At 44.3% G+C, this 576,716-nt stretch overlaps 5 protein-coding genes, 1 long non-coding RNA gene and 1 pseudogene across 17 annotated transcripts in view; 2 read left to right on the top strand and 5 right to left on the bottom strand.

Moving 5' to 3' along the window:
* Positions 1-17,850: 17,850 nt before the first annotated feature.
* LOC309811042 lies at positions 17,851-24,951 on the bottom strand. The gene is made up of 3 exons (XR_014295096.1): positions 24,654-24,951; positions 23,233-23,330; positions 17,851-18,691 (listed from the first exon to the last, which is right to left on the bottom strand). It is a non-coding gene; the product is annotated as an uncharacterized lncRNA (long non-coding RNA).
* A 1,061-nt stretch (positions 24,952-26,012) lies between these two features.
* Positions 26,013-120,981, top strand: SLC22A3 (solute carrier family 22 member 3). Its single transcript, XM_082633512.1, has 11 exons — positions 26,013-26,521; positions 59,481-59,584; positions 61,926-62,080; positions 63,741-63,909; positions 64,752-64,869; positions 102,874-102,971; positions 103,087-103,301; positions 110,415-110,523; positions 111,271-111,383; positions 114,870-114,969; positions 118,985-120,981. The coding sequence occupies exons 1-11, from the start codon at positions 26,087-26,089 to the stop codon at positions 119,043-119,045; spliced, it is 1,677 nt and encodes a 558-aa protein (XP_082489638.1). The 5' UTR covers positions 26,013-26,086; the 3' UTR covers positions 119,046-120,981.
* On the bottom strand, positions 36,374-37,633 carry LOC309811041 (cytochrome c oxidase subunit NDUFA4-like; annotated as a pseudogene). The gene has a single exon. The product of its transcript is annotated as a cytochrome c oxidase subunit NDUFA4-like (transcript).
* Positions 120,982-121,163: 182 nt separating the features above from the next.
* PLG (plasminogen) lies at positions 121,164-163,867 on the bottom strand. The gene is made up of 19 exons (XM_082633509.1): positions 163,752-163,867; positions 159,424-159,559; positions 157,826-157,932; positions 153,894-154,008; positions 152,025-152,164; positions 150,508-150,628; positions 148,800-148,918; positions 147,080-147,242; positions 146,251-146,396; positions 144,106-144,265; positions 137,566-137,747; positions 135,802-135,950; positions 134,803-134,896; positions 130,733-130,853; positions 128,505-128,585; positions 127,878-128,018; positions 125,878-125,984; positions 122,212-122,357; positions 121,164-121,562 (listed from the first exon to the last, which is right to left on the bottom strand). Exons 1-19 carry the CDS (start codon positions 163,798-163,800, stop codon positions 121,401-121,403), a joined length of 2,439 nt encoding a protein of 812 aa, XP_082489635.1. The 5' UTR covers positions 163,801-163,867; the 3' UTR covers positions 121,164-121,400.
* Positions 163,868-167,781: 3,914 nt separating this feature from the next.
* Positions 167,782-333,714, top strand: MAP3K4 (mitogen-activated protein kinase kinase kinase 4). 7 transcript variants are annotated; one of them, XM_082633505.1, is made up of 28 exons: positions 167,782-168,118; positions 168,600-168,664; positions 259,048-259,238; positions 271,296-272,659; positions 289,428-289,670; positions 292,229-292,375; positions 297,991-298,148; positions 301,759-301,875; positions 303,341-303,440; positions 303,546-303,629; positions 305,303-305,569; positions 306,981-307,130; positions 309,440-309,601; positions 310,088-310,221; positions 310,759-310,837; positions 311,651-311,729; positions 314,958-315,054; positions 315,869-316,018; positions 319,253-319,353; positions 320,037-320,117; positions 323,149-323,340; positions 324,793-324,863; positions 325,642-325,758; positions 326,634-326,793; positions 328,686-328,808; positions 329,446-329,552; positions 331,207-331,386; positions 333,585-333,714. In XM_082633505.1, the coding sequence occupies exons 2-28, from the start codon at positions 168,603-168,605 to the stop codon at positions 333,603-333,605; spliced, it is 4,737 nt and encodes a 1,578-aa protein (XP_082489631.1). In that variant the 5' UTR covers positions 167,782-168,118; positions 168,600-168,602; the 3' UTR covers positions 333,606-333,714. The 7 variants fall into 7 exon arrangements, with proteins under 7 accessions (XP_082489631.1, XP_082489634.1, XP_082489629.1 ...); XM_082633503.1 differs by lacking the exons at positions 167,782-168,118; positions 168,600-168,664 and adding exons at positions 224,042-224,172; positions 224,759-225,717; XM_082633504.1 differs by lacking the exons at positions 167,782-168,118; positions 168,600-168,664 and adding an exon at positions 224,042-225,717 and having other exon boundaries at positions 311,651-311,717.
* Positions 333,715-334,217: 503 nt separating this feature from the next.
* On the bottom strand, positions 334,218-459,139 carry AGPAT4 (1-acylglycerol-3-phosphate O-acyltransferase 4). 3 transcript variants are annotated; one of them, XR_014295095.1, is made up of 10 exons: positions 458,496-458,637; positions 423,098-423,361; positions 373,996-374,165; positions 359,095-359,256; positions 358,468-358,621; positions 355,431-355,533; positions 354,381-354,456; positions 351,450-351,648; positions 349,379-349,556; positions 334,218-334,289 (listed from the first exon to the last, which is right to left on the bottom strand). XR_014295095.1 is itself a non-coding variant. In XM_082633522.1 (9 exons), the coding sequence occupies exons 2-9, from the start codon at positions 423,273-423,275 to the stop codon at positions 349,462-349,464; spliced, it is 1,137 nt and encodes a 378-aa protein (XP_082489648.1). In that variant the 5' UTR covers positions 423,276-423,361; positions 459,047-459,139; the 3' UTR covers positions 349,293-349,461. The 3 variants fall into 3 exon arrangements, 2 of the variants coding, with proteins under 2 accessions (XP_082489648.1, XP_082489647.1); XM_082633522.1 differs by lacking the exons at positions 334,218-334,289; positions 458,496-458,637 and adding an exon at positions 459,047-459,139 and having other exon boundaries at positions 349,293-349,556; XM_082633521.1 differs by lacking the exon at positions 334,218-334,289 and having other exon boundaries at positions 349,293-349,556.
* Positions 459,140-501,087: 41,948 nt separating this feature from the next.
* PRKN (parkin RBR E3 ubiquitin protein ligase) overlaps positions 501,088-576,716 on the bottom strand; it is a 1,310,471-nt gene continuing 1,234,842 nt past the window's right edge. For 2 of the 3 annotated variants that reach the window (XM_082633515.1, XM_082633514.1), the window contains exons 10-12: positions 535,204-535,287; positions 509,612-509,729; positions 501,088-503,691 (exon numbers count right to left, since the gene is read on the bottom strand). In XM_082633515.1, coding sequence (XP_082489641.1) covers positions 503,579-503,691; positions 509,612-509,729; positions 535,204-535,287 — 315 coding nt within the window. In that variant the 3' untranslated portion in view covers positions 501,088-503,578. The remainder of the gene's footprint in view (positions 503,692-509,611; positions 509,730-535,203; positions 535,288-576,716) is intronic. The other variant, XM_082633516.1, reaches the window with a different exon arrangement.

Raw genomic sequence — 576,716 nt, 5'->3', positions numbered from 1 at the left:
GGTGGCTGATAGGATTAGGGTGTGTGCAGGGCCTTTGCTCCTCTAATCTGGTCTCAGGTAATCTTTTTTATAGATTTTTTTTTGAAATTTATTTTATTTATTTACTTTTGGCTGTGTTGGGTCTTTCTCTAGTTGTGGTGAGTGGGGACTGCTCTTCGGTGTGGTACGTGGGCTTCACATTGCGGGGGCTTCTCTTGTTGCAGAGCATGGGTTCTAGGCACTGGGGCTTTAGTAGTCGTGGCGCGTGGGCTCAGCAGTCGTGGCTCACAAGCTCTAGAGCATGGGCTCAGTAGTTGTGGCACACGGGCTTAGCACAGGCTTGCTCCATGGCATGTGGGATCTTCCTGGAACAGGGCTCGAACCCGTGTCCTCTGCATTGGCAGGTGGATTCTTAACCACTGCGCCACCAGGGAAGTCCCTCATGGAATCTTCTTTTTTTTTTTTTTTTTTTTTTTGCGGTACGCGGGCCTCTCACTGTTGTGGCCTCTCCCGTTGTGGAGCACAGGCTCCAGACGCGCAGGCTCAGCGGCCATGGCTCACGGGCGTAGCCGCTCTGCATTATGTGGGGTCTTCCCGGACTGGGGCACGAACCCATGTCTCCTGCATTGGCAGGCGGACTCTCAACCACTGCGCCACCAGGGAAGCCCCGAAATTGGGGAATTTTTAAGCTAAGGGTACAAGCATATTCATGAAGGGGCTTGAGCAGAGCAGAATTCAGCATAGAACTGGGGCCAAGGTCAACGGGGTCCTAGCTTCAGTTGATTGAAGTCACGAGGGTCAACGTTGTCATTCTATCCTCCTCCTGGGTGCAGAGCTCAAAAACTGGATCAGATTGTTATGTATATCCCTTGAGAAGGAACTAGGACGCTTTTATCACTGAACGATTGTTTCTTGACTGCTTTCCCTTTGTTTCTGCACTTCCTTAACTTCCCTTAAGATCACTGATTAGTGAGACCTGTTCAAGGGCAGGCACTGTGGCCAAGCTTAGATCCCAAAATGGCTTAGGCCAAAAATGGCTTCTCTTATGTCAAGAAAGCCACGCCTGGTTCTCTTTTTTTTTTTTTTTTTTTTTTTACATCTTTATTGGAGTATAATTGCTTTACAGTGGTGTGTTAGTTTCTGCTTTATAACAACGCCTGGTTCTCTTTCTCTGGGGACCCCCTACCCTACAGTCTGTCTCCTCATTTAACAGGTGAGTCAACTGAAGCCATGGATATCCACATATGACTGATTCAGCTTGGTGCCTAACAGGCAGCTGGGTATGTATGCCCACAATGAAACTCTGAAGCCATGTGCTGACCACCAAGGTTGAGGGATGGCATTAAAGTGGTCAGGCTGAATAATTGTGGGAACATCATTAATAACTGTGGGGAAGGGACACATACCTGATTGGAACTTTTCTATATAAATATTTGTTGTAGAAATATAAGCAGATAAGGTAGGGGATCCCCAGAGGAAAAGAATCAGATAAAGCTTTCTGACGTAAGAGAAGCCATTGTACATCTAGGCCATTTTGTGGTCTAAGGCAAGCTACAGTCCTTGCCCTTGAACAGGTCTCAGTAATAATGATCTTAAGCGAACAAAGGAACAAATGACTGTTATCAGGCAAGAGAAGTAACAACAGCAAAGATAATAAATCAGTTGTAACTCCCAGTTCTGTATTAATGGTAAAGATTAACCTGCAGCACTATCTTGAGCTGTTCTGCAGAATTCAACACACACACCCCAACCTCCACCTCGTCAAGCACTCACCTACCAGATCAACTGGAATCTAACGGATGATGGTGTTGACCTTCGTGACTTCAATCAACTAGAGCTTGGACTCTGTCGACCTAGGTCCCAATTCGATGCTGAATTCTCCTCCTCAAGCCCCTCATGAATATGCATGTGCCCTTCACTTAAAAGTTCCCCCATCTTGCTGTCTTTCCACTACTTTGGGGAAGATCCCCTGTGTTCTCCTTACTTGCTGCAAGTAATAAATCCTTCCTTCTCCTGATATGTGGCTTGCTTGTGTCTTTTGGCTGAACACCCATCAAGAGGCATACCCAATTTTCGAGTTTTAGGGTAACAGGAACATGTTAAATAGGGGATAATTTAATTTTTTTTCACCAAACAAACAACTTTTATTGAAGTTTAGTTGATTTACAATGTTGCGTTAGTTTCAGGTATACAGCAAAATGATTCATTTATATACATACATACATATATATATTCTTTGTCAGATTATTTTCCATTATAGGTTATTACAAGATATTGAGTATAGTTCCCTCTGCTATACAGTAGTCCCTGTTGTTTAGCTAGTATTTTAATTTAAATTTTAATTTTTTTATTGGGGTATAGTTGTTTTACAATGCTGTGTTAGTTTCTACTGTACAGCGAAGTAGAGTTCCCTGTGCTCTACAGCAGGTTCTTATTAGTTATCTATTCTATACATGTTAGTGTATATATGTCAATCCCAGTCTCCCAGTTCATCCCCCCCGACCCCCACCCCCATCCCTGGAATTTAAAGTTGTTGACAAAGCACACTGATATCTGTGGAAGAACTCTAAAACTCCCTGAAATAACAACATGCTCTGCTCACTGTCTAACGGGGTTGGCCGAGGATTAAGGTGAGAGGTGCGGGGAAGCCTGGACTCTCCTCGGCGGGGCTTCCTGCTCTGTGTGTTCCTGCGGAGGGGAGAGGGGCAAAGGCAGGGGTGTCAGGCAGGGCAGCTCCACCAGGCCCCCAGGCTGGGTCTGTTCAGCTTCTACTAAGACAGGACACAGGAGCATCTTTCCAGGGCTCCGCGGACAGGCGATGCTTCCTCACATCACATGCTGCTAAAGGAAGCCCTGACTTTTTAATTTAATTTAATTTAATTTATTTATTTATTTTTGCAGTATGCGGGCCTCTCACTGTTGTGGCCTCTCCCGTTGCGGAGCACAGGCTCCGGACGCGCAGGCTCAGCGGCCACGGCTCACGGGCCCAGCCGCTCTGTGGCATGTGGGATCTTCCTGGACCGGGGCACGAACCCGTGTTCCCTGAATCGGCAGGCGGACTCTCAACCACTGCGCCACCAGGGAAGCCCAGCCCTGCCTTTAAAACAGGAAAGCTTAAAAAGAGAAGTCATGCCTCATGCCTGGAAAGTACCTCCGCTATACCAAACACCATCACATCTGCCTTCTTATTTGACCTCCACAGTGAGCCAATACAGATTACATATGACAAAATAAAAGATCAGTGAATTGCAGATTGACTAATAAAAATGATAAATTCTGAAAAACAAAGAGAAACAGAATGAAAAGATATTGACTGGTAAGACAAGATCAAACAATCTAAAAATGTGTAACTGGAGTCCCAGAAGAAATAAAAAGAGGAAAATGTGGCAAAAAATATTACTCAAAAAAATAATGATATAAGACTTCCCAATTTTGATGAAAAACATAACTGTATAGATCCAAATAGTTCAGAAAACATATGTAGGACAAATACAAAGAAACCCACACCTTGGCATGTCATAATCTAACTGCTGAAAATCAAAGATAAAGAGAAAATCTTGGGAACAGGAAAACAAAAACAAAAACAAAAAAGCCACAATGACTATAGAGAAGCAACAAGAAGAATAATAACTGCCTTCATATCAGAAAATAAATAAATAAATAGGTGAGAATGCAGTGGAGTAACATCTTTAATGTACAGAAAGAGAATACCTGCCAACCATCTGATGGTTTCCCACTGTCCTCAAGGCAAAAGCTACAAAGCCCTAGGTGGTCCCTGCACCTCACTGCCTCTTCAGTCTCGTGCTGAACCGAGAAATCTCCCTTCGTGCTCCAGAGTCCAGCCTCACCAGCTCCTTTCAGCTCCTTCAAGCCTGTGTGCCTCCCAGTGGGAGAGACTTTGTTCAGCTTCCCCTCTCCAGGGAACACCCTCGTCTCCTTGCCCACTGCTCATCTCTGTCTCTGAGCTCTCAGCTCACAGGGCATTTCCTTCCAAGTGCTTTCCTGCCCGTCTGCTTGGGCAGGGTTTCATCATTATACCTGTGAAAAGACGAGTTTACCTTCCTCTCTCTCTTCTTCCTGAAGCCTGGCACCTTGTAGATTTAAAATAAAAGAAGGGCCTTTTTTGCAACTCCAAGCCAGAAAGGAGATGGGCAATCTTTTCACCTGGTGAAAGTCCAGGAGATGTGCTGGCGGCAGGCTGACCTCCACAGCGCTGGGAATCTGACTGGTGTGTAGATGTCCCTCCTAGAGGTGGAACCACTCTGGGGGAGGGCTTTCTCCTGTGTCTCAGCCTCGGGGGTCTGCACCTCACACCCGCTTCTGGCAGCAGAACGTGATGGAGAAGTAACAAGTGCCCACCCATGCTGGAGGCCACACAAAAAGAGGGGAGGCTTTGGGGACCAGGAAAGAATGAAGTGACTTAAAGATCCAAGGGCTTTGACATATATACACTAATATGTATAAAATGGATAACTAATAAGAACCTGCTGTATAAAAAAATTAATTAAATAAAATTCAAAAATTCCAAAAAAAAAAAAGATCCGAGGGGCTGAGGGAAGAAGGTGTAAGAGGGAGGGTGCCCCCAAATCCAGAATTAAGGCATCGCTCTCTCCATGAGTGGTCTGTGCACTCAGGGCAAGTGCAGCGGATGGTGCATGGTGTAGAGAATCCAATCCTGAATTTCTATCATTGTCTCTGGGCCAAAGTATGGAATGACTGAACACTCTTGGCAACCCACACGCGTGCCAGACTGGGCTTGTCCCGCCCCACTCCCGTGCTTTGGCCTCAGGCAGAAGCACACACCTTGACCTTCCTCCAGAGGATGACAGGGGTCAAAGAGAACATCCAGCCGGGAGAATGCTTTTGTTACTTGCCATCTTCCCTCTCCAATTAGAGGTTACATACATCCTCACACGGTGCCCTGCATGCTTGGCCACAGCTAACTGGACCAGGCGTGGATGCCTGACTCATGATTCACAGATTCTCTTTTCTGCAAATTTGAAATTAGAGCTATCAAGCTTTCTTTGATTTCTTGCTTTAGTAGGCTTTAGAGTTTAGGCAGACACATTTGCTGTGTGGATAAAGAAGGAACAAACCAGGTCTATAGAAAGTGAGAGAAGAATGGTCAGACACACAAGAAACTCTGCATCTTCCAGGAAGGGAGACAGAATGAATAGATACTTTGGTTGCTGATGGCTTTACAGTGTCCAGCTCCAGGCTCTACAGTGTTCAGTTCTAGTTTTGCATTTGGTCCCAGCATTTCACCTGCCTTTGATTTCCATGAGCTACTCCTCTTTCTTCTGATAAAGTCTCCTTTCAACTCCAGCTAAGTTAAGTGAACTTCTGTTTTTATAAACGAAATAATCTATTACTTAGAACCAATAATCTCTGAGTTGGTTTCCATTACTTATCACTAATAATAATCTGAGATTTGTAGCCGACAATTTTATGATGTGTACTTAATTTTAATTGCTTGTAACCCATCAAAAACAACAAATTAAACAAACCAACAGACCCAGCTGGTGTGATTAAGACAGAGCTGGTCCGCCTGCCGATGCAGGGGACACGGTTCGTGCCCCGGTCCAGGAAGATCCCACATGCCGTGGAGTGGCTGGGCCCGTCAGCCATGGCCGCTGAGCCTGCGCGTCCGGAGCCTGTGCTCCGCAACGGGAGAGGCCACAACAGTGAGAGGCCCGCGTACCAGAAGACAGAGCTGGAAGGTCACTGTGCCAGGAATCTAAGAAGTCTTCAGGTTCAGCTTTGGTCAGCAGAATCCTAAAGATGCCCCAGGCTTCCCATCCCCTGGCTGTTCAATCAGACACTAATCTAGATAAGAACTTTGCCAGGTGCAGTTAAGGTTAGGCATCACTTGACTTGTAGATAAGATTATTCTGTATTACCAGGTGGGCCCAGTGTAATCACATGAGTCCTTTAGAAGAAGAAGAGGAAGGCAGAAGGGGAAGGAAAGAGACATTCCAAGCAGAGGAAGGTCTCAGTGCTCCATTTCTGGCTTTGAAGATGGAGGGGGCCACAAGCCCAGGCATGTGGGTAGCCTCCAGCAGGTGAGAACGACTCTCAGGGGACAGCCAGCAAGGAAAGGACCTTAGGGCTACAACCTCATTGGACTGAATTTGGCTAACAACCCAAATGAGCCTAGAAGTGGATTCTTCAGATAAGAGGCCAAGCCAGCCAACTCCAGTGAGACCCTAAGCAGAGAACCCAGCTGAGCCGCACTATGCCCAGATTTCTGGCCCATGGAGCCTGTGACCTCATAGATGGGTCTTGTTTTAAGCTACTCTGTTTGTGGTACATATTACTACAGAAATAGAAAACTAATACGACTGTCATCTGGGGTACATCAGCACCACCTCGGGAATCCAACACACTCCAAGGCCAGAGGCCATCCTCTCTACCATGTGGTTCAGGTCTCTTGCTTGTAAATCAAACAAAGAGAAAAAGAAAAGGAAAAACAGAACTTTAGGTCAAGCCTTGCAGTCTATCCTTGGGACCTCTTCATGTAGGTGTGGGCTGTATGTGCACATTAATGAGGTTTTTTTTAAAATCACAATAAATGATAAAGTAACTGATATCCTTAACGGAAGGTCAAGGTCATCCTAGTTCACGGGGCTAGGAATCTCCAATCATGGAATTTATAGTTAACCCTCCTCCCATGCAGGTTGGCAATACTATAAAAACAACCTTTCTCAGGATATTTTGGGAGTTATATTCCCAGTGAGAAATGAGAAATGCAGACCCATATGGAACTGGAAAGGCTAGCAAGAGCAAATAATTTGCTGATCTTCATGGGGCTGGAAAGGGAGAGAGAGGATACAGTCTCAGGCTTAACATTTTTAAAAAGAGGGAGAAAGGCTCAGGGGAGTCATTTGGGTATTGGACCCAGGCTCCCAGCTGTGGCCAGGAATCAGGGTGCGGACGTTCCAGATCCCCACTCCTGGAGCTGGATGGGTCAGCAGAACCCGGGCTGGATTTATGTTGGTGGAGTTTATGGGGCTGCTAGAGGGGGAGTGTGAGAAAGTGATATTTTAGTGGCTCCAAAAGGAGGAGACCAATGCCAGGGTTAGGGATGGTGCTTCTCCTGCTATGAACGTGAGATTTGGAGCCCTGGGAAGGAAGGGGCAGACCAAAGGCAGAAGGACCTCTGCTTGGAAAGCCTCTGAGTCTCTGAGCAGAAGCTTCACGGCCCAGAAAACCCACAGCGATGTGGAGGCCGGCCTCACCCTCCCTCCAGCCCAGAGCCCCAGGGCCAGCTGCGCAGAGTGGGCAGAAAGAGGGTGAGCGGAGACACCTACTCACGGGGCTGCCGGCAGAAGGGTGATGGGGAAATGCCCTGTGAGCCAGAGCAGGACCAGTCCGCAGGCTCGTTTCTGAGGGCGGGGGAAGCCTCTGGGGTTGGGGGCAGGCAGCACCAGGGGTCTGACTTAACAGATAAGGTGCATGGCCTCAAAGCCCTCACCATTTAGGCAGAAATGCCAAGTGATGTCATTTGCTCCCAAAGGCTGGTGAGGCCCAGAATATTCAGTCTGCACCCTCATGCCAAAAACACGAGTGTGGGCTTGTTTAAGAGTCTGTGCCAAGATGGAAGCCAGCTATTTCCATTGAGCAACAAAAGCAAAACCCCGAACGTCCCTCAAAGGAAAGCTGTGTCAAGGCGGAGCGGAGGGGCTTCTTTTAAACAGCCCTCCCTCCGGGCCCTGAACATCCCCGGGCACCTCCCCCAGGTCATAGGAAGCAGAGTTCCATGAGGGCTAATCCCCATGCCCACAGCCTCCCTCCAAGCCCCAACCTCAAAAAATTCTAAACACAAAAAATCAAGAACAACAACTCAGTTGAGCCCTGGTTTGGGCAATCTCTTGGGCGACCTTCCCTGGCCTACTTTTGGAGCACAAAGTTGGGGTGGCGGGCAGGACTCGTCCTTCATTTTTACATCAACAAGTATTTTTCCAGGTACAGGGTAGTGGGCTGAATGGTGGCCCCCTGCAAAAGACATGTCCTAAGCCCTGGACATTGTGAATGTGACCTTATTTGCTAAAAAAAGGTCTTTGCAGATGTAATTAAGGAAAGCGTCTCAAGGTGAGGTCATCCTGGATGGTCATTCCTAAATCCGATGACAAGTATCCTTATAAGGGACACACAGAGGCGAACCACAGGGTGCAGAGGACACGGCCATGAGAAGACAGAGACAGAGATTGGAGTGAAGATGGAAGAGGTAAGGAACGGATTCCCCCCTATAGCCTCAGGAGACAGCCCAGCCCTGCACACATCTTGGTTTTGGACTTCTGGTCTCCAGAACCACCAGAGAATAAATTTCTGCTGCTTTGAGCCCCTCAATTTGTGGTCATTTGTCACAGTAGCTATAGGAAATGGATACACGCAGTTACAGGAATTCAGTCTACGTTTTAGCCTACACTCTCCACTCCTTCCTTTTCTGTCACTCTCAGTTGTGGTCAGGAGGCGGCAAAAAGCTTTCTGATGTTTATATTTGTGACTGCTTCAAAGCAGACCAATGCAACAATTGAACATTGAAATAACAGTAACTGAAGGTATGGAGTATGATGTGAGAATTCTCACTATTTTGAATGCTAGCAGCCAACGCTAGGAAGACTTGATTGACAATGGACTTGTGAGGGGGACACTGAGGGTCTGCAGGATTTATCATGTGACTTAGGAATCATCTGTTTCATCGTCTGCATCGGAGGTCTTATCACCTGTGACGGGGAAGGTAAAAAGGGTGGAAAATGAGGTATGAGGGATGCCAGTATTCTGTTATGGTTGAGTCAGGAGACACTTTCTAAGGTTGCTAGAATAAGAAATAAAGATTAAGGGCCTCCCTGGTGGCGCAGTGGTTGAGAGTCCGCCTGCCGATGCAGGGGACGCGGGCTCGTGCCCCAGTCCGGGAAGATCCCACATGCCATGGAGCGGCTGGGCCCGTGAGCCAAGGTCGCTGAGTCTGCACGTCTGGAGCCTGTGCTCCACAACGGGAGAGACCACAGCAGTGAGAGGCCCGCGTACCACAAAAAAAAAAAAAAAAAGAAAAGAAATAAATATTAATAACTTCATTTTTAAAAAGAAGAACTAAAAATTGTTCTGTAGTCATAAAATATGTAGAAGATCATGGGAAAGGAATGCTTACATTTTGTAGAAGAGTCACTAGACCCTATCAGGAGTTGCTAAACAAGAAACGGAGGGAGTTTCCTGGTGCCTAGTGGTTAGGACTCTGCGCTTTCATTGCCACGGCCCGGGTTCAATCCCTGGTCGGGCACCTGAGATCCTGCAAGGTGCGCAGCACAGCCAAAAAAAAAAAAAAAAAGGCAGTTGAGGGCTTCCCTGGTGGTGCAGTGGTTGGGAGTCCGCCTGCCGATGCAGGGGAAGCGGGTTCGTGCCCCAGTCCGGGAGGATCCCACATGCTGCGGAGCGGCTGGGCCCGTGAGCCATGGCCGCTGAGCCTGCGTGTCCGGAGCCTGTGCTCTGCAACGGGAGAGGTCACAACAGTGAGAGGCACGCGTACCGCAAAAAAAAAAAAAAAAAAAAAAAGGGCATGAAGATTAAATGAGATGCGTGTGTTAAAGTGTCTGGGACATTCTAGTTTCTATTCCACTGAAAGAGGTAAGAGATGAGGAAGTTAAAAAGAAATTCTGCCTTCCACAATGAGGCAAGAAAAAGGGGCAGGGAAGTGGGAGGACTGAGAATAGAGGCAATGGCGAGTTTGGGACCATGAGGTGAGAAGGCTCTGGTTGCTCCTTGAATGACAGAAACAAGCATCCCTTAGCTTGGAGGCATATATAGACTTGGGATCTATTTGTTATTAACTTTGAGGCATATATTGTATATTCTTGGGGTACATTTGCTGTTAACTTTGAGGCATATATCGTATATTCTTGGGGTACATTTGCTATTATATATTGTGTATACTGAGGGTACATTTTGCTATTAACTTTGAGGCCTGCATACACTTGGGGTACATTTGCTTCTGCAGCCACAGCTACTCTCAAAGTTGCCCAAGGAGAGTCTGTAGAATGAGAAGAAGAGAGTGATTTGGGCAGAACCTTGTTGAATGCCCACTTTGAGGGACTGGTCAGAAGGCAAGACCCCACCAAGAGGTCCGAAGAGTGGGCTGGCGCCTCACAGAAGCCAAGGGAAGAAAGTGCTTCAATAAGGAGGGAAAGTCCAAGAAGAACTGCCTTACCAGTTGGATTTAGCCCAAAGGAGGTCTGTAGTGATCTTGTCCAGATAGTCTTAGAGGAGTGGTGGGTACCAGCTCCCCTGCAGAGGTTGAGGAGGGAGAGGGAGGGGGGCGGACACGGGCTCTGAGCAGTGTGGGTAGTGCCCGGAGGAGAAGTGCGGTTGCAGGAAGGTGTCTTTCTTTCTTCTTCCTCCTTGCCTTTCTTTCCTTTTATTCTATTCCCTTCATTCCTTCCTATCTCCCTCCCTTCTTTTCCTTCGATGAGTAGAAAGACATAAGCATGCTTCAATTCTAATGAAAAAGGAAATGGAAGCTACAGGCAAACAACTTCCAAAACTCTTATCTACTGCCCAGACGGCTTTCTCATAGAACCAATAAATTGCCCATCAAACACCTCCATCTGGATGTCCCTTGGGTGCCTGAAGTTCAATATTGTCTAAAACTGCTTTTTCTGTCTTTCCTCCCAGTGTTTGCTTCTTTTATCCTCTTGACAGGCACCACCATCCACCCTCCCAGTCGCCCCAGTCAGGAACCTGTGGGTCACCATGGATTCTACCTTCGCCTTGTCACACACCCAGTACGGTCCTGCTGTATCCTCAACCTCCCTCACGTCCGTCAGGCTCTTCCATCTCCACTGTCCCTTCTCAGTGGAGCTGCCCACCTTCTCTCCCCTGGACCACTGAGAGCCTCCTGAATGGCTACCTTGCCTCTAGTCTCATATCTTTGAAGTTTCCTCATTAAGCAACCTCATCTTCAAAGGAATACTTTTCATTCTGTAGGAAAAGTCTTGCAGTCTTCCAAGTGTGATATGTGGCTTCTTTGTCTTTACCTTTGCACGTTCATCCACCTCAGTCTGGAATGCCACTTATTCCTTTGTCTCAGACCCAACTCAAGGGCTTGTCTGACTCTCAGACAGATCTGATGTCTCCAGTGGTCCAGCCTGACACCTCTGATGTGTTTTCATAGTCTCTCCCTAGACAGTAAGCTCTTTAAAGGCAGGGATAGTATTTTATTAATCTCTGTACTTCCAGTTCCCGGCACCATTGCAGGCACTGATTGAATGAATGAATGACAATGAAAAAGACAGGGCTAAATGCAACTTCATGGAACCGATTCCTCATTACACTTTTTGGGCTCAGTCCTCTAACGCGTCATAAGCCGCCAAATCATATTATCCGTGTTCAGGCCACCCCACTCCTCTCGTTTACCCACAGGATATTGTCACAAACCTCACACAGCAATTTGCCGTGTTACCTGTTTCCCAGAGTACGGCACCAGGAAATGTCAGCCCTTCAAGATGTTCTGGGAGAGAAGGATTCCAGGGTCACAGTAAGTTTTGGACACAGTACAAACCACATTCTCCTTTTGGGGATACACCATGTAGCTTAAGGGCTTTGAGAAGTTTAACAGAAAAAACGTTGAATTTGGTTGTCAAGGCTTCCCAAACTTATCTGAACCTTTTCTTTCTTCAAGTCACACTTTGAAGCTTTAATATTTCTGAAAGTTGGCCTGTGGCAGTCTTTCGATTTACTCACAGTGGGGTTCTTCTAGTAACACATGACGCTGGAATCCTACTTGATTCCTACGCAGTGACTTTTGGTGCCATCTTTTGCCGACAAAATGGCATACAGCAGTTTTAACGATACCTGTTTTCCAAATAAGCAATGTATCTTGAGTTTATGACATGTTTTAGAGAGTAATGATTTTGCCTCAGTTAAGAAATTCTATGCCTATCTGAAAGCTTCCATGTATCTTATGAGGTTTACTTTTTTTGTTTTGTTTTTGGTTTTGCTTTTTTGTAGAAAACTTTTTGTTCCACCTAACTGGGGATTAAAAATAAGATGTACCAAAGATACTCTTTTGATTTCTTAATTGAAACGTAGGTGAGTTAGAGTGAGGTCTTGCTTCCTTTTAGGCTTCACTCTAGGGTCCTTAAGGGAAAGCAACACTATCTTCCAACATGATCTGGATGGTGAGGTTCAAACCTGAAGATTTCATTGTTTTAAATTTGAGATTTCAGAGACAGAAACTTAGGGTGTATCTCTACATACATCCTAGACTAAAATCCAAACTTCTTGTTTAAAAGTGAATAGCTGGGCTTCCCTGGTGGCGCAGTGGTTGAGAATCTGCCTGCTAATGCAGGGGACACGGGTTCGAGCCCTGGTCTGGGAGGATCCCACATGCCGCAGAGCAACTGGGCCCGTGAGCCACAACTACTGAACCTGCGCATCTGGAACCTGTGCTCCACAACAAGAGAGGCCGCGATAGTGAGAGGCCCGTGCACTGCGTTGGAGAGTGGCCCCCGCTTGCCACAACTACAGAAAGCCCTCGCACAGAAACGAAGATGCAACACAGCAAAAATAAATTAATTAATTAATAAACTCCTACCCTCGACATCTTCTAAAAAAAAAAAGTGAATAGATACTTCATAAAAAAAAAATCCATCTGTCTAGTTGTCTTCTATAACTCAGCTTGTACAGAGTGAAATGATATTTCTTTCTATAACAGCACTTTGGATGGTTTAAGGGACAGTAGTGTGAGCAGGGAACACTGTCCAGCAGTTCATTCATGCGACATCTACAACAATTTCTGCTAGTCACGTTCATTAGAGTTACTTTTCCTAAAAGGATAATGTATACTAATCTCAAATCCTATTGCAGAGCTGGTATTTAAAAGCTCAATTTCACATTTTTTCCAAGCCAAATTTCCTAAATATTTGGATTAATTAATACTCTGAAGAAGGGACTTGCCAGTTGAAAAATCGTACTTAGAATTACGATTCTGGGGTATTTGCATCATTTCATGTCTGGATGAGGATTATGCTAATAGTTTCAGACATCACATCTGCAAAACATTGTTTGATGTTCTCTCATGGAGACTTCTCAGTCATAAGATTGCCGAGTGGAAAGACTTTTTAAAAAATCAGTTTGTCTCTCACTGTATCTGGTGCATAAAACAGAATAAAAGTCTGCCAACACCACGAGCTGAGGATCTTTTATATTGTGTCTATATAATACCCGCAAGGGCAAGAAGGCATAAGTCACCCATTGCCCTGCCAAGTTTCCTTTGTAAACTTGTTGTGTTGGCATCACCAGCTCATGACAAGCACATCAGAGCACATCAGAAAACGTCAGTGGAGCAATAATTAGCAACTGCATCAGGCGCCTGGGCCCATTTTGATAATGTGAGATCATAGCTTTCCTGCTCTTGGATGAACAGGAAAGAGTGGTTTCTGGAAGCCACAGAGCACCTAAACCAGTTTTCCCACTTGTATTTGGGTTAAGTATTAGACCAAAGCATTAAGAAACAAGAGGTTCAGAATATATGAAGATTTGAAACCGAGAACCAGATGAGTCACTGACTTTCCCTAAAATGACTCCGAGAGTTGATAGATATTGTAGACTGTCTAGAAAAATGCCCAGTGTTACGCTGGGAAGTACATACAAGAGAAATACTCACTGGAGTCCTGGTCGTCGATGACAAGGTTAAGAAGACAGAAATAACCTGTATGACACAACTGGAAAAGAGTACTTCCTGCTAAGTGCTGTGTTACCAATCACAGAGTGATCTGACATGGGCGTACGTACTCAGGAGAGAAGAGAAACAAGTAGAGTTTAGGAAAGAGGTATAGGGGAGGCATGATTGAGTGCCACTTGGAAATAGAAAGAATTTTGCAAATAGTCAACGTTGATTGAACTCTTCTTTTTGTCCAATACTGTGGTAGGCAATCAGCTTACAGTATTTCATTTATTTTCCCCTACAATCCTGTGAGTGTAATACTCTTATTTATCCCCATTTTACTAGTGAGGACACTGAGACTCAACGGGGTAAGTGATGTGTCTAAGACACACAGCAAGTAAGTGGCAGAGGGGGAATTCCAGGGCAGTTTGCAGACCTCTTAGCCACCTTGCTACCATAGCTAGCTCTGTTGTCATCAAAGACATGGGTATAGATAGGAATATGGATATAAATGCACACGTATGTATTAGATGTGGTGGAAGCAGAAGATGGTCACAGGGGACCGCATTTCAGAGATGAGAGAAAGATTAAGTATAAAAGGAGGAACTGGCATGGATGTGAGGGGGTTGAGGAAGATACATGGCTATCTGGGAAGAAGGGCAAACCTCGGGAGGGTCAGGGAGGACCTCGGTGGGCAGGTTGGGGTCAGCATGTAACAGGGAGGCTGGCTGGTCTGGAGCTGAGATTCAGGTGTGGACTGAATGACCAATACTGACCACCATACTTTGTCTCTGTGCTTTGTGTGCGGAGAAAAAATATTTAAGGACAAATGCCCAGGCACGTCTTCTGATGTGACTGTAGCCCCAGAGACCCATGGGAAAGAGCTTGAACCCTGACTACTTTGGGGGTCAGACACATGCAGACCCAAAGGTGTGGAGCAACGGAAACCTGAGGGCTGAGGAGGAAGGGAAGCCACATCCAGCCCCTTTGACCCCCACTCAACAGACACAGGTTCCCAGTGGGGGAGGCATTAGCAAGCCTCCCACGTGTACACATCACCCTTCTCATGATACGGTTTCAAACAAGACAATGCTCCAGTTCATGCCCCTCACTTCATCCGGTTCCTGCCCAGAGAAACCATGATCTGTAATAGCTCTGGACCACTGAGAAGACTTTCAAGTAAGATTTTGGACCAAATCCTCTTTTCTCTGTGTGCTCTGACTTGAGAACTTAACCTTTGAATGAGATATGATTCCACAGTGCACATGAAAGTCCCACCATCATCATCTTAGATGTTCCTGGAAGGTACAAGAAGGAGAAGTGCAGGACACTGTCCAAATGGATGTGGGGCACCCATAAAGGACAGTCCTGGGCATTCCCAGAGAAGCTTGGGTGTGAGACGCCTTCAAGGGTTACAAGGCTTCCTGCAAAGCAGAGCTGGGGCAGAGCTGCAGAGATGAACACAGGGATCTTGAAGTGGCTGCATTTGTGAGCTTAAACTGGTGATGCCCAGGAGAGCCAGTGATCACATACCAACTGTTCCAGCATGTCTTTAGGCGTGTTATGGAGTGTGCACACAGAACCCTATGGGCCATGTGTATTTATTAGGCAAAGAAAGCACGTATTTTGCAGGAAGATCACTAACACCAATGACAAAAGCAGTAAAAGAGCAGAAGAAACACAAATCCTTTTGTTTCGGTCATAGCCTTCTTATCACACTTTAGTGAAAAATGATTGATCACCGTTTAGCAAAAACTTCTTTTTTGCCCATCTAAAGATAAACGTTTATTTCGAGGCAGAAGAAATCCATAGCTTATGGCTTCAGTTCACTTGTCCTCTGTGCTAAACCCAAGGTCACACTCAAGACGGCACGCACACAGACGATCTCCAGCTTACAAGAGGACACTTACAAATTGGTTCTCTGGAGCACAGGAGCACGTCCCCATCGACTCTCAGGCCAGCCCGTAAAACTCTCTGAACCCCCTGAGTTCCGAAGCTGGTTCCAAAAGCCGCCTCAGAGCAACTGTGAGACTGAGGGTGGAGCAGGGCCAGGGGGGTGGGGTTGGACTTGGAGGGCGGGAACTGTCATGCCCTTGAAAGGAAGAGCTCAAAGTCACGGTCGTTTTGGGCACAAGTTTTCCAGGACTAGTTGTTGTAGCAATATAGCATTACTTTTATTTCTTAAATAACTTTTTTGCGAAACAGTTTAAGACTCACAAGAAGTTGCAAAAATAGTACAGATTCTGTGTATCCTTCATCCAGTTGCCTTAATAATCATCTCTTACCTAATCATGGTATATTGTCAAAACCAGAAAACCGACATTGGCAACCGACTCTTAACTCAGAGAGGTTACTCAGGTTGGACCAGTCATCTTTTTTTCTGCCTAAACAAATATAATGCTTTGGAATTATTAGATCATTTTATTTTTCCAATGTTACAATGCTAAAAAAGTCTCAATTTTTGCAACAAAATCTTCCATTCTTTACTATAAAACATTTAACTGATGGTGTTATTTGAGTGAAGACTGAGTAGGTTTTATATTTATACAAATCACTTTAATTTTGATATTAAAAGGCAAAGATTTTATCTTACATTTCTAGGCTATACAATATTTGTAGCCAAGAGAATAACTTGTGAAATGACAACTTTAAAAATTAATCTGAGTCACTGTTTGCTAACAGCGTTTGGGCCTGGCTCCTGGACCTACTGGTACTATGAACTGAGTGACCTCATTTTAGATGAGTTACTTGATCTCTCTGGTTCTTAATTACTTGATTGCAAAATAAAGAAATTGGACTACATGACTTCTGAAATTTTTTCAGCTAAAAAAACTCCTATGGGACCCCCATGTCAAAAGTATCATATAGAGATTGTTATAGAAAGCATAAGGTAGTTTTATGAAAAACAGACAAAACAAAAACAAAAACCAAACCCTAGAGCTAAAGCAAAAAGGGAAAGGGAAAAATACCTTGTATTCACCTAAAAGTTATGGGAAGAGTACAAAAGAACATTTGAGGGCAGCATCTGTAGAGGATGAGGCCCACCTGCCTGCAGGTGGCCCTGACGAGCAGACACGGTCTGAATTCCCCATAAACCACTTAAACTTGTGTGACATTGGGACCATCCCAAGCCTCAGTTTCCCCATCTTAAAAGGATGATGGACCCTGTTAGTGGGGCTCTGAGGAGGAAGAGGGATATGACAGGTAAAGCGCATGACAGTCTTGTCCCATGAATGTTAACAGAGCCCCTGAGTGTCACATGTGAGTGGGAATAGAGTGGATGTTGCGATAGATGGTATGAATGGAGTGCAGGTCCGCCTGCCTCTGACAGTGTGGTTAGCTTAAGCGGGGAGCCTCCACTTCTGGAGAACAAGTTATGGGGCTTAGATGTGGTTGTCACCCTGGGCACTTGTGAACTGGGAAGGCGGACAGGGTTTCCCCTGTGATGCAGAAGAGAGACCCCCGGTCTCAGTGGGGGGATCTGAACTGGCAGAAATGAGGAACGCTAATTAGAGAGCATTCTACTCTGTTTTTAGGAAAAATAGATATGTCCCACATACTTTTTATCTCACCGTAAATTTGGGATTAGAATTTAGACTCTGGATTTCAGTCTAAGACATCTTACTATGAAAATGAAAGAAAGATTTATTATTCTCTCCCCATCTTGCTGCTCATACTATTTTCTTATCTACAAATGCCTTCTCTTCCGCCTGGCCTTTTCTCCTGCTATTTATAGCCATGTCTCAAACATAGCCTTCCAATTGCGATACTCAAGATAAATGGGAAAATCATCTAGACCACAATCAATTCAATAAAAAGATAGAAAAAATAAATTAATTCAATAAAAAGACAGAAATATTTGTATGTACCCTTGTCCAGCAGCCATAAAACATTGCTGTGTACATCAAAATTTCTTAGTGGGTAGTCTTGTTCTCCTTATACTATTTCTTTGGGCCATATTTTTTAAAGTTTTCATTTTGAATTTTTCAAAGAGCTTTCACCTTTTCATGTTTAACACATAGCTTTAAAATCTTACAACATCGAATATTCTGTCTGCCAGCATTCTACAACCTGCATTAGAAAACCAGTGTTAACATATACATATATATACAAACTGCACTAAAATTGACCTGGATTACTGTAACTTATACATTTTATTTTTGTATTTAAAGGAAAAGAGAACTTGAACTCATTGCATTTTACAGCCAGGAAATGGTCTAAATTGTCTTAATTTCTTTGTACTTTTAGAAATAACTTATTGGCTCAACCAGAACTAGAAACTACTCTTTGACTCCAGTATAGACTGGGAAAGTAGACATTTTTAATTTGAAAAATACAAACAAAAATTAATTCCGGGGGCTTCCCTGGTGGCGCAGTGGTTGAGAGTCCGCCTGACGATGCAGGGGACACGGGTTCGTGCCCCGGTCCGGGAGGATCCCACATGCCGTGGAGCGGCTGGGCCCGTGAGCCATGACCGCTGAGCCTGCGCGTCCGGAGCCTGTGCTCCGCAACGGGAGAGGCCACAACAGTGAGATGCCCGCGTACCGCAAAAAAGAAAAAAAAAATTAATTCTGAAAGGAAAGTAATCTACAAGTAGAACGCCTTTACGCCATGAAATCAGCTAAGGACTCAAAGCCCCCTGGCGTTACTCTGCTAACCCAGGGCTCACCTCTCCAGACCACCTTTCATGCATAGACAGACTCTGGAAATGATTCATTGCCTACAGTGTTACAGCATCTGTTTGTGCCTGGGGTACAATAAAGAATTCTTACGGGGACATATGTTATTTTACAAAAAATAGGGTTGCATAGAATGCACTATTAGACCTGGTCTGTGAATCTTCGTCCGCCGTCTGCAATCAGGTAAGTGCAGAAATTGGGAGTAAGCACTTGGAAACTTTTATACTGATCTGGCATCGCCATGACATCCAAGTGTGTGACCGGTGTACAGGTCTCCTTCAATAGGATGTGGACCGATGTTGCTGAATTCACCTTGGGGTTGTACGTGTCGTGAGCTGCAGACTATTCGTGCCCAGTAAGACCCTATATTGACCTGCAATAGATCAAAACAGACAAACAAATAAACATGTCTCCTTTACCACTAATAGGTTGAGAGGCATTAATATCAAACGTAGTCTTTGGAAACTGTTTCTTTTACACAACATGTTGTATCACTCCTTTCAGTAACTATGTCGATAAACCTTATTTTTAGTGAATGTGTTATCCTTCAGTTTTTAAGTTGGATTAGTTGAGAGGTCACTCAAGTTTTAATCGGTGCCTGCAAATCTCCTAAGACTGCCTTTTCCCATTTGAAGATGGCATTACTGTGATTTCTTTTTTTTTTTTTTTTTTTTCTTTTTGCGGTATGCGGGCCTCTCACTGTTGTGGCCTCTCCCGTTGCGGAGCACAGGCTCCGGATGCGCAGGCCCAGCGGCCATGGCTCACGGGCCCAGCCGCTCCGCGGCATATGGGATCCTCCCAGACCGGGGCACGAACCCATATCCCCTGCATCGGCAGGCGGACTCTCAACCACTGCGCCACCAGGGAGGCCCCATTACTGTGATTTCTGCACAATGGTAGTAAGAGTCAGAAACAGTGGATCGCTTTTGAATGCTTTGTCCAGGGGGACCGCTATCACACTATAGAAGGTACCTCACTAAAAGACAATTTCATCCAGAATGAGGTCCAGCAGCAGAAACTTCTGGGCAATATTTTAGCAATTAATAGCATAGTGGCCTCTTCACCGAGACTTTCACAAATCCCCAAAGTAATAGATGTTTTACGGGTTTTGGAGACCCACAGGGAATACTGTGTCTATTTGGGACTTCCCAGGCTACACTGACAGTAGCAGGATGGCCACTGTGTTGTCCTCCTACTCCTGTGCCCTTTCTTCTACCTGACATTCCTAATCAGTCGTGGCTTACTTTTCACCCCACCTCAAAGTTACCCTCAACACACTCTAGATGGCTCCTGACAGATGACAGGAGTGGGGCGTAAGAAGAAACCCGTTTACCATTCCTGCCCTAAACCATTCGCGATGAAAAGGTTTTCCAGAGAGGTAATGGGCTTCACCTTGCACTTGTTATATGGCACAAGCATCGAAAGGAAAGTGGCAAAGGACTTGTTACTGTATATGTTCAGAGAGTAAAATACAAACTCTCAAATCTCCTAGGCTTGACTAGGTTTTTCTACTTTGTCAAAATTCAACTCTGGAATATTTTAGTGCTGTTTAGCATTTTCCTTCATGGCTACCATCTTCTCCAAAGATGTCTTTAAGTCTAAGATCCTAGATGCTTCAAGTATAGAGAGCATCTATTTCCAAAGGATAAGAGTATCTGTAATATTTGTCCCCCAAACCAGAAACTTTCCTCTAGGGAAGTCCAAATTGTAATCAACCAGTGAGAGAATGGATCAGAGAAACAAATGAAAATTGGTCAGTCTAAATCAATGTTAGGGTTCAGCGTTCTGCCATATAATAATGGAAGTGCTCTGTGGTGCTTTTACTACGTTCACATACTAAGGTAAAAAATAGCTACTCCGTGCCTAATAAGGTAAGAAGGAGAGCGTTTCAAATACTCTTACCCATTTGTTAAAAAACAAAAAAGAAAATATGGTTCCTAGTTTTCTCCCCTTAGACCTGAGCACAGGCCACGATTCACTTGCCAAATTTTCTCTCGGCGGATTGTTTTCAAAAGTTTTATTTCTAGATTTATTACAGTATTCCCAAGGAAACTAATCTTTTTTTGTGCTTTACAAACAGCACAAATGTCATTGTGACGTATTTTGGTAACTCAATATGTGGTGAATAAACCCTAATACCTGGTATATCCATTCCTAAATGTGATAAAAAAAAATACCAACTATAAAAATTTAGATGAATAAACCCAAACAATTACCTTTTCAAAAAGAGTTAAAGTCAGTATGCTTTACAAAAGCTAAAAGTTGTGGGCCAGTAGATTTTTATTGTTCTTATTCAACAATCATTTATTGGTCACTATGTCTGGACCAGCTCTGTCCAACAGAAATTCCTGTGGTGATGGAAATGTTCTGAATGGACATAGTCCAATATGGTAGCCACCAGCCACATGTGGTTATTGAGCACTTGAAACGTGGCTCAGGAGAAACACAACCTTTCATTTCACTTAATTTTAATTAATTTAAATTTAAATAGCCACATGTGGCTAATGGTACCTTACTGGATAGTGCAGATATAGAACAGATATCAGTGTTTTAAGATAGAAAGATGAACATGATTTGGCTTTTCTCCCCAAAATCTACAGAGTAATGGGAAAAATAAAATGCACACATAATTTTACATAAAAATCCCTGATCAAATTTATATGGAACTTAATAATAAGATAAAAGCTATATGGAAGAAAAAAGCCCCCAAATTGCCAAGATAACTCTGAACAGGAGGAGGGTGAGGGGAGGGAAGAGGTGAGACTTGTCCTACCAGATACTAAGAATCATCATAGAACTATCATGATTAATAGTAAAATATTGTCACGGAGATAGACAAATAAGCAGTAGAACAGAACGAACAGCCCAGAAGCCTATTTGTGCAGGATTTTTTTTTTCTTTTTGGCAAGATGCAAAAAGCAGAAGCTATAAAGAAAAATGATACATTTTACTATCAGAATTTAAACTTTTGGTAGTCACCAAGACAACATAAATACAGTTAAAAGACGAGCCACAGACTAAGGAGATAGAACATATACAGCTGACAAAGGAGCAGAATAAACACATATACAAATAACTTCCCAAAACTTCAGTAAGAAAAAACAAGTAACAAAGAGAACACAGGCAGAGGATATGAGAGGGTGATTCGTAAGAGATGAATCTGAAAGATGAATACACGTCAAATGTGCTCAGTTACAGGAAATGAGCTAGATCCATATTTATCAAGGCTAATAGGTCTCAAAAATATAATGTGGGGACTTCCCTGGTGGCGCAGTGGTTAAGAATCCACCTGCCAATGCAGGGGACATGGGTTTGAGCCCTGGTGTGGGAAGATCCCACATGTCGCAGAGCAACTAAGCCCGTGTGCCACAACTACTGAGCCTGCTCACTAGAGCCCACGAGCCACAACTACTGAGCCCACATGCTACAGCTACTGAAGCCCGCATGCCTAGAGCCCGTGCTCTGCAACAAGAGAAGCCACTGCAATGAGAAGCCCACGCACTGCAACAAAGACCCAACGTAGCCAAAAATAAATAAATTCATTAAATATATATATATATATATATATATATATATAAAATGTGGCGTAAAAAAGAGAAATTACAGAAAAATAGAGTATCATACCAGTTGAGCAAACTTCAAAGCACCCCAAGTACTGTAGAGGTTTCCCTCGCTCTCTGAAAGTAGAGCTTTCCTATGAAAACTTTCCTAAGCCAAAATGGCAAAAAGCGAAGAAGCAGTTACCTTAGGACACACCTTGCTAACAGATGCAGAAAAATAAATAGAAATGAAGCACAGATGCTCACCGATAGTTCAAAGCTACGCCGGCTTGAAGCTGAGATGCTGCATGTAGTTTCTGGGGAAGGAGCTTGGCAGGGCCACTCCTGCTGCTGGGGTGAGCACTGCTTCTATAATGACTTGCTGCAAAACAAGAGGTGAACGCTGTTTTCGATTTCCATCTTTTATCATAAAAGTGAAAATCTTCTTTGATTTCTTACGGTTAGGAAAAACAGGTGCTAATGTAGGTCTTTCATGGAAGTAAAGTCGCATAAGGCAAACTTTTTTTTTTTTTTTGCAGTACACGGGCCTCTCACTGTTGTGGCCTCTCCCGTTGCAGAGCACAGGCTCTGGACGCGCAGGCTCAGCGGCCATGGCTCACGGGCCCAGCCGCTCCACAGCGTCTGGGATCCTCCCGGACCGGGGCACGAACCCGTGTCCCCTGCATCGGCAGGCGGACTCTCAACCACTGCGCCACCAGGGAAGCCCTAAGGCAAACTTTTGAAGAGCAAGGGACACCTGTATAGTGTTTGTGTGTAGTACCTAGGTATAAAAAGGATTAAAACATGGAGGAGATGAGTAACGACTTCATGATAACTGTACCTGGGCAAGAGACGGCCTGAACCTTCCTCAGCGGGGGCCACACTTCCGCCTTCCTCTCCCCTAGAGCCAAGGGCTTGCATCCGCCTGAAGCCCCTTCCCTTCCCATCCTTCTGTCTCCCACCAACACACTGGGATCTGAGATCCCAGGTTTCCCTGCTCAGTGGTCCTGAGCCCTCTTCCTGAGCCTGTGTGGCCTTTTCCCCAGGCCCACCTTCTGAAGAAAGGGCCTGGTAGCTGCCCTGGGGAGGAAGGGAGGGGACAGGGGACAGGACCTGAAGGCATATGAAGGAGACTTCAGCTGTGTCTAGGAGTGTTAGCGCTTTATAACAATATACCTAAAACACGATAACATGACATTTGCTAATTCTGGGGAAGGGTGGTATTTTTGTACTACTCTCTTTATTAATAGCCAGCTTACATATAGCACTTATCATGTATCAAGTACTGTTTTCAGTGATTTGCATAAAAAATGAAAAGGTGTCATTGCTACTCAGTTTTACGGAAAAGGCTAAATAACTTGCCCACGTCACTCACCATAAAGAGTAGAAGGGGATTTGAACACAGCAGGTCTGGCTCCAAATTCCATGATCTTAGCAACTGCTCTAGGTCTACTTGTCCAAATGCTGAGATTACTTCATTTAAAAAAAAAAAAAAGGAATTAAAGTTAAAATAGCCTGACAACTGCAATGCAAAGAAAAATGTAGTAAAATTCCTTAAGAAGGTTCTTCGATGTGTTAGGAGCACAGACAAGGACGGCAGACATGACTTGGGGAAGAAGGCAGTTTCGGCGGGCGCGGAGGGTTCGGTGGAGGGGATGCGGACATTCGGCCCAGGCCTTGCTGGGCAGTGGCTGGGAGGGCAGGAGAGTGAAATGCCAGGAAGAAAAAACTTCTTTGTGTGGACAGGCACAGATTTAGGAAAGTTAAAGAAGGATTTGAGGATTAGCAAGTCATGGAGTTTGGCTGTCACATGGGGGGACAACTTGGTGAGAGACATAGGTTGGGATCTTGAAAGGGAGCGTGAGAAATGAGTATTTAACTTGGAAACCAAGGCAAGCGCTTGAAGGGAGCACCTCCGAGCTGCTCCATGGGAAGACAACAAGCAGTGCAGCCCGGCTGGAAGGACAGCGGCCGCAGGTGAGGAGCCCCTAGGGCCACTGCGAACAAAGTTGGTGGACGAGGAGAGGAGGCCTGCCTGTGGGGGGCAGGGGAGCAGGGAGGCGTCAGGAAGCATCCAGTTGTTCCACCAATATTTATGGAGCGCCTACTATGAACCAGGCGCTGTTCTAGGCGGTGGCAATACAGAAATGAACAAAGCAAAACTTCCTGTCCTCAGGAAACCTGCCTTCTAGTGGAGGAGGGGCCACAAGTAAGACAAATAAGTAAATTTAGTAAACAAAGGGATAACAATATGCATATGTTAGAGGGTGATAAGCACTTTGGAGACAGATAAAACAGGGAAGGGAGCTGGGGGCTTGCCTGTGTGTGTGTGTAGGTGTGTACTGGGGCAGGGGCAGTGGGGAGATGGCCAGGAGGGATGCGCTGAGGGCACCTTTGAGTAAAGGCCTGAGGAGTGCCGGGTGTTGAGATGATATTGAGAGTCTGAGTCTTGGGGTGGGGCCATGGTTACCCAAAAGAGAGGGCAGAGGAGGAGCTGGGTGGGAGGAGGACAGATTGAAGCTGGGGTCCCAGGGGGCACTCAATAACATGGACTACATCCTGGAGCGTGAGGCATGTACACACCGAAGTCGCTGCTGACCAGGTGACAGATGAGCTTCAGTTGCTGGGAACAAGGATGTTAGAACAGTAAGAACTCTCATTCAGTGAGCCCCTGATGTGTGCCCACCTGCCACCAGGTGCTTTATCCTTCCTAGTACCCGGGATCCTTAGGACATCCCTGCACGGAAGACAGTATTAACTCAGCAACAAACAAGAACGCCAGTAATAAGAGCTAACCTGTGAAAGGGCATATTGTGCGTCGTCAGGCACTCTTCTGGCACCTTACGTGTAATAATTCATTCAATCCTCACAGCGACCCCAGGAAGGTATCAGTCTCATTTGACAGATGAGAAGACTGGGCTGGCCCGGTAAGGTGCCCAAGGTCACAGCTGGTGAACCGAGGCAGCCTGGCTCCGGTCCTTGCTCTGGAAGGAGGAAAAGTCAGTCTGCGCTCTACCGGCCTCTCCACCCTCCGAGAAAAGCGAGCTACGGGTAGAACGCTTTGGGGACGGCTGGGGTGGGGTTCTGGGGAGAAGAGAAATTCTCAGAAGATACGTCTTGAGGCGGGAGGCTGGGCCAGGGCAGGGAGGGCGCTGTTAGCAGGGCACGGTGAACCGCATAGCCGAAGGCTGCAGCCGCGAAGGGGCTTTGAACCCGGCCCCGGGAGGGCATCCGAGTGTGGACAGGGACACAGCAGCCCGGACGCGGAGCAGAGGCCAGGACGCCAGCTCGCACACAGCTCTGCGGATCTCTGGGAGCGAATAAGGGAGCTAAAAACAACGATTGAAACCAACCAACAAAAACCCTTCCTGGGCGATTTCAGGGCCAAGAGCGAAAGCCTTGGCTAAAGAAACCTGTAAGGGGCTGAGGTCCGTTCTCAGTTTGAACTCCAGGACTCTGAACAAGACGCCTCACACCCCTGTGGGTTGCCCAGCTGCTCTTTTGAAAAAGTTGGACGCTCTCTGAGATGTCGCCAAAATCTAACCCCTGAGCGTGGTCCTAGCTCTGCAGTCGGTCCACTGCTCTGGGACCCGGCTGCCCGGCCCCAGGGGTGCGCCGGGAGGCTCTGCTCACCCAAGGGACGAGAACTGGCGGGGGGTGGGGGGACGGGGGCTCCCCCGGCACGAGCGCGGGACCCGGAGCGCGCGCGTCGTCGATCCCCTAGGCAGCACCCGGGACCACCTAGAGACCAAGTCCCAGAAGAGCTGGGACTCCCAGGGAGTCGCTGGGTGGCCCTGGAACTTTCTTCTCTGGAGCCAGATCCGGGACCGCCCGCAGAACAGGCTGCTGGCAAAGACCGAATGGAGCTCCGCGCCAGGCCAGAGGCTGCGCGCGTCACTCGCAGTCCCGGGCCGGGTCCGCGGCGCGCGGTGGCGCTCCGCCAGGCCGCGTCGCCCGCGCCCCGCCGCGCGCCCACCCCGACCCCACGGCGGCGCCCCCGGGGAGCGCGGCCCGGGCGGGTGCGCCCGGAAGCGGGTGCGGCGGGCGGGGGCCCCAGGGCCTAAGGAGCGGCGGCCGCTGGCGCGGCGCCCAGGGGCGTGAGGCGGGTGCGCGGGGGAGGCGGCGGGGCGGAGGAGGCGGCCGGCCGGCCCGCGGGTCACTCGGAGGCCCGGGCGGCGGGCGGCAGGACGCGCTCAGGGAGTCGGGCGAGCGGGCGGGCGGCGCGCACCATGCCCTCCTTCGACGAGGCGCTGCAGCGGGCCGGCGAGTTCGGGCGCTTCCAGCGGCGCGTGTTCCTGCTGCTGTGCCTGACGGGCGTCACCTTCGCCTTCCTCTTCGTCGGCGTGGTCTTCATGGGCAGCCGGCCCGACCACTACTGGTGCCGCGGGCCGAGCGCCGCCGCGCTGGCCGAGCGCTGCGGCTGGAGCCCTGAGGAGGAGTGGAACCGCACGGCGCCGCCCCGCCTCGGCCCCGCGCCCTCCGAGCGCCGCGGCGACGGCCGCTGCCAGCGCTACCTCCTGGAGGCGGCCAACGCCAGCGCCGCCGCCCCGGGCGCGCTCAGCTGCGCCGACCCGCTTGCCGCCTTCCCCAACCGCTCGGCGCCGCTCGTGCCGTGCCGAGGAGGCTGGCGGTACGCCCAGGCCCACTCGACCATCGTCAGCGAGGTAAGGGCCCGGGTGCGCGCCGGGCGCGCCCGCCCCGCCGCCGAAAGCCGGCCGGGAGCGGACGGCGCGCGGAGCCCCCGCGGACGCCGGGAGTCGGTGAAGCCGGCCGCCGGCAAGGTCCGCGGAGGCCGGGAGCTGTCGGTTACCTCTGGGGACCGACCGGGTGCATCCCGCGCTTGGAAGCGTGGTGCTGCGTCGTAACTGCCCGGGGAAGTGCCTTTGCTTTATCTCTCTCTGCTAGTGAGGCAACGGAGTGGTGCTTCGGTTTAGGTGTGAACGAAAACCGCCCTGGAAGCCAAGTGCTAAGATGCTTCGCACACATCTCCTCAGGGATCGAAGCATCCTGTACGATGCTCGTTGTCTGTGAGATGTGTGTGCGCAGTAGTTGGAAATGACGGGTGGACGCGGGTAGAGAACGGCAGTGTCTGGGGCGAGCGACTCTGAGCACGTCCGCGCCGGCTCGTGGTCCCCAGGGGAAGAAGGAAAGGAGAAACCAGCGTTTGAAGGCAGCGCCAACTGTCTCTAATTGCCCAAATGATTATCTGAAATGCAAAAGGACAAAGGTCGAGGCTTTCCCGGGAGCATGATTTTGGCAAAACTGCTTTGGGGCAAAGAGCAACACTTGAGAGAAGTTGGGAAAGCTGAGGTTTTGAATTAAAAAAAAAAACTTTTTTTTTCCCTGCTAATAAATGACAGGAACGCGGCAGAAGAGGCTGTAAGGCATACATAGTTGGACACCCCACTTATTGGGAGGTAGCTGCTGGGGTCGGGTGGGGACAGTCCCCACGGTTTTTTGGCTACGTTTGAGCTGTCAGTGCCTTGGGGGTTAGGTGCCCTCACCCTTGGCGGCAGAACTGTTTCTGCGCTGCGCTGGGCTGGCAGTTTGCATCTTCATCTTGGTGAGTTCTGACTTTAGGGACTGCCTCCGCTGAGCTTGCAGGGAAGGGATGAGCAGTTTTATTGAACTTTGCTGCAAGCATGGTTTTAATTTAATTCAATTTAATTTCTAACAAGTGATTGAATGTCCTCAGGCAAATTGGGAAAGAAAAATGTTTGTCTTTAATTTATTGTCATAAAGAATTTTTAAGCACCTACTTGAGTAATGGGGGAAACACTGGCTTCAGAGTTCGCAGGGCCTCTTCTGCCTGTTAATGGTGTTCTTTGGTCTGGTGGTGACCTAGTCTCTCTGAAGCTGGGATTGTAGGTCTTTGAGGTTATGCATGTTCTGTGTGTTAGCACACTGTGTGTGGTCCTCTGCTAAGTGCTTTAGAGATCAAACCCCATGGCAGCCCAGAAAGGCCATGTGTATGTGTGTTTGGGGTACTTTAATTTCTGCCTAATTCGTGGGTCATGATCGGGACTGCTTTATAAAATGTGGTGGTCTTATTGTTAGGGGTTTCACTCTTGAAATGGATAGGGTGTGGGCTTGGGTGGGAGAGGGTGTTATCACTGGTAACTTGCTTTGAGTTTTATCCATTAGGTGGCTGCTTAGTGCTACTTTCCAGGCAAACCAGAAGACGCTGCTCGGAGAGTAGACGCCTGATTTTTGAAGACATATAGATCTCAAATGAAGAATCAAATGAACACACACTCCAGTGGGGTTTCCATGAGCAAGCATGATCCATAGACATCAGAGAAGGGAGACATAAAAATCTCTAAGTTAGTGTCCAGACAGGTATTTTAAAAGCATTCTGGGGTTCCAGGGTTGTTTCAAGCGTTCCAGGGTTATTTCAAAGGAGGGACAGTTGGTCTTATGAAGGTCTAACTGGCACTGAGGAAGGAGGAGTTCAGGAGACCTGGTCGTGGCACGGTCTCCATCTAGCTGTGTGGCTTGGGTGGATAGCTTAACCCTTCTGGGCTTAGCTTTCTCATCTGTAGTATCAGGGGTTGGATTAAACCCTTTACAGTCCTACCAATGCCATCAGTGTCATCACTGGATGGCTGTTCTCAGTGTGCTCAGAACAACGATAAAAATCTTCAAGGAAGAGTAAAATGCTATTCAGAATGCTCCCTTAAGGCCTCTGACAAGTTTTGGAAGTATTTTGGAGAGATATTTTTTTGTTGTTGTTCTAAATTGTTTGCTTCTTCTGGTTTGTTGTTTTAATGTTTTGATTCTTGAGAGGAAACCCTCCATCTGTTCAGGAAGTTCAGCATCCAGAACAACTCCTTCCCTCTCAGAGTTCTGCATAGCTAATATATGACTGTCTTTGGTTTTGCATATGATCCAGTTAGTGTTTGTTCTTTCATATGCTGTCAGCGTGACCCATCTCTGGCTCACACCGTATACCCAGTGTGTTTTCAGACTTGAAATTTAACATATGAATCATGGAAAGCGGGTGTCTTGGGAGAGTTCAGAACGCAGAAGGGGAGACCAGATTCCAGAATGGTAACATACAGCTGTTACATTTAATCCTTGCGCCATTGCAGGGGAGACAGCATTGTCCCGGCTTTTAGAAGAGGAACCCGAGGCAGGAGATGCGAAGGCACCCACTAGCGTCCCAGACCTTTTATGTAGCCAGGGTGGGTTCAGATCGGGGGGTCTTGATTGTGAATCCGTCTCCTTTCCTCCAGGCAGTGCTCTAAGTCCTTGAAACAGGTCTACACAGCATGATACCAGATCACTCACACTTTAGAACCTGCAAGAAATCTAGTTGAACCTTCCTGTTTACTTAGTTATTAACCTGGTCCTCTGGCCAGCGTGTCATTTCATTTCATTTCATGGTCCGGAACATGATCCGCTGCAGGTGAGGAGGCTGTGCTTCCCTATCGTGGGAACGGCAGTCTGTACTCTCTCGGTGTGAGTGTTGCAGAATGGGCACTTAAACCTCATCCACCCTTTTCTCATCTTACAAAGAGAAACATCGCCAAGGAGTTAAGGCAGAAGTCCGTGCGAAGTGCTGGGCCGTTTCAGCCCAGCTCCCCCTCTGGTTTCTCCTGCTCAAGGTGATGCAGTGGATTTGTCACCTACTTTTAATGACCTCAGCACAGACTTTTCTAACGTCTGAATCTCAGCCCTGTCTGGTTGTCAGACATTGGGCAGAAGAAAGCATGATGTGATGCGGAGAAGTCCAAGCCCTTACCACCCAAATATTTCAATTCATTGCCCAGGGAGTGCGACTCTGAAATTAATGTTAAGACTTTGAAATGCTTGCTTGTGTACCATGGATGGGGGAATAGGGTTCTCACTAGGAACCAGGCCTCCCACACACAAAAAATGAAAGTCCGTTTGAGGGGAGTGGCTGACCCATTGAAGAAAACGGAGGCTGCTTTGATCTCTGGGGCTGTCCCAGTGCTTCTCATGTCTCTGCTTTGCTTCCTGCATATCCAACCCACAACAAGAGGCCAACCCCAGACATTAGTGTCATCAGCATCCGGTCTCTACTTGCTAAGCATGGAAACACACTGCCATGAATACTGGAGAAAGGAGTTTAGCCAGGCCCTAGTTTTGTTCTGGGCTGAGTCTCTGATTTGCTCTGAGCACTTGAGAAAGATCTTACTTTTATATTGTTTCTATTTTTAATATTATTTGTGCTTTCCCTGGTTTTGGCTGAATCAACCTCACCAAAAGAACATCTGTTTTTGTTTTTGTTTTTGTTTTTTAAAGAAGATGTTGGGGGTAGGAGTTTATTAATTAATTTATTTATTTTTGCTGTGTTGGGTCTTCGTTTCTGTGCAAGGGCTTTCTCTAGTTGTGGCAAGCGGGGGCCACTCTTCATTGTGGTGTGCGGACCTCTCACTGTCGCGGCCTCTCTAGTTGCGGAGCACAGGCTCCAGACGCGCAGGCTCAGTAGTTGTGGCTCACGGGCCTAGTTGCTCTGTGGCATGCGGGACCCTCCCAGACCAGGGCTCGAACCCGTGTCCCCTGCATTAGCAGGCAGATTCTCAACCACTGCGCCACCAGGGAAGCCCCAGAGAACATCTGTTTTATTATTACTTCAAAGGACCAACTACGGTATTGTTCATTTTCTATTGCATTAGTTTGTCCTCTTTTTTTTTTAGTTTGCATTATTTTTTTAATTTATTTTATTGAAGTATAGTTGATTTACAATGTTGTGTTAATTTCTGCTGTACAGCAAAGTGATTCAGTTATACATATATACATTCTTTTTCATATTCTTTTCCATTATGGTTTATCACAGGATATTGAATATAGTTCCCTTTGCTATACAGTAGGACCTTGTTGTTTATCTTCCTGTTTATTATTTGTTCTGGTTTTTTGGATTTACTATGGGTGTGCTTTTTTTCCGATTTAAGTTAGCTGCTTAGCTCAATTCTTTCCTGCCTTTCTTCTTTTCTAGTATAAATGTTTAAAGCTATAGGTTTCCTTCTGTGTACTTTTTTTTGACTACACCCAGCAAGTTTTGAAATGCAGGTTTTAATTATTATTCCATTCTTGTTTTTTTTTTTTTTTTTTTTTTTTGCGGTACGCGGGCCTCTCACTGTTGTGGCCGCTCCCGTTGCGGAGCACAGGCTCCGGACGCGCAGGCTCAGCGGCCATGGCTCACGGGCCTAGGCACTCCGTGGCATGTGGGATCTTCCTGGACCGGGGCACGAACCCGTGTCCCCTACACCGGCAGGCAGACTCTCAACCACTGCACCACCAGGGAAGCCCCATTCTCAGTATTTTTATTCTCCATTATTTCCTCTTTGACCCATGATTCATTTAGATATTTGTTTAAAATTTTTAAACATACATTGATTTTTTATCTTTTAATTGTTGACTTCTAATTTAACCTTGGAGTGGTAAGAGAACGTGGTCTGAATTATACTGATTCTTTTTTTTTAATAATTATTTGGCTTTATTTTCTAAGTATTCTATTGACCTTTTTATTTTTACCATTTATTTATTTTTTTTTTTGCTGTACGCGGGCCTCTCACTGTTGTGGCCTCTCCCGTTGCGGAGCACAGGCTCCGGACGCACAGGCTCAGTGGCCATGGCTCACGGGCCCAGCCGCTCCGCGGCATATGGGATCCTCCCAGACCGGGGCACGAACCCGTATCCCCTGCATCGGCAGGCGGACTCTCAACCACTGCGCCACCAGGGAGGCCCTACCATTTATTTTTTAAGTCTCTCTCTTTTTTTTTTATTTCAGTTTTGGCTGTGTTGGGTCTTCGTTGCTGCTCGCAGGCTTTCTCTAGTTGAGGAGAACAGGGACTACTCTTCATTGTGGTGTGTGGGCCTCTTATTGCAGTGGCTTCTCGTTGCGGAGCACGGGCTGTAGGCGTGCGGGCTTCAGTAGTTGTGGCACACAGCCTTCAGTAGTTGCAGCACGTGGGCTCAGTAGTTGTGGCACGCGGGCTCTAGAGTGCAGGCTCAGTAGTTGTTGTGCATAGGCTTAGTTGCTCCGCAGCATGTGGGATCTTCCCAGACCAGGGATCGAACCCGTGTCGCCTGCATTGGCAGGTGGATTCTTATCCACTGTACCACCAGGGAAGTCCCTGATACTGATTCTTTGAATTTTATTGGAACTTTCTTTTTGGCCTTCTAGGAGGTCAATTTTTATAAACATTCCATACATGCTTGAGAAGAGTGTGTAGTCTTTAGCTATTGGGTGTAGGGTTTTATAGATAGATGTCCAATATTTGAAGCTTGTTAGCTTGTGTTGTTACAATATTCTATATTTTAATTAACTTTCCATCTGCTTGGTCTAGCAAGCATAGAGAGTATTGAAATTTACCATTATGTTGGGGGGGTTGTCATTTTCTCTCTATATTTCCAGCAGATTTTAAAAGTTGTACACATGAGATTGGATGCATGTACATACAAATTTAGAATTTAAAAAAAATCTACATAGTGAATTGAACCTTTTATTATAGTGTTGGTACTCTGTCTAAAATCCATGATGTCTATTGTCCCGAGGTCTACTTTATATAATATTATTTAGCTACTCCAACTTAGTTTTGGTTAATATTTGCCTGCTATATCTTTTGTTATCCTTTACTTTCTAACTTCCTATGTTCTAATAATTTAGATGGGTTTCTGATAAAATACATATAACTTGATTTTGCATTTAACTACTATGCTTAGCCTATTCACCATTTCTTGTGGTAATTGGTATATTGGGGCTTATTATACCATTTTTTTCTTTGTCTTGTTCTTTTTATGCTTTTTCCCTTCCTTTAAAAAAATGATTTTAAATTTGTTTCTCTTATTCTATTTACTCCTTCCTTTATTTGTTTGGAATTTAGATTTTTTTCCCCAGCTTTTCTACCTTTTTTTTTTTTTTTTTGGAAGTATAGTCGATTTACAATGTTGTGCTAGTTTCAGGTGTACAGCAAAGTGATTCATTATATATATATATATTTTCAGATTCTTTTCCATTATAGATTATTACAAGATATTGAATATAGTTCCTGTGTTATATAGTAGGTCCTTGTTGTGGAATTTAGATTCTTTATTTCAATTCTTTTAGTGGTTACCCCTGAAATTTTGCTAAGTTTACTTAACAAAACCTAAATTTTACTCCAACCTCCTCCTAAACAATTTAAGATCTTAAACACTTTCATTCAGTCACTTCTCCTGTATTAGAGGCATTAGTAGCCAATATTCTAGGTCTGTTCCTTTATTGTTAATTTATGGGTTTTGTGTAAATCATGTATGCTTGGGTTTATACTTACACTTTATCTACTCATTATTCCATACCCTATCTCTTTCCCCCCCTTCCTTTTCATATAGATCTTTAACATTTTTTCTTTAGTGTGTATCTCTAGGTGGTAAATGTTCTCAGTTTTTGTTTATATGGAAATGTCTTTATTTCACCATTATTCTTTAAGATTTTTTTTTGATGTGGACCATTTTTAAAGTCTTTATTGAATTTGTTACAATAGTACTTCTGTTCTATGTTTTGGTTTTTTGGCCGCGAGGCATGTAGGATCCTAGCTCCCTGACCAGGGATTGAACCTGCATGCCCTTCATTGGAAGGTGAAGTCTTAACCACTGGACTGCCAGGGAAGTCCCCGCTATTATTCTTGAAAGATAGTTTTGCTAGGTAAATAGTTTATGTTGCCAATTATTTTTCCTTAACCCTTTGAAGATGTTAGTTCTGCCTTGTAGCTCTCATTTTACTTTTGAAAAATCTGTTGTCAGTTTAACTGTCTTTTTCTCTTGGGTTGTATCTAGATGGGTATTTCTTCTTTTTTTTTTTCGTGGGTATTTCTTTTATTTATCCAGCTTGGTATGCATTGCCTCTGAAGGGTGTCTGACATGTAGTAGGCACTCAATAAATAGCTGTTGAATGAACCAGTTGTGTTTCCTTTCCACTGTGAATTTTGGTTCTTTGGTAGGTTCTGGAAAATTCTCAGCCATTATCTTTTCATTTTCTGCTCTCTATTCTTTCCTTCTGAGATTCTACTTGGACGTAAGTTGGACCTTCTTTTTCTGTCCTTCATGAGTCTTAACCTCTCTCTCATATTTCTCATTTCAATATCTATATGATAGTTAAGATGTTTTTTCGGACCTGTCTTCCAGATCACAATGTTTCTATTCAGCAATATCAAATCTGCTGTTTAATCCATTCATTGAAGTTTTTATTTCAGCAGTTATCTTTTTCATTTATCAAAGTTATATTTGTTATCTTTCAGATATCCCTGGTCATTTATTGGTAGTCTCTTATTTTTTGCTCATTCTTGTGTTTCCATTTTTCAGTTTCTTTAAGGGTTTTACGTATGTTTACTCTATATTTTATATCTGGTAATTACACTGCCTGAAGCCCTTGGTGTTTTGAATCTCTTATTTGTCATTTGTTATGTGTTTGGCACTTGTTTGTTTCGTGTTGGTTGTGAGTTCCCAGCTGGTTGAGTGTCTCTGTGGGAAACCTGGCTGCCTGCAGAGAGGATTTGCACTTGCTTCTCTCTGAGCTTGGACACCCATGATCTGGAATCATTTTCTTCCTTCCAGACTTCCTGGTGCATCTACAACTGCTGAATCTGTCATTGTTGTTTGTTTTTACTAGAGGTGTATGATTGCCCCTTACTTTCTGAAACACCAACAATCCAACAAAAATTGTGTTTTATGCTGAATCTCATTTTTTCAACATGAGTCCCTCAAAATAACTAGTCCTTTCTGCTGATGACAAAAGTGTATTAATAGTTTAACAGATTTTTTTAAATGGAGTGAAAGCAAGACCTAAATGAGTGAGCAGTCACCCTACTAGGTGTCTACTACTTGGTGTTGGCAGCAGGATGACCAAGCAGATCCATGCAGTGATGTGTGTATGAACCCCAGAGCCAAAAGGAATGAGACTATGAAAAAGCATCTCCTGCTTCTTTCTGGCAACTGATTTATTAGATTATCAACTACAGATCAATTAAAATTTCTTTAGCATCTGTTATATGCTAGGTACTGGGCTAGGCTGGTAATACAAAGATAGATAAAATTGTCTGATGAGTTCTGGCAGAGAGACTTGCCCCGAGACAGTAATGTACTGAGAGTGGTAACAGGTGTGGTGAAGGGATGCCTTCTTATGATTGACTGGGGGTCAGTCAAAGCAGAATGTGCACTGACCTAGACCTCAGCCCCAGAGGAGAAGGAGGAGTCCAAGAGGAATATATGAGGAAAAGGATGTTATTTTCCCACATTCTCTCATCTTCAACATCATTTATTTGTAGCCATTTATTGACTGCCCTCTGGGGCAGTGGTTGATGTGTATTCCTTTGACCCACCCACACAGACATGGAATCAAAAGATCAGGGTGGGGTTCAGGAATCTTTGTTGTTCACAAGCATGTAAAGCCCCTGCAGATGGTCCCTAGACTACACATGAGGAGTGTGACAAGATCATCACAAGTGGAACAGCCTATGTGTGGGTGAAGCAAGTGCCACCTCCCCCAAACACACCCTGCAGACCTTGGGATGGAAGCATTGTCCCTTTACCCAAGACAAGAGTCCCACATTTTTTTTTAAGATGAAAAGACGACCCTCAGAATGGGAGAAAATATTTGCAAATGAATCAACAGACAAAGGATTAATCTCCCAAATATATAAACAGTTCATGCAGCTCAATATTTAAAAAACAACCCAATCCAAAAATGGGCAGAGGATCTAAACAGACATTTCTCCAAAGAAGACATACAGATGGCCAAGAGGCACATGAAAAGCTGCTCAACATCATTAATCATTAGAGAAATGCAAATCAAAACTACAATGAGGTATCATCTCACACCGGTTAGAATGGGCATCATCAGAAAATCTACAAACAATAAATGCTGGAGAGGGTGTGGAGAAAAGGGAACCCTCTTGCCCTGTTGGTGGGAATGTAAATTGATACAGTCACTATGGAGAACGGTATGGAGGTTCCTTAAAAAACTAAAAATAGAACTACCATACGACCCAGCAATCCCACTACTGGGCATATACCCAGAGAAAACCATAATTCAGAAAGACACATGCACCTGTACTTTTCCTCTGGGACACACAGCTAGGTTGTATTTCCCAATGTCCCTTGCAGCTGGTGGGGGGCAGTCCTGTGATGTGTTCTGGTCAGTGATGTTGAGAGAAGCAACACACCTGGAGCCAGAATAACCTTTCTCCTCGCAATCCCCCTGCTTGCTTCCTTCCCTCATCTGCCAGCAGAGAGGCCTGAAGACCCCAAAGACAGCAAAGCCCTTAGCTGGAAGGAGATCAGTGCTTGAAGCCTGCAGGGAGGGGACCCCTATCTTCCCCCCCCCTCCACCTCCTCTGCATGGGAATGTGAAATTAATGAAAAATAAACTTTCTTGTGTTAAACCACTGAGATTTGGGGGGGTTTGTTACAGCTCTTACTGTGAGCCTACCCTGACAAATACACATTTTGGTGTGTTTCCTGGAGGCTGCAGGCACCTGATGAAATGGTAGGGAAGCTGGTTCCTTCGAGATAGTCCTCCCCTTGGTCTGCACACAAGGTCACCATGACCTTGCCTGAGGCCCCTACAGGCCCCTCTCCTCTGCAGGCACCCCTGCTGCAGCCCCTCCAGGGCATGCCTGGCTGTCCTCCCTGGGCTGTGAGCGTGCTGTTTCCACTTCTCCAAATACCTTTCCTCTTTCTCCTTGAGGATGTTCCACTTTTTTCCCTAAAGGTGCAGCTAAGAGTTACCTATTCCAGAAATACCTTCCCTGTCCCGACTCTGGGGGTCTGCTTTTCTTCCTCTGCCCAGCCGCCCTCTCTGTGTGCTGAGCGTATTGCCTTCCTCATCAGACTGCAGCTTTCTTTTTTCTTTTTTTTCAAGTTTTACTCATCAGTGTAAACCCCAACACAAATACACCAACATGATTTCGTGCATTTAGAGGGGAAATGTTTCTTGGTTAAGTGGAAAATTGTTCAGATGGCTTCTGGAAGACCTTCATTCTAAGCAGCTTTATAGTGAAACATTATATTTAGAAGTCTGGACCTTCTTTCTTCAATTTGCTGTAATCTACATTCACTGAGTAGAACTTGTACTGATCATTGGGACCCAGTGGGTTCCAGGGTTCTGGGTTATTCTTTCTGTCCCACTGACATCTGGATTGAACAGTGCCTGGCGCAGGTGTACAGTGCTGCGCCAGTACCTCCTACTCCAGTAAATACAAAGAGGGGAATCAAACTAGAATGCTTCTTGGCCTGACCCATGATCTGGCAGAGCATGGTTGTGACAGAGGCCTTGAGTCCAAACAGAGAGAAGAACAAACCTGTAAGGCCCGAGGCTAAATAGCCTCTGTGCCGAGGAGGAGTGGACGTCCAGAGTCACCCAGGACCTGGACTGCAGCTTTCTTGGGGTCAGAGACTGTTTAGTATATATTTGTGATGAAATCACATGGCATTTAATAAATCCCATGATTAAATTAATGAGTGAACGGGAAAGGGATTAAGTGAAATATTTGACCCCTTTTATAACTTTGGCTCAGGCAACCCTGAAATTGACCTTCGTAGACTCTAATAAGCTCTTTTCCCCTCAACAGTGCTGCTTTATTTTTGCATTAATCCTGTATATTAATTTAGAGAAAATGGCCATTTTAACAATTTTGAGCTTTTTTTTTTAAACTCTTTTTTTTTTTTTTAAGATGTTGGGGATAGGAGTTTATTAATTAATTAATTTATTTTTGCTGTGTTGGGTCTTCGTTTCTGTGCGAGGGCTTTCTCTAATTGTGGCAAGCGGGGACCACTCTTCATTGTGGTGCGTGGGCCTCTCACTATCGCGGCCTCTCTCGTTGCGGAGCACAGGCTCCAGACGCGCAGGCTCAGTAGCTGTGGTTCACGGGCCCAGCTGCTCTGTGGCATATGGGATCTTCCCGGACCAGGGCTCGAACCCGTGCCCCCTGCATTAGCAGGCAGACTCTCAACCACTGCGCCACCAGGGAAGCCCCCAGTTTTGAGCTTTTGAACATGGTGTATTTGATGTAATTTGAACGTGATGTGTTGCTGCATTTTCTTAGGCGTAATTCAGTCTCTCTCAGTGTTTTGTAGTTTTCAGTATGAAGGTGTTACAGAAATTTCACAGGTTTTATTCTTAGGTGTTTGTTTTATTGATAACCTTGTACAGTGCTGCTTCTTCGTAACTTAGCCAGCAAGGGCTTGTCTTCCTCGCCTTCACACCAACAGGCTCTGACAGATCACCAGTGGGGGGGGCCACGGCCCTGCAGAAAGCAGCTCCAGGCCTCTGGAGCAGGGGGACAGCCGCCACCGCCCGACCCCTGTCTACATGGGGACTCCGTCGTCCGCAGATCCTAACTGGGGGATGCGACCTGGACCGTTAAGGGAAGAGGCAGGCCGGCCGGCTCTGTGGGGCCATTACTTTTATGTGCTGACGTCCATTGTGCAGAAAAGGCCTTTCTCAGCTGTCCTGGCACTTTGGGGCACGTCTGTGTCATCAGCCGAGCTGGGCTCCGGGAGCAGCAGGGCACAGGTGCAGGGCACAGGTCAGCGAGGGGCACATGGGCGCCTGGCGGGCAGCAGTTCAAGGATGCAGTGCTGAGCCCTCCAAGGCCATTGGGGGCGGGGTGGGGAGACATTGCCTACATTTCAAAACAAAATAAAACCTCTCCAATTTTTCCTCATTTTTTTTTCTTAAACTATAACCAAGAAAGGAAGTTTATTTCTATTCTGTGAGGAAATAGCAAAGTTCCTTAAGGTTCTTGGTGTAGCTTTCTAGAATGACAATGACACAAGCATGGCCAATGATAGTTAATGCCTTTTTATGGGGATGAGAGATCGGTAACGTGGCTTTTAAAGGATTGCTGTGCTCTAACTTTTCTGTGCTTGTAATAAAACAAAGTAACTTTGGGGCTGGTGCTTGTGTAACACTAGAGGAAAACCATGAGGGATGCAGTGTAGGGGCTCATACGAAGGTGAATAAATAAATGTGATTTAAAACAAAATCCTGCATTTAACTTGTATGGCTAGTATGGGCCCCGCCAAGCACGTCCCTCAAAGTGTATGACTGATTTAGAATTTAACTTTAAAAACTGTGTTCAGGGAAATTAAAAATGAAAGTCAGAAAATGAGTGTGGTGATTATTGTTGAATATTTTCTGAAAGCTTGGATCCTAGTCTCCGATTAATCAGTGAAGCAGACGTTGTAGTGGAAAGGGTGCTGATCCAAGACGTGGGAACCCTGGCACAGGTCACTGTGAGTGACTGGGGGTGACAGGTAACATCCCTGGACCACTGTTTCCTTATCTGAGTGGAGTAGTCAATTGTCAATGGATTTCCAAGCTTCCTCTACCTCTATCATTCTGCAGCCAAGTTCATTTTCAGGTATTTAATTCCTGACCCTGAATTTTGGGTTGCCATATCCATACAAGAGTGGGAACGTGGCTTGGGATGAAGCTAACTTAAAAGCTGGAGGTGTTCAGTTCCGGAAATCAGGATGGATTCTTCCCCAGGACACCTTACTTCTTGGCGGGCGTGCTGTGAACCGTGTGGACAGAGGAGAGGGTGATGGCATGGGTGTGGCCACATTCTAGAGCAGGTGCCTGTCCCGCCCTCTGTAACATCTGCTGTAGACCCTAGAGCTTCATGGGGAATCTGAGGAGGGGACACGCCCTGGGCCACCTACACAGTGGAAACCACCCGAGGGAGGCAGGATGGGGACAAGCTTGGACTTCAGAAACGAAGGTGATTATCCTGCTGTCAAACCCAGTCTTCTGAGACAGGGGCCTCCCTGTTGGATAGTTATAGGCCAGAGCAGGAGAGATGAGCAAGTGACAGGTGAGGCTCTGGATTTGCATTTTATTGGCCATCACTGGGACACTCATGAGGAAATACAAACCGGAGCTTCACAAGCCTGTCCACACTCACCCGCTTTGGCCTCAGTTATCTGATTATTAACACTTTAACATTTAACTTAACATTTAACTTAAGTGTTAAAGACATTTAAGTATTTGAAAGTAATTCTGACAAGACTGTGTCTGTTTAGGGAGTATATAACCTTTCTTTCATGGGTTTTGTTGTTAACTTGTGTTGTATTGATTGGTCATAAAATCTACAAATAAGTGTGGGAGACTGTGTTTTCTTGTTTCTTAGAAAATAGTTCAGGGATGAAATTTGGAGGCTTCAAATAAGGTGAGAAGTGAGACATGTGCCTCCTGACCGGTGATTCCGCAAACCAGCTGTCTTGCTCTCCTTCCCCCAATGACGGGAGACATTTTATTCTTGGGTGGATGTCAGCTATCTTAGCAGTTGTTGGAATATAATTGTTTCATTTTTCTTGGCTTCATAATGCAGACATGAGAGTTTCACATGTCAGGCAAATTTGTATATCATTGTCTGGAATGCAATTTTATTTTTTACGGAGTGAAAAGTTAATTGTATTACTGCTTGTATAACACGGGGGCAGTTTCGGTAAAATGGTGATTTTCTATGAAATGCCTTCAGCACAGCGGTGTCCAGCGTGAGAGACCCAAGTGAAGCCATCCTAGCTGGATGGAGCTAGGGCCGCCGCAGGCCCTGCTGCCCAGAGGAAAGAACATTGTCTTGATTCTTAGGACAGGGGGACCCGTGAGACAGTTTGGTCTTGGTGACTTCTGAGGGCTCTGAAAACCTTGGCTGTTGGTGCTGTGAAGTCTCTGGTGCCCACCTCCTCGGGGGGCTGGGGGTACCGCGCCCCTCCTGAGAGATGACAGAGCATCCATTGTCTGGACGGTGCTCATGTGAAGCGGGTGGACCCACTCCCAGGTGTGTGATGAAGGCTTCCCCCTGGAGAACAGCAAACACCCTCTCATCATCCTCTCCGCTCGACAGCGTCACGTCTCAGATGCCTTTCCCGGAGGTGGCTTATGCCCCTCGGACGCACAGGGTGGCTCTGATTTCATGGGCTTCTGCCAGCTGGAAGCGTCGCGTGGCCGCCGACAGCACAAGATGAAAGACGACATGTGTGTCTCTTGCCCCCAGGGAGGGATGCTGTAAGCTGATGCCTCTCAGACATAAACAGAGGGGCCTAGGCACCAGAACCTCTTACTCTGAAGATTGATGGTAGCACAGTTTTGGGAATCCAAGGACCGTGGAGAAGACAGTGTGGGCTTTTACTATGGATAATTCTTTAAGAGCAATGTTTTGGAGACATTTATTGAGAAATGACTGCCCTTTCATTGTCCTCAAATGAGGGTTTCAAAGCAAACCCTCATAGGGAAGTCACGTGGGCAATTGAGAGTATTAAATATCCAGGGCAGAGGAGAAAATTAAATGGAAAGTAATTAAAATAAATTTGGCATCGATTTTAAAAAAATCAAATAAAGAGATAAATTTCAGAGTTTCTGTAGTGTAAAGGAAATTGTTCCAAGAACCTTTCCCACAGAGAATCTTGCTCTTTCTGTGTCTCAGCTACTTGGTAATAACGGTAATAACACATTTACCTAAGGCCTCCATTTGTCCGCCAGCCAGCATCCCTGTCAGATAGCTGTGCTCCCCTATCCAGTATGCATGTCTATAGGGCACTTCCAGAAGAATTTTGATTTTTTTTGTGTGTGTGTGTGTGGTACGCAGGCCTCTCACTGTTGTGGCCTCTCCCGTTGCGGAGCACAGGCTCCGGACGCGCAGGCTCAGGGGCCACGGCTCATGGGCCCAGCTTCTCCGCGGCATGTGGGATCTTCCCGGACCGGGGCACGAACCCGTGTCCCCTGCATCGGCAGGCGGACTCTCAACCACTGCGCCACCAGGGAAGCCCTCTTTATCCTCTTGTGACAGCTGACCTGAGACTTCCCTAGAGCTGTCTGCCTGTGGGAATCAGAGGCAGCACTGCTGAAGGTCAGTAGACATGATGATTTCACCTGGGGATGCTGTGTCCTTGGATGCAGACCACTGCCTGGGTCGTGGATGGAGGCCTTTCCTGAGCATGTCACATGGAAGATGTCTCTCCGTTTCCATCTCAAAAGTCTCATATAAAATGTCATCATTCAATCATCAAGTCCAGTAGTGCATTCCCAACTTTGCCTTCTAGTTAATCCATAGTTTTTATTATGCTTTTATGTGTTCTCAGATAGAGAATTTCAGGCGTCACTTTTGTCTTCAGTGATCATATAATCTTCCTAGTTAGGAAGACGAGGTGGCAGATATTGTCCAGAATCTTCTGGGGCACTAGGTTCTGGACGTCATGACTAGATAAATCTGCAAGTCATCCTGAAACGAGATGCTTTGATCCGTCATCACTTTCTTTTTTACTTTGCCCTTTTCCCACTGTCCTTTGGTTCTCCAGGGAGGAACTGTCTTCGTCTGAGTTCCCCACACAGCAGAGCCTGAGACAGGGCGTATGTGCTAGTTTACATCTCAGGGCAGCCAGGGTGCAGAAGCGGGGGCAGGGAGGTGAGGTTGGGGAGAAGGGAGTGGACCCCTCACCGCTGCATCCTCCAAGCCCCTGTGCAGCTGACCCCTGAGAAGCTGAGTAGAGGGTGGAGGACGGAGCTGGGGAGGGAAAAGGGAGGAAAAACGTACCCTGGGTTCTGCCTCCGAGGGGTCAGATGTTCCCTCCCAGGCATTAACTCCCTCACGCTTTCAGCTGGAGCCCAGAGGTGGAGCCCAGAGGCGCAGGAGGCCAGCAGCTGGGAGGGGCCTGCATCAGGTGATCAGAGCTCCCGTGGGCCAGCTCAGGAGGCAGGTGGCGCCTAGAAGACCGGAGGGGGCAGGGAGAGTGCGACATGAGACCAACAGGTCGTTAGCTCCTGCACAGACTCTGTCCCCAAACCTTAGCCGGGCCACGCCCAGTGGCTTTCTGCCTCCCTGTTTCCAGACATCTGCATGCCCCCACTTTGGGTTCATCCTTATGTCAGACTCCCTATGCCCACCCCCTCCCTATGCCCTTGCAAGGGGGCTGCCTTGCATCCCCGCTTTGTCTGCGGAGTTTCCCCCTTATGGTACCGTGCTCTGCATGCCAGCCGCCACTTTCCTCTTCTGCTTGGAGCTCTCTTAGGGTGACCAGCTGTCCCAGGTTGCCTGGCATTGAGGGGATTCCCTGTGACTGAGGACTTTCAATGCTAAACCTGGGAGAAACCCCGGCAGACCAGGACAGTGGGTCATCCCGAGCACTCCACAGGTAGAAAGAATGATTCACAAGATGTATAATAATAAAGAGCTGTGAACAATGCAGATGTGTAATATGGTTAAATAAACAGAATGTACCCATTTGATACAAAATGACAGGGATGACAAAACTGAATTGACAAATAATAATGTAGAAATGTTTATGATGCAATTATAAGTTAAGAGGCTGAGATAACAATGTGGGCATATTGCATGATTTCAGTCATATACTTAAAAACCTCTGCATGGCAAATTGATGATTGAAAGTAGGGACTGCTACACAGAGGTCTTGAAGGAGAGAGCTTGCAGTTATGGCTGCTTACACTTTTCTCTTAACTAATCGAGATATTCTTTTGCCAAAGATGGTGCTGAATTAACTTACAGTCGTGCTACATTAAAAACTGACGAGGAGAATGCATGCAGAGTGTTCAAAGGAACTATAGTTATTTTGTTCAGCTTGATGGGATTGCTGAGAAACAAGTCAAACCTGGAAATTAAAGCATGCAAATGAGAGTGGGTTTTCAGCAAAGGAAGAGGCACCAGATTCCTTCTCAGCAAGGCCCACTAGAGAGAAAGGCTGTGAAAGCTTCTAGTTAGTGAAAGAACTTTATTGATGATCTCTTACCCAAAGTTGCTTTACTAGTTGTTTACTAGTTGCTTTTCTCCTCAGAAAAGAGGAGGCCTGTTCAGAGAAGATGGCTTGGGGGAGAATAAAAGCCTCTGGCATCAAACTCACTCAGCCTGGAAACTGTCATAAGATGACAAAAGGACTTTCCTTTGCTCAGTGCAGGATCAGAAAGCGAAGCGGGTGAAGTGGATTCGTGAAGCCTATAATTGCCTCCCTTGACCCAAATCATCAAAAAGGCGGTTGCGGGCTTCCCTGGTGGCGCAGTGGTTGAGAGTCTGCCTGCCGATGCAGGGGACGCGGGTTTGTGCCCCGGTCCGGGAAGATCCCACATGCCGCGGAGCGGCTGGGCCCGTGAGCCATGGCCGCTGAGCCTGCGTGGCCAGAGCCTGTGCTCCACGGCGGGAGAGGCCACAACAGTGAGAGGCCCGTGTACCACACACACACACAAAAAAGGCAATTGCTCCATTCAGAGGAACTTAAGATTTCATCTGACCTCCCTTTTAATAGCTAGCGTCTGTTTAAATGTCTTAGTGACCACGTTATATTTTACCTTATCCAGTTCATATTGTTTTATATTAGTGATTTTTTTTTTTTTTACTAAGTGACAAGATACATTTACTTGATTCATGAACCATTAATTTATGTGTCTGTCTGAGATTATGTACTCTTGGGGGCCATTTTGATTACCGAATTTATTTTCGATCATAAAAACATAGTCGTTAGGTATGTTCCAGGCGCTTTGAATATATTATCATCAGCATCAAAAGAGCCTATGAGGGAAGTGTTATTTTCCCATTTTCCAAAGGACGGAATCTCTGAGGCTGGGAACACCTGTGTGATGTGCCCAAGACAGGACAGTGTGAGAGTTGGCTTTGTCCTGACACCAAGCTCACCCCAAACCAGTGTCCTGTCCCTGCCATCTGCCTCCAGAGCAGTGGCTCTCAAAGTGTAGAGTCACCAGAAGGCCTTGTGAAAACAGCTTGCTGGACCCCACCCCAGTGCTTCTGAATCAACAGGTCTGGGGTCGGGCCTGAGAATGTGCATTTCCAGGTCCCGCCGTTGCTGCTGATGCTGGGGGTGCCGGGATCCCACTGCGAGGAGCCCCTGGCCCAGAAGGAGGTTCGCTTTCGCTACTGACTTTTCCATTGTGATGATGACTGGCTCGCCTCGCACAGGGCCGTCTTCAAGTCAAGTTCCCGTGAAGTCTGGTTCTTCGCAGAAACTCAGTTCCTTGCTCCTTGGCGGCGTTTCTTTCACAGCCGTGTTTCCCCTTCCGGTCCAGCTTGCGCAGCTCTAAATGGGTCTTAGAAAAACGTCATCTTGGTCACAGCACTTTCTATTCAGAGAGCAAGCAAGACTCTTGTCTATGAACCAGTTCAGGTGCCTCGATCCGGCGTCGATCTCACGTCCCTGCCTGACGTTCGGATGGAATCGAACCTTCCTCTTCCGCACGGAGGCTCCGCTGCCCCGGTCCTCCGCCCACCAGTCCCCCGAAAGCCACGGCCATCTCCGGGGATGCCCAGCCCTGCCTTCGAGAGGCGGTGGCTACGGAGTGGCCGGTGTGTGCCGGGTGGGTCGTAGGCACTGGGCCGCCAGGTGAGCGAGAGGCGCGCAGGCCCCGCCCCAAGCCTCCGCAGGCCCCTGCGCCCCCCACCCCCGCTATGGGCCCTTCCTCCTCTCCAGCCCCGTCCCGCTTAGATTCCGGGTCCCGTTCTGCAGCCGGGGCTGCGGAGCGCCGTGCGGGACCCTCGCCCCGCGGCTCGGGGCTCCGTCCTCCCGGCCGCGGGACCTCAGCACCGCCTGGCCTTCCCGCCGGGTCCTCAGCCTCTCTCACTCTCGTTCTCCCCGAACTGCCCCTTGCCCCTCACTTTACATTTCCCGACAGACAACCGAAGACCCGGGACGAGAGGCTTCTTCCGTGCCCTGCCGCCCAAACAAGAAAGGCACCCGTACCCGCTCCCACCCTTTCCTCCTGACGACGCATCATGCTGGAAGTCACAGCATCCCTTCCCACAGACGGTGTGTCTCTCCCCCTGTGCTGGGGCCTGCCCACTTCTCAGGCCAGTGCTACCTCCCCGCTCCCCACCCTGTCCCCTCCACGAGCATCTTTGCCCGCCTTGCAACGCGCTCCAGTGTGTCTGATCTACACAGCCCCTCCCCGATGTCTGTTATCTGCCCACAGCCGAGGACCCGTATTTCCCCCTCAGAAGCACGTTTTTTCGAAGGGTTATCTTGTCTCACGGCCTCCCCGTTCTCACCTTTCCCTCTCCCCTCGGCTGGTGCGGTCCCCTCCCACCCCGCCACGGTCTCCGGAGACCCCAGGCTGCTGCCCACTGGCCCTCGCTCCTGCTCTGGTGTGGAACCCCAGGGTGCCACCTGTGCTCCGCGGGGGGAGGGGAGCATGATTCATACTCCCTAGTGACCCTGCTTCCAGAGTCACCAGTTCACATTTCACTGTTCTGCTCATTTCGTGCGTCCCAATGCGTCTCCCGTTTCACTTGTGCTGCCCTGTCCAATGACTGCTGAAGCCAAGCACATTTAAACAGATGGGCGCTGCTGGGCGTTCCCCCTGCTCACTTCCAGGAACCCTGGATCCCAAATCTGGAGACGCTCTGCAGAAAATACTCTATTTAGTAAAATGTTGAAGTAACTTAGCTGAACTTTCACGAATTTCATTAGCTCCACCGTTGCCATGTGTGGCAACGGTGTGGCTCAGCGCCTGTGTGGAAAGCGGACGCTCTTAGGAGATTTTCATCGTGATGACTTCATTTTGCCTTGGTTCTTTACTTTTGCAGTGACATTCCATCTGTAAACAACACAATCTTCAAAGCATGACAGAGTGTATTGATAAACTGCCCCTGAATGCCTGTGTTTACTTGTTAAACCTTCCCAGTCAGGTCACAATCCATTAATGTTTCCAAAAACTCATGTAAATAATGCTGCTGTAGCATGCAAACAGTTTCCAGAGTATTATGAAAAATTTTAACTCATTTGTAAGTACACACATACGACTACTGCGATAAAGCAAATATTGCAATAAAGCGAGTCACACAACTTCTTTGGTTCCCCAGTGCATATAAAAGTTATGTTTAGGCTTCCCTGGTGGCGCAGTGGTTGAGAGTCCACCTGCCGATGCAGGGGACACGGGTTCATGCCCCGGTCCGGGAAGATCCCACATGCCGCGGAGCGACTGGGCCCGTGAGCCATGGCCGCTGAGCCTGTGCGTCCGGAGCCTGTGCTCCGCAACGCGAGAGGCCACAACAGTGAGAGGCCCACATACTGCCAAAAAAAAAAAAAAAAAAGTTATGTTTACACTAGTTTATTAAGTGTGTGATAGCATTATGTCTAAAAAAACCTAAAATGTACATACCTTACTTAAAAAATTATGCTGTTGGAAAAATGGCGCCGATAGGTTTGCTTGATGCAGGGTGGCCACAAACCTTCAATCTGTAAAAATACACAATATCTGCAAAGTGCAATAAGACGAGGTGTGCCTGTAATGGAAAACAGTATCAGAATTTACTACCGTGTAGACCCATTATCAGAGCGATTCCTGTGATGTGCTGGTGATGTGCATCGACTACTTTATGATATTCTCATCTCCATCGTTGACTCCTTACATGAACAAAGTAAAATACAATAGCTTTCCATGTAAGTCTCTTGGAGTGCTTTCTATCTTTTTTCCTTTTTTTGGCCATGCCCGCATGGCTTGCAGGATCTTAGTTCCCTGACCAGGGATTGAACCCGGGCCACGGCAGTGAAAGCCCAGAATCCTAACCACTAGGCCACCAGGGAACTCCCTCTATCTCTTCTTTTTAACACTAGCACTTAGAGATTTACTGGAAATTGAAACAATGGTGTTTTATGTTAGACACACAAATGTATTCCATGTAAATGTTTCAATTAAAAAATATAAAAATTTTCAAAGGAAAACGTAACAAATATCCACACACTCATCACCCAAGATGAACAAATGTTAGCATTTTGTCATAGTTACTAACCATTGCAGATCAAGTTGAAATTCCACTTCCTATTGCTGTAGAAGAAATTACACCAAAACTTAGTGACTTAAAACCACCACTTTTTTTTTTTTATTGAAGTATAGTTGATTTACAGTGTTGTCCCGATCTCTGCTGTACAGCAAAGTGACTCGGTTTTACACCGATTCCATGGGGCAGGGGTTCAGAGCTCGCCCAGCAGGGAATGCTCGTCTCCGCTCCATGATGTGTGGCCTTGGGCAGGAAGGCTCAGATGCTTTCTAGTCCATTCTTCACAGTCGTCCTATATCTGGGCAACCATGTGAGTGTCCCCTTGTGACCCTATCTTTCTAAAAACTAAGCACAGAAAGCAGTGGAGATGCAACGTCAGAACCAGGTGTTGTCAGTGCTCTTACATTATTATTTATGAAGCTAGGTTAGAGGGAGCTGGCATTAATTAATCAAAGCATGCACATTTCACTTAGTTATACTATAATACGTTCTAATCGTTAGTAGAAAGTACTCACATCTTACTTCATGTCACATTTTACAGTGTTTAAAATACATTCGCCTTTATTCCCTCAGTTGAAGCTTCATGAAAATAAAACCTGATAAGAATCTTAAGTTCATATTTTGTATGAATCAAATAGAATACTTAATAATAAAATGCTTTAGAAACCGTATAGAGCTAGCAACATGCCCATTGCTATTAAGACTCATGGTCCAATTTTTCTGTGATCTAGTTTCGTACTGCAATCCTGCCCCATGCGTATCTCGTCGGTGACCCTGTTCCCTTGGCTTCCACCTCGTCTCTGTGTGTCAAAATACAACCAGATCTTCACGGCCCGGCTCCAACACTGCCTCCTCCAAAAGCCTTTCCTGGCATGTACTTCCCAGCTGGACTGCAGCTCTCTCTGCTTTGTGCTTGCGTAGCATTCTGTGTTTCTCTTGTGAGATTTCAACACATTCCACCTTGTATTCTGTTTCACATACTGCATCACCGGTGCTCAGCTGGGAGCTTCGAGCAAACCGGAGCCTAGTCCTGCTCCCTTCTCACTGCACGACAACATGCCTGGCGCCGGGAGCCTCCTGGACAAGTCTTTTCACTGTGCTTAGCTGCCTGTGCTGCTCTCAGGCTGGGCAGAGTACAAGATCCGGATGTGGGCTTCCCTGGTGGCGCAGTGGTTGAGAGTCCGCCTGCCGATGCAGGGGACACGGGTTCGTGCCCCGGTCCGGGAAGATCCCACGTGCTGCAGAGCGGCTGGGCCCGTGAGCCGTGGCCGCTGAGCCTGCGCGTCCGGAGCCTGTGCTCCGCAGCGGGAGAGGCCACAGCAGTGAGAGGTTCGCGTACCTCAAAAAAAAAAAGATCCGGACGTGCCTTCAGTGTGGCCATATCTGGCAGGACAGACCTCTGGCTTACCTAAAGTCACCCAAAGCCCCCCAGTTTAGCGAGAGGACTCCGGCTTCTGACAGGGGCGTTTCCCGGGACTCACACCATCCCAGGACCGTGGGGCTCGTTGGTGAGGGCTGCACTATCCAGTTTGGAGCAGATGTGGATCGAGAAGAGACACAAGAAAGAGAAAAAGACTTGACAGCGGCAAGGCCGTTCAGGCCTTTTCTAGGATGGGTGCCAATCTCCGGTTTAAGAATTAAGTAATTAAAATAAATGAACGTCTGTCTCATCTCCAGCTTCACTTGTAAGCACTGCAGTGACAGTGGCTGGAGCATCTCTGCCTCCCAGGGACACCGGGAGAGACAGACCAAGTGGGTGCACGTTATTTTCTGAGTGGCTCGCTTTGGAAGTCTGGCACCTAATGCTTCCCCAAGTGGGTTGGTGGACAGCACTGTGAGAAAGACCACGTGGTCACCTTACACCTTGGTGGCAGCGTCTCTCTCCAGAAACTTATCAGACCAGACCTGGACCTTTGATGTGGCATGACGCGGGGTCTCACAAACAGCCAGATCCACGTGAGTGCAGCCAGTCAGCACCACCGCCCTTCGGAAATGCCCTGTCATTTCGACATAAGAAGTGCAGTCTTAGCAATGATCTGTTTTCCTGCTGTTTAGCCTACTCTGAGCCAATAAAAAGACAAAACAGTCAAGGTGACACTCTACTGTAGAACCTTCCTTCCTTTGCAAAACAAACATAATTTTAGGACCAAGATGCATACCTCTTGTACTCAAGCAGTTGGTTCTAAGAGCAATATAAAACTAGAGTAATGCTTGAAGAGAAAGCAAAAGTATGGTGTGATACCAACATTTTTTTAACGTTATACCAGTAGCAGAAAATTTTACTGCAAGCATGAGGCAATATTCAGTTGGCAAGAATATGATGGAAGTAGCTCACTTACTGAAAAGAGAGAGCTTAATGAAGTCTAAGTAATTATTAAACATTTGTTTAAAGAAAAATGCCAAGGGTTTAAAAAAAATCTCAGAACAAGAGAGTTTTGGATATTTGCTGCAGAATACATCTATCCAAGTAAAAGTAGTTAAAGAGTGATCTCTTGCACCTGCTTAAATGAAGAACGTATATTCCAGCAACTTTTTTTTTTACATCTTTATTGGAGTATAATTGCTTTATAATGGTGTGTTAGTTTCTGCTTTATAACAAAGTGAATCAGTTATAAATATACATATGTTCCCATATCTCTTCCCTCTTGCGTCTCCCTCCCTCCCACCCTCCCTATCCCACCCCTCTAGGTCCAGCAACTTTTTAAAACTGCATTTCTTTGTATGAGGCTGCAAGGGTGGCAGGTCGGGGCATATGGGGTGTCAGAGGGGGTGGACTCAGGAGTTAGACGTTTCAGGTCAGCCTCCTCCCCACCTGCTGACGAGCATGTAACCTCCAGCTGGTTTCCTCATCTTCCTAATCTCAGTTTCCTCATCTGTAAGATGAGGGTAATAATCATGTCTACCTCACAGGGTTGCTGGGAGGATTAAATGAGATGGTGTACACGACGAACTGAAAGCTTGACTGTAGGGTACTCAGTAAATGTTAGGGGTCAGTAAAAATAAGTTTCAGCCACTAGATTCCAGATGTGAAGCCTGCCAGAGTACCTACGATGAGACATCATCTCTGTATTTATTCACCTGAACACCTGGATGTGTAGACTCAAATGGCCAGGTTGCTGAGCGGTTGTATTGCTGTGTCTTGCTTATTTGGTTAATGTGTGTTCAAGGCACTACCCTCCCTGACATCTGCTTTAAGGAGCCTTAAAACAGGGTCTTCATGAAGTCCATCTACATTTTTTTTGTTTGTTTCAGTAGCTCCAAGTAATCATAGGAAAAACAATTTGTTTTTAAAATGTAGTAAGAAGCACAGATTTTCAGTGTGGGACCTTGAACAACTAATGGTAATGTGGTCTTGGGTCCATGAGGAACTAGAATGGCAATCCTGGATGACACGTTAATTGTGCCCTGGAACCAACAGAGTCGACCTGCATCTCAGTCCTGGGAAAGGAGCTGAGATGTCTTTCAAGCCTTCCTTCTAACACCCCCAACACCTGGACAAGGGCAGTTCCGGGCATCTTAAGGACTTTGGGAAATACACTGTGTGTGTGTGTGTGTGTGTGTGTGTGTGCGCTAGAAATAGTGTTCAGAGTAATATAGATTACAAAGTTTGTTCTGCGCTTTGGGTCAAATATTATAATTATAAACTCAGCAGTCACAACAGGGAAACACTTGCAGAGCAGTGTTCTCCAGGTGGAGTTTAGTCAATAACCCCATTGTCCCAGACTTCCTTGAAGTGCTCTAACCAAAAATCCTGGCCCAGACTCTCCTGAGATTGTTTTCTCAAGGCTCTTTTCCTGATTCTAATCAATTGGAAATGTTATGAAAATAATTCTATTGTCAAATCCCACTTATTCCTGCTCCCAAATACAAACCACCGAGAGAACAAAAAATAAACAGAGTGAACACAAGACACAAACGGAGGAAGAGGCCATCTGCAGAGGCTGCTGAGAAAGCTTAGTTTTGGCACAAAGACTTTAATTTTATTGAAGTATAATTGATTTACAAAGTGGTGTTAATTTCTACTGTACACAAAGTGATTCAGTTATACATATCTATATATTCTTCTCCATTATGGTTTATCACAGGATACTGAATATAGTTCCCTGTGCTCTACAGTAGGACCTTGTTGTTTATCTATCCTGTATATACTAGTTTGCATCTGCTGACCCCAAACTCCCAATCCTTCCCTCCCCTCCCCCCCACCTTGGCAACCACAAGTCTGTTCTCTATATCTGTGAGCGTGTCTCTGTCTCGTAGATATGTTCGTTTGTGTCGTATTTTAGATTCCACATCTGAGAGATATCATGTGGCATTTGTCTTTCTCTGTCTCATTTACACTTAGTGTGATCATCTCTAGGTCCATCCATGTTGCTGCACATGGTGTTATTTCATTCTTTTTTTATGGCTGAGTAATATCCCATTGTATATATACACCACATCTTCTTTACCCATTTGATGGACATTTAGGTTGTCTCCATGTCTTGGCTATTGTGAATAGTGCTGCTATGAACATTGGGGTGCATGTATCTTTTCAAATTATAGTTTTGTCTTGATATACGCCCAGGAGTGGGATTGCAGGATCATATGGCAACTCTATTTTTAGTTTTTTGAGAAACCTCCATACTGTTCTCCATAGTGGCTGCACCAATTTACATTCCCACCAACAGTGTAGGAGGGTTCCCTTTTCGGCACTCCCTCTCCAGCATTTGTTATTTGTAGACTTTTTAATGATGGCCATTCTGACCTGTGTGAGGTGGTACCTCATTGTAGTGTTGATTTGCATTTCCCTAATAATTAGTGATACTGAGCATCTTTTCATATGCCTATTGGCCATCTGTATGTATTCTTTGGATAAATGTCTATTTAGATCTTCTGCCCATTTTTCAATTGAGTTGTTTGCTTTTTTGTTATTGAATTGTAGGAACTGATTGCACATTTTGGAAATTAATCCCTTGTCAGTCACATCATTTGCAAATATTTTCTCCCAGTCCATAGGATGTCTTTTCATTTTGTCTTTGGTTTCCTTTGCTGTGCAAAAGCTTTTAAGTTTGATTAGGTCTCATTTGTTTCTTTTTGCTTTTATTTCTATTGCCTTGGGAGACTGACCTAAGAAAAACATTGGTGTGATTTATGTCAGAGAATGTTTTGCCTAGGTTCTCCTCTAGGAGCTCTATGGTGTCTTGTCTTATATTTAAGTCTTTAAGCCATTTTGAGTTTATTTTTGTGTATGGTGTGAAGGGTGTGTTCTAGCTTCATTGATTTACATGCGGCTCTCCAACTTTCCCAACACCACAGCTGAAGAGAGTGTTTTTCTCCATTGAATATTCTCTGGCACGGAGAATTTTTTTTTTTTTTTTTTTTTTTTTTTTTTTTTTGCGGTATGCAGGCCTCTCACTGTTGTGGCCTCTCCCGTTGCGGAGCACAGGCTCCGGATGCACGGGCTCAGCGGCCGTGGCTCACGGGCCCAGTCGCTCCGCGGCATGTGGGATCTTCCCGGACCGGGACACGAACCCTTGTCCCTTGCATCTGCAGGCGGACTCTCAATCACTGCGCCACCAGGGAAGCCCCCTTGGCACAGAGATTTTTGTTTGTTTGAGTCAGTTTGCCATTTTTAAACTTCGTGGTCATTTGTTGACTTATGCTGACAATAACTTCTTCTTTTCTTATTGGTCTATATAATGTTCTGTGTCTCTTCTAAAATTTCTCATTGTGTCAGTATTTTGTTTCTTTCCTAATCTAATAGTAATTGTTTTACTGATATGAGTCACCTGGTGTTTCTAACATTCATTCCATGTTCACAGGACAGAAAATATCAGAACAGGAAAGCACAGACCCTCAAGACTGTCTGTTCAGTATCCTGAGTTTTGACGTGTGAACAAAACTAAGGCTCAGAAAATTCTAGACTGATGTGTCAAAGTCAAAAAAGTGTAATAGGATTAGAACATGGCTTTTTAATATTCATGTCACAATCAATGATTTTTTTAGAAGATTAAAAAAGACGTGTGTTAAAGTGGAAAAATACCAAAGATTTAAATTCTGTAGGCCAGTTTTTATACTCCAGAGAAGTCAATTTTTATGTGGCACTGTTGCTGGTGTTTCTTCAGCTTGGCTGCCTGTGTCATAAGAGTGTGTTCTATTAGAAAGTATGGGCTTTGGCAGACTTTAAAAGGTGTACATGGCACCCTGTGTTCTGACTAGATTATGAAAATCTTTGGCAACTGTAGTTTCCAAAAGGAGAAAAGGTATTTGAAACACAGAAAGTGAAATCTAGAAAGATGTAATAGGCCTCCTCTATCCTAGAATTCCTCCTCAAGGAATGCCTGATGGACAGTAATATGTATCAGGAGATCCTTAACATCTCAAGATGGCAGACTTTTAAAATTTCTACATCAGGCCCTCATATGGGAGGTGGGAGAAGGGGAGTCTTTCTCTCCAAAGGACAGAGAAGATCACGTGTTGACTTTTCTCAAAGGGGATGGTTAAGCTCATTGTGAGATTTATTATTATTATATTATTATCATTATTATTTTTTTTTTAATTTTTTTTTTTGCGGTACGCAGGCCTCTCACTGTTGTGGCCTCTCCCGTTGCGGAGCACAGGCTCCGGACGCGCAAGCTCAGCGGCCATGGCTCATGGGCCCAGCCGCTCCGTGGCATGTGGGATCCTCCCAAACCGGGGCACGATCCCGCGTCCCCTGCATTGGCAGGCGGACTCTTAACCACTGCGCCACCAGGGAAGCCCCAGTGGCGCCTCTTGTTGCCGGTGAAGTCACCTGTTCTAGGTGATCATTGCAGACTCTTGGGCTTCCTGTCTCGTCTCTGGGTCTTGCTATCACCTCCTTGGAATCTCGTTCTGTCCCAGGACCAGGGCTTCTGCTCTGGACCTCTCCATTGCAACCTTCCAGACTCTTCCTCTAGCTTTTAGAACTTCTTCCTCCCTGTTATGAGCTCTCTCGATGCCTCTGGTTTCCTGAATAAGAAACTCTGTCCCTGCAGGACCTGCGCCCCCTTCCCCACTGGGGGGCGCAGACACAAGTGGTTCTTCGGCTTCAAACCTGAGCCTGGCACCTCCACTGCTGCAGGCAGATCTGAACCTCATTGGCCCGCACGCTTCTGTCCTTGAGCCTAGGCTGCCCATTGCCCTGCTCAGTACCCTTCTTTCCCCCTTTTTTTTCCTTCTAAATGCAACTCATTGTTGAAGGATCTGTTTAGGTCCCACCTTCTTCACGAATCTGACTGCTCTGGGTCCCAACAGTCCTTTCTTTCCCTGAGGCCCTCGTGCATTTATAGTCAATCCCGTTCCATTTAGACCTCAATTCCTCTGCATTTGCTGCCCATGGATTGGTCCTGGCTCTCTAAGCCGTGTAATAAGCTCCTCACAGAGGCAGAAGCAAAGCCTGCTTATCACTGGTATTGCTCCCAGCCTCATCTGCATGAAGCCAGGCACACCGCTGGAAGCTGTAAATACCTGATGATTAGTTTTCATACCTGCAGCTCATCATGATGGTTCATACAGATCAGAAAAGCATTAACTTTTTGGTATTAAGATACCCAAATAATGCTATCGGATCATATTAAAGAAAGTTTCATTAAAAATAGACTTAATAATGACATCCTTCCCCCTCATGGAGACCCAAGCCAAATGATTTTCTTTATGATTACACTATTTTTAACCATTATTAGGCTCTGTGATGGCGGCTTGTTGATTAGAAATGGAATCCATCCCTGGGGGTCAACGTGTGATTGTCTAGCCAGTGCTAAATGTAGCCAGAGGCACCCTACACCCAGTGGTCAAACCAAAGGCACACTGGAGTCAAATACTGTGATGTCCTCTAAACTTAGAATCTCTCACGTGAGAATTTGTTCAAGAAGGCTAAACAAGACATCTATGGCAAAGCCAGCTGCTGGTCATCAGGGGTCATTCCCTGTGGTTTCAGGAGCGGGCAAGCCCCCTCCTGAGGTCCTAAGTCTCTTGCATCCCTGCATTATTTTTACCTTATTTCCTACCTTTGGCCTTTGTACATTGAAGATATTCTGTTACTCTGGTTCTAAGGATAATTTAGAAATCAAAGCTTGAGCATAGATCTGATAATGACCTGCTCCAGCATTTTATCATTACAACTCAAGTTAACATAATGTCTGTTTGGATTTTAATGACTAGGAAAACCTAAAAAAATCACTTGGTTGGAAGCTCTTCGAAAGTATCTAATTAGGCTAGAGTTGTGCTTTCTGCAAAATGAAGCAATGTGTGATCCCTTCCAGCATTCCATGAACAGTTGTTTGAATCTTTTATCAGATTGGCTTTCTGCTCATGCCAAGGGGAGTAATTCTCTTTGTGTAAAAATGACTTGAAATTTAAATAAAAGTGACTTTAAAAGAAAATTAACAGCATGGGTACACCTGGATTTATGAGCATTTAAAAATAACTTTAAATATGTACACTTAGGGGAAAAAAAGGAGATGCTTCACTTGTTGGTAGATTGCCTTAGGACAGACGTAAATGCTTGTGTCTTTGATTCAAACTTAGTTAAATCTGACAAGAGAAGGGTTTTAGGTCTCCCTGGTAACTACAAACAGCTTTTAGTACTTTATTTCAGGAAAAAGGCTTCAGCCTATGACGTTCATTGGCTTTGGTACATGCCAACCTCTCTCTAGACACAAAAACATATCTCAGACCCAGAGCTGTTTTGGCAGCAGGCAGCGAGCTCAGAGCCGATTAGGAAGCACCAGCCCCGGGAGGCAGGGGTCTGACTCCTGACTGTACGTGCAAGAGTCAAAACCAAGCCCTTCCATCCTTGTGACTGCAGTGTCTGTTCCCTACTGGGAACCTAAATGTGTGTGTGTGTGTGCATTTCTTTTACAGGTATGTAATTTGTTTATATTAATTTATTTTGTGCTTTTGAAAGATGGCAGGCTCCCAGTCCTAAAAAGAGAAACTAGGCTAGGTATTTCAAGCGGGAAGGGATTGAATAAAAGGATTTGGGTTTGAGCTGTTTTGGAAAGGCTAGAAAAGCAAGGAAGGACAGCTCCTGCAGCGCCCCTGCCCTGCTCCACAGCATTACAGAGCCTGTGGGTCCTGTCCATTTGCCCCTGTGTAGCCGGGGAGTGGTTAAAAGCACTGACTGTTGTCATTGCTACAGTTGGAGCCAATGCCGCTGCCGCAGCCAGAAGCAGAATCCCCACTACCTGCCTTCTGATCTTGCACCAGCGCCCCCTACTGGCAGAACTTAAACAGAACCCCTGCTTGCAAGGATCCTGAGAATTGTAGTTTCCACTCCTCCAGCATCTGAGATGCAAAACAAAGTATAGAGGACTGACAATATGTGGTCTGGATGGTATCATAGTGCTTTAGAAACTAAGTTATCATAGCACTTTAACCACTTAAACATTTATTTTAAATTAACTTTATTGTGATACAAAATACAAAAAAATCCTTTTTGACAATTTCTTTTATGGGAGAGTGAAAAAGATCACTGTTTTTTAAAATAAATTTATTTCTTATTTATTTATTTATTTTTGGCTGCATTGGGGTCTTTGTTGCTGTGCGCGGGCTTTCTCTAGTTGCGGAGAGCGGGGGCTACTCCTCGTTGCGGTGCGCGGGCTTCTCATTGCGGTGGCTTCTCTTGTAGCGGAGCATGGCCCCTAGGCGTGTGGGCTTCAGTAGTTGTGGCTCGCGGGCTCTAGAGCACTGGCTCAGTAGTTGTGGCGCATGGGCTTAGTTGCTCCATGGCATGTGGGATCTTCCCGGACAAGGGATCGAACCTGTGTTGTCTGCATTGGCAGGCGGATTCTTAATCGTTGTGCCACCAGGGAAATCCAAGATTACTGGTTTTATATTGGAGAATATCTTTGTGTTTAAGAGTACTTAGGGGTATTTTAATTCACACAATTCAAAAGCAGCTAAATATGTTCATAAAAGGATAGCTCTTGCTGGGCCTTGCTGTGTCATCTATGAAAAGCATTCCTTTATCTTTAGTTAACCAAGTTATCTGAAGCTCAGCTGGAGGAAGCAAATTCTTCTCTTTGAGAGGTTATATTTGACACTGGCTGACATTTTTCTGTGTCAAAATGCTTTCTCTGGCAGTTAAATCACCTGTTTGACCTCTGAGATTTTATATACTTTAATTGCATCCTTTATATGTTTAATTCTAATGGGAAATTATTTCAGATAAATAATCATCTGCAAGTTTACTTAAAATGAAATTGCTGTGCTTTGGAAAACCAGTACCTACATTGACAATAAATCTCTTTTAAGTTACTACTACTATGCATATATGTGTATATTCTTACTTCTTTAATCTCCATAAATCTTTTCAGTAAGTCTGTGAAGTGAGCCAGCTACTACTGACCCCAGTTTTTTTTTCCAGCTATGTTAGTCGACAGATCATTAGCTGTAGAACCAAGACAAGTCAGGTTCTATAAATAAATATTATTACAGTTTGCTTATGAATATGTATCTATAAGACCGCTCACAATTCCTATTCCAACAACATTAATTTTCTCATCATGCTACAGTCTAGAGCAGTGGTCTTCACACTGGGGCAAGCATACCATTTGGAGGTGTGCAGAGAAACTCACAAGGTAGAGGGCCTGGCTACTTTGAAGGGAATCAGTTTTCAGAGCCTCAATGCACATATGTCCAAAATGGATCTGTCTGAGGATATGTGCATGATGAGGATACAGGTCTTTTCCTAATATCGTTCTCCCCCTTTGCGGAAGGACTCCTACCTCTCTTCCATCTTACTATGATGTATTGACCTGGGGTTTTAAAACCTGTGGGGAACCAAATTGTGGGACAGTTTGGAATATTGGTAAGAAAGTAACTAAGAAAGAAAGTAAATGACCCGAATGATTTGATTAAACAACTTTTTGTAAGTCTGGTGGTTTCCATCTCTTTCCTGACAGCAAGACTGTAGGAGTCTTAAATGGCATGTTGGTTAATAGAAAAGTTAAAAATAATTTTGATGATAGATTGTTCTGTAAATCTTGGCATTGAGAAGGAAGCAAAAGAATTGAGTAACAATACTGTAACAAAACTCTCTCCGTTCCCATTAATTTATTTATACAGACAAGTTTTCTTGGCACATAAATTTATAAAAATGAAAAACAGGAATAGAATAGATGTTGAGCCCTAACTCATTCTAGTAATAAATAATCTTCAACCACAGATTACATGAACTAAGTGCAAAACCCCGGGCTTTTTTAACATTCTTCTAGAAAAGGGGCAGTGCATTTCCAACAAAATTTTACTTCTGAGTAATAATTCTTTTTCAAGATTCATCATATGTTATGTTTTTGTCAATTGTGTTCTAAAAGTAACTGTTATAACCCAATCAGCAAGGATTCTAATAGTTAGAAACATTGTCACAGAAAAAAATGTTAATTAAACATCAATTTATGTACATAATTTATTACGTGCAGAAGTATTTATTTACCTGTGCATTAACATAATACACATTAACACAAAACACAATATTTTCTACATAAAATATTAGGATATATGTATGTGGGAATGAAAATAAGAATTCAAAGAGAAAAGAGATTAGTGTCAAATTTTAGGCTATTGAAGAACTTGTTTTCACTGGATGATTGTAGGCGTCACGTGGCTATAGTACTTTATCAGATACAGTTGAAAGAATGACTTTAAAATGTCAGCATTTGTAGTGTACTGAAAATTACATCCATGGCAGATAGTGAAACTGATAAAGAAGACGTTTATATATCACTGTAAAAATACCTATGTGATACACTTAAAATTTTTATTTAAGGAGCATATGAGCAAAAATGTTTAAAGATCATTGGTCTGGACAGATGCTCAGGTGTCTTGAGGGTAAGCATTGCCACATGTCTCTGTCTCCCATGTGTTTTCTTTGTTTTCCCAGTTTGACCTCGTGTGTGTCAATGCTTGGATGCTGGACCTCACACAAGCCATCCTAAACCTGGGCTTCCTGGCCGGGGCATTCACCTTGGGCTATGCAGCGGACAGGTAAGCATGGGTATGGCAGCCAGTTTACATCTAGACAATGATGTGTACCTATGGAGAGGAAGGTGTTTCATGTTAACTATTAGAAAAGTATTCTTGCTAATTTTGGGAAAAAATCTGAATTCCTCCCCTTATGACATTCATACCTGTTTGGCTGCACTAATTCCTTCCTTCGTAAACTTCCTCTCCTCACCCCTTGAACTGTACAGATGGTTGGGGCTGCTCCCCTTGGGTCTGAATGCCTCTGAGAGGAAACACAGAGCAGCAAGGCCGTGACTTCATGGCGGGGCCCATGGCGGGCTGGTTGGATGCTGTGGAGGTGATTCCATGGGCTTCAGTAACTCGCTGATCACGGTTTGATTAATTTCGTCATAAGGTCGCCCCCTTACAAATTTGTTTCATTTAATTAAAACCAATTTTTGTATCTATTCTACAAATGAAAAACTCTGCAAAGAAAAAAGTTTTCCAAAAACCATGAAAAGAATTTGATCTATTCTTGAACATCCATAAATACCCCAGTTAATGGCAGACACAAAGTGAGTGTATATATTCAAGACAGTCGTGCTCTCTCTTCAGATATCCCCGTTTCAGACATTGTTGATGTAGGTTATTGTGCTCCTGTTTAACTGTTCCTCTATCCCAGTTCTAAGGATGAACATACTTGCAGTGATTTAACAATTCTCTCCATCCTCCATGTCTGGCTTACTGTTGCTCCCAGCACTCCAGCCCAGCGTCAGTGGGTCGTCGTGCTCGCAGTGGGCGGGGCTGGGAGCGCCTCTTGCAGAGCTGAGAACAGCAGTTAATTGGAGAATTCAAGACAAAATGCCCCCAATCCTGTAGGCAGTTGGTGGTCTGCATTTGACCAGACCAGGGCTTCAAAATGGGTGGACCCTTTGGCTCCTGTCCCTTCCCCGTCTTCTTTTTCCTGTGTTGTCCCCCAGCCCTCCTCGGCATGTGACCTTCTCCTTAATCCTCTGTGTCTGGTGCTCTTTCCCTCTCTTTCGTCTGTGTCTTCCCTACTGTTTCTCCTTACAGCCTTTTCAATTCCTTTTTCCTTCCTTAATTTTCCCCACACAACCCTCTCTTTCCTAACTGGCTGCCATTTGGAATTGAGTTATAGATTTTCAATATGTATTTCTTTCATTTTGTTGTTACGCTTCCTAATTTAAGCATTAGGTTTTGCTTCTTCGGCATGTTTCTCTTTCACAGCCAATCAACGTATCTTCCAACTAAAGTAACTTGACTAAAGGAGGGGGCTTTTCCTACCTGTGTTCCAGGAGGGGCTGAGCATCTGTCCTCAGATGTGACCCGGTCCTTTGGGGAAGAAGACAGAGCCGTGAATAATGCTGCCTCACCTCGGGGCTGACCGTCTTTCAGCTCCTTCAATCTCTTATATTCTTGAAGGAACAGACAGAAGCAATTTAGTAGGTCATGTATCTGTGAGAGGAGAGTGAGAAAGGCAGAGAGTGAATTTAAAAACCTAGGGAAACTGAGACTACTTGTGTCTCCACTCTGAAGCAAGATGCTGTGTGAATTTGATGGAAATTTCTACGGGAAAATGTCTTTGAATCAAATCTCTCAAAGGTCATGGATGACAGGGCTTCACCAGCCAATAATCTGGCACAGCTATACTGAACCCCTTAGCATCAGACTCTCAGAATATTGCCTGCGGTGACCTGTGTCTTTTGCCTAAGTGCTTTAATAATGGCTACGTAAATGGTGAAAGTAAAACACAAAACTTAAGAACAAATCACATTTATTGTGAACTTGATAGTTTGTAAAGAGCTTTCACATTCGCGTCTCAGTTTGGTCTCTACAACCTCACCGTAGAAAAGATAAAAGAAAACAAATCACAAGCAAACAAACAAAACCTGCGTCTTGAATTGCTTAAGAAATTCACCCAAAGTCGCATGACTGGTGGATGGTTGAGCCAGAAGGCCAGACCTCCTGGCTGTCAGGACCATTTTAGCTTCTTTCTGTCCCTTTCTCCTCTGACCCCACCCACAGAAATGCTAGGAAGTGTCCAAGCTGTGCCACCGGAGTGACTATGGGAAAAGAGCGTTGCGATGGAGAGGGTCATCTCTTTGGAAACTGCATTCCCAAAGGATGCATTCCATGCCTTAAATTTTGTAATGTCATTTCAGAGGCATATGTTTTTATTTGCCCTGGCTTTGCTATAAAACAAAGCGTAGCATTTTCAGCGATCCTTGATGTGGTAATAACGAACCTATAAAGGACACAAGTTCTGCACTTAAACTTCCTTTAACAGCACGTCCAGTGGGAGTCTTCTCCTTGTGTTGAAGAAAACGTTCAAGGTAACCTCATCCTTTCTCTTCTCAAACAGGTGCGGCCGAATGGTCATTTACTTAATATCCTGTCTCGGTGTTGGCGTTGCTGGTGTTGTGGTGGCTTTTGCACCCAATTTCCCTGTGTTTGTGGTCTTCCGCTTCCTACAAGGCGTGTTTGGAAAGGGGACATGGATGACTTGCTACGTGATTGGTAAGACCTGGCTATGCCTCCTCGTCTGTTTGAGAACCAGGGTTAGGTGGGTGAGAAGTGCCGCTGGTCAGCCTTCCTCCTGCGAGTGTGGTGAGGCTTCATTGCTGCAGCGTTATTTCTGCAAATAGGAGGATGCAGGGGCAAGATGCTGACTCTTTAGAAATCAAAGTTCCATCATGTTTTGGGAACCAAATATGACTCTCGCCAAATACTGGGGTGAACCACTTTCTAGCACGGCCATACTGTTATCACATGGTTTCTTGCTTTGTTTTCTTAGAGATTAATCTTTAGAAAAGCTTCAGTCGTTCCTCGAAACTTTTTTTTTTTTTTTTTGGCTGTACCATGTGGATTGTGGGATCTTAGTTGCCTGACCAGGGACTGAATCCAGGCCCTCAGCAGTGAAAACACAGAGTCCTAACCGCTGGACCACCAGTGAATTCCCCCTCGAAACATTTTTAAAGCATTTTCCATGTATATCTGTGATACAGTTTGAGGTAACATTGCTGTGCTCTCAAATATTATTTCCTTAATTCGATTCCTTCCGCACAAGTGGAGAACTTTTTTGCCGTGCAGGAGATATGACCTGAAAATGAGAAGTTCATTGGTAACCCTTTGCTACCTTCCATACCTAGAAAGTTGGACGTCTGAGTGTGAAGGAAAGAAAAACTTCTCTTTGCTCCTATTACTGGGAAAGGTCCTGGCTGCTACCTTTCCAGTAGTGTCTGGAATAGGCACCCACTCAAAGTCGTGGTGGATCTGTGACCAGGGAAATGTGAAACCTCCTCTTTGATTATCACCCCAGATCTGTGGGCTTTCACTCACTTCTGTTACTGCTGGACAACCCCTCTTTGGGGTGCCCACTTTGGGGGCCCTTTGAAGATCTTTTTGTGGGCGAGGAAGGAGAGAGAGAGCTGTGGGGACTGATGGTTGATGGCTGGAGTAGAAGGGATAACTTTGGACCATGAAGCGTTTTTAAGGAGACCCCAGTCTGTGTGAGTTTTCCTAGTTGTGATCTTAGGGCAGCAATAAGGTAACATACGCCAGGATGATCAGAATGGAATTAGGGACAGATAGAAACAGATCAGCAGGAGGGGAGGGGAGGAAAGGATGCCAGCAGTAAAATTCCTCATGTGATTTTAAAAGAAATATCACACAAATGAAAGGTCCAGCACTGTGGAGAGAATTATCATTTGATAGAAACTATCTTGTGATAGTGAAAAATTTATCTGTAGAATCTAATGTTCATGATGAATCACCTAAAGAGACGGTAATATGCAAATCTTTAAAGACTGTGATAAAATCTAGCCACTTGATTATATTTATGTTTTGATAATTACAACTACTTTTCAAAATAGTCATCATCTAAGCTTTCCTAAAACCAATACATATATTCTTTGTATACCCGGAAGGGTGCTGGGCTGGGTGTGTAGGGGGATGGCACATGCTTGTTGATAATGCAGAGAAGAGGGGGAGAGGAAGGGACCTGAGCTGTCTGGGAAGCACATCCCCATCAGGTCAGTGCCTTCAGGATCTTTGAGAGTCCTGTATAGTATTCTAGCGATGCTGATGGATGGATGTCACAGGTGTAACGTCTCTGTTTGTTTGTTTGTTTTGGAGCTGATCTTGAGCTTCCCTAACCTCTCTGTTTTTTTTCCTTCAGTGACAGAAATAGTAGGTTCAAAACAAAGGAGGATTGTGGGAATAGTGATTCAAATGTTCTTCACCCTTGGAATCATAATTCTCCCTGGAATTGCCTACTTTATCCCCAACTGGCAAGGGATCCAGCTAGCCATCACACTGCCTAACTTCCTCTTCCTCCTTTATTACTGGTAATGTGGTTTTGGTCATTATCAAATTTATTCTTATTCCACAGAAATGTAGAATCTGTGCTTCCAAACCAACATGAAAATGAAGGCGAGATTTTCTAACATCTCCAGAATGGCTATGGGCTTTGCGAATTTCTAGAGCTTTTTTATTGGTTTTTGACTAATAGTTACTATTAAATTAATAAAATTGAAAAACACCTTTAAAATAGAGTATTAATTATGTTTTATTATTTTTTAATATTTTTATGAAAACTACAAGGCAACAAACCATATCTGCCAGTATTTCAACATGCAGTTTAAATCCAATGAACAAGATTTGCTTCTCTGTATGTTTTATTAAGCAAATTAATGACTCAGGAATTCTCAGGGGAATAAGAAAATGTTAAGAGAATCAGAAAATTAAGTTGTCAGAAAGCTACAGGTGTATGCATTTTATTCTTATTAGAATGAAAATACTTTAATCATCCTCTAATTTAATTTTAATATATGAGCAAACCAGTTTACGTAAATTGGGTTCTTAACCTTTTCCTAAATGTTCATTAAATCCCAGTTTTTTTCATCTTTGTAATTGAGGACTGTATATTCTAAGACAGCCTTCTTGCAAGAGCAATGTAATATTGATTATTTTTATCATGAGCAATGATTCAATTATCAAGTGAGCATTTTTTCCCGTCCGTTATAAACTTGCAAAGATAATCTGTGTTTCAAAGAGCCAGTTCTAAGCTCTCAGAATCTCTGAAACATGTATCTGATCGCAAGATCCATTTCGATAGAGCAATTCAAGTCATAAACTTTTAAGTTTTGAGATTCGCAGGCATAACTCAAAAAAGACTTCTTCTCACCAGGGTGGTTCCTGAATCTCCCCGCTGGCTGACTACTCGGAAGAAAGGAGATAAAGCATTAAAAATCCTGCGGAGCATTGCGAAATGCAACGGGAAATATCTCTCGCCAAATTACTCGGAGGTAATCTTACATATTACTAGTAACAAGTATTGTTAAAGTGGGTGAATTAATTTGCCACTTATGCACATATTATCAAATATATGACTAACTTTTACTTTGACTTTAAAAAAACTTTGGGAAGAATCATAAGGTGTATTAAAGAAGAAATAATTGCGAAGTTGTAATAGCATTGTAATTGAGGTGAATTGGTCATTTAGTCCATATTTTAATAGTTGCACCAAGTTACTTGAATTACTATACTTATATAGTATATATAGTATATATTAATATACTATATATACTATACTATATTATATACTATACTATATTATATACTTACTATACTATTACCTATACTACTATAGGCCCCATAGTAATTCATCATTCATTCATCTTAATTGGACAAACTATAAATCTTTTCTTGACATTCAATTTAAGTCTAAAGATTTGTCTTTAAATTTAGTCTTGGAAGTATTATCTCTGCCAACCAGAGCTTGGGCAGTAATGTAATATTTCAACCTTTAGACTTACACACGCTGAATAGTCTGCCCTCCCTCCCTTCCTCCCTTCCTCCCTTCTTTCCTTCCTCCAGCAAAGGCTTTTTGGGTGCCTCTGTGTCACTGCATTAAGAGAAAAGGGGGTGGTGTATTAAAAGCTCATTCTTGTCTTTTTAAACATTTGATATGCAGCCGAAGACATATACGTGTATTTGAAGCAATGCCTGAATAATTAGAGAATAACATATAAAAAGATATGATTTTTGCTTTAGCTGCAAAGACTAAGTGAATGCAGAATAACAGAGAATTATTATAAAAATAATATTTAATAATAATTTTTTAAAATTTATTTATTTTGGGCTGAGTTCGGTCTTCGTTGCTGCGCACGGGCTTCTCTAGTTGCGGCGAGCAGGGCTACTCTTTGTTGCAGTGCCCGGGCTTCTCATTGTGGTGGCTTCTCTTGTTGTGGAGCACGGGCTCTAGGCACGCAGGCTTCAGTAGTTGTGGCATGTGGGCTCAGTAGTTGTGGCTCGCGGGCTCTAGAGCGCAGGCTCAGTAGTTGTGGCACATGGGCTTAGTTGCTCCGTGACATGTGGGATCTTCCCAGACCAGGGATCAAACCTGTGTCCCCTGCATTGGCAGGCCAATTCTTAACCACCACCGCAACACCAGGGAAGTCCATAAGAGGAATTTTTAAATGTTTAATATTAATACTGCTAACATTGTTTTCTTTTGTAGCATTCAGTTTGTTTTGCTAGAAACGTTCTGATAAAAATGGGTTTGTGGGTTGTATTGTCAACTCCCCAGCTTCCTAGCTCCCCAGAACCTGGTCGGTTATATTCGGATTTCTACCTTCTTCTTTCACTCTTACATTCAGCGACAAGCAGTAGGCTCTGTGTTTACAAAGGTTTCAACTGACCAATTGTCACCGTTGGAAGTACATTAATGATTTACCTTGAAGTTTACAGGTCATAAAATATATGGTAAAGATAAAACGTGATCTGTTCTAACCATGGAGACTAGTTGATCCTTGTCATTCTTTGACTGAGAACATTCGAGCTGTGCTTCTAGGGAAAATAATATCCCACTGCCCTCTCAGCTTGCTCTGGTCACACGAGCCATTGGTCTGCACAGCTGGATCAAATGAATGATACTTTGTACTCAGTTTTAATGGCCAAATGAGTATTTTTGCTATTCATCATCAGTATCCTGAAGACATTGCATGTAGTCCCAGAGCTAAGTATGTGTAAGATCTAAATCAAGGTTTTAAGAGTATAGAAAACATAGTGTGTGCTGATTGCTTATGAAAGAAGATGCTACGTTAACCAGGCACATTGTGTGTTATCATGAGTGTTGCTGAGAGGCCAGAGGATGATTCCCAAAATAGCTGCTATTCCACATCCTATGAGTGTCCAGTCCAACACCCACTGACCCGCTTCGAATTCATGAGCAAGATAGAGATCATTTCAGCAGGGAAGTACTTAAATGCTCTGCATCGATGTGATTGTAAAAGATAGGGAACTATGGATCCGATGGCTTCCAAGACACTTGAACTCTAGTTTTGAGCAGTTAGATGATCTCCATTTGAAAGTCAGGTTTGATCAGACTTCCGTTTCTCCAGGACTTCAGTTACTCTAGGATCCTGGCTACCACTGTAGCCGTAGGATCCTAGTGATAGGTGTTGTGATAGGTTGATAAGCCTCTTCGGTCTTTTTTAATCTATAGGTTTTCTTTTTCTAGCAACTTTTTCTAGCAACTTTGGTGGAGAATGCTACGGAGTTTTCTCTCTGTTGAGTCTTCTGAAGTCTAAATTTCACTGATTACATCTCTTCAGATCCTTTAACATGACCCTCTGTCTTGTATTCCCTGTGATGGAATACAACTAAATCTAACTAAATTAGTAGTTAGATCTAGAGTTAAGCAAGTTCAGGTTTGTCATTTTGGGCAAGACTACTTCATAAGTGGCTTTGTACATTTCCATTAAGAGACACCTAGTATCTCTGTGCCTCTCTATTCTTTTGTGATGTTAACTGCCACTGATAATCATTGCCTGTATTTATTCATTCATCAGAGATTGCAAATTGACAATATTCACATTTTGTCATTATTTCTTCATCTGTTACTGGAATACTTATATAAAGACTAACTTATCCCATCAACTGAGATGACTCTCAGATACAGTTCCTATAGGAAAGGCAGGATATAGGCATAATTCTTTCCTTTCAAATTAGCAAATTGGTTGCCTGCATTCTCGAAGTGATCAATGCATTGTGGGCTATGGGTTTTTTAAGCCTCATTATGACCTCCTGGATTTATACATACTGTGTATGTTTCAGTCTTCTGCAGTTATTGTTATCATCCTACTGATGCTCAAATTGCCCCTGTCTTTGGACAGACGAGGCTCATCTTTTCTGGTTCCTGAGTCCCTCTGCCACAGCTCTAGTAGTTTCTGAATGCTTCCTTGCTCATTAGCATGACAAGATTTTCCAGGCTTGTCTTGTAAGTTCCAGTCTCATGCTTGTAATCACCTGCTTCTCAATGGGGGCTTCAGTTTTTGAAATAAATGTCTTCAAACTGACCCTGTCCATCTCCAGCCTTTAAAAATTGTACCACCTAAGTAGAAAGGCAAAGTATTGTCTTTAAAAAGAGAAAGAATTTTAAAACGTAAAGACGTTTAAAACACCTTGCTAATAGCTGAATTCAGTCAAATTATAGGCCAAACCATAGTTTTCTATTTCAGAGGTATTAATGTTTCCACGAAACATGATTATGTGCAAAATCCCTCTTTGAATACTCAGAAATACTGGTAGGTAGTGCAGGCATTTGACTTGAACTCCAGCACCAGCACCAAGGCAGAATCCTATTATAGTTTTGGGGGTAATGCTATCAATTACTCCTATTTTGGCAACTCAAGGAACTATTGCCCATGTCAACAGTAGGACCACCAGGAAACCTTATGGTTACGCAGTCACCTCACACCTTCAGAAACCCTCCGTTGCCTTAGCTGGTATCCCTGCTCTCTGGATATGATAACATCAAGGCACCCATGCCCAAGGCTGGTTGCCCAATGCTCTCCTTACACTTTTCACGGAACCTCTCTTTGGTAAATCCTGACTTTTGGAAGAAGTCATTACCATGTAAATGACCTCATCCCCCAAGACCTCTCCAATTCCCACCTCTTCCTAGGGGTGCACATCCTAGGTTGCAGTGAAGCTAGAATGAATTAGAAAGAACCTGCTTGGTAGCAAAGCAGCCCTAGGAGATCTGGCAGCTGTACCCTCCTCTCGTCACAATAGCCTCAGCCACCTCCCAACACCAGCCTGTTCCATCACTGACACCAGAGGTCCTGGTCTATTTTAGGTCCGAGAAGCAGAAGCGGTGGGGGCGGGTACCGTTCAGAGCAGAAGCTGTAAAGGCATCACGAGCTTCTGACAGCTCTTTTGCCCTTTCCTTTGGGTGCAAGAACAGCACATCCCAAACTGGAGCTGTTCCTTCAGCGTGGGTCCACAATGAGAAGAGCTTCAACTAGGAACAGAGCTATAGCAGCTGACCTACAGCTGAGACATGGAATGTGGCCAAGAAATCATTGTTGCCCCTGTAAACTACAGTCTGCTAAAGGTGTCTTCGTAAGCTACAGAGATTTGAGGGTGTTTGTTTTTGCAGCCAAAGCTAACTCATGTAGCTGATAGTAATAGTACTGGTTCAGTTGCCAAAGTAGGGTTTGGTGATCCAGCATGTTTTTTGCTATCTAGATGACACCGGATTGTGGTAGATTAGATTATTGTTTGAAAGAGTCCCATCTTCCCCCTCGTTTCCAATGAATGAAGATACTTCCTGGCTCCGCTGATGCAGGGCAGAGCAACGTAACCTGCTTTGGTCTCATGATGGCTGAAGTGTACGGCCTGCCCTTCCACTTCGGGCTTGGCCGTTCGGGTTGCTTTGGCCAATGGTAGGTGACCAGATGTGATGCAGTAGAGTCATGAAATGTGCTTGGGCTTGATCTCTGGGCTTCAGCCAGCACTGTGAGAAGAATATTTCCAGGTTCTCCTACTGACCACATAGAAGGCTAAGAGACATTTGGAGGAAAGCTGCTCTAGCAAAGTCTCCCCAAACCTAGGTCAGCAGTCTCCCAGCCAGCCCACCGATGTGTGAGCTCGATGAATGCTTATTCTTTTACGCCACTATGCTTGTTACAGAGCATTATTTATCAAAAGTCAACTGATATCCTGATTAAATAGCCCTTGTCACTTACTGACCTGGATTATACAACTACACAGGTAGTGAGTCTGGCAGCAGTTTCGGTTTCATTTTTTTAAAAAAGGATTGTAAAGGCCCTTATCCTACAGATCTCTCTCCCCCTCTTGTCTTCGTGTGGGATATGCCCATGGAAAATAGTAGGCTACAACTCTAGTTAACGAAGAGGCTCTAATACTACCGAACTGAATATGTCCATATTTGTTGGCGATATTGTTATGCTCTGTTGACTCAAAAACCTGTAAGGCTTGATGGTAATTTCCTTACTTTTATGATATGCTTATATAGTTCATTGTTCATAGCTAATCACAGTTTATTGAAATGTCAGTAGTAGATGTTATGCTGATAATCATTCATGCATAAACACACTCATGGGCAGTTCCCATGGTAACATGTTTGGGTGACATCAAGAGCTGATACTTGAGCTTTCTGACTGCAAAGGGAACATCATCAATATCAATGATCCCACTCTGATATATTTCCAAAATTGAATATATTAAAACCTCATTAAAAAGTGTCAGGCTAATTTTTAGGTTACCTTAGTTACCAGAGAGACTTCCAACGCTTAATAGCTGCCATATTTCCTATATTTTAATGAACCGTCACAGAAGCATCAATATTGCTCCAGAGAGGGACTTTCCAGCTTTGGGAATGTCTGTGTCTGACATTTCCTTTCCAAAGGGGATTTTTATAAACGTAAGTTTTGTTCTCCCAAAAGAGAAACCACACCATGATTCTGGCTGTCATGAAGCCCACGTGAGTTGTGTGGTATTTTCGTCCAGTTTTGCTCTCTTTGTTAGTTTTTGTGTTTAATTATTATCTCAGACTCGAAACTTAAAAACTCTCCCATAGAATTCATTTCAAACGATCCAGAGGAAGTAATTCAGGCCCAAGCAGTGACCGTGTCAAGAGTGGGAAAGGTGTGAGTCTAGAAAATAGTCAAAGACGGTGGGAAAAAAAGTCTCTGGAAACTTAAACTTGTACATTACTTTCCCTTAACAGAAGTAAATCTTCATTCTTTGACTTCACACAGAATAAATGATTCCAGTTCTACCAGCAAAGCCGTCATCCTTAACATGACATGTTAAAATGATGACTGTAACATGCGTGCCACCACATTAGCTTTAATTTAGAATATTCCTGAATGCATAAAAAAATGTCAGGACACTTCATATACTAAACATAAAATGGACCTTTGGAGCTGAGAAATAATTTAATAGTACTCTAGTTAAATCCATTTTTGGAAATAGCCTGAGTTCTATAAATGGGCTATGTTTCAATTCTAATTAGTTCCCATGTCTTTAACTTTTTGAATATAAGACAATATTGCATGAATAGGGAAAAATGTTTATGCTACCACTTAAAAAGCCATAAAAACAGCAGTGAAGGACTGTTGAATCCAGAGCGAGTCCCTTTCCCGAGCTGGGTGATGAAATAGTAAGTTTCTTCCACTAAAGGAAATTTGGCCTAAAATCTTCCAGGTCAGTGGGCTCTCATTTCACCTGTACAAATCTTGAGGGAGAATGATCCAGAGCACCATATGGCTTTAATTGAGCTAGAAATCCAAGTGTCATATCCCTTAAAGAATGAGATTACAGCCCTGGAGAGGGCAAGGCAGATTTTCAGGGCAGCTCCCCAAAGAGCAGCATTTTGAGTGAGGAACCCTGGGAGACAGGCCTTCTCTCCCCTTCCCTGAAACTGACCTTCCAGAGTCCCTCTTGAAATAACTGGGCTATATGCTCTTGCCACGGTCTTAAGGCTTGAGAAGTATACATCAGAACTGTGAAAGAAAAGCACTCAGCCTCAGTGTTACATACATATAAATAAATATATATGTAGATATAGTGATACCAGTCAGCCCTGGTGTCTGATGACATCTTTCTAACAAGTAATTGGATCTACAGAACCCAGGACAACTAATGGACTCAGATGGTGACCAGTAGGGTGACCAGTTGTCCTTGTTTGCCCAGGACTGGGAGGATTTCTAGGATACTGAAGTCTCAAAGCTAAACCTAAAGAAAGTCTCAGGCAAATGGGGGTGAGTTGGTCACCCTGTGACTAGGTCAGTCCTCACCTTCCCAGCTATGCTTAGAGGAGAATACCAAAGATGTATATTTTCTGGCTTCACAAGCCCCTCCCAGCCCACTGGGACCCTGATCCCTATGAGAAGACAGTGGGATGCCTGGCCTGACTAGAGGATGGGACCTGGGATTTCCCAACGTCAGATGCAAGCTGCTGGGGCCCCCAGGTGCCTGCCAGGCTTCCTCTTTCTTCCTCAATCCCTAATTCCTTTAAAAAAAAAAAAAGAAGTTTTACAGCCTTTATTTTGAAGGTCTAACATGAAGTGATATTCCTTTGAAAAAAAACACACACTTTATTGATGTATGATTGACATGCAGAAAGCTGTACATATTTCACGTATACAACTTGCTCAATCCCCTGTTTCTACTATAGTTCTTAATCTGGACTTGAACCCTAGTTGTTCGACTGGGGCCCTGGCCCCCTGTGTACTTTCTGCCTGTTCTTTCTTTCAAAAGTGGGGTCCCACTGCTGATGTCTTTGCTCATCTGTTGTCATAGAGTTAGATGTTGCCCCTGCTGATAACTGCTGCCTGATCTTTCTGGAGACTGCGGCTGCTGAGAACCCGTCCTCCAGGTGGGTCCCATATGGGACAGCAGTGCTGGCCCACAGGAGACCCAGGTGTCCCCTCCCCCCACTGGCCTCTCTTGATGTACATTCTTGGTCCAGACACAGAGCCAAAGCACTTCCATTCACCTGGCCCGCTCTCCCTAAAGCTGAGATTCCAGCAAACACCTAGGCAAAATGGTGTTGGATTATGACACAAGGGGAAGAGTTCCAAGCTCTACATAGTGACATTTAGAGGCATGTCAATTCCTCATTCATTAGTTACAGGATCTGGGAACAATGGACTCCTCCCTTTTTCCATCTCAAAGGCTGATCCTTGCCCTTCAGAACAACAGCCCTCCTGTTTGAGCCCCAGCACCCCTGTGGTGATCCAGAGAAGCATTTGCCTTTTTCTGGCCTAGCCCATGCCCCCGTGGCATTACACACAAAACTAATTAAAATATAAAACAAAATGAATAAGCCGCACAGGCTTATTTTATTCTGTTAATATCGATTGCTCTTTTTTGTGAGAATAGTGAAAACGCCTACTTTAGTTATTTTAATTCTGGGTCTTTCTAACAGAATAAAAAGTGAGTTTGCTTTTGCTCTTGCTTTTTGAACACTTGCCAAGAGAATGGCCCTCTAACACCGTCTTTGAAACCTTCATATTCTATCGTGTGAGAGAGGAAGATAGCAGCTTCTTCCAGTGTTTTGTTCCTGTGCCACTTGGCCCACTCTTGTGTTTTTGGCAAAAGCAGTCTCTGCAGTCCAAATTGCTGTGCTTCCCTACTGTGAATAAATGAGAAAATACTAGCTCTTTGTGAAAGTGTTCCGTGCTTTGGAGGCCATGATGGTTACAACTTCCAGAACCCTGCACATCCAACTCCCTGGCAGGAATTCCCGGGCATTATTCCTAATCCAGAGCTGCTGTTGCTATGACAATGCTGCTTGCTAGATCTCCAGTCCATTAGGAAAACTGCCTTTTTTCAAGAAATAATCCTAAGAAAAGAGATGCAGCCTGGGTGAAATTGTTTCAGTTCTCCAGGGCTAGGTTGATTGTTGGAGTATACAGACATGCTCCTTTGATGTAGGTAAACGTGAGAAAATTGTGCTAAATAATAACAGAGAAAACACACTGGGATCTATTCGCTTCCATCCCTAGAGGTTCCCCCCAGGTAGATGGTATAAAAGGTATCAGGTGCTAGATTTTCAAGGGCTAAATCTTCCCTTCCCTGGAAAAAATAAAAGTTAAGATCCATCTAACAGATGGCTGGATGAAGAACATCCAGGTTGTGTTGCAATAGCAACACCTCTTCATGTGGATACGGATATGAACGGGACCAAGCCCGTGCAATCCAGGATGGCTAGATTTCTTGGTTTAGAACAGATAATATGGGTCTGTGCTGTTTTCATTTTTCTTTGAATCTGGCACTATTGGAGGGAAGTATAATTTAATGTACAGAAAGGGGACCTGATCGAGAGGAAGCCTTCCTTCTTCAAATAGTGAATGTACCTTTCTTAAGGTGGCTGAATAAAGGAAGCTTTAAAGAGTGAAGAAGTCCTTATATCCTTCCCAGGAAAAGGACTTGGGGAATGTTGGGGTAAATGGCCTGAACCAAGGACACTCTTATGCTAGAAAAGCAGATCTTTGTTACCATCCCTAGGAATGGGCATGGAGGGTGACCAAAGAAGAATGTTCCGGCTAACACACTCCTGCCTCGCAGCATCTGTGACCTCAGCCCCAGAGTCGATGGAAGAATCATGTGGCAGTCTGTCCCAGGGGGCCACAGTTCCTTGGGGACCATCAAGTTACTGCAAAAGTCCACAAACCATTTGCAGCCAAGTCTTGTCTGTAGAATGAATGAATACATCTTGGATGAATATATACTATTATTTCAGATGAAAGTAGATGCCGTTGTGTTGAATAATGACTAATGAATTGAAAGACGTTAAGTTCGTAGTAAATATGTGTTATGTTGATGTCTCAGTGAACAGAATTAAAAGCACAATTCCTATCATGTGGGCAACCATTAAATTCTTTGACATTAACCAGAAGTCCTCATACTCAGTTAGGACAAGAGTCACTGATCAGTAAGCACAAACAGGATTTGTGTCCATCAGTTGGACAACTGTTCCCTGAGCTCTCAGAGTTCAAGTTATATGAAGTTCTCAGAAAAAGCTGAAGGACCCCACGGAGTCTTGATAAACAGAATTCTTGACAACTTCCGAGATTCGTTCAGTTTTTTTAAATTCAATAAAATAAACTCAAGTTCATTATATTCTGCTCTTCCACTGACCTTAAGGAAAAGTTCTTCCTCTGAAGTGGCGAGAGTTGAGCAACTTGGTGTACAATTGTCTTACTGTCTCTCAAAGGGGGATCCTTGTGTTCTTTCTTGTTTATGTGGCAGAGCCAACACACCAGTAACAGTTTAGATCTTGAGGGAGACTGAGGAAGGCTTACTGAATGAATACTCAGCACGATTATTTCTATGACACCAAGAAGGATAGAGATTAAGTACTTACCCCATATGTTTATCACTAGTGGAGTCTCCAGGCTTAAATACTTCTCCTTGAAACCTGACGTGGACAAATTTTACCAAAGACAATTCAAGTATTCACTCTGCAATTCATAACCGTTAACATGCTGTATTTATACAGGCTGATCTAAAATTAGCAGGGGACAGATTTGATGGCAATTGAGTGAAACATGGGCTCCACGCCATGTAGTGTTCTTCCCACAGTTCTGTAAACTATATGGTACACTTGGTTGTCTAAAAACAACCGGCCTGTAAAGTTCAAGTTGATTATTAATTACTGCATTGAAAATATTTTTCACCTTGCACACTGAATCGTGGAATATTTTATCTGGTCACCACATGTTTAGAAAAACCATTTCAATGTAACTGACATGAGGTTGTCCCACAAACTGACACACAACGCAGCAGGAATTCATCTTCATTTGTTCACCCATTTACTCAGCAAATAGTTACAGAACACTAGGTTCAAAACATCTAGTTTTAAACAACCTCTGTGCAATAGTCACTTTCCAGAATGCCTCCCAACATACATTCAAGGTGCCTTACATTTTCTCTAATTCTGTATGGTTGGTTTTCTTTCTTTCTTTTTTGAGCTGTTTTCAGGTCCCCTCTCTAATCGTTCCTTACCTATTCAAATATACTCAGTTTCATCATATAGATAAGTTGAACACAGCTAAATATAAATTTTTCCTCTCATTTAAAGCGGAAGAACAGCTTAAATCTCAAGTGTAGAGTTTGGAAACCATATCAGTGTGTTTTAATTTTGATGGCACTTGTCTACAGAAGGGTATTCTAATTGGATCTCAGTTAGTACATCTGTTAAGGATGGAAACTTACCTATGTATTTGTTGGAATATAATAAAGCAAGTCACATTTCAAAGTTAGAGTAGAGAGTGAATGCAGTATAACATTAATACACATCACTGTGGTCCAGAGTGAAGCCATGAGACTGAACAGGCTTCACCGTCAAAAACCTCCAGAGTCAGAATTCCAGGGATGGCTGAGTAATATAGCACAGGGAGATCAGATCGGTGCTTTGTGACCGCCTGGAGGGGTGGGATAGGGAGGGTGGGAGGGAGGGAGACGCAAGAGGGAAGGGATATGGGAACAGATGTATGTGTATAACTGGTTCACTTTGTTATAAAGCAGAAACTAACACACCATTGTGAAGCAATTATACTCCAATAAAGTTGTAAAAAAAAAAAAAAAAAGAATTCCAGGGATGGTGTGTACCACCCACTCGTGGCTTGTACTTAAAAGCATCTCATCCCTCTCTAAAGATGGTTCTGCCTGAACAATAAAGTACATGCCAATGAACAATAAGTAACTGTATGCAGAAAAATATTTTGCAAATCAAGAAACAGAGAAGGGAGAAGCTTGCAAATTCTAGAACTCACCAAGGACTACGATACTTATTGGGGTGCGTGTCAACTGCTTTTTTAGCAGTTCAGCTGTACTTGACTTTCTTTGGAAAATTTCTCAGCTTTCCCCAATACATGTAAATAAACATGAAACTAAGGGCTTTCTGAGGTGCAGAAGTAAGGCAAAATTTGAATAGTTGGCAAGTCTAGAAGCACTGAAAGCAGAGGAAGTTCCAAGATGACCTCTAAGTAGCTCTGTAGGAGGTGGTTTGGGTGACTGTCATTTTTCTTTGAGCACAGAGTTGAGTAAAGCCTGTCTCTGCACGCGCTACAGCCATCGTTGGGCTGTGCAGGCCCCTCTCATGTTTGTTTGATTTGATTTTCCCTTCCTCCACTCTCCCCACTCTGCCCTCAACAGGTCCCCAATTGAATGTGCTTGATTTATGCCCTTTGTTATTGATGTGTCCTTATAAACCAGAGCTTGTGGTATGTGTGGGTTTAGGTGATATAAATGGCATTGTGCTGCTCTAGATCTTGTTTCATTTCTTACTTTTTCATGGAGCAGTTTTTTTTGTGTTTTTGTTTGTTTGTTTGTTTTTGCGGTACGTGGGCCTCTCACTGTTGTGGCCTCTCCCGTTGCGGACCACAGGCTCCAGACGCGCAGGCTCAGTGGCCATGGCTCACGGGCCCAGCTGCTCCGCGGCATGTGGGATCTTCCCGGACCAGGGCACGAACCCGTGTCCCCTGAATCGGCAGGTGGACTCTCAACCACTGTGCCACTAGGGAAGCCCTGGAGCAATGTTTTAAAGGTCTCCCTGTGTTGCCTACACATGAGTGCTGCGTGGTTTTCATCAGTACCTCCTGCTGTATTTCACATCTCCATCCTCCAAACCTGGGCTGCCTCCAGTCGTCCTGATAAATGTTTCCATACATGTCCTCTTTGCTTATCCATTCTCTGTATAATAGTTTGCATCTGCTAGTTCCAAACTCCTAACCCATCCCCCCTAACCCCTGCCCCTTGGCAACCACAGTTCTGTTCTCTATGTCTGTGAGTCTGTTTCTGTTTCGTAGATAAGTTTATTTGTGTCATATTTTAGATTCCATATATATGCGTTAGCATATGGTATTTGTCTTTCTCTGTCTGACTTACTTCACTTAGTATGATCATCTCTAGGTCCATCCATGTTGCTGCAAATGACATTATTTCATTCTTTTTTTCTGCTGAGTAGTATTCCATTGCATATATATACCACATCTTCTTTATCCATTCATCTGTCAGTGGACATTTAGGTTGCTTCCGTGTCTTGGCTATTGTAAATAGTGCTGTTATGAACATTGGGATGCATGTATCTTTTTGAATTAGAGTTTTTTCTGAATATATACCCAGGAGTGGGATTGCTGGATCTTATGGCAACTCTATCTTTAGTTTTTGAGGAACCTCCATACTGTTCTCCATAGTGGCTGTATCAATTTATGTTCCCACCAACAGTGTAGGAGGGTTCCCTTTTCTCATACATGTCCCCTTTGGACATTTGGGAGGTTTCCCGTGGAGTATAATGCCTAGAAGTGGAACGACCGGGTCCTGGGATGCATGCAAGTTTAGTGCCCTAAATAATGCCAGATTGCTTTCTGTGTACACCCATTGAATGTCCTGTTTGCCCATGTACACATTTGGTACTTTCCAATTTTCTAATTTTGGCCAGCCTCCTGAGTGTTTTAGGTTGCACGTCTCTGGTTACCAGGGAGGCTCAGCACATCTTCGTGCGTGTTGCTTTGCTATTTGTGTTTCTCCTCTGTGGTTTGCCTTGCCATATCCTTGCCCACGTGTATGGAATTTTCTGGATTTGTTGGACTTATTGGATTGGATTTGTCCCCTTCAATTTATAGGATTGCCTTTTATATTCTAAACTTTACCCTGTTGTTGGTTTTAGACATTGCAAGTATGTTTCCCTCAATGTTTTAGCTACCCGTTAACTTTGCCTATTTTTTGTTTCATTGACCAAAAATTCTTAAATCCTTAATTGATTTGATATGGCCAGATCAGTATGTTTTCACCTACTTACTGTTGCCTGGGTTTTGTTTAAGAAATCTTCTTCTGTACCTGAAGGCCACAGACACTCTCCTATTAGCTTATGGCTCCGTCACATTCAGGCCTGAATCCATCTGCCTTGCTCCCTCAATGCCACTGCGAAGCAGGGATCCACCTTTATTGGTCTCAGTACTGAGCTGGTTTTCTGAGCACCAGCTAATAGGCGATGCATCATTTATTAAGTTCCCACTTCTGAGTCTAAATTAGTTTACAGCCTAAAACCTGTCTGCTATGTTTAAGGAACCCAACAACTCGTAACTTATATATGTGCTCCTGGGCTTCAGATCGGGGCTAAGATGCAGGCGCCTCGCCAGGGTTATCAATGAATGTCCCACACCTGTGAAGCTCCATGTGGCTGGAGATACATGAACCAGATAATGAACCAGATCACTTAGACCTCAGATTCGTATACAACCAGCAGACAATCATGTTCACGCTCTTGGCCTTAAAAGATAAATACACGTTTGTTAGCAAATGCCCAAATATCAATACTTATCCTCTAAAACACGCTTTCTGATTCTGGACTTTGCTATCTAACTGCCCATCACTGAAATGAAGGAGAAATACTCTTCAAAGCCGGAACATCAGTCATGCAAAAGCAGAAGGGATATGAATGTCCCCCCAAGATACTCAAGTATTTCTTTAAAAAATGAGGATTGTCTCTGGGAGAATGATGCCTGCTGTCCATACCTCTCAAGAGGAGGTGACAGCGTATGAACATACTTCATCAGTGTAGAACGAGACCATGACTTTCAGACCCACCAACGCCTTCCTTAGGTGTACTTGGGGGCTCAAATGGGACTTGTTAACTGTTCCATTCCCTGGGCAGTGACATAAGCTCTTAGTCACAAGGTTTCAATGGGATGGTAGGTCTACCCAGGGCTCCCTCTGCTTCTGTGTTACAGTTTTATGATTTATTTCAGTGATAAATTAATTAGTGCCTGTTGATTGAAAAAGCAGTAGAAATAATCCTCATTTCTTTTTAGGAGTTTTAAAGGTGGATTTTATCAAAAGGACTTATCATTTATAAGAAGCAAACAAAATTTCATGAAAATTGCAATTTTCCCAAATTTAAGTTGAAGTCTTAGGTTAATTACTTCAAAATAGAGATATAATACTTAGCATAATAAATTCCTATGAAGAAGAGGGTATAGACCAGAGGGCTTTTTTGTAAACATGAGAAATCTATGGACTCTTTATTATTCAGGGTAAGCCAGGTGTGCATGTAACAAACACTCCCCAAATCTCTGTAGATTAAAACCACAAAAGAGGGACTTCCCTGGTGGCGCCATGGTTAAGAATCCGCCTGCCAATGCAGGGGACACAGGTTCAAGCCCTGGTCCAGGAAGATGCCACATGCCACGGTGCAACTAACCCCAGGCACCACAACTACTGAGCCTGCGCTCTAGAGCCCATGAGCCAGGACTACTGAGCCCACGTGCCACAACTACTAAAGCCCATGTGCCTAGAGCCTGTACCCTGCAACAAGAGAAGCCACCACAATGAGAAGCTCGCGCACCGCAACGAAGAGTGGCCCCCCGCTGGCCACAACTAGAGAAAGCTGGGGTAGCAATGAAGCCCCGACACAGCCAAAAAAATAAATAAATAAATAAAATTTTTAAAATAAATAAATAAAACCCACAAAAGATTAACTCCTGTCTGTGCCACGTGGATTCCCTGGGGGCTCCTCTCCTGGTCACAGGGTCCTCACTCTTTAATCCAGGCTGTCTTAGCAGCCACTGCCTGGACCATCACAGAAAAGTGGGAGTTCTAGAGGGTCCTGCTTCAGCAATTAAATGCTCACAACTCCTTGGCAGATCTGGGGAGGCGGCCCCACTCAATCACGCAGGACCAAGCACTGCAATCCTATCACGTCCCTGTGACGGGCTGGGGAGGGAGGAGAGGAAACAAAAACATTTTTGGCAAACAGCGCTTGTGAGATGAGTACCACCATAGATCTCTTTTAAAAGAAAAAAAAATTAAGAATACAGAATTCAGTTTGAGAAACACTGACTTAGGAAGATACATGCTTTTGAATGCAAATGATTACTACAAAGTAGCTTTCGCCTTCACAACTGGTTAAAAAAAATAATTTGGTCAAAGTGTAAACACAATTTCAAAAGTTCTTACTGAAAAATAGGAACTATGATGGCCCATTTCTCAGAGAAACCACAACTTCGGGGCATTGTGAGAGCAGAAAGAAGATGGTACCCAAGGCCCCCAAACTCTCGGAGCACATGTTTTTTTTTTTGTTGTTGTTTTGTTTTTTGCGGTATGTGGGCCTCTCACTGTTGTGGCCTCTCCCGTTGTGGAGCACAGGCTCCAGACACGCAGGCTCAGCGGCCATGGCTTACGGGCCCAGCCGCTCCGCGGCATGTGGGATCTTTCCGGACCGGGGCACGATCCCGTGTCCCCTGCATCGGCAGGCGGACTCTCAACCACTGCGCCACCAGGGAAGCCCATCGGAGCACATGTTAAATAGAGGACAAGGAGGGGCAGCCAGGCCTCTCCTCAGTCACAGCCAGCAGGCAGGGCCAGCTCCGCACAGGGATTTAGAGAAAACACCCTGAAAAGATGCCTGTGAACCTAGCTGACGGGGAACACCAGAGAGGACGCCAGGACCACTGCCAGCTTGCTGAGAGGCTGGTAAGAGCTGGACGAAGGAAAACAGGAGAGGGAGCCAGTCCCGGAGAAGAAGACCCATAGGAATACAGGAGGCAGCTGACCCAACCCGAGGGCGCTCTGAGAATACCATCCTGGACTCTCCCTATCACCGTGGCTGGGAGCACTTGTGCGATGGAACTGATGTCGCCCTGGCTGTCGTTGGCCTGTATGGAAAGGGCTGGCAACCCAGAGACAGGGTGGTGGTTAGTGCCTTATGCTCCAGGCCCAGGCAGAAAGACACCTGCCGGGGATCCTACTGGGCGAAGTTGCACTTTGGCTGGAATCCTGCAAACACCTGAAGCCCTGGAAAAGCTAGAGCTGGACGTGTGCAAGAGCTAACAGAGCCTAGTGGAAAACGTCCCCTGGCTAGTGAGGAGAAAGGCCTTCGTATGAATTTATAGGCTATTATTATCTGTGTTCTTATTAAAATAGTTGCTGAAGCATTCAGGAGACTGAAAAGAAATGATGATAAGAATGTGGATGGGTGGAGATGTGGTTTGGCTTTTATTTGTGACACAGCAGAGGATTTGTTTAGAAAAATCCTTGGCTAACTAGTTACTTACAGATACTCAATTTGACTATCTAGAACTAAAAATTTGTGTATCTAGACATGTTCCTGTGGTTTAAGACACTGGACATTCTTTTTTTTAATTTATAATTCTTGGAGTTTTTTATTGAGATAAAGTGACATAATATTAGTTATAGGTGTACAACATAATAATTTGATGTTTGGTGTATTGCAAAGTGATCACCGCAGTAAGTCTAGTTAAGATCCATCACCAGACATGCTTAATACATTTTTTTCTTGTGATGAGAACTTTGAAGATTTGGTCATGTAGCAACTTTCAAATATGCAGTATGGTATAATTAACTGTAGTCATCAGACTGTACATCATATCCCCTTGATTATTTTTTTGGACATTCTTTATCATTTGATATTTAGAACTTTTCTGTTTCAGCAGCAATCAGTGACATTGATTGGTGCCATTGGGGAGTTCAATGACATGTTTAATCCCATCCACTCACATCAAGTTTTGGTGTCCGACCCCTGCCAAGTTCTGAGTCTTTAGGATTAGAGTTTTAGAACTGAGAATGCCATCTGTTTTTCCCTCTCTCCGTCATGTACTTTAACACCTCTCCTTCCCCAAATCCTCGCAGATTTGTTTTTAAGAAACGACGAACTGTTCCACCACGTGACCCACAGCTGCAAGCCTTCAAACTTTGCTGGTATTAAGGCTGCACTTTGGATCCCTGGGGAACTCTAGAAAGATGCACTTTTGCTGTTCCAGGGAGCGAGCCCAGTCGTGGGATGGGAGGGGGACTCCCTCTTGGGCCAGACGCAATCTCTTGGAATAAATATCTCCTCTACAGAGCATCCTCACTAAAGAGCTGGCTGAGCCCGAAGTCCAATACAGGGACCACCAGCCATATGTGGCTGTGGAGCCCTGAAATGTGGCTGGTCTACACGGAGATGTGATGTGAGAGCTGCACCGTGGATTTCAAAGATTTAGTGTGATGTAAACACATCAACTATCTCATCAGTAATTTCACATTGAGTACATGTTGAAATGATTGTACTGGGGATAGATCGGATCAAATGCAACATAGTCTTAAAATTAATTTTGCCTATTTCTTTTTACCTTTTTAATGTTGCTACTAGAAAATTTAAGCTGACGTAGGTGACCCTAAATATATATATATATATTTTAATTTTTTGCTTTATAACAAATTTAATCAGTTATACATATACATATGTTCCCATATCCCCTCCCTTTTGCGTCTCCCTCCTACCCTCCCTATCCCACCCCTCCAGGCAGTCACAAAGCACCGAGCTGATCTCCCTGTGCTATGCGGCTGCTTCCCACTAGCTATCTACCTTACGTTTGGTAGGGTATATATGTCCATGCCGCTCTTTCACTTTCTCACAGCTTACCCTTCCCCCTCCCCATATCCTCAAGTCCATTCTCTAGTAGGTCTGTGTCTTTATTCCTGTCTTACCCCTATGTTCTTCATGACATTTTTTTTTCTTAAATTCCATATATATGTGTCAGCATACAGTATTTGTCTTTCTCTTTCTGACTTACTTCACTCTGTATGACAGACTCTAGGTCCATCCACCTCATTACAAATAGCTCAATTTCATTTCTTTTTATGGCTGAGTAATATTCCATTGTATATATGTGCCACATCTTCTTTACCCATTCATCCGATGATGGACACTTAGGTTGTTTCCATCTCCGGGCTATTGTAAATAGGGCTGCTATGAACATTATGGTACATGTCTCTTTTTGAATTATGGTTTTCTCAGGGTATATGGCCAGCAGTGGGATTGCTGGGTTATATGGTAGTTCTATTTGTAGATTTTTAAGGAACCTCCATACCGTTCTCCATAGTGGCTATACCAATTCACATTCCCACCAGCAGTGCAAGAGTGTTCCCTTTTTTCCACACCCTCTCCAGCATTTATTGTTTCTAGATTTTTTGATGATGGCCATTCTGACTGGTGTGAGATGATATCTCATTGTAGTTTTGATTTGCATTTCTCTAATGAGTAAAGATGTTGAGCATCCTTTCATGTGTTTGTTGGCAGTCTGTATATCTTCTGTGGAGAAATGTCTATTTAGGTCTTCTGCCCATTTTTGGATTGGGTTGTTTGTTTTTTTGTTATTGAGCTGCATGAGCTGCTTATAAATTTTGGAGATTAATCCTTTGTCAGTTGCTTCATTTGCAAATATTTTCTCCCATTCTGAGGGTTGTCTTTTGGTCTTGTTTATGGTTTCCTTTGCTGTGCAAAAGCTTTGAAGTTTCATTAGGTCCCATGTGTTTATTTTTTTCTTTATTTCCATTTCTCTAGGAGGTGGGTCCAAAAGGATCTTGCTGTGATTTATGTCATAGAGTGTTCGGCCTATGTTTTCCTCTAAGAGTTTGATAGTGTCTGGCCTTACATTTAGGTCTTTAATCTATTTTGAGCTTATTTTTGTGTATGCTGTTAGGGAGTGATCTAATCTCATACTTTTACATGTCCCTGTCCAGTTTTCCCAACACCACTTATTGAAGAGACTGTCCTTTCTCCACTGTACATTCCTGCCTCCTTTATCAAAGATAAGGTGACCATATGTCCGTGGGTTTATCTCTGGGCTTTCTATCCTGTTCCATTGATCTATCTTTCTGTTTTTGTGCCAGTACCATACTGTCTTGATTACTGTAGCTTTGTAGTATAGTCTGAAGTCAGGGAGCCTGATTCCTCCAGCTCCATTTTTCGTTCTCAAGATTGCTTTGGCTATTCGGGGTCTTTTGTGTTTCCATACAAATTGTGAAATTTTTTGTTCTAGTTCTGTGAAAAATGCCAGTGGTAGTTTGATAGGGGTTGCATTGAATCTGTAGATTGCTTTGGGTAGTAGAGTCATTTTCACAATGTTGATTCTTCCAATCCAAGAACATGGTACATCTCTCCATCTATTTGTATCATCTTTAATTTCTTTCATCAGTGTCTTATAATTTTCTGCATACAGGTCTTTTGTCTCCTTAGGTAGGTTTATTCCTAGATATTTTATTCTTTTTGTTGCAATGGTAAATGGGAGTGTTTCCTTGATTTCACTTTCAGATTTTTCATCATTAGTATATAGGAATGCCAGAGATTTCTGGGCATTAATTTTGTATCCTGCAACTTTACCAAATTCATTGATTAGCTCTAGTAGTTTTCTGGTAGCATCTTTAGGATTCTCTATGTATAGTATCATGTCATCTGCAAACAGTGACAGCTTTACTTCTTCTTTTCCGATTTGGATTCCTTTTATTTCCTTTTCTTCTCTGATTGCTGTGGCTAAAACTTCCAAAACTAGGTTGAATAAGAGTGGTGAGAGTGGGCAACCTTGTCTTGTTCCTGATCTTAGTGGAAATGGTTTCAGTTTTTCACCATTGAGGATGATGCTGGCTGTGGGTTTGTCATATATGGCCTTTATTATGTTGAGGAAAGTTCCCTCTATGCCTACTTTCTGCAGGGTTTTTATCATAAATGGGTGTTGAATTTTGTCGAAAGCTTTCTCTGCATCTATTGAGATGATCATATGGTTTTTCTCCTTCAATTTGTTAATATGGTGTACCACGTTGATTGATTTGCATATATTGAAGAATCCTTGCATTCCTGGAATAAACCCCACTTGATCATGGTGTATGATCCTTTTAATGTGCTGTTGGATTCTGTTTGCTAGTATTTTGTTGAGGATTTTTGCATCTATGTTCATCAGTGATATTGGCCTGTAGTTTTCTTTCTTTGTGACATCCTTGTCTGGTTTTGGTATCAAGGTGATGGTGGCCTCGTAGAATGAGTTTGGGAGTGTTCCTCCCTCTGCTATATTTTGGAAGAGTTTCAGAAGGATAGGTGTTAGCTCTTCTCTAAATGCTTGATAGAATTCGCCTGTGAAGCCATCTGGTCCTGGGCTTTTGTTTGTTGAAAGGTTTTTTTATCACAGTTTCAATTTCAGTGCTTGTGATTGGTCTGTTCATATTTTCTATTTCTTCCTGATTCAGTCTTGGCAGGTTGTGCATTTCTAAGAATTTGTCCATTTCTTCCAGGTTGTCCATTTTATTGGCATAGAGTTGCTTGTAGTAGTCTCTCATGATCTTTTGTATTTCTGCAGTGTCAGTTGTTACTTCTCCTTTTTCATTTCTAATTCTATTGATTTGAGTCTTCTCCCTTTTTTTCTTGATGAGTCTGGCTAATGGTTGATCAATTTTGTTTATCTTCTCAAAGAACCAGCTTTTAGTTTTATTGATCTTTGCTATCGTTTCCTTCATTTCTTTTTCATTTATTTCTGATCTGATTTTTATGATTTCTTTCCTTCTGCTAACTTTGGGATGTTTTTGTTCTTCTTTCTCTAATTGCTTTAGGTGCAAGGTTAGGTTGTTTTTTCGAGATGTTTCCTGTTTCTTAAGGTGGGATTGTATTGCTATAAACTTCCCTCTTAGAACTGCTTTTGCTGCATCCCATAGGTTTTGGGTCGTCGTGTCTCCATTGTCATTTGTTTCTAGGTATTTTTTAATTTCCTCTTTGATTTCTTCAGTGATCACTTCGTTATTAAGTAGTGTATTGTTTAGCCTCCATGTGTTTGTATTTTTTACAGCTCTTTTCCTGTAATTGATATCTAGTCTCATAGCATTGTGGTCAGAAAAGATACTTGATACAATTTCAATTTTCTTAAATTTACCAAGTCTTGATTTGTGACCCAAGGTATGATCTATCCTGGAGAATGTTCCATGAGCACTTGAGAAAAATGTGTATTCTGTTGTTTTTGGATGGAATGTCCTATAAATATCAATTAAGTCCATCTTGTTTAATGTATCATTTAAAGCTTGTGCTTCCTTATTTATTTTCATTTTGGATGATCTGTCCATTGGTGAAAGTGGGTTGTTAAAGTCCCCTACTATGATTGTGTTACTGTCGATTTCTCCTTTTATGGCTGTTAGTATTTGCCTTATGTATTGAGGTGCTCCTATGTTGGGTGCATAAATATTTACAATTGTTATATCTTCTTCTTGGATCGATCCCTTGATCATTATGTAGTGTCCTTCTTTGTCTCTTCTAGTAGTCTTTATTTTAAAGTCTATTTTGTCTGATATGAGAATTGCTACTCCAGCTTTCTTTTGGTTTCCATTTGCATGGAATATCTTTTTCCATCCCTTTACTTTCAGTCTGTATGTGTCTCTAGGTCTGAAGTGGGTCTCTTGTAGACAGCATATATATGGGTCTTGTTTTTGTATCCATTCAAAAGCCAATCTATGTCTTTTGGTGGGAGCATTTAGTCCATTTACATTTAAGGTAATTATCGATATGTATGTTCCTATTCCCATTTTCTTAATTGTTTTGAGTTCGTTATTATAGATCTTTTCCTTCTGTTGTGTTTCTTGCCTAGAGAAGTTCCTGTAGCATTTGTTGTAAAACTGGTTTGGTGGTGCTGAACTCTCTCAGCTTTTGCTTGTCTGTAAACGTTTTAATTTCTCCATCAAATCTGAATGAGATCCTTGCTGTGTAGAGTAATCTTGGTTGCAGGTTTTTCTCCTTCATCACTTTAATTATGTCCTGCCACTCCCTTCTGGCTTGTAGAGTTTCTGCTGAGAGATCAGCTGTTATCCTGATGGGGATTCCCTTGTGTGTTATTTGTTGTTTTTGCCTTGCTGCTTTTAATATGATTTCTTTGTGTTTAATTTTTGACAGTTTGATTAATATGTGTCTTGGCGTATTTCTCCTTGGATTTATTCTGTATGGGACTCTCTGTGCCTCCTGGACTTGATTAACTATTTCCTTTCCCATATTAGGGAAGTTTTCAACTATAATCTCTTCAAATATTTTCTCAGTCCCTTTCTTTTTCTCTTCTTCTTCTGGAACCCCTATAATTCGAATGTTGGTGCGTTTAATGTTGTCCCAGAGGTCTCTGAGACTGTCCTCTGTTCGTTTCATTCTTTTTTCTTTATTTTGCTCTGCAGCAGTTATTTCCACTATTTTATCTTCCACCTCACTTATCCGTTCTTCTGCCTCAGTTATTCTGCTATTGATCCCATCTAGAGTATTTTTTATTTCATGTATTGTGTTTTTAATCGATGCTTGATTCATCTTTAGTTCTTCTAGGTCCTTGTTAACTGTTTCTTGCATTTTGTCTATTCTATTTCCAAGATTTTGGATCTGGGAAATAGAATCTTGGATCATCTTTACCATCATTATTCTGAATTCTTTTTCAGGTAGACTGCCTATTACCTCTTCATTTGTTAGATCTGGTGGGTTTTTATCTTGCTCCTTCTCCTGCTGTGTGTTTTTCTGTCTTCTCATTTTGCTTATGTTACCGTGTTTGGGGTCTCCTTTTTGCAGGCTGCAGGTTCAAAGTTCCCGTTGTTTTTGGTGTCTGACCCCAGTGGCTAAGGTTGGTTTAGTGGGTTGTGTAGGCTTCCTGGTGGAGGGGACTAGTGCCTGTGTTCTGGTGGATGAGGCTGGATCTTGTCTTTCTGGTGGGCAGGTCCACGTCTGGTGGTGTGTTTTGGGGTGTCTGCAGACTTTTTATGAGTTTAGGCCACCTCTCTGCTAATGGGTGGCGTTGTGTTCCTGTCTTGCTAGTTGTTTGGCTTAGGGTGTCCAGCACTGTAGCCTGCTGGTCGTTGAGTGAAGCTGGGTGCTGGTGTTGAGATGGAGATCTCTGGAAGATTTTTGCCGTTTGATATTATGTGGAGCTGGGAGGTCTCTTGTGGACCAGTGTCCTGAAGTTGGCTCTCCCACCTCAGAGGCACAGCACTGACTCCTGGCTCCTCAATTTGGGATGATGTGTTGTCTATTCATGTATTCCACAGATGCAGGGTACATCAAGTTGATTGTGGAGCTTTAATCCGCTGCTTCTGAGGCTGCTGGGAGAGGTTTCCCTTTCTCTTCTTTGTTCTCACAGCTCCTGGGTCTCAGCTTTGGATTTGGCCCCGCCTCTGCGTGTAGGTCGCCGGAGGGCGTCTGTTCTTCGCTCAGGCAGGACAGGGTTAAAGGAGCAGCCTCTTCGGGGACTCTGGCTCACTCAGGCCGGGCGGGAGGGAGGGGCACGGAGTGCGGGGCGAGCCTGCAGCAGCAAAGGTCGGCGTGACGTTGCACCAGCCCGAGGCGCGCCATGCGTTCTCCCAGGGAAGCCGCCCCTGGATCCCGGGACCCCGGCAGTGGCGGGCTGCACAGGCTCCCGGAAGGGCGGTGTGGGCAGTGACCTGCGGTCGCACACAGGCTTCTTGGCGGCGGCAGCAGCAGCCCCAGCGTCCCACGCCCGTCTCTGGGCTCCGCGCTTTCAGTCGCGACTCGCGCCCGTCTGTGGAGCCCTTTTAAGCAGCGCTCTTAATCCCCTCTCCTCGCGCACCAGGAAACCAAGAGGGAAGAAAAAGTCTCTTGCCTCTTCGGCAGCTCCAGAGTTTTCCCGGACTCCCTCCCGGCTAGCTGTGGCACATTAGCCCCCTTCAGGCTGAGTTCTCGCCGCCAGCCCCAGTCCTCTCCCTGCGCTCTGACCGAAGCCCGAGCCTCAGCTTCCAGCGCTGCGCGCCCCGGCGGGCGAGCAGACAAGCCTCTCGGGCTGCTGAGTGCCGCTCGGCACTGATCCTCTGTGTGGGGATCTCTCCGCTTTGCCCTACCCAGGTATGTGGGGAGTTTCTTGCCTTTTGGGAGGTCTGGGGTCTTCTGCCAGCGTTCAGTAGGTGTTCTGTAGGAGTTGTTCCACGTGTAGCTGTATTTCTGGTGTATCCGTGGGGAGGAAGGTGATCTCCGCGTCTTACTCTTCCGCCATCTTACCCGGAAGTCCTCAGGATTTGTTTTTATCCAACAATCTAGAGTATTTTTTATTTCATGTATTGTGTTTTTAATCGATGCTTGATTCATCTTTAGTTCTTCTAGGTCCTTGTTAACTGTTTCTTGCATTTTGTCTATTCTATTTCCAAGATTTTGGATCTGGGAAATAGAATCTTGGATCATCTTTACCATCATTATTCTGAATTCTTTTTCAGGTAGACTGCCTATTACCTCTTCATTTGTTAGGTCTGGTGGGTTTTTATCTTGCTCCTTCTCCTGCTGTGTGTTTTTCTGTCTTCTCATTTTGCTTATGTTACTGTGTTTGGGGTCTCCTTTTTGCAGGTTGCAGGTTCGTAGTTCCCGTTGTTTTTGGTGTCTGTCCCCAGTGGCTAAGGTTGGTTTAGTGGGTTGCGTAGGCTTCCTGGTGGAGGGGACTAGTGCCTGTGTTCTGGTGGATGAGGCTGGATCTTGTCTTTCTGGTGGGCAGGTCCACGTCTGGTGGTGCGTTTTGGGGTGTCTGCAGACTTTTTATGATTTTAGGCCGCCTCTCTGCTAATGGGTGTCGTTGTGTTCCTGTCTTGCTAGTTGTTTGGCATAGGGTGTCCAGCACTGTAGCTTGCTGGTCGTTGAGTGAAGCTGGGTGCTGGTGTTGAGATGGAGATCTCTGGAAGATTTTCGCCGTTTGATATTATGTGGAGCGGGGAGGTCTCTTGTCAACCAGTGTCCTGAAGTTGGCTCTCCCACCTCAGAGGCACAGCACTGACTCCTGGCTCCTCAATTTGGGATGATTTGTTGTCTATTCATGTACTCCACAGATGCAGGGTACATCAAGTTGATTGTGGAGCTTTAATCCGCTGCTTCTGAGGCTGCTGGGAGAGGTTTCCCTTTCTCTTTGTTCTCACAGCTCCTGGGTCTCAGCTTTGGATTTGGCCCCACCTCTGCGTGTAGGTCGCCGGAGGGCGTCTGTTCTTCGCTCAGACAGGACAGGGTTAAAGGAGCAGCCTCTTCGGGGACTCTGGCTCACTCAGGCCGGGCGGGAGGGAGGGGCACGGAGGCGGGGCGAGCCTGCAGCGGCAGAGGTCGGCGTGACGTTGCACCAGCCCGAGGCGCGCCGTGCGTTCTCCCAGGGAAGCCGCCCCTGGATCCCGGGACCCCGGCAGTGGCGGGCTGCACAGGCTCCCGGAAGGGCGGTGTGGACAGTGACCTGCGCTCGCACACAGGCTTCTTGGCGGCGGCAGCAGCAGCCCCAGCGTCCCACGCCCGTCACCGGGCTCCGCGCCTTCAGTCGCGACTCGCGCCCGTCTGTGGAGCCCCTTTAAGCAGCGCTCTTAATCCCCTCTCCTCGCGCACCAGGAAACCAAGAGGGAAGAAAAAGTCTCTTGCCTCTTCGGCAGCTCCAGAGTTTTCCCGGACTCCCTCCCGGCTAGCTGTGGCACATTAGCCCCCTTCAGGCTGAGTTCTCGCCGCCAGCCCCAGTCCTCTCCCTGCGCTCTGACCGAAGCCCGAGCCTCAGCTTCCAGCGCTGCGCGCCCCGGCGGGCGAGCAGACAAGCCTCTCGGGCTGCTGAGTGCCGCTCGGCACTGATCCTCTGTGTGGGGATCTCTCCGCTTTGCCCTACCCAGGTATGTGGGGAGTTTCTTGCCTTTTGGGAGGTCTGGGGTCTTCTGCCAGCGTTCAGTAGGTGTTCTGTAGGAGTTGTTCCACGTGTAGCTGTATTTCTGGTGTATCCGTGGGGAGGAAGGTGATCTCCGCGTCTTACTCTTCCGCCATCTTACCCGGAAGTCCTCAGGATTTGTTTTTATCCAACAATCTAGAGTATTTTTTATTTCATGTATTGTGTTTTTAATCGATGCTTGATTCATCTTTAGTTCTTCTAGGTCCTTGTTAACTGTTTCTTGCATTTTGTCTATTCTATTTCCAAGATTTTGGATCTGGGAAATAGAATCTTGGATCATCTTTACCATCATTATTCTGAATTCTTTTTCAGGTAGACTGCCTATTACCTCTTCATTTGTTAGGTCTGGTGGGTTTTTATCTTGCTCCTTCTCCTGCTGTGTGTTTTTCTGTCTTCTCATTTTGCTTATGTTACTGTGTTTGGGGTCTCCTTTTTGCAGGTTGCAGGTTCGTAGTTCCCGTTGTTTTTGGTGTCTGTCCCCAGTGGCTAAGGTTGGTTTAGTGGGTTGCGTAGGCTTCCTGGTGGAGGGGACTAGTGCCTGTGTTCTGGTGGATGAGGCTGGATCTTGTCTTTCTGGTGGGCAGGTCCACGTCTGGTGGTGCGTTTTGGGGTGTCTGCAGACTTTTTATGATTTTAGGCCGCCTCTCTGCTAATGGGTGTCGTTGTGTTCCTGTCTTGCTAGTTGTTTGGCATAGGGTGTCCAGCACTGTAGCTTGCTGGTCGTTGAGTGAAGCTGGGTGCTGGTGTTGAGATGGAGATCTCTGGAAGATTTTCGCCGTTTGATATTATGTGGAGCGGGGAGGTCTCTTGTCAACCAGTGTCCTGAAGTTGGCTCTCCCACCTCAGAGGCACAGCACTGACTCCTGGCTCCTCAATTTGGGATGATTTGTTGTCTATTCATGTACTCCACAGATGCAGGGTACATCAAGTTGATTGTGGAGCTTTAATCCGCTGCTTCTGAGGCTGCTGGGAGAGGTTTCCCTTTCTCTTTGTTCTCACAGCTCCTGGGTCTCAGCTTTGGATTTGGCCCCACCTCTGCGTGTAGGTCGCCGGAGGGCGTCTGTTCTTCGCTCAGACAGGACAGGGTTAAAGGAGCAGCCTCTTCGGGGACTCTGGCTCACTCAGGCCGGGCGGGAGGGAGGGGCACGGAGGCGGGGCGAGCCTGCAGCGGCAGAGGTCGGCGTGACGTTGCACCAGCCCGAGGCGCGCCGTGCGTTCTCCCAGGGAAGCCGCCCCTGGATCCCGGGACCCCGGCAGTGGCGGGCTGCACAGGCTCCCGGAAGGGCGGTGTGGACAGTGACCTGCGCTCGCACACAGGCTTCTTGGCGGCGGCAGCAGCAGCCCCAGCGTCCCACGCCCGTCACCGGGCTCCGCGCCTTCAGTCGCGACTCGCGCCCGTCTGTGGAGCCCCTTTAAGCAGCGCTCTTAATCCCCTCTCCTCGCGCACCAGGAAACCAAGAGGGAAGAAAAAGTCTCTTGCCTCTTCGGCAGCTCCAGAGTTTTCCCGGACTCCCTCCCGGCTAGCTGTGGCACATTAGCCCCCTTCAGGCTGAGTTCTCGCCGCCAGCCCCAGTCCTCTCCCTGCGCTCTGACCGAAGCCCGAGCCTCAGCTTCCAGCGCTGCGCGCCCCGGCGGGCGAGCAGACAAGCCTCTCGGGCTGCTGAGTGCCGCTCGGCACTGATCCTCTGTGTGGGGATCTCTCCGCTTTGCCCTACCCAGGTATGTGGGGAGTTTCTTGCCTTTTGGGAGGTCTGGGGTCTTCTGCCAGCGTTCAGTAGGTGTTCTGTAGGAGTTGTTCCACGTGTAGCTGTATTTCTGGTGTATCCGTGGGGAGGAAGGTGATCTCCGCGTCTTACTCTTCCGCCATCTTACCCGGAAGTCCTCAGGATTTGTTTTTATCCAACAATCTAGAGTATTTTTTATTTCATGTATTGTGTTTTTAATCGATGCTTGATTCATCTTTAGTTCTTCTAGGTCCTTGTTAACTGTTTCTTGCATTTTGTCTATTCTATTTCCAAGATTTTGGATCTGGGAAATAGAATCTTGGATCATCTTTACCATCATTATTCTGAATTCTTTTTCAGGTAGACTGCCTATTACCTCTTCATTTGTTAGGTCTGGTGGGTTTTTATCTTGCTCCTTCTCCTGCTGTGTGTTTTTCTGTCTTCTCATTTTGCTTATGTTACTGTGTTTGGGGTCTCCTTTTTGCAGGTTGCAGGTTCGTAGTTCCCGTTGTTTTTGGTGTCTGTCCCCAGTGGCTAAGGTTGGTTTAGTGGGTTGCGTAGGCTTCCTGGTGGAGGGGACTAGTGCCTGTGTTCTGGTGGATGAGGCTGGATCTTGTCTTTCTGGTGGGCAGGTCCACGTCTGGTGGTGCGTTTTGGGGTGTCTGCAGACTTTTTATGATTTTAGGCCGCCTCTCTGCTAATGGGTGTCGTTGTGTTCCTGTCTTGCTAGTTGTTTGGCATAGGGTGTCCAGCACTGTAGCTTGCTGGTCGTTGAGTGAAGCTGGGTGCTGGTGTTGAGATGGAGATCTCTGGAAGATTTTCGCCGTTTGATATTATGTGGAGCGGGGAGGTCTCTTGTCAACCAGTGTCCTGAAGTTGGCTCTCCCACCTCAGAGGCACAGCACTGACTCCTGGCTCCTCAATTTGGGATGATTTGTTGTCTATTCATGTACTCCACAGATGCAGGGTACATCAAGTTGATTGTGGAGCTTTAATCCGCTGCTTCTGAGGCTGCTGGGAGAGGTTTCCCTTTCTCTTTGTTCTCACAGCTCCTGGGTCTCAGCTTTGGATTTGGCCCCACCTCTGCGTGTAGGTCGCCGGAGGGCGTCTGTTCTTCGCTCAGACAGGACAGGGTTAAAGGAGCAGCCTCTTCGGGGACTCTGGCTCACTCAGGCCGGGCGGGAGGGAGGGGCACGGAGGCGGGGCGAGCCTGCAGCGGCAGAGGTCGGCGTGACGTTGCACCAGCCCGAGGCGCGCCGTGCGTTCTCCCAGGGAAGCCGCCCCTGGATCCCGGGACCCCGGCAGTGGCGGGCTGCACAGGCTCCCGGAAGGGCGGTGTGGACAGTGACCTGCGCTCGCACACAGGCTTCTTGGCGGCGGCAGCAGCAGCCCCAGCGTCCCACGCCCGTCACCGGGCTCCGCGCCTTCAGTCGCGACTCGCGCCCGTCTGTGGAGCCCCTTTAAGCAGCGCTCTTAATCCCCTCTCCTCGCGCACCAGGAAACCAAGAGGGAAGAAAAAGTCTCTTGCCTCTTCGGCAGCTCCAGAGTTTTCCCGGACTCCCTCCCGGCTAGCTGTGGCACATTAGCCCCCTTCAGGCTGAGTTCTCGCCGCCAGCCCCAGTCCTCTCTCTGCGCTCTGACCGAAGCCCAAGCCTCAGCTTCCAGCGCCGCCTGCCCCGGCGGGCGAGCAGACAAGCCTCTCGGGCTGGTGAGTGCCGCTCGGCACCGATCCTCTGTGCGGGAATCTCTCCGCTTTGCCCTACCCAGGTATGTGGGGAGTTTCTTGCCTTTTGGGAGGTCTGGGGTCTTCTGCCAGCGTTCAGTAGGTGTTCTGTAGGAGTTGTTCCACGTGTAGCTGTATTTCTGGTGTATCCGTGGGGAGGAAGGTGATCTCCGCGTCTTACTCTTCCGCCATCTTACCCGGAAGTCCGACCCTATATTTTTATTGGACAGCGCTGGTCTAAGTGTCTGGAATTTGATTTTAACTATTTTAATAAGCGTCAAGATGATCATTTTGATTGTGAGCATTGCTTTACCATATGAACTCTGTATGGTAAATATTTTATCTACTCTTGTTTTAAAGTATAATGAGGTTTTTAAAATTTTGCAAGCCACTGTGGGTAATTTCGCAAATTCTCTTTTATGGATGCCAGGCAGCATTATTGCCACCTAGAAGCCAGCCAGCGTTCTATGATGTTAAACATTTGCTCCTGCACCTTCTGGTTCTGGCCTTCACCTGACTGATGGGGGTGTCCGTGAGGCAGTGGCGGATTGGTGTACCACAGCAGTCACTGTGCACTTCCCCCTGGCCTCACCCAAGCTCTCCAGCTCCTGATGCTTCTAGAAATGACCTATATAGGTCGTTGAACTTTGAGCGTGACTCCTGGTCCTCCAAATCAGTGAACCCCGAATCCTCAAGTAATATTTTGTTCACACAGACTTCTTAGAGGGTAAAAGGTTCTAGAGAACAGAGCATGTTGGGAATTTGTGACGACACTAAGTCAGTGTTAGATTCAAGAAGAGATGAATTCCCCTTCTCATCAGTGGCTTCACCTTTCCTTGTGAAATATGACAACTGTTGAAAAATCCACCCACTGAGATCAAGCAGGTGAAACTGCAAGGCTGGAAATGCAGCCACCTGATGCGATTCCCTCCCCTGCCGGCGCCAGAGCCTACTGATCAGCTGGGTTCTTCCACCTCAACCCGGGGGACTCATGTTCCGTCTTGGCCAAGAAGAATAAATACTAGGAGTCAGCAGGTGAGGCAGGACTTCGTGGACCATCTTCTCACACGAGTCTCCAGGGAGGTTGTTAAAATGCAGATTCTGATCCGAGGTAGGGCATCTTTAACAAGCTCCCTGGAGACCACACTGTGGACTCATGGACCACACTTTGAGCAGCAAGGTTCTCCAAGCGTCATTTACTTGTGTTCACATTTGTGAAAAATTACCCTGCCTAAGGCCTGGGAGATCAACAGTGCCAGATGAACATTAAATATACCTGGTAAACTTAAGAAAATCTAATAAAAAAGAAATTCATTCCTTTTTTTTTTTTAAAGGCACAATGACAGTAGTCTTTACAAGGGGGTTCATGTAGGACTACCTTGAAAAGAATCTCCCCACCTAGTGCATTGTAGTATAAGGTACAGTTTACTAACTGAAAAGATTTTTGAAAGTGCCAAGTGAATTATCATCTGGAAGTAAAATATCTTTGAAATGTTGTAAAAATAATATTAGTGTCAACCGCCTCCATTTTTGAGCACTCACTGTGCGCCAGGCGTGTGTATTGCTGACCTTAAACAAAATTAACAGTAATTGTTATTTAGAAAAAATGAGTTTATTCGGGAATAGCAGAGGAATTACGGTTTGGGACACGCAAACTATGGCAATCCATAGCCCAGTCTGAGGAGACAAAGGGAAGGTTAGCTTTTATTAGGTTCTGGGAAGAAATTGGGGAGGGTCGTTTTGAACAAAAGTTCATTGGAGGATGAGAGTTTGGGGTTGTGACGGTTTCACATTGGTGGCGTTGATAGGCAGTTTGCTGTTACTGAGAGTTGTGGAAATCTTTCTTCCTCTGCTATGTAAGTTGAGGTGAGGTGTATGTGCTATTCGTATGCTACTGATGAGAGTTTAAATAATACATTGGTAAGAAAATGTTCCGACTAAAATACAGCATCTCTAGCCTGACCCTGGCTGGTTGTCTCTCTCTTTTTTAAAAAAATTATTTTGTATTGAAGTATAGTTGATGTACAATGTCATGTTAGTTTCAGGTGTACAGCAAAGTGATTCAGTTTTACATACACATGTACCTATTTTTTTCAGATTCTTTGCTTCTGTAAGTTATTACAAAATATTGAGTATAGCTCCCTGTGTTATACAGTAGGTCCTTGTTGGTTATCTATTTTATACATAGTAGTGTATATATGTTAATCCCAATCTCCTAATTTATCCCTCCCTGCCTTTCCCCTTGGGTAACAAGTTTGTTTCTTGACCAGAAACCAATCCCATGTCAGGAGAGCTCTGAACACCATATTTATAACAGATTGTTATTTACAATGTCTTTCTCTTCCTTGGCAATTTAAATTAAAATGTCAACTTCAAGAAGTGTTTCAGAAAGTCACCAGAAAGAACTGTAAATAGAGCTGGATTAATCAAAAAAAGATGACTAAAGTATGCTTTTAACATCATTGTTGATGTAAAACAAAAGTCTTGGCAGAATTAAAAGACGCTTAAGAGCCAAATAGAGCAAGTAGCCGTTAGCTCAGTAAATGAGTGTCAGGACACCAGCATGTACAGTTTACCCGTGAGCAACCCCGTTTCAACGAGTGTCGTTACTAGGTAACAAGACTCCAAACAGACAGACGTTGCCAGGAGCATTTCCCATCTTCCTTTGCTCCTAATGAAAGCAGGCAGACACCTCTTAGATGGATAAATGTGTGACAAAACACAATGCCAAGCTAGATACGAAAGATAACATTCTATATGGTGCCATTTATATGAAATTCTAGAAAGGCAAACTGTAATGACAAAACGGAGATGAGGGTTTGCCAGGGGCCAAAGCTGGGGGCAGGGAATTGACTGCAAAGAGACAGGAGGAAACTTTTGGGGGCGATGGAGATACTCCACATCATGATGGCAGCGGTGGTTATATACATTTGTATATACATTTGTCAAAATTCATTGAAGTGTAACTTAAAATTGCTGAATTCTACTGGACATAAATTATATTTCAATAAAGCAGATTTTAAAATCTATCTATCTATCTATAATAACCTGACATAGCGTTTCTATTCTTTTGTATCTGACTCAGACTATGCAAAATCTGGTAACGCTTTGGCAATAGAAAATAAGCATGATTTAATTTAAAAATATAGAGCTAGAAGTTGTTGTCAAAGAATAAGAGCTGCAACAGTTACTACACATGAGTTGCCAAGACTTTCCTGGATGAATTCCATCCGAGATACGGCTTTTAGTCTCTCAAGGTCTTTGGACACCCAGAAAGTGGGTCATCTTTCAGAATATCTGCGTCACTGTAGAGAGCGTGTTAGTAAATCAAAGACCAGCTGGATTTGTTCTTAAACTGGCAAAATACTTGCTTGGAAGCACTATTAATCCTTTCATTTACTGAATGGGGAAAATTGGTTTTATGGTCTCCATTACCTTCAGTTGCTATCAGCACTTCATATTCTGTTGGTGTAGGATATATACTAGGCATTAAACTTGTGCTTAGGAAAAGCAGAGATCATGTGACTGCTTGATTCTAATAAATGTTAAAAGTTTGAAATTAAGACTAATACTACATATTTTTATGGAGTAAATTTGAGTAGTGAAACAATTATTTTCATTCTTTAATGCAAAATTATTTTGCCAAAAGTATTCAGTTATTATGCAAAAGCATTGTTCTGGACTGAATTCTCCAGATAATTCTGCTTTCGGCAACAAGTAACAGAAAACCAACCTAAATGGGCTTAGACAGTAAGCACAGTTCCAGGCTCCTGGATCTGGGATTCTAGAGATAGAACAGCATCCAGGGTTGTTTAGACCTGGGTCTCCACACTGAGCCATGGTTTCCTCCCCTTCTCCACCCTCCACTCGGCTTCTCTCCTGGGGGTAGGATGGCTGCTAAGATCTATTTGAGCCCACCCTTTCCCCATTAATTCCCTGAGGGGAGAGAGAGAAGATTCCTCGGATGCCTCTGATTTACAGGCAATGAAGGACTTTCCCAGAAGCCCTTTTTCTCATTGGTTCAGATTTGGTCACATGTCTATCCCTCATTGGTTCAGAATGGGTCATGTGCCCAGTCACTGACATAAAGGATAGAATTATCCTTAGATGATCAGACATCCGCCTACAATTAGAAACAGCGTCAGCTTCCCTGACAACACGAATTGATGAAGTATGTGTGTGTGGGGGGGATGGTGTGGTGGGGGGGTTCTACTAAGAAAAAGAAAGGGAGAGTGATACTGAGTTAATGACAAAAAAAGGTGCATAATGTCTAATTTAAATCCATCGCTTTAAAAGTGAGTTATCTTTTCTTGCTACAAAAGTAATGTAGGTTTAAATTTTAATTTTAAGAGAATATTTATAGCCAAAAAGAAGAAAGTAAAAGCCACCTTAATCCCACTACCTCTGAGAGCCATTAATGATATGATACAAGCATACTTTTAAACAATAAAATAAATATTATACTCTGCACACTGCAGACACAGTACAGCATAATGGTGAGCAATACAGACTCAGGTAGCAACTTCCTGGTTCAACTACTCCTTGTCTGTCTTTGTTGGGTTAACTACTTAGCTTTCCTGTGCCTAAACTTCTTCCTCCCTGTAATGGAAATAACAGTACCTGTATAAGTTCATCCAGCACTAACCCTCTAGTTCAGAGGTTGGCAGTCTACCGCCTGCAGGCCAGACCGGGCTTGCTGCCTGTTTTGTAAATAAAATTTTATTGGAATCCAGCCACAGCCATCCATTTATATATCCACTTATGGCTGCTTTCACAGAGCAGTGGCACAGTTCAGTAGTTCTAGCAAAGACCTGATAACTCACACAACCAAAAGTACTTACTATCTGGCCCTTTGCAGAAAAAGTTTCCTGGGTTAGACCATCAGATCTCTATTGTCTTGTCAAAATTTAACATGTCATAATTCTGTGGTCATGTAGTAACTTAACTAGCCTGGAGACCTGATCAGAAAAAAGTGACATCTGCAGAGCAAGAGATATTTATTTTATGAGTTAGAAAGAGTTAAGAACCATGAATAGCTGAAAAATCTACAAAGGTGTTTAAGCGTCACATTATCTATCTGAATTGACTAGAGATCTTGAAATATGTGAAGTATGCTTTCCCTTAAACTCTGGGGTGTTGACGTTGGATGGACCAGAATGAAAGTAATTTGTTCAGTCTTATCTAAGACATACAAGTCATGGCTATAGGCAGAAAATAAGAAGATTGAAGAGGAAATAAAAGAGATTCCATAATAAATTATTTTGAATATTGCTTTTGAAAAGAAAGGATTGTCCCTGTGTGCTCTGAGTGAACAGTGATGTACATGTACCTGAGCAGAGCTGTCGGCTCTCCCTGGAGAGAAACGAACAGTCTGAGATGAACATGACCCAGGTCTAAGTTGTGGAAAAACCCTAAGTGAAAAGATAAGAATCACTGGAATAAGTGATACATTCATGGAGGAAAACGGCTCTCATATGATGAGTGGTTTTAATCTTGAATTTAAAGGTCCTCAAAATCTAAATTATTTTAATCAAGGCCACCTTTTCCATAAAACAGTGTTTTAACTAAAAATTAAATACTTGGTCAAGTGCATGATGTCCTTCTTTAAAATTATACAGAAGCCACCGTCAACTACAAAGAAGTTTTCTAGAATAAAAAGCTTTTTATACAGTCAGCAATGCAGTGAGAGGATTAAGAACAGAGGCTCGGGGCTTCCCTGGTGGCGCAGTGGTTGAGAGTCCGCCTGCCGATTCAGGGGACACGGGTTCGTGCCCCGGTCTGGGAAGATCCCACATGCCGCGGAGCGGCTGGGCCCGTGAACCATGGCCGCTGAGCCTGCGCGTCCGGAGCCTGTGATCCGCAACGGGAGAGGCCACAGCGGTGAGAGGCCCACGTACGGCAAAAAAAAAAAAAGAACAGAGGCTCTCCATCAACTGCCTGGATTTCAAATCCTAGCTTAGCCACCTTCCTTCTATTGAATCCTTAGTGTCTTAAGCCTTGTTTTTCTTATCTATAAAATAGGATCAATAAAAGTACTAACTTTAGAGAGTCTTGATGAGAATTAAATGAAATAATTCATGTAAAGTACTTAGCCCAGAATCTAACAAATATTGCACACTCCATAGAAGTTAACCATTTTAATGTGGGCAATATATAGGAACTAATTGTGAAAAACATTTTGATAACCAACCATGTAATAATATACAGTCATCCCTTGGTATCTGCGGAATATTGGTTCCACAACCCTCTGCAGATACCAAAATCCTCGGATGCTCGAGACCCTTATATAGAATGGGTCTCAGTTGATGCTCTGTATCCACATGTGCTGCATCCACAGATTCAACCAGTCACAAGTCCCACAGTTGGTTGAGTCCACAGATGCAAACCCTGTGGATGTGAAGAGCCAACTGTATTGTCGTGATATACTAAGTTCTTTCACTTCGGTATTTCTGCTTTATTTTTGGAGCAGCAAAGGTGAAGGTAGGGGTCTTAGAAATTCGAGGATTAGCTCAGGGAACGTTTTAATAAGGATTGTATTAGTTACAGTACAGGTCGACTTGCTGCTGAAACACCACAAAAATACAGTGACAAAAAAGAGAAAAGTTTCTTTTTCTTTAACATGCCCAGAGTTGAGTAGCCCAGCGCTTAAGGCAGCTCTGTTCCGTGAGGTCCTCTAGGACCCAGGTTCCATTTATCTTGTTTCTCCGTCTTCGCCTGCAATAGGTTGTATAATCAAAGCCATTTCACCAGCATTGTCTTCTTCTGTCCTTCAGGAAGAGAAGACAGTGAATGAAGAGCAAGCCATTTCCTTTTTAAAGGATGGGACCCATGGCTTCTGCTCCCACCTCACTGCTGAGATCTTAGTCACTGGGCCACCTGTGGTTGAAAGAGAGGCTAGAAAATATGACTTTAGCTAGGCTGCCATGCCCCCAACTAAAATTCCATGGGTTCTGTTATCAAAAGGGAGATGAAAAGAATGGATGGTGGAATCAATTAGCAGTTTTCCACTGGCATTGCTATGGTAACTACTAATATTGCTTCATTGACCCCTAGATACTGTTAATTTTGAGACACATCATCATTTTATGCACCACTCAGTAAGAAAAACCACGCTGTTGAAACTGAGCACATTGCTTTCTTATCAGCCGAGTTGTAGGACACGTCCTAATTTCGAGATTTTTCAACTGTGAAGAATGTGTGTCTTGGTATAGAAGAAATACAGTACTGGAAAGACTTAGGAAAAGAAAGTGATCTAAAGACATCCATTTTGCAGTCTTCTTCTGTGTGTGTGCCTTTCCTTGGAGCAAGCATAGGCAGCAGATATGCAGCTTTGGTTGACCTGTTGAGCGTAATGTTTAGAACAGGTGATTGACAAGGTATTGTACTATCAGCCTGAATTTAAGTCAAATTCCTCTGACTGCTGGTAGAGGGACTTTTGACTCAAAGTCTTGGGGAAAATTTGCCTAGATTTTCACTCATTCTGGACCAGATCTGGAGTTGAGTAACAGACAGTGAGGGTCCTGTTTTTGCTAGCCAGGGTTCTCACTTAACAGAAGGACAAAGACTGAGGGCTATACTCTGAGGGAACAGACATGCCATGGCACTTGACTTCCTGTCTCAACATTCAGTCATCACTCAAACACTGGCTGAACACCAAGCACTTTGCTTGGTGCCACAGTGCAGTCCCTGCCCTCCAAGAACTCCAGAGCTCATGCAGGGAGAAAAATAAGTAGACCTGTAAAGGCATGCAGTTGCATATGGGCTATGATAGAAGTCTGGTAAGTACAGGCACAGACTGGGGATCATCAGTTCCCAAGACCTCCCAGTGGCAGGGAAATCCGTACTGGGGAGGTGTAAGGACTCTTCAAACAGAAGTAACAGAATATGCAAGTGCATGGAAACGTGAAACAGTGGTCACTTCAAGGGGACTGAGTTATGATCCTTTTGGCACACAGGACTAGAAGCAGTGGGTATGTCCAGCTTTGTTTCCCTTACAGTGCCTTATACATAGGAGGCAAACAGCAATATTGTTTTAATCGAATTAAAGAAAAGACCAACTTCTTGGATGGCCAAATAGAAACGAGATGAATTTTCCTGGATCAAAAAGATGCTGGATTCCAGTAAATGGACAGAAGCGAAAAGATACCTTTGGTGCCATGCTTTGGGAACTTACCGTTATTCTAGCTTATTTGACAACTTAAGATTTGAGGATTTAATGGATAAAGGAACTTGTTTGGAACTGCTTTCACCAGTTTTATGCTTATTTTCTCCAATTTAATAAATGCACAAGTGTATTTCACTTTAGAACACACCTTTTATCCTTGTTTACTCAGAGCGTATAGGACTGCTCGTATTACCGTCATAGATTCTCAATGCAGCAAGCACATCTTTGTGAATTTGACCTATTACAAAGGCTAGAGAATCAAACTTCTTATTCTCAGGTTTTAAGATGTACTAATGAAAGACCCTGGTCTGTTCAGTAAGATCATCTGGTAGCCTTGAATCTGGTCAACGACAAATCTATAATATGCAGATGTTTCTTGCTGTATATTGCTACTGAAATCTGCTTCTCTTATATAGATCACTGTTACAGATGAGGAAGTTAGTAATCCATCCTTTTTAGATCTGGTGAGAACTCCCCAAATGAGGAAGTGCACACTTATACTTATGTTTGCTTGGTAAGTTTGACTTGTGATGGATTCAAAAGCTTGTGTCAAATTTACAATGCATCCCGTTCTTCAGATCAGGTTGACGTTATCTCTTGTTCTGCCTTGTCTTTCAATGTTGCTCCAGGTTCACAAGTGCTGTGGTTTATCAAGGACTTGTCATGCGCCTGGGAATTACAGGAGGCAACCTCTATATCGACTTTTTCATCTCGGGAGTTGTGGAACTGCCAGGAGCCCTCTTGATCTTACTAACCATTGAGCGTTTTGGTCGGCGCCTACCCTTTGCGGCAAGCAATATAGTGGCAGGGGTGGCATGTCTTGTCACTGCATTCTTACCAGAAGGTAATTGTTCCCTAAGTCTGTTTGGTGGCCAAGAACTTGAAAAAAATCTTAAAATAATCAAGAATGGAGAACTTATCTTTAGAAAATGGACCATAGCATCAAAATCGTAGTGCCAGTCATGCTCTAGTGATGTCACTCTATTTTCTGCCTAACCAGCCTAACTACTTTGAGTATAAAAGATAGGTTCTATAGATTTTTCTGTTTTCTCCATTTCTCAGTTCATTTATGGATGAAATAGATGTGTGAAATCTAGCTTGGAGTGATGTAGTTTACTTTTTAAAAATTTTTAATTGAAGTATAGTTGATGTACAATACTATAAGTTTCAGGTGTACAATATAGTGATTCATAATTTTTAAAGGTTATGCTCCATTTATAGTTACTATAAAATACTGGCTGTATTCCCCGTGTTGTACAATATATCCTTGTAGATTATTTTATACCTAATAGTTTGTACCTCTTAATCCCCTACCCTATGTTGCCCCTCCCCGCTTCCTCTCCCCAGTGGTAACCCACTAGTTTGTTCTCTATATCTGTGAGTCTGCCTCTTTTTTGTTACGTTCACTAGTTTTTTGTATTTTTTAGATTCCACAGATAAGTGATATCATACAGTATTTGTCTTTCTCTGTTTGACTTACTTCACGTAGTATAATGCCCTCCAAGTCCATGCATGTTGCTGCAAATGGCAAAAATGGCAAAATTTCATTCTTTTTTATGGCTGAGTAGTATTCCATTGTGTGTGTATATATATATATATGTATATATATATATATATATATATATATATATATATATATATATACCACATCTTTATCCATTTATCTGATGATGGACACTTAGGTTGCTTCTTGGCTATTGTAAAAACACTGCTGTGAGCATAGGAGTACATGTATCCTTTCAAATTAGTGTTTTTGGTTTTTTCTTGGATATAGACCCAGGAGTGGAATTAATGTAGTTTATTTTTGATCACCTTTATCCAACTTAATTTTGTGATAGCATTGACCCTGTTTCACATTTCTTCCACGTGGCCAATCCCATGTGAAACACTGCAAAGGGAAGGAAAACACATCTTGACTTCAAAAGGTTGACAACCTAGTGAGGAATATAGACACTTTAATGCTCTCACAACAAACTATGATAAATGAACTAATAGAATGACTTACAAGATTTAGAAATAGGAAAAAAAAAAGGTGCAAGAAGTGATTAATCCATGGGGATAGTCAGGAGAAGCTTCCCAGAGGTGAGAACTAGGCATGTATGAAGAAGGAAAAGAAACGTGCCCTACAGAAGGGAAGGCTAGGAGTGATTTTACAAAGGAAAGCATGGTTCTCAGAAGTAGGCACCACCTTTGATGGTTTGGGAACCAAACGTTCTTTGTTATCACAGGAATATCCTGGCAAGGAGGCTGAGGGATCATCCGTCACCAGTGGAGATGGCCTCACAGCCAAGGCCAAGCCAAGAGCTTGGGCGTGGTCTTGTGAGCTTCAGGTGGAGGACAGGTGGCTTCCAAGTCGCTGTTGCAGTTTGGACAATGGCAATGAGGTGGAGAGGTGCTGAGAGCAGGAATCAAGGTCGTGGCAGTCGGGCCTGAATGGGAGACGGTGATTTTAGAGATGTTTCAGAGATAAATTGGGGGTGGGGGGGGTGCTTGATGACCGGTGTATGGTACAGAGGTTGTCAGTGACTCCAAATACACTGTTAATGGAAAGCCGGTTATCTCTGCCTCAGCACGCAGCGGGCACTGGACAGAGGAAGCCTTTCAAACTCCCAGGGAACGTGTGTTTTAGAGCAGATTTATTATTTCAGCATTTCAGGAGGTGTGGGGTGGGAGGTGACTGGCAGAGCTGGAGTCCCTGTTAGTTCTTTGTGTCGGCACAAGAGAAGCTGCCTTTTCTTTTGCGAATCCTCTGCAGATCAGGGAAGAACTGATAATATTGTGGAAGTCGAAACAGTCAGACACTTACAGATGAGTTTATTAATTAAATAAGGATTTATGAAATCCCAGAACATCAGATAGACCCTATTTAAATAAAATTACAGAAAGCCTATCTTCAGAAGAGAAGGATGGAAAAAAGATGTGAAGTCTTGTCGTACTGGAATGGTTGATGATAAACAACTGACTGTTTACATTTATCTCATTTTTCTTGAGCGTATTAGTTTCCTAGTGCTGCTGTAACAAAGTACCACAAACTGGGTGGCTTGCAACACAGAAATTTATTCTCTCACACACCTGGAGCCTGGGAGTCTGAAATCCAGGTGTGGGCCAGGCCATGCTCTCTCTGAAGGCTCTAGGTGAGGATCCTTCCCTGCCTCTTCCTAGCTTCTGGTGGTTGCCAGCCATCCTTGGCATTCCTCGACATCATTCCAATCTCCGCCTCCATCTTCACATGACCTTCTCTGCATCTCTGTGCCTTAACTTAACCATTATATCTGCAAAGACCCTATTTTGAAATAAGGTCACATTCTGAGGTTCTGGGTAGACATGAACTTTGGGGAACCCTATTCAACCTACCACATTGAGTTAACACATTATAAGAGCTGGGGAAGATATTGGCCAATGTACATCTATTTAGTGTCTATTAATTTCTGCCAGTAAACTAGGAATAGAGATAGTGCAGTGAACAAGACAGACATAATTTCTGTCCTCGGGAATTATGCCCAATTTAGTAGAAGGTGACAGATCAGGAACATTGGAGACTTCACTGTTCTTTCTGTTTTACTTTGGCACTTTTTAGTTTTAGGTTTAATTTTTAAATGTAGTTCCCTAAGACAACGTCATCTGTTCTCACTGCATATGGAACAGGAATCAAATATTAATTACGTATTCACTGCATATGAAGTTAGGAAAGTGGAGAGAAAGATTAATGACTTAAGTGTGGCCCATCTTTCCATTATGTAACTTTCCCCAGAAGATTTTCTCTGGCCCTAGACTGACTGGGATGACTTTAATGTGTGTTGCGTTCAGCATGACCCCAGAAATCATTGAAGATCATATGTCCAAACCAATATTGAAGTAACTAAGTGGGTGAGAATCAAGCTATTTTATAGAGAACACTCTCCTATATTAGAAAATATAAGGCAAAGAATAGATTTTTCTGTTTGGTCGATCAGTTTTATTTTGTAGACAGAATATCCCAATTTAAGCCTTAGAATTGTTCTTAGCAGCATTGAAAATGAATTGCTCTTATTCTGGATGCATTTTTATTTGTATATTCTGCAGATTTGGCTGCTTTTATAGTCACATGCTGGTCATAATTGACTGCTCAGAATAAGTTCAAATCCCTAATGCTGTGTGTGAATACCAAGTATTAGCAGAGGTTCCTTGCTTGAGCTGACACCCTTACTTCCACTTAAGGGAACTTGGGGATTTGGTTACTTGGGCTGTTGAATTAACATTAGAAAGACTTTTCCTCTCAGCCTTTCTTGACATCATCACCAGGATGACTGCCCCTGAAGAGAATACTGAGCAGCCTTTTAGGGGAATCAGCTCTAAAATTATCTCAGAGAAAACGGTTTAACCAACTTTCCATCCACGAAGCATGACTTTTCATGGTCTGAAGAATGAAATTCTGGAAAAGAAAGTCTTTCAGGCTGTATCCTTATCTAAGACTCGCTGTTTCTGACCCAAATTTTTTAACTCGAATTAAAGCCTGAAAAAATAAAGAGCTTTCTAAATCCATACTCATCTGCCATCTTTAATTTGACTTTATTCAAGATGGCTACAAACTCAACAGTTTGGGTAAGTCTTTTTGAAATGAAAAACTTGTCTTGGACTTTTCTCTTTAAGTAAAAAGTAAGTCTGTTTATCTTACTTACTAGGAATTTTCACTACATTTTATTTCAGAACTCAGAGCAGATGGTGCATTCAGAGGAGATGTAAAATTGTGTTTGTTTAAAATCCTGCATCCTTTCTTCAAAAATTGAGGTATTATTCTCAATAATCTCTACCAGTTTGACCAAATCCCCATCAGAGGGACTTTCTTTCTCTGTGTTCTCAGGAATTCATGGGAGGTAGTTTCAGTTTCAGTCCTCATTCTTAACTTGTCTTGTTGTTTGTCATTGCTCCCGAAAGAAAGACGTCTATTGCCACTCCAGGGTGAACTTAGCATATTACAGGGATAATCAGAAGTTTTCATGTGCATATGTAATAGTCATACATAACTTACACCTCCTATAAATTGTTTTCGTTTTACCCTTTAGTTAAAATGAGCAGTGCAGTGCCTTTGGGACTTCTCTTTTGTTACACATTTCAACAAATTCTCTGTCCCAGTGCAGTTAGATACTGACCTTTACTTCTTAGAAAGAGTTGAGAGTCTTGAGAAAACTTGACAGCATTTTCTTAACGTTTTACTGAATTGACTAGTTATTTATCTGTATTCATTGAGCTAACCACATACATTTCTCATGGAGGTGGGGAGGGTGTGTGTGTTTTAATTTGGTTTCTTCGTTTTTGTTTGTGTTTGTTTTTCCGCAGTCAGTTATAAACTTAAATTGTCATTGAAGTTGTCAGTGGGACTCACTTGTAGAGCTGTCATGATTCAGTAGAAAAAACTATAGCTTCAGAACCTAACCTGGATAATCAACAGCGTTCTTCTCAGCAGCCTGAGAGCAGCGAGAGGTTGCCTGGTCAGGCCAGGACCCAGGGAATCTGAGCACCAGTTGCCACTTTTCCGTTCCCCAGCATCTGGCACTGCACCACCTCCTCACTGAAGGAAGGGGTGGCATGCATTTCCTAGTCCCCCTCCCTGGCCTTAATGAAAAAGTAAAGGCTAAATAAAACACTTGTTTACAACTGGGCCAGAGCAGATGGCGGCCCTGTGCATCAGCACGACTCTGCTGTTGTTCACTCCCTGATGTGACGTTCATGTGAGTGCTGCAGGTGTCCTCAGCTGGGAAAAACATCAAGGACACCAGGAGGTCTTCGGCCAGTTTGCAATCAACATATAACAAACTGGAGCCTCCCAGCAATGATCTGGATTCTGGAACCTTCTTTTTCTCTGCTTGCCCTCCTAGGCAATTGTTTTATTTAATGAGTTTTAGCTTTTTTATTGGTTGAATATTCTCTAAAAAGAACACACATAAGGGGAATTCCCTGGCGGTCCAGTGGTTAGGACTCCTCGTTTCCACTGCAGGGGGCACGGGTTCGATCCCTGGTGAGGGAGCTAAGATCTCGCATGCTGTGTGGTGCAGCAAAAAAACAAAAAAAAAACACGTAAATCTACCGAGCTTCATCCTTTTCTCTCATCCTCCTCATTCATGCCTACTTTTCTACTAAAAAATCATATATTCAGGAAAGTGTGATAATTCTAAAAGACAAGAGGACCGTTTAGTGCTGAGCAAGCATAAATAAATATGAGTATAAAGGGAGAAGGTTTCCTTTTCAAAGATGGAAGTCAGGCATATGCTGAACGCCCTTGGCTTTGCTTTGGAGAGCAGATAAGCTGCTGTTCACACGGTCATATGTCCTCACCCAAGTCTACTAAGAAAGGATGGCATAAAATCAAAACTATTGATACAATGAGATACCACCTCACACCCGTCAGAAAGGCCATCATTAAAACATCTACAAATAACAAATGCTGGAGGAGGTGTGCAGAACAGGCAACCCTCCTACACTAATGGTGGGAATGTAAGTTGATGCAGCCACTATGGAAAACAGTATGAGGTTCCTCAAAAAAATAAAAATAGAGTTGCCATATGATCCTGCAATCCCACTCCTGGGTATATATTCAGACAAAACTTTTGTTCAAAAAGAAACATGCACCCCTATGTTCATAGCAGCACTATTCACAATAGTCAAGATGTGGAAACAATCTACATGTCCATCAACAGATGAATAGATAAAGAAGATGTGGTATATACATACAATGGAATATTACTCAGCCATAAAAAGAATGAAGTAATGCCATTTTCAGCAACATGGATGGACTTAGAGATGATCATACTAAGTGAAGTAAGTTAGACAGAGAACAAATACCATATGATATCACTTATATGTATAAAATACAACAAAAACAAACTTATCTATGAGACAGAAACACACAGACATAGAGAACAGACTTGTGTTGGAGGGGGAGGGATGGAGTGGGATTTGGGGGTTAGCAGATGCAAACTATTATATAGACAATGGATAAACAACAAGGTCCTACTGTATAGCACAGGGAACTACATTCAACATCCTGTGATAAACCATAATGGAAAAGAATATGAAAAAGAAAGTATATATAGGTATAACTGAAGAAACTAACGCAACATTGTAAACCAACTATACTTCAATTTAAAAACAAAAGGATGGCATCAACTGCACAACTTTTAAGAAATTTAGAGCACTGACTTTTTAGAGCAAAAATTGTTTATGCCTTCTTCCCTTAAAGCACAAAAGAAAGAAAATATTTAGTAGAGAACATTTGGCATTTCCCACTAGTTACTATGTTTCCTCATATAACCAAAGCAGCCCTAAAACAGTTCATTTTTAAATGAATGAACAAACCAGTATTAAAGAATCTGGTGTCTTCTGGATGATTTTTTAGGCAAAGTAGAAAGACTTGGGATGAGGGAAATAAGGAAAGACGTACGCCCTGGTGATGACGCACGGCCGAGATGTCCCCTCCCGGAGATCCCGGTCCTCAGAGCCTTGCTGCTCTTCAGAAACCAAAGTCAGTTTCAGGTCCAGATTTTTCCTGGTCTGTTGGGAACAGTGATTCTGTGTGTCATCACTAAGGGGTATGAACGGAAAGAGGACAAATGGGCGTCAGACTGCTGTGATGGTTTTCAAGGGCACAGGCAAAGACTACCTTCCAGACAGAAGACCAGTGTACTCAGACCCTCTAGGAAAGCACTTTGGAACGTTGTTTTCAAGGTAGTGGCTTCTCAACAAATGCCTTGCCTTGTATTTCTGTAATCCAACTCTGCTGAGGAAGGCAGCTAGTGCACTAAATACTAGCTGTCCTCCTGGTTGCTGTTGTTGTTGAACTTTGGCTACAATATTAGAAGGTATCTATCATTTGCACTTAAAATGAGCAGATTTACGGCTGGGAGAACACTAAGCAAATGCCCTTTGTTGTTTTGTAAAATTGTATTGAAAGCAGACCCTTCCAAATTTTCTGTTTTTGCAGGAATACCCTGGTTGAGGACCACTGTTGCTACCCTGGGAAGATTAGGCATAACCATGGCCTTTGAAATTGTTTATTTGGTAAATTCAGAATTGTATCCAACAACATTACGGTAATTCCAACATCTGTATCATGGTTTCTCCTAAGTAATTCTGCAGCCGCATGTTTGAAGTTGACTTAAAAACTATGAAATAGTTTTCTTAGCTTGGTGGCATATTAGCCTGGGCTGGATTCAGCCAGTGGAAAAGCTAAGTTTTGAGTTGTCGCTGCTTTTTGCATTATTATCATCAATATCTTCATACGTAGTTGGGGGTTTGTGGAAAGTCACTAGACCTGAAATCAGAAAATCCAGGTAGTGTGCTTGCGTCATGGGTTACATCTTCCTTCATCAGCAGCGCTCTGTGTAAAGGCTACAGCCTCTGTTCTGACCACACTCCACAGCCGATTACTGAAGGACAAAGTGAAACAAGGTGCGTAGCTAGTGCGGATTGGCCTCCTTTCTTGGGGGAATATTCCTGAGCAACAGCTTACTGCCACTCTGGGGTGCCGAGGAGACAGCTACGTGCCACAGAGCAGGCTGGGTGGTGAGCCACTGATGGAAGATTGATTTCCACCAATACTGTAGACCCGCCCCCGCCCCCACTAGCCTCAGTGGAACTCAGCTTTTACCCACATGTGAACTGGTGCAGGTTGGAAATGATTCGCTTAGGGTATGAGAGAGCAGACATTTTCAAAGTTAAAAACTAGAGAAGTGGGAAATATTGTTACAATTTCTCTGTTACTTAGATATCTGAAAATGTTACGTATCTTGAATTTGTTTAAATACTTTTTGTTTAAAACAATTTTTTTTGTTCTGCAGGAACTTTGGAGTTTCACTCTGTTCAGGTTTATGTGATCTGGGGGGGATCATAGCCCCGTTTCTGCTCTTCCGCTTAGCGGCCATTTGGCTGGAACTACCTCTTATCATCTTTGGTAAGTTCTCACTTTATATCCTATTCTTAAATGCTCTCATCCACATTTTCACATTAATAGAACCTAAAATGATCATCAGGCTTGATGTCAATTTTAACCATTTGCTCTTTTTATAACAGCTGTTTCCGTTTTGAGGAACCACAATGAAATGTGGACCCTAAACCATTTAAATTTACTTTACAGTAAGGGTTGCTATAAAAAAAGTGTTCAGTTTAGCTTTCTTTGTGGAGGTTCTGAGTTAACATCTAATATTATGAAACTTTTTTATAATATGGTGGAACATAACCAATAATTTTCCAAATAGGACCAAATAATAGGGCCTTCTGTATGTTTAAAAACAAACCTAAGAACAAATTGTATTGTTAAACGCTCCGTGTCTCTCAATATTGTATCTGCATGTGCTTTGATGCTAAGCACGCCATGCCAAAAGACCAGAGGACACAGAAGCCCTTGTAGACACGTACCATAACCTCTTTGATGCCCCTCAAGTTCATACCCTCCTTCCTACCTTCAGTGTTCATGAAACTCATGAAGGGATAGAACCATGACGTAGGGAGGGCCCTTAGGGTAATCCCGGCCAGTGCACCTCCAACGCTGTTCCAGCCTGTCATCCCCTCCTCAGCAAGAGAGGATGCTGGCTGGCCCCTCACTCACTTACCTGTCCTCCACCTCCACTTCCGTACTCCCGGTAGAGGTTTTTCACCCACTGCTCAGCAGTTTAAGCTCCAGTGAAAACATTGCGTCCGTGAGGACATACATCCGGAGGAATGCAGGAGTCCTTCAGCTGTGCTAGGGACCATGAAGTCGGCTTCTAATCACTGACACCAGTGATTCCATAAAAGATCATTTCAAACTATTTCACGGGATCTGATAAACAAGCTCAGCGTTGATTCTGGGCCGGCATGAAAAAGCAAAGAGAGGCCACTGTGCAACCAAGACAGAGCTGCCTGACAGCCTGGTCCATCAAGGTCGGGGCTTGCCTGCGAGCCCGGCTGGCGGAGCTGGGCGCTGGTGCCGCAGGGCAGGCCCTTGCTTCGCAGAGTCTGGCTGGGGAGGGAGCCGCCTTTCCAAACAGCTAGTCACAAGGGAGTGTGATAAATGAGGGCGCCCTGCGAGCACATCGCAGGGATCACTAGCCCCGTGGAGTCGGGGGGAGAAAGTCAGGGAGCAAGGAGGCCATGTGGAGGTTGAATAGGAATTATCCACATGAGAGGTGTGGGCTGGTGCTCTGGGCAGCGGGACGGCCTAGAGTAAGAGGAAGTTAAAGGACAGAGTGCGTGTGTAAGTTGGGGCCTGAAGAGAGATGAAGCTGGGGAGGTGAGCTGGGGCCGGACCTTGGAGCGTCTTCTCCGATGTGCAAAGGGTCTGCTCTTTATCCAAAAGGCAGAGTTTCAAGCCGGGGTTAACAGTGTCAGGTTTGCATTTTAGAGACATGGCTCTGATGGCAGGTATGCCTATGAGTTAGAGGGGGACGATGCTAGTGGTGAGACGATTCAAAGAATGTTGGTGTAATCAGGTAAGAGGTTTCATAAGGACTGGGTCTAGGGTGATGGCCCTGAGAATGTTGAGGAGTGGATGGATCCAAAAAAATATATTGGAGGTTGAATTGGCAAAAGGGAGTAATTGACGGGGCGAGGGCCAGAGGGACCAGGGAGCTGGCAGCCGGCCTCCGGGCTGGCAGCACCATAGGTGGCGGGGCCAGCCCTAGTTTAGTGAATGTCAGAAGGGCCCATCTGCAGGAGGACGCGGAGGGATACTGTTTGGGCTGCTTGTAGCATGAGGTGCCTCTAAAAAGTCCAAGTTGAGGGCTTCCCTGGTGGCGCAGTGGTTGAGAGTCCGCCTGCCGATGCAGGGGACGCGGGTTTGTGCCCCGGTCCGGGAAGATCCCACATGCCGTGGAGCGGCTGGGCCCGTGAGCCATGGCCGCTGAGCCTGCGCGTCCGGAGCCTGTGCTCCGCAATGGGAGAGGCCACAGCAGTGAGAGGCCCATGTACCACAAAAAAAAAAAAAAAAAAAAAAGAAATCCAAGTTGAAATGGTGAGAGGCCTGTAGGTTTGATGAGCTGAGTCCGGAGCAAAGTGTGGCCCTGTGATGAAGGTTTGGAAGCCATCTGGACGTAGATAACCACTGAAACCATGGGAGTGACCGAAACCCCATCTACAGGGCACAGGACAGAGTGAGAGGAAAGAAGGGGCCCAGGACGGAGCCCTGAGGAATGACAGAGCATCCAGCGAAAGCAGAAGGAGAGGAACAGCCAGGGGATGAGGAGGGGTGCAAGGGGCGCAGGAGGGAGACGGGGAGCGCGTGGGGCAGGGAAGCCAGGGGACAGCGGGTGAGGTCACGAGCCACCAGAGCTGCCACGAGGCCAGGCAGCAGAGACGAGAAGCAGGGCCACTGCACCTGCTGGTGGCAGCAACCGGCGACCTGGCTGGAGCAAGGCCAGAGGGGACACTGAGCAGAGCCAGATTAGGGCAGGTGGAGGTGGGAGATGACTCTGGCCCACCAAGGTCAACTGTCAAGTTTTCAAGAATTTTTGAGCCAGTTTAAACACATCCGTCATTAAAAATTGAATAGATAAAATAGATTAAAAACAGAGGTAATAAATACGGACAGCCCATCAGTCCCTGATTCACTGAGTTTTACTGCATCTGTCCCCGAGGCTGGTGCGTCCACTGTAGTCCATGGTGGAGATGACCATGTCCCCAGAGCCTCACTCGCGACGTCACACTGCTGGTTTGAATCACTCACATCCACGATGGGCATATTTACACCACGGAAACAGGCAAATGCTGCTGCAAATCAGGACTTTATTTTCTGGAGAGCTGGTTGTTAGACATTTACCAGCACAGCGCTGGGATATGAAGATGTGTAGAAAATAGGAGAGGATGGTGTTTCAAGAATTGCAGTTCTAAAGAACGGAAGAAGGGAGGAGGGTGAGGTTGATAGAAGGCTCTTTAAAGAGGAGAGATTTGAATACGTTTCAAGGCGTCCACTGATGGGTTAAAGGTGCTGGAGGGAGAAGATGAATCACTACAGTGCGGAGCCCACAGAGACGCCAAGAGATGCTCTCGGGCAGATGTGGGCACAAGTCTTGGGTGTCACATGATGGAAGCAGGAAGAGGAGGGGCAGGGTGCAGTGACAGGAGGCTGAAGGACCCCTCACTGGTGTCTTCTACATTCCCCGTGAAGTAGGAGGTGAGGGCTTCTCGGAGAGTTTGGCACTTGGTAGGTCCTCAATAAATTGTGAAATGAGTGAATGAATGGATGGATGCCAAGAGCACAGGAGCGATGGAACTGTCTAGAGTTTGAGGAAGGCTGAGAACCTGTGAAATCATGACAGAGGAACGCTGGGCAGGGTGACCAGAGGGCTACTGCGGGGCAGGATGGGTCCAGGTAGTGAGCACAGCGGCTTCCAGAATGAGCAGGGGGCCATGAGGGGGCGGCTGTGCATTCCCGGTACCGTAACGCCTTTCTCCTGTTCCACAGGTATCCTGGCATCTGTCTGTGGTGCTCTTGTGATGCTTTTGCCTGAAACCAAGGGCATTGCCTTGCCAGAAACAGTGGATGACGTAGAAAAACTTGGCAGGTATGGTACAAAATTCAGCACATCCTAATTAAAAGCAGCATTTCAAACCCACTGGGAAAGGACGGTGCTAAGAAAATTGAATATCCAGGGGGGAAAATATAATATTAAATCCCTATCTTACATCTTAAGCAAAAAATTCAAAGTAGATTTAAAAGGTTAATGTAAAGCAAATCTGTAAAAGAATATGTTTTATTTTTTAAATGTGGTTATGAAGAGGGAAACATTTCCAAATAAGGTGTTAAAACTCAGAAGGAATCTAAAGGAAAGAGACTGATGATTGGACAAAGTAGAAATAATTTAAATGTGCATCAATAGGCAACCGATGGTGAAAATGATAATATATCTATAAAATAATTGAGATACATCTATATGGAAAGACATGGAGAGAGTTTCAAGATGGATTACAAGGTGAAAAGTCACAGAACAATGTGTTATAGTATTTATTAAAAAATAAAACCGAGAGTAATCCCTCTCTATAGCTAGATGGGAAAATAAATGATAGATGATGATAGAAGAATGATAGATCAATCGATAGATAGATAGATGAATGATAAGTGATACATAGACAGATAGAAAGAAGATAGGAGAAGGACAGTGAGAAACAGACTGAATTTGGGAAAAGCGTGTCTAAATGGTGTACAGGGAAAGTTAATATCCAACCAACATACGAATATGAAATATGTTTTTGTTATATCAAGAAAAATCCACAGTACACATATTCTAATCTCCTCTGAAATCCTCCATAATAAAAAGATAGGAAGAGAGAATATGAACATGAGAATGCATAGGAAAAGATCTAAAATGATAAAATATACCCTCTGGGGATAGAAATGGTTTGGGAAGAGGGGTGTGGAAGGGAGGACATTACTTTTAGACCCCATAGACTTCTGAATTGTTTGATTTTTTATTTTTTTAATTACAACTCATGGTCTTGTATCATTTGTGAATTGTATTTTTTTAAATTTTTTAAATTTTCTGGCTGCACCACGTGGCATGTGGGATCTTAGTTCCCTGACCAGGGATCGAACCTGTGTCCCCTGCATTGGAAGCGTGGAGTCTTAACCACTGAACTGCCAGGGAAGTCCTCATTTGTGAATTAAAAAAATAATAATTTAACAGCTAATTTTATTTACTTACTTTTAATTTATTTTTGGTTGCATTGGGTCTTCATTGCTGGGCACGGGCTTTCTCTAGTTGTAGTAAGCAGTGCTGCTCTTCCTTGTGGTGTGCGGGGTTCTCATTGTAGTGGCTTCTCTTGTTGCGGAGCACAGGCTGTAGGCACGCAGACTCAGTAGTTGTGGCTCGCGGGCTCTAGAGCGCAGGCTCAGTCGTTGTGGTGCACAGGTTTAGTTGCTCCACGGCATGTGGGATCTTAGTTCCTGGACCAGGGATCGAAGCTGTGTCCCCTGCATTGGCAGGCGAATTCTTAACCACTGCACCACCAGAGAAGTTCCTAACAGCTAATTTTAAAAATAAAAATCAGTCTTCTAAACAGTGACCTAGAAATTAAGAGTATGGATCTCTAAATTTTTAAAATGTATCAAAAGTATTTACGACAAGACTGAAATGTTAGTAACCTCATGGCAGTTTTATTCTTCACTTGACAGACGGGGAAGAGAGTAGAAACCGACATTTTTTAGGTCCTTATATACGTGATCAATGGTTTCATATATGTCATTTCATTTAATACTCAAAGCGATTGTGTGCCACACAAGTTCTTATCCTTACTTTTTGTATACTAGGAAATCTATGCTCAGAAAGACTTCACAACTTTTACATGCTAGTATTGGAATTGATATTGTCCAGTGTACAGGTGTGACTGTTGTTTTGGGTAGTTTTATTATCTTACGCTGTATCCTACTTGATTTTGAGTATTTTAATAGCAAGAATCCCTTGGTAGGATTGGAAACTTCTCTCTTCATAGCCTCTTTTAATGAGGTCCCATCCCCCTCCCCAGAGATAGGCAACCATTGCTCAGAAGTATTTTAACCAGACCTTTAAAACCTATACAGTGATTTCATCGTCCAATTTCTTGATGCTATTTTGAAAAATAAGATTGACGAATCATCTCAGAACTCTCCTAAGAAAAGCTTATCAGTGTACTCAAAACCAAACCACCAGCTGACTTCTAACAGGATTGGCCAATTAGAGGACAGGTGGACATTCGTCCCATGAAGTAACCCAATCAGATTCTTGTGCTTGTTTGTAAGTAAACTGATAGGTAATGGCTTATTCCTCAACCAAAGCTCTACCTATGTTTTACCCTAAAACAATGCTACGTGAAGTCTGAGGTGAGGTGGGAGATTCTCTTTAAGACATTGCCATTTTATAAACCAAAATTAAGTTAAGAAATTTATAAAAGGGGGGACTTCCCTGGTGTTCCAGTAGTTATGAATCTGCCTTCCAATGCAGGGGACTCGTGTTCAATCCCTGGTTGGGGAACTAAGATCCCACGTGCCGCGGGCCAACTAAGCCTGCACGCCACAACTACTGAGCCCCCGTGCCACAGCTAGAGAGAAGCCCGCGCACCACAGCAAAAGATCCCGAGTGCTGCAACTAAGACCCGACGAAGCCATAAACAAACAAACAAACAAACAAACAAATATTTTTTTTAAAAAGAAATTTATAAAAGGCATGAAAACTGTCCTCTTGAGTGTTACATCATGGAAAGACTTGCTTCATCCAGAAAGGATAAACATGCTGCTAGCTCTGTCATCACAGACAGTTATTTGGTTTGTATGAGCGTATGGGGGCCAGATCAGGGTGGGTGGTGTCCAACCCTGTCACCCCAATTGCAGCCATGCTAAAAGGCCAAAGGAAAGAAGACTATTTAAGGTTAAATAAAGCAGGGGAAATGGTGAGAAAGGAAATAGGATTATCTTCAAATAAGCTATGCAAACTTTAAGGGCAACTTCTCATGGGCTGATGTGCCCTGCAGGATCTGTTCAGGGCTGTTCAGGTACGCAGGAGAGCATCCCGGCCAGGATTATAGGGTCAAAAGTAAGAAGTTCAGTGCTGACTGTTGGTGACACAAGCCTGGGAATGTGTCATTGGAGTTTTAAGACGTCTAACTCTCAGGGGTGCAGAGTTCCTTTCCTGCACGTCTGCTGCCCCCTCTTGTGAATGCCCTCTGTGCCAACCCTCCAGCGACAGGGACTGCACTCTTCTTTTCAACTTGACTCCATTTGCTGCTGCTCATTTATAGTGAGGGTGATAGATTCATTCTTGATCCCCAAACCAGTCAGAGGTCAGACTTTCAAACGCATGAGGAAAAAGTGGAGGAAGAGGGAGTGATTTGAGATCAAGACTCTTTGCCAATTCAATCATATTAAAAATAGAATTAAACAATTGGAAGAGATGGAGTTTTGGAGGTGAGAAGACCATCTCAATGGTGTGCAGGGAAAATTAATATCCAAGTGGTACATACACAGGAAGAATTAGTCCAACAAAAATTCAACTTACATGAATTTTTTTCTAATTTTTTTCTGTGTTTGTAAATTGTCATAATTAAAAAATTGGGTAAATTAATTAATTATGCCTAGTCCCTCCCCTTGAAAAAACATCTAATAAAAGTCTGATCTATGGTTTTACAAGTTAATCACATTGATGGCATTCTATAATCACTTACTCAGGAACAAACACGACTTAGCCCCAAGTTACGGAAACCTGTTAGCATTTTCCCTTCTACAACAGCACTTAGTCATTTTCTCATTTCTGCTTTCTCTTGTTCACATCAGCAGCTCATTTCCAAACCATCTGTTATGGAGTAGAAATTCATAAAAAATTTTTATGTGCTATAATGCTAATTAACCCCTGCCTAGGGGTTGAGAGCAGGCAAAAAATGACTTGGAGACAGTTAATTTTGTTCCCTTTGAGTTGGGTTTTTATGAACAGTTATGCATGAGTGTATTCGATCAAAACCAACTATGAAATTGAGTAGTAACAAAAAGACTTCCTTCTCACTAGCTGTATAATCTTTTATAAGAACTTTCTCTTTTCTCTTTTGTTTTGTTAGTCCACATTCCTATAAATGTGGCAGAAAAAAGAAAACTCAAGTTTCGAGCTCTCACCTTTGAGGCCCCTGCCAAAGATGCAAGGAAAGAGCTCTTCAGGCTGGTCCGCCCCAAGGAACTGACGTGCCTTGCAGAGACGTGTGTGTGTCCACTTCAGCTGTGCAGCTCCAAGTGTTTTTAATACTTTACAAAGACATTCAGACTATCCAGAGTATTTTTATACAATGTCGGATGAATCAAGACTCATCGTGCTGTCAAAGTTTCTGGGAACATGTAATATGTGACCGGTTTAGCCAAGAGCCTGTTGTGTGCACAGCTCCTCCTGAGGTTTTTTCTCATGCTGGGGCAGTGTCTCTGACCCACTGGGTTACAGAGAAACAAGAGAAGCCCCACCCAGTTCTCATGACGGTTCCATCAAGAATGCAAGATGTGCAAACCAAGGATCTGGGGAAAGTGTACAGAAATGGGTTCATCAAATCTGGTCAAGACCTTGAGGCTCTGAACTGAGGGTTCTGAAGATTCCAGGGCAGATGAAGATTTGGGAATCTTGTTAATGCAGAGACTGAATCTAAGGACCTCGGGCCACGTGGCTCTGAGCCTTTGCTTTCTCTTCTCACCTTGAGCCCCTTAAGCTCCTGGAGCATCTAGGGTTGCAGGCACTTTTAGGCCTTGTTCCAGAAATAAGAACAAATCTGCTATACAATTCAAGGATTTGGCTCTATTATTTATAAAATCAGATTGGTCCTGAGATGATTCAGGATAATTGTGGTCCTCCTTTAGTGGACACCTACAGCCACATATTCAGTTTTTTACTGATGAAACCCATGGACTATGATTTCATGGGTCTTAAGATTTTAATATTACAGGGATATTTATCTTATATGTGTGAGGTCAGCTCTATGATGATGCCCACGGTCAAGAGTGAAAAATATGGACAAATCTCATTCAATCTTGACACTTTTGACTTGTCGTGGGAAGAATCTTACATTTTAGTTTGAAAGAAAGGTCAGTTATATCCATGCTTAAAAGAATTAGCAGACGTTTATATTGTACATGACTTTACAGGTACTAATAAGGGATTTGATCTTTCTTTTTTGTTACTGAGACTTTTTGAAATGTGGAGTTTAAATACAAATATGCTGTCTTTATGATGTTCTGCTTTATATGTTACATTTGTTATATTTTCAGATTCAGTATGTATCTTATGTAGAAATTTTTAATGAATTATTTTGGGTGGACAGGTAAAATGGGAGCCAAAGGGAAATCTTGCCAGTGAGGGAGAAAATTTCTATGTGAACCTGTGGCGATATGTACGGTGTACGTGCTAATTGTAAAATAAGTTTTTAATCCTTAAAGCACATCAGAATTGAATATGAATATTTTATTTTTCAATGAAATAAACACAGTTCTTTAAGGGTGTAATGCTGCATTTACCCTTTATTCATACACCCTTGCATTTTTGTTTCTTTTGCATTTTTCTCTTTGCTGTGAGATGACTGTTGCTTCTTGATACTATCACCTTGGAATTGTATTTTGAGTTGACATTTGGGTTCTGATAACAATAAAAAAATGTAAATTGTCAAGAAAAAATCAATTGGTATCCTTTCTCTTCTTTCTGAACATGTGTCACTGTAAAACACTCTTCCCATGTGACAAAGTATACTACATATACAGGCAGCCAATTACTGATGGAAATTAAATGGTCCACCTTCAATATATGTTCGTTGCTCCTTTCCAGGCTCTTGGCACCATTCCTAGACTCATATGTGACCCAGAATACCATTCAGACTCTTAGCTGGTCTTGTGTTATGACACTTCCATTGCCCAGTTTACTTCTCAGAATACAGCTGTCTGCCCAGGGTCTCCTGTGCTGGGCTAGAGTCAAGTTGTCAGTAACAGATTTCATTCCCAAGAACAGAATTTGCTCTCATGACTCCCCATATATGCTGCAGCTTTGAAAACATTCATCCCAGTGCCAAAAATAAAGACATTAAAGATGTGTGACAAGGTAAATATATAGGTGACTTACTACTCCATCTTACAGGCTTCTCGTTCCTCTATTCCTTATGAGAAAGAACAAAATCACTCAGGTCTGTAAGATTTACATCATTTACAATTGGTAGGATGAACGAAGAACATGAAAACAGTGAAAATCAAAAAAGTAAGTCAAAGGAAGTAGAGTTTATTTTCAACAAATGTCATAGCTGTATTGCTTCATTATTACAGAATCCAGCAGTCCATGGACAGGAACAAGTTATCCACAACAATACAAAAAAATGTTGAGGTTTGGCGGTAGCTGGTAGCTAAGTACAGTGTCAAACTTAGTTTGATTACTGTCAATTATTTCTGAGCATGCTGAATTCCCTACCCATGTTCCAGCTTCAGATCCATTGATGCTTCACTCTGTCTCCCATCTAATTAATTCTTTCTCAGTATTTCTTCAATCCAAGTAACAAACTTTGAAACACGAACATACACACCAGGCTTATTGGGGCGTGCACAGCCAAGACCCCATGAAGTGACTCCTTGTAAAATGTATTTGTCCTTCTCAAAGCAAACCAGAGGCCCTCCACTGTCACCCTGCACAGAGGAAGGGAAAAAACCATGAGAGGATTAAGCTTCCATCCTTTTAGTATGGGATGTCGTCCTTCTATTACCCAAATGTAAGTTTTTCCCAGTATTTGAACATCCCTTTCCAATCAGAAAGGAACTTAGTAACATATTATTTGAACATCTGCTGTGCCTTCAGTACTAGGCAAAGTACGTTTAACGAAACCGTACCATTTAGTGTTTCCCGGGGGGAAAAGAAATCCCTTGTGAAAACTGTATTCATCCCTTCAAGCCTTGGGGCTTCTCTTAGGGAGGGTAACCCCAAGAACCATCTTAAAGGAGGTGTGGGAGGGTCTTTGTCTTATACCAACCTCCCTTCCCTACTAGAAAGGCCACGTCCCGTGTCCCACCCAAGAGCCCCCTCCCAGAGGCGTAGGGGCTTTTGCCGTGATGGTGCTTTATTCCCTTACAACCAGTGTGGAACTCAAGGCCGAAGAAATCACCCTAGATGACCTGAATCAGCCTTCAGAGACACGCTTAAAAGGTTTCTGGGCAACATTTAGACTGTGGCCTTCGATTGACAAATCCTTCTCGAATTTTCTCCTTTGTGGCTGAAATGTCTAAGGGGCCAAAACTCGCCAACACAAGATGAACTTTGATCTCTTTAGTCTTTTCTTACCTGGCAACTGTCAGCACCTCCAGCCAGATGCCCCGCACACAGCTCGGTGGATTTGACTCTCCCATTCAGATACTCATAGCGATTGCACACCTTGTTTTCAATCACAGGCAGCCGGGCTTCCTTGAGCAAGCCAGCACCGTAAGTGCCTGTGTTTAAAAAGGTGAAAACACACGGTGACTGGATCGAAAACGTGTCCGCAAGGAAGCTTCCAGAACAACGGAGCAGCAATGATAGATCTCACATTCATCCGTGAGGTTGGATAAAACAAGAAGTCAGTTCCCGGTACTAGTAGAACTCTGCCTTTTTTCTTTCTGACCCTTGAAAGTATAAACATTATGTAAGATTTCATGTTCCCAAGACCTAGACTTAATTAATCTGGACTCCTTGATGGGATTTTGAGGTTGGTTCGTGGTGTTATTTTTTGGTTTCTTTTTTTTTTTTAAGCTCTAAAGAAATTTACTTTTAATGTATAAAGAGAGATTGAGAAATACTGGTGCTACTATTTTCATATATTCCCTTCTAGGATTTTTATATGCTTCCTTTACTACTTACATCATATTGCACATTTTTTCCACACAAAGTTATATCATAAGGACTTTCATAAACCTACAATCTGTATAATTAATATTTTAGTGGGGAGTGACTGCTTAATGGGTTTGGGATTTCCTTTTGCGGTGAGGCAAATAGTGGGGACGGTTGCACAATGTTGTGAAGGTGCTAAATGCCACAGAATTGTACTCCTCCAAATAGTTAAAAAAGTAAATTTTATGTTACATATATTTTACCACAATATTTTTTAAAAAGACAACTGTCATTTACTGAGAATTAACTTTTTCAGGCACAAGCTCATTATGTGGTGTAGCTCATTTAATTCTTAAAACAGTCCGATCACCTAGGCACTTTTGTCATTCCTATTGTACAGTTAAGGAAACTGAGGCTTAGGAAGGGTGTGTAGTTTGCCCAAGATCACCCAGCAAGTATGGTGGAGCTGGGATTTGAACTTGGGTCTGCAACATCATGGCCCAGATTCTTCACCACCATGTTCACTGGCTACAACAGCTGCTCTCAGCGTATCACTTCTTTGTTCCTACAGGTTATTCATATTCCTTAGTATTTTCTTAAGTCTAAGTTCTGAGGGATTATATAGACATATTTATGGTTCCCAGTATCTTTGCCAAATATTTTCTAAACATGTGTGACAGTGTAAAATGTCACTAGAAACAAAGCACTGCACAACAACCTTCTGAGTGTGTGGTGTCTAATAATTTTCAAATATTTGCTAATGTGATGGGTGGACATTGTCTTAATTTATTTCCTAATTTACATTTCTTTTCCAGTTAGGGACGGTAAAGTTTCTTTGGTGTGCTTGTTTTCCTCACTGTATTTCTTTCTTTGTGAGAAAAACTGCTTTTTTTTTCCTTTGGCAAATGGAAATAGAACCCGTGCACAATCACAAGAAGAGATGATGTTTTCCAGATGGACACACCCAGGTACGTCTCAGCACTTTCACAAATAATCCATTTTCCAATTTTGCAAACCCAGCTTTCCTGCGTTTTGCAAAATCTTTGCGTTGCCAGCATGGAACAGCCAAGAAATAAGGTATCCCTTCTTCTCCAAAGACTTTTAATAAAATTGGAAAATTGTCTTGAGTTCAGAAAACTTACACTGGAGTTGACGGGAGCACCTAAGAGGACCACGATCTGGAAAGAAGAGGCGAGTCTCAGCCCTGGGCAGGCAGAGCCACCGAGTACGGAAGTCCTGACCACAGAAGCATTGGGTAGCGGATGCATTTTCTGAATTGAATGGATATGCAGAGGGTGCGGCCTTCTCAAAACTTTTTGCTGAAAATTAATTTAACTGAGTGTCCTGCTCTTACATCTGCTTTCTGAGCAAGACAGACATCCTGAGGCTAGGGACAAATCCACTGCTAATTGACCAGACGCCTTTGTGGTCTGTACAGAGGTGCTGCCATCGTGTGGCCACAGCAGAGATGGCGTTTCTGAGGGCCTGAGGCTGAGGGTGACCTAGGGACCTGAAGGGGTGGTGGGGACGTCGTAGCAGGTCCCTGAAAGTACCCAGTGACTGCTGATGAGGGGCTGACGTGAATGACCCCCTCGACATCAACCCTTACCTTGCTTTGGAATACGAAATCGGGGAAAGTCTGGAGACTAAAGGGGAGAATTCTGACCTCACACAGAGAGGCTGAGAACGCTGATTGGTCTGATGTCATTATTGACATATAGAAAATTGGTAAACAGACCTGACTCATGTTTTGTGACTCCTGATCCAATGAATACATTGAGAATCATTTTCTCCAGTTAGACATTCAGACGAGGCCTGGAGAGACAGGGGAACCCAGTGCAGGGTGATAGAAAAGTGTGGGTGCTGGGAGAGACAGAAGAAACAGCGAATGGGCTTGGGGGTGTGTGGCAGGCCTGGGTTCCATCAGGGCTCAGCTACACACAGGTTATGTGGTATTTATTGATGACAGTGACAGTGATGATGACGGGGAGGGTTGGGGGCCGACCATGATAGCGATGGTGAAGATAATGATGATCCTGAGATGGTGAGGGTGATAGTGAAGATGGTGGTGGTGATGATGGTGTCCATGGTGATGGTGGTGATGATGATGATCCTGAGATGGTGAGGGTGATGGTGAAGATGGTGGTGGTGATGATGGTGTCCATGGTGATGGTGGTGGTGATGATGGTGGTGATGGTGGTGGTGGTCGTATAATAGGCACAGGAGCTGCTAAAGTACCATCTCCAAAGCACTGAGCTCTTCATATGCATTATCTTAATCCTCACAAGGACCTCATAGGGTAGCATAGATGAGGAAACTAAGGCTAACATGTAGAACATAAATTTGAAAACGCGGGTTTTAGGATGAGGGCTTAGATGCCAAATGGTACAAAGAGGTAAGGTGACTTGTCCCGTTCTCCCCGCTGATGGCAGAGCCAGAACTATTTTCCAGGGCTCCTGACTCCCACCCTGGTGCCCCGACCAATGCTTCTGAGAACGTGAGGCAGAGATCTAGGACATTCTTATAAGGTTCCTGGGCCCGAGTCTGAGGGATATAATAATAATTTTTATTCTACTATAATGCAGGGCATACTGCAAAGAGAAGACGGGATTCCCAAACTATAGTACAGCTGCTGAGCCAGGATCCTGCAGAAACGTTTCCTCTCTCATCCTCACCCCGTCAACCAAAACCAAACACCATCCTAGAACTGGGACCTTTCTTGCTTTCCCCTGCTGTCAGTCTGCCGTACCCCCAGCAACGTCTCCACACAGAGCCAGGCAAGTGGGTACTTGGGGAGACTAGTTTAACTATAATTTTTGTTGTTGATTTGCACCGTGTTTGGGAACTCTGTGTGCTTAATTCACATGAATGACCATCTAACACCCTTAATTTGTACCTTGTGTCAAAACACTACTTACCTGGGGACACAATATTAACCTTGGGTTTTGGGGGTCAGAGTCTCAAGGAAACACCCCTCATCCATGTCCCTTGATGACTGATGATAGAGACGGAGGCAGGTGTCCAGACAAAGTCAGGAAGGGAGTGGACCTCACTCACTGATAGAAATCGGTACACATGCTCATTTTGTCATGTAGGTTGCAGGTCAGAACCAGTTCTTCATGTGAGTCACAGAATTTATCTTACCTTGGGTTTCTCCCCAGCCAGTGATGTAACACACTGTCCGGTCTGCGACCACGTAATTCGAGGATGGCAGACAGGCTGGGATTACCTTTTCGGTGATGATGGCAGGGCTGAAAGGAAAACATCAGAAGTTACATAAGTTACATTTGACTGCCCTGCTAGGAGATTTCTGCCATTCATCTGTTGGTCACCAGATCCCACCTGCCCCAGAGCCCCAGAACGCTCTGAGCTGGTATTTCTTCCTTGCTTCACTGACACAGCGCAATGTAGAAAACAACTTTTCATCCTCACATTTGCCTGTAGTATCTTATGAGTCAAAAAAAAAAAAATAGAACATTTTGTTTTAAAGGCACCAGTTGTGGACAAGAAACTAGAGGTGGGAACAGAGATGGCAATGACTTTTAATGTCTTTTCTTGCACTATGGGAATTTTATACCAGGTGTACACTTCTGGATGAAGTTAAGAGGGCCTCAGTCAGTAGGTGGACCATCCAGCTGAAACACAATCACAGGGCTTTAATAATAGCAAGTGCCTTGTGCCACTAGGAGCAAAGCTGCTCCATCTTTAGGGTCCTCAGATTCCTCACCCATAAATGTTACAGCACCATGGCTGTAAGAATCCAATATAATGCAAGATACCAAATAAAAGAAGAGTAGAAGTAAGCACCTTGCATAAGCAAAGTAGTATTGTTTTCCCCAAACTTTCACATTCGAGCTCCAGAGAATCAAATGTTAGAACTTTGATGTTTAGACTTTATTTTAGTAAGTTCAAGAGGAAAACCCATCGAAGATGAGAAATGCCTGATTCTGATTAAGAATCATCATGGCCTTCAATTTTGAAGCAGACACACCCTGTCAGAGTCACCAGAATAGACCTAGAGTCTCACATGGAGTGGGCCACAGTCATCACTGTATAGGGTCCCCTCGTGGAACGCCAATGCCTGAGACTCTTGGGGTTTGGGGGGCCTGGGAGTGGGTACCCAAAAGCTCAAGTGTATCAGTCTATCAGAGAACACATCCAGAACCCCAGGTTTACTAAAGTACTTGCTCGAGGATCAGAGCTTTCCTGATGGCCCCAGGGGACCATGGAGAAAAGCGAATCAGCTCCTTTTTTAGGCTAAGCCAAGAAGGCCCTTTCTTTCCTTTCCAGAGTGTCCAAATTCTCCCAGGGAGTCACTCAGTTTACTGACCCAGAAAACTTGTGAAGTGTTTCTGTCCAGACCCAGCGAGCCCCACTCAGACTCTTGACCGCTGGCCTGGCCGTCCTCGTCACTGTCACCGTCGTCCCCCTGTCATCTGGAGCCCACCACGCATGGCTGACGGGCTCTGCATGCCTTGTTGACTGTCCTAAATGTGTCTATTCTCAAAATAGCTGTCTGTTTATTTAGCTGTCTCCCTTGTGACCTATTTTCAAATACTGCTAACTTTAAATGATGTTAACAAATTTATCATTTTGTCAGACTTAATAAAACACCATTTCAACAGGAAACATAAAACCAGAGGTAGGAAGAAGGAGAATTTGCACTTGTGAATTGTGAGTGTGTGTGTGTGTGTGTGTGTGTGTGTGTGTGTTTACATCGCCTTTTATAAAGCGCTTCAAAATATACATAATCCCATTTGATTCCCCCAAATATATTATTACGTTGAAAAGAGAGTGTCAACCTGGAATAATTGAATAATTCTCTGATTACGAATGTATCTTAGCTGACTGGGGAACATTAAGTGATAGAGTTTGAGGGGTAAACTGTACCTCAGGTTTCAACTCACTCTTTTCCCACAAGAGGAAACCGTGTCCTGGTGCCTTTGTCATGACCACGGCTAGTAAGAGGCAGGTGGGGCTGAGCCCAGGTTTTCTCACTTGAAGGTCAATGCCTGTCCCAAAGCCCCGTGCCTTTGGGGTCCTAGACGGGGCTGCCCACACACAGCTCTGTTACGGCTCATAAACCCAGCAATGAGCAAATGTTCTCACTGCTCACAGCGTGAAAGTCACGGGCGAGCCAGTACCTGCTCAGCTTGAGCAAGGCGATGTCTGCCCGAGTGGGCTCCCGGAACAGCTTGCTCACTTGTATCTCCTGGACACTGTCTTCAACGGCGGTCTCTTTGTGTGCGCCCAGGATGACCTTGTATGATGCCGGCCCTGAGAAGCTAGAGAAGATAGCAACGTGATGAGCGAAATCCGGGCCAGCCCTTCATCGGGTGCCCTTCTGAACCACAAACACTGTGTCTTCTCCCCACTAGGCTGCCTACAATCAGAGGCCTCCGAGTGGCAAGAAACAAGTTCACGGTTTACCCGAACCTGGCTGTTAAGGAATGTTCTCAGGGCTGCTTTGGGCCTGACCACAGAGGAAGAAGGACACCAACACTGAAGTTGGCGCAGGACAGATAGGGGTCTGTCTTCTTCGTTTCTCTCTACAAACACCTCCTCCTCTCTCGTCCAATGGCCCTGGCAATTCTGCCTCAGGCCCTTCTCATCCACTCCCCGGTCCCCAGTGTCACTGCCATGAAAGGAGGGAGGGAAGGAAGGGGACAGGACAGGGGAGGGGAGAGGGGAGGAGAAAAGAGGAAGGAAAGGAGAGAGGCAGAAGTCTCTAAGACAAGTAAGTCTTTGTGTCAGGGGTCCCCTAAACGTACCTGTCCAGGCAGTGGGCAGCAGTCAACACCCACTCTGGGGATATTAAAGTGCCTCCACAGAAGTGGCTTCTAGAAGGAAATCTAGAGGGAAAATGTGCCAGGATTTTAGTTCAAACCTGATGATTTATTCTACAGAAAGCCCGGAAGTAGTGCTCACTCTGCTGTGATATCGCTGACATTCCCAAAGGACAAGGTGGCCAGCCTGTCACCGGGATGGCGGGAGCTTTGAGCTGTGCTCCTGTGGTGGTTTCTCAGGAGGTCACTGCACCACTCTGGAAGGTGGCTGGCACGCAGGCGAGGCCCAGCAAAGCCACACGACTCCAACCAACAGGAGGTCCACACCTGTGGCTTTGACCCTTTGGCCCTGGACTCCAGCTCCTTGTCACTTCTTTTTTTTTTTTTTTTTTTGACAGATCTATATTCAGTTTATTATGTTTGATTTTCAGAGTTAATTGAGTGTTTTTTCTTTTTTTTTACATCTTTATTGGAGTATAATTGCTTTACAATGGTGTGTTAGTTTCTGCTTTATAACAAAATGAATCAGTTATACATATACATATGTTCCCATATCTCCTCCCTCTTGCGTCTCCCTCCCACCCACCCTATCCCACCTATCCAGGTGGTCACAAAGCACCGAGCTGATCTCCCTGTGCTATGTGGCTTCTTTCCACTAGCTATCTATTTTACGTTTGGTAGTGTATATATGTCCATGCCTCTCTTTCACTTTGTCCCAGCTTACCCTTCCCCCTCCCCATATCCTCAAGTACATTCTCTAGTAGGTCTGTGTCTTTATTCCCGTCACTTCTTTTTGACAAGACCTATGCAAGACCCGATGAGTCATTCTTCAGGGAACCAAATGGGATCCTGAGTAGCCGTGATTCATGGGCATCTACTAATTTTACCTGAGAAAGTTCGCTCTGGGGGGAATGTCCCCTAAATCATTTACTTTATAGGACTGCTTAGGCACGGGGTCGCTCATAAACTTTGTGTGAGCCACTCCGAAGCCCATCATAATGAAAGGGACACAAATAGTAAGTGAATGACCAGCAAGGCAATTATCAATCTGGAAATAGACCACAGCGCATCTTGGGAAAGAGGGAATATGAGATATGTGAAAGGTGAAGGCTCTGTATCTCAAGCAGTTACTAAATGGTAAGACAACTAAAAGAAAAGCCAACTCAACCAGGGAATGAAATAGACTATTTTCATTCATCGATAGCATCTCACAAGCAAAAAGAAGGAAGACCACTGAGCACAGCGATTGGGCACATGCGCACTGGTGCAACACCAACAAGCAGATCAGCCTGTTTCCCGCATGTGCTTCGAATGAGACACCAAATGGACTTATTAAAGGCGAGCGCCACTGAAAGATAACCTGAACCTTCTGGGTCATGTAGGATGGGGACTGATCACTCCTAAATTATGGCGATCCTGAGCTACGCTTCACTGAAGAAGATGCGTTTTGCAAATGGGTGAGCACCCTTTGATTAAATTCAGTAGTTCACAAAACTACTGAAAGAAAGAAAAAAAAAGAAGAGACTCTGTATCTGTGATATATTATAGATAATTTAATCTTTACCCTCCCCCTCCAGGTGTCCCATTTCTAAAACTATCCCTTTCTCTTCATTTTACAAAGTAACAGTGAGTATCTATCTAAACCCTCAAGGCATCTTCCATAGTTTTTCAGCAATATTGGAACTTAGTGTAAATTGCTACATTAATCAATTTTGATGATAGCTGCCCAGGTCAAAAAAAAAAGGTTCTAATTCTGACTATTTTCAAACTGAAGAACATAGAAAAGAATATAACAAAAAAAGAAGCAGACTCACAGATACAGAGAACAAACTAGTGGTTACCCGTGGGGAGAGGGAAGGGGGAGGGGCTGTATAGGGATGGGGAGTAAAAGGTTCAAACTATTAGGTATAGAATAAGCTACAAGAATATATTGTACTACACGGGGAATATAGCCAATATTTTATAATAACTATAAATGGAGTATAACCTTAAAAAATGGTGAATCACTATATTGTACAACTGTAACATACTGTACAGCAACTATACCTCAATTAAAAAACATAGAAAAATTTTTTTATAGTTTTCCTCACTCCTTTGCAGAACTTAGAGGCAGGTACTGATACTGAGGGTATGTGGATTTAGTGTGAATGTAGAAAGGTTTTGCAAGGAGTACACAGGAGGGTGGAATACACTGTTTCTGGAAATGGTGTTACCTTTTTCGAAGGCTGACTTGCCAGGGCCAGGAGTGTGGGATGGCCACGCACCCACCTACAACCCTTCCGGGACACTTCTTCGGCTCCACCTGGGGCTTTCCACAATCAAATGAAGAGGAAGCTGTGGCACAAAGTGGGAAAAATGTGCATTTGAAGACGTGAAAGAGAGCAACTCATGATAAATTCATGGCTCGTGGCCGAAGCACTGAATTTTTGACATCCCGAAGCCCAAACTAAATAGTAAAATCATAAACATCTTTTGGAATATTTTTTCTAAGTTTCAAAAGTGGTAGGGGACAACAACATTTCCTTCTCCTTTCAAGAAAATATAAGTACTTTTTTTTTTCTTTTTACTGCTTTCTTAAGGAAGTGATTACATAAATTGGGAAGAGTTAGGCATTAGAATGAGAGCTTTTTGGAGAGGAGCTTGACTGACACAAATTGTTATTCTGACTTGATATGATATATCTAGAGAGTGAATCATCGTCACCATCATCATTTGAACCATGTAAAGTTTACTGAAAACCATAATTGTTGTACCCATTGAAAGGCACTAAGAGTATTTTTAAAATGTGAATCTGTGTGTGTGTGTGTGTGTGTGTGTGTGTGTGTGTAGCAAGGATAACAATCCTAAGCTGAAATAATGCCTTCTCTCAGCCAGGTTCAGGACGGCTCTTCCAGGGAGCCTCCCAAGACTAACCCAGTGCCACGGGGATGACTTCCATTCACTTGCCTTTCTCTCTATTCATTCTCCCACCTGCTTTCTCTCTCCACCTGGCCTGCAGGGTTCCTGGAGGTTAGGGTTAGTGCTCCATCTCTGGTTGGTGCCACTTACTAATGGCTAGAACAGTTCAGGGGCTACACAAGGTATTCATAAAGGGCTTCTCCGTTGTCTGGAGCCCTTTAAGATCTTCAAAAATAGAAGCATAAATCATTGTTAATAATAATATTACAAGGAGAAATTTTTTGCTCTTAATCAACCAAGAGGTTCTATCCTCTAGTGAATCTGGAATCTGAATTTTTCAAATACCTTTCCAATTATCTTGGCCTATTCTGAGAATCTATATACAGAAGTTGTTTTTTTTTTTTAAGAAGCATGCAATATAATGAAATCCTACTCTCTAACACTGACCTTAATTTCTCTTACTGTGTCTTACACAGAATAGACTTACAGAAATGGACTAAGAAAAGAATAACTACAGATATTATGGTACCCTGGTCTTAGTATTCAAAACAAAACTGAAGTTCTATTTATTTTTAATTACTTATTATTTATACTGTTAGTGTTGGTGGAATTGAAATGAGTTGTTAAAACCAGTTAACAGGGCTTCCCTGGTGGCGCAGTGGTTGAGAGTCCGCCTGCCGATGCAGGGGACGCGGGTTCGTGCCCCGGTCCGGGAAGATCCCACATGCCGCGGAGCGGCTGGGCCCGTGAGCCGTGGCCGCTGAGCCTGCGCGTCCGGAGCCTGTGCTCCGCAACGGGAGAGGCCACAACAGTGAGAGGCCCACGTACCACACACACACACACACAAACAGTTAACAAAAACTTACAATTTAAAATAAATGAATATAAATAAGTAAAATTATGTTTAAAATGGGCATCTTTCCATTTTTGAAGTTAATATTAAAGAGAAAATCAATGCAATTCCTTGATAAAATTGAGAAGCAGAATACTGGGTTGAAGAGAATATAGTTCTGATTTCAAATTGTTTTACTTATGCTATTACTTATGTGCAATTTGCGTGGTGCCATTGTTTTAACAACACAGAATATTTACACAAATTTTTCAGGTGAGTTGCTTGAAGAAGTTTACGTATAGCCTAAAAAGTTAATCAGTGTTACTTTTTCATTTTAAAGATGTTTTCCATGTGAATGACAGACAATGGAAAGTTTGGACATTTTAAGGAAAATTGCTATTAAGAAATTTCTCACTTAAATAAAGGAAATCCAAAATCTCCCAGGAATAAGCAATAAAAAATTTTTTTTAAAAACAGAGAAAATGAAAATAACCTAAAAATACAAAGTCGTACTTTAAAGAGATTTCATATTCTGAAAAATCTGAATAAACTTATCGAAAGCCATACAAGCACACACACAGAAAGTACCCTTAACCTGGGATAGTCACCCTTTTAAGCACTGACCTGACATGTTGGAGGAACTGTGATTTGAGATTTCATTCATTTATTTGAATACATATTTGCTGAATTTATTCATTCAGTAAATATGTATTCAAATATATATACGTATTGCCTGGCATGTACTAGTCATTGCTCTAAGCACTAGAAAGAAGGAAACAGCTGAGGTTTGTAATCTTTACCTTCTGATGGGTGGGTATGTAAAAAGATGTTGCACTGGAAGCTTCAACAGAGGCCCCAAAGATGCCTGGGGATGTGTAAGGTAAACCTCCACCTGCAGACTTCAAGGCAAGTAGCCTCTTCTACAATGCTGGTATCCTTACCCAAGTCAAGGATGGAAAAGAATCAGGTTCTTAGAGATGGAAGACAGAAGAACGGATGGAGAGAGGGCTGTTCCAGCGGACTGTGAGGTCCCCGCTTCCTCATGATGTGGGCACGTTATCAGACCACGTGGTCTGATCTTGAGACATATTTCCTGCGGAAGGATACCCAGGCCTGCCTCACACTTGAGAAGCTGATAGCGTCTGGTGGTGACTAAGGGCTGCACCTGGGACGTTACTGTACTTCCCTTCAGTGGGAATCAGAGGTGCATGAATCCCAGGCACAGCTGTAGAGGCCGGGGCGGGACTGTCAAGCTATACAAGTTAAAGGCAATCGTGCCACATAGGCAGCCTGTGCAGGATAGCGAGGCCGTGCGGTAGGAGGCTGCGGGGTACCAGAAAGCTGCAGGGTGGCAGGGAGGAGTGGAATGGGAGGCGCTATCCCCACCAGGGGCTCTCAGATGGAGGGTCACCGAGAGAGCTTGTGCACAGCAAACACACACTGGAGAACGAGTCAGCTATAAATGCCCCCTGAGTCCAGAGAGCACAAGGACAGCAACCAAGTAGAATCTTTCCTGTCACCCTGACCTCTCCCTCCTCCCCCTGCTCTACCCAGCAGTGGCCCAAAATCCAAGCCCGACAGTGTGGCTCCGGAGCTCCCAACCCCTTCCCCAAACTGCCTCCCAAACCATCTCCGGACGTGGACTTGAGTGGCTTTGCAGCAGCAACTTCTCTGCTCCAGCCTGTCCCCACCCCCAAGTGGCAGACACAAGCAGATGCCATCAAATGGTGCAAAAGAGAAGTCCAGGCTGATCAGCAGGAACCAGGACAGATGGTGTTTGCAAAGATGGGTCAGCGGAAAGTAAAGTAGGGTCCTGATCAAAGTGGTTTACATTGTTCTCCAGACCTATCTATGGATTTGTTACCTCTATCTATCTATCTATCTATCTATCTATCTATGGATTTGTTACCCCAGAGTTTTCAGAACTAACGTCAACTCCCCTTTCCCTGATCCAAGCTTCTCGCTCCCTAGAAAAGTCTCAGAGAAATGAGGAAAGAACCCAGCAAGCTACCTCTAAGTTATCTGGCTAATCCATGGCTAATGCATAGTCATCTTAGGATAAAGAAAGTTGGGGCTTTGTAAAGAGCTGTGTTACTTTTCATTGAATTCTTAGGATGACAGTTTATAGGTTTACAATGTATGTCGTATGTTTAGCAGTTTCCTGCTGTTTGTACTTTCTTTCTTTCTTCTCAACTGCTGAAAGAGAGTTTCCTATCTGGGTGACTCTAAATTTGTGTTTCGTGCCTCCCACCCCAGACACTGGAGAGGTCAGTGGAACTGTCTGGAGGCTGATTAGATCACCTCTGAACTTGCTCTTTTGGAGGATTTTGCATTTATTTTATTTACGGAGTCAGAGGAGGGGGCGGTGCCTAACAGAGGGGGCCACGAGTAGGACAGATTCAAGAGACCCAGGATGAACAGAGGGCTCCCAAGGGGAGGGGACCCTCTCTTGCCCAGAAGCGCTCAGCCCAAACTCTTGTCTTGCAGATCTAAGACCAGGTGATGCTGCACTTATTTAGAAGTCATTTCCTTCCAAAAAAGAAAGAAGCTTACCACACTGAGGGACATCACAGTAGTCAAAAAGTTTTCTTGGATTTGTCGTGTAGCACCAGGGGCCATTGACATCACCATCAGGATTACGGCAGTACTGGGAAAAGAGGCAGGCATATGGGGATGGCACACACGGGGGCAGGAGAGGACAGGGAATGTCACATGAGGCACAGACACTGGTTTCACTGCTGTCCTTAGAAGATGAAGGGTTAGTGTTCCTTTGGTGGGGAGGCAGGCAGAGTTATCGTTTCAGGTGTTTATCAAGCCTCTGACTCACAGAATGACATCGGTCACTCTCCTCGTTCAAAAGGAGCTCCAACCTTGAGGCCACTGCCCTGGGGAAGGGGTGAAGACCCTGAGGGGTCTTGAGGTAGAGACTCTATAAAGGGGCCTCCCCCCTCAGCAGCCTGTGTCCGTGGGGACCGTAGGGACCCAGCTGTAGAGGACTGTGGACGTGGATGGCTCGTCTTGTCCCTTGCTCATGTCAGTCTTCTGCTTGATGGCGCCTGTTTGCTGTTGCTTCAGAATTGCTTATTCCCCTGGCCTGGGCACCCTCTGTGGGTCAGCTGTGGAAAGACTGTGTCTTCCTTTTCCTTCCCTCTACACACCTATACCCCAAAGGAAACCACCCCAGAGAATGTGTGGGACTAGGGGAAATCCTAGTGGAGTCTTAATTATGCATCCAGTCTTTTTCTAGAAAAATCCAACTACAATGTCATGAAGGTCATCTTTGATCACTGGAAACCATAAACCAGTAACAAAAGCAGACAGGAAATGTCACACATGGAAGTGATAAAAAGCAGGGAGGTTGGCTTGCCCGTGCTAACTCTCCCTCCCACGCCGGTTAGATCCTACGTTTGGTCCCCTGAAATCTCTCACATATCTTCCTCTCCACCCCACACCGAAGCTCAGTCAGGCTGACTTTCTGTAACAGAGGATCAATTCAGTTTGCAAAGACTGGTCAACAAAAGGCAAAATAGAGTCCAAATCAAAGTGGCTTACGTTTTTTTCCAAACCTGCCCGTGGGTTTGTCACTGGAGTGAAAATGCTGTGTTTGTGGGGCTCCTGGGCAGCCCACTCCTGGCAGGGGACACCGGCCACCGTGGTCGCCTTCTTGCCCCGGTATCCTTTCCCAGTCCCGAATATGCAGTCTGTAGGGAAGAGAGAATGGTGGTCTCCTGTCATTACACAGACCCGGGTGACGAGGGACAAATGCAGCAGTGCTAGGTTTCTCTCCGGACAGACTGTGGTCACATCCTTCGGAACACAGGAGTGCTGAAGACTTCAGTGAGCTCTGCTGATTTTGACAAGTTACCAGAAACGCGATTGGCTCAGAAATAATCACAAGCCGAGATGGTAGAATGGGAAGTTTGGCCAGGACACTAAGATAATCAATTTTATAACAAGCTGAGTGGTAACACAGATGCCACCATGAACTGTTAGATGATTCTTGAACACCTCATCAAGGATGGAGAGAAAGAGTGAGGACTGAAAAGGATTTTATAAAAAATATTATTTTGGCCAGAGCTGTGCCGTGAGTTCCCACCTTCTGGGATGAAAGAGGTAATAAAGAGATGACTAGAGGCCCCTTCCCCGAACTCATCCCTCACCTCAAGCCTCGGGGTTGGGGGATTCGGCAGAACCCCTCAGAGAACTTGATGAGTGTTACATATGGGGACCCAGTGCCCAGTGCTCTGATGGCCACTTGGAAAATCCACAAAGCAAAAGCTGGGCCAGCTGGCTTCCCGGTCAAGGAGCAGGGCTGGGCTAGGCAGCCTCCAGTGTGTGCCAGGACCAGGGTGTGTGAGTTACTCACGCACGAAGCGTGGGGCATCACGTGAGGCCATGCGAGGTCTTATCAGGAGTGATCCCCAGCTGGAGCATGGCACTCAGAGTCTCACCAAGAAAGAGTGGGGAGAGATGAGCTGGCCCCGTGTGTACAGCAGCTATACAGGTGTACAGTAGGGAGCAGTAGGTGAGGTTTCTCCAGCATCTTGGAGGAGGCAAGTCCACCTCCGGAAGGAGAGGGGGTCTCAACTTGAAACCAAGTTCTCATTTAATCATTTCTGTCTGATTTTGGATTATCTGAAAGTGGTCAGACAAGCCATGGGACCCCTGAGTTTTCATTCCGGGGCAGGGGGAGACTCAACCCCCTCTGTTTCCTTACCCTGCAGCGGTACAGAGTACTTCCTGCCACCTGACAACCACAGGACCAGGGGCTAAGCACTTAGAGCTACACGCGGGCAAAGGGCCAGGGAAACAGAGGGCACTGTGAGATTTTCATGTCTCCCACCTCAGGTAACAACCACATCCTTATCCTCAGGCCCCAAAACCCTTGGAGCTACATGTCCGCTTCGCCAGGTGTTTGTTGGAGGTGATCATTGACGGTCCTCCTAGCCCTCCTAACTCTGTACATTGAAAACCAAATCAGTCGTTTCTATCTCTCCATGCAAAAGGCAGAGGCTTGCTTTTCTAGAATGTCCCATCTCGGCCACCATCATCAACCTGTCAGTCCACCCAGGCTCAAAATGGTATCCATCCCTCACAACCAACTAGTTTTCAAATCCTAAAGAAACACCCTACCCCATCATGCCAGCAAGAGCAGCTCTGGCTCCCCCAGGTGATACACTGAGGCGTCCTTCCATATCGCAGACTCAGCCAGCACTCCAGCTCCCTGTAACAATGAAGCCTCTGCATCCCAAAGATTTTCCATCTCTTATCATCCCGATACCCAACTATATAGATGTCTGGCCACAGACTTCTTACCTGCTTCAGAAGGATCCTCTGCACTTGGACCCTGGGCAACAGTCGGAAATCTTGTGACCTGCTCTTGTGTTTCTGAGCATTTCTTCAGGTTACAGAACTCCCATCTGACGCTCGGATCAGTGGTATAACACCAAGGGCTTTTGTCAGCATCTGGATTTCGGCAGTAGTTTACTGTCAAGCCACTGTAAATTCCACAACAGTATCGGTCATGAGAGGTGAGCGAATCTTCAGGGGGCCCCCAGCACCCTCTGAATTTTGTTACAACAAAGTGACTGAAATATTTCCATTAAGGTACCAAAGGTACCAATTATTATTATAACGTCACAAGCACAGATGGTCCTCAACTTCTTACAAAGTGGGTAAGTTATTAAAAATAGGTTATAGTTTTTATTTTAAAAAAATCAAGGAACTTCCCTGGTGGTGCAGTGGTTAAGAATCCACCTGCCAATGCAGGGGACACGGGTTCAAGCCCTGGTCTGGGAAGATCCCACATGCCGTGGAGCAATGAAGCCCGTGCGCCACAACTACTGAACCTGTGCTCTACAGCCCGCAAGCCACAACTACTGAGCCCGCAAGCCACAACTTCTGAGCCCACACACCACAACTACTGAAGCCCATGCGCCTAGAGCCCGTGCTCTGAAACAAGAGAAGCCACCGCAGTGAGAAGCCCGCGCACCGCAACGAGCAGTAGCCCCTGCTCGATGCGCTAGAGAAAGCCCGCGTGCAGCAGTGAAGACCCAGTGCAGCCAAAAATAAATAAATAAATAAATTTGTTTTTAAAAAATCAAAAGGAATATATGCTCCATATCAAAACAGATCATTTATAAATGTATAAGAGAAAGTATCAGAATGTCTTCCTTTCCCTGGGAATGTTAAATACATTCCCCAGGGATAACCAATATGGATTTTGAAGCATGTATTTTAGATTTTTTTAAGGCACATACAAATATATCGATATCTCTGGCTTTCTCTCACTATGTGAGTACATAGGGCTACGTAAATTGGAACCAAAACATATTTATCCAAGGCAGAAAAGACATACAAGATGATATTGACATACAAGATGATATTGATATTCCCAGGCCAGCTCTCTTAGTCTATTTACTCACATTGTATTTTACAATGAAACAAAAACTCATGACAGTAATATTACTGTAAATATCATAGGTAGATCAAGTGGATTTGGGGTTTAGAAGGCTTCTGGAAGCCTTCCTGGAAAACTAGCTCCCAGGCAGGATGAGGATTCCAGAGGATGCATTCTGGGGCATACGGGGAGGAACCCCAGACCCCTCTAGCTGGAGCCACTCAGGGACTGAGGGAAGGGCGTGTGACTAAAGGACAGTGGGATCAAAGGGATGAAGGGCGACGTCTGGATAGACCACGGGGTCTGCAGGAGCTGAATCAGAAACAATTGGATAAGGACATAGCAGACGAGAAGCCTCGGGCTCACTGGGCAACTTGGACCCCCAGGGCCAGAACTTCACCCCAGCCTCTCAGAAGTCTCAGCCTTGGACTCCCCTTTGCAGCTTAGAGCCGTGGCCTGAGGCTTATGAGATAGTTTGAAACATACCACGTATTATGGGAATGCAACAACACTGTGTCTGTGGATACTATAGACAAGTGACAGTCTCAAACCCAGGCCCACAATTTGAGGAAGCCCATTAGCAGGTTTCTGAGCCCCTGGATGTGTTAAAAAGCTTGTCATGTGAAACAGACTCCTGCTCCTTTTTTTTAAAGGTAGTTTGACGAGTTTTGATGAACACACATACCTGTATAACCCACACTCAGTGCGATAGAGAACATTTCCATCAGCCCCAGAAACCTCCCTTGGGTCACTGCTCAATCAATCTCAGCTGCCCCCCAGATGCAAATACTATTGATTTCTTTCACCATAAATGAGTTTTGTCTTTTCTGGAACTTCATATGAATGGACTCATACAAGTATATACCCTTTTGTGTGTGGCTTCTCTCCTTAGGATAGTGTTTTTGAGCTTTATCCATGCTATTTGAGAGTATCAGTAGCTTGTTCCTTTTTATTTCTGAATAGTATTCCATGGTATGAATACCCCACCAATTATTCACCAATTATTCATGTTCTTATTGATGGCCACTGAAGTGCTTTCCCGGTTGGGGCTATTTTATGAATAAAGCTGCTAAGAACTTTCTGGTAGATCTTTTTGGGGGCTTATGTTTCATTTTGCTTGCGTGAGTATTCACAAATAGAATTGCAGGTTTGTAGGCAGATGCACGTTTAACCTTATAAGAAAATGTTGGACTGGTGTCCAAAGTGGTTGTTCCATTTTACATTCCTACCAACATGTGTGAGGGCTGCAGCTGCTCCGCAGCCTGGGCACACTTCTTATTTTCTGTCTTTTTAATAACAGCCATTCCCATTGGGTATTTAGTAGTATCTCATTGTGGTTATAATTCTTATTTCTGTAATGGCTAAAATGTTGAACATTTTTTCAGGTACTTATGGACCATTTGTATATCTTTCCCTGTGGAATGTCTATTAAAGTCTTTCGCCCCTTTTTATTAGGTTGTTTGTCTTCTTACTAGTGGGTGGAAGGGATCTTTACACATTCTAGAGGCGAGCCATTTGTCAGGTATATGGATTGAGACTATTTTTCTCCCAGTCCCTGACTTGTTTATTTTCTTAACAGTGACTTTTGATGAGCAAAGTTTTCATTTTATTAAAGTCCAAATTATAATTTTTATAGTGTTTTCTGGATCCTATCCAAAAACAGTTTGCCTTCCCCAAGGCTGTGAAAATAATCTCATTTTTTTTTCTAGAAGCTTTAAATTTCAGCTTTAGTTTTAACCTTTACTTTCAGGTCTAAGAGTTTTCTCAAGTGAATTTGACATGTCAGGTAGGAGTCAAGGTTTTGGGTTTTTTGCCTTTATGGACACTCAGTTGTTCCAGAACAATTTGGGGGGAAATTTCCTTTTCCTATTGAATTGCTTCTCCAGGTATATTGAAAATCAACTGACCATACATGTTGTGTGTCTGTTTCCAGACTCTCCCTTTTTCCATTTGTATATCTTTTTGCCAGTACCACTGATTCCTGAATTCCTTTGCGATTTCTTTTTTGACTCATGGGTTATTTAGAAATGTGTTCTTTAATTTCCAAATATTTGAGAATTTCCTAAACTTTTCATTATTTTTGTCGCATTTAATTCTGTTGGCTCAGAAGACACCTGTATATTATTTTAATCCTTTTAAATTTATTGGGACTTATTTCAAGGCCAAGCATATGATATACCTTGGTGAATGTTCCATGTGCACTTGCATGTGTATTCTGCAGTTGGGCATATGTTATATTGGTGCATATTTTCCTCCAAAACTTCTGTATCTTCTCTGAATCTTTCATCTACTTGTCCTACTGTATTGTTTTGGGAGAACGTTTAACTAACTATATGAGAGAGAAGTGAGAAAATCTCCAACTGTAATTGTGGACGCATCTATTTCTCTCTTTAGCTCTGTCAGTTTTTGCTTCATACATCTGAACCTCTGTTATTAGGGTCAACACATTTAGCATCGTTAACGCTTTTTACTTCAAAAACGGCCTTTTTATCTCTGGTATATTTCTTATCCTAAATTTATCTTGTCTGTCTGATGTTAGAAACCATTCTAGCTTTCTTTTGATTAGTGTTTCTTTTTTTTTTTGGTAACATCTTTATTGGAGTATAATTGCTTTACAATGGTGTGTTAGTTTCTGCTTTATAACAAAGTGAATCAGTTATACATATACATCTGTTCCCATATCTCTTCCCTCTTGCGTCTCCCTCCCTCCCACCCTCCCTATCCCACCCCTCTAGGTGGTCATAAAGCACCGATCTGATCTCCCTGTGCTATGCGGCTGCTTCCCACTAGCTATCTGTTTTACGTTTGGTAGTGTATATATGTCCATGCCATTCTCTCACTTTGTCCCAGCTTACCCTTCCCTCTCCCCATATCCTCAAGTCCATTCTCTAGTAGGTCTGTGTCTTTATTCCCATCTTACCCCTAGGTTCTTCATGACCGGTTTTTTTGTTTTGTTTTGTTTTGGTTTTTTTCTTAGATTCCATATATATGTTTTAGCATACAGTATTTGTTTTTCTCTTTCTGACTTACTTCACTCTGTATGACAGACTCTAGCTCCATCCACCTCACTACAAATAACTCAGTTTCGTTTCTTTTTATGGCTGAGTAATATTCCATTGTATAAATGTGCCACATCTTCTTTATCCATTCACCCGATGATGGACACTTAGGTTGCTTCCATGTCCTGGCTATTGTAAATAGAGCTGCAATGAGCATTGTGGTACATGACTCTTTTTGAATTATGGTTTTCTCAGAGTGTATGCCCAGTAGTGGGATTTCTGGGTCATATGGTAGTGTTTTTATGGTATTAATTTTCCATACTTTGATTTTTAACTTATTTATGTCTTTATATTCAAAGGGCATGTATTGTAAAGAGACCACAACTGGGCTTTGGTTTTTATTCAACTTGACAATCTCTGCCTTCTAATTGCATTGTTTTATCCTTTTTATATTTAATATACTTATTGATATGGCTGGGTTTAAGTCTAACATAATTCTATTTATGTTCTGTTTGTACCATGCCTTCTTTACTCTTTTTCTCTCCTTTTCTTCTTTCTTTTGGATTAATTGAATATCCTTATTATTATCTATTCCTCTGAGTTTTCATTTTCAGTGGTTACTCTAGGATTTACAATATCCCTCTCTAACTTACCACATTCAAACGTTTATTAATATTATACAGCATCATGAATAATAAGAAAATTAGAACAGTAATGTCTACTGTAATGTAATGTAATGTAATGTAATGTAATGTAATTGTAACAGTAATGTCTTCTGTATTGTCTACCTGATGGTAAAGCCATCCAGTGAATTTTTCATTTAAGATATATAATTAAATATATATATATATTTAGTTCTTAAATATATATATATTTAGTTCTCTCTTTTTCATTTGCCTCTTTTATAGTTTCCTTTCTCTTTAGATTATCCATTTGATTCTTTTATGTTCCTATTTTTCTTTAAATCCTTAAACACAATTATAATATCTTTCAGAATTTTTTGTTTGCCAATTCCATCATTTCTGAGTCTGTATTGACTGATTTTTCTCCTCATTACGGATCACATTTAATGATCTTTGCATGTCTACTAATTTTTAAATTTCTGCCAGACATTGTAGATACCACATTACTGAGTGGCTTGATTTTGTTATTTTCCTCTCAAGAGTGTTGACTTTTCTTCTGGCAGACAGTTAATTTACTTGGAGATCATTTTGTTCATTTTAGGAATGCTTTAAAGTTTTGCTAGGGTGTTTTTCTAGAGTAACCTTTATTCCAGGAATACACTAATCCTACTCCTAAAGTGTGACTTTTCTGGATTCCTTACTGAATGCCCAAGGTGTCCCATGAAGTCTCTCCTCTCTGGCTAGTAAGAATCCCAACTCTGCAAACACAGAACCTCCTAGTGCTGTGTGAGTTCTATAATCTCCGTTTATCTCACTGTTCCCTGGTAGTTGTTCTTTGTCCCACTAACATAGTGGAATCTCTCCCTGTGCATTTGCAGCTTTATATTCAGCCAGAGACTTAAGGAGAACTCTATACATATTTCTGGAGCTCCTTCTCTGCACAGATCCTTCCTCATTATTACCCAGCCTACTAAATCCAAGCTGCCTCACTAATCCCCAACTCCAATCTCAGTCTCCTCAGTTTAGCAAGACTGTTGTGGTCTGCTTTGGTTCCATCTCCTTGCACTGCAGTCCAGGAAGTATCTCCAGGAAGAAAACCAGGGTACTTGTAAATTTATTCTAATTTATTTTCTTTTCTGAAAAGTCTCAGTCCTGTGCTGCCTGTTGTCCATCATATGAAAACAGTTTTTCCTTAAGTTTTACAGCCATTTATCGCAGGAAAGCTGGTCTGACCAGACCTAGTTTTTGTCCATCTGTATGTCCATTTTGCCTATCAGTATCTGCATACTTTCTGACTCTAATCTGCCTTCTTTCTTTTGCTCCTAGTGTTCTGGTAACTCATATCCCTTTAGACCACTAGTGCTCAGGACCCAATGTATCTATAGAGGTCAGGTGAAAAATACTTATATTTATCACCCGGTGGTGATAAATATTTATATTTATTACTCAATGACAAATACAAAACCTCTTCAGGAGTTGGAGGATGAAATGATACAATTCCATAGTTGAAAGACCACACTGATCTTTAGCAGGTGCTGTGGAATGACGCTATTTCTAAGCTCTTGATCATTTGTTCTTCTGAGCTTTTTACTACTATGACCTCAGCCCCTCTATATCTCCCACCCTGCTTCTGCAAAACTACTCAGGAAAGACAGCCAGCCTCTAGCTTCTCTTTCAGAAATTTTGCTCAAAAGCAAGCTGCTTGAGATATCTTGTCTCATAGTCTGGAGCCAAAGGAAATTTGGTCCTAAGACATTTGTTTAAAGCATGGCCCTTTTTAACAGGAATTTAAGTTGGCTGTTGCTCCTCTAATGGTTAAAAATCAAAGACGTACGCATTTGGGTAGGTTTCTGGGGTCTTCTGGTGCCTGTGTGGTGACATCGATGACCAAGATTGACATTTCCTTCCTGTGACAGTGGTGGATGATGTCCCTCGATAACTCTGCCCATTACCCTGGTAGCAGTCCTGGGCTACAGGAGTTTGTTCAGGTGGTACTGAAATTGAAATAGAAGAAATCAGTAAATAATGACTAGAACAGAGAAATATGTGAAATAATTATTACACAAACAGAATAGTCATCTCTGGGAATTAACACTCTTCTCTTTTACATATTTGCAGGCAGATGGCCATGCAAAGAAAACAATAGATCCATAACGTTCTAAAACTTTAAGGACCTAACTTTTTGGTAAATATTTAATTTAAAACTCAGAAAAAAATAAGCAGGGTAGAGTGCTTATAATTGGACATTGCACTCGTGTGCAAGCTCTCTTCTATGGATCTCCACTGGGAGATCACGAGAACAACTGGGCAGGTCTCCAGAAAGAGACACATTCATTGGTGTAGGCTGAAGGTGATGACAGGGTGACAGTGAGGAAGACATGAAAACCTTGTGCATTTCCCGAGACTCTTTGCTTATACAAAGCCAAAACCTCAAGCTGCTGGGGAGTGGGGCAGGAAATGGTCCTGCATCCAGGACTAAGGCAAAGATCTACTGCTTCTCGGGGAGGTGTAGGGGGAAAATCTTATTACCCTGGAGGAGGGGCAGAAAATTCTTTTGTGCCAGGATACTTCACCAACACAAAACAGAAGTCTGCTACTCTTCCACCCAAGACTCACTCCACATACAAGTTAGAGTTTAGCTCCATGGGAAGAAGGGGCAAGGATACTGAGAAACGTTACCTTCAAAGCCCAGGTGCACAGAGTCTATCTAAGGCTGAGGGTAAACCAGGAAGATAGAGAACGCCTACCTCCACCAAAATCTTAGCAGTGAGTAACAAGAAACAGTAGTCTATCACAAGGGTCAGGTTAGAAGTGTGGCGTGACCCCTCTCTGTGGTGCAGGCATGCAGTGATTGCTAAAAATTGAGAAGGGATTAGGGATACTGAGAAAACTCTTCAGCACCCCATACCCTACTCTAAGCACAAAGTGATTGCACCCCATCACTGCAGGGATTTGAAACCTGTGGTTCACTTAAGGTAAAAGCAGCAACAAAACCCAAATTCCTTTTATCTGTTAATTATATCAATTCAATTATCCACATGACATACTAATAAAAGAAAAGGGTGCCCATTTCAAAGTGTAAATTATATTTGCTTCAAGAGTTATTGTTCCTCTACGTATATATCCAGCATTTGATTAAAAATTACAAGACACACCAAAAAAAAAAAAAAAAGGAAAAAAAAAAAGCCACTGTTGGGCTTCCCTGGTGGCGCAGTGGTTGGGAGTCCGCCTGCCGATGCAGGGGACACAGGTTCGTGCCCCGGTCCGGGAAGATCCCACATGCCGTGGAGCGGCTGGGCCCGTGAGCCATGGCCGCTGAGCCTGTGCGTCCGGAGCCTGTGCTCCGCAACGGGAGAGGCCACAGTGGTGAGAGGCCCACATACCGCAAAAAAAAAAAAAAAGATATATCATCCAAACGCTAGTAAAAATAGAGCTCTTATGGCTGTATTCATTTTAGCGAAAGTAGACTTTAGAACAAAGGCTATTTCTAGAGATAAGGAGAGATATTACATAATGATAAAGGGGTCGTTTCTCCAAAAAGACAACAATTCTAAGTGTGTCTGTGCCTGACAAAGAGCTCCAGAATATATAAAGCAAACACAAAACTGAAAGGAACAGCTGAAGCTGGAAACGTCACCATTCATTTCTCAGTAAGTGATAGAACAGGAGACAGAAAATCAGTAAAGATTCAGAAGAGCTAAACAATACTAACCAACTTGACCTAATTGGCTTTTGTAGGACACTCTACCCAACAATAGCAGAAGCCAGATTCTGCATGTGAAACAGTCACCAAGAGGACCTTATTCTGAACCACAAAACAAGCCTCAACACATTGAAAATTAATGAAATCATAAGGCATGTTCTCTGACCACAACACAATGAAACTGTAAACAAAGCTACTGTACATTGTGCTACTACTGGAGTAGAAAAATACAGAGTGCATTGGAGCTTTCAGTAAGTGCTCATTGCCCTTGCTTACCTGGGGCATCCAAATGCTCCGTGGATAATGGAGAGGACTCACAGGATGGTATCGTGCAGTATTCCCACCTCACTTCACTGTTGGTTGTATAGCACCATGGACCTGTTTCTCCATCAGGGTTACGACAATAGTTTTCTTCCAAATTTCTGAAAAAGAAGTGACTGTGAGTTTGGTTTTCCAAAAAGGCTAAAGAAATAACAAAGTGCACACGTGCTTGTTAATAGTGATGTTGGCTATGTATCCAGCTAATTCTCTAGAATTATACAAACTGAATAATGGGTGGGAACTTAAGCAGAGCAGGATTCCAGAGAATTATGGCACAGATGCTTCTCTTGGGTGAATGATTGAAATATATTCCTTGGTTGTGTCTAATGAAGCAAAATAGGTCTTTTCCCACAGCTTTGGGCACTGTGCTGTATGCTGGAAACACAATGGGTATTTTCTACACTGCCTTGCCTCCAAAAGTGTATGTCATAGCCCTGGAATTTAAATGTTCTCGAGCCTGACTGTACATTTAGTACAAATGTCAAAACGTTGCTGAAACCCACTCCGAGGTTACCGATTTAGTAGATCTACAATAAGGTCCAAGAATTTGCGTTTCTAACAAATTTCCTGATAATGCTGATGCCGCTGGCCTGGGAAACCACATTTTGAGAACCAGTGTTCTAGGAAAATCAGTGCTAAATTTCACTTCCCTTGCATGTGACTTGGCCAGTTTTCATTCCCAAATGCTGTAAGCCTAGGTTTCTATTGTCACTGACACCGAGGCAAAGTCAATGGGATTTCACTTTCCATCCAGCCGACCAGGAAGAGACCAGAGCAGACTCACCTGCAGGGAAAGTTTTCTGGGGTCCTGTTGTGCCTGTGAGGTGTCTGCTCACCCCAGCGTTGACAGGTGTACCCAGATACGGTGACAGCCACTGTCCCTCCATAGTTTTCGCCTCTTCCCTTCAGACACTGATATCTTGGCCCAGAAGATGGTGGCGGTGTTGCTTAAATGGGAAAAATACATGACAATGAATGTTTTCTAAGTAAAGGATTCACAGATGGATATTATGGGGGAATGGATGGATGCAGGGAGCGTCAGCCTGTCTTCTTTTCCACTCATTCTCCAAGATATTGGCATTTGAAAATTTTTTATTGTATTTCAGAAGAAGTTGATGTGGTAGAATCGATGTTTCCAAGACCATCTCATGAGGAGCTCCTTCAGGGACAAGACCCTTGGAATAGATGCTTCTTTCTATATTCTGTTTTCTCTATATTCTCAGCTCATCACACACGCTAAGGATCAACATGTGTCACATCCCACCCCAAATCTGCACGTGTACCAACAATCTGACTTCCTTTATGAAGAATCAGTTATTCATTAAGTAAACATAACTGGCTGACCCCCAATATTCCGCAAAGCCAAACAGCAGAGAGAGTCCATGGGAAGAAAGAAAATAGTGTCTCCAAGGAAAATGGTAAGCAGTGAGAAGTCAAGAAATTCTTAAGACACACTGCCATATATAAAACAGGTAAACAAAAATTTACTGTATAACACATGGAACTATATTCAATATCTTGTAATAAACTATACTGGAAAAGAATCGGGTGAAAAAGAATATATATATATGTATATATATATCTATAACCAAATCACTTTGCTGTACACCCAAAACTAACACAATATTGTAAATCAACTATACTTCAATTAAAAAAAAAAAAAGAAAGTCTCAAGAAAAAAAAGAAGATTACAGAAAGAGAAACTGATGCTCATAAAGAAGGAGAGTACCGAGGCACTCCAGCATCCTGGAGGATGACCATCAGAGCGAAGAACAGGAAGCCGGCCCTCACGGCCTGCTAAGTCCTTTTTAACAGTCTCAGATGCCCTTGTTCAGTGCCTTGCTTCAAATTCTCATAGAAGGAAAATATTATAAAATTGTTGTTTCCAACTCATTCCTGCGAGGTCTCTACCATTTCATCTTCTCCCCCGACCTCTCTTCTCCTGTTGCTCCCTCCCAAGTGGAGCATACTGAAAAACTGGACATCCAGAGACACCTCTTTGCTTACAATTAAAAAGAACTCTGATTGATAATGAAACCCATGTACCAGAAGGCGTGGGTCTGATTTGCCTTTAGCACTAGAGAACCATAAGGGTCAGAGATGGCTCCCAAAAGCCTACATTCATCTGTACTCAAAAAAGGCAGAAGTCTCTGATACGGGACCAAGAAAACCCCATAGTAACTAGATACTCTGATCAATTACCTACAGTATCCAATAAATTGTTTTAAAAGAGTAATCAGATATGGGAACATATGTATATGTATAACTGATTCACTTTGTTATAAAGCAGAAACTAACACACCATTGTAATGCAATTATACTCCAATAAAGATGTAAAAATAAAAATAAAAATAAATAATAAAAATAAAATAGAAAAAAAAAGAGTAATCACATCCCATGGAATTTATAGGGCAATTTTCAGGCATCGCACTCAGGCACAGCACTCTTGATTCCAAGAGAAGAACAGGTAAAGATCCCTGAGGACTGGGTATGAGCATACTTACTACATCTCGGGATGTCACAGAATTCCCAGCGTTTGCTGGGATCGGTGGTGAAACACCATGGGCGGGGTTCCCCATCAGGGTTGCGGCAGTAATTCATCTTCAGATTCTTGTTTGGAAATCTGAATGTGCAAGAAGGATTTTAACAGCACTGAACATTTACATCCACAGATGAGAATCATTTCAAATGAGCAAATATTGAGCACCTGCTGTGTGCTAGGCACAGTGGGGCGCCCAAGGAGGTGCCTGGATGAAGGTCACCCTCCATGTGACGACAATCTCATAAGAAAGATTAACCGAGTGTCCTAAGGATTGTTTTTCTAACAGTTTACATGTGCAGAAATCATAGAATGGGATCAACTTTATCATTTTGGCCATCTGGAAAACCGACGTAAGCCAACTCCAATTATTCAGCTGCAAATAATCGCAATTTTTAAAACACAAAGTACTTACTGGCTAGAGATAGTCATCTAGTAAACAGTACAGCCTAGAAGTTGGTGTCTTCCTTGTGTAAAGGAATTGTCCTTCTGATCTACCCGGTTCTGGTCCTGCTAGCCTTTAAGCTTATAGAAACTGAGACGGATAAGCTATGCTCCTGTGTGCAAGCCAGAGAGTCCCCTCAACAACAGGGACCCAGTGACTGAGGCTGTGAGATGCACGCCACGCCTCGTGCCCCTCTGGTCTCATTTCACGTCCCTTCCTGAGACCGTAAATGCTTAGTCAGGATGGACAGGGCAACCAGCAGTGGATTAAGCAATCCTCTTGCAGGATTGCTTTCCTGAAAGTAAATTTACCCAGTTTCCTGAAAGTAAATTTACCCAATTCTGAGCCTTGAGGCTTTACTGTATTTCTTCTTTGAATACAGTAGGGAAAGGAAAATGGCAACAGCTGTGTTTTAAGACAGCTATTTGGAATGGAAGGTACAGAAATTCAGTGGAGCTGTTTTCTACACTGAAATATGTGACTTAGTCTCTTTGCCTATAAGTTTTTATAAGCCCCGTTATAATCCTATAGTCGTCATAGAAAGAAGAGAAAGACCGAAACAGCTACAGAGAGGGAGGTGTTTTAAGTACAATTAATGTGTACAATTAGGCACATTGTACAACTAATTAGAAGATGTAGAACATTGTACTGTAGAACTAATCATTACTTTCTAGATCAGGGACTCTTATTTCTATTATAGATTCATGATCCCCTTTGAGAAGCTAGTGAAAGTTAGGAATCCTCAACCCCAGAAAAATGTACTGATATAAATACACATAAAATGTTGAGGGGTTCACAAAGCCCTAAAATCCATCCACAGATCATAGGCTAGGAAGCCTTGAATCTCATCAGTATGAAGGAAAAGGAAAGGAAGAAAGAGAAGAGGGAAATATTTGGAAAATACACAAGTGAGATGTATCTGTTTTTCTTAAATTTTAATGTGCCTACGAATTAGCCAGGAATCTGGTTATAAGGCAAATTCAGATTCAGTGGGTCTGAGATTCTGCATTTCTAACAAACTCTCAGATGATATCACTCCCATGGACCACATTTTGAGTAGTAAGAATGTATCCTTCATTTGCAGTCATGTGGGAAGATTCAAACTTTGAAATTCAAAAGCATCAGGTATGTTCACTTTTTGAGGAATGCTAAAATATCTAAATAACATTAAATTACCCGTAACACTGCAGAGTCATAAACATCTAATTCCACTCTCAGTGAGACTTACTTGGCAGGAATGTATCCATGAGCATGTGGGCTCTGAGAGTCCCACGCTTGGCAATCAAGTCCAGACACGGTCTTGGAAATTTTGCCCTCATAATTTTCTCCACTGCAATGCATACATTCATCTGGGCAGAATGGACAAGAAGGAAAGGAAGAAAGAAACTGAAATGGATGAAGCGAAACAGAGTAAAAACTAGAATTCCACTAGAAATGTCTGATAACTTTGCCACTTGTTCGATGTACTTTTCCAACAATCACTTGGCAACCAAATTCGTAATAAAGGCTTAATTTTCTAATACAATCTATAACGTCATTCTCTTTTTCAAATGGTAAAATTAGTATATTTTGGTTGATACCTTCTCAACTATTATAGTCTTGACCAAATCCAGAAACTCCATAATGCCATGTCTTCAAAGTGGAATGTGTGGTCCTTGGTGGGCGGGAAGTGGGTGGGGGAGAGGTTGAACATAACCTCAGGAGTCGGTAAGTTCTCTACTAGAATTTTTTAATATTTGGGGTCCCCTTTCCAATAGCGATCTTTAAAATTTTCTATGAAATTATTCTGATCGTATGGATAACTGCCAAATAAGCCAGCACCCTCTCAGGATTTTAGTGCTAGGGTTTTTGCTTTGCATGACCTCATGCAGGAACAATATTCACCTAAAGGGACAGTGCTTCTGTTTTTATATTATTGAGAAGCATGACTGGCTGTTTTTCTTTCTTACATCACTTAAAAATGGAAACTTTGGAATACTTGAAAGAACAAGGTGCAGCAAAGTAATATAAGACTTTAATTTTTACGGGGTAATAAGGAAAACAGAAGCAGACTTGATGCAAAAATGATGCTCTCATGTCAGTGAAGGGCCAAACGACCTCATAACATAGTGTACAAGCAAAGGATCCCCATGTCTGGAATAGACAAAGTGATGGGGAAGTGAGCCTTCACGTGGTACATACACTATCCATGTGGTTACACATATCTCACCCTTGTTCATTCCCCCATTGCACCAATAAATATAGCCGGAAATGTGAAATGAACATTTTTCAATAGGATGTTTTAAATCTTTAGCATTGACTTTTGAGGTGCACTATTAAATTGATTGGTCCATTAAAATGACAGAATCCTGACTTTAAAACTGGTTCATTGCTTGGATTCAATGAAACAACATGTTAAATTAATATTGTGTATTTGAATTGTATTGATTTTGTGGTTTTATTTTAATGATTTAATTGCAAATATGTTTTTGGCTTTATACTGTGTCAGAGCTTTAAGCATAGAAGTTTGCATCTAGAGTTTATATCTAGTTTTATATTAGTCCCTGTTGAAGTACATTTTAATAAAAATAACTTAGATCAATAATGGAAAATATGCAAAATTGGTCCTTTCCAAGAGGTCATGTATTACTTGATTCTCTCAAACACAGCACTGATTATTAATATCCCTGTAGAAAATTGATTTACAGCAAATTACTCCACAGACGAAGGGTAGATAGGAAAGCATTTTCTAGAGCCAGCCCTGACCTTCACATTCAGGAATGTCGCAGTAGTCATATCTCGTGCCTGGATCTGTGGTGTAACACCAAGGTCCCTTCTTATCATTGTCTGGGTTCCTGCAGTAGTTCTCCTCCAATCCCGCTAAAGGATATTTTTCAGGTGAAAAGCTGTGGAGGATGAAAAAGAACCACTTTGACTATATTTTTAAAATCAGCATGTTATCAGCAAGGCAGGATAAGACACCCTCTCTTTCCCATCTGTGATTCGAGGTTGTGTCATCCAAATGCATTTCGGCTATGTGCTATAGCATTTGTGTCACCCAATTTTCAGTGTCTCTGCTGATAGCCTGCTTCATTAGAGTAGCTAATATTACTATTATTACTATGTGGACAGCCAAGTCCTGGAAGTAGAGCCAAAGTGTCTTTATGCCCTCAAAAGCCTGCCAAATTCACGATGCATTCCTAACACCTGCTTTTGTCAGTTGCCCTTCTCTCTGTAAAAGTAATAGAAGTTAACACCCTTTTGTCTGTGTGAACTCTGCACGAGGTATTACACTAAAATTTCTCTATACATTCTCTAATGTAGTCTTAATAAAAAATCCCTATCAGGAAGGTGTTATTATCCCCATTTTACAGATGAGAAAACTGAGGCACAGCCATGTGAAACAAATCAAATCTTGCCTAAGCTTGAGCAGTTAATAAGTAGTATCTCAAGGGTTTAAACTCAGATCTGTCTGATGCCAAATTCCACATCCTCTCTGAGATGCATCCAGAATTAATGGGAGACTGGGAGGATGGAGTGAAGCTCATTTTCAGAGATGAGTTGCTACATAGCAATAAGAAATTAGATTAAAAACCTAAGACTTGGGACTTCCCTGGTGACCAGTGGTAAAGAATCTGCCTTGAAATGCAGTGGATGCAGGTTCGATCCCCGGTCAGGGAACTAAGATCCCACATGTTGCGGGGTAACTAAGCCTGTGCGCCACAACTACAGAGCCCTGGAGCCTGCATGCCACAACTAGAGAAGAGAAAAAACCCACATGCCACAACCAGAGAGAAGCCCGTGCACCTCAACGAAAGATCCCGCATGCCTCAACAAAGATCCCACGTGCCTCGACTAAGACCCGACGCAGCCAAAAATAAATTAAAAAACAAAAACAAAAACCTAAGACTTAGAATCTGAAATGGTAGCTCTTGTTTCTGGTTCTTCTACGTACCTGTTTTTGGTAGATTTGGTCCTCCCAAGATCTCAGTTTCCTCATCTGCTGGGGTAGAGATGGCCTATATTATCTCTAAGGCCCTTGACATTCCATGATTTGGCCATTTGGTTTAATCATTTTAACCTCAATAAGCCTTAATGTGCTGGGAATATGAGATCTGCCCATCTCATAGGGATGCATAAAGGCGATTTGTTTGGGTAGGGGAGGGGGAAGGGTCATAGACACTAAATTCCCACTTGATAAGCATTGTTAATGAGAACTTAATCCACCTAATACCATATTGGGCAAAGCACAAAAAGGATGACACTAAAATAAATAACAGGTAAGTTGCAAGATGATCTGTTTTTCACAATGTTGAGGTGAACACATGGTGTATTTGATTTAGACTAATTCAGTTCTAAGCATAGTCATCTTTGGTCTTTTCTAAGCTTCAGCCTAGAATTCATGGTTTTATAGTTCTTTTTTATTGTTCTCAGTCTTCTAGAAAAGCATATACGCAAGAATGAATGGAAAGCAGCCATTGTCTGCTTTTATTCCATAAATAATCGAACGGTTCTGCCCCAGCATCAGGAAGGTTCTCCCCATACCTGCTAGTCACATGTTCTGGTTTGAGTCAGAAGTAATGGAATCATTCTGAGTATAAGAGGTGAACACGGACACGAAAGAGAAAGTCTTACTTGGGTGTGTGTGGAGAACTGTCACTCCATTTTTGACAGGTGACACCACTTTTTGTCTTGGCCATGGTCCCCCTGTAGTTCTTCCCATTTCCAGTCTTGCACTCTGAAAGATACACTGCAAGGAAGTGCAAACAGTGGTCAAACCCTTTCACAACAAGAAAAATCATGAAGAAGCCCTGCACTACTTGAACACATTGAGAGAAAGGACACCATTGCCCCCTATATAAAAAGACAGTCTTTTACATCTAAGAGTTACAGTTAACTAAGCCACATGGGGCATTGATTCCTTTACTCAAAACTACCGCCCCTCCATGTGCCGGGCAGATGCTGGGTACTGGGGATGCTGGAAACACCATGAGTAGGAACCACACAGGCCCTGCCCTCATGGAGCTTACATTCCAGTGGAGTCAGGGGGGCCGGTTACAGAAAGTAATCAAGAACACAGATTGTGAAATAGACAACCTTGTGGTGACACATGTAACAGAGAAAATAAATAGCATCATGAGAAAGTGGATGGAAAAGGGGATGGGGGTTTCTTCACAAGGTGGGCAGCAGATTTTCAGAGGCTGAAAGAAATCCAAGCCACTTCTACTTTTGGAAGGTCCCAGTAGTATTTTAAATATGAAAAAATGTCAAACAGGGTGATATGACTGTGGTCTACTTTCAATGTTTACAGAAGGTGCTCGCAACCAGCCTCCACTTAACCAACACACCGGTTGCCCAGTGGACCCCATCCTGCCTTTAAAACACGCTGCCAGGTGCCCACCTGTGGCCCACATGTGGCAGGGTGGGCATCTGTGGCTGGCAGGCCACTTTCGGGTGTGCCCACCCACTCTGTTCCTACCAGTTAGGTTATATGCTTACCAAGAATCAGTTGCTTTTATTTCCAAAACTTTTTATACAGCTCTATTTGATTACAGATGATCTAAACTGAGAAATAAATGGGGGGAAAATGGAGCTTTTTTAAAAATTAAGTTGAATGGTTTCAAGGACTTGAAAGAGTTGAATAGTTTATTTTATTTTATTTTATTTTATTTATTTTTTTATACAGCAGGTTCTTATTAGTTATCTATTTTATACATGTTAGTGTATATATGTCAATCCCAAACAATAGCTATTGTTGATTGAGCACCTGTCAAGTGCTCGGTGCCAGCTTCTTTATATTTATTCATCATAATCCCTGCAACAAATCTGTGAGGCTGGAATAAGCCCAACATGCATCTCTGCACAATGCTTTGTTGCCTCTTGTTCCATTACAAACTCTCAGTAGGAAACAGTAGTGTGGAACAGGCAAAAAAAGAGAAATGGAACCCATGGTGTAGTAGGGAAAAACAAATCTAATTCCATATTGGATCTGTTTCTTTAACTTTTGTATTCTGTTGCTTTTGCTACAAGTTAAGAATGTTGCCTATAGCCTGAAATATATAGGATAGCCCATTCTCAAGGCTCTGACCTCTAAAGGTATAACACTTTTCCATTCACATAGGGACCAAAGGTTGCAGAACAGAGAACAACACTTATCTCATTGGAGGTTTATAGGAACATTGTGACGGGACTTATGTGGCCAGCTGCAAGAGCAGAGGCTTCCTACACCAAGAAGTCTGCAGCAACCAACCTCACCCCCTCCCCTTTTAGCATAAAAGAAGCCTGAATTCTAATCAGGGAAGATGGTCCTTTGGGACACTAGTCCACCATCTTCTTGGTTGGCTGGCTTTCTGAATAAAGTCTCTATTCCTTGTCCCAGCAAATCATCTCTTGATTTATTGGCCTGTCCTGCAGGTAGCAGGACTCGAGTTGAATAGTTTTAAAAATTGTCATCGTATCCATTGACAGCAATCCATTCATATAGTTGATATGAGTTTGAGAAGGACACTAATTATCGTAGACAAGTCACTAGAGTGTGGTTTATGCAAGAAATGTACCAGATAACTCCTGTTGGTGGCCCCAGGTTCAAAGAAAAAAAGCCTCTGCTTTACATCAAAAGATGCCAATGTAAGCTTCCGTTTTCGATGAAAATATTTGTGTCATCTTTTATGATCCCCACTTTAGCCAAGTTTTTAAATTAATCAATCAATTATCTGGGGAAGGGACTTCTAACACACCTATAGCAGCTACTGCTTTAAACCCAACGCTCTATATAAAGATTGCAGATATATCTTCATTGAGATATATTATTATAGTAAATATATTACACTTATCAAAAAGGTAAACTCAAGGTACTTTGGAGCCCAGGGGTCGGGGGAGACTTTTCAAAGGAGGAGATGCTTGAGCTGAAATCTGGGAGGTGAGAAGGAGCCGGAAGAACAGAGGAGGGCCCAGGACGAAGAGGTGTGTACTTGCCCTGCTGGAGGGGGGGCAGATTTAAGCCCCTCACATGAGGTAGACTTAAATAATACAGGGCCCTGCAGCAACTGGTGAGTATTTCGACTGTCTTCTAGGGCACTAAAGGTTTGAAGCAGGGAAGTTACAGACCAGCTGCTGCGGTGGCGCAGCCAGTGATGATGATGGCTTAGATCCAAGTGGCAGCAGTGGCCATGCTGGCAAAAGTAGAGATGTGACTAATTTGACACTGACCGTTCCCAGAAAAACCCTGGCAGGTAATTTAACAGTGGGTCAATATTCCACAGTAAAGAAACAAGCACCAAAAAATGACTGATTTTTGACTTTTGACCTCTCTTTTATTTGTATGTACCCACCAGAGTTTATATAACCTTTTGCTCCTTTCCATCACCTTGAAAACAGGCAACTCTTCAATTATCCAAACTAAGCCTAGCGGTCACCCCCATGATCCTCTGGTTAACAATTTACAAAGGACATGTTTAAATGTTAGCAGTTTGCAGAGAGTATCCCACCAGCCTTTTAAAAAATCTGACAGACAGTGGGTAATCCCATATATCTCGTCCTTTACTATTGGTAAGAACTAGTAACATCAACAGATAAACTTCAGATTTAATCTGCACTTTAGACTCAAGGATAAGAGAAAAACAGTGGGCTGGAAGTGTGTATAGCAGAGGCACAGATAATTAAACCTAAGAAGATGAATCAATGTGTAGATAAAATCCTAACCTTAAAAAACACTTCTCAAAATCTTATTTAGAGTTTTGTAGGGAAACTAGAATGTTGTAAGCCATTGTCAAGAATCAGTGAAATAGGGTGTTTCTGGTTGAGTTCAACACCTCTGATACAGAATATTTGGAGAGCAAAATTGTTATCAAAATAGTCTTAATACCTTGCCAGCAACAGAGAATAGGAAATAGTTTTGAAAGCATCATTATTCACTTCAATCTTTGTACAGACTTAATGAACGTTTACACATCTCAGAAGACATGCAACTTCTGTAGGAATCTAGGCCACACGTGACAACGAAAGATCTACAGTTTTCAAGGAAACTATGGAAAAGGAACTGCAACTTCTGCACATTTTCAAAAGACACCATTCCAGAGTCTAGGGGAAATACAGACCATGACTGAAAAAAAGTGGAACATGTAAGAGTAAAACTAAGGATATTTTCTCTATTCAAATGTTACTGCAGATTGAAAACACCTCAGTTTTGCTATTTCTCCAGGCTTCAGACCAAGGACCATGGTCCCTGCAGAACAAAAAACCAAGATCATAAGAAACCTGTAGACTCTCCCTCTTCTCCTTAAAAATAAAATAAAATTTTCAGTATCTTATTTTCAGGGTCATAGAGGCGGAAATGATTTTGTAAATTCAGTCCCTTTGTTTTTAAACCAAGAGAAATGAAACTTAAAAGGTGAAGTCATATATACAGGTTGACGTAGTGGGTTAGTGGCCAAATCTTCTGACTCCAAATTCAATTTCACTACACCATAGCGCCTCCATTCGCTGGTCTGATAAATTACAGGTGTTAAATGGGCTGGGGGAGGGAAGGGGGAGGGGAAGGGGGAGAAGGAAGAAAACATTGTACGTACTTCTCTTCTCAAATAAAACGACATCCCTCATCCTAAGGACTGGGGACAACTTGCTGTTTTCAGCCATTATCACACATTGTTGCTCTTTACTGTGATACTGGAATGCCCTGCAGAAGAGAATCAGAAAACACAAGTCTTTTCCTTTATTTAAGGAAAGCAAAGATTTATTAATAAGGAAGAGACTAAGGATAACTCTCTTGATGAATCACGGAGCTCAGAATTTGTTACTTCCAATTCAACCTGGCACTGTATCAATGAAGTATCGTCAAAGGAGGCAGCAACATGGTAGCTACTCTTGTTTTCTTCTACCTTTACCTCCTCCCCCTCCAAATTGTCTCTGTTTCACCCCCCCCTCTGTTTCAACTGCTTCATTCTTTCTTCACTCGTTTTCTTAATGAAGTGCCAGAATATTGGCTTTGTGCTGGAAAGAAGCAGCTGAGTGTTGTAAACCCATTCCTGAGAGGGCCCACATGGACTCCTGTAACTTCCCCTTGACTACGTCTCTGCATTCTACTCCCTTCCCCCTCACACCTCCCTGCACTGTACCTCAGTCCTGCATGGATGTTGAGCCTGGCATCAAAGCCGTCCATGGTTTCCTTGCCTGCCCCATCTCCTGCGTGAACCTTGGCTTCAGCTGACTTGGTCCTTTCATCGTCCCTCTCACAGGTGCCCAGCCATGCTGCCCTCTGCCTAGAATCCCTCCCGCGTGGTCAGTATTTACCAGGATCTCACCCTTCAAAGCCCAGCTCAGTTTCCACCTCCTCCCCGGGCCTTCCCTGGTCATCTCAACTCTCAGGATTGTTCTTTCCTCTGAATCTTCATAGAGCACGTATTGATTATGTCATTTATCAATGTCTCGCATTGGCTGTTTTTTTTTAATTTTTATATTTTATCCAGTTTCTGTGACTACACCATAAATTCAAAAGGGCAAGCACTGGCTTTTGTATCTACACAAAAATCTATCATATATACTGATATATATATATATATCCCCATGTACCGATCACTGTATCAACGCTTTGTGGCTCCTTAGGGTCTAGGACACTTCCAGTCACATGATCCTCAATAAATATTTATCAACAATAATGTTAAAAACTAGAGCTCAGGGCTTCCCTGGTGGCACAGTGGTTGAGAGTCCGCCTGCCGATACAGGGGACACGGGTTCGTGCCCCGGTGTGGGAAGATCCCACATGCCGCAGAGCGGCTGGGCCCGTGAGCCATGGCCTCTGAGCCTGCATGTCCGGAGCCTGTGCTCCGCAACAGGAGAGGCCACAACAGTGAGAGGGTGTGTACCGCAAAAAAAAAAAAAAAAAAAGAAAAAGAAAACTAGAGCTCAGAACAATAGCTGCCGATGTCATGTGTAAAAATAAATAACTTCCTTTGGGGGCATTTTTCTAAAGGGGACACTAATTAACAAGAAACTGTATGGTTTCAGATACAGAGAGCAAATACAGATTCCAAACTCCAATCCCATGAAATTCCTCTTTCCTCTTAAATCCTATTTTCGTTGATAAATCCCTGAGCAAATTTCTCGTGATCAACGTAATAGCGTCTCAAGCAGCAGGATTTCTGCGTAGGCACAGTGACCAAGAAAATACCTGCAAATGAAGTCTCTTTCCTCCTCACACTTTGTTGCACATTCTTCTATGCCTCCTGTCACCAGGTGCTTCCGAGTCAAACTAAACAGGGAAGCTCCCCGGGTATTTACATAGTCATCCAGGGGGTCTCCGAGACCTACAAATGGAAGATAAAAGTGGGACAACTGATAAATGCATCAACACCATTGTTTAATTCTCATGAATTTGTAAACTATTCGCTTTGCATCAACGAAGTAAAACTGGCTGCTCCATTGGAAGCAGAATGGGTGGCTGTGAATAAAAATGTTTAATCAGGAAAACAGTTCCACGAATAGATGGCACTATGTTAAAAGATCAACTGGATTCTTAGGTTAACAGATTAGAACTACTTAGCAACTTCCATGTTACTACGTTAATGGGTATGAAACGTTAAATAAGAAAAAATTTGACCTGTTTGCTAGTAATTGCATGTCATGATGGAACAGTAAGAGACAACCAAGGGCAACTTTTGATGTTGATTTGTCCATCCCTGGGTATAAATAGAAACTGGAGGCCACTATTCGATTTCCTACAGTGCAAACTTTAGTTGTGGCACTGTCACTTAAACTGATGGGATAAGCATTCTCTGAATGGCTCCACCACAAGATACAAGAACTTTGGTGAGTTGATGATGTCGAGAATAAATAAGAGCTGGACTAAATCTTGACCATCATACATCGTCATTTTTATACTGGACTTAGTAGAGTGACCCCTCACTATTTATTAAAGATAAATCATTTCTGCCAAGAGGATGACAGCTTTCTGGCATTTCTGAGGAAACTGTACAACAGCAGAGCCCGGGACAAACAATGGCCTTGATTTTCCTTGGACATAAAATCTGAGGCAAAGAGTCCGTTTGAAGGTCGCTCTGCCCCCTTGCTACTGCAGAGGGTGGCCGGGGGCCTCAGCCATGTTCCCACCGCAAGGCTACAAAGAGTACTCCTGAGATACGTGGCGCCTGAGACAGCTGTGGCACCTCTATTCCAAGCCTGGAGACTCAGCCTCTATCCTTTTGGGATGGAATACCAGCCGTTTTCATAGGGTGAGGGGCTAGCAAAGTTTCCTAAAGTTTGCCTAAATGGGATTAGGCAACCTGGCAACTTTGACCACTTTGAGGGGAGGGGTGGAGATCAAAGCCAGGGTGAGCGTGTTGAAGAGTGACAAAGAGAGGCGGTGGGAACAGCAGGGAAGACAAGTCTCTGCAGAAATCTGGCTGTGAAAGGAGCATTTCCTAGAGGCCATATGGAATCTCAGAAATTTTTTAAAAATTTTTATTGAAATATAGTTGATTTACAATGTTGTGTTACTTTCAGATGTAGAGCAAAGTGATTCAGTTATACATATATATTCTTTTTTAGAGTCTCTTCCATTATAGGTTATTACAAGATATTGAGTAGAGTTCCCTGTGCTATACAGTAGGTCCTTGTTGGTTATCTATTTCATATATAGTAGTGTGTATTTGTTACTCCCAACCTCCTAATTTATCCCTCCCTCCTCTTTCCCCTTGGTAACCAGAAGTTTGTTTTCTATGTCTTTAAGTCTATTTCTGTTTTGTAAATAAGTTCATTTGTATGATTTTTTTTAGATTCCACATGTAAGGTATATCATAGGATATTTGTCTCTGTCTGACTTACTTAGTGTGATCAGCTCTAGGTCCTCTCAGAAATTTTTGAAGATGAGACATTCTAGAGCATGTTTGGGTACTGATGAAAATTATCTAGTGGGAAGGGTCATGAAGGGTCAGATCCTCATTCCCAGAAGGGCCATCCCTTACCACCTGAAAACACACACGCCACAAGGGCGTGATGCACTTTCCTAGATTAAGACAGAGCTGTTTTCGGAGCCCACCCTCTCCCTGCCTCTGCTCTTCCTTCCTCGACCTGAGATTCTCCAAACTGGAAGGATGGATGGTTCCATCCTTGACTAGGAAGTTGACTGATGTAGCTTAATACACCAAAAAAGCACTTGATACATGTATCAAGAGATTATAGAGAAATAGATATTTTAGACCCATACCCATGTCGTCATCCTGTATTTTTCCTCCCAATTTGCACTCTCATTTCCAGGAAGCATTGTACTTTGGTAAATCCTATAGATCAGGATGTGACTTTAAAAACAAACACAAGAACTCTATAAAGTATATCCTGTAAAGACTGAAATTAGATCTTTTGAAGAGTTCTTAGAAAGTAGAGCAGGCCGGGGTGTAAATGATATCAAAACAAGAAAATTTCCATTTTTACCACCCTTTCATTATGTTATGTTAGTATGTTTCATAGCATATAGCTGCTGAGACCCACCTTAGGAGCTGATACACCAAAGAAATATCCCAAAAGAGAATAAATTTTTTTCTTTTTACTTTGAAAAGTTTTCCCCCAATAATTTCTTTCTTTAATTCCAGGGATCATGTGACAACGTGGCGTAATACACTTTATTTATTGACCAAGAAATATTAGACAAATTTTTTTAGTAACAAAAGTATTTTTATATTCTATGCTGAATGTACATGTATACTGGTACAAAACAAGTATATTTTATTAATAATGTGGGTTTGCTTTTTTTTTAAATCATGGTAGTGTGTGTATGTACATCCATCCTTGTGTGTTTGAAAGAAAAGACTTTGTGGTTTGTGAAATGCAAACTGCTTATCCACCTCTCACTGAGAACAGCTGTAAAAGGAGATTTATTTTTCCTCTCCCTGGTCATTTCAGTGCACTGGAAAGATGAAACACTTCCACGGAAAGACAGAGTAAATGCCTTCCTTTCAAAAAGAGCTTACGCAAGTCTTTTTCCCCCTAGGTTAGTGAAGACATATGTTAATCCTGCTGCAGAGAAGTCTGTTCTAACATTTGGGTGTGTCCCACTGTATCCAGAGTTCCAGGTCCCACTTCCCATAGACTAAAATAGAGTGTGCACAAAAAAATAAAAAATAATAAAATAATAAAATAGAGTGTGCACCCCTGCGCCACTCCCCACAACCATTTCCCATGAAAACCTCTTTTTGCAACCTTCTGCTGTTTTTTCTTTGATATTTCTTTAGATGGCTCCACTAAATTCAAATGTATTTGACTCTAATTTAAAGTACAGCTCATAAAATTTTATCTGGCTACTTATAAAATGAATTTCAAGTATCTATACATTGTTTATATGAAGAACCACTAACATAATGTATGATTGCGCTTATAAGAAATGTCCAAAACAGGCAAATCAGAGACAGAAAGTAGATTAGTGATCGCCAGGGGCTGGGAGGGGATGGAGGTTAGGGAGAGGGGAGAAGAGGGGTTGGAGGTGACAGCTAAGGGGTGTGGAGTTTATTTGGGGGGTAATAAAAATGTTCTAAAAGGTATTGTGATAGTTGCATAACTCTGAATACTGAAAACCTTTGGATTGTATGCTTTAAATGGATGAATTGTATAGTATGTGAATTACATCTCAATAAAGCTGTCAAAAAAAAAAAAAGAACTACGAAGACATGCTTAGAATATTTTAACAAAGGTTTAAGCAAAGTTGAAAAAGTGAGAAGAAGCATCAGGTTCCTTCTCAGAAAGCCCTGGCTAAAGTCCTAGTTTCTGGGAGTTTGGTCAATAGGCAAATAATGTGATTTTCCTAAGGACAGGTTTCCTCATCTATAAAATGGGTATAAATCTACTATAATACCTATGGTATCAGCTAAATAAGCTGGACTTCATAAAGGACACACACATATGCATGTATGAATAAAAATGTGCCCGGCCTACCTCAGGTACTCAGTGGAGATTTGTTGAATTATTGTATGGACATCATCCTGCAAATCGATGCCTGTGATTTCTCCAGGCATAAGAAGCAAACTTATATGTATGGAAAGCCTTCCTTAAGTCATAACAATCAGAGAACAGGTCAGCACAACCACAGACTGGTCAAAGAATATGGTCAGAGATATTTCATTGTTTACATTTGAAAGTCAGAAAAATATGACACCTTAACAAAAATGGTCTACATTAAGCAGACTAAGAACCAGGCAAAGAGACTAACAACTTTTGGGGTTGTTAGCTACCTGAGCTATTTCTTTTCTAACTAAAATAACCATCATGTGGGCTCCATCTTTTAGACTGAAAACGTCATTCATTATTTTCTCTGCCCACTTGTCTCCAGTATTCCCATGAGGGAAATGAAACACTTCTTGAAGATTTCCTCACTCTTAGATTGTGACCTGGGAATCTCATGAGTCAAAAGCTAAATTCAACAAGTTGCACATGAAACCATCATGGATCTATTTTTAATACATTGCTAGGAAAAAATATACTGATTAAAGTGAAAAAATCTCTATGTCTTACCTGATTTCAGAAATAAAAGAAGTAGAAGGACCACCTCCTTATGTTCCATTTTGGGACTGGCCAGCAGTGTCCGGAAAACAGTGTGTCCCAATCCTAAGATGTTATTGACTTACATGAGAGGAAATGCACCCACAAACAAGATAATCAAATGGAGTTAATTATTCTCTTGGAGGCCCATGGCCACTGTGCTCTGAAGTGTTCAAACATTACCTTGACAGGAGGATCTTACAAAATGTTTGAGAGCGGAGTCTGCAATAGATGCTGGGAAGTGGTGGAGGCTGCCCGCCCCCTCGGCTGCCCCACACTGCCTCCTGCTTCCGTCCTTGCCCCCAGCCCATCATCTTTCCCACTTACTCTTCTTTCCTTCCCTCTTATTTCACTCTCTTTCTTTTGGGTGAAAAAAAAATTACAACAATAGCTAACATTTGCTGAGGACTTTCCTATGCCAGACCTTCTGCATAGTTTCATCCAACCTTCCAAACAGGCAATATTATTATCATCCCCATTTCAGATGAGGCGACTCAGGCTGAGAAGGTTTAACTTTCCCAAGGTCACTTAGCTCACAAGGGATGAAGCCAATGGACAAAATCTATTTGGCCTCAGATTACAGACTTAAGCTAGAGCATCACTATTAACATCTCCACATCGTACCAGTGTAGAAATCACTACGTAAGTTACAATATTTCATTATTATCAAACTTTACGTCCAATGGACTCATATGGTTTCCATGATTATAGATGATGTTATAAAATGTCGATCTTTTCCCCCAATGAATTCACGGTGCATTATAGTCTCATCCTCACGAAATAAAGCAAGAGTGGGAAAATTAAGTTTAAAGAATGTCTTGATTTTAATTGTTGATTCTGTACTTTGCCCTGGCTTTAGGCTAGAATGACCAGGTAGTACATGCTTTAAAACTCTTACATGAGTGTTCAATAATATTCAGGAATTGGCTCTATTTTAATTGTGAAAGAAGAACTCAAAACACTCCTCTCTCCATGCTATGAAATTCCTTTCTATAAATTAACCAGCAAAACGTAGAGGTGGGCACCAATCGTCTTGGATGGACCCTCCTGCAGAATTGCATGGGGTTGAAGTACTGTGTGTGCAGAATTCACAAGAACAGAATGTGCTGGAGAGCAAGATGGTAGCACCATCATGAGGGGCTGGGAGGACCTGGCACATTTCCTGTTTTTCCACCATGTCCCAGCTTTCTCCCCTCCCTCTCACCTAGTGGCCCAGTTTGTTCAAGGGGACACAAGGTGGAAGCAAGTTGAGAAATCAGCCTTGGGAAGACTTTTTGTCTTAACGTATCTGAAATGTCTCTTAGGGGAATTATGTTGGTGTGTTTCAGAAAATACTTTGGGGGAGAAAACAGACTCTGGTAATACATGATGTTGCCACTACACATTTACTTCCACTTAAAATACTTTAGAACTGACTCATGGATAAGGCGCCTCAGGAACAATGCTATCAGAAATTCTACATCTGCATAAACGTCCTTTTCCTGTTTTCTTTTGTTTTTTTGATATGGATGGTAGTGGTATGCCTTTTGCCCCCTTTCCTCTTGGAAGCTTCTAGAATATATTCGGTTCTACAAATGTTATTTTGTTTAATTTATTTTATTTATTTTATTTTTGGCTGCACTGGGTCTTTGTTGCTGTGCGCAGGCTTTCTCTAGCTGTGGCCAGTGGGGGCTACTCTTCCTTGTGGTGCGTGGGCTTCTCATTGCAGTGGCTTCTCTTGTTGTGGAGTACAGGCTCTAGGCACGCGGGCTTCAGTAGCTGCAGCATGCGGGCTCAGCAGTTGTGGCTCGTGGCTCTAGAGCACAGGTTCACTAGTTGTGGCGCACGGGCTTAGCTGCTCCACGGCATGTGGGATCTTCCCGGACCAGGGAAGATCGAACCCAAGTCCCCTTGGCAGGCGGATTGGCAGGCGGATTCTTAACCACTGCGCCACCACGGAAGCCCCTACAAATGTTATTTTGTGAATGAGGTTGCCCTCCAATGTCCTTCTGACTATGTATTCTTCACCACCTTCTCAATACATCAGCACCACGAGAACACAGGTAAACACAAAGCAGAGTTTGGCTATTGTGCCCCCTATTCTGTCGTATGTAAAGAGAAGAGGAAAGAGGAATGTGTTGCTTAGGTGTAGACAGTGTGGATGGATACAGACTCCCATTACGGCACTGCCCTACAGGGTTCAGCTTCATAGGTGCAGGGTAGGCACAAAGTGATGGACTATTCTAGATCGTACGTAGGAATCCCACACTGGCACTCTCGGAGGGGTTTTGGGCAGTGGTTTTGCCCAAGGCTGTAAAGACAATTAATTCAATATAAGTCATTTTCTATTTGAAAGAATGGCAGAAGCTGAGGAAAGAGATAAAGAAAAAGATCATCTCGGTATAGTGTTAGCAGGTTGAATAAATTCTGAGATGTGTATTCTCTTTGAGTTCAATTCATTAAATATTTATTGACCAAATAGTAGGTGTTAGATTCTTCTAGGATTAAAGGTACAAATCACAATCTCTACCTTCCCCCAGCCTCCCCCTAAAGGAACTGCAGGAAACGTTTGCACCTGAGATGCGTGGAGTCTGCTGCTGCACTTGTAGTGGGCGTTTGCGGGGGGCGGGGCGGGGGATAAGGACACCAAAATAAGAGAGAGGCTCTTCCCAGTATGGGGCCTCCAACCAAGATCCACTCAGGACTCAGGTTCCCACAGGAAGGGAAGAATTAGCTACTTCCTCCCCTCCTGGCACTGAAGTGGTGAATTCCTTGGAAGCACCTTGAACACAAGGTAAGGTCAAGCTCACCAGGGGAGTGGGGTAGAAGCCCCTTTGGTCTCACTTGCACCCACCCTGCAGGTGAGGTGGAAGCTGTGGCCATGTGACATCTTCCCAGGTGAGATTGCGTGGACCTCGCGTTGCTGGCCTGATGTCGTCACCTGTCCCCTTTCCCCCACTGACTTCCCACCTTCCTGCAGCCATAGCTCTTCTCAGCCCAGGCTCTGCCATCTGGGAACTGTCATTCTAAGGCAGCTCGTTTCTTTTAAAAAAAATTTTTTTTTTAAATTTACTTTATTGAAATATAGTTAATTTATAATGTTGTTAATTTCTACTATACAGCAAGTCATTTCTTTATCATGATCGTCTCTGAATCTTGCCCGCAAAGACCATGTCATTTCAAAACAAAACAGCACAAAATTAATTCATCTATTAAGGGCTCAAAGTATGCCTTCATCATTGCAAAGGTTCATAGCAAGTTTATCTTTGCCCTCAATGCCAATTTGCAGATTGCTTTCACAGTGTGAGTTTACTAGGGCATATCATCTAGGAACCGTGCTCTCATTCATCTGAAGGTGGCGTTCCTTTCTTCTTTCCTTTCAGAAACGTGCCCAGGGAGAGTCAAAAGTTACAGAATTTCTAGATCGGGGAGCCTAAGCCAACCTCTGGCTGATTTCTGGGAGCTCACGAGTAGCGTGAGTGGGATGGGAGAGGCCCTCTCCCCCGCCTCCACGCCCCCCTCCCCAGCCCGGACCGTTCTTCAGGCCTGATTGACGCCACCGGCTTAACAGCCGCTCCTACACGTCGACCTGAAATCCAGAGGCTGGAGGAGCCCAGGCCTGCCCGGGCCTCCCGGGTGCTCGGGGGAGACCCACCATCTCTGCACGCAGGTAAGACACCAGCCAACACAGGCCCCCGCATCACACCTGGACCCCAAGAAACGACCCCTTCCTCATCGCCTGCTCATCCGCTGCCAGACCCGCCTCCGGCGGCGGAGGCGGCCGAAGGTGCCCGAGGAAGCATGGGGTTGGCGGGGGGAGAGACGGGCAGAGTTTCAAGGAAGGTGAGCACTAGCCTGGGCACCATCCTTCAGTAGACGCCTCTTCCGTGCCTGCAGGGCGTCTAGCGCTACGCTGAGCGCCGAGCGGACGAGAGGAAACTCTCCCCGCCCTCCGCGAGTTTCCCACGTGACCGGGTGGGGGCGGTGCGCGTCCGCAAGTCGGACTGTGAGGCCGCGCGGCCAGGTCGCCCCGGAGCGGAGGGACACGCCCTCGGCTGGAGGAGTGAGGAGACGCTTCCCGGGGAAGTGACATCGACCCTAGATGACAAGCAGGAGGGGTGAGAAGCAGGATAAGTGTGTTCTGAGCAGAAAGAATGAATGTGCGAAATCGCAGAGGCGAGGGTTCCATCCAGGCGATTGAAAGTCGGTCAGGCTGAAATCGGAGATGATGGAGAAGAGACCGAATGCCATCGACGCTGCGGCGAAAACGGCGACCCTTGAAGGGTTTTAAAATGGAAGCGTGGCCTCATCCTTCTGCCTGAAGCGTGGTGAGGGGATCATAAGAAGCACGGAGGAAGGAGGTGAGAGATGAGAGGGGTCTGAAAGGAGGCAATGGGGACAGAAAACAGCACTGGATTAGGGAGATGGTTAGAAAGGATAGTTGACAGGATTTTGTGACTGAATCTGGTGAGTGAAATCAAGGCTGGGGCCGGCATTTGTGACTTGGGTATATGGTAGAGAGCGGCATCTTCACTGAGAAGGAACAGAGGAAAGAGAAAGATGAGTTTGCTTGGAGACATGTTACGTTTGGGAACTTGTGAAAGTCCCCAGTTGCCCAGAAGGCAATTGGATATTTGGGTCTAGAGCAGGCGTTGGCAAACTGTAGCCCATCAGGCAGCCTCCTGGTTTTGTAAATAAAGTTATATTGGCACACAGCCTGGCCTGTTCATTTACTGTTGGCTACGGCCGCATGGGCATGAAAATGAGTAGTTGAGTAGATGTGACTGAAGCTGTATGTTGGCCAGCAAGCCCATAAAATATTTACTACCTGGCTTTTTGCAGGAAATGCTTGCCGATTCCTGGTCTAGGGCCCAGGGAAGAGGTTTGGGCTGGAGATGTAGAATCAGGTACGTAACACTGAAACAAGGGACGTGGATGAGGTCACCCTGAGAGAAGAAAAGAAGACCTGGGATGGAACAAGGGAAGTCTTTTTTTCTTCTTTTCTCTCAGTGTTGTGTTAGTTTCTGGTGTACAACAAAGTGATTCAATTATACATATATTATATATATAATATATATATTCTTCATATTCTTTTCCATTATAATTTATTACAATACTTTTTTAAAGTTTTTTTTAAAATTTATTTTATGTTTTTGGCCTCGCCTCACAGCATGTGAGATCTTAGTTCCCCGACCAGGGATTGAACTCACGCCCCCTGCATTGGAAGCTCAGTCTTAACCACTGGACCACCAGGGAAGTCCCACAAGATATTGAATATAGTTCCCTGTGCTATACAGTACGACCTTGTTGTTTATCTGTTTTATATATAGTAGTGTTTATCTGTTAGTCCCAAACTCCTAATTTATTCCTCTCCCCCTTTCCCCTTTGTAGTATGATAAATCTCTAGGCCCATCCGGTTGCTGCAGATGGTATTATTTCATCCTTTTTTATGGCTCAGTAATATTCCTATATATTATATATATATATATATATATATATATATATATACACATATATATACATATATTACATCTTCTTTATCCATTCCTTAGTCAGTGGATGTTTAGGTTGCTTCCACATCTTGGCTATTGTAAATAGTGCTGCAATGAACACTGGAATGCATGTATCTTTTCGAAGTATGGTTTTCCTCTGGATATATGCCCAGGACTGGGATTGCTGGATCTGTCTTTAGTTTTCTAAGGAAACTCCATACTGTTCTCCATAGTGGCTGTACCAATTTACATTCTCACCAATAGTGTAGGAGGGTTCCCTTTTCTCCACACCCTCTCCAGCATTTATTGTTTGTAAACTTTTTGATGATGGCCATTCTGACCGGTGTGAGGTGACACCTCATTGTAGTTTTTTTTAAGATCTTTATTGGAGTATAATTGCTTTAAAAGGGTGCGTTAGTTTCTGCTTTATAACAAAATGAATCAGCTATACATAAACATATATCCCCATATCTCCTCTCTCTTGTGTCTCCCTCCCACCCTCCCTATCCCACCCCTCTGCGTGGTCACAAAGCACCAAGCTGATCTCCCTGTGCTATATGGCTGCTTCCCACTAGCTATCTGTTTTACATTTGGTAGTGTATATATGTCCATGCCACTCTCTCACTGTGTCCCAGCTTACCCTTCCCCCTCCCCATGTCCTCAAGTCCATTCTCTACATCTGTGTCTTTATTCCTGTCCCAACCCTAGGTTCTTCAGAATCTTTTTTTTTTTTTTTTTAGATTCCATATTTATGTATTAGCATAGGGTATTTGTTCTTCTCTTTCTGACTTACTTCACTCTGTATGACAGACTCTAGGTCCATCCACCTCACTACAAGTAACTCAGTGTGCTTTTCTAAGAATTTGTCCATTTCTTCCAGGTTGTCCATTTTATTGGCATATAGTTGCTTGTAGTAATCTCTCATGATCCTTTGTACTTCTGCAGTGTCAGTTGTTACTTCTCCTTTTTCATTTCTAATTCTATTGATTTGAGTCTTCTCCCTTTTTTTCTTGATGAGTCTGGCTAATGGTTTATCAATTTTGTTTATCTACTTGAAGAACCAGCTTTCAGTTTTATTGATCTTTGCTATCCTTTCCTTCATTTCTTTTTCATTTATTTCTGATCTGATCTTTATGATTTCTTTCCTTCTGCTAACTTTGGGTTTTTTTTGTTCTTCTTTCTCTAATTGCTTTAGGTGTAAGGTTAGGTTGTTTATTTGAGATGTTTCTTGTTTCTTGAGGTAGGATTGTATTGCTATAAACTTCCCTCTTAGAACTGCTTTTGTGCATCCCATAGGTTTTGGGTCATTGTGTTTTCATTGTCATTTGTTTCTAGGTATTTTTTTATTTCCTCTTTGATTTCTTCAGTGATCTCTTGGTTATTTAGTAGTGTATTGTTTAGCCTCCATGTGTTTGTATTTTTTACATATTTTTTCCTGTAATTGATATCTAGTCTCATGGCGTTGTGGTCAGAAAAGATACTTGATACAATTTCAATTTTCTTAAATTCACCAAAGCTTGATTTGTGACCCAAGATATGATCTCTCCTGGAGAATGTTCCATGAGCACTTGAGAAGAAAGTGTATTCTGTTGTTTTTGGATGGAATGTCCTATAAATATCAATTAAGTCCATCTTGTTTAATGTATCATTTAAAGCTTGTGTTTCCTTATTTATTTTCATTTTGGATGATCTGTCCATTGGTGAAAGTGGGGTGTTAAAGTCCCCTACTATTATTCTGTTACTGTCGATTCCCTTTTATGGCTGTTAGCATTTGCCTTATGTACTGAGGTGCTCTTATGTTGGGTGCATAAATATTTACAACTGTTATATCTTCTTCTTGGATTGATCCCTTGATCATTATGTAGCGTCCTTCTTTGTCTCTTGTAACAGTCTTTATTTTAAAGTCTATTTTGTCTGATATGGGAATTGCTACTCCAGCTTTCTTTTGATTTCCATTTGCATGGAATAGCTTTTTCCATCCCCTCACTTTCTGTCTGTATGTGTCCCTAGATCTGAAGTGAGTCTCTTGTAGACAGCATATATACAGGTCGTGTTTTTGTATCCATTCAGCCAGTCTGTGTCTTTTGGTTGGAGCATTTAATCCATTTACATTTAAGATAGTTATCAATATGTATGTTCCTATTACCATTTTCTTAATTGTTTTGGGTTTGTTATTGTAGGTCTTTTCCTTCTCTTGTGTTTCCTGCCTAGAGGAGTTCCTTTAGCATTGTTGTAAAGCTGGTTTGGTGGTGCTGAATTCTCTTAGCTTTTGTTTGTCTATAAAGGTTTTAATTTCTCTGTCGAATTTGAATCAGATCCTTGCTGGGGAGAGTAATCTTGGTTGTAGGTTTTTCCCTTTCATCACTTTAAATCTGTCCTGCCACTCCCTTCTGGCTTGCAGAGTTTCTGCTGAAAGATCAGCTGTTAACATTATGGGGATTCCCTTGTATGTTATTTGTTGTTTTTCCCTTGCTGCTTTTAATATTTTTTCTTTGAATTTAATTTTTGATAGTTTGATTAATATGTGTCTTGTCTTGTTTCTCCTTGGATTTATCCTGTATGGGACTCTCTGTGCTTCCTGGACTTGATTGACTATTTCCTTTCCCGTATTAAGGACATTTTCAACTATAATCTCTTCTAATATTTTCTCAGTCCCTTTCTTTTTCTCTTCTTCTGGGACCCCTATAATTCAAATCTTGGTGAGTTTAATGTTGTCCCAGAGGTCTCTGAGCTGTCCTCAATTCTTTTCATTCTTTTTTCTTTATTCCACTCTGCAGTAGTTATTTCCACTATTTTACTTTCCAGGTCACTTATCCATTCTTCTTCTCAGTTATTCTGCTACTGATTCCTTCTAGAGAATTTCAAATTTCATTTATTGTGTTGTTTGTTTGCTCTTTAGTTCTTCTAGGTCCTTGTTAAACGTTTCTTGTATTTTCTCCATTCTATTTCCAAGATTTTGGGTCATCTTTACTATCATTACACTGAATTCTTTTTCAGGTAGACTGCCTATTTCCTTTTCATTTGTTTGGTCTGGTGGGTTTTTACTTTGCTCCTTCATCTGCTGTGTGTTTCTTTGTCATCTCCTTTTGCTTAACTTACTGTGTTTGGGGTCTCCTTTTCTCAGGCTGCAGGTTTGTAGTTCCCACTGTTTTTGGTGTCTGCCCCCAGTGGCTAAGGTTGGTTCAGTGGGTTGTGTAGGCTTCCTGGTGGAGGGGACTGGTGCCTGTGTTCTGGTGGATGAGGGTGGATCTTGTCTTTCTGGTGGGCAGGACCACGTCCGGTGGTGTGCTTTGGGGTTTCTGTGACCTTGTTATGATTTTAAGCAGCCTCTCTGCTAATGGGTGAGGTTGTGTTCTTGTCTTGCTAATTGTTTGGCATAGGGTGTCCAGCACTGTAGCTTGCTGGTCGTTGAGTGGAACTGTGTGTTGGTGTTGAGATGGAGATCTCTGGGAGAGCTTTCGCCATTTGATATTACGTGGAGCCAGGAGGTCTCTGGTGGACCAATGTCCTAACTCAGCTCTCCCACCTCAGAGGCACAGGCCTGACACCCGGCTGGAGCACCAAGACCCTTTCAGCCCCACAGCTTTTGGGAAGTCCGAGGTTTTCTGCCAGCGTTCAGTAGGTGTTCTGTAGGAGCTGTTCCACATGTAGATGTATTTTTGATGTATTTGTGGAGGAAGGTGATCTCCACGTCTTACTCCTCTGCCATCATGAAGGTCTCGCCCTCTTATTGTAGTTTTGATTTGCATTCCCCTAATAATTATCTATGTTGAGCATCTTTTCATGTGCCTATTGGCCATCTGTGTGTCTTATTTGGAGAAATGTCTATTTAGGTCTTCTGCCCATTTTTGATTGGGTTGGTTGTTTTTTTGTTATTGAGTTTTATAAGCTGCTTGTATATTTTGGAAATTAAGCCCTTGTCCGTCTCATCATTTGCAAATATTTTCTCCCAGTCTGTAGGTTGCCTTTTCATTTTGCTTATGGTTTCCTTTGCTATGCAAAAGCTTTTACATTTAATTAGGTTTAAGTTTAATTAGGTCCCATTTGTTTATTTTGCGTTTGTTTCCTTTGCCTTGGAAGACTGACCTAAGAAAACATTGCTACGACTTATGTCAGAGAAAGTTTTGCCAATTTTCTTTTCTAGGAGTTTTATGGTGTCATGTCTTATATTTAAGTCTTTAAGCCATTTTGAGTTTATTTTTGCATAGCATGTGAGGGAGTGTTCAAGGGAAGTCTTTTGAGGTGACAAACAGTTAGCTGGAGGGGACTGCCAGTAGGGGTTCAAAGAAGCCAAGGAAAGTGAGACTTTTTTTGAAGGTGGGAGTGGTCAGCAGTGCCCACATGCTTCGAAGAATTTAAGTGAGATGTACCTGTGTGTCCCAGCAGGTGAGAACAAATGAGGTCACAACACCTTACTCAGCCAAATCTCAATGGCCCAGGCTCCTCACAAAGTCTACCCTGCCCACCACTCCCACCAAATATATATGAAACCCAGGAAAATAGCATATTTTATTCAACAAATTCCTGACCCACCTCTGTAATACTTTTGCCCCACCATATTTGGCTGCGTGTTCTTTGATTGAATCTCCATATAACAATGATTTTGTAACGTCATGTTCTATGAGAGAAGAGAAAAATAATTCATTCTTTCTCTACCATTTTCCTACTGGTAGATTTAAAAACTTTCAGCTTCATATCTTATTATTGATAATGAAAGACAGCTTTTAAGGATTGTTGTCAAATTTAGGGAAACTTCCATCAAACTACTATCATGTATGAACTGTAAGATTTGGAATACTTCCCAAGACTCTCTTCTAGCTTGGTACGTTTCACATCCACATATCACATCACATTATCGTGATTCAGTCCATGGTCCTGCCCATTCCTGTCAGGTCAGTCAGCACGGTGGATATTAGGAATGTTCTGGAAGCCATTTTGCACTGGGACGGCCAGCAGTAACTCACACAGGAATGAATCCATGCCACATAAATGCATCCCACCGAACCCAAACTCAATTCACCTTTAGCTGAATCCCAAAAATGCCCACGCCCATTCCAGTGCCATTTAACCTAAAGAGATGGAGGGAAGGTCAGTGTGGAAAGAAACAGAGGTTTTAGCCAATTTTGTCTAAAATATTTTATTTTGAAAATTTTACAAAAGCATACGACCACATGAATACGTTGCTAGTGTAGCCGAAAGTGGGGTCTGGCTGCTGGTTGCTCAAAAGCCAATAAAGAGGCAAGGTTGGTGGAAAGGAAAGTTTGCTTTATTTTGGATGCTTGCAACCAGGCGGAAGGGCAGGTGCCTGTCCAAAGGCCAACTCCACCCCCCCACCCCAGCCCCCCACTGACAATTGGTGGGCAAGAGCTTTTATAGGCAGAAGGAGGGGGCTACCTGCAGAAACAGCACAGTCAGCTCTGACGGTCATCTTGAAATTAATCACGAGGTGGTCTGATCAGCGTCATCTTGATTGTTTTAAGTCCAGTTCATCTTCAGTTCCAGGGTCGGTTTGTTCCCATTTCCTTGAGGCCAGTTTTCGGAATTGTGGCAGCTTATGTCACAGCTACAGTCTGGTCATCATGTAGTTGACTTCTTCCACCTGGTGGGTGTTTCAGTATCTACAAGACAGCTCACAGGATGTGGCTCAGAATATTATCTATAGCCCTTAAGGAGGAACTAAAGGTCCTTGACTCTGCTTAATGACTCAACTATTATTATTTGGTCTCCTTTGACTGTTTTCCTTTGTTTCTGCATTTTCTCATTCCTCTGATTAAACTTATTCTTTGGCTAAAGTTTTTCCACAGACAAAAGGCAGGCAGAGCACATGGGGGACATAGACCATAGGGCCCTGCTCCGTTTCACTAAGACCCTTCCAGAGCCTCAGAAGGGCTGTTGAAGTGTCTCTTGCTGTGGAATGAATCACCGCAGAACACGGTGACTTAAAATAAGAATAATCATTTCATCATCTCACACGATTCTGGAGGTCGACTGGGCTCAGCCAGACGGCTCTCTCACTCGGGGTCCCTGGGAGGTCAAGTTCAGATGGTGGCTGGGTCTGGGATCATCTCAAAGGGTTCCTCCCTCGCGTGTCTCAGGGTGGATACTGCCTGTCGCTGGGACCTCAGGTCGCATGTGGGCTAGAGCACCTGTGGCCTCTCCATGGATCCTGGGCTTTCTGGACGTGTAGCAGCTGGGTTCCTATCTCCTTTATGACCAAGCCTGGAAAGTCACAAGCATCACCCCCACCATCATCACAGGCTTGCTCAGACCTCCAGGGAGGACACATAGACCCCACCCTTCGGTGGGAGGAGTGTGACCTCACACTGTGGGAAGATCATGCGTGATGGGCGGTCCTGTTGCTGCCATCATGGAAAACACCGTCTGCCACGGGGCCCGTGGAAGGGAGGAGCCCTGCAGCTTAAGCTTTAGTCATTTCTCTGTACATCTCGATCTATTCACGTGTGTTTTCTAATCCAGCCTTTTCTGTAGCTTCTCAACAGTGCTTCCCTAAAACCCCTTCCTTCTCCTACCTTAACACAGATCAAATCCTTGGAGTTTGCCCAAGCAGCTTCAAGCACATCAGCTTCTACTGAAGGTCAAGCCAGAGGTTCATCCTTCCTCCATCACCCCTGCCAGTGGTGTCAAGACACTCCAACATCACTGTGTCTTTGCTCGGTAAAGGGACTTGTTTATTCTGGGTGGCCCCCTTACCCAATAAACTCCAGTCTGTCGTTGTACTCAGAAAGGGCAGCTTTTGTGAAGTGGGAGGATATCCTCCCCATTATGTTCAATCAGGGCTATAACAACACAGAGTTGCTTGGGGGTCCACACTGTTGCAATCTTGAATGGTCATAGTCACGCAATCCTTCTTCCACAAAGCATCCAGAAGTGTGCTTTTTACACAGTGGCGTCAGGGTCGGGATGGATTTCTCTAATTAGCCCCATATTCTGTCTCAAACCAGTAGTCTGTCCCATGTGACGTCATGGTGTTGGGTAGACCTCTGTGTGTAAGGGCCTTTTTCCCTTAACTGCACATTTTCTCTCAGGGAGTCTGGGTGGTTTCCCACAGATCGTTCACCCCTTTATATCCCCGGGCTTCAACAGGCATTAGAGTATCAGCATCCTAGTATGTTTCTCCCAGGCAGCTCTTCTGTACCCAGTCAGTGAGGGGAGGTGGAGGGTTCTCCCAACTTCGTAGCAGTGTTCAACCCAGACAGAGCATCCGTCGGGGGACACCTGAACTCTGTTCATCCGCACTGTCTGAGCTCCCTTTCTACTCAAGCAAAACGTCACTGTACAAAGATAAAGACTGAAAGTGTTCCTTGACCGTAGCAGCAAGGGGAGCAGCAACATGGAGGGAGGAGAAGACAGGCCACAGCTGCAAACACCTGCGGATAGATGGCGGGTGGGGGGGAGCGGGGAAGGGGGCCCAGGAGGCAAGCGCCAGAGGGAGGAGAGCCCTGATCCAGCAGTGGGAAGCTTGCTGTCCCCCAGGCAGGAAGTGGAGGGAGTTTCCTTCAGGGTCTCTTTCCTCCCCAGAGTAGAAGGTGTGTTCATCTTCATCTTCAGAGCATGGCCAGGGGCGGGTTGGGATACTGGAGACGAGGAAGTAGGGTAGTCTAGAGCCAGCGCCTGAGGAGATTCACAGAGGGATGGAGCGGAGCACAAGCGGCTGGCCGCCCAGAGGTGCGGTCTGGACCCTGGAGCCTGGCGGGCCCTCCAGCCTCTCAGGAGGATGAGCTGGGACCTGGTTTGATCAAGTTCTCACGGGCGCCCTATCCCAGTGGACAGGCCCATTATTTGGCTTCCAGCACCTTCACCCCTGCTGGAAACATCGCCCGTCTCTGATGGTTGGAAGGACACTGGCCCCACCTGGCTATGTATTGAATGCCTGGGCTGCTCTGGCTAAATCCAAGTGGAGAGAGTGGCGGGAGCTCAGAGGAGAGAGGGACAGTGAACTTGGCTTTGTATGCTTGGCAGGAGTGACAATGCCGAGTGACCGTGATTCTGTTTGCTAATGACTGTTTTAAGAATATCATATCTGGCTCTGTCATCAAGAATTCAGTTCACCTGCCTGGCGCTTGGAGGCATCTGAGTTTGCAACCCCTGCCTGGACCAAAAGAAGCAGGTGAGGAGGGGCTTCCCTGATGGTGCAGTGGTTAAGAATCTGCCTGCCAATGCAGGGGACACGGGTTCGATCCCTGGTCTAGGAAGATCCCACATGCCACGGAGCAACTAAGCCCATGCGCCACAACTACTGAGCCTGCACTCTAGAGCCCACGAGCCACAACTATTGAGCCCATGCACCACAGCTACTGAGCCTGCATTCTAGAGCCTGTGAGCCACAACTACTGAAGCCCACGCGCCTAGAGCCCATGCTCCTCAACAAGAGAAGCCACCACAATAAGAAGCCTACGCATCTCAACAAAGAGTAGCCCCCACTCACCACAACTAGAGAAAGCCCGCACGCAGCAACAAAGACCCAGTGCAGCCAAAAAAAGAAGCAGGTGAAGAGCTTTGGGGGAGGAGAGATAAAATTGGAAAATTAGGGGCTTCCCTGGTGGCACAGTGGTTAAGAATCCACCTGCCAATGCAGAGGACACGGGTTCAAGCCCTGGTCTGGGAAGATCCCACATGCCGCGAAGCAGCTAAGCTTGTGCACCACAACTACCGAGCCTGCGCTCTAGAGCCCGTGAGCCACAACTACTGAGCCCGTGTGCCACAACTGCTGAAGCCCATGAGCCACAACTACTGAAGCCCGCACACCTAGAGCCCGTGCTCCGCAACAAGAGAAGCCACCGCAAGGAAGAGTAGCCCTCACTCGCCACAACTAGAGAAAGCCCTCACGCAGCAACAAAGACCCCACGCAGCCAAAAATAAATAAATTTATTTTAAAAAAGTGGAAAATCAGATTGGGGCCAGATGACTGGGGGCTGGGGGGAAAGGGTTGATTGCTTATTAAATATGCAATTAATTTTGTGGATTTTAACTTAGAGAGCATGACGTGCCACTGAAGGCAGAGTGTACCACAGACTTAGGGAGCTCCAGGCTCCTTGAGAAAGAAAAGGCTGCCATTTCTGGAGAAGAGGAGGTTTTCCTTTTCTAGGGTCATTTGACTTCCATGGCAACAGAAAGTAATCCCTTGGACTTTACAAAACCCTTTTCTGAATCATTCCCACCTGGTTTCCTGAGTCCCCTGAGAGTGGCCAAAGGGAAAAAGATACCTGCTAAGTTGAGATTCCAGTTCAATGAGTCGGATGGATATAGTTCTAAAAGGCTACATAGGCAAGGGTTAGCCAAGCTATACCTCACGGCAAGCCTCCTGCCGGGTTCTCTACCTCAGTTCCTTTCAGAATCCTCCCCCGTCGCCCAAGGAGTGACGGATTATTATAAACATTGTTCAGTCTTATTTGACCTTCTTTACAAAACCAAGTTCCTCCATCTGAATAACTATGGAAACTAAAGGGTTACTGCATTTGGTTCCTCAAGATGCCTTTCCACCTACCCAGGCCAAAATGAGCAGTAATCCCATGGAAAGTCCTGGGGGGCCCTTCTTTGGAAATTACTGCTTGTCAGACACTGCAGGAGAAGCACTCTGCCTGAAACAAAGAGCTGCCAACATTTTTTTTCCTTTTCTTTCTTTTTTTATTAGTTTCTGCTTTATAACAAAGTGAACCAGTTATACATATACATCTATTCCCATATCCCTTCCCTCTTGCGTCTCCCTCCCTCCCACCCTCCCTATCCCAACCCTCCAGGCGGTCACAAAGCACCAAGCTGATCTCCCTGTGCTATGCGGCTGCTTCCCACAAGCTATCTACCTTACGTTTGGTAGTGTATATATGTCCATGTCTCTCTCTCGCTTTCTCACAGCTTACCCTTCCCCCTCCCCATATCCTCAAGTCCATTCTCAAGTAGGTCTGTGTCTTTATTCCCGTTTTACCCCTAGGTTCTCCATGACATTTTTTTTCTTAAATTCCATATATATGTGTTAGCATACGGTATTTGTCTTTCTCTTTCTGACTTACTTCACTTTGTATGACAGACTCTAGGTCTATCCACCTCATTACAAACAGCTCAATTTCGTTTCTTTTCATGGCTGAGTAATATTCCACTGTATAGATGTGCCACATCTTCTTTATCCATTCATCCGATGATGGACACCTAGGTTGTTTCCATCTCCGGGCTATTGTAAATAGATCTGCAATGAACATTTTGGTACATGTCTCTTTTTGAATTATGGTTTTCTCAGGGTATATGCCCAGTAGTAGGATTGCTGGGTCATATGGTACCTTCGTTGGAAGGAATCACAGGATTCAGACATGGGCGGGAGATTCACTAAGAACCTGCTGATAAGCAAATGAGTGGAAAAGCGAAATAAGGTAAAGACATTATTACCTCAGGGGCAATTTTTTTTTTTTTTTTTGCTGTACGCAGGCCTCTCACTGCTGTGGCCTCTCCCATTGCGGAGCACAGGCTCCGGACGTGCAGGCTCAGCGGCCATGGCTCACGGGCCCAGCCACTCTGCGGTATGTGGGATCTTCCTGGACCGGGGCACGAACCCGTGTCCCCTGCATCAGCAGGCGGACTCTCAATCACTGCGCCTCCAGGGAAGCCCCTCAGGGACAATTTTTTACTTCCAGCTACCATATTTTGCAGGCTTGTCCACTCTGTGCCGGGCACAAACAGCATGATGAATGAAGTACAGTAAAACTCCATGTCATGCTATATAACCAGCAGCTTTGTCTCCATTATTATTACCATCTTATATATCAGGAAATTGGAACTCACCTGCCCAAAATTATGCCAATGGAAAGGATCCCAAGTATCTGAGTCCCAAGTGACTGCTTCTAACTACTGCCTTGTACATTTCTTCTGGGGAGAAGGAATAGCAGCGACAGCAACAAAAATATTAGCTACACTTGATTGGAAAATGGCTGCGTCCGAGGCCCTGTCCTTAGGACTTTACATAGATTATTTCATTTACTTCTCATGACCCTAAGGGAGAGCTGCTGTTATCATCATTCATATTTTACTGATGTGAGAAAGGAGGAGAGGTTCCGTAACTGGCCAAGCATCACACAGTTATGAGGCCGGATGGGGCAGGGATTGACGGGGCATCCAATGCCAGGGCCAGGCCCTTCAGCTTCCTATCATTGCCATAGTCATCAACTGCAGCACTCAGAATGCGCATTTATTGAGCACCTACTGCAATTGCAGAGCTGTTATCACCCTGGAAGCCCCAACAATGAGGCAAGGCCAAGCACTGGTAGAAAGAGCAAAATTCAAACCAGAGTCCAGAGCCTGAAGTGTGCTGCCTGGACGGGCATGAGAGGGATGCTTATCCTTGGACCGCTGTCCAGGGGCTATCTGCCTCGGTTTGCACATTTCAGCGTCTTGTACTGAGCTTGCCGCTGAATTGTGCAGAGTTCTGCTTGCTTTCTGTTTTTAGGATGAACATCACCAAGCAGAGGTTAAACTCCAGGACACACACTGCCCATTGTATTTCTATTGTATGTCCCCAAACCTGCAGAGGGTGTGTTGGTGCTCAAGTAGATGAAATTGAGTGAAACCTCCCCTTTTTGGTCTCTCTCTTTATTGATTGTTCATCCATAAATGCCTTTAAAGGCATCCGCTTTCGATGCAGTCAACAACAGGCAAAGAATCAGGACATCCAACGCTTTCTTCTAAGAAAACTTTGTGAGCCTGATTCTGCAGAGGCTTGCTCCTTTGTACAGATGGGAAAACTGTAGGAGATAAAGTAGATTATGTTACATGCTTAATGTGGAAAGTGGGCTTCATGCAAGAGCTTGGAGTTTCCAGCAGCACTGAAATTGCCTCCCCTCGGGCGATCCTAGCGCCTCAAAGCAATAGCTCTGACGCAGTTAAGACTTCACTAACCCACAGAAGCGCAAACAACCTTTATTTTCAGCCGTGCCTTTGAAGCGCTAGGCTTGGCGGAGAACTTAGGAGCCAGTTCAATAGAAGCGGGTACCGATAGCGGCCGGCAGGGGGCAGCAGACCCCAGCCTTTTCTGCCGCGGAGGTTGAGCGCCCGCGCCCCCAGGAGGGAATCCCCAGGTCAACCAAACCTGTCGCAGGTTTTTATCCTCCAGCAGATGGGTTCATTCTCTTCTGAGGCTGCAGACTCGGGCTGCAAGGGAGAGAAGAATTCCAAGGCAGAGGCGGGAGCTGGTGAGGGCACGTGGCCAATTCCCGTGGATGATTTATGCCTCGGATAGGAAAACTGGAGATGCTGGCCGAGGCGGCAGCTGCCTGCATGCCGGCAGAGTCACCGGGCGGCGGCGGCCTCGCGGCCAGGGCCCGGGCGGCGGGAGCCAGGACCCGTCCGGGGGAAGGAGGCGCAGGCAGGGAGCAAAGGTAGGGAAACCCTCCGCCTCGATGCTGGGCTGGGGTTTTCTGGCGCGTGGCCCGCCCGGGCCTGGGGTTTGGGGGTGGCGCGGTGGACAATCTGTGTGGAAGAGGAGGGGTGGAATGTTCACTTTCCACGAGTGGTGATGCATAACCCTGGTGCTCCAGACGCTGAACCTGGAATTTCGAAACTGGCTGGGGTAGGAGATGTTTCGGAGGAGGGCAGGCCCCTGCGTTTCCCTGTTTTAACATCTTTTTGCTGAGGGCATGTGAAGAGACTGGGACAGGCTAGGTTAAGAAGAGATGGTCAAAGAGCGTCTAATACCTGTATTTCTGAGCAGAGAAATTCGGAGCCCCCTTAACATGCCCAGTGTGGCTTTGTCATCTTCTTTCTACAGATTTACCTTGTTTTATGCCGTAGCTGTGTTCCTAGAAAGCCATGCAAAACAATTTATTTTTTTTATTGACTCATTTAAAAGACAAGAAGTAGCTTATTGTAGGGTATATTGATCCTAGGTGAAAAGGGGATTTATATGCTCTTAACTAGGGGTATTTATTGCTCTGTGTATGCTTCATGTTATGTAGAACTACAGGTGAGATGACCTTTTCACTGATTTTCAGAGTTGTGGGTTGCTTACTTCATAGTCATGGGTGGGGGTGGGGATGACTTCCTATCTTCCTCTTCAGTTCTCTCTTTCCTTATTTGCAGAATAAGGAATAAAGCAGAAACCTTTTTGTTTAGATCAGTTTGACATTTATCCTCCACTCTTCTGAAGTTTAGGCTTCGATAAATTCATATGAGTACAATAAAATTAGTACTCTAAAACTAGCTAATGTGCTTAATAATCAAAAAAAATTCCAGTTTCTAAAAATTCTATTCCATTTAGTAGTTTGACCCATATGACCTATATGTGTATGTGTGTGTAAGTAGATAGCTACCGTTGTAAGAAAAAGGTAGGTGTATTATACATTGGACTGAGTTTATATTTTTATTGCCCATCACTAAGACCTCCTTTAACTTAAAAAAGTGGATTATAGGGCTTCCCTGGTGGTGCAGTTGTTGAGAGTCCGCCTGCCGATGCAGGGCATGCGGGTTCGTGCCCCGGTCGGGGAGCATCCCACATGCCGCGGAGCGGCTGGGCCCGTGAGCCATGGCTGCTGAGCCTGCGCGTCCGGAGCCTGTGCTCCGCAACGGGAGAGGCCACAACAGTGAGAGGCCCGCGTACCGCAAAAAAAAAAAAAAAAAAAAAAAAAAAAATTGATTATAAAGATCTGTGAAATAAGCAACAAGAACAAAAAGAGTGTATGCTTTTGTGGTTACATAAACAAAAAACTGAAAGTAATAATTCATGCTGCTGGTCCAGCATTAAGTTGTTGTCAGCGATTGTCATAGTTAAAGTGCTGATAAATGGAGAAAACCAGAACTGAATTCCCTGGAGGTAGGACCTTGGAAATTGCTCTTTTGAATAGATTACTGGTAGTTCGTCTTTCCTACAAAAGTAGAAAACAAGTATACAAAACCGGATTTAGGAAAGTGGACACTTAATCAGTCACAGCACCCTACTCTTCAAGGTGATCAGCAAATGATTTCAGTGACTCTCGTGCCGTGCTGGTCATCGCTCCCTCCCTCTTCTAGATGATGGTCCTCCAGATTTCTGCAGCCAGCACCCATGTTCCCAGACCCAGCATCTCCTGGTGCTGTAGGACTTCCCGTGTCCCCCAGCAACATCCCAAGAAAATGTGACACTTTAGAAAGGACCCTACTGTATCCTCTAGGTGTGGTCCAGAGAACTAAGACAGAGCCCTGTGGGTCCATTATATGCATCCCTTGATCGGGATGCCTTATTTCTATGAATTCTGCAAACAGTCATTTGCTAAAAGACCCTTCATTTTAAAGTAGTAGCTCAGCTATCCTGTGTGTAAACTGCCCTGAAGCTGGCTCTCCCCCTCCTCACCTGTGTCACTGACCATACAGTTCATCATATTGTGTTAATTTAAGAAATGGAACTATATGGAAAAAGGCAGATTGAACAAATACGGAAGCAATTTACCAACTTTCCCACAACTTGGAATTAACAACGGAACATTTCATCATTTTAACGTTATTCTTAAAAAAAAAAAAGATGAAATCCTCTCTATTCTCCCCAGCCCATAACCCAAGCCTGCACAGCACTATCATAACTTAGTAAGTACCCCTCCCGTCGATTTTGGCATTCTAAAATTCTTTTGACTTAATTTAGCTTTTTAAATCAACCTCTGCACATAGTTTAGAGAGTCAAGAAGTTCTGTGAAGTGCCTGCATTTCCCTCCCCAGAGGCCACCACTTTGAACTCCTTAAACTGAGTCTATTTTTATTTACCTTCAAATCTCTAAATAACATTCTGGTCCTCGTATTTCTTGATTTTATTCAGTTTTAATTGTTATCTATTGACTTCCCACTCTGGAATATTAGGATTTAATTCTCTTCAGTGCACCTGTCAACATCACATCACACACACACATCTTTTTCCTTTAGTTATGTAAATATTCAATGCTTTTTTTTTTTTTTTTTTTTTTTGCGGTACGCGGGCCTCTCACTGCTGTGGCCTCTCCCGTTGCGGAGCACAGGCTCCGGACGCGCAGGCTCAGCGGCCATGGCTCACGGGCCCAGCCACTCCACAGCATGTGGGATCTTCCCGGACCGGGGCACGAACCTGCGTCCCGTGCGTCGGCAGGCGGACTCTCAACCAGTGCGCCACCAGGGAAGCCCAATGCTCATATTTTTAATGACTATGAAATGCTATTTATAACTGAGTCATGTAGCATACTTTCACATTTTCCTCTAGAATTAATAATTGCCATTTTTGAAAGCATTTTATCTGCTTTCACAAATTCCACTCCAAATTCTCTACCAGTTTTGCAAATCTTTTATGTATGTCCAAATCCATTAGGCAGTCTAGCAATTTTCTTAGCGATGCCTCCTCTAGAACCTTCTACCCTGCTCCAACCTGGGCTGGTGGATGTGCGACAGGCCTGCTGCACAGGTGTCATGTGATCTCCATCTGCTGTCATCCAGCAGGTCCCTCTGCCTCTTTGATATTTGATCCCCTGTTTCTTGAGTCCCACATCTTCCTCTTTTTAAAAAATGTATTACTTCCTCATTTTGCTGGAGCAAATCTTCTGGTATCATCCTTAGAAAAGATACATGGAACTTTTTAAAAATTGAGGTGAAATTCACATAACAAAATTAATCATCTTAAAGTGAACAATTCGTAATCATTTAGTACATTCCTAATGTTGTATAACCACCCCCTCTATCTAGTTTCAAGACATTTTCATCACTCCCAAATTAAATACCACACCTATTTAGCAGTTACTTCCCATTTTCCCCTCCTCCAGCCTGGGGCAACCACTCAGCACAAAGTTTGCCAGGTTCAACCATGTAGTAGCCTGTATCAATACTTCATTCCTTTTTATGACTGAATAATATTCTATTGTGTGTATAGGCCACAATGTTTATTCATTTATCCACTGATGAACACTTAGGTTGCTTCCATATTTTGACTATTGTCATAGTGCTGCTATGAACATTTGTGTACCAGTATTTGAGTACCTGTTGTCAATTCATTAGGGAACATATCTAAGAGTGGAATTGCTGAGACATATGGTAATTATTTTTTTTAATTAATTAATTTATTTTTATTTTCTGGCTGCATTGGGTCTTCGTTTCTGCGTGCGGGCTTTCTGTAGTTGCAGCAAGTGGGGGCTACTCCTTGTTGTGGTGCACGGGCTTCTCATTACGGTGGCTTCTCTTGTTACGGAACACAGGCTCTAGGCACATGGGCTTCAGTAGTTGTGGCACTTGGGCTCAGTAATTGTGGCTCATGGGCTCTAGAGCACGGGCTCAGTAGTTGTGGCACATGGGCTTAGTTGCTCCGCGGCATGTGGGATCTTCCTGGAGCAGGGCTCGAACCTGTGTCCCCTGCATTGGCAGGCAGATTCTTAACCACTGCGCCACCAGGGAAGCCCGAGACATATGGTAATTCTATATTTAACATTTTGAGCAATGGACAACTGTCTTCTGTGGCAGTTGAGCCATTTTACATTCCTACCAGCAATGAACAATAGTTCCAATTTCTCCATATCCTTACTAACACTTGTTATTTTCCATTTTATTAAAGTATAGATATCTTAATGGGTGTGAAATAGTATTTCATTGCGGTTTTGATTTGCATTTCTTTCATGACTAATGATGTAGAGCATCATTTCATGTACTTGTGAGTCATTTGTATATCTTCTTTGGAGAAATGTCCATTCAAATTCTGTGCCCATTTTTAAAATTAGGCTGTTTGTCTTTCTGTTGTTGAGATGTAAAAGCTCTTCATATATTCTGGACAGTAGACCTTTATCAGATATATGATTTGCAAATATTTTCCCCCATTCTGTGGGTTGCTTTTTACTGTTGATTATGTCCTTTGATGCACAACAGTTTTTAATGTTGAATAAGTCCAGTTTATCTATTTTTCTTTCGTTGTCTGTGCTTTTAGTGTCACATTTAAGAATTCTTTGTCAAATTCAAGGTCATGAAGATTTACCCTTATGTTGTCTTCTAAAAGGTTTATGGCTTTAGGTCTTCTATTTAGCTTGTTTGTACATTTCGAGTTAATTTTCATGTATTGGGTGAGGTAGGGGTCCAACTTCATCTTTTTGCATGTGGATATCCACCTGCCCCAGCACCATTTGTTGAAGAGACTGTTCTTCCTAATTGAATGGACTTGGCTCCCTCATTGAAAATCAGTTGAAGCAAGTAAATCTTTTAATGTCTTCCATGTCTGAAAATGTCTTAACTCTACGTTTACACCTAATTGACAATTTGTTTGGGTAAAACGTTCATTTTTCCCCAGAATTGTTTTCTAGTTCCCAGTGTTGCTGTTGAGATATTTGATATCATTCTCAATCTTTATGCTTTCCACGTAGCCTGTGTTTTCTCTCTGGTAATTTGTAGAATATTTTCTTTCTCCCCAGTATTTGAATACTTTGTTAAGATGTCCATTCACATGGGTTTGTGTTTCGAGTGGGCCGTTTCAACATACAAAGCCATGTCCTTCAGTTCTGAGAATTTTTCATTGTCTTCGTTATACACACACATGTACGAATATTATTTTACTTTTAAATTGTTAGTAATATATAACACTGAAATGTTGTAATGTATGTGTATATATATATGAACAATTTATATATGTGTACATATTTTATGTATATATATATATACACATATTTTGACATTTTACCCCAGAAAATAAGGATGTTCTTTTATATAACCATAATACCCTTTCAACATACTTTTGAAAACTAAAAGTAATTCCCTATTACTTAATATCCTGTCTATATTCTGATGTCCATAATTGTCCTCAAAATGATTTCTACAGTTGTCCCTAATTTTTAGAGCCAATGATCACATGTTATATTTGATTGTTGTGTTTCTTAATATACACACACGTACTTTTTCTTATTATTATTTAAATTTGATTTTCCTGATTAGCAGAGACTTGACATTCTTTCTTTTTTTTTTTTTATTTTTGGCGGCGTTGGGTCTTTGTTGCCATGTGGTGGCTTTCTGTAGTTGCAGCAGGTGGGCTTCTCATTGCAGTGGCTTCTCTTGTTGCAGAGCACGGGCTAGACACACGGGCTTCAGTAGTTGCAGCCTGCAGGCTCAGTAGTTGTGGCACACGGGCTTAGTTGCTCCGCAGCATGTGGGATCTTCCTGGACCAGGGCTCGAACCCGTGTCCCCTGCATTGGCAGGTGGATTCTTAACCACTGCACCACCGGGGAAGCCCTTGACATTATATCTGCTAGATTTCTTCTTAATAGTCTGTTGCAAACTTTTATATTCTGACTGGTTTGTAAAAATATTACCTATACCTCCCAGTGTTGTTCCACTTCCGAGTCACTGATAGAAGCACTGAGTAGAGCTGAACCAATGCTGGGGCCTTGTGACATGCCCCTAGAAACCAGTCTTAGAGTGGAAAGTGATCTATCCATCCAGAATTTTCAGATACAGAAACTTAACATGCTTAATTTCACTTCATGTTTCTGTTTTTGCATAAGGCCAGCATGAGCACCTTTGTGAAATGACTTATTGGGAAACAGATATGTATTGTACCTGTAGCAGGCTTCTCGTCTACCTGCTAAATCCTCAGACTGACATTGGAAATAATGGCTACCATTTATTGTGTGGCTGCCAGGCACCGTGTATTTTCATGTAATATCTCTAGTGCTCACAACGCCCACTAAAATAGAACATTATTACCACAATTTTAGAGATGAGTAGAATGAAGCTCAGAGAGACGAAGGAGCTAGTTTAGGTTACAGTTTTAGCTGATTCCAAAAACCATTCTTCCTCTGCTACTGCCCAGTGCTCATCATGAATAGCTTGCCCTGACTTTTTCTGAGCAATCACCTGTTGCCTTCTAAATCCTCAGTAAGGCATTTAGCAGCCTAATTCTTAATGCCATCATCATTAATAAACTGAATAATCAGAATTAATTAGTGAATGGTTTCTACCTATCACCCCTTAGGGAAACTTTCTCCTGAAATCTACATAGGCACCAGCTTCAGCCCTTGATTTGAAATAATCGTCAATAAGAAAGAATGCAGAATCCTTAATAGTAGAGGTTCTGGGTTGTTGTTTTTCTTTTAATTGTAAACAAAAGATTTTAATTGTCTTCCCAGCCAACACACACACACACACACACACACACAGATGAAAATTGTGGAGGCAAGGGAGAACCAACTATTACTTTTATGCATAGTTATCTGATAGTAAAAAAAACCCCCCAAAAAACCCTACATTAGGTATGAGTCTCTTTCATACTTTTCTTCACCTTTCACACTTTCTTCCCCTTTCAAGAAAATACAAAAATCGTTTTGTATAAGGAACACTGGCCGATAGGCTGAAATCTGTACCGTCATCTAGATGCCTCAGTAGAAGGTGCCACCTCACTAGAGGGATGTCAAGGCCTATCTCCCAGCTCCCAAACCGTCTCTGTACCTTTGGTGTCTTCCCATGGGACGTCACCCAAGAAAGCCATAGAAGCTCTTCCTTGACCCCTCTGGGACTTCACTGGTTAGGACAGCTCTCTTCCTTGGTTCAGTCACATAAGGAAAGAATTGATTACGTTGGAATAAGTAAACATGCCAACTTCCAACTTAAAAAAAAAATTAATTAATCTTGGGAAATTTTGCCTTTTGAAAGCCATATTTATATTTACATTATAAATATTGGATTGGCCAAAAAGTTCATTCGGCTAATGATACATTGTTCAATGAAGTTCTTGGTGAAAACGAAAAAATGTGTCCTTTGTTTTTATTTAAAACCGAACGAACTTTTTGACCAACCCAGTACTTGACATTAGAAATCAAAAGTCATTAGAAAAGTAAAGATTTTAATGCAAGGCAATAAAATATTGGTTATGTTTTCATGTAATCATGCAACAAATGTGTATGGATTGTGTACCAATGTCTTGGGCCTTGGGATGAAGCAAAAATGATAAATAGGCAAGCATGGTCATTGCCCACCCCAAGCTTACAGGTAAGTGAGGGATACAGACGAAGACAGAGGCAGTTACACGCCTCTGTGATAAAGCCCATGATGGGGGAGCATGGGGGGTTACAGGCGTCCACAGGAGGTATTGAACCCGGAATTGGTGGAGGGTAGGGTGGTCAGGAGAGACTTCCAGAGCCGTTTCTAGATTCCAGCTCTCTTGCTGAGATCTGATCAAGGAAGAACGGTAGAGATGGTGGATTGAGGGCATGAGGATGGAAGAAATCATCTTCTAGGCAGAGGAATGGGAACCCAACCAGAGCTCCTTAAGGGCCATCGTTGGAGTTGGGTGTTGCGGGTATGAGGGAAGCTGGGCTGAGCAGTGGGTCTCATGACTGAGAGAATCAGGGTACTCTGGGTTGAATGTCTGAAACCTGCCACCAAGGATTTTGGTAGCAATTCTATTAGAAAAGCCATGAAATTATATCATTGAAATGGACCAAGCTTGTAGCCATTGAGCTAACTGCTTTATAATCAGCTCTTGAAATTGAAAAAGGACATCAACCTAAAAACAGTTAGTTCGCTGGGTAGGGGTCGACCCTAACTTTTCTTTCCCTTTGCTCCTTTGTTTGGTTTTGGGATCTAATCTATCTCTACTTATTTGTCATGTTGTATTAGTAAGCATCACTTTGCCCCCAGCCAATTAAAAGAGGATTTCTGAGGAGTGGACCCAGAGGCTACCCCATCCTTACGAAAATCCTTTTTTCCCCTGTTGTAATTTATTTCCTCAGCTTCCAGCTCTCCTTCTGATATGCCTCTTCTCTGCAGCAAAACTGAAAGGCATTTTCATTAGAATTAGAAGGTGCAGCAAATTATACCGGTTTGTTTTCCCTTTTCCTGTTTCTTTATAAAATCTCCCGTTTGCTTTCTTGGAAGCCATTTATGAGCGATCGCTTTGTTCTGCTCCCCTAACACCCTTGCTTGTTTGTTCTATCATTCTTTTATCATCATAGCTTGAGCTGTTCCTCATGTGGATTGCCTATTGAGATATCATTTACACTGCTTTTGTCTTCACTGGACTACTTTTCCAGGTGGCTTTTTTTTATTATTATTATTTTTTATTTTTTTATTTTTTTGCGGTACACGGGCCTCTCACTGTTGTGGCCTCTCCCGTTTCGGAGCACAGGCTCCAGACGCGCAGGCTCAGCGGCCATGGCTCACGGGCCCAGCCGCTCTGCGGCATGTGGGATCTTCCCAGACCGGGGCACGAACCTGTGTCCCCTGCATCGGCAGGCGGACTCCCAACCACCGCGCCACCAGGGAAGCCCCCCAGGTGGCTTTTTAACAGGAGTTCTGTCAAGATTTTCTTCTTATGTGTGCTCAATACAGGCTTCTGTTTCTTTGTAGATTTTGGTTTTACAACCTCTATTTTAACATGTCTCCCCCCACACACACACCACCGTGTTATTAAAGGGAAGGTTTTGGTCATAAATAAAAGAGACTTTAGAATACAATTGACAATGATTTGGCTTCCCCCCAGTTCAGTAAGAAAATTGAGGACAGCAAATTCTCTGAAGATACATAGAAAATACCACTGGAGAACTGCTTCTATACTCCTGATTAAAGAGATTGGAGGCATTACTGCCATAAACTGTTTGCTGTTGACCACTTTGCCTGTTTGGGTCAATATAACTATCAATATATTGGGAATGTCAGAATTTTCTGTGACCTTAAGTATGCATTTGAGCAACTATTAAAACTATATGTAATCTACCAAATGTTTCACAAATGAATTTCCCAAAGCAAAGGAAGAATTTTGACTGGTCTATGTTCAAACCATGTCTTACTTTGTAAAACCTACAGATCAAAGATTTCTTATACCTGGGTCAACATACCAATATCCAGGGGGAAGGTGACAATATTTATCAGTATTTCTAATATATGAATGTTATAGATCAAATAACGGGATATCTTAATTTTTTGTTCATGTCTTTAACAAAACCACTTCCCCTTTCATCACCAATTTTTTTTTCTAGTCAATAAGAGAGAGGAATCTATGTCACGTGTTAAAACTACCTCAAAGGTTCATTTACATTCTTCTTAGGAATCTAGACATCTTAAAATTTCATATTATTCCCAGTTTTTTACCTTAATGTAGTTATTGCCTAATAGTTATGGGATAGATAAGTACAGCTTTATTTTTGTTTGCCGGATTGTGAAAATGATGAGTTAAATCTAAGACATACTTTTACAGTTGCTTCTAATGATGGTGTTCTGGCCAATTACATTATTATTAAGTTAATTTAATTTCCTTAATTTCAGGAAGGATGTTGATTCACAGATATAGGACTAAGTAAACTGGAAAGGCACATTTATGGGTCAATCACGGTCTATTCTATTCATTAGGAACATAAGTAAAGTTTCTAATTATGCTGTCATTATACCTACAGTGGCATGTCCATAAGCCCTCCATCTTTGCCCCTTAGTTATTTGTGTATTTTGTTTGAAAGAAATATACTAACAAAATAACATAAAATATTTATTTTTGTAATTTAATGATCTTGGCCAAGTAACTAACAAATAAACTCATTATAGCTAAAATTATACTGAAAATATCTCTTCACTCTCTCATCTCACGTACTGTTACTACAACACATATATTTACCTGGGTTTTTACCCCCTTTCCTTAAAACAAAAGGACCATCTCACCACACAGTAAAACCCTAGGTAGGTGGAAACAAAACAGCAAGGGAAGATCTAGAAATCAGTTAGATTCAAAAGAGCACAAGATAAGCAGTAATTGAAAAAGAACACATACTAAGGTTTCACAAAACATTTTTTTTTTTTTTTGCAGTACGCGGGCCTCTCACTGCTGTGGCCTCTCCCGTTGCGGAGCACAGGCTCCAGACGCGCAGGCTCAGCGGCCATGGCTCACGGGTCCAGCCGCTCCGCGGCATGTGGGATCTTCCCAGACTGGGGCACGAACCTGTGTCCCCTGCATCGGCAGGTGGACTCTCAACCACTGCGCCACCAGGGAAGCCCCCTACAAAACATTCTTTAAATGCTTTTATTCTAGATATGAAAGGTCAGATTCATTTTGCTTGATTATATTCTGTATACTTTTTTAAATTTTTTTTCTTATTTTTTTATTTTTTGCTTTATAACTAATTTAATCAGTTATACATATACATATGTTCCCATATCCCCTCCCTTTTGCGTCTCCCTCCCACCCTCCCTATCCCACCCTTCCAGGCAGTCACAAAGCACCAAGCTGATCTCCCTGTGCTATGCAGCTGCTTCCCACTATCTATCTACCTCACGTTTGGTAGTGTATATATGTCCATGCCGCTCTTTCACTTTGTCACAGCTTACCCTTCCCCCTCCCCATATCCTCAAGTCCATTCTCTAGTAGGTCTGTGTCTTTATTCCTATCTTACCCCTATGTTCTTCATGACATTTTTTTTCTTAAATTCCATATATATGTGTCAGCATACAGTATTTGTCTTTCTCTTTCTGACTTACTTCACTCTGTATGACAGACTCTAGGTCCATCCACCTCATTACAAATAGCTCAATTTCGTTTCTTTTTATGGCTGAGTAATATTCCATTGTATATATGTGCCACATCTTCTTTATCCATTCTGTATACTTTTTGAAGTTTTGCATTTATGAAAAAAATGATTATTTACTATGTGTACAATTTCTTAAAAGCATTCCAACAAGCATTTATATTTTAGGGTTTGTTGAAGAACTTGACCAAAGGCCTCTTTTTAAATTAAAAAAAATTTTTTTTGAGCCCAAGTTACCATTTTCCGACCATGAAGTACCACACACAGGCAAGTGCACACAAACACATAAACACACAGCCTTAGTGTTATGGGCAGAAAGATTTTTCACCAAAGACCTAATTTTAGATGAGTTCTGCACCAAACTATACCGTTTCATTTTTTTTTAAGTTAAGAGCAAAATTTCATTTTAAAATGTTTTTTGAAATATGTTCAAGGCTTCTTGGGGATAATCCAACTGTTTTGCCGAGCCCCCTCCTCACCCTTTTTTTTCAAGGTTACAGAAGTACCAAGTGTAGATTCAACTTGTTACATAAAGGATGTACTTTGAGAAGACTGAAGTTACTTCTAGCTAGCAAGTTCTTTGCCATGCAGGTAACAATTTATCACAATTTGACAAGATACACTTTTTAAATTTGAGGTTAAGGAGGAACATAGAAATAGCTCTGGGCAGAAAAGAACGGCTTGCGTGGAAGTATATAAGGTGTTGTGATGTGATATTTTACTCCACACCCATATTATAAATAAACACAACTGGAAAAAAAAATCCTCCAAACACTCGCTGTGCTAAAACTGAAGCGTGTGTGCTATATTAAGAAAAGGGGGATATATGTTTGCATTTATAGGGATGGGCTGGTGGTTTTCATGACAAAATGCTTTCCTTGTCCCCCCGCCCAAAAAAAGGCTGCAAACTCTGTCATAGTGATTGTGTAGTTTGTAATTTGAAGTTCAGAGTTCAGATTGTATGTAGTTAGAGAAGTACAGTCAATTTTCATTTATAAACATTCTAGATTATGCATAGGTCGTTTGCTGTCTTTGGTCATCATTTATAAAATCTGGCTAACCTCTCTTTTCCCTCCCAACACTTATTGAGGCTTCTCTTCTTCCAAAGACCTCCTTAAATTTCCCATCAGTGTTTACAGAATAGTAACTAATAGTAACTAGGTCAGTCTTTTAGGAGAAAGGAGCATAGGTATTTGAAGGTAAATGCGTGCCATTTGGGTAATCTGCTATTTTGAATGGTGACATCACCAGGCTGTGCCACCCACGGAACCCTGCCCAGGTGCTGGTCTCCTCCCAGTTTGTTTACCTCAGACTATTCTAGAAACAAGTTAGGCTATGACTCAGGACTAGTGTTGTGGTATTTTGTAACACTTAAAATAATTCACCAGAGTATATAATGATTTTATATTTCTTTGGCAACAAAACAGTGTGGATCATTGTATTTTGAAAATACAGACAAGTTTAGATATTATTATTATCTGTCTTGCCAAAATCAGTAATCTTCAGGAAGCTTAAATCAATTGTTCCTTTTCAGGGAAAAGCAAAGCCCCATCATTTCACTTCCACATATAATAATACCACTTTTGATTGCTGGGTTGAGAATTATCCACATGTAAGATCTGCAATCACCATTCTTTCATTAAACAAACATGCATTGACGTCTTGCTGTGGATCAGGCCTGTGCAAGGTTCTAAGCTTGCAAAGCTGAGTGGGGCCATCCTTGTCAGATGCTGGGGAGGGAAACAGCCATAGACACATTATTACAATTTAACGTGGAATATGTGACTTTTAGGATGTGTCCAGGGTACCAGGTGAACGCGGAGAAGCATCAGGTAACTCACGGGGTGACGGGAGGGGCACCAGGGAAGCTTTCCTGAGGTAGGATACCTGAATGGAGTCAGAGAGGAGGAGCCTCAGCAAGGGGGGGAGGGCATGTGGCAGGGGTGGCAGTCACAGCAGAGACACATGAATGACAACAAAGATGCCTTAAAGAGCCTGCTGCCCTCGCGGGAAGTATGAACAGTTGGCATATGATAGCAGGAGGCAAGGGAGGACGTTGGAGAAATAGGCTGGGCCGACTCAGGGAGGCTTCGGGGCTGTGTTCATAAACTCGGACTTTATGCTCAGCCGATGGGAAGCCATGACGGATTTTTAAGCAGAGGGCTCACATGGTCAGAGTTGCATTTTAGGCAGATCAATCTGCAGAGGAAGAGAATTGAAGAAAGCAAGACTGAATCCCGGGAGAAGAGTTGCGAGACTTGGCCAGTAGTCGGGCTGAGATGAACGAGACGGTGTTAGGAGTGGAGAGGGGAGACAGCCTCGGGAATGACAAGCATTAAACAGCCAGAAAGTGAAGACGGACGGGTGAGAGGATGAGGAGCAAGAGAGGTCAAGGGTGGCGGGCAGCATCCTCGCTCAGGAGGCTGGTGGATGGATGGAGCGCAGGGCAGCAAGACGGAGGGGAGAGCAGGGTGCGCTGCAGCGAGGCTCCGCCTCCACCTGCCACGCCAACACACACACACACACGCGCACACACAATGCACCTCTCTCTCTCTTACACACACACACACACTTTTATTATGTAAGTTTCAGGTGTACAACATTATAATTTGACATCTGTGTACACTACACAGTGATCACCACCAAAGTCTAGTTACCATCCATCACCTTACAGTTCACCCCACACAGACTATTTAGATTTAAGTTTTTAAAAATTTTTATTAAAGTATAGTTGATTTATAGTGTTGTGTTAGTTCACACATGCTATTGGAATTTCTCTGTCTTGGTCTTCCCTGGTGGTGCAGTGGTTAAGAATCCACCTGCCAATGCAGGGGACACGGGTTCGAGCCCTGGTCCGAGAAGATCCCACATGCCACAGACCAACTAAGCCCGTGCACCACAACTACTGAGCCTGCTCTCTAGAGCCCACGAGCCACAACTACTGAAGCCCACGTGCCACAACTACTGAAGCCCGTGCGCCTAGAGCCCGTGCTCCACAACAAGAGAAGCCACTGCAATGAGAAGCCCGCGCACCACAACGAAGAGTAGCCCCCGCTCGCCACAACTAGAGAAAGCCCACGCGCAGCGACGAAGACCCAACACAGCCAAATATAAATAAATAAAATAAGTCAATAAATAAAGTTATATATAAAAACCTTTCTGTCTTACTCTTGCAGTGCACCGTGCTTCCCCTGCAGGAACACCACTGCTCTTCATTTCAATTGCATGTTTAATTGTCTGTCTTCCTCACTCAACTGTAAGCTCCTTGGCACAGGGATTGTGTCTGCCTTCTTCATTACTCATTCCCACGTTAGCAGGCTGCCTGGCACATTGTAGGCATCAATAAATATGTATTAAAGGGGTGAATGCAGTTTTCAGATTATAATTAAGAGTCAGCCATACATTTTCAGTTAGTTTTCTGTGTGGATTTTTCTCTTTTTTTTTTTTTTTGGTTTTTGGTTCTGTTTTGTTTTGAACAACAGCCCTGCTGAAGTTATTGGCTGAGGAGCTGGAGCTGTCATACCAGTGAACCTGGCTTCCAGTCCCTGCCCCACCTTTTGCCAGGTTTGTGATGTTGGGCAAGGGGCTTACCCCCTCCTGGGTATCGCTTCTCCACGAGTGTAATTAGGAATAGGGACAGGTCTGATCGCTGAGGTCCTGCCAATCCTGATGTTTTACAAGAAAGGAGGACATTTTATACGACTGACCAGAAAGAGAAAAATAGTAATAATACATTAAATACTTTATTGAGCAGAAAAAAGCCTCAGGAAAACAGAAAGCCCAGACTCTGGGTCTACTTGCTATTAAAACATCCACTGTTTTCCAACTTTGTTGATGATATGGACTTACTAAATTAAAGAGATATCAGCTCAAGAGTGATATTTGCTGCATAGTTCCGTGTGGCATCGCCACTGTCCTAAGGTCTGATGGTCCCAAGCGTTGATCAGGATGAGGAATGCCCGTCTGCGGTGTGCTCAGCGCGTGCCCGCCTGTCCCCAAAGCAGCTCCCTGTGTGCTGCAAACTCTCTTTTGTCGCCAGTGTCTCTCTGTGCCCAAGAAGCCCTGCATTTATTCTGCTTCTAAATGGGCTCCCCGTCTTGTAAAGCGTCATTATACCCAGTAGAAAAGAATGTGAGCTCAGAGGCGTCTTTGTCCGAAAAAACTTTGAAGGCAAATTCCTTGAACTTCTGAGACATTCAACAGACAGTAGCTCCTTTCCTCGTGGGTGCATGTGTTTAACTCTGGCAGGAACCTTTGACATGTTTTCCCACAGTTGTGTTTATTGTGACTTCCTAGGGCCATTTCCCTGTTGAAAATTTAACTAGAAAAGAAAGTTTGCATTACTCTTGCTGGGTTTCAAGCAAGGATGAGAAACCCGTTTGTTTTACACTGATTGATAATAACCTTCTTTTTTCAGAAATTTATTTTATTGAAGTATAGTTGATTTACAATATTGCATTAGCTTCAGGTGTACAGCAAAGTTATTCAGTTATACATATATATAGATTATTTTTCATATTCTTTTCCATTATAATTTATCAGGATATTGAATCTAGTTCCCTGTGCTATACAGTAGGACCTGGTTTATCCAATCTCTATACAATAGTTTACATCTGCTAACCCCAAACTCTCAGTCCATCCGTCCTCCACCCCCACCCCCACCCACCCCTTAGCAATGACCTTCTTAAGACAACGATGGGTCTCCCTTGCTTACATAAAAATGTGCGCTGAATGACGTGCACAGGCTAAGTTTCTGTGTATTGAAACCTACATGGTAAGTTAAAGGAACTTACCATGCTCTTGTTTGCATGGAAAAGTCTGCTTTATAGAGGGCAGTCTCCTAACTTACCTATTTGCTGATTCTATTTGTTATTACATCGGAATAACTGCTTCTCCCCATGCCGACCCTGATCCAAGCCAAGCTCCTTCTCCATCTGGGCTATTGTCCTGATCTAACTGGCCCCTCAGTTCCACCCTAGTTCTCAAAACAGCGGTCAGGGCGATCCTTTTAAAATGTAGATATGTTTTAAAACTTAACGTCTGCGTTCAGAACCATCCAACACCTCCGTTGCACTCCGAGCAGAACCCCAAGTCCCTACCGTCCCAGTCACCTTTCTAAATACGCCAAGCACGCTCCTCCCCCGGGACTCCGTGCTGCCTGGTTCCCACACCTGGAATCTCCTGCCAGACACACCATGTGGCCGCCGCCCTCTCTCCCTCAAGATCTTCCTCCACTCAGACCTCAGTGAGGCCGAGGGACACCACTCAGCTGAAGACCGTGGTCTTGACTCCCGCCCTGCACATCTCATCGCCCTTCCCGGCTCTGGTTCCGCCCTTACGACCTTCTGACATTCCCTATATGTGCTTATTTATTATGCTGTTGTCTTCATCAGTAGAAGGTAGCTGAGTGAAGGCAGAGTTGTTTTCTGTTTTGTTAGCTGCTATATCCCCAGTGCCTGGTGTGCTGCCCACACACAGCAGGGCCTCTGAAAACTTGTTGAATCAATGAGTGAATGAATAATTGGGTGTTTCTCAGGTGTAATCTAATCAAAGTCAAAAATTTTTTTCTATATAGTATAAGCCTATAGAGTAAGGGTAAAGTCTATCAAAGTCTATATTTTTAAACTTGTTTGTAACTAGCTGACAAGGACATTCATTCTTCTTCTTTTTTTTTTTTTTTGCGGTACGCGGGCCTCTCACTGCTGTGGCCTCTCCCGTTGTGGAGCACAGGCTCCAGACACGCAGGCTCAGTGGCCATGGCTCACGGGCCCAGCTGCTCCGCAGCATGTGGGATCTTCCCGGACCGGGGCACGAACCCGTGTCCCATGCATCGGCAGGCAGACTCTCAACCACTGCGCCACCAGGGAAGCCCAAGGACATTCTTTATAACATAAGGAATCATGATGACAAGGACTAAACTTAGGGAGGCACAGAAGGTGGTCAAAAGGGAGCAGGACTGAAGATGTGGTCCATATACACAATGGAATATTACTTGGCCACTAAAAAGAATGAAATAATGCCATTTGCAGCAACATGGATGGACCTGAAGATTATCACACTTAGTGAAGTAAGTCAGACAAAGACAAATATCATATGATATTGCTCATACATGGAATCTAAAAAAAAATACAAATGAACTTATTTACAAAACAGAAACAGCCTCACAGACTTAGAGAATGAAATTATGGTTACTGGGAGGAAGGATGGGGGGAGGGGTAGATTGGGAGTTTGGGATTGACATGCACCCACTGCTCTATTTAAAATTCATAACCTTGGGCTTCCCTGGTGGCGCAGTGGTTGAGAGTCTGCCTGCCGATGCAGGGGACATGGGTTCGTGCCCCGGTCCGGGAAGATCCCACATGCCGTGGAGCGGCTGGGTCCGTGAGCCATGGCCTCTGAGCCTGCGCGTCCGGAGCCTGTGCTCCGCAACGGGAGAGGCCACAACAGTGAGAGGCCCGCGTACCGCAAAACAAACAAACAAACAAACAAACATAACCAACAAGGACCTACTGTGTAGCACAGGGAACTCTGCTCACTATTCTGTAATAACCTAAATGGGAAAAGAATTTGAAAAAGAATAGGTACATGTATATGTATAACTGAATCACTTTGCTGTACACCTGAAATTAACACAGCATTGTTAATTAACTATACTCCGATATAAAATAAAAAATTTAAAAAGGTGGGGTGGGAGCAGGACTTAAGGCTTAGCCTGAGCTTTTGGGCTCAGATCTGGCTTCAGGAGCATGTGCATTGTTGTAAAGGATTTGAGATAATGCATGTAAACTGCCTGACCCACATGGATGTTTACTACACAAAGGGAATAATCATGAGCTTTCTGTCATTATTTGGAACCATCCTGGAGATTGCCTCCGCTGTCCCAATGACTTAAGACTTCTAAGAAAGCCACCAAACATGAGGATTTCCTGCTGGAAACCCGTGGCCCACTGCATCCCGTCAGGGCCCCTTTGGAGACTGGAGCAACGCACAGCAGGAAAGCTATGCAACCATACTGCTCTTAAGAATGAAAAATGAAGAAAGGAATCCATTTGTCCCTTTCCCAGGATAAAGCGCACGCTTCCTCCTGTTGACTTTATACTTCCGGCCTCGTGCCTTTGATGTCTTAGCGTCTTGCATGTTTATTGATGCTTCACAGTGGGCCCATGGAATAGGTGAAGCAGCTACACTCATTCTCAGTACCAAATTCCACATGACTTGTTTGTGGCTACAGGGTGGCCTGAACTCCAGGTAAGGGTTCTTTTTACCATTTGTTGCCTTTTTAAAATGTATGCAACAATTATTGGACTGCTCCTTATATGCCAGGCACTGTTCCAGGCACTGGGAATACAGCAATGTCTCTAATCTCATGGAGCCTACGTTCCAGTGGAGGAAAAAAGACAGTAAACAAAAGGCAAGTAAATGTGCAATGTGCCAGGTAGAGATTTTTCCTACACAGGAACATGAAGCTAGGTGAGAGGCGTCGGATGTTTCTATTCAATATCAGGAAATCAGGTAAAACCTCACCGAGAAGGCTACATTTGGACAGAGACTGGAGCAGGCCTTGCAGATACCTGGAGAGTGTTGCAATGAGGGAGCAGCAAGGGCAAAGGCCCTGAGGCAGGACCATGTTTGGCTACTCGAAGCATGACAAAGAGGCCAGAGTGGCTGGAGCTCGGTGAGCAGGTGGGAGAGTGTGGGCGAGATGGTCAGAGAGAGCGGGCAGAGGTCAGGCCATTGTAGGACTTTGATCTGTGCTCCAGGTGAGATGGGAAGGCTTGGGGGTTTTGAGGAGAAGAGTGATCCTTGTGCTGCTGTGTTGCGTTGAAAGGACACAAGGGGAGCCAGGGAGAGCAGATGTTGCAACAGATCCAGCTGGGAGGTGCTGGCAGCTGAGACCAGAGTTGTACCAGTGGAGGTGCTGAGAAGTAGTTCGATGATGGATATTATCTTGCGGTAGACCTGGAAGATTTTGCGAAAAGATTGGAAGTGGGGTTTGAGGGAAATAGAGGCGTCAACAATGAACTCCAATCTTTTGGCTCAAACCTCTGGAAGAATGGGGTTGCCATTTCCCCAAAAGGGAGAGATTACAGGTAGAGCAAGCTTGTGTTGGTTTAGCTGTGTCTGATGTTTTTTTAAGGATGCAGTTGAAATCAGGGGTTCAATTTTGGGCATGTGAAGTTTATTAAACATCCAAGCGAAGATGTCCTGTAGGCATGTTGGCAGGCATGAGTCTGATAGGAGACCAGGACCTGTCTGGGTTGGAGACGTGAATGCAGATACATCAATGTAGAGATGCTGTTTAAACCCGTGCAAGTAGATGGAATCATCCGGAAAGTGGGTGTAAACCAGGAAGCATCCAAGGTCAGAGACCTGTAGCGTTGCAACATTTGCCATTTAGGGGATGCCAAGGAACCAGCAAAGGAGGCTGGGAAGGTGTGACCCACAGGGAGGGGAGTGGAGAGAGATTCAGTCCAGGAAGCCAGGGAATAAAGTGGAGGCTGAGATCCCCTCTGTCAGGTGGTGTCACTAGGTCAAATGTGTAGATAGATAGATAGACAGATAGATATGTACAAAATATATTTGTGCATATGTACAAAAATATATATATGTAGTACAGTATATGCCTTCTTAACTTGACATTACTTCATGAAGCACTTTCCATGTCATTAAATGTAATTTCCATGCATGGCTTTTAATGACCCCATAGTATTTCATGTCATGGATGTGCTATAATTTATTTACTATTCTCTGACCGTTGGATGTTTGTATCAATTTTTCAGTATCATAAATAATGCTTATATGTACATCATGCTGTACATCTTTTGATTCTTTGATATAAACTCCTAGAACTGGAATTATTGGGGTGGCCATAAAGTTCGTTCCGTAACATCTTATGGAAAAACCCAAACGAACTTTTAGGCCAACCCAATACAACCCAATCAGAAATGAATATTTATTATAAATGTCCATCCAGAAAGACTGTACCAATGTTTGCTTCTACCAGCTTTGTAAAAGAGGAGTGCTTATTTTACTGTGGGCTTCACCAATATTGTGTATCAGTTCTTTTCAGTTTTTTTGACAATGGAGTCAAAATGGCTTGTCAATGATGTTTGCATTTTTTTTTCACGAGCTTATTATGGCTTTGTGTATCTTTTGTACCTGTCTCTTTTCAATGTATCTGTTGGAATCATGTATTTTTCTTAGTTACTTGGTAAAGCCACTCATGCAGTAAGGATATTGATATTTTGCCATAACTGGGGTAAATATTTTTCCCAGCTGTTTGCACTTTGGTTTTATAATGACATTATATGATTTATAAATTTTAACATTAAATTTAGAAAATTCTTTGCAATTTTGAAAGTAATATATATGTATATAATTTCAAGATTTCTAAGTTTTAAAGTTATTTATTTTTATGTATAGTTAAAGGTAAGGCCCTAACCTGCCTTTTTTTTTCCCCAGAAGTAATCAAATCTACTCACGCAGGTCAAGAATTTCTACTCTATCTTCCAAATTCAGCCTCTCATTGAACACTTGTAGAACAAGGCAACATAATTAGTAAACAACCCGTTAAACAGTTCTAATAGTTTAAGCTTCATTTGGTCTCAAAACCTGATGCCATGTAATTCCTATATCAGTGAGAACATGATAGGCTGTGCTGCTGTAATAAACAGCCCACATTTCTTCTCTGCCTTGTCCAGAAGGGATACCTGTCACTTCCCTCCAAACCCCACTGGCCAGAGCTAGTCACATGGTCCTACCTAACTGCAGGGGTTGGAGAAGATGGGAAGCAAATGGAATGTTTCGGGAGTACCCCTCCATCTGCCGTAGATTCCTGGCACATATTCTATCTAGCATTGGCCTCAGGAACGCAGAGTAAGACTTTTCCACATATTCCTTCAAACAATTGAAAACACCAGTCACATTCCACTCCCCCCCATATACACATTCCCATATGCACACTCCCTGGGCCTCTTATAGTCTTCTGCTTTACAGAAGAAGCCTCACTCTTTTGATCATTTTTTCTCTTAGTTTCTTTCTTTTTTTTTTTTTTTTTTTTTTGGCGTGCCACAAGGCATGAGGGATCTTAGTTCCCTGACCAGGCATCGAACCCGTGCGCCCTGCATTGGAAGCGCAGAGTCTTAACCACTGGAACACCAGGGAATTCCCATCTAACTTAGTTTCTTATCCCGTTGCCATCCTGGAAGCCCTTTCCTGGATGCATTACCACTTATTAATATCAGTTATTAATACCCAAAATGTCTTGTGATTTAAACAGAGATTTATCTTCCATTTCATTAACTTTCGGTCTTATATTCTTGAAGCAGAGTCTTCATCCTCCTCAGCTTGATGTTCCCTGCTCACGACACCTTCCTGTCCTACCAGCATAAGGCTTGGCTCGTAGCTACCCAGTTTGCCAAATGGATTGTACACCTGTAGTTTCCATTGACCTAGGATCATGATGCTAACCAGTTCAAGAAGCCATATCCTAAAGCCATGACCTGTCATCAGTTCATTAAGATACACAACTGTTTTATGATATAATTTGCTCAAGCCATAAATCACATCCAGTTTCTGTGCTTCAGCTTTTCAGTGCTTCTAGCTGCTACATTTTCCCATTGGGTGTGGATGAACCCCTGGAGTTTGAGACAGTAGACAGCCTAGGAGAACAATGTCACTGAACTGATAATGAGTGTGAAAGTCTTCAAGTCTCTGCTGACTTAGAATGCGGAAGACGGAGGGGCTTTTGATAGCCCTATTCTCCAACTGCTCATATTATTTTTAGATCAGAAAATTTACCTTGATCGGTGTTGTACTTCTTGAACAAAAAGCCTTTGCCACCCTCCCCCTTCCCGAGGGTGCTTCATTGTCCCATGGAGTCAGATGGTGACAGTGGGCCTGAAGGGTCTATAAGGGCTAGACCTCTTACAATGCTTCTACCAAGAAAACTAGCCGGGCTTCTGTGGTGGTGCAGTGGTTAAGAGTCCGCCTGCCAACGCAGGGGACACGAGTTCGTGCCCCAGTCCGGGAGGATTCTACATGCCACGGAGCGGCTGGGCCCGTGAGCCATGGCCGCTGAGCCTGCGTGTCTGGAGCCTGTGCTCTACAATGGGAGAGGCCACAACAGTGAGAGGCCCGCGTACCGCAAAAAAAAAAAAAAGAAAAGAAAACTAGCTGAGGTGACATTTGAGAAGGTTTACTGGGCAATATAAAGTTGGCTTCTGCATTACCCATCATCTAGGCCTTGTTTGTGTTCAAAACCTATTTCAAATGCTAAGCTGAAAGAGCTGGGTCATCATGTGATAGCCAGTTGTGCATATGATAGCGTCATGTGTGTGAGAGCCAGTCATACATGTATATTAAATCCTTGTGTGGACCCAGAGATGCTGTTTCTTCTAACAGTCCAGGTTCAAACTTTTATTGGGACACTCAGGTATATTAAAGCTTAAGCTTATACATGCCCTTTAACCTACCTAAAATACCCATTCAGCTACCACCATCTCCCGACTTCCTTCACTATCATAATTGAATACTAGGAGTCTGTTTTTCCAGAGTGAGAATACCACGAAACCTCTTTTGAAACCAGTAGAGGCAGACTCAAACTGCCACTCATTAGATGCACAATAGGCACATCTTAATAACCTGACAATTCCATGTGCTACCCTAAAGGTATTTTCAAACATTATTTCCAAAACACGTTCTTGTTCCAAGTAATGTGAGTAGGCCTCACAATTAACTAATTTCCAGCCAAGTCTGAAATATCAAAGGTTAGTGTCCAGAGATCGTAGTGTGTAAAAGAATGGGAGCTCTTGTTTTCAAATTCAGCTGTGTTGGTTTTACAGTTTCGAGACTGGAAAATGGCCAGAAGACTGTATTAACCTTCTTTTCAATCTTTCTTAAGAATTCCCTCATGTCTAGGATGCCAACTAGACTCCGAGAATTCATGCTTATTCTGTTGTGTCCAGGGGATGCCTTCTGTTATCCGTAGTTACCGGCAAAATGGCGAGGGGTTAGGGATTGAAAGAGTAAAAGTCAAGTTTTTAACCCAAGAATAGGGTATTTGTTTCACCTGGCATCACAGTCAAGTTCAGGGCCACTGGGAGCTCACGTGAAGCCTAGAAAAGAAAGAAGCTTCCATGCACATCCACTGTTTGAGGCTTAGGCCCTGGTTGCTTGATCCGTATAGGAGCTTGGTTTTTAGTCCATTCCCTTGACTGCAATTTTAGTTCCTATTTCCTTGGCCCTCAGATTTATGGGTTAGAATCTTCATAACTGTAGTTTGCTTCCCCATTTCCCACCTCTGAACCTTCTATCCTCGGACCCTAGGCCCCTGTCCCTCAGGCGGGGTCTGCAGAGCTATGCTCCCCAGGTTTAAAATGCTCGTTCTCATCACTCAGAAACATTGCAGAGAAAAATCCAGATACAATATGTTTATGATACGATTGAATCTGGTTTGAATATATTTCAAGAAGAGCATAGTTTCAAGTAAAAAAAAACCTGAAATTTATTCAGAAATCGATAAGTTAGTAAACTTTTGCATGCAAATTCACAATATGTAAAAATAATAACAATTTTATAATGACAGTGGCCCCTGCATAGCATTTTTGTTTGTTTGTTTATTTTCTGTAGCACAGCAAAAAGCCCAGATATCAAATAGACTGGAGGCTGGGAAGATACATACACTACAAACCTATAAATTTTTAAAAAGTAACCTAATCCCCCCAAACCCCTCCCCCCCGCAAAATTGTCTCTTACATTCATTTCTCCCTAGCAGTGTTAAATCTGGTAAGGATTGTGTTCATCTTGCCACAATTAAAAGTCTACAAACTAAATAATTTCCATAAAAGCCAACCATCAAAATGTGTGAAACATCTAAGATGTTGATATAATTGAAACCTGTCTTCAGTATTTGCTAAATACATGTTTTCCCTCCCTTGACATCTAATAAACAATTGTAGAGCTATGTCTGAGTTTAGCATTATAAGATCCGGATTCAAAGTACCACAGGAGAACAGTCAACTCTGGTCTTCTCTGGATTCGTGGGCTATTTTTTAAATAAATACCAGCTACATAACTAATTTTTAAAAAATCAAAACTTTGTAACTGATTGGTTATTTGTGATACAAAACTTTCTACCTGCTAGAAGATGATTAAAAAATGATGATCAATTTTCCTTGCTCAAGAATTCCAAATTGGGCTTCCCTGGTGGCGCAGTGGTGGAGAGTCCGCCTGCCGATGCAGGGGACGCGGGTTCGTGCCCCGGTCCGGGAAGATCCCATATGCCACAGAGCGGCTAGGCCCGTGAGCCATGGCCGCTGAGCCTGTGCGTCCGGAGCCTGTGCTCTGCAACAGGAGAGGCCACAACAGTGAGAGGCCCGCGTACCGCAAAAAAAAAAAAAAAAAAAAAAAAAAAAAGAATTCCAAATAACTTAGCTAGATACACACCCCCCAACTCAAGACGGGGAGCATAACACCCCTCACCTGAGATGTGGGCTCCCATAGGGACTTCCTTCCAAACAGTAGAGGATGGAGGCGGGAAGAGACACCTCCCAGTGGAGAAACCTGACAAGCCCCAGTCAGCCAGTGATCAAGGCCAACATCGACTGTGATAAGGACCCTTGCTGTCCTGTTCACCTCTGTGGTTGTCTTCCCCAAAACCCATAACCTTCGTCTAACCATGAGAAAAACATCAGACAAAACCCAGTTGTTGGACTTTCTGCAGAATACCTGATCACTACTCCTCGAAACTGTCATCAAGAACAAGGAAAATCTTATAACCTTTAAAAATCGTGAATCACTATGTTGTACACCTGAAATACAAAATACTGTGTATCAACTATACGTCAATACCAATATTTTTTAAAACAAATGAAACAAAAACAATTAAGTCTGAGGAGTTATTCCAGCCAAGAGGTACCTAAGAAGATGTGATGACTAAATGTAATATGGTGTCCAGGATGGGACTCTGGAACAGAAAAAGGACACTCAGAAATCCAAATAAAGTGTGGGCTTTAATGAAATGCATCGATGTTGATTCATCACTTGGGACAAATGTCACATACAAGGGAAGATGTTCATTAGAGGGGAACCTGGGTGTGGCGGTTATGGGAACTCACTGTACTATCTTCACAACTGTTCTGTAAGCTTAAAACTGTTCTAAAAGAAATAAAAGTTTATTTTAAAAAAAGGCTATTAACAGACCCTCCAACTGGGCCAATAGGGTTCTCTCTACAACCTGATTCCAGGACACCCCTGCTTCTGTGCTCAGAGACCCCCTTACCTGGTGACCTGTCTGTGGACCTTCTCTAGCACCAAAACATCTCCTAAAACATCTTTTATAAGTCGTTCCACACATCTGGCACCAGGGCTGAAGTTTCCCGGAGTCATCTGAATCAGTGTCTGCCTCAGAATGAAATCCCGTGCCCATGTGGTAGAAGACATTTGCCTTCTCGTTACCCATCCAGTGTCTGACTCTTTCCTGCTTTTTGAGTCTCCGTGTGGTTTCTCACTAAAGGAGTTGAAAATTCCAGACAATGGCCCCAAGACTGTGTCCTCTGCTACGTTCATCAGATGCACCCATGGCAACCTTAGGATCAGGAGGCGAGGTGGCGGGGAGTCTTCCCAGGGGACAGCGGTGTGTTGGGGGTGATGGGGGGAGGCACAGGGGCTAGTGGAAGGGTCCTGCAAGCTTTGGGGGGTCTACTGTCAGGCAGTGAAGTCCTATCAGTCATGCTGGGCCAACCAGTTCTGCAGCAGACTTTGTTCCCAGCCTGGTTCTCCAGCCCTCCTAGCAGTACTGAAGCTACACAGTGTTCTTTATGTAAAATTGTTTGTTGAAAAGAACCTTGCATACATAACACCGCACAGATCATAAGAGCACAGTGCGATTCATTTTCACAGAGTGAACCGGTCTACTAGGACTCATATCAAGAAACAAAGCCTGGAAACCCCTCCCACACCTTCACATCCCAGCTCAGAGGAAGCTGGCCAGGAGGGACCAGCCAAGGGCGTGCAGGAGGCGGCAAAGCCTGTGAGCAGCCTTGCGTCAGCCCACAGACCTGCCTTCCATCTCAGCTTCCATTTCCATGTCTCTTGCGTCCTTATGATAAGTGCCATTTTCCTGAGTTGATCAGAGCTTCTGTTCCTTGCAGCCCAAATGGCCTGAATAGCAACTGTTTCTACTTAGGCGAACAGAAAACATATAACAGTCCGATGAAAACCATGACTCACTCATGTCAATATCTCCTGGGAAGGAATGCCTTCACAATCATTGGCTTTGGAGGGATACTTCACACAATAGCATGAAAAATAAGATGTCATTTAAAGGGCAGGCGTAAAACAGTGATATTTATAGAATTAGATCTAATCTCAGAATGGGGAATAGGGCATAGGAGTACCAACAACACCCCACTGGTTCCTGAGCAATGATCTTTAGTAAATCATTTCTCTACATTCCTGCTTGTGTGGTCATGGAAGACAGCATTAAGAACCTGGGCTGAAAGACGCTGCCCCGGGGAAAAGTATAATGATTTTAAATGGCAACGAGTCTCATGCATTAATTTCCTAGCAAAGTCTGTGTCAAGCCCAGATGTTGGGGAGAAAGTGAAAATGACGGCACCAAACAAAACAAGAGTACCTTTGGCTGGTGTGTTTGCTGACGGCCCGTGTGTGTCAAACTTGATGAAATGCATTCACAAGCCCCTGCCAGACGTTAAAGAAAGCAACTGTGAGTTCTCATCCCTTGAACCCTACAAGCCACCAAAGCAATTGAGCTGATGGCAGTGAGTATCAGTTTATGCTGAGGCAGGGTGTGGGCTATCTCCTCTCGTGGGCATTTTGCCTTTTGGACAGCTTGTGGGAACACGCATAAAGACTCTGGAGGACATCCAGGGCATTTTAGGAGAACTGGGTGGGTGGCAGTCAGCGGTGACACATTCATGCGTCCACTCGAAGTGCTTTGAACTATTTTTACTAATTTATTATTTTACTCATTTAGCCTTAGCTAGATGTGTTTATTTGCAAATATTTGCTTAGCACTTGCCATGCAAAATCCAGTAGAGAATTTTCAATTGTGACAGTTTTCTCCACTTTGCATCTCTTCCATGACAGACTCTGTAAGGTTAGAGATTTTCCATTTGTGAATCCCCAGCATTGGGGTCAGGGAGGGAGACAGTGACTGGCTCATGAAATGAGCTCAAAATATAGCTATTGCATGAATAACTTTGTGATGTGTTGAGCTCCGAAAGGAACTTGATCTCTTAAAAGTTGTGGCTTTACATAATTGAAGCAGAAAACATTTAGAAAGTGAGTGGACTTAGAACCTGAGTTTATATGCTGGCTCTGGTCTTTATTAGCTGTACCTCAACTAGTGAACCTGACTGCTGAGCCTCGATTCTCACCTGTACATTGGGAACAACATAACTGCCCCGTAAGTTTCTTCTGAGGATTAGAAGATGGAGTATATGCGCGGTTCGTGGCACAAAGTGCCATGGTCATTGCTATGAGCATCATAAGAGTTAAATGGTTGAGAATGAGGGCTTTAGAAGCAGACCTCAGCTCTGGTCTCAGCTGTAGCATTGCCTTGCTGTATGACACATGTAAATCATATGGCACCCTGCCTGGTCCATGGTGAGTGATTGATAAATTATTATTATTATTAACAATAGAAGGCAATTATCCTTATGGTTGTATTAATATTAAATTATTCCCCTAAAAGGACAAACAAAACAAAGAGTTTCAAATCCATTTAGAAGGAAGAGAAATAAATTTTAGAGGCACTCTGGATGAGAAATTCTCTGTAATTGAGCACCAAATTTAGCCTTGGGTTTCCTGGCAACCAGGGTAATAAAAAGAATCACAACAGTTTATATAATTATTATTATCAGTTATAATTAGTCAACTAGAGCTGCTCTGTCCAATATGCTAACCAGTAGCCACGTGTGGCTATTACTGAGTCTTTGAAATGTAGCTCATCTGAACTGAGATGTGCTGTAGGACTAAAATGCACTGGATTTTGAAGACTTGGTGTGAAAACGTAAAATATCACATTAAAAAAGTTTTGTATTTGCTACATGTCGAAATTATGGTATTTTGGTTATTTGGATTGAATAAGATATACTATTAAAATTAATTCCACCTATTTCTTTTTACTTTTTTGGTGTGGCAACTAGAAAGTTAAAAATTCCATACATGGCTCACATTTTTTTTTTTTTTTTTTTTTTTGTGGTACTCGGGCTTCTCACTGTTGAGGCCTCTCCCGTTGTGGAGCACAGGCTCCGGACGCGCAGGCTCAGCGGCCATGGCTCACGGGCCCAGCCGCTCCGTGGCATGTGGGATCTTCCCGGACCGGGGCACGAACCCGTGTCCCCTGCATCGGCAGGCGGACTCTCAACCACTGCGCCACCAGGGAAGCCCCCATGGCTCACATTTTTTACTTCCATTTTGTCCCTATTGGACAATACAACTCTTTAAAACTCTCATTATTCTAAATGGAACTTATATTACTTATATTTTATTTATATAAAATATCAATATAATTCTATAGCATAATTATAATAATTATGACATACTGATAATTATGATATATTATAATTATGATATAACACCATATGATATATAATTATGATATATAATTATATCATGTATAATTATAAAAATACAAAAATATAAATATATAACATCAACATATTATAAACATACAATATAATAAAATATGTAATATTAATATACTATAAATATATAATTACATAGAATATAATTATTAAAGTAATAGAAATATAAAACAATATGTTATATATTAATATATTATTATATACTTTATATTATTTCTAAAAGAGGCTTTTGATATCCATATAGGTAACATCTTCACCTACAATTTTAAAGAAAATTTGATAGATCCTAAAGGAGCGATGTTACGATAATTACATGAAGGAGAGACGTGATGATAATTGTAGTGGCTACCATTTCCTGAATGCCTGCGTACGTGCTAGGCACAGTCCTAATTTCTTTTCAGATATCAATCATTTAAAAATTCATAAGTGGTATGATCATTCTTGCATTACGCCAGGAAATTATACCTTAGTAACTGGTATAAGATATAAAGACATCCGTCTTCTCTTGCTTCCTTCCTCTTTGGTATCATTCACAGCTGCAGACAGGTGCTCGGCAGCAAATGGTGCTCAATAAATCGGTGTATATAAATAAATACCTAAATGGTGTCTCTTCTCTCCCTGTGTCATTCAGCTTCTCTGTGAGATCTAGTTCTTTTAAATCTCAGTAACAGCAGGACATTTAAAAGTCTATAAAATTTGGGAATAATCTGTCACCCGAAATCGTCTTGTGGCTTGAAATCTACAGGAAAAACTTGGCAACAGAAGTGATATGAGTCCATTGATAGACCTCCGGGCTCTGCTGTGCTCTGGTCGGAGCCTGGACATAAACCGAATTACAGTAACTAAAGAAATAGCTGTTTCCTGCGGGTACAAATCATCTCCAAACTTTCCAAAATTCTTGTATATTTTGAAGAAATTTATTTAGCTTTCTTGGAATCTGAGTCTATTAAAAAACCAAATATTTCAAAGAATAGGCTTACAAAGAAAACCCCTCACATTAAATCCAAAGCTCTTCCTCGAGACCATGAGGCTATTTGCAGGGCTACATTTGAATGTCAAGCTTTCTGAATTGAGGTGTTTATATTCTAACTCAAAACTCCTTTCACTTAACTAGTATAAGCACCTGTAGCGATGAGGCGGTGTTTCAAATGTCCACGTGGACACTTTTCAGCAGCTGATGGAGGCGCAAGAATGCACTGTATTGGGTCATGAGGTCTACAGCCCAGAGGACACCCACACCCTAATGCAAATCAGAACCTGAATTCTTCTGCCCAGGTTCTGCAGCTTAAGAGCCACCACGGTTGATTCCTTTCAACAAACTACAATATCTTATTCCACTACAAATATCTCAGTAAAGCCACTATTGCTCAAAATTTTAAAACTATGAGGAATTGAAGCATTTACCACTCAGACATTGGTGGGTTTTAATAGCTGCTTATGTGGAAGATTGGTAGAATTTAGAAACCCATTTCCAGCAGACATAATGAACTGCTACTAACACCTCATACCCATGACTCAACTTTGATTCATGAAAGTAGGAATGGCTCTTAAGTACTTTCAATTGAGGTAAAAGTTGATTTTTAAAACACACATGTTGAATTAAGGAAAGAACATTGTCAACATCAGAGCATAGAACAAGTAACAATGGAATATTACTCAGCTATAAAAAGAAACGAAATTGAGTTATTTGTAATGAGGTGGATAGACCTAGAGTCTGTCATACAGAGTGAAGTAAGTCAGAAAGAGAAAGACAAATACCGTATGCTAACACATATATATGGAATTTAAGAAAAAAAATGTCATGAAGAACCTAGGGGTAAAACAGGAATAAAGACACAGACCTACGTGAGAATGGACTTGAGGATATGGGGAGGGGGAAGGGTAAGCTGTGACAAAGCGAGAGAGAGGCATGGACATATATACACTACCAAATGTAAAATAGACAGCTAGTGGGAAGCAGCCGCATAGCACAGGGAGATCAGCTCAGTGCTTTGTGACTGACTGGAGGGGTGGGATAGGAAGGGTAGGAGGGAGACACAAGAGGGAAGAGATATGGGAACAGATGTATATGTATAACTGATTCACTTTGTTATAAAGCAGAAACTAAAAAAAAAAAAAAAAACAAGTAACAATTAAAGATAAACATTAGAGACCTGGCCTTGTCATGATTATATTCACTGAAATGTTTCCTGAATAACAAAGATTTCAAAGATCCCTCATGTCCCCTTCCTGCATTGTCCCACTGGATAGTCTGGGTGCCCTGGGATTAGTAATTGGGGTGCTTTTTGTTTATTTTTCAGAAATTAGTTCAGAACACACAAAGCTGGTTATGATTGGTTTTGATGTGAAAATAGATAACCTACTGACCTTGGCCTTTGGAGCTTCTAGCTCATAACTGATCACAATTATTGACATCGATTACTTCCTGGTCGTTCTCCTCTCTGAGATGCCAGGGAGTGGGGCCTCGTGAAGTCTGAGCCCTGTGCTTTATCACTTGACTGTTTATTGAGTCTTGTCCATGTGCTAGTTGCTGAGAAGAATGCAGAAAAAATGTAGATCCTTGTCTCCCAAAAGATTGCCGTCCAGCTCAGGGACAAATGCAGCACACACAAGACAAGCAATTCACAAGTGAAGGCTGTGCTCCCGGAAGTGGCCAGGTGGGCTGAGAATGCTGGGCCCTGGTAGGGAGAGACCCGGCGAGGCTGAAGACTTTGTCACAGAGGAGGTAACAGTCTAGATCCAGAAGGATGGGCAGAGAGCAGGGCAGACACTTAACTGCCTGACATTGTTACTTAAATGTTACCTTATCTCCCAGCCAGATCCCGCACTCCCAGGTGAGCCTGGCCTTTTCCTTCTTGTGTGACTAGCACAGAGCCTGCATACAGTAGGTGAATAATAATCTCGCCTAAAATGAGGGTGTCCTGAAAGTGCTCAGAAATAAAGGGGGGGCCATTAATGTGCAATTATAGAAATTGTTAATGTTGATAATGAAGCATCTTTTAAGATCTCTTGTTTTTCTCCTCTAAACATTTTAATGCCTAGGATCACGATAAAGCCAGAGGTCTCTAACGCTTATCTTTTCTTTTATGCTCTGAGGTTGACAGTGTTCTTTCTTAAACTCGACACGAGTACTTTTTAAAAACCAACTTTCATCTCAATCTAAAGTGTCTAAGAGCCACTTCTAGGAAAGGGAGGCTGATTTGCAAGCCACATCCTAGAGGAACTGGCTGAGGAAGTTTTTTTGTTTTTTTGGCTGCATTGGGTCTTTGTTGCTGCGCGCGGGCTTTCTCTAGTTGCGGCGAGCAGGAGCTACTCTTCGTTGCGGTGTGAGGGCTTCTCATTGGGGTGGCTTCTCTTGTTGTGGAGCATGGGCTCTAGGCATGCGGGCTTCAGTAGTTGTGGCACACGGGCTCAGTAGTTGTGGCTCATGGGCTCTAGAGTGCAGGCTCAGTAGTTGTGGTGCATGGGCTTAGTTGCTCCACGGCATGTGGGATCTTCCTGGACCAGGGCTCGAACCTGTGTCCCCTACACTGGCAGGTGGATTCCTAACCACAGCGCCACCAGGGAAGGCCCATGATTTTTTTTTTTTGTAATGTTAATAATCAGGAGGTGAGACAGTTGAATTTGGAAGCCTGAGAGCTGTGGCAGTGGAATCTGGACCACAGATGTAAGGATGCCCCTGGGTGGGGTTATAACGGGTACATGGTGTCCATTCAAGCATGGAGTATGCAGGGGACAGACTCGCTGTCCCACCTACTCTGTTGGACTCAGGGAATAGAGGAGAGACAAGGAAGGGGACCAAGCCTGCATTTGGAGGACAAGGGCTGTCTCCACACTCAGGCGTTATTCCTTCTTTTTCACTTTCAAAGAGGAAATGGGAGCAAACCCAGAACCCAGATAAAGTAACCAGAATGCTCTCCCACACATCCGCCCTCACGTGGCCAAGGTGTCTGGCCACTTTGCAAACACCCACAGTGAAGGCCTAATCCTAACAGAAGCGTCAGGCCTGGCAGGCAGTGGGGACAGGAGAAGTTTGGCCGGAAGTGCTCTGACATGTCCAAGCCACCTGCTTGGCTTCTGCTTTCACACCCCAGCGCCCAGCGAAATGGGACCTGGGGATGCTGACAGACTGGGGATCTGGGATGAATGAATCACACCAGGCTGCCAGTGGAGAGAGAGATTCGCAGTCCCTAGGCCTCAGTCCTCTGTGGTTTTAGACATGAATGGGGGCTAACAGTCTCTGCTGAAGTGGCCCAAGCACCTCAGGCTCAGGCCCCTGGGCTGCTGCTGGGGAACCACGGCAACTCCCACATGCATTTTAACCTGCCCTCTCATTGTGACAGTTTGTATTGCACTAAGAATCTAAAATTAAGACTCTAAACTGGTATATAGAGAAAAAACTAGTTACCAGTGGCGGGGGAGAGGGGCAACATAGGGGGTGGGGGGTAGGAGGCACAAACTACTGGGTGTAAGACAGGCTCAAGGCTGTATTGTACAACACGGGGGACATAGCCAATATTTTGTCGTAACCAAACGGAAAGCAATCTTTAAAAATTGAATAAAAATAAAAATTTAAAAACCATAACCCCTCCCCAAACCCTCCAATTGTACATGAAGTAAAATCTAAAATATGCTAAGAATAAGCACATATAAAATATAAAATGTAATACATTAAAAAAAAGAAACATTCCAAAATCAATAAAAATCACAATATGAAAAAAAAACCACTCTAAATTGAGGAGAATAACTTGGGAGCCATCGGGGAGCCACTGTGGGTTGCACACAAAGTAGAGAATGACAGCTGAAAGGCTTCACTTCCTAAGCCCCGCCCATCCCACCCTTATCACCACGTCACCTTGAACTGCGTGCGCCTTTGCTCTCTGTCCTTCTCTCTCCCTCAGTGCCCTCCCAGCCTCCTACCTGTGACAACCCACTGGTCTCTTGAGGCCCTGCTCAAATGCCACCTCCCGTCCGAAGTTGTATCTCATCAGCCTCCTTCCAGAAGGGCCCACATGTGTTGCTTTGTGACAGTCATGTTTGAGACACAGACGATTCTAGCTCTGCAGTCAGTTGGTCAATATAATGTCTTAAACTTCCCCTGCTGCACCAGGTGCAAAATTAGAAGAAAGATGCAAAGAAAACCAAAGATCTAATGTGACAACTGGCTCTTGTTCTCACACTGATTTATATGATTTCTAATATAAATACATTATAATATAATATTTATACAATAGGTTTATATCACATTTAGATGTAAATATTAATTTTATTATAGCGATATATATGTATAATAAATATACAGTATATTTTATAATATTTATAATATACACGTATGACTTATATTTATTAACAAATATAACCCAGGAATTTGTTGAAAAGATGCCTGAGTCCTAACCCAGGGGTCTGATTCACTGATTCCTGGGTGGGAACTAGTGACTTGCATTTCCGTGTAGAGCTTGTAATGCCGGTGGCCTAAGGGTCCTGCTTGGAGAAGCACAAAGCTAGGATGTGCCAACCTGCTGCTACCCCCCTCCTTCCTCCTGCTCCTCTCTTATTTCGCTCTCAGTGCTGGACTTGCTGAGTCCCTGTGTGATGGTTAATTTTGTGTCAACTTGGCTGGGATGCATTGCCCACATACCTGGTCAAACATTATTCTGGATGTTTCTGTGAGGTTTTTTGGGATGAGATGAACATTAAAAGTGGTGGATGCTGAGTAAAGCAGATTGCCCTCCATAATGTAGGTGGGCCTCATCCAATCAGTTGACACCCTGCATAGAACAAAAGCCTGCCCTAAAGCAAGGGAGAACCGTGCCAGCAGATGGCCTTTGGATTTTGTCTGCACATTAGCTCTCCCCTTGTCTCCACCTTGCTAGCCCACAGCCTCTGTAATCTTGTGAGCCAATTCCTTAAAATGAATCTCTGATATATATTTATACATAAATATATATGTATCCTATTGGTTCTGTTTCTCTTGAACCCTGACTAATACATCCTGTGAGAATCTGAACTCACTTCCCTTTTGCTGCAAAGCATATGCCATCGAACCCCACGTCAGAGTCTCTCGGTGTAGAGAACAAGGCTCGACCCCATCAGAACCACCCAGGAGCCCTAGAAAATGCAGGTTCCCAGTCTGCATCCCTAGAGACACTGACCCAGCAGGGACTGGGTGGGCCCTGAAATCTGTACTTACAGAATACTTGGTTATTTTTTAGCACAGGACTCTAACTCATTTCAAAATGTGAGTTGCACTAGTGGAGAGCGTGGTGAATGGCACAAAAGGACATAAGAACCAATCCTTCTGGCAGGGAGTTTGCAATTCAAGTGAGGACTTCGATTCTGGAATATTTGGGGAGTGACAGGAACCACACTGACACGCTGTACTGGATTGAATAGTGTCACCCTAAAATTCACGTCCTTCCTGGGAACCTCAGAATGTGACGATATTTGGGAATAGTACGGTTGCCAGTGTAACTAGTTAAGATGAGGTCATCGTGGAGTAGGGTGGGCCCTTTATCCAATATAACTGGTGTCCTTACAAGAAGAGACATAGAGACAGACAGACAGAAGACGGCTATGTGATGACTGAGGCAGAGATTGGAGTGATGCTGCTGGAAGCCAAGGAAGGCCAAGGACTGCTGGCTGCCACCGCAACCCAGGAGGGAGCCGTGGAACAGATTCTTCCTCTGAGCCCCCCAGAAGGAGCCAGCCCTGCTGACACCTGGACTTTGGACTCCTGGCCATCAGACCTGTGAAAGAATAAATTTTTGTTGTCTTAAGTCACCCAGTCGGTGGTACTTTGTTATAGCGGCCCTAGGAAACTAATACACTCACCCACTATAAACGACTAGAAAATTGGACAAAACATATCAAACAACTGTTTGCAGATATTGGACAACTGGCAGCACAGGCCTACTATCCGTGGGGAAAGATACATAAATTGAGTAGGGGGCCACCCATGTGGACAACCAGTGCAGTCAAGGCTAAGCTGGAAAGTTCTGTGTGTGGGTGCCTGGATCCCTACTGGATGGCACCTCCCGTGCAGTCGGCAGCTGGTTGTCTAGACTTCTGTCTTCCCACCTCTAGCCCATGCAGTGTTGTTCTGACTGAGCCCTCAGTAAATAAGTGAGGCATCCTCTTGGACCATGTTTCCCAAGGTCATCCTGCAGTTGAAAGTTTGGATCTGTAACAGTGGTTCTAACCCTGGCTGGAATTTAGAATTGCCTGAGGAATCTTCTCAGTGTATCGATGCTGGGGCCCCATCCTAGACCAGTTCAACTCAGGTGTAGGAGAGGGGCGGGACCCTAGCATTAAGGTTTTTTAAAACCTCCCCAGGAAATTCTGTCATGCAGCCAAAGAGGAGACCGACTGATCTGTATCTCACTTCCCCAACTGTTTTGAACAACCCTCCTAAAACGTAATGTAAACAGATGCTTCTTTGTGTAGGCATCTTATAAGTTACTCCTGTACTGTAAAGTAAGTGCATTCATCCTCGAATTCCCCCAAGCAGGTGGATGTTTTGTTTCATGGCTGTTGTTGTGTGGGTGTCCTCCCAGCCCACTCTGGGAACTTTTCCTCAGAGGAAACACAGCTTCCTGATGCTCCGGCAGTGATTTCCTGGAGTGGCTGTAGGTCCTCCTGGCCACTATGTGAAATCTAGTGTATTAGTTTCCCAGGGCTGCATGACAAAGCACCAAGACCGAGTGGCTTCAAGCAATAGACATTTATGCTCTCACAGTTCTGAAGGCCAGAAGTCCAAAATCAAGGTGTCTGCAGGGCCATGCTCTCTCTGAAGGCTCTAGGTGAGGATCCTTCCCTGCCTCTTCCTGGCTTCTGGTATTTGCTCGCCATCGTTGGCTTGTAGATACATCACTCCAATCTTTGCCTCTGTTGTCACATGGCCTTCCCCCATCTCTCCACGTCACCTTACCCCTGTGTGTGTCTATCTTTGTGTCGATTCTACTCTTCTTATAAGGATGCCACTTGCATTGAATTAAGGCCAATCCTACTCTGGTAGGACCTCATCGTAATTTACATCTTAAATGCATCTGCAAAGATCCCATTCCCAAATAAGGTCACATTCACAAGTGCCAGGGTTAGAGCTTCACCATAATCTTTTTGAAGGACACAATTAACCCACAACACCAGGATTACCACATGTGTGCTGATTGCACCTGGCCAGTGAGGCTTAGTTACCTTTGCTTGAAATGAACACCTCCATCTTTTCTCTTGGTCGTTTTCTTTCAGCACAGGTCTGTTGGCTATCCAAGCAGAATGCTCTATCCTTGCAGTTCAGAGTGTGGTCCACCTTCAGGCAGCATCCACAGCACTTGGGAGTTTGTTTGAAATGCAGATTCTCAGGTCCCACATTAAACTCACTGATTTGGGAATCTGCAGTTTAACAAGATCTCCAGGTGCTGCATATACACGTCACATTTTGAAAAGCAGTGCTCTAAAAACCAAAGACTCACCTTCTTTTTATACTGTTGAATGATTCTGGTTGCTATGAGCACATAATGTCCTTTGTTTAAATAGGACACTTTGTTTAAATTAAACACTCTTTTCTTAAATAGCTTCTAACTATATTTTGAAATGTATTTGAAGTAAAAAATGTTCTGAAGTTATGATTTCAAGTTCTCTGATTAGTTTAATCAAAACTAACCAAATCTGAATTATCAAGTGAATCATTGTAAGAAAAATCTTCCATTGGAATTATCTCCAGCCTATATCACCCAAGTCTGGATGGAGTGAGGGAAGAGGATGATTACTCTGGAAATTAAAAAAAAAAATTTGTTACCATTTTGGAGGACAACCATAAAATAGCTGTTCTCAAATGTCAAACGTTTATTTTGTGTAGCCCTAGCTAGAACACTGGATAGATGTATTAGGGAGGCACTTTGGGAAGTATTATAAACAGTGATTTCCTAAGAATGAGTTGTTAAAATACAGGATAGACTGCCTTATGAAACTGGGACACTTGTGATTGATGAAGAGACAAATCTTGCTCTGAAAAGGCAGATTAGGTAGCTTCCAAGGATGTTTCCAACTCAAGATTTCATGTTGTTGCAAAACTACTCTGAAACTGTAAACTTCAGAAGGATGGCTCTTTTCTTTTTGGAACTTATTTCTGGCCTTCGGTTATGAGTCCATTGCCTTGAAATATTTCTAATGTGCATCAGAGTCATAGCTCAGTAAAAATCTGTGTTTTAAGCTCCATTTCAGTATTTATCCTGACTACTATCTTACTTCAACCAGAATAACGTAAGAGCCTTTTATTTGTTGGTGTGTAAGTGTATAGACGCAAATAGCCCAAAGAGCCATTAAGATGGTCCACTGTTAATATAAGAATACAGGTTATTTCTTTTCTTTCTAATACTTTTTGTCACTTAAAACCTCACATGATATGAGTTAACATTGCTTTTATGCCTCATACTGAATGTCTATTTTATATAGTTTTTCTTCCTTACTTGTGTCTACTTTGGTTGTGTCTCTTCACAACATCTGTTACCCTTTAAAAAATCTGCCTTTTGATGCTTCTCAGAGTCTATTTATACCACAGTAATTGTTACCTTAGGCTTATTTCCCCAATTAGATCCATCCATCCATCCAGTTTATTTTTTCAACAGACATTTTACTGAACATGTACTATGTGTAGGATGTTATTCCAGGTGCTGAAGATACAGAGATAGCAAGAAATATTGCCCGCTCTGGAGAAGGTCACAGGGTAAGAAACACACATGTCATCAACCAAATAGGAGATGTAGATAGTGCTAAATTAAGGGTTTGCCTGAGATGTTACGGGGGCCTTCAGGGGAGCACCTCACCGTCAGGGTAGGGCAGGCTAGTGGTGAAGCTCAGAGAAGTCTTCCCAGAGCCGGTGGGAGGCCCCTGAACTTCATTTGGAGGGAGAGGTGACACCGCCACATGGCAATGGGGAGCAGAAGCCCCTGGGAGAGGGTGCGGGAGCTTCTGGCGCCTGTTCCACATGAGCTCCAAGCGCTGGTTCCGGGCTGTGTGCAAAGTCTACGCCTCTTGATTTGAAGGGATCTGAAAATAATTTAGGAACTGCAGCTTCACAATTCTCTAAAAGTCACACCTGGATGTCTGAAAGAGAAGCGAAAGGATGAGAATCAGGCAAGTTCTATGGCTGTTTTGGTGGGGAAATAACAAATGTTTGGCCAGCAAGAAGAGCGGGCTCTCTCCGAGATTTCATTTGTTTAAAGCCACCCGTTCCGCACGTTGGCAGGATCCTGGAGAGGTGGAATGAGAAGTCAGAGCAGAGATGAGACGTGGGCTCTCCTGACGTCCGCTGCCTGCGCTTCCTTCTGGAAGCTTCCAGAAGGAGGGCTCTTCACCATGTGGATTTCCGCTAATGCCTCTCACCCTTTAGAGTCCGACTTGTTCTTTGTTGGAGGCCACTTCCTTTCTCTTCATTAGTTTCATTCACACTATTCTAACCACTGAAAAAAATAGCGAGAGTAATGTTTTGTCCTTTGTTTAATGATTCAGAGCTGTCAGGGTGATGCACTCTCTTTAGATCCTTTGTTTGCACAGAGAAGCACCTCTGAAATAAGAGATGATTTGGGTCCTGGTGGAGAAATAAGAAAAACGGTCAAATCACCTCTCAGAAAAAAACCAAGGGAGATTTTATCTAACTTGCCACTATTCAAAAGAGAAAGACTGAATTTAAATGTTACAAGGACCGTTTAAAAGTGTGGCACCTAATTATCCTTTGTACGTATCCAATTTTTTGTGTGCTTTACCGGTAGGTAGAAATAGGTGCCGTAGTATCATTTTGGAAAAAAAAAAAAATCCATGTATGAAACGCCCAGTTTAGCTTTTCCTTGCTTGGGGTGAGGTTTTCGTTGCTCTTTCACTGAGTTGGCCTTTCTCCGTGTGTGCGGGAGTGAACAGGAATCAGTCCCCTCTGGTCACGAGCAGATTGGGAGGTTTGTACTCTTGTCTTTCTGCCTCTTTAGAGCTGCTAAGGAGCCACCAGAGAGGAGAGGGCAGGGCTGGTGAAGAATCTAGGTGGAAAGCTCACGAATACCATAGGGAAGGGAGGAACTTATTCTAGGTAAAGTGCAGCCCCATGCTCATAATAATTAAAACCCTACAGCCTTAGAGGTTTTGTTGTTTTGTGTTGTTTTCTTAAACAAAGACATAACCCTATTTACAGCATAGCTTGAGCACAAACATTCTTTTTGAATTATCTTTTCACAGAACCATAAAATTAACTTTCTGCTAATACACTAGCCTTGATAAGATGCTAAGGCATTATAATGATGCCCTTAACACTGATACATATATAGATATAGATACACAGACAGATGGATATCTATATCTATGTTGGCTTAAGGCTTTATCATAGTGGTAGAATGGGTCAAAATTGGGCCTGAAACTAGTAGTAAGCAAAGTTAAGAATGTTCTGTAGCTTAACCTAAACTGGACCTTTGGTAGAACTTTAATCTGGCTTTTGTAACTCATTTTAAAGTAAAGAAAGTTAATAAGGGCTATGTGAATTCTGTCTCGAGGACAGAGTGAGAGGCAATCCTCTGAAGATCTTATTGCCATTGTTTTTAAGAACATGATTAAAGGCAGTGAGATCAGCCACATGCTAAATGGTGATAAATTTAGAGACAAAAATCTAATTATAATAGTAGTTCATTAATGTTAAAAAAAATCCTACTTTCTGAAAGCAATAGTATTTACTGAGTTCCTCTGATGTTTGGGGCACCCAATGAAGCCTTGGTCCCCTCCCTCCAGGACTGTTCCCGTGGTGGTCAGAGGTCAGTGGTGGATGACAGAAGGTGTCTGTCCTGAAGGAGTGGACACCCCAGCAGAGAAGGAATCTGGGGGCTGGAGGGAGTGAAGGCTGTGAGGGCCTGGGCGGGGGCAAAAAGTCATGCACTTTAATTGAACATTTAGTACCAGTTAAGTAGGGTTCCTACACATGAAGCGTTACCTGATCAGCTCGATGTAAATTTGTTTGGTTCCTGCTGAAATAGACAGTACCCTCAGGTGGAAATGAAAACAAGTCTCCCTGACGCTGGTCTGTGTTGCTGAGTGTTTCTGTGGCAGGTGCATGTGTGTGCCTCTCTGTTCCCTCAAAGTCAGTGGTCAAAGCTGGTTGAATACCAACATCGAAGAATACATGGTATAGTGTTGTTTAGAGGAGAGGGATGTTTGATTCTGTAATGTGTAAAGCTAATATGTCTTCCAAGAAGGATTCTGGCTTGGAGGATTGTAAAGGAACATTAGGAAAACTAGAATTACAGAAAGCTGGGAACTACTTGGCAGAGTTTTCTTCACACAGTGGCCTTGAATTAGTGTGTAAAGAATAGTTTTTATTAAGATGAAATCAGTTTTTCCCTTTTGGACTGTTTTTAAATCACCATTTGAATGGATGCCAATTCGTAGCCTGCAGGAGTGCCTGCATCTTGTTCCTGCCCTAGGGAGAGTGTGTCACCAGGTGAGAGGTGGCCTCCGAAGAAGCAGGCACGGCTTAGACTGGAAAGGGTGGGCCAAGTGGAAAGGTAGTGTGATGGAATAGAACCTCCTTTTGCACAATCCGAGTAGCAGGACCAGGTATGGAGCATGTGAAGAACTCAAAAAGGTCCAGTAAGGACTTTATTGTGACAGCAACAAGATGTCAGTAAAATGAATTAGATAAGAGTGACATGTTTAGATCAGATTCAGAAAGGCTACTGTGGCCTGCAGTGTGAGAAGAGATTGGTTGGGGAGTGAGCACTCCAACAGGCAGGGAGAGCTGGAGACTGTCGCAGTTATCCAGGGAGACGGGACAGTGGTCTGAGCTAGCTAGCGAGGGTGGAGAGAAGTGAAGGGATTCCAGAGGGAGGGAGAGTTTGATGGGACTTGGACCCATCAGTCAGGGGCTGAGTGGGTGGTTGTTCAGAGTTCTGACTGGGTGAAGGTGCTGTAGTTCACCAAGTCAGAGAACACAGGCAAGGAGCAGAAGTGAGGTTGGTGTGCATAAGAAGGAAATAAATTCAGATCTTGGAATCTGGAGTACTGAATTGCAGAAACGAAGTGGCGTAGAATAGGAGGAGAATGAAAACAAAAAAGGCTGATACGGGACACAAAATTAACTTGAATGAAGAAAAAAATCACAACACTTAAATTGAACACTTAGTACTAGTTAACTTGGGTCTCTACATGCCTTACATGATTAGTGAAGTGTAAATTTGCTTGATTTCTGCTAAAATAGTACCCTCAAGTGGCAACTAAAACAACAGCAAAGTAAATGAGGCGGTGATATTTCAACAGTATTTTTACAACTCTGAAATAATCTGTAGAACTGTTTTCTTTTTTCTTTTTCTTTTTTCTGGAAGATCTCTCAAATGCTGGTCTATACATCAAATATTATAGATTTACAAGCGGGGAGACCTGAGGACAGGCCCCGGATTGACTGTCTTCAGGAGTTATTTGTGAACTATAACTGATTCCAACTCTTACAATACTTAAAGATGTGTTAGTGAGGATAAAGTTAAGTGATTTGGTCATACCACTGTTTCAAAAGAAAATTTGAAATTCAATAAGTAAGAAGTTATCACAATTTTCTTTTGAAATAGTGCTATGACCAAATCATTTAACTTTATTCTGACCAATCTGTGTAAAATAGTATTGTCCCCTCCAGCCTCTTCCCAGCTTACTTTTCTCCATAGCAGTTATCACCCGCTGATATGCTAAGTATTTACTTGTTTGTTTTTCTTCTGTTCTCTCTCTTCCCCTTACTCATCTAGGATGTTATCTCTACCAGGAAAAGACTTTGTTTTGCTTACTACTATATCCCCAGCGTCTAGCTTAGTTCCCGGCACATATATGCATTTAGTAAGTATTTGTTGAATAACTGTTTTTGAGTAAATAAAATGAATGTCAATTTGGAAATTCAGCACTATCAGGTCATATAATAATAGACTATCTTAATAAAGAAAATAGACCGAAAAAGTTCTTAAACTACAGAGAAATTTCTGTAACCTACTTTGAATGCACTATATATATAGCTAATTTCACACATATATGTGAAATACACGAATATGTATATACAGTATAATGTACTTATGAATGCGACATAGCTAACTGGCCTTTAAATATAATCATATTTAAACTTTTCCATCTTGGCCACTTTTCTTACCAACGTTTAATCAAAACGTGTATTTTACATATTCAAGCTCCACCAAATGAGCTTTTGAAAACCAGTGCATTTGACTCAATAGAAATGTACTTAATTTTAAACGATACTGTTTTTGAATTAACTCTGGACTTCACCTTAAGGGAAATTTTGTAAATATTTGCAAATTAAAACTGTGAAGCCTCAGATGCTGAGTAAATGAGGCGGTGATATTTCAACAGTATTTTTACGACTCTGAAATAATCTGTAGAACTGTTTTCTTTTTTCTTTTTCTTTTTCCTTTAGTGTAGGAGCACTCCAGCCCGAGTTTCTGGAAGATCAATACCAGATTCCAGAGGTTAGAAGGTTAGATCAGTGTTCTTTCCCGACCTGTTGATAGCAGGGTAACTTTAATGTTCTGCGTTTCCAGAGTCTCTGTTTACAGTCTCAGAACCCTGAGTCTTGTGTGTGTGTTGAAGATTACTCTTTCATCGGAGTGCACCCCCGGCCCCCCAGGACTGACAGGTCTCCCAAAGCCTCCACGCCCGCGTGTGAGCTGTGAGCGTTACATCCATCCCTGTTTCTGAGGATGGCATCTACGTTTGGCGACGATCCTCTTGCTAAAGTTCACAAAGCACTTAAAAGTCAGGAGTCGCCGCCTAACCCAGGCCGCGATGCCCTTCCCGGGGCCCTCGGTGCACGCCCCCCGCTGACCACCTGGGAGCACCGGCGCGCACAGCCCACCGCACACTCCTCGCGAGCGGAGCCAGACGGCGGCGGCGGCGAGACTCGGCCCCCGGGGCAGAGCGCCGCTACCCCAACCTGCTAGCTGTCTGACGCCCGGTCTCCCACGCCTCCACCCCTCCACTCCCCTCCCCTCCCCGGCCTTCCCCGCTGGTCCATCCCCGCGCCCGCCGCCGCCTCCCTGGGAAGCTTGTCCCTCGCCACCCGCCGTAGCCTGGCGCTGGCCGGTCGCCGTCTCCAAGATGGCCGCGGCGCGAGCGGCTCCTGCGGCGGGCTAGAGGCGGAGGCGGAGCCGAGTCACTCCTGCACTCCGGGGCTCCGGTCCCCCGCGCCAGGCTGCAGCTTACTGGCCGCCGCGGCCATGCGGGGCTCCGTGCACGGATGAGAGAAGCCGCCGCCACCGCCGAGCTGGTCCCGCCGCCCGCCTTCGCCGTCACTCCCGCCGCCGCCATGGAGGAGCCGCCGCCGCCGCCGCCGCCGGCGGAACCCGAACCCGAGCCGGAGCGCTGCCGGGCGGCGAGGTGAGTGGGGCTGCCGCGGCAGGCCCGGCGCAGAAAGCGGGTCTCGTCCTGGCCCGAGCTCGGTCGGGGGCCCGAGGGGGCGTGGGGGCCTCTGCTTCCCGCCAGGTGGTGCGGGAGCATCCAGGCTGCCGGGCCGGAGGGGCGGGGTGCAGCCCTGGACGGAGGGCACGGCGGCCGGGTCGGCCCAGGAACCCCTGCCGGAGCGCCGCGGGTCCGGCCGAGCGCTCAGCCCGCAGGCCTTCCCTGCAGCTTCGCCGCGCGCCGGGAATGCGGCGGGGCGGGAGCGTAGCGGGGCGCCCCTGGTCCTGCCGGGACTGGCACCCCCCTCCCCCTCCCCCTCCAAGGCTTCCGAACCGGCGCCGCGCTGAAACTACGCCCCTCGTTACTAAGCGAAAATGCTACCTCCCCTTCGCCCCCGCTCAAGTAAAGAGGTAGACGCTCGTGAAGCAGATGCACACTGGCTGTTTCCCCTTCGTTCTCCTCCTGCCCTCCGGTTGTCTCACCCTGAGTGTGCCTGCTGGCTCTCCTGTGAGAAACTGCATTTAGGCTGTGCAGACAGGTTGGTTTCTCTTTCTGAGGGCCCTTTACCGGCCGTGAGTAGTAGCGCTGTGCCGATTGTTGCTCACACGTGCACATCAAGTGAAGGATTGATTTGTCCAGAACTTTGCTCCCACAGGAAGCTCTAATATGGAACTTTGGTACCCAAAGCATTCGTTGCATTCTGTTCCCTAGGGGCTCTATTAATGAATTCTTATGTCGTTTTTCTGATCGGGAGATGAAATTCGCCATAACTAAGAATTTCCCTCTTGTGTGCCTCCGTTTGTATGTTCCAATGCCCTCTTACCACTGTCTTCTGCATCCCAGTGTAAACTGCACACTGCTGCCCCCTGTCCCCTGTAAGGAAAATACTTCCACGTCTCCTCTTGCATCTTGCTGTCTTGCTCTGTAGTTGCAGGAATCAGGGAGTCAAGTGTCCTCTTTCTTTTTCCTCCTTAAAGAAATTTTAAACAAAGTCTGCAGCTGTAGTAAGAACTGAATACGGGAACCACATTCGTGCTTGTTATGACCCAGTCGGCCCAAACAGATGTGTTTTGTTTTTACAGGCTGTGAAGAAAGTCGTTCTTCATTTTCCTTAACTCTGAGGTACTTCGAGATACTCTTGTGGACTTTTAGGGAACAGCTTCTCTAAATAATGGTACATGGTGTAATGAGAATTCATTTTGGTCCTTTGGAATACATCTAACATTTTTAGAACTTTTGTCAGAAAGTTTATTATATAAATTTGATAGTAGATTCATACTTTGAGTATTTTGACTCCTTTACATTTTTCTTTAAAAATAATAATAGCGAACACTTACTAATCGTTTAAAATGGGCCATTTCCTTTGCTTCTATAAACCCATTTAATCTTGACCAACAGCCTTATGAGGAACATACTATTACTGTCTCTTTTTAAGATGAGGAAACTGAGGCACAGAGTTAAGTGTTTTGTCCAGGGTTTCACGTGCTGAACTCAGGTCTGGCTGCACATTCCCTGCCTTTAACCACCATGAAGAAGAGAGTTGATTTCATTATACAAACGAGCAGATCAGAAGTTATTTTCTGTATAACTATACTCTGGGAAAAAATAGATGTGAACATTCTTAGGTAAAAGGAACAGAGAATTGCAAATGTGCTGTAAAAAATGACTGTTTCTCTAATGATAAAAAGAAACCTTGAGTCTTCAGCCAGGTTTCTGTCTTTGTTATAGTAGAAATAGGTCAGGATAATCGGCTTCATCCAACTTTAAGTGAACAACAGTGTGCAGAACAAGAAGATCTTAGAAATATTTTTCTTAGCAACATTGCAGTTAATTTTACAATAGCAAATCTGTAAAACATTACTTGACAAAGCTGTTATTTTTTCTTTTATATGCCCTCATTGTCACCACCCCCTTTTTAATACACAGAGCTGACCTCTGACCAACTTACTGTAGATCATGAGTAAAAGATGCTTCGGGGGTTCTGCAGTTGTTTATTTGAATTTCTTTTACTTGTGTTTTTAACCATTTTAAAGAAGTTCAACATGCCTTTTCAAATAATGCTAGATGCCACATTTAATGCAGAGGAGACCAATAATGTGACTTGTGCTACGAGGTTAACTGGTTTGGGACAGACCAGAATAAAGCTCCATCTGCCATCTTTGCTCACGCACCTCATGTCGATGTGTCGTTGATTAGGAAGGCTGATCTGATGCACAGGTCTTTTGTGGGAAGCAGGCCCGCACACGTTGCCCAGTGAAGCAGTGCGGCAGGTGCCAGCCCAGTACATCTGCTCAGCGCGTGCTGACGTGAGAGTTATGTAATGACCGGGGAACACAAAACAGGTTGAGAAGCGGTAGTGCTCTTACGGTTTTACTGCCTGTTGTCAGTGGTGGATACTTCTTGTCCTTGTTTTTGATAAATAATTCATGATAAGGATAGCAGTTGTTATTGTTAGTGATTAAACTTAGAAATAAGCATGCCTTATAATTTCTTTTTTAAGCTTCTGGGTCAGTTGTAGGAGGATCCTGAGATTACAAGGAGAGCTTTTAAAACTAATTTGGAACAATTTACTTTTGTGATTTCTTGAATCTGCACTTAAAAAAAACACAGATCTTGGCTATTAAGGCTGATACGAGACTGCTCCTATCCCCTGTAAGCGTTCATAAAAATGTTAATGTTAGGGCTTCCCTGGTGGCGCAGTGGTTGAGAGTCCGCCTGCCGATGAAGGGGACATGGGTTCGTGCCCCAGTCTGGGAAGATCCCACATGTCGTGGAGCGGCTGGGCCCGTGAGCCATGGCCGCTGAGCCTGCGCGTCCGGAGCCTGTGCTCCGCAGTGGGAGAGGCCACGACAGTGAGAGGCCCACGTACCGCAAAAAAAAAAAAAGAAAGTTTATGTTAAAAATAGCCTCCTTGGGCTTCCCTGGTGGCGCAGTGGTTAAGAATCCGCCTGCCAAATGCAGGGGACACAGGTTCAAGCCCTGGTCCGGGAAGGTCCCACATGCCGCAGAGCAACTAAACCCGTGCGCCACAACTACTGAGCCTGCGTGCCTAGAGCCTGTGCTCCGCAATAAGAGAAGCCACCGCAATGAGAAGCCCGCGCACCGCAACCAAGAGTAGCCCCCGCTCGCCGCAAGTAGAGAAAGCCCACGTGCAGCAACGAAAGCCCAGTGCAGCCAAAAATAAATTAAAAAAATAATAAATTTATTTAAAAAAATAGCCTCCTTGTTCTCATTTATTGACCCGTGTAAAGTACTTGTTACATGAAATAACTTTTTTTAACCAGTGACTTTATTTACTTTTTATAATATGGTTCTTATAAGTTCATTTGAAAAAATGGGTTTCACTGCTAAAAAAGTACTTCAATGTTCTGTTCCTCCTGGGCGATTTGATGTCTCCCTCTCCTTGAACGTCCCCTTGGAGCCTGCTTGTTTCAATCTTGCCGTGGGATTTCACTTATTTATTCTCCTTAGCGAAACCCACCTTATGGTGCAGCTGCAGGCTCTCCAGCAGCATCAGTGATGGGCGTGGCCTGAGACCCTTACTAGGGGAGATACCCTTGGCAGAGGTGGCTTTAGGCAGAGAAGCAGTGGCCACACAGCAGTAACAAAGGGCTCCAGTGATAGCAGAAGCTCCTTCATGTTCTGAAATGGGGACAGCTCGTCTTGCAAGAAGGACTTTGTGGTGCCCTTTAATTGTCATATTGTTAGAAGTTGCTTCTACTTCTTTCACTTGCGTTCTCTTAATGTCTTGTAAATCTTGTTCTGAGCCCTACCGAAGTAAGGGGATATAAAGTCTTGAGTGTTTACTGGATACATTGCCTTAATAACTTCCTGTTACTTAATAATTCCTCATTCTTCAGGGATTATCATTTTTACTCATAGCATGCTGCCGTTGTAGCCTTCCCATTTGACCAGGTGGTATGTATTGTTTATAAAGACACTTTGATGCCTCCAGTCAGTAGGCCATTGGACATAATTTCTTTCAAGAGAAAATGGGGGAAATGTTGGAAAAAGAGTTTGGCCAGTGACTGCTGTGGGTCTTTATAAGCTGGCATTCCCTGGGCAGCATAAGGTAAGCAAGGTTCAGGTACTGTGCTTCAGCTCCTACTTGGCTTTGTCTGTACCTGGTGGGTCAGTGTATTCTCTTGCCTGTAGAAAGCCAAAGTATAATTAAGAGCTTGATTGGTAAGTGTGACGTCAGCCAGGGAAATCAGCTGAATGGTCTTAGTGACTAATGTCAACAGACCAGGTTGGTTTGTATCCCTAACAGGCGCAGCCCCTGCTTCTGGGATGAGAGGCAGGTAACAAGAGTCTTACTCTTAGGTTTTCGTTTCCCTAGACTTCACACGGGCTGTTGGTTTTTTTTCCCCCTCTGGTCACTAACTTCCCTCAATTTGTTAGGTTATAGTGTGTTTGTTTTTAATCTTCAGTCTTACTTTAATTAGATTATGACAAACCTTGCTTTTCCTGCTTTACTTTGAGGTATATTGTATCCTTGTCCCTTAAAGCCATCTGTTTAAAAAACCCTCAGTGGTAGATTTTTACTAATGGTAAGTCTCAGAGGATCACCTAACTGTCTTCACCCTCCTCATAATCCACTCCTCTGACCCTGCCCCCGACAAAGAATCCTTTGGCGTAGTTTCTGAAAAAGGTGTGGCAAAGATGTTAGTGGTTGGTCTTTCATAAAATGCTTTTTGACTCTTGTGAGTATTGTGTTCAAAAAAGATCATGATGGTATGTGGTTTTTCTGGATTTGTCATAAAATTAAATTTATTATTTTTTTTAAATAAATTTATTTATTTTTGGCTGCATTGGGTCTTCGTTGCTGCGCGCAGGCTTTCTCTAGTTGCGGCGAGCGCGGGCTACTCTTACTCGTGGTGCACGGGCTTCTCATTGCGGTGGCTTCTCTTGTGGCAGAGCACGGGCTCTAGGTGCACAGACTTCAGTAGTTGTGGCCTGCGGGCTCAGTAGTTGTGGCTCGCGGGCTCTAGAGTGCGGGCTCAGTAGTTGTGGCGCACGGGCTTAGTTGCTCCGTGGCATGTGGGATCTTTCCAGACCAGGGATCGAACCCGTGTCCCCTGCATTGGCAGGTGGATTCTTAACCACTGCGCCACCAGGGAAGTCCATAAAATTAAATTAAAAAAATTTAGACCTACATGAGAATTCTGTGCAGCTATTAAAAACCATGTTTTTAAGGAATATTCAGTGACATGGTCAAATGCTCATGATATAATTCCTTCTAGATAAGTCTTCATACAAGTGGGACCTGAGTATCTACTTTTAAAGAGATTCTCAGGTACTTCAGATTTATACATACCCACCACTGTGTTCAATGAGAAAAGCAGATTTTACAACATGTGCAGAAGATGGCAGCCAATACTTGAGGTGGCTGCTCAGCTCGTCTAGATCTCTCCACCAGCTGTGACTGTCCCGCCCCCTCACCCAACCCCCTCTCTCGATTCTAGCTCCATGGTACACATTGGAGCTGCCCTCGGCTTACGCACTCCTGGCTATAGGGATGGGCACTTGATGCAAGCCAGGCCATTCGAGTTCTTTCCTAGGATTTTTCAAATTGGAGCTGGGGGACAGAAAAGCTCTTTTTAGTAACTGAAATGAATACTGTGGAGTCCTGAGCCTAGAGCCTGCTCCCTGAACTGTAGTCACCATCTCACAGAGAACTAGTTTGGTTTCAGACAGTGACATGAAAAGAAGAGACCAAAAGAAGTCTTTGGCTATTGTCCTTTTATGCTACATTCACCCCCATTTTTCTCTTGATTCGATATGTGAATCGATAAATTCTTTATTTCTGCATAAACTATTAATAATTTGAGTTGGGCTTCTTAAAATCCTTATACTTAGTATGAACCCATTTTAAAAAAAGTATATATGTGTCTAGAAAAAAGGTTGAAGGGATACATCCTACTTTTTTCCTAAATTTTTTTTTTTTTTTTTTTTTTTCAGTACGTGGGCCTCTCACTGTTGTGGCCTCTCCCGTTGCGGAGCACAGGCTCCGGACGCGCAGGCTCAGCGGCCATGGCTCACAGGCCCAGCCGCTCTGCGGCATGTGGGACCTTCCCAGACCGGGGCACGAACCCATGTCCCCTGCATCGGCAGGCGGACTCTCAACCACTGCGCCACCAGGGAAGCCCCCTAAATTTTTTTATAATGAACGTTACGTGTTTTTATTTTACAATAAAAAGCTAGAGAGCCCAAATTCCTGTACATTTATAATTTTAAGTCTCTTTACTTTGCATTGTTCCTAAAATTGAAATTGATAAGATTCTATATGTTATATAAAGAGACTATTGTTGCCAAATTTTAAATTAATTTAAATTTTCCTTTTAAAAATTTTAGTATATGTGCACTATCTGAGCTGAAAACCATTTGGTTCTCTTTAATTATTTAGTTCATCCTGGATAACAGAGTTTGTAGTTGAGATACAAGCAACATCAGCAATAACAGACAAAGGGTTTGCTCTATGGTGGCCTTTATAGTCATAGAATTATTACTTCGATCTATAACTATATGCTCAACATGTGTGTTATGTTAAAATACTTTACCCCCTTGGGCTTCCCTGGTGGCGCAGTGGTTGGGAGTCCGCCTGCCGATGCAGGGGACGCGGGTTCGTGCCCCGGTCCGGGAAGATCCCACATGCCACGGAGCGGCTGGGCCCGTGAGCCATGGCCGCTGAGCCTGCGCGTCCGGAGCCTGTGCTCCGCAACGGGAGAGGCCACGACAGTCAGAGGCCCGTGTACCGCAAAAAAAAAAAAAAAAAAATACTTTACCCTTTTTAAGAGGCATGGTTGAAACCACTGTATTTTAAAAGGAACATTATTTCTCTGGAAAGTAGGTGTGGTAGGTACAGTCTTATATTTCCCACAGACCTCACACTCACGTATGGAGTGCAAGTTGCCTTTAGATATTTATTCACTAATGGCATAGGCAAAATGAAAACTTGTTTTTGACCTGTAAGAACACTCATTTGTCGTATTTTGCAGACATCAGTAGAAGTATTAGTCTCATGGACCATATGGATGCCAAATGTTTATAAAGTAGCAGGGAAAGATATTAAGAATATATTAGGCATTCTTTCAAAAGCGTTTCATAAGAGGATTTCATTTCAGCATAATTTCAGAAGAAGTAAGCCTTCTGTGGAAAAAAGTAGATGCTAAGCTTTAAAGCTGATCAGATTTGATGTTTTCAGTGGAGCTTTTTTTTTTTTCTTTTTGCATGTGAGCAGGCTATTTGAGGATACCGCTGAACTGTAGAATGTTCTCAACAGGGCTTATTAGAGGACAGCTAGTTTGGAGATGTAAAATTAATAGAAATTGTCAACCTTTTTAGTCTTTCAGTGGAAATAGTTTGGAAGAAAATTTAATACATGCATTAATTTTATTGTACCATTAAAATTCTGAAGTCTTTTTGTGTAGGAACATAAAAGTATAGGTATAAGTTGGTTTTCTCACAAATTTTTTAAAAAAAATAAATTTATTTATTTATTTATTGGCTGTGTTGGGTCTTTGTTGCTGTGCATAGGCTTTCTCTAGTTGCAGCGAGCAGGGGCTACTTTTCATTGTGGTGTGTGGGCTTCTCATTGCGGTGGCTTCTCTTGTTGTGGAGCACAGGTGCTAGGTGCGTGGGCTTCATTACTTGTGGCATACGGGCTCAGTATTTGTGGCTCGCGGGCTCTAGAGCACAGGCTCAGTAGTTGTGACGCACGGGCTTAGTTGCTCCGTGGCATGTGGGATCTTCCTGGACCAGGGCATCTGAGCCGTGCCCTTCATTTCAGAGGTGAGAAAAGCAGCCTACAGAGGCTGCAGCTTCCCCAGGGTCACAGCCTAGGACCCAGGTCTCCAGGCTCTAGCCTCCCGTTCCTTCTGTCACTCTGTGCTCCCGTTAGTGTCCAGAGCTAAAGGTGCTCTTCAGCTCAGGCCCACACACCAACCATGGATGGAATACTAGGCTTTCTGGATTAATTGGACTTTATAGGGTGGAGAAGTGATGAAAGATTCATTTTCAGAAAAAGAAAAAAAATGCAAAAAGAACACCCAACCCTGAAATTTCCCTCAAACTCATTGTACGCACCTTTTTTTCCCCATGAAACTTTATTTCAAGTTCACAGAATAAAGAGGTGCCAGCGCTCAAACCTTTTTAGAGATCTCGTTATTTTTTTCTGTGCTCAGTCTTTAGGTCAATCAGGCAGTAAGATTGTAATTTCTGTCCCGGGGTGGTGGTGTTGAAACTCTGGCTGTGATTGTGACCTATGGTAGGAAATTGTTTTACAACAGTATGTGGGTGCTGTATAACTGAAACAAAAATTTATGAAACAATGTTTGACCTTGTAATATACGATATATGATGATAATTCTTGTTTTGTTCTCTTCTACTAAAAAAATTGTTCATCATGACTCATTAAATTGATTTTATTATCCACAAATGGGTTGTGACCCTCATTTTGAAAACCACGGCTCTACCAAAATTTTAAAAAGATGCTATTGCAAATACTTTGTCCTTTGTCCCTTGAGATTGAATCAGGAGAACAAGCATTGTGCTTATCCACTAAATGGTCAAAAGGCATTTTGAAGAAGCTAGGCATGATTTGGATCCGACTGTTTCTTCTTTGAAAACAGCATTATTCCCCAAAGGCAAGAATAAGAATGCATCTTATCCTTGTGTCTCAAGGTTGTTCTCTTGGTTGCTTATCCTTAAACACAAGGGTTGTAAAGATGAGTTTAAAATTTGGTATTAATTTTACAGTAAAATTTGTGTTGGAATATATGAGTACATTAGATAATTTGTTCATTTTTCTCTGAAACACTAATATATATTTTAATTTTTTTTCCAGTAGAGCAGTCCTCAAGAAAAGAAAAAAAAGGAACTCATTCTCACCTGCTGTGTGTGTGTGTGTGTGTGTGTGTTAGGGTACAGCAGTTTTCACTGCAGTGAAGTATATTTTAATTTTTTTTAAATTTTATTTATTTATTTTTTGGCTGCATTGGGTCTTCATTGCTGCATGCGGGCTTTCTCTAGTTGCGGCGAGCGGGGGCTACTCTTCGTTGCAGTGCGCAGGCTTCTCATTGCGGTGGCTTCTCGTGGAGCATGCGCTGTAGGCGCGCGGGCTTCAGTAGTTGTGGCTCACGGGCTCTAGAGTGCAGGCTCAGTAGTTGTGGCGCACGGGCTTAGTTGCTCCACGGCATGTGGGATCTTCACAGACCAGGGCTGGAACCCGTGTCCCCTGCATTGGCAGGCGGACTCTCAACCACTGTGCCACCAGGAAAGCCCCCCAAGTATATTTTTAAGAAAAGGATGACCTGGGGTGTTATATTTTGCTCTCCTTCTTTGCCTTGTTAATTTTTCCTCCTCCTCCTGGTCTTCTTTTAAGCACTGCTTACTTCAGGGTCAGCCTTCCCTTGACCTCATACCCCTTCACCATAAGTTAGATTAAGTCCTTCTGTTCTGAGTCTTCCTAGTCCCGGTGGATTTCCACCATGTTCTAGCCTCTACCATTTGTAATTATCTACTTGAGTGAACGTTTATTTATTGTCTCTTGGCCTCAATAGCCATCAGACTCCAGGAGGGCAGGGATGTGGTTGTTTGGCTCCCTTTTAGGTCTCAGTTCCTGGCACAGTGTCTAATGATTGGTAGGCTCTCCACAGGTGCTTGTTGGATGGAGGAGGCAGTGGATATATTGGAGGGCACAGAGGTGTTGGTACTAGACAGACAGGCTTTGAATCTTACCTTTTAATTTGTAGCCTCTGATTTGGGGAAAGTTACTTAACTTCTCTCAGAGTCAGTTTGCTTATTTGAAAATCAAATAATAATAGCACCTCCTTCGTAGGTTGTTACTAAATTAAATGAGATAATGGCCTTTTATATAAAGTGCTCAGTAATTGTTAGCTCTCTTTATTAATTTCTTTTCTTTTTATTTTTTTATTTAAAGTGAAAAGGGAGGAAGTCCATTATAATTAATTTTCATAAAAAGCCATCAAGTATGTTTTGAGGCTAGGTACATTTTAAAATAGCTGCAGTAATCTTTATTCAAGAAACATTTGTTTTTTCTATGTCTGTTGAAGTCATAGGAGAAAGAGGATTTGGGCACCTGGCTTTTCCAAATTCCCTCTTTTGCTTCAACTCTGATTATTTTGCATATTCCTGAAGGTGTTTGGAATTTTGGCGCAAGGGTCATAAATCATGCCACTAAAATCAGAAGTGTTAACACTACAGGTTGAATGACTCCTTTAGGTCATTAGGCACAACTCGGTCTTTTTCTCTGGAACTTCTTTTTAGTTGTTTGTTTAACTTGACATGTCTTTACAACTTAGATTACTACTGTTTTCATTTTTTTAAATGTTGTGTATTATGTTTAAGAGTAATATTTTCCAAATTGATCTAGCTGTTGCCTTAGAAAAGTGAATGAAATCACTTTTCTAAATCAGTTAGAAATCTCTCTGATTATAAAAGTAACACGTGTCAATTGTAGAAAAATCTGAAAAGTATAAAGAAGAAAATAGCCAGTCATAATCCTACCATCTAAAAATAGTCACCATGAACATTTTGGCATATTTCTTTCCTGGGCTTTACCTCTTTACCTGTGTGTGTGTGTGTGTGTGTGTGTGTGTGTGTGTGTGTGAGATTTATACATTGGTTTGGCCAAAAAGTTCGTTCGTTTTTTTCCTAAGATGGTTCTAGCAGTACTTAGTTGTCTTTAATTTCATTCCAGACAATTTTGTTGGGTTGTACTGTGACATATACCCTAACATGTCACCGTGCATTTAAAGAAAATCTTATCAAAATTGGTGGATTTTTGTGTAGCCGTTTTAATATTTCAGGTGGAAGGAAAAAAGCCACATTTTCAGCATATTATGCTTTATTATTTCAAGAAAGGTAGGAACGCAACTGAAACCCAAAAATGATTTGTACGGTGTGTGGAGAAGGTGCTGTAACTGATTGAATGTGTCAAAAGTGGTTTGCGAAGTTTCGTGTTGGAGATTTCTCGCTGGATGATGCTCCATGGTCAGGTAGACCAGTTGAAGTTGATTGTTCTCATTAATTGAGAACAATCAGTGTTACACCATGAGGGAGATAACCGAATTCTCAGAATACCCGAATCGAGCATTGAAAATCATTTGCACCAGTTTGGTTACATTAATCGTTTTGATGTTCGGGTTCCACATAAGTTAAGTGTATTTCCGCATGCGATTCTCTACTGAAACGTAAGGAAAACCTTCCGTTTATAAAACAAATTGTGACGGGTGATGAAAAGTGGATACTGTACAATAATGTGGAATGGAAGATATCGTGGGGCAAGCGAAATGAACCACCACCAACCACAGCAAAGGCCGGTCTTCATCCAAAGAAGGTGATGTTGTGTATATGGTGGGATTGGAAGGGAGTCCTCTATTACGAGCTCCTTCCGGAAAACCAAACGATTAATTCCAACAAGTACTGCTCCTAATTAGACCAACTGCACTCGTCAAAAAGCATCCAGAATTAGTCAACAGAAAATGCATAATCTTCCATCAGGATAACGCAAGACCGTGTGTTTCTTTGATGACCAGGCAGAAACTGTTACAGCTTGGCTGGGAAGTTCTGATTCATCTGCCATTTTCACCAGACATCGCACCTTCGGATTTCCATTTATTTCTGTCTTTACAAAATTCTCTTAACGGAAAAAATTTCAATTCCCTGGAAGACTGTAAGAGGCACCTGGAACAGTTCTTGGCTCAAAAAGGTAAAAAGTTTTGGGAAGATGGAATTATGAAGTTGCCTGAAAAATGGCAGAAGGTAGCGGAACAAAAGGGTGAATATGCTGTTCAATAGAGTTCTTAGTGAAAATGAAGAATGTGTCTATTATTTTTAGTTAAAAACTGAAGGAACTTTTTGGCCAATCCAATATATAAATTACATATATTATATATATGTTTTTATATATATATATATAAATTTCTCCTCCATACATTTTATCTTTAGAAGCTACCATATCATGAGCACTTTCCCATGTTTTAAACATATTTAATGACAAACAATATTCCTCTTTATTGGAACACTGTAATTTAACTGTTTTTGAGTTACTTTGACTAGAGTTCTATAAATCCTGACTCATTCCACTGGTGTGATCTCAGAGTTGTTTAAAGAGGCCATCAGAAGCCTGTATCTGAAAGTATAATACATGGGAGAGTCCTTTTCCACAGGCCCTGAGATGGCCCTTCTTTGTTGAAGACAGGCACCCTGGACTGTAGCTGATGCTAGGTGCTTTCAGGGAAGCAGTCGAGTAAAACAAGCACCTATCTGTAGGTGATGGAAAACTTAAAGTGGGATGTAGTGATTCTTATTACATAGTATTTGGGGTAATCTCTGTCTGCCAGTGGGAGCCTCTGTTGTGTAGCAACTGCCTCCTGACCCCCATTGAGTGTTTTCTGATGTTTCTATTCCAGGAAGCTGCTTGTGATCTTAATTAATTTAACTAGTCCTTTGTTGGACTTTTAGGGTGTTTCCATTTCTTTAGCTATTATAAGCAACAATGTTATGAACATTCTTTTTGGCTCAGTCTTTTTGTATATCCAAGATATTTTATTAGAATAAAATCCTGGAAATGGAATTGCAGTGTTAAAGAGTATACCTGTATATATTTTAGGTATAATCTGTTCCTCTGTAAGTACAGAATTTTACATATTGAATTATATATAATAGAGGCAACTATATAGGCAATTCACAGAATTTGATAATACAGAGATGAAAGAGAAAGAGAGGCCAATTGACCAATTAGGTGGGACCCGGTAGGTTCCCTCAGGTTTTTTGATTTTAAATTTTTGTGTAATATTTGCTGTTGTATAATGTAACACAGACATTTGTATAATATATATATGAAATGCGTAGCATGATAAATTATCTAGAAGTGAACTTGCTCTTGTAAAGATCACCTGTGTGAAGAAAGCAGCATCCTAGAGACCCCTTCTGCCCCCCGCACGGTCACTACCCTCCTCTCCTCATTGCCCTGACACTTAGTGATATTTCACATCTTTCATGCAACAGGATGTTGTTTTGGGTGATAGTGGTTCTTTTACTTTTGTTACTATAAAGTACTTCATTGTGTAAATGTATCACAGTGTGTTTTTATTCACTCAGGGTTTTGGGGGGGGTTGTTTTTTTACCATTGTAATCATTTTTAAGTGTTCAGCGTAGTAGTGTTTAAGTATATTCATTCACACTGTGGCAGATCTGCAGAACTCTTCATCTTGCAAAACGGAGACTCTGTGTCCAGTAAGTAACAACTCCCCTCTCCTCTCCCCTGCCCCCCGGTCCAGGGAGCTTTCTGGGTTGGAGATCTCCCTACCCTCAGATTTAGCTAGAAATAGGGAGGCCATGAATGTCACTTAAAGTCTGTTTGTGAGCAGACCTTTCAATACATCCCTCCACAGATTTGCTGCTCCACGGTAGCTAAATTTGAAGCTCCTTTAAGCTTAAGGTCCAGGCCAGATAGACCTCATCCACACTGAACATCTCTCCCGTTCCTGAACATGGCATCTTTTTTCTCAGCTTCTTGCCTTTGAGTAGATTGGTTCCTGTGTATCAACTGCCCTTTCCTCTCTTTTCTACTGCAGTCATTTCAAATGGCACTTGTCTTCTGAATACTCTCACACTCTCCTAGGCAGATAGATAATACTTGTATTATGTGTAAGTGTAACAGAGAACATGCCCTGTCTTCAAGGAATTTATAATTTAGTTAAGGAGAAGAGGTAAGGTAAATGGAAGCTTTATAATCCATGGTCTGGTGCAGAAATGGTGGTAAATTTACATCTGTCACCTACCTGTGTACCATCATTCAAATAGTATAACATGTTTTATGTAATGATTACAATGAACTTGTAAAATAGATGTGCATTTTTCAGATGGAGAAAGTGAGTCTTTAAGAGATGTATTAGTTCAGGGGACTTCCCGGGCGGTCCAGTGGTTGGGACTCCTCGCTTCCACTGCAGGGGGCGCAGTTTCAATCCCTGGTATGGGAAGTAGGATCCTGTGTGCTGTGCAGTGCAGCCAAAAAAATAAATAAAGGGGAGAGAGAGGGAGAGAGAGAGAGAGAAGGGAGAGAGGGAGAAAGGGAGAGAGAGAGTGAGAGAGAGAAGGGAGAGAGGGAGAGAGAGAAGGGAGAGAGGGAGAGAGAGAAGGGAGAGAGAGAGAGAGAAGGGAGAGAGAGAAGGGAGAGAGGGAGAGAGAGAAGGGAGAGAGGGAGAGAGAGAAGGGAGAGAGAGAGAGAGAGAAGGGAGAGAGAAGGGAGAGAGAGAGAGAGAGAAGGGGAGAGAGAAGGGAGAGAGAGAGGGAGAGAGAAGGGAGAGAGAGAAGGGGGAGAGAGGGAGAGAGAGAGAGAGAGAGAAGGGAGAGGGAGAGAGAAGGGAGAGAGAGAGACAAGGGGGAGAGAGAGACAAGGGAGAGAGAGAGACAAGGGGGAGAGAGAGAGAAGGGAGAGAGAAAGAGAGAGAAGGGAGAGAGAGAGAGAGAAGGGAGAGAGAGAGAGAAAGAGAGAGAGAAGGGAGAGAGAGAGAAGGGAGAGAGAGAGAGAAGGGAGAGAGGGAGAGAGAGAGAGAGAGAAGGGAGAGAGGGAGAGAGAGAAGGGAGAGGGAGAGAGAAGGGAGAGAGAGGGAGAGAGAAGGGAGAGAGAGAGAGAGAAGGGAGAGGGAGAGAGAGAAGGGAGAGAGAGAGAGAAGGGGGAGAGAGAGACAAGGGAGAGAGAGAGAGACAAGGGAGAGAGAGAGAAGGGAGAGAGAAGGGAGAGAGAGAGAGAAGGGAGAGAGGGAGAGAGAGAAGGGAGAGAGAGATTAGTTTAGAATACCTGGAGTCAGGACACATTCATCCTTGTTATGCTTCAGAGTCTGTGGTCCTCTATTTTATATGCTATCTCCTTAGGCATAAATGTGAAAGGATGTGGTGAATGATTTAAATAATAGTTTATTATAGCAGTAAAAGATATCAAAAGAATGATTAATTGCCAAGTAAATTATACAGGGGTGAGAAGAGGTCCTCTAGACTGAGGTGGGCATGATATAGTATCTGAACATATTGTGAGGGTTTGCCATGTTAGTAAACATATTAAAACATCATTTAAAAATGGCTGTAGGGCTTCCCTGGTGGCGCAGTGGTTGAGAGTCCACCTGCCGATGCAGGGGACACGAGTTCGTGCCCCGGTCCGGGAAGATCCCACATGTCGCAGAGCGGCTGGGCCCGTGAGCCATGGCCGCTGAGCCTGCGCGTCCGGAGCCTGTGCTCCGCAACGGGAGGGGCCACAGCGGTGAGAGGCCCGCGTACCGGAAAAAAAAAAAAGGCTCTATAATTTCAGTTTATGGTTATGCTATAAACCATTTAAGTTATTACCAGTTTCTTGCTGTCCTAAATAGCACTGCAGTGAACCTACTTACTGGTACACAACTCTTTCTGCTCTTCTGGCTGCTCTTGTAAAATCCTTTCCTGAATGTAGAATTTGAAAGGAGTTTGAACACATTTAAGAGTTTTAATATATACTGTTAAACATTTTCTTCTGAAAAGATTATATGAATGTATAGGCCACAAATGGTGCTTACCTTACTAGATTTTTAGCTTCGAGTATTATTATAAAAAGTCTTTGCTAATTTAATAGCCTGGAAAGGGTTATCTTGTTTTAATTTGAGTGTCTGGTTATTAAATAGGTGGAACTATTTTCATGTTTTATTGCTACTTAAATTTATTTTGTGAATTATCTTTTTGTATTCTTTGCTTATTTTCCTGTTAGTATCTTAGGGTTTTTCTTGCCAGTTTTAATGAGTCTTTTTTTTTTAACATCTTTATTGGAGTATAATTGCTTTACAATAATGACTCTTTTATAAATTAAGGACAATTTTTTTCCAGGTTAACTTTTAATATGTTTAGTTATTATTTTTTTATATATTGAAGTTTTAAATGTTCACATAGTTAAATATTTTCTTGTAAATTTTCTTCCATTTCTTTAAAGCTAGGAGGTCCAACACATGTAATTAAGGGAAAATCATTTCAAACCCATTTTTTTCTGGAAAAATACTATAAGTACCATTTTCTATATTTTATGGAAAAATACCATAGCTTACATAAACTGTAAGCCATAAAAGAGCTTATAATGTAGGTTTTATGTATTTTTATATCACTGTAAATCTTGTTCTAATAGCTATGCACATGGTAGATACTGCATAAGTATCTGTTGATGGAACAAATGGGTTAATTCAATGAATTATCACTGACAAGACTTTAATAATCTTACTGGTTCTTGGCACCTCTTCCTTTGTATTCCCTTTCTGTTCTCATTTTCTGAGAATTTGTGAACTCATAAAAGACAAAGGAGTGTCTTTTTTTAAGGCTCCGTATGCAAGATTTCTATTCCTTTTTGCATCGCTGGATACTACATCTTACATACCTGGTAAGAGCTCTCCTCTTAGAATTGCTCTCTGAATGAGAGTTGATGTAGAACCTGTCATAAGATCCCTAATTCCCCTTGTTTTAGTAGAAATAGGATTGCCTTCTGTTCAAATCCTGCTCATTTGCTAGTGCTTTTTCAAATTATTTTGTTAGAATTTGAATAATAGGTGATTAAAGTAAGGTAATTTGGTTATGTAGAGATCTGTACCACACAGTTTCCCAAATTTTTTGCTGTTCAAAATTTCTTCAAGACATGAACAAGTGAGATAGCCCCTTTTTTTTTGGTGCTAAAAGCTTGTACTGACCTTAAAGTATATATATTTGAATTCTTAAGCATTCCATTTCTAGGCTATCAGAAAGTATTCTAACTGAAACTGGGTTTTACATAGAGAGTAAGAGAACTATAGGAGTAGGTATCTTGCCTTTACGTATTTATTTTTTTAAAAATAGCTTTCTGCCAATCAAGAGGTCCCTGGTTCATATCCGAGGTGTCCCCACGAAAAAAAAAGAAGGGAAAAAAAGAAATAAAATAAATTTATTGAGATATACTTCATATGGCATACAGTTCGCCCATTTGAAGTGTCCCGATCGGTTGTTTCCGTGTGCTCGAAGGTACATGCAAACATCACCTGGTCAATTTCCGAGTGTTTTAATTACCTCAGAAAGAAACCTGGTACCTTTAGCTACTGTTGCCTCCCAAGCCCCCTCCCTCCCAGTCCTAAGCAACCATTAGTCTACTTTCTGTGTCTGTATATTTGCCTGTTCTGAACATGTTATATAAATTGAATCATATATGGTCTTTTATGACTGCTTTTTTTATTTTTTATTTTTTTCTGCGGTACGCGGGCCTCTCACTGTTGTGGCCTCTCCCGTTGCGGAGCACAGGCTCCGGACGCGCAGGCTCAGCAGCCATGGCTCACGGGCCTAGCTTCTCTGCGGCATGTGGGATCTTCCCAGACCAGGGCACAAACCCGTGTCCCCTGCATCGGCAGGCGGACTCTCAACCACTGTGCCACCAGGGAAGCCCTATGACTGCTTTTATTTAGCCTAATGTTTGCAAGTTTCATCCATGTTGTACCATGTATGAGTCCTTCATTCCTTTATTTGGCTGAATAATGTTTCACGAAATGCATATGCTACATTTTGCTTGTCCATTCTTCACTCGATAGACATTGGGTTGTTTCCACCTTTTGGCTAGTATGAGTGATGCTGCTATAAACATTCAAGTGTTTATACAGTTGTTTGTGTGGACATATGTTTTCATTTTTCTTGCATATATATACCTAGGAGTCTAATTGCTGGGTCACAGGTTTTTGAAACTGGCTGCACCACTTGACATTCCCACCAGCAGCGTATGAGAGTTCTGATTTCTTCACATCCTTGCCCATGCTTGTTACTATCTGACTTTAAAATTTTTATTTATATATTTTTGGCTGCACTGCAGGGCACGTGAAATCTTAGTTCCCTGGCCAGGGATCGAGCCCATGCCCCCTGCATTGGAAGTGCGGAGTCTTAACCACTGGACTGCCAGGGAAGTCCCTTTTTGACTTTTTGATGATAACCATCCTAATGGATGCAAAGTATCTCATGGTTTTGATTTGCATTTTCCTAGTGGTGGTGAGCATCTTTTCAGGTGCTTGTTGGACATTTGTATATCTTCGGAGAAGTGTGCATTCATATCCTTTCCCCATTTTTAATTGGTTTATTTGTCTTTTTATTATTGAATTATGTTCAGGTATATTTAAAGGAGAACATGAACATTGGAGAAAAATAAAAGATATTTAAAAAACCCCAAATGGAATGTCTGAAGATGAAAAATACAGTATCTGAAATGGCAAATACACTGGTTGGGATTATCAACAGAGTAGACACTGTAGAAAAAATTTTGAACTTGTGGACATAGCAATAGAAACTATGCAAAATGTAGTACAGAGAGTACACCGACCAGAAAAATATGTATAGAACATCAGCGACGTATGGGATAATATCAGGCCCTCAGCATATCTGTAATTGGAGTTCCTGAAAGAGGAAAGCGAGGGGGGGAAACTGAAAAAAATATTTTAAGAAATATGGCTGTAAATGTTTCACATTTGATGAACAAACACTATAAACCCATAGATTCAAACAGTTCAATGAGCCTCAAGAAAGATAAACCCAAAATTATCACTGGAAAAATCACTGCTTAAATCTCTTGTTCTTCCATGGTTTTTACCCTTGTATGTCAGTTTTATAAATAACTTTATTCTTTTTTTGTTAAAATAAATTTATTTTATTTCTTTATTTTTGGCTGTGTTGGGTCTTTGTTGCTGAGCGCGGGCTTTTCTCTAGTTGGCGGCGAGCGGGGGCTACCCTTCGTTGCGGTGCGTGGGCTTCTCATTGCCGTGGCTTCTCGTTGTGGAGCATGGGCTCTAGGTGCATGGGCTTCAGTAGTTGTGGCTCACAGGCTCTAGAGTGCAGGCTCAGTAGTTGTGGTGCACGGGCTTAGTGGTTCTGTGGCATGTGAGATCTTCCCGGACCAGGGCTCGAACCCGTGTCCCCTGCATTGGCAGGTGGATTCTTAACTGCTGTGCCACCAAGGACGTCCCAATAACTTTATTCTTGTAATTTTTTTCTTCTGCGTTCACGTCTCTAGTAATGTATTATGTGAAACATTCTCCTTTTATCTCATTCACGAAACCATTGTGTTCCATGTTTGTTTAAATTTTTTTTCCAAGAGGCTTTGCCTTTATTGTATTTAGTTGTAGCCTTGCTTATGAACCATTTAAGGATTTTTCTAATTATTCCTAAATCAATTGGGCTGTTAAATTAAATGTTAATTTATTTTAATTAACCACTTTTGTAAGAAGCATGGAGGACAGTGTCATTCCAAACAAAACAACAGAGTGTCACAAAAGATTGAAAATTGCTGTCTTATTTGGTTAACTTGACATTGATGTGACTTAGAAGTCAGCTTTGGGCAAAGCCAGCGTATGTGGTCTGGAGGGGGGTTGTTAGTCTTGCCTAGTGCGGGTGGAAGCAACCTTGTAGCTTGAGTATTGATTTGAATTACTTATGCATCTGATACCTTTATCCTTTGAATGTCTGTTTAGTATATGTCAGGATGAGATATTTTGAAAGGAGAACCCTGCTAAATGTGTGGTAAATATTGTCTAGGTCCATGCTTCTTAACCCTTTTTGGGTCATAGACTACATTTGAGAATCTGATAAAGCTATGGACTCTTGACTCCAAAAATGGATGTGATTTACATTCAGTTTCAAAGGACTCATAGTCTCTATGATGGAGATATAAAGTAATATAGTTTTGATACTTTATTTTTTACATTCCCTATATTTTGTACATGTTGCATTTAATTATATACTGTGAGATACTTCTTTTCGGAAACTGTGAGTGGTATTTATATACTCACGGGCCTTCAGACCCGACATTTCCAGTTAATTTCACATTAGCCTTATGTATTCAACCGCAGTTACCAATTATGTTCTTCTTAGTGAAGAAAACTATAAAATTAAAACTAGGAGCTTTTTTCTAAAATGTTTTTAGGTACTTTAAAATTATTTCCCCCAGTTTATATAGTTTTTAGTTAGAAGAAAGTTATATTTTTCATGAGACAAACTTTTTTTTTTTTTTTTTTTTTGTGGTATGCGGGCCTCTCACTGCTGTGGCCTCTCCCGCTGCAGAGCACAGGCTCTGGACGCGCAGGCCCAGCGGCCATGGCTCACGGGCCCAGCCGCTCCGCGGCATGTGGGATCCTCCCGGGCCGGGGCACGAACCCGTGTCCCCTGCATCGGCAGGCGGACTCTCAACCACTGCACCACCCCAGAAGCCCATGAGACAAACTTTTTATCTGTGTCTTTAATTACATCTTTGATGTTGAATAGTGTTTTATTTCTTAGATGTTAACTTGCCATTTTTAAGGATTTCATAACTCCTCTCAAGTGAACAATTCTTTATTTTATTTTTTTTTCCTCCTCTGTTGGCTCCTGGCAGGTGAATTGGTCTTGCTTGTTGGACTAGTGTAGACAGAATAGTTGTTTAGATTAACTTTAAGATTGAATAGTTGAGAGGCCTTCTGTGTTATATCTTTATGCCTGTCTGCTGGTGTAAGGTGATATGGGAAACACTTTGACGAGAAAGGTCAGTTCACTCATGCCCTTCCCCTACTTAATGCTCTTTGTGGCTGTACCTTTCTTTTAGGATGAATCTGATTTAGCGTAATCTGATGACTGCCTGCCCCTTTGGGTGCTCTTGTTTGCTCTGCCCTCTACTCTAGGCCATCATGGCCTTTATGTTTCTCAAATGAGCTGTGGGCTCTTCTGTCTCAGCCACTTTCCCCCTCCCTCTTCTGGTCAGTGCCTTCAGAGCTTCTGAGTGTCCGTTTAAGTGTTCCTTCTTTGGAGATGTATTCCTTGTTATCACCCTATGGGTTCTTCAGGCTAGATCCTGTCTGCTGGTATGCTTTGTAATCTTCCTTCACAGCATAATGAAGAACTGCACTTTAAAGACTTGTGTGTGTGTACTTATATGCTAAATACCTAGTTCTTTCTATAGGTCGAAAACTTCAAGAGGGAAGGAATGGTGATTCTCTTGTTCACTGTTGTATGTTTCCTCAACTCCTAGCACAGCGCTTGTCCAATAGGGCCGATGGTGAATGCAGTGAAGGTCTAATGGTGTAGTTGACACGCACGCACACATCGTGTAGTATGAAGCAGTTAATATGTGTTTTCAACTGTAAATAAATCAGTCATTGGAATAGAGACCCAAGAAACAACAAACTGAAAGGGAATGAAATAAAACAACATACATTTAAAAATTTTATATCGTTTTCTATCTCTTACACAAAGTCCATTCTCAAACAAAGTTAATTGTTGTTAATTCCAAATAACTGGCCTCTAATTTAAAAGGCCTGTTTTTCTTTCCCTCTAGTGGGTAGTTTTACACTTTTTTAGTCTTAGACACACAGATTTACGTGAAACGGAAACAGCAGCCTGGTCTGATGAGTCCTCTGTTAGAAGAATAGTGCTTTGGTGTTCCAGGGAAGACAGGGTGTGGTTCCTATACTTGTTAGGGGCAGTAGGAAGCTACCTGAGGGAGAGTGGAGTTGAGTTACACCTTTTATTTGATACGCAGACATAAGCAGGCCAAACAAAACTCTCACTTTTCCCCCTCTCATTTGTATCATAAGCACGCTATGTCTCCCCAGGCCGGAGTTTAGACTCATTGTCTTACCTAGGCTGACAGGTGAGGAAGCATAGACCTAGAGTGGCTAAAAGACTTCACCGAAGAAGGGAGCCCCAGAGCTGGCCAGAGAACTCGGTCCCTGAACTGTCCCCAGGCTTTTTCTCCAGCCAGTAGGGACCTCCTTCCACAGGGGAGGTACTCCTCTGTGCCTGCCTTTGGGAGAAGGCAGACATCCCAGTGACCTAGGAGTGAGGGGTGGGCTGAAGTTGGGAGGGTCCCGGGCCTTGGGGTCAGACCAGGGCTCCGGTTCTGCGCAGACCCTTCGCAGGGAGCACACAGTTACCTTTGCAGCTCCTTTTCCTATTCGGCAGCGTAGGGGTTGTGGTAGTTCTTGCGGTGGTGTTCGGACGGCCCAATGGCACAGCATCTGTAGATCGCCTAATTGAGCGATAGGTATTGGATAATGAGACTGTGATAATTCTCGTCATCACCGAGGATGGGCCTCTGGGCCAAGTATCCTCTCCTAAAATGGTGCCACAGTCCGTAATCCACAAGGAGTAAATGAGATTATGTAGGATATTTAGCATAGTGTCTGGCAGATGGTTGGTATTCGGTATGTAAGGTAGTAGTTACACTGTTGCAGTGAAAATTGTTCCTTACTGTGTGACAAATTATATAGCTGATGAAAAACACAAGTAGAAATCTGATGCATATCCCAGTTGAGGAAGTCACTGTTTTAAATGGCATTTCCTCACCTACCATTTAAAAATTGTTTTACAACCACAATCTTGTTATACTGATAAAGAATGGCTTAATTTTATAATTAATGGTACATTTTTCATTTAGTCCTGGCTCTTCGTCTTTTATACCTGTATAGTACCCCAAATTTCTTCAGCATTGTCATGGAACTGTTCCATATAATGTCATTATATTAATTAATTTTTAAATAACTTTTTTATTTTAGAATAGTTTAGATTTAGCGACAGTTGGAGATCGTACAGAGAATTTCCATATATCCTGTGTCCAGTTTCTTCTATTGTTAAATCGTACATTACAGTGTATATTTGTTACAACTAATGATCCAATATTGGCACATTATTATTTACTTAAACTCTGTACTTTATTCCAATTTCATTCATTTTTCCTAATGTTCTTTTCTTCTTCCCAGATCCCATCCAGGACACCACATTATATTTACTCATCATGTCTCCTTATCTGTGTCTTGGCTGTTACAGTTTCTCAGACTCTGTTTGTTTTTGATGACTTGAACAGTTTTAAGGGGTGCCAGTCAGGTACTTCATACACTGTTCCTCAGTTTGGGTTTGTCTGGTGTTTTTATCATGGTTTGGCTGGAGTTACGGGTTTTGGGAAGATGACCATAGAGGTGAAGTGCCCTTCTCATCAGATCAGGAGCTCATGCTCTCAGCATGACTTGTCACTGATGATGTTAACTTTGATCACTTGGCTACATAAATTGTTTCGGTTTTTCCTGTACAGATTTGTCTCTTCTCCTGGTTATTTATATAGTAATTATTTATATCCATGTGGACTCATGGATTCATGATTAGAATCCAGTCCTTTGTCATTTATTTTCTTGCTCAGATTGTTCCAGCTTTGGCCAGTGGAAGCTCTTTCAGTTGCTCCTGTGTCCTTTTAACATGATCCCATTGGGTTTTTTTGTTTCTTGAACACTTCCTCACTTGCTGCACTTACAAGATACTTCAAGCTCATATTACATCTTCCTTGCCCCAGTCCTGGAATCAGCCATTTCTCCAAGAAGTCCTTGTTCTTTTGTTGATGCGTGGTATTGGAAACCAAGATCTGGTCTCCAGATAAATGAGCTCTTTCTGTCCTAGTGTCAAAGCAGAGGTGAGAGACTTAATGCCCAAATTGTCCTAATTGCTTTTCCTACTTTTCTTTCCATTTTTCTTCACTGAAAACCCTGGGAGAGTATCTCATAGGCTTGTATCTTTTCCTCGATTTATCCCCTCAACAGTTGGAGTTCATCTTTTGAAAGTATATGTGTGTCATAGAGCATATTTATAGTAACTTTTTAAAATTTAAATTAGAAAAAAGATAAGACAATGCAGACAACTCATCTGTTTCCTACAGAAAGTGGCTCTTCAGTTACTTGATTTCTGAGAATTACATGGGAAGTAATGACATAAAATACTTTTTCTAGATATAAATTCAAATTAGAATAAGGGGATTTTTAAAATGTTCTCACTTGTAAGAAAGAAAGTAGAGGGAGATCATAATTCTTTTTTGCTATCTTTAAAGTTTTAAACATTCGTCTTGTGTCTCTTTAAACTCTTAAATGTTTTGGGTGCACTTGGCATAGGGATAAGCCTCTTTGTTTGTTTTTCCTCCCAGCTTTGACGCAGATTTTCATCTTTCAGATGTCCCTGCCTTAGTCCCAGAGTTCTTCTTACTTAAGCCTAAAAAAACCTTTGAATGAATCATCATTTTATGTTGCTTTTCTTTAAATATTTTTTCGTTGGCATTTCATTGTAAATTGCATCCACAGTGAGACTGAAGTGGTGCTTATTTTCACTTCCTGTATTGAAAGAAGTGCTCCCTGCATCCACTCCTGTACAACCAGGTGCACCTAAGAGTTTTTATTCCCTTTTGATTGTCTCCTTGCTAACCTGTACACATACAATCTAGTATTGATTTGCAAAGCTTTGGATAAAGATATATCAACAGATATACTCACATTTTTGGAGGCATTAGAACTGGCAAAAATAAGAACGCACACTTAAAAATGTCTTTTTCTTTGTCTCCTTGTTTTTTTTTTAATTAAAAAAATTTTTTTTTAAATTTTTTGGCTGCGTTGGGTCTTTGTTGCTGCGCACGGGGGCTACTCTTCGTTGTGGTACGTGGACTTCTCATTGCAGTGGCTTCTCTTGTTGAGGAGCACGGGCTCTAGGCGCACGGGCTCAGTAGCTGTGGCTCACGGGCTCTAGAGCGCAGGCTCAGTAGTTGTGGCGCACGGGCTTAGGTGCTCCGCGGCATGTGGGATCTTCCCGGACCAGGGCTCGAACCCTTGTCCCCTGCGTTGGCAGACGGATTCTTAACCACTGTGCCACCAGGGAAGCCCTGTCCCCTTGTTTTTAAGTACTCAACTGTTGGCAGTAAAATTGCAGAAATAATAGAAATAATCACATTTGTCTTTTATCTATAGCATGACTCATATGTTTTTAAATACCTAAAACTTTTCTCTCTCTTTATTTTTGTTCTAGTCCTTTTTGGATATCTTCTGGTTAACCAGAAGTGAAGAATAATAATATGAAGTCTTTAAAGCATTTTGTAATATTTGGTTATATGATTTTATGATTTTATTTTCTGAAAGCCTTCATCTGAAAATATTTTTAAAATAGCTTATAATTATTTTTATTTCTAATGATGAGTAAAGTTTATCCATATGGGGTAATTTTTCTTCATATATATATATATATATATATGTTTTCTATCTTTGTGTTCTATTTTGTTCGACCTACATCAGGACTGCTAAAGTATACCTTGTATAAATCTTTGTGTGAAATAAAAGACTTCTAGAAGATCTAAGCCAGGCAGGCCTTATACACTCATCTATGTAACCCTTTCCAAGACCTAACCCTATCCATTTATTCTGTAAGACATATTGACTGACGCTCACAGCATCGTGAATGCTTATGACTAATAGGCTCTCTCTAGAATGCCTGTGATTTTCTGTTCCCATCAGTTGAACTATATGCTTATCAAGAGTTCCTGGTTTGTTCCTAAATCTTTTTAGGTCTATTGTATGCTTTAATTGTAATTGCAGAATTTAGTAAACTATTATGCATATATATGAGATGTGGATGCAAAAGAGAATCGTAGTTTCTGTATAAACTAATTTGGAATGCTTTGGAAAGTCTCAAGATAGGTCGTGAAAAGAAACTTACCATCAAATTAGGGATAGGAGAGAACTGTTGAAGTTTAGGTAATCCAGAAAAATTACCCTCTGAAAATCTTTAAATTCTTGTTCCATTTTAAAGAACTAGAGAGTGGGGATGGCAGATGCAGTGATTTGGTTGTGGTATATGTGACAAAGTTGACTCGTGACTTTTCTCAGGGACTCACACCAAAAGACAAGGCTATGGCCTCATCAAAGTCTTGGCAGATTTAAACCCATTCACGGGCTTAAAGTAAAAATAAAATGTTTAAGTTTTGTATGTTTGTCAGTTATCTATTGTAATTTAACAAACCATACCAAAGCTTAATGGCTTAAAGTAAAAACCATTTATTATCTGTTATGGTATTGAGTGGTTCTTCTGCTTTTCATGGTGTTGGCTTGGGCTCAGGGACAGCTGGAAGGTCCAAAATAGCCTCACTCACACACTAGCAAGCTGGCACTGGCTGTCAGCTGGGATGGGAGCTTAGCAAGACTTTGACCTATCTGGTTTCTCCTTCATGAAGCCTCTCCACCTGGCTAGTTAGGCTTTGAAGACCATGGCAGTCTCAGGGTAGTTGAACTTCTTACATGGTGGCTAGCATGCCCTGGAGTATAAAGGTGGCCTTCTTAAGGCTTAGGCCCAGAACTGACCCAGAGTCACTTTTGCTACATTGCATTGGTTAAAGCAGGTCACAGGGTCAACCCACATTCAAGAGGAGGCGATTATACAAGGATGTGAATGCTGGGAGGCCAGCAAAGTAACAGCCAACGCAGATGTTTCAGATTTTTTATTTGCATGTCTCATTTTTAATGCTTTTAATATGTATTTCAATAAATGAAAGTGTTTGTAAGCAAACAATAATTTGATTAAAACTTGTCTTCTTACTATTAAGTGCGGGAACGAAGGGATTTCAGCCCGTGATATTCTGATTCCAAAACCACTATTCCTTATACCAGACTCCATTGCTGTTGTTTTGGTCCGCAAATAGTCATGTTAGCACCTAGGGTTACAGTATCACTTAAACAATATTATTGTCAGAAGTCTATCTTTAATTCTTGTAGCCTTTAAAAATCTACGTTCTTCAAATTATTAAATGTGATTTTATTAAAATACAGTTTAGATAATAATTATGTCTGAAGTATCAAAGATAAAATTGTTAACCTTACAAATCCATTTATTCAGCAGACAGTTATTGGGCATGTCATCTGCGCCAGGCACTGTTCTAGACACTGGAGAAACAGTGGTAAAGAAGACAGATGAGGTCCCTGCCTTCATGGAGCTTCAGGTCTAGTTGGGGGGATAGTTTCTTGTTCATTTCCATAGAAAATCTTGTTTTAAAATATCTACTTTCATTTAAAAAAAGAATTTAGTTAAAAAAAAGTTTGAGTATCTATACTGAAAAATAATGAAGACATGCTAGGTTTGTAAAGACCCTACACTCTGAATCAATGCAAAAGTTACAGAGTGAATGTTGGATAAACTTGAGATTTGTTAACAGCTTACCTGGAGGTAGGCTGATAAATGTGCAACTACCGGCCGATAGTAAAGATCAGCTGAGTATTAATTGGCTCTTACAGTACACACCAACCTTGTGCCACCTCAAACTTAGCTTAGCTCCTTTTAATTTATACTGCAGGCCAAGCAAGCTATTGTGTATAAGTTCTTTAAAAGAGAAACTTAGAAAATCCAACCCCCCTGCCTACCCCTCCTCCCTTTCCCACAGTGGCAACAGCCTCCCTTTAATTATTACTTAATAGAGAATAGGTTAATGGGGAGGTGGAGTTGGCGGAGACAGCTTCACCCAGCTGAGGACTGCGCTCATGTGGAATGAAATATTTTATGTTTAAGGGCTTTGCTAAAGAACTTTTAATGAAGTATTTTGTTTGTTTGTCTTTTAGGGCTTTTGCAAAACCACCGATGTTCTCAAGCTCATCTAATCCAACTTCATCATTTTATAGATGAGCTATTTCAGGCATCATGTGGTTTTACCTACTATGTCAGAGCAGAACTATTTAACCCCAAGTTACTTGAATTTTTGTCTTTCACGTTTCATTTAAAAACTGCACTGAACCCCCTTGGGTTGAGTTTAAGACATGCTCTTCTTAGACCGGATTCTATGTCAAGTGAAGGGTACTTGAGCAAAGTTTTATGTTAAAAGAATGCAACATTGTTTTCTGTGACTGTCAGAAGTTTAGTACCAGAAAGACATTTCACATTTGTATGTTTTCAAACACAAGTAAGAAAAATGTTTCAGGGCAGCTGATATAGACCTTGTACTACTTTCCCCATCCAAAATAATTGGTATCCATGGGAACATTCTGAACCAGTCAACTGACCACATTAGCTCATCTCACATGAGCTGATACAGAATGAGGTTTTGGATGCTTTTGGTTAGTTAATTGAAATGATGCAAGTTCTCTTGAGCTTACCACTAGTATTTATTTTCCTAGATTTTGTGTCTAAATGGTTTTTTTTAAAGGAAAAAAAGGAATAAACTTTAGCTTGATTCCTCTTCCTACCCCTCCCCCCATTATGTATTGTTTCTTAGCTAAAGCTTCCAAACTAAGTTGTTTTTCTCAGGCTGCTTTTTTTTTTTTTTTTTAAAAACTTTATTGGAGTATATTTGCTTTACAATGTTGTGTTAGTTTCTGCTGTATAACAAAGTGAATCAGCTATATGTATACATATATCACCATATCCCCTCCCTCTTGTGTCTCCCTCCCACCCTCCCTATCCCACCCCTCTAGGTGGTCACTAAGCACCCAGCTGATCTCCCTGTGCTATGGAGCAGCTTCCCACTAGCTATCTATTTTACATTTGGTAGTGTATATATGTCCATGCCACTCTCTCACTTCATCCCAGCTTACCCTTCCCCCCACCATGTCCTGAAGTCCATTCTCCACGTCTGCGTCTTTATTCCTGTCCTGCCCCTAGGTTCTTCAGAATCTTTTTTTTTTTTTTTTAGATTCCATATATATGTGCTAGCATACGGTATTTGTTTTTCTCTTTCTGATTTACTTCACTCTGTATGACAGTCTCTAGGTCCATCCACCTCACTACAGATAACTCAATTTCGTTCCTTTTTATGGCTGAGTAATATTCCATTGTATATATGTGCCAAGGTCCATCTTCTTTTTCCATTCATCTGTCGATGGACACTTAGGTTGCTTCCATGCCCTGGCTATTGTAAACAGAGCTTCAATGAACATTGTGGTACATGAATCTTTTTGAATTATGGTTTTCTCAGGGTATATGCCCAGTAGTGGGATTGCTGGGTCATATGGTAGTTCTATTTCTGGTTTTTTAAGGAACCTCCATACTGTACTCCACCGTGGGTGTATCAATTTACATTTCCACCAACAGTGCAAGAGGGTTCCCTTTTCTCTACACCCTCTCCAGCATTTATTGTTTGTAGATTTTTTGATGATGGCCATTCTGACCAGTGTGAGGTGATACCTCATTGTAGTTTGGATTTGCATTTCTCTAATGATTAGTGATGTTGAGCATCCTTTCATGTGTTTGTTGGCAATCTGTATATCTTCTTTGGAGAAATGTCTATTTAGGTCTTCCACCCATTTTTGGATTGGGTTGTTTGTTTTTTTGATATTGAGCTGCATGAGCTGCTTATATATTTTGGAGATTAATCCTTTGTCAGTTGCTTCATTTGCAAATATTTTCTCCCATTCTGAGGGTTGTCTTTTCGTCTTGTTTATGGTTTCCTTTGCTGTGCAAAAGCTTTTAAGTTTCATTAGGTCCCATTTGTTTATTTTTGTTTTTATTTCCATTTCTCTAGGAAGTGGGTCAAAAAAGGATATTGCTGTGATTTATGTCATGGAGTGTTCTTCCTATGTTTTCCTCCAAGAGTTTTATAGTGTCTGGCCTTACATTTCGGTCTTTAATCCATTTTGAGTTTATTTTTGTGTGTGGTGTTAAGGAACATTCTAATTTCATTCTTTTACATGTAGCTGTCCAGTTTTCCCAGCATCACTTATTGAAGAGGCTGTCTTTTCTCTGTTGTATATTCTTGCGTCCTTTTCTCAAAAATAAGGTGACCATATGTGTGTGGGTTTACCTCTGGGCTTTCTATCCTGTTCCGTTGATCTGTATTTCTGTTTTTGTGCCAATACCATACTATCTTGATTACTGTAGCTTTGGAGTATAGTCTGTAGTCAGGGAGCCTGGTTCCTCCAGCTCCATTTTTCTTTCTCCACATTGCTTTGGCTATTCAGGGTCTTTTGTGTTTCCATACAAATAGTGAAATTTATTGTTCTAGTTCTGTGAAAAATGCCAGTGGTAGTTTGATAGGGATTGCATTGAATCTGTAGATTGCTTTGGGTAGTGCAGTCGTTTTCACAATGCTGATTCTTCCAATCCAAGAACATGGTATATCTCTCCATCTGTTTGTGTCATCTTTAATTTCTTTCATCAGTGTCTTATAGTTTTCTGCATACAGGTCTTTTGTCTCCATAGGTAGGTTTATTCCTAGGTATTTTATTCTTCTTGTTGCAGTGGTAAATGGGAGAGTTTCCTTAATTTCTGTTTCAGATTTTTCATCAGTAGTGTATAGGAATGCAAGAGATTTCTGCGCATTAATTTTGTATCCTGCTACTTTACCAAATTCATTGATTAGCTCTAGTAGTTTTCTGGTAGCATCTTTAGGATTCTCTAGGTATAGTATCATGTCATCTGCAAATAGTGACAGTTTTACTTCTTCTTTTCTCATTTGTATTCCTTTTATTTCTTTTTCTTCTCTGATTGCTGTGGCTAAAACTTCCAAAACTATTTTGTATAATAGTGGTGAGAGCGGGCAACCTTGTCTTTTTCCTGATCTTAGTGGAAATGGTTTCAGTTTTTCACCATTGAGAATGATGTTGGCTGTGGGTTTGTCATATATAGCCTTTGTTATGTTGAGGTAAGTTCCCTCTATGCCTACTTTCTGCAGGGTTTTTAATCATAAATGGGTGTTGAATTTTGTCAAAAGCTTTTTCTGTATCTATTGAGTTGATCATATGGTTTTTATTCTTCAATTTGTTAAAATGGTTTATCACATTGATTGATTTGTGTATATTGAAGAATCCTTGCATTCCTGGGATAAACCCCACTTGATCATGGTGTATGATCCTTTTAATGTGCCGTTGGATTCTGTTTGCTAGTATTTTGTTGAGGATTTTTGCATCTATGTTCATCAGTGATATTGGCCTGTAGTTTTCTTTTTTTGTGACATCTTTGTTTGGTTTTGGTATCAGGGTGATGGTGGCCTCGTAGAATGAGTTTGGGAGTGTTCCTCCCTCTGCTATATTTTGGAAGAGTTTGAGAGGATGGGTGTGAGCTCTTCTTTAAATGTTTGATAGAATTAACCTGTGAAGCCGTCTCTGGTCCTGGGCTTTTGTTTGTTGGAAGATTTTTAATCAGAGTTTCAATTTCATTGCTTGTTATTTGTCTGTTTATGTTTTCTATTTCTTCCCAGTTCAGTCTTGGAAGGTTGTGCCTTTCTAAGAATTTGTCCATTTCTTCCAGGTTGTCCATTTTATTGGTATATAGCTGCTTGTAGTGATCTCTCATGAGCATTGGTATTTCTTCAGTGTCAGTTGTTACTTCTCCTTTTTCATTTCTAATTCTACTGATTTGAGTCTTCTCCCTCATGATGAGTCTGGCTAATGGTTTATCAATTTTGTTTATCTTCTCAAAGAACCAGCTTTTAGTTTTATTGATATTTGCTATCCTTTCCTTCATTTGTTTTTCATTTATTTCTGATCTGATCTTTATGATTTCTTTCCTTCTGCTAACTTTGGGGGTTTTTTGTTCTTCTTTCTCTAACTGCTTTAGGTATAAGGTTAGGTTGTTTATTTATGATGTTTCCTGTTTCTTGAGGTAGGATTGTATTGCTGTAAACTTCCCTCTTAGAACTGCTTTTGCTGCATCCCATAGGTTTCGTCGGGTCGTTGTGTTTTCATTGTCATTTGTTTCTAGATACTTTTTGACTTCCTCTTTGATTTCTTCAGTGATCTCTTGGTTATTTAGTAGTGTATTGTTTAGCCTCCATGTGTTTGTATTTTTTACAGATTTTTTTCCTGTAATTGGTATCTAGTCTCATAGTGTTGTGGTTGGAAACGATACTTGACACAATTTCAATTTTCTTAAATTTACCAAGGCTTGATTTGTGACCCAAGATATGATCTATCCTGGAGAATGTTCCATGAGCACGTGAGAAAAATGTGTATTCTGTTGTTTTTGGATGGAATGTCCTATAAATATCAATTAAGTCCATCTTGTTTATCGTATCATTTAAAGCTTGTGTTTCCTTATTTATTTTCATTTTGGATGATCTGTCCATTGGTGAAAGTGGGATGTTAAAGTCCCCTACTATGATTCTGCTACTGTCGATTCCCTTTTTATGGCTGTTAGCATTTGCCTTATGTATTGAGGTGCTCCTATGTTGGGCGCATAAATATTTACAATTGTTATATCTTCTTCTTGGATTGATCCCTTGATCATTATGTAGTGTTCTTCTTTGTCTCTTGCAATAGTCTTTATTTTAATGTCTATTTGGTCTGATATGAGTATGGTTACTCCAGCTTTCTTTTGATTTCCATTTGCATGGAATATCTTTTTCCATCCCTTCACTTTCTGTCTGTATGTGTCCCTAGGTCTGAAGTGGGTCTCTTGTAGACAGCATATATATACGGGTCTTATTTTTTTATCCATTCAGCTAGTCTATGTCTTTAGGTTGGAGCATTTAATCCATTTAATTTAAGGCAGTTATCGATATGTATGTTCCTATTACCATTTTCTTAATTGTTTTGGGTTTGTTATTGTAGGTCTTTTTCTTCTCTTGTGTTTCCTGCCTAGAGGAGTTCCTTTAGCATTTGTTGTAAAGCTGGTTTGGTGGTGCTGCATTCTCTTAGCTTTTGCTTATCTGTAAATGTTTTAATTTCTCTGTTGAATCTGAATGAGATTCTTGCTGGGTAGAGTAATCTTGGTTGTAGGTTTTTCCCTTTCATCACTTTAAATATTTTCTGCCACTCCCTTCTGGCTTGCAGAGTTTCTGCTGAAAGATCAGCTGTTAACCTTATGGGGATTCCCTTGCATGTTATTTGTTACTTTTCCCTTGCTGCTTTTAACATTTTTTCTTTGAATTTAATTTTTGATAGTTTGATTAATATGTGTCTTGGCGTGTTTCTCCTTGGATTTATCCTGTATGGGACTCTGTGCTTCCTGGACTTGATTGACTATTTCCTTTCCCATATTAGGGAAGTTTTCAACTTCCCTAACCTGAGTGCTGCACTGTAGTGTTTATCAGAGAACCTGACCTGACCTACCACATGTCATCAGTGCTCTCTGCTTTGCTGCTCAGGTCATGCTTTCTGTTCTGTGTGCTTCACAAAGCGAAAGCAGTGGGACTCTGAAGTCAGGGCAAGAGTTGCCCACTTAGCAGTTAAGCTTGTCACCAACTGTCATGTAAGTGATGCTTAGTTCTGTTGATTTGTATCTTCTAGTCCTTTGCTCTTTTTTCCGTGATCCTTAAGTTTTTAGTTTTAAACTTCATTTATGTTAGAAAGAATTCTCTAAACACCAGGAACTGCACATCAGTTCTCTTTATTCGTGGTGAGAGCAGGAACACAGTCGTTATGTTGAGTTTCTACAAGTACAGATAGAGGAGAAAGATTACAAGGCTGAGGAAGAGACATATCCACAGAAAAGTGTTATGGAGAGTTTTTAAAAGAAATTTTAAGTAATTGAAACTTGAATTCCCTTTATACATTCCTGAATATTTTCTCTGCTTGTTGTCCTCCATAGACAAGAGTACACATTGGGAGATTCAGCTTGTAAGAATTCTGAGTCTGATCCTGAGGACTTTTCAGATGAAACAAATACAGAGAACCTTTATGGTACCTCTCCCCCCAGCACACCTCGGCAGAGGAAGCGCCTGTCAACCAAACACCAGAGGAATAATGTAGGGAGGCCCACCAGTCGAGCTAATTTGAAAGGTAAGTCTTGTACTTAAAAAGATATATTTGAGAGGGCGTGGCATGGTTGGTATATAATCTTTATGTAACAAGTAACTATTGATAGATGCTTTTTCTACAATAATGTTAGTTATTCCTCTTATTTTAAATTCGATTTTATGCTGCCTTAAAGTTTTATTTTTAAATTTTTGAATTATCACCATTAGCAATATTGTTAATAAAAGAGAAAATAATTCTCCAGAGATAGAAAGGTTTGTCCTGAGTAATTGTTAAAGTCAGTGTGTGAGGCATTTGCATTCCTTTTAGGATGTGGAAGAGGACACACGTGGATGAATCAGCGTGCCTGTCCAGGATGGTTGCTGGTGTACGGGATAGGTGGCCTTCTTTTATTCTTTGAATCTCTTAGGCTGAAACTTCTAGATTCTGTCTTCCTGACACGATGTATTGGGCACTTCGGGGCAGGCAGGGCCAGGCTTGCTTCCCCAGGATTCCCTAGGCGGCCTGAGAACTGTGCTCTGCCGGTGACCGTGATGCAGCCCGCGTGGACAGGGCCCTCGTCCCCTCTAGGCACAGGGCCTGGATGGTATCCCACCTTATAGTCACACACAGAATCTGTGGTTTACTTTTCTTTCTGTTTGGAATCCCAAAGCCCAGACAGTGTCCTGCTCCTAGAAGCTGTTTCTGCTCCTGAGACTGTTCTCCGTTTTCATTTCTTCCTTCCTCTGAGCGCGTCACAGCTGTTCTGTTCTGAGGCAGAGGAATTGAATCATGCTGACCTGCTTCCTTGTACCTGCTTTCTGGCATGGAACCTCAGGTCCCTGAAGCCTTACGGTTTTAGAATTTCTCTGTTAATTTCAGCAAACCACTTGTCCAAAACTGATCTCTTAGTTTCCTAGAATTCATCTACCTATTACTGTGCAAGATAGGGATATCGTTCTTCATCTCCTCTGAGAAATTTCCCCTTATCACATGTTCTCCCTACTGAAAAGAGACTCATTTCCATTTCTCCCTTTCTTTAGCTCATTTTCGTCCTCTCTTTCTCTTTCCCACACATTTCTTCCACACATTGATCTCTCATGGTTAACGTCGGCAAGTTCATTCTGCGTCCCTATCGTAGCCATTCCTCAAGAAAGAAGAAGGGTAAGAGAAGTGGACTTTATTGTACTTATTTGCTTGAGTGAAGTCTTATCCAAGGAGGAATTCCTAAGTAAGAAATAGTGTTTCTTTCCCACAGGGAAGATGATTTTTTTTTACTTTCTTTTAAAACTGTATTTGTAGTAGGATGTTAACCTATGGTCTGTATTTACTCCCTTTGTAAAGTAATAGCTTTCCATTGCAATATATTATCTTTAAAATCAGTCCTTTTCCATTTTCTCAAAGAAATTTCTCAAATGCCTACAGAAGTTCCTTTTGAAGCAGCATCTACTGAACCAATATTAGTTAATACATATTTGTTTCGTGGTGGTGAAATGCGATGATGCCAGTAGGACATCTGCTTTGTCTTCACTTGTTCATACTATTTTAGAACCGGAGTGGAGAACACAGTCCCCACCCCCCCGCATTTTATAGATTGAGAAAGTGAGGCCCAGGGTTTTAAAGCAACTTCTTAAGGCCAGAAGGCTTGAGATAGTGGCAGGACTAATTTTAGGTACTATTTTTATTTTTATTTTTTGGCCATGCCACATAGCTTGTGGGATCTTAGTTCCCTGACCAGGGATTGAACCTGGGCCCTCGGCAGTGAGAACGCAGAGTCCTAACCACTGGACCACCAGGGAACTCCTAGGACTAATTTTAGAACTAGTTCTCCTGGTCCTCAGTTTGGACTTTTTTCCCAGTATAAGCAGCAGGGGTTAAGCTTCTCTGAATGTGGTACTTGACATGACTGTATGTCTTTAGTAATCAGTCAGAAAACCCGTCACTGGATACTTGTTGAGCTCTGCTGTCCTTCTGGGCTGTGTCAGAGATAGAAGGAAGAGGGAAGGTTGTTTCTTTTCTTCCTCAACTTCTTTCAGTTGTTTATTTCACAAAATTACAGAATTTTAGATCTGGAAGGGGTCTCAGAGACCACGTTAATTCCTGCCGTTTTGCAGGTGAAGAAAGAACGCTCATAAACCTTTTGATTTGTAGCTATCTAATAGCAGACCTAGGGCATAAGTTCTTAATAACTTATGTTTTTTCTTATTGCAAAAGATTACATGTTTGTCGTAGGGAGTTTAGAAAATACTGACAAAAAGAAAGAAAAATACCCGTAAACCCAATATGCAGAAATAACAGCTTTTACCATCTTTGCCTTGTAGTCTCTTTACATGCATATATTTGTGTTGTGATACGATATCATACTATTTTTACTATTTTATAGCTGGCTTCCTTTTTCATTTAATGATTCATAACTTTCTGTGCCATAGAATAACCTGTGCCATTCATTTTAATGGCTGCCGAGTCATTTGTAGCAACATTTGCCCGATTATCACTCACAGTTCTTGAGTGCTTATCTAAGCACTGCGCTTAGCTCCTCAAAAGAGTTATCTTTCAAATATCATAATAACCCAATGAGATGTAGGTTCTATATATTATTATTCAATTTATGGTTGAGGACATGACACAGAGAGTTTCTAGGACGTGTAGTCTTAACTGTCCCAGTCATGCATATACTAGAAAGCAGTACGTTTGCTGTCTGGTGAACTGTTTTTGTCAACATTCTTGTTCAAGAACACCAAAAAAAAGATGGAAATGAAGCAACCGTGTTGGGCAGGTGGGCCGTGTTACTGTTTTGGTGGTGGCGTGTTTGTGTTGAGCTGGTAGAACAAACAGCGCTTGAGAGCTCGCTGGCTGCAGCAGCAGAGCGTGGGGGCCGGAGCACAGACTTGGCTGCCAGATTGCCTGGGTTCCCATCCTGGTTCTACCACCTTCTGTGTACGCCGCCTCCGTGTCTCATTTTCTTCATCTGTGAGGTCATCTGCCTTACGGTGCTGTGGGGGTTTTATGTTCAGTAACTACTAGCTGTCATTATTATTGTGAGCTAAAGCTTTCTTTCTCACTACTTGCCTTAAACTTCAAAGTAGAATTAACTAATTATATCATTGACTGTACCCTTATTAATTGGTGCCCCTCCTTTCAGGACACTGAGTCTTGAGCCACATAGTTACCAAGGTATGGCGTTGGGACTGCAGCCTGGGTCAGTCCTGTCTGGCTTCTCCGTTTCCTGTAGCTCTTCCTTTCTTCTTCTCACTCTGTGTGTTGCCATCGTAGTGACGTTTTCTCTGGCTCTTTCTGTCCTCACCGCCCTCCCTTTCCTCTTGCCTTTACCTCTCCTTCCTTCCTTCTCCCTCCTCTTCGCATCCCCCTTTTCCTTCCTCCCTTCCATTCCTCCCTTATTTCTCCTGCATTCTTTCCACTGACTCGCAACTTCAGCGACTCCCTAGGCGGGTATTGCGTTAGATGATCGATAAGCCCTTGCTCATCTCCAGCAGGAATCACAGAGATGAGCAGGCAGTCCCATCTTGTGTGGTAGAACTGGGGTGGAGGGGAGAGGTGGGGGCACTTCTGTGGGTGCCCACAGGAGGGGATTGAGCAGACCTGGGCTTGGGAAGACTTCTGGAACAAGTGACACGTGTGCTATGGCCTGAAGGCTGAGTCAGGGAGACCAGTATTTCAGACTCATTTGTCAATCATGATAGTGTATTGGTCTCTCAGTATTTTCAAGAGATTTTAAAAATTAGATTGGCCAGATTTATTTTAAAAGCTTTCCAAGGAAATATGAACTGACGCATTATTTCTTTCTCTCTGCAACAAGCAAAGGCTGCCTGAATCATACAATTCACTTTAGAACTGCAGTGAAAGTTGAACTCATCTGTTTTTTTTTGTTGTTTTTTTTTTTTGCGGTACACGGGCCTCTCACTGCTGTGGCCTCTCCCGTTGCGGAGCACAGGCTCCGGACGCGCAGGCTCAGCAGCCATGACTCACAGGCCCAGCCGCTCCGTGGCATGTGGGATCTTCCCGGACCGGGGCACGAACCCGTGTCCCCTGCATCGGCAGGTGGACTCTCAACCATTGTGCCACCAGGGAAGCCCCTGAACTCATCTTTTTAATTAACATCACCAATAATATTTTCGTTTTTCTGCTTACCTTTTGCTTTGTGACAGCCACCCCAAAGCTTAGTGTTATGAAAGCGTCCATCTTATTGGGCTCACGGTTCTGTGGGTAGAGTAGCCACTAACCCTATTGTCTTTAGTGATGGTAGCCATTGTCATGAGCTATTATATGGATATGATTCTTTAAATATTCTTATTATCCTAGGCTCAAAATAACCAACTACTGTTGTTATAGGCTTATTTTTTATAAATGGAAATTTAGTACCAGGCAACCTTCTGACCAACTGGTAATAAATTGAGGGTTCCCATGAGAGAACTGCTCATAGAACTCAGGAACACACTTTACTTATGTTTATCACTTAAGTTGCCTCATTAGTGTAAATTGAGGTGTGATTGATAGGGGCTCCTTATGAATAAAAAAGATGCTTCTATCGGAAAATTCCAAGGGTTTTAGGAGCTCTGTGTCAGGAACCTGGACAAAACCCAAATATATTTCTTATGTTAAAAAGCAAAGTTCAGCCAAGTAAATTTGAAGATTTGACTGGCTTTACTTATGAATCAGGCAGCATTACGTCTAGCAGCTAGAAGGGTTCTCTGGGTGGTTGTGCAAAAATGGAAGGGATTTTATAGGAAAAAGGGTGGAGTAAGGGAGCTATTAGCAAAAAAAAAGAAAGGATTATTTTTTGACCAGACATCTTTTTTGTTTTGTTTTGTTTTGTTTTGTTTTTTGTGGTACGCGGGCCTCTCACTGTTGTGGCCTCTCCCGTTGCGGAGCACAAGTTCTGGACGCGCAGGCTCAGCGGCCATGGCTCACGGGCCCAGCTGCTCCACGGCATGTGGGATCTTCCCGGACCGGGGCACGAACCCGTGTCCCCTGCATCGGCAGGCGGACTCTCGACCACTGCGCCACCAGGGAAGCCCCAGACATCTTTTTTTATGGGGGTGGGGAGGGATGACAGGGGTTTTATCATGCAGAGTACCTCTTCCTCTGGGGGATTGTAGAGGGTCTACTTGATGGATTACTTTATTGGTATTGACCAGAAAATTCTAGACTGTTCAATTAAAACTACATTTCTGGGAGAGGTTGGAACTGCAGTGAAGTAACGTATAAAATATAGGTTTGCCATCATGGGCTTTTAGCATGCGACTGACACCCATTTGGGGCCTGTGGTTTTCTTTCTAATACTTACTACACCCTGATGAGCATTATCAAATACTAGCAAAGATATGAGGAGATGGCAGCTTTCTTACAAGGCTGGTGTGAGTGTAAATTGTCTCAATCCCTGTGTGGAAGTAATTTGTTAATACACTCAGACTGAGCTTGGTTATATCCTTGACCCAAGCAAACACACTTTTGGGAGTAGACTTTAGAGAAGTTCGTGCAAATAAACACGAGAAGTTCTGCAGAAAGACTTGTGTCACTCATTGTGATTTCCTTTCATAATACGCAAGTGGGTAACCACAGACGGGAAAGTTCCAAACAATATGTATCGTAGTGGTTGTCTGAGATAGGGGGGGCCTGAGGAGGGGGCCTAGGGATGTAGGACAAAGGTGAGGTCACCACTGCCCACAGTGTTTTATTTCTTTGTACTGATGGACTTTAGATGTGTTTAAAATTATTTTATTTGACTTTTGCATTTTCCTGATTTTGTTTCCCTGGGAATGTTAAAGATATTTTTGTTTTCAAAATATTAACTTCTGCTTTTAGAAGCTGTGCTAAATATTAAATATATAACAATGTTATGATATCTAGGTAAAGATGGTTAGCTCTTTATTACCTAAAAAATACCAGCTATGTGACATCCTGACAGATGTAACCTACCAGTTCAGCTCTTGAATTAACTCACTGACCAGGCTTGATTTCATACTTTGATGAGTAACAGAATTTAACTGTGGTGTTACTTCAGATCATAATTTTTGGATAATGGTAAATAACTACCAAACTACAGCAATTAAGATTTTGATAAATTTTGGACCATAATGTGTAGCTACCCATGTGTAGCTGTTTCTCCTTAAGGCTGGTTTAAGAAGAGACAAACTATCTCATCCTTAAATTTTTGTTCTTTTTAATTAGCAGAAGGAAGTAAATCCAGTTCATCTCATAGTTTTAAGTAGGTTAAATAAGAATGAAGACACCCAGGCCAAAGCCCTTTTCAGGGTGAATCTGCCTCGTAATCATTATCAGCCCCCTTTTGCAGGAGTAATGTAATACTGTAAGAGCCAGGTTACAGAGAGAGTAATCTGTAATCTGGCGTATACATGTGTGCATATACACACACGTATGCATGTACATGTACACACATTAATCTCCCTATCGTTAGCAAATATCTCAAGGTGTGTGTGTGTGTATGTAAATGTGTGTGATTTTTTGCTAACATAGTGAGATTAGCAAGTTTTATTTTTTTTAATATAATACTGCTATAAAATTGATCTGGTAAAATGGTTATGAATCAGATTCAATCTGTAGAGTAAGAGAAATGTTCTTTGTGAACTAGAGTGGACTTAAATCTATATTTCAGTTCTTTAATCCAAACTCAGCCTGACTTTCAAGGTTCTAATTTATATTTCCAGTCTACCCATCTACATGTAGACTCACTATTCCAGCCAGGCTCTCTTCTTTTCTGCTTTTGTGTCTTTTTGTATGTTTATTCTATGGCTTAAAATATTCTCTTGCCTTCCTTGCTACCCTTATTTAAGATGAATCCATTCTTCAAGGCATTCCGTCAAGTACCTGGTCTTATTTAAAGCTTCCACATATCAGTTTGCCCACTGTAATCTGTCTTTTATGGCACTCAGCATCTTAACCTTTCCTTAGTCAGACAGCCCTGCCCTGTGAGCAGCTTGACAGGCGTAAAGGTGGTTGATGGCACAAACATGGGTTAGGATCCCTGTCCCGACATGTCTCATCTGTCTGGCCATCCATGTTCTGCGGGAATCTCCATCACAGTGTTGTAAAGATGATGACAATTTCTGTAAGCCCTTACCTCATAAATGGGTAAAGCAGTGTTTGAATAGAGCAGTGTTTTCCCAAATGTGGTGTCATTCTAGCCAGGTTGAATCTGAGACACTGGGAGTGGGCCCAGGAATCTGCATTGTAGCAAGAACCTGAGTGATTCTTAATGTTTACTAAAGTTTGAGAACCTTGAATTAGAAGATCTCTAAGTCCCTTCAGGTTGTTGACATTGATAGCCTGGCACATCACTGCTCTAAAGATCATCTCACACTTAAAGCGCAGATACCCGTTTCTGCTTTCTCATTTGAGAGATCGAGGAGGGCCAGTGTTTTGAATTTGACATACATGTATGGAAGAATGTAAGAATTGTGAGGACTTGATAAAAAATACATTTTATACATACTCTAAAGAGCTGTTTCTAGGTGTGAATTGTGGGGAATTCAGTTGACTGTCTTATATCTGTTTAAACAAGTGAACCATATTGCTTGTCATTTGTTTGCGTTCAGTTTCATTATACATTTTTTTGTTCTTTTCCTTTCATGTTTCTCTGATTTGGCAGGAGTTATTGGTGATTGGCCAAAGGAAACTAACTTATTGGAAGGTTTGTTTTAACAGTACTACAAAGTCATACCACTTCATTTATAGCCACTTGGGAGCTCAGATGTTCATTAGTCTTAAGTCATTATGAACTAGTTTTGTAGTACTGTAATTCGAACTTATATAAAACATTCTATATACTTTTGATCCGTTCTCCTTTACAGAAACTCTGTGCTTGACTTTCTGTTCATTGCAGAGGCATTTAGTATTAACAGCAAACTAAACAAACAAAGATTGGTATTTTCTTTTTGCACAGTAGCTAGACTGGGGCTTAAGTCCATTTTAAATTTAAATTATGTCATTTTAATGATGTACCTATTTCCATTTGTGTGTTTTTTTTAAAAAAAAAAAACAACTTGGTTTTTTGTTTTGGAAAAAAAAAATAACTTCTTTGTCCCGTCTTCCTCCTTTCCCCATTTGCTTTCCTTTACACACAGTGTAGGTCCAAAGACTGGACCAAAATTTTGAATACAGAATTTCAGAAAATTGTGTAATATACCATTTTTTGTGCTGTAAGATAGGCTTCACAATATTTGTGTATAATCTACAAAAATTAGGTTTCTAAGCTTGCTAAAATTCGATTCGGTTTATACAGAAAAATGGGATTGTGGCATTTCCCCCCTTAAGACCTTTTAATTGTTGGAATAAAGATCAAGGCTCAGAAGCTTCATCTCTTGATATTTTCATGCTTTGACTATTAGCTGTGTGGTAAATTTAGCATAGATTTGGACTTAACGTTCATAGCTCTGTCTTCTGTGTTGTTCAGGTCATCCCAGCTACTCTCAGTTCACCCTTTGTTTCCCTTAGGACCTTTAAATCATGGGTTAGAAGAACATTTATAATTTATATAAGGAAAGTAATACTTTTCCACTGTTCACTTACTTTTAAGTTATAAATTATATGCAGACGTTCTTTGGCCTTGGTCACTAATGCTACCCTACATTCATTTTGTAAAGTCTTCTTAGAATCCTAAACCCTAAGCTAACAGAAGAGTTTTTTTGTTACATAAGTTTTTGATTTCTCTGACTCAAAACCATGTGGATGCACGTATTAGTTAATATAGCATTCTTTCCTAGGCCTGCATTGCCTCTCTTCTGCACACGTTTCTTGGATATTCTTGTGTACTCTCCTGGTATTAAACAACATCTGTATATATTGATAATTTCCAAATTGATACCTCTGGATTTCTCTCCTGAGCTCAAGACTCATATATTAGTTACCCACAGACATCTCTACATGAATGTCCCATAGGCACCTCCAATTCAATATATTACAAAACAAACTCATTATCTTTATCTCCAATCTTACTCCCTGATACCATGTATGTATCATTTTGTGTTTCATAGTAAGAAAGTATAGTATGATTTGATATCTTGAAACATAAAATATAATGGAGTTAAATTTGGAAGTACTTGTTAGCTTTGCTTTCAAATAACCATTGCTTTACTAAGTAGAAATTAGTGATATATGTGTGCTATATTAATAAAAGTGTAAAGAACACAGTTAAACAAAACAGCAAAGAGGAGGCAAAGGGCTGGCCTGGACACATTTTTTATAAATGAGGACTGATAAGTATTTGTAGCTAGAAACAATAAAACTGTGAAGAAATTTCTTTTTTAAAAAATTCGACTTTTTAAAAAATTTTTAAAAAATTTTATTGCGGTATAATTTATGTACAATAAGTTTCAGATGTATGATGTAGTGATTCACAATTTTTAAAGGTTACATTTCATTTATAGTTATTGTAAAATATTGGCTATATTCCCTGTGTTGTATAGTATATTGTTGTAGCTTATTTATTTTATACGTCGTAATTTGTATCTCATCCCCTAACCCTATCTTGTCCCTCCCCGCTTCCTTCTCCCCACTGGTAACCATTAGTTCTCTATATCTGTGAGTCTGCTTCTTTTTTGTTATATTCACTAGTTTTTTTTTTTTTTTTTTTTTTTGCGGTACGCGGGCCTCTCACCGCTGTGGCCTCTCACGTTGCGGAGCACAGGCTCCGGACGCGCAGGCTCAGCGGCCATGACTCACGGGCCCAGCCACTCCGCGGCATGTGGGATCCTCCTGGACCGGGGCACGAACCCGTGTCCCCTGCATCTGCAGGCGGACTCCCAACCACTGTGCCACCAGGGAAGCCCTGTTGTATTTTTTAGATTCCACATGTAAGTGATATCACACAGTATTTGTCTTTCTCTGTCTGACTTATTTCACTTAGCGTAATACCCTCCAGCTCTATCCATGTTACTGCAAATGGTGAAATTTCATTTTTTATGGCTGAGTAGTATTCCATTGTATGTATTGATATGTATGTATACACACACACACACACACACTCTTTACATCTTCTTTATCCATTTATCTGTTGATGGACAGTGAGGTTGATTCTGTATCTCGGCAATTGTAAATAATGCTGCTGTGAATATCGGGGTGCATGTATCATTTTGAATTAGTGTTTTGGGGTTTTTTTTGGATATGTATATCCAGGAGTGGAATTATTGGGTCAAATGGTAGTTCTATTTTTAGTTCTTTGAGAAACCTTCTATAGTGGCTGTACCAATTTACATTCCCACCAGCAGTGTATGAGGATTCCTTTTTCTCCACCTCCTTGCCAACACTTGTTATTTGTCTTGTTTCTGATGATAGCCATTCTGAGTGAAGAAATTTCCTGAATGGACTGTGTAAAATGTTTTAAGACATTTAGAAGTAAAGTAGATTAAAACTACAGATAAAAGTTCTATTGTTTAAAACGTATTGCTAATTTAAAAGGTAATAGTAATAATAGTTTTATAGTAAAATATAACACAAATCCTTACAGACAGTAAAATCCTTTTTGATGGATCATAAAAGAAATTGAATATAATGTAAATCAGGTTGGAAGTGCTCATGGAAATACTTGTTTTAAAATCCTTATTTTAAAACTAATTTAATTTAAATTGATTTGGAAATACATTGGTTTTAAACAAATTTTCTTTGGTGAATTGATTTTGGGTATGTTAGTCTGTAACCGTATAAATACACTCTATTTCATCAAATCTAAAGGCATACTATAATATTATATACTAAGAAAAAAATGCTTATAATTGATGACACAGTGTGTTCTTACACTTAGAATTTTAAATTTTTATTTAAAGAACTCTTTTATACTTCTTGATATTTAGATAATAGATTTTTTAAAACCATTTATTACTATTGTGCATATATATAAAGGAAAATGAAATATATTAGTGAATATATTCCTAAAAGTTATTTATATCACCATAATTATAAAACATATTCTAATTTCAGAGAAGTTAAAATACAAAATGCGTGTCCTAGATTCAATGAGACAGTGTACCTTGAGTGTAGAGGGGACATGGGGACAGTGCTATAGGCTTGGGCATCATCAGTGTATGACGTGAGTGTGAAGGAGGTCACCCAGGGAAAGGGAAGGTGAGACAGAAGAGACCTAGGAGAGGGGCTTTGAGAAGCATTAACTTTTTAATGGAGTGAGCCAAGTTCCCAGGAGAGAATTTGAAGAGGAGGGACTCAAAAGGTAGAAGAGAACCCTGAGAGTGCTGTGTGTAGAAGGCAAGAGACTGAAGGGGTTTCAGTGAGGTACGGTGGTTCCTAGTGTCAGAAATGCCAAACAGGAAGGAAGATGTGTGTTCATCTCAGAGCTTGGGCATTAAGTTAATAGAACCTTTTACAGTTACGTGAAGGGAAAGTGTGATGTTTACTTCCTTTGCGTTAATTTTGAATGACTTTATGTGCCAGCATAATAAACTAGGCAAATTATACTAAATTAGGCTATATGTCTTCAGTTTTCTTAATGTTGAATTTAAAATGTTACTGTTCACCTGTTTGTGGCAAAGAAGAAATCAAGGAATAGAATAAATTAAGGTAAACATTTTTGCTTATCTGTCTTTCAGTGTTTTATGAGAATAATCTTAAAGTGCCTTAAGTGGTCTTTCCTCAATCTACTTGATTTTACGAATGAGAAAAGTAACCCAGAAAACTTAACTGATTTGCTCTAAGTTGATACTTCAGTTCATGGCAAAGGCAGGAATTGGATGTGTTCTCTAAATCAGGTTTCTGTCAGATCTGCCATACTGTTTTTCCCTTCTTAAGTTTAAGGTGATGACTTGTGAAGATTTGACTAGCTGGATGACTGCAATTTGTAGTAGAGAGGTAAGCAGGTGGTTTTAAGTTAGTAATGGAGAATATTAGAGAATATAGCAAGTATTATGTAACAGGGAAAATGGGTAAAACCTTTGTAAAGATTCAGAGAGAAATGTTGTGTGTGTGTGTGTATTCTCTTAATTTTCAGCATATGATATGATTATTTTCTTTAATAACAGTCTGAAAATATAAGTACATGTGAATATCAGTCATTGAAATATTGAGAATAACTTTATATTTTAGAGTAACATAATGTTCTGCTTATTTTTTTAATAGAAAAAATGAATGCACCAAACCAACCTCCACATAAAGACACTGGAAAAACTGTGGAGAATGTGGAAGAATACAGCTATAAGCAGGAGAAAAAGGTCCGAGCAGCTCTTAGAACAACGGAGCCGGATCATAAGAAGAACGTGCAGTGCTCGTTCATGTTGGACCCGGTGGGTGGGTCTTTGCCCAAAAAATCAATTCCAGATGTGGATCTCAATAAGCCTTACCTCAGTCTTGGCTGCAGCAATGCTAAGCTTCCGGTGTCTGTGCCCATGCCGATAGCCAGAACTGCACGCCAGACTTCTAGGACTGACTGTCCAGCAGATCGCTTAAAATTTTTTGAAACTCTACGACTTCTACTAAAGCTTACCTCAGTCTCAAAGAAGAAGGACAGGGAGCAAAGAGGACAGGAAAATACGTCTGCTTTCTGGTTTAACCGATCTAATGAACTGATCTGGTTAGAGCTACAAGCCTGGCATGCAGGACGGACCATTAACGACCAGGACCTCTTTTTATATACAGCCCGTCAAGCCATCCCAGATATTATCAATGAAATCCTTACTTTCAAAGTTAATTATGGGAGCTTTGCCTTTGTTAGAAATGGAGCTAGTGTTAATGGTACTTTGGTAGAAGGGCAGTGCAGAGCCCCTCATGGGACAAAGGTTGTGGGTTACTCAACGTATCATGAGCATCTCCAGCGCCAGAGGGTGTCATTTGAGCAGGTCAAACGGATAATGGAGCTGCTGGAGTACATAGAGGCACTTTATCCATCGTTGCAGGCTCTTCAAAAGGACTATGAAAAATACGCTGCAAAAGACTTCCAGGACAGGGTGCAGGCACTCTGTTTGTGGTTAAACATCACAAAAGACTTAAATCAGAAATTAAGGATTATGGGCACTGTTTTGGGCATCAAGAATTTATCAGACATTGGCTGGCCAGTGTTTGAAATCCCTTCCCCACGATCATCCAAAGGCAATGAGCCCGAAGATGAGGGTGATGACACAGAAGGAGAACTGAAAGAGTTGGAAAGCAGTACGGATGAGAGCGGAGAAGAACAAATCTCCGATCCAAGGGTACCAGAAGCCAGGCAGCCCATTGACAGCAGTTTCAACATCCAGTCACCAGATTGCGTAACTAAGAAGCTCGAGAGGCTTGAATCTGAGGACGAGTCTGTTGGCTGGGGAACACCAGACTGCAGCACAGAAGCAGGCTTTAGTAGACATTGTCTGACTTCTATTTATAGACCATTTGTAGACAAAGCACTGAAGCAGATGGGGTTAAGAAAGTTAATTTTGAGACTTCACAAGCTGATGGATGGTTCCTTGCAAAGGGCACGTATAGCACTGGTCAAGAGTGACCGTCCGGTGGAGGTAGGTGTCCAGTAGGCAGTAGTGTGATCTGGTCCTTAGTTCCACTATTACTTGTAAATTACAATGTATGTTGTGTTGTATGTCATATGTACTTTCATGGTCTTGATTTTTTTTTAATTGAAGTATAGTGGATTTACAAAGTTGTGTTCATCATCTTGATATTTTTAAGGCATAAATGGTAGTTATTATAACTTGCAGATTTAAACATCTCTATAAAGCATTGTGATAAAAGGGAAAGTGGATCTGTGAAAACTGTATGAAACTGAGTGAATTAAGTGTGTGGAGGGAAAAAAATCCAACGATTAAATATAGGATGGAGAAGGACAGGCTAGGTATAAATAAAGAGGGAAGAAAGCCATAATCATGGGTGACCACAAGCTGAATATGAGTCAGTAAAAAGTCAACATGATGCTAAAATATTTTTAAGTGAGTATGGCATCCAAGGTCATGGATATAGTTCTTTCTCTATTCTTTGCAATAGCTTACTTCCTTTTGAGTTGCATGTCCAGTTTTGGTCACTGGATTTTAAAGAGAGAAGAATTACAGAGAAGGCCAAGAATGATCAAAGGGGAAAAGTATACACTATTTGGTAAGGTTACAGTGTTTAGTGTAGTTGCTGGAAGTTTAAGGGAAGTATTATTATCAAAGACATGTTTTGATATGAGAAGATTTTTGTGAGAGGAATATGTCTAGTAGAGGAGTTGATTTGAAAATAGTACAGACTTGGTTTTAATGGCTTTATATCTCAGAAATTCTTTACCATTAAGGGTGGTAAAACTAGAAAGGGGCATACTGTGGATATTGTTCTTGAGAGTGAGAGAGTATAAGCGATTTTTCTGTTGTGGTGAGTTTGCATGTTCATCTGGCTAAGAGCAAAAGCACCCAGATCTTTGAGATCCCTAATTACCTGAGTAAGGCTGTGATTCTAAATTTTAATAGCTAAATACATACATATGTATATACTTTTACTTTTTTTAAACTTTGGTTTATTACACAATCTGGCTTGCTTGGAGTCAGATGATAAAACTGAAGGTATTCCTTAAGATGGGAAACATCGGAAAAGAACCCAAATTGCAGTATTTGAAGTTTTAATCTGATGGCCAGATTATGAACCCTTAGGAGAAGGGGTCAGGTATTCACATCGTATAGCAGGATGTTTGCAGAATGAATCAATACTTTGTAGCTGTTAAGAGGTTAGTTTACTTTGAGTATTATTTTGATTAGAAATCTCAAAAATGAATTTTCTTTGAGCAGTATTTTGACTCCGTGAATGATTTTTTATGTACATCTTTTTATTAGGGCAAATGATGTTTTTCCCTCTTAGTCCATGAATAACTATTTTATAATAAGAATTTATTATAGTGCAAGTTTCAAAGTCAGTAGAGCAGAACTAGATATGTAGTGAAGATTTGGCATACGCTTCAGATGGTGAATAGCTTACTTTAGTTTAGGTTTTTGGCTGGAGAGTGGTTAGGTTCTAACAAGGACACCTATGGACAGGACGGGGTTGATTACTTGTTATTATGAAGGACTGTTTGTGAAGTAATAGCGGTGAAAACGTCCTGGCACTATTACCTCATCTTTGATTCACTGGTTCTCCTAGGAGATGGGGGCTCATGGTGAGGGCTCAGGAAGACGAGTCAGGGCTTCTTAAAACTGCGTTACGCTCACTCTCCCAGACTGTCTTCCTCTCCCCTGAGGACCGACCCTCTGTGGCACTGAATCACTGCTGCTGAGCTTTGCATCCATTAGATGTGTTGGAACAAGAAAGAGATCGAGAATGAGCGCACTGCATTTTCTATCAGAACCCTTGCTGAAAAAAGATAATGAGGTAGCCCATAGCTTTGAATTCCTATCAAAGTTGTATGCCTTTGGTTGGACCCGTTGAGATTTAACTGAATGAGAAAGTTATCCTTGTTATAGAAAAAAAAGAAATACATACACATTCAAAGTGTGTGAATTAAACATGTTTATTAGAATTATTTGAGATTGTGTACTTTTCCAAAAAATTGCAGTACAGAAGCCCCTCTTGTTTTAAATTTTGGTTTATAAAATGTTGTGTTTGTAAAATAATGAAAGAGAAACCAAGAGTGAAAATTCTTCTTTATTGGAGATTAATCCAAACTAATAAAAGATAAGGCTCCAAAATTATAATTAACTCAATGGGAAAGTAAGACTTTATTTTTATTCCTATTTCAGAGACATAATTTCTATAAGGTGAAGTGTATGTATACAAATGTAAATGAATATATGTACACTCCCCTTCTGGGTTTGTTTTGTTTTAGTCTTTTTACTAAGTATGTCTGGGAAAGAGCCACAATTTTGAAGTCAAATAACTGGATTCCATTCCTTGATGCTGCTCTTTCTCACCACATATCTTAATGTCAGTGATTTAATCTTTCTGACCGTAAGTCTTCACATCTGTAAAATGGGTATAATAATACTTCCCTACCTACTTCACAGGGTTGTTGTGAGGCTTGAAAAAATACTTGTATAAATAGTAAAATGCTATAGAAGTCAAATATGAACTATTTTTTTAAAGAAGTGTTGTTATACTTTTTTTTCCTCCCTTGAAGCTAACTGTAAGTCAGTAGGGGCTAGACAAGTCTATATTTTTATTTTTTAAATGTATTTTACTTTTTAATCTCTGCCAAATAATCATACTTTTTTTTTTAATTTTGGCAGTGAGATGATTTTTTAAAAAAAATTAATTAACTTATTTATTTTTGCTGTGTTGGGTCTTCGTTTCTGTGCGAGGGCTTTCTCTAGTTGTGGCAAGTGGGGGCCACTCTTCATCTCGGTGCGCGGGCCTCTCACTATTGCGGCCTGTCTCGTTGCAGAGCACAGGCTCCAGACGCGCAGGCTCAGCAGCTGTGGCTCACGGGCCTAGTTGCTCCGCGGCATGTGGGATCCTCCCAGACCAGGGCTCGAACCCGTGTCCCCTGCATTAGCAGGCGGACTCCCAACCACTGCGCCACCAGGGAAGCCCCCAAATAATCATACATTTTTAAGGGCATACATTTTAAGCAGTGGAAAACCTTTTAGGTTTGAGGACAATTTTCATTCTTAATTGTTAGAAACATCTTGACCAGCTGGTACTGTAGATTGTGCCCAATACATATCTTCTGTTTTGCACAGTTTTTATGGCTTATGTGATAATACTAATGAAGATAGTTGAAGGATTTTGTAGAAAAGAAGAATTATACTCATGATATTTGATTGTTCTTATCTATGACTATATTTTTATTTCTTATGATTAAGTTACTTACAACTTGTGTTCATAAATAACATATCTAATATTTAATTCTCCTTGGCTTGTAAACATGCTTTATAAAACAGTTTTCCTCTAAAAATTATTATTATATTTCAATATCTTTAAATTTAAAAATGCAACTAGTGATACTAAAAAAAATCTGTTTGCAAATTGTTTTAATAATATGAATACCATAAACAGGCCTTAATACTTTGTTAAAAATTAGATAACGTTATAGCTCCCTAGCTTCTGTAAATTCATTTTCTCAGGACATGTTTCTTTTTTTTTTTTTTGGCTGCATTGGGTCTTCATTGCTGCGCGCGGGCTTTCTCTAGTTGTGGTGAGCGGGGACTACTCTTCGTTGCGGTGCGCAGGCTTCTCATTGCGGTGGCTTCTCTTGTTGTGGAGCATGAGCTCTAGGTGCGCAGGCTTCCGTAGTTGGAGCATGCAGGCTCAGTAGTTCTGGCATGCAGGCAGCAGAGCACACTGTCTTCAGTAGTTACAGCACACGGGCTCAGTAGCTGTGGCTCACAGGCTCTAGAGCGCAGGCTCAGTAGTTGTGGCGCACGGCCTTAGTTGCTCCGCGGCATGTGGGATCTTCCTGGACCAAGGATTGAACCTGTGTCCCCTGTATTGGCAGGTGGATTATTTTCTAATTTAATTTTTTTTTATACAGCAGGTTTATTAGTTATCTATTTTATGCATACTAGTGTATAATGTCAATCCCAATCTCCCAGTTCATACGCCCCCACCCACTGCTTTCCCCACGAGTGTCCATATGTTTGTTCTCTACATCTGTGTCTCTATTTCTGCCTTGCAGACCAGTTCATCTGTACCATTTTTCTAGATTCCACATATATGTGTTAACATACGATATTTGTTTTTCTCTTTCTGGCTTACTTCACTCTGTATGACAGTCTGTAGGTCCATCCACGTCTCTGCAAATGACCCAGTTTCATTCCTTTTTATGGCTGAGTAATATTACATTGTATATATGTGCCACATCTTCTTTATCCATTTGTCTGTCACTGGGCATTTAGGTTGCTTCCATGACCTGGCTATTGTATATAGTGCTGCAGTGAACATTGGGGTGCATGTGTCTTTTTGAATTATGGTTTTCTCTGGGTATATGCCCAGTAGTGGGATTGCTGGGTCATAGGGTAATTCTATTTTTAGTTTTTTAAGGAACCTCCATGCTGTCCTCCATAGTGGCTGTATCAATGTACATTCCCACCAACAGTGCAAGAGGGTTCCCTTTTCTCCACACCCTCTCCAGCATTTGTTGTTTGTAGATTTTCTGATGATGCCCATTCTAACTGGTGTGAGGTGATACCTCACTGTAGTTTTGATTTGCATTTCTCTAATAATTAGTGATGTTGAGTAGCTTTTCATGTGCTTCTTGGCCATCTGTATGTCTTCTTTGGAGAAATGTCTATTTAGGTCTTCTGCCCATTTTTCAAATGGGTTTTTTGTCTCTTTTATATTGAGCTGCATGAGCTGTTTATAGATTTTGGAGATTAATCCTTTGTCCATTGACTCGTTTGCAAATATTTTCTCCCATTCTCAGGTTTGTCTTTTCATCTTGTTTATAGTTTCCTTTGCTGTGCAAAAGCTTTTAAGTTTCATTAGGTCCCACTTGTTTATTTTTGTTTTTATTTCCATTACTGTAGGAGGTGGGTCAAAAAAGATCTTGCTGTGATTTATGTCAAAGAGTGTTCTTCCTGTGTTTTCCTCTAAGAGTTTTATAGTGTCTGGTTTTACATTTAGGTCTTTAATCCATTTTGAGTTTATTTTTGTGTATGGTGTTAGGGAGTATTCTAATTTCATTCTTTTACATGTAGCTGTCCAGTTTTCCCAGCACCACTTATTGAAGAGACTGTCTTTTCTCCATTGTATATCCTTACCTCCTTTGTTATAGTTTAGTTGACCATAGGTGCATGGGTTTATCTCTGGGCTTTCTACCCTGTTCCATTGATCTGTATTTCTGTTTTTGTGCCAGTACCATACTGTGTTGATTACTGTAGCTTTGTAGTATAGTGTGAAGTCAGGGAGTATGATTCCTCCAGCTCCATTTTTTTCTCTCAAGATTGCTTTGGCTATTTGGGGTCTTTTGTGTCTCCATACAAATTTTAAGACTTTTTGTTCTAGTTCTGTAAAAAATGCCATTGGTAATTTGATAGGGATTGCACTGAATCTGTAGATTGCTTTGGGTAGTACAGTCATTTTCACAATATTGATTCTTCCAATCCAAGAATATGGTATATCTCTCTATTTGTGTCATCTTTGATTTCTTTCATCAGTGTCTTATAGTTTTCTGAGTACAGGTCTTTTACCTCTTTAGGTAGGTTTATTCCTAGGTATTTTATTCTTTTTGTTGCAGTGGTTTGTTTCCTTAATTTCTCTTTCTGATCTTTTGTTGTCAGTGTATAGGAATGCAAGAGATTTCTGTGCGTTAATTTTGTATCCTGCAACTTTACCAAATTCATTGATTAGCTCTAGTAGTTTTCTGGTGGCATCTTTAGGATTCTCTATGCGTAGTATCATGTCATCTGCAAACAGTGACAGTTTTACTTCTTTTCCAATTTGTATTCCTTTTATTTCTTTCTCTTCTCTGATAGCCGTGGGTAGGAGTTCCAAAACTATGTTGAATAATAGTGGCAAGAGTGGGCATCCTTGTTCCTGATCTTAGAGGAAATGCTTTTAGTTCTTCACCATTGAGAGAATGATGTTTGCTGTGGGTTTGTCATATATGTCCTTTATTATGTTGAGGTAGGTTCCCTCTATGCCCACTTTCTGAAGAGTTTTTTATCATAAATGGGTGTTGAATTTTGTCAGAAGCTTTTTCTGCATCTGTTGAGATGATCATATGGTTTTTATTCTTCAGTTTGTTAATATGGTGTATCACATTGATGATTCACATATATTGAAGAATCCTTGCATCCCTGGGATAAATCCCACTTGATCATGGCGTATGATCCTTTTATTGTGTTGTTGGATTCTGTTTGCTAGTATTTTGTTGAGGATTTTTGCATCTATATTCATGAGTGATATTCGTCTGTAATTTTCTTTTTTTGTAGTATCTTTGTCTGGTTTGGGTATCAGGGTGATGGTGGCTTCGTAGAATGAGTTTGGGCGTGTTCCTTCCTCTGCATTTTTTTGGAAGAGTTTGAGAAGGATGGGTGTTAGCTCTTCTCTAAATGTTTGATAGAATTCACCTGTGAAGCTGTCTGGTCCTGGGCTTTTGTTTGTTGGAAGATTTTTAATCACAGTTTCAATTTCATTACTTTTTCAGTTTCATTACTTTTGATTGGTCTGTTCATATTTTCTATTTCTTCCTGCTTCAGTCTTGGAAGGTTATACCTTTCTAAGAATTTGTCCATTTTTTCCAGGTTGTCCATTTTATTGGCATAGAGTTGCTTGTAGTAGTCTCTTAGGATGCTTTGTATTTCTGCAGTGTCCATTGTAACTTCTCCTTTTTCATTTCTAATTTTATTGATTTGAGTCCTCTCCCTCTTTTTTCTTGATGAGTCTGGCTAAAGGTTTATCCATTTTGTTTATCTTCTCAAAGAACCAGCTTTTAGTTTTATTGATCTTTGCTATTGTTTTCTTTGTTTCTATTTCATTTATTTCTGCTCTGATCTTTGATTTCTTTCCTTCTACTAACTTTGGGTTTTGTTTGTTCTTCTTTCTCTAGTTCCTTTAGGCGTAAGGTTGGATTGTTTATTTGAGATTTTTCTTGAGATTCTTACCTAGTGAGCCACCAAGGAAGTCCCAGGACATGTTTCTAATTACATACGCAGTCTCTGAATAACAAATGGGTTGGTTTCTGAAGTTCACTTTTTAAGACAGTTGTTTTGATCTCGAAAATAATTATCTAGAGAAACTGCTGTAAGTGAATCTCAGGCCATCAAATAAAACTTAGGAAAATCTAAGCAACTGAACTAACAAGGCCAGTCAAAATTTTATCCGTGGCAGCAAGGACAACATAATGTAAGAGTGAAAAATGAGAGAAAGCGTGTTTTGCTTTTTTTTTTTTTTTCTTTTTTCCCTCTTTGTTTTTGGACCCAGAGAAGGTCCTGGTTCTTTCTCATGCTTACTCATTTATTTCCTGGTTTTCTTATTTCCTTGATATGTAGAGCATCCCGGGATCTTGTTGTTCCTACTTATTTCTCCCACTTGGCTATAATATACATTCCTCTAATCTAGGCATGGTTGATCTCAGGTCTTAGGAATGAATGTGTCTGATAGCCATTTCATCATAATATGTGCTGGCGTCCCTCTATGATAGAGATTTTCTAGACTCCGATTTCTACTCCTTCTCCATCAGATACTACTTGTAGAGTACCTTTCCCAACCTTCCTTAAAAATTAGTAAGAATCATCTCAGTCCAGTAGTTCCTAGGTGTCCTTCCCAACAGTTACTGTAGCTGTGGGTTTAGTTATGTTAGTTACAGTTCAATTTTAGGTTAAAGATTAAAACAAGAAACCACGTAAACGTATATAAAAGATTTATCCTTCATGTCAAAACTACCTCCATGCAATTGCATTCTTTTTTTTTTTAGTACACTTGTAATCATGAATAATTTTATATTTTTTAGGGAACTTGCAAAGATAGTACAGCGTTTTCATATGCTCTTCATCCAGCTTCCTCTAATATTGACATCTTACTCGACTCTGATACATTTGTCAAAATTAATACACTAACATTGGTACAAAATGCTGTTAACTAAACCGTAGATGTTATTTGGGTTTCTGTTTTTCTACTAATGTCCCTTTTCTGTTCCAGGATCGACGTGTCTTCCTAGCCTCCTCTGATCTGTGATAGTTTCTGTTTTTCCTTATTTTTCATGACCTGGATGGCTTGTAGAATGTTCCTGAATTTGGATTTGTCTGATGTTTTCTCATGATCAGACTGGAATACTGGCCTTGGTTACGAGAATCACAGAGTTAAAGCACCCTCATGGCTTTATATTTTCACTGCTGATGTTAACCTTGATCACTTGGTTAACGTGGTGTCTGCCAGGTTCTTCCACAAGTGACTAGTCCACACTCTGTTCTTCAGAAGTGAGTCACATTCAAGGAGATGGGAATTAATCTCCACCTCCGGGAGTGGGGAGTATCTGCATATATTACTTGGAATTCTTCTGTAAAGAAGGTTTGCCTCTTCTTTCCCATTTTTCTATTCAATCGCTTATTTATCTCAGCATGGACTCATAGATGTTTATTGTTTATTTTGGGTTGTAGTCCAATGCTATTGTTATTTTTTATTGTTGCTCAAATTGTTCCTGCTTTAGCCATTGGAGCTCGTTCAGGTGACTTCTGTATCCTTGTGATATGCTCCCATCCTGTGTGTGTGTGTGTGGTTTTGCTTTTTGAGCAGTTTCTTACTTTTTGGCATCCTCTTGTATTTTCCCTGTTCCAATCCTGAAATCAGCCGTTTCTCTAAGGAGTTCTGGGTCCTTTTATTGGAGAATCGTTTTGGGGAATGGAGATCTGGGCACGGAATGTGTTCATTACCCTTGGGGTGTCAATTGGTTCTAGGCCTTCTCAGTGATAGAGTTAGAAGATACAGGTATGTCTTCTAACCCCTGTACACACACAGACCTGTAGTTACTTCTATATCTGTCTTTCTACCTATCTGTTAAAAATAAACGTGAGTTCATACTGAGGTCTCTGGCGCTAATCCAGCACCACAGGTTTCATCTTACCCTTGATGGTAACTTATTTCTCTTGCACTGAGAAACCTGGCTCCCACTGCCACAGTGTATTTATATATTTGTGCAACCCTAATTGACATGTAAAGTAGTTTCAGAATTGCTAACCAGTACCCCTGTGAGGACTAAATTTACCAACTAGAGTACAGTGTTGAATTGTTCAGTAGAGTTCTTTTTGTCTTTGGCCTTAGAGTATGTAGGCAGAACACAGGTTTCCACAGTTAGTTAGGCCAGCACCTTTTCCTTCACCCTCTACAGTGAGGTTGTAACATGCGTTTGTCATATAGTTTAGGTTCATTTATCTCAGTCTACATTCTGTCCTGGGGTCTCCTGGGGTCCTAGTTGATATTTTAAAATTTATATACTATAAAGGTCACTTTTTGTGTTGTTAGTTCTTTGGGTTTTGTGCATTTAAAATGTTAAATACCCATAAAATATCTGAGCCATAGATAGTGATATGGTTACTTTATGCTCCTCCCGTTTTGCTTTACCTTATGAAATTTATATATCTTTAGAGGAAGGGAAAGATAAAATGAAAAATTATATTTTATGTAATATACAAAAAAATTAACTGTCTGATTTTGACTACATATTACCATGCATATTACTCCAAATTCTAGGAAGATTTTTGCTTACTTTATTAAATACTTTTTTTGAATTAAGAATGATCATGTAATTATTATAAGTTTAATGGCCAATGAAGTATTGTTTGTCTTTGGATCTAACAATAATTATGCTATTTTTTCCCATAAGCACAAGAAACCTTGAAGAGGTTGTCTTTTATGTTCAGAATTGGTAAAGCATGTAGAAACTAGGAGATATATATATATATATACAGATAGATAGATAGATAATAACAGCTATCATTTATTGTCTTACCATGTGCTAGATACAACAACCAAATGAAGTGGCATTGTTGTTATTTCGATATTTTACAGATAAGGAGAGTAGATAACTTGCCCCAAATCACAGAAGCTATAGATTGTTGGAGGGATTCAGACCCAGTACTTGGGGATCCCAGACTTTATGCGAATGGTTTCCAAACCTGGCTGCACATCGGAATTACTCAGGGAGCTTTTAAAGATACACATACCTTTGCCCTTCTTGGGTATAGGGCAGGTCAGAATCTCTCAAGGTAGGACATAAGTACGGACATTTTTAACCTCCAGCGTGCTTTATATGAACCCAGGCCAGCACCAGCGCAGTTGAGAGTCAGCCCATTGGAAACACCTTAAGTAGGCCACAGTACTCCCCTACCCACCTCTTCAGGGTCAGTGTTCATTAATACAGTTGTCGAAGTTAATTTTTTTTTGAAGTCTTTCTTTTTTTTTTTTTTTTAAGAAGATGTTGGGGGTAGGAGTTTATTAATTAATTAATTTATTTTTGCTGTGCTGGGTCTTCATTGCTGTGCGAGGGCTTTCTCTAGTTGTGGCAAGCGGGGGCCACTCCTCATCGCGGTGCACGGGCCTCTCGCTATCGTGGCCTCTCTTGTTGTGGAGCGCAGGCTCTAGATGCGCAGGCTCAGTAGTTGTGGCTCACGGGCTCAGTTGCTCCGTGGCATGTGGGATCCTCCCAGACCAGGGCTTGAAACCTGTGTCCCCTGCATTAGCAGGCAGATTCTCAACCACTGCACCACCAGGGAAGCCCCCCGAAGTTAATTTTTACTTGCTTCAATGATCACCTGTCTGATTTCATTAGTAAAGTTACATAAACTTTTTTTTAAAAGCTGCCCTCACTCATTTTTATTTATTATTTATCTTTTACAGTATGTAGAGGGAATTATTTTTTATTGAAGTATAGCTGATGTATAATATTATTTGTTACACATGTACAGTATAGTGATTCACAATTTTTAAAGGTTACACTCCATTTATAGTTATTATACAATATTGACTATATTCCCTGTGTTGTACAGTATATCCTTGTAGCTTATGTATTTGATACATAGTAGTTTATATCTCTTCATCCCCTTCTGCCATGTTGTCCTTCCCCCCTCCATTCTCCCCACCGGTAGCCACTACATGGTTTGTTCTCTATATCTGTGAGTCTGCTTTTTTGTTATATCCACTATTTGTTGTATTTTTTAGATTCTTATATAAGTGATATCATACAGTATTTGTCTTTCTCTGTCTGACTTATTTCACTTAGCATAATACCTTCCAAGTCCATCCATGTTGCTGCAAATGGCAAAATTTCACTTTTTTGGTGGCTGGATAGTATTCCATTGTATATATATATATATACCACATCTTTTTTATCCATTCACCTGTTAATGGTTGCTTCCATATCTTGGCAGTTGTAAATAGTGCTGCTATGAACATTGGGGTGCATGTATCTTTCGAATTAGTGTTTTTGTTTTTGTTTCAGATATATTGTATATATATATACAATATATATTGCTGGGTCATATGGTGGTTCTATTTTTAGTTTTTTGAGAAACCTCCATGCTGTTTTCCATGGTAGCTGTACCAGTTTACATTCCCAACAACATACATGAACTTTTTAATTGAATAAGTGGCAAGATAACAAGCACATGCTTCCTCATGTGCCTGTAGGTTTTTTGTTTTCTTAAAGGAAGCATACTTAGGCGAGGCAAAATAGGAAGTTGTACTGTATTATTTTTGACTGCAGTGAGCCAGCTGAATCAAACTTGATGTAAGATGAAAAAGATGAAAGGTAGAGCAGAACTCTTCAGCTTGCAGTGGGGAACTGGATCCCATGAGGACAGCAACAACAAGACTAGTAGCTGGTCTTGAATACTCATATATGGAGTGGGGTTGGTCAGGTAACTTGGTCAGGGTCGCACATCCAGTAAGTGGCAGGGCCAGGATGTGAAACCAGAGCTCGCTGTAAAGCCTGCTCTTCATCATTACAGTATACTGCCTCCCCAAGTTATATTTTGTCCCACACAGTGCTTTCAGTATTTCTTGACTGAGCAGCTAGCATTTAAAAAAATAGAAGATTTCACATGAAAAGCCTGATTCTTGTTTTCCTTGAGATACTGGGAGGTCTGTTCACAGTGGGCCCCATCCCCACGTGGTAGCATCTGGTGTGCTCGCTCCAGCTTTGCACAGTGCCCGTGGTGTCTTACTCTCTTCCCGTCACCCGCCCTTGCGCACTCATTTACAGCCCCACCAGGCCCTGTAGGTGACATGGCCCCCAGTATAGACGTATAGAAACTAACTTCTGAAGGGTACCATAAAGACTGTTTTGATCTCATCCTTCATTTTATAAAACAATTTGCTTTCTTTTGTTTTACTCATTTCTTGAAGTATATAAGGAAACAAAGTTGCTGTTTATCCTGTACCTCTGCTCAGAGTAATCATTTGGTTTGTATCTTCTAAACCTTTTTGTGCTTATATAACTATATATCTTTGGTATATAATGCAGGTAATTTTTTTTCCAAAAACCCCCCATGTGATAATGCTATATTTATTCCATGACTGGTGGGTACCCCCCTCCCCCCATATATTCTCTGCTTTGGATCTGTCTGTATTGGTGTGTGTCGCTGTACCTCAATTCTGCTTGAGAACTACATGCTATTCCATTACATGAGTGTTAACATCACTTATTTAACTATTTCACTCTTTTTTTTTATTCTACCCTCTGCCTCTGGCAACCATCAATCTGTTTTCTGTATCTATGAGTTCATTTTTTGTTTATTTTTTATTTCATATATAAGTGAGATCATACAGTATTTATCTTTCTCTTTCTGACTTATTTCACTTAGCATGACGCCCTTCAGGTCCATCCATGTTGTCACAATGGCAAGATTTCCTTCTTTTTTATGGCTGAATAATACTCGTGTGTGTGTGTGTGTGTGTGTGTGTGTTTACATACCACATTTTCTTTATCCATTCATTCCTCATTGGACACTTAGGTTGCTTCCATGTCTTGGCTGTTGTAAATAGAGCTGCAGTGAACATGGGGGTGCACATAACTTTTTTTTTTTTTTTTTTTTTTTGCGGTACGCCTCTCACCGCTGTGGCCTCTCCCATTACGGAGCACAGGCTCCGGCCGCGCAGGCCCAGTGGCCATGGCTCACGGGCCCAGCCGCTCCGCGGCATGTGGGATCCTCCCAGACTGGGCACGAACCCGTGTCCCCTGCATTGGCAGGCAGACTCTCAACCACTGCGCCACCAGGGAAGCCCGTACATAACTTTTTGAGTTAGTGTTTTCATTTCCTTCAGATAAATAACCATTTCCTTCAGATAAATAACCAGGAGTGGGATTGCTAGATCATATGGTAACTCTATTTTAAATTTTTTAAGGAACTGCCATACTATTTTCCACAGTGGCAATACCAGTTTACATTCCTACCAACAGTGCACAAGGGTTCCTTTTTCTCTGTGTCTTCTTTAACACTTGTTATTTCTTGTTTTTTTGAGCATAACCATTTTAACAGGTGTGAGGTGATATGTCATTGTGGTTTTGATTTGCACTTCCCCCATGATTATAACCATTTCACTCTGAATGGACACTTATATGGTTATAAAAAATAAAACCACAAATATTATTCTTGTACATACCCCTTTATGAACATAGTCTGTTCTTCTTGTAAGAATGGTTAGTTAAAATGGAATTGTTAGGTTATAGGGTAAGCACATTTAACTCTTTCCTAGATAGTGCCAGATTGCTCCCTAAAAAGGTTGTAGGACTGGGGCTTCCCTGGTGGCGCAGTGGTTGAGAATCTGCCTGCTAATGCAGGGGACACGGGTTCGAGCCTTGGTATGGGAAGATCCCACATGCCGCGGAGCAACTAGGCCCGTGAGCCACAACTACTGAGCCTGCGCATCTGGAGCCTGTGCTCTGCAACAAGAGGCCGCCATAGTGAGAGGCGCCTGCGCACCGCGATGAAGAGTGGCCCCCGCTTGCCACAACTAGAGAAAGCCCTCGCACAGAAACGAAGACGCAACACAGCAAAAATAAATAAATTAAATTAATAAACTCCTACCCCCAACATCTTCTAAAAAAAAAAAAAAGGTTGTAGGACTAATGTGTGATTTCCCCCACAGTGTAGGAGAAACCCCATTTTCCCCCATTTTTGCAGCCATAATCAGGGAAATCTATAATTTCATTTTTATCGTTAACTTCCCTCATTTTTAGTGACATTGAGGTTGTTGTCATGTTTATTGCCCGCTGACGTTTCTTTGAATTTTCTTTCATTTGTTTTGTTCATTTTCTGTTTTTTTAAATTATTGATCTGTTGGAACTATTTATGTTTTATGTATTATTCATTTTTTTATTATGGCTGTAAATATTTTCTTCCAAACTGTCTTTTAACTTAATGATGCTTTTCACTGGAAAGAATTTAAAAACTTTTTATGTAGTCATACTGTTTTATGGTCACCTTATTTTTTATTTTTATTTTTTTGCGGTACACGGGCCTCTCACTGTTGTGGCCTCTCCCGTTGCGGAGCACAGGCTCCGGACACGCAGGCTCAGCGGCAATGGCTCACAGGCCCAGCCGCTCCGTGGCATGTGGGACACGAACCCGTGTCCCCCGCATCGGCAGGCGGACTCTCAACCACTGCGCCACCAGGGAAGCCCTACATTGAGTTTTTATTAATGTCCCTACATTATTGAGTCTTTTCAGTTTGATTGGATTGTTCAGGGATTTTATCCTACATTTAATACCATCTTTCTCACTGGAATGAAAGAATAACAAATGGGCCATTCTTGCACCTTATTACCCCTTTCCTCTCTCCCTGTGTTTTATTAAAATAATTGGGAGTTTAAGATCAGGTTTTTCCTCACAGTATGCTTTTTTATTCTTTTCAGTTTCTAGTATTTCTTTTGCTAAAACTGGAATTATAGTCCTTAACCAAGTTATCATCATGGAGTTAAATCTGCCTGTATACGTTCTTCGAGATTCATGGCTTCTCATTTCCTTGGGCATTTTTCTTTTTCTATCTTGAGGTCTTTATTCTGATCCAATTTTCATTTGACCAGACTCTCCTGTTCTTCTTCAGGTAGTTTTTTAGAGAAGGTAAATGAATTGTACTTTGGGTTCTTCCCTATTCAAAGAGGTTTTTTCCTTCTTCTTTACGTATTAGTGATACCTTGACTGTGCAAAAAGCTCTCCTGCACCTCTTCCTTTTGTTCTTTCTGGAACTCCTGTTATTCTTATGTTACAGCTCCTAGATCTGCCCTCCATTTCTCTTATTTTTCACTCAAAATCTCTATTCCTTTTTCTTTTGCTCAGGGTTACAGTGATCATTTCTGCAGTTAATTTCTAAATTATTAATTCAGACTTTGACAGCATTCATTCAGTTTTCACTCCCTTTATGGAATTTATTCCAGAAGTCTTGGTCTTTTTTTTTTCCTAGAGGACTTTAATGAGATCTTGCATTAGAGTATTTTTGTTGTTCTCTCCTGTGTCCTACATTCAGTCACGGTCAGCTCTTCTGATTCTTCACGTTGGTGTCCCTAGTTAAAACTGCTGTCCCCTCTGCCATGCTCAGGAGTTTTTTAATGTCTGTTCCTCTTTGTCTGGGGGATTGACGCCCCAGGCAACACCAGCAGGAATGTGTCTCCTCAGCAGCTGTGTAGGCCTGCCTGGCTGCTGGTTCTCCAGGCAGTGCTGTCTTGCAGTTGTTGAGAAGGAGGGATTGTCCCTTCCCAGTAGCCTGAAGCAGATGGGTCAACAGGCTGGAACTACAGAGAGTGCCGAAAGAATTCTTTAGAATTCTATCCTAGAAAGCTTGCTGAATTTTGTAGAGCTCTAAATAAATATTTTATCATCTGATGTCATTCTCCACACCAGAAGAAACAAGCATTTATACTGCCTAAAGCTTTTAAACAGACATGTCTTAACCCTGACCACATTTATCACAAGTAATCATTTTTAAAATTATGCAGCTATTTTAGAAATTCTTGCCTGTTATGGGAAACTAAAGTATGTATTAATTTAAGTGCAAAAATATGTGTTGAACATAAAAGAATGTGAGTGGGGGAGACCAGTTAAGTGTTCACTAAATGACAAGGGAGCACAGATATGAGTGACATTTGGAGGCACTGTAACTAAGTTGGTGATGTTTTAAATTGAAGAAAAGTTGAGATTTTCAATTTTTGATGGCTTCAGTTTTCTCAATAGAAGGAGAAGGCAGGGCCTTTGAATGATTGGTCAGGATGACGTTGCCAGAGGTTTAAGAACACTGAGAAATCCCCAAATCTTCTGTTTTATGGGGAAAAGTGTAAGGAGTTTGATGGGGATGACTGTATGAATGGGTGAGCAACAGTAGGATTCCTAGAAAACATCAAATAACATCTATTTGAGTGGGACCAGCCAGGTTAATTTTATGAATTTTTCTCTTTCAGCCTCCTTTGGTATAGCTCAGGAGAACAAATGGACAAAAGACTTGGTTAAACCCACTAGTTTTTATCTTTACACAAATGGCTACCTGGTTTTGTAATCTTTTCTGAAATTTAATAATTCTCTGGTTTTGTCAGTCTAGAGATAGTTGTAGATGATACTGTGTATAGCCTTAAAACTAAATGCTCCAATTATTTTAAGTATGATAAACAAAATGATGAAAAAGGTGAACTTGGTTCTTTTCCTACTATACTTTTTTGATAAAGATATTAACAATTTCATTTTAGTTCTTGTTATGGTTTTCTAATACTTCTAGAGCTTTTTAGGTCTTAGTTAATAATGGTGAATTATTCTAAAGATTATTTTTCCTGTAAAATTATGATTTTTATAGGTTTGTCAGCAAACTATAGAGAATACTAGTTTATAACTACAACTGTGGGAAGTTCTCCTGGATGCTCTTTTCAGCTTTGTTGAATTTGTGTTACAGTTTTCTGAATTTCCGGATCCCATGTGGGGTTCTGATTACGTGCAGCTGTCCAGGACGCCACCTTCCTTGGGGCAGAAATGCAGCGCTGTCTCTTGGGATGAGCTGAAGGCCATGGATTTACCCTCATTCGAACCTGCCTTCCTCGTCCTCTGTCGAGTCCTTCTGAATGTCATACATGAATGTCTCAAGTTAAGGTTGGAGCAGAGACCTGCTGGAGAACCATCTCTCTTGAGTATTAAGCAGGTTTGTTTCAAAGACTGTTTAAAAATATTGAGCATTTATGACATTTTTCTACAGGCTCAGCACTTTTATTTTTAGGAGTTTCCCCCTAATTGTTCTTTTTTCCATGCATTCTTCAAAGATGAGATGATGATTCCACCTCTCTGTCTTCCACTTCCTCATTCGAAAAGGTTATAAAAGTGTGCTGCTGGTATGACCCTCTATATCCTATTGCCATCAGTCTTTGAAGCCTGGAAACTTAAAATTCATTCATAAGAGAGAGTTTAAATTCTTAAATTTTTATTGTTGTTGTTGTGTAAGCAGGTAAATGCCTGCAGTATGCAGGGGTGGCATGTGTTTGGCCATTTTGCTTGCTTAGGCACTTGTATGGTTTAAGCAACAATGACAACTTCTGCTTTCTTAATTATTATTAATTTGGGGTGGGATTTTGTAGTGAGTTTGCTACTCCAAGGGTAACAGAGAAATGGCTAGACGCAGTTGTATCTACCAGAGTGTGTGCTGAAGAGCGTTTATATTTATGCCTTATGATATTACCGTATTGAATTTCACTATATAAAATAACCATTTCAAATTTTGATGAAAAACAGTTACTATGTTTTTTGTGGACTGTGCTTGTCCGTCCCCATGGGGTTTGAAGGGCTAGGAGCTCCTTGGCTCTGAATGACAGGATGGGCAGAGGGGATGAATGCAAGTTGAAGGACAGGCGGTGCAAGAAGTACGAAATAGGACTTGACGTTGTTGGTTAAGTTAGGTGTGGAGCCGGGCGACTCATGGAACTGGAGGTGGAGTCCGGCGCCTCACCGTTGTCGCTTCAGTTCCCATCCAGCACAGCCTGAGCTCTGCGTCCACCTTCGCACTACTTCCTTCTCACCATCTTGGTTCTAGTTACTGTCCTACTGTCCACTTGGGCCACACTTTTCACTTGTCCTCCATGTTGTAGCGGTTATTTAGGAAGTTTTGGTGAAATACTTACCTCCCCTCCCCACAAAACAAATACATACTTCAGGAATATAAGCTGCTGAAACAAGGGGGAGTTTACCTTTTACTAATGGGGCTGTTGTGAGGATTAAACAGTAATTTATGTTAAAACATTTTGAAAAGTAAAAGACCAATACTTAGATTAAGATAGCATTACTAGAGTAAAAATAACATAGAAATTTTGGCTTTAATGCATTCAGATTGAGTTGTAAGCACCTAAGTGACATCTTTAACAGAAATGTATGTTAACACTTTTTAATGGATTTAACTCTAGCCATTGCTCTCTTACTGTGGGTAATTATTTAAAAAACATTTTGAAGGGGATCTTGTGGTAAAAGCAATCCATGTTTATTTTAGAAAATTTGAAAAGTACGGAAAATGATAGACAAAAATGAAAGTTATCCTATTATTCTGCCATTCAGAGATAAGCACTGTAACATTTTGTATCCATTTATTTTTCTGTATGTACATACTTTCTGCACATATAATTTAAAATAAAAAAGAAAGAAAAGAATATGAGTTTTCATCCTTAACTTTTTTTCAGAAATAAGATTTTAAGTGGCTGCATTAGTGTTCTACCATAGAAGTGCATCATAACTTATTTAGTCCCCGTTGTTGTTTTGAATAATATTGTGATAAATATATTTGTATGTAAGTTTTAGTCTGCATCTCTGATTATTGCTTGAGTATAAAACGTAAAAATTAACTAGTGAGTCATACATTTTTAGATTCTAGAAAGTTTGTACCAGTTTACTTTCCCTGTAGCAGCACCGTGGTTCCTTTTGTGTCTTGATAATGTATCTGAAAACTAGTGCAACTGTGATCTTGTCTCACAGTCCCTGCTGGTTAGAATTTGAGGGCGTGTGACCAGCGTGTTATTGATAGAAGGACAGTAAAGGTCCTCTCAGTGCACCTTCCCTCCCTTCTCACAGTGCCTCCTGGGCCTACACATGGCGGTTTCACTCATCCTTTTGTTTTCTTTCATTTTTCCCCCCTTGACTTCCATTTAATTTTATCAGATTAATCTTAGGTTTGTTTGTTTTTGTGATTGAGTTTTTTGATGGTAAAAGCCACAAATCACGGTAGGTAAACTTTGCTAAGTTATTACAAAGGCCACCAGGCTCTGTGGTATGTAAGTATATTTGAATCTTTATTATGTTTTTGGTTAAAAATGACCAGTCTCCTGAGGACATTTTTCTCTTGTGTCCCTTGTCCTATAATGTAAACTAGTAGAAAAATAGATCTTTTTCTGTAGAATTTATTTTCTATAAAAACTTATTTGTAGAACAATGTATTTTAGCAAATCAGTTTTCTGCCTGTGTATTTTTCTTTGTATAGTCATACTATACTGTTAACTACTTTTGTTTTCACTGATGTGTTTTATTTTAATTATTCAGTTGAGATCACTGAGATATTTATGTGAAATGAACTGACCAAGAATCTGGAAAATATTTTAGGGTTTTCAGAGGCAGGGTTCTCTTTTCCTGAGCTTTTTGAGGACTTACGTGGAAAATGTGTGAAAACCGACAAATAATCTGGTCAGAATGTGTGAAATGGTAGAACGTGTGCCTGTTGTCTTGCAGCTGGTGAGAGAGTGTAAGGAGGTGCTGAAGGGTGGCCTCCTGATGAAGCAGTACTACCAGTTCATGCTGCACGAGGTCCTGGACCACCTGGAGGAGACCGACTGCAACATCGACGCCTTCGAGGAGGATCTGCACAAAATGCTGATGGTCAGGACAGTGGGGAGAGATGTCTGACTTGTGTGTCTTCTCACACACGCCGTGCTTCCCTGTGCTCTTCTAGCCTCTGTACTTCTGCTCCGGTTATTCCTTCCTGCTCACAATGTCTTCTCTCCTCCTTATCTGCCCACTGAAGATTTACTTTCAGGTTTTGTCTGACAGTTTTCACCTTTCATGTGCATCTATCTATACCTTCTCTGAACTCTTACAGGGTTCTAATTATAACCACACTATTTAATACTTAGCGACGTACCACCTCTCTGTCCTCAGGTTTCCCTAATTGGGCTGAAAGCTGCACAAGCCAGGGGCTGTGATTGGAGTGCTTTTGTCTTCTGTGAGGTTTGGTAGAGTGTTAGTGTATAGTAAATCCATGTTAGAGTCATTAGGGTATATGCACAGACGATTGCTTAATGTGGCAGGTTGATGAAATAATATAGAAAACAGCAAAGCTTGTGGGCATATTGGTTTTGGAATGCTTTCACCCTTGCTTGCCACCTCATTGTGTCCTGCCTCAGGATGGCTGCGGCGCCTCCAGACACCACCCTCACTGTCTAAAGAGAAAGGCAGAGGGGAAAAGTCTCCTTGCCAGCCCAGTCCAGAACAGCAAAAGCTCTCCTGGAAGCCCCACCCAACAGGTGTCCCCTACATCCTACTGACCAGACCTTTGTGTGGCCTCTTCACTGTAATGGAGGCTGGGAATGCAAAGATTGAGCGTTTCAGCCTCTGTAGCAGAAGGAGAGAAAGAAGAGTGTGGCTGGGGAGGGACTTATATCTGGCACCTTACGAGAAATAATTTTGAGTCTGAAATGATCTCCTAATCGTTTGGGAGAATACATAAAAGACCAGAATGTGTAAAATGTGGCTACATTTTGAAATACTGTATATATTGCTTATGGCAGAAAAGTCTTTATCATTGAAGAGTTATGGTAAAAAAACAGCAAGGAACTTAATTTTTCTTTCTGTGGATGATTAAACCAGAAGTTTAAAAAGACAAAATGTGCTTTGCTGTCCAAACTGCCTCAGATGGCTTTACAGAGGCGCACGCCACACCTTTTACGATGTAATCGCTGAGGCAGGAAGGGTGAGAATTAGGCTGTGCCTTCCAGGTCATCCACCTCCAGGGCCCTCGGTGTGCCTGTGAGACGTCAGAAGGCTCAGTTAAGGGAAGTACCAAAATTCTCAGCTGGTTAGAGCTAGAAATGCTTAGGATTTAGTTTTGACTCTGCTACCAATTTTCTGTGTGAGGCATCGTCTGCCTTAGGTCATCTCCATAATTTCACAGATGAAGAACTAGAAATTATCAATAGTTTTAAAATTGTGCCCCAAAGTGTGCTAGGTGGATTAGTGCAGGGGCCTATTTTGCAAACTGGTGGAGCCCAAACAAAGTCAGTGTTTTTGTCAGGAAGGAAGGAGAGTGTGGCCTTCGGAGAGGCAGTCACGTGGTTTCCTGCTCCACCTGCCCTCCTTTAGATGCGGAGGGCCCGTCCACGGCGGGTGAGAGCTGTGGTCTCTTGGGGTGTGAATGGTCAGGAAGCAGCAGGGCACGCCCCCATAGAGGACATACCGCCAGACAGTGTCCTATCCCGTACGCCGGGGAAGACCGCCGAGTGAGAGATGGGTTAAAAGGGCGAGGGGAAGCGGTGGTCAGCAAAGTGTGATGCAGGGTGTCTGTGACCGAGGGGTCTTTACTCTGTGCTGCATCATCCTTCTGACCCGAAAAACTGAGGAGCTTATGCGTGCATGCACTTCCAGGGAAGTAACTGGTGAGTGTTTGTTTGAGCCAGCAAAACCACATTGAAGCTGTGAGCTTTCTTAGCTCATTTCCCTGGCCCTGGCCTTTAGAAGTAACTAAAACAATAAACATAATGTGTGATGTAGGAACATGTGATAGACAGATTGAAGCAAATCACATAAAAAGAACTTAAAAGGAGTGAAAAGATGAAAATGATGAACAAGATGTGATCGTTGTAGGAGACGCACAAGGGAGAGCTCAGACCTGCACAGTTCGTGTTCCTGTAGACGGATACAGGACAGAGGAGCAGAAAAGCCTCAGTTTTCCTTTCTAGAGATGCTAGTGGGCGTCTGCTGTGTGCTAGGCAGGCATCGTGCCCGGCACTGAAGGCTCCGCGAGGAGCATAAACTCCCTCTTGGAGTTCACGGACGATGGGGAAAATGACTGTGAAGTAATGGTACAGACGTAACATTACAGTGGTGAGAAACAGCAGAGGAGAGACACGGGTCTTTTACGGACCCTCCCATGTGGCGGTGAGGCAGGTGTCTCAGGAAGGGACAGTTGGAATTTACCTGAACGTTGCTGTGTATATTATAATCCAGTTTATGTAGTAATAATTTGAGAGCTTATACAAAACAATACTGTATCTTGTCATTTGTGTAATAACAGATTATTTTAAAAAAAAACATATAAACCAGAAGGGGACACACTAGATGCGTAATTGTTACCTCTGAGGAGGGAGGAAAGAGAGAAGTGAAGAAAGAACCCGAGGAGAAATTAACTCTGTGATGTATTATTTCTCATCGAAAAAATATCCAAAGCCAATATGACCCAATATTAACATTGGTTCATTCTGGATATTATTGGTAAAAATATTTTAAAGCCACTTTACTTTTTAGTTTAAAAAAAAGAGAGAGAGAGAGAGAGATGGAAAGGAACGCTTTGCTGACAGAGAAGGGAGCAGGTGCAAAGTCTCTGTGATGATGCAGGATAAGGGAAGCAGCTTTGGAACGAAGGTTCCCAGGAAAGCCTTGGTAAGGGACCACTGTGGCTGCAGTTAGAGGAGCAGCCTGGGGGGATCCAGAGTCAATGGGAGAAGACCAGGCAGAGACTAGTCTAGTGGTGTACACGCTAGTCCCTGATTAGAGTGGAATAGCATAAATTTAGGAAAAAGCATAAGGATTCGAAAGAAACAAAGGAAGTGAAGTTAGCAGGACTCAGGGATGGATTGGATATGGGGGGGGGGTATCGAGAGTGATTGCTGGCTGTCCAGTTTGTGCAGCAAGATGAATAGTGAAGATGGTAGGTCCAGTGAGAGTTTTTTAAATCGAAGATACCTGAGACTATTGGAAAGCCTTTGGCATTGATTTTGTTAAGGGAAAGAGATGAAAGAAAATCTCATGTGTGTGTGTGTGTGTGTGTGTGTGTGTATATATATATATATATATATGAGAAAGGAGAAGACTGATGGTTCAGGTTCCTCGGGTATCACGAGGAAATGGGTCTCAAAACACAAGTGCTGGGCTTAACAGGAAGCACAGCTCCTCTGCTGTGAAAAAGGGATGGATGGTAGGTAACAGCATGTAGGTTTCTGTTATTTGTTTCATGCAATGAGAGCTTTTATATCTAATGACTTAAAGTTTTTTTGTGAAGAGAGACGAGATCATCTGCTGAGAGTGGGTTAGGATGGGTTTTGGCAGTTTGAGGAAAATGGAGAAGTTTCAAACTTGTGGTTGTAGAGAGAAGGAAAGTGAGCTGAGCAGAGGTAAAAGTATTACCAGAAACGTGTGCCGTGTGGTTGGTGAATGTGACTGTGTAGAAGAGTGACTCCCCCCTGTCATGTGACTCGTGGCCCTCAGCTTCTGGACTGTGCGGATGGGGAAAGGAGCTGGGCTTGTCTTGACAGGCAGGTGAGAAAAGGCAGGTGGGAAAAGGCAGTGTGAGCATTCCAGGAATGGCAGGGTGTAGGACGGTGGCAGGGACATGAGCGTACTGACAGGAGTGCTGAATAAGGAGGACAGGGACCCAAGGAAGAGAGGAGTGGGTTGGAGGAAGAAGAGGAACCAGTGGACTGGAGTTCCAGATAAAGTGAAGAGAACAGTGTAGAGGGGGGAGTTGGGCAAACGAACTGGAGCGAGGAGAGGAGGTTCTGACATCAGTGTGTTTGAATTGGGCTTTGAGCGGTTCTGGTATTGGCAAGACCAGAAACGAAACCTTGTCAGAGAGGAGAAAAGGTGGTTGGAACTGGAGGCCACGGGGGAACGGAACTGAAATGGTGTCGGGGCGTCGTGCACCTGATGTTAAGTCACACAGCTGGTGGCTGAGCCTGGGATGGAGAGAAGACTGAGTCACAGGCTGGAGTCTGACGACTGACGGGTAGTTGAAAATCAGTAGATGATGGTGTGCAGAGGGGGCGTCGATGATATATCTGATGACATCAGTCTTAAAGGGCTAGGGGATTTCTTTTCTTTTGTTTTTAAGTAAGACTGTGTAAGAGTGATGGTTTGAAGTAGCAGTGGGGTGCACGAGGATGCCGACTGCAGCCCTTGAGATATACTGTAAGATAGTTGTCCCTTGAGAGGGTTGTCAGGGAGAAGTGCAGCTCTCAGGACAGCCAGGTTTCAGGGAAGCCAAGGAGGTGAAGGAGCATTCCAGGAATGGAAAGGGAGATCCTGGGCCCACTGTACAAAAGACTTGTTTCATTTGGATGAGATGGTCATAGACCCATAAGTTGCAGGTTCCACACACACAGCTGTATTCATAGTGGACCCAGGACTGGAGATTAATGCTGCACAGCCTGGATGGAGGAGGACCCAGAATTATCCAAAGATAATTGGCAGTTTTCTTGAAATAAAGACCCCAGATTTTTGCCTACTGAAAGTTATTGTTGGATCTCAGAAAATATTCATTTCAGTGAACCCTAAGATGTAGCCTGGTGAAATAATTGAAATCCAAGACTAGAGAAAGGGTCCTGTAAACATCTAAACAGGGAAAGGAAGCCACCTTCAGGGAGCCGGGAGAATGGTGATTAGTCTGGCATCAGTTTTCTTTATACTAACAGGACACACTGCGTTAGAAGGTAGTGGAGTAATGTCTTCAAGGTTCTGAGGGAGAGAATGTGTAACTGAAATATTTTATACCCAGTCAAGTTATCCTTTCAGTAAAAGAATCCACAAACAGTGCTGTTTCATAATAGAACAATTGTTAACCTGTCTTGAGAAAGTCTACTTGATAGTAAAACCCTGCTAAGCAACAGATAAATCAAGATAAGAATTTAGGACTGGGGAAGCTGTTGTAGAGGACTTGTGGTGGGCATAAACCCCACCTTAGAAAGATTGGGTATTTTGGTTATAGATCATAATCTATATGTCATAAACCCTGAAAAATTATATCACGAAAATCTGGATGTTGGGAAGGTATAGTGGGAAGAGGTGTGCTCCTTTCCTCCTCTTAACACGTAAGATACCATCTAAAGTTAAAATAAGTAATTAAAGAAATAAAGGTCCCAACCTCTTAAAGGAATGTTATTCACAATATATTAATAATGAAAATTTCTGTATGCTATTTTGATTTTTTTAACTTGATCGTACTTTTCTATACAGTGCAAATATTGTAGTTATTTTCTTAGTAACTTGCAGCAATTGTGAATAATGTGTTAAATTGCTGAGGAGTTGAGTTACACAATTAAAGAAAAATGCTATTTACACATCAGTCACCAGTGATGCAGAATCTCGCTTCTCTCCGAGCTTCATGCCTCAGTGGTCCCTCTTCCACTCGCCCTTCTGATTTATAGCTTTCATGTTAACAGAGATGAAAGTTGTGGGTTGTTGAATTCTATTCTCAAATATCTCCTTTTACATTTTTGTATTTTAAGGTATATTTTGATTACATGAGAAGCTGGATCCAAATGCTACAGCAATTACCTCAAGCATCTCATAGTTTAAAGAATCTGTTAGAAGAAGAATGGAATTTCACCAAAGAAATAATCCATTACATCCGGGGAGGAGAAGCACAGGCTGGAAAACTTTTCTGGTACGAATCCTTATACGCCTGTCTTCCTTTCTCACTTGTACTCCTGGTTTGCTCGCCAGTTCTATTCTATATGTTTGAATGTTTAGTTACGTGAAAATGACAATCATTCATATCTTTTGTGTGCCCCTCTCCCAAGTTTTGTTATCCTTAGAGCAGTGGTTCTCAGCCAGGGGTGATTTGCCCTCTGGGGACACGTGGCGGTGTCTGGAAACAGTTCTGATTCTACTGACTGGGAGGGGCTACTGGCATCTAGTGGGAACAGGCCAGGGATGCTGCTGAACATCCTACAATGCGCAGAGCACAGGACAGCCCCCTCCAAACAAAAATTATCCACCCAAAATGTCAATTTTGAAGTTGAGAAATCTTGCCTTAGAATACACCCTCTTGGTTATACAAAAGGAGGAGAATTTAAGGCTTCTGACAAGTGGAGTAGACCTGTAGACCTTTTGTATCAGTCTTGGTGGGCACTTCCAAAGCCTAACAAGTATGTATTTTCACTGATACTGTTTTGGGAATGTAATACTAATCACAGAATCTCTTTATAAACTTGAGTATTTGTATATGGTGAAAGAATTGAAACGTAAACCAAGGAAAAGCATTAGGGAGTGGGGAGTGCTCACTGGTCTGTCTGTTCTAGGAAATGAATGTATCTTCTCGAGTACAGGCACCTGAATGTTGAATGTGGGGTGCGTGGTGTTTGCTGGGGGCCACTCCCCTGCTGACTGACTGAGGACCAGGCCTCTCCTTGGCTCTAAACTCTGCTGCAGTTCTTCGGTGCTGCCTTCTCTCACTTGCCCCATCAGCCATTTTATTTCTTCATTTCCTTTTTATGAGTTCTTTTATACCCAGCTCATGTTTCCTTCCCCTCCCGTTATGTGCACTCTTTAGGACTTCAGCTTTTACAGAGTTCTCTTCTCACTTCAGAAACTCATTGTCCTCACTCTGATGGTCTTTGTTCCATGCTCAGTATCTCAGGATGTTGTATTCACTTTTCTGCCGTAACCACCCGTTCTTTTTATGTTTTCCTCTGTCTTTATTTTGAGTGAACAGTGAACTTGCTCTTGTCTCAGGACTCATCCAGTCCTTCAGGCCGCGGTTCCCAGTCTGTCCTGTTTTCCTATTCAGATTGGTTCTCATAGTCAGCCTTATGAAAAAATGCATTCATTACCATCTTCAGCATCTCTCCCCCTCTTAATTTTCCACTGTTCTGCTTTGCCTGTAATTTCTTCTGTTTGCATCTTCTGTTCTCAGGCTGTCAAGCTTTGTTAAGGAAATTTTTTTAAAAGGTTACTGTTTCATTTCACTACCAATGCTTGTTATATAATTTCTTTGTACCCTCACTTTGTACCCTGTCACTCTCTTTGTTTTTGTCTTTTGCTTGTCCTTCAGGTTCCGTTCAGTGCAGTCTCTGGCCTTCAACTTCATATTCGTGTTCTGAGAAGCTCCAGAGCTTTTTCATTGCCTCTGCTGTGGGACTGTCCACCTGCACTGTTCTGGGTCTGGGCGTTTGTTGTGTTACTGCCACATTCTGCTTCATACACGATTTCTCCCAGGCTCGGTCAGTCTTGGCATTAACCCTGACTCCTTTCTTTCTCTCGCACACCACCTCCAATTCCACGTGGCTGTCCCTCAGAATACATGCAGGATCCGACCTCTGCTCACCACCGCCCAGTTCCCCTCTTCCCAGCCTGTTGTTTCTTGTTTTGCTGTCGTAGCTCTGAAGTCGTCTCTCCTTCTGTGCTTCATCTTCTGTGGGTTATCCTCAGTGATCTTGTTAAAAGGTACATCAGACCATTTTTACCTCTGCTCCAGATATGCCAGTGGCCCTCCTCCTTACTCAAATAAAAGTGAGAATGCCTAAACAGTGGCCCATAAGGCCTGGTACAGTCTGGCTTTTCGCTAAATCTTTGTCCTCATCTCCTAGGTTCTCCGGTGCTTGCTCTGCAGCCACAGGAGGTTCCTTCCTGTGTTTCATAGGCTGGGCCTGCTCTGTCCTCAGGCTCTGTCCTCAGCACTTGCTGGTCCCTCTACTTGGACGGCTCTTCACCAGTTATTTCCATGACTCATTTCCCCACTTCCTGTCGGTTTTTGGCCAAGTGTTACCTTCTGCATATTAAAAGTTGAAATTCCTACCTGCAAGTACACCTTAGCTTTCTTCCCTGTTTTATTTCTCTCCATAGAACTTATCAGTGTCTGAAATACTGTATATATATTTTTAAATTTTATTTATTTATTTTTCTCCATTCACTGGAGGCATTTTATCTGTTTTGTTCAGTACTGCTTACTCCATAACAGATACTGAATATTTGTTGAATAAATTGATCCTGAATATCCTTGTATACTACTGCTCTTAAAAGCATGTTTCCAATCAGGACATTTTTGCACTCGGTTTTTTTTTTTTTTTTTGCGGTACGCAGGCCTCTCACTGCTGTGGCCTCTCCCATTGCGGAGCACAGGCTCCGGACGCGCAGGCTCAGCGGCCATGGCTCACGGGCCCAGCCGCTCCGCGGCATGTGGGATCCTCCCAGACCGGGGCAGGAACCCATGTCCCCTGCATCGGCAGGCGGACTCCCAACCACTGCGCCACCAGGGAAGCCCCCACTCGGTTATTTTTAAAGCCCACCCTCTTTGCCTACCAAAGGAAGATCACACAGTTACATGACACCCAGGGCCTTCCACAGCACGGCCCGGTTACCCTCCTCGTCTTATTCCCCCCTCCTCTGCTCTTTCCAGGTTGACAGTTTCTTTTCACAGACATGCCTCTTGCTGGACACACCCTCACGCCCTTTGATCGTATTTATTGTCCTTCCTGGACTTTCCTTCCCCCTCCCCCATTCTCTTCCTGTCAGAGCCACTCTTCCCACTGTTGCAGGTGCTGCAGTTCTGCATTGCCTGCGAGGCCCATTGGGCTCCTCCCTTCAGCTGGGTTTGATCTCCCCTCGCAGTTACCTTCTGCACCATCCGATGTTGGTTGTCGACTTACCTGCTCTGTGTTACTAGGTTATAAGCTCCTTTTCAGCATAGAAGCCAGTAAGCTGCTGTTGAGCTTTTCCTAGACTCATTTAGATTTATTTTATACGCTTGGGTTTGCATTTTAACCCTAGTATCTAGATTGTATACTTGATGAAAAGCATCAGCTGATTAGAGTAGTTTATGTTTATGGACTATGAAAGCTAACTGTGAGGGAAGTTTTTAAAAACAATTACATTTAAGGCATTCACTTTATTTCTTACGCCCTCGTTCAGTTCATTAAGCTTTTAAAAAATATCTTGTAGATATATGTTTGAGGCCATTTTATACCATTTTGAACATTTGTTTAAGATGAAAATAACATTTGTGTGATAATTACATAGCTACTGGGAATGTAATTTAAGATTTCAAGGTTTATAATGAAAAACTGGTTGTAGAACAAAGGTACATACATTCCATAATAGAGATTTCTACTTTTTTCGCATTAATCGTGATTTTATATTAAAAGAAAATTCTCACTGTCATTGATTTTTAAACTATGAAAATAATAGCTGAATCTTTGAGCTTCTCATTCAAGAATTAGAATGAGTGAGGACAGTCTTTCTTCTCTGGTTTACTCTTGTTGTTTTTGCTCCCTTAGTGACATTGCAGGAATGCTGCTGAAATCTACAGGAAGTTTTCTAGAATTTGGCTTACAGGAGAGCTGTGCAGAATTTTGGACCAGTGCTGATGATAGTAGTGCTTCGGATGAAATAAGGTTGAAGTTGCATTTTCTTTCCTCTCCCATCTTTTATTTCATGTAGCTTTATTCTTGGGAATGGGCCTGAAATGAGCCTTGTTAACACCAAATCATCTTAGACTTGGAGAATTTGGGCAGTAGACATAAAGGGGTTTATTTCTGACTACTGTATTGTCTTTTTGTATGATCCCTTAGTTGTGGTTTTATGTAAACTTGTCTTTGAAGGTGATTTTTATTTAGCCTAATAAAAACGGTGTCCTTAGAGAAAATGTTGTTTAAGTTGACTAAACATGAGTAGGGTAGAATTCGTTCACATGTTCTGGAATGTCTTTAATTAAATAATTGTTTCTGTCCTTTAAAGACTCTGTAGCAGTCCATGAATACCTTTAATTGATAGGTGGTAGATTTTTATTGTTTTTACACTAAGCTTATCCCTTCTGTTGAACTTTAAGCTTGAGTACCTGAAACCATGGCTTGCACATCTACTGCATTTCCTCCAATTCTGTGCAGATGGCATGGAGGATGACCATGTTAAAGTGCTGTTTTTGTGGCATATGTAATACTCATATAGCTACTTTGTGACCAGTTATCAGCAATATCCTATGAGTCAACATTGGGAAGTGCTCAGGCAGAACTCACTTCTCTAGAGATGTTTTCTCTCACTTTCCAAAATTCGATAAAAAACACATTTTTGGGTTTCAGACCACTGGGATGTCTTTAGGCCAGGATTAGAGAAAGACGTGACCACATAGGCTCTCACCTGGGAAAATACCTAATAGCTGAGAAATGGGGTGAATTAGTTTGTAGAAGGTCTTGCAGTTTTGAACGCAAACATGGAAGATTCAAAATACAAGAATTCAAGAATTAAGATGGTGAAGTAGAGAATGGGTCTGATAATGCTCTGATTGTTTACCAGGGATGGATCTAGACGTGGGTTCACGTGCAGTGGTTTGTGGGGTTGACTCGTCCTGGCTGCAGAGAGGCCACGGGCCTTGTGCCCGTCCCTTCCCAAGTCATAGCTCAGTGATGTCCTCTTGGTGGATTGAAAACAGCTGTGATGGGAGTATTCACACCATGAAAGTTGGCAAACACCACACAAGACAGTATTTTGGGAGGGGGCAGGTTGTTAAACGTTTCCTGGTTCACTACTATTATATATATATTCCTTTTTAGTTAGATGATGAGCTGGGAGTCAATAACTTATTTCAAACTCCAAGAATTATCCTGATGAAGCCTTTAGAAGATTGAGCGTACTCTTATTTGGAGGTTATCAAGTGTGCCTTACTTATTTAAAAAATACAAGTACTTTCTAGAAAGCTGTGGGGAGCAAGGTTCTGAACATTACGAATCCATTCCCAATAATTGCTTGCTTCTAAAATCTTCGGTCTTTATTAACATGATTTGGAATTTGCTTCATCTGTATTGTTGTGTATTTCTTGGCACACCGTAATGTATTCTAACTGGATTTCAATCAACTTGGCAGGAGATCTGTTATAGAGATCAGTCGAGCACTGAAGGAGCTCTTTCACGAGGCTAGAGAAAGAGCCTCCAAAGCCCTTGGATTTGCTAAAATGCTGAGAAAGGTGAGTTAACAATCCTGATTAATTATTATTTTTTTCTTATTTTTCTTTTATCTTACTTTTTAAAAAGCTAACCCTAAAGAAGTTTCTTTGTAACTGTGATCCTAGGACCTGGAAATAGCTGCAGAGTTCATACTTTCAGCCCCAGTTAGAGACCTTCTGGATGTCCTGAAATCAAAACAGTACGTTAAGGTATGTATTTAAGGTGGCATAATTATTTTACCTTTCTTACTTTACTCTAAAACAGACAGACTTTTTCTTAAAGGTCTAGATAGTAAATATTTTAGGCTTTGCAGGCCACATGTGGACCCCAGTTTTAAGACTGTCCCATAATTTCCCAACGCAACAATTAGAAAGAGGTTTTCATACTTGACTTACTAACTCGTTTTAAGAACGCAGAAGAAAAACCCCAAACATTTACTCATACAATATAATTTATCAAATTATTTACACATATATATTAAAAATAATGTCTATAAAGTAATGTGTTGCTTTTAAGTAATTGTTTTTTCACCCTCACATTTCCTGAAACAATTCAAACTTTCTACGTGAATCTTTGATGTCAGTGTCCTGGCCATCACTAGACCCACTTTTTTTTTTTTTTTTTTTTTTTTTGCGGTACGCGGGCCTCTCACTGCTGTGGCCTCTCCCGTTGCGGAGCACAGGCTCCAGACGCACAGGCTCAGTGGCCATGGCTCACGGGCCCAGCTGCTCTGCAGCATGTGGGATCTTCCCGGACCGGGACACGAACCTGTGTCCCCTGCATCGGCAGGTGGACTCTCAACCACTGAGCCACCAGGGAAGCCCTAGACCCACTTTTTGAGTCACCATCTTTGCTCCCATCTAAGCTGTTTGAGCTTAGTACTCTTAGAATCTGTGTATGACGTCACGGGAAGTTTTATCCCACATGTGTTTATGTGTGACTTGTACAACGTGATCACGTATGTACCCCTTGTTAAAGTGATCTTTAAAAGGCTTTTTACGGTGCCCCTGTCAAAAATAATTAGTGGATCTGTATTAACATTTTTTGCCTTTCACTGAGTCAGGTGACTTTCTGTTTCAAAGCCATCGTGCCCGCGTCCTCCCCGGGGATCCTGCTCCTGGTGCTAAAGACCCTAATAGCCACCAGTGCCCGCTGCAGGGCATTGCGCTATGGGAGCAGCTTTGCATAAAAACTGCACTGCAGAGTGGCATTCACTGAGGTTGTTTCAGGCCGACATTCTTCCCCTGATGAGTGTTCTCTTTGTTGTTGAAAATAAAGAAATTGGAGGATTCCCTGTATGCAGAGGACCTTTACCAAGCCTCTCCCCCAGGAGAGTCACACTCTCCCTGCTGCAGTCACACTGAACTGAGTTCCAGTCGGCTCTCCGTATCTGCGGGTTCTGCAGTCGCTGATTCAACTAACTGTAAATTGAAAATAGTTAGGAAAAAAACATTCCTGAAAGTTTCAAAAAGCAAAACTTGAATTTGCAACATGCTGGCAACTATTTTCATAGCATTTACATTGTATTTACAACCTTTTACATAGCATTCACATTGTATTTGGTATTATAAGTAATCTAGAGATGATTTGAAGTATACGGGAGGTTGTGTATAGGTTACATGCAAATACTACGCCACTTTATATAAGGGACTTGAGCATCCACAGATGTTGGTATCCAAGGGGGTCTCGGAACCAGGCCTCTGTGGATGGCCAGGGATGACGGGACTTGCCGCCCCGCTCATAGCTCTAATTAATGCCTTTCCCACATCTCCTTGCCCAAACCCACTTGTCTTTTTCTAGTTTTGGTTTGTTTTTTTTAAAATAACATTTCTATAATACACTGTGTTCTTTAATTCAAGATTTTGGATTGTTTCTTTTCCAGGTACAAATTCCTGGCTTAGAAAACTTGCAGGTGTTTGTTCCAGACAGCATTGCTGAGGAGAAGAGTATTATTTTGCAGTTACTCAATGCAGCCGCAGGAAAGGACTGCTCGAAAGACTCCTATGAGCTACTAATCGACGCCTATCTGCTTCTCACCAAACATAGCGACCGCGCTCAGGACTCAGCTGGCAGCTGGGCCACGTGGGAGGCACAGCCTGTCAAAATTGTGCCTCAGGTGGAGACTGTTGATACCTTGAGAAGCATGCAGGTCTGTCTCACTCCCGGTCCCTGCCCCACTGTTCCCCACCCTGGAAGCAGTATTGCTTACTTAAAATAGTTTTAGGAAAAAGGAATTGTGAGCAGCTCATGAATGATTGGTTTAAGCAGTCTCAAGTATCCACTTCCCCGAAATAGACCTTGATGTTTTGATAGATAGTTTTGTAGCATTATTGTACTAAAATATTCTGGCAAATTCTTTAAGTACGTTCAATTACACCAAAATACTTGAAAAGTTTTATTTATATCTTTCCTTACTCCAGCCATGTATGTCGTTAGATCCAACCACCCCTGATCTGAAAGGAGTTATCTCCTCCTTTAATCTGTAGTTCCAGAAACCCCAGTTCTCCAAGTACTCTGATTTGCTGGCTACTTAAGTTTTCATTTTTGTAGTCAAGGTTGTCACCTGCCTAACAGGGATCCCATGACAATCTGTGTAACTCAGTAATTCCAACTGTAGGAAGCCTCCTCATGCCTCTGTGTTCAGCTCTGGAACAGCGGTGGTGAGTGCACATGTGCACCTCGAACTCAGCCAGACCAGAGCTGGACACCCCGGGCAACTGTCCCCTCAGCTCTGCGAATCTGCCTTTTCTCTTGTACTCCCTGTCTCAGTGACTGGTGCCCTGTTCACTCAGTTGTTTAAACCAGGATGGGACAGTTCATAGAATTTCGGCCTCCCCCCACTTCCACTTAGTCACTAGCCCCCGCACCGAAGCCTTTCTAGTAAATGAGCCTTTCTCTGCATCCCCAGAGCAGCTGCCGTGGTCAGACCTTATCATCCCTTTCCTGGACTGTTGCAGGGCCCTCCTTGCTTCAACCCTCGCCTTCCCTCCCTCCAATTCTGTATTTGTTTGCTTGTTTTGGTACTTCTAGAATGATCCTTATAATTCATACATCTCATCACAGGTCTACTCAAAATACTGCAATGACCATCACTTAAAGAATACAAATAATAAAGTCTTGATTTCTGTTTCATGCAAGGCCCCTCTTCTCATCCCACTTTTATTCCTGCATTTTCTGTCTACACATGCTGCTTCAACACACACACACACACACACACACACTCTCTCTCTCTCTCTCTCTCTCTCTCTCGCTCTCTCTCTCTCACACACACACACTCTCTGCTCCAGGAGTAATGAATTTCTTGGAGTTCTAGCATACTTCAAAGACTTCATGCCCACATAATTCCGGGGGACTCCTCCCCGTTGCGCTGAGATCGAACCGTCCATGCCCCCTGCAGTGTGCTGCTCCATGGGAGCAACTGTGCTTGACAACTACTTTCTGATCAGATGGTTGCTGGCCTGGTGGCCCTGAGGTTGGTGTTGTTTTGGGACTGGGGGTTGAACTAGAGTGGAAAACTAAGTGGGTCTGTGTTTAAGCCCTGTGCTTGCTTTTCCTCCCAGGTGGATAATCTTTTACTAGTTGTCATGGAGTCTGCCCATCTCATAATTCATAGAAAAACTTTCCAGCAGTCCACTGAAGGACTCATGACTCTACGCCAGGAGCAGACATCCAGTCAGCCCGTCATCGCCAAAGCTTTGCAGCAGCTGAAGGTATTTCACCATCAACTCTACCGTAACTAATTTATTTACGTTTGGTGTAATGCTAGGGAAGAATCAGTTTGTTATAATTTAAGTCACTCCAGGGACTTGAACTCTTAAATCGTCCTCCCTATTCTCCCTCTCTTCCCATTTTTCCCATGTCTAAATTAAAAACTTCCTGGAACTTTCTTGGAACTGTGTAACATTAGAATTGGAGAGGATAAAAATTTGAATCGTTACCTGACTTCTTAATGGTCACGTGGTTGGTTAGTATTGGACTTTTAGGTCTCCTCATTCCTAATCCAAGTTTATTTCTCCTTTAGCAATTACCAGTGTTTACTAGAGGCACCTTAAGTCAAAAATGTGTAATTTAAAAGAAGAGTTATTTATTCTTTCATTTCACAGATGATTCAGTCAAATTAATTGAGAAAGCTGGTTGCAGACAGGCGGAAAGGCCTTCCAGTTCATGACAAAGCAGAGCCTTGCCTTCTCTGCTATTATTTCCCATTTTCTCCTGCTTCCTATGTTGCACTCCATTTATCAGTCTTGGTCTCAGGCACACTTTCCCGCAGCCCGCCAGTCTTCTCAGTCACATTAAGGCTTGACTTCTTGAAGAAGAAGGACTTCTTGAAATTACAAGTAGTTTTGATAAACGTTTGTTTTCCTTTTGTCAATCTGATGTGTCTTATTTATCTATAAACATTCTTTCTTACAGATTGTCACCCCACTCAGATACCAGGGCAGGGGACTTTTGTTTTTTCTTTTAGTTTGAGTTAATGAATTCCGGAGAGTACAAAACTATATAAGATATTGATTATTCTTGAGCTTAAGGAATTTGTAGCCTTAAGGATCTAAACTGTCACACTAAAGTACAGAGGAGGGAGAGATTAGATCCTCCTAGTAGCATCTGGGAATTGCTGCCATGGAGACATTTCAGCTTGGGAGTATTTCAAAAGATGACAATTGGGAAGGGACCAATAAGAGAAACATTTGGGCATTGGTGTCTGTGCATCAGGGTTACGCTCACTGAATATCTAGCAGTCTGATTTGGTTGGATCTTGGTGTATACAGTGGAAAGTAGTGAGAGATGAGGTTAGTAAAATCAGGTGGGCAAAAATCAGGCTGTTGAGAGATTTTGGATTTCATCTTATAAGCTCCAGAGAATTGTCGAAGATTTTGGAAGAGTATTTTGGAATACTGTGTAGAGGAACTACCTGATAGAGACATGTGTATATGTGTGTGTGTTTAAGGGTGGGTGGAAAGGGAACCCAATTTGGAGCTGTTGTACTATTAATTAGGGAAGACAACAAAGCTTGAGCTAGGGCAGGGTTTCTCAACCCCCATACTGGTGACATTTTAGGTCAGTCAGTAATTCTTAGTTTGGGGGAGCTGCCCTGTGTGTTGTAAGATGCCTGGCAGCATCCCTGGCCTCTGCACAGTAGACGCCAGTAGATTTCACAACACCCCATCACCTCATGTCTGGACAACCAGAAATATCTCCAGACGTGCCAGTGTCCCCTGGGGTGGTAACATTGGCCCCGATTGAGAACCCCTGAGCAGGGGGATAAGAAGGACAGTACGACTAATGACACTGGGGGTCATTTAGAAATCATAGTTCACTCTGTGGAATTGAAGCCATACTTACACTTGAGCAACCACCGAGGGGAGAAAACAGCTGGTGGTTGATAGGCAGCAATATCGAAGCTGTAAGCATCTATTCAAAGACCACCTTGTAATTAGGCATTGTATTTTTTTTTGTTTTGTTTTACTTTTACTTGTTGACAGTTTGCTTTATTTATTTATGGCTGTGTTGGGTCTTCGTTTCTGTGCGAGGGCTTTCTCTCATTGCGGCAAGCGGGGGCCACTCTTCATCGCGGTGCGCGGGCCTCTCACTATCGCGGCCTCTCTTGTTGCGGAGCACAGGCTCCAGACGCGCAGGCTCAGTAATTGTGGCTCACAGGCCCAGTTGCTCCGCGGCATGTGGGATCTTCCCAGACCAGGGCTCGAACCCGTGTCCCCTGCATTGGCAGGCAGATTCTCAACCACTGCGCCACCAGGGAAGCCCCTAGGCATTATATTTTAAATGGACTGTTTTCCTCTTGTATTTCATAAGTTTTTAAGAATACCTAATACAAATAAAAATGAAAATACTAAATTTTTTTCTGTTTTTGGTCATTCCTTTTGAATAACCAAAATAAATATGACTGGAATATATTACAATGGTCAATGTCTGTGATGATGAAAGAAATCTTCCTCTAAAATACAATAAGTATTGTGTGATTTGTTTCACTTTGGATTAATTATGGTTTGGGATTCTTTAGAATGATGCACTAGAGCTTTGCAACAGAATAAGTGATGCAATTGACCGAGTGGACCACATGTTCACCTCAGAATTTGACGCTGAAGTTGATGAATCTGAATCTGCTACGTTGCAGCAGTATTATCGAGAAGCCATGATTCAAGGGTACAATTTTGGGTTCGAGGTAGGTACAAAATAAGAGGAAAAACACAGTACAATTTTGCAATTGCTTTGTAACTTACTTATTACAGAAAGCATTAGGAATCTTGTACAGCAAATCTCATGATCTCATTATTGTAATCAAAGCTTAGTCAAGAATGTCATCTTACATCCCTGTTGAATATCAGAAATGCTGGGTTACTTTTAAACTGTCAGATATTTACCCAGTTTTTATTTTGTGTTAACAGCTATCCGCTTACATTTAAAAACCTTCTTTAAGAGATGTTTAATATCATAAAAGCATATTCTTAATTTCGACTTATGAGGAAGACATTTGTGAAATTGCATTTTAAGACATTATTTTCTCTATAACTCTTCACACCCTTTTTAGAATATGTGAAGTTCATTGGCTTTTGCTTTTCGCTTTTAGAAAAGTGACATTTAAACAGCATTATAGTGTTTAGGTATTTGTGTAATCGTTTTTCTTGATATACGTGAAATCTTCTTACAGTATCATAAAGAAGTCGTTCGTTTGATGTCTGGCGAGTTTAGACAGAAGATAGGAGACAAGTATATAAGCTTTGCCCGGAAATGGATGAATTACGTCCTGACTAAATGCGAGAGTGGTAGAGGGACAAGACCCAGGTAATGACCACGTAGGATGGCTCCTTCATGAGCCATGTGGGGTTGCTGATGCTTCATTCTTATATTTTATGTGGGATTTCTGAGCAGATGACACAAAAAGCATTTTGAACTCTTCGGTGATCAGTTTTTTTCTTCCTTTTTTTAAAAACAAACCTATTTACATAGAAACCCCCATAATTCTTGGAAAACTTTTTCTTTTGTAATATGTTCCAAAATGAGTCATCTTTAAGCAGTTCACATTCTCCCTGGACAGGTCTTCCTGATTGCTAATCTTCTTTTCTCCTTCATGAAATTTACGCCTGTTATTTAGTATAAATGGAAAAGAAATTGGTAACCTGTTCCTTTACTAAAAAGCCATCTGTCTTTCTCAAAACATGCTGTAAACTTACTCAACATGAGGCAGATGATAGAGACACACATGTGCTTTGTCCTAGATGGTAATTTTCCAATCAGATTACTTTTCAGTATTGTATAGACTAAAATGGCTGTGGCATTTGCTTGATTGTTTTGTGACTCTTGAACTTTTCCTCGTGACAGGTGGGCAACTCAAGGGTTTGACTTCCTGCAAGCCATTGAACCTGGTTTCATTTCAGCTTTACCAGAAGATGACTTCCTGGTATGGGATACTCTACAGTGTTTTTCCTTAAAAAACCCAAATAAGTGGATCACTCTCTATTTCTGATTGCGTATCTTTTTATTCATTTAAAACTGGTTCTCAAGTATGTTCACATAATTGTACTGATAATGCTGAGAGGTTAAAGCACTGATGACAGAGTAGGACATTCAGCGCTCTGTTTATAACAGTATTGTTCAGCTGACCAAGTCAGCGTACAGTTGTTTTTGCAGCCTGGCACTTACAAAATACGTGTCGGTTTTGTATTTTATAAAGTGCTGCTGCTTTTTCGCAGCTTAATAAAGAGCAAGGAATAGCTGTTTCACTTCAGTGTTAGTCGCCGTGCGGCATGCGGGATCTTAGTTCCCCAACCAGGAGTTGAACCCACGCCCGCTGCCGTGGAAGCACAGAGTTTTAACCACTGGACCGCCAGGGAAGTCCAGTGCACATCATTATAGAGCATGATGGCAAACATTAAATATTATCACCAGTATCGAGATAAATTCCATCAGATCAGAAAGATGTTGTTCAAATGTGAATTCATTCATTTAGCCTCCAAATAGTAGAGGAGATTATAGGAGTCCTTTGCTTGTGTACATCATTGCATTATGGGGAGCTGATAAAAAATGGAATTGTATATTATCTTAAATTATGTACAATTTATGTTTATACCTATTTTCTTTTAAACTAACTTTGAGATTATTTACTTAAGGATAGCCTGTTTCTTTTAAATATACCGAAAGCCTAATTTGTGCGACTTATATAATTGAGTGTACATTTTTTCTCTTTTCCTTTTCCATTTCCTTTGGTTTCTAGAGTTTACAAGCCCTGATGAATGAATGCATTGGCCATGTAATAGGAAAGCCACACAGTCCTATTACAGGTTTGTACCTTGGTAAGAAAACAGAGTGTTTCTCCTAGAACCTACTGTTTTGGGTGAGCACATTGTCTCATCATTGCAGTTCTTTACAATGCTATAGAGGTTCTCTAAGAGTATTCAGGAAAATGACAATGAAAGTTACAGGAATGAGGTGTATACCTAGAGAACGCCACAGTAGTCTTTCTGAATTTAACGGGAAGCTTAAAATGCGAGCACAAGGTGGTTGGTCTATGCTTGCCCACAGTATTAAACTACAGGTTTTTTCTTGTTACCCCGACACTCTCATTCTGTTCTCCCCACTAAATTCTTTTCCCCTGGGGAGGAGAGGCTTGGAGAACTAGCTGTCTGGTCAGAAGCAAGGCCTTTCTGGCTGCGGGTGGGTGAGTATAATTGTTCTGCTCTTCCTCCTCCCCTTTGGAAGGAGAATGAGTTTGTTTTCTTCACAGCTTTCCAAAGCACCCATTCCTCACTCATGTAGAAAATCCCTAACCGCTCCCCCCCATTCCTATCTGGTGTTACTTAAAAAAAGAAAAAAGTTCAGTTCTGCTATCATATACTTAAATTACAGTTTTCAGTTCCAGTTGCTATGTAGCTTTACAGTGTATGCTGAAACTTTAAAGCAAAATGTGTATCAGAAAACGGCTGTCTTACCCTATTCTTGAGATAGTAAACCAAAGCACAACTATACTTATATGTAATAAACAACCAAAAATGAAAACTTAGAAATTTTAAACATTTCATTTACACAAAAGAAAATAATTCATAAATGGTCACTTTATTGAGCAGCAGCTGTATCTTAAAGGGTACTTGCTAGCTACTCAAAGTTTAGTAGACCTGGCCTTTCTTAATGCTTGATTTCTTTACCTTTAAAATTCACCCCGTTTATACCTCTTTTTCTCCCAAGGCTGCTATGAAATGAAAGTTACCATTTATAAAACTATTTGAACATTTTATAGAAAACATGCTATATTCCCATCAATCTTTTGATTAAGCGTATTATCATAAATACTTTGAGTTTCTGATTTCCCAAAATGTTTCTCTAAGAATACATGAGAAATAATTCAGTAAAAATTACTTCTTTGAAGTATTTTATTACATAAGGAATCATTTTCATTGTAGAAAAAAATTACAACGTAGGAAATGCATGTAGTAAACATACATGTAGAAAAATATTACAAAGGGAAAAAAACCTCATACCCACATAGTCCACAGGTAGTCACTGCTAGCATGCGAGCCGCTGACTCTGCCTTGCCCCACGCTGCGGGTGGGACAGTCGGTTCGCAGCGCTCTCCGTGGGCACGAGTTGGCCTTCGTCCTCTCAGCCACTGGGGTGGTGGAAACTGCACTGGACGGAGAGCCAGATGGCCTGGCAGTCGAGTGACCTGGGGCTGCTCATTGAACATCTTTGCGCCTCCCCTACTAATGCTTAAAGTCAGATGCTAATGAGGGTTCAACAATGTAATGACGTTTTGTAAATTGTAGCGTTCTGCGCGTGGCAGGAGTCATTGTTGGGTTTTGTGCTCTTTCCTCACAAGAGACATTAATGAAAGTGAGAGCACATGGGTGTCGTTGCTGCTGCTCACTGTTGTCTCTCCCCCTGCTCTACCCTCAGAAGGATGGGTAGGTAGACACTCTGTCATTGTACGCAGATGGTAAGAGTCTGGTGTAGAACCTTCTATATTTTCTGCATACTCATATAATTACACGGATGCATTCTACCACACCTTTCTTTATGCCCATATAATCACGCAAGCACAGATGCCATTGTTTTTTTTCCTGCCATTTACTGTATAAAAATTGGATCACATTGGACATTAATCTCTGACAATTGTAGAAATCCCTCCATGTCAACAAGTATAGATCCAGTTCATTCTCTTTAGTGGCTACCTTGTGTCCATTGTGGATATTCTACAATTCTTTCCACCATTTCCTTATTTGTTTGGTTAGTTTTGCCATGAAAAACATCTCTATGATGAATGTTCACCACTGGTGAAATTTGAGCATCTATTTTATGTTTATTGGCCATTTGGATTTCCTTTTCAATGAAGTAGCAGAGTTTTGTAACAGATATACATACTCTTAAAAGAAATGTTCTGTTTCGTGAATGAGGAATGTTAAACTTGTGTGTGTGTGTTTTAACAGAACGTCTTTATGTTTATACCTTCATGGGAAATTTTTGTAGTAATTTTTGACTCAGTAGTTCTCAGTACGTTTGCTGAATTAAAGACATCAGCATTCTCACCAAATCGTTTTTGTTTTTTCTTTTTGCCTTTGAATTTGCCTATTGAATTACTTCCATTTAAGGTTGTGATAGTTGAGATAATGAGCCAGAGATACAAATTGCCTGGATTTCTTCATAACAATTACTTGATTTTTGTTTTGCAAGTTTTCCCTTCAGATCTCCCCGTTTTTGGTACTCCTCTCTCTCCTGTGTAGTGTTATTAAAAGTAAACAAAAACCATGAAGAAGTATTTTCATTTAGGATAAACATATTTAGAATAAAACCTACGTAGACTAAAATTATTAACATGTGAAGAGAAAATATGACATTTAAAAAAAAACTAGGGAGGGTTAAAACAAAGTTAAAAATCAGAGGAAAACATGTTAGGGAGAAATAGACCAAATATATCATATTCATGACTAGTTACATTTAGTCATTGGGGAAGTAGAATTGTCAGCATTTTTGTAATTGCTAGGTAAGGTCTCTTTTTAAATTTTGCTTAAAATTTTATCTAGTTTTTAAATTTTGTTTTAAATCTTATCCATATTTACCTTCTACCAGAATATTTAAAAGAAGAAGAGAAGAAAACATGTTCTGAAAAGAGTAATCAATTTAAACCACTGTCCATCCTCCTGATTTGGTTCAAAGGAATTAAACAAAACTCCCAGTACTCAGGAAAATGACAGTGACCTCTCCCCAGCTCAGGACCTATTGAAGTATCACCCCTGACCAGAATCTTTTTAAAAGTTCAGACAACATAAAGAACTCCTTTTTAGTGGAGAAATGCCACGTAAACCACATTTTCATCTGTCTCTGAAATGTGTAATATAATTTTATTAACTTTCAAAAAGTGACATTTTCCCAGCATTTCTGTATGTAGTACGATTTTCTTACTTATATAAATGGTTTTATTTTGATCACCAGCAAAGGTAAGCCACCTCCCATTTCCACTGAATTGCCTAGTTGGACAGTTTTCTGCTGACCCCTTAACAAGTTGCGTTTGTCGCTCTTTTCACTGGCAGCCATTCATCGGAACAGCCCCCGTCCTGTGAAGGTACCACGATGCCATAGCGACCCTCCTAACCCACATCTGATTATCCCAACTCCAGAGGGATTCAGGTATTTGTTGCTTGTCTAGTTGTTTGCTTTATGGATTCTTCTCTGATGTGCATGCTGACGCTCCAAGAGCTGCTGATGCTTTGCTCTAATACCAAATACTGTTTTCTGTGTTCTTGTTTATACATTGTAAAAAGCTCTTATTTTCGTTATCTTGAAGACACACCACAGTGCCTTAGTTACAAAAGAAGACTTGCAAGTTTAAAACAGACTTGTACCTTTCAAGATAACTTAGTTTCTCAGCTTATTTATAACCTCAAGCTACTAAATGCTTTCCAGCTTTGGAATAATTCTTTCTTTTCCTTTCTTTGAAAAATAACTTTAGGAAAACAAATTTGAGTGTGCATAGCATGGTAAACATTTGAAAAAAGGGGCTAAATGTCATTTTAAAACTGGAGAAAAAACTGGAGTGATCCTTCCAGTCTTGACTTTTATGTGTGTATGTAACTACGAAGCAACTTAAATTCTAAAGTGAGTTTGGAAACTCTGGTACATTCAAAATACTTACTTTGAATGTGGTGGCATTTCTGCATCTTGAAGTAGTGAGCATCTTTTCTCCCCTGTATAATCAGTTTTTAAAAGTTTGGTTTTTTACATTACTTGCTAGGAAAGGACCACAATTATTGTTAACAATAATTAGTTCGAAATTAGTTATTTTTCTTTTAAATTACCTAGACCTGAATCTCAAAGAACAGTTTGCATTTTATATTTGAAACTTATCTTTGGCTTCCTCGCCCGACTTTATTTTTCACGGACACCGCGGGAGAGCCCCTCCCCCGTCTCACCCGTGTTCCTGAAGCTCTTTTTCTCCTCCCAGCGCCCGGAGCGTGCCTGCGGACACGCGGAGCCTCAGCAGCCCCGCCGCTGCCGCTGCCGCTGCCACTGCCACCGCCGCCAGCGGTCGCCCCGGCCCCTCCGGCAGCGACTCTGCGCCGCCCAAACCCATCAGCAGTGCCCATGAGACCAGGTAGTCTCCCGACCAGCGTCACGTCTCCTCCCCCCGCCCCCGGGTGCGCGGCCGCCGTGACCTCAACTTTGGGGATGTGTCCCGGGACACGTGGGGCCTGCTTCCCCGCGGTGTGTGACGCTCAGGGGCCCTGCGTGGGGGGTCGTGGTCCCAAGGCTCCAGCACAAGTCGGTAATCTGCCTGATGTTTACATTTCTTTGGCACAAATGTTAACCAAAATGGCCAGAGTCTCTGCTCATAATAACTATGAAGAGGGTGTCAGAGGGAAGGACCCGGTCACTGATAGGAGAGTTTTGGCAAATAGTGCCTTTCCTGAGGAGTCGCTCAAAGATGACTTCTAGGTAATACCATTAGGTGGTGATTTGTTTTTCTAAGAGGATTACTTTTCTCACTCGGTTTCCTAATTTATACAGTTGTTGATTAGAAGTAGTTTGTAGTAGTGGAAAAATGAGTTCATGTGGTTTGCATCTCATATGGAGACTGGATCATTACTGGAGAGAGCTGTCAGACATTTGGCAGCCTCCAGAAAAATGTAAGTCTCTTGCATGAAGTCTTTTGTAGAAGTACTGAGGCTGTGGCAGTTTTTCCCGTTCTGGCTGGGTTTTTTTTGGGGGGGGCGGTGGGCAGGGAGGGTAGAAGATTTCATCCAGGTCTCATATGCTTAATGGAGAAAGGACATTTGGTGGTTCTTAATTCCCTCCCGTGCCTGGTAGAACGGACACCGTCACTATTCTCATCTTCCCATAAGGATGATGATAGAGTCGAACAAAACTGACCAAAAAAGATGAAATTTTGAGAGAACTCAGTGCTCTTATGCTGCTCCTAAGAAAAAATATTAGTATGTTGGCAGAAACATGACACATACTTTTAGAATTTAAAATAGACTAAAATATTTTTAGACTTAGTTTATAACAGTCTAAAATTTCTACATACAGATATTTCCATTTTTCTCATTCACTAAAATAATTAATATTCCTAATTTTTAGCGACAATTGTCTATAACCTAAAAAAAAATGCCGAAGTACTTTACAGCTTAAGCAGTCAACTAAAAAAATTAACAATTAACATTGAACAAATTCCCATTTACCCTCGTTTTCTCACGTTTAGAACATTTCATGGCAGACATTTCCACATGTGCTTCATGTCCCTGCGGGGGGTTGAAACTGTCTTTTTTATTCATGCAGTACGGGAAGTGATGTGCCCTAAAACGCTGTCATAGTTGAGGAGAACGCTCAGCCAGAACTCTGGTTCACACACAGTGTCTCCAGAACCGGAGGTTTCGTCAACTCTGGTTGAGAATTTTATAAATTGGTGGTGTGTGCGTTGAATGTACTTGAGTCTAGAAGTTAAAATACCTGCAGTCGGCCTCTCCCCGCGTTTTGTCCCCCAGGCTTTGCATTATGTAGTTTCTCAGCATGTTTTGAGCAGCATTTCAGAAGTGTTCTTCGTTTATGCTTTAGGACGATCCTTGAGATTTAGAAATTTTACTTCCATTGTAACATGCCATCTTGAAGGCCTTTGTTCACAGAGGAATAAAGTGACCTGTCCTTCCTGGCGGTGTGTGTGGCCATAGGTACAGAACAGCAGAGCCGTGAGGGCGTGCAGAGCCGCGGGTTGTCAGCCTCCCGGCCGCCTCCAGCCTTAACCCGGTGGCCCAGCCTCCCGCGCCTGTGCAGGGGCCACACGTGCCCCTCAGCCGGGGTCTCCGAGCAGCCCTGGGCCGTGAACAGGCTGTGAGGAGGCAGGGTGGTACCTGCGCTTTCTGACGTCGGCAGGCGTGTGTTCAGCCCTTGCCTGTCTTAGAGATACGTCAGCCACGGTGAAATTTTACTTTGCCCCACAGCTTCTGATAACTATTTTGATTCGATACAGTTTGACTTAGGAAATAGTCTGGGCTTCCGTTATTTTACTGTTGTTTAGACAACATTTCTGCAGCGTTCTGCTCGCTGGAGCTGCCTCTTACTGGTCTGCAAGAGCTGATTGTTCATGTTCCAGGAATCCTGCAAGCCAGTTGTTACGCCACGGAAATTGTTGAAGTCTGTACCCTGCCACTCCCCCTGCAACTGGTTGTTAAACGTTCACCCGTGCATCACTTCATCTAAGTGTGTTTTCTTGCCTGTTGCACTGGCAAAAATGTGAGGATGTCGAATTGGCTAATCTTCCTTCTGGGAAATCAGGAAACTAGAAACGTTGAGTGGCTTCTCCGTGGTCCCAGGCTTTGGCACAGCTTAGGAGTGGGGTGTGTTTCTTCACTTCAGCATCAGTGATTTTTCCAGGAAACACTGCCAAGACTCTTTGATGAACTAACGGCAGTGGAAGGTGTCCCCCTCACTTCAGACTTAACAAGTACTCTACCAGATTTGAGAGTTTAGGGAAATAAAAAGCAGTGCATACTTGATAATTTGTGAATGTCTGTCCAGTAGACCATGATGCTTTAAACCTACTCAGCCTATAATAAAAAAGAGCATAAATGCTACCATACTTCATTATATCATTCATTAAAAAAATATGCACTAAACTTGTTAATAAACTAACACTGTATTTATTTTGGATGATTTGAACTATAATTTTAACACTTTCCCTTATTTAATTCTGGGCTTAATTTAATCTTTATGGATTCATTCTGGATGGCTGAACACGTTATTCTGGAAAAGCAGCAAATTAACTTTGCCCTTTATGTGTTAAGCTTCCTGCTCTTTTGCACTTTTGCTTGGCTACTGCTTGGGAAATTGCTAGGTACTCCCTTACATTTGCTCATTAAGAGATTTGAGCTCTTTGAATCATGTACTGATTTTAGCACTTCAGATAGAATTAAGTACATAAATATAATGTGATGATTTTAAATATTAGCCAGATTTGGCTCATAATTTTTATCCATCCTGGGCTTAAATTATGGAGCTTTCAGCACATGTCAATAACACTTCTGTAAATACTGTTATATTTTTATTTTTGTTGCTGTTTTTAACATAAAACGATATAGGATGCAGTCAGGTTCTCATGCGTTCTCCTTCCAAACTCCAGGGACAGGTGTCTCAGTAGGAGCACTGCTACTTTGGGAGAATAATTCTTTGTTTGGGACTGTCCTTTGTGTTGTCCTTTACCCACTAGATGCCAGGTGTTCTTGTGGGGGGAAGTTACCCCCAGTTGAGAATCACTGCTCTGGAAGAATGTCACAGATCTTTCATTTTGAGTTCCATTGAATTGATAGCTTAATTTTTAAAAATATTAAAACAGGGGTTCCAGCGTCCCTGAGAATGATCGATTGGCTTCCATAGCGGCCGAATTGCAGTTTAGGTCCCTGAGTCGTCACTCGAGCCCCACGGAGGAGCGAGATGGTGAGTGTGTAAGGTGTCACCTGCATCTCCAGCCAGCCTAACCGTTTGTCTCAGTCCACCGGTTTCTGCTGTTAAGTCCTTTTAAAAGAAATGAAGAAAAGGAGTGACAGAGCCCTGTGAGAAGGATTAGTGCTGAACACGTCGGCCTTTTCATGCCTTTTTAGCTATATTTGCATTTCTTCTTTTTGTTGCCAAATAATTTTAAAAAGTTATTATTCCTGATATTTTAACTGTTGAGCACGCTTACTCACTTTAAAAATATAAAGTGGTACTGTGCTTGTTGATGATATGCTGAAGTTTTATTATAATGTAGAACTAGGAGTCTTTGCTCAGAAACCCCACGGTTGCTCCTGCTGTAACTCTGCTGGGCTCCTGGGCAGGGCCTCGGGAGGGGGGCCCCCAAAGAATCCAGCTTCTGCTCAGTATTCTAAGGTCTGTTACTTGTGGAAAGTTTTTGTGGTTAAAGTCCTGTAACTCCATTAACAACTTTTTAGCTTGGTGAAATTTGCTATAAATGATTGTAGAGACAGCTTTTCACACTCACCTCAAACAGAAATTAACCACCAGGAATGACAGGTTGATGGTAACTAATCATCGCTACTCACCATTTCAGTCTTGCTCTGAATTAAATAAGCTTATTTGTTTTATAAGTCTTAATTTGTATGAAAAAATACTTTCTGCAGAACCAGCATATCCAAAAGGTGATTCAAGTGGGTCAACTCGAAGAAGTTGGGAACTTCGGACACTTATCAGTCAGACTAAGGGTAAGAGAAAGAATGTTGAACTTAACACATTTAAGCATAAGGTGAGCAGTTTCAGCTAAAATATGCTTTAGCTTGTGAATTATTAGACCTTCTACGTTAATGTTTTGTGATCTTTTTTAGACGTCTGACACCACTTTCTGTCTGTGATGTGTTTGTGTGCATTTCCTATTTCTTATAAACTCCTTTGGAGCAGGAATATGTCTTACTCAGTTTTGTATTCTTTAAGCAGTATGATGGTTCATTTTATATGTCACCTGGGTGGGCCCTTAGCATAATTCTTTATACATGGTAGGAATATAGTAAATATTTGCGAAATGAGTAGCCATGTATTTCTTATGCTAAGAAGCTGAGAGAAAGCATTCATCTTATAAAGCAGTCAATCAGTATGAGCCATAAGTGATCAATATAAACCCGAAGAATAAACAGCAGAAAAATCCGTGGTCTAGCACAAAATGCTTTCACATATTCTTCGTCAAAACAGTCTTGAGTCATGGGCAGAAGAGAACCTGTTCTCTTTCTGTAAACGATAAAAGCTTCTGAGGGGCTAGATAATTTGGCCGAGGTCATCGTCGTAAGTGAGAGCTGGGACCAGACCGCACTCCTTCTGCCTTCAGGCCATGCTCTTCCCACCACAGCTCCCCTTCGGAAAGTGTGAGACTGAGAAGCAGAAGAGCCGTCACCGGGCCTGGAGCAGCCAGGAGGGATTCCAGGGAGGGCTGAGGCTTGGGCTGGCCCCTGAAGGAAAGAGGTCTGCTTCAGGCCAAGAGGAAAAGTACCCAATGAGAAACACATCTGGAGGCCCAGTGACTGAAGAATAGACCAGCCGGCCTGGCCCGGCCCGGCCTGGATAGCATAGATGTAAATGGAGGTGGAACTGAAAGGGTAGAGGAGACCTGATCGCGGCCAGTCTTCAGCGATGGGCTAGGGGATTAAGGCCTTACCCAGAGATGGCGGGCGGCCCCTGAAGCCTCTTGAGCTGGAAAGCCTCTTATGTTCAGGGAGTGCGAGGGTGGGAGGAAGGAGGACACTGAGGAAGCTTAACCTGCTGGCCTGCATTGGGGAGGAAAATAGGGAGGAGGGCTAGAATGCCGTTGTAGTAATACAGCGTAAAGTAAGATACTGGACTAAGGTGGGATTTTTAAAAAGCCATGGAAGCAAAAACAGCTGTGATGCCACATTTGACAGGCCTGGGCAAGCTAGGCGTGGTAGAGGGTTTGGAGTTGGGCGGAGATTTCCTCGGCTTGAGTCTGGTGACAGGGAAGAGGGTCTCTCCAGGGGCTCTCACGTAACCGGTAGTTCCCATGGATACCAGGTCTTCGTGATAATTTTCAAAACAAATACTTTGTTGTCAAGTAAACTTGGGAACTCTTGGGAGACTTACAGCTGACACTGACATATGAAAGACTGGGAAATCTTGAGAAATGTTTACTGTTAAAAAAAAAATAGGCCTTTCCCAGAAATATTTGACAGTGGAGTCCATGACCTCACAGCTATGAAATCTTATTCAGTGCTGAGTAGACTTGATGTGTCATGTATTGAGGTAAGGGAAACAAGGATCCATGTTCTTAAGAAATGATTGTAGTCAGACACTGTAATTGGACCGTTATAAATCCCTGGGAATTTCTCTTCTCACAGTAACCTTTCAATCATCCCAGTCCTCAGTGATCTCTTAGACAGAAAATTCAGGCTCTTAGATGGCCAGTTAGGGTACAGTATGAGAAATACGGTAGTAGAGATGTATATAAAGAAAGCAGTGCTTTTCACATTCTGGGTTTTGACCCTTTAGTGGGTTGTAAAATCAGCACTAAAAATAAAACTGGGGCTTCCCTGGTGGCGCAGTGGTTGAGAGTCCGCCTGCCAATGCAGGGGACACGGGTTCGTGCCCCAGTCCAGGAAGATCCCACATGCCGCATAGCGGCTGGGCCCGTGAGGCATGGCTGCTGAGCCTGTGCGTCCGGAGCCTTTTTTCCACAACGGGAGAGGCCACAACAGTGAGAGGCCCGCGTACCGCAAAAAAAAAAAAAAAAAAAAAACTGGACGGAATCCTAGTCACATGTAGGAAGAATAATAGTGTTTCATGAAACTGTAGTTTTAGATATCTATATGTGTAAAAGATATTTCTTACTGTAAATCATGATAAAATATGTCAGAGAAATAGAGATAGCTTGATGGGAAAATAAGGAATAATAATAACAATAGCTAAAATTTACTAAGTATTTTAATATTCTGGGCACTGGGCTAAATGCTTTATGTGCGTGATTTCATTAAATTCTCACAGTATCTCTGAATGAGGTATTATTACCTTCATTTCACGGATTAGGAATTTGATGTATAAAGAAGTTAACTATCTTGCTGATTGTCAAACACCTAGAAAATGGTGAAGCCAGGGTTTTATTCCAGGCATTCTGATTCCAGAGCCCTTACTGTAGAGAAAGGAAAACTTAATTTCCTTCCCAACAGAGACGCTTCCTGGAAGAGGTGTAGTACTTCTGCAGAGCTCTGACAGCGAGAAGACAGGAGAGTGTGAGCAAGGGGATGGGGTGAGAAGCGGTTTAGGGTGACCCACAGAGGCTTTTCAGCTGGGCTGGTCCAGAGCCTGTTGTAGGAGAAGTGAACCGGGAAGGAGCCTGCATGCACAATGGCCTCAGACTTCCGGTAAACAGGTCATGATGAACTGTGAAATAAATTATGCAGGAGAAGAACACAATCAGATTTTACATTTTAGTAAGAGAATTCTGGTCACTGAGAGCGGATTGGAGAGAGGAGACAGGCAGGTGGTTCCTGCAGAGTCTAACCAACACGCTTGCTACAGGAAATCATTGATTCTGAGTAGCTTCTGTTTTATGTGCATATTTCTGTAGTGGGTGGTATACTCTGAAGTTGCTAGGTTTTGATGGACTTTAATTCACCTGCTGAATAGATGATGCTGTGCTGGAGTGCTCATGTCTGTTGCTCTGTTTTTATTATTATTTGCTGGAAATTGACTTGATTATAGTGGTTGGGATGACTGAGTTTGCACTTCTCCCTGCAGATACTGCTTCTAGGCAAGGACCCATAGAAGCTATTCAGAAGTCAGTCCGACTGTTTGAAGAAAAGAGATATCGAGAAATGAGGAGAAAGAATATCATTGGTCAAGTTTGTGACACCCCTAAGTCTTATGACAACGTCATGCACGTTGGCTTGAGGAAGGTGACCTTTAAGTGGCAAAGAGGAAACAAAATTGGTAAGGAAACTAAAGAACACGACACGAAGATTGTCTCCATTAGAAATAGCAATAGTTACACTTCATAGGTTAAATCTTACATGGTTGGTCCTTTTCTCTTAGGGAGGTGGCACGTATACATTGTATCTTTTGCAGAGGGGTTTGGTTTTTGTTTCACTTGTAAAGTGTTTTCTAAGAACAATACACAAGAGACTTTAGAAAGAGAGTTTTCCGTGGTTCATTAATGGAATGGTGTTGCCTGATAACTCCAGAAGTTGCTAGTGGAGAACCACGCACCTTTTACCCATTTGTTCTAGTCCATATTCTTTTTATCTTATTCCCACAAGATCATTATTGAAGCGAGACTGGAATCAAATTAAGACGGGACGGTCTTTTCTAAAACATCAATTAATTTCCAAGTGAAACAGTTTCTTGTAAAATAACTAGCGATAAGATTATGTGAGAGAAGGAGATGATTACGTTTCAGATCTTTTCCCCCATTTAAATGCATTTATCTGGACTTCCCTGGTGGTGCAGTGGTTAAGAATCCACCTGCCAATGCAGGGGACACGGGTTTGAGCCCAGGTTTGGGAAGATCCCACATGCCGTGGAGCAACTAAGCCCATGCACCACAACTACTGAGCCTGCGTGCCACAACTCCTGAAGCCTGCTTGCCTAAGCCCGTGCTCCGCAACAAGAGAAGCCCGCGCACTGCAATGAAGAGTAGCCCCCGCTCGCCATAACTAGAGAAAGTCCGCGTGCAGCCACGAAGACCCAACACAGCCAAAACAAACAAACAAAATCTCATTTAAAAATAAATAAATGCATTTATCTGTTGAGCATTTAGGTCTGAAGAAGCAAACAAAGTTGTAATACAGGACTCTGGGAGCCTCAGGACATTGAAGTTTTCGTAGAGCTATCAGGGAAGAAAACACTGAAAAGAATCAAGTCCTTTATAAATGGTATTAATTCTTGTTTTCAGTCTTATTCAGCCATATATCCCCTTAGTTTAATGTCCCAAAAGGTGTGTTAGTAGAATATCCCACTAATATCCCACACGCCTGGCCGTACAGCAATGAGGTGCATCGAGACGACAGTCAGGCTTACTCCTGGCCACTAGCCTTGCCCGCCCACCTCGCCCAGACCTCCTTGAGGGCCATAGGGGCTCAGAGGTGTGCACTAGGGGGCTTAGTACTCACCTTCATGCCTCTTCTGGGATTTGCCAGTCAGTTCTACTCTATTCACAGGCATTTACAGGTAAGACAGAGTGAAAAGATCGCCTAAGACTTCAGTTATTACGGTTATTAGGGAACATTCAGAAATAGTTTAGATCTTGCAGTAGTAGACTATAGTAAGCATGGTTGTAGATATATGAATACAGATTTGGAACTGGAAGAGATTATTGTACGTTTCGATGAGTTACGATGGCCTGGCTTTGGTGGCTGAGAGCAGCTCATTTGTTCCTGTTCACAGGGGAAGGGCAGTATGGGAAGGTCTATACCTGTATCAACGTGGACACCGGTGAGCTGATGGCTATGAAGGAGGTGGGTGCTCCAGCCCTCTGGGGGCCTTTTTGTCTGAGGCCTCCGTGGGGTAGAGATTTGGAAACGAAACTTGTGTTTATGAGGTTAGAGCTGGCCTAAGTGCTTCCATAGTGAGTCGTCTAGGCCTGAGGTCTGCTTCTTAGCATTTACACCATTGGGACCAAGAGGGGACTTGGGTGGGCGGGGGGGTTTGTGATAAGTTTCAGAAACGAACAGCTTTTTATCTGCTGGAGGTAGAAAGCAGGAGCAGGGAGCGCCTTGAAGAAGGCCCCGGCGGGGGGCACTGAGGGCCGTGGAGGGTGAGGCTAGAGCCGCGTGACCGTTGGTCCCCGAGTGGCTGTGAGGGGGCAGCGGGCGCATGTGGCCCCCTCCTCAACCCCTGCGGCATCTCCCCATCTTCCCTGTGTGGCACTTACCCGCGCTGCTTTATGACCTCATTCCTGCGTGGCTGTAAACTTCATGAGGGCAGAATCTTATCTCCTCTTTTTATCTTGCCCAGAACCTAAACACCTGTGATTGCTTCCTGAATGTTTCACGTTTTGGTTAATTCAGTCTGTAGTTAAGAAAATGATCCCATTAGCTGTTATCTGACCACATATTCTAAAGCAGGCGTGTTTAATTCAACAAGGAGAAGAAAGCCTGGCAGTGAAGCCACAAACACACTGACCATGGTGCCACGGACAGTGGACATGTCAGCATCCCCCGCCCTCGCATTCAAACTCGGCGTCTTTCTAGCTTGTGACATTGCCAACGGTAATCAACAGTTTTCCTTTTCCAGATTCGCTTTCAACCTAATGACCACAAAACTATCAAGGAAACGGCAGACGAACTGAAAATCTTCGAAGGCATCAAGCACCCCAATCTGGTTCGGTATTTTGGTGTGGAGCTGCACAGGGTAAGCCGGCTTTGGTCACACTGTTTGGTGTGAGCGGTCAGTGAGGGCACAGATGGAGTCCTGTCCTACATCACAGGTCTTCTCATTTCAGAGCACAGTAACTTTGCCTAATTATCAGGAAATCTCCATGAGTTACATCATTTCTGCCTTCTCTCTGAAACTAGAGGAGTTCTTCCTAAAATGTAAGTTGTAGACTGTAGTCATTAACCCGACATTATAAAGCACTGAAACCCATCCTGCCAACCAGAAGATTTCTCTAATGCCCCTTACACAGCTGTGTGTCGCTTTTTTTTTCTTCCATTTTTTGCTGAACCACTGTTGAGTACGTTGTTCGGTAACGTTTTTTCTCTTATGTGTATTTAAGGAACCATTGTGAAATGAGAGAAAATTAAGACCTCAGATTATTTCCCCCCTTGTGTTTAGAGATAAACACTTTGAGGGAAAGAGGATAACTTGGAGCATCTTGGTGGAATATGAGCTTCTGGGGAATTTGGATATTGGTGATTTTTTACGTTTTTCACAGATAAATTCATATCTGAAAAGGATGTGTTTCAGTACTTAATAATATATTTATAGGGACAGCCCTGTTGGTCCCTGTCTGAGATTATATAGCGGACTGAATTTCAGAGGATTGGAGACATTTGTCACCTGTGAGTTGGAGATGTTCTTATTCCAACTAGCTGTATAATTCCAGACAGAGGAGGCAGGCAGAGACACGGCTGTAGGGGAGTTAGAAATGACCGTTTTAAGACGAATTCAGTAGTCAGGATGGCAAGTGTAGCATACCATTAGAAAGGGGCGTGGCCAGTGAAACGTTCCAGGTTCTTCACTTAGTGTCCACGTAAACACAGGGCTGCATTTGATTCCTCCCGCAGGAAGAAATGTACATCTTCATGGAGTACTGTGACGAGGGTACCTTAGAGGAGGTGTCAAGGCTGGGACTTCAGGAGCACGTCATCAGGCTGTATTCTAAGCAGATCACCGTTGCAATCAACGTCCTCCACGAGCATGGCATAGTTCACCGGGACATTAAAGGTAACGCCCACGCTCAGCTCCCCGCCAGAGCCAGCTGTGCCCAGCACACGGTCGCTGCCCCCATGTCGCTTCTTCCTGCGCCCTCACATCACTTCTCTACAAAGAAATACCTTTACTTAAAGTAGTCTTCTGTAAAGGACCCAGCATTAAGAAATTGTGCAGGACACACGTCTCCGTCTAGGAGTGTATGAGTCCGCTCTTCTGTTCAGCACTGCTCTTAGCCAAATCTGTTACCCTCAAAATGAAACTTGCTATTTTGTAGGCTGATTTCGCCTGCCCTGTGTATTTACTAGACATTCGCGATCAGAGCATCCGTTCTTTTCCTTGTGTCAAGAACCTCGTGTATTTATATATAAGCGTCGTGAATATGTAAAGTGACGGTGAATCAGGAACGCCGGTGTAAGTTATGATGTGCAGCTGGGCCTGGGGGGACGTGGACAGGGCTTATTTGCACCACCCTCCTCCAGTGTAGAGTTCTGCTAGAGATCGATTTGGTCATGCTGACTGACTAAAAGTGCTGTTCCCTTCCCACGAGTGGTGAGTAGCCATGCTTCTGTCCCAGAACTGTCCCTCTTGCGTTTACCTTAACCACACCGTGCCCCTGACCTCTGTTATTTGGGAGCCTTGGGGATAATTAGAGTGACAAATTAGCTTTGTCTCTAATGGCCCAAGACTGAAGGATTCCATTCTGTCCCATAATCTGAGGCCTGAACAGGTTGACTCTAGAATGGCCGGACTTCAGACCAGGCATTCGCCTCAGAGGGGGCTGGGTTACCCATCACCTGCTTTGCTGGGTGGAAGAATTGTCCACAGTCTCTAAGGTGACTCCTCCTGAATCCCCAGCACACCCCAGTCTTGCTGCCTGCCCGCCCGTCCACTGCATTGCTTTGCCGTCTGGGATCATTCTGGGCATTTGCTTCAATGGCTCTGGGTCAGGCCATGGCACTGCCTGTTTCCAGTTGTTCTGACACACATTCCATACTCATGGAATGGTCCCTTCACGGCGTCGGCCACGGCCGTAAAGAGAACCCCTCAGAGTCCTTGAGTCCAGTCCGTCCATGTGCATCCTTGGGATATTCTTTATAGCCCATCGTGTCTGAGAGTGTGGGCCCGGGAGCTAGCTCCAGAATCATGCAGTTAGCGCCGTGTGCTCCCCGGGGGGACCGCCTGCCTTGGGAGCACTCAGGCTGTGAGGACCAACAGATCGCAGCTCATGGTGTGGCCGGTTGTCTACAGTGAGGGGCTCTGTGTCACTTGTGGAAGGAGGTGCCGTCGACACGTAGCGCTGAGCCGTGCGGCTCGGTTGGAGTGGCCGCGGCCGGTCCCCTCTGGAGGAAGCAGAGCCGCCCTGGGAGGTGAGCGGTGACCCCGGGTTCCAGCTGGAGCACAGGCCGGGCCTGTGTACCGCTTGCGGAGGTGTGAGGCGGTCACAGACCGTTCTTTCCAGGCAGTCTGAAATCGGTCCAGTGGTGGCCTCTGTCACAGCTCTGCAGACCAGCAGCGCGTGCGCCAGGTCTTGTCTGCACGTTGCTTTCTGTTGCAGGCGCTGCTGCTCGTATGCAGACTCTGAGGTTCCAGGGACTGCCGCCACAAGCATTTGTGTTTTAGGTGTTCTTGAAGTATCTCCCTGGGTGTTTAATGTTAGAATGTATGCGTGTATTTCAGTTCAGAATTTATTGGTCAGAGCTATCTGCGCTGATACTAAAATTTCTTTGCTGTGTAGTAACATTTGTGAATAAGTCTTGAAATCTTTCTGTGATTACACTTTGCAAGTGAAGTTTCATGTCTTTATAACTTTTGTAAATCAAGTTCCTGATAGTTTAGGTTACCATGTAAGCTTTAAAATGCCTGCGTTGTGTTTTAGAGGCTCACAACTGCTTATTTCTCGTTAGGTGCCAACATCTTCCTTACCTCATCTGGACTAATCAAGCTGGGAGACTTTGGATGCTCAGTAAAGCTTAAAAACAATGCTCAGACCATGCCTGGTGAAGTGAATAGCACGCTGGGGACAGCAGGTGGGTCCGGCTAGATTTGTCTTAGCATTGGGGCTCACTGCAGTGTGCTGGGACCCCGGCTTTCCCTTTTCCTCCTGGTCAGCGGACGTGGAGAGCAGGTGAGGGCTTCTAACCGGGCGGGGGAGGAGCCACCCCTGAAAGCGCTTGTCAGATTGGGAAATCACATTTCTCCCTTAGACTTAAAGGAGGGAAGAAAGGCCTCCTTTCTTCCCAGAAAAACCTTGTCATTCACGTTGGGTTTATTAAAACTATTCTAGTCAAAACAACATGTTTAAATGGTGATTATTTGATTGTTTAGAAACACATCATAAAATTTTACATCCTCCTTTGCAGGTTAAATTTCATATTCTTATTGCAAATACAATTTATCTGAATAGTTGCATATTCAAAATTGTCTTTTTGAAGATAATTTGACTCCTAAAATGTCCATCCGAGAAATTGATTTGAAATATTTATTTTCAAGTTTTGATGTTTTTTAGTATGTAATTCAGAGAAAGTTCCTCCCCCCACCCCCTGAACAAATTAGTTGTTTCTTCTATGTGGAATATTAGGCGATATTAGTGTATTGCTTGGCTCTAGTACTACATGGTGCTATGTTTATAACCCATTCTTATCACCGTATCTGTGACTTTTAAAGCATACATGGCCCCAGAAGTCATCACTCGCGCAAAAGGAGAAGGCCATGGGCGTGCGGCCGACATCTGGAGTCTAGGGTGTGTTGTCATAGAGATGGTGACTGGCAAGGTGAGCAGAGCCTGCGCCGGGGGCAGGGGGACTTGAGGAGGGCACTTGATGTTAACAGAGCAGTAATTGTGGTCTTACTGTCATCATGAATACAATGGACACATTTCCTGCAAAATAGAGAACATGACCTGATAAGTAAGTTAAGAGAAGTGACAAACTAGGAACCAAATATTTATAAGATACATGACTTAGAGAATTCCTCAGAGGAACAAAAAAAGCATAATTCTCAAAACATAGAATTAAGCAGCTGTGAAAAGAAACAGGAAGTTGAAAACTACGTCTCCACAAAGACTGGCCCAAGAATGCCCATATCAACTTTATTCATAATTGCCAAAACTTGGAAGCAACCAAGATATCTTTCAAATGGATAAACTGTGATAATCTACATGATGGAATATTGTACAGCAACAAAAAGAAATTGGGCCATGAAACGACATGGAGAAAGCTTAAAAAGCGTATTGCTAAGTGAAAGAAACCAATCTGGGGAATTCCCTGGTGGTCCAGTGGTTAGGACTCGGCACTTTCACTGCTGAGGGCACAGGTTCGATACCTGGTCGGGGAACTAAGATCCTGCAAGACTCGAGGCATGGCCAAAAAAAGAAACAAGCCAATCTGAAAACACCACGTACTGTATGATTCCAACTATATGACACTCCAGAAGAGGCAAAACAATAAAGGCAGTAAAAGATCAGTGGTTGACAGGGGCTGTGGGAGAGGGAGGAAATAGGTAGAGCACGAGCATTTGCAGGGCAGTGAAGCTGTTGTGTATGACACAGTACCTGAAAACTGATCTTCTGATGAAGATACCACCAATGAACAATTATACAAATATATTGAGGCACAGTGTGTGTGGGGGGGTGTAGCCATTACTTATAAAGCAAAAAAGTTAGAAACCTCTTAAGTGTTACTAGTAGGAAATTATTATACAGCTATACCTCGCAGCTGCTGAAAATAAGTGCTTACTAACTATTAGCTAATATTATTTCTATTAGCATTAACATAGAAAGATGCCCATGATATCTGTTATTTCAGCCAAGCCATGCATCAGAAAAAGAACAAGTTCTCACACTGAAGAACATGTTTCTCAATAACTAAATGATGGTACACATATTAGGATGCCATACAAACTCAGTTCTTTCCCCCGAGAATCTCATTTCCCTCTAATCATAATAAAATAAGCTTTGCAAATTAGCAATAATTTGATGCCGATTATTTAACAAGGTAGCATATTAAACATCCCTGTATGATAACTGTTGAATTTTGTTTGACATTTTTATATTATTTTATATGTTACATTTCTTATTTACATGATGATGGCATCTAGATAATCCTGGACTAATTGGACACCTAAATGGGGTAGGCAGACTATGCTCACCACCTGGTTTTGTAAATAAAGTTTTATTGGCACATGGTCATACCCATTCCTTTATTATATTATAGCCTAAGGCTGCTTTCACGCTACAGTGGGAGAACTGAATAGGTGTGACAGAGACCATATGGCCTGCGAGCCTAAAATAGTTACCGTTTGGCCCTTTAAGTAAAAGTTTGCCAGCCTCAATATGTGTCAGCATTGAGATGCCTAAAAAGAGATTGGGCAGTTGCATTTCTGTATGGCCATGTAGTATTAAAACCTGATTTTTTTTTCTGTTTTTAGAGACCTTGGCATGAATATGAACACAACTTTCAGATTATGTACAAAGTGGGAATGGGGCATAAGCCACCAATCCCTGAAAGATTAAGCCCAGAAGGAAAGGACTTCCTTTCTCACTGCCTAGAAAGTGAGCCCAGGATGAGGTGGACGGCCAGCCAGCTCCTCGACCATTCCTTCATCAAGGTTTGGCAGTAGTCCTCTCCTTGTTTAAATATTTGAGTTCTGTTCGCATCTGGCACTTAAGGAAATTTGGAAACTTAAATATAAAATATCTATATCTGAAATGGGAAGGAACTAAATGTATTATGCTGGGGAATTTTGTACGTTTTTTCTTTTGGAAAATGTTCGTCGAGGTTCTCCTCCTTGATCCATTTGGATGGTTTGAGGTGCACTTGGGACTGTTAAATCGAATTTTAAATGGGACTGGATGAAAGACACAATTTTCCCTCTTTTAGAGTACACAGTCTCCTTGAGTACAGGTTAGTAACAACTAATCTCTACTGGGAGAGTAGAGACAGGGGAGTAATGACTAAGCATTATGTTAAGAGCTGTGATAATGGTATATATGCCATGTTGTAGGGTCACTGAAAAGAGGAATTTAATCCAGTCGGGTAATCCCAGCTATTACTCTTTTTTTCTTTTTTTTTTTTTTTTTTACTCTTTTTATTTATTTTTGGCTGTGTTGGGTCTTCGTTGTGGTGAGCAGGGGCTACTCTTCGTTGTGGTGCGCGGGCTTCTCATTGCGGTGGCTTCTCTCGTTGCGGAGCCTGGGCTCTAGGCGCGTGGGCTTCAGTAGTTGTGGCGCACGGGCTTAGTTGCTCCTCGACATGTGGGTTCTTCTTGGACCAGGGCTCAAACCCGGGTCCCCTGCATTGGCAGGCGGATTCCTCCCTGGTGGCACAGTGGTTAAGAAAGTCCCTATTAACTTTCTTTAGAGTGAGATGCCTGAGCTGTTTGGGAGGGTTTAGCCAGGTCAAGAAATGCAGGGAGGAGTATGGCGGACAGAATGGAAGAGACATGGAAGGGCTCACTGCTAAGAGGGTAAAGCACCCAAAGAACTGTGTTTAGGTACATACTGATGGAGCACAGGATGTGGAAAGTGGCAAAACATAAGGCTGGGAAAGTACGCAGGGGCCACGTGAAGGGATTTCAGTTTTATTGTAAGCATGACATGATTATATTGTGTTTTAGAACAGTCACTCTGGAGGTAAGAGACTACTTGGGAAGCTGCTGACACAGCTGCTGGGCTGGGAGTGGGAGGTCAGGGGTGAGTTACCAGCCGTATATAGGAGTTAGAATGGCCGTGAGTGAGTAACTGATGGGATGTGAAAGGTGCGTGACAGGGAGGAGTCCAGGACGGCTCCCAGGCTCTGGCTTGTGTCACCAGGTTATCGAGATTCCATTCGCCAAGATAGGTAAAGAGGGCAGCTGGTTGAGGGTTGGGTCAGGAGGTGATGGTCTCCTCTTTGGTAGATTGAGTTCGAGGTGTATTTGGAATATCTGTTGGGGGATTTTAGACAGGCATTTAGACAGGCCATCTCTTGAGGACTGGCACTCGAGAGAACTGGGATAGGATACGGATTTGAGAGAGAGAAATATTGCTGGGAGAGAATTTAGAGGAGACATGGAATGAGAGTGGAAACCTGGAGAGAACATTTACAGGGTCCTGCAGAGGAGCTCCTGATACAGGAAAGGAAGATGCAAGATAGGGGCCACATTATTCCTGGATGAGTGAAATTAAGTAATCAATAGCTGGATCTGTTGCATAGATATTAGGGATTTGTAATTAAATGAAAATGTATTTATTCTTTATAAAGTATATAAGCAATTTTTATTGACTTGATATTGTACAAATACGTTTTTTCCTTTTAAAATATTTATTTATTTATTTATTTATTTTTGGCTGTGTCGGGTCTTCATTTCTGTGTGAGGGCTTTCTCTAGTTGCGGCGAGCGGGGGCCACTCTTCATCACAGTGCGTGGGCCTCTCACTATCGCGGCCTCTCTTGTTGGGGAGCACAGGCTCCAGACGCGCAGGCTCAGTAGTTGTGGATCACGGGCCTAGTTGCGGCTCACGGGCCTAGTTGCTCTGCGGCATGTGGGATCTTCCCAGACCAGGGCTCAAACCCGTGTCCCCTGCATTGGCAGGCGGACTCTCAACCACTGCGCCACCAGGGAAGCCCCACAAATACGTTCTTAAAAATGCTTTCAATAGTCAATTCATAGAGCAGTAACTTAGCACTGACATTTCATTGCATTGATTACGCCTTTGCTCTGTGCCAGGCACAGTACTGGGAGCATCAAGATGCATTGATTATGACTTACCTATAAATCTTACATGTGGCATGAATAGGGTTCAGCTCTCTCCTGCCTTCCTCACAGGTTTGCACAGATGAAGAATGAAGCTAATCAGTCTGTGGCCTAGTAGTGTGTGTGCTCGGAAAATTCTCTTAATCACTACTGTATGTAATATTTACATAAAGACTGTGCTGAGAAGCAGTATAAGCCTTTTTAACCTTCCAAGACTGAAGGCTGCACAGGTGACACGCGTCACTTCTCCTGCTGCTCCTGTCTGTTCGACGTGGCATGGGGCCCTCCTGAGTGGTGGTGTCCACGAGGCAAAGAAGCTGCATGTTAAGTGCCATTACTACTGTACACGGACCGTCGCCTCCGGCCCCTCTGTTTCTCGGGTGACTGAGAACCGTGACATCAGTGTAGTACTTTTGACCTTTCTAGGTCCAAAAGCAGTTGTAGTGTCATCAGGCGTCCTGGGCCTTGTTAATCTCTTGTTTGTCGAGTGCACTGACTGAAACCTTACCTTTTGTCGTTGTTGGCAAGCCACAGGTTTGTTATGCAAAAGGCTGATTAATGAAATTTAAGAAAAAGGTTCTTTTTTCAATAAATGGTTTATTTTAGGAAAGCTCAGTTATATTGTCTTTTAATGCTTGTCAGCTTCAGAGCCAACACATTATCTGACACAGAGGTCTCTCCTTGTCACTCATGTGTTCCTCAAAGGAAGGGGTACAATCAAGTGTGCTGAAGGTGGGCGCTGGGTTAGGAGTTCCTTCAGGGTCTAGAATCTCCTCGCTGCAAAGGGAAAGAGATAAATGAAACAACACTGAGGATGTAAGAGGCCCTTTTAAATCTTTGTATATTAACTGCAAGTTTATAACAGATAAAAGTTTAAGCCTTGTTATCACATGTTGGGGGCTCAGTTTATTTTCATATCAAGATGTATAGGCACTGGGTCAGTGTAAATACTGCTGAATAATCTCTTGACAAGAAAGCATCTTTTTCAGAATGTAAATATTTCAGCAGTTAGTTTTCTAAAATAGCCCAGATTATATGTCATTGATGGTGTTCTTTTATTTCTTTCTGCTATTAAATTTTTTTAAAGATTGACCTTAAAGCTTCCTGAAATCTTTTTAGAAGATACCTGGCTCATTCCTTACACATAGCAGCTGACTCTGGACAAGTAATTGCTCAAGCAGGTTCTGGATTCACCTTCCCTCCAGGGTAGTCGATCCCCTCGCATAGAAATTAATGTCCCTGAGAAAGCTGGCATCACGGAAGGGTCTGTACAGACACTTAGAATTTTTTTTTCAGTAGAATTCTTTTTTCAGTTTTTTTAAATAGCTTTTTGAGGTATAATTTACCAATATGTAATACTTAAAGTATACAGTTCAGTGATTTTTAGGATAATTATATAGTGTACAGCCATCATCATAATCCACCTTAGAACAATTCCATTACCCCAGAAAGAAAGCTCTGTCCATTTGCAGTCACTCCTCACTCCTACCCCCAGCCTCAGGCAGCCACTAAGCCACTTACTGTCTCTATAGACTTGCCCGTTCTGGACATTTAATGTAATGGTCTTTTGTGTCTGGCTTCTTTCCCTTAGTATGATACCTCTGAGGTTTATGCATGTGGCAGCATTGTGTTACTACTTCATTCCTTTTTATTGCTGACTAGTACTCCACCGTGTGGATGTGCCACAGGATTTATCTATTCAGTCACTACTTCCACGCTTTGGTTATTATGAATGATGCTGCTCTGAACACTTGCATACAGGTCTCTGTGTGAACCTATATCTTCCTTTCTCCTGAGAGTGGAACTGCTGGCCCATATGGTAAATCCACGTTCAATTTTTTTTTTAATTAATTTATTTATTTTTATTTATTTATTTTATTTTTTTTTGCTTTATAACAAATTAAATCAGTTATACATATACATATGTTCCCATATCCCCTCCCTTTTGCGTCTCCCTCCCACCCTCCCTATCCCACCCCTCCAGGCGGTCACAAAGCACCGAGTTGATCTCCCTGTGCTCTGCGGCTGCTTCCCACTATCTATCTACCTTACGTTTGGTAGTGTATATATGTCCATGCCTCTCTTTCACTTTGTCACAGCTTACCCTTCCCCTCCCCATATCCTCAAGTCCATTCTCTAGTAGGTCTGTGTCTTTATTCCTGTCTTACCCCTATGTTCTTCATGACTTTTTTTTTTCTTAAATTCCATATATATGTGTCAGCATAGAGTATTTGTCTTTCTCTTTCTGACTTACTTCACTCTGTATGACAGACTCTGGGTCCATCCACCTCATTACAAATAGCTCAATTTCATTTCTTTTTATGGCTGAGTAATATTCCATTGTATATATGTGCCACATCTTCTTTACCCATTCATCCGATGATGGACACTTAGGTTGTTTCCATCCCGGGCTATTGTAAATAGGGCTGCTATGAACATTTTGGTACATGTCTCTTTTTGAATTATGGTTTTCTCAGGGTATATGCCCAGTAGTGGGATTGCTGGGTCATATGGTAGTTCTATTCGTAGTTTTTTAAGGAACCTCCATACTGTTCTCCATAGTGGCTGTACCAATTCACATTCCCACCAGCAGTGCAAGAGTGTTCCCTTTTTTCCACACCCTCTCCAGCATTTATTGTTTCTAGATTTTTTGATGATGGCCATTCTGACTGGAGTGAGATGATATCTCATTGTAGTTTTGATTTGCATTTCTCTAATGAGTAAAGATGTTGAGCATCCTTTCATGTGTTTGTTGGCAGTCTGTATATCTTCTGTGGAGAAATGTCTATTTAGGTCTTCTGCCCATTTTTGGATTGGGTTGTTTGTTTTTTTGTTATTGAGCTGCCTGAGCCGCTTATAAATTTTGGAGATTAATCCTTTGTCAGTTGCTTCATTTGCAAATATTTTCTCCCATTCTGAGGGTTGTCTTTTGGTCTTGTTCATGGTTTCCTTTGCTGTGCAAAAGCTTTTAAGTTTCATTAGGTCCCATGTGTTTATTTTTGTCTTTATTTCCATTTCTCTAGGAGGTGGGTCCAAAAGGATCTTGCTGTGATTTATGTCATATAGTGTTCTGCCTATGTTTTCCTCTAAGAGTTTGATAGTTTCTGGCCTTACATTTAGGTCTTTAATCCATTTTGAGCTTATTTTTGTGTATGGTGTTAGGGAGTGATCTAATCTCATACTTTTACATGTCCCTGTCCAGTTTTCCCAGCACCACTTATTGAAGAGACTGTCCTTTCTCCACTGTACATTCCTGCCTCCTTTATCAAAGATAAGGTGACCATATGTCCGTGGGTTTATCTCTGGGCTTTCTAACCTGTTCCATTGATCTATCTTTCTGTTTTTGTGCCAGTACCATACTGTCTTGATTACTGTAGCTTTGTAGTATAGTCTGAAGTCAGGGAGCCTGATTCCTCCAGCTCCATTTTTCGTTCTCAAGATTGCTTTGGCTATTCGGGGTCTTTTGTGTTTCCATACAAATTGTGAAATTTTTTGCTCTAGTTCTGTGAAAAATGCCAGTGGTAGTTTGATAGGGATTGCATTGAATCTGTAGATTGCTTTGGGTAGTAGAGTCATTTTCACAATGTTGATTCTTCCAATCCAAGAACATGGTACATCTCTCCGTCTATTTGTATCATCTTTAATTTCTTTCATCAGTGTCTTATAATTTTCTGCATACAGGTCTTTTGTCTCCTTAGGTAGGTTTATTCCTAGATATTTTATTCTTTTTGTTGCAATGGTAAATGGGAGTGTTTCCTTGATTTCACTTTCAGATTTTTCATCATTAGAATATAGGAATGCCAGAGATTTCTGTACATTAATTTTGTATCCGGCAACTTTACCAAATTCATTGATTAGCTCTAGTAGTTTTCTGGTAGCATCTTTAGGATTCTCTATGTATAGTATCATGTCATCTGCAAACAGTGACAGCTTTACTTCTTCTTTTCCAATTTGGATTCCTTTTATTTCCTTTTCTTCTCTGATTGCTGTGGCTAAAACTTCCAAAACTAGGTTGAATAAGAGTGGTGAGAGTGGGCAACCTTGTCTTGTTCCTGATCTTAGTGGAAATGGTTTCAGTTTTTCACCATTGAGGACGATGCTGGCTGTGGGTTTGTCATATATGGCCTTTATTATGTTGAGGAAAGTTCCCTCTATGCCTACTTTCTGCAGGGTTTTTATCATAAATGGGTGTTGAATTTTGTCGAAAGCTTTCTCTGCATCTATTGAGATGATCATATGGTTTTTCTCCTTCAATTTGTTAATATGGTGTATCACGTTGATTGATTTGCATATATTGAAGAATCCTTGCATTTCTGGAATAAACCCCACTTGATCATGGTGTATGATCCTTTTAATGTACTGTTGGATTCTGTTTGCTAGTATTTTGTTGAGGATTTTTGCATCTATGTTCATCAGTGATATTGGCCTGTAGTTTTCTTTGTTTGTGACATCCTTGTCTGGTTTTGGTATCAAGGTGATGGTGGTCTCGTAGAATGAGTTTGGGAGTGTTCCCCCCTCTGCTATATTTTGGAAGAGTTTGAGGAGGATAGGTGTTAGCTCTTCTCTAAATGCTTGATAGAATTCACCTGTGAAGCCATCTGATCCTGGGCTTTTGTTTGTTGGAAGATTTTTTATCACAGTTTCAATTTCAGTGCTTGTGATTGGTCTGTTCATATTTTCTATTTCTTCCTGATTCAGTCTTGGCAGGTTGTGCATTTCTAAGAATTTGTCCATTTCTTCCAGGTTGTCCATTTTATTGGCATAGAGTTGCTTGTAGTAATCTCTCATGATCTTTTGTATTTCTGCAGTGTCAGTTGTTACTTCTCCTTTTTCATTTCTAATTCTATTGATTTGAGTCTTCTCCCTTTTTTTCTTGATGAGTCTGGCTAATGGTTGATCAATTTTGTTTATCTTCTCAAAGGACCAGCTTTTAGTTTTATTGATCTTTGCTATTGTTTATTTTGTTTCTATTTCATTTATTTCTGCTCTGATCTTTATGATTTCTTTCCTTCTGCTAACTTTGGGATGTTTTTGTTCTTCTTTCTCTAATTGCTTTAGGTGCAAGGTTAGGTTGTTTATTCGAGATGTTTCCTGTTTCTTAAGGTGGGATTGTATTGCTATAAACTTCCCTCTTAGAACTGCTTTTGCTGCATCCCATAGGTTTTGGGTCGTCGTGTCTCCATTGTCATTTGTTTCTAGGTATTTTTTAATTTCCTCTTTGATTTCTTCAGTGATCACTTCGTTATTAAGTAGTGTATTGTTTAGCCTCCATGTGTTTGTATTTTTTACAGCTCTTTTCCTGTAATTGATATCTAGTCTCATAGCATTGTGGTCAGAAAAGATACTTGATACAATTTCAATTTTCTTAAATTTACCAAGGCTTGATTTGTGACCCAAGATATGATCTCTCCTGGAGAATGTTCCATGAGCACTTGAGAAAAATGTGTATTCTGTTGTTTTTGGATGGAATGTCCTATAAATATCAATTAAGTCCATCTTGTTTAATGTATCATTTAAAGCTTGTGCTTCCTTATTTATTTTCATTTTGGATGATCTGTCCGTTGGTGAAAGTGGGGTGTTAAAGTCCCCTACTATGATTGTGTTACTGTCGATTTCTCCTTTTATGGCTGTTAGTATTTGCCTTATGTATTGAGGTGCTCCTATGTTGGGTGCATAAATATTTACAATTGTTATATCTTCTTCTTGGATTGATCCCTTGATCATTATGTAGTGTCCTTCTTTGTCTCTTCTAGTAGTCTTTATTTTAAAGTCTATTTTGTCTGATATGAGAATTTGCTACTCCAGCTTTCTTTTGGTTTCCATTTGCATGGAATATCTGTTTTCCATCCCCTTACTTTCAGTCTGTATGTGTCTCTAGGTCTGAAGTGGGTCTCTTGTAGACAGCATATATATGGGTCTTGTTTTTGTATCCATTCAGCCAATATTTGTCTTTTGGTGGGAGCATTTAGTCCATTTACATTTAAGGTAATTATCGATATGTATGTTCCTATTCCCATTTTCTTAATTGTTTTGGGTTCGTTATTGTAGGTCTTTTCCTTCTGTTGTGTTTCTTGCCTAGAGAAGTTCCTTTAGCATTTGTTGTAAAGCTGGTTTGGTGGTGCTGAACTCTCTCAGCTTTTGCTTGTCTGTAAACGTTTTAATTTCTCCATCAAATCTGAATGAGATCCTTGCTGGGTAGAGTAATCTTGGTTGCAGGTTTCTCTCCTTCATCACTTTAATTATGTCCTGCCACTCCCTTCTGGCTTGTAGAGTTTCTGCTGAGAGATCAGCTGTTATCCTGATGGGGATTCCCTTGTGTGTTATTTGTTGTTTTTGCCTTGCTGCTTTTAATAGGATTTCTTTGTGTTTAATTTTTGACAGTTTGATTAATATGTGTCTTGGCGTATTTCTCCTTGGGTTTATTCTCTATGGGACTCTCTGTGCCTCCTGGACTTGATTAACTATTTCCTTTCCCATATTAGGGAAGTTTTCAACTATAATCTCTTCAAATATTTTCTCAGTCCCTTTCTTTTTCTCTTCTTCTTCTGGGACCCCTATAATTCGAATGTTGGTGCGTTTAATGTTGTCCCAGAGGTCTCTGAGACTGTCCTCTGTTCTTTTCATTCTTTTTTCTTTATTTTGCTCTGCAGCAGTTATTTCCACTATTTTATCTTCCACCTCACTTATCCGTTCTTCTGCCTCAGTTATTCTGCTATTGATCCCATCTAGAGTATTTTTTATTTCATGTATTGTGTTTTTAATCGATGCTTGATTCATCTTTAGTTCTTCTAGGTCCTTGTTAACTGTTTCTTGCATTTTGTCTATTCTATTTCCAAGATTTTGGATCTGGGAAATAGAATCTTGGATCATCTTTACCATCATTATTCTGAATTCTTTTTCAGGTAGACTGCCTATTACCTCTTCATTTGTTAGGTCTGGTGGGTTTTTATCTTGCTCCTTCTCCTGCTGTGTGTTTTTCTGTCTTCTCATTTTGCTTATGTTACTGTGTTTGGGGTCTCCTTTTTGCAGGCTGCAGGTTCGCAGTTCCCGTTGTTTTTGGTGTCTGTCCGCAGTGGTTAAGGTTGGTTTAGTGGGTTGTGTAGGCTTCCTGGTGGAGGGGACTAGTGCCTGTGTTCTGGTGGATGAGGCTGGATCTTGTCTTTCTGGTGGGCAGGTCCACGTCTGGTGGCGTGTTTTGGGGTGTCTGCAGACTTTTTATGATTTTAGGCCACCTCTCTGCTAATGGGTGGCGTTGTGTTCCTGTCTTGCTAGTTGTTTGGCATAGGGTGTCCAGCACTGTAGCTTGCTGGTCGTTGAGTGAAGCTGAGTGCTGGTGTTGAGATGGAGATCTCTGGGAGATTTTCGCCGTTTGATATTATGTGGAGCTGGGAGGTCTCTTGTGGACCCGTGTCCTGAAGTTGGCTCTTCCACCTCAGAGGCACAGCACTGACTCCTGGCTCCTCAATTTGGGATGATTTGTTGTCTATTCATGTATTCCACAGATGCAGGGTGCATCAAGTTGATTGTGGAGCTTTAATCCGCTGCTTCTGAGGCTGCTGGGAGAGGTTTCCCTTTCTCTTCTTTGTTCTCACAGCTCCCGGGTCTCAGCTTTGGATTTGGCTCCGCCTCTGCGTGTAGGTCGCCGGAGGGCATCTGTTCTTCGCTCAGACAGGACAGGGTTAAAGGAGCAGCCTCTTCGGGGACTCTGGCTCACTCAGGCCGGGCGGGAGGGAGGGGCACGGAGTGCGGGGCGAGCCTGCAGCGGCAGAGGTCGGCGTGACGTTGCACCAGCCCGAGGCGCGCCGTGCCCTCCCAGGGAAGCCGTCCCTGGATCCCGGGACCCCGGCAGTGGCGGGCTGCACGGGCTCCCGGAAGGGCGGTGTGGACAGTGACCTGCGCTCGCACACAGGCTTCTTGGCGGCAGCAGCAGCAGCCCCAGCGTCCCACGCCCGTCACTGGGCTCCGCGCTTTCAGTCGCGACTCGCGCCCGTCTGTGGAGCCCCTTTAAGCAGCGCTCTTAATCCCCTCTCCTCGCGCACCAGGAAACCAAGAGGGAAGAAAAAGTCTCTTGCCTCTTCGGCAGCTCCAGAGTTTTCCCGGACTCCCTGCCGGCTAGCTGTGGCACATTAGCCCCCTTCAGGCTGAGTTCTCGCCGCCAGCCCCAGTCCTCTCCCTGCGCTCTGACCGAAGCCCGAGCCTCAGCTTCCAGCGCTGCGCGCCCCGGCGGGCGAGCAGACAAGCCTCTCGGGCTGGTGAGTGCTGCTCGGCACCGATCCTCTGTGCGGGAATCTCTCCGCTTTGCCCTACCCAGGTATGTGGGGAGTTTCTTGCCTTTTGGGAGGTCTGGGGTCTTCTGCCAGCGTTCAGTAGGTGTTCTGTAGGAGTTGTTCCACGTGTAGCTGTATTTCTGGTGTATCCGTGGGGAGGAAGGTGATCTCCGCGTCTTACTCTTCCGCCATCTTACCCGGAAGTCCCCACGTTCAATTTTTTAACAAACTGTCAAACTGCTTCCAAAGTGGCTGCATTGTCTTAATTCCCAACCAGCAACGCAAGAGAGTTCTAGCTTCTCCATACCTTTGCCAACCCTTGATATTGCCTTTTTGTAATAGCCATTCTCGTAGATGTCAAGTATTATCTCATTGTGGTTTTGATCTGCATTTCTCTGACCTTGGTGAGCATTTCTTGTGCTTGTTGGCCATTCATATATCTTCTTTGGTGAAGTGTCTATGTGAATCTTTTGCCCATTTTTATATTGGGTTATTTGTCTTCTTATTGAGTTGTGAGAGATTTTTATATATTCTGGATACAAGTCCTTTACTACGTACTTGATTTGCAAATGTTTGTTTTTTCCCCCAGTCTGTGGCTTTTCACATTTTTAATGGTTTCTCCTGAAGTACAGAAGTTTTAAATTTTGAAGTCTGGTTTATCAACTTGTTCTTTATTGCATGTGCTCTTGATATCCTATCTAAGAAATCATGACTTGACTCAAGATCGTGAAGATTTACACCTATATTTTCTTCTAAGAGTTTTTTTTTTTTTTTTTTTCAGTATGCGGGCCTCTCACCGTTGTGGCCTCTCCCGTTGTTGGCAACATTCATTCTTTTAATTTATGGTGTTAGTTGTGGGGTTTTGGTAAATGCCCTTTATCAGGTTGAAGATGTTTCCTTCTTTTCCTGGTTTATTGAGTTTTTATCGTGACTAGATGTTCGATTTTGTCGAATGTTCTTTCTACATCTATTGAGATGATCAGATGATTTTTGTGCTTTATTAATATGGTGTACTACATCAGTTGATTTTTGGATATTAAACCAACCTTGCATTCCTGGGATACATCCTAGTTGATCATTCTTTATAATCTCATCTGTGTATTGCTATTGCAATTTGTAATGTTTTGTTGAGGACTTTTGCCTCTGTATAACATGAGGGATATTGCTGTGTAGTTTTCATTTCTTGTGATTGTCTGGCTTTGGTATCAGGATAATGCTGGCCTCACACAATGAGTCGGGAAGCCTTCCTCCTCTTAGAGATTGTGAAGAACTGATATTATTTACCATACTTCTTTAAATGTTTGGTAGAATTCACTACTGAAACCAACTGTGCCTGGGTTTCTCTTTGTGGGAATTAATTAATAATTCAGTAATACTTTTAAGTTCTGTAAGGTTGATAGTGATGTCTACTTTTTTATTCCTGATTTTAGTATTTGTGTTTTCTTACTCAGATCTTTTCAAAGAATCAATTCTTGTTTCATTAATATTCTTTATTGTTTTTCTGGGTTCCATTTCATTTTTTTCCCTCACACTAATCTTTATTATTTCCTTCTTTCTGCATGCTTTGGGTTTAATTTGCCTTTTGTTTCATTTTGTTTTGTTTCTTAAGATAGAAGATGGTGAAGGTAAAAATTATTGTAAAAATAATCCACAAGACCATTTCCTTTTATATATATAGTTTACAAATAGAGCATATATCTTGAACATATTGTAAGGATAGTTAAAGAAATGTAATGTAAAAGCAGGGGGTAGATTTTCTTTTTTCTTCTAAAATAGCAGCCTCAACTACTGACATTATATTCTCTAGAGTGAGGTCAGCAAACCTTTTCTGTAAAGGGCCAGAGACTGAATATTCTTGGCTTTGCAGGCTATAGGATCTTGGTTGCAACTACTCAACCCTGCTGATGTAGCATAAAAGCAGCCACAGCAACACGCACATGACTAGATGTGGCTGTGTTCCAATAAAACTTTATTTACAAAACAAGCAGCAAGTGGGTCTTAGTTTGCTTAATGCTGCTCTAGATCATTAAGCAAAATTAAGAAACATCATTTTCCTAGGCCAGTAGAACTTATACAAAAGAGTATTAGCTTTCAACGGCCATGTGTAATGATACCTTATTCATATGTCTGTATACTGCCATGAAAAGGTGAATTATTCACTCATCAGGTCAAAACTGAGGTCGGGTGGCTGTGAGCTAACAAGGCTGGCTCCTGTGGGCTTATACAAAGGTGCTGAAGGCAGCTTCAAGAGGAGTCTGAGCTGGCTGCTCAACAGTGCGTGTCTGCTTACACAAGGGCAGCCCTGTCCCTTGAAGCATGCCTTTTTTTCCCCTAGTAAGTGGAGGATCACATATTTTTTTCAAAATCAATGAGCTTGTTCCTACCAGCGTGTTGAAGCAGGTAACTCCTTTATTAGTTGCAGTGTCTAAAGTCACTGCCTTGCAAATCACTCATTTAATGCCATGATAGAAACTTCTGTGCTGCTTGGAATGTTTCACCCTCCCTGTAGCCCAACAGCCTCTTAAATTCCCAGCCTCATCCTGATTTAACATCAAAAGGGTCCCCAGTCCTCTACTCTGGGACGGGTCCTCTAGTCACAGGCTCCAGCAGCCTGCCGTTTCAGCACATCACTTTCCTTCTTCTTGAGCCGACTATTATAAATTCTAGAGGCACGGCTCTTTTCATATATTAGGTGATTTTTTTCTTATCCATTTAAATCATTCCTGTTTGAGTGACTTCTTCCTAACACATGTGCAGCTTTAGTGGTTTCCTACCCACCTTCCGAAGGAAATTATTATTTTTCAGCAACCCTAACTTTTTGTTCATACTGCTTTTACCTCCTTAAAATTCAAAAGAACATAGTTGCCAGAAATTTCAAAACTCTTTAGTCACTCCAGCATGTGAAACAAGACTGTATAAAAAAAATATTAAAGGTAAAAATTGTATGAGTCTCGCTCAGTGAAAAGCTTCACCAGTACAGCCCCAGGAGATATTTTCTAGATACTGAGAAGATCTAAGTAAGGGCTTACTGTTGTTTTTTAAATCTGTTCATAACCTTAATATTCAAATAGGACAAGGCTGCCGGGGCTGAGGAATGCCTGCTTTAGAACTGCTTACCCTTCACTGGAGAAACGCTACGCTTTCTTCACTGATAGCTGAAGTTCAGAGTGTTGACCAGTTTTACTTTGGCCTAATTGTGCTTGAGAAAGATTTTGATTTTTACTTTAGGAAAGGGAGTCAAAAGAAGACAATTGAAATTCGATTATTAAAGCCTGTAAATCAGGGTCCCTTCATGACTGCTTACTGTGGCCCTGTGTGAGGGGCCCAGGAGCCCGCCCTGCCCCCACAGAGGTGACACTCTGAGGGGACATACACTAGCTATTGAGCTGAAGTTCTGATATTCTGCTCTTTCTGACCAAAATAATGGTCATTTCCAACAGCTGAATGTCATAAACAGATACTAGTTGGTGGCAAATGCTGTGAATGGTCTCAAATGTCACAGATCAAGAGAAACAGGAGTGTGTGCTTAGCCACCTCCTGTCAGGTGTCCGCCCGGTGCTTTGGATGCCAGTGTAGCAGGGCAGGAACCCTCGGGGCATCCGAAGTGCTTGGTTTTCATTTAAATTTGTTGGAAGCTCTGGAAATACTCAAAAACCCATGCCAGGGATGCAGGAGTGTGAGATGCAGCCTCGGAGAGCTCGGGGCACCCGCTCGTCTGTAGTTGCCAGGTTCGGCGCTGCAGCTCGGGTGACCCGGTGAGAGCCGAGCCCCTCAGCCTTCTGTAGGGGGTCGGGGTCGTTTCGGAGGGCAGAGGGACTGGCCGTGGGAAGACTGCTTGCTTGTTTGTTTGGAGAAAGACCGGCTGCCCGATCTGCAGCTCCTGGCAGCTCAGCCCCGTCCCACCCACCGTAGCAGGAAGGCAGGGCCAGCGCTGTCAGTGAACACATGCGTTCCAGCTTCTTTATTTTGTGCTCTGTAAACAGCGCGCTGGAACTGCACGGTTAAGGCGTCGGAAACACTGTTGCTGAAGGAGGTGACACTGAACAGGACAATCTGAGTGACGTGTCAGAGTAAACAGGAGGGTAACACTGGTGGGTGCCCTTCCGAGGAGCTCTGGGGCAGGAGGGGCGGTACACGGCCAGCTGCAGGCACAGGCAGGCGCAGTCGGGGCCCACGCTGCTTCCGTGGCAGGGAAGAGTGGCACTGGCAGCCCTCCTGTGTCACCCAGCAGACTGGCGGTCGCCAGAGGGTTTGTTCCTCCCGCTCTAACCCGGCAGCCCTGAGCAAAGTCTGACTAGCGCTTTAGACAGTGCTGGATGAAACCTCTTGTTTTGAACAGGTCCCTCCACGGATGCCTTCTCGTTTCTGTCCATGTTTACGAGTAAGTTCCTAAAGGCTCTGAAAGCCTAATCTGTTTGGCTTGGGGACCAGCCAGGCCACTGTTCCACTTCACCAGGAGAGAAAACCGGAAACCAGTGGGGTCTGGTCTGTGTCTGTCACATCAGCTATTTCTACGTTTTGGCTGCACAGTTACTGGATACTATTACATCTGAATCACTGTCTTTCAGACCCACTTAGCATATATTAGAAAAACACATTCATCAGTAGCTACTTTTTTTTTTTTTTTAACAAGGGTTTCTTTAGAGAATACAGCAGTCAGGAGATACTCCAGTACGACTGTGTGATCCTAGGAAAAAGGCAAACTGTGGTCTCGCTACAAAAGGTAAACAAGGTGGCCGACTAGCTCCGAACGTGCATCTGCTTTTCCTCCATGTCAGTCACAGAATTAGTCCACCTGCCTTAAACTCATCTCAGGTGGTTGGTGTTTTCTAAAGAAAGTCCCTTTATGGGCTTGGTTCCTAGAGGAAGTGCATTAAACTCCCTGCCTCAAAGCTGCAGGTCTCGGACATGGCCCTTAACACCTGGGAGGACCCTGCACTGATCTCCAGTCTGCAGGAAACTTTGCATTTTTCTCTTCCACATTGGGTTTCAGAGCAGCCTCTGAGCAGGGCTGACCTAAGCTGCCATGGGATGGAGATGGCAGACAGACAGGATGTGATGCTCGTATTTCATCCCGCACTGCTCGGGGACAGAGAGCCGGCTTCACATCCACAGGTTTTTAATTCTTAGAAAAGTAAACGCCCTGGGAACCAGCACCGTTCTCTGCTGAAGAGATTGTGGCATCGGCAAGACCTGGACAGGGTGAAGGGATTCGGGGAGGGGTGCTTGTCTCTGCCATTACGGTAACGGGCAGGAGGAACACCACGTCCCTGTACCACCGGACGACATGTCTTTTCATGGAGGGAGCCGAACAACTGAAACGCCGTTAGGATCTCTCCCCAGCAGCCCACGCTCTCTGGTTTCCTAAGGAGAATGTTTTGCCCGCCTTCCTCCAACCTGGACCCTTAGGTCTGCACTGGTGAGCAGCTTTGTTTGTTTGCTTGTTATGTTTTGTGTCTGGTCCCAGAGCCAACTGAGGTTAAATGTCTATGTGTCCCTTTTATGTTCCAGGCAGAAGGAGTGGGTGTGTTATTAGCACTTAGGTTACTGCTGTTGAATGGGAAGATGACACTGAGGAAAAGGACACATTTTTGGACACTCCAAGGTAGTTTCCGAGCATTTTTGAGAAGTAGCAGCGTGGAGGCAGCTTTCTAAGCTTTCCCCCTTATTTATTTAATGCTTTAGGAGCCTTAAAATGTGATCACATATACTGCTTCATTTCACCCTTGAGACAATCCAAGAGGTAGGTGTTATCACCCTCATATTACAGTTGGGAAAACAGAGGTAAAATGGCTCGCACAAGGCCTTACAGGGACTTAGCTGCAGGGTTCCGTAAGGGTGAACCTTGTAGCTCGGAGCACGGCCAGTGCTTCTGACTACTCTACTCTGTCTTCTCCCACGGGGCTAGGAGACCCCAGGGTAGAACGGCCCAGGTGTGAGCCGACACGCAGGAACACAGGTGCACACCTGAGGTGCTTATCCCTGGGCTGCTGCCCACAGAGCTCTGCTCTTGAGGGGAGGCAGCGTTTGGAACTGGCATGTGGCCTTATGCACGTGGCCTTAGGCAGGGCGGGAAAGGCCCCACCCTGCCCTCGGGGACTCCAGTAAGAGTCCACTCAGCCCAGCCTCACCGACGCTCTCTTCCCACAACTACACCAGGATGTTCCCCTTGTCACTTCTGCTGATGTGTATCAGTGGTCCCGTAAGCAGAGAGCTTCTCTTAAACCCTCTTGTAACTTCACTTGTGCTTGGTAAGCGCTCAGTGGCTAAGAGCAAACGTGGGACATGATTCGGAATAGAATAAGCCTTTAAATAGTATTTGGCCAACTTTTATATGGGACCGTTCATCCCTTCTTACATAATCGCAGCAAACTAGGAGGTAAGTACCGGGTGGCATGGGGCAGTCCAGGGAGAAAGGCTTCTCCAGCTCAGCGCACATATCCATCAAGCCCACCCACTGCTGTGGCGTCTTGGCCTGAGATCACATGGTGTCTGGTATCTAATTGTTCTCCTCTGGAAATATTACTGCTTTTCTCTGTTCTTGTTTTGCATCTGGCGTCTGCTGACTGGCAGCAGTTTGCTGAAATCCTGCACGTGGACCATGACTCCAAAGACCGTCCTAGATGCCAAAGAGCAGAGCTCTTCCGCGTCGTGGCAGTCTGGGCTTCCAGAAGGAAAGCGAAAGCCCAGGGGGACCACGTACCACAGTGTCTGCTCGGCCTGACCCTGCTCAGAGGAGCTCCTGGGCTCCGGCGTGGTCCTCCGTTAAAGTGAGCCTGCCTTTGTTTGGGGACCAATTTCTGCTTGCTGCCGAGATGAGCAGAGGTTGTAACGTCATCTCTCAAATCGCTGCAGAATGCCCAGGCTTTCTTTTAATGTTCGGCTTCAAGATGAGGTTCTTCAGGAAGCTGGGCACATCTTCAAGACTTAGGCCAGAGACTCCACTGCAGGGAGACTGGGGAACCATCGCCGCCGCCCAGGGGCCCCGTCGCCGTGTCCTGTGGACACGGCTCAGCTAGCCTCCTGGCTCCTGCCGTCTCCACGCAGACACTCGTGGGCTCCTGTGTTTGCAAACCCACCTCGTCTAGCCACCCCGGCCTGCGGGCCCTCTTCCCCCCAGACCCCTCCTGTGAGCACCCTCCAGAGCACCGTGGTCCAGACTCCAAAACGCAAGGCAGGGGCTGAATGGAAGGAGGGAGCGGGCTGTGTGAACACACCACACAGGAGCCATACACTTTAATTTTCTCTTTTTTGGAGGCATAATTTAGTCATCATCTTACCTAAAGTGACTTGCACTCTGTCTGTGGCAATCCAGGGTTACAGAAAACTCAGCACCAAAGGATGGAAGGGAACTCCCCCAGTGTTCCCCGTTTCTGCCCTCCCCCTGCACCTCAAGTACCCTCTGAAAGATCACACTCACCCGCACCTCATTCTCACTCACACGTGTTCTTTCTCATCGCACATACACACGCTCGCACAGACTCACACAGAAAGAAAGAGAACCGAAGCCCACTGAAGCACGGGGGGAAAGGATTTAAGCACATCTTCCTCCCCATCTGGCGCTGAGACCGTGCCCCTGCCTCCCCAGCAGGGGCTCACCCAGCTCCATCACTGGGTCCCTCCAAGGATGGCCGTGTCCACCAGTCCTCCAAGGTCCCCTCTGGGTGGTGGTGCATCCTGGGTCAGTCGCTGGGTTTCTGCTTGCTGTCCATGTTGCCGTAGGCGGAGCCCTTGTCAATTTCTGTGACACCAATCATCCATCGGACCCCCACGGAAGCTGCGGAAATAGGAAGGGCAGGTTAGAAGCCCGCAGGGACTCCGGTGTGATTTGCCCGACGGGAACCAAAGAAGGGAGCTTTGTAAATCTCAAGCATCAGCTGAGAGCTGGCTGACTTGGGTGCACTTCATAATCCCTGCCTCAGTTACCCTTGAGCATGGGTGCCGGGCTCTAACTGGACTAGGGGACACTAAAACAGAGCAAGGCTGTTCCAGTGGCAAGTTTTAATCCTTCGGCGCTGGAGGTGAACACAACGTGGTGCGCCATACCCCACTGTACCCAGGGGCTTGCAGAATTCCTCTGCTTCCTGGGCCGATCCCTAAGGCAAAGAGGACTCTTCGGTGAATGCAGTGCAGTAACTTACAAGCACCCTTCAGCAAGGCTTAATGAAGGACATACCAGGCCCTGGACAATGCAGCAGCTCAAATTCCCGTTTAGCGCCCAGCATGTCCCAACATTGCTTTTGGTGCAAGTTTTAGAGCAGCAGACAAGCAAAGTCCCTGCCTGCCTTTTCTCCGACAGCAGGATTTGGCCCAAGCAGAGAAAGTGTAGGACGCACACCAGAGCCCGGTTTAACCACTGGGAGGCTGGGAAACATGGTCTAAAGCTCAGAAGCTGCAGTTTAAGTGCTCCCTCTGGAGACGACAGACACTGTGAGCTCCTTGGGCACAGGGGCCACGTCTATCTCAATCACCTTGGTGTGCCCAGCACCAAACACGGGGCCTGGCAACAGTCTGTTTACAGCACGCATGTAAAAGTGGATAGATGGGGAGTGGCTGAAACTGTGAACTGTCAGACCAGGGAGCCGACTGGGACGGAGAGTCCACCCAGCGTGTGGGGCTCATGGAGCCCGTGGGTCAGCTACAGTGGGCTGCCTCCAGCCTGGGGCCAACTCCAAACAGGCTGGGACATGAGCCCCTGCCCCAGCATTAGAACTTTGTGCAGTGGAGTTGATGACACTGTGGAGAGTGAACCTCGGACTCCAGTGCAGAAAGGCTTCGTGAGAGGACCAAGACACAGAGCAATGCCGGGCAAAGCGTAGCAAGGCTCGGACTCACGGGTGATGAGGTCTCGGGGAGACAGCAGTCGCTCCCTCCAAAGCTGGAGACGCCCCATGTCCCCCAGGGAGAGTGCTGGGCCTCTGCTCACCACAGACCCGGGCAGCCCTCCCCAGCCGTCATCTGCAAGGAGCCCCAGCTTCCTCCAGAGGGCGTGGTCTGTGTCTCCGCCTTCCTGCTACTGCATGCAGAAAGGCTGGGTCCAACCCTCCATCCCCATCCCACTGGGGGCCTGGCAACCACAGCTCCCCTGGACCCCCGGCCAGCCGAGCTGCACACTGGCCGTGCACGGTGGTCACTGGCTGCCCCACTTCAAACACAAGTGGCAGTGCCCAGGGAAGCTTGGGGCTATGGAGAAACGCCCGTCGTTTGAAACCACATACGGGTCAAATAAAGCCCGTAGGGATGAGTGAGAAGACTGAGTTACGCAACATCTCCACTCAGCGCAGGTGGCAACCGAGGAGACGCACCCACACTCACTTCCCCAAAAAGGCCTGGACCCACCTTGAATAGCAAAGAGCCTTCGTTGGTTCCTGCTAGGACCCAGGAAATAGTTTTCTTGCTGATGAGCAGAGCCCGGGGAGGACGGAGCTCGTCCCTGGTCCCTGGTCCCCGGCGGGGCTTGCAGGCGCAAGGGGCGCATGCGCACGGGGAGGGGGCGCCCGGGCGGAAGCCCTCCAGTCTGGGATTTCTGGGCCCGGCTCGAGCTTCTGCCTGTCCACCTGCGGGATCTGCAGCCGGGCCTTGTGCTCACAGACAGCACGGTGCCCCCCTCCTCCCTGCCCCTCCCGCAGATGCTCCCCCCCTGCCCAGGCCCCGCTGGCCCCGCACTCACCCACGAAGAAGACGAGGACGAAGCTGGCCAACGTCAGGGAGGAGCCGCTGCTGACCATGTTGACGAGGAAACGGAAGAACGGGTAGAGCAGCAGCGAGGCCCAGAACAGCCAGTTGAGGAGCGTCCAGGGCCGCCGCGGGGGCACCATGGGCGTCCCGGGGAAGGTGCCCGTGCGGGAGTACTCCTCCTGGAGGGCGTCCTGTGGGCAGACGGCCGCCTGACCTCCCGCCGCCCGCCCACCCCCGGGCCCCCCACCCCTCCCCCGGCGCCTCGGCCCTCCCCGCGATGAGGCCGGGCGGCCCGCTGGGCCGGAACCTCTTGAACCCGGTAAATGGCCAAGGGGTGGGGGTGGGGGGGTCTCCCAGCTCGACTCAAATACCCTAACATCCTCCCAGGGCCGACAGCGAACAAAGAGCATCTGCGGCCCTGCTTGGCTGGCTCACCCCATCGTGGCCCAGTTCTCCAGGGAGTTAGTTGAGTTTTCTGGAAAACAAGCGTCCATACACCCAAACCTTATACCTTAAGTGCTTAATTTTTCCTCTAACAACTTGAGATAGAGATGTCTAAAGTACTTGTCTTACTTGTCTTCTTTCCCAATCAGGATGTACTAAATGATGCGATTTTCTGACCACTCAAGGTCATGATTAACATGAGTCCTCAAAGGGCCGCTTTGGAAGGAGAGCCCCTGGCCCATCCTGGGCACTTCAGGGGCTCTACTCTTCAGCCCCTTCCCGGCTGCCCCTCCAGCCTGGCGGGTCTCAGGGAAATCACACAATCAAGTAATTGTAGGACAAGGTACCACGTGCAGGGTGCTCCCAGCCTCAAGAGGTGAGAGAGACACAGCCAGTCGGCCAAACAGAGGACGTCCCAGGAAGTGACAGTGACGTGTGGATGCCCAGAGAGATGGCACCTAACCTGCCAAGGCCTCCCATTCTGCCTCCTGGCCAGAACTTGGGTGACTTTTCTCATCCCAGCGGGGCCACCAGGAGCCTGGTAACTAGGTAACTGGGGTGTGGTGGACTGGATATTTGCACCTAACTCCCTGAATTCCTACACTGAAATCGTAACCCCCAAAGATGGTGGTATTAGGAGGAGGTGCCTTTGGGGGGTGATTAGGTCATGAGGGTGGAGCCCCCATGAATGGGATTAGTGCCCTTATAAAAGGGACCCCAGAGAGCTCCCTCAGCCCTCCCACCATGACGACACAGCAACATGGCGGGCTGGGACCAGAATCTGACTGACCATGCTGGCACCCTCATCTCTTGACTCCTGATCATCCAACCTCCAGAAATGTCAAAAGTAAGTTTCTGTGGTTTATAAGCCACCATGCCTGTGGGTGGCACTTTGTTCCAGAAGCCTGATTGGACTAAAACAGGAGGTGATACTTTTGTGCCTTAAAAAAACACCAGCTTTACTGGGGTGTCATTTACATACCATAAAATTCACCCATGTAAAAAATGGGCAAGTGTTCTTGAATTCTTTTCCTTAATACCCTTGATAGTGCTTTTCTATTGTAATGTTACAGTGGGGAACTGAGGATGCTTTTTCTGTCTCGTTTCCAGTGAGACATTTGCTAAGCCAAGATTTTGTATCCGTAACCTCTAACAAGAGGAAAAAGTACTCCCTTTTCTAGGAGTCAGCAGGATTCTGAACTTTGTATTCACTCCAGAGTTTTCTTTTTCTCTGGTTTGATTAGAAAACTAAACTTCACCCAAGACCCCCACTGCTCCCCAGTGACGTGGTGGCCACTGTGACTCCTGCCAGTCTCGCGGGCTCCGTCCCTGTGACTTTGCCGGGTGGGACACAGACGCCTGGCTCAGGGCCAGACGTCAGCTCCAGCAGCAGAATGTTTATGGCCTCTCTGGGCTGTGTTATTTCTTTTGTAATAAAGTCCGCCTGTCAGGAAGGGGACTTTGTTAATGATGCCTCCATTTTTTGGTCTCCACGTGTTATCATCCTGTGGCATGTTATACACTGGAACTGGGAACTGTATTTCCTAGAAAGAAACAGCACCCCAAAAGTCTACAGGAGCAGGAGAACCTGTTGACAGAGGACAGGTGCCCCGAGTCCACACAGTGTGCAGCTGCCACCAATGCACTGGACAGGAGGGCACAGAGGCCGAGCGACCCACGTACAGCTGGACTGACTGGGCTTTCCCAGCGTTCAGCTCAGCAAAATAAAATTTATCTCATGACCCTGGGTAGAAAGGGAAGAAAAGGAGAGGAAAAAGAAGGGGGGACAGAGAGAAAGAGCTGGCGCCTCTTTGTGTCAACAAAGAGGACGTGGGGAGCCTTCTGGGAACAGCCCTCCCAGGCATCAGCCAGGGCTCAGGCCTGGGAGTGTGTCCTTTGAAGAGGACCGTGCCTTGGGGCCAAGCCCACCACTCTTCCAAGGCGTGTTAAGTGTTACACTTTGCCCTCAGTGTAAACGGAAAACCCACTGCCAGCTTGAAAACCTCTTAATTCCGATTCCTGAAGGAGTCAAATGCGGCCCAGGTGGACCCTTGTGGGCCTTCGTCCTGCTTTTACGCTGGTGATGTTTTAGAGACCAGACAGGCAACCACACTGCGGACCCAGAGCCATCTTTCCCAAAGAGAGCACCCACACCCCCCAAGAATATTTTGCCTTCAGACCAGCGGCGGGAAAATGGACAAAGGGCTCTTGGGGCCATAACTTCCTCTTTTGTCCACTACACCCATGAAATAGTCTTCCATTCTTTCTGTGAAGGCCCCTTTAAAAACATTTTGCAATGCTTTTTTTCCCTGTCGCCAAGTAGAGCCTCGGCTCTGGGGTCATTAACATCCAGGGTGTGAGGTCTCGCCCGGTGGGAGAGGCTCACGCTCCACCATCAACTCCCGGAGGTCCCAAAGCACCACAGCTGCCGCTTGGAAAGGACCCTTAGATGGCACAGAGCCCACCCCGTAGCACTGACCTTCTCCTGGTAGAGCTTGTGCAGCCAGGCCGCGCACCTGTCCTCATCTTCTGGGACTTCTCCTAAAGGGATCCGCCTGCCAAGTAGAGAGCAGCTAGCAAGGAGGAGGCCCGTGCCGGGTGCCCCGAACACAGGTTCAAGCTAACAATGCTTGCCATCCTTCGGCTTCTATTTAGGTAGCAGTCTAGATAATGTGGAAGTCAGAGGGTAATTCAGTTGATTGAAAAGAGGGGATCCCTGGTGGCGCAGTGGTTGAGAGTCCGCCTGCCGATGCAGGGGGTGCGGGTTCGTGCCCCGGTCTGGGAGGATCCCATGTGCCGTGGAGCGGCTGGGCCCGTGAGCCATGGCCGCTGGGCCTGCGCATCCGGAGCCTGTGCTCCGCGACGGGAGAGGCCACAGCAGTGAGAGGCCCGCATACCGCAAAAAAAAAAAAAAAAAAAAAAAAAGAAAAGAGGGGAAATCCACATCCACATGGGAGGAAATACAGGCCCACATGCAGTCACGGCCCACGAGGGAATGGCCCAGAGCCTGATTCAATGACTCAGACAAAGACCTGTCAAGGAGGACACCTGCCTCTCTGTGCTCCCTGGCTTGGAATATAACACATAAGTGAGATGCTGCTGAAATGTTCTCCATTTGCTTTGAGGCCTCTTTGTAAATTACAGATGCTCTTATCTGTGTCTGTTTCTATGGAGTAGACACATCCTCCAAGAAAGGGGGTCAATAAAATAAACTCTCACACTCAGTCTCAAAAATGGCTGTAAAATACTGTCTTTCATTTGTCGGACCTGAGCTCTTTGATGAGAATGAGTTGGTGAGAGTCACGAAGTGTCTGGGAAGACAAGAGGCTTCACCTAATTATTTACATCAGTGCACGAGTCTCTATTAATATAAACATGACTGTGAACACATTCCATTTAGTACAGACTGCAGACAAGAAGTTATTAATACGTTCATACATTCCCCTGGAAGAAGGTCTGCGGGTCATTTGTGGTTTATCTATTTGGGGAGGGCGCCCTATTTTCTGGAAAGGAAACGAAGCCAGCTTACCTAACGTATAAATCTGCGTGATATTTCTTTCCATTTAGGACTCCCAGCAGTGTTGGATTTTCATTATTTCTGAAATTGAGTGTACAGTCATATACAGCTGAAACTATAAAAAAATAAATACAAAGCAGTATATAGCGTGTGAACCCAATTTCATTTTGTAGATATACATATTGGGAAAACAATAATTGAGTTGCTAGCTGATTATCTTGGAATGAAGGGACTACTCATTTCTCCTTCATGCTTTTCTATATTGTCCAAATGTTCTATGTTGAGTACATACCACATTCCATCATCAGAAAAGCACACAGCTTAGTAACAGAAAACAGTTACTACTGAGGTCAGATCAGTGTAAAGCAATACTGCAATGGCCCATCTAGATGATGTACTACAACAGATATCAATATTTAAACAAATATCAATAGCAAGGTAAATCAATCCAAAGAATACTATCTAAGGAGGTTTCTGAGTTACAGCAGCATAACCATTCTATGTGCATTTTTCCCCTAGAAAAATAAGATAGCTATAAAACTAGGATAAGATGCTGGAAACTTCCTAAGGGACTGAAACATGGTTTAGTCAGTTGACACGGAGCTGAGAAATAAACAAGCATGTGTGATTTTTAACGGGTCTACCAGCTGGTGAGTTAACCTGTCAGCGTATTGAAAGTTACGTCAACATTCGCTGCTGCAGCCCCGGGGCTTGGCCCAGGCTCCATGAATGCTTCTTGGATGGCAGGATGGCAGGAGGACAGGATGGCAGGATGGCAGGAGGACAGGATGTGTGAAGGAACAGTGAGGGAAGAGTGGGGTAGAAATACGCAGTGGAAACAGACGGCCCCTCCCGCAGAGTCAGTAAGGCAGGACTGGTCAGTGGGAAGAACACAGGTTTTGTGGTCGGTCTGGGTGCAAATCCCAGGGCCACCTATTCCCAGATGCGGGATCTTCTCTTGAACAGCCCGCTCAGTCTCCCTGAGCCTAGTTCTCCCGGGGAATGGGACTCAGGATGCTGAATGTCAGCCCTTCCCAAAGGCCCCAGCACATCGTCTGTGCTCAGTAGACTTCACTGAGAGCCCTGCATACCTGCAGTTACTACCAATCGAGTGAGTGGGGTGATGGGCGGGCAGAGAGTCACTTGGTCTGGCTGGGAACGTGGAGAACCAAGGTTCAAAACCACTGTCCATTTGCTTCTACCTGCCGCCTGCCCACCACGTGGGGTCCACGGAGGGTGCTCTGGCAGCTAGAGCACGTCTTAGCCAAAGGGAGAGGGTCCCTCGCGCTGACCTGCAGGAGTGCCGGCAGATAGCTCCCCACCCTCCACCCAAGCACCCGAGACCACTCCCCTGTCCTCCCCGGTGGGGAGAGGTGTCCCCCTCCCTAGGAAGAGTGAGGCTGGGGGAGAATAACCTTCACGTGTAGTACATCGTCCAGCCATTTTAAGCATAGAATTACACAGAGTGAAAGGCCTCAGGCTGCATGGGGTGTGGCTGTAGAGCCCCAGGGTGTGAGAGCCCATGTCCGTCAATGGGTTTCACATCTCCTTTCTTCAGCCTGCCCTTACACAGGAGCCTGACGCTTCCAACAGAGGTGGTGTTACTTCGATTAATCAAGGATGGGGCTTCCCCAGAGAAAAGCCTAAATGTGCACAGTTCCCTCCTTTTCCAGAGAAGAAGCCCCAAGGTCTTGAAGTGATAGAACTGGGCCTGGCACTAGATCCAGCTGCCTGCAAAGCCCAGAAGAAGGACGGTACGCCGCTGCCAGCCCCGCCAGCCAGGCAGCCCTGGGTGTGACCCCAGCCTGCTGTGTCATTGTAGAGTCACTTGGGATAAGTTCCTCACCCTTCAGCCCTAACTTCCTCATCTGTAAATTGGAAGTAAAAAAACTGTTTCCTTCACTGCATCTGGCGGGCACGTGCTGCGGCCACGCTGTGAGGTGCTTGTGCTGCCTGGCGTATTAGAATTGCCCCACCACCATCATCATCATCATCATCATCATCATCATCATCATCATCATCATCATCACCACCACCATCACCACCATCATCATCATCATCGTCACTATTCGCGGGGGTGGGACAGCCTGCAGAGCTGGCTTCGGCCTGTAGGGAAAGCTCAGGCAGGGGGAAGAACCTGAGGGAGGGACCCAGAGCCACCTGGAGCAGTCAGGGACCTTCAGGGTCCCCACGTGTTAAAGTCAGAATCGGTGCTGCCTTCGCTCCATCCACAGGAGCCGGGTGGCAGGTCTGCGCGATCACAAAGCCAAAGCTCCTGGTGGGGCCGCCGCCCCCCGGTGTGGGGACAGCACCGGAAACGCCGCACGGTCCACACCCACCGACCCCAATCCCCGGTGCAGGCCGGGGAGGAGCTGGGGGCCTTGGCGGGCGCAGAGCCGGCGCCGGGGACGCGGGGAGGTCCCCCAGCTCCGCCCTCCCGCCTCCTGGGAGACGAGGGACAGGGCAGTGGGGTTTCCCGGCAACTGCAGAGCAGCAAAGGGTAAAGCACGTGTTTCCAAACTCAAGGGACCAGAATTCCACAGGAGACAAAGGACTGCAGCAAGCTGGCCTTGTTGCGACTTGCTTCTTGTCCTTACCTACAGGAATTTAGGGCTCCGGACTCGAGGCCAGCCCGACAGACGGCAAGGTCACAGAGATCATCGCCTGGAGGCAGCTGGTGCCCAAGACGGGCAAGAAATGCCAAATAAAGCAAAACCGCAACAAAAACCTGGGCTGACCCGGCGTGAGCCCCAGGCACGCAGCACGGCCCGCCGCCTGCAGTACCGGCGCCGAGCAGCAGAGGGCAGTGTTGGCCTAGCGTGCGTGTGTGCACTTGTGGGCGTGGTGCGTGTGCGCACTTGTGCAGGCAGTGGCCACTCCTCCAACGCTGGGTGCCCAGACCCAGGCTAAGCAGGGGTGACGTGCCAGCCTCCGTCCCTGGCTCCCCTCCATCGTGGAGGTGGGGGTGGAGGCACGGGGAGGTAGCTATTCCTATGGGTGCCAGGGTGCCCTTCCCTCAGTGCACGGGGCCCCGCAGGGTCGTCCTTACCTACATTTCTCAAACTCCTCACGGTGATGGCAAAGCCCTTGGTGCGAGGCAGCAGGTGGTGCTTGAGGCTGGGCAGCCCCTTGGCCTGGGCCACCTGCATGCTTATCTGGTGCTTCTTCTCCGTGAACCGCGTGCCCTCGCAGTGAATCAGGAACTGGAAGGGACAGGGTGGCCGTTACACACGTCCCCGAGGCCACTTACACACCCCATGGTCACTCAGACAGCTCTGAGGTCGCACACACAGCCTCGAGGTCACACACACAGTCCTGAGGTCACTCAGATAGCTCCGAGGTCACACACACAGTCCAGGGGTCACACAAGGTCCCGGGGTCCCGCGCACCATCCCCTGTCAAACGCCGCACACGGTCCCACAGGAGCCTTACGAAGTGGCCCGAGCAGGGATGGCCTGGCAGCTGTGCCTGCCCTCCCCTCAGGCAGGACCTCCAGCCCCCCGTCTGCTGTGGTCAAGGGTCTGTGAGCTTCAGAGAGAGGGTCTACATTTGCGGAGGCTCAGGAAGCAGAGGCGTGAGTGAGTGTGAGTGTGTGACCGGGGAACCCCGAGTTCATCTGCGACGGGACACCCCGAGTGTGAGTGTGACGGGGCGCCCGAGGGCCGGGTGCACGTACGAAGTACTTCTCAGGGTAGTCCTGCAGGTGAAGCAGGCTCTCTGAGACGGTCTTGCGGTCCTGCTCCCACTTGCGCGTGCAGAAGACCATCTCCGTGAAGTACCACATCCAGCCGATTATGGGGACGTAGGCCAGCTCCTTCTTGGCCAGGACCTTGGAGCCCTGAAACAGAGGGGGCCCGGGGTGTCCGTGAAAGGGGGCGTGGGGTTCTCCCCGACGGCCGCCAGAGATCTCTAGGAGGAGTGAACGTGTGCTCCAGGCACGGGGACAGTTCCCGAGCACGCGGAGGCAGGGAGCCTCCGACACCGTTCAGTTGGAGGTCAAGGTCAGTTGGAGGTCAAGGTCAGTTGGAGGTCAAGGTCGTGCGAACCCTGCCCCAGGGGGCAGGGAGCAAGGGGGCCAGGCTCTCCGCGGGGAGGGCAGGCAGCGGAGCAGTCGGGAACCGCTGGGGGCCATGGGATGCCGCATCACCCTCCACCAGCTCACACAGGCAGGTGCCCACCCCGGAGTGCTGCTCGCTAAGCCCACCACGCAGACCTCACCCGGTCCGCAGCAACGCTGCTGGCTCTGCGGGTGGGCGGACCCTACCCTCCTTACAGGCCAGGAAACGTGGCCCAGCGGGTTCTCTGGGTTCCACAGCTAGGAAACGGTGGAGCCGAGAGGCGAACCGGGATCAGCAGAGGTGCTGGGAGAGCCCCACCCGTCTGCTGGCCAGCGCAGCCCCAAGGCTGCAGGTGCTGCAGGCTCCGAACGGGCGGGGGACAAGCAGGGATCCAGTGGGGCGAGGGAGCAGGGGAGACACAAGAACAGCTTTTGATCAGTGGACTGGGTTCTATATTTCTCGCCCCTAATTTTGGAATTGGCCAAGATGCTCCTAGAAATAGCCGTCATCCATCAATGGCACAGATGATGGAGGCGGTGATGTGGACAAGTGGTGGCCTCAGCTGTGCCCCTGGTGACAACTGTCTGGTCATGTCCCTGAACCCACGGGGCCCGGAAGCAAGAGCCATGCTTCAGCACTGCCCTGTCTCTTTTCCGTCACTCCCACGAAAACTACAAAGCTCAGCAGAGGGGCAACAGGCCATACCCCCCAACCCACCCACGCAGGCCAGAGAAAGGTGTAAACAGCCACTTGTTCCCTTGACCTTAAAAAAACCACAAGCATCTTCCCCACTGGGAGAAGGAAAAGCACAGATACCTTGCAGGAGTAGCATCTCCACATTTCGGCGGGTTTTGGTTTTGTTTTTCCCACACACAAATTTCCAATATGCAAATTTCCTCAGACAGAACCAAGCCTGGGGAATTCCCTGCTGGTCCATTAGTTCGGACTATGAGCTTCCACTGCAGGGGACACGGGTTCGATCCCCGGTCGGGGAACCAAGATCCTGCATGTTGTGCAGCGTGGCCAAAAAACCCCAACAAACGAACAAAAAACCCCAAACAAAAAAGAGAAGAAAGAAAAGAACCAAAACCATAAAATCTGAGGACTTGCCCCAGAAGGCCCAGAGGCAGGTCCCCAAAGATCAGAGTACTCGCCAAGTGAGGGGTGTGGACCCACGTGTGCCAGGCACAGGCTACACTTTCTACACATCACCACTCCCCCACAGGAGCCATCTAAAGGCCATGCGCTTGGGGCTTCCCTGGTGGCGCAGTGGTTGAGAGTCTGCCTGCTAATGCAGGGGACACGGGTTCGAGCCCTGGTCTGGGAAGATTCCCACATGCCGCAGGGCAGCTAGGCCCGAGAGCCACAGCTACTGAGCCTGCGTGTCTGGAGCCTGTGCTCCACAACGGGAGAGGCTGTGATAGTGAGAGGCCCGCGCACCACAATGAAGAGTGGCCCTCACTTGCCACAACTAGAGAAAGCCCTCGCACAGAAGTGAAGACGCAACACAGCAAAAATAAATTAATTAATAAACTCCTACCCCCAACATCTGAAAAAAAAAAAGATCCTTAAAAAAAATAATAAAAAAATAAAGGCCATGCGCTGAGTCCATGGGTGGGTTTCAGGCTGTGGGAGGCCTCCTGGCCCTTTCCTCAGCCGTCCCCTCTTGTCAGCAGGGATGTTTTCATGGTCCCTGCCGCCTGCCCTTCAGTCACCTCCCTGATCACAGCCTTGAGGATGAAAACAAAACAAAACATCTTCACCAAAGAACTAAACTTACTTTCTCGGCAGGTTAGGATTATTTTAAAAATTACCTACTCCTGAACGCTTTCCCAAATTAATTTCTGGCAATTTGAAGGAGCTGTGAATGGTGATCTATTGTATAGCCAAGAGAAGGATCATATACTCCAAAGTAGCAGCTGTGGGGTCTGGAAGGTGAATGGTCCAATGCAGTCAATCACGGCTGTCTGTTGGGGAAAAGTACTCTCAGGGGTATTTCCTATTAATGGATCCATCCCAAGTGGGTCTTAGCGGTTGGCCCCTGATGACCTGCTGTTAAAAGGAAATGGCGACTTTGACACTGATGTGGGAGGTACATGTAAACCAAAAGACGTGACCGCAACAGTCTGTGTGTCATCCCTGTCATACTGTGTTACAGCACTGAAAACCATCTAAATGTCCCACAGTGGAAGAGTTCTATGAATTACCACAACATTGTAAATTAACTATACTTCAATTTTTTTAAATTAAATTAAAAAAAGTTCTATGAATTATGTCATATATGATAACATACAAACGTAGCCGGTGGGCCGAATCTGCCCTGCCACCTGTTTTTATAAGTAAAGTTTTACTGGGACACAGCCGCTCTCTTTTACAGACACGTTGCCTACTGCTAGTAGGCTGCTAGGAGCACGGCTGCTTCCACGCTCCAACAGTTGAGTTGAAAAGTCGTGACAGAGGCTATATGGTCCATGAAGCCTAAAATATTCACTATTTGGACAATGACACACAAACTTTGCCAACCCCTTGATTTACAGCCACTAAAATTTGTTTTCTATGAATATTTAATGGCTGGGGAAATACTTTATGTTAAGACTAAATTTTTTTAAAATCTGTAATCAAAACTGAGTTTATAGTATGACTAACTATATGGAAAATGATAAAACAGAAAAAACTAACAGTAGCTATAGCTGGATGGTGAGATTAGAAGGGCTTCTTTAATTTTCTTAGATTTTCCTGGTTTTTTTTTTTTTTTCTACTAAATATATAAAATACCTGAATGGGGTATCTTAAGTGGAACTTTGAAAACAGGTAAGACTTCAATAACAAACAGGCTAGGGCACCCACACCCTAACACTGAACTTTTCAGAAATCTATTTTGCTAGTGTCCCTCTAACAATGCGCTTCTTAAGAAGTGGTTGACATCAGCACATTTTCAACCATGTGCTTCTGGAACACGAGGCTCTGGATCAAACACAGCCTCTCTGTTTTTAATGAGGAAAAGGAACAGAAGAGGCCTTTCTGTTTTTATGTTGAATTAATCCATCTTCCAACCTTAAAATTCTGGATGTGATGATTAGGCCTAGGCCTTGATGTTGATTATGTTTACATGGTGAGCCTCAACTTTCCTGTCTGTATTATTATGAGCAAAGTAATACTTAGCTGAAACTGTTGCTGTAAAGATCTAGGAACACATGGAAACATATACCAAAGCTCCTAGCTGAGAACGGGACACACAAGTGTTCAATAATGTGTAGCTGTTATTATTACCACAAAGTAGCCACAGCAGCTGAATGTCCCTTTTAATTCAACCCATTTCCTAAGCCAGCTTTAGAATGTAATAATAACAATAGTTACACGTAGTAAAGCACTCCCTGATAGGCACTGGGCTAGGAGATTTATAGGAGTTAACTCATTTATGACCAAAAACTAGAAACGTACTATTCAAATATGCATACAGTCCTCCAGGAAACTTAATATGCCAACAATGCCATGACTCTCCCAGGTCAAGCAAAGGTCTGTGTGTGTGGATGGTAGTGCCTTTAAGAGAAAACGTACAAGAAAATATACTAGTTTCATTGATTCTAGATTAATTTTGAAGGTAGATCTGAGAGGATTTAATGATGAGTTAGATTTATCAATAGAGCCATCTAGGCACAAGCATATCTAAAAAACAAAAAATGTTCCCAGGCAGCACAGAGCAATCCACAACTACAGGGGCTGAAATGTACCTCTGGCCACTTTCTAGCTGCTGTAGGGAGTCAACTTCATCATATCACATCCTATGGTGAAACGTTTATGAAACTTTCTAGCCTGTGTGTGTGTGTGTGTGTGTGTGTGTGTGTGAGTGAGAGAGTGAGAGAGAGAGAGAGAGAGAGAGAGAGAGAGAGAGATTGAGAGATTGAGAGATTGAGAGAGAGAGAGAGAGAGATTGAGAGATTGAGAGAGAGAGAGAGAGAGATTGAGAATTGTCTTACCACAGCTTCCCAATCAATCTAATTAAGCAGCCCATAACCATTTTCAGGACTACCCAGTTGCTCAGGGAAACAGCCACCCCCATGAATCCCAAATTCAGCACATCCAGCCAACTGGTCGACCCCTGGGCAGAGACCACAAGGTGCTACAAAAACCTGTTCTAAGGATGCAGTACGATCTGGTGCATTCGATCCAACCTGAGATTACGTGGCTCTCGCCTCACTTCTCTCAGCTCTACAGCCTCTGTGGTTAAAAAATGAGCAGAGTCAGAACTTCCTAGTTAAGGTTTTTCTCCAACACGGCCACATGCCAACTGATAAGATGAAAATGTTAAGTGTTGATGCTGGGTTTGTAGGATAGTTGGGAACAGTAGGGCATCCTCTGCAGTCACCTTTCCATAATGTCCTCTCCCCCTCCAACCACTCTGCAGGGACCAGCAGAGAACACGAGTAGGGACTGAGACTAGTCAGCAAGATGGCACCCAGTCAAGGGGTTATTTGCATAAATATCTCTTCCTGGCTTCCCTCCTGAAGGTCTACCATCATGGTTACCAGTTGGGTTCACCCAAGGTCACTTATTTCCACTAAATATATAAAATACCTGAATGGGGTATCTTAAGTGGAACTTTGAAAACAGGTAAGACTTCAATAATAAACAGGCTAGGGCATCCACACTTTAACACTCTGAACTTTTTCTTGACTGTGAGCTAAAAACACAGTCGCAAATGTTTAAGATTAGTGGAGACCAGCCAAGCTGTGCAGGCCCATCACCATAGGGGACCAGCAAGTCAACCAACAGCTCAGCCGCTATCATGAGGTGTGATATGTGAACTTGAACCTCAAAGCCACTCTGGTCGTGCAGCAGGTATTTGCCAAAAACCTCCTTGGTGCTGGGAACACAAAGATGGCTAGGACTGTCCATGGCCTTCAGGTGTCCAAAGCATAGTGGGAAGAGAGAAACAGAAATCTAGCAATTGGACTTCCCTAGTGGTGCAGTGGTTAAGAATCTGCCTGCCAATGCAGGGGTCACGGGTTCGATCCCCGGTCTGGGAAGATCCCATATGCTGCGGAGCAACTAAGTCCGTGCACCACAACTACTGAGCCTGCGTTCCAGAGCCCGCAAGCCACAACTACTGAGCCCATGTGCCACAACTACTGAAGCCCAGGCACCTAGAGCCCATGCTCCCCAACAAGAAAGGCCACTGCAATGAGAAGCCTGCACACCGCAACAAAGAGTAGCCCCCACTCGCCACAACTAGGGAGAAGCCCACGCGCAGCAAGACCCAACGCAGCCAAAAATAAATAAATAAATTTTTAAAAAGAAAAAGAAATCTAGCAATTTCAGTGTTATTTCTGCCACTAAATTCTGCAAATAAGTTGTTGGACAGACATGCTCCCCAGCAAAAGAAATGGGTGCAGGAAAAGATGAGATTAGAATATGTCTCTGAGACATAAGTCCCTGGCCATAGTAGAACACAGAGGAAAAGACTGGAGCTCAAAATAATAAACCAGAGGGGTGTGTGTGTGTGTGTGTGTGTGTGTGTGAGAGAGAGAGAGAGAGAGAGAGAGAGAGAGAGAGAGAGAGAGAGAGAGAGAGAGAGAGAGAGAGAGGAAAGGTGAGAGACTCAATCTGTGCCAACTAGGGTACCGCATGTGACCTAACTCACACTGCATTTCTTTCTCTTGCTTTCTCCCTTCTCTGATGCTAAGGAGGAAAATGCTGGGGACCTTACACTACCAGAAAAATCTCAAGAGAGTCCCAAAGAAAAATGAACAGTCCCACAATTAGTCACAGCCACAGGGGAAAGGCATAAAACAAACATGGAGCAAAAGCAGTCTGAGAATTCATCTGCTGGAAATAAACAAACAAACAAGCAAACAAACATGTCAAAGTCTGGAAATAAATAAACATGTCAAAGTCCAGCAAAATGCTTGCAGCTCTTTGGATCTCGATCACGTCTCCCCCGGACCCCAGCTTACAGGCTTCCAAGCCCCAGACTGCTCTTGGTTTGACCAGAGCGCAGACGTGGAGGGAAAAAGAAGGGCATCTGGGGACAAACTAGGCCGTGCTTAGGTTCAGAGTAAGTCACAGCTGCCTGTGGTCTGTGGGATCAGGGCTCCAGAGGAGTTCGCGGCAGGATGCTCTGCCCTGCTTCCTGGGCACGGATCTGTGGTGCTGCCTGGCCTCTGATCCGAATGGCCAGCCCGAGTCCATCCTGGATGGGCCTGGGCCAGGGCAGACAGGGAGACGGAGCCCTCCGAGGAGGGAGCGGAAGGTCACGGAGTCGCTCCCCTGTGCTCAGTACCTCTAGCCAGTGGGTGTTTGCGGAACAGTCAACGGAAGCCCAGGAGCACGGGGGCGCGGGGGGCCCTGGGCAGGTGGCAGACGGGAGCGACAGAGGCAGCAGTGGACGGGGCGGTGGGTGCACAGTCGGCTCCCAGAGCAAACGTCCCAGGCCTTTGCCAAGCTGCAGGAAGAGGAGAGAGGACACCCAGCGGCGTCACTGCTGTAAGCCAGCCTGGATCTACCGCCGGTCAGTGGGATCCGACTTCGGCTTGTTAAAGACAAGCCAGAGGATCTTGTGCAATAAAAAAGAAGACTTGGCGCGTCTAACTCGGGGCTACACTCTTAAAAATAAAGTGCAGGGGGCTTCCCTGGTGGCGCAGTGGTTGAGAGTCCGCCTGCCGGTGCAGGGGATACGGGTTCGTGCCCCGGTTCGGGAAGATCCCACATGCCGCGGAGCGGCTGGGCCCGTGAGCCATGGCCGCTGAGCCTGCGCATCCGGAGCCTGTGCTCCACAACGGGAAAGGCCACAACAGTGAGATGCCCGCCTACCGCAAAAAAATAAATAAATAAAATAAATAAATAAAGTGCACGCTACCACTTCCAGGAATACACTTGGTTATGAACTCAAGATGCATCTGTACTTCCAGAGACTCCTTTCCGTGGCCAACGCTTCTCCCAGCTCCCAGAGTTGTAAGGGCTTTCCCCTCATCTCCATTCTCTCAGGGTTCTTACCTGTGTCACGCCAGAGCCTGCCTGGCCCAACTGGTGAACACACAGAGGCAAACGGTGGCCCCCCTGCTTCCTCCCCGAGCTGGCGGTGCCTGGTAGCAACGCCGACAGAGCTGCGGATTAACCATTAACCGATTAACCGGGGTGGGAGTGGGAGGTGTAGGAGTCCCCTACAGACCCACCTGAGGATGCCGGCATCCAACTTAACGGGGCTGACAAAACCATGGCTGCAGGTGTAGCCACTGGTAAGGAAAACAACACTTCTCCACATCTAGAAACTTCTAATCTCTCTGTAGCCAAAGAGAGAGCCTGACAAGCACCTATGAAAAAGCCGGGATGAAGGCAAACAAATGCCACGATACCTTGCAGTTCATAAAAGTGATGGGGGATTTCAGCTGCACGGGATCCAGTGCCAGAACAGCTGGTCAAATCGCATTTTGAGAACATTCCATCTCTCTTCCACCCTCTACACTTTATCCTACTTTTCATGAGAAAACACTGAATGAAGGGAAACGGATTAGGGTGGAAGGAGCTAACAATGATGGCACGCCTACTTTGTGCTGGGCGACTGACGAGGTGTTTTACTTATAATCATGAAACCCTTAAACAGCACGAAATGGGAACGCTTAACTGAGCTTCAGAAAAGTCAGATAACCTCCCCACGGTCCCAGAGCTGGTAAATGCAGGAGCCAGGGTACAAGGCACATGTGTGGGTCTCGAAATCACTGGGGAGTTTTGCTTACACATCTGTCTCTCCCCTGCTACCCTCAGAGGGAAACAGAAATATCTGTTCTGGAGACCTGAGCACACATTCATCTTTCAGGGCATCCACTTTATTGCGTAGTTTTACACGTTTGAAAATAAAACACAGGAAACCTACAATTTGGGAGAATGTGGTCATCGATGGGAGGTTGATAGGAAATAACATTCGTGCAGCCTTTGTAAACAAATCTGCATCGACATTCCTTTCAGAAATATGTAGTTAGAAAACTGGTCCTTGTATAATCAAACTTTAAGAAATGTTGGTTTTTAGATCTGTGTGATCTTGCACAGAAGAACCACATTTCCTGTGCATAACCAGAAGCATCCTGGCAAAATTAAACCGGAACATTGACAGGTTTGCGTTCAGTTCTTGATTTTCTTGGGTTTTATGACATCTTCTTTCTGATTTGGGTTAATAAGTCCAAAATCACCCCACAGTGACCTTGAGCTGGCAGCCAGCGAAGGAAGCAGTGGGAGGGCTGAAATGGATGCTTGGCAGATGGAGAACTGGTCGGCAGAGCCCAGGACCACAGCAGCCGGCCACATCCTTGCTGGGTGGCCACATCACTCATGATCTCCCTCCAGGCACCCCTGTCCCTCGCCTCATAATTCTCCCTTTACCTACACCTCTCATCCCCTCCTAAGACCACCCCCGTTCTCCAAGGCCTCAGCCCTGTGTCCACACCTTCTGGGAAATTTCTGCATCGCTGGGTGCAGCGGTCAGTGTGCTAATAACACTGAAACATCATTCTCCTGTGGTTGAAATACCGAAGTCCTTCCCCATATTGGTAAACAGAGCTGCCCCAAACACCAAAACTCGCCCCCCATATCCTACCTTTACCACGGTGGCCCCAGCTCCTACCCGGACCTCTGGGCCCTCCCCAGGAGGCTGCTGTATGGCTGAGTGGTCTGTGGACACACACAGGGTGTCCCCAGTGGACACGTTCCCCACCTCCCATTATTGCTCAAGCCCTGTGCTGTGTGACTGGCTCATATGCCCCTTCGTTGCCTCTCTCTGTAGGTTATAAAGTCACTGGGAGCAACGACTGGACCTTTCAGTCTGTCCTTGTGTCTCCACAGCACCCAGAGCAGCGTCTTCCACAGAAAATATACCCAACACGCTTGCCGGATAAATATCTTGAAGATGCATCAACTGCCCTCATCATCCTCTGAGGCCCCGTGCCTAGAAGGCACTAGGGAGCTTTGTGGGTGCCCTCTGCTCAGGAATCAGTCTTCTATTCTCTGCACCTCGATGTACGCAGACATGCGACAGGAATTCAATCTACTTTCAGGCAGAGCTGTGATGGATGCCCTAAATAACTGTTAACTGAACGGAAACGCGAGGTCTGAGGCTACACGTCGTGCTGTGGGTGGCAGGCACCCTCCACGCTGGCCCCAGTGGTCCTCTCCTCTTGGTACGTCCCTGCCTCCTGGAGCATGGGGTGGGCTCCTCAGCTCACCTCCAACAAATGGAATACAGCAGAAGTGTCAGGTCCAGTAAGGCTGTGGCTTCTGCTTCCGGTGCTTTCTCCCACTCACTCTTGCATTGCTCCCCGTGGGGATCAGCTGACACCTGAGCAGAGGCCCAGGCGCGAGAATCAGGCTGGCAACAAACAAGGGTGAGCCTGGAGGCAGGTCATCGCGCGGCCAGCCTTCAGATGAGACCACCATCCAGCCTCGGAGGGACCCCTGCCAGGACCCCCGCGGAGCTGAGCTTTGATCTCAGACCACACAAACGGAGATAACTCGAGTTTGTTTTGAGCCACAACGTTTGGGGCTTGTCAGCTGCCGTAGATAACTAACACATAGGGCTTCTTTAAAGACCCAAAGAGAACATCCCAGTTGGCCTCCGGGGTAACTGCCAAGCCACACGTACCCAGCAGATAAAAATGGACAAGAACAGCTGCTGTTACGGAGTGCTTACCAGGGCCTGGCGCTACTCAAAGACCCAACAAACGTGATCTTAGGTAACCTTTCGTGCCACTGTGAAGCAGGACGTGCGTATTTTACTTGGGGCACAGAGAAAAGTAAACAGCCTCGAAGCTTCGGAAGCCGTGACCCTTTGCATTACGTGCCTTGGCCTGTCCACTGGTCACACTCACCCCAAGGAGGAATGACTCAGTGAATCCCTTAAAGACCACAACCAGAGCCTTTGGTGCCTGGCCCATGCCAGGCAAGGCCAGCTCCGAGGGAACCAGAGCCTGGGGGACAAGCCACCCGAATGACCACACAGGGTAAAAGCTTAGAAAAGACTAAAAACCCTCCCCCTTTTTTCTTTTTAAAAGAATCCCATCACTTTCTCTGCAAATCCAATTTCACATTTAATAACCCTCCTCTCAAGGATTTCTTCAAATTTCACTTGCTTCAATTTCAACTCACCTCCTCTTGGGTTGTTACATGTTAAGATGAGAAATGCCCCGTCAGGAACCTGCTTTATAAGTCTTCTTCTCTAAAAAGCAAACTCCTCAGACTCCAGAAGGATCTCAACATCGTGTGTTACTTTAAAAAAAGAGATCGGGGCTTCCCTGGTGGCGCAGTGGTTAAGAATCTGCCTGCCAACGCAGGGGACACGGGTTCGAGCCCTGGTCCGGGAAGATCCCACATGCTGCAGAGCAACTAAGCCCGTGCGCCACAACTACTGAGACCGTGCGCCACAAATACTGAGCCCGCGTGCCACAACTGAGCCTGCACTCTAGAGCCCGCGAGCCACAACTACTGAGCCCGCATGCTACAACTATTGAGTCGCGCGCCTAGAGCCCGTGCTCCGCAACAAGAGAAGCCACCGCAATGAGAAGCCCACGCACCACAACGAAGAGTAGCCCCCACTCACCGCAACTAGAGAAAGCCCACGTGCAGCAACGAAGACCCAACGCAGCCAAAAATAATAAATAAATAAGTAACTAAGTAAGTAAATAAATAAACAAAAGAGATGAATCAGGTGAGTTTTTTTGAAGGTCAATTAAGACAAAAGCACTGCTAAACAATTCATATAACAAGATGCTCCTTGGTTCCTTTCAAGGGTAGTAGGAATGGATGGGCCGCTTCAGGAAGGGGTCAGGCAGCTCCCCTGGCCTCACGCCCTCCAGGTAAACCTCAGGTGCTCCAGGAGACACACGTGGGTGGTAAATCATGCCCTGCCACGTAGGGAGGACATCCCCCTGTGAGAACACAGTCTGGAGCTTCCGACTGAGCTGGCTCAACCCCACGAGGTCACGATGCCGTCTCCCTTCCCTCCCAGTGCCTCTGCCAGCTCACAGCTGCATCAGAACGTGCACAGATGGCCACGGCCCCAGCACCGGCTGCTTCCCCAGTGCTGGGGGGTAGGGAGCTCGGTGCTCACCTGCTGCCCCGCCCCACTGTCCCTCCACTGCTGGAGGGAACATGGGGGCCAGACAATCTGGTGGCGCCCTGAGCAGGGCTACCCAGGCTCCAGTGAGAAGGGGAGTGGTGTCGTCCTAAGGTTGTGAGACCTGCCCACCCCCGCTGGGTGGAGCTCCTAAAACTCCAGACCAAGAGGCAAGGCTCGTGCCCTTGCACACGACATTAGTTGTTCGGTTTTTAAGAGGAAGAAATGAAACCCAATAGCTACGGTTCTCATCGAGGAAGTCAAGGCTGGAGACGAGCAGTCCCTGTGCCGTTGGCGGGTGGCCATTCTGCTTAAGAACTTTCGTGCCCTGCACCCTGTGTGCCAAGCCGTAAAGCGATCGGGATGTCAGAGCCTCTGCCTGTAAAATGCTAAAGGGTGCTGACACTCATCACTCCACGAAAGCCTCCCCCTCTCAGTCCCAGGTCTCCTGTCCAGTCCAAGGTCTCCCCTCCAGTCCCAGGTCCTCTCTCCACATGTTCCTTCTCCTCTGAGCACCGCGTGGGGCCCACCCTCTTTACCGTGCAGCGCCTGGGGGCTGCCTCTGGGCGTCTGTGAGTTTCCCCGAGCATCATCCCTGTTCGTGCCCCTGCGTCCTTGGTCCTGCTGTTCCATCCCTGACCCCATGGTGGTACTGAGGGTTTTCCTTCCTCAGAACGAGCCCTGCACAGAGGCAGGACTGGAAACTCGGTCCCTCCAGCCCTCACCCTGGTCATTCTCTGACACAAGGCACTCCCCCAGCTTTTCCTCTCAACACCCTCCCAGAGGAAAGAGCAGCAACTCGGAAATCAGAGTCACTAGTTCCTATCCTGGGGCAAATTCTTTACCCAAACTGAGGCTCTGGCCTTTTATCTATAAAAAGTAAACAATAACGATACCATAGAGATTGAAAATAGCACAAATAAGGTGAAAGACGCGCATAGAAGAAGCCCGTGGTCACAAAGCCACCGGGGGACCACGGCCACTGGAAAGTGCCTCTGAGTCCAACACACCTTCTGTTGCCCCAAATTACACGTTTCACAACCTGAGCATGAACGTACCCGAGCTGCCTGCGAAGCCCAGAGAATCAGCAGCTGCCCCCAGACTACGCTTGAAGACCAGTGTTCCAGGAAGCCTAGCTCGTAGGCAGCATCAGCACTATTTCTGGTCAGGATGCAAAGACACCCCGTCCCCTTTCTCCTCTAAGGGAAGAAGGATCCGATCGTCAATCATCAGTATCCGTGATGGGGTTCGGATTATGACATTTTTCTCTCCTCTCAGAGACAATAAAGCCACAGAACTGTAGCTAAGATCTCTGTCCGAGGCCTCTACAACAGAGAAAGGTAGATGATAGAATTTCTGGTTTTGTTCCTGAAAATATGTTTGAACACGAACACACACACACACACACACACACACACACACACACACACACACACACACACACACGTGTGCCTGCACAGACATCACGTCAGTACTGGAAGAAAAAATAGGAAAGCAAAGGAGAAAACTGTTGGCAGGGCAGCCTGTCCATTCCTAGAAATCCTTTCAGTGCACTCACCCCCAGGCATTCCAGTTTTCAGTGCACTCACCCCCAGGCATTCCAGTTTTCAGTGCACTCACCCCCAGGCATTCCAGTTTTCTAGAAGTCTTAAGGTAGCAACAGTGATTTAACACACTGTTTCCATCTCTTGAAAAACTGCTAATGATCTTAGTTGCCTTTTGACAGTTTAACTGTACAACGACCATCATTTGTCCTAAAGACATTATTGGAACCTGTTTCTAAGCATATTTCCTTCTCTCACCTTTGGCCCCAAATTTTAAAAAAATGTTTAGGACTTCCCTGGGGGCGCAGTGGTTGAGAATCCACCTGCCAGTGCAGGGGACACGGGTTCAAGGATCCCCTGGTCTGGGAGGATCCCACATGCCACGAGCAACTGGGCCTGTGCGCCACAGCTACTGAGACTGCGCTCTAGAGCCTGTGAGCCACAACTACTGAGCCCATGCGCCACAAATGAGGAAGCCCGCACGCCTGGAGCCCATGCTCCGCAACAAGAGAAGCCATCTCAATGAGAAGCCCGCGCACCTCAACGAAAAGTAGCCCCTGCTCGCCACAACTAGAGAAAGCCCGCGCGCAGCAACGAAGACCCAATGCAGCCAAAATAAATAAATGAATAAATAAATTTTTAAAAAAAGTTTAAAAAAGCAAATACAAAATGTGTCCCAAGGCTATTTAGTCTCTCTTAGCCAAGGCTCTTCCCAACAGGCAGAGGCCAGCAGGACCCAAAGTTCTGTTGCCAACTCTGGGACTCCCAGGCACGTCCGGGACTGGACACACTGAGACCATCCCCAGGGAATCTGACCCAGGACTCTTGTCACATCTACTCTGCCTGGTCTTCAAACTCCTGCCTTCTACACGCTATGATTCTGTCTACATGGGCCACCAAAAGCAAGTGCGACATGCGCGGGCCCCGTCTGTCTGCGTTCCCGGGGGCAACACAGGATCCCCAAGTTCCGGTGCGAGTGGTCTCTGACTTTCCCAGCCCCGGGCTGGTCCACGCCGTGATTCCTGTCGGGATACCTGAGCCCGAGGACTCTGGTACTTGCTCCAGGCTCAACCATCACAGCTCAATGTGTTAACCACGACAGAAGTCAACTGGGGAGGCCCAGTCCCAAAGGTATGCAAGAAGTCAAACTAGTTGGAGAAAAACAGGATTTTGTATTTATTCTGAATTCTGCAGGTCAACGCTGTCGCCTAGGCACTCAGCTTTCTCACGTCCATGAGGATGAACATTCAGAGGTGAATTCTGCCCATCAGCCAGGGAGGGAGCAGAGCATAGAGATTAAGACTACGAAGCTGGACAAGTTCAAGTGCAAATCTGCGTGACAGCTGTGTGGCCCCGCAGCTTTTAAAGAAGGGCAGGTGTCAGTTCCTGACTCCCAAATGTTTCTGTAAGGATTAAATACATTGATCGTATGTCAAATGCCCAGTGTGTCATAACTGCTGAATAAACATGATCTTTACTCACAAGCAGATGTTCATCTTGATTCTGAGCAAGAAGGAAAAGCAGTTGGTTAAGAACATTTCAACAGGGGCTTCCCTGGTGGCGCAGTGGTTGAGAGTCCGCCTGCCGATGCAGGGGACACGGGTTCGTGCCCCGGTCCGGGAAGATCCCACGTGCCACGGAGTGGCTGGGCCCGTGAGCCATGGCCGCTGAGCCTGTGCGTCCGGAGCCTGTGCTCCGCAACGGGAGAGGCCACAACAATGAGAGGCCCGCGTACCGCAAAAAGAAAGAAAGAAAGAAAGAACATTTCAACAACTCTGTTAATGCTGCTGCAAATTCTGAACGACCAAGAGCGAAAAGACAACTTACAGGGCTGAAGGAGAGAGACGTGTGAGATGGGAAATGCACGTCCGACTTACCCCTAAGACCCCGAAGCGCTCGGCCAGGCTCCAACCGCAGAGAAAGTCGATCTCAAACTTGTGGTTCAGAACAACGATGGCGTTTTCCTTCCCGTACTTGGGGTAGGCCCGGGGGTCCGTGTGGATGATGCACTCCGTGCCCGACCACCATTCCAGCAGCATCACCAGCTCTGGAACAAACCACCACAACAGACGGACCTTTATTTCACGCACCCTCTGTGACCAGCGGTCTGGTCTGCTGGGCCAGGTGGCAGCAAGGCTCTGCCGCCCTGGCTGGAACAGAAAGTAACGTTGAGTGGTCAGGTTCTGGATCGTTTCAGCCCAGACCCCAGTTCTTGAAAGCGTTTTGACGCAGAAGGAATAAAAGATCGAGAAAACTCCACAAGTCTCCAGGGGAGGAGAGGAAGCTTCGAGAAGGCAAATGACTCGCATTCCCTGATTAAGTACCTTGGGAAAAAATAAATCAGAAAGCCTGAATCCATCAAGAATCCACGCCCTTGTGTTTTCAGAGCCCTGAAAGGCAGTGTGAGGTGATGTACAGAATTCGTAACATCCTTGGAAATGACTAACTGGGATACTTATAAACACCATCAAGGAACACTAAATACCCCATTTTTCTCTCCCATGTACGACACTGGAGTGCCCCAGAAATAGTGGAGCCCTGCGGTGAAACACCAGCACCTGGAGGGCAAGGATAAATTAGGTCCATCACCTTGTGGGCCTCAACGCAACTATTAAAACACTCTTGTAGGAGCTTGTGAAATAGGAAAGTCCTTTTTTGGGCAACAGTGACCAACTTGCCTTTATTCTTCAGTGATACCTCTAATCTAGGTCACCAATACCCAACCCAGTGGCCTCAGGACAAGCCTTTATGGTAGAAATTGTCCAGAAGAACAGCCGAACCTTGGTGATTAGAACTACAGCTATAGAGTGACTTGGAAATGGAATTTTAGAGCTAAGCCTGTTCAGCAGATGGGTGGATAGGTGGGTGAGCCCTCTGCGAAGGACACGCCCCTTTTTATCACCACTTAGAGGGGTGCATGTTAGGCAGAGGACTCACTCATCACCCGCCCCTACACATACGCACACAGACCAGCAGGTGTGGTCTCGACTCCAGCCAAGTCTCGTGTGTGAAAGGCTTGGGCCGCTGCCCTTGGAAACCTCTCTCCTTGAGGCTGGAGACTGGTGCCTAGGTACTGGAGCCAGAACTCTCTAGAAGGCACTACAGTCTAGTTTCTAAGCACGAGCACTGTGGGGCTTTGGACAGATGAACCGCATGGCACCGCAGCCTCCTAATCTTTGGAGGGGTGGCCTCATTGGCTTTTGTGAGAAGCAACGGGCATGACACGTAACAGGCACTCTGTGCAAAGTACATGCCAAGCTCCCACCAAACCCAGGCTTCAGCATCTACCAGTGTCATCAGAACCAAACCAAAACACACCCCTGACTTGACACTGAAGAGTCCGCCTATTCCTAGGAGTTGAGAAAACGCTGAGCCCCCAGGCAGCTGTCCCAGGGCAGCGACACTGGTAGGACCTAGAGGTGGCCATCAGGGAGGGGAGGGGCGCAGGGCAGCCTGGCCGGCGGGACAGTTCCCACCGTGTAGAAAGATGCTTCTACTGCTGCACTGATTTGTTCTAAGAGATGGGTGGGCGGTACCCACCCTTCCCATTACTGGTCACGGAGCCCAGAGAAGCCCTAAGCAGAGCCGCGTGGAAGCAGCGAGATCAGGCTGAACTGGTGTTCCCTGTGACTCATCCTGCAAACACCTCCTGAATGCCTCTCTGTGCCCCGCGGCTCCCTGCCCAGGGCAGGCCGGGCCCCCCTTCCACTTTCCCCAGCGCCCTTCGTGGCACTTATCACAGCTTGTGTCACAGTGAGATGACACCCTGGCCCCTACTGACCACAGGCCCCACCAGGCACAGACCACCTTGCTTGGCTCACCCTGACCCCAGCCCTCACTCCGGAACCCAGCACCGTGCCGGCGCATCTACGCTTCCAACAAACACTGTTTGGTGACCCGATGTGTGCAAGCAGGATGTGAGGGGCTGGAGGTGTGGTAGCAAACCCACAGCCGCTCCCGGGCTCCCACCCTCCTGGAGCCTGCAGCCCTGAGGGAAGGCGGTTGCGCCCTCAGGAGGTGGTATGACCAGGAGAGCAGAGGCTCTTCACAGGATGGGCGGCAGCTGAATATGATGCTCATGGATTTGGGGCCAGACCCAGCCAGGCTCCGGTCCTGCGGATGCCACGCAATGGCTGTAAGACTTCTGGTCTGTTTCTCAATGTCCCCTAAATGTCAGCATCCTTGTCTGTGAATAAAGATAGGAAAAGCAGGGCTTCCCTGGTGGCGCAGTGGTTGAGAGTCCGCCTGCCGATGCAGGGGACATGGGTTCGTGCCCCGGTCCGGGAGGATCCCACATGCCGCGGAGCGGCTGGGCCTGTGAGCCATGGCTGCTGAGCCTGCGCGTCCGGAGCCTGTGCTCCGCAACGGGAGGGGCCGCAACAGTGAGAGGCCCGCGTACCGCAAAAAAAAAAAAAAAAAAAAAAAAAAAAGATAGGAAAAGCTTCTAGAGATGCTGTGGGTATTAAATCAGATCATGTAGTCAAGGCACCTGGCATGATGTTGCACATAGTAGGGGATCAGTAAGCTTCTTACTACTATTATACACACTGTAATTCTGTAGCAGTCCTGGCTCTGTGACCAGGGGAGGGGGGAGAGAGAGAGAGAGAAAGAGAGACAGAGTGTTACAGCGACTTCAGCACCAGGGTAAGCAGTTATGATTTACGATTTCACAATAAAGGCAATGAGAAGTCACTGGAGCATTTTTAAAGAGGCCACAGCAGCACCTAATTTGCATTTTGAAATGATCACTCTGGCTGAAGTGGGAACAGATCAGAAGCAGGGAGGCCCGTCAGGGGGTGACTGCAGCAGCCCAGTGAGAGGTGATGGCAGCGGGACCAGGTGGTGACAGTGCGGAGAGGCCTGATTTCTCCCTCATCTCAACAGGCTGTTAGCTACACAACTGAACACTGAATCTCACTGGATAAAAGAGTTTTGTTTCCTTTTTTCCCCCTTTTTTTTCACCAAGTGTTTCTATTTTTTTTTAAATTCACAAGAAGTATTTACATCTATAGTCACAATGTAAAACAGTTCAATTAATCCAGAAGTATTTAGAGGAAAATGTGTAATTCTCCTTGATGGCCCTGCAGCGTGCCCATCAGAATCCTCTTTCTTGTTTGTTTCCAGTTAAGGGACCACAAGGGACACTCTTGGGAGGTTTGACGGGCTTTTCAGGTCACATGCGTCGCGGCTGATGTGCTGATTCACCTCCTCAGTGTGAAGCAGAAGCTAGACCTGCATCAGCTCCAGCCCCTCCAGCCCCTCTGACTCCTGGGCCTGGCTGTGTCTGCTCCTGGGAGGGCCCGGCTGCTGCGGGACCCCAGGCCACCCAGGTCACCCACATCATCCACGCCAGGTGCAGTAGGAACCCACAGAGGTTCCGGTCTGTCCTCACAGGGCTGCAGATACTGCTTGGGGGTCCTGACCTCTTGATCATCCATCCATTTACATCCATCACCCGTTCCTGACGACTCTCCCTGGGACTTCTAGCTCCAGCAGGAGCTGCAGAGACAAGAGCCCTCCCGGGCTGGCCAAACAGCCCCACACATGAAAAAGGGCCGCACCCTTTACAGGTGTGTGCGTCTGCCAGCAGCTCCACTCCTCTGGGTGAGCTCTGGGGGGCACGTCCCCTGCCCATGCCCCCCCTCCCCCAATCCCAGCTCCCTTCTCCAGGGTTAGCCATTAGGAACAGCTTGGAGAGTGGCCTCCTCGTCCTGTTCTTCAGAGTTTACACACACACACACACACACACACACACACACACACACACACGTTTTCCCCCCATGAATGGGTTCATACTTCATCGATATTTGAAAGCATATACATATAGCTATTTTCTCCAAACGGTGTATTTTGGGCTCTCTCCATGTTAATACAGATACACAGAAGTATCAGCAAATGTTTTTCGGGCTCTGGCCATGGGTCACAGCCAAGGCCACACGGTATTGCATTAAATCCTCACATTAACCCTGTGAGAGGCACGATGATTGCCCCCATTTTAAAGATGAAGAAATAGAGGCACAGGGATCTCTCTCATTCTACGAAATTGCCATTTTCTAGGTCAAAAATAGCCAGAACGGCAATTTCATGAGGGGTAACTAGCTGCGCGGCCGTTCCTGCTACGGTTTTACTATGATTTATTCAGCCATTCTGCCATCGATTAGCACTTCTTCCCCTTGTTTTTTATTGTTACAAATACTGTGGTAAACATCCTTGAAAACGCATGTTTAAAAAAAAATTGTTCAAGTATTTCTCCAATATAGGGATACCAAAAAGCAGAATTATGGATTGAAGAGTATGCATACTTTAAAATTTTACGTATATTTCTAAATTGCCTTCCAAAAAGCTCTAAATGGAAATGTCAGTATTTGTTCAAAGCAGAAGCTAGAGCAGAGGCAGGGGATACAGGAGGGAAAGGGAGGGGCTGCCGCACACAGACGTGAAATCCTAGTGCAAGAGGGAGGACCTCTGGGCCCCAGGGTCGCATCCCGAGGCCCTGACAGGAGCTGACACCTCATATCAAAACGGTCCTTCCGCCCACCGCGATCTCAACCTGTCCATTAATCCCTGGGCCTCGTAGGAGGGAGGGGACACCCTGGTCACCCCCTTCTCGCCAGAGGCGTGGGCTGAGCCAGCAGGGGCCTGATGGCTGTCAAACACTCCTTACAGACAAGATCTGCGGCCAAGGTTTCTTCCGTATAACGCAGCAATCTTGAAGCCTCTTGTCCCATTTAAAGATGCTCAGCTTGCTAGATTTTGCAGTCTTTATTTTTGCTACTCCCTGAGGGCAGGGTGGCCGGAGGCGCTGGTGGGAGCCCAGCACAGGTGTCTTCCCGAAGCTCAGCCACCTCTGGACCCTGCGATCTGGGGCCACGCCTGGCTCCGGCCAGTTACTGCGGCATGTTTGGCAAACTCCACTTGGAGACAGGTGGGGCCAGCGAGGTCATGGCCAGGGAGGGGTGTGGAGCACAGGAAGTCGCCGTAAAACCCCAATCTGCTGCCTCCAGTTTCAGGGGCTGATGGAGGGACCAAACCCAGGGGGCTGTAAGGGCACACGGTCTGAAGGACGGATTTGTTTTTGTTCTATTTGCTATTGCGCTGTGCAGCTCGATTACAGATAGGAAAAAAGAAGTAGATGGACAAAAGGGAAAGGGGAGGAAAGGGGAGAGGCTCCTGGTTCATACTGGTAAAGAAGGAGGAAACGGTAACAACTAACATTCGCTGAGTCAGCTCACACATCACTGTCCCCATTTCACAGCTGACGGCATGGAAACACTGAGGCCAGGGAGCCGGTCCAGCTCCCACTGCTAGGAGGTGGGAGTGCTAGGCCCTACACCCAGACAGGGGGATTTAGAGGGTCCGCGAGGACACCAAAAGCCATGATTATATGGCGGAGGGGAGAGAAAGAGCATTTAGGGAGGGACGAGATCAGAGCATGTTCAGAGTACAAGGGTCACACCTTTGACCTTGGGCAGCTCTTCTCTGTGAGAGGAAGATGCCCAAATCAAAGGCTGCTGGGAAGGTTAAATATGCTAAAGTGATTAAAGCATGTAACGCTTGCCCGCCCTGGAACCAGTGCTTTTCTTCTCCTCAGTACTATGACCACCAAGGATGATAATACAGCAATAACGACAGAAGAAATAATGAAGGGACCGAGAGAACAGCCAGGAAAGAACGAGCAGCACACGGGCGAGTGCCGACTTCTGGGCGGCGCTGCCGTCACCCCCAGACCTCCCTGTCCTCAGCTCTGATGCGTCTCCTTTCACTGCAGTCCAGATGCTGAGCAGCTGTGAGACCCGGCTCCTGTGCTGGATCCCAGGGGTCGACACGCGCCTTGGAAAGCCAACGATCCTCCAAACCCACAGCCGAATCCTTCTGCAGCCCACGTGGGTGGAGGGGTGAGGGCTCCCTCCTTCTCCACCACACCTCTCCCCCAGCTTCCTGCTCGCACCTGCCACGAATGACATTTCTCTCCTCTCTCCAGCCCTTTCTGGAAGAAGTGCCGAGAATTCTAATAACACAAGGAGGCAAAGTTCCTGCAGAAAAAGGCTCGAAATCCAGATTGTTGATCAGAGTTCACTGTTCAAACAGCCAGAATCCCCCGCGTTGGAGATGCGGGGGACATGTGACCAAGGAAAATGGTATTTTTATAATCAACTTTATCTAACTTTAATAATTACATAATCACATGTGTAATTATATGTAATCTATAAACTAAGTATATATAATTATGTACTCATAATAGGTTTTTAAAATAATTTAGCTGATAATAATTTAGGTTAAACATGAAACCTCTCTACCTCAAAAGCTTCCAAAATGCAAAATCGAAGAAGTTTCTGGGGTTTGACGTGAGACCGCCCCCTTCTACACCCCCGGGGAGGAACATGCCCTGCCCTGGCCTTGGTTTCTGCACTCTCTGGGCCATGTTCAAAAGTGGGGATAAAAACATGAACTTGAACAGTTAGTGGGAGCTGAGTCAACAGGGAGGTTGGGGGCCAGCTCTGACCTCGCCAGCCCCGAGGGAGCCCACGGAGACCCTGAAAAGAGGATGGAGTTCAATAAACAAACGCACTTTCACACTACGGCGCTCGATACAGAATCCGGGGCTTCTGATGCGAGACCAGCTGCCGACTGGTCCCCGTCTGCCTACCAGGTCTATTGTGGAGCCTCCCAGCCTTACCACCAGACTCACAGCCCCATAACCGGCTCCAAACGCGGGGGAAGTCGGTTCCTCCCTGCCTAGCTATACCCCGTGGACCATGTTCATCACTTCCTCTCTTTTCCTCATGTCTGTTTTCCCTACCTCACCTTACCCATCCTTCCAGGCTCAACACATGACCATACTTCCACAAAACCGCAGGTCCCAGGCCGCCCAGACACAGGTCTTCCTAACTTCCTGACTCTATCTGTGTTCCACGCAGTTGGGCACTTACTTGTATTTTGTTTTGAATTATTTCTAGTTAATTCCCCAGCATATACCTTTTGGCCACAACCAGATTTCACTACTTTCTTTCCATGACACTAAACTAGGGACCCAGTTGTACTTGCAACATTTCAAACCACATCCCAGTCACCCAAGCATCTGCTTTTCCCACTTAGGTGCCCAGGTCATTGAATGATGCTGAGGCAAGAAGCCTATAAACAGATGCACAGTGTATCTATAGGGCTATTAACATTTCATAGGATGATTAGAAAAACAATGTCTAAAAAGGCTCCTTAGAATGAAGGAAAGTTTGGGAATCCCTGCCGGACCTCTCTGATAGAGACGGATCTGCTACAAGCTGGCAACACAAGAAGCCAACTCCTCTGGACCCTGCAGCATCTCCATCACGTCCTTCCAGCCCAGCAGAAGTGCCTGTTTCTATGCAGGCTTTGCCCTTGGCAGGGCATGGAGGGAATGGACTTGACCTGCTTGCTATGTTCTTGGAGCTCAAGTCTTAACGAGCTAATGCTGCCACGTTGTGACCTTTCTCTCTGAGCCTTGAGATGGCAGGTCAGGGTGATGAGGGGCCGTGAAAACATTTGCCTGAAAGGGGATGAAGTGATGCTCCTATCCCGACTTACACCCTGCAGTGAAGGAGACAGGAACCGGGTAACTGGCGCTGAGATAGAATTGGACTGAGAGCAGCCGGTATAAATGCTACAGGCGTTTACAATATGCACAGGAAATGGTAACGTTAGGAGCAGAAAAGCAGCTTTTCCACTAAGTGGAGCCAACACTCAGCTGCCAATTACTGGGTCTCACTTTCAGGACCAGGCAAAACAAGAAGTACGACTGTCCTGAGTGATGTTTATAAAAGCCAGGTTGAAGCCCTTTGCTTCCCACCCTCAGTCAAAACCCTGAGGTGGCTTCCCTGGTGGTGCAGTGGTTGAGAGTCCGCCTGCCGATGCAGGGGACACAGGTTCGTGTCCCGGTCCGGGAAGATCCCACATGCCACGGAGCGGCTGGGCCCGTGAGCCATGGCCGCTGAGCCTGCGTGTCCGGAGCCTGTGCTCCGCAACGGGAGAGGCCACAACGGTGAGACGCCCGCGTACCGCAAACAAACAAACAAACAAACAAACAAACAAACCCTGAGGTGGGAGGACAGGGAAAGGAAGGGTCTAGAACCCCACCTCCACCCCCCACTCTGGTGCCCCGATATTCTGGCTTCTCAAAATTCCCTTCCAAGAAAGCAGCTCAGAAATCACTGAGCCCTGACACCTGTGCCATCTGATCTTCCAGTCTCGAGCAGCAGTGTCCTTGTTCCTCCAGTAATCAAATATCGAGGCAGTATGTTGGTAGATGCCAGGGGCTGGAGGGTAGGGGGGCTGTGGGGAGGGGGAATGGGGAGCTAGTGTTTAATGGGGACGGTGTTCAGTTTAGGAAGGTGAAAAACTGGGGAGATGGATGATGGTGAGAGTTGCACAACAACGTGAATGTACTTAGTGCCACTGAACGGCACAGTTAAATACGGTGAACGTAGTGTGTTTTATATTGTGACTTTTACCACAATAAAAAAACATTAAAAAAAAATATCGAGGCGGAGTCTACCAGATGCCCAGCACCAGTGCAGGGGCCTGGACGTGGCAGTGAACAAACACACTGTAGCAGGGGAGACAGGCAGTAAAGAAGCAAACAGCACATAGATGTATGACGTGGTAGCTGGACGGCTACGAGTGCAGTGAGGGCAACAGGGAGGGGAAGCGCGGGGGGACAGGGTCTGGCGGGAGGGCTGGTCTTTCACAGATGGCCCAGAGGATGCCTCTCAGAAGTCTCTGAAGTTTAGCACGAAGCTGCTGTGATCTAATTGAAATGTAACCTGCTAGAAGGGAGCCTTTCCCAGATACGGGACTTGTTTTGTTCACGGGTGTGTTTCCAGTGCTGAGAGCTGGGGACCCACTGAGAGGGTGGCTTTGGCTGCTGCATAGAGAATGGTGTCAGCAGGCTCAGGTGGAGGGTGGCCACAGGGAGCGGGCTGCCGCAATCAGCCAGGAGCGGGGAGACCTGGGCTCGGTGGTGGTGGTGGTCGTGTGGAAGAGGGGTCAGGTTCAGGGTGATGCTGAAGGTGGGGAGCACAGGACTGGCTGCCGGGCTGAATGTGGTAGAAGAGAAGGTCGAGGGGTGATTCTAAGATGTTTGCACTGAACGGCTGGGGATGCACCTGCTGCTGAGAGAGTTGGGATGCGCTGGGAGGGAGGGGCAGGCGGCAGAGGACCTGGGCTTGGGCTGGGACGGGTGAGCCTCGTGCGGGGCCAGCATCCTGGCTCAGAGGAGGCGTACGGGGACCGCTTCTGCCCGGCCCTGGCCCTGCTCTGACCCAGCCTTTGGCTGTTCCTTCCCTGTCACCACGCCCCTTCTCTGTGGCCACTTCTATTTCTCTCCCAGACCCGGCCAATCATCCTCCTCACAACACCTTCCCACTCACTCGTCACCAGTGAGAGTTACTGGTCAGGCTCCCATCCCGTCCACCCCTCGGCAAGGCGAGAAATCCGGCGTCACCGTGCCCAGAGGCACCCGAAGCCTGGAGTAGTGAACACCATCAGCACCCAGATTTTGTTCTCTAAAATCCACTTCCCCACCGTCTTTCCTGTCCGGGGCACACTGCCCGCCATGAGGTAAAGCAGCAGTGCACAGATTGTTCTTGTGGACCAGTCTGAACCTGGACCCACCCAGCATTTATGTCTGACTCCTAGTTTATCGTCCAGGGAGGGAGGACCAGGTTATTAAACTCCACCCCAGTGAGCACCCACACATACCCAGAAGGTGGGACACTCTACAGGTCAGGGGCGTTCTAAGCTAAGAAAGACTTAAAAGACGAAACAACCAAATGCAATGTATGGAGCCCATTGAAATCTGAACTTAACACTCCAAATGTTAAAAAAAAAAAAAGTTTGGAAACAACTGGAGAAATCTGAATATAGCCAGTATTACATGATACTAAAAAAAATTACTAACTTTGACAGTTGTGGTAACAATGTGGCTGTTTTTAAGATGTCCTTATTCTCTATAAAACACACCTCATGATAATTTGGGGTGGTAATTCATGACATAAGATATCTGGGATTCGCTTTATAAATTTTCAGCAATTGATCAATGAATAAGAATTCAGTATAACAAAGTATTTACAATATTTAAATCCAAGTGCTGTGAATATGGGGAATCCTTCTGCTATTCTCTTTACTCTTACATGTATTTAAAGGCTTCGTAAAAAGAAAGGGAAAGGAGGCAAGTTCCCTCTTACTCACAAGAGTAAGTCCAGGGTCAACGGCAGCCCCCAGACACCTTAAATCACGGCAGCTTCATGCCAAACTTCAGAGACTTCTGGGAAGCATCCTCTGGGCCAACTGTGAAAGATCAGCCCTCCCCCAAGTCGTGCCTCAACCACTCGCTGCCACGTCTCTAGGGGCAACCATGGGAGAGACAAAGACGGAAACCCTAAGAATATACCCATGTGTAAAATGCAGACCAAGGCCACACGGGGATTTCCATTTTTGAAATTTCTGAGATGAAGACTACAATACCACTTGAAAATGCCTTACATTTCAATGCCACTCTATTAAGCAGTTAAAAGGTCTGAAGTCCCCAGAGTGTGAAGGTATTCGCTTCTCTGCTCTCCTCTGCTCGCCATGTGGAGTGGTAAGAAATTCTCGAAAGCTGGCACTGTTCCACTGTCCCAGTTACTGCCTTTGGGTGATGTCTCTGACCTTAGCCAAATGAGCCAGTACTTAGTGCTTTCTCTGCCAGGTCTCAGCATCATAGGGGAGAGATGGAGCACGTGTAAGCTGCCCGGCTCCTATGGGACTTGACATCAGCAACATCCATGGTAAGGGGGAATTTTTCAACACATTGCAAAGGATCTGGCTGAGAGCAGACACTCAAGGGACCCCTACCCCTCCCCTCTCTCCACCCTTCACACACCGACACCGCTCCTGTTGCTCTGGTCCAAATCCTAGTGCCCCTCAAGACACACATCAAATGCCCTCCTTTGGAAAGCGGCCCCAGACCCCAAGTTCTGCAGGGTCCTTGCCTTCTGGTCTCATTGGTGCCTTCTACTTAGCGAGGGCGGGTATAGGCCTCAGGACTTGTTCACACTCTTGAGCTGTGACTGAAATGTGGGGTCATTCAAATTCCCAGAAGCTTCTGGAAGCTTAGAGCTCTACTACCTCCCTCCCACTAAGGTCCCAGTCAGAGTGGTCCACCCAGGATTACTTGCTAAGTTGTTTTAAGGAAAGAAAGACCTCTTGAAGCCAAGAAGCATGAAGGCTGTGGGCGTATTCTGCGGTGTTTCCCTTCCCATGTGCACAAGGATGTTACAACCTGGTGAAGCCTCGGGTCCGAACGTCCCACTTGAAGATGGAAGGCCTTTCCCTACGTCATGGAATGCAGGTTACCCTTCTGAGGCCAGGGTGTGTGCTCCAGCTGTGTGGGCAAACACACACTCCACCCGTGAACCTGGAAATGATGTGTAAGATGGTTCTCTCAAAGTAAAACTGTAAAAACAAACACCAAGGCACAGACCAGAGATATGCAAGAGGAACCTTAAAGAGAACACATGGATTCCAGGCCAAGACTCAGGCAGCAGCTTTATTTCAAGAAATGGGCCCGTGGTGGAAAGAAAAAAAAGCAACCGGAGGGCACACTAGTGCTTCAGGGGGAAAGGCTGTCCTCCCTGCCAGGGGCAATGACAGCCCGACACACTTCTCACATTGCACACCCGGCCCCCGGTGGGGTCACTGCACAGCCACCCAGTGCAAAGTTACCCATCCATCTCCTGGATGTGACCCGAGCTCACATGCAGATCAGCCCTCGGGGCAAAAGTGTGTTGATCAGCAAATAGGAGCATTCATTCCATCTCGTTCTCTCCACTGAGAAGTAGATTATTACCTGCCTTCTAACTTTTATACCTCAGTGTTTCATACGATGGCTTAGTATGAGTTCAACAGAACCTGATTAAAATAATAGTAGAGCAAATGTCTTAGCCTACAAATCTGGGGCTCAGACTCTGGAATGTGGTACTCTTAAGGGTACAAGCAGCTTTGGGGGACTCTGTCCACCTCCCCACTATGGCTTAGAGCTCCTCTACAAACAGCCAGGGTGTTATGTTGTCAAAATTTTAACTTATAGTAAACTCACAGGCCATCTGCTCACACCACTAGTGGCCCCTGCCATCCACTGCCTACTACGCCCGTCCATCAGTCCACCAGTCCCACCTGTTCCGTGTCTAGGGCCATCATCCCTTTTCCATTTTCACAGTTGTCTCCGTCATCCCTTGATGACCTTCTATCTGGTCTCTCTGCCTCCAGTGTCACCTGCTCCTCTCGTCCAGTCTGTGCCCAGTGCCAGCTTAACCCTGTCCACACCCTCACTGAGTCCTCACCATCCACACAGGAAGTGGGGCTCCTTAACCAGGCCCTACTGCTTGGCACACCCTCTTTCTGTCATGTACCTTGACCTAAGGTCAAGTTGAACTACAAGCTGCTCCCGGAACTAGCTAGACAGAACTCTGTGCAGCTACCCTTGGCCTCTTGCCAAGCCCTTCTCTTGTCCGGAAAGGCCCTTCTTTTCCATAGAACTTCCAAACCTTATCTGTCTTCCAAGCTTCAGCTCAAACGAGATCTTGCCCATGGAGTTTCTCTTGACCACCCCCCAACCTCCATTAGAAGTAATTTGTCTTTCTTCTAAATGCCCCCCTTAGGGACACTGTGCCGATGGCACTTTGAAGTCAGACAGACCTGATCTGAATTCCCATTCCATCACTTACTAGCTCCATGACATGGGCACATTCCTTAACCTCTCTGGCCTTCAGTTTTATCTATAAAAAAGGAATAATAAAATATCACTCACAAAATTATTATGAACACTTAATGAGACTAATATTTGACCAATGTCTGCTTAAGAACTACAGCCAACAGCGGTGATGGGCAATCACCTTCCTTCCTTGGATCTTATGTTCCTTCTCACATGTTCAGTGCTGTTTGCTTTGGGTTGGTTTTCCTTCCACATGGACCGTATAGTCCCTTGGGGAGGGTTTTGTCTCATCCAATTTGTTGTCATGCTGCCCACAGAGTGCAGAATAGGACTGGCACAGATATCCACGAATATTTGTCATTTCACAGCTGGTGATGGCATGACTTGTAGCCAAGAGAAACTTCACAAAGATCCAAATCATGTCAAGAATCAGTTAAGGATGGTAGAGTCCTTGGACCCATTTAAACAATTAAAAACAATTTTTTTAAAGCAACATTAAGAAATGATTAATCTCCTTAGGAACACTTTAAGCAGAGTTTTAAATCTACTGAAGATAAATACCTACTCTAAATTTTCATCCATTTAATGTCTTCTCTCATCTTCCCCTCATCGAAATATAGTGAGGCTTATGTTCATAATTCAGATTCATTACTCAGAGAAATACATATATTGTGATTTTTTAACAGGATAAAAAGAAATTGAGATGCTGAAATATACACAATTCACAAAATAAATTTTAGGGCCAGAAGTGTGAAAGAGACACTATGCTGGAATTGTTTCTTAAAAACTTTTTCTCCACGTGAGACTTCGCTTCCTTCTCTCAGCCTAGGAGGCCATGGAGACTTTGCCCCTTTGGCCTTTTCCAATACAGGACCAACTTCTTTACCAGAGTAACTTTTCATCATTGAGGGTAATGTGCAGATTGTTTACTCTTCCCTGACTTGTAATAAATGAGGTCACCGGAGGGTTCTGGATCTACCCGAACATCAGTTATTTCCCGAGAAACTTTTTGTGTTTCAGTAAGGTAATATTCTGTCCCTATTAAAGGTTGCCAGATAGAATGCAAAGTGCCCAGTGAAATTTGAATATCAGATAAACTTCAAATTATTTTTTAGCATAAGTATGTCTCCTGCAATACTTGGTGAAAGATATACTAATGTATCAGCTGTGCAATGTCTGGAACATAACTCACAATGAAAATTATTTGTTGTTTATCTGAAATCCTAATTGAACCGGAAGTCCTGAATTTTTATTTGCTGAATCTGGCAGTCGGAGTCCTTATCAACCCAGCAGTAACCATGGCAACAAGCACTGCTGGGCTCTAGGAACAAGCTGGAAACTAACGGTCAGCATTGAACAGCCATCCACAGCCCCACGGGGCTCACACCAGCGCCACCTCGTACACCCAGAGCGGCCGTCTGGTGACATGGGCGTTTACTCCCCATTTGACAAATGACAAAATGGAAGCCACAGGGCTTTCCCAAGGTCACACAGATTTGGGGGAGCAGGACCACTGCACTTGGCGGCTGCGACCTGGAATTCCCGGAAGCCGATGGCACATTTCTGTCGTCTTGCGGTCTCATGAATATGCAGAACACGTGTTTCTGAGAACCTTAGCAATTTTCAAATAAACCTGTGCTTCAGTTATATCTCAGTCTAATTCTCAAAGGTCCCCAGGAAATCATTGTACTGGGGTTTGTCTGAGCTGTACCTAATCGAGTCGTGAAGCCAGTAAGTGGGCACAACAACCAGTTACTAAACCCTAACTGCTTGGCAGCCCTGGGAACACCAAGGCCAAGAATTACGAGGCTCTGCCATCTGTGAACTGTCCTAGGTAATCCCCATTCCGTCTCGTTACCAAGGCTAATGAATGTGGGCCGAGCCCAAGGCTGATGCAAGGTCTCCAGCACCCAGAGCGCTTGCAAGGCAGCGAGAATGAGGGTGGGGTCACCCAGCCCAGGCTGACTGCTGGGGGGACCGTGGAAGGACATAAGTGAGATGGAGGTGGAAGTAAGGGAGAGGGGGAGTCAAGGATCCAGGGAGGAAGGGAGAACCAGTATCCACTGAGCACATACTGTGGGCAGGCAGTGAGCCTGTCACCTATGGCAACTCATTTATCTGACCCCAGGGTCACGTGGCAGGGTTAGTATTACTGCATACAGATGCAGAGACTGAGGCTCAGAAAGTTCTAGTAACTTGCCCAGGGTCACAAAGAGAGTAGAGATTTCTCCCTGGTTTGCGTGGCCCCAGGACCCAGGCCACTGGGGTCAGTGGGAGGGCCCGGCCTTGCACTGTCGCTCAACTTCCTCCCATCCCCGCTTCTTCACCTACCATCCCCCAGCCCCCTCACCGCCGCCCCAGAAGAAGCCAAACAGGGCCTGTGGTGCAGGTCTTTTGAATATTTGTTGTAGTTTCAATAAAGTGCTGTACTTGGGCAGGCCCTGTGCTCTAGGTAACATTTTACCAGTTCTGAGACGCATACTGTTCTCACGTTGACATGTCTGAAGTCGAGTGCATCTTACTACCCATGGGGTGCCTAGTTTAATTTCTTTTTCTTAGAGATATATAAAATAAGGATGCACCTTACAATCAATGACATCTTAGATTCTATGAAATAACAGAAATTTAAGAAACAGGGTGACCTTATCAAGCTGGGTCTTAGATGGGATGTATCATGTATGTGGCCATGTGTTTGGAAAGGGCCAGGGGTTGGGGGCTGGAAAGGAAGGATGAATCGGTGGAGCACGTGGGATCTTTAGGGCGGGTAACTATTCCGTAAGACACCGTCACGGTGGATACGCGATACTATGCATTGGTCGAGACTCATAGAATGTACAACACAAAGAGGGAAACCTGTTGTAAACTATGGACCTTAAGAATATCAGTGTATCAACACTGGTTCATCAATTGTAAAAAAGGAACCACATTAGTGCAAGATGTTAAACTAGGGGAAACTGTGTGTGTGTGTGTGTGTGTGTGTGTGTGTGTGTGTGTGTGTGTTGAGGCAAGGGTTGGCCAGTGTATGGGAACTATCTGTACGTTCTGTACAATTTTTCTGGAAACCTAAAACTGCTCATAAAAAATAAAGTTTATTAATTTTTTTTTTTTTTTGCGGTATGCGGGCCTCTCACTGTTGTGGCCTCTCCCGTTGCGGAGCACAGGCTCCGGACGCGCAGGCCCAGCGGCCATGGCTCACGGGCCCAGCCGCTCCGCGGCATATGGGATCCTCCCAGACCGGGGCACGAACCCGTATCCCCTGCATCGGCAGGCGGACTCTCAACCACTGCGCCACCAGGGAGGCCCAAAGTTTATTAATTTTAAGAAAACACAAGAAGGTGAGTTGATCCTTTTACATTTCTTCCATTAAAAAATGTTACAGAAAACACATAAAGTTTTGTTTTACGTTTCTGCCTTTGGCAGATTTTCAGCTAGTTTCAGTTACCTGTGACCCATCAATAGAGGAGTGACAGGAGTTTTACCTAGAAGAAAGTAAAATGAAGCGCTATCAGACCCTCAGGCCTTAAGGTAGTGTTCAAGGCAGTAGAAAGATCCCCGCTGGGCCTCAACCTCCGAACACCCCAATCTCACTCTCCAATCACATGGATGACAAAGGAAGATCAGCAATGTGCCTCGTCCCAAGAGGGCTGAAGGGAAGAGGGACGATTTAAACACAACCTGAAACACCCAGCTTTAAAGACAAGCAGAAAGGAAATTATTAGAAAAGTCAATGGCTTTGGCTCACTGCCACCCTTGGTGTTCCAATCTCCCAAGCACCTCTCCACTGGTTTCTGAATCCTTTAAGAATACAATAGTAAGGGACTGCCTTGGTGGCGCAGTGGTTAAGAATCCGCCTGCCAATGCAGGGAACACGGGTTTGAGCCCTGGTCCAGGAAGATCCCACATGCCACGGAGAAACTAAGCCCGTGTGCCACAACTACTGAGCCTGCACTCTAGAGCCCGTGAGCCACAACTACTGAGCCCACGAGCCACAACTACTGAAGCCGGCATGCCTAGAGCCCGTGCTCTGCAACAAGAGAAGCCACTGCAATGAGAAGCCCGCGCACTGCAACGAAGAGTAGCCCCCGCTCGCCACAACTAGAGAAAGCCCACGCACAGCAACGAAGACCCAACGCAGCCAAAAATAATACATATATTTATTTTTTAAAAAGGAAGAATATAATATTAAGAAGGCTAACAATCAAATTCCAAATATAATGACACATTTACTAAGTGCTTATTATGGGCTCTGCATAGTGACGACGTATGCAGACAAGGATGCCAAGTAGCAGAAAGAAAATGGACCAAACATCTTAGATAAAAGTGGAGAGATGTTCCACTCCCAGCAGTTCCAATGGCTGATGAAGCTACAGCCAGACAAGAATAAAGATGTGTGTATTTTTTTCCCACCTGTCATGGTCCTGGAGACATTGATTGAATAATTAAGAACACAATCAAGGTTAAATTGCAGCCATTTGACTTTTGTAGATTAAGCTTTAAAGTATCAATAACAAAGATTTTGTCGGATACAGTTTATATGAGCTGAGAGACGGCATCCACATCCATCCAGATGGTAAAGATGTGGTTGGACAAGATACAGTTAATGCGGACAAAATTAAACTGGAGGGACGTTACCGTTGCCTTAGGAAGCTGAAACTCTGAAGTCAAGACAGACTGGGTTTTATTAATGACTCCGGTTTTTCTAGGTGATGACCTTTGACAAGTTGTTTAATTGTTTTTCTTTCAATCTTGAAGACAGAAATGGTGCTTTCAACTCTTAATTCACACCCCCCCACACTTTATGACCAGAACTGTACAGTGTATGAGGACATGAATTGTTCTCCTTCCTGCATTTATAGTCACTGTCCTATTTTGTGCATTTTATTTGTCCCACACTTTCTTTCTTCTCTCTCCTTTCTTGCCTTCTTTTGGAATAAGTATTTTAAATCATTTTCCTAGTGTAGAGGTTATACAGTCTAACTATCCTCTAAGTAGTTACCCTAAAATACTTTCCATGGATGGTCTGATACACTGACCTGTCAGCAGGGAGCACCTCTCCTTACTTCTGGTTTCATGAATAGAGACCTTTCTCTAGGGAAAGGCCTGTCCTCCCAGCACGCCTTTACTCACCTGCCCCGGAGGTAGAGTAGTTCACATGACTGGTGAGTTTGGGAAGGTTAAATGGGCGTTCTTGGCTTGGCCCTGCACCTCCTCCCCAGCTGTGCATCCTGCCCCTCCCCAGCAAGTGCTCCCTTGGACCTTAGGAGGCTGTCTGGGCTGCTTGGGTCAATCTCCCAACTTGTGGGTTCAGCCAGCAGGCGCATTTGGCTCTCACACACAGCTATAACTTCCGAAACAGGTTCTATCAGCGGTAAAGAAAATATTTTGGTCACCATCTTCCATGCCTTTGCTTAATTTCTCAAATCGTTCAGAAAAATAACCGAGAAGGGTCCTATTCTTTGGGGTTCTCTCGGAGAGATGTCAGTAATATCTATGTCCAAAATTATTATCCAAAATTCCATATATTGTTTTCTCAAAAAAATTCAATTTAATTTAACCACTTCAGAAACATTATTCACAATTTAAAGTAGATGCCCCGTTGAACTCCAAATCAAGTTGAAGGGTAACTCAAGACAAGAAATTGGCTACTGTTTTCAGGGTGAGTTTCCAGCTTTCTCTTTCCAATGGCAAGTCTTCCCAAATAAAGGGAGAAAAGGTAATTATTCAGAGGAGACAAGCACAGTAGGATAACAATGGAAGTGGAAAAACAAACTGGATTATACACACATTTTAAGCGAACATTTATTGTGTGGTGTGTCCTGCAATGAATAGTCATTCGAAGCTAAAAGCCAACAAGGGATTTCATGATCCTCAGAATGGGCAGTTCATGCAGTAGCCAGTCATCTTTAAAAGCCTAAAGTAGCTTCCTAGAGGGCACTTAATGTCATAGTTCACTCAGCATGTCCATAGTGTATGCAGTAAAAGCATACTTAGTAGACCTTCATCAAGTAGTCAAGACTCAGAGCGAGAAAAGAAACCTTGAGATATCGATCGCATCAGGCTGTGCCAGGCATCACTCATCTTCAACTACTCTGAACGGGAGAGAACTCTAGGAAAGCCATCCTTTCTCTCAGATCCAAAACTATGTGCATAAATACTTCACACAGGGAAGCTTAACACTCCCCCGGGCTCGTGCTACACATGCTATTATCCTAACTCTCTTTGGCAGCTGCAGTGGCTGGTGGGCAGACCAACTCCCCCGGCTCAGGCGTTTAAGGCAAGTCTTGAGTGTGAAGGTTCTCAAGGTCCACTCCAGCCCTATTTCCTTCCAAAGCATTCTGATCTCGTTAAAAGCTCCCCTCAACTCTTGCCCAGTGACCCGAGCATCTCCCTCTGTCTCACAGGTTTCATATTCATACGTTGCTGCACGTCTTGATATTCTAGAGCCCTTAAAGATGTCAGAAGTTTAGGATGAACATTGCTTTATGGATACCACAAGTCACAAGAAAGAAAAATAATGTTGACCTCTTCCTTGCACGATTGGGTTCATCACCTTAGAGCGCCCTCTTGCCAGGAGACTGGGAAATGCAGCAGTTGCGAACATGGCTAAGTTACATGGGGGATCCTGAATGTTGCACCTTTACCAACATTTAAAGCAACAGTAAGAAAAATTCAGGAACTGGGGAGTCTGGGAGGTGGAAGAAAAGCAGGAGAAAGGGTCTTGGAACTAGGAGAAGAGAATGTTTCAGAAAGAAAGAAGCAGGCAGTCAGCGCCAAATGCAACAGAGAAATCCCATCCAGTAGCATGTGACTGGGCTAACTCAGCGAGGACCTGGAACGGGTTGGGGGCAACCTAGCACCTCAAGTAGGTCTGAAGCCACAGAGTTAGGGTGAAGGCTAGACTGAAGGGTCATCGTTCAATTTAATGTGTTTAATCCTGGAAACAAGGAGAAGAGAATGTGGAAGAATGAGCAGCAACGGGATGGCTGGGAGAGGTCCCTCAGGACAGATGCCTGAGCAGACATTCAGGGGGCACTCGCTGGGTGGGGCTGGCACCATTCCAGGTGCTGGGAACTCAGTGAACAAGAGAAACCAATCTCTGTCCTCAGAGAACTTGTAGATGAACGGAGGAGACAATGACAGACAAGCAGACAGCGGTGTGTACTTGGTGGGAACCAGGAAATGGCAAAGGAGTCTGTGTGACTCTTCCAATGGGGTGAGGAAGGCATCAGAGCTGGGAAGCCCTGTCTACAGGATTTAAGTTCAACAGAGCTGGTCAAACATACGCAGAGTTTACCTATATTCCCCCAAGCCACTTTCCCAGACTCTGTGCCACGGAGCCCTGATGCAGTAACAAACTATTAGGTGATGCTAACAAGTGTTTTGGGAGATTGGTCCTCTGGAGAAACTGACACCAACCAATCTCTTCACCTCTGGACTTCTCAGAACGTTTAGTGTGCTGATGAGACTTTTCCGAGAGGGGACCCAGCACCACACCTCCTGCCCCTACACACAGGGGTGTTGATAAGGGTCTAGCCTTCCAGGAAACAGTCAGGGGCTCCCAATGAAGTAAGCGCACCTGCTTCTCTTTGTTCTTGACGTTTTTTTCCATGTAATCTTGGTAAACATTCTCAAAGTCTAAGACTAGTCGGTCCCTCTTCTGGAAAATCTTCCATAACGGTGGCTCCCTTTTCCAACTCCCAATGCTCCCAAGGGCTGAGCCGGGCAATCAGCGCCAGGCTGGTTCCCCTCCTGCCTCAGGGACTGCGCTGCTCCTAACCAGAGCCGTCATCTTGTAGAAGCTCCTAGAAGGATGGGGGGCGGGAGAGGAGAAGAGTCTCTGAAGGAGACCTGCTGACCCAGCCCCTCCTCCTCCCAGTGAGGTCATGGCAGAGGTCATGGGCCAGGAGGGTCAAGTGCCCGTGGGCATTCGAGTTCTGGGAATAAAACTGCTTATCTGGGCTTTAGAGGAAACGTCCCAATCAATAGATATTCACTGTTGATTGACTGAAATATGGTCTTGGCCTCACCATCAATAGCATTGATAAACTATGCACAGCATTTACGCACACTCCTCAGGGCTAGCAACTTGTTAGTTCTAGCTTAATATTTTCTCTTTTTGATGTGTATGTAACTGTCATGTCTGTTTTTACCCCCAGTCTTCCTTGGTGTCCCATATTTCTTTCTTCCCTCACTCTTCTTTTATATGTTTACATCTTTCCCTTAACTTTTCTGTAATAAAGAATGGGAATATACTTCTGTTGTACTTACTGATATGCTTATGGAAGAGTTTTGTGTTTCTTTTCTTTTTTAATTAATTAATTTTTAAGTTAATTTATTTTTTTTGGCTGCGCCGCGCAGCATGTGGGATCTTAGTTCCCCGACCAGGGATCGAACCCGTGCCCCCTGCAGTGGAAGCACGAAGTCTTAACCACTGGACCGCCAGGGAAGTCCCAAGTTTTATGTTTCTTAATTTTTAAAGTGGATAAGTAAAATGATTTATATATTCTTTCCAAAATATAATAAAAGCCTCTAACTTACACTGCTTATTTTATACCTAATTGTAATCTTTAAATAATTTTTCCCTCCATGGCCAGGGTTCTTGGCTGGGGGTGGTTCTTTGTCTCCTCCCCCATCAACAGGACCTTTTTTTCCATGTTTGGAGGCATTTTTAGTGGTTACAACTTGGGGGAGGGCTGTTACTGGCATCAGAGGGTCGGGGCCAGGGATGCAGCTAAACATTCTACAATGCACAGAACAGCCCCCATAACAAAGAACTTTCCAACCCCAAATGTCAATAGTGTTGAGGTTGAGAAACTTGCTTTATGGCCACCAACACTGAGAAAGATAAACCAGCTTTGCGTACAGTTTTAGGGTTGGATTTAGATACAGACTTGCTCAGTCTGGGTTGAATCCTGGCTCAACACTTGCTAGTTGTGAGACTTTGGCCCAGTTACTTGACCTCACTGTGCCTGGTTTTCCTCACCTGTAATGGTCGTTCTGCGGTTTAAATAAGCTAACATGTGAAAAGAGCTTGGGATAGTGCTGGGAACATTTTATGCATTATTGCTCTTTTTCCCTTTACTTTGGCTGTGTGTAAGTGTCAACACCAACAGAGAAACTGATCTAGAACTTGTAGGTGTTTTCAAATGAACACAAGGTTACATAGCCTGCTGAGGGGAAAATACCTTGTTTATATTATCCAAGATTCTATATTTTAAACTCTAGAAAATCCTCAAACCAATCTATACCAGAATTACTGCTAACACTGATTCATTCTCTAAAGTCATAGGGTTTGTTTTTTTGTAATCCACAATGCAGTAAGCCTTTGGAATAGACTCTCTATGTTCTAAACATTTTTCACTGGCCTGGTACAGAACATCTGGATATGACATGCCTACCAATGCAGGTTTTAAAGGATTCTAGCCTGGTAATTATAGAGAAATTACAAAATCATTCATTGGCCTCTTAACCTCTTCTGCATAAACAGCACACTACAACACTGTGCATCAGACTTGCAGAAACCTATAAAACCCTTTCTACAGGACTGCAGACATCTTTGGCGGGCATCTGGATGTCACCTCCTCCACGTACCTTTGGGTCATGCTCGCCTCCCCTACAACTCATTCACTGTTCAAAGCTCAGGGCCTAAGGAGGCCAAGGTTAAGGGCTCCAACCATAGGTGGGCACCTGGGCTTGGTTCCGGCCACGGCTGGGGTGATGGCTAGTTTTATGTGTCAACTCGGCTAGGTGATACCAAGCCACTTATTTAATCAAACACTAACCTAGGGGTTGCCGTGAAGGTACTTTGTGGATGTGGCTATGTGTATCAATATATATCCATATATTGTTCCTCTGGAGAACCTGATCGATACAGCTAGCCTGCCAGCCCCTTGATGATGGTGACCGGCCAAGGGCAAGGGAACAGTGGCCACATTCACCACCATCTCTGGGGACATCGCCTGGGGTCAAGCCCCACCGCACAACGTGAATTCTTGCGTAGGGAAGATATGCCTCTTGCCTCCCAAGAGCACCAGCTTGCCCTGTACAATCGCCACAGATTCCTTTGAGCCCTACCAGGGTGACATGGAAACAAAGAAAGAGGCAGAGGGAAAGCTACTAAAGAGTGTTTCTAGGGAGCCCAACTTTTTTTTTTTTTTTGAGGTACGCGGGCCTCTCACTGTTGTGGCCTCTCCCGTTGTGGAGCACAGGCTCCGGACGCGCAGGCTCAGCGGCCACGGCTCACGGGCCCAGCCGCTCCGTGGCATGTGGTATCTTCCCGGACCAGGGCACGAACCCGTGTCCCCTGCATCGGCAGGCGGACTCTCAACCACTGCGCCACCAGGGAAGCCCTAGGGAACCCAACTTCAAATTGCGATGAATCAGGGCATCAAGTGGAAGGAAGAAATCAGGAAACAAGGAGAACGGAAAGAATTAAATTCCGCACGAGTCCTTCAATTAGACCCCAGTGGAAAATGCAAACTTGTGCGTCACTTCTATGGAAAAAAGCACAGTAGCATAATGTTAATGACAGTTAACACTGGACCACTTACTACTCACCTAGAAGGCATTCAGTAAGTGTTATTACTATTTTAAATTTAGGTCTATGCGCCAAGCACCATCATAAAGGATTTACAGGCCAGTGAATAAATGGTGTGGGCTGTCTGAATGCAGAGAGCTTTATCTTAAATAATACTCCGTTTCATTCCCTAATAACTAAAGTAAAACGCTCATGATCTGTGGGAAAAGCTGCATTCTCTTCCTCTCTGTCCATCTCTGCCCAGAGTCTAACCTCAACTGGGCTGGACAAGGAGAAGAAATAATGTGTTTCCTTGAGCATATGTCACAGCGCAGCATAATCTCATTTTCTGTTTGCTCAGGAATACTTGGGAGAGAATTATCTGTGCCGCTTGCCCTCTTCAATAATCACATCCATTATGCTGACTGGGTGCACCAGGGGTCCCTCCTTCACCCTCTGTAAGGAATCAGGGACAAGCAAGTTGCAACTCTGCATTCAAACCGAGACCCCTCTGTCCCTGGGCCATTCAGAGTGTCGCCATCCCATGGCTCTAGTCTCTAAGAAGCGTATTCTTTATGTGTCCCCACTTTCTGATCTACCCAAACTCGTAAACAGAGAGATCCTATTGCTCGAGCTGAAACAACACATTCCAGCCTGGGAAGCAAGGCTAAGCCAGCCAGCCGCCCCCTCCCAAGAGCAGGAGCAGAACTGCAGCCCCCTGCAGGGGCATCTTGCCCTCTAGCCCACCGCAGAGATAACCACTGTGCCAAGGAAGTCATCACCCATCCAGCAGTGTTACAAAGGAAATCTTGTCCCATTGGTCAACTCAGCTTCCTCTGCAATATTGATCTCCCAGGTCCTTCCTGGAGAAAATGAGCTGGCAGGGAAGTGGGGATTGGAGGCTTTTCAAAGGAGACTTAATTCTCCAGCTAATCATATAAGGCGAAGGTTAAGAAGTCATTAATGAAAAAGGACAATTTTCCTCCGGATGAGATTAATGAGTGTCATGGTCCCAAGGGAGATGTCAAAGTACCAAAAGAAAAGGAAAGTACAGGAATTAATTTACTTTTTTTTTACATCTTATTTTTATTCAAAGAGTACTTTAGGTTAAAAATAGAACACAGCAGTTAGAAAGTCATCTGTAACAACCAGGGAAGATGGTCTTCTGTTTCTTGTATTAGTCACACTGGTTGGTTTTCAAGGCTGTCATCTGAATTCCCCACCACGAGCTCTATCTACCTAAGAGGTGCAAGGAATTCCACAGCGGGTACCCAGCCTGGACTCTGAAGCAGAGCTTCTCCAACTCCCGCAGGCATTGGCCGCACCTAGCCATGCAGACTCTTAGGTCTGAGGGGCTTGAATCTGCCTTTTAACTACTCCAGGGTGATGCTGAGGCTGACCTCGGGGGCAGGGGTAAGTGAATTAATGTGCCCCAACTAAGCCACTCCTGCTCTTAACTCTGTAAATACATTAGCTGTATTCAGTCTCTGAACAGTCCAAGGGGACATCCCCACTTTACAGGTAATCAACTAGACTTTGGTCACTGTTCACCCATAATTCATGCCTTTTCCAGTGTTCTTCGGTGGCATATCTAAGTGCACATGCCTCAGCCTGTCATTCCCTATCTGAGCCTTTGAAGGCTCATCACATGTGTCTCCTCCTCCAGGAGGCCTTCCAGGCCTGGCAAGCCTGGATAAGCTGGCTTTCCTATATACGCCCAATACACACTCCTACATCCGGTACTGGATGCATGGTTATGTATTACTTTGTAACAAGTACCCCAAAACTTAATGCCTCAGAACAACAATAAACATTTATTATCTCTGACAATTTCTGGGGTCAGGAATTCAGGACTGACATGGCTGAGCGGTTCTGGCTTAGAGTCTCTCAGGAGGTGTGCCCATCAACAGACGACTGGTGACTGGTTTAAGAAGATGTGGGGTGTGTGTGTGTATGTGTATGTGTGTATATATATATATATATATATATACACACACATACACATACACACACACAATGGAATATTACTCAGCCATAAAAAAGAATGAAATAGTGCCATTTGCAGCAACATGGATGGACCTAGAGATTATCATACTAAGCGAAGTAAGTCAGACAGAGAAAGATAAACATCAAACGATATCACTGATATGTGGAATCTAAAAAAAATGATACACGTGAACTTGTTTACAAAACAGAAATAGACTCACAGATACAGAAGACAAACTTATGCTTACCAAAGGGAATGGGCGGGTGGAGAGGAGAGATAAATTGGGAGGTTGGGATTAACAGATACACGCTACTATACATAAAACAGAGACTTCCCTGGTGGTGCAGTGGTTAAGAATCCGTCTGTCAATGCAGGGGACAGGGGTTTAATCCCTGGTCCAAGAAGATTCCACATGCCACAGAGCAACTAAGTCTGTGCGCCACATCTACTGAGCCTGTGCTCTACAGCCCGCGAGCCACAACTACTGAAGCCTGTGTGCCTAGAGCCCGTGCTCCACAACAAGAGAAGCCACCGCAATGAGAAGCCCGCACACCGCAACAAAGAGTAGACCCCGCTCGCCACAACTAGAGAAAGCCCACGTGCAGCAACAAAGACCCAACGCAGCCAAAAATAAAAATAAGTAAATAAATAAAATAGGTAAACAACAAGGGCCTATTGTATAGCACAGGGAACTCTACTCAATATCTTGTAATAACCTATAATGAAAAAGAATATATAGCTCTATATGTATGTATGAATAATATGTATGAATCACTTTCCTGAACATGTGAAACTAACACAACCCTGTATATTAATTACGCTTCAACTTTTTAAAAAAGAAAGAAATATCAAAAAGAAATTTGACTGGGGTGGAGGATCTGGCTCCAAGGCAGCCACTCACGGGGCTGGTCTGCCGGTGCCGCTGTGGGTGGAAACCTCCGTTCCTCTTCCAGGGCGGCTTGAATGTCCTCACGAGGCTTGAATGTCCTCACGACGTGGTTGTGAGCTGCCCCCGTCGCGACACAGAGGGTCAGCCAGGCAGATGCAATTTTCATGGCCTCGCCCTGGAAGTCACAGACTCCCCTCCATGCTCAGGTCACTAGAAGAAAGTCACTAAGCCCTGCCCACTTTCAAGAGTTAGAGGAATTAGGCTCTGCTTTTTGCAAGAAGGATTGTTAGATACGTTTAGAATTAACCATCCCGCACAGACTTTGTTTCCCAAAGATAGCTGTATCCCGCATGCTCCTCTAGAGTGAGGCCACTGCCCCATCAAGAGGCAGAATCGAGTTCCCCTCCCCTTGATTCTGGGAGGGCCACTCATGTGCTGTAACCAACAGGATGTGGTGGAAGTTAAATGGCTGGCTTTCAAGGCCAGGTCATAAAATCCAGAGCACGTGTCACCCCATGAGTTAGGACGCTCACTCTGGGAGCCCTGAACTATCAGCTAAGAAAACCTGCAACCTTGAGGCTGCCACACCATAAGGAAGCCCAGACCACATGGAGAGAGTGTTCAATTAACAACCTCAGCTGAGGTCCCAGCCAACAGCCCACCAGACCTGAGAACAATGACACCCTCAGGGTTCCGGCTCCCAGCTCTGAGGTCTTTCCACTGAGAACCAGACTTCGTCCTGGAGCAGAGTCTAGGTGTCCCCACTGTTCAGATTCCTGACCCACAGAATCCATAGGCATAAATGGTTGCTTCAAGCCACTAAATTTTGGGGTAATTTGTTACACGGCAATCAGTAACTGGAACACACACTGCATTATAACTGTCTATTTATTCTCTCTCCCCTTAGATCGTTAGACTGCAAGCTCTTCTAGGGCACAGGGCTGTGTCTTACTCCTTCTTATAAAGCCAGCACTCAGAATAGTGCCTGGCATGTAATATGTGTTAAACAAATGTTTGTTAAGTGAATAATGAATGAATAAGAGTTTGTAGAGTTTTGCCAGGATAGTTCTCTTTGGCTGGAATTCAGAAGAACAGAACTGTGCCCGTCCAGCTGAGATACCCATCTTCCCAGCCCTTGTAGAGTTGTTTGTTGCAGTTTCATCCTGCCTTTCTTGTGACCTTTGAAATTCACCCTGAAAGCATTTAATCAGGGACTCTCTCTGCTCCGTGCAAAGATGCATATCATTAACATACATAAACAAATCATGATTACAAACATGGTTGTGACCACAAAGCCAAAAAGAAATTTATGTTTAATTTTGATGCCAGGTTGTTAAATGTTTGGAAAACAATTTCAAACTCTTGAGTTGATTTTACCTTCTTAATTTTAGATATTTAGATATATAGGCCGGAAGTTGTGTTTGAAAAATTAAAAATTTTCTCAGTTGCATTCAGGAGTTGAATGCATTTACTCTCCATATTAATAAATGCATACAAAGGGGATTAACAGCGTGTTTGTTAACACTTTGTATATCTTTATATAAATGTGGAATATATTTTATTTTATTTTTCTTTTTTGGGGGTGGGGGGGGAATATATTGTAAACATGCCTGAAGTTTGAGAAAATGGTCTCTAAGTTAGTCTGGATGGAAGTTTCAACCACTGCATTTTCAAAATGTCTTTCACTTGCTCCAGTGCCTTTAAAAATTATTGTATTGGATTTAATAACAACAAATACGTCCAATTTAATAGTTAAATAACCACTTTTATAAACAGCTCCAGCCCTGAAGGTAAATACTCCAGTTACTACTAATCCTCCACCAAGTCTCCCTTTGCATCTATATTTACCCCGCAGGCACAGACAATTATCTAGAAACTGCACTCAGCTTGCATCATCGCATTATCTCCTGATTAAGTTTAACTGTCCCAAATTTTACAAATGCTAATTAAATCTAAAAAAGCAAACAAAATGTCAGTCAAAACTGATCTATAGTTGTTTGTCATCAGCAGATGTTTTTAAAAAAAAAGTGTTTTCTCAAATTCAAAAATTGTATACGCTTTGGTGTCAAGCATAGTAGTAGATACATGTTGTGCTGTGCTTGACAAAAGAGGCGGGAATAATTTTTCCCCCGAATTAAACGCGTGTTTGCAGTGAAGAAAAGCTTTGAATGATTTTTTTCCTTCCTTTCCTCCCTGTTGTACTACCTTGGAAATATTAGTCAGCTAATTGCAGTTGTAGTTAAAAAAAAAAAAAAGCAGAATCACCCCCAAATCTGAAAGATTATCAAGTTTAAAAATACACCTGCTGTGAATGCCTACATGACACTGCTGATGAAAAAGCACTGGGGAGACTCGAAAGATGCAGCAGGCCTCAGCCTCGCCATCAGCAACTGAGCAGGACAGCTTGACGGTCCATCTGCGGACACTCTATGTTGTAAAGAAATGCTGACCTGCCCAGGGTCAAACAAATGAATGATCTACGGGCACGACTGATCCCAAAACACATACCTTCCACCCCCAGTCCACCCCGCCTCCCTCCAGGCTGCCTCCGACCTCAGGGTCCCATGCAAGCTGCTCTCCAGGCTCGGCCAGGGAAACTGAGGCCGTGGAGCCAAATCGCCAGAACCAACCCCGAGTTCCTTTCACCTCTACCTCCTGATGCTGAGGCTTGAGCATTCTCTTCCTGCATCAACTCTGGGCAATAACTCAGGCAGTATCAAGGATGACCCAGAGGGACACTTTAAGGCTAAAAGCCTGAAAGAGCGACACTCCCCAGCCAGAGGGGTCAGAGGCTCTGAAGTGAATCTCAAGTAAAAAGGAATCCAGTTATTTCTACTCAAGATGTCCCCAACGTGCATAGAAGTTTAACTAGATAAATACCTGGTTTTAAAGCAAGAAGCAGTAACAGTTTCAGGGGGAAAAAAAGGAAGGAAGGAAGGAAGGGAGAAAGAAAGGAAGGAAGACAGAAAGAAGGAAGGAAAGGGAGGGAGGAATTGAAGAAGGAAGGAAGGAAGAAAAAGAAAAAGGCAACATGAAATTCGCTCTTGGCAAAAAACAAAACATCGAGTTAAGGTAAATCAATTTTGAGAAATAGTAGAGGAACAAAGCCATTGTAAGCGTTGACATTACAATAAGGACAACAAACATGCTAACGGAAAACCTTCTCTTCTTTGGCCTCCTTTTCCAAGTAGCTGCTTCTAACACAGGACACTGAAATAGCCCTACACTTCCAGTTCCCGGGCAAGACGGAGTAGACACACGTCTTCCTGTTCTGCTAACTAGGGGGCATTATATACAGAAGGAACATAAGAAGACTCTGAAGGTGGAGAGAAGGTGAGGATCAGCTCAGGATCTGAGTGAAGACACGTTGGTGAGTCCCTGGCATCCACACATACTTCTTCACATATGCCAGGCTGCACCGTAGATGCTGGAAATGCCAATGACTGGAGAAGCCTGCATTCTCTACCTGAAAGACCAGGGAAAAGGCAGTCTAGCAAGACAGAAAACTTCTAGATGTTAACTGCCCTACTCGTACCAAACATCATGGAAAAAAACCGTGGCCGCACCCTGATCCCCATCAGCAAAGGCCCAAGTGGGGAACCATTTTCAGGCTTTAATGAGGCATCCCTACAACTCCTCCACCTGCTGGGTGGTGTCCGAGAAGGCTGACCGGGGAGCTGGAACTTTCACCATCCTCCAGTGGGAACAAGGCCCCCTGCCTCGGACATATTAAGGCACCCCGTCTGCGCCACCCCACCAGGGTGGTGTCAGTGGAGGCCTGGTGTCGAGTCAGACGCCCACTTTGCCCAGCAGTAACGAGGCACCCTTCACCCATCCAGGGTGTTCATGGAGGTATAGTGGGGAACCTAGACTTCCACCCCTGCCAGGCAGTAGCAAGGCAATACCCCTCTTCCCCTCTAACACGGTGTCTGAGGAAGCCTGCTAAAATAGATTGAAATAAGATCCAGAGTCTCAAAACATAATGCCCCAAACATCCAGGATACAATTAAAAATCACTGTACATACCAAGAACCAAAGAAGTCTCAACTTTAATGAGAAAAGACAACTGACACAGACCAACACTGAGACAAAACTGATATTGGAATTATGTAACAAGAATTTTAAAGGGGCCATCGTAAAAATGCTTCAACAGCAATTATGAACACGCTTGAAGTAAATGAAGAGCTGAAAGTCTTGGCAAATAAACAGAAAATGCAAAGAAGAACCAAAGGGCAATTTAGGAACTGAAAAAGCAACAACCAAAATAAGAAACACAATGGATGGACTCAAAAGAGGAAAGAATCGGTGAACTCGAAGATGGAACAGTAGGAAGTAGCCAGTCTGAACAACAGAGAGAAATGAGGCTGAAAGACAGACTGAGATAGTCCTTTTGTCACACAGTGGAATATTCCAAGGAATTCCAGCGTTCTTAGAAAGTATAAAGCTATTATCTGGGCACTATTTCCAGATGTGAATTTAAGAGTCTTACATTTCCCCAAATCTTTGTAGGCTGAGTTGATCTCTCCTGCAAAAAAGAGTGGGCACTCAATCAGTGATTCTACTAATCTTCTGGGAGTACAATTGCTAAAACGTCTTTTGCTGCTTTAAAAGTAGCAACGGAGCACTAGTTACACTAGCCAGGACATGGAAGCCACCTAAGTGTCCATCGACAGATGAATGGATAAGGAAGATGTGGCACATATATGCAATGGAATATTACTCAGACATAAAAAGGAATGAAGTTGAGTTATTTGTAGTGAGGTGGATGGGCCTAGAGTCTGTCATACAGGGTGAAGTACGTCAGAAAGAGAGAAACAAATACCGAATCCTAATGCATATATAGGGATTTTAAAAAGTGGTACTGATGAACCTAGGGGCAGGGCAGGAATAAAGACGCAGATGTAGAGAATGGACTTGAGGACACAGCGAGGGTGAAGGGGAAGGGGAAGCTGGGCTGAAGTGAGAGTAGCACTGACATATGATGGGGAAGGATGCACACCTCTGTGACTGTATTAAAAGTCATCAAAATGTACACTTTTAAACGGCTGATTTGTACGGTATGTGAATTATATCTTAATAAAGTTGTTAGAAAAAAACAAGTAGCAATGGAATCACTGAAGAGCTAAGAGCCCCTCCTTCTCCTAGTGTACTGGCCTGTGCCCACCTGTTCTCTGGTGAGTACCACCTCTCCCCTCCCACGGCACTGAGGCCAGTTCTCAGGGAAAACAAACCTCCCAGGTCATGTGATCAGTACCCGGCGGGGGGGTTGTTTTTTGTTTTGGTACCAACTGTTATTCAGGGTGCCAGGCTATTCTATGAGATGCTATAAAGCTGGGTAAACATATTTGATAAAACGAGTATATTGCAATGAATTCATTCTTTCAACAAATACTTATTAGTGCTGCTGGGTGCCAAGCACTGTTCTACACAGCTGAGATACAGCTATGACCTCGGGGCAGAGATCCCTGAAATAAGCTCAAATTCCAGTGAAGTGGGGGCAGGGAGGGGTGGAGAGAGATGATGATAAAAATCAATATAAAAAAGGAATTAGTATATTAGCAAGTGACATTCCCCTGCTACAAGAAAGAAATGATAGAATAGTGTACGGAGAATGGGGACGGGTGGAGGTTGGCTATTGGGCAAGGGAGATGGACCGTGACTGGGAGCGAAACGCTGTGACCCACTGGCAGAGCAGGGCAAGTGTGGGCAGCTGTTCAGGGGGTAGGGGTGAATTCTGAGCGCCACACTATGTGGTGTCTGTCAGCAGTGCCCCCGCCAGGTGAGGGAAACGCAGCCCAGCCCATGGCTTGAGTGAGAGCTCAACACTAAGACGTACAGATTTAGAATGATCCAAGGGATGCCCTGAGGATCTTTATCTTTTGTGTTCTTAGAATAGGTAGAATAAGGAGAATCGAAGAGATAAGGAGAGATAATAAGGAGAGATCATTTCTGAGGACCTACTACTTTCCCCAGCTCATGACCCTGTTAGTGTCGCTCAGAACGAGGCTGGGTTGGGTTCAAATTCTAAGACAAAAGACACTGTCGGTTAGTTTAAAAAACAGATTTTTCTGAAAACCAATTTTACATTTCAGTCTTTTTTTAATATGAAATTAGCTACCAAGAAAAACACTGTAGTACTAAAAAGTAAGCTACGTGATATTCAGATAAGTCTCTCAAGATGTTTCTGCATGGAATTACCCTCCCAACAGGTGCTTATATGTCTGTGATCTCTGCAGTGTTGGCAACCCTTCTTTTTTATTCCCACATTAAAGCCCTTTGTTCTTTAAAAAATTTTTTTTATCGAAGTATAGTTGATTTACAATGTTGTGTTAGCTTCTGTTGTACGGCAAAGTGATTCAGTTAAGTATATACATATATATTCTTTTTCATATTCTTTTCCATTAGAGGTTATTACAAGATATTGAATACAGTTCCCTGTGCCATACAGTAGGACCTTGTTGTTTGTCTATTTCATATAATAGTACTGTGTATCTGTTAATCCCAAACTCCTAATTTATCCCTCCCCTCCACCCCCCTTTCCCCTTTGGTAACCATAAGTTTGTTTCTTATCTCTGTGAGTCTGTTTCTGTTTTGTAAATAAGTTCATTTGTATCATATTTTAGACTCCACATGTAAGTGATAAAAAATGATATTTGTCTTTCTGTCTGACTTACTTCACTTAGGATGGTCATCTCTAGGTCCCTTCATGTTGCTGCAAATGGCATTATTTCATTTAAAGTCCCATGTTCTTGATAGCTCAACACACATATACACACCCCTTATACAAAGGCGCACACACACACACACCAGATGGTATTAACATCTGCAGGTTTGAGGGTTCCCCTCAACACACAACACTCAAAATTTAAGACAGAATCCAATAAGGCATGCAACAACTCCTATCTCTAGAGGCCAATTTGAGTTCACTCAAAACAACAATAACGAAAATGCCTGCAATGGGCAACTTGATTGAAAAAGTGACTATCATTCATCACTCAGATTTTCAAGATTCATAGCTACAGGAAAAAAATTAGAAGAAACAGGAAATAATTAGACATGCTCAAAAGAAAACTATTGAGCGCCAATGGATTTAAATAAAGAATTCTTTCCCAAGTATTTACATAAGGCACAAAAATACTTAACTTGAATTCCATCAAATCATAATTGGTAACAATTCAAACAGAAGCCTGGATGAAATGTATAGCTGCCCAACAGGAAAAAACTGTTAATAATCAGATGAAGCAATATGATCAGAACCACCGCGGAGAACGGAAACAAAAAGGGTGAGTACACACTGGAAGAAACCCCTGCAAACCATGACCCTGTGTGTCAATTCCTGGGAAAATGCATCACATCCAACAGGGAAGGCTGGCTTTGTCAAGGAAACAGAAATGCAAACCAAATGGGAAAAACTGGGGTGCACATAAATCAGCTTGAAACCTGGTGATAAGAGATAAGAATGGGGCCAGAATGAGGGAGATTCCTCATCAAACTGGAAACCTGATGTGTGAAAGGGGTCCCCTCCCTCCAGAGGACAGACCAGAAATCCCAGAGCCTGGCTCAAAGGGGATCAGCTGCTTCTTCCTCTACTGCTGGAATTAATCCGCAAGCTCACAACAATTTCTCCGACAGCATGCAATACAGTATGTGTCACGGGTCTGGATAAAAGGGTTTAATGACCACTCATTTATAAGGAAAGTGCTGCAGAGCCACTAGAAAAAGTTTTTGCAAATTTAACTCTAAAATGTGTATGGTGGTGACAAAGGCAGAAGAAGAGGAGGGGATTTCTGCTGTCCCCTTTGTCACTCGTCTTGACAGCCTGCACCCAACCTTACAAACGATGTGGAGCTGGAACCAGCAGAACAGGGGGAATCTGAAGGCACAGGCCAGGAGAGACCGAGAACAAGAGTCAGAACTAGACAGGGCAGGAGGGCACCGAGACCATCGCTGAGGGGAGATGAGACCAGAGTCCCAGGTGACAGCCCTGGGGTGTCGGAGCAATCCCTGTGAAGGCAGAAACCAATGCCAGCCTTGCAACTGCCTGAGCTGAGCTGAATACGGGGCAAGTCACTTCTTGGGTCTACTCTACGTTTCCCTATTTATGTACTGGAAGAGGTCCATCAGCATCATTTCTGGCCTCAGAGGAGCTGCCCAGGGCTTATTTCATCCTCAGGCCAGCAGTGATGTGCCCGGTGCATGCATCAGCTGTCAGAACCCCTCCCGTGATAGTACCTGCAGAAAGGACAGTATTTCAAACTATATTGTATTGTGTTTCTAGTTGTAGTCTTTCAAAAGTATGCCCTTGTGGCCTCCCAAACCTATTCTGCTAGCTTTCCTTAGGACTATGATCAAAGCAACAGGACCAGCCACTGCAGTTTTGTAAACAAGTTCACATCCAGCTTGATGCCAACAGGTGTTTCTTTGGCGAGGCTGTAACTATGCTCTTTATATAATATTTTAAATACTGATCTAAATCCCCCAAAGGGAATATCTAGAGTCTTCTCATGTCTACAGAGCTGAGTAACAATTGTAATACTCATTATTAACCGAGGGCCTCCCTGGAGGCACAGTGGTTGAGAGTCCGCCTGCCGATGCAGGGGACACGGGTTCGTGCCCCGGTCCAGGAAGATCCCACATGCTGCAGAGCGGCTGAGCCCGTGAGCCATGGCCGCTGAGCCTGCGCGTCCGGAGCCTGTGCTCCGCCACGGGAGAGGCCACAACAGTGAGAGGCCCGCGTACCGCAAACAAAACAAAACAAAACAAAACAAACCTGTCATCGTTACTAACCGAGTCGTGTCCTAAAACCCAACCGCAACTTAGTGGGAGAGAGACTGTGTGAGTGACAGCAGGGAGGAGCCACGTGGTAGGAGCGCGGGTCACGTGGGGAGCGGGCAGCGTTGACTGCGCCCTGGCTGTGGGGACGGGTCGACGTCATTTCTCGCGAGAGACCCTCATGCGCCGAGGTGGGTAGCTGCCCCTCCCAATCGCTCCCACCAGGATAATCAGGATGCTCCTAAGTATGTGATTATTCACGTACAATTTTTATCCCAGCAGCCAGCTTCTTCAAGCAGAAAGGAACAGATTACATCCCCATTTCTCCCACTAGAGGCAGGCTGAGCGGGACAAAACGTAGGGAAGAAGTCCAGCCCCTTCGCACTGGGTTAGCATCTGCCTGGCTGGATGCTCATGTAGCAACAGATGCAGGGAAAGGCTTCCATCTTGGGCTTGGTTGTGGTTTGGAAGGTTGCAGGAAGCTTTTAACAGGTCTCCCCCTCAGCCCTCCCCCAGTGCATCCTCCATCTGACACCCGATACATTTTTAAAAGCACACTCAAACAGTGGAATGCCCTTTCATTCAATTCAGCAAGCATTTATTGAGCACCTTCTGTTGAGCACATCCCAGGCGCTGTGCTCTTGGGGTGGGGCACACGGTGACGAGAAGCCCCAGCTTCTGACCTCAGGTACTGAACACCGTCCTCCCCCCACCCCCCAGTATCTCTCCTCAGCTGCACTTCCCACCCTCAGCTTCAGGTGGAAGGACCGCGTGCTCCCTGGGGACTTACTGCCTGTGCTTTCGTGTCACCACCCCTGTGCCTCCCTGTTCTCTCTGCTCATCCGTCGGCCTCCCTTCTTGCCTTCCTTCCCATCTTTCTTTCTTCCTCTTTTTCCTGATTTATACTCTTCCCATCTTTCATGGTGGAAATGCTATGAGTCAGGCCACAGCCATGAGATGCCCAAGATGAAACCATGACAAGGAGAACTTATGACAAGAAAGCCTGAAGACAAGGAGAGCACAACATGAGAACAGCACCTTCAGCAGGTGGGGGAGAAGATCCAAAGCAGCCCGCTCTAGAGAGTCAGGGAGGAGGTGAAGACGCAGGATGGAATCACGGAGGAGCGTTATCCTAAAAGAGAGCCGGGGGACCAGACGCTGCCTGAGCATTTTTGGAGCTTCCCCCGGTGCAGCACAGGGAGGGAAGGGTGGTGTGAAAGCCACTGCACTGCACGGATGAAACCGAGCCCAAGGCTGCAGGAAGGCAGCTGGAGAGCTGTCTGCCTCAGGGCAGGAGAGACTGGGCACCCAGGTGCCCCTCGTCCTCCTATAGCTTTCCCCCCCGGAGCCCTGACAGCATGGCCCCGGCTCCCCTGGCAACTGTTAATTTATCCCCAGCTCAGCCCACACCCCCAGCGTGGGGTCAGGACTCTTCCTCAAGCAGGGGCAGCACCAACGTGTCTTTGGGTCCAAATGCGTCCCAGTCGCCTTTGTCAGGCTGTGAAGGAGGCTTGTCAGATCTGCAGGGAAGCGAGCTCTCGGCAGCCTCACGAATGTGGCTTTAGCTGGATGTCATTTTTTGTTAGTTTTCTGTAGTCCCCGTCAACAGGCCATGGAGCAAGAGAGAAGAAAGTGGGTCTGAACCAGAACACAGAACAGCCATGCATCGCTGGGGGCAGAGAAAGGTGGGCGGCCCTTTTCGGAAGGGTGCACGTAGAAAAGTTTTCCCTGTAGACATAGATTACCTCACTTTTGTCTACTCCATTCAATGGGAGGTGCGTATTGAGTGGTAATGCTGTATGAATAACAAAGGAGTGGGCACATATACCTAAAAAGGAGACGTTATAATGGATTGGTGACTGTATATTGGGACTTCCAGAGTTCGAGCCACCAGTGGGAACCTTAGGAACTTTTTTTGGGGGGGGGGGGTTATTGTACTGATGGTTCCAGTGAGTGGGCCTCTTAGCTCTGGCAAGCGTCTCAGTCATCATGTGTGTGCTTGACTCCTGGATATAAAGACTAGAACGTCTGAGGTTCAAACGTTTATGATGGGTTTAGAATATAATTTTTTACCCGTACTGTGTGAGAGACACACTCATGCTGAAGAACCAAGTGGTGGGCTGGAAAATCCTAGCCCTGATTCACAGCTTTGCCAATTTCCATGGTGTAAATACTCTCACCAGGTTGACGTCAGGCTGCCCATTTGCGATCACTGACTGCGGAGCTGTGTAGCATTTCTATTGCACACACACAATCGACATAACCTCCAGAGTAAGAGTCAAATGCAGTAAACCAACTAGGGAGACAGAAAGGCCGGTGTTGAGCACCTACTGCCTTTGTTTCATAAGATAATTTATTGTGAGTTTCTAATGGTGCTTAATAACTGACTTGGAGAAGTCCTGACATTCTAGAAGCTGGCTCTGGTGACCCTACCGGATGTAGCGATAGCATCGTGACTCAGACTGGGCCAGGTGCTGGAGCCGGCGGGGGGAAGCCCCCGTCCTCCTTGGTGGCAGAAGTGATGGGAAGGAGCGCTTGAAGCTGCAGGCGGCTGTGCTTTGTGCAGAAAACCCACCAGCGGGAGTGAAGAAGCCAGGGCCACCAGCGCAGAGATGCTAAGCGGGGGAGGGGGCGTCCCAGCACGCCAGCTTCCGCGTCCAGCGGACACGCCGGTGTTCGTCATCCTCCCTGTGGTTGGCACTGCGAGCTACTGAGGTCCTGATCCGTGCTCAGCACCACAGCACCGAGAGCTCTGGCAAACGTCCCCCCTGCGCCCGGTCCCACCCTTCACGCACGGACTTCTGTGCTCTGAGGTCTAGCTGATGACACCCCCTTTCTGAAGCCTCCCTGACTGGTCCAGCCCCTGTAAACTCTTCTCTCCCCTCTGAAAGCCTGCAGTCCTTGGGTCTCTACCATATTACTTAGGAATGAGCTACAGTCTTGTGTCTCCCGTAAGCGTGTTAATTCGGTTTCCTGGCTGAATCTAGGTTAGTACTCAATAAACAGGCTTGGGTTCACTAATTAATTATGACTTAGAAACAGAAAAATGCAATACATCCATCTGGGTCTTCCAATCAACGACATCCTGCAGGTTCCATAAACTTCTCGCCAGGGTCCAGTTGGACAGTTCATGGTACGACGGCTCACTCCAGGCCCCGAGCGGTCACCCCACTCGTGCATTCGATGGGGCTCCTGCTCTATTGCAGGGACAATGCGGGCGGCTGGTTCACGGGCTGACCCCAATCCTACATCACTCCTTTCAGCAAGGAGGGAAGAGCCAGGAAGCATGGGGAGAGGGGGACTCATCTTTCCAGGGCTGGAGGGGACGGAGTAGGCACGGGCTCTATAAGCAGTGAAGGCAGTTTTGTGACCGCACTGGATGGGGGTTCATCAAGTCAGACCTCAGGTCTCTAGCAAAGTACACCTGCCAGGGGCCTTCTGTGGAGCGTGTCACTTTATTCCCTGAATGTGGCCACCCCTCCTTGAACGCCAAGAAAATAATCATAAGCATCACACACTCATTACTTTGATGTAAACAACACGAAAGAGAGTCTCTCCTTTCACATGTCCTGTCCAGTCAGGCGAAGCCAACATGAGTGTGAAAAGCATGAACGTGACCTCAAATGCAATGTCAGCAGACAATGTCAGCCCTCCAAACAAACCTCACTTTTTTTCATTATTGCCAAATTGATGCTGCTCCTTTCTTCCCTGAGAAAGACTACGAGCTAAGCACACGCGCGCGCGCACACACACACACACACGTTGTATTTACACAACACAGGATGAATGGCTGCAGTGTTTGCCCAGAGAACATTCCAACTAAACATCCCATTAGAGTGTCTGTCAAAAAAAGCTCCTTGTAAAACACAAAGTGGTGAATTCTTAGGATAAAGGGCAGATTAAGTATAAAACTCATGCCTGGGAGTGAACAGCACCATAATACGTGTTGCCCGTGGCTTAAGATCCCCCACAAGGAGGAGGAAATGAACAGGAGCTGGGTGACTAGTTCTGGGGACGGTCTAGGTCTGGGCACCTGCACTTGGACCAGTCAGGCGACCGACCTGTCAGTCTGCCTGGGGCGTCCCAATCTTGTCAGCGGGAGGCAAGCGGGGAAGGCCGGTCACCCTCCAGACCACGTGGGGCCAACGGGGGCCACACAGGAGGAAGAGGCAGTTGGGGGAGAGCTTCCCCAACGCGCGGAGCCCCCGCCTCCCACACCCCCCTGCCCGGCCCCTGCTCTACGGACACGTATCAGGTGAAGCGGTCGCCAAAGCAGGCCTCGTTCCTAACTCACGTTCCTAACCTTCTGGCCCGTTCAGAACATTTCTATTGCCGAAAGTTGTTAATTCTGTCGTTTGAAACACAGTGTGTTATGCTCTGACCCACGTCTAAGTGATGCCACGCCAGCCTCTCCTTCCATCCCTGCCTAAGCACACCTGTACCTCAGTCAGCGCTTTATCTACTCTATGCTCATTTTGTCTGAGACAAATCCTCATATTCTTTTTGAAACTCTGAGGGTGGCCTCATCAGGAAGCCGTGGCCACACTCCCCTCGGCACCCAGGCTGTGGCAGGCCCCCTGCATCCTACCTACCACGTAAGTGCTCCCAGCCCGAATCCTAAGGCCGGAAGGGACCCTAGAGGTCCTCTGAGCAGCTCCTCCCCGAAGGTCAGCGTTTTGAGCGCCTTCCCCTCCCTGAGCGTCAGTCCCAGTCTCCACCGAGTTCACAGGAGGGGCTCCCAGCTTCCCGAGGCTCCTGCCTTGTTCCTGGATGGTTCCTGTCATTAGCGGTCTTTGCATGTGTTTCTGGTCACTTTCCCCAGATGCTCAACTCCTACCTTCACAGGTTATGAGATACACCTGGGCCCTCTTCACGCACCGACAGCCACGCAGCCTCTCAGGCCCGTCTCCCCGCAGCCCCCAGTGTCTCCTCCCACCATCGTCCCGCATCCCAAGTGCATCTGCCTCACGCAGTCCGGGTATCAGAGCTCCGTCGAAACCACGCTCAATCCCAGCCATCCCACTCTTGGCTGACTAAGTGGGGATTAAGGCCGGAATACCTTCACCTTAGATTTTTATAGCACATTAAAATTTATTTCCCTCCTTTTACAAATGAAAAAATGAAGCCCCAGTCACCAAAGTGGCTAGGCCAGTGCAGTTTTGTTAGGGGACACCTGAGTGGGTTACCCCTCCATGGCCCTAGACACAGGATGCTCATATCAAACCTCCAAAAAAGCTACATGGGAACCACCAGGGAGCCTAAGAATGTCCGAGAAGACCTACTCTGGACAATGCTTTCCACAGGAGGTAGCCAGCTATTCTGAGATGGGAGAGTGGGATAGGATATATTTTAAAATACTGTGATAGAACACCAAAGCATTTCTAGGATTTTTTTCTTCAAAACAAAACGTGGAAGTGGGGAAGACTTTTAATCTAATATCTGCCCTCCTTTCTGGAGAACTGGGATAGGACCAGAGAAAGGATGCTTGAAAATGTTTGAAAAGCCTCCAATCCCATCTGGACCCAAGATACACTGAAATAGAGGAAAATATGGGAATTCTTTTGGCTATTAGTATTCCCTTTGCTTTGGAGCTTATTTCTATGAAGGCTATTTCCCCCTTGCTTCTAACTGTGCTATTTAAATTCTATCTCTGGTATGCTGACACCAAACCCATAGGCTAAGGCAGTGGTCTTCAAATGATTTTGACTGTTTAAATTTTTTAAAAATATGCACATTAGCATATGCAAATTTTATACACAATAAATTTTTGTTTTATATAATTTATAAAATATATACAATTTAAAAATCTTATCTATATATATGATAAAAAAATAAATTGGAAGCTCTAAGGTTTTCTTTTTATATCCTAATGGCTTGTCTTGTTTTCCTCCTAGGGAATACCCAGCCCACTTTGAAGATCACACCCAGCTGTCTCATGAAGTTACAAGACACCAAAGTCAAACTTATAACCTAATTTGAAAGCTGTAACCTAAGTCACAAGTGCAATTTAATGCCTGCAAAAACAAATGGGCACCTTGGCTGAGAATTAATTTATTTATAAACCACATCAACAGCGAAGACACCTTGCTCTAAGGTAAGCATCTGCTCACACAACTCAGTATCACATTTGTATTCCTAAATCTACTGTTTCTTTAATACGCCTTAATACATCTATTTGAAATTGAGTGATTAAGCTCTCTATTTAAAATACAAGGTCACTTTTTCTTAGGAAGAATCACATGTATATCCTGTACTATGAGTAAAACATATATATTTAGGGCTTCCCTGGTGGCGCAGTGGTTGAGAGTCCGCCTGCCGATGCAGGGGACACGGGTTCATGCCCCAGTCTGAGAAGATCCCACATGCCGCGGAGCGGCTGGGCCCGTGAGCCATGACTGCTAAGCCTGCGCTCCACAACGGGAGAGGCCACAACAGTGAGAGGCCCGCATACCGCAAAAACAAAAAACAAAAAACATATATATTTACATGTATACACACACATATATTTAAGATACAGAAATGGATTGTTACTAAAAATAAACAAGGCATGCTATAGCATAGCCATATTACTCGTTTTTAAAACTTAAAAAAAATCCAGCATCCTCACCTATCACTCTCCTTTCACTGAATCAGTTGCATAAAATGAGGCCATTTGTATATTTACCATGCTTCCAATCGCCAGGCATATCAACTACACAGCTGTGATATTTATTGATGAATTGAGTTAATAACACACTGATGTAATCATCAGCTCTCAATGACAACATTTTTCCCCCTATATAAACAAAAGGGTGTTGACACAAAAGGCTAATTTTGTAACAAGCTTTGCGTGGAGAAGGTCAGCAAAGCAAACACCCAATTCTAAACAAAATCGTTCCACTAAGAACTGAGCCAGAGTGTAACACTGATCTGGAAGAAAAGACGTTGGATCTGAAGGGAGCTGGGGAGTCGGCTTGCGGGATCCTTCAGAATGAAAGATCCAGGTGTGCGCAGGCCAACGGAGCAGACCGCCTGGGCCAGATGACTTCATTCCTGTTACTTCTTTACGCAAAGCAAGGAGAGAAAGAAAAGATTTGTGACCCCTTTATGGCCAGAGAGGTTGTTACTAAGACAGACCTGAGCATTGCATTATGGGCAGGCAATTCCCTTACCCCATTCATTCACCTCGGAGAGCTTCTTCCAGGTTCAAAGGACAGTTTCATTTGAGTTTTCCTAGGCAGACTGCTTTGGTGATTAGCCAAAGCAGTTCTGGACTTAGAGAGAGAGTACGCAGAGAGAGAAAAATAAATGCCAGTTGAAAATACACGGAACCCAGGATGAAAGAAACCTACGAGCCTTCGTCTCCATTCATCAGAAGATCTGCCCCACGGGCCAGCCTGGACACACACGTGCTGGTCACTGGCTGGGCCAGTGGGACTGCTGCCTCCAGATGAGGCTTCTACACTTGGCCACCTTCCTGCACGTCCAGTGTCACCAGCCCCACTTCACTCATTGGAGATCCCTGACTTTAAGAAGCAGGAAAGAGGGATTCTCTGGCTTGGTCCGTAAATAAAAAGCAAGGTCTTCAGTCTGTATAATCGCTCATTCCCTGTACTGCCAGCGAAACAATGGGGGGGAAGGGGGCAGAAGCCAGGCGAGGGGGGAGGAGGGAGAAGGGAGAAATAAACAGAGCATCCCTCGTGTAGGTGCCGTACAGTGGCCTTCACTCTGCACTTCACAGGCACAGTGGGAGAAAACAGACTTAGAACGCAGAGTGCATTGGTTTTCTGGAGCTGCTGTAACAAAGTACCCCAAACTGGGGGCTTATGAAGGGAACTACGTCTCAGGGTTCTGGAGGCCAGAACCCGAGACCACGGTGTGGGCAGGGCTGCTTGCCTCTGAGGCTGCAAGAGAATCCGCTCTGGCCTCCCCCTTGGTTTCTGGTCTCAGTGTCTTCACATCGTCTTCCTCTGTGTCCACGTTCCTCCCTTTTACAAAGATACAGTCACCATGGATCGGGGCCACCCGATTTAGATATATATAAATTTATTTGTTTGGGGCTGCGTTGGGTCTTCACTGCTGCGCACGGGTTTTTCTCTAGTTGTGGTGAGCGGGGACTACTCTTCGTTGTGGTGCGCGGGCTTCTTATTGCCGTGGCTTCTCTTGTTGGGGATCACGGGCTCTAGGCACGCGGGCTTCTGTAGTTGTGGTGCACAGGCTCAGTAGTTGTGGCTCACGGGCCCTAGAGCGCAGGCTCAGTTGTTGTCGCACACGGGCTTAGTTGCTCCGCGACATGTGGGATCTTCCAGGACCAGGGCTCGAACCCGTGTCTCCTGCATTGGCAGGCGGATTCTTAACCACTGCGCCACCAGGGAAGTCCCAGGGTTTCTGCTTTGGTCAATTGACAGCCAGTTACCTGCACTCCCTCTGGGAGGTGATCCCCACCTGGTACTGATAAGGGTGAATCTGCAGACCTCCAGAGAGAACACCCAGGTCCTGGGTTGCGACTCCCCAACAAAGGTACCAGGAGGTCCACGCTTCAGCGGGATCAAAGACAGCGATGGGAAGGGTCAGGACCAGGGGCCTGGGGACAATCTACCAGGGGCCTGGGGACAATCTACCAAAGACCTTTTCTGACATCTTGGGGGTGATAACTATTGTGACAAGTGAAGGAGTCAAACCTGCTCATAACAGAAAAGAGTGAAAAGTCAGCTTGGACTAAAATAAGAAAAAGCAGCCGTGCCATTAATCAAGCTGGGAAGACATGGATCAGCCGGCCGCCAAGTGAACAGCTCGTATTATTTCTCCCAAGGTCACGATGGAAAATGCCACAGCGACCCCCTCCTTGATGGATCACTTTCTTACCAAAGACACCCTGGACTGGCCTTGTATTTTCCTGACACAGGGGGACACGCAGCTGTGGCCCTCACCTCATGACACACACAGCGATGTGTCTAATCCCCACTTCTCCTGGTCCTGCTCAGAAACAGAAACCTCAGGAACACCAATCCCTCCTCCCTTGTCTTAGACACCCCCTTCCCCCTTTCCCCCCAACCCCGGCCAGGATCCATAGCTATGTGGATCCTCTGGGTAAAAGGGGAGGATTGCTTCCCCAGGGCCTGCTCCCAGGGGAGCCATGTGCCTCTGAGAAATCCCCCACCAAATGGATCAATAACACCTTCCGTCTGCAAAGCAGCACACACGGAGGAAGTCCAGGAACAGATCCCGGGGGGCTCCTGGGGGTGTTCGCTCATCTGGAGTTCCCTCCACCCTCCCCGGCGAGGGGCCCCCTTCCATCTCCACTTCCACTTCAGCTGCTCCAGTGCTGTCCCCCTCTTCAGGGGGACTGACCGGGCACCAACTCTGGGCGGGGAGGCACTGAGGGCACCTGATGCCCCCCTCACCTCTCCCGCTCTCCGTCTCCCACCCAGGGCTCCCAGCCCCCCACCTACTGCCTCCCAACAGCTGCGGTCTCCCCTGCCACACCAGCACCAGCTAATCTCAAAGAAAGGAAACCAGTACGTGCCGAGAATCAGGAACTCATATCAGGACCTTCTCACCCTGCTTCAGGAGGGGCTACGGTAGGAGAAGCGTTCTTCAAGTTCGAGTGAGACAAAAGAAAGAAATGCACAAAAACAGCCAAATTCACACTATGGGAGATGGCCTTGTATTCAAGCAGACCTGGCCAAATGGCCCCAGGGACCAGCCTGTAGCCCAGGAGAATCAGGTTCATGGTGTGGTCGCAGTTGCAGGGAGCAGGGGGGTGCCCCAAGGACAAGAGGGACGAGGAAGCATCTTCAGTGAAGTCCGGTTCACACTGGGGCTCCGGAGAGGGCGTCTGTCAGTCACGCTACTGAGCGCGCCCTTGGGTCACAACTCGGAAGGGACTTCTACATCCTGGGGTCCGTTATTGTCACAGCAGGAAAACTGACGTCTGTTTCAAGGGAGGACCCATGGGCGGTATTATAGGTGGTGAAACAGAGCTTGCTTCTCCGTTCATGCTGAACCACTACCTACTACAGATAAAGTAGCCAATAACCTTCAAGTCAGGGCGGGGGGCGGGGGGACACGGAAGAGAGAGATGCTGAAAAGAGAAGTAAATATCTCCCAAGGGCAGAACCAAAAAGAACTGAAGTCTTTATTAGAAAAATATTGGAATCTTGGTCAATTCCACTCCCTCTCCTTTATTCAAATGTAGTTCATTTTTTAAAGTTACCCAACCAGGTTAACTGCCATCATGAGAAGATACCCTTGCCTGTCCCCCACCTCCCGTCCCTTCCCCCAACCCCCCGCAATGCTCCTTCCCTCCATAGACACAAATTCCAGTTTTCATCCTAAATCTGATGTGCTTTAAACAGCTCACAAGGCACTTCTGTACACAGCATCTCATCCTGTTTTTTCAACCGGTCATGGTGACCCGTCCCGCTACTCTATGCTGAACTCAGAGGGTTTGCGTGGCTCGCCCAAGGGGACAGCCTGTAAACAGGAGGGCAGGATGTCCTATGTTGCGTCTCAGCACTCCAGATTCTGACCCCTCCTCGCCACCACACGGCCTTGCCCATTAGAGGCACCTAGTGGACCTGTGGATTGGACGGCCATAGAATCCATGAGCATCACGGTCCAGAAAAAGTAAGTGGCAGGCTTAATGCACGGAGCTGGTTAGCAACAGCACGGAATTTGGAAGCAAGGCACCAGGGCTGGTGGGTGGATTGGCAGTGGTGTCTCCATGCAGTTCTGTGTCACCAGTCCTCCACGGAACAGTAAGGTCAGTTGTAGTCCTCCCCACCCCCCTCCCCTTTTAAAAAAACTCTGCCATTAATAGATTCTCCAAATTCTTCTCTGCTTTTTAAAACCCACAGTGTCAGAGGGGAAGGAAAACAAGGCAGCTGGTCTTGGCCACCTTTCCCAAGAGATTAAAGGACACATCCTGCGCGAGGGAAGGGTAATACAATTCTACTCGGCTTCCCGTAACTTTCTTCCTTCTCCTCACCTTGCAAAAGCTCGCTCCATCCCCCCTTCCTCATTCAGCATGCTAGGCCAGCCTGTCTTAGCCTCCTGGGCCCACAAAGCTAGGCGAAAAGGAAATAAAACAACCCCCCCAAAGTCAGCCACCTAGATCAAATAAACTTTCAAACTGTTATTCCTGATGGCGCTCCTGGCCACCAGACTAAGATTCTCTGCTGTGTGTGTCATGCTGGAAACCGTCTCTATTTGTCATTTACATCAGAGTGGCCTTTTACACACCAGGGCTGGTGACTACTTTGGACTCACCTAGTGCAACAGCAAGCTCTTAACATTTTTTTAAAAAGGGTGACGGCACGGCTCTATTAGTAAAAAGTGAGCAGGTGATGGAGGGGATCCAAGTCTCTAGGAAACCATTTTTTTCTTAAAAATCAGCTGCAAATGATGAATGCTACTGATTTTCTAAGCTTTAGAGTGATTCATTAAACCCCATGAAGAGTTTTTATCTTAACTCAGAGGGAAGAGGAAGAGAGTGAAAGCAAACAGAAGGGGTCTGACCATCTCTTATTCCAAGCTGTTCGATAGCCCACGCACTGCAGCCTCTGATGATCAACAGCTCAGTTGATCACTGTCTCTTACATGTCTTTGGTTGTTGCTGTGAAATACTCAGGGTATACGGAAATCTATTAACTACAGAGGACAAGTTCCGAGACAGAGAGGAGAACAGCTTTGTATCTAACACATGATGGGATACCAGAAATGCAGAAGCCGGGGAAGGCATGGGGGAGTTTTTCTCACTACAGTGAGTGCCACAGCCAAACCCAGGATGCACTGCCTTCCCCTTCTCCTCCAGAGAGAAGCCCTCCCTTCCCTCTTCAGGTCGCTTCTGCTTCTGCTCAGCCCAAGCCCCTGGAAGCTTTCGTCCGGGGCAGTAGGTACACAGCACTGTGGGACGTCCCGAGATAGGATGTGCCTGGGTGGATGTGCTTCTGAATCTTTTGTGAAATTTGACTGCCTGCCCTCCATTTCACCCTGGGTGGGGAAATGCCAGTGGCTTGGATGGTTATGTTTCATTTGGAATCATTCTAAATAATTTAATTAATTTGTCATGTTGAAAAATCCACCTTGCTTTCTGAGTCTGTTCCCCATCTTCATTTCCACCAGAGGCACATAGGCTACGGTGCCCTTAGAAGAATATTGACTTGGCCTTGCTGTAACCTTGGTATGTCTTCACCATCTACCAAAAGCAAAATAGAGTACTCTTAGGAACTCTCGTCCCAAATCCTGTCTCTTATTTCTTGACTCCAAATGAGAAAGTCAGTGCTTAACCACCTGTTTGAGATTTAACTAGGGGTTACGACAGTGCAAATACACATGATTTTAAATTGCAAGCTGACAGATGTGGGAATCTCCACTGGTGTGTACAAATCGTACAAGTGCAGGTTTTGATGAAAAGCGCAATCAGCATTGCTTTGTTAAATTTAAGTTTTCTTTAAATAGACACTTAAGTGTACAAAGACACTTAAAATTATACAGTAAATCTCAGGCTATTATCTCCTTCTCTTGATTATACAAACTCTTTTCTCCCCAAACAGCTACAGCCCAGGCTCTGGCCATCTCCTACTGCTTCTGCCCTGCGCTGAAAGATTGTTTCCTTTTCTATACCATGGGAGATGTCTAAATACTAGAAACAATGCTATGGTAAAATGTATCACAAGGAAATTTGCATTACTCACGACTGCGTTGAACGAGCGGCTGCACCCAATAGGCCGTAGATACATGGATTAAAGATACATTTTGTAACTGTGACTTTATGATCTTATGAACAGTCTCAAGACATTTATGTAAAAACACTACAGTCCAAGACATAGTAGGTCTAGCACACAAACCACATCAGAAATGGTATCAGACATATCTGCCAGTTCTGAGCTGGTGACAGAAATTACGAATAAGCATGTTTTTGTCATTTGTTCCTCACAAGATCGTACTTTGAAGTTTCAAAAACAACTCATTGAATCAGTAGTAATCCATTTGGATAACTGTATACAGCTTATATTATTTTAATTCAAATTTAAATCTGACTGCTTCATTTTAGGAGTTTCAAAAAGATATCTATAATTTTGGACTCTTGGCATAATCTAAGGTAGCTGAGGTTTTTAAATTGCTTAATTTGAAGGAGCTCATTCTTACAAATATATTCACACTCCTATATGTAATTGGTAATGATGTACACTGCATTCTGTGCTGTTGAGAATAGGTACAGATTTCTGGTCAGTCAACACCAAACTCATCTCTAGACATCCCACTACTCAGATTCATCTTGTGTCATTTTCATTTTTGAAATTCAGGCCAGTTGAATTAGTCATGTTTAGAATAGTCTAGTATGATTATACTAGACACACAGACACACACACACAAATGAATGTATATAAAACTGGAGAAATCTGAAAAAGCTTGGCGGATTGTGTCAATGTCAGTTTTCTTATTGGGGTATAACACTGTAGTCATGCAAGAGGTCACCACTGGGGAAAACTGGCTGAAAGGTATATGGGATCTCTCTATATTATTTCTTACAATTGCATGTGCATCAATTATCTCAAAACTTTAAAGAAAAGAAGCAAGGAAGACAACAATGTATTACATCACCATTTAGTTTTTTAAAATATGTATATATTTTATATGTATATGTCTTAGGTATCTATACATATACAGACTTACCTGCATACATGTACAAACATAAGAGCCATACATACCTATGTCTTTGTATGTGTGTATATGTCTTTCTATATATGTGTGTATACATATGCTACTTCTGTAAGGATACCTAAGAAATCACTAATGCTGGTTGCTTCCGAGGAGGAAAACTAAAGAAACAGAATGCTCATTTGCTTTTCACAGGATACCCCCCTGTGCCTGTTGAATTTTGTGCTATTCGCATTACTCATTCAAAAAATAATTCTTTAAGAGTGAGGACAAAATAGACATTTCAAACCTAAAACAAACAGAAACAAACCAAAGAATCTCAGCATACACTAAAAGCCTTAGTGAACCCATGTAAGAAGTCCTAATTGTGACACACACACACACACACACACACACACACACTGGCAGTGAAGATGCAAATAGAGAAACAGGAGAAAGTCTCTTACGGCTGGAGATGCAGTAGGACAGCCGGCAGTTGATCTTCCGGAAGAGCTGCTTGTTAATTGGCCAGAGGAGGAGAGTGAAGAGCTGAATGGTGTTGATGATGAGCCCCGAGGCGATAAACACGTAACAAAAGATGAGATGGCACAGGAACTGAGACTTCAGCAATGCGATGAGGTCCATGCTGGGTGGGCGCTCCTCCACCAAACCACCAACGCCCGCCGTAGAACACGTCCAGAGGGGAGGACGGCCGGGACTCAGGAATACGCCTGAAACACACACCGATGTCAAACGTGAGAAAAAATATTATCTGCTCTTGTAGGCCGGGGAAAAAAACTCTTAGAAGAAAAATATACTCTCGAGATTAAACACATTCGACAAGGAATTCCCTGGTGGTCCAGTGGTTAGGACTCCAAGCTTTCACTGCAAGGGGCACGGGTTTGATCCCTGGTCAGGGAACTAAGGTCCCCGCAAGCCGAGTGGCCAAAAATTAAAAAAATTTAAACACGTTGTACATTCGATGATTTCTTTTTATTTCAAAAACTTTTTTTTTTTTTTTTTTGGCAAAGCCACGCAGCTTGTGGGATCTTAACTCTCCGACCAGGGACTGAAGCCAGGCCCTCAGTGCGGAGTCCTAACCACTGGACCGCCAGGGAATTCCAGCAAGCATTTATAATAGCGCTTCCTTAGGGTCGGGCACAGTTTCAGTCCTTTAAAAAGAACAGTTCCTTTAACCGCCCTAATGCCTGCCAGGTGGGCGCTGTTATTACACAGGAGGGAATCGGCCCACAGAGGTTAGGCAACTTGGTCAGGGTTCCACAGGCCTCACCGCTACAGAGAGGCTGGGGGCCAGAGTCCGCATCTCCGGACCTTCCCTCCTGCCTGCCTACTGCCCCCAGCGACCCCTCCACACCTCCCTCCACTCGTCATCTCCAGGTCTCAGCCCAAACGGCACTTCTTCTGGCAAGACCTCCCCGAATGCATGCCTGCCCGGGGGTGGCTGGGGGCCGCCCCTGGGGTGGTGTTTGGAGGGGGGCGCCCAGGCGACACCCTCTGCCGTTACTGTGTTACTGGTTCGCCTGTTCGCCTTCCTACACTGGACTGTCACTCCTCCGGGGCACACAACTATCCTGAAGATCATCCCTGTCTCCCCAAGCCTTGAAGCAGTCACTGGCACAGAGCTGGAACTTAATTAAAAATACATATATGGGACTTCCCTGGTGGCGCAATGGTTAAGAATCTGCCTGCCAATGCAGGGGACACGGGTTCGAGCCCGGGTCCGGGAGGATCCCACATGCCGCGGAGCAACTAAGCCCGTGCACCACAACTACTGAGCCTGTGCTCTAGAGCCCACAAACCACAACTACTGAAGCCTGTGCACTTAGAGCCCGTGCTCCACAGCAAGAGAAGCCACCGCAATGAGAAGCTCGCGCACTGCAACAAAGAGTAGCCCCCGCTTGCCGCAACTAGAGAAAGCCCACCAGCAGCAATGAAGACCCAATGCAGCCAAAAACTAAATAAATGAATGAATAAAAATTAAAAATATATATATATATATTTGTGGAATGATTTAATGAAGGGAAACAAGGGATGAACTTTGAGATATCAGTAAACACAAATAACCAACTATGAAGGCAAGAGGAACACCCCACCACACTCCTGACACACACACACACACACACACACGCGCGCGCACACATGAACGCTTAAGAGTTCTAAAATTGAACAGAAACTCAAAACATGCACAGCAGCCAGACTCATGGCCCTGTCATCAGTCTCCCACCCCAGAATGGAATAATGAAATAACTGTCCAGTTTGGCAAATTAAGCCTTTGAGGAACAGCCTGAAGGCAGGAGGTTCAAATACTCTGCTGAAGAAAAAATAAGTCTGAGAGCATGATGCATAGCAGGCTAGCTTCTCCCAGAAGCAGAACGTCATTGCAAACGACCTCAGGAACAGCTCCAACGGCAGGACGAACTTTCTAACAGTAACAGTGAAGAGATCAAAGACGTCATTACAATCTTTATGGATAATACTCTCCCCCCAAAAAATCTGTACAACAGTATCACATATATGATCTCATTTTAAGCCTCAGATGAAGCCCATGAGTATTATTATTATCCCATTTTTCGGAGTAAGAAACTGAGATGCCCTACAGGTTGGGCAATTTGCCTGAGGTTGCCACCATCAGTAACTGACCTTAAGATTCACCCTGACGGGGCTTCCCTGGTGGCACAGTGGTTAAGAATCCACCTACCAATGCAGGGGACACGGGTTCGAGTCCTGGTCGGGGAAGATCCCACATGTCGCGGAGCAACTAAGCCCGTGCGCCACAACTACTGAAGCCTGCACACCACAACTACTGAAGGCCACTCGCCTAGAGCCGGTGCTCCACAACAAGAGAAGCCATGGCAGTGAGAAGCCCGCGCACCGCAACAAAGAGCAGCCCCCGCTCGCCACAACTAGAGAAAGCCCGCGCGCAGCAACAAAGACCCAACGCGGCCATAATTAATTAATTAATCATTTAAAAAGTGCTTAAAGGGATTCAGTCTGACGTCCAAGCTCTTTCTCCTCCAGCTCTCTGGGCGACTTTACCCCTGGGGTGTGAGGTGGGGCTTCTCCTGGGCTCAGAACTCCCCTCCATAGAGCAGCCCAGAAAGGAGCCCAGGGCAAAACCAGTGCAGCCTTCAGTGAGGTTCATAGTCCCAAACCAGGCGCAGAGCTGGGGACACAGGACTCGCTTCTGGGCCTCCTAGGCTGGTTTTGAGGACAGTCTTGGGCATGAGGACAGTCACAGGGTGCATTCCTGTAAAACATGACCCTCGCTTAGACTAACCGGAGGGCACGCTGTGATTCCTATGTGTTTCTGAGAGGAGGGAAATAGAAAGGACCTTTGGCCTGATTTCTCTGAAGTCAGCTCAGCTCAGCTGAGACCTGCCACCTGTCTCCCCAGAAGCCCTGCTCTCTGGCACAAAGCCAGGACGCTGCAGGGGCCGAAGCAGCCCTTCTGCACTCTTTTTCCGAAAGCACTGCCCTGGGACACCTCCAAGTTGTCCGACTCTTTACTTAGTTTCCACACACCCAGTCTCTCTCGAAGGCACAGACATTAAGCTGGCAGCTCACCTCAATGCACTTGGCTTTCAGGAGCTACATGAATAGAAGTGACGCACGTCGGTGACGATGCAGCAGCAGCTATAGTTTGAGGTGGAACATTCACGTGCTGTATTCATTTGTCCCTGGATTAGCCTCTAAAAGCTTACAGACAAGCTGGGCCAGAAGAAGTGTGATTCTTCACTAGGTTTCTGGGACCTCGTGTTTGGAAAGTATTTAACAAATCCTTTGCTTTGCTGATTTAACACTAAGCAATGGAAGTCAGCTGGTACTGGAGACGCAGGGGATTGAACGCTGCCTTCCTCGGTTTCCTGTCAGAAGTAGGGCACGATGAAGAAAAAGGAAGCTTTGCTTTTTTCCTTGTATAAGGCCAGGGACCAGCATGCCCTTTAGTAAAACCCTCGCTGGTACTGCATGAACCAGGGGTCTAACACGACGTTGGTGACCTTTAGGAGTCACGAGCGGGTCACAGACAGGCGGGCCTGGGCTGGATTTGTTGTGCCCCAGATCCTCTTCCCGGACTGGTGTGGGCTTGGAGTTCAACTGTCTGGGTTTGAAGCTCTGTTATACCTCTTACTGGTCGTGTAGCCTCAGGTAAACTAACTTTTCTGAATCTCGGATTCTTTATCTACAAAAAGGGCTAATAGATTGCGATCAAAATTCCAAGGAGGCTGCTTTTTGCAAAACTTTAGTTGATTCTCAAATTTATATTCAAAACCCACAAAAACCACAAGAATAGCAAAGGAAATGCATGATGAAGAATAAGGTAAGAAGTGCTGTGAGTTTATTAAACCATTTAACTGATTATTAAAAGAGAGACAAGGCTAAATTTTTTAGGGGGGCTCTCTAGTGGGTGAATATGTGTTGCATGTCTTAAGTTTATTCCAGATAGAAGTTTGGGGGGACCATCCTACCCTTCTTGACTAAAGGCGAGCTTTCTCTCTAATGTGGTGATTTGCCAATTCGGTACCATACTGAGGAAAGATGGTGTAAAGATCTGACTAGTGATAAAAACAGGTAGAGAGAAAACATTTTAAAATTCTTGCTTTTTCCTCTAATTTTTGGTGGAAGGATTACAGGTGGTTTCTTTTTTCTTCCCCGTGTTTTATTGTTCTTTTCTATAATAAGAATGAGATTCTCTCCCTTCCTGGGCAGAGCTGGATGGATGCGTTTCCCAGCAGCCCTGCCATTGGTTAGATGTGGTCAGAGGATGGAGCACACGGGATGTTGCAGGTGGTCCCTGCAGGCTGCCTGCAAACTTGATAAGGAAGGACCACGGGGTGGGCTCACCCTGTCAGGTGAGCGGAAAGGTGGAAATCCAGCCCATCCGCAACAGACCAGAGAAATTCTGGAACGTGAAGGCAACCTGAGACCACCTTGAATCCAAGCACAGCTGATGGTGAGGGTGATACAGGCCAGATGCTAGAGGGTAAGGGACGTTGCAGGGACATTCAAATCTGGCAGCTCTGGCTAGAAATCCAGGCTCGGCCACTGCCTAGCTCCATCCGTTACTGAATTTCCACAGCCCCCAGCTTCCTCCTCTGCGAAACCAGAACAAGACCGCCAACACAGGTTGCTGCAAGGCTCACGTATAATAAAGCATGTGAAACACTTAACAGGATGCCTGGAACACAGGGAGCTCACAATAATGGGAGAATTTTTTCTCTCATTTCAAGAAAAGAAACAAGCAAAGAAGGAGCAGCTAAGATGTATTACTTTGGCATCCCTGGGGAAGCCAGTGAGATATAAATCAGTTTCCCTTCTCACTCCCTATCTACTGATAGATCCTGATGTTTTCTTCAATTTACCTTGAAGCGTGTTTAAACACTTCCTCCCCCACTTGTTTTCCTTCTAACCTGTCCTTTACTGCCAGTGACTCTGAAATGGGAAGTGATGCGTTCACCAAAACTCACATGGATGGTACCCTTTTAACTAGGTAATAACCTTGGCAAAGCATGGAGATGACAAAGGGACTTCGGAATAAGGGAAAGTGCCAGCCAGCAGGATGCTTTCATTACCCTTGTATTTCCCACGCGGATTTCTACCCTGAAACTGGGCAGATGCAGAGAAGCTGGCGTGCACACACCGGTGGAGTTCTGCTCCCTGGGACTCTTGCAGGGTGCGGGGTGGGAACGCAGATGGCATCCCATGCCACCCGGCCGCCAGCCGCGGAAACATAAACAAGTACAAGCAGCTCAGAATCTCCCCATGAGAGAATTCAAGGTGCATCCTTCTCTAAAGATGCAGCTTCAACATAAAGCATCAAATTAGAGAACAAACGGGGGGACCTGAGTTAAGACTTCGGTCTTCTGGCCTAGTCAATATTCTGCAGCTATTAAATAAGCATGAACTTCAGACACACTCAGGAAGAGACTGAACCTGAAACGGGATGAACGCTTTCACTAGCTTGTTTTTTGGTGTGTGTGGGGGGTTTGTTTGTTTGTTTGTTGTACATTGACATGACAGAATTAAACCAGGTCAGGGTTTTAGAAGAAGCCAAAGCTTCCTTCCAAAGAAATCACTCCAAGTGAAATTGCTAAGATAATGCCCATGATCAATTTAGTACCATCACTGAAATCTATACGACCCATTATTTAGGCTCTTTTAATCCCAAACACCAGAATAGTGTTCACAAAACAGAAAAGATATCTAACAAATGTTAATTGAAACCATGCTACCTTTTATATTGCAAACTAGAACTGATAATACGCCATTTTAAAAGAGCTGGGGTAAAAGGGACTCATTCTCACAATGAGAACAACCACACAATCTTTTTAGAAAGCAACGTGGCATACACAGAAAGACCTCAACATCTTCACACCACTTGATTTCGTAGGCCAACCTCTGACCATGTCTCTCAAGGATAAAACTAGCTTTTAGAAAATTCTCTCTGCACCAAGATATTCAACCAGTATTATTTATAAGCACCCAAAATTAGAAACCACTTACCTTTCTGACATGAGGAAACAATCAAGTGAATTATGGGAAACCCACACAATCGAATGAAGAAAGTATCACTATAATAGGCTTGTAGTAAGATGGAAACATTTTCATTATGATATTGGGAGATAAAGGTCACCGAATTATACAGAGAGAGAATAATCACAACTCTAAAACACACTACCAGTAGTTATCTTTGTGTGTGTGCACGCACAACTCAAGTAGGGCTGGCTGGTGGACTTCGTTTCTGGACCAATACTTTGGGTCTATAAGGCAGAGAATGCCCAGGCACAAAGGTGCCTTGCAGGAAAGGGATGTGGATGTGGTCCCAGGTGAAAGAGTGGCAGGGCTGTTCTGGTGGTCCAACTTTCAGATCTCGAATTCTACTTTAGGTTAAATAAATTTAGCAAAAATCTCCAAGAGGGCAGCAACGAACTTGTGGCAGCCTGAGGCAGCCACTTAGCACCTCCTCCTGAGAAACATGGATAAATTTAGTTTTGGATTCCCGGGAGTTACACTGGCCCAAGGCCCAAAACAAAACACGAGGGAAAGTGTTCTAGACTGAATTTAACTGTCTCTGGGATCATCTCTTACTAAAATATTCCTCAATTAAAAAATTATCATTGTCTAATGGGTTGGCAGAAGCCTCTATAAAATTAGCTTATTTTAAAATTTGATGGAACAGTCCTTTGTGTAATAACCCTGTACCATATATGAAGTCCATTAAAACAAAAACTCCAAAGAAGTCATAAATCATACTCAACTATTTCATTACATCCGATAATAAGTAACCCTCACTCAGTCTCTCTCCAAAATCTAATTTTAGGATAATAAAAATGTAACTCTATAAAAAACTGAGGTTTCTAAGTTTATGTTTAACAATTGCTTCTGAGCAGCTTAGAAGAGAAAAAGAAATTGTAAAGAGTTTTAAATCTAATCCAAGGAAACCAGGATCAGGTAAACCCAGAGGGATAACCTAGGTAACTTTTTCTGTCATAAGAAAAAACAAAGATAAAGGAAATTAAATGAGGTATTCTCTAAGGCCTTTTGTAGCTCTGACAGCTACAAGACTAAAATATCTAGAGTTAAACATCAGGTCTTCTGAATGGTACCCAGTGCAGCAGAATAAGTCCACTGAATGTTTTATATGCACATTGTCTCATTAACTGTCACAAAAACCTAAGGAAGGTATTGTTATCCCCATTTTACAGATGAGGAAACTGAGGTTTAGTGAGACCAGGGAACACGCAAGAGTCAAATAGAGAGTAAACTAAGCTCAGGTTAGGCTGCTTTTAAGACAGGAAGCCCAAGGCAGCTAGACTCCACAGGAACGTGGCCTTATTTCATGAACTTGGTTCCATATTTCACCTCATGGTTCCCTGTCTGACTGTTGGGGTGATCGTGAGTTTTTGAGCCACTGCCCCACCAGTCAATCCTACAGAGACCCAGTCATGCCCTCCTTCCAGGTGGAAGGTCTGCCATCCCCAAACCCCAATCTGGCTCTCCCACGGTCCCTGGGATCGGAGGGCTCTGACCTCACAGAGTTGGTGCAGTTGGAGAGAGCTGGTGCCTAGCTGCATTTCCAACAACCAAGAGTGTGTGAACTATTTTATAAGATACTCAGTGGAAAATATATTTTTAAATTATGTTCGATCTCTGGAAGTTTCCAAAAAATTTTATGAAGTCCTGATAAAACTCGAATATCATGAAATCATGAAACCCAAAACTGAAATGAAATAAGGAAAATTAATCTTCCAAGTGGGGAAGCAGACACATTTCTGCTTTAAATGAGTCTATTCCAATTAATCTTGAAACCTTTTCAAAAAGACTGATGGAGGTTGCATGGAGATTGTTATGATCGTCACACCATTATTGCTGCCACATGGCATGGCCATCAACTCAGTCACATACCTGTGAAGGCTGACAATATATGGAGGCTGAGGAAGAGGAAGGGGCCGCTCTCGCCTCCCCTCCCATCCAAGCAGGGAGACGGCCTGCGACCAGCTCAGGGCCTCCAGGAGCAGGCGTGAGGTACATGCATCACCAGCTGGCACCCGCAACAAAAAAGAGAGCTTTATTCAGTGTAGAATCCACCTCCTACTCCAGTTCTACCGTCACCAAGGCAACACGGTCAGGACAGCGGTCTCATCACACTGCCCACCTCTCTCCTTCCCACGTGGGCCGTGACAAAGCCGCGTGGCCAAGGCACACCGCCTGAGGGGAACCTCGGCAGGTGGCCGCTGATGTCAAGCCCATCTACCTACTGTGTGACCCTGGGCAAGGAACTTGTCTTCTCTGAGCCTCAGTTTCTGCATCTGTTTAATGGAGGCAATAATCCGGTCCCCAGGGATGTTGTGCTGATGAGATGCAGCAGCCAGCTCAGGCCTCAGGAAGGCACTCCTGGGTACCAGGGTCCACCGGGGCTCTCAGACTGCCTGTGACATGCCTCTCCTTCAGCTGCTTCTCCCACGTGCCCCTGCCCCCAAACCAGCTACCATCTTTTTTTTACTAAACTTTCCGCCTGTGGCTCTCATGATCCATTTCTTTTGTTTGTTTTCATAAGATTTTCCTCATTGGAACATATTTTTTCGGACATCCACACAATCCAGAATGCCTCTGAGCCCAAAGTGACTTGTAAGACTGCCCCAAAGTCCAGTCACAAGTTTTAATGAAGGGATTATGTCTCCATTCCCAACCTAAAGGAAGACAGTTCACAGTCATCTGTTCTGAGGCCCTCTTTATAATGATGGGTAATACCTGTTAGTTCCCATAGAAACTATATTAAAGAAATGAGTTGAAGAAAACTGTATGGAGGTGCCTCAAAACACTAAAAATAGAGTTGCCATATGATCCTGCAATCCCACTCCTGGACATATATTCGGAGAAAACTATAATTTGAAAATATACATGCACCCCTATGTTCATAGCAGCGCTATTTACAACAGCCAAGACATGGAAACTACCTAAATGTCCATCGACAGATGAATGAACAAAGAACTTGTGGTATATATATACAATGGAATATTATTCAGCCATAAAAAGGAATGAAATAATGCCATTTGCAGCAACATGGATGGACCTAGAGATGATCACACTAAGCAAAGTCAGTCAGAAAGAGAAAGACAAATACCACATGATATCACTTATATGTGAAATCTAAAATATGACACAAATAAACTTATCTATGAAACAGAAACAGACTCACAGACATAGAGAACAGACTTGTGGTTGCCAAGGGGGAGAGGGGTGGGAGAGGGATGGACTGGGAGTTTGGGATTAGCAGATGCCAACTATTATATATAGAATGGATAAACAACAAGGTCCCACTGTATAGCACAGGGAACTCTATTCAATATCCTGTGATAAACCATAATGGAAAAGAATGTATGTACATGTATAACTGGATCACTTTGCTGCCATACAGCAGAAATTAACACTTCATTGTAGATCAACTATACTTCAACAAAATAAATTTAAAAAAAAAGAAAAGAGCTGAACATGATACCATAAATATGAACCTTGTTCTGACTTCATGGAGGAGAAATAAAAACTGGCATTGACAAGACCCAGACCCTCAGCACTTTGGTGCCCTGTGAATATACCAGTATTTCCCTGACCTCACGGAGCCTTACAATAAGGAGCTGGGGACACAATTCTCGCCAGATGTTATATGTAAAGGATGAGCAGATAAAAGCTGTGTCTGCATCACCAAGGGCGCAGATTGGAGTGGGCAGACTTCTGAGTGGTGTGAAGCCGGGGCCAGTTACCAGTGCAGACAGATATGCTTGGGTCCCCAGCACATCACGGCACCTAATTTTTTTTCATAAAGGCTGTTCTTTAATATTTCAAAATAAACCAAAAACCAATAATAATAAAAAGCCTTTAAAATTAAGACTTATGGCAAAATTCAAAACATTGTTGGAAATTTCCTTAAACGTATTTTATAATTCAATATTTTCATTTTCAGTACCCATTGGGGGAAGGGGTACAACCCTCACCTTTTCAGTATTGAGGAGCCCTAACCTTTAAGCAGGCTCCCCTGTGGACAAACAACCGCACGTGGTCTGGGAATGGCCAAGCCAGGACACGGTGGGGATACCACCAAACAGAGGCAGCCAAGCACGTCCTCCGGCCCCGTTTTCCAGTAAAGCTGAGAAGGTTGCCCAAACCTCTCCACTCCTTCTGGCCTAGCCCACCTAGCCTGTCTGGGTCGCCAGCTCCATCAGGAGTGATGACTCTCACCATTATGCAGAGGACGACACACTGCCTGCGGCCACGTGAGCAGGGCACGTAACCAGCAGAGGTCGCCGGCCTTGGACAAATGGCCAAACTGCTAGCTCTTGGGGGGGCTCCAAGCATCAGAGACAGGCCATCCCAGAAAGCCAAGCAGATGTGAAGTGACAGTAACCAAAGCTTGAAGCGCATGTCACAAAGCCATGTGGACATGAGGAGCTCTACATAGCAGCTAACTGGTGCAAATACAACTCAGGAGGCATTATGACTGGGAACTGATTTTGCACCGGGATGTGTCAACTGGACTACAGCCCTCCTTGGGAACCCAGAAATCGTGACTCTGCTAGTGGTTGAAGAAATAAATGCAGAAGCGGAGGCACCAGTATTGAGTCGGGGGCTGGGTTTGACTACTGATCATCTATCTGTGTGTCCGTATCACCTTGGTTACTTGGCCTCTAGAAATCTCAGCTTCCTCATCTGTCAGTGGGAGGCTCTGCCAGATACACCGACCCCACAAGGGTGGTGGGAGAGGTCAGTGAGGTAAGAAAAGAATGTGCAAAGGCTCTGCTGGGCGGACGCTTAGGCACCTGTAACCACTCTCAATTCTATGGCTCAGAAAATGGAAAATTGGGCCACTTGTCCAGATGTCCTCAACTAGAATGCTTCTGATTCATGGAAACTAACATGGCCTTAGTACCCCAGGGTACTTACCAGGGAGTAGGGTTTGGGGGAAGCACCCTGCTGGCTCTGTCATGATCAAGAGTTCACTGTAGGTGGGGTGGGTCCCTGAGGGTCTGCTCAGAGGAGCTAATTTGGGCGGGACAGCAAGTGATCTTTTTTTTTTTTTAATTTATTATTTTTGGCTGCGTTGGGTCTTTGTTGCTGCACATGGGCTTTCTGTAGTTGTGGCGAGTGGGGGCTACTCTTCACTGTGGTGCGCAGGCTTCTCATTGCGGTGGCTTCTCTTGTTGCGGAGCGCGGACTTCAGTAGTTGTGGCTCGCAGGCTCTAGAGCACAAGCTCAGTAGTTGTGGCACACGGGCTCAGTAGTTGTGGATTGCAGGATCTAGAGCGCAGGCTCAGTAGTTGTGGTGCACGGGCTTAGTTGTTGCGCGGCATGTGGGATCTTCCCAGACCAGGGCTCGAACCCATGTGCCCTGCGTTGGCAGGCGGATTCTTAACCACTGCGCCACCAGGGAAGCTCCAGCAAGTGATCTTTCTTTTCCTTCTGCATCACAGACACCAGTAACCAGGCTCTTTTCTCTCTGGTGGGTCCCTCTCCATTGTCCTCACTGCTCGTTAAGTGCCCTTGACCCTTGAGTTCTTGGAGACCCTGCTGTTGCCCATCCTCATGTTCTGGTAAGGAGAGTAGGGGACAGTGGGAGATCGATAAGACTAGATTTCAAATCGTTCATTTCTTTGATTTTCATAAAGGGATGTCAATGAACTCAGGCAATTTCCCCGACTTGATTCATGCATAATGGACCTGAAGAGAGACTTATTAGAAAACAAATGCACTTAAATGCTTTCCTGACATGAATCATTTATTGAAGACAGAATTGCTGGCTGTGAGAGCCCAAAATAAGTTGACTTACAGTATCCTTGTTTCTAGATAGATCTGAAATACGATCACAGAATATTGACGTACTCAGCTATGAACGATGCTTTTGGGGTCATTATGGACTGGCTATTCCTCGAAAAGTTTCATTAAGAACAGCAGTGATAAAACACAAAACAGGGCCTTCTCTCTCTCTCCTTTTCTTTTTCTAATTTCCTGAGTCACAAAGCTCAGGAATACAGGATGCTTGGTGAAAGCAGTGATGTTCCTTCCAATTTCTGTTAAGTAGAATCTGGAACAGGTATTCTGGGATTCATGCAAACATTCATTAATCCACTGACAACTTTATTCATTCATTAGGTCATCTGTCCACCAAACTACCCATTCATCCATTAAGTCAAAAATTCACTGATTCATATTTATTGTTACAGCTCTATTTATACTATTGCATTAGACTCCTGAAAGTAAGCACAGGGGATTCTTACAGAGCCCCTCTCTGTGTTTTATGTGGGTGAGTATCATGCCCAATAAACTAAAGTATTTATTGAGTAGTTATTTCCAGGCCCGGGATGAACCGCCAAACCTTTCCACTTCTTACAGAATAAATAGATGCTCAATACATGTTGATTCAATCCAAATTTCTAGACGACCTAATTTAGTCTCCATACCAATAACCCTGAACTGTCAAAAACAATGTACAAAGGGATAACATGAACAGAGAAAGTCCTAGGTTTCTTTCCCATTATAATAAGGACAGAGCAGATGACCCAACAATTTACTCTCCCTACAGAAGCCATGCAGATAAACCCACACGATTTCTTTCTAAACCGTTATATCCTGTAACCAAGCAGAGAATCCTCTTCTACCTCATGAAATTGCATGAGGCAATACATCAAACTGACATGAAAATAACTAAAATGAAAGCAAATTACCTACTTAAACCCCAGTAGGGGAGTTCAGATGTTGGTTGGGGAACAGAGTTGACTTTTCTTTAAACAAAGAATCTTCTATTAAAATAAAATCTGGTAAAAGTAAAAGAAATTACTCTCATAGAGTAAGTCACTTAGTGAACCAAAGTCATGAATTATTTTAAAGGTAACTTCCTCCATTATAACAGTAATTCACATTCATTATAAAAATGTTGTAGTCTAAACTGTAGAAATTTTACCACCTATACGGCCACTGACACTTTGGTTTATTTTATTATAGTCTTCAGTGAAGACACTGGCTTTTTTTTTTTTTTTTTCTTTGCTAGATAAAACCATTGCAGGGACTTCCCTGGTGGTGCAGTGGTTAAGAATCCGCCCGCCAAACACGGGTTTGAGCCCTGGTCCAGGAAGATCCCACATGCTACGGAGCAACTAAGCCCGTGAACCACAACTACTGGAGCCCGTGTGCCTAGTGCCCATGCTCTTCAACAAGAGAAGCCACCACAATGAGAAGCCCGGGCACCGCAATGAAGAGTAGCCCCGCTTGCTGCAACTAGAGAAAGCCGTGTGCAGCAATGAAGACCCAACACAGCCCAAAATAAATAAATAAATAAATAACCATTGCAGAGGCTTTTTGTTTTCGAATATAGTTGCGATCTTCTGTTAACTCAATTTTACATGACCTTTTCTTAACCTTTAGTGAGATCATTTTCAGTGTCCTTATCCCAATATAAATACTCTAGTAGTTACACTGGACATATCATAATTGTTATCTTATTGCCTCATCACTGTATTATTTAGGCTTCTTTTGTCTTTTTAATAACAAGTAACGCAGGGAACTTCCCTGGTGGCTCAGTAGTTCAGAATCCGCCTGCCAATGCAGGGGATATGGGTTTGATCCCTGGTCTGGGAAGATCCCGCATGTCATAGAGCAACTAAGCGCATGCACCACAACTATGGAGGCTGCACTCTAGAGCCCGTGAGTCACAACTACTGAGCCCGCAGGCCACAACTACTGATCCCGCAAGCCTAGAGCCCGTGCTCTGCCACAAGAGAAGCCACCGCAATGAGAAGCCCGTGCACAGCAATGAAGAGTAGCCCCCACTCGCCACAACTAGAGAAAGCCCGCGCACAGAAACAAAGACCCAACACAGCCAAAAATAAATAAATAAATACATTTATTTAAAAAAAAAAATAAGTAATGCAACAATTAACAATTCAGGGTATAAAGCCCTTTTTTACCCCCTTAATTTCGGGTAATATCTTTAGAATAAATTCCCACATGCAGGATTTCTGAGTTCAAGGAACAAACACTTTAAGGCATCTAGTGAATTTTGCCAAATTGATTTCCAAAAAGTTTATAGCTATTTATGTTCTTACCAGCAATTTACAAAAATACACATTCCACCACGTTTGTCGGAGATAAGAATTCTCATCTAAAAGCAACAAAAACCCGATTAACGCTTCATACATTAAAAGTTGTGTCTCTGTTTTAATCTGCATTTTGGAGGTTATAAGTGAAGTGGATTTTTTCCAACATTTATTAAACTACTGCCTTCTGTCACGACTTGTCTATTGTATCTCCTGCCCGCTTATCTCTTGTATACTGATTTGCACAAGCTCTTCATATATTAAATAGAATAACATCTTAACTATTCCATTTAGAGTGACCAATTTTTCCAGTATTTTTAGCTCATTAAAGCCTTAAATTATTATGGAGTAAAAGCTGTGACTTCTCTCAGAAAGTTTAGGCTTAGAAAGTCCTTCCTTCTACCCTTAATTCTTGTCCTGCAGAAAACTGATACACATTCACTTATTTCATCTCCTTTTTCCATGATTCATTTTATATATTTTTAACTCTTAGATCTGACATTTATGTTTTGGCTATGGTGCTCCACGAGAATCTAAATGGGTTTATTTCCAAATATTTAACGAGCTGTATCCAAGGCGTTTATCGGAAGATCTTTCCCTCCTCCATTAATTCATACTATAATCATACATTAAATACCAATAAACAGAGAAGAAATGAACTGTAGGGATCAATACACTAACCACTCATGTAACAGATGAAGAACTGGTACCTACAGAGTCAGCGAGCAGCTCCATCCCTCCGACGGGAGGGACAAAGCTCTGAGCATTCTTTCTTCCCCTTGTCCCTTGTGTTCCCCGCCCACCTGACATTTACTCTCTTGGAGTAAAATATTACTGTGCATTACAGCCTTCCCCAATCACTGGTTAAAGATCCTCAGGAAATCAGGAAGCTGTACCTTAGAACTACATTCCAGCCAACATAATCTCAGATGGGAATGAGGGAAACCAAGGTGGACACAGAAGCCACTTGCTGGGCCTTATTTTTCCCATTCAAAGACCAGGATTCTCTGATGTTGTACCAATCTACCTATGTGAGGGTTTCTGCAGGAGAAAAAAGAAAAGCAGACAGGAAAAATACCTCATGTTTTTAAAAGAGATTCCTTACCAATGTGTGATTGGGGAATGGAAGCCATAGCAAGGCAGGGAGTTTTAGGCTATCTCCTTCAACGATGCATCTCAAGAACCCAGAACAAGAATCACACAGGGGGCTTCCCCAGTGGCGCAGTGGTTGAGAATCTGCCTGCTAATGCAGGGGACACGGGTTCGAGCCCTGGTCTGGGAAGATCCCACATGCCGCGGAGCAACTAGGCCCGTGAGCCACAACTACTGAGCCTGCGCGTCTGAAGCCTGTGCTCCGCAACAAGAAAGGCCGCCATAGTGAAGAGGCCCACGCACCGCAATGAATAGTGGCCCCCGCTTGCTGCAACTACAGAAAGCCCTTGCACAGAAACAAAGACCCAACACAGCCAAAAATAAAAATAAAAATAAATGAATAAATAAAAGATTACTATTAATAAAAAAACAAACAAACAAAAAGAATTCCGCAGGAATAGAGAGGCCGCCAAAGCCTCACGAGGCCCCTGGACCACTTTCTGCTAAGGGACCAACAGCCTAGAACACAAAGGGGAGGCCTGAGACACAGACACACTGAAGGGAGGCCCGGGACACAGGGAAAACGAAGGGAGGCCCAGGGCACGGGGAAAATGAAGGGAGTTGTGAGCAGCAGCCAATGTCTGAGGTCTGGAAACAGGGACGAGAGAATCCTTTCCAAGCCAGACATTTGCTTAATTGGTATTTTTCGTAATAGTATATAAAAGCTACAATGTGAATTCCCAAACTTTGAGGAGTGCCTAACTCCTAATGGATTCTTTGTGTGTTGACTAAACCAGACTTTAATTTTGCCTCTGCTTTTAGGTTATGAGCTCCTCCAGTGTCAGAGAACAAATATATCATAAACGAACTAGAAATAATTATGAACAATTACAAATGAATAAGTAAAAAATAATTATAAGATATTAACAGGAAGCCCCAGCATTTACTTCTTCTAAAAATTTCTCTGAGAAAATAATTAAATTGGAACAGAAAGTCTTGGGAGGGCCAGGAAGAACAATGGGGAAATATATTTAGTGACAAAAAGAGGTTTACAATATACAAAGTCAACAAAAACATGCACCATATGAGCCAAATCTTAAAGCCAAAAAAAAAAAAAAAAACAACCCAGTGCATCTCTATGCTTAGGAAGTGGTTGGTTAGTAAGTCAAACTTTTTTTTTTTAATATCAAAAATATTTAACACAAAACATTTTACCACATTGATATCTAGTCACGTTTACTTCATTTTTTTAGGAAATAAACTATATAGATATTGAAGCCACTTCTGCTATTTGAGCTTGAAATTAGTGTGTTTCCTCCAATGTTTCTGTTCTTTTACTGTATATGTATTCACAAACAACATATACATTTTATGTTGTAAAGATGTGTGTAAATAATATTCGAATCCTTTTGGGATTTCCTTTCTACATTCAACACTAAATTTTTGAAATTTTACGCATCTAGTTTAGTCATTTTAATTTTGGAAGAGTATTCTTTTGTATGGCTACACCAAAAATTAATCTATTACCATACTGACGGACACTTAGAGTATTTCCACTTTTTTCCTCTATTATAGATAGAGCACTAATGAGCACTGGAATTGCTGCATCATCCTGACCTGACATCCTCCAGCTTCACTAGATATTAACAAATTTCTTTTCAAAATTTAACACACTCAGAAGATGTTTTGGGTTAGAGCAGCGATCCCCAACCCTTTTGGCACCAGGGACTGGTTTTGTGGAAGACAATTTTTCCATGGATTGGGGGGTGGGGTGGGGGATAGTTTCGGGATAATTCAAGCACATTACATTTATTGTAATTTCTATTATTATATTGTATAACAGAAATATTGTATTTATTGTATTGTAATATATGATGAAATAATTATACAACTCACTATAATGGTGACAGGAGATGGAGCTCAGGTGGTAATGTGAGTGATGGGGAGTGGCTGTAAATACAGATGAAGCTTCGCTTGCCCACCACTTGCCTCCTGCTGTGCGGCCCGGTTCCTAACAGGCCATGACCAATACTGGTCCGTGGCCCGGGGGTTGGGGGCCCCTGGGTTAGAGAAATAATGGGAAATAATACTTTTCTTCTTTATGCTTCCCTGTATATTCTAATTATTCAACCAAGAGTATTTACCACTCTGGTAATATATTTAAGTTAAAAAAAAAAAAAGCTCAAATTTTTACACTACATTTTTCAGATTACTTATGTATGTTAACATATATTGCTTGATATTGCTCTCTGATTTATTAGTGTACCCATGTTACAGATAAGGAAATGGAGGCTTAGGGAAGTTCTATGACTTGTTTAGTTTGGTCACTAAACTGGTCCCGTACCTTCTCTGAGTCTCAGTCTCCTCTTTATTATTTCCATCAGCCTACCTCACAAAACTATTGAGAGTGAAAAGTAAGACAATTGACTTGAAATACCAAAAAAATTTTAAGTGACTTATAAATATATAATCCACTGGTTATCTTTTTTCACGATTATGTTCTTTACATCTCTGTCCCTGCTCTGTACACAGTGAGAAATAACTAAGTATTGAGGAACATGGGAAAAAGTACATTCTTACAAAACCTCGGGTACCATTTCAACTGTTCCTTCCCAAGGAAAGAAGTATTCGTTAGCCAGTGGTTTACTGCCGGGAGATTTACTCCTTAGTCCTTGATCTAAGCTTCACTCTACCGGTAATTTAATTCTTAGAGATGAGTAAATAAAGACTCAAATGACAGAACAAAAAAAATGGATTCAGTACTAAAAGCAAGTGCTTTTTGGTTTCAGATAATGCTCTTCACACGACTTCCTTCCTGGTTTCTAAGAAAGCAAATCCTGGCAGAGTGGAGAGCCCTGGAAATACAACGCCTGGACTCCAAAAAGCTAGTGCCCGAAAACTGTTAAGAAAAGGCACAAGCTGCTGCACACACGCAGCAAACCATTTGTACTGTTCCAAGGGCGGTACAGAGCCAGCTAACCTGCACAGCACTTCCAGTCCAAGAATACTCTAGGTTGAAAGGCACATCGCCTTGGTTCCCTGATAAAACCCAATAAAATCGCCACTATTTGAGTTGAACCAACAACCCTTCTGACCGTCACTTCTTCATTCCTTTCCTGTGGTATCTCACAGATCAAATTCTCCTGCATTAATTCTATAACAACATTTTGATATAGGTCTGAATACCAAAGGGTATTGGATTTGAAAATCGGAGACATTTAGGCAAAGTATTATGCTTCCTTAGCCTCAGAGAAGACTTGGAGAAAGAAGTGAATGAAAAACACCTAGCTCTAGTTCCTCAGATATTAAACAGATTTGCCATATGTATGACCCAGAAATTAACACTCACAGGTGTCTACCCAAAAGAAATGAAAACAATAAGTCCTCACAAAACCCTGTACACGAACGTTTACAGCAGCGTTATTCATAATAGCTAAAAGATGGAAACAGCCCCAAAGTCTATCAACTGACACACGGATAAACAAAAAACTGACCCATGGATAGCCCCACAGTGGAATATTATTCAGCCACAAAAAAGAATGAATTACTGATAACATGCTACAACATGGATGAACTTCAAAAACATTACACTAAGTGAAAGAAACCAGTTAAAGAAGACCACACATTGTATGATTCTGTTTATACAAAATGTCCAAAATAGACAAATCTAGAGACAAAAAGTAGCCTAGTGATTGTCCGGGGCCAGAGGGCAGGGGGGATGGGAAATGCCCATGGGTAAGGGGTTTCTTTCTGAGGTGATGAAAATGTTCTAAAAGTAGATAGTGGGGGTGATGGTTGCACAACTCTGCATATATTACAATATATTACAAGCCACTGATTGTACACTTAAAATGGGTGAGCTTTATGGCATGTGAATTATATCTCATAGTTGTTTGAAAACACAGAACAAACTCCTGGCCCTACAGAAAACAAAACCTAATAAGCATAGTCAGCTCTCAGGCCACATGTGATAGAACCACATGTGTCCTGGCACTGTTTGAATGAAGGAGTGAATGAGGCTGAGGGGAGTTCCAGCCTGCAGGGAAAAGGGGTTCTCCCCTCACCCAGGGAGCGGAGCAAGATGTCGGGGCCCAGGTCTGCTGATGCAACGGTGGTGCCAGCCTGAGCGCTGTCGGGGTGTAGAGTGGGTCTTCTGATACTGGCATGACTTCTGTGAGGCTGGGCCACAAATAAGGTAGGAGGGGACCTCACCTCTGATCCTGAGTATAGTCTGTGGGAAAGGCTGGAAGGATTTTCACCACCTCTGAGTTTTCCAGGCAGCCTCCAAGAGCAGAGGGAACTCACGCCCAGACACATGCCAACAGCAGCTATTGCCACAATCTAGGCTTGGGCTTAAGGTCCAGAGGAAATCTTCAGTGGATCAAAGGTGTTTTCCCCTTCATGCAAGGCTGCTCTGAATACCTGAGAGTGAATAGTCTGCTCCTGGTCCAACCCACTCAAGTTGGAAGTAGACCGCCTTTGCTATAGCAGACTCCCCATGATTAAATTCGGATGAAAGTTCAAGGCTCAAATATGTGGAAGAAATGCTACTTAGAGCTATAAGAGCAGCTGCCCTTTAATGCCAGGCAGAGCAGATGCTGACAAAGCTTACCCAGAGCAGAGCTCCATGAGGCAGGTGTGGTGTCTGAGGGCTCACACGGTCCCCCCAGGAGCCAGCACGCCCCCCCCACACCCCGCCACCCCGGCCACCACAGCAGACATTACGGAAAGAGCTCATGAATGAAATCTGGAGAATTGCCAAAAGTGGGTTAATGAAATCAGTGGGGAGATAAGTAATTGAAGGAAAAGAAATGGATCCATCAGTCTGTCAACATCAAAATCTTCACATTTTCTGGATGGTGGAAGGCAGACGGAGCAACAAGACAGAAATCAAGAATTTATGTCCCTGGCCTCCGATTTTAGCTCCAGAAGCCTTTCTCTTTTCCCAGAGCCAGAGTGGATTTGATCAGCCTCCTGCATCAAATTCAAAACCTTCGCTGCGCTACTGCCACAGAGCCCCTGCGGCCAGGAGGGGTCGGGTCAGCTGCCCCAGTTTTCCTCTAAACTCTTGCTATGGAAATTAGTATCCCCCAAATGGGATGCTGGGATAGGGATAAAGTGACAAGGAAAATGGGACTTATTTCTAATCTGTGCTTTGGATCAGGAATAAAAGTAGTAAATTTAAATTCACATGAAAACTGAAAACCATCCGAATGTCCATTACCAGTTAAGCAAGTAAATAAGACCGTGGTTTATCCATACAATGTATCCCAGCTCATCAAAACAATGGAACACACTACCAACTCATGAAACACAGTGACAGGGACTTCCCTGGAGGCACAGGGGTTAAGAATCCGCCTGCCGATGCAGGGGACATGGGTTCAATCCCTGGTCCGGGAATATCCCACATGCTGCGGAGCAACTAAGCCCGTGCACCACAACTACTGAGCCTGCGCTCTAGAGCCCGCGAGCCACAACTACTGAAGCCTGTGCGCCACAGCTACTGAGCCCACATGCTGCAACTACCAAAGCTCATGCACCTAGAGCTGGTGCTTTGCAACAAGAGAAGCCACCACAGTGAGAAGCCCGTGCACTGCAACGAAGAGTGGCCCCCGCTCGCAGCAACTAGAGAAAGCCTGCACGCAGCAACAAAGACCCAATGCAGCCACAAATAAATAAATAAATAGAAAGAAAGAAAGAAAAGGAAAAAGCAGCACAGGGACGGACCTCAAAGCACTAAGCCTTGCGGATGGCAGCCACTCCTACCTAAGTGTCCACTTCTCTTAGCCCCCTTCTCAGAGGATGCCTTTCACTCCTTGAACAAATATTTATTGCGGCACCATCCTGGGGAGTGGAGACACCGAATGGCCTCAGGAGATTTCTATGCTGCGGGACAGATGATAAGAAAATTTAAATTGTAAAGCCGCCGAAGGCTAGGACCTACTCTCCTGGAAGGCACAGCGTGCCTTAAGAATAAAAAGCGAGATGAGGGTACCTGGTGAGGTCGGGACAGGCTTCATGCAGGAGGGCACCACCCCCAGCTCTTGGAATCTTCTGAACAGAGTTCACGTTCATGCTTCTGAGCCCATACGTCTTCTGTCCTATCTGCCTGATGCCCTCCTCTCCCCCTCCCCCTCCCTCCCATTGCTGACTTGCCCACTGTGTGCTCATCCTTCAAAACCTGCCCTGGCTGGACTTCCCTGGCGGTCCAGTGGTTAAGACTTTGCACTTCCAATGCAGGGGGTGCGGGTTCGATCCCTGGTCGGGGAGCTAAGATCCCACACGGCACGCGGCGTGGCCCAAAACCAACCAACCAACAAAGCTGCCCTCGCCTGTACCATCCTGCGGCCTCCTCTGGAGCAGTTAGATGCGTCCTTCCCAGCCTTGTCACAGCCCCTTCTATCCTCACTGCTATGTTCACCATGACAGAACTTAACCACGTGCAGCAGGGATGACTTGCTGCCTGGGTTAACGACGTGAAAGGCTCAGCCACACCAAGGCCACGTAACATCCGTAAATGATGTTTCCCTTCCTGTGTATGTCTGCCTTCCCACACGCCTGAACTCCTTAGGCACTAAAGTGTTTCTCATTTGGTATCCAGAGTCCAGCAGGGACCTGGCCAAGACAGGCAGTTAATAAATATTCATAATATGAACGACTTGAACAGTCAGTCACGTCCAGCACACTGTTGCAGAGAAATGCCCAGCTTGTGGTGTATTAGTGACTGCCATGTCAGTGGAACGTAGCTGCTGTCCTGTGCCCAGATCAGGGCATCATAATAAACAAAGCAAACAGGCAGGTGGGATATTTTACTTTCCCTAAATCCAGCTAACAATGTAATGTTCCCAGCTGTATTTGATGTGGGAAAACTCAGTAATTTAATTAACTCTACCTCTTTTCTAGAAATAGATGTTGGTCAGAGATGACAGAAACTTCCAGACTCTTTCTACCCTAACACTCCACCACATCATTAAAGTAAAATCCAAGAATGTCGGGAAAAACAAAACAAAATCAGAGAAGGGGGTTCCCTGCCACTGGTTTTATCCTCTTTATGTCTTTGTCTTTAGTTATGAAGGAGGCCTGTAGCTTCTTGCTGCCTTCTTATAATAGGGGACCTTGAATGCTGAGTATCTGAAGGGCTTCATAGTGTAAAGGTAGCAACCTTCACGCCTGAGCAGGGGATCAGGAGCCAACAGCTGGTTTGCCTTTATCAGCTACTTGACCCTGGGCAAATTACTTAACCTCAGTTTCTTCACTTGTAAACTGGAGACAGTAATAGTTCCTACTTCATGGGGTTGCGGTGAGGATTAGTTGTTTCTAGAGCCCTGCCTGGTACATGGTAATCTTAAATGTGGCATCATCTTCACCATCCTCATCACCATCACCGTCATCATCACCATCATCTTCACCATCACTGTCATCGTCACCATCACCGTCATCATCACTGTCGTCACCATCGTCACCGTCACCATCATCATCACCATCATCACCGTCACTGTCACCGTCATCGTCACCATCACCGTCACCATCATCATCACCATCACCACAGCCTTTGTCATGGCTCTGGCTTTCCTTTTGTCCCATCACTTTCCTGCTAGTCACCCTCCTTCCATCAGTGGTCCAAGTTCTCCCAGCCCCTTGGAAACACCTAGAAAACTTAAAAACAAAAACCAGGAACCAGCCAGTCCAAGGCAGGTGATTCTAACGAACAGGCAAGGCTGAGCCCACAGCCGAGACTCTGCCAATGAGACCTGAATTCGGGGAGTGAGATGCGGCCCCTTCGCCACAGCAGCCGTTTCCTCCCTTCACAGGATCCGTGGCTGGTCCCCTGACTCTGCATCAAAGACCAAGTGTTCATGCAGGTCACCAAGGTCTCCACTGGTAGCTCCACATCGACTCCTCCTGCCTTTGATTAAACCCCCTCCTGCTTCTGTTTTAAAGTCAAAGACTCCATTTCGTGCTTGGAAGGCCAGCTCAGATCACAGCTTCTGAAATGAGGGCCAAGCCGGGAACAGGCTGCAGGCTACCGTGACCCCCACTACAGCAATCTCCTCCCTCACCTGGGTCAGCCAGAGACATGTTCTGAATGAAGGAACTATCTGGAAAGCTAAAATGTATAACTAAGTTGCCAAAAGGTAAAACTGACAGAACTTTTGTTTTGGTGACAATCTTTCCAGTATCACCTGGACTCTCCTGCCTTAGGAAATGAAGTCCGCTGGGGACAACATGGACAGCTCAGGACCATGGTTCTGCTGTTCATCAGAGTCTCAACCAGTAGTCATCTTTTTAGTTCCCCGTTCTTTCTTTTCCTGCCCTGCCATCAATTGCTGCTTTTCTACCATTTACCCAGGAAAATGGAGAACCAAGCTTGTTAAGCCAGTCATTTCAGTGTTTTGCGTGCTAAGTAGGTTTCCCGAAAAATCAGGTTAAGCCTAATGAAGTACACAGGCTTTTGACAATAATGTTTCTCACTTTATACTTAAGATCTGGGGCTGCGTTCCACATGGCTGGATATGTTACCATCTCTTAAATGGGATATGTTTCAGCAGACTTTTGGTTTAATCTGAATTAGATAAACTCCCTATGGTCAGAGAGTCCCTTTTCTCCACTTTCTCCCCAGAATGCCAATCCCATCGCCTGTGTCACACAAATATTCTAATGTGAATTTCCCTGGAATAGATGGTAGTACTTCTAATGCACAGACCCCATAGCACCTTGATAATCTGACAGCACTATTTCCATTTTCAAATGATTCCTATGGGGCCTTCCCTGGCAGTCCAGTGGCTAAGACTCCACACTTCCAATGCAGGGAGCACGGATTCGATTCCTGGTTGGGGAACTAAGATCCCACATGCCGAGGGGCGTGGCCAAAAAGTTAAAAAAAGGGCTTCCCTGGTGGCGCAGTGGTTGAGAGTCCGCCTGCTGATGCAGGGGACACGGGTTCGTGCCCCAGTCTGGGAAGATCCCACATGCCGCGGAGCGGCTGGGCCCGTGAGCCATGGCCTCTGAGCCTGCGCGTCCTGAGCCTGTGCTCCGCAACGGGAGAGGTCACAACAGTGAGAGGCCCGCATACCGCAAAAAAAAAAAAAAAAAGTTAAAAAAAAGATTATTATGAAATGTTGGGTCAAGTGACACTTCATATATGCACTTAATAACATGATTTTAAAAAGAGCATGTGTACACACACACACACACACACACACACACACACACGAGGCCCACCCTTCTTCCTTATTATTCTCTAATACATTAAAAAAAAAAAACACTTGGTTTGCTTGTGCCTGGGCAAAGTCCATAGCTCAGATTTTTTTCCTCCAACGTCTTACTGTAAAGGAAAAAAAAGTGGTTTATTGGGGTAGTTAGGTATTGGGCTCTCTTTCCATCTTACAATGAGCTCTATCCAAGCTTTTCATTTCACGCAGGAGGTTTGGGTGAGGTTATTCTGGAGAATGTGAGACCCTTCGAGTGAGGGGTACCTTTATGATAGCTTGTTAGTATCTGAATGGGCAAATTTCACCTGCCTGACTGTTTCGTTCAGATTTCAAGAAATAACCCCATGCAGGAAGGTTTTATGAGAACAAGAAGATAACTCAGCCCAAAACAATAAGATAACAGATATCAGCCAGCAATAAGAGTTGATTCCTTGTCCAAGAGACAGTCAAGGTATTGGGAGAGGAAGAGAGCTCAGAAGGAAAAGAACAAGGGCTGGGCTCATCCAGAGAAGCTATTACTCCATTATCAAGGGAGGGAGGGCACAAGAGGTGGGTGACCAGAGACAAAAAGGGATCCAAGCAACCTTCCATCAGTTAGACCTTCAGGAGCAGATAGACACAGAGAAGAAAACAGTCAAGGTGGGTAAACTCTCAGGGATTACTCAGGCCTGGCCCCATCCCATCCCATCCCCAAGACTCACCACTGGAGAGAGCAGGAAGCAGGGAAAGGGAACGGAAGGCTCCTTCCCACAGCCAGCTACAGATTACCCAGCTCAGTCTTTTCTTCTCAAAAATGTCCACAGAAATATTCCCTTCTGCAGAGGAAACTAACTGTGAAGGGTCTGGAGCTATGGCCTAAAGCCATCCAAACAACCCAGCCTGAAAAGTCTTCTGTATTGTCTTAAAAGTTCATGTAAATTTTGCGTTATGTCATGGCATGTCCATGTTTGTTTTCTTTTTAAAAATTCTTTTCCCTTGGATCTTCTGGCAAAACTGATGCTTGAGTGAGCTGGGCCCAGTTTCCCCTGCAGGTGGCACATGCCCCAGGTGGCCCCAGGATGAGGTTCTTGAAGAATTTGCATCCACCCTGGACCCCTCCTTAATGGGATCAGGAAACAAGGACCCAGGATGTGCCAGGCCGCTTCCCAGTGCCAGGGGGCAGCACAGACTAAGACAGTCCCTGGTTTCAAGGAGCCCAAGGTCCCACAGAGAGTAAGCAGGTGGCCACAGCTGGGGCCGCACCCAGGCTCTGTGGCACAGCCCTTCTCCCCCTCCATGCCACGTTACTCCCTGTGGACCTAAAGGCTGCCAGTCCACTAGGCCCAGCAGAGAGCAGCTAGAGAAGGGGGCCTGGTAGTCTCCGGACTCTCATTAATGAAACGCTCCTGTGGCCTTTGACAAGGGCAGGACACCTTGACCGCCAGGAGAATCCTCTCCCTGCCCAGAGAAGCAGGCAAGGTTATGTCAGGTGCTCATTAGCAAATTGCAGCTCAGGGCCCGCCCAGCACCCACAGGACACAGCGAGCTCCCAGCCTTGCAAAGCACAGACAGTACGTCTTCTCTGGGGAGTCAGGCCAGAGGGAAGCTTTTTAAACCAGACTGTCTTAAAGACAAATCACAGTTCAGCCGTTTCAGAAGACAGAAGCAGTGGGAGAAAGGAGGAAGTGCCAATCTGGCTAAAATTGGAAGCCACATAAATAATTAAAATAATCAGGCACATTTAAAATATCTCTGTGGTCCTCTCTCTCTGTCTCCCTTAAATGTTAACTCTATTATTCCTCTAGGAATGGAGGTCAGATGAGGATTTTAGAGACACCGTGAAACTTTCATCATATTGCTTGGTCTTAAGTAACTTCTTAAACTTCCGCATGATTTGGGAGGTTAAGAGGAATTTCTGCACATTTTGAAGCTATGGACATCCTTTCCCCCTAAAAGAAGATCCAGGGAAATTGTGGGAAAGAACACATCATACAAGTAAATAAGATGCTTTTATAATTCTTTATAGATCTGTAGTCACAGTCTTTGCTCCACCAACAGGCATTGCTAGCTCTGTGACTCAGGAAAGCTAGCTAACCACTCTGTGCCTCAGTTTCAAGTCAGACTGGAGAAAAGAATTCACAAGCCACAAGGCTGGAGAAGGACAAACTGGGGTCGGACAGGCAGAGCACACAACACAGTAGTAAATGCTGACTAGAGGGGGCAGATATTATTAAAGTACATAAACGACTGCATTACAAAGCATTATAGAGGGGACCCTTTGGGAAGAGTATTACAGGAAAGGTTTCTTTCTGTATTTACTATCCCAGAGCATCAGAGAGGCCCCCTGTACAACACATTACAAAATCCTGGGGCTCCATCTCCCGGAGTTCTCAGCCCAGCTCTTCCTGAATCGTCCTCCCAGGCCTGGCCTCCACCTTGGTCTCCTGGACCAAGGCACCAGCCTGACGGGGCCCTCCCTCCCTGCCTACGATGACAGCCAGACCAGTTCACCGGGTCCAAGGACGGGGTGTCCCCCTCGCCACTGTCCCTGGTGTCCAGGCCCCTTCACCGCCTGGCACACTCTCATCTCTGATCACCTCCTGATCCACATCCTGCCCCTCTGTAAACAGAGCACCCCAGCATCAGCACCCCGCTTCTAGGAAGCAGTTCTGAAGCCCCAGACTGGACGGGGGACCAGGGGCTCCCCTTTCTATGCTCCCACAGCGCTCTGCACTCTCCCGCCAGTGTGTTAAAATGATCCACTTAGGTTTCTGTCCTGTCCTCCAGGCAGTGACCCTGTCTGGCTCATCCGTGTACCCTCAGTGCCCAGCCAATAACAGGCTGGACACAAGGATTCAGAAACGCTGTAAGAAGATTCTGGAATTGTGTGGGGCCTGGGAATAACAGACTCACTCCACTCACTCCCATCTTTCAGGTCCTGGAAGGGAGGAGGGAGACGCGCAGACAAAAGGAAGGCACAGCGCAGAGACTAGACACCTCGTGGGGCTGGGAGCGGGCCTTACCTGAAGCAGGGCGGTCCAGGACCAACAGGGAAGGTGGCCTCCAACCCAGTGGGAAGCACTGGAGACCAGAGGCCAGAAGGAGGGAGAGGCTGGAAACACCCACCACAGCCGGAGGTCTGTGCTCAGAGACAAGTGATTACTAGCGAGACCTGAGCATGTAGTATGTGGTTCCCGGTGGGTGTAGACCAGGAAGTGGGGTGAATCAGCAAATCCCAGAAAAGGTGAGGTCAGTTAGGCAGAGCAGCTCGCAATCTTTCTATAGATATGTTAATCCATCCCACCCAGAGTTTAGGCCAGGCCCAAGGGCAGAGTCTCCCTAAACAGAGTTCTGAGTCCTGTCCGCCCACCCTGCAGGCTCGGGTTACAAGGTGACTGTTGCAGGTTTGCCAGAGAAACGGCACTAAACTTGGAATACATTCCAGTTACAGGTCTGCCTTTCACTTATTTTATTATTATTTTCCAATTCCCGTCTATTTATTAATTCCAGTGAATGAATTGCACCTTTGCTTTGGACACATGTCTATAAACCTGGGGAGTACAGGTTAATCCTGAGGGACGCGTTTGCTTGGATGGGGGAGCCGACCACGTGAGCTCAGACGTGGCACTTCCCTAAAGCAGTGGTTCTCAAGTGCAGGTGACTTCGCCCTTCCAGGGGACATTTGGCAGAGTCTGGGGCATTTTTGGCTGTCACAGTTGGGGTGGCGGTGGCATCTAGACAATGATGGAGGCCAGGAACGCACAGGACGGCTCCACAACAAAGACTTATCTGGCCCAAAATGTCAACAGTGCTGAGATTAAGAACTTGCCCTACGGGGGGGTGGAGGTGGGTGGGTAATGAATTGGGCCATTGGGATTGACATGTATACACTGATGTGTATAAAATTGATGACTAATAAGAACCTGCTGTATAAAAAAATAAATAAAATTCAAAAAAAAAAGAACTTGCCCTAAAGGAATGTCAACCTGGGAGGACCTGGCTGGAAGGCATCAGATCAGGCACATCTGACCCTGGATCTCTTGTGCCCACTTTTGGTCTAGGTTACAGCACCCATTCAGTGCCAGGCGTGCTGCTCTGTGCTAGAAACTTTCATGAGAAGCCCCCAGTGCAGTCATGAGGCTAGAACTGTAAAGGATTGTCTATAATGTAATAGCATCTGGAAAGGGTGACTTTTAGGAAGAATGAACGGGATTGAGGAAGAATGTCAAGACAGCAGAGGCCAGAGATTCCGGAGATAGGCCCAAAGGGTGATACACATTTGGGAAGGAAGCTACTCACCATGTCTCCTTTCAACCTACCCTTCCCCACAACAAAGGAGAGAGGAAAGGGGAGGTTTTAGATGATGGCATTGATTGTGTGTTGACGGCTGCAGCATCCTGGGAAGAAGCGCTAGGTATGGACAAACTCTAAAATTTCATCGGCCTGGGTTAACCTCTGCCCCGAGAGAGGTGACAGCTCAGGAGGGAGCTGACAGAGATGCGAAAAAGACCGAACTCCACTCAATTCATTTCTCCCACTCTCATTTCAAAGTTTGCTAAGATAAGCACTGTGTTTTCAGATAACACTCTGCCTTTAAACTTGCTAACTGATCTGCTGACAATCAACAACAGACAAGAAAGGCTAACTCCATCCACCCATGGCCTTGGGAACCACTGAGATCAGCCATAGCAGGTATCCTTAAGAGCAACTTCAATCCTTGGTTCAATCCTTGGTTATAAATTGGTTTTGCGAACAGTTCATATTTGATTTGATGTATGAACTGCACTGTCACTCAGATGTTTTAATCACAGGACCTGTTCCCTTCCCCCACCGTATCACCTTTCTGGCTAAACCACAACAAAATAACAAAGCCCCCTGAAAACGATTAGAGTAGTTTGTCTTCGAAGTATGGCTATTAGTTCCCCCCCCCGCCACAACTTCCAAAATACTACTCTCTCTTCCAAAATTTCTGAAGCTCCTAAAACGTAGGATGGAAGGCATGCAAGGGAAGGTCCATATGGTAGAGAGCTGTTCACAACTGCAGAAATACTGTGTGTCTATGTCCCAGGCACTGGGCTGGCCCGAGCATAGATGCATAAATACAATACCATGGAAATAGGGGGTCAGCAGTGGAGTACCATGATCTTGGGTCCAATCTCAGCTCTGTTACTTATTATGGTATTAGGGGAGTAACTTACTCTCTCTCAACTTTACTTTCTCTATCTAAAATGCAAATTGATAACAGTTTAACTTGCTCGTTTGTTATGAGGATAAAGGGAATGAATAAATGTGAGGTCTGTGTAATAGACTTGCCCATAGGGTGCCCTCAGCACAGGTGGGCTGCTATCATTATCATATATATCCTACAGGTTGGCCAGTCACCTCAGCGTCCCTGATGGCTTCTACAGGTTACCTGTCATCCCCCAGGCTGAGGAATAATCTCCTGCAGGAATTTCAGTGTCCGGTTTCAAACTACCATGAAGTACACAATGTGCCTCTTCTCTTGTAGGATCCTACATAGAAATGACCATGAAAGAGCCACCATGTGTGACCCAAGGTCAGAGGGGAGAGACTGGAACAACTTCCTGCTGAAGGGAGAAGCTGATCTCATCCACAATCAAAATAACAAAGAAGAGGGGGAATTTGCTAAACGTTTTTTCTCTGAAGGTCAGGCGGGCACCAGAGCGGGGGCATTCCGGATGAACTTGGTTAGGTTGCCCATATAATTTCCTGCTGAAGGTAGAAATCACGTGCGGTAGGACAATTCTGCTGAGAGGAGCTGCATGACTGCAGGAGATACAAACAGGAAGTGTTGCAACAAGGTTTTACATTATTTATTTGGGGTATTTAGATTTCAAGTGTTGAAACCCACTTGCTTTTGTCGAACAAGACATAGACTTGCAACATCTTATGGGAAATCTAATGGCAAGAGGATTGTCTAGTAAACCAATGGGCATATAATTTGGATGCAGTTGGGAGTCTGTCTTTTTAAAATGTTATATTTTGAGTCCAGCTGGAGGGACCTAGAGTCCCACGGAGTCTACAGGGAACTCACTCTGAGGGTACTTTGAGAGATTATCTCACTCAGTTTGTATTTTTCAGAAAGAGAGTTTACAAGCCTTCTGTCCTCTGTGCCTCTGTGTTGCCAGGGTCAAAACGTCACTTCTTCCATATGGTTAATCAACAAATGTTTACTGGCATCAAACATAAGCCAACCAATGAAGGAAGAGACAAGAAAGTTACAAGATGAACAGTCAACTGCTAAGCACTCTCTCCCTCTCTGCCCAGAACAATCTATGTATAAAATTGTTCAATGAAAGAAGCATCTGGTGCCATTAGCCAACAGATGCTTCAATCAAAAACAATTACCCCTGTATATTACACAATGGAATATTACTCAGCCATTCAAAAGAGTGAAATATTGCCATTTGCAGCAAAACAGACGGACCTAGAGATTATCATACTAAGGGAAGTAAGTCAGGCAGAGAAAGACAAGCATTATATGACATCACTTATATGTGGAATCTAAAAATATAATAAAAATTAACTTATGTACAAAACAGAAACAGATTCACAGACATAGGAAACAAATTTATGGTTACCAAAAGGGAAAGGGGAGGGGGAGGAAAACATTTTAAACATGGGATTAATAGATACACACAACTATATATAAAACAGATAAACAAGGATTTCCTGCATAGTACATGGAACTACATTCAATACCTTGTATAACCTATAATGGAAAAGAATCTGAAGGTGTACACCTGAAACTAACACAATATTGTAAATCAACTATAGTTTAATTAAAAAAAAAAAAAAAAAGAACAATACGCCCTGGTTTAAGGGGCTATTTCTACATCTGTCTCTCTGCTAGTTCCTGAGCTTTTTTAGGGAAGAAATAGTTTCCCATTTATTGCTATATCCATAATATATAGTGCCTGACACATGATACTGATATCATTTGTTGAGTGAATGAGTAAATGGATGGGTGGATGGATGATATATATATGAATGAATGAATGAATGAATGGCGACTGAAAGGTAGGACTCAAGGTGAAAGGAAGAAGTAAAGCAAACCAGACTGGAGGAACAAAAACAGACACAAGTAGAAAATCTTTGTGGGGCTTCCCTGGTGGCGCAGTGGTTGAGAGTCCGCCTGCCGATGCAGGGGACACGGGTTCGTGCCCCGGTCCGGGAGGATCCCACATGCCACAGAGCGGCTGGGCCCGTGAGCCATGGCCGCTGAGCCTGCGCATCCGGAGCCTGTGCTCCGCAACGGGAGAGGCCGCAACAGTGAGAGGCCCGTGCACCGCAAAAAAAAAAAAAGAAAATCTTTGTGGAACAAGTGTTGAAAAATAAAGAAAGACAGGTTAGATAGATTGTTCCATGATAATGTTCGCCAAAAATTGCTCTTGTTTTCAGATATTTCCTCTTATTCAGTCATTAGAAGAGAATGGAGATCAGCCAGTCCCAGTATCTCCCTTAAAAACCCTTCGGATATTTGAAAACTAGCTATTTACACTGTATGCGGTTTTGCTCACAGTGTGTCCACAGCACTCGGCACATAATAAATGCACAAGAAATACTGTTAAAAGAACAAGTTCATGATTTAAGCTTCCTCTTTCCCAGAACCTTAGCAGTGATTCTCCCTGGTCCATACATGAAGCCAAATTTCCGAGTTCCAAAACTTTCCAAATGGATTCTGTCCTGGGAAAAAGATTATTGAATTAGAGTTGCCCAGGTTCTGGGTGATGTGAGAGAGTTTTTCAGCTCAGCGTGATTACATATGAACATTTAGGCGTCAAAAACCTTTCAGAACTGTGAACACAGTGTCTTCCCGTACCCATTAGACCTCCTTTTCAGAATACAGCAGATTGCACAAAATATAGTAAGTTTGCCAAATGCTCATCTGAGCATCCCACAATTTAAAGCAACAGCAATGGTCGGTATTATTAGAATGACGTTGTGGGTGCACATGGAGTTCCCGCATCCAAATTTCTGACTTGTTTAAAGTCTGATTTAAGTCTGATTGCAGTTCTTAGAGCTTCAACTCAAGAATAACTGAATTACGAAGGATTCTGCCTCCTACTTACATAGTCCTTCTTTTCTACCAGTCTCGTTCTGGGTTAAACAAAATTCTGTCCCTGAATCCCTACTAGTTCTTTAGACCAGCACAGACTGCTCCTGGGCTATTTCCATACTAAAGATGGACTTGTCCCTGCTTTGGACAAGAACCTTGAACCAGGACCCATCTCTCACCATCCGTCCCTGTTACCTGAGACACCTTTGCCTCTTCCCCTTGAATCGGCGGTGCCCTCCCCTTCAAACCTTCAGTGTCACCATCCTCTACTTCTTCCCAGACTCACGGCATCTCGCTTCTCACTTCCCTCCTGCCCTGCCTCCCTCTCTCCAGCTCTGTGCCCATCTACACACTTCGTCACCCCTGTTTGGAGGATCTTAAACTTGAGAGCACAGACCACCACTTCTGTTTTCTTCACAAACTGGACAGCACACGGTTCAGAGCCATGAAATCCCAACACGATGGTGACTGACTCCAGCTTCACCAGTTATTTCCTCAGCATCACCTCCATCCAGCCTCTTTCACTGGACCCAGAATTTGCTTTGCATCTATAGCTCCACTGACCCTCCCCAGGTCAAGACTGTTAATTATGTTTTTAACTTCTACTCAGGATCTGATCATAGGACAGTGATTTCCTTTTTTTTTTTTTTTTTTTTTGGCTGAAATTCCAAACAATTCTTGCTACTTTTCCTTTGAACTCCATCTTACAAGGCTTTTTGCTGTGGAACTCCTATATTTGGAAACTCAAGAGTACTCACACCACACACTTGACTTACACACTTTCCATCTGCTCCGCAGGGTCATGTAGTAAAGTCTACATCCTTGAGGACCATCTCAGGCTGGAAAAACAGTAACTTAGTCTGACTAGTTTCCACACTTTGCAAACCTCGCAAACCTATAAACCTACAACTGTTCATATGTACTAACATGTGCTTTTCAAAACAATAGTCATATTTTTTAATGACCTTTTTCTGTGTTTTATGACTTTTTAACTAGTTCTCTTGTCTTTACTTAGTTCCCGTTAGTTTTGTGCCATGCTATTTAGCACCTGTTTTAGATAACTTTTGTATCTGAAATACTTAAGACCTCTTGCACTATAAAAAGCTTTATAAGTCATAGCCAACAGCATGTTGAGATAAGGATCTTGGCAAGCAGAACCTCATTAAGCACCCCTTCGTCCTGCTTCCCTGAGGAGGGGTTACTCTGAGCTTTCTAAATGATGCTTTTGGCTTCAGAGTGGAAAGGCATTGTGAAGGCTAAGCCACCTTCACAAATCTTTATCCGAAAGTACAGATAATGTTAAGAATCAAGGGTGAGATTACTATCGATCCGTCTTATAAAGCCAAATTTGGTAATTCAGGATGCGCATTAGAAGAATGGTGTCTGTTATCAAACATCTCCTCAGATGCACCGAATAAAAGCATCAATTTGCTACCTGTTAATAAGCCCATTTGGACTGTCTGTTCAACAGCCGTGTCACTTGATTTTAATTATATTTAACTTTGCTTAATACTACGTAGATGATACTTTTTTCTCTCATGTTTTATATTTTTCCTGAAAATCAACTTTTTGTCTCCATAGAGGATACTTAGAAGATTCAGTAGTTTCCCTGCCCAACTACACACACACACACACACCACATCACACACACAAACACACACATCAGATACACATACACACCACAGACACACACTTTCTTCCTTATGATATCCTTTTTTTATTTTTTTCCCAACTGAGGATGCTTGACTAACAATCACAGCTGGGTTAATCTCTTCCCAGTTTTAAAAAAGAGAAGGTCTATGGACCATCAGCTTAAGGAGAGTGGACAGCTGATCCGTATTAGGACGACGCCCGAAAAACTGAAAATCCTGTGGGTAGTTACCATTTGTTACTCATTTACACTTGTTGAACTTGGATTGTGTGCGAAGTAAGTTCAGACTAGAGCAAAGACCCCTCTTTTAAACATTCAGACTTCTAGGCAGACCTGGGCAGACAATAACGTCGGTGCGAATTCTCAAACACCCTCTACAACGTTTTCCAAGGATCTCACCTCCTCTAAAGAAGTGCTCTCCCCCCGCCCCCCGCCACTTAGTTTGATCACAGGATTAATATCACGTCTTGAGAACAGTTTAGGTTTTCAAAAAAGACCAGAAACTGGAGACTTACATAAACATCAAATCATTCCTTTTTCTAATCCCCAGATATGATGAGGAAATTCATAGGCTGAAAATTCAGTAAATAAAGAGGTAATTACAAATGCCCGTTTCCTTGACAACTCCCCTCCCCCAGCCCTCCGGTGATAGGGAAAAACCAAAACTGGGGTGAGGAGGGGTAGCCGCGAAGCCAGGTTGCCTCTGAGCAGCCTGGGCGAGAACCAGCGCGGAAAGCAGCCGACGCGCAGCAAACACAAATAAAGCAATGGATATCGGGGCTGCACCTGGGTGTAGTATTTTTGTGGTTGCCATAGAAACGGCAGAGACGGAAGAACATGTTGCATGACACAAAAGAGACCGATCAGTAACAGGAACCTTCTCCCCCGCTTCGTCTATCGCAGAGAAAATTATTTCACCCGAGGCGCTGGGGCTGGGCAGGGGGAAATGAACCCCAGCACAGCAGCTCGAAATCACAGCGCGGACGGCCACGCTCCCCCAGCTGAGCACAAAGAAACGGTCCTAGTGCGGCAGCAAAGCCCCCGCTGCCTTCCAGGGCTGCCCCTCCACGTTCCCACTCTCGCCTCACTTCCTTCTCCGCCTTCCTCTCCTCCTCTTTCTTACCTACCCCTTCCAGAGGTTTTAATGAAATCCAGCCCAGGAGAGAATAAGGGTGATAGAGAGAGGGGTGCAAACATCCGCCACGCCCAGAGGTGAAGTCGCCTGGAAATAGCACGAACGGCACATACCTCCTTTCTGGCAGCCCTGGACACATGGACTTAGAAATCAGAAACTGAAAGGGAGCAGGCTGGGGTGCAGAAATTGCCACTAGTTTATAGGAGCTGTAAGTCAGCCAACACTGGAAAGAAAAAGCGAGACTCCACCCATGGGGTGGACTCTTCGGAGGAAAAAAAAAAAGTGGTCCTCAGCTGACGTCTCTCCCCACCCCATGTCACTTCCTTTTAAAGCTACAATTTAGCGGTTATAGGGAGGGAGATACGAGCTGGTGTAACATGAGTCCCTCCCCCTCCCCTTCCAATTAGTGTAAGGAAGTGCTTCGGCTGGCTTCACGTCTGAAATCTCTGGCCGGAGAACCTGCCAGAATCGGAAACAAAGCCCGCTAGGTGGCCTTTCTTTTTCGGCCGCGCCTCCCGAATCCTGTTGCATCCCTATGCCGACATGGCTCCTCCAACCTCAGCTCGGACAGATCCAGCCCCGTCTGTGCTGAGACCTGGAAATTGCCCCAAACTGGCTCATATTTTGTTTGGTAAAATACCCGCACTCTGCAATCCCCCCTCACCTCTCACTGGTACGCGGTGCGGAAAGGAGATTGCATTCCACTCGGAAGAGCCCCAGAGCACCTTCGACAAAATACTACTGAAAATGCCAGCGATCTGTTAAGAACTGGGAAACAGAGGCTTGGAGGTCGATGGATTTTCTCCCCGCAAAGCAGCTACCAGGGTGGATTCCCCGTGCGCGCGCGCGCGCGCACGCACGCAAGCACATGCACGTGGCATTCGCGCGCAGTGTTAGAGAGGGTCTGAGCAGATCTTTATAATAAAATAGAGTCCTCATAATTTTAAAAGAGGGCGGGCTGTTGAACCTCCAGAAATGCCAGGTCTCCAACATTTCCAAAAAACACTTTCAACCTCCAAACAGTTAAGATGTATGCCCTTCAAATGCTCTTTATTAGAGCCATTGCCACAAATAATATTTGAGTATTAACATATGACTCCTGTGTTCACCGCCGTTCTTTAGATGTTTACAATCCACAGGGAAAAAAATAAACGTTCACAAATAACTAGACCATATTGCAGAATTACTAAGAGCTACAAAAGTGCTAAAAACAGCGTGCCATGAGAAAATAGAGAGGATGGAAAGAGCTCTTTTTGGTTATGATGAGCGGAAAAAAGGCATTCAGGATTCAGCAAACATGGTTCGGAGTGGGTCCTATAGGGTGTGCGGCGTTTTGATAGTCTGTGATGGAGAGAGGGAAAAGCATGAATGGGGTTGAAGGACATCTAAGGCATAAAAAAGGACCAGAACAGAAAACCCATTTGTGGCAATGGTTTATTTTAATATTCATGGGAAACTAAGTTTGACCATGTAAACATGTTTATAAAAGATGTTTGTAAGAAGTTCTTGCAGCCAATGCAATTTCTGCGTTCTCATAACTTTTCAAATTATGTTTTAAAATTCATTTGTTTCCAGTTTTTCAAAGCACTTCTAAAGTAGAGTTAGACTGATGCTTTTTCATATTTGAATTTTGAATGGGGATTAATTTCAAAATCTACAAATTGCATAAATTTGTGCTACATTTACTACAAGTAGAGCCACTGATTTCAACAGAAACAATATGAAATAAAATTTTTTGACAGTTGCAAGTCTATTTCTGATCATACTATTATATGTCTATTCCATTAAGGTTATCATTATTATTTTTTGATTTAATTTAATTTTTTTATACATCAGGTTCTTTTTTTTGAATTTTATTTTATTTATTTTTTTATACAGCAGGTTCTTATTAGTTATCCGTTTTATGCACATCAGTGTATACATGTCAATCCCAATCTCCCAATCCATCCCACCTCCACCCCCCCCCACCCGGCTTTCCCCCCTTGGTGTCCATATGTTTGTTCTCTACATCTGTGTCTCTATTTCTGCCTTGCAAACCAGTTCACCTGTATCATTTTTCTAGATTCCACATATATGTGTTAATATACGTATTTGTTTTTCTCTTTCTGACTTACCTCACTCTGTATGACAGTCTCTAGGTCCGTCCACGTCTCTACAAATGACCCAATTTCATTCCTTTTTATGGCTGAGTAATATTCCATTGTATATATGTACCACATCTTCTTTATCCATTCATCTGTCAGTGGGCATTTAGGTTGCTTCCATGTCCTGACTATTGTAAATAGTGCTGCAATGAACAATGGGGTGCGTGTGTCTTCTTGAATTATGGTTTTCTCAGGGTATATGCCCAGTAGTGGGATTGCTGGGTCATATGATAATTCTATTTTTAGTTTTTTAAGGAATCTTCATACTGTTCTTCATAATGGCTGCATCAATTTACATTCCCACCAACAGTGCTAGAGGGTTCCCTTTTAAGATTATTGTTATTATTATGCTTATTTTTGCTACAGTAACACTTTGCCTATTTAGATGATGATACTCACAGTCTCAATTACCTTAGAAATATAGCTGAGAAATATGAGAGGAAAAAACACTACTTCTAAAAATTTAAAGTGGAAATACAACCTTTGAGAATTAAACCCCATGCACTTTACTCAGTCCCATTTAGAATCTCTCCTGATTTCAGATATCCTGATTTAGCTATTTCTATCTAAACAAGGAACTGTGAAAATTTCCAGATCAAAATCTAACAATTCAGTTCAATAAATAGTTATTGAGTATCTGTGCTGGTTGCTGAAGATACAAACACACAAGTAAGACATGGACCTTGCCCCAAGGGCCTCAGAGTCTTAGGAAAGAAAGAGGCCTGTAAGCAATTAAGATATGAAGGCAGTAATTGAAGTCTGTCAAGGTTCAGAGATGAGCCAAAGAATGGGAAAAGGGAGGTAGGGGTGTATGTCTACATAGTTTTTTTCTTTCTTTTTTGTAAATAAATTTAATTAATTAATTAATTAATTAATTTTTCTCTGCGTGTGTCTTCGTTGCTGTGTGCGGGCTTTCTCTACTTGCAGCGAGCAGGGGCAACTCTTCGTGGCAGTGCGTGGGCTTCTCATTGTGGTGGCTTCTCTTGTTGCAGAGCACAGGCTCTAAGCGCACGGGCTTCAGTAGTTGTGGCGCATGGGCTCAGTAGTTGTGGTTCGCAGGCTCTAGAGTACAAGCTCAGTAGTTACAGTGCACGGGCTTAGTTACTCTGCGGCATGTGGGATCTTCCCAGACCAGGGATCGAACCCTTGTCCCCTGCATTGTCAGGCGGATTCTTAACCACTGCGCCACCAGGGAAGCCCTATTTGTAACTTTTATAAAAGAAAATGACCATGATTAAAAAACAAAAAGACTCAAGGTTTCTAAAGTCTTAGGTGATTTAGGACAGAAGCAAAGAATAATCGATGGAGATTATAACATGTTCAATCCCAAAGACTGAAATATTTTCAGAAGCCTCTATTAAAGGTAAAATTCTACGTGTTTCAGAAAAGTTTCTTTTAACCTAAATTCTGGTACTTATAATGATGAGTATCATTTATCTAAAATGTTAACTTACATACTATGTTTTTCACTGCCATGCTAGATGGTTGAGTTATTAAAGACATTATTTCCAGCAGCCTTTTCTCTTAACACATTGTTAGCTACACAATGACAATAGTTTTGCTTTCTTTTCATTTGGCTTATTTTATGAACATGAATGTAGATACATCTATATAAATCTATATACACAGTTTGAAATTTTCCTCAAGTTATAAAATATAAACATATCACAGACTTGTAATTATAATAACCTCACTGTATGCTAAGTTCGGAATTGTTACTACTTTGAGGTGACAAAGAAAAAGTGTAAATAATAAATTCAATTTGACATTTGGAGTGTTTAATCTTATATTTAATAGTTGTATATTTCAATCATTTCTAATAGAGCCTTACAAATGTGTCACATATATGTTTTTAACGACCAGTAAATCTCTTATGGCTATATTGTTATTATTGCAATCATTTTAAGTACTTTCAAGTAGCTTTAACATTACCTGTCATTGAGGAAAATACAGAGGAATTAGGCAAGATTCCTCCTTGATCAATAATGATTAGAATAAGTCATTCCCCAAACATTAATGTCCGTTGATCAGCTCTCAACACATCTTAACTCAGAATTTTTCTTTAAACCTCTTACAAATTGTTCTCAGTGTTCACTCAGCTCCTTTCTCTTCTACACCACTCCAGGTTCATTCAGACTGGCAGAGATGACCCTGGAAAGTCATTCATTCCCTCCTCTTGCATCCAGGCACTGAGCAACTGGAAATCATATAATGCAGGAGGAAATCTACCCCAACAGGAGGCAAATCAATTAATGCCCGACTGATGGGCAAAAAATGGAAAAAGGTTCCAGCTTCACTATCTGATTTTAAAAAACAAGGTCATACAAAAGATTACTGAGACTTAGCCCTCGCATTCTTTGTAACCAAGTAAAAAGAAAGCACACCACTTCAAGTGGTGTTTCACTCTGGATGATTTTCAGCCCTTGTACTTTATATGTTGGGTAATTTTTTTTAATTTTTGATAAGATGGATTACCTTTATAAACAGAAATGTGAAACATTTTTTAAAAAATAAATCGTATTGTTCTCAGTTGTTGACATAATGCTTGTCTTTATTTGGCAAGCTTATAGCCTAGTGGCACCTTGGAGGTTGATCTACTTAAAGTGTCGTCATGGACCATGAGGATGGGAGCTTGTTAGAAATGCAGAGGGGACTTCCCTGGCGGTCTAATGGTTAAGACTCCACGCTTGCACCGCAGGGGGTGTGGGTTCAATCCCTGGTCGAGGAACTAAGAACGCAAATGCTGTGCAGTGGCCAAAAAAAATTTTTTTAATTAAAAAAAAAAAAGAAATGCAGAGTCTTGGGCCCCACCCCAGACCTAGTGAATCAAACTATTTTCACAACATCCCCAGGAAATTCACATGTGCATGAAAGTTTGAGAAGTACTTGCTTGAGTCCACATCTCTCATTTTACAGAGGACACTTCAGAGTCCAGGAAGGGTGAGTCTGCTTGTCCTGGGTTACACAACAAACAGGAAATAGAGCTGAAGCAAAACCACAGTTTTTAATGATTCCTACTATGGAATTCTTTCCACTGTATTCCTCCAGCTTTCAGATGAAAAGCAAGTCTGAAAGAAAATCTATTGACATAAAAATGTTAAAAAGAGAATTTCTACTTAAACTCATGTTTATTATTCTAAGTGTAGTTATTAAAAGTCTACACTCTGTGCATTTGAGTTTATACATAGTCAGCTTTACCCAAAGAAAATGAATCTTGGCATTTGGCAACTTTCAGACCAAAACTGCCAAAAAGCAGATGACATCTTTTCTCCATGATCACTCATTTTATTTTGGTTTCAAGCCAAAGCCAAGTCTCGTTGAATAAAACTTAGCTTCAGGGGCTTCCCTGGTGGCGCAGTGGTTGTGAGTCCGCCTGCCGATGCAGGGGACGCGAGTTCGTGCCCCGGTCCAGGAAGATCCTACATGCCACAGAGCGGCTGGGCCTGTGAGCCATGGCCGCTGAGCCTGCGCGTCCGGAGACAACTTAGCTTCATGATTGATTTGCAAGAGGTGACAGAAAGGAAAATGTGCTCCACAGGTCCCCTTGTTTCTGCCCTTGTCACTTTCAAATCTGCTTGTTCCTCATCTGGCAGCCTTTGCAAAACGGAGCTTTGTAAAATAAAAAACAAGAGAATGTGATTCTCCCCTCTCTCATCTCTGCCCTTGAGTGCATGAGAGTCCCCTGTATCTTGACAACAAATCTTTCATTGAGCTACCTTTGTTACTTGCAATAGAGTCCTAATTCTTCATGTAAAGTTTTGGAGCTTCAGCTTCCTCCTACATAAAATTCATGGGGTGGTTGTGAAGTTTAAATGAGACAGCGTATGTGAAGCTCCTTAATATAGAACCTCCAAAAACAATGATCTTTCTTTTCTCCTGTCCTCACCCCATTCATTAAAATACAGATGACTTTCAGATGTTTTTGGTTGGCATCCTTCTCCTAAACCTCAGACCCATTTACCTAATTACCTGATGAATATCTCCAGGGAGACATCCTAAAGGCTTCTCAAATTGAACAAGTCCAAAAACTTTTGGCCCCAACCTAGCCAACGTTCTGCAATCCTATCCTGCAAGTTTCTGGTTCCCTGTTTTGGTGAAAGTTGACATCAAAGTTATCTTTGATTCTTCCCTGTTCCTCTTGCAGCTCTTTCTCCCCACACCATCCTGTTAATACTCTTCTCAAAGATATTTATAAAGAGCCCTGTCCTCTGATTGCCACTGCTGCTGCTCCGGGCCTCATCACTTTTCTCTTGGTTGTCTGCAAAAAACGCTCTTCAACTTTTTGTTGCAGTATGAACCTTCAACTCCTTTGGGTAACATGCAATGCCCTTTATGACCTGGCCCTACCTCTCCCTCCAGTCTCATCTCTTGCGTCTTTCCATACTTTTCCAAGGACCCCCCTTCTTTCACCTCTCATCAGCTGACTTACCTCTCCCAGCCTCTAAGACTTGCTGACCACCTCCTCCAGGAAGCCCTCAATTCTTTAAAAGGAAGAATGGGCTGAGCGTATTTGTGTTAATGCACTTGCCACAATGGGATCTAATTGGTTGTTGTTTTTAAAGGTTTATTCCCAACTAGCTTGTGAGGACAGGGTCTTTGTTTTCAAAGATCTGACATGTCACAGGGCTCTGTAAATACTAACTGAATCAGTGGACGTCATCTCTGTGTTACCTTTTCCCACGGGGCAGGTGGGACTCTCAGTTTCCACTCTTATAACTCAAGAAGTTTCTTTTCAGGAATCCTTTTTATCCTTGGTTCTCATATATTGCAGATACATTTAAGAAAAAGCTTTAACTCTCCATGAAATCACCTCCCTCATTTTCCCTTATCCTGTTCTTTTCCACTCTTTGCTCATAGGCAGGCATAGTTTATTTCCCTATAATCCTAGTAGCATAGAAAATTCCATCATATTTTTATTTCACACATCCTAAGCAGATTTCCTTAACAGAATTTTCATAGTTGTCTTTTTAATGGATTCCAAATAGTCTATCTACTTAGTATAGGATCATTTTCCTAACTGTCCTCCTGTTGAATGTGGCCTGCTTCCTGCTTTCACCTACTGTGGGTCGGTCCTCAATTTCACTTGCTTCCACTTACTGAGCACTTGGCACATTGTATCAGATATTATTAGCTTCTATTTAGTAATCGAAGAGCCTGAAGCTTAGCTGGGTTAAGTCACTGCCTCAAGGTTATGTAGCCGGTAAATGGCACAGAGTCAGGATCTCCACTGAGGTGTGCCAGCTCCAAAGAGCACACTGTTCACCTCTGAGGGCCACTGGCCACTAGGACAACAAGCAGGGCTTGCCCCTTATGGACGATGCCCTAAGATAACGTCCCGGAAGAAGAGGATTTTGTGACTCATTCCTGCACTGCATGGGCGACTATGTTGCTGTTCTTCACTGTCATTCATTAATACCTTAAAGTTTTGGTGAGTTTCACAATCTTAAATAATACCAATTTTAATTTTTGTAAGTTACGTGTAAAGTTCAATCTCTTTCAAAGTTTGCTTTTCTTTATTCTTATCACTTGTATGTATTCTTGTGTGAGATCTCTTCTTATGCATTGACTGTTTATGCTTTCGTCTTGGTATTTATCATTTGCAGGTACATTTTTTTTTTCGGGCCATACCGTGTGGCTTGTGGGATCGTAGTTCCCCGACCAGGGATGGAACCCGGACCCTCGGCAGTGAAAGCGTGGAGTCCTGACCACTGGTCGCCAGGGAATTCCCTGCAGGTACATTTTAATGTGTCAGTTGTTTCTTCTGCGATCTCAACTGCTTCAACACTCCATTCTATTTTCCATGCATTGTCCTGTCATTCTACATTTAACTGCTTATTTCGAGTTCACCTATCGTGTATGGTGTAAGGTGTTTAAGATATTAGCCAACTGCCATTCTCTCCTGCCATGTAGTAAATAAATCTTCCGCTGTTTTGCGTGTGCTGACATGCAAGGAGTGTGGGCTTTTGGAGAAAACAGATCTGGGTCAGGACCCTGGCTGAGGAGATCAATCCTGCGGTAGCGGGGTGCAGCCTTTCCCCCGAAGGAGTGCTCACCCTCTCTTCTGCTCCACCTGCACGGCTCAGGGGTGTGGGACCCCGCAAGACAATCGGGAAGACGGAAGGACCCCCTGCCCGCCCGCGGCCCTCACCAGGGCGCCCCCTTCTGGAGGACGTGAGCCCTTCTCCAAGTTGAAGCTGCAGGACACAAGCATGCCAGCCAGACATCTCCCAAAGGAGCTGGTGGCCCAGGGCAATGGACATGGCCAGTGACCAGAGGCAGATCTGGAGCAGCTGGCTGAGCACGGACCTTTGCCAGAGGAGAAAGGCAAGCAGGTAGCTCTTGCCGCAGCCGTAGCAGAAGAAAAACAGACATACCTCAGGGAAGGGAGATGAGGGTGTGGGGCTGCCCCCTTTGCGTGTCTGTCCCGCTGCTGCTGACATCGCCCTGCTGCTCGCTGAGCAGCCTTCGTCCCACCCCACCCGGGGCACAGTGCTGTGGCCGGGCCGTTCCCACACTGACACTGGGACTGGCAGCATCCAGCCCTACACTTGATGTTGCTGTTTCTCTCCTTGGTAGTCTTGGTTACGCGCCCACCAAATGTGTTTTTCCTGGCCTGTCCACTGAGAAGCGGGCCTTTGGGATGTTTTCTCTAGTTGCTGTGCTTCGCCCCGGCATTTTCCAAATCCTACTCAGAAGGTTGTTCTATTGACTCGGGGGGCACGGCTTTACCCCTCATTCCGGATCCTCCACTGACTGCACCTTGGGCACCTGCCTCTCAAGCCCTGGAGTTCTTGGGACTGACTTAGTGGTGCTGTGTCGTCCCACTTAGCAATCATAGAACTTGGTCCTTGCCCTCAGAGGGCTGGGTTTCACCTTTGAATGGCATATGATACATTGGGAGGGCTGGTCTCTATGTGCTCGTGCCCCTTTCCTAAAATCTGTGGCCTGTGGTTTACTCACATCATATTTTCCATGAGCTGGTGTTCAGTTACCTTCGTACATTTCTTCTGGGTTGATCTCCAGACTTCTAGCGCTCACTACATAGGAGGTGGCTCTTCCCGTGACCCCAGCTGAGCTGGCCCAACAGCAAGGTGGAGGGAAATATCCCACAGGCTTTGAAAATCAATTATTTGCTGAGATGAAAAGGAGGATCTGAGTTATTTGTTTCTAAGAGGACCCTCTTAGAAAGTTTGGTTAAATTGTGAAATAAACTTTTTCAAACCAATTGTATACTTTTGGGCCTAAAAAAAATGAATCAAGGGCTGCAAAAATTAGATATAGGAAGAAACTAAATCCTTCCCTGTCCCCACCCCCATCACTATTCATCACTCCTTCCCATCTTTTCTTTGGAACATGAGCACTGTCTGTCTTTTTATAGAATATTTTTCAAAACAATTGCAGCCTGTGAATGGAAAGAGAGCAAACTCAACAGTATAACAGAATCCCTTATGGGACAATGAAGAAACCAAGTACTGAACGAGAAGTAAAAAACGTAAGCATTGGAAAAGGACAACTATAATTTGAATAGTGTTGGCCCTTGTAGATGCGGCTTCCGCATCCTTGGATTCAACCAGCCGGAGTGTGGACTGTGCCATTTTATGTAAAAGACTTGAGGATCTTCCAGTTTGGTATGCTTGGGGGTCCTGGAACCAATCCCCTGTGGATACCGAGGACAACGTGTGTAAATAAAATTCCAGAAGGATCTGAAGATAACGTTCAAATTAATAAATGAGTTTTTCAAGGTCACCGTGCTAACATCAGTGGTAGCTACATATCATGTGACAGATGTATTCTGCAAAGTTGCCCATGGCAACCTCTGCCTCCCCACATGCTCCTCTGCAGTGTGACTTACCACCCTCTCCCCCATCGAGAGACGGGGCTTCCTTCCCCTCCCCTCCCCTCCCCTCCAATCTGGTGGCCTTATGACTCCGCTTGTGACCGGTAGAAGGAGGTAGAAATGATGCTGTGGGAGAACGGAGTCGGGAGCTTCAGTCAGGAGAGGCGGAGAGCTTCCCCCTGGGCCCCTGAAAATGCCTGGCTCTGCAGGGTGGCCCTCCGTGCTCTCCCTCTCAGAACCCAGCACTGAGCTGCAAGAGGGCTCACGAAGGGTGTCTGTGAACAGTCCCCGAGGAGCCCCAGTGCCCAGCATGTGAGCAAAGAAGCCTCCAGATGGTTGCCCCAGCCATTCGAGTCCCCCCGCTTTCACACCCAGGAACAGAGGGGAGACGCTCTCACGGTCCCTCGTCCGGCTTGCTCACCTATAGACACCACGAGGACCACAGAAGGGCTGTTATTTCACAATGTGAAGTTTGGGGTGGTTTGTCACACAGCTTTGGAGGATCAAAACATACACCAGGGGCTTCCCTGGGTGTCCAGTGGTTAAGACTCCGCACTTCCAATGCAGGAGGCCCGGCTTCCATCCCTGGTCGGGGAACTAAGATCCTGCGTGCCGCAGGGCCTGGCCAAAGAACCAAAACCAAAACCAAAACATACACCAATCATGAACAATTAGAAAAACAAAATTCAAAAAATGAAAGTACTTACAATAGCGTCCAAAAACTCAAATACTTAATTAAGGATGGATCTAATGAAAGATGTGTAAGACCTTTACACAGGAAACTATCAAACTCTACTAAGAGAAGTTAGAGAAGGTTTAAATGAATCAGGGAATATACCACAGACACAAATTCAAATATTCATATAAAGGTGTAAATTTTCTTTAACCTGATCTGTAGTTTTGATGCGATCCATTCAAAGTCAGCAGATGTGAGGGTGTTTCTACACTTGTACGGAAATGCAAAGAGCCAAGAAGAACAAGGAGGGAGGACCCACTCTTCAGATCCTAGAGCTTGGGGTACATATTATAAAGCTACATTGATTAAAGCAGTGCAAGAAGAGAACACAGACCAATGAAACCGAACGGAAAGTCCAGAAACAGACCTCTGTATTTATGGGCACTTGATTTATGATGATGGTGGCACTACAGGGCAGTTAGGAAAGAACAGTAAGAAAATTAATAAAATAGTGCTGAGTCAATTAGATATCAGCCACACAGAAAAAATAAAACTTAACTCTTCCTCACACCACACACAGAAGTCATTACCAGGTGCGCTGTAGATTTAAATGTGAAACGCAAAACACTAAGGCATGTTGAAGACAAAATAGGAAACTATCTTCTGGACTTTGGGAGAGGGTAAGTTTTCTTTCTCTTTCTTTTTTTTTAAATTAATCTTTATTGGAGTATGGTTGCTTTACAATGTCGTGTTAGCCTCCACCGCACAACAAAATGAATCAGCCAGACATATACAGATAAGGGATAAGGTAAGTTTTCTTAAACAGGATTCAAAAAGTACCATAAAGGAAAAGACTGAGAAACCGGATGATGACCCAATAAAGTTCCGTTCATCAAAAGTTAGGAGTAAAAGAGTCAAAAGACAAGCTACAGGACTTCCCTGGTGGCGCAGTGGTTAAGAATCCGCCTGCCAATGCAGGGGACAGGGGTTCGAGCCCTGGTCCGGGAAGGTCCCACATGCTGCGGAACAACTAAGCCCCTGCACCACAACTACTGAGCCCACACTCTAGAGCCCGTGAGCCACAACTACTGAGCCCTCGTGCCACAACTACTGAAGCCCGCGTGCTTAGAGCCCCAGCTCCGCAACAAAGAGAAGCCACCGCAATGAGAAGTCCGCGCACCGCAACAAAGAGTAGCCCCCGCTCGCCACAACTAGAGAAAAGCCCACGCACGGCAACGAAGACCCAACGCAGCCAATAAATAAATTAATTAATTTATTAAAAAAAAAAGACAAGCCACAGAGAGTGAGAAGATATTATTACATGAATAACTGACAGAGAGCCCTTATTTGGAATGTGTTAAAACAGCCTTCAAATCAGTAAGAAAAAGTCAACCTCATAGAAAACATGAAAAATTTGAACAGGCACTTCACAAGAGAGAATGTTCAAATCAACACACATTTGAAAAGATGATTAACCTTGTTAGTACACACCCATCAGAATGACTACCATGCAAAGGACGAAATATACCTAGAGGGAGGTAAAGAGATGCCGCCGCTTTGGCAAGTGGTGTCATGTGTTCTGAAAAAGTCAAAGGTGTGCATACCCCATGATCCAGCAATTCTACCCTTAGGCGTTCGTTCGCCCAACAGAAACACACGCACAACATTCAACAGTCTTCATAGTGGCTTTATGTGTAATAGTAAACAATAACAACCTGAACCACAGTGAAGGAGCGTGTATAGCACATATAAAGAACATACATAGAAAGTGTGGTATATTTAGACTCTAAGATACTATTCAGCAAAGGAAATGACTGGAACTCAACTAAATGCAGCAAATGTGGAAAGATATCTCAAGGGCAATTTTGACCAAAGAAGCTAGACACCAAAGAGTACCTACTCCGTGATTCCATCAGTTAGTTCACAACTGGGGAAAACCAGTCTACACACTGTAAGTTAAGATGTGTTACCTTTGGAGGTGCAGGAGGGTAGGGGGCTTTTGGGGTACTGGAAATATTCTGTTTCTCGTTCTGTAGTCATTATATGGGTGGATTCACTTTGGAAAAATTCACTGATATGTATACACTTAGGTTCGGTGCCCTTCTCCACATGCATGCTGTTTCAATTTTTTAAAACGCCAAAAAGAAAAACTATTTACACCAATTTGTCCATCTGTTATCTAAGAGAAAACACAAGATCTCCTCTCAAAAATGACAGATTTTATGCTCTCCCACCCCAATATTAATCTACTCAAAGTACCCGGGAATTGAATTGATTTTTAATTTGGTTTATGAAAAGGGTTTCAGCAAGAATATCATAGGTAAGCATGGCCAAAGATGATCTGTATAAACTACAAGAGTTTGTATTTGTTGGGATATGCTTTGTAATCATTCTGTGTTTTTTTTTTCCACGTCGATCTGTTTTGATTCCTTCCTTTATTGTAAGGACGTGCCCTATAGTTTAGTATTCTTTATAACAACAATATATATATATATATAGATAGATAGATAGATAGATATATAGATATATTACGATGCCTCTACTGCTTAATACCAACTCTTTGAAGACCGGTTTGATAAATATTGCCGAGAACCAATTACAGAATCTAGTTTGGTTCTGGGAAGAGTTTGTGTTTTTCATGCACATAATTTGGACTAAAAAGTACATTGGCCAGAGTGTTGCTTTAAGATGACAGGCTGTTCCTACATTGTCATTGTGGGAACAGCCAAGTATCTGGCCAGGGCAAAGATGTTTCACATGTAGACTCCTGTCTGATTTCCAAATACTCATCGAAGCAAAACTGCACCCTTCAGGCAAATGAGTTTCACCTTGCTTGGGGAATTTTGTTTTAGTTAAATTGTTTTCTTAGGACCCAGCAGCCAGCATCTGTCACTTTCTTCCCGAAGAATGAGAGTACCTACAATGGATTGTGTACTCACTATACTCAAGGCTCCATGCTAAGTACATTACATTCATATTTCATGTGTGTTTCCCAGCACCCCTTTGGTATAGCATCCCTATTTTACAGAAAAGGAGACTGAGGCTCAGGGAGGCTGAGAATTTCCCACAGGGAAGTCGAGCTGGACCTTCATCCAAGTCAGTTAGTGTGAAGCGTGGACTCGGCACCCTGTCACCCTGCCCAGGATCAGGCTTCCTGAGGCTGTCGTGGGAGGCGGTCAGGGACCAGTCCCAACCTGGTTCCCTTGCATGTGATTTTTGTCAAGATGAATAAGTCGCTTCAGCGAGCAACACACATCATTTGTTCCCTTATCTCATCCCCTGAAACGTGGCATTCACAGGATCCTCTTGAACTAAAACCGACAAACTCACCCAGGAAAATAACTATTAGTAACCAAGTGCCACGGCTTATGGCCCCACTTGCAGTGAGACTCATTTCAACACATCACGTCGACATCATGGGGCTCCCTGTGGGTCATTAGTCTCTTAGACATGAACGTGGGGCAGTAGAGCCCGACACCAAGTAGCTGTTTGCCAGCCAGGAAGTTAATGATTGGCCTCGAGAAGGTTTGTCTTAGGAAACTGCTGGGATGGCTTCCCTGGGACTCTGCCCGCCTGGAGGTACAGGGCAACTGCGTCTTACTTGCATTTAACCTGCCCGCATCTAACTGCGAGGGACAGAGAGGGAGTGGGAAGGAAGGAATCGAAGGGCGATTTAAGTTCTGCGAGTGATTTCTCTTCTGTTCCATCCAGTGAATTGTGCCCTGGAAGGAACACGGGCTGACACTGGATCTGTGTTTCCTGCAATCACCTCTGTGATTCATTCATTCATCCATTCATTCATTCAACACTATGTCTGCCTACTGTGAGGCCAGCCCTCTGCCAGGTGCCAGGCACACATGCGGGAACCAAACAAGGATTCCTGCGGTTGTGGAACTTTCTAATGGGAAGAGTCTGAAACAAGGGATAATTGTAATAAATGTTTATGATATGCTAGAAGTGGACATTTATGGAAAAATGAAAAGTCAGGCAAGGAGTGTCTGCAGTGCCGGGGGTGGGGAGTGGTGGGAATGTGAAGCAGGGGGTCAGTGCAAGCTTCACCAGGAAGGTGGGACTGAGCAAAGATTGGAGGATCTAGGGGTGATCCAGGCGGATGTGACCCCAAGTGAAGAGCCTTCCAAGGGGAAGGAGGGAACGCCAGGACCAAGGTCCATGGCAGGACATGCTGGCTTGTTAGAGGAACACGGAGAGCCGCAGATGAGACAATGTCGGAGGGGCATGGGGTGCTGGGCCGTGGGGCTCTGCAGGATGGCGTAAAGACCTCTGGGTTTTATGCTGAGTGGTTTGGGGAGCCTTGCGGTGGGCTGGAAAGTGACATGACATGACTGATGTTTTAAAGAATCACTCTTGCTGGTGTGTTGAGAAACTATATGGGGCACGGACCAAGCAGGCGCATGAGTAGGTGGTGTTTGCAGTGATCCAGCAAGAGATGCTGGTGGCAGACCAGCCAGAACCAGTGGACTTCCTGAGGGATTGGACGTGGGGCCTGAAGAAAGAGTGGAATCAAGGTTTGTGCTTGAGGTTTTGGCTGAGCAAATTCGGGGACGAAATTACCTGTGAGTAGAGCAGGTATTTTGGTAAAGATTAGCATTGTTTGCGACATGTTGAGGTACAGACATCTGTTAATTATCCGTGTGGAAGTGGGGCGTTGGCAGTGGGAGTATAAAGTTCTGATCCAGGCTGGAGATAATCGTCTGGGAGTAGTCAGCGTATAGGTGGCATCGAAAGCCACGAGACTGGATGAGATCATCTGAGGGCTGGCAGATGAAACACCGGAGGCTTAATTAAACTTGAATGTGGATGACGAGTTTCCAGCGGTATGTTTCGTGCAACACTTACTTGCTAACCATGTAAATATTGGGCACCACACAATATTGGGGACATACCTGTACTACAGAATTATGAGTTGTTTATCTGAGCTTCTGGCTTGCTGATTCTGGCCGTGCGCAGCGGGGAGTGAGCAGGGAGGTTAGAGGGGTGGGAACTGAGCCCTGGGCCCCCGCAGTTAGAGGCTGGGGAGAGGGAAGGGACAGAGAAGAGGACAGAGAAACGAACGAGGCAGGAAGACAACCGCCCAAGGGTACGGTGTCCTGGAGCCTGGAGGGGGGCGTGACCAGCTGCCCTCCAGGAACACGAGGTCGGGAGTTCAGCACTGGATTTGCCAATGAGGAAGCTGCTGGTGGCCTGGCAGAACAGCCATCTCTGAGAGCAGGGACATTTTGCGAGGCTGAGTGTGACCACTCTTCCAGGTTAGGGCTGTTCGTCCAGCGGGCGCCTGAATGAATGCGGGCGGGTAGTTCCGGGTGCTGGTCTCATGAAAGCGTCGTGATGACATTGACCTTGTGCTCAGTACACTCCTTCTACCTGAAGACGCGCTTGAGGACCACGAAGTGGGGTTTTCAGCAGGTTCCCTGGACGCCTGCCTCAGTGCGGACGCAGAACCGCAGTGATGAGCAGGGATGCTTCTGCTGAGAGCAGGGAGGCTGCCTGCCCGGCGGGCGGCGGAGAGATGCGGTAGGGCGCGGACCGCAGGGCTTGCAGAGCCACGCAGCCTCGTGTGGGAGGAGCTCGGGGAAGCAGGCCGTCGACTCAGCGGGGAACCGTGACGATCCAAGGGCGAGGGTAGCCGGGTGCCCTCTGCACACGTAGCCACTTTCCAAAGCTCCAAGTTCAAACACTTTTTTTTTCTCCGGAAAAAGAAAGCAACCGTGGTACCACTTGAATCCTTTAATTCTTTTACAGTGGGGCTGTTCCCACATTTGCTAAGTCCCTTCATTCAACTAAAAACCAACATTTTTTCTTCACCTGAAAGCAATGAGGTGTAGGCCCTGGGTCACATCCCCGGAGCAGGACTTATTTCTTAGAGTTAAAAACCAAAATGAACAAACAAAAACAAACTTTCAATATATAGCTTGACTATCACTACAGTGAAATATAAAAAATGGCCCTGAAAGTGGGAGGTGAGGTGATTTTCACCCAGACACAAGGCATTCTCCTGCCTTGATATAACCCAGGGCCACCGCTCAAAAGGACATCCCGCCTCACATTTCATAGCCCAGGGCTCATCTTTGTCCAAATAACATCATGACTGGAAACCTTAGTCAGCTTTTTGTATCACAAAAAGAGCTACAGAATATGATTGCACATAACTGCAAACTGTTAGGGGTGTTCGACTTGCCTTTTAAGAAAAAAGATAATATTTATTCAGCCATAAAAAAGAATGAAACACTATATATAAAATAGATAACCAACAAGAACCTACTGTATAGCACAGGGACCTATACTCAATACCTTGTAATAACCTATAATGGAAAAGAATCTGAAAAAAACAGAATATATCTGTATATCTATATAGATAGATATAGGTATGTAGATATACCTGAATCACTTTGCTGTACACCTGAAACACTGTAAATCAACTATACTTCAAGTAAAAAATGAAATTACAAAAAAGACAATATTTATTCTCACAACACTGTGACTAAGTATTAGTCTAGCTACTTAAATGTAAAGTCATTTTGTTTTTACAAGTCACCACCCACCCTGAGAAACTCCATGACATGGCTTTGAAAAATAATTTGCACAGATCTCTGTAAGTTAATTATTGTATGACTATCTCTGAAAGCTTTTTGTGTATTGTACATTTAATCAGAGAGAGAGGCCTGGTTAACTACACTGCTGTTCTTTTAAAAAATCAAGATTATTTAACCACAGTAAAATAAATGGAAGACACGACATGTTTTTAAATTGTCTGTGAAAATGTACTTGCTCTAATGGTTTTTGAAGAAGTGCTGGTCCCTGGTTATCATCTTCCGTGTAGTGAAGTGATGAGGCCCGATTCCCACACAGCCTGCCAACTCGGTCCTTTATTTATATTAGAGCAGCAGTTCTCAGACTTTCAGCATACACCAGAATTATCCGTAGGGCTGGTAACGTCACAGAGTTCTGGGCCACACCCACCCCTAGAGTTTCTGATCCAGGAAGTTTGGGCGGGGCCTGAGAATTTACCTTTCTACCCAGTTCCCAGGTGATGCCGATTCTGCTGAGCTGGAGAAGGACAGTCTATAGGTAAAGAAGTTCTCCATGTTGAACCGTGCAGGTGCCATTGGGAGCATCTGAGCCCAGCTCCCCGTTTACAGCTGAGAAAGCATGATGCAGGTGGAGAAATGTCAGGCCAGTCCAGGCCCAGGGAGCCTGGGTGGGGAGGTGGCATTCATTCGACGTAGGAATGGGGTGAGCACAGAGGCCTGGGGCAGCACCACCCTCCCCTCAGCCCTTCCTGAAGCCACAGCCAGCAGAAAAAGACGTCAGCCCCAATACGCTCAGGCCAGGATGTAGCCAACTGCTTTCCAGTTTTGTCCATCACTAGAAGACTTCATGATCTCTATGTCGGGCAAGTCACTTGTCTCGGAGCTTTAGTTTTCTCACCACAAAATGAAGGCATTGGTCCAGCTTATTTTTAAAATTCCTTGAAACTCCAACTTTCTATGACTCTACCTAAACATAATAAACCTCTGACGAACGTTTGTTGAATGAATAATGGGAAACAGAAGTATTTGTGCTCTGCTGAGAGAAAACGAAGGAAGGGTCAGAGGCTTCCCTTTTGGGGTGAGGAGGACCTGGATGACTCCTGGCAACGCCTCGGTCAACAGGATGTCCGAGGGTGTCTCCTTACTGCAGGAAATCCCAGAGAAAAGCAGAGGTTCAAGGTTCCAGACTGAGAGAATTATTCTTTTCCTTTAAGTGAGAATAATCATCATGGAATGAAAAGGAACCAACAAAACACGAAACTGGAACCAACAAAACATAGGAAAGAAGAGCCTGGGGTCTGGAGCAGTGATGGGAAGTGAGGTGTAAGTGGATGGAAGTCCCTAGAGAAGGGGAAGTTTCTTCACTCGGGACCAGCTCCCTCCCATCCTGGGGGTCTGTCCTGCACCCTGCAGGGCAGATGGAGCTGGTGGTCTCTGCAGACATTGAGAAGTCACTTTTGTAAATATTTAAACAAGAAGTAAATATGTCTTTAGCTAAGAGAAAATGGACAGAGATACAATCTTCAAATCCCTTTGTTTTAGCTTTGAAGTAACTACAATTTTAAAATAAATGTAAGATGGATGTATAAGACTATAGATTCTTGATATTTGGAGACCACTGACTTCTTAGGAAGGGAGATGCTAACTGCCTTATAAATACCCAGTTTTTGTTTTCTTGGATAACCGTACTTCTGAAAGAAAACTGGAATTATGTGTGGCAGGTCAACTTTAAGTGCTATTAAATACACTAATATAACAACATGCTGTTTCAGACAGTGGAACTGTCTGACCTCGGAAATGCGGCACACACAATTTCCTTGTGCCAAGAGGGTCCTGAAGAAGTAATGTTACAAAGACAGGCACGGCTAGTCCCCATTTAGAATTGCCGAGGATGAGAAGCTCCACTAAAATTCCTCCACGTTTACATCTTTAAACGACAAAATGGCTTTCAAATTCAAATAACTCTGATGGAGACATTTATACAATAGAGTACACGCTTGCCTGTTTTCTTAACTAGAATATTCAGAACATAATTTAGCCTTTTTCTTGTTGACTCACTATGAATCATCATTATGAGTCAAAACCATAGAATTTTAGTACAAAAGCGTCCTTAGAGACCAGCTAGCTTCATTTCTTCCTTTTCGAGATGCTCAAGCGGAGGTGTGACAGGAGTTAAGTGGAAAGCAGAACCGTGCTACCACTTTGAAGGGAGCTGGTCCAGAAGCCACGGCTTCGATTCTTGGTCCAAGGCTGTGACCGCCACACCTGCCGAGGCCTCGTGCCTTCCAGACCGGGGAGTGGGGTGATGCTCGTAAGACCCTGTAGATGCGGCAAAGGCCAGCTTCCCCTTTGCAAAACGGGCTCGGACTCAATGCATTTTGCATTTTGGAGTCCACTTTTTATACTTTTTCCCTCTTTGCACTCACCTATCGTCTGTAGTGCTGTGGGTGTGTAAATGTGGTTCTGTCTGTAAACGTTACCCGACCCTCTTCAGCTGGGGCTTCCGCTCAGCTGTAACATATTGCAGGCGGGCTCTCACAGGGGTCTTTCTGCTGTGAGCCCCGGTCACTTTCCTGGGGACGGGGCCTCTTCCTTTCCTCTTGGCCTGCCCCCCCCTCCTCCCCTCCCCTTCCCGATCCTATAGGATGAGGGGGAAAAGCCTTCTGTTTTCCGCTGCATGTGGGTATTCAGTCCCTGTGCTTGTTTGCTAGGGCTACCATCATAAAGCACCGTAGACCTGGGGGTGGTACTTAAACAATCGAAAGCTGGAAGTGTGAGATCCAGGGGTCAGCAGGCCTGGCTTCTCCTTGGCTTGTGGATGGCCCTCTGCCCCCTGCGTCTTCACATGCTTGTCCCTCTGTGTCTGTGTCCTTATCGCCTCTTCTAAAAAGGCCACCAATCATATTAGATCAGGGCCCACCCTGGTGATCCTTTTTAACTTAATTACCTCTTTAAAGTATCTCTCTTCAAATAGAGTCACATTCTGCGGTATTGGGGCTTAGGACTTCGTCATATGAATTTGAGGTTGGGACACAACTTAGCCCATAACAGGCCCTTCTCACTTTTTTTTTTTTTTTTTGCTGTACGCGGGCCTCTCACTGTTGTGGCCTCTCCCATTGCGGAGCACAGGCTCCGGACGCACAGGCTCAGCGGCCATGGCTCACGGGCCCAGCCGCTGTGCAGCATGTGGGATCTTCCCAGACTGGGGCACGAACCCGTGTCTCCTGCATCGGCAGGCGGACTCTCAACCACTGCGCCACCAGGGAAGCCCCCGCTTTTCACTTTTAAAGTTACCATGAATCACTCTAGGGAAACAGACAGTTGTAATGGCTCCAGAATTTTATAAAATTCTTATGGCCAAGGTCCCTGAGTAATAGTTCCAGACTTACTTCTAAGATGGTAATTGAAATGAAGAATGACTGATAGATTCACTCATTCCAGAAGGATCCCTTCATCGTTCCAACAAAGGCAGTGATTGACACCACAAACGTGAGCCCTGGGGATTGCTTCTCAGGCCCTGCAGGTGCGGGAGGAATGGGAAAGGCCAGATGGCAGCCTCTGGGCGGCAAAGTAGGGAGAATGCAGAGAGGGCGGGAGAGGACAGAGGCCAGGCCAAACAGAAAGGATGGCTCCAGAGGCTAGGGTGGGGGTGGGGCTTCCTGGGGCTGGCGGTTATCACCGCCGGTTCAAACCCCTTTTCAGTCTGTGCCTTTCCCCTTCACTGACAACCGGCTGAGAAAAGGCCACAGGAGAAACATGGGTCACCTGGGTGCTGGGGAGCAATTAAAAACCAACTGGGTAAGAGATACGTTCTTTGATGCGAACAAAAGTTCTCTGTAGGTTCAGCGGACTCACACTTGGAATCTGGCCAGAAGAGTCTATGGAATGTTCAGTGCCTGCAGCTGCTTTTCAAGTCTGGCCTGGAAACACTGAGTGCTGTCTGTCCACATTCTACCTTCATACAGAGCCCAGCCCTCAGCCTGCCTGCCTGCTTGTCCTCTTTACTGCCAGGGGAACTCTCTGTCCCCACGTCCCATCTCCCACCCTCACCTCACCCCAAAACTGACTGTAGAGGGAAACATGCATCCACTCCTCCAACCAACATCCATTCAATACCCATCCACTCCTCCACCTAATATCCACCCAACATCCATCCCCTCCCCCACCCAATATCCACCCAACATCCATCCCCTCCCCCACCCAATATCCACCCAACAACCATCCCCTCCTCCACCCAATATCCACCCAACATCCATCTACTCCCCAACCAACATCCATTCAATATCCATCTACTCCTCCACCTAATATCCACCCAACGTCCATCCCCTCCCCCACCCAATATCCACCCATGCATCCACTCTTCTATCCAACATCCATCTATTCCTTTGAACCCTGAACACGAGCAAAGCACCGAGGGCCACTCTTATTCCTTTAAAAACCTTTTCTTTTCTGAAGATGACTACTTAAGAAGCCTGATGGCCAAGCTTGTCAGAGTAAACTGAGGCCTAAGAAGTGCTTGCCCAACTCAGTGTGACTAACCCACGTGAATTTCAGAGAATGTGACTGTGCCTGTGTTGGCTTCTCTATGACTTCCTTCTCTCAGGTCTTGTATAGGTGAAGTGTTGCTTAAGAAAGGTGTTACTTAAAAAGAAAAAAGCTGGGAAGAGGGGTGGAGAATCAGTTGATAACCTTTTTAGAAATCACAGTAGGAAGAAATACCAAGGAAAAACATGAACTAAGAAATCAGAATGACCTCTTAGACAGGCCCTGGTCACATATGGGTTAGGAAGAGGTTTGCAATGTTAGAAAGATCTTCCAGTCCACATTAAAATACCTTTTACAAGGATCCCTGAATCTGAATGTTCACACTGGCCATTCCCTGGTGAATCGGTCTTTCTTTCCACACCCAGGAACAAAGTTCCCTCTGGGAGTCAGACTGACGCTTCCCTGGGGGAACACGGGGGCCTAAGCTGATTTTCCTAAATTAATTTTACTCTTATCGTGCACTTTTTTCTTTCTTTTTTTCTCTCTCTCTCTCTTTTTAACATCTTTATTGGAGTATAATTGCTTTACAATGGTGTGTTAGTTTCTGCTGTATAACAAAGTGAATCAGTTATACACATACATACATCCCCATATCTCTTCCCTCTTGCGTCTCCCTCCCTCCCACCCTCCCTATCCCACCCCTCTAGGTGGTCACAAAGCACTGAGCTGATCTCCCTTATCTTGCACTTTTTTTTTTTTTCGGTACGCGGGCCTCTCACTGTTGTGACCTCTCCCATTGCAGAGCACAGGCTCTGGACGCGCAGGCTCAGTGGCCATGGCCCACGGGCCCAGCCGCCCCACGGCATGGGGGATCTTCTCGGACCGGGGCATGAACCCGTGTCCCCTGCACCGGCAGGTGGACTCTCAACCACTGTGCCACCAGGGAAGCCCAGCAGTTGCTTTTTAAGAATCAGATAGGATAGATACGGGGAAGGGGGCTGGTGCATGAGTTCAGAAAGTCCAGTTAGGAGCCTCATGGCAGTGACAGTGAGCCTGGGAAGGTGGCGACCAATTCGAGAGACACCATTGGAGTGGAAATGGGAGTGTAAAAAACCCATTAGAGAGGAAGGACGTGGGGAAGACATGAGTGGTGGTCCTGTTCAGAAAAACTGAGGAGAAAGGAGGCTGCCTCGTGGCCGCTCTTCTCTCCTCCGCATCTTGTGTTGACTTCATTAACATTTTAAGAAGCTCAGGCCTCTCCTAGCCCCGCAGGAGGGCTGAGCCTTGTATAGCAGCAGGGAAGAGCCCCTGGGCCTGGCTGCCTGCTGTATCCCTGTGTCCTTTTCCATCACCTTCTGTAAAGTCCTTCTGAAGAAGGACAAAGCCAGGGTGTTTGTTCCATCTTCTTTCTGATTTAGGTTCATAAACATCCTCTTTGCTTTCCTCAGTACTAAAGACCCTTTCAGGTGGTGTTCAGCCATCATTTCTGTAGTGACTGAAGACGTCTGTGGCATGAAGTTCGGGCTGATAGGATAGACCAGACGCTGGATTGCTGTCGTCTTCTCTGAGGAACTCGTCTACAGCAGGGGCCCCTCTCCAGGTGCTGGGGGTCTCCATGGAGCCCTGCAGTGTTTGCTTCCCTGAGGGCACCCACTGTGCGCTGGAACCCGGCTGGACCCCCGGGTAGAGGCTGGGGCTCAGCTGGACCCAACATCGTCTGCCATGGGGCTTCCTTCTTTATACTTAAGTCTCTGGGTATGGCTGGCACGGGCCCCCAAGACCTCCTCACCAAAGATTCCCAGCCTTGACTTAATAGTTTCAACATCCTTCAAGTGACTTCTGACCCTATGTTTTAAATCTAATCTTCCCCTCTTTTCCCTTTTATTAGAAAAGAAAATTGATCTCCAGATTGTAATCTCCTTAAAGTTAGAGATGATGAATTTTCCTCTAAATATTTATTGTGAAAAATTAAAAAACTATAGAAAAACTGCAACATAAATATAATGAACACCCCTACACTCTTCACCTAGATTCACCAATTGTTACTATTGTGCAACAGTTTCTTTCTCTCTTTATAAAGATACATATACACACATAATATGTATTATACATAATATATATACACTCTAGGTACATTGTATATGTGCGTGTGTATGTATACACACGCACATACATACTTTTTGCCAAAACTATCTGATAGTTGTACACATCATGACACTTTAGCCCTGGATATACACCTCTTATGAACAATGGCTTTCTCCTACATAATTGCAATATAATGACAATATTCAGGAATTTAACATTGCTTCAATGTTGCTATCTAATACAATGTTTCTGTAGATCTTTTTTTCAGAGATTATGTAATTTTCCCCCTGAATACACTTTTACCTCTTCCTGCTTAACCAACTCAACTCAGGACCTAGCACAACATGACACACACAGAAGTCCCTAAATAAACATTAGTTGAATGAATGAAGAGATGGGTGGAAGAATGAAAAGTTCTTTCGATGTGTCTTCAGACTTCAAAAGGTGCGTGACTGAGCACAGTTCATGAGCTCCACGTGGGAATCACACGACCTTCAAGCCCTTCTCATTGATCTTGGCAGAAACCCTACACCCAACAGGATATGTATTTTGCAACTGTGGCTTTTTCTCCTCAGCTGGGTGATATTTAAGTTACTGGTGCTTAGAGGAACCATCCGGAACTTGGCAAACTTGTCCAAAGTGAAACATGTCAGAATCTCTGTTAATCATCCCTCATACATCCTACAAGCACCCAGGCTCCACCATCACTTCCAACTACTGGGAATGCAAACGAGCCTTGTCAAAAAGAAAGCAGGAGGAGGACGGAGCTCTGCATGGTAGGAGTTCACATTGGACAACAAAGAAGGGCACAGCTTCTGCTGTGATGGCATTCATGGTGTCAGAGGTGATCTGTCACAAAGAGGCTTTTGAGGATATTGACAGCACATTCATTGCCACGGGGCACAGCATTCCGTGAGGCAGACTTTCCCCCCTCATATTTGAGGGAACTTGTCTACTCATATTTGGTATCAAGTAGCCCCAGCAGAAAACTCTACGTAAAGAGTGCCCTTTCCACCAGAGGACGGGTCCCGGGCGTGAGGCTGTGCACACGGCAGGTGCCCCAGCCCTGGCTGTCCCCTGTCTTGCTGGCATCTATGGCAGGGGCATCCTAACTAGGGTAGTAGGCAGATAGAGTTCATGATCATGCCTACTTTTCATTGGAACTTAAGGTAGCTGAACTTCAATCTCTCCATTCTGACAGTTTATAATTTTGCTTTCCCCCCATATTTCCTATGCATCCTTTTAAGACTGTAGGCATCCCAAGTTCTATATAAAATCTCAGCAGCAAGTTATTGTTAATATGTTTTATGGGCGCATCAAAGCAATTATCCTAAAGCATGCTCGAGACAAGGATAGCTGGGTTCTAATTGTATCTAATAGACTTCAGATGAATAGCACTGCACCTCAGAAGCACAACGTTATGAAGAAAATTCTCTTTTTCATTTTGGTTTCCTTCTCTCCTGATTTGTTTGAAAGACTGAAATTTGACTCTTGAGGGTGGAGGATGAGTTTGGGAATCCTTCCCCACCTCCCAGGACTCTTCCATCCTGCGCCCAGTTTCCCCGTTCTTTGCTATCTACCCAGCACCGCCCACGTGATGTGATGAAAGCTGCACTGTTTCACATCTGGAGCATCTCTTGGTGCACGGCTCAGGGACCCAAGTTCCCCTGGTCTCTTCCAGGAACGAACTGGCTCCCGGACAATGGCCTAGTGTCCAGGCAGGGGCCACTTTCTTTTCAGAGGACATTTGATGTGAAGAGATCACTGTTCATTACATCAGGGGAGGTAATCTGGCAGCTCTGGGCTGGTGCTCCAATTCTATTTGGTTTGTAAACTATAGATTTTCTTTACTGTGTGTCTCCTTTACACAGCTTGTCTTTGTCTAGATTCACAGTATTTTCTCTGACACAATCATCCTTCAAATATTACCCAAAACAGCAGTGGTGGTGGTGGGGTCACATAGAAATACCCAAATAGTTCTATCTTATTATACTAGTGAACTCTTCCCTACAGGATACAAAAGACACTGATAAGAATATTAGTGTCTGTTGTTTTGGCAGCAGGGTTACTGTTAAAATAGTGGAATTTAGGGACATATTTTGGTTATTTTATACATTGCATTACTCTGCCTTTATCTATGAAACCCAATGATAGATTTCTTAAAGGAAGTGATAAAACATTAGTTAGAACAATCACAATCTTGGATAAATAAAAAGACATCCAATAAAACCACTGACTACTTGGATGAAAAGAGCATTGTGTTACCCCGCTGTGAAGGGACAATACGGAGCTTGGATAAAAGCTAGGGAAGGGGAACTTTTGACAGCATCAGCTGGTGTCTTTATGAAACTCAGTCTTCAGTCACACTGCCCTTGGTCACCAATGTCTTCCATGTATTTGCTTTAGTGTACCTATGGGGATTTGGGGAGTCACAATGTTGGATTCTGATATATTTTTGAAAATCTGGATTAGAGCCAATTGACTGAACTTGGTTAATTGGGTGAGTAAATAATCCTGCAGCATAAACTGTTCACCTGGAATGATGCACTTGTTTTGAGGTTAAGGATGCAGGTGAAACAAATCTTTGCATCCCTGTCCCTGAAGGAAGGGCTGTTCAGTGAGGGGGTCCTGAACCCTGAGCTCAGCCTCCAAGGAGGCGGTTGAGGCCACTTCCTAGCTGGGCGACCTTGAGCAAATCAGTCTCTTCAAGGGTCTCTTTCTTGCTGGGTTAGATGAAGTCAACTGGTTCAGAGGGATGGAAGAGAAAAGCAAATGAGATTGTGTCTGTGAAGCTCGTAGCGCAGTGGCTGGGACACACGTGCTTGATACATGATTGCTGTGAGTACTACTAACTCTAACCAGATGTTGCTGTTGCTTTAAAAGAAGAGATACACTCACAAAGGTATGTTTAGGGCTTCCCTGGTGGCGCAGCGGTTAAGAATCTGCCTGCCAATGCAAGGGACACAGTTTCGAGCCCTGGCCTGGGAAGATCCCACATGCCGCGGAGCAACTAAGCCCGTGCACCACAACTACTGAGCCTGCGCTCTAGAGCCCGCGAGCCACAACTACTGAAGCCTGTGCGCCACAACTACTGAGCCCACATGCCACAACTACTGAAGCCTGCATGCCTAAAGCCCATGCTCCACAACAAGAGAAGCCACTGCAATGAGAAGCCCACGCACCGCAATGAAGAGTAGCCCCCGCTCGCCGCAACTAGAGAAAGCCCGCGTGCAGCAATGAAGACCCAACACAGCCAAAAAATAAATAAATAAATTTATTAAAAAAAAAGGTATGTTTAGATTTTCCATTTTAAAAAAAGAACGAAAGAACCAGGGAAGGTCTCAATGCCTCCTTCCTCAAAGTGAAGATACATTTCCTTGTTCTGTGATCTCTATGCAGTTAGAATGCAGGACAAGACTTAAGATATACAGGTATTTATTTTCCTATTCAGGGAAAAATGTACTCATTTACCCAAGTAAGTTCACCCATTCATTCAAGACACATTTATTAACTCCTAGTAGGTGACAGGTATGAACATACTATTAATGAGATAATTTTTTTTCTCAGAAAGACATTTCCTATGTTTCTAATCAAGGGATTTTCTTTTAACATTTATTTGTGTCTTGCAAATTCCCAGGATACCTTCTGCTGGAAAAACCTACCTCATATTTGAAAGCAAAGGCTATTTCACTGTACTAATTTTATGTCAAGTCCGAATTATATGGTGTCTGTGAATGTCCTTGAAAGGTTTATATGGTGGCAAATGTTATGCCAGCACTCATTCAGTTGTGAGCAATTGTCTTTCTTAAGGTGGAGAATTCTAGAATGTTTACCTTTGACCTTGGCCTTCTGTGGATTTGTGCATCTTTGTCTGCTACCCTTGGGCTTGTGTTCCTGGGCTCTGGGCTGCAAAGTGCTCTCCTTTGCACCCGAGGCTCCTGCAAAGTGCCGGGTAGACAGTGGGTTGAAGCAAAGCTGAATTAAGGAAATAAAGAAGGAAAAGTGAGAAGGGAACAGAGAGATGGTGTATAAGAGGAGGAGGGTGGGCGAGAGAATTTTACCCACGTGGTTGGCTATTGAACAAGTTGATACATTAGAGACAATACAAAATGTAGTGCATGTAAAGGATATTTCTCCTTTCATGGATTCCAGAGGGAGAAGACGTCAAAAGGAACAGGACAGAGATGCCCAAGTCAGAAGGGGGATGGGGCGAAAGTGCGTTTGTCCAGCAAGAAGCTGGCAGGGCCCCTTCTAAGGGGCCCTTAGAAGGTGACATTGTCCAACAGGAAATAGGGGAGCGACCAAGGCATCACTGCTTACACCTGGTTCAATCTCCAGTCCAGAGAATACGGCAAAGGGGACTGAGTCACTGATGTAACCCTTAAAGTTTCCTTATGAGGGGATGGCCATTCTGGAGACCAATGGACTTCTCAATAAGTCCAATATAATCCGTCTTTCTTCCAGGGCTAAAACAAATGACTATTTTTCAGGCTGAGGACCAGCTGAAGTAGCTGATTTGTGTTATTTGGGCTGTGTTGTTTAAAAATAATACAATATAATCACACTCACGTGGAGGCCGGAAATAAGAAGAGCAGGAGGGTCAGATTCACCACTGCTGTCCTGCACACCCACAGCTTCTGAGCACAGGGGCAGATGAAACTGTCTGCACTGTGTGTCCTTTTGTCTTGTCTTTTCGTGCTTCTTAGCCAAGTGTAAAGAGTCAATTTTGTGTCAGTTAAAAGCACACATGGTATTAAACTGATAAGAACAGATACTACACTTGATCTTAGCCAAAAGGCCGAAAAAGAAAAAAAAAAAAAGCACACACGGTAGAACTCCATTGTACTAGTCATCTGCTGATGAGCCACCAGGAGAAGCTTGGGAGCCAAGTTTGGGCTTAGGTCCAAAGAAGAACCCTTGCTCACCCCAGCTAACTGAGGTTTTATATCAACATTTCAAATGGAATGGGAGACACAGCTCTTTAAGAAGGGGTACTGACAACAGGAAATTAAATTCTGTAGGTATTTGCCAAGGATGTAAAATGTGATGCACGTTTAAATAATAGAAACTGCAATTCAGTTGGTACTGGGAAAATAATGTAGAAAACAGAGTCATGTGGCTGAATTTTGTGCCTGAGACATCATTTTGTACCTGGAATCGTGATTTGCTATAAAAATTCTGAAGTATCTGACAGGATGCTTTTTTTTTTTTTTTTTTTTTGCGGTACGCGGGCCTCTCACTGTTGTGGCCTCTCCCCTCGCGGAGCACAGGCTCCGGACGCACAGGCTCAGCGGCCATGGCTCACGGGCCCAGCCGCTCCGCGGCATGTGGGATCCTCCCAGACCGGGGCACGAACCCGTGTCCCCTGCATCGGCAGACGGACCCCCAACCACTGTGCCACCAGGAAAGCCCTGACAGGATGCTTTTAATTACACAAGTAATATACACTGTCTTCTCGTTTGCAGAAAACCTTAATAGCAATTAGAAACTTCCCAGATGAGCTGTGACAGGGTTGAGAATCGAAAAGCTTGGGTGGGAAAGCAGAAACCCAGATTTGGTTGTTTTGTTTTGGAGAAATTGAGCTTCAGTTTTAGTTGAATTCGAGCCTTCTTGACGGGTACCAGACAGTACAGCCCCTATTCATCCGCAGGCAGTGGATGGGATGGTGCGCGGCAAGCTTTTCCTGAATTGCCTTAAGTGTATATTTGCCATCTCTCCTGCGGCTAAGAGCCGTTCAAATTCACCCCCAGAATACCCTGGGACTTTCTCCAAAAATGGTCACTCCAGAGCACATCTTTGCACAGGAATCACTGCTGTCAACCAGGTGATGTCAGCCAGACAGGAAAACAGTCTGTAGCCGTGGATCTCAGCAAAAACCTCTCCTGCGTGGACACACAGGGATTTGAAAGGAAGATGTGTCAGTGAAATGACATCACCTCAACACACAATGCTACAGGGACGCAGTGGGCCAGGGGTCCTCAGTGGGGAGTGGTTTGCTCTCCGGGGACATTGGCAATGTCTGGAGACATTTGGGGTTGTCACCACATGGTCGGGGGGTGTGACAGGGCGGACTACGCTGCGGGCATCTTGGTGGGCAGAGGCCAGGGACCCTGCTGAGCATCCTGCCGTGCTCAGGCCAGCTCCACAGCTGGGAATTATCCAGCCCCAAAGGTCAGCAGTGCTGAGGCTGAGAAACCCTGTGTCACCAAAGAGAAAAGAAGTTTCAATTCACAGGACCGCTGCGCCAACAAGGAGTCTGCGTGAATATTTAAACATAGTCAACTTGCGAGCTGGGAAGTGGCTTTTAGGGAGCTGCTCCTGTCTGGCCTTGTGAGCCGGTGCATCCAATCTCAGCGGAGTCTGCTTGTCCCACGTGAAGCACCAGCTGGGCGGGCACTGGAGATGTTTCCAGGATAAATCTGCAGAGGTGGTGGCCTCCGGCTTGTGAACAGATCCATGCGTGGTGACCAAGGAGCGGAACGGGGACCGGAGCTTTTCTCCCTGTGATCTCGTGATTCCAGAAATTACTGATCCGGGGCTGCCGTGCTTTTCATTTGTTTTCAGACCATGGAACACACTTCTTTTCACAACTGTCTTGAATATTCACGAAATCTAGCTGTATTTTCATAATACAGTGAGGAAGATGTGACAGTGATCATTGTCTGCATTTTACAGATGAAAAACCACGAAGGAGTTGACGGACCTGCCTAAATTAGGAGTCGGGCAAGACCAGTCACAACTACTGCTGGTACAGACAGGAACGATTAGCTTGGCACTTACCGCGGGCAGACCGTGTACTGAACACAGCACGTGTGTGTCTCATTTTATCCCCTTCCCTCTGCCCCGTCCTCACCGGGACTTGGCTGAGGGCCTGAGGTCCGGATTCACAGCGGGGGACTGGCCCACCTGGGGCGTGAGCCCCTTTCCGCTCTTCCACCGCTGCCCCCGACCCCGCTCCGAGGCGGGTACAGGGTTCTCAGATTGCAACTAGGAAGAAGGCTCAATGAATCATAGGAAAGAACTTTTTTATTTAAATGGGATTCACACTTAAATCATAGAAATGGTTTGATCTCCATTACAATTTTTTTTTCAAAACGTATTTTCCCATTCATTTTTACTACATCGTGTAGATATATAGCAGCCAGATAAGAGCACTGAATCCAATGAATGCGTTCACTCGCTCACTCATGAGACATTAAGTGCCTGTTGTGTACCAGGGAAGGTTCTAGGCCATGGGGGGAGGCGGGGTGGTAATTAGGGTTGTTGACTCTTAGCTCTTGTCTTCAGTGTGGTCACAGCCTAGTGTGGGAGGTGGAGAGCCACATTACAAGACACACACAGACACACACACACACGAGAAGTGTGACGTGCTGGGACATTTCAGAGACAGGGAAGAAAAAAGCCTGGTTGAGTTTTGACGGGGACCGTTTGCCTGGAGCCTATAGTGTGTGGGAGTGTTAGAAGGAGACGGGCCTGGATTCACTGGAGGAGTGTGGCTCACGTTCTGTAGTGGGTGAGGTGCTGTTTTGGCTTCCTCATCTGTGTGGACTCTGTCAGTGATGTCTGTACCTTTCACCCAGGGGTCATCCTTGTCACTCGTGTCTATTTGGTTACCAAGGTCTGCCTTTCCCCCCCCACCCCCAAATGGCTTCCACATAGGATGGCCTGGGGTAAATTACTTATCTCTGTGATCATTTCTCCTCTTCTATAAAGTGGGAGTAGTGGTTAAGAATCCGCCTGCCAATGCAGGAGACACAGGTTGGATCCCTGGTCGGGGAACTAAGATCCCACAGGCTGCGGGGCAACTAAGCCCTCACGCCACAACTACTGAGCCTATGCACTCCGGAGCCCTCAAGCCACAACTAGAGAGAAGCCTGCGCTCCGCAATGAAGAGCCTGCGTCCTGCAAACTAAGACCCAACGTAGCCAAAAATAAAAAAATAAATATTAAAAAAATAAAAGCTACTATACGCCAATAAAAGTTAATTTAAAAAAGTCTTTAAAAAAAAGTGGTATGTATATGATAGATGTGAGGATTAAATTGGACACTTAGACACAGGAACCCGGACTGTGGGGGTGCGGAGATGGCCACTCTGTTCCCAGTGGCCCCCTCTTTGCCTTCTCTCCATCCCCTCACCTCCTTTCCTTAGGCACTTAACATCACCCTGGACACCCTGGAGGCCCTGGTTTGTTTCTTCTCTGCTAATCTCTCCTCTTTCCAAACGTTTCTGCCACTAGTCTCTGGTAGGAACCCCTTCTTTCTTCCAGGGAGTTTAAGTAAGTAAGGTTGTTGGACTAGAAATAATTTATTAACTCAATTGTTTATGAACTCATTGTTTTTCCAACTCATTAAAGGTGGCTTTAAAACACTTGATCTTAAAGTCCCGAATCAAGTGTTTTTTTCCTGCACTTGGGGAAGAACTTTTGCTATTTGCATCCCTCCATTCATTTGCACATGTGTAGGCAGAGTAACGATGTTGCCTTATTAAAGAACTCCAGACACCCAAACCATAGAACATTAAACAATATATCTAGATCGCGTGTTTTCTTCTCAATCACAGTTAATTAAAGCCAAACTATATTTTTCGAGTCCCTCATGGGTAAAGACATGTTGTTCTCACTTCAACCATGTGGGTGTCCCCAGTTTTTACCCTGAACGCCAACGGATTAGCGGAGAAGGTTAGGAGACGCAAGATTTCTATTTCTTTTCAATTTGTATTGTTAAATCAGGAAATATTTTTAAAGGTAACGGTTGAACACTGAAAAGCTGAAAATTGCTTTAATTTATAGCAGGAAACCAGGCTCACTTGAAATTTCTATGTGTTTGATGAAAGGAAAAGATCGCATGTGAATACTTATCCCTGAGACCAGAAATGAATATAAAATGCAATTAATCGATCTGCTAACTGTTCTTCCTTGCGTGAAGAGCTGTTCAGTGTTCACTACCCACCATGACTGTTCTGTGGAACTGAACCAAAGCTGGGTCCAAAGCCCTGCTGTGCTTTCCCTCCTCCCTCCTGGGTGTGGAGGAAGGTCGGGGGAGGGGGAGAGGAGCTGCCTGCTTCCCGCTTCCCGTCAGCATCCAGCAGGCTCTCTGCTCTCCGGCTTCCCAGGGGTCTCTCCCAGGCTATCTGCGGGCCACCTGCTCACATGGACTGTCCCTTGGGCAGGTGTAGCTCAGGCACGGTCTCTGCCCGGGTCTGCCCTGGCTTGGGTAGCAGGATGGGTTCAAAGGCACACTACACTGCTTTTCTTAGAAGGAGGCTCTATGAACAGCACAAAGGACAGGCATTAGAGGCCTCCTGGCCAGCCTTCTTGCTCTAGGAGTCCTGTGTGAATCGTGTCTTCTCTCTTCTAGAACCTTCACTCATAACTCTCTATTTTCCACTTCTCCCTATGTGCTGGCTCCTGAGGTCACAATCCCATCTTAAAACAAACACCTGAGGTCAGAATCCCATCTTAAAACAAACACCTCACCCTGACCCTTATCTGTCCCCCTGCCACCAAGTCTCGGCAAGAGATCAAGGTCATATTTGCTCTGTCTACTTTTCCATCCTCCATTTATTCTTTTTTGGTAACAGCTTTATTGAGATATAATTCACATATCATGCAATTCACCCATTCAGGTGTATGATTCAACGGCTTTAGTATATTCATAGAGTTATGGCATCCGTCACCCAAATCAACTTTACAACATTTCCATTACCCCATGAAGAAACACTGCGCCTGTTAGCAATGGTTCCCCATTCCTTCCCCCACCCCAGCTCTGTTTGCCATCTCTGTGGATTTGCCCCTTCTGGACGTTTCATATAAAAGGAATCACACAATATGTGGTCTTTTGTGTCTGACTTATTTCCTTTGGCGGGATGTTCTCAAGCTTCATCCATGTTGTAATACGTCACAGTATTTCATTCCTTTTTATGAACAAATAACCTTCCATTCTGTGGACAGACCACATTTTAGTTTATCTATTCAACAGCTGATGGACATAAGAGCAAAGTTCCTTCCTTTTGCTCTTATGGGTAAAGCTGCTCTGAACATTCCTGTATGAGGTTTTGTCTGGATAAATGCTTTTATTTCTCTGGGGTGTGGTTGGTCACCTTCCCCTGAGGCATGTGGCTGAAAGGCAGAGTGGATAACCTAACAAAATCAAAGTCTCTCGGGGAAAAAGAGGGAGCGTCGATGCTGGGTGAATAACCAATAGTGGTCACTAAAATGTTTCTTCTTTTTATAAGGATTAATCATCATGAGCATGCCTGTATGTTCCACCCATGAGTCACGTTCTCTATCAAGTTTAGAAAGCATCCTTCAATTTCTAGTTAAGTGTTGTTCATTAATAATAAACATTTATCAAATGTCTTTTGCCATCAAAGGAGATTATTTTATGTTACAAATTTTGCTATAGTGTGAAATGCTAAACTTATAGATTTCTCAATACTAATATATCATTAAATTAATGGAATTAAAACTTGCTTGGTTGCAGTGGGCAGTTCTCTTAATACATTGTTAAAACGGTCTTTATAGTTCTTGATTTAAAATGCTCACATCTAAGTTGCAATATGGATGTAGGGATTCAGTTCTCTGGACCATATGCAGATAGTTTAGCTCATGCACACATGATAAGTACAACTAGTGAGTATTAATGCAGAGATGTAGCAAGGCAGCCTGGAAAGGAAATTCAGCAATGGGAGGAGGTTTTGTGGCCTGAAAGTCTACATAGAATTGTCCAGTCAAAGCAGAGGCCAGGAAGCCCTCGGCCATTATCTGGTCTGCACAGAGACCCTCCACACCTCTGTCTGGGTCACGGTTAACTCATAAATCAGTTTGGACACATTCAAGCCAACAGATGGAGGTTCAATTTTAACAGAACCTTGAACATGGTCGACCTCTGTACCGTTAGGGTCTCCCCACGTGGGCATCACAGCACGGATGTGTGATGCCCACATGGGGCACAAGAACCCCAGTAAGAACCCCCAGTACACTCTCCACAAGAACCCCAGTAAGAACCCCCAGTACGTATGTACTAGCTGGTCTGGTCTCTGGTCTTAGATTTCTGGTGGGCTTCTCCCTGTAAGTAACGACTTTTGTTTTCTCTATGAATATAATGCCTTCTTGTTATAAAACATTCAACTACTATAGAAAAGCACAAAAAAGAAGAGAAAAATCACCCCAAATCTCACTACCCACAAATGCCAGCACGGCCTTTGGTTTAAGCCTCTTTCCAGCCATCAACCTCTGGGAAACATACAAATGGAAGGATCAGCAGATGTGGATGTAAATGCAAATACATATGATTTCATTGTGTAAAAAGTGAGTCATACTAGACATGCTCTTTTCTTGTTAAGCAGTAATTTTCATTTCATGTGAAGTTGACAGAAGAAAAGGAAAATGCAGTGAAACTGAATGGACTGCTAAACTTATATATAAATATTCCTTCAGAAGATATATTAGTTCCCAAAGTTGCCTCTAATGTTGAGGAATTACAATCACCGCGGAGTGGTCAAGACTGTATTTTTTGGCATATTTTTCAATGTTGGACAATCTAGGTTGACTTTGCTTGAAAAACCAGGTGAGAAGCTCTCATACATCTTCCCATCTCCCCTGCCCGACCTCCTAACTTTTTTCCTTATGTGCTGTAAACATGATTCCCTGGGGGCTGCTTGTTTGCTTTTTCTTACTCTTTCTTCTGAATTGACCCGATGGGAACCAAAGCTCACAGCCTGGCCTTCAGCCACGACGCCTCCCTTATCACTTAAATCACATTTTCGCTTCTGCTCAGATCACTTATTTGGAAGGAGAAAGTTTAATCTAAAATACTGTGTAACAATTAGAGATGCACATCTCATCTTTTACTGACAGGTTAACATGACATGGCCTCTTAGTCATTTCTTTACCATCTCAAGGTGTCATCTAAAATTATTATTTTGAAGAGTCTATTTATTAAAAATGACTTCTCAGTAGCACAGAGAGCCACATAAAACAGGTCTAGGAGGTCTCTCCTGAGATTGGACTGGCCTTTCCACAGTGTGTCAGAGGCAGAAAGGTTCACAGGAGCCACTCCTTTGCTGCCACCAAGGCCACATGCAGACGTGGCCCTGCTCCTGTGTCCTGTCTCCTGGCTAAAGGGACACCAGCTTCACAGCCACTCAGGACAACCTTGGGTTTACCCAAGAGCTCTCTCTGTCTCACTTGTCACATTTAACTGATTACCAAATCCCATACTTTTTTGGGGGGAAATAATTTTAGATTTACAGAAAACTGGCAAAGATGTAGAGAGCATCCCTTTATATTTGCCCAGCTTTCCCTAATTTTAGCAGCTTACATCACCACAGCACAATTATCCCAACGGAGGCATGAACATTTGGTATGATACTACGAAATGAACTACAGACTTGATTTAGATTTCATTGGTTTTTCACTCAGGTCGTATTTCTGCTCCTGGGTCCACTGAGGCGGAAGCTTCAGGGCCTAAGTATGTATGTACTGAAGTCTTCCTTGTCCGGGTCAGCACGTTGCCTTCACTCCGGCCCTCAGCTCCCCTCGTGTCCACTCTGCAGAAAGCCTTTGAAACGACCCCCTTTCTCCAGTCTCATTCCCCTTCAGCCATTCCTTACAGAATGATCTTTCATAAATGCAGATGTGATAGTGGACCTTCCTTCTCAAATGCCCTCAAAGTTTTCCCTCCATGCATGAGACGGAGTTGAGGCTTTCTAGCAGGGCCACGTCTGGATCTGCTTCTCCGGCCTCATTTCCCTTAATTTCTCCCAATTCAGGACCACGCAGGAAGGCCCCTGTGCTCTCCGTGGCCGCCGGCTCATAGCCTCCGGGCCTAACGCTGGCCATCCGCCCGCTCTCCCTCATCCCTTTCAACCTGCCCCTGGGAAGTTTCCCCTCATCCTTCCCCTCGCCAAGCCTGGACCTAGCACAGCTTCTGTTAGGGTGCTGACCAAACTGCTTTGTGGTTGTATATCTGTCTCCTCTGATGGTTTGTCAGAGTCTTCTGGGTTTTTCTCGGCTGCACCTCAGCTTGTTTGGGATCTTAGTTCCCTGACCAGGGATTGAACCTGGGCCCTCGGCAGTGAGGGCACCAACTCCTAACCATGACCCCCCAGGGAATTCCCTGTCAGTCTTGAGCAGAGGACATTTGTCTTTATTTCTGTAACCCTGACACCCAATATATTTAGTGCTCAGTAATTGTTTGTTGAAGACATAGAAAACAAACTTATACTTACCAAAGGGGTCAGGGCGGGGGATAAATTAGGAGTTTGGGATTGATAGCTACACACTACTATATACAAAATAGACAAACAACAAGGACTTACCATATAACACAGGGAACTATACTCAATATTTTGTAATAACCTATAGTGGAAAAGAATCTGAAAAAGAATGTGTGTGTGTGTGTGTGTGTGTGTGTGTATAACTAACTCACTTTTCTGTACACCTGAAACTAACACAACATTGTAAATCAACTACATTTCAGGGAAGCAGGCTGGAGACAGTGGTGACTCAACCGTGGTTGATGCACCGAGCTCGTGTGAAATCATGAAACTGGAATGTCTCCATGACAAATGGCCCTGAAAATAAAGCCAGCTGCCACTGCAGAGAGGTATTTCAGAATTCAAAGATGTTCAAATACCACGTGATGGGTCCCTGGTGAGAGTCAAGGGCTTCCTATGGTATTAGCTGATCCTCTTAGTGGGACAAACTCCTTGGGAGGCATCAGTATTGGTTGGTTTGGCTTGAGGAAGGATCAGGGGAAATTTCAGGTGGGGGTAGGGGCGTCAGGCAGCGACAGTAGCCAAGGCTGCTGGGCCTGCTCAAGGCCCGTTCCTGGGTGCTGCTCCCCTGGGGCCAGGCTCCCCACAGTGTGGCCCACGGCAGGGAGCCCGACTCACCGTTCTTCGCCCAGGATGGCCTCCGTTTCTGAACTGACAGTCCGTGTGCAGCAGCCCCCTCAGTCCTGGGCTCAGTGGGAAGGTTGGTCATCCCCACGAGAGGCAGAGAAGATGTTCATGAGAAACTCAGAAGGGTCGTGTTCATGGGGGGCTGGAGGCTGAGTCCCGTCTCCCCAGAGACTCCACCCAACTAATTTTTCTCCCACTCCACCCTGTCCAAATCCATTTGGCGAAACTCCTTTGAAAGAAGCAGTAGAGTGTTTTTAAATGGTTCATTATCATTTGTGTAAAGTTCAGGTAATGCAAGGACTGAATTATTGATTGGAAAATCTTCATTCCTTGGCTGCATGCAATCTGGGCAGCTTCAACTGTCACGGGAAATTAAAGACTGTTTTTCATTATAAAGTGATATTTTCACACTGCCAAGAAACGTGGAAAGTAGAGACAAGTGAAAGTTCACATATAATTTTATCACCATACCAAAATGCTTTTTTTTTTTTTCGTGGTACGCAGGCCTCTCACTGCTGTGGCCTCTCCCGTTGCGGAGCACAGGCTCCGGACGCACAGGCTCAGCGGCCATGGCTCACGGGCCCAGCCGCTCCCATGGCATGTGGGATCCTCCCGGACCGGGGCACGAACCCGTGTCCCCTGCAACAGCAGGCAGACTCTCAACCACTGCGCCACTAGGGAATCCCACATAATGCATTTTTTAAAAAATTTATTTATTTATTTTTGCTGTGTTGGGTCTTCATTTCTGTGCGAGGGCTTTCTCTAGTTGTGGCGAGCGGGAGCCATTCTTCATCTCAGTGCGCGGGCCTCTCACTATCGCGGCCTCTCTTGTTGGGGAGCACAGGCTCCAGAAGCACAGGCTCAGTAGTTGTGGCTCACGGGCCCAGTTGCTCCGCGGCATGTGGGATCCTCCCAAACCAGGGCTCGAACCCGTGTCCCCTGCATTAGCAGGCAGATTCCTAACCACTGCGCCACCAGGGAAGCCCGCACATAATGCATTTTAATATATGTTCTTCAATCACTTTCTCTTGGACTTAATTTTTAAAAAATAATTGCAATTACAGCATACGTATCATTTTGGTAAACTCCTTTTTACTCCCCATTACATTATAAACATTTTTCATGCTGCACAATAGTTTTCATACCCAAACTGTTTAATGACTACATGAAAAACACTTTTGAGTTAGACTGGGAAATTTTGAAGAAGTACTTATTAACTTAATTAGCATACAGTTGATCATAATGAAGTCCTGAAAAATTGTCATTTTAGAAATCTATTGACATGGGAAGATGCTCATCTTATGTTTTTAAGTAGAAATAAGTAAGATGAGAGATAATTATTTCTAAATGGTGGTTTTAATTTTTCCTTTTTGCCTTTTTTACTTTCTGGAATGTGATAATGAAGTAATTACTTTGTAATAAAAACACAAGGAACACTTTCCAGGGGAAAAAATACTCAGAGGAGATTTGATGCTTAATAGCATCTCACAAAAATGCCATTGAAGTCACTGAGTTTGGAATTAAGAAGCCAAGAATCATGGATAAAACAAATTATCTATAGAAAGGAAAAACTGCAGAGTTTGCCTTTGCTAGTACAGTTGGAGAGTTTTTTCAAGAACAGCCAATGTACAGGTGAGGTCACCTGGGCACTGGAGGGGAGGAGGGTTCAAGGGGAGAACCCTTTGAGTGCAATTCTCAGGGACTCCGAGCTAAGGATACCTGATCTGAGACCAGGGATTTCCGTCCTGCGTCATATGTGCCTTTGTAATGGAAACTGATCGTCTGCCCAGGGGACACTGGTCATGCAGCTGAGTCACTTAGCTCTGAGTCTAGGCTCTACAAGTTAGCTTTTCACTGTGGTTTGATTTTCATGTAGATTTGCTCAGAACTCCAAAATGCAATTCCCTAGTTATGGAGCCTGGAATGTGGCAGGCCCAGTACTAGGTATTGTGGATACAAAGGCGAGTACTATAGTTATGTTCTCCTTATCTGCTCCTGGGGTGTAGAGATAAGTAAATAAGTGATTAAAGTTTCACATGTTAAATGCTATTATGAAATATAAATATGAATAAACTATAATAAATATGAATAAATATAAAAAAATAAATATTTGTTTCCTGGCCCATGGTTCCTAAAACCTTTGGAATCTCTGGAGTGATGTGTATGCTAATGAGATGACTGTGGTCAGACCCTAGGTAGCTTCAGGATGGGGGCTGCCTGCTAGGAAAGCCAAGGCACAATTAGAGGGTTGGAAATTTTAGCCCTAAGCCCTGACATCGAAGGAAGGGAGAGGGGGAGGGGCAGGAGGTTAGGTGAATTACTAATGGCCAACGATCTAACCAATCGTGTCTACTTAAGGAAACTTCCATTAAAAAAACCTAAGCAACTGTGTTCAGACAGCTTCCCAGCTGGCGAACACGTTGAGGTACGGGGAGGGTGAGGCACCCACAGAGGGCGTGGACGCTCGGCACACCCCTCCCCATCCCATGCCTGCCCTATGCAGCTCTTCCATTGGCTGTTCTTGAATTTGAATTCTTTATAACAAACTGGTAACAGTGAATAAAGCACTTTCCTGAGTTCTGTGAGCCATTCCAGGGTAATATTGAACTTGAGGGGTTGGGTCATAGAAACCCCCGATTTATAGCCCGTCGGTCAGAAGTATAGGTGGCAACCTGGGACCTGTGACTGGTGTAGGAGTCAGGGGTGGTCTTGAGGGGCTGAGCCCTCAACCTGTGGATCCTGACACGTACTCCGGGTAGGTAGCGTCAGACGGAATTGACTCGTAGGATACCCAGTGGTGTCGGGAGGACTTTGTTGGTGTTGGGGAAAAAACACCAAACTATGACTCAGGAAGTAGTGCAGCTCTGGGAACACAGAGGAAGGGCCCTTAATGCAGACTAGGGTGACTGGAGAAGTGGATTAAACGGAGACCTAAGGGTGGCCAGGCAAAGGGGGAAGATGGGATTGTACAGAAAAGATTCCGGGCAGATGGAAAATCTCAGGAGAACGTCAGGAGGTGCGCTGATCCTTGCAGATATAAATTGTACATTGACCCTGTAGCTTCCATACCTCATTCTCTTATGAGCTAGATTAGCATGAGTCCATCTTCTTGGGTCCGGACACCTCTCGACACAGTGACCAAGTTGATTCTCTCGGCCTACGCATCAGAGGGTGAAATCAGGGAACACCAAGGTCCCACTGAGACAGTGTCACCCATGTGAGCGCCAAATGGATCTTCCCAGAAAATACTCCCTGCCTTGTTTTGCATGATTATTCAAACTGCAGTGAAAGTTCTTAGATATTTGTGGTTGGACAGTTTATTCACAGTGGGTAGTCTGAAGACAGGCCCAGTGTTGTTGTGAATAGGGTTTTCTTTTCAAAACGGACATAGATACTCTCCGTGGTGTCAGCAGTGGCCTGGCGAGGGTGACTGGGGGTGGGACGCATGCGCCAGCGATGTTAGCTTCCTCGCTCGCGGCTGCTCCTTTTGAGTCAGAAGCCACAGCTGCGCTCACTCATCTCCACTCACAGTGTCAGCGCTTTACTGTCCACCCTGGAGATTCCGCGTAACAGCTGGATCTTGTCCCTTCAAACACAGCTGGCAACCTGCCTTTGTAGGAAAATTTCTGGGACCATGAGAAGCTGATCCAACACGCTGAAATCCACCGCGAGTCCGTCACCCGCCTCTTCCACGAAATCACTACTCTGTGCAGGGACACACACACCTTCCCGGCACCTGCAATTACTTTGCATTCATTCTGTGCTTTTTCTTAGTTTGTTCGGGGGTCTCCCCTGACTAGTTCATCTACTCATAATAAGGAACACTTACTGAATGTCTCCCAGGTGCAAGGCACTGTCTTCAGGGCTTTACGTGAATCAATTCATGTGGTCCTCATACCAGCCCCACGAGGTGGCTGCTGGTACTGTCCCCAGGGGTCACACCCAGGGGGGCAGTGGAGTCGCTCACTCAACTGCTTTCTCTGTCTTCGTTTCTAGAAACGTGGTTTTTCCTCAGAGCACTTCCTGTGGTGTCTGGCACCGAGGGGCCCTCGGGGTGCGCTGCTTGCCCCACACGTGTCGAGGAGCTCGCCAAGAATGTTCCGTCCACATTGCCGAGACACGGACTCCTTGTAAAGTGAACAATGCCCAGCCACCAACACAGAGCCGAAGAAGCAGAGTCCACACACCCACGCTGAGAGCAACGCAAAGTCACCAGCGTTTCTGAAGTGACGTGACAGGGCAAGTCCCGTGGTCTTTCCCAACATGAACTTCTGTTTTAAACAGTGATTAGAAAAGTTTGCTGACAAGGCACGAAAGTAACTGGTTTTTTTATTTTTATTTTTGCGGTATGCGGGCCTCTCACTGTTGTGGCCTCTCCCGCTGCGGAGCACAGGGTCCGGATGCGCAGGCTCAGCGGCCATGGCTCACGGGCCCAGCCGCTCCGCGGTATGTGGGATCTTCCCGGACCGGGGCACGAACCCGTGTCCCCTGCATTGGCAGGTGGACTGTCAACCACTGCGCCACCAGGGAAGCCCAACTGTTAGATTTTTAAGTGATGGTTTGCTTTTCAGAGCCCTGTCAAAATTTTTTAAAAATTTTATTGAAATATAGTTGATTTACAATGGTTGTGTTAATTTCTGCTGTACAGCAAAGTGACTCAGTTATACATACATATTCTTTTCCATTATGGTTTATCACAGGATATTGAATATAGTTCCCTGTGCTCTACAGTAGGGCCTTGTTGTTTATCCATCCTGGATATACTAGTTTACATCTGCTGACCCCAAACTCCCAGTCCTTCCCTCCCCTACCCCCCTACCCCTTGTAGAGCCCTTTTAAATTTTGATAGCACTGGAGAAACTACCTAGTTTTAAAACAGCCAGGGTTCATCTGGAGCTCAGAATAGAGACACGATGGCCATGGCCTCACCAGGTAACCCTTTTGGACCACGAGTGACACGTCCTGGGCTTCCCTCCCACACCTTCAGCGTTTATTGATAACATGTCTTCAAAGATGGACTCAGAAACTCTTTGGATGCTTTTATTGACAATTTGAGTACAACCTTAGACACAGTTGCCAAGTATTTCTTTACACAGTTCAGAGAAAAATAAAGATTCTTCTGCAAAGGCTTTATTTCTGTTCTTTTGCTAGATTCACAGTTTGTTGCACCGTTCAATGCTCAGACATGTTCATCTATAGTGGTTTGTGATTCACACTCATTTACAGTGGCTGCTTGTTCTTTAAGTTGTTTTAAGAATCAGTATTCTATTCTGAAAAAAAAAAAAGAAGGTACCACCGGGAAAGGAGCAGGGACCTAGGACTTCTACCGCCTGCATGAGTGGGAGGAAACCCCGTCTGCCTGGTGCACCCAACAAGCCATGCAGATCGGGAGGCGGCCGTAACAGCACAGCCATTAAACCGCAAAGCCGTGGTGGGGATGAGATGCCGGGTGCCCCCTACAGAGGGAACCATCTGACTGTCCTGCAGGCTGGGCGTGCGGAGCTGCTACCTGCTGGGACTGTCGGTAACTCGGTAACTCGCAGGCAGGCCCCGCGTGGGTTCCAGGCTGAGCCCTGATGCCAGCCATGGGGATGTGGGGCTCCAGCCTAGTGACCTGCCTCTTTCTTACTTGGGAGACTGGCTCTCTGCTATCTCTGTACCATCCATAGGCTCCCTGACAGGAGGAGGCAGCCTCTGGGCTGTGCTGGGGAGGTTGGATTTTCCGACAGAGTGAAGCCATGTGAGGCCGTTCCCGCTGACGAGACTGCCCCCCCCCCCCGCCCCCCGTCATTTACCAGTTGCAGGACCTCTGAGGAAGATGGAGACAGGGGACTGTCCCTGGATGGATGGTTAGGGACGAGGGGCAGATGTCCTGGGGCAGTCTGCTGGGGTCCTTCCGTCTCTCCCTCCAGCAAGGATTTCTGGTGCTACGACTACAAAGACAAGGCCTGCTACAGATTTCATCATTTCCAGGGTCTCTAAATGCAAAAGAAACCCTGTCCTCTAGTGAGAGTCACTACACCCTCAGTGATGGTCACGATCTTCCTGGGAAGGCAGACGAGAACAAAGACAGTGGTTTGACGTTTCCATCACGCGCTGTGCTGTGGAGGATGAGGTTTGCTGCATTCAGTGTAAACACATCTCTTTTTGATGTATTGTGAATGGCGCAAAAAATAAAAAAAGGATGAAAACTTGATCAACAATCCAAGTCAAGCCATGTTAACGTGAGGAAATGTTCTCGCGTGAGTTTACATCCTAGAGAAAAGAACTCTGAATAACCCGTTGGGTGGGCAGGGCCCCGAGTGGGCTGTCCTGAGCCGTGTTAATGATAATGTACTTATACTGTATTTTGGTTCCATATCACAGCGATTCGTCCCCAATGACCCCTTTATCCTTTTAGGCACATTTTTGTTGTTGTTGCAGTTTCCCTTTGCACTCTGTTGCTTTGACAACTGTAATCTGAATCAGATCTGAAAGGGGTCCAGAATAAAATATTTTGGTATAAAATATTTTGATATAGAAAAGTGTAATTAACATGGTCCAGGTGGACAGAAAGTGCATAAAATTTCATTTTGATGATCTGGAAACGCTCCTTCTTTACAGATTCTGCTTTAATAACCTGCATGCTGGTTAACGCTGAGAATCATTATGAAATCATTTCTAAAAGTGTCCCCTCTAGAGGCACCTTATTCATTACATCGACGGTGAAGCCAGATGTATGAGCTTATTCTCCAAGCTCAAAATGAATGTTTAAAATCAAATTCTCGATTTTGTAATATTTTCAGAAAAACAATTTCCTTCTAACGTTGCATATAATTAAATGAAGTGAAAGTACACTAAGTGTTGATTTCTTCCCTATACATTTGAACATTCAACGTTCAGATTAAGTTTCATAATTTCTCAGTTAGTTGACAAGCTGATTCATGCAGAGTTGATATTTCATTAATGCAATACATAAAAATAGAATTCTTGGGGATGAACACATGGTTTTGACTATTGCCTGTGTTCTTTGGGAATAGATGCTTTCTGAAAATTTAAATAAGAGCATCGCTTTTAAGCTGTGAATGTCGTTCACAGAATCATTGCAGTCAGTCTTAGAGAGAATCACTGACAATAGTTCCTCAAAACTATTTCCCACCTCACCAAAGGCTTCTTCCCATTATTTGCTGAAGGTAAAAGGCAGGTAATTGAACCTGAGAAATCTCTGTGTATTTTTCCAGCTTGACTTGAATTCACTCAAGAATGACAACCCATACAAAAGGGGAAGTGCACCGCCATCTGTGCCCCGGTGTCCGTGTATTGCCGAGGCCTGCGGATACTTCCTGATGGTCTCACCGTTAGCTTGGCTGTTTCTCAGGGGCACAATGACAGGGATCCTGGGATCTTCTCTTATAACTGTTTTTGTGATTTTGTAAAGAACTTGAAGTGTGTGTGTGTGTGTGTGTGTGTGTTTAGAGATCTGTATGTTTCCCAGCAGAATGGCGGCTGAGTGCGCCTGCGTGGCCACTGCTCCAGCTACACGTCGAACCAGTGGTCCCCCATGCAGGCGCGGTTCCACTCCAAGCCACAGTTCCAGCACCACTCGAGCTGGCACTGGGGCTGCGGGCACTTCATGTGCATGCACCCTCCTGTGGGCAGACAGAGGCCACAAATAAGCACCCGGGAAACACTCCCGCACCAACCTTCTGTTCCAGAAATGCTTCCTAACAGAATTATTGCAAGCAATCCAAGAGCAGAATCTGAACTGAGGAAAACAAACCAGAAAGCCCACCGGGAAGTTCTAAAGTTCTGACATTCGTTAAGGAATGAGAGGATAACCTATATGGGAAAAAAGTCTGAAAAAGAATGGAGATATATATCTGATTCACTTTGCTGTACACCTGAAACTAACACAACATTGTAAATCAACTGTACTGCAATAAAAATTTAAAAAAAAAGAAATGAGTGAGATGGAAGCATGACACATCCATCAGGGACAAATTTTACTTGTAAATCTGAGTTTACTGACTTCTCTTCAGATGGGATTTAAAGACAAATGCTTTGTGTTTCACAGACGGGGTCAATTCCTTATTTAAATATACAGTGAATTTAATATTTTAAGTATACAATAATATATTTAACAATTTAATACATAATAACGTCACTATATACTATGAGTAATTTTGATCATTTCTTCAGTGTTACTTGGCTTGAAAAAATTCATAAGACAGGAGTTGGGATAGCTGTTCCCAAAGCATTTAATAGTGACTAGTTTCCTTCATGCTATTCAAAATTTTATTTAAGATGAGGATAGAGAGAAACGGATGAATAATACGAGGTGCTTTACATCTGTTATGCCATTTATTCCTCAACAGCACCTTGTGAGATAAGGGTGTTAACCGGTTGTAGAATTTTCGCAAGGTCTCAAGCCTTTTAAGTGTGAAGCCGGAGGTTTAACCAAGATGTGTGTGATTCCAATGTTCTTTCTTTCAGGGAACAGGGCCTTTCCAGTATGAGATGAAAAGTCCCTTATTTTGGGATTCCCCACCTCCCCCATTTGTTAAATGCGTTCCCTACTTGCTTCTGGGGATCAGACACCAAGTCTGCCGTGAAGTCAAGAGAAAGTTATTTGTATGAAGTTATATGTAGAGAACTGTTTGTGAGTGACTTTCCCAGATAACCCAGCAAAAGCAATGTCTTTCCTTGAATTCCATGTAGCACTGAATGTGTTCCATTGTTCAATTTTACCAGTTGTCTTGTGAAGCCATTTTTTCTTGCCAAATTTTCCAAAGAATTGTTTCAGTGCTGTCTCACTTTTATATTAGAAGCTTGGCATGAGGGCTTGCACTAATATAAAATATTTATGAATATGTAACTAAAGGCATTTGTTTTAGACCAACTTAAGGGCATTTAAAAATCCCATAGTTTTCGACTTCTTTTTGGTTTGCTTTAAAGATCATTTAAAAATTCAAATATGTGGAAAATAAAGGGAAAAACGTGTGATACTTTTTTCTTACTATTTCCCAATTAGCATCACACAATTACAGGATTGTGTAATTTTCAACACATATTTATTCATTGTGCACTTAGGATGTCAATAATATAATAAATAATGTAATACTGTATAATCACTTAAATTTCTCTGGAATATCATAAAGCATGCTTAAGTGATGTATTCAAATTCAGTGGACTATTAAGTGAGACTAAATGAAAGTTTGAGAATGTTTTCCTATTATACCAAAATCTTAACAGATCTGGAATACTACCTTTAACAAGTAAGATTTAATTATAGAAACTAGACTCACAATGGCACAGTGGAATAAGAAGAAAGGAAATAGCAAGAGAGAGGATATTCATGTTGCTAACTTTCTTTTCTTCCTGGTGTGTAATATGGAAGGAATATGCTAGACCCCATAATTGGGAGAAGAGTCAGGGACTCCAATTCTAAAAGCCTTGCCAGCTTAAAAGTAAACTCGAGCAAGAAGCTGCTGACCATGCCATGCTAATTTGTGGATATTTGCATGGAGAAAGTCTGGCTTCCCTCTTAGAGGATTCTGCCTCCTGACTGATGCTCAAACCGTGAAAAGCCCCAACTGTGTACAGCCAACACACCATGGCCTGGGCTGGCCACTCTGCCATTAGATTTAATGAGAGATAAGAAGTTCTTGAACAACCTGAAGGCAAATTTAACGGGCAACAGATGCTTATTGCAGAGAAAATGGATCCTGAATCTCATCTGTTTGAGGTGGAAGTAAAGGAAGAACTTCCGGGGATTAAGGGCGTTACAGGAGGGAGTGCCAAGTTCAGCCTGCGCTTAAAATGGAAATAATTCTCATTATCATGACAGCTTTGCTGAAGGAAGAACTACTTTTCTGGGATTCAGTTTTATGAAATATGAATATATGAACTATGAAATATGAATATATGAACTATGAAATATGAAAACAGGCTATGAATTTCGGTAGAGAGCTAGATAATGAGACTAGCTTTTCTTGCTAATGGAGCCTAAGTTTGTTTTGGTCACAGTGATATCCTTTAAAACAGTAGAGACTATCATTAATAAGCTGAAAGTTTCAGCTTTTCAGTTCATAGGTTGAAAATCTATAGGTGTGACCTCTAAGCCAGTGGGCGAATCAGGTTTCCCTGAAACTCAGTCCAGTCCTGCCTCATCGCAGACTCCTAGATGTGTTGTTGCTGTCTGACGCTTTCTCAGTACGGGTCATTCATCTCGAATTGGTTCAAACGAAATTTTGAGAACACGTAAACCTTCTCTTTAGTCCTTCATGGTCATACGCTACACAGAATTGTGAAGAAGCATTTTCCCTCAACAGTATATTCTGTGCATTTTTTTGTTTTTTAATCTATTTAACTCTACCTCGTTCTTTTAAAGATTGCCTGTCCCTCTACCCATTAAATAACACTTGCATATGCTCCAATTTTTCATGATTTAATGATTCTGAGAATATTCTGGAACACATGTACCTGGACCTTTTGCAAGTAATCAAAATTCCAAGAGACAGAATTGCGTGTACAGTGGGGATCCACCTTTAACATGCTATCCTGGTTATTGTAAAGTGAACACATGTTTCGTTAAAAACTAAAAGCAGTTGTAGACACTAAACCCAAAAATCTATAGGTGAAAACTCAGAGCTTTCCAGGTAGAGCACATCACAATATTTCAAAGAAAGAACCAGATTAGGAAACATGTCTATAGTCAGGAATCACTTGATTCCTTCAATTCCACCTTCTGGGGCTGCAGGTGTGCTCTGACTCAAGGCAGACCTGAGCACATCGTTTTCTGGCCTCACACCCCGGAAGGGTTCCCTGTCTTACAGAATCAGGTCCAAGCCCTGCATGTCATTCTGGGCCCTACATTCCAGCCACCCACCCACCGCTTCAGCAGATGCTCCTCATCCTTGTCCAGGAACTCCAAACAGCTGGGCTTCTTGCACACACACCGGCACTGATGGTTTACCCTCCCTGCCTTTGCACCTGCTGGCTGCGTGCAAGGCTTCTCTGCCACGTCCTTGCCTGGCTCATAACCCAACCTTATTCTCGGCTCAGGCATCATCTCCACCAGGAAGCCGTCTCTTAACCCCAAGGTCTTCCTTTACTAGCTTGTTTTCTCCGTCATATTTTATAAGGTTATCTATTTATGTGTCTATCTCTTTTCCTAGCTCCTTTTAAATTCAACAAATATTTATTCATCGGGTCCTCTTCTGGGCCCAGGGGATAGACAGCTGGGGTTCCTGACCTTTGAAAATAGCAAAATGGGTCTCTTACTGTTGAATCTGCATCCTTTAAGTACCCGGGAGACAGAACACAGGCCCATGCCCATCAGCACTGCACATCCTCTCTGATGAAAGGCCTTTGCTTCTTTCTCAACACTGCTCAGTCCGTGAGGAATAGGAAAGCTCTTTTCCTCTGATTCTGTTGTTGTCTCCCCTTTATAGCTGCGGGCCAGCCTGCTGCATCTCCAGGAGCGTTCCAGCCCAGGAAGGAGTAACGATGACTCATCGGATTAACTCTCTTCCCACCCATCCCACCCACCTCCCCCCACCGGGGAGACCACTGATTCAGGGCTCGGGGCCTGGCCTGTGGCTGCCGCTCCGGGAGGTGTCAGCGCTCTCAAGTTTGTATTCAGAAGGCAAAGGACGCAGCTGAGGAAAGAGAGCCCCAGGGCCCACCCGGGGGCCGCGGGCTGGGTTTCACGCACAGCAGGCCAGCTCTCAGCCCCCGACAAACCAGTGAGTATCTCTAGATATCAGAGTACTCTGGGGAAATATTGGACTGGGAAGTTTCCCTACCATCTTCTTCTTCTTCTTCTTTTTTTTTTAATCAGACGCAAAGTGTTTAATAGTGTTAATAGTATGTAATAATAAGGGCAGCTAGCAGAGGCCCAGCGAAGAGAACGTGGGAAAAACAGGACCTGTGCTTCGTCTATTTCTCAGCCGTGCTAATGCTGCCGACCCTACCGCGCACGTACTGACGTGTTTCACGTGTAGAAAGAAGTCTGGGTGCTGGGCTGGGACGGCTTTAAGGTGGATGGCACGGGTGCCCCGCCGGCTCCCGCGGGGTGGCAGGGCCCCTGGGAAGGGGGCGGCCCAGAGGAATGCTCTGAACATAGAGTTTGACTTCCAGCAACACTGCAGAGCCTGGAGGGCTACACAGCGATGGCCCCCAGACCACACGGTCACACAGGGCAGCCATCAGAGCAGGGGGAGGTCAACGGGGGGAGGAAAAACCACAGCCACGAGCACGGTCGTGTCCCCAGAGCCGAGCTGGTCTCCCTCTCAGTGGCCTCCAGTGGTGACATGGGGCCACTTGGCAGGAGGCAAGGAGCCGGGAGCCGGGAGGGGCTCCTTCTGGTAGGAGGTCTCTCAGGTCTCCCCACAGCTGGGGTGGCTCCCAGGATGTGAGGATGTATGGACGTGACCACACGTGTAAGGGAAGGGAGATGCTGCCCTGGGTGTAGACTATCCCCAGGGAGAACCATCCGAATACGGATGGTGGTGTTTCTAAGCCCGTAAACCTGTGCAAAGTAGCAGATATATGTAGGCTCCTGGGAGACCTTGACTATGGTGAATGTCGTTTCATCCATCCAGAGGTGTCCCCAAGTTATCCCCTCCCATGCTTAAAATTTAGAGAGAAGCTGGTAGAAGGCCAAAGTCCCATTCAGAAACACACTCATGGAAAGGCTGGTTTAATGACGGAGCCAAGCGTCACCCCAACATAAGGCACTAACTCTCCCGCCACAGGGATGGTGAAACCAGAGCCCCGAGTGTGTCCCGTGTTCAGAGGGACGGGAATCACTGACGTCAAAGAGAGAGCTTCATGGCCAAAACAACTGGGAACCAACTGGTTACACCAAGTTAAACAGATTTCTTTACAAAAGGCATTCTGAACGGCTTGAATGTATGTCACGAATGGGGATAATAATAGCTTCCTTATGTGGTGTCTGTGAGGATTAAATGATCTGATGCTCGAAGAGAACTTAGAACCAGCATTTAGTAAGTGCTCAGTACAAGTCAGTTGTTTTCCTTGTTGTTATCTCCAAGAGGGATACAGTGGGAAGCAACTGCCAGATGTATGTGACGTGGTGGCATCTGCCTTTCCCCAGTGAGTCTCTCTAGATACCAGAGTAGTATGGAGGGCACTCTGGGGGAAATGTTGGGCTGGAAAGTCTCCCTAGCACTTGTTTTTAAAAACCAGGTGCAAAGTGTTTAGTAGTGTTAATAATAAATAATAATAAGGGCAGTTAGTGTTTCTTGAGTGCTTTCTCTGTGCCAGGCACCGGGGAGGCATCTGCCACCCACCATGTCATATGGTTCTATTGCTGCGGGGCAGCTTCTGTTATCAGCTCTATTTTACAGAAAGAGGACTTGCAGCTTAGGAGGCTGAGAAGCTTGACGTGAGAGAGCTGAGACTCAAACTCTGGCCAGATGGCGCCGAAGTCCCAGTGCTGAACTCCCCAGCTAGCAAGCCCTCGTAGAGCCCCTGACTGTCCCAGCCACGCAGCCACAGCCGACGCCCTGAGACGCCCTCACTTCTTGCCCAGCCCAGACTCACCATGTTTTTCCACCGGCACGTGGCAACGGGGGCAGGGTTTAGCGGTCTTCCTGATTGTTTCTTTGGAGGCGCGCTCCCACCGGGCCCGCTCTGCCGTCTTCTCATCAACTTGGTAGGCCTGGGTAAATGAAACAGAAGGAGCTGAAATTCAGATCTTCACAGTGGGCTCCAACGTGGGTCCCTTGAAACACTGCACAGGAAGTTCTTAGAGATGGAAGTGCCTTCAGGCAAGAAGCTCAAAAGTAAACTCGCTTGACAAGTGGAGGACGGCTCCTGGCCATGCAGGGACATGCGCCAACATGGTTTCTTGGCATGTGACCTATGCTTACAAGCTAAGTCAAGACTGCAGTTTTGCAGTTTGAGTTCCTTTTTTTTAATTGTCTTGAATATTGTAACACATAACATCTAGTGGGTGCTTAACACACAGGCAAGGTGACACATACTCTTAAAACCTTCTTGTTAGACGCTTCATCCGGTAAGTGTACTAGTTTTTATTTTACATCGAGGATTAGACACGTTAAACAATTGCCCAAAGCTGATAAGCATCAGAGTCTGTGTGACTCCAAAATCTTTGCTTTTAAACTTTCTTCAACATCTTATTATCTTTCATTCCTGCACCCGGACAGGAACGTGGTCACAGACAGGACGGGGCAGGAACAGGGAGGCGAAGCTGATATGACAGAGGAAGCGGCAGCAGGAATAGGGAACAGCCAGAGGTCAAGACTGGGCTCTGGAGCCAGCCTCCTGGGTTCAAATCCCAGCTCCACCTGGGTGCGTGGCTTTGGGAACATTCCTTAACTCTCTGAAAGTTCCCGTCTCAAGTGGAAATCAAAATGCCTAGTGCACTGTGGTATCAAGGATCAAGTGGGTTAATTTCTTTAAAGGTTCAGGACGAGTATCTGACACACATTACCTGATAATAGAATGACCTCCAGATCTACAACAAGCTCTCAGAAATGTTTGCTAACATTATTCAAGTCAGAGGAATGAATCATCCCTGACTCGTATACCACGAAAAGGAGGAGGGATTTCAAAGGAGTCTCCGAAGATATTCTGTGCCTGTCTAACTGTTCAGAAACTACAATCTCTTCACTTACTTCAGTGTTGAATGACACATGCAGAAAAAGAATTGGTACATTTTGGGATTTAGTACAAGAACTCTGTGGTCTAGAAATATATTTCAAAATGTTCATCCAAACAGAACGCCTCCTTCTTGGCCTCTATGGTATTAAATTTTTTTCTTTTATGCTTTAAAATTAATACGAACGTGCAGGTCATTTTATTAATTTGTAATGACTCTTAAGACATTCCCAGAGCTATTTTTAGATTAAGAAAGTACTAAAAATGACTTAAAATATAAATTAGTGAAGAAATCAAATAACATGAAATGCTCAAATACTCTGATATTACTCTAATAACATTGATGATGCTTTACAAATTTATAACACATTGTTTTTTACACTTTGATTTCCATCATTTCAGTGGCCCATCAAAGCAACCTTGAGAAATCAGGCAGCTATCAAACTTCTTTTACAAAGGAGGCCTCTGAGTAGTAAAAACGCCAAGTGCCAGGTTTCAGGATGCTCACTTCGTGTATAACAGCACCAGGGCCGATCAAATGCAAAAAGTTGGAAAACCTGGAGGATGGAAACCCAAACCAGAGATGCTCACACATGGGTTCTCCACCCAGCACCATGGTCTCTTAGCAGGTTTTCTAGATGGTGAGAGTGAAAGCAAGTGGCGCCGGGATGGCTGTGCTCAGAAACGACTGTGTCAGGGCTTCTGTGGTTGAGAATCCTCCTGCCAGTGCAGGGGACATGGGCTCAATCCCTGGTCCAGGAAGATCCCACATGCCGTGGAGCAACTAAGCCCAGGTGGCACAACTACTGAGCGCATGCGCTGCAACTACTGAAGCCCACGCGCCTAGAGCCCGTGCTCCGCAACAAGAGAAGCCACCGCAGTGAGGGGTACACGCACTGCAACAAAGAGTAGCCCCCGTTCGCTGCAACTAGAGAAAGCCCGTGCGCAGCAACAAAGACCCAACACAGCCAAAAAAAAAAAAAAAAAGAAACGACTGTGTCTGTAAGAAGAGCAATCATCCTAGGATACCACAGTGCAGAGAGGGACCTAGATCAGATGTGGAATCTTGTGAGTGGATCCTTCATCCCAGATACGAATCCAACTTTTATCATTTCATCATTAGATTCTAAATATTTTTGAAATGTTTAAGTTTTCACTCTTTAAGAATGAAGTATTAGGAGGTAAATAACTGTGTTTACACCTCATTTGCAGCATTTAATGGTTTTTATGGTCATTAGTATTTATGTTTCTGTTATTTCCAATAGAAAGCGAGTCTATCCAAGGCCAAGATCATGCTTGTGTCTTCCTCTTCTCTCCAGTGTCTGGCACAGTGCACGGGACCTAGTGGGCACTCAGTACGTTTTAGTTGAGTCAGTGAACAAATGACACATCCCATGAAGGCACCAACCTGACAGTCATCTGGAATAAGACCCCATGAACCAGCAAGGGCATGTGGGGTGCATCCCTGATGGTGGTCATTGAGGTGAAACCAATTTCTTTCTGTTAATCACAAAGGAAACTTCCTTTATAACTCAGAGGACGTCATGTGATTTGTGAATACTTTGTTAGAATAAAGCAGAATCCGTTTAACACTAAGAAGCAACCACAGGTCACGGAAAACTTCCTTTAGCTCTGGGACAACGTAAAGACCACTCATGGCCCAGAGCCCAGTGATAAAGCTGTGATGCATGAAAACCAACACAAGATTTAGTAAGTAGCTTTGTATCTCAAGTGCGCGTCTTCCAATCAGCTCAGATCACGTGTGGTCCTAAACCTCAGTGAACATAGCAAATACCCTTCCCGATCCTATGTCCCCAGTTTCTCTTTTTAAGCTTCAGGAACTTGTAATTCTGTAGCAATGGTTTAAAATTGATTACTGGAGGCATACAGATCAGAGAAATATATAATGTTACTTATCAAAGACTAATTTGAAAATGCCACTTTTCAGCAATATGGCGCACTGCATGCTAAGTGCAATTTCCCCGAGGTCTATATACCTAAAAATGCTGGATGAAATATGCAAGAAAAGTCTTTGCTTAATGGTTGATTTGATGGGAAAGTCAGGAAAATCCCTGAAGGTCAGGATAAGAAAGAGAAAATCTTACTGGTACAGGGAGGGAGGAATCTGGTGTTTGCTATGGGGCTATTTTCCTAGTCCCAGGTTGCCCAAGGCCTGGTCTTTACAAGCAGAGATGGGACCTGGGCCAGAGCAGGGTGGAAGGTGGAAAAATCCTCCCAGAAGAGAGAACTGATAAATAATTGATGAAAAAACTTATGTGCTGGTCTCAGCCTTCATCCTATGGTGGAGCAGGTCGGAGAGACAAAGTTCCTCTGAGAATTCTCAACCACTAAGCCTTATGCACAGCGTTTGTGAAGAGAATTCATACCACTTAATTAGCTTAAAAAAGGACTCACGCCAAAAAGTTAATTTGAAATACTCCCGGATTGGCAGTATACCCAAGAAACTGGCTGAAGCAAAAATATTTTCTGTAGAGTAATGCACTTTAAAAAGACAAACCTCAAAAAAAAAAATCACACAAATAAAATTCCAAGAAATCTGGGATCACAATAAAAAAGTCACCAAATACAGGCGAAAACAAGCTACCATGAGTGAAAGTGGCAGAAATGCAAAACTGCAGAATTTGACCAGCAAAGGCTGTAGATATTGGAATGATCAGATGCAGAGTACAAAATAAATATGTTTAGTAATACAAATACATTTATTTATGAAAAAAATAGACTCACAGACATAGAAAATAAACTTATGGTTACCAAAGGGGAAAGGGTGGGGTAGGAGGAGAGGGATAAATGAGGAGTTTGGGATGAACAGATACACCTACTATATATAGACAGATAAACAACAAGGATTTACTGTATAGCACAGGGAACTATATTCAATATCTTATAATACCTATAATGGAAAAGAATCTGCAAAAGAATCTATATATATGCACACACATGAATATATATGTATGTATATGTATAGCTGAATCACTTTGCTGTACACCTGAAACTAACACAATATTGTAAATCAACTGTAGTTTAATTTTTTAAAAAGGAAATCAATAAATAAAATGGCATGGCAACCCGTTCCTCACATGCTCATGGAACCAGCTCTCCTGTCCTCTTGCTGGTTTTCCCATTGATTCCATGAAGAAGACAGAGAGCTGTGTCTAAGAATCGTGCCGTGATGGCTACAAGCTGTAAGAGGTTTGCAGTGGGCAGCTGCAGAGGGAGGGGAAGCAGGCTGGTCCCGGACCCTGGGGCTGAGGATCAGGATCCAGGTGTGGAAAGGGATGGGGCAGGGGAGGGAGGTCCAAGAGGGAGGGGACCTAAGTACACATACAGCTGATTCACTTCATCGTACAGCAGCAACTCACACAACACGGTAAAGCAATGCTACTCCGATAAATAAATAAATTACAAGAAAAAAGAAGTAACGGTGAACAAGTCTATTATATTAGGAAGCTGTGCTCTCTGTCAGGAGCTCAGAGTAGGTGATTTAATTTAGCGATTGTAGCCTTCCTAATAGGTAGGGCTGCTGTCAACTAGTTCAGAGGAAGAAACCTCAGCTTCAAGGAGCAACAGCACTTGCCTGCGGCCACAGAGACTAAGAAGCAGAATCAGTGCATAACCCCTGGGCTCTCTGATCTCAGAGCCCGTGCTTTTGCTGCTTCAGTTTCTTTCACGATGATGTCACATGTTACAGAGAGGACTAAGGGTTGAAGGCCATGGCACTGTCACCAAGTGGTTCCACACTCTGAGGCTGAGGGCCGGGAAATCTCTGCTTCCCCTGCACCCAGCCGACGCCCTCACTCTCCACCGCTCTTTGACCTGCTGCTGTGCGGCTGGATCTCACTTCCGCCTGACCTGCTGAAACTGTTCTCGGAAAGGACACGGGTGAGGCCACAGCTGCCAAACCGACGCCTTTTCTCTGTCCTTTCATCTCTGATAGTCCCACTGCCCCTAACACTGTGGGCTTCCTTCCTCCTTGGTAGAACAGAGCCACGGAGAGCGCCCCAAACCTCTCAGGAGGCCTCCGCCCGCATCAACGTTATTCTTGTTTCTTCCGCGTCACCCACTTGGATCCATGTGGAAGGACAGCCAGAGACCTACCTCAACTGCTGCTGGCCTAACTGACATGGGGAACCAAGAAACACAGCTCTGGATCATCCTCATGTGCCCAGATGACTGTGTGAGACCTTCGACTATCAATTCCTGGGGAAAAGGGTTGTCGTCAAGTCTCTTCTGCTGAGATCTCTGCTTAGCATCTTTTACGAGTAGCCTTGATACTGATATTCAAATCCTTCTGGAATGATCGCAAACAGAGGCCGGATGCCCACTGCTACAGGATCACCTAGGGATTTAGAAAACACACGCACACCTTTGCTTGTGCTCACAACCTGGAGGTTTGGATTCAGTAGGTCTGGAGTGGGGTCCAGAAATGTGAATCCTTCAAAACGCCCTGGGGGCTTGTGGGGCGCAGGGAGGCTTGGGAGCCATCTCACTCGAGCCTGAAAAGCATGTTTAGTTGGATAAACTCACCCTCTCTTATGTCTTTAGTCATCAAGCTGTAAAGCAGTGACTTGTCATTGTGCTGCCAGGAGGTGAAGGCTGGGTTGCCACTCAGCATTATTGTCCTACATGTGATTAACTGTGGCTCATATAGGGCAGTGTGACTGTTAGGTTAATTGCACAGACCTTTGTGCCTGCTTTCTGTTCACCCGTCCTGAGGAGGAACGGTGTGTGAGTGCAAGTGGGGGGGAGGGGGCGGGATGCGGTGTGGGTGGAATGGGACAAGTCTCTCTTCTTACATAGTTGATGGCTAAAAATAGCAATTTCCTACAGTCTCCTATATACCTTCAAAATTGCCTCAGCGAAGTCAAGTATGGGCATGACAGAGAGTCTGTGGCTCGAGAAGGGACCATGGGTTTTGTTTATAAGGTGATCGTTGTTAAGTGAACACTTAGAGGCGTCTGTGTCACGGGAAGTGGTTCAGAGCAGGGCTCTGGAGTCCTCAGTGCCTGGGTTTAAATGCCAGCATCCTTCTTTACTTGCTGGGTAACTGTGGACAGACAACGAGCCGCAGCCTCTTCTCATCTGCAAATGTGACAAATACAGTCCACACCTCACAAGGGTGGTCGCGAGTCAAGAATATAAGCATGTAAGACCTTAGCAAATAGTCTGCTGCACCGTGAATGCCAAGTTCGTGTTTCCTATGATCATAACCATTATCTTGTCATCATTGTCCTCGCCTCGCATTTATAGAGATGAGACTATCAGACTGTAGGAGTTTGTATAAACCGAAAAGACTGCTGACGTCTCCTTTAAAAAACACAGGTAAATCAAAGCAAAGTGCCCTCACAGAGGTTTTAAAATCTGTGCCTAGGAGCCCCTGTTAATACGTATGCAAGTTAGAACAACTTGAGAGATTGTTCGCATTCTTGTCATCTTTCCTGCTTTAGGAAACTTATTTGTGACATCTGTTTAGTCAGTAATCAGACAAGTATACCCTAATTCTAAAAGTCAATTTAAATCTATTTCCCAAAAAGGATCAGATTGCCATGAATCCCTGAAAACAGTTGGCTTAATTCAGATTGTGAATGTTTTCAGGTGAATGCGGACTTTGAAGTGTTCACCTTTATCATCAAAATTGCAAGCCCAGACAGCACTCACTTGCCACATCTTTACTGAAAACTCCCACCTCCACAGAAAGTAGCGGGTCCCAACTCCCCCAGAGTCACAGCACGGTCTGGTGTTCTGGTCCAAGACCACTGCTTGTGAGCAGCGCGCCCCCTGCTGGTCGGTCGGAACACCGCATTCCCCTTTCAGGCCCGAAGATTCTTGGAACTATTATTACTCTCTCTTTTCGGGGGAGTATATGTATTTATATAGTATTAATTTATATAATAAGCATATACAAGAAATAACTAGTCTGTATGTCTTTATCTCTATGTGTATTTAGAAAGAAATCACTGAAGTGCTAGGATGTAACGGAGCGTCTGGCAGGGGGCTGGGTGGGGCTGCTGGGCTGCACTCTCTGCACCAAGTTCCCAACTTCCCGGGCCACGCTCTCAAATTCAGTTTGGAAGAATATTCTTGATGATGGCAATAACAGTGGTGATTTCTGTTCTTAGTGCAATGGGTGGTGCCAAGCACCACTTGGATCGCCACTTAGACCTTATATAGCCCTGCCCCACGGGACCTTGACTGCTTTGCAGAGAGGAAGGAAAGTAAATAAATCATGTCTATTAGCATATTTTAAGATTGATGGGGAAATGGGACAACATAAATATTAAGATTATTAATAGGACATATATACAGTACCAAACGTAAAATAGACAGCTAGTGGGAAGCAGCCGCATAGCACAGGGAGATCAGCTCAGTGCTTTGTGACCACCTAGAGGGGTGAGATAGGGAGGGTGGGAGGGAGATGCAAGAGGGAGGAGATATGGGGATATAAGTATACGTATAGCTGATTCACTTTGTTATACAGCAGCAACTAACACACCATTGTAAAGCAATTATACTCCAATAAAGATGTTAAAAAAAGATTATTAATAGGTATCATTTAATGGGAATCTTAAAGTTCTTTGTATTCAGCTATTATCACACATTGACAAATGGGAAAAATCTGCCCTTGAGCGAGGAAGATAAGCTAAGTTGTATTCTGGATGATGGAGATCGCTAGTTCATGGCTTGCTCAGGTCAGTAATGACTAAAATTATCAATGTAGAAAGGATTTTGAATGTGGAAGCATCACCAATGCACAGAGGAAGCCAGAGCAGAGAACAAGCTTGTCCTTTGTGTAAAGTGTAGATATTCTGGTACAAAGCTGACTATTATTCTTTGCTAAAGCTGGCACAGAAATCCCTTCATTCAGCAAATATGTGTTGGATGCCTGTGATGTGCCAGGCACTGTTCTAGGTACTAGGGATATGTAAACAAAAGAGATGATAAACAAACAACAAACGAAAAAATCCCTGCCTTGTAGCGCTTATAAGTTAGCAGAACAGTGGTTCTTAGCCTGTGGCGTGTGTTAGTACCACCTGGAGGCCTTGTTCAAACACAAATTGCTGTAGATCTCCCACCCCCACCCCCCGCCCCCCGAGCTCGCCAACAGTCTCCTCCCAGTTTCTGGATCAGTAGGTCTTGACATGTTCCTGGGTGATGCCCAAGCAGCTGGTCTGTGGACTACCCTGTGAGAAGTAGCAGAACATCTGCATACACTGCAGTCAACACAGATACAAGGAATTGTGTGTGTGTGCTCTAGCACACGTTGTCTTGAATGTGTACGTCCAATCTCTGCAGCCTGATGTAATCCTGTGGGGCGTGTGTGTGCTGGAATGAGGACGGATGAGAAAAGAATCACCTTGTTTAGTGCACGCTGTGATTTCTCAGGCTTCACACCAGGCGTAATGCATGCATGGTTCATTAAATCCTTTTGAATTGACAACATCATATTACAGATGAGGAAAGCATGGCTTGGAGAGGTTACATAATTCACTTAATGATGATCACAGTTCATGTATCAGTGAGGGTTCTCCAGAGAGACAGAACCAGTAGGATATATATGTATGTATAAAATATGTGGATTTACTTTAAGGAATTGGCTCCTGGGATCATGGGAACTAGCAAGTTCAAAATCTGTCGGGCAGGCTGGAGACACAGGTGGAGTGTCTGTGTCACAGTCATGAGGCTGAATTCCTTCTCATCTGGGAAATCTCAGCCTTTGCTCTTAAGGCCTTCAAGTGATTGGATGAGGCCCACCTACAGTACAGGTCATCTCCTTTACTTAAAGTCAGCTAACTGATGGTAGATGTTGACCACATCTACAGAATACCATCCCAGCAGCACGGAGACTAGTGTTTGACAAAAAAACCGTGCAACATAGCTTAACCAAGCTGACACAACAAAATCAACCATTGCAGCTAGTCACGGCTGAGACTCATTTTCAACACCAGATCAGTTTGACTTCGAAACCGTTCTGCCTGACCATGGATTCCTCATAGGATAGGGATGATCAGATAAGACATGTACACTTAGTTCTTGCTGAAAAAAATTAAAGGTAAACTTGGAAAGCAACAGCAATAAATTAAAATGGCTGACCATGCATGTGTTTGGCAACGGCTTCATTTGATAAGAGGTGATCAGGGAGAGCAGATGAATTATTTTCCCCACAAGTGGTCTACAAGCCCTCCTGTCCTGCGGATGGCAATATATAAATACATATATCCCCCCCCCCCCATTTAAAATCAATCAGTGAATAAAGGATTCATTGAAGGCAGGTCCCAGCTCTTAGGTTTTCAAGTCTGTACTTCACTCAGAAATGCTGCGCCTGTCTTGATTCTCCTGCCCCTGCTGTCAATTGAAAGCAGTGAACACTCCTTTTTCCCCAGGTCACTTCACTTCTGGCCACCATTTCTTGAAAAAGCTATGATTTCCCCTAAGGATTTAGCGCCATCTGGTGGCTGAGAGGAGCTCTGCGGGTATTTCCCCTCTTCCTGCTCGAGGAGGAAATGCAGGGAATCTCCAGGGCATGTCTTCTTCGGGCGGAGATGAAACAGTCTGTGGTGTGTGTGCGTCTGTGGTGAGTGGGTATCTGTGGTGTGTATGGTGAGTGTGTATGTGAGGTGTGTGTGTTTGGTGTGTGATGTACGTATGTGTTGTGTGTGTGGTGAGTGTTTATGTGGGGTGGGGTGTGTATGTGGCATGGGTGTGTGGTCTGTGTGTGTTGAGTATATACATGCAGATATACCACATATGTGTGTGTATGCGATATATGTGTGTTGAATATATTGTGTGGTGTGTGTGTGTGGGGGGGGTATATGTGTGTGGTAACAAGTTTCTGTAAAAATACTTTCCACGTGATGGCGTTGTTCCAACAGCTGCTCCTGAGTCTGGGGCGCAGGGTCTGGACAAGTGGGTTCAGGTGAGGGCTGTGCATTCAGGCCTCCTCTAGCGAGCCGGCCAGGACTCCTAAACCCGCGTGGATCCAGAGGGCTCGGGGCAGCTCCACGTGAGCTCCCCACGCAGAGAGGCAGCCGAGGCGGGGACTCTGGCCTGGTGTCTGTGAGGAAGGCTGAGCTCCGGCTGGGACCGGGGAGATCGTGTCCTTCAGTGTGGACACCAGACTGGGTGGAACTCCTGGGGCTGGGGAGGCGTCTAGAAACCCCCGAGGGAGAGAGGCTGAAGCCCCAGGCAGTGCTGCGGGCAGCCCAGTTTTGCTCTCTCTCCACTGATGGCCCCGGTGGAGAAGAGAACAACTGCTGGAGGACAGGAGGGGCTGTCGGAGAGACGGAGCCCTGGGCCTGCGTGGTAAGAGTTTGATGTGTGAATGAGTGAGTGTGTGTGTGAGTGTGAGAGTATGTGTGAGTGTGTATGTGAGTGTGTGTCTGAGTTTGTGTGTGTGACTGAGTGTGTATGTGAGTGTGACTGTGTGTGAATGTATTTGTGAGTGTGTGTATGTGAGTGTGTATGTGAGTGTGAGTGTCCACACGCTGAAGTGTGCTTCCGTTTGTTTTTCAATGTTGTCTTTCATTTTCTCTCTCTAGTGCCTGACATTTTTAGCATTCAGCCTTAAAAATACCCAAACCTGAAAGCTGTACCATTCTGTAGTACTTTACAAGGCATAAGATCCTTCACATATATTCTCTTTCCATTGTTTGTAGACCTTGCTGGCCCCCTGTGGCAGGTGAGGAAAAACGCTGTAAGAATTTGAGAAACTTGCCTGGAAGTGGAGGAGATCATAGCCTGTCCTGAGCAGCAGCCCAGGGCCATTTCTGCTCCCCCGGGGCCAACAGACCAAATGCTTGGGGAAGGCGCTACAGAAGCTCCGCACCTATTCTCCTCCTTTCTATTGAATGACAGGCGGACGATGCGCCTGCATTTCCTGGGCTCCAGCACCGTCATTACGTGTCTGCACGTCTGCCACCCTACACATCCAGAGTCAAGAATTTGAGAAAAGTGCATTGATAAAGCTGCATTACTTAAACCAACAGGCGATTCAGGAGCTACACTCCCAAATAACTGTGGACCTAGACCTCTGGGGATAATAAATTCCCCCCGTCTCCCGATTCTGGGGCTGCACTTGTGTGAACAGCAGTAAGTGGCCAGGAGGTAAGTCTGCAGTGAGTCAGCCAGGCACACGCAAGAATCCAGTCCTCCTGGGCCATCACTGTTTTGCTCTCCTTCTCCAGGGGAGGCACATCCCTCAGCCTCTGGTTGTAGAACCGGGGAGGTTGAGGGAGGGGTCCTGGGTGAGGCAGCTGGAGATGATTGATCGGTGTCTCTATCAGCCAAGGCATCCCTCTGAGGTGGTCCACGCACCTATTCCTTTACCCCCCGAGTACCTCTGCTGAGGTGTCCAGAGTGAACTCGTCGTCTCTCCCCGGACACCTTGCTTCTGTCCTTGTGTTTCCTTTCCCAGTGAACGGCACGGTGACCCACCCAAGTTCACCCAAGGTGGAAATTCGAGCATTGACATTAACTCATTACTGCTCTCATCCTGTCCTCTAATTCACTGCCAAGGTCTGGATCCCACCTCAGACCCACCACCTCTCTGGATCCCACCTCAGACCCACCACCTCTCTGTATCCCTGCTGCCCTTGTCAGCACCCTGATGAGTCTCTCTAGTCTTGACTCTGTGGGTGGATCCTTGGCTGCACCGCAGCCCCGCCCCACCTTGGGTACTGGTTTCCCCAGCTGCTGGCAATTTTGGCTGCATCTCTGCTGAGATACCACACAGGACTTTCCCCAAGTCAAAGCACTGCCTCATTCCAGTCACAGTTCCTTGTGGAGGTGGGGACAATGCACACCCAAGGACCAGCTGACGTGTGGATGGACGGGTGCTAAAGATCAGCCTCCGCCCCGCACTCGGGGTGAGACAACTCTCAAGAGCCGCCCCGCCTCTAGCTCCCCTCACCTCCTGCTATAACGGCATCACTTCAGCTTCTCCCTCCGCTCTGTCCTGCTTCCCTGCCTTCCTAAGCTGTCATTCCTGAGAGCACGCCCACAGACGCCTCCCGTCTGCCAGACTCAGAGGCAGTTTCCCTGGGAACGTGACCTATGACAGACAGCTGATGCCAGGAGTGGTCCTAGGACGCAGACCATACGATGGGGCAGGGGACAGAGCTGAACACTTGCCAGCTGGCTGCTAGAGAAGAGGCCATTCCCTGGGGGACACGAGCCCTGGAAGCTTTGAGCGGTGTCCGAGCTGCGGAGGGCTGTGCCCTGGGTTGGCTCCAGTGCAAGCAGTCCTGTCTCTGGGGCCATACAAATAGGCAGACCCCATGGTATTCAAGGTGTGTGTGGTGAGAAAAGATGTCGCATGGAGTTTATTGCAAGCCAGTAAGAGAATCACAATGGCAATGTCCAGAGTTCTGAGCGGCACTGTTTGGAAAAAGCTCCCAAGCCCCATGGAGCTGGAGTGTCAGCAGCAATCCTTCATGAGAGGAAGGTGGCGCATCCTGGATGAGGACAAAGAAGACAAGGAGATCTTCATAAAAGGCATGTGGGTAGAATTGTGAGAGTGGGCATGAAATATACAACATATTAATGCCCACAAGACAGCATCTGCCACAGAAAGGGGCCTTCAACTTGCAAGTAGAATGATCCAGCCAGTTGACATCAGCCAGCCACACCAGTGCTGGTCAATGGGCTCCTGAATGGAGCAGTCACGGTGGCCAGATGGCAGCTCTGCTTGGACCCTGTAGCTTAGGCTTCCACTTGCCAAGTCTGAGGTAGCTGCTGCCACTGCCAATGTCCAACGTGCCAGCAACATTAGGTCCCTAGTATGGCACATCCTTCAAGGAGAACGATCTGCCTGCTGATGTCAAGTTGATTATATTTTTACCGGGAGAGGGAAAAATTCCATCTTGACGGGAACTGACTCCTATTCTAGGTATGGGTTTGCCTTTCTTGACAACAGAGCCTCAGACAGAACCACCATCTGAAGGCTTATGGGATCTTGTATAACATCACATTGGACTAAAGAAACCCACTTTCTAGCAAAGGGCGTGTCACAGAGGGCACATGACCATAGTGCACACTGGTCCTGTCACATATCATATCACCCAGAAGCTGCTGAACTGAACTAGTGATCGGCCTGCCTTTCAAGATGCAGCTAGAGCTCCTACATCTCCAGCAGTAAGTGGAGATGAGGTGCTATTCTTTTATTTTTTAAAATTTTATTATTATTTTTTTAACATTATTGGACTATAATTGCTTTACAATGGTGTCTTACTTTCTGCTGTATAACAAAGTGAATCAGCTATATGTATACATAGATCCCCATATCTTCTCCCTCTTGCATCTCCCTCCCACCCTGAGGTGCTATTCTTCAAGATGAGATTTACGCTCTAAATAAAAAGCCACAGTACGATACCATGTCTCCAATAGATAGAATACAATGGCTGAGGAATCAGGGGGGTGGGAGTAGGAATGTAAGCCCCACTTATTATTACTCTCAGTGACCCACCTGGGAATCTGTGCTCTACCTGGGCAACTTGGAGCCTTACAGATACGATACAGAGGCTCTGGTTTCCACAGGGAAAACGCTTCTACCAAGGAACACACCGAGAATTCTATTAAACTTCAAGCTACAGCTGCCATTTGGTCACCTTATGTGTTTACCCAGAGACTGGCAGGCAAGAGGAGTCACCTTTCTGGCAGGGATAAGTGACCATTAGGAAAAGGTAGGGCTGCAGCTGTGGAACGGAGGGAGGAGGAACACGGTTGGCACCCAGGTGACTCACTGTGGCATCCTTGGTGCTCTCCTGCCCAATCTGGATAGCAAATGGTCACGCTCAGTAGTCACGGCTTTAGAAAGGCAGGAAACCAGGGGTTTGGACCCATCAGGGGTAACCTAGAGGTGCTTGGCGGAGGGTGAGGGCGAAACAGTCACAACCCGCAGACCAACTGCAGTGGTGTGAGCTGTAGTTCACCCCGCTTACTTCCCTCTTGTAAACCTCCGTGGTCTCTTCCTCATTCTCTCAGCAGCGCAAGGGGCAGACTGTAGTGAGCGCTGTGAAACTGGCCAGAGCAACTACTTCCCCGGCCGCTGGGTATGTTGGCAACAGACAGCTCTCTGCTAAGTCTCAATCCAGGAATTGCCCTCAGCCGAAGCAAGCGGCTTCTTCCCCTCCTGGGTCGGGGGAGCTCACAGCCAAAGACTGGTCTGTGTGAGGGGGTGTAAACTCCTGCCCTCCTGCCCCCCTTGATGCAGAGCAAATCTGAAGGACCATCCTAGCCCCAGAGCTCCTCACAGGACAGGCTGAGGCCCCTGCTGCAGCTGTACCGCAGCTCACCCCCTCCCTTTGCCTTCACGCTGCACAGTGCTAGTCCCCGAAGTGCCCTCCCGTACCTGCACTCAAACCTCAAGGGTCTCAGAGTTTGCTTCCTAAAAACACGACCTATTACGATTCCCTCCTGTTTTTCCTATTACAGCTGGTGATCTTTCAAAAACACCAATCTGATGATGTCAATCTCATTAAAATCCTTTAATGACTTCTCACTGCCCTGAACTTTAACCTCCGTAACCTGACTCATAAGACTTCATTTGCTGACCGCTGCCTACTATGGCCACTGCCACCAACACTTATACAACAGTCACACCGAGCTTCTCTCGTTTCTCTGAGCATGGCACCCTCTTTCATCTCTAGAACCCTGCATATCTTGTCCCTCTGCCTAAAGCGCTTTTCGTGCCATCCTTGCCTGGATAGTTCATTTTTTAGGCGTTAGATTTCATTTCTTCCTGTGAACAGTTCTTTAAATCTCTTAGAAGCCTGGATGTCATAGCTTCCTGAACGTCCCCTTTTGTGGCTGTTGGCACGTAAATATTTTAATTACTTGTTAAGATGTTTTTCTACGTCACTAGATTATAAACCTCATGAGATCAGAGGCTGGTCTATGTTTAATGCTGTATCCAAAGTACCGAGCACTGTGCATGGTGCACAGTAGGTACTTTATAAATGTTTACTGAATCTATTTTCCTTCTTTTAATTGATTATAAGATATTCAGACTTAGCAGAAATAAGGTTCAAAGTCATGGAACACAGAGTCTGCAGACACAATTCCACCTATGGATAGATGTTTAAATTTTTTTTAAAGTTAGTTCTTGACCTTTAAAAACAAGGATATTTAACATAAACACATGGATTTCAAGCTACTCAAACCTTAAAAAACCAGTTGGGGAGATCTGGTGACATGGGTCCCTCATCTCTGCCTGGTAACAATTGACCTGAGTGACACAGCCGTGTGGCATTGACAAGCTATGCACACCGTGGCCTGGCACAGACTCCATCACGGTCCGTGTATAACTGTTCTTGCAGGCTAGTGTTTTGATGTGCTTTTCTGCTTTTGTTCTGTTTGTTGAAATAGGAAAGTTAGACGAAAAGTGTACCGTATCTTTATGCTCAAAACACTGAGAGGCCTGTGAGTTTAATCCAGCCTACTTGGCTTGTTTATATTACCAGTCTGGTGCCTGTTAGCATTTAAGTTCGCCACCCTGGGACAGCCAGCATTAACCTGCATATCTCCCTTTTTCAAAATGCAGAGTGACACCAGTAAGCGCTATTGATCTGGTGATGATCAACTCTATGACTCCTGGCAGGTCACTCTCCCTCCTCCTACCTTGCCTGTCATCTAAATCTATTGCAAAAAGTTGTAATGAGGCTCAAAATGTGATGGTGTATTTGAAAGTGCTTTGTAACCAAGTACTACATAAGGGTAACTTATTATTATCTTTCCCTGGGCAAAATGGTGGTTATATTCTTCTAATTTAGGATGCCGAAGGAGAGAACAGTGGTTTATTGTGGGAATCTTATTTTCTCTTATGAATCAAAAGATTACTGACACAGGGACTTCCCTGGTGGCGCAGTGGTTAAGAATCCACCTGCCAATGTAGGGGACATGGGTTCGACCCCTGGTCCGGGAAGATCCCACATGCTAAGGAGCAACTAAGTATGCAAGCCACAACTACTGAGCCCACGTGCCATAACTACTGAAGTCTGTTCACCTAGACTAGAGCCCGTGCCCCGCAACAAGAGAAGCCACGGCAATGAAGAGTAGCCCCCGCTAAGGCCTGGGGGGATAGCCATGGTGAGCGCTTGTGTGTCTGTTAAGAATTGCTTCTTTGTTTGCTATAGTCTTATGGGTCTCATGGGCACAAGCCCTATTGGTTTTCAGAGCTAGCTGTTTTGGGAACCAGGCCTTCTGGTGGGAATCTTAACAGCTGGGGCCCTAGATGTGAGGTCCAAACCCTTTGCGCCTCTAGGAGAAGTTGAGAGTTGGGGTTCCTGTTTCAAGGTGGCTATTTTCTCCTTTGTCTGGTGTAAAGGAGTCACTCAGCTAATCTCTGGATCCCTGTGACTGTATAGCGTATAGCCGTACAGGCATACCTCATTTTATTGTGCTTCCCTTTGTTGCACTTCACAGATATTGTGCTTTTTACAGATTTAAAGTTTGTGGCAACTGTGCCTCAAGCAAGTCTATCAGTGCCACTTTCCCAATAGCATTTGCTCACTTCATGTCTTTCTGTCACATTTTGGTAATTCTCACAATATTTCAAACTTTTCCATCATTAGTTATTTGTCACGGTGATCTGTAATCAGTGACCTTTGATGTTACTATTGTAACTTTTTTGAGGCCCCATGAACCGCGCCCATATAAGACTTCCAACTTAAGCGATACATGTTGCTTGTGCTCTGACTGCTCCATAGACCGGGCATTCCCCTGTGTCTCTCCCCCTCTCCTTGGGCCTCCTTATTCCCTGAGACACAACAATATTGAAATAAGGCCAATTAATAACCCTACAGTGTCCTCTAAGTGTTCAAATGAAAGGAAGTGTTGTAAGTCTCTCACTTTAAATCAAAAGCTAGAAGTGATTAAGCTTAGTGAGGGAGGCATGTCCAAGGCCTAGACAGGCCGAAAGCCAGGCCTCTTGCACCAAACACTTAGTCAAGCTGTAAACGCAAAGGGAAAGTTCTTGAAGGAAATTTAAAGTGCTACTCCAGTGGACACATGAATGATAAGAAAGTGAAATAGCCTTATTGCTGATATGAAGAAAGTTTGAGTGGTCTGGATAGAAGATCAAATCAGCCACAACATTCCCTTAAACCAAAGCCTAATCCAGAGAAAGGCCCTGACTCTCTTCAATTCTATGAAGGCTGAGAGAGGTGAGGAAGCTGCCGAACAAATGGCTGAAGCTGGCAGAGGTTGGCTCATGAGGTTTAAGGAAAGATGCCATCTCCACAACATCAAAGTACAAGGTGAGGCAGCAAGTGCTGATGGAGAAGCTGTAGCAAGTTATCGAGAAGATCCAGCTGAGATAATTCATGCTACACTTAACAACAGATGAAATAGTCTTATCTTGGAAGAAGATGCCATCTAGGACTTTCATAGTTAGAAGTCAATGTCTGTCTTCAAAGCGTCAAAGGACAGGCTGACTTTCTTGTTAGGGGCGAATGCACCTATGGTGTACGAATGGTGACTTTAAGTTGACTCTAATGCCCATTTACCATTCCCCAAATCCTGGGACCCTTAAGAATTATGCTCAGTCTACTCTGCCTGTGCTCTATAAACAGAACGACACAGCCCGGATGACAGCACATCTGTTTACAGCGTAGTTTACTGAATATTTTAAGCCCAGAGTTGAGACCTACTGCTCAGGAAAAAAGGTTCCTTTCAAGATATTACTGCTCACTGACAATGCACCTGGTCCCCCAAGAGCTCTGATGGAGAAGTACAACGAGATTCACGTTGTTTTCATGCCTGCTGACACAACATCCATCTTGCAGTCCATGGATCATGGAGTCATTTTGACTCTCAAGTCTTATTATTTAAGAAATACATTTCATAAGGCTATACCTGCCATAGACAGTGATTCCTCTGATGGATCTCGGCAAAGCAAACTGAAGACCTCTGGAAAGGATTCACCATTTTAGATGCCATGAAGAACATTCATGATTCATTGGAAGAGGTCAAAATACCAACATTAACAGGAGCTTGATTCCAGCACTCATGGGTGACTTTGAGGGGTTCAAGACTTCAGTGAAGAAAATAACTGCAGATGTGGTGTAAACAGCAAGAGAACTAGAATTAGAAGTGGAGCCTGAAGATGTGACTGAATTGCTTCAATCTCATGATAACACTTTATGGATAAGAACTTGCTTCTTATGGATGAGCAAATAAAGTTGTTTCTTTTCTTTTTTTTGGCCGTGCGGCTTGCAGGGTCTTTGTTCCCTGGCTGGCAGTGAAAGCGCCGAGTTCTAACCACTGGACCACCAGGGAATTCCCATAAAGTTGTTTCTTTCTTTTTTTTTTTTTTTTGCATTACGCGGGCCTCTCACTGTTGTGGCCTCTCCCGTTGCGGAGCACAGGCTCCGGACGCGCAGGCTCAGTGGCCATGGCTCACGGGCCCAGCCGCTCCGCGGCACGTGGGATCTTCCCAGACCGGGGCACGAACCCATGTCCCCTGCATCGGCAGGCGGACTCTCAACCACTGTGCCACCAGGGAAGCCCTAAAGTTGTTTCTTGAGGTGGAATTTACTCCTGGTGAAGAAGCTGTGAAGATGGTTGAAGTGACAACAAAGGATTTAGATTATTACCTAAACTGATTTGATAAAGCAGCGGCAGGATTTGAGAAGACTGAGTCCAATTTTGAAAGCAGTTCTACTGTGGGTAAAATGCTACAGAGAACTTGTTCATGAAAGAAAGAGTCAATCGATGTGGCAGCCTTCACTGCTGTGTCATTTTAAGAAATTGCCACGGCCACCCCAGCCTTCAACAATCACCACCCTGATCAGTCAGCAGCCATCCACACGGAGGCAAGATCCTCCACCAGCAAAAACATTATGACTCACTGAAGCCTCAGATAATGGCTAGCATTTTTTAGAAATGAAGTATTTTAAAATTAAAGTACGTATTTTTTGGATATAATGCTATTGCCCACTTCAGAGAATACAATAGAGTGTATACCTAACTTTTATATGCACTGGGAAACCAAAAACTTCGTGTGACTCACTTTATTGTGACATTTGCTTTGTTGTGGTAGTCTGGAACTGAACCTGCAATATCTCTGAGGTGTGCCTGCACATTTTGTGTGTCCGTGGGAGGAGGGGCGCTCAGGGGCCTCCCTTGTCACCATCTTTTTTTTTTTTTTTTGCGGTACGTGGGCCTCTCACTGCTGTGGCCTCTCCCGTTGCGGAGCACAGACTCCGGATGCGCAGGCTCAGCGGCCATGGCTCACGGGCCCAGCCGCTCCGCGGCATGTGGGATCTTCCCGGACCGGGGCACGAACCCGTGTCCCCTGCATCGGCAGGCGGACTCTCAACCACTGCGCCACCAGGGAAGCCCCCATGTCACCATCTTGATCTATTCCTCGCCTCCCGTTCCTGTAGCGTGCTTTCCCAGCCTCACGGTGAGGACAGATATATGGCGAGGAAAGAGGGAGATGTCATTCATTCACTAACGTTTAATGAGCGCCCCTACGTGCTAGGCACTGGGGGTTATAAAGACAAAACAGGTACAAACCTTGCACTAAGAAAGTTCAGAATTTTAGTGAAGATACAGGGAAACAACATTTCCATGTGAAGAATGTACAGCAGAGGTATGTGGCGTAGTCTGAGAGCTTGGAGGAAGTAGTGGGGTGGGCAGGCGGCCTCATGGAGGACTTGTCTTACGATCTGGGTCTTGGAAGTCGAGCAGGAACCAGGCAGGCAGGGGTGGCACACTCCCGTTAGACACTGCGGATTTATTCATCAGAGAGAGCAGTCACTGTTCCCAAACTACTCTGATCAGGTGCAGCCAATGAACATAATCTCCTCTGTGGCTCTGGACACCATGAAAACTCTGGAGGTCTCTGTTGCCTTCTTGTTGAATAGGAGGAGTAATGTCAACTACTTAGAAGCTCAGGGAGAATGAATCAATTTATGTGGTTTACAAGAGCAAGTGTTTACTTATTAGAAAGGCTCCAGGGGGAATACGTGCAGGAGAACAACCCGGCTCAAGCAAGAAGAAGCAAATGGGGCTGGACTCTCATTAGCCCGTGACGGATTGATCTTCTGTCACAGATTCCCCAAACCCCCAGCTGTTTCAACTGCAAGCTTGTTCAATATTTTAAAACCAATTTAAAACCAATTGTTGAGTTTGCTTTAAAAAAAATGTTGCATTAATCAAAAAATGCATTAAGATTAGGGTCAAGCAGCTTAACTTATGGGAAAATCCTGATTGGGCCCTGGGAGACATGGGCTTGCCTGGCTAGATAATGTCAGAAACCGCTCAGCTTTAGAGCGAGAACAGTGGAGAGTAGCCACAGACGGCTAAAAGGAAAAACCTTACAAATGAATTGAATTGAAAGGAAATTTGAAGAAGGCTAATGTGGGCATTTTGTTGTATTAGCAAAATTCAGACACAAGGATGCACATGAAGCCTTCTGTTCCAGGAAGGGAGGCTGCGATTAGATTTTTATTGTCAGTGTGTGGAGTGCCATCCTTTCAAAGATTTCAGTTAAGTGGGACTGCAGAGGTCATCCATTTGGAGATCACTGCCGTTTGGGAGAAATGTAGGGAACAGAAAATAAACTGGCTCTATAACAAAATAAAAACCCTTCATTCTCTTGCCAAATGGAATTGGCTCTTTCAGTTTGATGAAACAGCTTGTTGGGTTCATCCTTCTCTGCGCCCAAGAGTAGCTCTTGTTGAAATGAGGAAACCGGAGACATGGTAAACCAATCCATAGAGGATATACTGGTTATCCTGTGTTCTTTTCTCTCCTCTGCTCTGTGTGTGGAAGGCTGAATCCGATGGGCTGTGTCCCTTGGGTCCCTTATGGCTGGCTTTCAGTTGGGTGTGGCCAATGGGAGACATCTGTAAGAGACCAGAGGGTGAGCGGGAGACGTCAAGGTGTTGGTCCTCACTCCCCTCCAGCTTTGGGTCTACTTCTGGCAACGCTGGACTTTCCACGATTACACCTCCTGTCAGAGCTCCTCCGTGGTTCCAGCTCTTGAGGTTGGTCCCCGTGTTACGCCATTTCCTCCTCTTGTCCCTTCAGGCCTGGCGCAGTCATGGTTCCCCCCATGCTGGACTCCAAGGCCCTCCACATCGATTTGGTTCTTGTGACCCTTCCCCACCACTATAGGTCATCCACGACCCCTCAGTTACAGTCTCTTCTGAGGAGGACCCTGAATGGATCAGAGACTTAGGAAAAAATGGCAGCGAAACCCCCAAATACTAGTTGCCTTCTGTTCTCAGGCAATAGTGAACCAGCAGACTTTTCCAGCTTGGTGGGTCCATTCGCTTTGTTTTCAAATAAGAGAATTATGAGGCTGGTCCAGTTATCCGAGCTCTAGGCCGGAAAGAGGCTCATTTCAGAGAGGTCTTGTTGCAGGGCCGTCTCTTCCTGAATTCTCCCTTGGATAACCCTGTCTTGAATTAAAGATTCCTCCTCTGAATTCCTATCATATTGTTTGCGCAAGCCTTGTGGCATCTAATAAAGTAACATAAGCTCCACGAGAGCAGGGACTGAATCCCCAGAGCCTAGAAAAAAGCCTAACCCACTACAGGTGTTTAATACTACTGAATGAATGAAATAATGTCTTTTTCTTTATAGATGCCACTGTGGAAAGGGAATGTTGCCTGCCATTCCAGCAAACAACAAATGTTGCCCGAAATCAAGCCACTGGCCACTGCAGCTGCCCACACAGTAGACCTTGAGGGGAATTCAGGATGCAGAAAATCAGGAAACGTTCTGTGCTCTGGATACTGGCCCTAGGTAGTTAAGATGCATATCGAAGGAATAATTTCAGAGCCCAGACTCTTGTAGCTTCCCATACATAGAAAAGCACTAAAATCATTAACTTGAGAGGTCTGCTTTGTTTGATTAGCAGTAGTCTTTTGATGTTTGACTACATGTGTTTTTTTTTGTTGTTGTTGTTTGTTTTTTTTCAGCACAAACTCCTATATATCCTGGCTCCTCCGTTACCTCTTCAGAGCCCAGAGGCTGTCTCCCGGCTAGAGTCCTCAGTAAGGCCCTCAAATAAACTTAACTCACAACTTTTACGTTGTGTGTTTTTCTTCAGTCGACACCACCATCACTTAACAAACATCCATTAAATGTCTGTGCACCAGATACTGTCTTGAGCCTGGGGATGTACGGGTGGACAGAACACAGGGTAGCTGAGGAGAATCTCGCCTCCGTACCTTTGTCCATTCAGGGCCCTCTGCTGGAATGTTCCCTGTCGTCCCTATCCCACTGTTCTCCTGACAAACTCTGACCCACCCTCCATGACTTTCCTAGGGAAACACGGTACAAAGCTCTATTCACTAAACTTAGTTTTAGCATATTATGATCAGTATCTATTTTCCTGTAAGTCTCCCCTATAAGCCTCTGAAGATAAATGTACTTATCTACATTTCTTCAGAGAGTCTAGCAGGATCTCCGGCCAGTAGAAATGCTCAATTTAACACCTGCTTATTGATGGTGTGTGCAGACACAGGCCCCTTGATACTGGTCATCTGTACTGAAGGCCAGCTCTAACTTTCTTTCTCCCATATTTCTGAGTTTCTTTTCTTTTTTAAATTTGGGCTGCCTTAATCATTAACACCAAGGTTGGTTAGTGCCTCCTGAAAGAAGAATGAAGGGGATTATTGAGTGGGTCAGCGCTAGGCAGCTTTAGGGTAAGCAACGCTCTCCTTCACCTCACTGCGACTGTGTTCAAGTAAACAGATGTTAGGGTACCCCTTCTTGGAAGACCTAGTCCAGGTCTGTTGTCATATGAACATATGCGTGTAAACTGCTGGATCACACCCATCTCCCACAGTAGCAGCCTTTGTTCTGGTCTAACCCTTCTGGCCCTGAGGCAAGGGGGCGGGTCCCAGGGTCATTATTATTCCTGACATCAGGACCCAGTGAGCTTGCATTTGAGTGCCCAGAGCTAAAATAAGTCAACAGGAAGAGCGTGTGCCATAGAAATGCAGTCCAAAGAAGATATACAGATTGCCAACAAACACATGAAAGAATGCTCAACATATTAATCGTTAGAGAAATGCAAATCAAAAGTACAATGAGATATCATCTCACACCAGTCAGAATGGCCATCATCAAAAAATCTACAAACAATAAATGCTGGAGAGAGTGTGGAGAAAAGGGAACACTCTTGCACTGCTGGTGGGAATGTGAATTGGTACAGCCGCTATGGAGAACAGTATGGAGGTTCCTTAAAAAACTACAAATAGAACTACCATACCCAGCAATCCCACTACTGGGCATATACCCTGAGAAAACCATAATTCAAAAAGAGTCATGTACCAAATTGTTCATTGCAGCTCTCTTTACAATAGCCAGGAGATGGAAGCAACCTAAGTGTCCATCATCGGATGAATGGATAAAGAAGATGTGGCACATATATACAATGGACTATTACTCAGCCATAAAAAGAAATGAAATTGAGCTATTTGTAGTGAGGAGGATGGACACAGAGTCTGTCATACAGAGTGAAGTAAGTCAGAAAGAGAAAGACAAATACCGTATGCTAACACATATATATGGAATCTAAAAAAAAAAAAGGTTCTGAAGAACTTAGGGGTAAGACGGGAATAAAGACACAGACCTACTAGAGAATGGACTTGAGGATATGGAGAGGGGGAAGGGTAAGCTGTGACAAAGTGAGAGAGTGACATGGACATATATACACTACCAAACGTAAAATAGATAGCTAGTGGGAAGCAGCCGCACAGCACAGGGAGATCAGCTCGGTGCTTTGTGACCACCTAGAGGGTGGGATAGGGAGATGGGAGGGAGGGAGACGCAAGAGGGAGGAGATATGGGAACATATGTATATGTATAACTGATTCACTTTGTTATAAAGCAGAAACTAACACACCATTGTAAAGCAATTATACGCCAATAAAGATGTTAAAAAAAAAATGCAGTTCAGCCCTAAATCTCTCAATGCTCAGGGTCAGCATTTTAGGAGCAGCTGAGAAGACCTGAATTCACTCATTATGCTTCTTTAGTTACGCTAATACTGAGTAAATACACCACAGAATACCTTATAGGGATTCACTTCTTTATGCTCTCATTTTAGAGCATTCCGAGATACTTAAAATTCTCAACTGTGAAATTAAAATGTTCTGGAACTTCTATGTCTATTTATGGGGTTCCTGTCAATAAAATGACTAAAGGATTTATCTGGGTAGATTTGGTGTTTATACCCTTGTTAACATCTCTATCAGGAGAAAAATAATGAGCAAATTCATCAACTGTGTTGAAGTTTTTACTCCTTTCCCCTAAGGTTTGGCTGATCATAATTAATAAATAAAAGAAAATATGTGCAATTTTGCATTTCCCTAAGCCTGATTTAGCACTTCAGAGAGTAAGGCTCAGTAAACATGTTCTTTGCCTAATCAAGACTGAAATACAGTTTAGCATAGTCCATGATATTGTAAGCAGCTCTTTGCAGGAAACCACCCTTAGCAGGAAACCCCTTTTCCTGTCAATTCAGCAAAGCTACATTGTAACTAACTTTTACACCAGGAGCCCCAGGCTCTGCTCATCTCTGGCCCAAGCACACCTATCAAATCTTTTGATCACACAATACCTTGCCTAACCTGTTGGTTCTTTCCATGGATCAAAGAAGCAGAAATGAAGCATAAGTAACCGATGACCCGATCTCTTCCCTAGCTTCCCTTTCAGTAATCTCTTGAACAAACTCTGTGAACAGACTGTGTGAACAAGATAGCATCCAAAGAAAGATCACAAGAAGTCAACAAGCCTGCATGCAGTGGGGGGGGGGGGGGGGGGGATGGTGACGACTCTAACCCCCCATCTCAATGATTAGCTGAGATTACTTCCCTTTTTCCCTTTAAAAACTTTCATGGCCAAGCAGACTCTTCAGAGATGGTTTTTTGGGGACACTGAGTCTACCATCTCCCCAGACTGCTGGCTTTCTGATTAAAAGCTATGTTCCTTTCTACCAACAACTGCCTCTTGGGTATTGATTTTCCAGCGGTGAGCAGCCAGACCTGAGTTCGGTAACAATATTGCTAAAAAGACAATGATATCCTTGCATCACATAATACTGCAACACTTCTACCACTTCGTTCATGGAGAGATTTTCACCAAAGATTGTAAACAAAGGCACTTTTGAAAAAAAATAATGTGAGGCTAGTATTGATTTCCCTGATTGAGAGGTTGTTGAATGGTTTTCTCTCTTTTCTAAAGACTCCTCTGATCATGCTAAGATACCTTATCCCTAATCCACTTACCTCTGGGGTAAAACTCTCATGGAAGTACCAACACACCACACATGGCCACTGGGAAGTCTACAGCTTGCCCGGAGGAAGGAAGTGGTTGTGGAGGGACCGATGGCCGGGAGGCCAGAGCCCCATCACCATGGCTGTAGGCTACTAAGCTGGCCCTGATTTTTTCAGATTGGAACCTTCCATGGTCTCCGGGAAACAGCTCTCATCCCCATAGCCTGAGCCCTGCTTTGAGGAAGGAAGAGGGCACTGTACCTGAGTAACTGCTCCTGAGGCTTCAAACAGGGCACTGCATTCACCTTCATGGTACGGTTCCTTACAATCCCGGCAAAAGACGAGCTGCAGGAGAACAAATGCAGGTTAGAGAGGGGCTTGCTGGTTGCATTTGGTCACAACATGTTTTTCTTTTCCAAGCTCATTCTACTCCTGCCTCTGACTTGGGTGATGGTTTGTGTGCCAAATTACATTTTTTTTTTTTTTTTTTTTTTGCGGTACACGGGCCTCTCACTGTTGTGGCCTCTCCCGTTGCGGAGCACAGACTCCGGACGCACAGGCTCAGCGACCATGGCTCATGGGCCTAGCCGCTCAGCGGCATGTGGGATCTTCCCGGACTGGGGCACGAACCCGTGTCCCCTGCATCGGCAGGTGGACTCTCAACCACTGCGCCACCAGGGAAGCCCCCAAATTACTTTTTGCAGAGAGAAATAAAGTCATATTTTGATGGAACTGTTCACTCTTTACTAAAGAATGTTCTGAGCACTGCAGCAGGGTTTCAAAAATGAACGCGTCACATTTCCTCTCTTCAAGAAGTTTGTAGCCTAGCAGAAGAGACAGTAACGCAAAGAAATACCTGTAGTAAAGAGTTATTAGTGTTAGAGTGTGAGGAAACCAAATTCATTCAAGAATTTCACATCTAATATTTGTTTACGTACAGAGAAGATTTATATATCCACGTTAATGGACTCATTTTTGTATTGAAAAAGTCTACTGTTGAAAGAAGAAATGGGCTGTCATGGGTTGAATTTTGTGCCCTACAGATTCATATGTGGACACCTTAACCCCCTGTACCTCAGAATGTGACTGCATGTGGAGACAAGGCCTTTAAAGAGGTAAGTAAGGTAAAATGAGGTCATTAGGGTGGGCCTAATGCAATACGACTGGCATCCTTATAGGAGGAGATTAGGACACAGACACACAGGGGCTGAGAGACGACCACGTGCCGACAGGGGAGAAGGTGACCGACTGCAAGCCAAGGAAAGAGGCCTCAGAAGAAACAAACCCTGCTTCTCCCTTGTTCTCGGACTCTCAGACTCCACGACTGTGAGAAAGTAAGTTCCTGTTGTTTAAGCCCCTGGCAGCCCCAGGAAGCTAATGCACGGGCTGAAGCGAAGCTTCTCACCCAGTGACCATGCTCCTTCCAGTATTCACAGCTCCTTTCGGGTTGGAAGGGACCCAGGAGCCAATGGTCCTCCACCCTTCATCTGACAGAGAAGGAAGCTGGAGAAGTGAATGCTGGAAAAGGAAGTTATCCTACGACCGCCTGGCATCACCGGGCCCCTTCGGAACGCACTTCCCAACCCCCAGCCCTGCTCTGGAGATGCTGTGGTGGCTTAGGGCGTGGGCTCTTCAGTGTGACACACTGGACTGGAGTCACCATCCCATCAGTTGATGACCAAGACACCTTGGGACACCTGCCTTGGCATCTGTGCCTCAGTCTCCTCCTTTGAAAAAGCAGGGTAACAATGATAACTACCCTACATGACCATCATGAGAGGTAGGTGGGATAACACATACTAAGTGGCTGTAAGCAGGCCTGGCACACAATATGTTCTAAGCTTTAAGGAGATGCCAGCTAGGCACTGTTCTTCCTCTACTTTATTTCACAGCTGGAGAAGGAGACGCTTCACTAGAAAACTGGTTCCCTTCAACGACCATTTATTTTACTAGTTGGGGAGTAACATCTCTCACAGCAGAGGCTGTATTCGGAGAGGATGCTCTAGCAGAGACGTGAGCATGGTCAGCGAGTATGGCACGGGGGTGATGGTGGTGGTTTTAGAGAACAGGCCCAGTGGGATCTGATACTCCTCCCATTGAGAGGTAGGCTCTAGACCCCTTCTGCTTAAATCCGGATGTACTGACTGCTTGACCAGTGTTACATGGTAGAAGCGATGGTATGCCACTTTTGGGGCCCAGGCCTTAAGAAACTGGTAGCTTCCACTATCTGTCTCTTGGGACATTTGCTCTTGAAGTCCTGCCACCCACGGAGAGGCCCACGTGGAGAGGAACTGAGGCACCCAGCCAACGGCCAGCACCAACTTGCCAGCCATGTGTCTGAGTCATGGCTCAAGTGGATCTTCCAGCCCCTGGATGAGCTGCCCCAGCTGACCCCACATGGAACAGACACAAACTGTCTGCACAGGGCTCTGTCCAAATTACAGGTTTGTGGGCAAAAACAAAATAAAGTAAAGCAGGAACGAGATTGTTGCTGTTTTAAATCACTAAGTTTTGGGGTGCTTTTTACATGGCAATCGATAACAAATATAGCCATGGCACTGGGTGTCTGGAAGCCTCAAAAAAGTTCCAGAGGCTTGAAAGTTCTCAAATTCATGTTCAATACATAAGCCAGAAATTTAGCTCAGTTTTGCTTAAGATGAGACTGATTCGAACTGATGAACAAACAGGATATAGAAAAACCCCAGCTTTACCAAAATACATCAATATTCTACCTCACCTCAAAACAACAGCCCTTCCAAGACATTTAATAAATAAATAAATAAATAAATAATTTATAATATTTGGCTCCGTTGGGTCTTTGTTGCTGCGCGCGGCCTTCTTCTAGTTGCGGCGAGCGGGGGGCTACTCTTTGTTGTGGTGCGCAGGCTTCTCATTGTGGTGGCTTCTCTTGTTGCAGAGCACAGGCTCTAGGTGCACGGGCTTCAGTAGTTGTGGCACGTGGGCTCAGTAGTTGTGGCTCATGGGCTCTAGAGCGCAGGCTCAGTAGTTGTGGTGCATGGGCTTAGTCACTCCGCGGCATGTGGGATCTTCCCGGAGCAGGGCTCGAACCCGTGTCCCCTGCAATTGGCAGGCGGATTCTTTTTTTTTTTTTTGCGTTACGCGGGCCTCTCACTGTTGTGGCCTCTCCCGTTGCGGAGCACAGGCTCAGGACGTGCAGGCTCAGCGGCCATGATTCACAGGCCCAGCCGCTCCGCGGCACGTGGGATCCACCCGGAGTGGGGCACGAACCCGTATCCCTTGCATCGGCAGGCGGACCCTCAACCACTGCGCCACCAGGGAAGCCCCGGCAGGCGGATTCTTAACCACTGCGCCACCAGGGAAGTCCCCAAGATATTTTTTCCCTTCACGTTGTCTCCACCAGGGAAACAGCTTCCCTTCCGTTGCCATGGTCAATTTCTTGTTTTAACAACTCATCTGAACATCATTTTAATCTCAGGACATAACAAACAAGAAAGACAAGTATTTTATAAGGAAAAGGCCTCTTCTACAGCTATGTCACCATCTCTCTTCTCGCCAGCACTTTCAGAGTGTTACAGATTATTTCTTCTCATAGCAAAGAGAATGAGCCCACGTTTTGTGGGATATAAACTTTCCTTAAATGTTCATGTTGGTGGGAGAGGGGGTATGTGTCAGGATGTCATTACACAAATCACCAAGACCACCAGGTTTTAATTTCTGACATTTTAATTTTCCCTGAACTGACAGCTAATGCAGTGAACAGTGAATGAACTGGATCGTAGAGTCCTTTCTTAAGGCTTTTTTTTTTTTTTTAATGTATCTGCTCATCTTTGGGTTTGTCTCAGACCCATCACTCTGTTCTTATGTTGAAAAACTGTGAACTGTATGGTTCAATCACTGAGAAGAGCTCACTGTGTGATTTCACCCCACTGCTATTCATGGAAGCAAGTCTGATCTCTTGACGTGACAGGGAAAATGTTTCACATCTTATTAGCTCGGGGATGAGATATAAAATCAGTTTCATGGTAGAGGAACACTCTGGAGGTTGATCAGTTTGTCAGAATAAATAGGACTTTCCTGACACAAAGACGTTAAATTCCCTTTCATACTAGTACTACAAAGAATAGACCATATATATATATATATATGTATATAAATTTAAAAAAACAGAAAAGAAAGAGCCTATAAAAATTAAATCCTCACCACTTCAGTATGGCAAAAGGCAAGTGAAAGCTGAAAAAATGTGTTGGTGATAATTTAGCATTAATGCACTTACTAATTTGCTCCTATTCAGAGAGTATAACTTAAATTTAGATACATTGTGCCATGGGCTTCCTAGTTAAATAAATCTGTCTCATACAAAATGAGGAAATATCTAGAAGGTCTGATTTGATCTAAAAAAAGTTCAGGGTTTGTAAAGCAATTATACTCCAATAAAGATGTAAAAAAAAAAAGCAAAAGTTCCGGGTTTTTTTTTGGGTTTCAGTGTTGGCTTTTTTTTTTTAATATATCTTTATTGGAGTATAATTGCTTCACAACACTGTGTTAGTTTTTGTTGTACACCAAAGTGAATCAGCCGTACGCATAATATATCCCCTTATCCCCTCCCTCTTGAGCCTCCCTCCCACCCTCCCTATCCCACCCCTCTAGGTCATCGCAAAGCACTGAGCTGATCTCCCTGTGCTATGCGGCTGCTTCCCACTAGCTATCTATGAGCTGATCTCCCTGTGCTATGCGGCTGCTTCCCACTAGCTATCTATGAGCTGATCTCCCTGTGCTATGCGGCTGCTTCCCACTAGCTATCTATTTTACATTTGGAGGACGTGGGGTGGGAGGGGGAAGCTGGGGCAAAGTGAGAGTAGCATCGACATATATACATTACTGAAAGTTCAGGTTTTTAATTAAGTTATCCAGAACTCAAGACTGTCAACCAGGTGCTTGTACAAATGCTTAGGACTTCAGTTCTCAAACTATGTAGGAAGGAGCCCTGGGGTGTCACAACAAACTCACAGGGGTGAAGTGGGATCTTTTAAATTTTTGAGGAAAAGCACAGTGACACAGCATCTGTTGGACACTGTGAATTACTAACTCAAGGCTGTTCATGGTGTTAATGTAGATTGTGCTACCCTCCTTTTGATGACATCATGTTTTTGCAAAATGGGATTTTTGGAGGTTACTGTGATAAAAAAGACAGCTGCCAGGTGAGCATCTCTTTGGACCAGGAGATGTAGTTATTTAAGAATGAAGTAAAAATATTTTTTCTGGGTATCCCTGGTGGCGCAGTGATTGAGAGTCCGCCTGCCGATGCAGGGGAAACGGGTTCGTGCCCTGGTCCAGGAAGATCCCACATGCCGCGGAGCGGCTAGGCCCGTGAGCCATGGCCGCTGAGCCTGCGCGTCCGGAGCCTGTGCTCCGAAACGGGAGAGGCAACAATAGTGAGAGGTCCGCGTACAGAAAAAAAAAAAAAAAAAAAAAAAAAAATATATATATATATATTTTTTTTCTTTCAATTTATGTGAACTATTTTTTCAAATGGCTATGAAGTTGTTAAGACATTAATTCTTACTATGTTATGTGGACCTAATTATTTAATAAACAGAACTGTTAGGCGTTTCTTTTGGCCTAGAAGCACCAGGAAAAATTTACCAAGCCACTAGGGGCATGGTGAACAGAGGAAGTTTGGGGAACTCTGGCTTAGGCAGATACAAAACTCCTTGAGATAATGTTTTGGGTCTGTTTGCAAAAACTCCTAGGGGCACAGGTATTTCCAAAGAGCTTGAGGAGAAAACATCTGGCTCCAATATTTTCATATTCACTCTGACAACCTGCCTGTCTCCTTTCTGGGGCACATGGGTCTGGGTTTAACCAATAATGTAGAAGGCTGCAATCTCCCCAGGGGTTTATTAGCCATCAACTGTGGGCTCATATTTGCTGGGGCTCTTTTAGGATGCCTTGTGAGTAAATACTAACTGAATGGAAGAGACTACCACACAGTTATATTGTATACTTTTCCTGGATTATTTTCTTTTGAGATAGATCTGACAAATGTTAATAATTTTTGCATGTTTTAAAAAAAGAATTTTTAAAGCCTTTTAAAAATCATAACAGTAGTACATACTTATTCTATTGGTTCTCTAAACTCTATCTCCTTATTACATATGATTAAAAAGCAATATCTATGGACTGTATTACCTTAGTGCCTGTGATGTTGATTTTATGTGCCAACTTGGCTAGACTATAGCCTATTCAAGCAAACACTAATCTAGGTTTCTCAGTGAAGAGAGACAGTCCTAGATGATCTGGTTGGGATTGATTCAGTTAGCTGAAAGGTTTTTAAGAGCAGACCTGAAGCTTCCTCAAGAAGAGGGTTCACCTGTGGACAACAGAGTTCCAGCCTGCCCGTCCTGGCAGCCTGCCCTGTGGATTTGGGACTTGCCTAGGTAGCCCCATAATCCCCATAATCACATAAGCTAATTCCTTGCAATCAACCTCTCTCTATAGATACAGATATATTAGACATAGAGATATTTATATATAAATATATACTAGATATCTACTATAGCTATATCTATAGATATCTCTTTATATATCTACAGATCTATGGGGACAGCTGAACATGCCTAGATAATCTATATTTATATTTATCTCCTACTGGTTCTGTCTCTCTGGTGAAACCTTGGTTGATACAGCTAAGCTCCTACAGAAGTTTTACTAGGTCAGTTTATTTATACTAGGTCAGTTATTCTTTTGCAAAAGAGCTGATATAAAAGACAACTTTTGAATTGTCTATGTTATTTGAAAAATTGTAATTTAAGTCTTCCCCCCTCCCTTTTTCTTTGGCTGTGCTGCAAGGCTTGTGGGATCTTATTTCCCCAACCAGGGATCGAACCCAGGCCCCTGGCAATGAGAGCACGGAGTCCTAACAAGTGGACCGAGAAGGAATTCTCTCCCCGTTTGTTTTTAATCCCGAGTACCCACAGGACGATGCGTCTTAGAAGTCAACACCAGGAACAAGTTAATCACTCCCAGTAGTGTGATGGCTTCCCTTTATCCGACAGCGAACCTGGCGAACCTGGCGATCCAACACACTTTTCTCTTTGGAGCAGCTGCCTGTCTGGTCGGTGCCAAACTTCTCACTTAACGGTAGTAATTAGCTCATCCTAAATGCCTAAGATGAAGTATACAATTTTTTTTTTTTTTTTTTTTTTTTTGTGGTACGCGGGCCTCTCACTGCTGTGGCCTCTCCCGTTGTGGAGCACAGGCTCCGGACACGCAGGCTCAGCGGCCATGGCTCACGGGCCCAGCCACTCCGCGGCATGTGGGATCTTCCCAGACCGGGGCATGAACCCGCGTCCCCTGCATCGGCAGGCGGACTCTCAACCACTGCGCCACCAGGGAAGCCCCTGAAGTATACAATTTTAAGACTACTATTCAATAAAGGATAAGTTCAATAAGACTTTTTTTTTTCTAATAAGTAATAGCCAAGCTATTCTTACCATTCAAGTCATATTTTTGCCTTGTGGTTAATATGTGTTGAGTATTTATTTTGGGTGAATAAAATCTTGGACTTGGACAACATATAAAAGAATAGCATATTGTAATTCCTGAAATCAGACAGTGATATTTATATTTTAAAAACTCAGATACAATTTAGTGTTTAAAAGTAAAGCCTTTGAAGTCAGAGAGACCTGGACTCAGAGGCCCTTCTCTACCACTTATTATCTGTGTGATCCTAACATCTCTTTGCTTTAGCTTTCTGCATCTGTAAAGAAGAAATAATAAGATAATTAATATTTAACCCAGTTTCTGGCACCTAGTAAATAGGAGAAATGGTTTTCTCATGGAGTTACAGTGTTTTATAAGCAAAAAAATTCCATAGAAAAGTAAGGTGATAGTAAAGCACCTTGTTAATTAAAGCAATTCTCAATATACTAATAATTGCTGTTGTTCTGTGAAGGCCTGAGTGAAACTGAGGACCTCGTGGGAAGCGCCAAGCTTGGCAGCTCCCCATAACTGCAGTAGAGAAAGGGATGCTGACCTCTCGTTCCTCGCGTACACGCAGAGGTGCCGTCACTGTCACTCCCCGTAGGAAATCCCACACTACCATACAGCTAAATGGACTGCCCGTCACGTTTATCATTCAGTATCATGTCAGTAGACCAGTCATTTGATTGATGTTTGAGTTTGATTTCCCATATGCCCATAATGGAGACATTCAAAAGGATATGTATGTATATTTTCTCTTTGGAAGCATAAAAAGGGATGAAATGAACAGCCTCAAATGCATTCAGAACACGCAAGTGGTTATTATCAGTAAAGGTGAGAGCCAGTCGGCACCTACAAGCGATGAACCTCAAGATAAGCGTCTGACCCTCAAAGGTGAGTGATCTCTATGCGAAAGCCCAAAGTTCTTTGTGCTTGTTTTCTATCATGGCAGCATCTATTACCAAAGCATTTTATTATGTGCCATTTATTTTTCTTCCACAGCTCTGAAGTTCTGTTAAAAGAACAGGAGAGAATCAAATATCATCTCAGGACCCCTTACTATATTCAAGGGAAACATCAAAATGATGATGCACACATTTGTACTTCTTTGGGAATAGAGGAAATATTTTTCTTTTAGGTGTATGACTTTCCAGAAGATGGCAGCAGTGATATATGAGATTCAGCCCCAGTGCATTAAAAATAGTATATCAAAAGAGGGAGGCTCCCCATGGGGTGACTAGCCGCTGATATATGGAAAACTGGTTCTGACAAGACAGTGCCACAGAACGGAAATGGTGTTAGATTATAACGCGCTAAGACACAAGTTCGAGAGGAAGAAAGTCAGGTTATTTCCTTTCAAGTACACAACATCTTAGAATCACGGAATCTCATGGTGGGAAGCAGTCTTAAACTGTGCCATGCTCTAAATAAAACAATCTTTTACATGCAATCTCCAAATGGTTAAAAAGAAATAATTTCAAGGAAGCTGGATAGAGCACAGTAGCTGAACTCTTCTGTATTTTTCAAATTCTGTACAAATCATCAAGGATGGTCACACAATGCCATCTATGTTCCCACAAAATACTGTGACCTCTACACTCCCTCCTTACCCCATCCCCTGAATTATTTTTGCTTTAGGTTTGCTACCATGAAAAGCCCCTTACTCTCCTTGGTTTAATTTCCATTCACAGGCGTTCTTAAAGGAATTCTGAAAATTCCCTTTTCCTACAGCATCATGATCTCAATCAAGTACAAGTATGTATCCAGTTAGTCTTTTGGTTGTGCAGAGTCTTAATTTATACACTTACTGTGAGTATGATCTAATGGGAAACTTTATTACCATCTGTCTCAGAACCTATTAGAGATGAGCTCATACAAGAGACCACATCTGCGAACCTACGTTCAACAGGGAAACTTAAATTAAGAGAGGCGCCTGATAAATGCTCCAAACTGTGTGGGTGGTGCGCCTGGTGATGATACTCCTGGGAAATGAACTGTCCAATGTATAATCATAGACAAAAATATCTGAACTTATTTCCTACTTTAAAATATTTGCAGTTTTTTCAAACTTAAAAATGCTTCTTGACCATTTGTGTTTCCTTGCTCAAAAACAGCTTTATCGGGATACAATTCACATAGTCTGGGTTTTTTTAAATGGTTTATATATTTTTTGAGTGAATAATACACGCGCACAGCACAAATTCAGAAGGTGCAAAAGGCAAATAGTGAAAAATAAGTCTCCCTTCCTCCTCAGTCAGCTTACAAAGCTTTCCAGAGAAATCACTGTCACCTGCATATATAAGAGCTATTTTGAGACTAAAAATGGTATATAGAATATTGCTTTATGTAATGTGTTCTGCACCTTGCTTTTTCATTTAATACATTTACAGCCTGTCCTATATCAGTGCGCATTGAGCAACCCTGAACAGCTGAATTTTACCTCAACAGCCACACGATATTCAACTTGATAGATGTATCGGAATTCATTTAACCAGCACCCTACGGATGAGCATTTAGGCCCTTTCCGATATTTTGCCATTATAAACAAAGCTGCGGGGAACATCCTTCTCCATAGGTCATTTTGCACGTGTGAAAGGAAATTTGTAGGATGAAGTTCTAGAAGTGAAATAGCTGGATCAGAGGGTGTGGGAAGTTTACATTTGGATCGCTTCTGTGAGCCTGCTCTCGGTGGAGCCTGCGCTGGTCCCAGGCCCTGCAGTGAGGTGTGTGAGGGATGACCTGCCCCTCCTCCCCTCCAGCGTGCTGTCACCAATCAGGGCCTTTGTCAAACCCGAACAAAACAAAACAATCTCTAACTCACAGCACTTCTGCTAAGGCCTTCTTTATCCATGTTGGATTTCTGCAAAGACGTGTGCCTGGCCAGAGAAGTAACTCCGAGTCACTTCTGAGTCCGGTCCAGACGGCTGAACCAGGGTCAAGAGGGGCCTGCAGCCGGCCCTCCATCATCTCCCTGCTTCCCCTGCCTGGGCTCTGAAACAAGGTGCTCGGAGCTCACCTCCTCCTTGTTTGGACTGGCCTGGATTCATCCTGATGGCGGGTAAAGGACTCTAAGTGAACTTTAGCTTCGGTGGCTTTAAACACTGACAGCCAACAAACTGGGGGTCCAGGTGAGGGAGAAGGAAACAGGAGACGAGGGAACGGCACGTTCAGTTGCCCGAGGCTGCGTCCTGGGCCTCAGCTCTGAGCAGAGCAGTCTCAGCACCCCTGCCGCTGCCCTGCCAGGAGGACAGCAATGACAGCAACGGGCAGGGACCCTGGGGGAGTGTGACAGGTGTGACCGATGGCAGTGATCCGCTCTCCCCAAGCCTCCACACTTCCTGTCTTACTCTCTCTTGCTGTAACCGTTTTTTTGTTTTTGTTTTTTTTTTGTGGTACGCGGGCCTCTCACTGTTGTGGCCTCTCCCGTTGCGAAGCACAGGCTCCCGGACGCGCAGGCTCAGCGGCCATGGCTCACGGGCCCAGCCGCTCCGGGTCATGTGGGATCTTCCCGGACCGGGGCACGAACCCGCGTCCCCTGCATGGGCAGGCGGACTCTCAACCGCTGCACCACCACGGAAGCCCCGCTGTAACCGTTTTAAAGAAGGATTCCCGTGGTGCTGCCCCCATCCCACCCTCCACGTCCCCAGCCCCCTCCCTCACTTCACCACTCCCCTTGTTTCCAAAGGCTAAAGTAGGATTTAGCTGCAAGCTGGGACTCTTGCAAGTATTTGATGATGGTTTTCACAGCATCCTTGTTCCTCTAAACAAACTTCCTGGCGAGTAAATTTCTGCATCTGAGTGAAAATCCCCTTTAACATCTTACAAGGCCGGCTCAATGTTGCTTTCCAGTGAGCATTTCCCAAACCTTATGGAGCATTTGGCTCCTTCCAGAAAAGGAGCACCGGTCACAGAGTATCAAATTCAACACCACTTTCAAATATTGCCATTCATTAGTGAACATGTTTGAATATGGCCATTCGTTAGTAAAATGCATAACATATGTCTTCTATAATTTTTAACTGGTTTTTAATCCTTGTGACCTTATCATTTACAATCTGTAGAAAGGCACTAGGCTCTGTAAAAATGGTTACACTCTGCCAGTCCAAACGTGAAATTCAAGCCATATGGCAGTTTGAGCCCAATGTGTCCCATATGCCTGTGGGCATCTTTCTGCTCGCTAGCACAGCAGGGGAGATGCATGCTTCCCTTGAATGCCTGGGCCCAATCCCAGGCAACTCTGGTCAGGGTCAGCCTTGGAAAGGTGCTAACAGTGTTGGGGGCACTCCCACTGGCACATCTTAGAGATGTTTGTCTTTGGAGGTTTTGCAGCTTGTCAAACCTTTACTATGTGTTAGGCGGTTTTATAGGTGCCTTGGGAACGTCCCTGTTCCCACCCCTCTCTCCATAGCCTCAGCCAAAAAAGGTCAGGGTATTGTTCTCTCCAGTACTGTCTCTTTCTTATATTCCTCGATGAAATGTTTGTCTCTCTATATGAAACTATTCTCACTTATCCCCTCTTCTCAATGAAGAGGATTTGAATCTTATTCACCCTTGTTTTCCCCAGATCCAGTGTCTGGAACATAGTAGGTGGTCACTGTCTGTCTGCCGCATGACAGGTGCACCCAGTTCAAGGCGTTTACAACTCAGTAGGAGAGATGATGCTTATGGAGAACAAAGACCTGGAGGACAACAGCCCAGAGTCATGTGCTGAAGTGTCCAAGGATGCAAGTCTGCAGGAACTCCCAGAGAAGAGCCCCGGGTTGGGTTGGGGTTTGGCCGCAGTGGCGTTTACTTTTCTGCCCCTCGCATTCCGTCCCCTCTTCAGGCAGTGGTTCTAACATTAGGCTAGTCTCTCACCTCTCTGCTAACAGCTTGGAAAAATCCCTCCCCCGTTCCTGACCCCCCTCCTAAACTAGGGTGCTGCCTGCTGCAGATTTCCATCTGGACAGGGTGCAGCCACTTCAAATTCACGTCAACTCAAATCCCATGTGATTGTTGTGGAAAAGAAGACTGGGATAAAAGAGCAGAAATTCAAAGAATTAATTTGAGGGGTAAGGGCAGGGGACCCAGAAGGAGGGGTCCCTGCACACTTGTAGGACCACACCTGCCTGGGGCAGCCCCTCCTCCTTTCCCGCTCTCTTCACTCACGGAGCACCGAGTCACCCTTAAATGCTCAGCACAGACCTCACATTCTCCCAGAATTAATCCCGTTTATAATGCCAGGGCTAGCAGAGCAGTTGTCGCGTAGGCAGGATGGACAGACATTTGTAAAACGAATGAGTGGCAGGAGCTGGAAAACTCTAAACTTCCGAAAAGCATGAGGAGAGCCCAGTGTCATGGGAATCCAGCCATGAGGAGCCTGGGCCAGGGAACAGGAGGAATGAGACCAAGACATTTTTGGTCCCTTGAAGCAATTAGTAGCCAAGTTCGGAGGCTAAGGTCCCAGGGATGATGGAGTGGAGAAGGCTTCACGGCAGAGGGGTCTGAATTGGTCTGAAAACAGAAAAAGAAAATGAAAAGGGAGAATGAAGATGCTAGAAAGAAGGTGGGTAAGAGTGGGAGGAAAGCCCTGGAGGAAGTCAAGGCCAGGAAAACCTAAACGCTCCAAGGTGGTGGTTTAAAAGGTGGAGGGCCAATTTTCAGCTCGTGGGAGGGCAGAATCCTGGGACAGCAATTTGCTGATGAGAAGGTTGCCTGAAGGAGATTACGTCTGATTGGCGTGATGCCAGCTATTACTCTTCTGGAGTTAAGGGTGGAGGAAGCCTAGAATAGCCACTGTCAGTCAGGAGATGACACACGAATTGAGGGAAGGCCAGCCATGCTGAGGACCCAACTGATGTGACGGCACCAACCTCTGCTTCCCTGTGACTTAAAATGTGCCCCTAGACCAGCAGCAGCAGCATCGCCTGGGAGCTCAATGCAGAATCTCAGGCCCTGCCCAGAAGTGCCGAATCAGAATCTGCACTTTAATAAGATCCCTGATGACCTGTGTGCACGCTGCAGGTTAGAAGCAGTGCTCGAGCTCATTCATTCAATCAAAGTTTACTGAGCACACACACTGTGTGCCAGGTGCCCTGAGGGCACACAGGATGCATAAGATACAGGTTTCAGTCTCACATGAGTCACAGTTCACCCCTCCCTCCCTCTAGCCAGCCCTCCCTCCAGCCAGCAAGTATTTATTGAGAACGTACTATGTGCCAGGTGCTGTGCTAGGCAGTGTGAGTGGTGAACACGCTGGGCACTCTTCTTGACCTCAAGGAGTTTCTCTTCAGCTGTGTCCTAATTGTCATGGTGGACAAGGTTTTGGGGAGGCACAGGATGTGTGCAGCCACCAGCCTGGGCAGTCAGGCTAGGTCTCCAGGAGGAAGTGGAGAGTCAATTGAGACCCAGCTGAGTCTGGTCAAATGATGGGTCCCTGAATGGTGCTCATTCCAGGTCTGGGACAGTGCAAGTGCTGGGGGCTTTCAGGGGAAGGTGGACCTTTTCACTCTGGACCACTGAGTTGGAGGTGTTGAAGTGAGACAGGAGGGGGGGTGGTTGGGGACTGGAGGTAGAGCGTGGGTCAGGGTGGGAGGCGTGGCTTTGTGGAGGCTATGGATTCTGGTTGGGTGGCCAGGGCAGGAGCAGGGGCTGCAGTGGGCAGACTGAACCAGGCTGGGAGCCCCAGGGAGCTGCAAAGCCTCAAGCGCTCACAGCATGGCTAATTAAGAGAGTCGGGCACGGGGCAGTGGGAGAGAACACTCAGAAACTTGAGTTTTGGCCAGTGCGATTGCACTGCTAATAAAACCCAGCAGGAGTAGACTCTGCCAGTGTAAGTCCGCAGCATTTTTGTGTTTTTGATCTGGAATCCATTGGCCAAAGGACACAGTCTGGAACAGAGCTGTCCATAGGCACAGGACTAACTTAAAATGTTCTAGTAGCCACATTAACAAAGTATTTTATTTAACCCAATATATCCAGACTGTATTTTCAACATGTGACCAACATAAGAGGTGTTGTTATTTTTCATTTTTTTCACTGAGTCTTTGAAGTCTGGTGTGTGCTGAAGCCTCACATCATCTCAGTTCAGATCAGCTGCAGTCCATTTGCTTGGCTGCCTCACGTGGCTGGCGGCTACCACGTCGGACAGTGTGGTTCTAGAACTCTTTGAGTCTGAGGGCTACTTGGATGAGGTAGACGGCCAGCTTAGGTACCACAGAACAAAAAGAAATAGAGCGCCTTCCATACGGAATAAGTGAGTAGGACAAGGCGAGGTGGGAAACAAGAGAAGATAAGAAATTAGCTGTGTTAATGGAAAGAAATTCGATTTTTTTTTTCTAATAAAGGATGCTCTTCACTTTTAGCCTTTGAGGGACTCACTTGGTCTGTGATGTAGGAGAGATGCACACAAACAGAAAATCAGAAATAAGAAAATGTGGTGTAACTGTCCATAATGGGAGCGTATGGATTTTCCTGCCAAACACGGTTATTTGTGAAAAGACAGTCCAAAAAATCAGAACCAACCTGAGTTACGTCTAACTTTCCCGGTGTCTCTGGGTGCCTGATTTACCTGCTGGCTCACCCTGTCAAATCTTGTACCAAGGACAGACCATTAATCACGGAGCAGACGACCGAATTGCTGCAGACAAATACCTGCTTCTAACGTCTGCAATCCTGTCCTTCCTTTAAGTGACGATATAGGATGAACTTAATAAATGTAAAGCCATAGAGATCCACAATGTTACTCACATTAGTTAGACCCAGTATGACTACCGTCTCCTAATTTAGCCAACCAAGGGGTTTAGGTGAGGGACTTTTGCTTTTAGGTGTGAAGTATCAGGCTGGCGCCTCGACTTTGGAAGCCTCCGTTCACACGATTTCAGAAGAGGACTTTCATGTGCAGTCGTTTAGATGGGGCCTGGCGAATTAGGTAAAGGTCACCCTACCAAAGGCCAGTAACGCTGCAGCACTTAAGAATTAATGTTAAAAGCTAGAATCGTGACTTGGATTTCACCCTTGAAGTCATGAAGTCACTAATGACAGAAGCTGAAACGAATGTCAAAAAGTTCCCGTCACTACACGAAGTTCTTGTAGGCACATGGCATTTGGATGCAGGAGGCCGGTCATCCCTTATTTAAGGTTTTCCTGGACCTACTGGTGTTCCCTGCCCCGGGACCTGGGCCCTCAATTATTATTCATGAATATTCCTGCTCAGAAAGGAAGAGAGAAGCCCAGAGACGGGGTCTGAGCTGTGCATTCACACACCAGTCTCCACGGGGCTGAGACAGTTCAGGCTTCTGTTTCTGTTAGTAACACTCCTTCAGGAAGGTTCCCAGCTCTTAACAGTGGTGGAAGCAACGCCCCTTTATCCTCCCCGGTGGGCATCTGTGCCCCGAGGAGCAGACCATGGTGGAAGCCCTCCACACTTAGGGAGCTGATTCCCTCTGAGGCCCTGACATCGCCCCCCCGCCCTTCCATCAGAGCAGCGCCAAGCCTCCTCGGGCCGCGTGTGAGCCCAAGATAACGCCCGCCTAGGGGTGCCTTCAGCGGCCTGAAAACCGTTATCTCCCAGCAACACACACCTTGCGGAGTCTAGCTCAAGTGTGAAGTAAAACCCTGACTTACAAGGCTGCCCCCTCCTCCCCACCGCCTGCTTTTTTTCTCCTGATTTTATTGCTTTGCGGAGGAAGTGGAACGCCAGCTAATTAAGTGGCCGCTGAAGAGCCAGTACCTGGACTGTGTCTCAGAGCTGCTAAGATAACGGCAGGTCGCGGGAGAGTGAAGTGAAATGTCATCTCCACCGCTGCCTCTCAGCCAATATCCTTCTGTTCATTAAGCCGAATAACAATGAACAGAGGAGTGTCCACGGTTCACTTCGCGGCGCCCCCTTCCTCCCTCTCGATTTGGCGGCAGAGAACCCAGAGCCACGAGGCCCTCACAGAGCCACCGATCATCTTCAGGGTGGAACGGCAGCCCCTTTTCTTCTGGCAACATCCTTGCTAATGTTGGGACATAATATTATTCTGAACTTTCAAAAATTGCCCCACACCTTGGATTATGCCAGCCACAATGGGCATTCAGCGAATATTTTCAGGGATAATCATAAAGATCTAACGCCTTATTCTTTGAAATCTCATTTTTGCCTGTGACTAGAATCAAATTTTCAAAAGGCTAATAGCTCCTAAAGGAACCTTTGCTGCTACGATCCGGTGGGGAGAGAGAAAACTGCTCCCAGGTGCAGCCGCTTGGAACATGGAATCATCCACTTCTGCAACTCTGTTTAGAGGAAAAGGTGTGATAGTGTCTCCCTCCCCCATCACGACACGACTCACCATGACATACTCATCACGGGAAGACTGTGTCCTAGGAGGGAAATGCTCATTCCAACAAAGTCACCGAGAGCATGCCGACGGCCACGACTTCCCCTTTAGTGCTACAGAGAACGTGACACCCTCCTCCTTCAAGGCGGCAGCAACAAATTCTAAAAAACCTAACAGTGCAAAGTTGTACAACCTGGGTTGGACTTCCAGCAGAAGAGTATAATTTCCTTTGGAGTCTTAAAAAAAGTGGAATGAATTCTTCTCCTATTGGGATGGTTTGACATAGGTTAAGTTTCGTTGAAGGCAGGAGTGATAAAGCCGCCTCTCACCACCTCCTTCAGCTGCTTCACTCTCTACCCTGGACACGGGTCTGCGTCCCACGTGTCTCACAGGCCTTCACTTTAGTGCAGACCGAGAGCAGATTGCTTGCGTGAAACCAGCTTTGTCACGCAGTTAAGATTTGTAGTGGGATTGGGGGGAAGCCCATTAATTGCCATCTGTTGTCACATGCTCACGAACCTCTTTTTCAATCTCGCTGTTCATTTGTGGCAGCTGCAGTTGCCATCGAGTGCCTTTCCTTAGAAGCGGCCTCACTGTGATCAGTATTCCGGGCCGTTTTCTAGGGAACGTGCATGGGAACCAAGGGTCCTCAAGGACTCACAGCCAGGCAGGCTCCCGTGCCGTGTTTCAGACCCCTGGGCGAGTTAGGAAGTGGCAACAGGGGATTGGGAGGCTTACCTGCAAATTTACACCTGCTGCTTTCAATATGGCAGTTAAAAGAGGTGGATTTTTAAAAAGTGGATGTTTGCTCCTGTCAGTTTTGAAGGATACACTTAGTTTGCTAAAGGGGACTGTTAAGTTAGTTTCAAGGATCTCAAGTAAATTTGTATCTGACACAGGTCCACGCTGGGAATGAACCGTGGACTGGAGATGCTAGTAAACAGTCTGGACAGGAATGACCCTCACGACCTCCAGGGTTTTTTTCCCTAAAAATGCTTGCAATTTGATTTGACATAATTCTTGCATTTACAGTGAAATCTTCCCACTAATTTTTTTTCAGTTATAAAGTCTGGTTTGACGCTTTCCGAAAGGAAGCCGATGCCACCACCATGGGCCCAGTTTTGCTATTTCTCAAATCTATCCAAAAAGTAAGGTGTCCAAGTCCTTTTTGGAGTGAAACGTCAGCTCAGTGCATACAAACGTTTTTAATGCTTACATCACTGTGACTGGATAGGACCTCCTTCCTCTGCTCCTCTGATCTGTGACCTAAGCATGCTTTGTAACATCACTAACAACGGGGCTTTGAGTGCAAAGCCTCATGGACCACGACAAAGTGACTTCTTAGTATTAGCTCAAAGGCAATGCCTTTCAGGCTAATGACAATAAGCTGACTTGCAACAAGCAATTTCTAAACTCCTTTATCCCCCAGTATTTCCATTCCACTCAGGCGAGATGGATTCTTCTCTCTCCATGTTCAGTGATCAGCCCTGTTGCAAACCAAGTACAACTTGTTTCTGTCAATCTGTGCTGCTTCTGAGTCATGCTCAGTGCCATCACCGAGCTCTGGAACTTGAGAATCTGTAGTCATTCTTCAGACGATGAGTCACGAGGTCAACACAATTACACCATCCCTGAAGGGCACGGAAATGCAGCCAGAACTAAAAAATGCACTTCAGCCAACCAAGGCTTTAGGTTCATTTGATATTTCAAATAAAATGAAACTTTAGAGGACTTTCACTAAGATGTAATTTTAAGATCAAGATGAGTTTAATTTAATGTAAATCATATTTACATGAAAGCCTCTATAATGAGCACACTATATCTGTCACTAAAATTTCTTAATATTTGTGTAAACATAGTTTCATATCTTTTACACTAAGGAGAGTCAAAGTCATGCCAACATTATTACAATTTCTAAGAAATATGCTAATAGTAATTAATTTGTGGTGAATCATACATATAGAAATGTGCTGCCTTGATGAACAAGAAACAATACTGCTTATGATTTGGCAGAGGTGAAAAGAGGAGGGGGTGGGGAGCAGGCCAGCCCCGCTCTGCCAGCAGGAGGGACCACACACTGTACAGTGGGATTCTGGGAGGTGGGTCCACAGGGCTGGGTGGCTTAATTCCAAGAAGACATTAATTGTAAGGGCACCTTCAATTTAATAACAGGTTGACTAAAGAAAGAAAAAACACTGCCATCCTAAATGTCCACATTAATTTAAAACATTATCCTAATTTCAGAAATGTTAAGATATATAAAAATGTGCTCTGTAGAACTGAGAAAATGCTTGCATTCAAAGCTTTAAAAAGCTTGTATGCACATCCTTCCGCCCCCAAAACTTCCTCTTCTAGGAATTTTTCCTAGAGAAAACTCAGGAATGCAGCAAAAAATAAGCCATGGGAAAACTGTCACCATTCCGAAAGATAAATATTTAAATAAATCAAGGCACATCCTCATGAATGGCTGTTTGGTCACCATTAAACATGGTCATACAAAGGTGTCTGTAATGCATTATTAAGGGGAGAAGACTGCTAACTCAACACAAACCCATTTCTGTTAAAAAATGTATATGTGTGTGTATGCGTGTGTGTATGCATGTAAATAGCACCAGAAAGCTCTACAGCAATGAGTCAAAAATCTCACCTCCTGCTATATAAGATTATGGTTGCTTTCTTTTTTTCCTTTTAGTTTTTCTATAATTTTCTAACATTTTTTATGATAAGCATGCATTGCTTCTGTAACAATGAAGAATCTTTCAGTTTTCATTTAACAGAGGCGTTTTGGATGAGTTCGTAGGTGGGTTCATAGACCAGCACTGCTGAGGGCTGATGAGCCTGTGTGCACTCCATTGGCCGGAAGGGTCAGTGGAGCTGTGCCCGGTGCATATTGAACATAGGAAGGGTCTGAAGGAAGAAGATGGAGTTGTGTGAATGCAATTGACAAAAAAGGCTGCAGGATTTAAAAAACTGTGTACCCATATAACATCATTCTAGTCATCCATGGATGATAAAAAAGAGTCCAGAGGTATATTTTACAATGACACCTCTTCTCATTGCTTTATTAAAATAAAATACTAGGAAATGGTGAAGGAAGCTACATCCAATATGGTGCAGTGTTGCCCATTTCCGGACTATCCCCACAATGGTTCACAAGTGTACTATAATAGTTCACAAGCTGGTCTTGCAGATGCAGGACAGGGGAAGCCAATTTTTCAAACACTGTGGTTATGTGGTTGAGAACACACTTCAATACTACAAGCATTTTGGACAGAAAATCTCTCAGACTATTAGACCATTCTGTGTTTTCTAATGTGCCAGGTTATAATGACCATGTAGCTCCCAGAGTAGCATCTTCAAGAATAAATTACAAAACGGCACATAACCATGTGATGTGCTGACGCTCATAGATACACCGAAGGGTCAGGGACCCAGTCTCCTGGGGGTGGCCCCTTTCCAAGAGCATAGACAGAAACTTCGTACTGAAAGCACTTCTCATTTCAAAGTAAAAGTTGTGTGCTTGCTGGATATTTTGAGATTGCCGGAAGAGGCAATGGAATCACATAAGGCTGTCACTATAAAAATGAAAGCAAGGCCCAACCTTGGTATGATACTTTTGCAATGAACAGCAATCCGTGGAATAAGAATTTAAAGCCCTATTTGAAATCACATGCTGCAAACCCAGCTCCCTTTCAAAGTCTGAGCCCCATTATCCTTTAGCCTTCAGGGCAGCCTCACGAAACACGTGTTCTCCATGACAGTTTGCCGTTCTCTCATTAACTAGGTCCTTGTGTTTCCCTTAGATCAATAGAACTGCTACGTATCTACATAAATCTGAGAGGCAGATCCATTCACATGAAGTTTACCCTATCTTGCTTTTCAGCTGAAGCAGAATTTCAGAGAGTATTGAAACAGAAGGATTAAATTCTGTCTTATGCGTATCCTGAATAAAAGTGCTAAGTTGGCACCAATGTTCTTTTCAGTTTCTGTGCCTGGATGAAAAAGATCGTGGGTGCAGGCCCTGAGCAGGTGGGGGATCTGTTGGGTCAGCAGCTTGGCGCCTCCAGGGCAGGCTGCCCTGGAAGAGGGGACGGGGAGGACTTCCGGCATGCAGGACAGGAGCGGCCGGAGCCTGGGGCAGGCATGGGGCGGGGCATCCGAAAGTGAGAGTGGGCCGGAGCACGTGGGTGAATGTGGGTTCGTGAGGGTGAGCGCGTGTATATCGCAGGGGCGCAGGGTGTGCTCTTGTACAGAGACCTGGCTGCCCCAAATGTTTGTGTAAGGAGCGCAGGGCAGATGGCAGGCAGTGGCCCTTGTACTCGAGCAGGTGGCCTCTGCATCCCCACCAGCCTGTGTCTGGAAGCGGCAGCCGGAGCTGCTGCTCTGAGGCCCACTTTCATCCCCTGGGCCTGGTTGTCTGTCAGCCCTTCCCTGGTCTGGAGGAGGCACGTACAAACTCCAAGCCATGCGCACTGCGCTCGGCCTTTCACTAAGACTGAGGTCCCTGGACCGACTGTGACAGGGCTGCCAGTCTGAGCTTTCAAGGCTGCACAGCCCTTCACAGCACCTAAGGCCCTGCTCCCGGGCTGATGCCCCCGAGTACCAGCTGGCTGCACGTTCCACAGTGAGGGGGGTAAGAGTGAGCATTTCCTTCACTCTGGCTCTCGTCTGCCACGGGCCACACAGATGGTTACGAGGAAGCAGACTGGGAAGCGCCACTCCACGTGGCCTCCTGCTGACCTCCTTCCTCTTTCCCCGGCCAGAGCCTCCTTCCACTAGAAGAAAGGCCATTTACGATGCATATATACATTACAGAAAAGGAAATGATTGTTTTAGCAATTCATCGGCACATCAGCATAGGTTAACTGAATGAATTACAGCAGGCCCAGAGATGTGGCCAGGTGGGGATGGAACCCAAGGTAGGAATAGTGCCACAGCCAATAAAGGAAAGAGGAAAGGAAGAGAGATATTCCTTGTTCCAGATCACAAGAAAGATGGGGGCGGGGCAGTTCTCAATTTGTTTTGCAACTCTTATTCTTTTTTTTGCGGTACGCGGGCCTCTCACTGCTGTGGCCTCTCCTGTTGCGGAGCACAGGCTCCGGACGCACAGGCTCAGCGGCCATGGCTCACGGGCCCAGCCGCTCCGCGGCACGTGGGATCCTCCCGGACCGGGGCACGAACCCGCGTCCCCTGCATCGGCAGGAGGACTCCCAACCACTGCGCCACCAGGGAAGCCCGGAAACTCTTATTCTTAAATATGATAAACAGCTATCAATGCGTGACCACTGTCATTCATAAACAGATTCTGGAGCTAATTAAACTTTCTTTTGCAAGGAACAATATTTGAAAAAACAAACAAAAGATAAATCTCAACATCATCCAAAAGGGAAACTCCTTTACAGCATTTTCTCCGGGACAGGGTGGGGAGAGGAAGTGAGGACAGGATATTGCTGGAATTTTAATTTGCACTTCACTCCTTCTTTGCTTCAAATGCCTCCCTGGAGCACAAGCTGTTCATTTTGCTTCCAAATGGGAAGCAAGATGGGAACGGGTGGGGACCCAATACTAAGTCCTGGATCTCTGTGAACAATTAGCAAAAGAGGTTCCTTTCAGCATCCTCTCCTCCAATGTCACAGCTGTGCACCCTGGGTGTCCCTTCTCCATGAGGCTGAGATGGCCCGGGCTGCTGTGTTCAGGGTTCTGTTCGTCCAGGGAAGCAGCTCGTCTCTTTCACCTCTGGTGCTCGACCTTTAGTCCTGACATTCCCAGATTCCGCTTAAATTGACCTGAGGCCCATCCCAGCGGCTTTAGTGCCTGAGGTTTTCCCCGACAGCCGTCTACAGCTTCTGCTCCAACACACCGAAACGCAAAGCCACTCTGAGATGTCCTCCCATCTCTTACTGGAAGCACCTAACAGTGTGAAAATCTCATTTAGAAGACTAACTATATAAATTATTAACATCTGGATTTTGGGCTGAAACTTGTTTAAAAAATAGAAAAAGTCAGACAATTTGGGTTTTATCCTTCTGTTGAGTGGGGCTCTCCTCCACACCTCTGATTCTTCCTCTGGAGTGCGGGGGTCTTCCTGGCGAAGCACGAGGCTCAAACTCCTCGAGAGGCGACTGCTCTGGGCACAGGTGGGCGGTCTCTGCAGAGGAGGACTGTGTGGGGCCCAGCTGGGGGAGAGTCTTCAGTTGTCAAAGACTATATTATATGTGGGCTGTAAATTAATGGCTTTCCGTTTTAAATACTGGCTCTTATCATCCACAGGAAATTAAACTCTCTTTGAAGACGAGCTGGCCACGCGAGCAGTTCCCTTTCTTCTGCCTAAACGTGGTCGGCAGCTCCTCTGAGGGCCCGATGCAGAGCCTGCCATTCTGTGGAACCACTGAAGCAGCTGTCACCGTGTCGCCAGTTTCTTACATCCCGGCAGGCGCGGCTCGACTGAGTGAGTGTGTAATGAACACGCTGGGCGAGCAGGCAAAGCCCTGTGGCCAGACTGCGGGCCACGCGGCCCATGTAAAAACCTGGGGGGAGCGTGACTAGTGAACTCGCTAAAACACGCCCCGAAGGACCCGGGAAAGGAGTGATCAAGTACGTAAGACCTACTCAGCGCCAGTACCATCTTCCTGGACCCTCATCGTGACCATGCGCTCAGGTGGGTTTGCTCGCTTTTTTTTCTTAAACTCATTTTACAGATGTGGGGAATTGAGACTCAGAGATTCCGGACCTTTGGAAGATGGTACAAGCTGGTGAGCGCTTTGGCTCAGACGCAAATCAAGGTTTGAAGGGCTCCCTCGTTAACACGAATCCCGAGGCTCACGTGAATTTCACAGTCACACGCAGCCAGCTCTGCACTGGGCCCTGCGCATGAGCGGCGCAAGCGCAAGCGCATCCTCAGACACCCAGGGCGCTCCGATTCCCTCCAGCTGCCCGGGGGAACCTCAGACCCCTGGCGGTGCTTTAACTCTTCTCCTCTCACACCCTCAGTCAACCCCTGGGAAATGCTGCCTCGCCTCAGATCGGAGCCCCGGCGCAGTGTCTCCTAGAGTCCGCTGCGTCTGGACGTGACCCGGGTGCCCCCAGACAGGACTTCGCAAACGCTCCATGGCGCCACTTTTGCTCAGATTCCGCCGTGACACCCCGTTTCTCTCAGGAAAAGCCAGACAGCTTGAGCGGGTCCCCCTCCCTCCTTCCTTATCGTCTACTTTGGGCACACTGCTCTCTTCTTGCCCTTCTGGGACACGCCACAGGCAGCGGTCCAGCTGTTCCCTGGGCTTGGAACGCCCTGGCGACCTCAGATACCCACACACGGAACTCCCTCTGTGCCACGTCTCTGCTCACCTCCCTGTGTCCTTGCTCACACCCACCTGTCGGTGCCGTTCACTCTGACCATCTGCTTTCTGCTGAAACCTACCTCCCCCTGTCTTTTCCCTCAGTGATTGCCATGCTCTCATACAGGGGCAGACACTACTTGAGGACATCTCATTGGTGCATACCCATTCATTTGTGTTTTGTCCACGGCTGCGCTTTCACACCGCAGAGGCAGAGTTGAGTAGTGCAGCACAGACCCACCGCCTTCAAAGTCCAAAACGTTTCCCGTCTGATGTAAATTGGAGCAGCCACTATGCAAAACAGTAGGGAGGTTCCTTAAAAAACTAAAAATGGAACTACCATATGACCCAGCAATTCCACTCCTGGGTATATATCTGGAAAAAATGAAAACACTAATTTGAAAAGATACATGCACCCCAATGTTCATAGCATTATTTATAATTGCCAAGTTATGGACGCAACCTAAGTGCCCATCAACAGCCGATTGGATTAAGAAGACGTGTAATATATAAACACACAATGGAATATTACTCAGCCATAAAAAGAATGAAATACTGCCATTTGTAGCAATGTGGATGGACCTAGAGAATATTATGCTTAGTGAAATGTCAGGCAGAAAAAGACAAATACTACATGGTATCACTTATATGTGGAATCTAAAAAAAAATACAAATGAATGGATATACAAAACAGAAACAGGCTCACAGACATAGAAAACCAACTTGTGGTTACCAAAGTGGAGACAGATGGGGGAAAAACCAACTTGTGGTTACCAAAGTGGAGAGAGATGGGGGGGGGACAAATTAGGGGTATGGGATTAACAGATACAGACTACTATATATAAGGTAGATAAGCAACAAGGATATACTGTATAGCACAGGGAATTATACCAAATATCGTGTAATAACCTATAATGGAATATAATCTGCAAAAATACTGAATCACTATGTTGTACACCTGAAACTAACACAATAATGTAAATCAACTATACTTCAATAAAAAAAGATGTTTCCTGTCCAGAGCTTACAGAAAAAGTCAGCCAACTTAACTCTCACATCTGGGTAATTTAATTACTTCTTCCTCCCTCCCTCCCTCCCTCCCTCCCTCCCTCTCTCTCTCTCTCTCTCTCTCTCTTTCTTTCTTTCTTTCACTGTTTCCCCTTGTAGAATGTAAACTCATGAGTGCAGGGATCTTTTTTCTTTTGATCATACCTAGAATGTACATGGTACCCAATACATATGTGTCCATTAATGTGTGAATGAGGCCGACTCATTAAACACCCATGCAGGTCACTCTAGTGAGCAGCCAGTCAGCACTGGAGTCCACATTCAAATCCAGAGAGGTGGAAATCGAGACCTACTCTTAATTAGCGCCCCTCCGTCTCTGCCCCCGTCCACTGTGTGCCGCCTCACGAGAGACAGGCTTTCTCTGTTAGCTCGTAACACTCAGATAGGAAAAATATGGGCTGCCTATCAGCTCTTAATCTTATTAAAATAGACAAGAAAGAATGACCCATGTTTCTGACTAGAAGATGGACAAATTGCTTCTAGACAAGTCCTGGAGACTTAGAGCTCCTCTCAGCATCTGATCAGAAGACACCAAGGCTTCACAGGGTCTGGCTGAGGGCTTGGACCAAGTTTTTTTTTTTTTTTTTTTTTTTTTTAATGTCATGACTGTCATGCCCAGCCATCACCTATCACCTCCCAACCGGGGCTTTTCCTCTTTGAAGACCACTCCCTACCCCCACAGATGTCCAGCAAGCTCTGGAAAGGTTTGGTGCTGGAGAGCATCTCTACAGGAGAAGTAGCTAAGGCTTTGGGATGAGGTCACCAAGGAAGAGAAGAAGGGAGACTGAGGAAGGAATTCAGGGGGGATGGTGTCAGGGAAGGAGTGTGAGGTGTGGTCATGCTCTCACTTTGAGCTGGAGACCATAGGGCTCATTGCTCTTCTCCAGACCCTGGTCTAGACGAGGAAGGACTTGCCTGTGTATCCAGAGTTTAGGTGACTGCTTCCTGATGGCCTGAACAAGTCATCTAATGGCTTTATGATCAGACTTCATGGATTTACTCTCTGACTTAACGTGTATATATTTACCTGCCCACACAACTCAGAATGAGACTTGCGTCTTAAAAGGAGGAAGAGAAAAGGGACCCATATTTGTTCCTCATCAGGCCCTGGGGGTGGCCGGGGGTGACATACCTACTGTTTCCTGTAATCATCATAACAATCCTGCAAGTCACACAGTTTACAGATGAGAAAACTCGGGTTAAATAACTTTCACGGCCGGCTGGAGATTTGGGTTGTCAATTACTCATCCCTCCTCCCTCCCAGGATGCTAACCTCTAGACACTGTGAACCAAATTGGATGAAAAACTGGGCTTCTGTGAATTAACTATGTCCTATAATTCCCCCAGTGCTGGGCCCCAGGCAAAGCTGGGCTGGGGGATGCAGACAGACCTTTCCAGTCACACCTAGCCCCTGATCTGCTTTCGACCCAGAGCCGGTGACTGACCCTTGGCGTCAGTGACACTGGGGAACTGCGATCTCACTTGCTCCCTCACTGGGATTCGGACCCAGGTGTTCCATTTGTCTTCCCCTCTTCCTGCTCTGTGGCTCCCCGGCTCTGTGGGCTGCCACATCCTGGCCCTCCTACTGGTTAGTCCAGGGTTATCCTCCCTGGGCTTATTCTAACCAAAACTTCCAGGATGAACTGCATGTTAAGTTGATAACACCATCCTGAAAAGGCATCACTGCATATCAATAAACATATTTACATAACAAAGTTACAGAAAAGGGACATTTACTTTGGAAATGTTAATACGTAATGAGCTAGACAAATAGTGTGTTTGGAACAGCCTCTGTCAATCTGTCTAATCAACGTAGAGAAGAAAAACAGGTGACTCAAGCCAAACATTTTTACTTGGCACTTGAACTAAAACACTTGGAGCAGCTCTGACAAGCCTATTTTTACGGGAAAAACACCACAACAATTTTGGAGGAGAAAAGAGCAATCTTCATACCAGAAAGTGAATTTGTCTATATTCATGTATGTGTACATGGTTGATTTTTGCTTTTAAACTCCAGTGTTGGCTCTTTGTTCCCTGAAATCAAAACATTCAGCGTTAGTTTTGGGTTCACACACAGCCAAGTGCGAATGGTAGCTTCTCTCAGTAAATAAATATTCTTATCCTCAACCAGTAGGCGTCGCTGTTCATTTATCATAAATCCTACCGGAAAGCCAAGGCAATTGCTAAAATAACAAGCATGTTTTCTGGAAATAAAATAACCAGTAAGCACTGGGAAAGGATTATTTTCTTTCACAGGTGTCTCCAAATCAAAGCTGAAGTGTGAACAACAATTCAGTCTTTGTATGGCCTCCCACATAGTATTTTGTTCTAGAACTTTAGCACCATTGTAAGAATTCCTTCTAAGCCACGTTTGTACCTCAGATCTAACTGCCTGACCCCATAAACATTTAGTAGTTGATTCTGCTTGTAAAGTACATTGGCATTTCCAATACAGGCGATGGAGTTTTCTAGTATTTCAGTGTGAATCAGAAAATGATACCTACTGCTGCCTACGTAGAAACACAAACAAAAAAATCATAGATACTTAGAAGTGAAACATTAAAGCAAGTTTCTAAAAATACGTTAAATGCAAACCCGTCATTTACATCAAGGATATAGAATTATATATTCATACAGTCACTGTTCAATAAATATGTATATAATAAAAAGAATAATAGTGATCCTTTAGAGCATGATGCACTAGACATGGAGTTATGAGCTTTGCATCCATGTCTCACTTAGTCCCCTCTCAGGGGCCCATTTTGCACATGAAGAAACAGAGGCTTAAAGAGGACAGAGATGTCCCTGGGCCACACTGGTAGAAAGTGACTGAACCAGATGATTTTGACCCCAGAGTCCAAGTTCCTAACCACTGCACAGGTGGCCTTTCCTCCGACTTCTGTAAGGAAAAGAATTTCATTCTGCTCACATCCCAGCTTCCAATCCTGGCTCCTGCACTGCTGACATGCAGTAGTCTAAGCAGGTTGCTCAGCTTCCCTGAATGTTGATTCACTCCACTGTCAAATGGGGAAACGGATACCCACAAGTGGGTCTGCTGTGAGATGAGAACTGGTGTGTTTAGGAAAGCTCCCAGCACGGCACCTGGCATGGAGGAGACACTTGCTGAATCTTAAAAACCAGATTTTTTAAAAATAAAATAAACAGATAAGATAATCAGGAATGTGCAGGAAAATAGCCTTCTTCCAAATGCATAGTGAGAGAGCAGGGGTGAGTCTTCAATAGTTTCCAAAGGTGTGAGGGCTCAGCTTCCGCCACTGACACCTGGGAGCATTTCGGGAAACTTCCTCCATTTGGTGGGAACTGTATCTTGCTGACCCAGGTCCATGGAGTCCTCAGCCTCGACTTCAAGTCTTTTAAAGCCTAAATTTTCCTGTTTTCCCAATCCCTCCCGTGGTTGGCTTTTGCCTCAGTTTCCCTGTCTTGCAACCTGGTTCGCTGTTAATACAAGCACCCTCATCATTCACTGGCCAGAAGGCACTGAGTGACTAGTATGTCCCAGGCATTGTATGCCATGCTGGTGAGGAAAAGCCAGGGTAGAATCTGATGACATGTAGCAGAGCCTGGATGAGGAGGACCTTGACTAAGTAATCGCACCAATATAGGTATAATTAGAAGTGTCTCTGCTGGTTTTGCCAGTCTCTGTAGTAAGGAACCTAACCAGGGGTCAAGGTTAGGGAAGGCTTCCTTGAAGTGGCTCCAGAGGGAAAGCTGAACACTGGGTAGGTTTGGTCTAGGGGAAGGGGAGAGAGGCGGGGTGGTGCTTGTGGATGAGGGCTTCTGAGCAGGGCTCAAGGGTCCTGGGAAAGGAACAAATTAGGGCATTTGAGGAACTGAAGAAAGTGAATGTGGCTGGAACACAGAGGATGAGGGGAGGTGGAGGGGGGGTGGGACCTCCCCAATGTAGGGGTCAGGGGATGAGGGGAGGGGGAGGGTGGATGGGAACCCCTCCCCCAAATGTAGGAGTCAGAGCCTCCTCTGAGGGTCAGTGGCCCAGCACCTTGCTGCTGCTGGCAGCTGGGGACACGACGGGGGTGAGGGTGTGGTGGGCAATGATGACAACATGTGCTTGAGTCTGTAAAGAGCTAAAGGGGCTTTCAGAAATCTGAAGCCATAGGCAATAAGAGATGGAATGAAGAGATGGCCGAATGGCCTTCCCTTGGAACGTGGGGGTGGATTAGCAATATTAGTCCAAGTCCAAGGACAATAGAGGAGCCTCCCTGTGTGCCACCGAGGGGAGTGCAACAGAAGAGCCTGGAAGGCTTTACCCCTGCACTGAACCAAGAGGACAGCTACCATTGTTGCACACTGTGAGAGGCACTGGACCTTATGTTTTTTCCAATTTTGCCACACTAAGTAGTGTCGGATAGTATTTGTGATTTTCCTCAACTCTACAGAGTTTGCTTCTCTGAAATTCCTATTTCCCTGAAGTTCCTCCTCTTCAATAACTTTCATTTTGTACCTGAACCATTGAGGACAGGGAGGACCCGAGGACAGTGACTGGGGAAGCAATACACATAGACACAGAAATGCCTTCTCTGCCTTGTGTCCTTGGGTGATGATGTAACAAAATAACTTGAAATCCATCTGGATGAGCCTTTACCCTCCAGGTAGCTCTGGGGAAGCTGAGGGCTCCCTTACACCACAACCAGGAATGTCAAGGCAATACTCACTACTATTTTGAATCAATATTCACATGGGCACTTGTGTTAACTTAAACATACTAAATTCTCAACATATATGGAGATACTTCAAATAGAAAAAAATCAATCTTTTCTAAACAATGAACTAGTAGGTGTAGAATTTCCACCCAAAAGTTATAGCAAAGTGGTCAGAAGGGAGTTGGGTATTGGCAGTTATGCCTGGAGTTTAACTACTTTCTGGGTCAGAACCAATGCCCTGAGCCCACGCAGTAATTACATTCAGTCCTCAGTAAAAATTGAGAAGGATCAGCAGCAGGGTGCTTTCAGAGGACTTTGTAACTCCTACAGATGACATTCCTTTTTCCATTAACAAAGGAATGTGGGAGATACCTGAGATCACAGGAGGGAGGTAGACCAGAAAGCTACATTTACCTCAGTCCTGTTTCCAACCCTGGTTGGTTTTTTTTTGTTTGTTTTTTTTTTTGCGGTATGCGGGCCTCTCACTGTTGTGGCCTCTCCAGTTGCAGAGCACAGGCTCCAGACACGCAGGCTCAGCGGCCATGGCTCACAGGCCCAGCTGCTCCACGGCACGTGGGATCTTCCCGGACCGGGGCACGAACCCGTGTCCCCTGTATCGGCAGGTGGACTCTCAACCACTGTGCCACCAGGGAAGCCCCAACCCTGGTTGTTTGTACACTGTTCTACAGGGACCATATTAGATATTCAGAGAAAAGTTAAAAGGTGCATAAAGTTAACATAAATGTGGAAGGTCTACACCGAACAAATCACATAAAGAGTAGAGAAACATGTTAACATTTTGAAATACTTTTTTTGAAATTATAGATTATCTGGTTTATTCTGGATTCAGTGTATTAGTCAGATTTAATATTAGTGGTGTTGAAAAGATTCTTGTTATATTCTTAGCCAGAAGAGTGGATAATGGACAAAGCACTTAGAATTTAGTGAATTTTCTAAGTAAAGAGTTTTGCTAAAAAAGAATGACTTAGAGTCTTTTGGATTCTCTATATAGAGTTTCTGTTAATAGATTACCACTATGGAAACATATGCAGTAAAGAAAAATACTTTTCAGGTTTTACTACAAGAAATCATTTGCAATAACTAGTGAGGGATCTACAGCAAAGATATTAAGCAATGATTCCAACTTAGTTCTGCAGCTGAAGGCAAAACCAATAACAACCAAAAACAAAAAGCCAAGAAAACAAAAATAAAAGTAAAATTCCAAGAAAATTAACTTTATGCTTTTCTCCTTTATTGGACAAATGTCTGTATTCTTCTACATACTTTTTCTGTTTACACTCTATTTTCTTGTTTCTTTACTGTTATCCCTTTCTCTATATTCAAAGAATTAAGGAAAAGGAAGAAATTTAAGAAGAAGAAAGGAAGAAAGGTAGAAAGAAAGAAATATAGAAAGAAAGAAAGAAAAAACAAAGGAGGGAAAAATGTTCTGGAGGCAAATGACCTATTTTAAAGCTGCTTCTTCTTCTAGGCTGACAATTTCCAAATGAGAAGCCATGCACTGGCCTTGCATTCTAGACATCCATAAATAAATAGGATGACGCCAACAATGGTCCTCTTTTAGTGTAGCAGACATCAGCTGCCACATCACTCACAGCCTATGGACCAAAATATGAGACAAGCTAGGCATGCATTCAGACATTTTCTTTGTGGCTTTTAGAAAGCATTTATATTTCATATAAATCCACTCCTCAGTATCGTATTAAGTGAACTGAAAAATGCACTGACAATGGAAGATCTTGATCCATCAACAGCAGCGGCACTCTCTGAACTGACCTGACAGCTGCAATGGGTTTGGGAATATCAGCATCCTTAACTTATGACGTCCTTGCATGGGTTTGGTTTGCCTTCCTCATCTGGGAAAGTGTGGTCGCCAAAGGCACAGTGGGGCATCAGAGCCCACCTTTCTTGTCCAGTATCTGAAGGGCTGTCCTCAGGCTCTTATTTTGCTTTCCCACGTACAGGGTGTCAGCACGTGAGTGGAGGAGTTGATACATGATGTGTAACTCTCAGCTTGCTTGTGAGTAGGGAGGGGAGGATTGTGATTTAGTTACGCATTGTAACCATCTGAATCTCATCCCGGAAAACCGTGTATGCTTATGCATGTGCGAAGAATACTTAACTTGAATGGCAGATAGTCTGTGTTTCTCAAGCTCTGGAATGAGGATGACAAAGTACATCTTAAAATTCCTTGATTTGGGGCCAATGACAAGCAAAACATTGATAGATTTAGATTCCTTGTCAATTCCAGGCTGGGATTCATCAAATTTGCTGGTCTCAGTTTAAAGTTGCCTCTTTATTTATTTATTTAAATTAAAAAAATTATTTTATTTTTTATACAGCAGGTTCTTATTAGTTATCTGTTTTATACAAATTAGTGTATATATATCAATCCCAACCTCCCAATTCATCTCTAAAGTTGCCTCTTTAAATTTATTTTATTTATTTTATTTTTGGCTGCATTGGGTCTTTGTTGCTGCGCGCAGGCTTTCTCTAGTTGCAGCAAGCGGGGACCACTCTTCTTTGTGGTGCGCGGGCCTCTCACTGCAGTGGCTTCTCTTGTTGCGGAGCACGGGCCCTAGGCCCGCCAGTTTCAGGAGCTATGGCCTGCAGGCTCTAGAGCGCAGGCTCAGTAGTTGTGGCACATGGGCTCAGTTGCTCCGCGGCATGTGGGATCTTCCCAGACCAGGGCTCGAACCCGTGTCCCCTGCACTGGCAGGCAGATTCTCAACCACAGCGCCACCAGGGAAGCCTAAAGTTGCCTCTTTAGAGATGCCTTCTCTGAGCACTCTCACTAGAGCAGCACTCCCACCTCTCCACTGCCCACTGGTCTCTGTCACTGTGTCCTGTTGGTCCCCTCAGAGGACTTCATCTGCCACCATTTGTCTGCAGAGGGCAGGGACTGTCTGGGTTTCATTACTGTAATTCTATTGACTAGAAAAGAACATAGATAAGCAGTGCTGAATCAATATTGGCTGAATGAATGAATTCAATTGTTATTATTAAGTTTCTGGGTTTTTAAAAAAGGTCTACAGACTAGGTGTGCACAAGCCAAAGAGAAAGCATGAAGAGAGTATGCCAACTGGGGCCCCATGGGTGGGAGCTAGCAGGCAGCCACTCATTTTCCCTCAGAGAGTAATTCTAGCCCAAGGCCACATCTTGTACCAACATGGGGAATGGAGAATTTGGAGAGGATTCAGACAAGCCCACCGAGAATAATCAAAGCATGGAAGGAATTAGAGTATCTAGGAATGAATATTACTTATCCTGGAGTAGCTGGAAAGGCCTTGGGTGATATGAAGTTGTTCCACATCTTGATTTTGAAGAGACAATTGCGAAGATGTGGAAAGAGCTTGCTTGTTAAAAATGCTCTGAAAGGTTGGACCACCTTGTGGAGGGAGATTATGGGAATTCCTTTGACAAGAAGTACTTAAGAAAGGAGTAGTGGGGCTTCCCTGGTGGCGCAGTGGTTGAGAGTCTGCCTGCCGATGCAGGGGACACGGGTTCGTGCCCCGGTCCGGGAAGATCCCACATGCCACGGAGCGGCTGGGCCCGTGAGCCATGGCCGCTGAGTCTGCATGTCCGGAGCCTGTGCTCTGCAACGGGAGAGGCCACAACAGTGAGAGGCCCGCATACCGCAAAAAAAAAAAAGAAAAAAAAAGGAGTAGTGAATTTCCAGCTTCATCACAGGCAAATGTTAAGTGGTGCCTGAGGGTTTCTTCTATTTCTGTGAATCTCTGTGGAGAAACCAACATTTATTGAGTGCCTATGTATTGAGGTAGGCGTTTCTCTCTCTCTCTGGTGTGCTTGCGTGTGCGCACACCCACACCCACGCAAGCGCACAAGCACTTTTTTTTTTTTTTTTTTTTTTGCGGTACGCGGGCCTCTCACTGTTGTGGCCTCTCCCGTTGCGGAGCACAGGCTCCGGACACGCAGGCTCAGCGGCCATGGCTCACGGGCCCAGCCGCTCCGTGGCATGTGGGATCTTCCCAGACCAGGGCACGAACCCGTGTCCCCTGCATCGGCAGGCGGACTCTCACCCACTGCGCCACCAGGGAAGCCCCCACAAGCACTTTTAACACGGGGGAAACTGCATCCCAGGGCGGTTAACGTAACTACTTTTACCTTGCTAGTAAGTGATGGGGCAACTGGGATTCAAACACCGGCTGGTTTGACTACAGAGCCCAGAGCCTTTCCACCGAACCGTGTCAGAGAACAGAGGGTAGAGAGCAGACACTCGAGCCCACATCAAAGTGCGGCCTCTGGAATGTTATCGCTGCATTAAAATGGTATCACTACATACGTTTAAATCCGATGTGACAGTTCATAGCACTTGTGAGCCCCGCCCACCACAGTCCTTCCTGAGGATCTCCAGTGGCTTATGGAAGAGGCATCGGTGGGCGGAGGGGAGATGGGTTAGGCCCATGGCTCGGTGTGTATACATGGCTGGTCTCAAGGTTTCTCATCACCCTCCTCTCTTGAGATCAGAATCCAAACGGACTCAGCTTACTCACTTTTCATTTTTGATGCACCAGATCAAGGACTGGTGCCCAAGGCTACTCTCTGTCAGAAACAACAAAGGCGGCTTACAGCTCTCCAGTGAGGTGCCTTCTCATGGGAGTCAAGATTGCAACTGCATTTGGGGCAATCAGGTTCATAAAGAATTACAAGGAGACTCATTTGTCCAAGTGCTCATGCTCTGTAAAATACAGTCTTATGTATAACACAGATTAGACCCACTTCCAGGTCATTAATCCCCCCATATTCACATGGCAACTGTGTTCCTCAGGCGATGAGGCTTTTTTTTTTTTTTTTTTTTTTTTTTGTGGTACGCGGGCCTCTCACTGCTGTGGCCTCTCCAGTTGCAGAGCACAGGCTCCAGACGCGCAGGCTCAGCGGCCATGGCTCACGGGCCCAGCCGCTCCGTGGCATGTGGGATCTTCCCGGACCGGGGCAGGAACCTGTGTCCCCTGCATCGGCAGGCGGACTCTCAACCGCTGCGCCACCAGGGAAGCCCAATGAGGCATTTTTAAATCCTTTGTATTAGGGCCCAGGATTCCCGTGAGGTATGGTGGTCTGTCCTACCATCCTTCTGAAGACAAGTACCAGTGTCAGTTCCAGAAGTGGGAAGGAGCGCAGCGATGTGTTTCCAAGTTGGACGCTAAGGGGGGCTATTGAAGAGGAGTGAGAGCCATCCAATCAGTTAACGCAGAGTCTGAATACAAAATGGTGAGAGTATAAAACTAATGTGAGTCGAGAGGGAAAGTGTACAAGTAAACAAAACAAAATGAGGAAGAGGAAGAAAAGGAGATCATTAAAGAGGAAGAAAGAAAACAAAATGTCCACTGCCTCTGAGTATCCAAGGTGAGGTGCTCAAGTACCTCAGTAATTATATTGTTACATATTGTCAGGGAACCCTAGACACTGTATTATAATAGTGCTTTAAATGAATTGTCTAGTTTAATCCTCGAAGTAACCCTAACTGATAGGTATTATTATCATCTGCATTTCCAGATGAGGAAACTGAGGCATATAGAAGTTGGATAATTTACCCAAGGTCACAAGCTTATAGAATTTGCAGCTGGGATGAAAAGTCAGATAGGACTGACTCAAGAATGTTTTTATTCCTCTGATTTACTGAGAAGCCACTAAACTTATGAGGCAATGTCATAATTCTGTCTCTTGTCTGAGTTGCTAATAATCAGCAATTATTACATGAAATCTGACATGTGAAAGTGAAACACAACTTCAAGGTGCTTTGAGATATGGACATACCATTATCTGTTTGTCTATCTATCTATCTATCTATCTATCATCTATTTATCTATCCATCTATCATCTACTCTCTTTCTCTCTCAGGATAAAGTTTCTTAGGTTCCACCATTTTCTACATTTAGGCATTTGGTGGCACTGGAGATATTCAGATCAATAAGTCAAGTCCTCCATAATAGCTGCATTTAACAAGTATCAAGGAAGAATAAACTACCAGGCTCTTGACACATCTCCCATTTCACTCCCAATGCACAGATTTACATACACTGTGGTTCGGTGATTTGTGTGGGTTCCTCTGATACTTCAAGCAAACCATTTCTGTCGAGGCACGATTTGAGACCAAAATAATTCTTGTGAATACATCCAAAAGCTGAATTTTCACCACTGGAGAGAAGTTTTTGGTTTGGGAGATGGGCTCAGAGGGTGGCACACTCATCACGCACAAGCGGGTTTGCTGGTGGCCTCAGTGCATCTCGCACAGCTTGGTGTTTGGACACAGGTTCACCTGTGGGTGATGTTCTGTAATCATACACTCGGGCACTTTCACTGAGGGGCGCATTTCCTCAAAGCCACAAACCTCAATCCCAGTGCAACACAGGCCAAGTTCTTTCTTTTACTCACATTCTGAATGAAATACATTGATAATCAGCCTAAACGAAGCCACCCCTTTCTCAAAGGACTCCAGCGCTTCCCTGACAGACAGCACTGCCCTGATGGTATCTGACGCTGAGAAGTGCGGGTGTGTCAGGTTCCTGTTGTGAGGGGCAGCGGCGGACAGGAGGGTGGGCTGGGTTGCCGGGCTCAGAGGAGTGGCCGGGACACTGTGCCTCCCTGGGCTCTGTGCCTTTGTCAGCCACACCGGTGTCACAGGAAGCCACCACAGGTGACCACTTTCAGGGCAGCAGCCAGAAAGGGCGTTGAGCCTTCCTGTGCTTCTAAGTGTGCTGTGCTGTGGCCTGTGTTTGATCGTCTGGGGGGTTTGCTGTATTCTGTGAGTGTTTTTCCATGTGTCTGAAGGGTAATTCTTTGTCAACTGTTACTGCCTTGCTCAAGAATCAGCAATTCACACGTATAATAAGGCTCACAACAAAAAGCACATTCATATTTTTTTCTCTTTTATTTTCCTGCCTGAGCACTTGTACCTTTGAAAAATCTCCATCTTCTTGTGTGCATGCGTGTGTGTGTGTGTGTGTGTGTTCTTTCAGGCAGATGACTGTGTGAGCCCCGTGTGGCCATTCTGCCGGTGCTGCTGTCCAGGTTCTAGCAATGCTGACCCATGGCCGGGGCGCCTGGCTTCTCCTACCTTCTTCCTAATGACCAGGTGTACATTTTGCCCCAAGACTGGACGGCTGGCAGACCTGCTCAGGGGAGTTGGCTCTAGAAGGAGGCAGCATTGCTCACGCCCAGGAGATCACTTAGGAGGCACCTTGCTCTTAGACAGGACACCTGCAGGTGGCACCTTGGCTGACCTTGAACATGCCTTGAGATATACACCTTTCCTTTAATGAGTGCTCTGATCACCATGTCACCTGCATAGGCTATAAGATAAACATTCATATTCTTGTTCCTTTACTAATTTATTCATTTATAAATTTACCCAACAACTATTTGTCAAGTGTGTGGTATGTGCCACGTGCTGGGCTAGGTGCTGGGCTACAAGACAGGCAAGCTTCCTGCCCTCAGGGAGCTGATCGTCAGGTGTGGAAAAGCAAGCAGGTCGTTATAATCAAACAGCGTGCTCGGTGCTGTTGTTTTGTGGGTGGGGGAAGCAGGAGGCAGTGGGAGCACAGGGCGATGAGGGAGGGATCAGCTAACATGGAGGGGCAGGGCTGACGTCCCAGAGCTGAGACCTGGGGTGAGCGGGACTTTGCCAGCTCGCAGGTGCCGGCAGCTGGTGGAGGACGGGTTTGAGGGAGGTGGGGTTTAAGTTTTCCTGACAGGAAGCTACTGAGATAGTTTGGGTGGAAGATGGCAAGCGGAGGAGACGAGACCGAGCCCAGAAAAGATATTGTGGGATGAAACTGCGAGAACGTGAATGTGCAGGGTGAGGGAGAACTTGGGAGTGGCTGCCAGGTTCAGGTTGGGGCAAGAAGTTGCTTCATGGAGAAAGGGGGATCCAGGAAGAGGTACTGGGAGGTGGGTGTTGGGAGGAAGGTGACTTCTGGACTCATTCTGTGGGGCTGTCCTTCTGGCAGGCAGAGTAACTGCTCCCTAGTGAGTAAGACCTCTGCTGCTGTCCTCTGAGCTTGCTGTTCAACGATGCTGGGGAGGGTGGAGAACAAAATAGTCTTCTGCTGTCCACAAGGGAGCCGGGGGGCTTCTCTCAGCAAGTCACGCATCTGGCGGGCATTACTGTGACTCTCTCTATTCCTATTCCAAGTCTGGATTCTCCCAGGCCCTTTCCTACACATGGCCATCAAATATTCAGGGATTACCAGAGAGTGTGGTAATCATCCCACTACAAACAGTGTTGGCCTTAGCTTTGGTATCTGAAAATTATAGTGGATCAATTGCAAAAAAACAAACAAAAAAAGTTTTGGGAAATACTGAACAAAATTACAGTAAAGCATTCCTAAAACACATATGGCACACTATGTCATAAAAATGAGAGGTCAAGAATCTAAACCATATTTGCCTTTTTCTCAGAATGCTCCTGAGGGATGTTCTGAGACGGGGGCTAGTAATTTAGATGAAGTTGTTAAAGCCCAAAGTTCCTTTGTGATTTTCTCTGATCCCCATCAGTTCACTGCTAATTGGGAAGTAGAACCCAAACACTTGAGCGGAGAGCTTTTTAGCCAGGTGACTCTTTTCTTCAATGTCATCCATCACCAACCCAGAATCCAGCCAGCAGGCTGAAGAGGACACCCCACATGGGATTCTGACTCTGATTCCTCATCTCTTAAATCAGAGGTCTGTACCAGAAGATTCCTAGGGTCCCTTCCAGCTGAGACTCTGAATCCATGAAATGCAGTGTGGTGAAAGCGTGACAATGACGTAACTGATTCCAAGCAGTGGTGATGGCCTCAGGATGGTGTGGACTTGGACAGGTGCCTCAGTCGCAGGCACTTGGGAGCCTCACTGGGTCAAAAGCAGCAGCACCACTGAGGCCCCTTACACAGGTGACCTTGGCTCCTTAGGCCGTGGTGAGACTTTCTAAGGGTTCCCAATGCATATGAGTTTTAAGGAAATCCGTTCCAGAGCCTCCACTTCAGTGTCTGCTGGATCCGGGCCTCATGTGGGTTTTCTTTTACCACGTTCCCCTTTTAAAAACAGCCCTTCTCCTTTACAAAAGCAAGACTCACCCTTCACCTACCACGATCTCACGACTGGGATGAAAACAAAGGAATGACTCTAAAATCTATTTTTAGGAAAGCTTCCTTTAGGGGCTAATCAGCTATGAAGCACCTATCTTAGGATGTGAGGTATCTCCCCGTCTCACAGAGGTGAGATCAGGATGAGGCAGGGTGAGCTCTATGGGGAATTTTGTGCCTCATTAGGATGTTCTAAAATCAGATATATTGTAAAACGTGGGCAGTGGGAATAATAGAGATTTTTGCCCAATTTTTTGTTTAATGGCTTAAATTCCTTTTTCTTCTGACTCTTGTCTGTACATGCACTGCTCTTGTGGGAGAATCTGAGTGCAAACAAAGAGAAAATGGCTAAGAAACACTGAATGCTGAAATGGCTTTTCCCTCCATGTATTTAGTGTCAGCAATTATGATCGGTCAGTCTCAATCCTCACTCCTAGGGCAAACATTAGCCAGAAAGAAAGACGTTTTCAACAGTTGAAGCAGCTCGTTCTTCTAAACGTAACAAATATTTTCAGGGACTACCAAATTTTTACGCTGAGTATTAGATCAAACCTGAAGATAAAAATTTTATGTGGTTCCTTTTAGATTTGGTGTGTATTATTTAACAAGGCAGTTAAAACCCACATTATTTAAAATCACCTAATGAAATATTTATTCCAAGAAAAGTCAATACTCATCATATTTCATATTATAAAGTGTTGACTATTTCCACCTCCTATTAAAAAAAATTAAAATTACATGCTGGCTGCTGAATCAGAAATCTCTCTATATGTGTGCATATATATGTATATGCATATATATATACACACACATATTTATATGCTTTTACTTTCTTTAAATATGCAGAAAAATTCTGACCATTAATGAAATCATTTCTGAATTATTGCACATGACACGTGCTTAATTATTCACAGATGCCTAACACCATAATGCATGTAATATATGCACAAACAGACACTAGCAGAAGACTCCAGGCCATCCTTGCTTCCTAAATAACGTAATTTCAGCTACATATAATACTCCTTTGTTACATACTAAGTACAAGGATAGATAGATTTATCTTTGTTTTTTAAACATTATGAAATGGTTAAATTATAGATTCTATAACATTTTAATCCTGACTGATTTTCATAACCCGTCTTGCAAGGTGGATATCTATTTTTTAGTGACCTTTACAATACTCTATGGGATTCATATTAGCATGTTTATTTACATTAAAAAATACATCCACTTGGTCCGATTCTGTTGATTTGTTTGATGAGGAGGACTGAGTTTGCTAATCACTTTTATTAAGAGATATTTTATTCGCAAAGGTATATTGGAAATAACAATATTTAATTTTTTTTCAATCTTTTTTGAATGTATTAAACAAAGCATTTCTAAATTTACAAAATAAGGGTATAATTGATAGTTACTTGTTAGAGCTTCATAAAGCCTTTTTGGTATAATTCCCAGAAACTGAAAAAAATGAACTACCATGCTGACTGGGTAACAAATCCTTTTGTTTCTAATTCCTTGCTTCCAAAAATTTTGAAAATTAAAAATGGTGTTTGATGATAGACCACTATGTGATTTTGGGGCATATAACTGCAAATGAGTTTTAAAAAATGAAACGATATTCTTAGAAAAAGACATCTTCCACTATAATCTACTTATAACAAAGTTCTTTAGTGCCTACAGTAAAAAAAAATTAAGATAAAGAATTCATATTGAACCCTCTCTCATTCTAGCAGCCAGTAACATTTATTCATGACATCTCATTAAGGTGTGCATTACTATTAACATTTTCCTCCCTGTTTAACAAGTATTCATCAAAATTTGTAATATATTTTTGTTGTTTTGATTAACTGTGTAAGAGCCATCACTTTAGTGATAACTCAACCAGGAAAAATACTAATACTTAGAAACTCATGTCTCTTAAGAAATTAAAAAAATTTTTAAATCTACATTTTTTTGTAACAGAGATACATACTAGGTGATCAATAAAAGATTTTCAAACATGAAAGCAAACTGCATCAGAGATTGAGGGAAGTGGAGTGGAAATACCAGGAGTAAAAGACAGGATACAAATTTCCCATTGGTAAACAGAAACTTGTTCACAGATTTAGAAAACAAGTGATGTAGACATCAAATCCCTATACACATGAAATCCACTTCAGTCATTTAAAAGAGTCCTATCTCACTTCTTGAAAAAAAAAAGGTCAATATTTATAATATTCTAACAATTTCATTTTTTGCACAGATTTGTACTTAGGGAAAACTTTATAGATCAACTTAAAAACTTGGGAGGCGGTACATGGTTTTCAAAATGTGGTACAGGGGTGTACAGGGAAAGCAATGTGCACCTCACCACTTCGTACCATTTCGTGAGTAAACATTCTTCTTACTTCTCTTTTGTTCAAGAGAAGGTGCTAGTCTGCTATTCCAGCTGAGCACCACCATAAATCACAGGGAAGATGACTTACTCATCAGTTTACCTGAGTCTTTCTGTGTCTTCTTCTCCCTCTGCTATTATCCTGGGCCATTGTCTGCTATGCAGGGTGGGGCGCTGGCTCCTGCCTGCCGCTTGGCACTGAACTCCCTGCTTTTCTGCTTCTCACCCACTTTCTTCTGGTGTCAGAGGCTCTGATGCTGCCAGAGATGGGCCCCATCCCTCAAGAGCACGGCCTCTCTAGGGCTGGGGTGCACTCTAGCACACAACTGTAATGCAGACTGTTCTAGAAGGCACACAGTGGGGGCTTTATTTTACTGCCCACATAACTGCTGAGCAAGTCATTTCCTCTCCCTGAATCTTAGCATTCTCATCTGTCAAGTGAGGACTTACCATCC

The sequence above is a fragment of the Mesoplodon mirus genome (genome assembly GCF_964341445.2).
Source record: "Mesoplodon mirus genome assembly, chromosome: 10".
Taxonomy (NCBI): domain Eukaryota; kingdom Metazoa; phylum Chordata; class Mammalia; order Artiodactyla; family Ziphiidae; genus Mesoplodon; species Mesoplodon mirus.
Note: the sequence above shows the minus strand (reverse complement) of the source record. Positions and strands in the feature narration are given on the sequence as shown.

Excerpts from the sequence above, each read along its gene's own strand:
- SLC22A3 (XM_082633512.1), top strand. The coding sequence starts at position 26,087 with ATGCCCTCCTTCGACGAGGCGCTGCAGCGGGCCGGCGAGTTCGGGCGC. Across the intron at positions 63,910-64,751 it reads CTCTTCCTCCTTTATTACTG|GGTGGTTCCTGAATCTCCCC; the intron begins GTAATGTGGTTT and ends TCTTCTCACCAG. Across the intron at positions 111,384-114,869 it reads ACTACCTCTTATCATCTTTG|GTATCCTGGCATCTGTCTGT; the intron begins GTAAGTTCTCAC and ends CCTGTTCCACAG.
- PLG (XM_082633509.1), bottom strand. The coding sequence starts at position 163,800 with ATGGAACATAAGGAGGTGGTCCTTCTACTTCTTTTATTTCTGAAATCA. Across the intron at positions 150,629-152,024 it reads CGACATTCCTGAATGTGAAG|ATGAATGTATGCATTGCAGT; the intron begins GTCAGGGCTGGC and ends CATTCTGCCCAG. Across the intron at positions 125,985-127,877 it reads GCCTTGCTCAAGCTGAGCAG|CCCTGCCATCATCACCGAAA; the intron begins GTACTGGCTCGC and ends TTTTCCTTTCAG.
- MAP3K4 (XM_082633503.1), top strand. The coding sequence starts at position 225,578 with ATGAGAGAAGCCGCCGCCACCGCCGAGCTGGTCCCGCCGCCCGCCTTC. Across the intron at positions 289,671-292,228 it reads CTCTCTTGAGTATTAAGCAG|CTGGTGAGAGAGTGTAAGGA; the intron begins GTTTGTTTCAAA and ends GTTGTCTTGCAG. Across the intron at positions 325,759-326,633 it reads TTGGTGTGGAGCTGCACAGG|GAAGAAATGTACATCTTCAT; the intron begins GTAAGCCGGCTT and ends TTCCTCCCGCAG.
- AGPAT4 (XM_082633522.1), bottom strand. The coding sequence starts at position 423,275 with ATGGACCTCATCGCATTGCTGAAGTCTCAGTTCCTGTGCCATCTCATC. Across the intron at positions 359,257-373,995 it reads AGCGCTTCGGGGTCTTAGGG|GGCTCCAAGGTCCTGGCCAA; the intron begins GTAAGTCGGACG and ends CCTCTGTTTCAG. Across the intron at positions 349,557-351,449 it reads CGTCCTCGTCTTCTTCGTGG|CTTCCGTGGGGGTCCGATGG; the intron begins GTGAGTGCGGGG and ends CTATTTCCGCAG.